The sequence below is a fragment of the Epinephelus fuscoguttatus genome, linkage group LG6 (assembly GCF_011397635.1).
Source record: "Epinephelus fuscoguttatus linkage group LG6, E.fuscoguttatus.final_Chr_v1".
Classification (NCBI taxonomy): Eukaryota; Metazoa; Chordata; class Actinopteri; order Perciformes; family Serranidae; genus Epinephelus; species Epinephelus fuscoguttatus.
In genome coordinates this window covers 16,473,634-16,893,365 of record NC_064757.1, presented here as the reverse complement: position 1 = coordinate 16,893,365, position 419,732 = coordinate 16,473,634, and the positions used below count along the sequence as shown (strand labels likewise).

The following is a 419,732-nucleotide window of genomic DNA, read 5'->3' as shown; positions in this document are numbered from 1 at the left end:
TGGGCAGATAAACGGCTCATTTCAAACAAGTATATTTATTTCACATTACGCAAAGACTTTATAACCCTTACCACACATTATTGTTTAAATTAAAATGACACAATTCATCTCGTTTGGAGCTAAATTTTAATACTAACTAGCTAACTTAGGGTGGCTAACTTACAGGACAATCCACTTCACCTTAATTGGGAGGAAAAAGACGAAGTTTCTTCTAACAGCCACGTCACGGTTTCAGCAATTTTTTCTCTCTCTCTCTCTCTGGTAAAACTGTCAGCTCCACGTAGTTTCAACTCCTGTAAATCTTACAGTAACCTTAGTTAGAAATTTCTTATTTCAGTCCAAATCTAACTGAGCCTCTGATACACACCTGTTCAGCTCGCGTACTCTGCGTGCGCGTGCGCCTATGCTGCATTCAGGCAATATCGGCATAATGGGAAGAACAGCAATAACATACTTTCACACCTTATTCCATGGTGGTTAGCCCCAGTGCTAACCTACCATCACACCAAATCAACAACCTAAATTAGATACTTATGTTGTGTTATTTGAAGCAGTTTATTGAAAGCAGAGGCAGAAATTGTATATTTCCTGTAAAATTAGCTGAATCAATTGCGTTAGTGATAATATTGGATTTTATTTGGATTCTGCCAGCGATGGTAAATTTAAAGCCATTCCGCCAAAATGTTGTCTACATGTCTATAGCATATATGTCTGCAGCTCTTTGCTCCCCATGAGCTACTGACTGCAAAGTGATTTCGGATTAAACGATGTAACTTGAAGGCCTCATTGCCTGCACAACGCAGGAGGCGTTGACCAATGAGTTTGCTAGTGAGGTATTTAGGAAACATCTGTAAATTGAAAATAACCTCGGTAAAAGTAGCATGCTGGTAGCATGTAGATTTTTTGACAGGTGTCAAAAACAGCAAAGTTCGACTTTTTTAGAAATGCATTTGACTTCACTTTATGATATTAGAAGATTGATACTATCTACAGTAAATCTGGAGCTAAACTGAAATAAACATCAATATGCATTTTATGGTATATGACCCTCCATAAAATATTACAAGCCCTAAATTGATTGAAGTTTAATACATTCAATGTTTAATCATTAACAAACAAAAAAAATCACATTCATTTGCAAGTTGTACTGGTGAGTGGAGTTAGTTACAGTTAGTAGAGTCGCTGCTCTGCAAATTTTGATGCCTATGTAAAGAGCCTAGGTAACTGGCTAACTGTCTGCAGGCTGTGGACTAATAACCGATAGAAATAAGGGTGGTATCTTCTTATCCATCATCTTTGCTCTCTTTTCTTGTGATTATTTGGATAATTGTACTTCTTTGGGCCTTTAAAATGTATTTGCATAAAACAGAGGAAAAAGTAACTCTTTGGTTTACCTGGACATTACTTACAGATGTATAGAACCAAGGATGAAGGGTGGCAAGTAGTCATTGCTTTATTTTTGAAGTGGTTGAAGCCAAAAAAGGTCGAGAACCACAGCTTTACAATGTACCATGGCTCTAGTGTATAATATGCCAAGTGAAGGAAATGTAAGCAAGTGACATTATGTACAACAACAACAACAGTTTCAAACAAAGGCAATAAATATCACAAACAATTTCTCTGTGTGCATGAAAATGTCATTTTTCAGCATTATTCATGAGCTAAGAAGATTTGAGGGGACAGACAGAAAGGGGGAGTCATTCAGATTTGGGTGAATTTTAGAGTCATATGAAGAAATTGGGAGGGGGTTAGCACATCAGGGTTTAGCCGTGAACCCAGCAGGAGGCCATGTCCCCCGTGGGAGGGGTGTCCAAGCATGGCACCCCCTAGGGGCAAGACAGACAGACAGAGCCACATACCGTTAACATGATGGTAACAGCAGCGGGCATCAGCCTCGCCTCCTCTCATTGCCACGTCCTTGTAGAAATGCCAGGCCTTTGGGTGTGGTGGGAGTGGTTTTTTGGAAGAAAGTGGGTGGGCAGTGTGGTGCTAACGTGGCCCAGTGGTAATCCCACATGGCACAAGCAAAGCCCCAGGTAGTGTTTTAGGAGAGCAGTGGCAGCTCTGTGTCATGGCTAGCCAGGGCTAATGTGTCAGCTGGGTGTTTCCCCGGATCAGCCTCGTCCTACACCAGGACAGCCCTCAACCACAATGGGCTGCTGAAGATGACATATGCTGAAGGCAGAGACTGACTCTGTGTGAGTGTGTGTGTAATGTGTAATTTGTGTCACTTCACACACACACGCCTGCATGACTTTTTTTTTCATAAACATACGCATGTATTCATGGAGGTGTGTGTCTGTGTGTAAGCATCTGCCTGCCTGTCAGTACATGTTTGAGTGTATACAGTGCATGTGTCTGACTGAGCCTGTGTGTGTGTGTGGACCCAGACCAATGGTGGTGGGGGTCTCATTGATGTTGATGCAGTCCAGACATCTTTATTTAAAGCTGATGTGGTTAAAGTAGCCTCTTAAGCCGCCCTCTCCACGCCTCTGTGGTCTAAGCTAGTGTGAAGAGGTGTGCTAATCGCTCTGCCATGTCTGCGTGCAAGACAAGCGGGAAAGTTCCCTGCAGCCCGGCGATTTGATCACAGCTGATTAGAGACGCACCCATTGCCCACAAGGCGAACAGGTATGAGGGCAGATTAGTGCTGGAAAGTATGTACGAAGAGAGCATTAGTTGTTAGCTCAAAGGCGGCAAAGTATCTTAAAAGATATCACGGTGTGAAGTGGCAATTTGTACGACGCACAGAGCTGCAGTTTGGATTCATGAGTGCAGCGCACAGATATCCAATGGGAAATGTGTGGAAAGTTGACTTTGAATAGCAGCAGCAGCAGCAGCAGCAGATCCTTCCCCTGCTCGCCTGCTCCTCTCCTGACAGAGCTGCTGCTGATCGCACTGCCTCAGGCCTGTTGTGACTGGATGCTGCCGTCCAAGCCTACATGTCAGTGTGAGACAGGCTCTCCCTGACCTCTCTAGCGCTAGGGGCCTCCCAGCCCCAAGGAGGGCCCCCCGCTCCATCACATCCCTTCCAATTACTGACATCCTGCCGCCTTTGAACACACAGGAATCATAGTGAAGAATAGCAGAGGTCAGACTGCAGATGGAGCGGGGTGGAAACGGCAGAGTCTAAGTAAGAGGGAAAGAAAGAGAAAAGGGGGAAGAAGAGTGAAAAGCTATTTGTGTCATTGATGCCTCTGTAGCCCCTCCACCAACCCTTCATCCTTTTCAAGGCTTCTGACTGAACCCTAATCAGGAGCAACTGTTTCAACAACAAAGACCGAGGGGCAGCAAGAGTTAAAAAATGGTCTTCCGATTAGTTTAAAGAGAGAAAACAAAGCACAAACATTCCCATTGCCTCCTGAAAAAGATCAGTTTGGGTCAATTTCAATGTGTAAAGCATCCGCCATGTTGGGGAAAAAGTGGAATATGAGGATCTCCACTTTTTCTTGTCTTGATTACTATTCAAAATAGCATCCACTAATTCAATCATGAGGCCTCACTAAGAGAACATTTCCTGTTACTACTAAGGAGTTAATTAATATGAAATGACATTTCACAGAGTAATAAGGGATCATAGATTTTTTGAGCGGGGGATATGTACAGTAAATAAGCAGTTTGGCTATGGGAATGACATGAGACACACAGGCTGTGACTGGTTTCAACATACAGTGTGTTTCATAGCTGAAGTCAATGATGAATGAATGCCTGTGCTCAGGGAAAGGAATAGGGGGTGGTGGTTGCATGTTTGTGCATGTGTGCATGCAGGCTGTGGCTGTCCTATAACGAATGGCATATGAGATTGGTTGGTGCGCCTGGCAAGGGCCCAGTGCCCTTAAACCCAAATTAGCCTTTCCAAACCCATATCCCCCTGGCACAATGAAAAATCCCACACGTACATACAAGCCCACACATTCGCAAATACAAACACACACACACACACACACACACACACACACAAGAAAAAAAAAAAACACCAATGACCTCACTCTCCCAAACTGTGGTGAACACAGCCAGGCCAGAAATCCCTCTAAGGCCTCCCTTTCAGACTGTAAGCACTGTACTGCTGAGTAGCCATATCAAGGGTCATTATAGGGTCAGAATGGGCTGCTATTAGACTCCAGCAATCCCTGCAATTCAAGCATATAAAATGTGAATCACATTTGTGGTAATAGCATTGCATCAAACTACTTTTGACATGTTTGCTGTAGTGTGGAAAGCACAAAAATAGCTTCCCTTTATGAAATAAACTTTACCATTTATGCTTTTTTGTATTTTTGCCTAAGCAAATGAGTTTTCGTGTGCCTTCCATTTCATCAAATCACACAATGTGTGTGAGTGTGTGAGCGTGTGTGTGCGTGTGTGAAAGTAGAGTTTAAAGGGTGTTGAAAACTATTAGCCTGCTGCGGAGAGGCGCTGTGCAGAGAATGAGTGATGAATTATTGAAGTGGCTCTTTGGTGTGAATGAAGTGTTGAAAATGTCCATTGCCACGGAGCACACTGACGTTCCTGCGCAAGGCTTTCAAAAGCATGTGTTAAAATGCATGTGTTGGTTCTGACAACTAACATTCCACGCCTATTTCTGCAGAACCATTAACAAAATGCAGAAAAGTGGGTGCCTACTGTTCCCCTCTTTTATTAATCTGCACTTCCCTCTCTTCCTGTCAAAACACTTCACTTCCTTCTGTTATGGTTTCTTCTTCTTCTTCTTCTTTTTTCCTTTTCTCGCTGTCTCTTGTCTGTCTTTTTCTCTCTTCCCCCTGTTCTCCTCCAACAGGGGCCTCAGAATTTCCTCTTGTTACAGCACATCCAGTGATCAGTCACTGTGATTCCACTCTTTCAAGTCTTCCCTGTTTCAAAGAGCCATTGCCGTTGGGGGGAGAGTGAACAGGAATCTGAACCAATGCTTTTCGACAGCAGGGCCGCTCCTGCACGTTACACCCCAACAGCACCAGCGGAGAAAGGCAGGAGGGGGGGAGAGAGAGAGAGAGAGAGAGAGAGAGAGGAGGAGGAGGAGGAGGAGGAAGATGGCTCTCAAATACACATCACACATGAAAGTCACCTCACTCCAACCGGGAGAAATCACGGGCCCTGACGGAAAGGTAACAGCCGGCCGCAGGCACTAGGCGAGTTGCTAGGAGACAGGGAAGCACTGTATGGTCGACGGGATGAGCGGATGGCTGGTGTATTCGCTCAAATGGAGCTCACTGACACGTACAGACACACTGACAACATACAGCTAAACGTAAACACACTGAGACATGAAGGGAAGGGGCATATAACAGAAATACAGAATATGACATGACTGCATGGGATAAAAAAAATGGGGGGGAAAGAAGTCTTTTAACTGGATTATATTCCTACATTCACACAACATAAAGACATTTCTGCATGACAACAGATATCACAGTCAATTCACCTCGCTAATAGGAAATAATCCCAGATATATTGAAGGTGAACACAAAGTGTTGATCAGCGCTGTCCCCAGAGCTGCATGATTGCACACATACAGTCCTTCCTTCCCAGTAGTAAGGTGTTTTATGGTTGTGGGTAATAAGATGGCTGCTTGCCTCTCTCCTTGACCCGCTGCTGAACCTGCCATAGTTGACACGACTACACTAGAGGGATGGGAGATGGCAAGAGCCAAGCAAGTATACCTGACTGTGTTCAGTCAACAAGAAAGCTCCTGACTCATCCAACCTCTTAATTTCAATCTCGCCTTCTGACCCAGAATTCCTTCTCCTCAATCCGACACGTTAGTTCCTGCGAGGAGAGCATCCTGGGGATTAGGCATGACGTGATGTGTTTCCAATGATTTAGCTCCCTCACTATGTGGTGAGAGATGCTCTGTGGAATGAGCCAGGCTGCCCGCAGATAGGGGTTTTGGATGAGAGCAGGGGGAGGCTAACTCGCCTTATCTAAAGTATTTGGAGGGGAGGACATGGACGCCTTCTCTTCCATTATATCATTATGTAAACACAGGGCTGTGCCACAGGTTGACGGGCTGTATTTCATAAATCGGCAGAGAACAAGCCTGTCTTGATTAAGGCGTGCTTACATCATTGTGAGAAATCAATCTGTTTAATTGGTCTGCTTTTGTCAAATATATTAGCTTAAGACCTGTATAAGACCATTATATTGAAGAGTGCAAATGAATATGCTTTCAGCAGTTAAGATTCACTGAGCTTGTTGTTGTGATTTATTGTGCTTACTAAACATGTTTTCCCTCACTTGACCAGGCTGAGGCTGACGGAGGGAGAAAATATGAGAAAAAAAAGGTGTAAAGACTGGCGCAACTCATCTTCAAAGTGGTTCATTTCATGATTGCAGTCATAATGATGCAAGATCGACTGAGTGTGGCAACACTGGATGAACCGCATAAGAAAATAATTTAATAAGGCTGTTGTATAATGCTGCAAAAGAGACCGTCACCTGCGTTTGAAGCATATATCTACTTGACCTGTTTTGCATATGATGTTTTCTTTTCAACAAAGCAGCCTGGGTTTATCTCTCCCTACACTGTTTTTAAGTCACGTCAACCATTTTAGCATTCATGGCAAGCCACAGCAAGGCACAATAACAAGTGGTCTATTCAAATTAAATCAGTAATGGCATTGTCCATATTTCAGGCAGGTCATGCGTTTTTATTTATTCAAAGAATGAAGACAGGTCGGTTCCTCTCACAATTATCTCTTTTCATTTAAAGAATGAATGTGCATGTCAGGGCTTCTTTTACTCTCTTTCTTTCTATTCTAAGTCCCCCCCATCCTCGCTGCCCCCGCCATCACTGGGCGACAGTAGAGGTCGTTAGTGGAAGAAGGATGATGCCAAACTTGACTGGAGTCGAGCCTTATCTCTATTCTTTACACTCTCGCTTTTGTTTCAAGGGCTTTGTTTACACACGCCCCATTAATCACCTTCTGCCTTCCCACAATCCCACAGCATTTAAAGTGGGTGCTCGTCCTGGGGACACTGTGCAGCACAGGTGCCAGTGTAAATCTCTCTTTCTTCTCCTCTTAAGGAAGGAAATGAAGATTCCCAGACCTCTGGTCACCTTCTCCTCTCAGGTTCCCCTATTATCTCTTCTTTACTCTGCCCTTGGCCTTGATTGCTATCTTGACATATCACTCCAACTCAGGTCCCAGTGCAGTCTGATTACCAAACATTCACACGCCACCTCACCTGGGCACGAGTCTGTCTGGCCCACCAACGCCACCTTTATGCTGTTTAATCCAGTCCCGACAGCTGACTGACACTGCCCTCATGTCTTGACAGCCAAGTGTGAGGGTATGCAGACAGGATGTTGTTGAGCAAACATTAATCACACCGCAGGAAGCCACAGGCAGAGAGGAAGATGGAGGACAGAGGAGAAACCGCCCGCCAATGGCTCCAAGGACTGCAGGGTCACCTCTAGAAGGACACCTCTCCGTAAAGTGCCGTAAACCCCAAATGGTATGCAGACAGTCCTCCATCTGCCTCACTGTAGGATGGAGGCCGCAGCATTGTCATCCAAAGTTTCTGTTTTTTCTTGTTCTTTCAGATGTGGCAATAAGAGATACTCAGCCCCCTGTATTCTATGACTTTGACACTCAGAATATCAATGAATGTGTGAAAACAGGTGAAAACACGAGGCAATGTTAAGCCATAATGAGGACAGAACATGTGAAACTGTGTGAATTAATTTCTGTGCTTCTCTGCAGTTACATGGCTGCATTCGAAGATTGGTCTAAGAGAGTGTATGTGCAGTCCATGTATGGGAGCCTCACTGGGAACCCTTTAATGCATAGCCCTGTTTAATTGCATAGTCAATGCATTCATCATTCAGAATGCAGAGCCTGGCTAAAATGAATTGAATTATCTGGCAATTAGAGGCAGAGAGGGAAGATAGAGAGACCTGGAGGAGGACAGGAGAGGGGAAAAAAAGAAGGGAATGGGGGGATGAGAGAGGCAGACACAAAAAAAGATGAGGGAGGAGAGGGAAGATAGAGAGGTCTGGGGGAGGAGAGAAGAGAGGCAGGGAATGAGAGAGTGAGAGAAATGAGTAGGAGAGAGGAGATAGGGAGGCCAACAGAAGTGGAGGGGGGGAGGAAGATGGGGAGGATGAGGAAGGAGAGAGATAATAGTGAAGCCTGGAGGAGGAGGAGAGAGATGGAGGGAAAGAGAGGGAGAGGGAGAAGAGGGAAGCTAGTGCGCAGAGCCAGAGATAGACCAGAGACAGACCTGACACCTTCCTCCAGATTCCTGAGGGGATAAAACACAAGCACTGTGTGTGTGTGTGTGTGTGTGTGTGTGTGTGTGTGTGTGTGTGTGTGTGTGTGTGTGTGTCCGTCTCCACATGCCTGCACAAGCATGGAATTTGACAACAGGGGTTTCTGGGAGATTTCTTGTGTTGTTATACATGTAAATGTTGAATGAGCGGTCCACACCTTCCCCAGGATTGAACACCTGGACGTATACACCTACACAACCACCGGCATTAAATCGCCCGTCGTCTACGGTCCCTCTCACTCACAGACATACACACACACACACACACACACACACACACACACACACACATAGACACACATTTACTCTGCCAAGTCTCCATCTCTCTCCGTTGACTGTGAAGTAATTGCAGTGAGTATTGAAGAGAAAGCTTGTGGAGCCCATGGTGGGGGCAGGCTGAGGAAAATCTATTTCCCAATACTATCTAACTGCAGCTTTCCTCCAATGGACTTGCATTCCTGGTACTGGCTGTGTCCCATTGATTCCTTCCCAACATCATCTGAAAATCTATGAGCATAAAGGGCAACTCCGCAAAGTACAAAGCACATAAGTGCACATCATGTTCTATATGGTCACTGTAGGAGGAAACTCTCGATCTCACCTTCTCTCGTTCGCTTGCTCTGTGTTCTCCCTGCTACCTCTTCCCATTATTCTTGCCCCCATCCTCAAACAGCGGGGGGTGCGAAGGATAGATCCAAAGACAGAAGAGGGGAAGAGAGGTGGAGGTGAATACGAGGAGCAGAGGACAGGCACTGGGGAAAGGCCGTATGGATTATTCTGCACAGGTTGTGACATCTCCTGACAGTGCATTATACAGGCAGGAGGGAGCTAAGCAATGCATGTCCACATCCTGTTTCTATGGAATAACTCAAACCTGGAAACCTAACGCAGGCTTTAAATCCAATTTTTGGCTTCAAGACCTTTAGATTATTCTGCATTTTACTTAAACGTTCTCTTGTATTTCATTGTCTTCTTTTCACGTTTCCTGACGAATGACACTAAACACATTGGGTGCCTCTTAAAGCAGATATACTGTATGTGTGCGTCTTTTCTGTTAAGATGCAATGTCTAGACCTAAGCCCTTAGAATATGATCATGGCACCGGTACAACATTCCTTGGACGGATCCATACTGTCCTACACACATTCAAGCAGATGGAGTCTGTGCCAAACAGCTCAGTGCTTAGACTGGGGAGTAGGCTACCCAGTTCCTCCTACTCCAAACACTTGCCAAGGATTTAAAATTAGACTGTGAAAAGATACACATTGTACTGTATGGTTTAGAGCTATGGCTGAGCATAACACCACCTTTCCATAAAACGGTCTTGAGGCAAATATTCAATATGAAGATAGGGAGAGAGGGGGCGAGAGTGTGAGGGGGGAGCATTCGAAATTCCTGGAAAATTGTCAATGCTGAAAAAGTGTTTTAAGGGATTTTAAAAGCATGTGTCAATAAAAGGCACGCCCATTGATTGCTTATACCGTGTGCCACCTAATGATAATTATTTCCTGACTGCAGACTTCCTCTGAGGCATCATAGTAGTGGAATACATCAGCCTTGGTCAGGTGGTCAGCACGCTATGTGCATTGAGCTTTTTGTTCTTAAGGGTCTCCATCTAATCTGCTCAGTGTTTATTAAAAGGTCGTAGCATTCCTGCATCCAGTCCGTTTACGGCTTTAAGTAGCAAAAACATGTTTCTTTGTCATGCTCCATTATCAGAGTTGTGAGTTATGTTTAGGGTTGAGTTTGGGGTATTTTGGGTGAGCTGACCCTTTCAAGGAATGGTTTGATAATTTGGGAAAATGCTTATTTGCTTTTGTTGCCAAGACTCAGATGAGAAGATCAATACAGCTTTCATGTCTATATTGTCAATATGTAGCTTGAGCTAGCAGCTGTTAGCTTAGCTTGGCTTAGCATAAAGACTGGATGGGAAACAGCCAGCATGGCTTTGTTTAATGATAACGAAATCCTCCTACCAGCACCTCTGTGCCCAGCTAATAAATAGTCCTGGACATAACCCCCCATAAAACAGTGAATTTTGTGTGGATTTGGAGTGGATTTTGTATAGATTAAATTAACGAGAAATGATGTGTGAATTGGTGAACTCTTGGGTTTGTTTTGTGATTTGGGTGAAGTGACCCTTTAAATTCCCTTTAAAACTCAGCTGAGTAGTGTCAACTGCAGTGCTAGCTCCGCATTATTTACAGAGGCATGCTGGGACTGAAATTCAGCCCAAAAATTCGATCTCCTACCTTCCTGTACATTAACTACAAAAAAAACACACAGCCAGATAAAAACTTGTCACAGTAAAAAAAAAAAAAGACAGAGCCAATCAGATTGTAACAATAACAAGGATCAGTCAAAACTGGAAGGAGTCCCTCGTATTCCCCTCAATATTAAACATACTAGATTGGCCCACCTGACATGTTCCACTATGTGCTGTCTGCAGCCATGAGGCCCAGGTTGGCCCATTCTTGGCTGGGGACCATACAGTAAAGACTGACATCAGAAACTGAAAAATAAAAGCTCCATGACCACTGGCCAGTTTGACTGGGAATGGACCCCCATTCGTCAGTCTTCCCAAACTTACCGATAGCCAGTCAACCCCTGATTTCCAATGAGGAAAAATACTTTGTTTTTGCATGGTGGTGCAGTGGTTAGCATTGTCACCTCACAGCCTGGTTCGAACCCAGGGTGGGGGAGGTCTTCTGTGGAGTTTGCATGTTCTCCTAATGTCAGCGTGAGTTTTCTCCAGGTACTAAGCAGTCCCACAATCTAAAGACATGCAGGTTAGGTCAATTGGTAACTCTAAATTGCCCATGGGTGTGAATGTGAGCATGAATAGTTGTCTGGTCTATCTGTCAGCCCTGCGTTAGTCTGGTGACCTGCCCAGGCTATACCCTGCCTCTCACCCAATGTCAGCTGGGGTAGGCTCCAGCCCCCCTGCGACCCCTAAGAAGATAAGCAGTTACAGAAATGAATGAATGTACACTTCCGCCTCATCACAGAAGGGCAAGGAATGGTCAGAGGTCATTTGATGTACAAAGTGAGATTAAGATGCATTAGTGGTGAAAGCCACAGCTCAACAGTTGAGAGGTGAGTGTGTCAGCAACACAGGTGTCCATGAGTCAGTGGAGTGATGAGCAGCAGTACAGGTGAGGTCACATTCCCCTCCGACGCAAGAAGTTATCAGCCTGGGTTACAGCTGAACAAAGCTGTACTGTATGTGTGTGTCGACATACCATCTAGTATGTATGTTCTGTGTGTTTAAACATCAGGACATAAAATATTATCACTTCAAAAGTGAAAGTGATCTATTTTTATAATGTGTCATGCAAGAACGTGTGACTTAATAACTTTTGACACACCCAACATGCCTACAAAATAACTATCATGCCCCATAGAATAGTTGCGTTGCTTTGCCTCACACATAGGCACAAATAAACAACGCTCGACATGACCAAAACTGCCCCGTGGTGAACAAGCAGGCACCGAGCCACAGCTGTGTCCCACACAATCATGTTGACTAGAGGCCTCAAAGACAACATGTCCATGTCAAAAAAATGACAAAGCAGTGTCATATATGGCTACAAGCTGGAGCAAGGAGATAGGAGAATCATGGGCGATGTTAAAGTGACTTAAAGCTGGATGGAAGGGAGAAGAAAAGAGAGATAGAGAGCAAAATGGAGAGAAGAGGTCAGTGGGAGACATAACAACCACTGGCCCTGTCGTAAGAGTTTAGTCCGACAGCGGAGATCACACAGTACGCTTAGGTTAGCTGGATTTGGCACACTGCTTGTGCAATTTACAGACACAACTATCCTGCAGTTTTTGCTCAAGGAAAGCCGGTGTTTTCAGAGAGGCTTAGATGAGAAGATGAATGGAGAGAGAAAGGGGGCCAGAGAGGATCTTGGGCCCAGAGGAGGAATGCAGAGAAAGGATGAGTCCTTTCTAAGAAGATGGGGGACGGCCAGAGCCGGGCGCAAAAGAAGATCCTGTTTGCTGTCCCTTGATACAGTATACACACTAAATAGTCTTTGCAGCAGATTTCAGAGACAGACCCTTGTCTTTGTTCAGCTAATAGGCAGACCACTCTAAATGGGCTGTTTTTCAACCCTCTGACACAAAGACACTTTTTCATGACTCCTCAGTGCCATCGTTTTCCTGCTCCTCTTCTTCAGATATCTGGAACAGAGCACTCTCTGTGTCTTGATGTGTCGCTCCCACAGCACCGGAGCTCTGAGCAAACTCTCTCACACTGCTCCCCATTGCCAGGCTCACATACCTAGTAAAACTGCACTGCACATCATACACAAGCCAGGAGTGAGTAACTACAGGGTCCCATAGAGTGAATATGTGAGCCATTAAATGACCAAAATGGTCAGTCATAATACCCAATGGCTGAAATCAACATTTTACTGCAGCCCATTAAGTTTTTCCTCATAAAGACGGAATCAATAGTAGAAAATGATATCCCTATGACAGCCTCATACACAGTTACCGAACAGTTCCTCGACTGAATCATCACTCAGTACAATCAGGATATACATTTTAATGAGGTATGTTGCCCTTTTCTAGGATGGTCTGAACTTGTTGTCAGCTGCACTGTATACCCAGGAGTTGTTGTTACTTGACTGCTCTGAACCCTCAGGCTGTTTGGCACCTACTGGAGGTGAACTGAGTTCATTATCTAATAGCAATTTCCACTGGTGCTTCTCAGCCTGTGTTCCTGCATGCAAACAGTAAACAGACAGGCTCCCAACGAATACAGGCCCAGAAAAAGACAAATTACCTACATCTATATTTTTTTTTATCTCCACTAGTACACCAACTAGTGATAGATCACTGCTGTCAGGTATAAGAATTGCCAATCCATGTGTTTTTTTTTCCTTTTTTCAATTTCAACTTGGGATTTGTGTGGATTTCATGGTCCCCAGAGTCATGCAAACATGCTTCACGTATAATGAACCGTGTAAATATTCAGCATGGGGAAAATCCATAAAACTCAACAAAAGCCAAGTTAGGGATTTCCCTGACAGCAGCTTCCCCCTCAAAACTTTTGCTTAAGTTTACTCAAACATTGTTTGATTAACAAGTCGTTTCATCCTTGATTAAGTCTTAATGGAGCAGTGTGTAACATTAAGGGGGACTAAGTGGCATCTAGCAGTGAGGATTGCAGATTGCAACCAACTGAAACTTCTTCCAGTGAGGATTCCTTCAGTGTTCATTGTTCAGGAGGTTTTTACCAGGAGCCGAATTATCTGCAGAAGTCTTTAACTCTCCAAAACAAACAGACCAGGTGATTAAAACTAGTAAAAATGCTGAATAAAGCATTCAGCATGGGAGAAACACTGCCGCTAGACCAGCACCTGCTCATGTGCGCCCATCTTCTTCTCTGATAGCTTAATGTGTGCTCACCTTATTTCTGATCGAGATGTTCAGAAGGTTTTTACTGGGAACCAAAATATCTGCAGCGGTCTCTTCCTCTCCCCCATAAACACACTGAACAAAGCAGTTTTACATTGCAAGTCAGTGTTTTTTTCTGACACTGTTCAGCATGTCAGAGACGGGCCATGAGCCTCCACCTGTTAATGCGTGCTCACTTTTTTTTCTGATAAGTTGAGATCCAGACATTCAGGAGGTTTTTACTGGGAGCTGAGTTATCAGCAGATGTCTCCTCATCTCCAAAACAAACAGGCCCAGTGATTCCAACCAGTAAAAACATAATAATAAAGCAGTTTCATGTTTAAAAAATCAGCGTTTTCTTGGTGCCGCTCATCACAGAGGGGCTACTAACTATGGTGGCTGACAAGAAAACATGAAATTGTGAATGGCCCTATCTAGAGCCAGTGTTTGGTTTGTTGGTTCTGAGTTACTGTAGAAACATGGCAGTGCAACATGGCACACTCCATGGAAGACCACCCACTCCCTATGTAGATAGAAACAGCTCATTCTAAGGTGATTATACACTAAAGAAAACATACTCATTATATCATATTTAATTTCTGGCAATATATTGCTAGACCTGTGAATCTTTTTGCCTTTTGAAGATTGAGGTATATTTTTTATTTTTGATGTAATCACAATTTATCGTGTTAAGTTAACTTCAAATTGTTTGTAAAGTTTGTGTCACTCATATGGCAAAGAAAACAGGGCAAAAAATATCAAGATTGCTGTCTAGATGACTGCAATGATGTATTTTCAGTGTTGCTTTTAACACTTTGCTTTATAAACTCTTTAACCATCAACATGCTGTTTTCATGAGTGTAGCATCAAATGTCACATAGGCTGTCTGTGGACTTTGATGGATCAATCTCTCTCCCACCAGCCATCCCCAGGGCTTTCATCTGCTTATCTCTGACCACTGTCTGTCTGACTGACCGCCTCACTGCTCATTCACACTCGGAGGCTTCCACACAGCCCTGCAGCTCCACTCACTCACCCAAAAAAAAAAACCTCCACACATACCATACTCAATGACCACAACCATTAGTAGAGGCACGTTTGAGAGTGAAACATCACCCCCACCCCATCTTCACACTCTTTTTTGCGTGCAAACCTATGTGGTATGCAGACATATGCGTATGCCTCTCTACTCACTACTACTCACTCAGGCCTCCCTCAAGCCCATTCATGTCCTGAGCTAGAGTCATACATGTATAAGCAATTTGTCATCCTCTTGCGGAAATTGGGTAGATTCCATGCTCTCAGGGCTGCAGGGCACATGGGCACACATCCATAATTTGTGGCATTTTTATGACTTTAATCTGCACTTATCAAGTTGTAAATTGTTTCATCTCTAATTTGTTTCCCTAAGTTTGTTCGCAACTTCATCTTGTTCCTCCCCCTTCCGTGATCCACTTACTGACAACACACACTCATACTTCCACTCAATCTTCCCCTCTTTCTTTAGGAGTTCTCATATAGGCTTATTTACATATCTTACAGAGGCATATTCTCAATGTGACTGCTGCTGGAGGCTTTCCCGCCCTCTCCAGAGGGTCTTTTCAGCTGCGGGGCTGCTGCAGTGATGGGATTAGGGGAGGCCTGGAGCGTGTCCACGTCTGGAGCCGAGCAGGACCGTGCTCCGACGACCCACCAACCTCAATGCTATTGTCCCGCTTCCCAGCGACCCACTCCAGGTGCCAGGCAATAGAGAAGATGCTCCAAACTTTCCCAGGAATGAGGCAGACTGACTAAAATAGTTCATTTAGCACCACAACCTTCGCTGCTCCCCCCCCCAACTCCTTCGCTTCTACCACCACCAACAACTCACTGAGAATCTGAAAAGGAGACTATCATCAAAATAAAGGCAGAGGGGATGTCTTTCTTGCTCCTTCCCTCTCTTCTCTTGCTCTCTCACACACTCTTTTAAATCTAAATTCCCCTTTTTTTGGGGAGGGTGTGGGGGCCAGTGGGAGGACAGTTGTTTTGTCTCCCTCCATTGGCTGATTTACATCTCCACAGCTTCTCTATCAAAGTGGCCATTGTCAGTTCTGACCTATGAAAATTACAGAGGACACTGGGGGCCTTTCTCCTTTGACAGGCTATAGCTAGCACACAGACAGGCGAGCACACACACACACATGAACACACACAAAAAAAACACAAACAGTATAAACACACACCCACAAGATACACCCTCCGCTTTTTATTTATTCAGATTTTACACAGATGCTCAGCCAATGGCCCTCTTCTCCACCGTGCCCCTCTTTCTAAACATCCAGAGAGGACAGAAAGGAGGGATGGAGGGAGAGGATGGAGGGAGAGGATAGAGGGAGAGGATGGAGGGAGGGGATAGAGGGAGGGAGGGGCGGGTCATCTAGGAATAAGGGAGAGGCGTCCATTTGCACACCAATTGTTTTTCCTTCTCTCTGAGCCAGAGAGAAGAGAAAGACCACCTCTCTCCCTCTGAGACCACCATCCCTCCTCCTCCTCCTCCCCCTTCTCCTCCTCCTTCTCCTCCCCCTCCTCCCTCCTTCCCTCCCTCCTCTGTGAAAACAGCGTGAATGGAGAGCCACATTCAGTGGGGATGAATGGGATGGGGTGGAAATGGGTAGGGGGTCATTCTGACCACTACAGCCCTCCAATGCCCAAGCCACATGTGCAGCATATTAACATATGAAGCCTTGTCACTGCTGTGTCCACCCTCCCAACTGACCTCATTCACATTCACTAGCACACACACACACACACATACACACATGCAAACACACACACACAAACACATGGAGCCTTTGGGTCAGGTGCGATGCCATTTTATCACCAGAAATCTCTGAGCAGCTTAGAGGGATTTTGCACCAACAGCAGGGTGAACCTTTGGGCAACAAGGACACAAGAGTGGCAGAGGGTGAGTGGGGCCAGCGGCAGGCAAGTGGGAGTCGTGCCAAAAATGTAGATTTAAAAAAAGAAAAAAACAGAATGAGTCCCACAATAGCAATAAAAGGCAAAGCTTCCACCACCGGAATTAAAAGAGGAACCGTGCAGCAATCTGCAAATCCGAAAACCATTGAACTGTAGTTAAGCAAATTGGAAAAACAAGTGCAAAAAATGTGAGGAGAGGGCCAAAGAAAACGTACCTTGGGCCCTCGCTGCACAGGGACCTTTTTTAGACTGCCTTTCCTGTTAGACTTTCCCTCATCGAGACAGTGCGTCACACGCAGGGAGTCTGCGAGCCCAACAGATGTTAACCCTTTGCAAGCTAAACAGCAGCCCTTTCCTGAGGAGCTCTCCACAGGGCCTGTTCGCACACTGTCTGCTGGGTCCGGTTTGTTTGGACTGAGCCACTTACTACTCCACCATACTCACTCAGGCTCTAATCTGTTTTACAGCACAGAGGATTTAATGATCATATTACAGCTTCTACCTCTCAGGAGTGCTTGTCTACTATTTAAAAAAAATAAAACAAGTTTGGTTTGCGGCCAACTGGCACATGTTGAGTCGTTGCAGCCTTAAACAGTTGCATGGTAATATCATAATATGAAAAAAGCAGCACCCCTCACCTCTGTGCTCACTGCCTGCATGATGTGTGTGTGTGTGTGTGTGTGTGTGTGTGTGTGTGTGTGTGTGTGTGTGTGTGTGTGTGTGTGTGTGTGTCAGTGTGTACTGGTAGGGGGCTAGTTATTAATCACTGCCTGAGAGCTGACATCAGGCAGCCAGTAAACGTTAATTAGGACCACCCAATGGCCAGGCCAGTGTCATTAGCTAATTGAGTTTGTTTATGTGTTTGTGTTTGCAGGGACTGAATGAAAAAGAAAAAAAAGAGAGAGTGTGTGGAGAGAGGAAGTTTGGAGGCAAAGGGGGGAGGAAGAAGGGAGGGAGGGAGGGAGAGATGTGGGCTTGTCTCATCCAGTGCCCTGTTGTGGTGACATGTCCTTCAGCTCCATCCATAGGGAGAAAGAGAGGAAGAGAAGGATGGAGAGGGAGAGAGAGGATAGAAATACAGCCGCCCCCCCTCACCACTCAGTCTCAGGAACCTGAGGCCTCAGCCACGTCCGGAAACTTTCTCCACAGGCAAGCCATGGAAAGAAAGACATGCTTTTACTCGCTTTTTTTTTTTTTAGATAGATTGTGTTCTACCCCTTCACAACCGCTGATTTCCACAAGCATGCATCTTGTTGGAAATCAAATACATTCAAACATGCACACATGCATACAGTTAATGCACACACACAGACACACACTTTAACACACACATATGTGGGCTCATGCTGCCTCCAGTCTCTCCCTGGTGTGTGTTTCACACGCCACCTCTGCTGCCTCCCTGGGGTGTTTAGAGTGATGCTGTGTGTAGAGAGCAACCATGCCTCAGCGCTGCATGGTCTCAGATGGCCTGGTGTGGCTGGCTGTGGTTACGCCTGTTGAGTCCGCCTGACCACCACATGATGAATCACATCCCCGCTCTGTCCAAAACTACACACACACACACACCCACACACACTCGCAGGCTGACCCACCACCAGTTCTCAGCACAGCTCAGAGCGGTCCAGGCAAGAGAAACAACTGTCCTCTTCCCTCGTCGTGCATGGAGATTAATTTTAACAAGCCAACAGAGCTCTGAACGGCAGCACAGAGAGCAGGAAAAGCAGAAAATCCACCAAGGAGCAAAGGGGAGGAGGGAGAAAGCTGAGCCGCAGCCCTCTGCTGTCAGGGTCTCTCTTCTTCTCTCTCTGTGATTTGTGCCCTTGGCCAGGTCCGATTCATGTCCCACAGATAGCTCAGCTCATGCCCCAGTAGGCTTGTTAGAGCAGTTGAATGAACGCCTACATGTACGGATTTCGCCCAAAAGCTAGGACAAAAACAACAACAAGAAAGCAAATCCAGGCGGACAGACGACAAAGTGAGACATTGCCCAGTTTGTTTTGTAACTTTCTGCCGCTGCTTTTTATAGGCAGCACAGCGGTCATTGAGATCATTGTTGTCTGCTGGTAAAACACTTCCAATTTCAATTACAGTTCGTGATACAAAAGACAAAGAAATTCAATTTCGAGGAAAGCATCAAACATGCTCATCCCATTTTTCCTCCCTGCTTTGAGGGGCATAGCCTTTCTGAGTTAGCTAACATCAAACACAAAACACTGAAAGTAACAAAACTGCAAAATACCTGTATTTACTTTTCATTTTTACTGGAATCTTTTTCTCTATGTCCATGTGTTTTATAACAAATCGTAAAGATATACATGTGGAATTGTCAGTTAATGTCTGTAAACAAGCTCACCAGTGAAATTAAAAGTAAAAGGTATCCCCAGATTCACTCTTATTCAGCGTTTTATCTTGCTTGTGTTTTCTTTGCGCTGTGTCTCTTGGATGCTTACTGCTTATGGTCTGGCACCTGTTCTCTATTTTTTATGAAGCCCCAACCTCACCTGAGAGCTGTGGGGACACAGGCCCATAAACGTCGCTAACACAGAAAATAAGAAAAAACACAAGCAGAGAGCAGAGTCTCTGCAGAAAAAAAGTTGAATGAGTTTATACATTGTATAGATGTTTTTAGGAAAATCCTGCATAGTATACCTTTAAGTAAAAAATCTGGGGCAAATGTTTTTTATCCCAAAATCCTGAAAAGTAAAATCAGGCACCACTGTTGAAACTGATATCCCTTTTAATGTGAACCTTTGGAAACACCAGACATGGACATAAATCATCAGCACAACCTGTTTTTGGAAATCAGTGTCACCCAACGCAGTTATAAAGTGCAGAGACCTTTTGTTCACTCTTGTGTAATCGTGAATTTTATTTTGAAAAATAAATTTCATTCATTGACAACTGACGGTTAAAAATTCCTAAGCTCCCTTTTCCCACATTAATCATTCTCCAGAACTGCACACATACTGGGTAATATTACAATACAGCAACTCACCCAGTAAAACTATCCCAGTTAGGACACATTTAATGCCGACACCCATGCATGTGTGTAAATTGTGTTCCAAATGTGTGCTTGTGCAGCTGCATGCGTCCCGTTTCAGTTTGGCTGACAGAGAGCTGCCTCTAACTGTGTTCACCACACTATTTGGTGCACTCTCTAACTACTAATAGACCACCAGGGACTCTGCTTAGCCAATCACCTGCAAGCATACACTCCTGAGTGGAGAACGGCACTCTTCCAGTGAATAGGGTGAACGGTAGAGAGGTGGGAAAAACAAAAACAATGGGAAAAGAATGCGAAAATCACCCATCAGAGCGGTAGATTCCTGTTACCATGGCACCTTGGTATGGTTAAAGAGCATAGAGCTCTGAGCTAACCTGCCCCCACCCCCACCTTCCCTCCCCTCCAGCACACCTTTTACATGCCCTGGAGGGGTGTTGGAGCGCTCAGTGGAGCACATCCATGAGAGACGCTCCTCAGGTAGGCAGGGGTGGAGAGACACATCCAGCTGGATGCTGGGATCCAGGGAAGAAGCTCTAAAATTAGCCCCAGCATGGGGTGCAGGAACAGGGGAGCGGGGGCAGGGTTGAGGGAGGGAGCGTGGAAGACAAGTTAAGAGAATGAGGGTAGGAGACTTGTGGAGGAGAAGGAATGCTGGGAGGCAGAGGGGGGTGGAGAGGGTGGTGACAGCACACATCTACTGAGACGCCTCTCTGCACATTCACTAGGCTGTGGCAAATTAAATGTCTGAACTAGCACTTCATAAATATACAGGCATACACACACCTCTCCACACACAATTATGCATGTTCATAACACCGGCTCTCACACATCCGCACATTCACTCCCACTCACAAGCGCTAAACACACATACAGTACACACACACACACACACACACACACACACACACACACACACACACACGAGCAAAGCGCACAAATACCACATCATTAAATGATTTGCTCATTGTGAGATCACTGGGTGGCAATGCTAGGGCTTAAGCTCCATGAATGGTGCAGTGTCAATGGGCATCTGTGTCCCCGTGTCCCACTTAGTCCCCTGCCGAGGAGCCCAACCTGCTGCTCAGTGTGGGAGAGCAGAGGGCAGATGGGTAGAGTCCGATTATAGAGTTGTCTGACCTCTCTCACAGGCAGCTCACTGTGCTCTATGCCCAGGGCCAGCACAGAAAGAGTGTTTGTTGTTGGTATTAGGAGCTAAACGGCTTAACGGTTAGCAGACGTGCTTCTAGAGGGTCGAGCACATAGTTTTGACTTGCTGCCAGGGCTCTGAGATCCAAGGCAGTTCGGGGGCGCTTCACCGGGCTAAAAAGGGGAAAGGAAAAGGAGAATGAGAAGGACTTAACCATAATTAAGAGGCACAGGTGTGTTGGATGCAGTGTTTCAGCAGGGGAGGAGATATACTTTTACAATTATAATCATTCAAGTTGATTACCTGCATACTATCTTGCTATGTTCAAGTGTCCTGTAAAATGACCTTTTGTCACCTGTGTGTCACTGCAGCAATGCATACAATGTTCTGTAAACCATAGGTGGAAGTGCTTCACACATCCCAAGTTACAGTGGTGAGAATCAAGCAAGTGCAATCCCTGCTGTCAGCGGACTGTTCTCATGTACGTATGCTTTCCTGAGAAAAGTAATGCACTAAAATTCATACATATCTCACATATGAGCCAGTACCTTGTGTATAATCCAAGTCTTTGGGAAGGCTGCAATGATGTGACTAAATGCACTGATGGGAGTAAAGAACAAAGAACGAAGCAGGCAGTAGATGCAGGTAGGTAAATATGGGACTTTCCCCCAGAACCTTTCCCAGGAGATTAGTGTTCAGAACTGTGTGAATTTGGAGTGAACTCTTACCCATTTTAAGGTATGTCATTACCATGTTTGTTTTCCTAAGCCTAACCACAGCAACTTACTTGCCTAACTTAACCTCTGCAACTTCACGTTGAATACGTAACGTGATTTGTGGGGCTCTAAATCGTGGGATATCATACAAACCCTTGTGTGAGCATTTTCATGGGATAGGATATCATATGAACTGTTTTATGAGGATAGGTTGCAATAAGTCAAGCAAGATGTAAGTCAAGTAGCCTCATTTTACAGGTCAAGCAAGTCACAAGTACAGTCATATGATATGCTGATGATCTGAATGTTAACATTCAAGCCATCTCTCTAACATTTGACCAACCAATTAGCTATTGACAGCTGAAAAGACACATTCACCTACCTAAGTTGGATGCTGTGGTGGTTGTGTCACTGATTTTTGAGCTGCATACCTTGCATAGAACTATTCTCTTTTTACAAGCATCAGCGACAAGATAATCCTTGAATCCAAATTTTATTACTTTTGGACTAGTCCCATGATAGTTGCCTTGTGTGTTGGGTTCTGTTGATCTACCAAGTCCAAGTAGGTTGCCAGGTTTGCATGCATTATACTCGAAATCACCCAATCATGTTTAAAAAGCAAAACTTCTCAATATCAAGAAAATGTAAACATTTAAAAAAGTCAAGTCCTTTCGATTATCTGTTTTCAGTCTAAATCAAGTCTCAAGTCATGAATAATAAATGAAATCTGAGTCCTCAAATTTGTGACTTTAGTCTAACTTGACACAAGTCACGTGACTTGAGGCTCCCACCTCTACACAGCCGTGAAATTAAACACTCAGTGACCACTTTTTTGCCGACTTTAGGCACTTCTCCAGCCCACGTGTCAGTCAATCCCCTGACTTCCTGTTCGGGGCTCTCCACTTCCTGTCTGGGTTTGATGTCTCCACAGAGACAACACACTGCACATCAGAAACAGCCTCTGATGTTGACAGAAAGTAGCAAATACATGTCAACATTTCCTTCTGAGCCACTCAATCACACGTGTGTGCTGCCAGTGGTTGTGCGTGTTTATTAGTGTAAGTGGTGTACATGGATGTTACGTGCCCGAAGCACACAAAACTGACGGCTACTGTTATTCCTGTGGATTCCGCTACAATTATGTCTATGTACAAACCACGGCTAACATAAGTACACAAACTAAAAAGTAAACTGCACTCAGATTAAGTTGAAGTACTGCTAACAGACTGTGTCAACTGTGAGCGCAGGCCGAGATGAAAAGGGCTACAGTAATCCCATCTAGCCTGTCGATTTCCCTAATCTCTTTCTTTTGTTGTTGCTGGAGCCCAGAGGAGGGTGTGACAGGGGTCAGGGGTGAAAGTTAAGAGCCTAGATGGATAGAGGAGGAGGGGACAGATGAGGTTTCATGCCCTGAGAAGACTCTGTGCCTTTGGCTGAAACCACTACTTCCCCTGCAGCCCTCCCTCCCCCCTGAGTAGGCAAGAGATAAGAGCAAAGGAGGAGGGCCCTGTTGGAAACACAAACAGGTTACTGACTCACAAAGGTCGAGGTTCAATGAGAGAACTTCCAGCAGTGAACACCTATCCCTATTGTACATCTCATCACAGTATAGTCTCACAAACATGCACACACATGTCCTCTGACTAAAGTGGTCTTTTGTCATGTTGTGGAAGTCTACAGAGAACAGATTGAGCTCCTTCACAGAGGAATTCCTCTCATTGGATGTCTTCAATTATTTCATCAAACTACTTTTAAACCTGTTTTTACAACTCTAGAGGCAGCACAGCGATGCACAGTCTTGGAATGACTTTGTTAATAGGTGTATTACATGATAGAAATATCTCCTGAATGTAGCCTAACAGGAAAAGTTTACACCAGAGACAACTCAAGGTGAAAGACAGAGAGAATGACATCTTGATTCATGCATCCACAACAATGCCCACAGTCTTCTTGCTGTCCACCATTTTGACAGAGGTGCGAAGGTCCCACCCTCCAGCCAAATACCTTTGGGATTATTATCGCGCAGCCTGAAACACGCCAGGCCAAAAGACCTACCCACAATCTGGGTAAAAACAACATCCGAGCCGTGGTGCTGCAGAAATCCCCGGTCTTTATGTGAGAGGTGACTGGAGGAGATGAGGTTGCACTAGCATGTCTTCTCCTCTGTGACCCCGGGGGTTGATAGGTTGAGAACAGTGGCTCGCATTGTTTGCCTGTACTACACCCCCTCCGCTCCTCCACCCTGCTTTCTCTTCACCCTGTACCCCACCCAGCTGAAGATCGAGTTAACTCTTGCCTGCGGTCACTCAAACCTCGCAGGAACTCAATCCTGCGCCGCTCTGTATTTCTCTCCTGGGTCGGCCGGCGAGAGGTTAAAGCTTTAGCCCCTTTTCTCATATGATTCATTACCACCAGAGTCTGGCAGAGGATGAATAAAGGCCATAAGAGAGAGCTGCAGCACCACTGCAGGCAGATATCAATCAGCCAGTGTGCTGATATTGTGCGCTTTGAGCTTTTGTGCTCCTTTGAGAATTAATGTGCAAATGTATTCCTTGGGCCTTGTGTAATTATCAGTTTGTGTGTCAAATGCTTCGGAGTTTGCGATAATGCGCACGCACTTGCACGTCTGGAATGTATGAGTGTGTGTTACAGTATATGTGTACAGAGGGAAGAGCTTCCTTTGTCTTGTTCCCAATGCTAAGGGGCAGAGCAGGGGAGCAGGGCTGGGCCAGCAACTCATAAATCACAGGAGAGGATAGAGAGTAACAGCTCAAATTAAGATAAAACCCCCTTAATTATCAGCTAAACAGCCTGGTGTCCCCTCTCTCCCTGGGCTATCTGTCACCCAGCAAGCAGGCCCAGTCACCAGGGGACAGGCTTTACTGCTCCTCACACACAGACTGGAGCTGCTCACACACACACACACACACACACACACACACACACACACACAACACACAACACACACTATCTCTCTTCCTCTCTTTCAGTCGCATGAAATCTTTTCTGTTTTTCACACATACATGAAATGAGTATCCGAAACTGGGTTCACACACATCACCATCCGACATGTGGCTGTCAATCAAATTAACTTGTAATGTATCACCTTTTTGCATCTGTTAACTCCCCTCCACACACAACACACACACATACACACACTCTCCTCCCCCTTTTCTCTCTTTGCTTATTCACCGCGCCAATTATCATTACCCTAATGACTTCTCAATGGCCCTCAGTCCTCTCCCTCTTCAAAGGCTATCTCTACCATGTCCTCCTCCTCTCTCTCAATTTGCGGCCCAATGAGATGTCCTGACATTCTTATGTGCTCGCAGGAACACACGCACACACACGAGCAGGTCCTCTCGCCTTCCCTGGAGGTGCATTGTGAAGCAGTAGGTGGGGAAGTTCGGAGGTCTGGGTCTGCTCAAAGCTGGAGAGCGTGGTTGAAGCACACTGAGGCAATGTGTGTATGTATGTGTGTGTATGTGTGTGTCACTGCACATACTTGTGTCAGAGGAAAAGACTGAGCGAGAGAGAAAGAAGAGAGGAGAGAGAGAGAGGGTGGAGAGAAAAGGAGAGACCAAAGAACTCTATTTTGGCATTTGTGGTGTTTGAGTGTTCTTTTTTTCACCAACTCTCCCCCCCCCCCCTTCAGTTCTCTTGGAGGCAGTGTATTGATTTTATATTAGGCCTGAGCTACCATCTGGCTGCTTTTCATTCCTCTGTTTTTATAACGCAAGGGGAACAGAGAGAGAGAGATCGAAAGAGACCAGGCTCAAAATTCATTATGCGTTAAATAAAGACAGTGAGAGGAAGGGGAGCATACAGAACAGAGTGTGTGTGTGTATGTGTGCGCTTCAGTACGTATGTTTATGTTTGTGAACACTATCTGTGTGTTATGCGTTGTATTCATGTATGTGGGTAAAGACGGAATGATGGGCAAACAGGCAGCCGAGCTCACTGACGAACTACAAAGACTTCAATTTGACAGTGGTTCCCTGCATTTTCACAGAGAGATCTCTTCATGCGCACTCACACCCCCCCACCCCACCTCCCCCAAGTCCCCTCATCCCTTCCCTCATGGTTGTCCCCCATCTACAAAAAAAAAAGAGAAAAAAGAAAACAGATAGTCCCCAGGAGAAAAATCTCTCGGCCCCCGAGAGCCACAAATCTCCATCTCCCTCCATCTTTGCTTCCCCTTTCCCTCCCCATCCCTTAGGAGCTAGGTAAGCAAGCACACCACCTTTTCTCATTCCCTCCTATCATCCATTGATTTGTTCCATCAATGTGTGATCGTCTGATGACAAATATTTAACATCCTGCCACAGTATTGATCTGAATACTCAGAGTGAAAAGGGAATTGAGAGTGTGTTTTTCTCTCACGAGGTCAGACTCATATTTGCCCTCTGTCTGGGGTACATTCTGCAAACTGCATGCATGGTTTCAATGTCTTCCCTGTAAAGCAGTGTCTACACAAGCTGCAAAATTTACCTGGAGCTCTGAAGTTGTACACTGATTTAAAATTTAAAAGTCTAAAAGAGTACGAATAGGAAATCTCTGGATAGTTGGACGTAAAGTTAATGATTTGAGTTGGAAGTGCACACAAATTAGAAGACTGAACTGAAATAACAACAAGATGTAAGCATTATTTTTTTTAATTTGTCTAAAATACTTCATAATATGGTGAGTGCCTATGCTGTGACAGAAACTAGTCATTGATGACCAAGACTACATCAGAGACACAAAAACAAAACTTGCTGAATCATATAAATCTGTGTTGAATTTTCCATGACCACCAACATGTGGATGCTGATGCTGAGCAAATTGTCAGTGGGTGCGGCTGCTGTGGGGGTACTCACAGCCCGCGCTGAGATCTAGGACTGTTCTGTGATTAATGGTAGGGGACGCGCCCCACTAATTGTGGTTCCTGACACAGGCACACGTCCCCAGACAAAGCAGGACAGGGCTGGAGCAGGGTGCCATGCTCAATCACCTTCCAGCAGAAAGCCTGAGTGCTGCTTTGGGGGGTTCGGGAGGAAAGAGAGGTCACGGGATATCTGGTGATGACAGTAGAGGAGAGCTCAGAAGAGACTCGAGTGTCTAACCAACTGTGGGAAGTACTAGAGTTGTTGGAGGCTTGGCCATACGGCTGGGACGGGGATTTAGAGACAAACAAGGAGGATGGAGTAACAGAAACTAGAGAGGGAGACTGTCCCGACATGGAAGGGAGAGATTTACTAGGCCTTACTTTATCCTCACTGGATTATCCTCATTGGATTTGAATTTAAGTCTGCTTCTGGTCTGTGTAACTACATGCACCTGTTGCAGCAATATTGAATCATTACAACCGTATTATTTAATTGCATACTGATGTGATTTGGAAGTATTTACAAGTATATAGTCTAGGAAATTTATCACAACCCAAATGAAAAGTATGCTATTCCACTCTGCTGCACCATATAAGGTCCCAGATCTATTAAACTCTTAGGAGCCAGTGTTTTTAATATATTTTAACTCTACAATTTTACAACCTAGGTAAACATGTTACTCGACTGACCCATGATCTCTCTAAAGGCAGAATAAATGGCCCCATAATGCAAATGCTTTGTGCTTCTCTTCCACCTGCCGGCATCTTTTGAGAGGACAGATGGAAGTCATGAATTGGCTGCAGCGAGGGACCCCAGACACTCAGCTCTATCAAGAAATCCCTTTATAGGGGGAGGGAGGCAGACTGTTTTCATATTGTGACTATCAGCAAAGAGGGCACTACAATGGGATAGAGCTCGGGAAGGCAAGTCTACAGGACTGCTAACATTTACTTTGCAAACTTAAGATTGGATGAAAGGAATTAGATCCCAATAATTTTCAACACTTGCAACAAATGGCTTCACTTTAAATTGATATTCATATGTTTGTGTTTATGTGCATTTAAGTGTTTCAAGCATTTGTGTAGATGCATGTTCATGTGTTTGCCTGCATGTATGAACATTTCTTAATTGTACCTTCACAGCCCTATCGTCCTGGGTCCAAGTCATTCAGCCAGAGCCCCCTTTGGTCCCTCTTTGGCCTCCTAGGCCCCCCAGGCCCCCGTGAGCTTCCCACAAAAAGTCCACAATGCTATTCAAACAATAGGCCAAGGGACAAAGAGCACATTTACACAAGTGGAGCCTTCTTTGAAAGCAAAAAGGCACTGTTTGGAAGATTTCCAAACCTCTCTTCCCCCCTCACCAAAAAAAAAACCAGAGCCCCCTTTGCCCCTCCACACCCCACCTCTCAATTCCCTAGCTTAAAAAAAAGTTCACCATTCCAGTGATGGAGACGTGGGAGCCAAATATACTACACCAAGCCCAATCCCACCCGCCAATCCACAAGCACCCCCAATTTAGCCAAACCCCCTCTTTACAGGACAAAAGCCCTTTAGAGGCCGAGTGTATGTGAGGGCTCTGGTGGATACCATAGTGGCTTAAAGACCGTGGAGGCCTCTAAGAGACACTTCTTTTACTCCCAGTCTCCCTTCATTTCTCTTTCCTACTCTCTCCCTCACTCTCTTTCTCTCTCTCAGGCAGTGAAAGGTTCAGCAAGGGGTAGAAAGAGTTTGGAGAGGGGAGGGGGCACTAAAGGAGGAGGTGGAGGGGGGTTGTAGAGGGTGCTCTTATGTCAACATTGTGGTATTTTCCCAAAGATGCATATCGCCTCTATACAAATAGGAGATGTATTTATAGGAGTACATAGAAAGCTGCATGAGAGGAGAGTGTTTGGCCGAGCTTTCTGGCCACGGCCCCCATGGCTCCATGGATGGTCTTCATGGCTAGTGAAATTGTTATTCTTTAGATGCGCGTTGGCTGGGAAACACACAAGTTCTCAGGCGACCACACAGTACTCTCCCTCCCAATATGACTGCCACGCAGAGGAGCCCATTGAAGGAAAAGGTCCAGCACCATACATCTTGGCCGGAGCCAATATCGCAAGGCCTCTTCTGTCACTGTGCCTGGCCACACGGCCATAGCTAGGCAGAAGGCATGTTCGTGAAAACAGGGTAACTTTTCCGTTTCTGGCTCAGTGTGACACACACACATTGTGACACAATTTATTTGCTAGTTTGGACCTAAAATAATTCTTGTATTCGGATCTATTACAGCAACAAATTCTTAATGAGGTAAATAATTACAACATTCTCGCAAGAATAAATGTAGATGTATATTTCTGCAGACTATACCTTTGTAGCATTTGTACAGATATGTAGAAACATTTCTTTATGTGTAAACAACATCGTGGTCAATATTTGGTTTTGTTTAGGAACAAAAACCACTTGGTTCTGGTTAGAAAAAGGTCGTGTTTTGGCTTAAAATACCTGGTTTTGGTGGCATAAATGCCACTGGTAATGCGGCAGTGTCGTGCCAAAAACCAGCCAGTGTTGTTTGGTGGTCTCGAACAGGGGGCTACAGCTTGGCAGACATCCCAATGACAAAGTCAGCTCATATACGCGTAATCAGAACTACGTCACTTTAGAAATGTTGACATGATGAGTATGAAATGTACAAATGTAACATATCTGTGGTTTGCAGAAATGTACATTTTACATCTCAAAGAAGGCAAAACTAGTCAACAGACCTTTGCAGACACACAACAACCCGTTGTTCAACAGCTGTCTGTGCTCATCACAAACCTGTGAGCACAAGCCGTTGTCCTGTCATAAAAAAGGTCAGCCAAACCAGACCGACAGGTAGTGTGTCACCACAAGAGTCTCATGGCAGATACAGACTGTGGTGGTGACTCTTTCAGAAAATGTATAACCCTGGTATGCACAAATACAAAACTCAGCTTCAGGTTGGAAAGCACTTGAACCTTTTCTGATCCATAAGTAGTCAGCTGACCCACCCGTGAAAAAGACACACTGTACGTTTTGATCCATTAAACAAATGCTAGTCAGTTATGCTGGCACTACTGCCAAACACTAGTCAAACCAGTGTCATTGCTGCCTGTGAACTGTGTTGTACCTTTGTACAATGTGTCCTCTGTGAACAATAGAAAGGTGACAGATCTAATTACTGTCAATAAATGGCGCTGAATGCATTTTATTCGTGCTGGGATTAAGTGCTTAAAAATATCTACGAAAAATATTGACATGCGAACAACAGTGTACACAAAAGCACAAAATGCCTTGGGTATTCAGACAATATTTTTGCGGATTCAGTGACTAAACCTAACAGAGAATCTCCGGCTTCAATTTCACAGTGAGCAGTGTAATCAGCATTTATTCCCCAGCCGTTTCCCCACTTTCTCCCCTCATTCTCCTTCCCTAAACAGGCCCTCCCAGGTGACATGACAGTCTCTCACAAAACCAGTCTCTGCTGTTTGCTAACGCTGCAGCTCTCTGAGCATCACATTCACAACAGGCTCTGCAATCCTACACAGCAGGCGGCGGGTACAGCAGCAAGCACAAACACACCTGAATAACACAGACAGGGTCCTGCAGGGAGCTCCAGTTTGAGTGTGTGTGTGTGTGTGTGTGTGTGTGTGTGTGTCTTAGACAGCAGCGTTGCAGGTTGATCACTAGCCCTGTTAGGTAGCATTGACATCTCCACCTCAGAGCTGGCACACAGGGGAGTTATTGATTAGCATTAAGCATCCATGCAGATGGCCAATAAAGAGCAGGTGAGCCAAAGAGGGCCTGGGGAGTGGGTAGAGGGGAGGTGTGTGTGTGTGTGTGTGTGTGTGTGTGTGTGTGTGTGTGTGTGTGCGCGTGTGCGTGTGTTTGTGTGTTTGTGTGTGGTTGCAGGGGGAGGAGCTGATAGTAAGATGGTGTAGGGTTGCCAAAATCAACAGTGATGATGAGGAAAACAGGCAAATCAGAGTCAAAAATAAAATAATGAATAATGTAGAATGTTCGCAAGAAAAAATGAAGATTTATTTTCTTTAAATTTTCTGTTGGTTGCGTGCATTGTATTTCAAGAAACATTCTAATAAGTAATCTGAATTGCTGTTTTATGACGATGTACGACGGATTGGAGCAACGATGTCAGGAGAGATGGGTGGATAAAATGCGACACAGATTGTGAGCAGGTGTACATGGCATTAATCGTCTTGGCTTCCTAATCCACCAGCAAGCCACATTTCTCAGTACTCCTGTTGCTGCTGCTTCTAGCGTTAACATGGCACAGGTTCCTGCATGCTTGTCAGGTATTGTGCATCAGTCCACAACTTCCCTGTCACATCTATCACTTGGGATATACTGCAGGCTCCTCTGTAATTCACTGATGATCTTCAGGGTACACACACACTATCCTACAGTATTGAATTTTCTTTGAATATTTACTGTGCATAGAATACCTAATTATTTCATGTTTGTTGCTGAGACAAATAAGTTTTCAGAGGCTTCAAAAGAACAAAACAAAAAGCCAAAGGAAACACAAATGCCACCTTTAACGTCATATTTATTGTTATTTAGTTACTCAATAAAACATATACAGATATATACAATATGCAGGAAAACAGACGACTGCACTTTACATATTATTAAAAAAAGGAAACAAAAAAAGAAAAAACAGTTCGTAAATTGCCGTCACAGTCCTCCATCTATTGTTTCAGAAATTCAAATTCAACAGAAGCTTTATTTAAAGATTACAAGATTGCCTAACACACAGCAAATTTTCTCTTATTATACATGTGCAATACCAATAGTCTTTTTTTGTTCAATTCCCTTATTAAACAATCCATTGACCTCCATTTTCAGTTCCCATTGGCTGAATTGTACGCAAGCGGTTGAGCTTATGAGGTCGATAGCAGAGGTGAGAAGAGAAGAGGGAAAGTTATTTTTTGCCAAAACAAAGAATAGAGAACTACAACAAATCATAAATGATTAAGAGCAGCAAATGGTAAAGGTTAAAACGTTCTTTATCAGGGAGGGAAAATGTTGTGTTCACATAAAAAGGGAAAAAAGAGTTGTGAGCTGTTTTACATTCATGCAAAATCACCCTTCTTCCCATCTTCCTCTAGCTCTGCCACAGCTGGCATTTGATCTGTAAATTTGGGGGGGATGCAAGCAGTACAATTGCCTTTATTCGAGGGATAATGTACACATTAGAGCCGTCACCAGAACTGAGGTGAGAGCAGGTAGGCTGTAATAAGCAACAGAGTAAAAGTCATGAGATCATGGTCGCGTCACAAAACTCAACACTGGTATACAATCGAAGCCAATGACAACTGAATATCTCTTCTTCTTCTTCTGCTTCTTCTGGTTTTGTATTCTCCTCCTTTGACATTTCTTTATTTTTCTTCAACAAAGAAAGTAAAAGAAAAAAAAATATTGATTTGAGGTTTTCCAGATGTGGGCATTGTTGAGTAGAGCCCGCGCTGTATTGTCCAGCAGTATGTGAGAGAGTGTCCTAAAGTGTGACTGCATGTATCAGAAAAAACATGGTATTTGCATGTGTGTGTGTGCGTGCGTGAGTGCATGTATATGTGTGCGTGAGTGCATGTATGTGTGTGTGTGTGTGTGTGTGTGTGTGTGTGAGAGAGAGAGAGAGAGAGAGAGAGTGAGTGAGCGTCTGTGGTCATGTTTGCATTTACGAGTATAAATGTCTTTCTGTCCCTGAACAGGCAGGAGCTGCTCGCAGTTGCCTCGTCAACACTTTATCATCATCATCATCATCATCCTCCTCATCATCATTATTTGTCTCTGAAGCTTTTCTTAATCTTCTCTCCTACTTCCTGCTGGGCCTGCTTTTTTTTCTCAAGTCAGTGCCGCCACGAATGTCCCAAATCGGTTGGAGATATCAGAGTGGAGAGAGCGCCAGGACGAGACGGGCCCCCCTCGGCCCTTACTGTCCCCCAGCTCGTCTGTGCAGTGGACGGACAGGCACTGCAGGTGGTTCCCTCCATTGCTCCCTCCCCCTCCTCCTCCTCCCCCTCCTCCTCCGACTCCCGGGGCCCCAGCTCCAGCCTTACCCTGGGAGAGCTCTGATTCTGCAGACAAACACAGAGAGGAAAAGGTTAATTAAGACTGTACAAAAATGAGATGAAAACAACTTCAAGCAATTGGCATTCTCTGGTACAGATGAAGCATTTAAAATACACACTTTTAATTAAACCAGTGTCATTTTCACTTCCCACTCTAAATCTGCACTGTGAAATTAATTCAACACTATTCCACCCCCCTCCCCATCAATACCACCCGAAAAGGAGGCTGTAAGCAAAGCTTCCTCTGCTCACACTCCACCTCCTCATGCCTCATATACACGAGTGAAAACACACACACAAACATACATGCATTCATTCGCTCCCAGTCAGGCGTGCAAATCTGGAGAGCTCCTGCATAACCTCCGGTCACAGGGTCAAAGGGCACGGAGAATACTGGCCTTTAACCCTGCTTGACCCAATTTAGTGGTATAATGACCGTGCCACAGTATCGACCCTGTGTCAGCAAGGTGTGGAGCCTCATATTAAATGGTTGCACCGAGCTTCCGGAAAATCCATACACAGGTTGATTATAAGTCACATAAAGAAAAAAAAAAAAAAAAAAATCAGCTGTGCCAGAGAGTTAATGCTGACGTCTGAGATGCATGCTTCACATATGGAGAAAAATCACTTTGTGCCGTGTAACGCAGAAATTAGTCAAGGGGAAGATTGACGAGGACGGGAAGTGCTTGGCTAAACTATACATAAAAGCGCAGCGTCACACTTCATCTGCTGTGAGACAGGCTGCAGCATACTGAGGGAGAGGAGGGCAGAAATGAAGAAAAGTTTTGAAGAAGATACAAAAAATTACAACAGGGGAAAGAGGAACACAGCAACTAGGAAAGAGGTAATGGTGGGGCTGTGTGTTATGACACTAGTGTTGCATCGTGTGCTTTGGGTTTTGCCTCTAAGGAAGCCCAAAGCGCAGAAATAGCGCGTGTGAAGATGTTAGGGATCCTTTGCTAAAATCAGTCCGATTATTCACCCACTGCCTCACCGCACAAAATATATGACTGCCTTGCTCCATGTGGATGGTGAGCGGATCAGTGTTCTGCACAAAGACACAGAGCTTTAAGGTGCAGGGTGTCTGAGTGTAGAGACAGGCAGAAAACAGCTCTGACAAGCTGAGTTACATGTGTCAGAGAAAGGAGAGGCTGTGATAGACGACACAGTCTGGGCACAGAGGCTGCGGATCACAACACTCCAGTCAGTCTGCTGCTCACCTAAGAGACAAGAGGAGCGCAGACCTCCGTATCACCCACAACCCTGTTTCCCCCTTTTTAGCTCATCTTTCTCTGCTGCTTAAACAGTTTTGTTTTGCTTACTGTTTCCATCCCTCTCCCTCTCTGCTTTCACAAACCCAGAGGCAGCAGTGACACAGTGTTAACAAAACACAGCCAGGGAAGAGAAGGCCAACCCAGGCCATGCAGCGAGGACAACCAAGAGAGGCAGGGTGGGCAGACATGCAGGCAGTGAGGCAGGCTTGCCCCCCAGCCTGTCTGGGCTGCGACCACTGGAATGGAAAAGTGGGGGGATTTGGTAAAAGGTCAGGCAGCCAAGCCTCCCGTTGTTCCCTGTTTCGTTTGTCTCTCTGGCTGCCGGTCTCTGTAAATTTCTCTCTCTCTATCTCCATCTCCCTCCCAAGGACTGGAGACACAGTGTAAGTGGGGGCTGGGGGTGCAGGGAGGGGGGGTAAGGGAGAAATGAGGATTTAGAGCAGTGTTGGTGGTGGCGGTGACAAGATCTAACATTCGCCAGAGGGTCCAGTCATACACCTCAGCATGGCGGATCCCCACCCCCTGCCAGTATCAACCCCTCCCCGCCTCACCCCCTCCACCCACTCACACTCTCGTCTTCCCAGCGCTGTGCCCTCCAGCACCCGCCAGCAGCTCATGCTAGCTGGGCACAGCAGGGTCCGCTCCGGCCTGAATAGGCAGCCAAGCGTTCCCCTGGCTCACTGCTGACACACAGCAAACTGACAACACGCACGGCCGAAAACACACAACACGCCAACCACTGCCGCCGCTGCCATACCCACACCAGCCCTCAGCTGCTGCTCCACACGCACACACACACACACACACACACACACACACACACACACACACACACACACACACACACACCCGCATACATATGGACATGCACACAGAGACACACACACAATCCCAGCTAAACACGTCACTCAGCTTTAACGCAAGGACAAGAGGGAGGTAAAAATGCACACAGATCAAATAACAAATGTGATAACTCATTTTTCCTGCACACACTCACAAATGTATCGCTTGTATAATCCCAGGATTCATGTTCAGATATGAGCTCACATAAAAAAAAAAATCTATATACCGTTACACATAATTTCAGGAATGCTGTCAAGGGCAAAAAAATGTTAAGTTTTAACTTTTCTAACATCTTTTTAAGTTAAAAAGCTATTGCTGTTTGTTACAATACATTTTTCAATTAACAGCATGTGCAAAATCCACCACTTCTAAAAAGAGCCACACACTTGACCACCACAGGATTAAAATATCACCCAGCATTACAGGGTAGCCAAAGGGGATTCAAGGGATGTGAATTTTATGGAAAAAAAATCAAGACACTACCCTTAAATTGTAAGCATTATCCATGGCGGCGCATTCCTTCAAAAGTGGAAACGGCAGTGTGAAATTCTACATCACACAAGTCTAAATCCCAAATCACCATGACATTTTGCAAGCAGGGGAATCTTTTTTATATATATAATAAGATCTATCTTGTTATGGCTGTTCATTGACTAACGTAGAATTCATATCCACGGTAATATCTCAATAATAGCCTATTCATCTGAGGGGAACAAGTGCTTAGCATCAACAAGCGAGGGGGAAAATACCTAATAAAAAGAGAACGGTAACAGCGCGAGCAGCTGCGCTGAGCCACAAATACACCTAAATATCCTTAACCACATTACAGCCAGGAAAGATTACCACTGTGATGTGTTAAGTAAATACTGAATTTAATGTGATGCACTTATATCACTATATCTCTCGCCCCAAGTGCGGTACTTTGTTATTTAGTGCCTAGTGATGATGCACACACACACACACACACACACACACACATGCACACACACACACACACACATAGCAGTGGGGTTTTTGGAGCCGTCTCACAGACACAGCCAGAGACGATTTACGGAGATGAGTAGAGCTTCGAATGCCACGAAGGCTGGGAGCGCAGCGCGCAGCTCTGGTTGTCTGGATGACACCAATGTGTCTGGGAGCTGACGGCCTGACACGGGTTTACATGTCATATCACACACACTCAACACACTCAGAGCAACGCAGGGAGGTAAACAATGGCTGCTTAGAGACCATGTTTTCTAGCAATTTATTAATGAGTGTTACAGCGTGCAATTATTTTTTCAATTAATCCCAAAAACAAAACAAAAAAACAGCGCAGTTAAAAACAATGACAGTAACCTTTGAAGCTGACACAGATATTGTGACTATCTGTGAGAAGTATGTAGGGCAGAAAAGCAGCTGAATGAAATGTATTTCTTTAACAGGAGAAGAAAAGCTCCTCTTTGGCGCAAGTTCCTCAGAGCCGTCACATTGATTTCCCAGGCCCCAGAATCCCATGCGGCAGGCCTCTGCCCTTTCCATCCCGAGCTCTATACTTCCATGACGACACTTCACCTTTAACCCCATGCTCCCGAGGGCGTGACCCCATCCTGGCTGAACACAAACCAGCCCAATCAGAATGTTCGGCTCGCTGACAAAAACACCCAAAGGCCTCCGCTCCTATGACAGTGTGTGACATCAGGTCAGATTCCTTTAGCATAACAACTACCACTATGGCCTTGTGAGAGGATTCTGTCTTTGTCAGCACAAAACACCCGTCACAAACCACAGAGAAAAAGTCGGATTTCACAAAAAAAGGGGCAAGAAAGGGTCTTCTTCTGTGGAAATATAGCGACTTAAGGTTCTCCCTATATTGTCTCATCAATGTCTCAAAAGTGACAGGACATGAAGGTCGCTGCCGAATAATTAAGCCACGTAGAAAATCAAATAAGTACAGTCATGCTGAGGGAAGTCTTAAAGATGATATGGGGGGCTAACAGAGGTATTGTCCCAGGTACCCCCTGCCCCAGGGTGGGTAGGGGGCATGAGAGGCACCCTGCAACCCCCACCCAACTAACGCAGTGTGACCTTTCCCTCAGAGCAGGGAGGATAGCTAGAGGGAGTGGGGGGGCACATTTCTCACACAGGGGTTATTTTGGTTCGAATTTCCTCTCTGTTCTCTGGCCTGCAACATAAAGGAAAAAAAACTTGCCCAGGCAGGCATTGCCCCCAGCATTCGTTACCTTCTCTCCAGCAACACACCCATTCCCATCCCCTCAAACTCACACACACACGCACACGCACACATGCACACCTCCCCCTCTGGCCACAAGAAGTGCTTAGGAAACCAGACACAAATCAGAACATGGGAAGTGATTTAGTGCCTCCTTCATAACTCACAACCATGTCCAGGACCTGTCCAGCATGTCGTCCAAGTCGGTGACATATTGATCTACTTCGCAGTCTCTATTTTGTTTCAGCGCAGTGCTGCAACACTTTGTTTTCTGTGTTTTCACCCTTTTTGGAAAAGGTCAACCACACATGAAAACAGTGGCAATTTTGAGGTTAGAAGCACCTGCATGACACAGACATTTGTTTTGGATTAAATAATAGCGGGGGTAATTATGAATGATGCACCAGGAATTGCAAAAAGTGTAAACAGATCATTTTAATCTGTGTAATTAAATAGATAAATCTTAAAATGATACTGTGTATTTTGTAGCTGCATTATTATAGGGGGAAATATTCTAAATAGATATAAGAGAGAATATATTCTTAAAACTACTGCATGCAGACGAGAATTTACAATAGTCATGAAGCATGTAACTGATCAAAAAAAATGTTTTAAATTAAATTATTTTCTCTTCAGTAAATGCAAATGGTAGCTATTACACAGCCACTCGCCTCATGAGCGAAACTACAGATGTTCTCTGAAAAAAAACCCTATCTCTCCTACTTCCTCTTTCACTCCATCAGTCTTTCCTTCCGTCACCCAGGAGAAACAGCTCCAGTGTCATAACCCATTTGTCAATTGCTCAATACAAATTAAAGGCGCCTGACGACTACCTGTACGGTTAATAACATAACCGCTGCTGGCAGCATGACAACATCTGCACCTCTGAAAACCTGAAAACACACACCTTTTAAAAGCTGTGCTCATACCCCGGGCAACATATGAACCCCTTTCAGGAGTTTCTTTTTTTTTGTTCTGGCATACATTCAGCAAGACAGTGGACATTTGGAGGCATGTCACATACATCTACGATTGAAGGTTTGAAACTGCTCGTTCTGTGCATCTCCCAGATAAACTCAGCTTTCCATTCCCTGCTGCATCCGAGGAGAATATTTACCACATGCTGAGACAAGTTTTATTTTATTCTAACACCCTTCCCCAGGGAAAACAAAACACCGGATGAGCTGCTATTTTGAAGAGTTGAAAATCCAGCAAGGCCTGACACCTTTGTTCATCTTTTTCTCTCTTCATCAGTCACCAGCACACTTCTTTAATAGGCTTCCTTTGACTGTCACTAGTGCTCAATGTCTTGCAAAAGCCCGGGAACATAGAGCACACATGCGTGCACGCGCACACACACGTAGCACGTAAACAAACTCGAATGCACACACACACACACACACACACACACACACACACACACACACACACACACATAAACGCTGTCTTAAATTCCAGATGCTTTATATGCATGATAGGCGCTTTTCAGTCCTGCACTATTTACAAGTCGGGTAAATACTCTTAAATATTTTCAACACATTAGAATTAAGTGAGCGTGTTCCACCAAGCGAGACACCTGAGATCGGGGGGCTGGAGCTGTGAGCCTGACACCGAGTCTAAATAAATCAAACTTTATGTCTACACCTGACAAATCCACACTATCAAGTTGCAGTGTCTACAAACCTGCCCTTCGTCACACACTCACGTGCATACCAGCACATGCACACACACACACACACACAGATGCATAGAATCACAAACACAGCAAGAAAAGGAAAACGTGTTTGTTTAGGAGGATGTTAGTGTCTCAGATGTTGCTCCGTCATTATAATCATGTATTTACGTTGCTAAAATCAGCACTTGTGGACATAAACTAGCAGCTCTTTGTAGCCCCCATGAATCTGTCAATAACCAACTTACATGAGTCGCCTGAGGATGAATTATGACTTTTGGAAACAATATTACCAAGGCTAATTGCTATGATTATCATAATGATTATCATTACTGCAGTACAGGAGTGTGCAAGGGGCTTGGTGAAAGTATGTTGTTAAAAAAAAAAAAAGTCAATATGAAACACCTTGTAATGACAGGTAAAGAACATAGACTGCCCCGAGCTGTTTTTTCCACATTCAAGCATGTGCCAATCACTTTCTCCTTTTTTTAGAAAAAGGAAATAGAAATTACTGGTGTGATTTGTGGGGTTGTTGTCGTACTGAAATGTCAAAGGCAGGTAGTCTCACAGGATTGTTCTCCATGGTGGAATATCAATACGGCTCTTTCAGTGGATTTAAGTGCTTTCTAGTAGGTGTGATAAGATGCAAGTTCCCTCTTTTCAAACCTGTCAAAGTCAGAGCCAAAGAGATTTGATCATGATTAGAGCTGTTTATGGGCTGATTATTGAGAGTGAAGAGTGAAACTATTCCACAGGGTCAACTGTGAAGTGTTTTAACTATGCTGATAAAAAAAAAAAAAAGTCACACAAGTGTGTGTGGCAAAAAGTAAAAATAACTGAATCACTTCCTACGCCTGCTGGCTGCCTGTTATCAAGACTGTGCATAAGTTTCCAAATGAACGGTCGGCTTCTGGCTAAGATATACAGAGAAGAAGGGAAGAGGAAGAGCATAAAATATTTTTTTTTTTTACATGAAAGGGGAAATAATATTAACTGGCACCGTATGAGGAAAGTTGCTTGCGTACACCTCTACTCTTTGCCTCCATTGGAGCACAAGATGCTGTGTTGCACACGAGACTCTGCAGGCCGCAAGCTTACAGCGGCAGGTATAGCTGTGTCTTGGTGAAAAACTTCAGCTACATGCTGTCACAGAGAGAGGAGGCCAAAAATATGGGGTCCAAAGGGGGCCATTACTGCAGCACGCATCACTTTAAACAGGCACACAGGGAGCACAGAGAGGGCGAGCTGTGATGCACTGGGTGAACAGACGTCAGCTCCGAGAGCACAGTTGAACTTTTATAGGCTACTTGTCTGCACGCTCAGACATTCAGAGGAAGTTAGCTAAAGAAGTTAGCTAAAGAATGACGCTGAATTTCTTATTTAGATCATAGCGAGATTTGTGGATCCTCAAGTCTCTCTTGGTCAAAGCGCTGAGGCAAACACACCTGGCTACAGAATGATCTGGGGTCCCTCTGAAGTTTCACACAACTTGACACTGAGCGCTTTTAGTGAGGCTGCACTGAGCGATGGAAACATTCACCTCATACGACCAAACTGACCCTTGACCTCCAACTTTTTTCATCTGAAGCAAACTCCTCTGCACCACCAAAAGTACAACACCGTAATTCACCTGTTTAAATTATCAGGTAGTTAAAGGTTATTTTGTATACAACACTGAGCGAAACTAAAAAAATAAAATAAAATAATAACACGCATCATGTGTGATTTCTCGGGAGAAAAACTAAACTCCCACTAGACAGAGATGATCTCATATTTTTGGTCATATTCTGGGTAAAGTTAAACACTTGACAAGTAATTCACAACGTATCTAAAAATTAAGACGTGACAGCACTTAAAGTTCTGCCTATAATTATAATTAATTTAAATGCACTTTCAGCTACATTTTCATTTTAAATTAGGTATTAAAAATATTTTCTGTAAATGTATTAATTACGGTTTATCATTAGTGATCTTAACAACCTGATAAAATGCTAATTGTTTAAGAATTAAAATAATCTATGCATAATTCAAATACACCCCACAAGAGAGCAAAAAATAGACATATATATGTAAATGAAATGCTGATGACAAAAGGAGTTTTGGAAGGGGACAGATAGAAAACTGTTTCACATGTTTTTACCTGTAAGAAAATGAAATTCTACCGCTTCAGAAAACAATTTTTCTTCACCTACATTTCAGACTTATATAACCTTCTACATATTTCCACTGCAAAAAATATCTTAACTGGTGATGTCATCTTGTGCTGGTGATTAAAATGTTATTTTAACTTATTTTAAATGGGGGGAAAATCATTTCCACTGTCACTGGAATTACTTAAATTAAATTTGTCCTAATGAAAATGTTCATCTTTGAAGAATTTTCTTGACCAAGCTACATTTAGTTCATGCTAATGGCCTAATGAAGTGGCCTGATTAATTTCAAATTAGTGTCACTGACATTATCTCCCCAATGGCTGCGTTTTCTTCACAAGAGTGAGGACTAGATTGGTAGAGGTGGATATTTCTTGCAGTGTGAAAAAAAAAAGCCTGTGGGATGCTGGCTCTTATGGAACTACACTGTGGGCTATGACTTATCTTAAATTATTATGTTATTTTGCTCCCTTCTGTGTAGCCTAAGCATCAGATTCAATCTCGAAATCCCCCTCCCCTCCCAAATACACCTCCACCCTTTTTTTCATCTTTGCTGTCTGAAGCACTCAAATGAGAAACTGTCAGGAGCCGTGATTTGTGCTAACTAGCTATCGATCGCTCCAGAGCTGCATGCCTCGTGTCCATGCAGGGAGGGCTGAGAGAGGAGAGAAGAGGAGAGGAGAGGGAGAGAAGGAGAGGAGAGGAGAGAGAAGGAGAGAGGAGGGGGAGATGAAATTGGAGCAAGAATGAGACTATTCTGCTTTTAAATACCTACTGATTTTTATGAATTTATCATGTTAAATGTGCCATCAGCCCCAGAAATTAAAACAAGGAGAGCAACAGGGTGTCACTGTCTATCAGTGCTGGGTTTCCAACTCTAAAGAATACTCATTAATCAATATCAAAAATGATGATGTTACTTATCATCTCCTGGCATCAGTGGGCTTTTTTTCAATTTTTTTTTTTTACATCCTTATGCTCTGTTGTTTTCTGTTGTTGTTGTTTTCTTTTATAATAAATTAGTACTCAGTTAACTCTTTTGTAAATGATCATGGAAAGAAATCATGGGAACAAAAAAGAAAAGCCACAATAAGTTCAATAATTTTGTCATTTGTCCTGTAATTTAGCTGAGAGCACCAGCGGAGACCAATTATAAGGAAAACAAATAGCTGGAAGAAGTGAAATGTTCTAGTTTTGATCGTTGTGGCTCAAATTAAAAAATGTACACTGCTTGTTATTTTGCTGTTGAGTTATAATTGGTGTGACCCGCGATATTAGTCTGCTGCATCAGTGGAAAACAGTCACAGTGCTCCGTGGAAGTAATGGCATTAGTGTTAGTACCCGACACCCTGAGCTCAGTCTCTTATAAACAATGCGCCTGGACTCCAGACTCCGCGCGGCGCGGCGCGCGCCCCCGCCCCTCTCTGCACCCGCACTGATCAGAACAAAGAGGCGCTCGAGACGCGCCAGGCGCTATATCACTATTATATACATGCACATTATTATATATACACACATTCACAGGCCCAACGGTGGCTTTACCCTGACGGTGGGCACTTCTTACAGATTTTATCATGCAGAAATATCAACCATCTCTGTCTCTGCTTTGGTTTGAAATCATGTGGAAATAGCCAACGTAAAAAAGAAAAGACAGACAGAAAAAGACAAGAAGCATAAAAAAGAAATGGATAAATAAAACCAATACATATAACTTGGCTTATTTCGCAATTATAATGCATTTAATTAGTTTTCTGTTATAATTAAGGCACATAAAATACTGATAAAATAACAATTTAATCGTAACAAAGTAGCAGTATTAAAATTATATATATAATAATTATAACAGCGTTAAATATTATTGTTAATATTATTCTTAATATTATTATTGTTATTAGTATAGGAAGACGAATTATAAGGAGAAACTAATCTGCAACAAAGTGCAGGTTAAATTATTTTTCTGTATTTTAATTAAGAGCCACCTTAAAAACATGAAGATAAAACTACTTGTAATTATGAACCTTCATCTGCAGAGTGTAATATCTGCGTGTAGTTGAAAAGCTACCTCTGTGCCTTAAGACCAGGAGATTTAACATTCTCCTTAAGAAACTTTGTATTGTAAAACTCCTAAATTCATTCTACAAATATTTTACAATAATCGAGGTATATAATAATAATAATTCATTTAAAAGTGACAAAGGAGGCAATAATAAATAATAAATTACTTAACAATATTAAAGCTGCAATTTTAACCTACATAGTAAATAGCAAGCGATTAAACAATGAGTAAATTAACTTCCCACGTAAAATAAAATTGAACCTGAATGGCTGTATTGGTTTCACCATGATATCTAATCCTTGAAATCCTGTAATGCCAATCTAAAATCAATCCACTTTCACTAGCTCCGTATTATCCCATGGTAATAACAAAAACAAACACGTAACAAGGCGAGGGAAACCCCGCTGCGCAAACGCATATCCTCAAAAAGCTATTAATCTTCTCAATGTAGTTGTTCACCCTGAAAACCGAGATAAAGACCCACAGGAAATGTTTACTTTACTTGAGCTGTTCTTTTGAAGTGCCTCCACAATGCAGAAACGTATAAAAATACATTGTCGAAAAAGGTGCAAGGTTTACTTTGCTCAGTCAGATGGCATTTAAAAACTGCTCCAGTCTGAGTATCATTTTTTACATTCTTCAAATACTGATTCAATTTAACAAGAAAAATACCTCATAAATCTTCTTTTTCTTTGTAAAGACTTGAATGCTGCTGCCATTAATTTTATTATCTTCCTATAGGTTAAACCTCTAAAATTTAAAAGACCCCAGTTACACAGAGACGGCTGCTTTCTGGCTGCACAGTATGGACAAAAGGTTTTCTTTTAACAGCATATTTTACTTGTTATGTGTGTGTGATGTTACACTGAATTTCAGAAAAAGAAGTAAGTGGCATTTTAAGGAAAAGGATTGACTAATTTCAGAAGCAAAATGGAGCAGTCAGTGTAGTATGTGCTGCATGTGTGAGAGTGAGTGTGAGACACAGAGGGTTGGAGAAAGAGAAAAGTGGGTGAAACATAACCAAAGGAATAAAGTGTTTGATTTACCTTCTTTGCTGTTGTTTTGGCTCTTATTTTTTTCCCATGGTCCCATGGCCTTGTCATCCTCTGACCCGTCCATCATGGCCTTGTCACTGGGCACGTACCAGGTGGCGTGCTGCTCTGCCATGAGGGTGTCAAGGTCAATAGTGCCCATTGAGCCCTTCCCAGCATCCGGGCTGCAGCTTGCCAGCTCATTGTCTCCGTTCTGTGAGGGACAGTCGCCATTCTTTTTGCCATTTTTCATGGCCAGGGGCTGGTCCTCAGAGATACTGAATTGCTGCCGCTGTAGCTGGATCTGGGCCTGAAGGATCTCCAGAGGATGGATTTCTTCCTGGCCAGAGGTGCTGGATGGGGTGCGTACCTGCTCCACCCCAGGAGTGCCCGGGTGGCTCACCCCACTGGCCCCTGTGCCCCCACCAGCATTCAGTCCATAGCTGTCTGGTGTCGAGGTAGTATGATTGTTAATGCCCATGCCTAAGGGCTTCTGTCCATTTATCAACCCATGGTCACTCCGCTGCATTTTGGGTGAGCCGGTGATCATAGGGCTGCGATTCGGCTTGGTGGCCGAGGCCCCTCCTGCATCTGAGCTGGAGGACACCTCATCCTCGTTGCCGTAGTGGGTGCTGACATCGTCAGGAAAGTCCACTCGTGGTGAGCTACTGTCAGACTTGGCGACACTTTGAATGCCACTGTCCAAAGAAGACATCAGGTCGGCCTGGTCCCCCAACATTAGGTCGGCTCCTTTTCCCCAAGAAGGTGATTGGAGGTGTTTCTCATGGGGCGTTCCCCCACCCCTCTCCCCAACGCCAGCAGAGGGGGTCTGCTGGCCTGGACTTACAACAGGGTTACCATTGTCAGGGGAAAAAAAAATTCCAGGGCTCACATGTCCACTGTCTCTTTTTCTCCTCCCTCTCCCTCTCCCACTCCCTGTTGTTGCCTTCCCCTCACTGCACGGGGTAGCGTCCATGTTGTAATTTGGGGAGAGGGCACTGGCTTCCCCCTGCACCGTCTGGCTTTGACTTGCAGGCTTAGAGTTGCTATTCCCAGTGCCAGGCATCTGGCTGTTCTGGGAAGTGCTGCTCTGAAAATATTCAGGTCCAGCACTGCCAGTCCCATTAGATGTGCTGCTATTAATGTCCTGCTCTGTCTGACTCAGTTTTCGCTTGCCCTCATTTTGGTTCTTCTTGTTGAATGTTACGTTAAGATTGGGGGCCCCTAGGCTAGCGATCATGTTCTGGCAGGCCGTGGAAAGGGCCGCCAGGCAGCTCTGGCCGAAAACACTGTCTTTAGTGCTGGTTTTGCTGAAGTTCCCGAGGGACAGAGCTCCAAGCTTACTAACAGACGACCGCTGGCCTGGAGGGAACTCAGACTGAGGAGGGTAGCTCCCTGGTGAGGTGTTCACCCCCTGGGGAGCACTGTGGGCTGGCCCCTGACGGTTAGCCCCCCCATAGGGAAACGTTGGCTGTGCTCCCATTGGAGGTGCAGGGAAGTCAGCCGGCCGCCTCTCTGCTGGTGCATTTGGGTGCCCTGTCCCTGCTCCTGGAGACTGCATTTGTGAGAGGTTGCCCATGTTGTTGCTGAATTGTGAGTGCATGCCGGGGGAATGGAGAGCCTGTACATGCCCATCTCCTGGTATTCTCATGGGCTCCTGCATGCCTATGCCTGGCCTAAACATCATCCCAGCCCCGTTCTGCTGTAGCCCCATGTCATGAGGCCCTGATTCATTACCCGCTCCACCCATACGCCGTGACATCATCTCCCCTGGTGGGTGGGACCCTTGGAACCAGGAGTTCTCCTGAGTTACATGAGGATTTTGTCCATCAATGTTGGGCATCCTGCCACCATTCTCCCTGTCAAAGTTGGGCTGTGGCATGCTCCCGACTGGGCCTCCGTGAGCCATTGGGCCAGGAGGTACATCGCCATGGTGACCCAGCTGCTGCAGACTGGGCTGCCTCATCCTCTGCTGCTGGTTGCGAGAGGCCATTTGTTTAATCATCATGGCTGCGTTCTGCCGCTGCTGCAGAGACTGCTGCTCAGGCCCCGGATGCTGCAGGGGACCTGGAGGGAAACCTTCACTCACAGGTGGGGTGAACTCTCCAGGCAGGCCGGGGTAGGCAGAGGGGGAGAGGTGGTTATCCATACCACCACACCAGCCCTCACCACCATGTGCATTAGGAAAGTCAAATCTAGGCCTTTTCGCCATGTTCATATAAGGAGAGTCAAAGTGTTGCAGCCTCTGATTCGGGGGCTGTTGGGATGGAGGAGGAGCTGGCTGTTGCATATTAAACATGGGGTCCCCATAAGGGTGCAGACCCCTATTTTCCAGTCTGTGAATAGGATATTCAAACTGGTTGTGTTGGCCAGGCATCATGACCCCTCCGTCCAGAATGTTAGGGTTAGTCGAGCCGGGCTCAGCCTGAGGGGGTCGGGGGAGGCCAGGGGGGCATGAATTCTGTCTGGCTATCAAGCCAGCCTGTTGTTGCTGCTGCATGAGAGGATGTCTTGCATTGACCCCCGGCTCCATTCCCACGGGCACCTTCCGGCCATTTCCAAAACGCTCAAAAAACACTCCATGCTGAGGCTGCTGGGGCTGTGGCGGCGGCTGGTGTCCTTTAGAGATGCCCGACATACCTGGTGTCCGTGGCATACCGGGGTTCCCTGCGAAATTACCACTGGGAACTGGCCTTCCGGGCCCAAAATGGGGTAACTGAGATTCTGAATCAGATGGGGAAAATACATGTACATCAAAATGTCCAGACGGAGGCTCACTTGGGAAGTTATACTCTAATCCCTCTACAGCTCCCTGGTTGGGCATCCGCCGAGGCTCCAGGCCATGAGACTCAGAAGAGGATGATGAGGAGGAGGGGAGACCATGAAAGGATGCTGCTCTGTTAGGAGACTGGTCCAGGGGTAGACAGGGAGCGGGGACAGCATGGCTGCCACTGGGAGGCCCGTGATGTTGAAAGTCAGGCATGTTACCAGGCCGCTGTTGCTGCTGCTGCTGGGGAAAGCCATCCCCTGCCTGTCCCTCAGTGAGAGGATCAAATCCTTCTCCAAAGCCCTGCTGTGGTCCCATGCCATTGTTGTTGTAGCCCATTAGCCTGCCACCATGCAGGCATGATGACCCTGGCTCTGGGCCTCCAAAATTCCCACTGAAATGGGGGTGAGGTTGGTGGGGGTGAGGTTGATGGCCGTGAGGATGTCCTTGATGAGGTTGCTGGTTGTTAAAAAATCCATGCATGGGTCCTTGCTGCTGCTGCTGCTGAATTCCGCCGCCTGTATGCATGTCCGAGTGGCCCCGCGGGTGAAAGCCCCCGTACTGCTCTCCGTTCATGTTCATGTTGAGCCCGAGCATTTGCGGCTCGCTCAGAGGGCCCATGCCGGGCTCCACGGCTCCCGGCGGGCCTCCGGCGTGAAAACCTGGGCTTTTATAGTGGGAGCCCATGTTCAGTCTCGGTTGGTTTATGTTTCTCTCTGACTGGCCAGGGTTTCTGCTATTAATCTGAGAACCAAACTGCTCCAGCCCAAACATACTCCCCTGCAATCAATCCCACATGACGGCCAGTTTGCCAGACATCGGCACACTGTCTGTTTTTCCGTCTGTCCCCAAAAGCAAAAAAAAAAAAAAAGAAGAAAAAAAGAGATACACAAGAAACTATTCAAATGTTTGTATCACTCTGATGATCAAACTGCTTTATCCACTTTAAATGTTTAAACTCACCAAATAAGTTCTCATTGTTTTGAAGCAATTGTTTTTGTTTTTCAACTTCTCCAAGGACGCGGTGGAGAGAGGGGACAGACTGTGTCCAAAATACGCACGTAAACCGTGTCCCTGCTCCCCTATTTATGCGTGCACTTGACTGCTCTCTTTTCTGTCTTTGATTAAGCATACAAATACCAAACACTGCAATTTAACTTGCTGCACGGGTGACCTACCATATTCCAAAGTTTCTCTGTGCGCATTTCTTCGGTGCAAACATGACACAAAAACATCTCGCTCACAAACTAAAAGGAGAGCGCACAAGAACTGGAGCGATAGAAGAGGGAATATGACAATTTCTGTCAGCTAATTCATTATTCCAGTCCAATGTCAAATGTCCCGGTGCGACTTTTTGCATAAGGTCCCATACTGGAAACAAGGAAAAAAAGTCCAACTGGAGCCGTGTGGTTAAAACTACCTCTGTGGCTTTGAGGGGGGAAAATCTGTTTTTTAAATAAATAGTGCCCACCGGTGTCCTTCAAAATCTCGACAACAGGCACGCAGCCAAAAGTCCAGTGTGCAGGAAAGTCCACAAACACGGCTCTCCAACCAAGGCACCGGAGAACCGGAGCGTCCGTTTACGCGACCTGAACCCGGAGTAGCGCGGCGTGCACTACCCGCACTCCACAACTACGGAGCGGCTTGACAGCATCCTTCACCCGCTGCCGCCGGTCATGCGCCTTGCAGCGAAGCGCCTCTGCCTTAAGTCCTTTCAATGCGTTTCGCTCCTAATGTGTGCGTCCCTCCGTTTACCGAGTCTTGTCTGGTGTGGTCTGAGTGCACTTGGGATACAGATACACTCACACTCCGCTCTGCCGCTTGGCGCTGTGTGAGATCAACGCGTCCAAAGGAGCCAGCAACAAGTTTTGCATTTCTGCAGCCGCTTCCATCCACGAGGTCTCAGCCAATCAGAGGGGCCAAAGAAAGCTCCGAGGGCGGGACAAAGGCTTTTAAGGTGGTCCGTGAGATTGTGAAAGCCTGTGTGAAAATCAGATCTTGGGTTTAACCTAAAATTTCACCCAAACAGATAGCGCAATATTTCCACAGAAGATAATTATGTAGTTTGCAAAGGGAACTTTTTTTGTTAATTATACAACAGAATCATTGAGGTAAGAAAACACATGTGCAACTTTCATATTCTCCACTGGAATAGCAGTGCTTAAAGTGAAAATGTGCACACTGCTGTTTGGTATGTTGCTCTAACCCACTTTATATATGAACAAACTTTTTAAGCCCTTGCACCCACTCATCCAGGCGCTTCACTGCACATAACTTAATGGAAATCAAATATATGTAGGCAACACAATAACAAGCTGTTGTGGAACGAATACACAAGCAACCAGTTGTAACGTGGAGACATTTCACATGAGTCGGTGCTGAGGTCACAAACTGGGCGCTTAATTTGTTCTCATATGTAAGAAATGCTCCTACAAATCTATTCTTAACAATGAAACAGTCCAACATGATGTGCAGACTGAGAAATCACCACCTATCTGAAATTAAGCCTAAATATCAGAGCTGATATTGATGTTAGAATAAAGTGTGTGACGCTCACACCTCTCTGACCAATCAAACTCGCCGCACTCTGGTGTGTGAATGTGTCCCAACGGGGTGGAAAAAAAATCCTCCTTAAAAGACCATCTGAACTAAATCATGTGGATGATATTGGGCTTCGGTTCCGATAATCAATAGCATTCTCTTAGTATTATACTCACTATAATAGAACATTTTTCCAAGGCCAAATTAGGATCATTTACTTTATAGGTTAATTAGCTGCAGGCCCGAGATGGCCGGGGTTATCTGTGTGAGGCTAAGTGGTGCAATAACCTGATAAGACATTAAATGATTGCAAATAGGCTTTCTGCATGTTCATGTGAGTTTGAGACAAAAGTTCTAATAAAAGAAAGTCAGCCTACATTATGTGTCTGGCCCTAATTGTTTTATAATCAGACCAATAACCTACTTCATGATATATTTTAATTTAATGCCATAGATTTGAGTTTTGCATATGTTTCAGATGTTATTGTTATGTAATTCAGAATGTGTCTTAATGTTGTTTGTAGCTCACACGTGTGTTTCTCTCTTTTCCTTTGTCTTCTGGTGTATTTATCGAGTAATTTGTGAATTCTTGGGATTCTTTGGATTCTGTTCTCAGAAATGTTGGCATGGCATAATTTCCCTTTGTCAAATTTAAACTACTTAAGAAAAAAGAAAGATGTATTACAAATATTTCAGATCCAGGATTCATCTTGTGTGTGTGAGTGAGGGGAGTGTGTGTAATTATATGAAATAAAGAAAACATGCGGAAATACTGAACACAATGTACTTGTGCTCGCCACCACGGATATTTTCTTTAAAGAAATGAGAACACCATATTATCCCTTCCCGACACTGTGGACAGTGGGCATTTAGAGAATTTGGTGTCAGACGGCTTTACCTTTGGGGGGGGAACCAAGAGGACTTTTACCAAACAGACACAGTGCCACCTAGCGGCGGCCCACGTTCATGCTGAAGCACTCAGAGAACAGTTTCAGTCTAAATTGCTATAAACTGGGAATACAATTGTTAAATCTAAATAAAAACCTAGAGCCAAAAAACTACATTTTAGTTTATACATCTTTAGACATCTTAAAATACTTGGGAGCAAGATTGTAATCTCTTATTATCATGTGAAATTTTGAGTTTTGAAGAAAAGCAATATTAGCAGTAGGGAAAATTATTCCCAAGGTAAATATGATTTTATTTTTCTAGAACAACCACAGCTGACATAGGAATGCAATGTATGTGTAGGGTATTTCACAATTAGTGTCTTAGATTTGCTCATGCAATCAGATATTTATTTATAATTTAATGTTTAATTGTATAGGGACACGTATGTAACATAAGTCACACGCCACAGCCTTCATCGCCCAAGCTAATTTGCAATGCACGTCCCTAGATGGGTCTTTAAAATACATAAAACTCAACAACAAATACACAAGAGACAGTGCAAAACACAAACTCAGTCATAAATATGTACATTAAAACCCCAAAGCTGATCTAAACTTCACTGTTTTCTGATTTGCTCTTTAGTGTTATGGATGTTTCAGGTATTTTTATCTATGATGTGTGTAAAGAAATAAGCAGCTCACAGCTGTGTGCTCAGCCCTGCACCCAGAGTTGAAGGCTGTGTGTCAGAGCTGAGGCTGGAGACAGGTCAGGACAAGGCGTCGTAAGGTGCTGGGGAACAGAGTATGTGTGTATATTTGGAATTTTTGGGGGTGTGTGGATGTGCACTCTTTGCAGCAGAGAGGACAGCAGCTCTGAGCGAGGAGGCAGGGTGGATGTGTTGTGGAGGAGACACAGTGTAAAGTACCTGTCTTCTCGAGAAGGAAGGAGAAGCATGTTGAGATGTTCTGATGGCTGCTGTGCTTGTTGCTGGAAAAAAAACAACAACAACAACACTTTTTTCCTCAGTATCACCTTGCTAGAGGACCGCTTTTATATCTGAGCCAGCTGGATGTAGCATCATTAGAGTTTTACCCAGACAAACAAAAAAAAGTGTGTGCATATCAAACTGTTTTAGCCGAGGCGGCCATCACAGCTCTGCAAAGCCCGTTAGGAATACTAGAATTCATGTTCATTTCTCAACTGATAAAGGCCCATTGTAACACAAAGCCCAATAATGACACTATAAACAAGCATGCTGTAGCTTAACAGCAGACAAAATCAAGATATTATTCTGGCTGTAATACTAATACCACTGTGATACAGTTCCCGTTAGCTTTGACTACAGTGTTCTCAGATGGAGACAGACAAGTTAAGTATGACAAACCGATGGCATGGTCTCTTTCCCCCTCAGTCCCCAGTGATGATAAATGCAGCTCAGAGCTGCTGCGGAGGCGACTTCATGACAATGGACAGTCTACAGGCTTTCAAGCACTGTCACAATACCACTCTTCTCCATAGTGATTTAGTACTCAATTTGTCTCAATATTTCACTCAATAGGACAAGATAGCACAAGTGGGTGCCCTCCTCTAGCCTTAATTCATGGTGTTCCACAGACAGACATATATTACCATGGGGGTTGCCCAAAGAGACTGTTCCTTCCCTTTTCGGGGGGTGGCGTTCTGCGCAGTTCGGGCAGTGTAGTGTAGAGCCCAGTGTGTCCTCTATGGGCCTGTCACTCAGCTGAGCCATCACAACTCCCCGGGTCAGAGTGGGTTAAGCAGCATCTGTCATCCAAAGAAGAACCATTGTATTAAGGGAGGGAGGGATGCGACAGTGAGCCCCCCTTTCCAACCCTCCTCTCCTCGCTGGTTGGCTCCACACCTTTTCCACCTCTCCCAGAACAACAGGAAAACTCAGGAGAATCTCTGGAGCTAAACTTGACCCAAGCCCGGAGGATGAGGAAACACTCGTGACATCACTGCCAACCGGCCAGAAATAACTTTCCTCTTCAAGAAACCTGCAGCCTCTGAGCAAATCTGGCCCCAAGGGGAAGGTCACATACACAAACACAGCAGGGGGGTGGACCTAAAGCTAAATCTTCACTGCGTCTTTTCCTCCAAAAACAGACACTCTCACCCCTGTGTCATCTCATAACAGGAGATGCAGCCAACAAACAGTGGTGCAGATTCTTTTCTTGATTTTGGAGGCCTGTACAATTCATTCTGACACAGTTAGGAATATTGTTACTTGTGCTTATGCGCTGAAAGCAATAAGCTGGTCGTTCTGGCGATCACAAAGTGTTTTTAGCACTGAACATCAAGTCTTTCCTCGGCATCGCGCCTGGATGTCCTGCTGTGTCAAGTCTCGAGCCTCCCTTTGAGATCCATTTCTTCTCTTCATCTGTTGCCTCGTCTATTTAAGCGACAGGGGCTCACTCATGACATGTCCCTTCATCTTCTTTGCGAGGGAGACACATGGATGGATGGATACATGCCTACTGTAGACTACTGCGAGCTGCCACTTAACAGGAGGTGTGTGGGCGAGCCTGCCCATCTCCGCTTTTAGAAACAGCATTATTTGCTTGTTCTGGGGGCAGATATGACTGGTTTCCTTGCAGCAGGCACATGTGACCGTTCCTCCACAAACAATAAAAAAGGCGGATATCTCAGGCTGCAGACGGGCGGCCCTTCCTGCTCTTTAGCACGGATTCCGCTGTTATTGTGTGGCTCTTCTGACCTGCGTGTCACTGAAAGTCTAGTCCATGCTAGTGTCACCCATAACTTTTCTGGGGGGGATGTTTATCCTATCTGATGTGCCTTTACGTAGGAGAACTAAGACTTTTAGACAAGCCTCAGCCCTACGCTCCTCAACATTAACACAAGCTACATCTTTAATTAAAATATTATTGTGAATTATTCAAAAATTAGATTTAAACGCTGTGTATGTGATGAAGCAGGGCCATAGCCATGAAGTCAACACTGGGGGGGACCAAATCTGCTGGGGGGCCCCAGAAAAATAGTTAAAAAATTGAAAACCTGTTTCTTATTATTTGTAAGACACATGTACAGCCATACAGAGTACAAATATGCAATACATGAAAGGTATGACTGTCTACGTAAATTACGCATTCAGCGTAACATAAGTGACTCACACTATTACGCATATTACATTGTCTTTCCATTTTTTAAATCAGCTTAAAGTAATAAAAGAGAAAAAGTACAGTGTTTGACATTGACTGTACCTACCCACAGCAGTCAAGCAGCGTCTTCTGCTGGGGTACGGCAACACCACTTGGACAAACCATGCTCAGAACTGCAGTACACTGTAATACTAGTATCGGTAGTGATAATTGCACAATAATTGTTTAGTTTCTTCAAAATCATGATTACTTTTGTTTATGTTCAGTTTGGACTTAAGTGACTGTTCCCGGTCATATTTTTTTTTTTTTTTTTTTAAAGATTATTTTTATTGGCTTTTTGCCTTTGACAGGACAGAGGGTGAGATGGGGAGACAGAGAGAGTGGGGACTGACATGCAGTGGGGGGCTGTGAGCCGGATTTAAACCCGCAGCTGCTGCAGCGAGGCAGTGCCTCTGTACATGGGGTGCCAGCACTATCCACTACGCTACCGACGCCCCCCCAAGTCATATTTTTTTTACTTACATTTTATATCAATATATTTATGGGGGTAATTTGACATTGAGCATATTTGATTAATGATGTGTCCTACCCAATAAATATTAAATCACTGCCTTGTTGTGAAGACTGCATCCTAAGACTGTATGTACATCTACAATCTAAGGTTTCAAACAAGGGTATAAATGGGATAGTCAAAGCTCTCTTCATCCAAACTATTCTCCATTGGTCGCAAGGAAACATGAATGCAAAAGGAAAGTAGTCTCATCACATCACCTTTAGGCCTGGCCTTCAATCTCCAACAACCACCTGTATACAATCAGACAACAGAAGCACAATCTCAAATTATTTTTCAGACGAAATTTATTTGATACTTAGATACAATATGTAGACTTAATGGCACACGACAACATCTCGGAAAGAAAAGGCACAAAATATCATACATTCACTACCATGTCCCCTGAATTTCAAAAGCTGATCAGAAACATTTAAAAAGCGAGCAAGTTCGGAAATTGAACAGTTGCGGATTTCATAAATTAGGTTAAGACTGTACAGTTGCTTTGTGAGTACTTCCTCTCCCCTCCATATCATTGTCTTGACAGATGGTAAACAATTGATTTAGGTTGTTCTTTTTAGTCAATGGCTTCTCTATTCAGCAGACAGAAGGAATCATTAAGATAGACCTGGAAACATTGATTACACTCAAGACCCACTGTTTCAGACTTTTCGCTCTTTGAGACATATGCATACAGTTCCAATACAGTAACAAAGGCTGACTGGTTGTCTTATATACTGTGATAAAAACGAAACAGGCTATATTACAACCACATCTTATCGTGTTGACACTGTTTAACCATATTTCCCACAGATAAGGATATGGTATGGCAAAAGGAAGTCAATTGTTTGGGGTAACTGATGAGCAACAATATCAAAAAAGATCCTCCTGTCGTATTGTTCACCTGAGAAGATTTTGTTGTAAAGTAAGAATGTTGCCTCAGACAATTGCTTCCCAAGTTTCCTATATTACCAGCCTACGATTGCTGAATTCATGTAAACATATCGGAAATCCATTCGCACTCTTTGGACAAGCCAATAACCCATTACTGAGGAAGTGGATCACATTCCCTCATACAATACAGACAATAAAAACATTAGGATCTTTGAACCCACATTATTTCATTACATCGGTCTTGAAAGGAAAATCTGGAAAATAGATCTCTAAAAACAAACCCCACAAGTCCTGTAGCACAATTTAAAGGGACAGTTCACCCCCAAATCAAAAGTACATAGTTTTTCTCTTATCTGTAGTGCTATTAATATGTCTAGATTGTTTTGGTGTGAGTTGCTGAGTGTTAGAGCCATCGGCCATAGAGATGTCTTCCTTCTCTGGAATATAATGGAACTAGATAGCGCTTGGCTAGTGGTGCTTAAAGCCCCAAAAATACATGAAGAAAACTCAACAGCAATGTCTCTTACCAGAAATCATGGGGTACTCAATCCACAGACCTTGTTGTGAGCAGTTTAATGTAGGATCTTTTTTATTTCTACCAAAATACACCTGTCATCCAAATCACAGCACAGGAGGAAGCGTGTATGTACTGCTACCTCACCTGACACCATTGAGCTAGCTAACATTACAGCTCAGCTGAAGAGGACGGCATAAATATTTACATCTCGTGCAGTTACAAGCACAAGCCTCTTGTCCATGAGTAGATACATGCTTCCTTTGGCATGGTGATACAGCTGGCTGGTGTAGTTTGGTAGAGAGAAAATAGTTCCTACATTAGCTTGCACACAACAAAAGTCCATGGTTTATCTTGAGTAAGCGGGTCATGAATTCTGGAACGAGACATTGCTGTTGAGTTTTTTTTAATGTAGTGTTTTGGTGCTTTGAGCACCACAAGCCAAGTGTCCTTTAGTTCCATGATATTAGAAAGAAGGCAGACATCTCTACAGTCGATATCTCCAACACTTGCCAATTCACACCAGAACAATCTAGCTTTATAAACAGCACTAAAGATAAGAGGCAGAACATTCATCTTTCATTTTGAGGTGACCTGTCCCTTTAAGACATTGACACATCACAAAAAAAACACAAAAAAAAAACAAGGATGAAATGAGAACACTTGTTTTATATATGTTTGTAACACTAGTGATAATCAACACTGTTGGCCAGTGCCACATGATTCTGAAGCCTAAGGGGAGAAAGTGCACTGCGGAGTTGAAGAGTTATTAATATGGCGTATCCATCACATAGCTGATCTGAGGCAAAGATGGAAATCTGCAGCCCTTTGCACCAACAGCAGTGTACAGGCTGTTTCGGCTGCAACTTACACATTTTTGCTTGCTGAAGGAATTGCACTTGCTGAGGCGCTGCGACATGTATCAGGAAACATAAAAGGGAGTCACATGCAATTCTACACCTAGAAGAAAATAAAGAGTCATTACAAACACCTTTGCTCATGAAGCTCTGTCCGCCAAGATTTACTCCTAACAAAAAGCAGGCTAATACCTGGTGCTAACCTTTAGGTGTTAGGAAAATTGCCGGTCAGAAACAAGGGAGGTAGCTAGAGCAATAGCTGGCAGCGGAGGTACAATAGGTATAATAGGTCCGATAGGTACAAAGGTCTGGAGATTAAGGCAAGCAGTGTGTGGTGCTGGTGTCAACTGGGCACTGGTTAGGCTGTTGTGGATCTGTAAACACACCTAGAATGAAGCAGGAGGGAAGAGGCCTTTTTGGAAGCCATCTACCTCAGAGAACCAGATGAGTGAGACAGGCCTCTGGGGGTGGGCTGGATGAGGTGGGGCGAGCAGTGCGCTGCAGTTTGTCTTGTGACAGAGGCTGGAGGGGTGTAGCACCATCTGTGGCTGTTTTTCAGTGCAGTTTTTTCTCTGGGGACATCTGTTAGGGAGGTGAATGCCGTGTTGTATGTTATGTGTGAATATCTTCAGAATAGGGAGTTGGGGGGGGATCAGTGGGTGCTGTAAACACTTCCAAAGTAACATCCTTTTAGCTGTTTTAGCTGAACAAGCTTGCATGGATCTGCCCAGCTTGAGCTTTTAAGAGATCAGTCACTGCAAAGGCATCCACACCTGTGAGTGTGTGCGTATGTGTGAGAAACAAACTCACATGTTTATCCTCATGTGCGCCATGTATATGTGTCATATGCATGTGCATGTGGGTTTCTATTAAATCCGTATGAGAGGGAGAGTGAATACCTGTACAGGCATGATTGTCAGTGTTAATAAGATGCAGTGCTTTTGGTAAGGTGGGGTGATGGGGGGAAGGATTACAATGGGCCAAGACGCCAAAGGTGTTAGTAATCTCTTAATGGAGGCTGTGGCAGGAAGGAACATGAGTATGACAAACAGACAGACTCATGCTGGGGAATGCAAACCACTGAGCCACAGTGTGTACAGTTAAGACCGGGGAGGAGACAAAGACGGGTCAGACAGGGCATCATCTTGAGAGGAATGTTTTGGAGGAAAAAGGAAAATCAAAGTAGGACAGAAGGAAATATTTGGTCCAACACCTGCCACTGTGGAATCGAGCCAATGAATTTGCTTTTTTGTAAATGGATCTCTACTGCAAAGTAGCACCTCTCCATATCTCTCCAGAAGACTAGGTTCTTGTCAATAACATGATGCTGATAGCTGGCCTTTCTCTGTCCAGGAGATCAAAATTAACCAGAGTCTTATCAGCTAGGATCGTGTTGGTTTCTAGAAATCAATTCCTCAGTGTATAGAATGTCTATGATTGGGTGCAAGTCAGGGATCTGCTCTATTGATTGCAGGTAGCAGAGCCCCCCCCCCCCCCAACAGCCTGAATCAGTTCTGGTTAAAAAGTGGCACCAAAGGAGCCCTCTTAGCAGTCTCCATCGCTGCTGTCATCGTGGGCGTTTAAAATCCTTTTCATTCGTCTGCAGCACTGGTTCCTCGTACTCCTCCCTTTCTACGAAGCTGTGGGGGAAACAGGAAAACAGTCACCACGTTAGATTTATGTAAACTAAACAGGTGAGAGGCAGGTTTAGTGGATGCTTGAACGTCAGTGGAACCCTTTACAAATGGTTGCTGGTTACTGTGCACAGGTCTGGACTCATTTTTATTCATTATGTATGACTTGAGTTTTACTTCTCGTATCACAAACCATAAAAAATGCAACAAATGTTATTTTGCAAACTGAAATCTTGAGCCTTTCCTTAGAAATCTGCTCCAACAGCCCTTATCAAGCCTCTTGTTTGTCTTCTAGGTAGATAACAGCATCACTTTCAAATTCTCCCACCCTGAGGCTGATGGCTTTGGAAAGTCAATTAGTGGCAGAATCTGATAGCCGAACACCTTAATGGAACGGTTCAAACTAACAGTGCCTCTAAACAGAGGAATAGACAGATCTGATGAAATGGCATGAGGATTCACCCTCCGACTTCTCCATCCTTTTTCCCCATCCTCCCTCCCTTTTTTCTCAATCACAGCACAGACTCCTTCTCAACTGCAGAATTCCATTTGTATGTTAATGAGAAAAAAAGCAGCCATCTTGAAGCCACCCCCCCTCTTCTTGCCCTTTCCTTCCCTCATGCCTCCCCCTTCTACACCAACAGCACCCGACGAGTATACACAAAAAAAGGGAAGACATGACTGTTGGTGCGTCGTCTCCACAATGTGAGTTTCTCATTCACCCAGGGCAGTCTTGAGTGGCAGTCTCTGTATGTAGGCACCGTGTCGTCCCATACAGTCACAACTGTGACCCTGCTAACCCTTCAGCCCAGAGGTTCAGGCCTCGTCTGCCTTCTCGCCACAACCCTCTTTGATGGCATCCGCCTGTTTACTTACTCCAAGGCAAAATGAGAAACACATGCTGAATTGGGCGAGATTTGAGGGGGGGTGCTAAGCACAGAATGCTGCATGTTGGTAGTAAGCCAGGAATGTTTGAGCCTGGCCCACTTTGGCCAGTCCAGCCCGGATTCCTCCCTTTTCTCCTTGTACGGCCAAAAGCTCCCAGACTGATATTTAGAGTACTTCCAAGAGTAAGGTTTACAGAGAATGTGATTCACAGAAATTAAAGCCTGTGATTTAAAAGAGGTCTGTTTTTCTTCTCTGCCTTGTAGTCCTCAAGAAGGAAGCTCTAGTTTGCAGATGCTGGTCTTGCACAGGCCTTCTGTGTATGTTTTTAACTGCTGGCCACCTCTTAAAAGATAGCATGTGTGATTCTGAGAAAAGTTTGCCCAGATGTTATGCCACTTGCATGGTGAGTGGGTACACAAACGCAGCAGGAACTCATACAAACCATGGTAGGAGGTTTTCACTGTGTCAGCAAAACACCTACCGGCCACAAACATACGTCATATTTCTCTGATCTGGTGTTATTGATAACTAATTCACAGTGAGCTACGGAGTTGTTAGTGAAAGCATATACACACACGTGCAGATAAAGCCACAGTGGACTAAAAGCCCCTTCACAACACCGAGGAGTAAAGCGAGAAAGCAGTATAGGCATGCAGCAACACAGAAACCCCACATGGAGCAGAGAAAGCATCCAAGAGACTGGCCTCTACCAGTGGGAACTTACACAGCAACACTCAGACCTACACCTGGCCTGGCTACTCGTCAGCAGCCTTTGTACCTCGCACAGAGCCCTTCTTACGCATCTAGACAAAAATGAAATACAGAAAATCACAGAAACAGGGATTAGGAAGGCTGTGGAGGCAGATTGGACTGGGTAACCATGGAAACATTTTATAAAATGTTAAGTATGTTCTCTCAGTTGTTAATTAAGCATCCTGAGATGTACTCTGAAATGCAATAGGGGTCAAGGAAGTGAAATGTGTACTGCGAGATGACAACAGAAAAAAGCGTGGCAAATTGTTATGTTACTTTTTGGGAAGCCAGACAGTGGTGTTAATGGCAAAATTGGGATGTCATTATCATTCTCTTTCACTGCAATATCTGAGTACTCCACTTCACATCAGTGCAGTAGTTATTATGATCAGGGTATGGAAAAGCACACAAAAGCATAAGTTAAAAATATGATTAAGCTGCAAAACATTTTCCAGCTGCCTTCCTGTTTAATCACGCAAGCACAGTCCTTGTATGTTCAACTTATGTCTACTGTAGGACTGCACGATATGCAAAAAAATCATATTGTGATTATTTTGACGGCTATTGTGATTGCGATATGAGTCGTGATGTTATTGGGAAGGGTAATTTTTGCATTTCATCTTCACTGGAAAAAAAAAAGAAAATAATAATGATGATGTGATTTTTGCTGAGGTCAGGACCAAACAACCATGTTCCCACATCTGGAATGTGATTTGTGGGCAGGAGCATCTTTGTAGCACCACAATGCTTCATTTGTTATGGTATGTCGTGACACATTTTACCTTTTTAAAAAATTGCATCTCCTACGATTTGGATACTGCACTTAGCTACTGTGATTTTGTTTAATTGTACAGCCCTAATCTAATGATTGGAAGACAACAGCTCCACCTGGATAACAACTAGGTGTTGCACAGGTTCATTTCAAGCTTGGGGCAAGTATTAGTCTTGAAAATGTAGCTTTTTCTTTGCGTTTTTGCTTTTCGTCCACACGCAAACTGTGTTTTTACCTCACTGAAAACAATCCTTTTGCAAAACTCGGTCAAGATTCCCAAAAACTCTTGGGCTTTTGATTGACCAACATCATCTTCTTTGCATTGCTTTAGGCTTACAGTTATATCGCTGCCTGTTGTTTAGGCATGCTCTTTACAGCGCTTCAATTGTATTTTTGTGTTTTCATTTTTTTCGTAACAGTGTATGTGTGGATGGGAATTTCTTTGGGGAACAAAGGAGGGAAAAATACCCACGTATGTATGGACTAGGCCTTAGACACAAAGTGCCGGAGGCTGTACGCTCTTCATGTTGGAGACAGTTCTGTGCACGCAACCCATCACTGACCAATAATATGTACATCAGATGCACAATATTCAATTTTTAACTGTGGGCCATTTTTCATGCACTCACCTCTTCCAGCTCCTTCTGCGTCTCTGCCTCCATCCGTCGGATATCATCCATATTCAGCTCCACCCACTTATCAATCCAACAGAAGAGCTGCCGGTGGAAGTTGGTGAAGATCCTCTTCTCTTGCTAAGGGAGACAGTGGTAGTCTTGGTTAGGGCTGGGTGGTATGATTAGAACAAATATTAATATCACATTATTAATAAGAATATATTTAAAATGTGTGTATTCACAATATGTCTGAACAATATGGGAAAATATTTAGTCTTTTTTTTAGAATGATATTGTGATTGCAATTGTTTTGTTTTTTTTAAACGTTCCTTATCTTCTGTATTATTCACTCTACACAAGCTATATTTTATTCTATACTATAACCAACACAACACTGGACACAGTCAGCATATACACTGCTCTTTCATGTGGGCCAGGCCTGTGTGTTATGATGAAATATGATGAACTGATGTAAGTGGCATATCTTTATTTAACTACTGGACTGTAAAAACACCTTCAATCACAGTAGAATATTTAAACTTGTAAATTCAAGCCATGTCAACATGTAATATAACCATCATAACTTAAATGAAATCTGAAAAACAGGCCTGGTGTAAACACACACACAAAAAAATTAACATCTACTGATCTCCAGTCAGTTACAGTAAGAACAAAACAAAACACTCAAGTGTCCACTGACTATGGCTCTACCGCTTGCCTTGTTGCAAAGATTTTGTTAACCGTCCCTGTTTCAGCCTCCAGACAGTGGTCAAGAAGCACACCGACTCTCTGCTCTGATCGCCAACACTTGTCTGCTCTCGGCACATTCACCATCACTCTCTTTCGACCACACACTCACTACAGCAAACAATGTAATACATAGACATGTGCATTGCATTTATACCCAGCCTTTGCCGCTTTTACACATTAGTAATGCGAGCATCAAAGCTTGCGCTTGGCATTTTACAAGTTTTTTTCTTTATCTAATCTCATTCAGATATGTCATGTGGAGCACTGGGCAGCATGTGTGCATGTGAAGGCTATGGGACCAGTTGTTTCAGACTGTTTTTTTAAAATATATAATCGTAGCTTTTGCCATTTGGAAATTGCGCTCTATTACATCACAATGTCAGTTTGAACAATTAATCATTCAGTTGTAATTCGCAATATGAAAATTTATGTAAACTGGCATAAATTACATGTGACAAAACTCTTTGTAAAACAGGAACATAATATGATCATATCATCACGATACATTTGTACTGGAAGTCATAAAACAATAAAACTTAATTATCACCCCATGTCTTGTTAAATCAGACAGTAAAGAAGCAAAGAACTGCTTTTGCAAACTGGAGCTGTCAGAGCTCAAACGCAACTCCAGAGCCAGGAAAACTGACTGTGTGAAGTTCAATTGTGTCAATATGTCATTCTAACCTCATGGATGAAGCCCTCCACTTTGTTCTGCAGGCCCCACCACTTGAACTTGACTGTGACCAGTTTGTAGGCACACATCTTTGGGCAATCAGTCTTAGCAGCCAGCTCTTTCTGTAAGGAGAAGAACAGAAAAAAGAACAAGACTTACAACCCATCACTTTTTAAAGCGCAGCATCAGAATAAATAACACAGTAACAAACTTGACAGAAACTTTCCAATGAGAGAATAATCCTAAAAACAGCAGAAGGCTGAGAGAATATCATTTTAGACTAATCTTGGCTGCATTCAAAGCTGAAAATCATTAATACATAATGCTTTGGGTATGGAGCTTGCTGAAATAATTATCAATATGAAGATGTGCTGTGCAGAGATAAAAGTGCCCTAATCTACAACACACTTTCTAAATCCATCCGCTGCTTGCACTCTGCCTCCCTCTGAAGAAGAGAAGAAAAGAAGGAGGGGGGTTGGGGCAGAGCAAAGTGGATAAACTCCAGATGAAGGGACCATTTCTCTGCCTCCGCCCTGACAGCGACACCGTTCCCGACAGGCATGCCTTTGTGGCCATGGAAGGCAGATAAAACGGTGCTCGCGAAGCGATAAGGGCGTCGCGGTGCAAAGCTGGTTACATTATTAACACCTAGGACCTCCTCGCCCCCAGAACACACATACTCTCCCTCCGAGAACACCTGTTTAATTAATCACTTCATTCTGGCTCGGCATTCCAAGAGAAAATGCCACAGACCCGCCTCAATCACCCTCATCCCACTGCTGTTTGATGCTACGATCATGGAGGGGAGCGGGAGAGGGGAAATGAGAAACATTTCTAAATTTGCAGTGGGTTTAGAAAAGTTGTCATCGCTAAAGGAGAACTTCACATGAAACGGATTCTACATCAAAACACTTACGGTGACATTTCTTCTCTCCCTCTCTGTGCCCCACTCAAAGGAGCAGAAGTTTTCAGAAATACAAAGGGTACCGATATGCAAGCATGTGTGCATGCAGAGATAGACAAGAGTTTTATTGCTCTGAGAAGCTGGCAGAAATTGTGCCTCTGTTGTCACATAACTACTTTTTTTTTCACCTTTTCAAAAACAGTCTTTTTCCATGTCCACAGCGGACGGGAAAGTGATCTAATTAAAAACACAAAATAAAAAGTTGTGCTTCTTTATTCATACTTTTTAAAAGCTGTTTGGCTGCCTTTGTTCTGCAAAAATTCTTGAAGCAGAGGAAAGTTTCCCATGGTGAACTTTGAGGGCTCCGCTGCAGAGTAGAAATTCTCTGTGCTCTAACAGTGAGCAGGACCCGTTTGTGAGGCTGCGGGGGTAAGGCAGGGTTTAGAGGGGAAAGCAACAAAACTCCTGACAAAGTTTCTCATCTTATTGACTTATTACTCTCTATCAAAAGTACATCAGTCTTTATACGGAGCTGCTGCTTGTCAAATTTAGAATCAATGTCCGTACGCAGTTCCTTCCCATTTCTGTCTTCATCTCCCGTCACACACAAAGTCTGGCAGACGGAGCTCAGAGTAGAACCTTTATCTGACCCGGTGACGAGAAATTTCTATTACATCCAATTAGGGCTGAGAAAGAGGTGATTTGTCTTCATCAAACTGAAGCCTTACAGTTCTGCAGACCCCACTCCAGCTCTGTGCTCTCCTGTGCACAGAGCTGTTCTGATTATTACAGACAGTGGTGCTGGTGTGGAAAAGGACTCTTCAATGTGAAAGAAATCTCTACAAAATTAAACAAAAAAATAAAAACACAACGTAACTGTTCAAATATTCGCCCCCTTCATGTTACATTTAGTAGTGATGTTTCTAGCCTACAGCGTTGGGTCTACGTGAATACGCCTGCATCCGTTTTGCACATCTGGACACTGCAATTTCTCTCCATTCTCCTTCTCAGGCTCTGTCAAGTTGCAAAGGGACCATGAGTGAAAAGCATTTTTTGAGTCCAGCCACAAACTCTTGATTGGATTGAGGTCTGGACTCTGACTCTGTAACTCTAGGACATGAACTTTTTTTTTTTTTTTTTTTTTTTTTTTTTTTTTTAGGAATTTCCAGAGTAGCTTTGGCTTTATTTTGGGGGGTTGTTATCTCCTTGGAAAAATAAATCTTCACCCAAGTAGCAGTTCTCTTGTAGACTGCAGCAGGTTTCCCCTCAATGATTTCCATCTTTTGCTGCATTCATTTTGCCATAAGCCTTCCAAGACCTGCTGCAGAGGGGCAACCCCACAGGATAATGCCGCCGCCACCAAACACCAGACAAAAAGCTTTTCAGACCACTGAACTTACTTCCACTATGTTTGAGAGTCTCCTACATACCTTCTGGCATCGCTCGCCAAAATGGGTTTTATTTTTAACAGTGGGTTTTTATTTGTCGTGGGTTTCTCCAACAATTCTTACAAGCGTAATGTCTCCCATCCCAGCCATTGAACCCTGTAGCTTCTTCAGAGTTGGCACAGGCCTCTCTGTGGGGAGGACAGACTGCTCTCGACAGATTTACAGATGTTCCATATTCTTTCCATTTTATCATGACCGACCTTACTTTATTTAGTACTTTGGAAAATTTTTGCACAGAATTATGCAAGGTCTTGTGCAATTACAGTGGCGAAGTATGTGAAAGCACAGCTGCAGGTCTTATGTGAATGACAATGACCAGGTATATGGCCCCTTCTTTTAGCGTGGTATAGAAGGTTAGCTGGGTTGAATCTTTGTTTAGTCTCCAGTGACATTAATTGCCACTTGCGTGTGAATGTGATATATGTAATTTCCTCAGCTAACAAGTACATTACCTTCCAGGTGGGCCCAAGGGGTCCTCTGCCGGTCTTAGCTGACTTGAACTTGGCAGGGTCCTCATCCAGCTTGTAGTCCTACAGAAAGAGCAATTTCTGTAATTAATACAATACATATCACATTATATTTAGCTGTTAACAAGCGGAGGTAATCTGTATGACTGATTTTAATGTTTATACATGAATAGTGCTACACCATGACTTGAGCAATAGATAGGCGCCTTGTTTTATTTGGCAAGGAAGTATGAAGTTTTTTCCAATTTTTGAAAAAAAAAAAAAAAAAGAAAAGAAAAGAAAGTATGTTAAGATATACAGGGTCACATAATTCCAGTTAGCTGCCATAGATGGAGAAATAGATGGAGCGTGGGGGAAAGTAATGAAGAAATGTACCTGATGATAAACAAAACAACACTTATCGACGCATTAGAGCAACTACAAGAAATAAATCTGCAGTTATGTTATATTACGTGGACGTTTATCCATGGAAGATTAAAGTAACGTTACCCCATCATTACACACAACAAAATTCCACAACTTCTCTAAAAATTAAAGAATTTTACTAATTGCATGACTTTCCAAGGCCTGGAAAACACAACTGTGAAATTCCATGATCTTCCAGGTTTTCCATGACCATGGGAAGCCTTAATAAAGACATAATTTTAGTTTTTTAAAATAACCACCAATTTCATATCGGCATTCAGTAGGTTATAGAAATGGCGGCGTGTTTGTCCTATGCTGCTGTTCACTCACTGTGCTTTAAACGAAGCAGCACAGCAGTCACTGCTAGTGAAAGGCCAAAGAGTACCGCACTCATTCTCCAAAACCTGCCACCCCCCTGGAGATAATACCATGCAGCAAGGCCAGAGCACAACTCAGCCTTAAGTGGCAAAGAGATAAAGGAGTGTCTATGGAGCGCTGATGCCACCAGCAACATCTGTTTAATTAGGCCAGCGTTGGTGCCAGTTCATACATGATCGTGCTTGCATCTACCTGAATGTATGCTGACGCAAGTTTCTGTTGCTGCACACCAGTACGTGTGTGTATGCCTCAGTACAGCTGCTCTGCGACAACACTCCCTTCACTATGCATACATTTTTACACAAACAGACACACAGAGTCATGTCATGCTAAAGCTATTTAAGTGAACTAACCACTTATTCCCCATTGCATGGATGGATCTTGGTCCCATGGCAAAAAGATTTTTAAAGCATATAGAAACATACTGGGCGCATATGCCAAGCACATGAACACATGACAAAGCGGACTTTATAAAACAGGCGAGAGAAATAGTAATTCAAATAAATGAAATGGCTTTCAAATTATCAACAGCTCAAGGGCCCAGCAATTTTAAATAAATCATGATGCGCCTGCAGCTAAAAGCTACTTTTCAGGGCTATCGGCCAACAGGAGGGTGCCAAACGTGTGGAAAGAGATAGAAACCCACCCTCACACACACACACACACACACACACACACACAATAATTTGGCTGTTTTAATGCTGAGAGCTCCATCACTATAACAATACACTGTGCTGCACTAATGAGGTCTGTGAATCGATATGCCGTGGTAGACGAAAAGGAGATACTCCACAAGTAAAACAGTGTGTGTTAGAGTGTGAGTGTGTTTGTGTCGTGTGTGTATTTGTCTAGTTCCGGCATACGAAGCACTGTGAGCCTTAATTACACTAACAAACTCATCGGTGCTGGCGGTACGCCCCAGGCCCTGCAGCCATGCCTGAGGCTTAGGGCTGATAGGGTCCTCAGACACAACACACTCCTCCAGCAAGGCAAACACCTCCGCCTCGTTAACTACCCACCACAAACAAACACGTACACACACAGAAACTGATGCTTCTCAGCCAAATAGCCTCACATTCTCAAACACACACACACACACACACACACACACACACAGAAATGAGGCAATGTGATGTCAAATAACAGCAATAATGTGTAACATCTTCAAATAAGATTTCAGAGATTTCATGAGCATCAAAAACTCATATTTATATTTTGAAATATTATTGAGGTAATCTTGAGATTCTCAAATTGGGTATATACTTCTTAAATGCTTTAAAAACCTTTCAAGCATGTGTTGAGATGTTAGATAATTCACGCTCATTCAAAGCATAATTAAATTAATAAATCAATCTTTTCCAACTGTCCAAGGTGATTTGCTGCCAGTCCTTGCCTTCCACTGTCTGCCAGACAGGTGTGTGTTACACGGTATTTCATCTTCTGGTAATACACTTCACTAAAATACTGTATAATTTGCCGCCTTGGATCCACTAGCTCCAATACAGATACGACATGTACATCGAAGTATTCCAGCACTGTTTAGTGAGTGGGTTCAAAGGCTAAAATAAAAATAACTCTGCATTGCTAAGCAAGTTCATTTTAGTAGAGAAGTAGTGAGTAGAACAATTAATCAATTAATCAGATGATCAACAGCATATCAGTCAAATCCGATGTTAATATTTCCAGCTGGTTGAGGTAGTTTGTCAAATTAAAACGTTAAACATTGGCAGCTTCTCTAAAGTGAAGATTTGAAGGTTTTTCTATTTCAAATCATTTTTAAAAAACTAATTTTGAGTTTTTAATTGAATGATGTGGTCCTCGGCTCTGGGAATTTGCAATGAGCTTTTAGTCATTTTTTCCTGATGTATTGATAACAAAAAAAAAAGCATACAAAAACTGTATGCTGATCTGTTGGAAACATACAACTTTACAAGTGACAATACTTATCAGTAGTATTTCTGTTCCTATTTATTGATTCTACAAAATATCTGAAATCAATAAACACTGACACTGTCTCCACAGAAAATTACTTTTTTTTAAATGTTCAAAAGTAAATGAAATGACAAGATCACTGCTCATCAAAAATACTCAATAACCCCATTAGAACATCCCTTATGTAAAGTAGATTGGATTTGCCAGAAAGCTTGGTAATGATCAGATCGTCCACATGAAGGCGCCAAACAGCGTTTTATCTTACACTGGAAGTGTGCCAGAGGAGTTTCTACTTACAGTATTGGACACTTGACTGCTGTCTGCAATGTCAATGGGCACAACAGCTACACTCTGCCATGTGGAATTGTCTAGTTTGTGCACCTGAACAACCAAACAAAAAGCATTAGTAAGACGAGCGTACAAACTTAAATCTGATGTTCATACTTGATGCTTGATAATATGCAGAAGTACTCACATTTTCTTGAGTTCCAAGGTCTGGTTTGTGCCATGTCTCAATCTTAATGCAGAAATCATCTTTCATATACTCATTCTACAGGAAAGAGTCAGGGTATGATAAGATTTTACAGAACCGAGTACACAGAAAAAACGCAGAAACACTATATACTGAAAGAATCTTTTGAAAATTTTAAAGGACGGTTCACCCCAAAATCAAAAATACATCTTTTTCCTCTTACCTGTGGTGCCATTTATCAATCCAGATTGTTTTGGCGTGAGTTGCCGAGCATTATGCTGCATCTCAAATCAGATACTTCTGTACTTGTACTTACCATTTTGAGTGCATAATTGTGTTCACACTGAGAAGCATGGCAAAAAGCAGTGCACCATGAGTACCCAACAGGTACTTTCATAATGGGTAAAACGTCAAGTGTGGAATGTTGGACATTTCTCACTCTCAGTGGTCGCCATGTTGCCTACCGAGCAGACGGGGCAAGACCACATACACATTTCAAAATTGTAACGTGTCAGCTGACTACCACAGTGAACACCAAAGCATTGTACAAATATACATGTGCAGTTTTTTTATTGGTTTTAAGCCATCAGTTTGTTTATTGGGTTAATTCTTGATAAGTTGGAACTGCAAACAATAACACAAATGCTAAATTTAAGAGGGGCACATTTTATCATCTGGCACTGAAGCTATGCGAGTTGTGGCATAAGCTATTCCATCTAAGGACATAGTTACATTTGGCGTTTATGCATGGGGTGAAGTGTCATATGTTGTAATGCCCTCTGAGGCACGTTGCGATTTTTAATATTGGGCTATATAAATAAAATTGAATTTAACGTCTGTGTACTAACAGAAGCATCCAATTTGAAACACAGCATTGGAGATATTGGCTTTGAAGATGTCTCCCTTCTCTCATATGTAATGGAAATAGATGGCACTCGGCTTGCGGTGCTCAAAGCGCCCCCAAAAAAGGTGAGCTAGGTGGTGCTAGGTGAACTAGCAGTAGATGCATGCTTCCGTCTACGCGATGTCGGTTAGCAGGTGTAGTTTGGTAGAAAGAAAATACTTCCTATATGAAACTGCTCACAACATGATCTGTGGATTATCTTGTGTAACTGGATCAGGATTTCAAGAAAGGGACATTGCTTCTGAGTTTTTCAAATGTATTTTATTGGCACTTTGAGCACCACAAACCTGTGGTGTCATCTAGTTCCATTATATTTGAGAGAAGGCAGACATCTCTGAATCTCTCAAACACTCGGCAACTCACACCAAAAGAAACTAGACTGATAAATTGCACTACAGGTAAGAGGAAAATTATGTATTTTTGATTTTGGGGTTCACTGTCCCTTTAAGAATTACAACAAAACAAAAGCCATTTAAGGATACCTACCGTCACAACTGGATCAGGGATAGGCATGAGGAGAAAAGGGAGGGGGAAACCACAGTTAGATATAAAAATAAAACAAATGTTATAAATTCACATCAACAGAAAACACATGGCTATGATGCCAGTGACACAAGTGTATTTAACAATGATCAGGACTAAGGGTTTCAGGGTAAAGCAAAGGTAAACTGATATGGGGAGGGGAACTCACTGGTTCTGCAGTAGGGGTAGGCATTCCAGGCTTTTTCATGGAAAACCAGAGAGCCTTCAGGGGCTATCATCTTGACAAATGCTGGGACTTTACTGTAGGGTGGGTAAAGAGGATGGGAACAGGTTGATGTACGTGGAGAAAGGGAGAGGGCAGACACATTGCCTCAGTTATCAGAGATTCTAGAGGAAATATTGTGGAGGTGGAAACCAGAACAACTTCAAATGCCTCACAACTAAAGATAAGACAACACTGCCACTGCCTGGCAGCACGGAGCTATTACACTGTAGGAAGGAAATGATGGGATCAAATAGTCTGATTGAGAGGGGTTAAAAAAAAAAAAAAAAAAAAAAGACAAAGAAAAGACACATACCTCTTTAGGTGATAGATTTTGTGTGTATATTGTCCTTTCTCGCCTTTATTTTCATAGGGCTCATTCTTGAGTACCTCAATGCCCTCGCCACCACCCGTCTCATTTTTACTTGCTTCGGCCACTGAGAACAGCTGTCCCACTTGATACTGTAACACGAAAAAACAAAACCTTAACACAAACCACATCAGTCACCTACAGTACATCCAGAAATAGACAGTTATAAATAGTATTGCATTTTAGCAAATTTAAGTATTTTTTAATACAAGCTGCATGTGAATCCTGAACCTGAATTACTGGTCATATAGTCTGAGTGGGCGGAAGTTTGCTGCATAGATCAGCCTCTCATTGGGCGGAACGAGTCACCCGCTGAAGTCCTGCCCTACCACCTCTGGTTGTGCAGCAGTTTTCAACCGTTTTCAACACGTCCTTTACTAACTTTTGCAGTGTTTGATCTTGCAGGGATGTAGCCATTTTTCTGCCATGGTTCGCGTCCTGTAGGCGATATTTTTGTGGGCGTGTTACACCAAAACCTGTTTCCCCCGGCAATATTTTTGCAAGCGCACCATTGCTGTGGCACCGCCCAGAACGACTGTGATTGGTTGAAAGAAATACAAGCAGCTGGGGCGTTTTTTTCTCTAATCTCACAGTGAGAGTCAGCCCAGCCAGACCTTTCTTTTCTTGAGAAAGGTCTGGTGAGCGAGACTACTGGTCATATTATGATGTTAGATAGACATGCATTCTCTTTGCATTACATCTATATTTTTCAGTGTTTAAGGCCAGTGGTTCCCAACCTCTCTTTACCTATACACCCCTTAAAAAGAAGCAATGTCTACCTCATCACTGACTATTACTAAGTACATGAAACGAGCAGTTCAGAAAAAAATGATGTTTCCTTTTCAGCCTGTTTCGTTAGGATTTTTAAGCAGCATTGTACGATAAAAAATGCTGAAATGATAGAAAAGAAAGAAATGTAATTTTGTGCTGCAGAAATATTTTTCTTTCTTTTTCTTTTAAATATCTTGTGACCCCTCCCTCCCCAAGATTTATTGTGGCCCCTTATAGGTTCCCAAAGCCCAGGTAAAGAACCACTAGGTTAGGTTACAGCCCTGAGTCATACGTTTATGTTGCGATTGTAGAGGCACAGCACATGCATGACTTAATTTGTGTTTTAAAACCGAACATTTTATCTAATAATAACTTAGCAGGATGTGTCATTGTCATGCTGTCCTGCCAACGGATTGCAGATTTACACAACACGCCAAGAAAAACTGCTGCAGAACTCAATAGTTAAACAAGTTTGTGTCTGACCTGTGGTGTGAGAGCAAGGGTCTTTTCCCCCCAATTATACCAATGTCTTTCCAAATCAAATTCAATGAAGAGCAGCCATAATCTGGACAGTGTATTTGCATTTCATTTCTAACCCCACAATTTGCAGGCCAAGTTAACAAGTGTTGCATGTTGTGATGAACAACGGACGATAACACAGAAGGGTGGATGTTTGCTTGTATTTCAGCTACCAGAGCTCTAAACAGTGCTTCTCCCAATCTCCCCTAAAGAGAGCACTTATTCTTCAATTATTTGGACTTAGCTTTAAAATACAGCACTAATTGCCAAGAGATTCTATCACCATATAAGGCAGCAGGGTGAGAGTCTGTGTGATTCATGACATAAACCTTTATAAACACAGGGAACAAATCCTGCTCTACATAAGAATTACAAATGATCCCTTTTTGGATGAGACTGTGTTGCCTTAACTTGCAACCAGAAGCCAAACAATGGAAATGATAAGACAGTAGTGCATTAATTATTCACAGCCTTTAATCTTTGTGAGGACAACGTAATTATGTGGAAGAAAGGTGCATTACAGAGACCTCTTGTAATTCCTATTAACCACCATTCAGTGACACGTTTTGAGCCAAAATAAAGCATCAGGTTCTACTGCATGTGACAGTGAGACTGACAGCAAACATAAATTGAGGTGCAAGTGTTAATTTATTCACATAGACTTCTTCAATTAAAGCTGTAAATGGTAACTGTCATAAAAAAAACCTTTGTCAAATTTGCTAAAACTGTCACTATATCCACACAGTAATACATGAGACAGATAATCTGTTAGTCCTCATAGCGCTTCTAATAGCATTTGCAGAATCCACAGAGGACTCTCCAACACAGCTGTCAATTATGTCAATCACTGCTCTGGAACTCCAGTCAAACTGTCAAAATAGGTAGCGCTGATCAAATATGAATCAAAATTCCGTCACAGAATTGCCTACTTCTCACCTCAAATGTTTTCAGAAACACTGTTTACTGTACTGTTTAGCTATAAATTGAGAAAGTTTGCAAACCAGCCGTTGGCCACTACATTGAAAGCAGTCAAGCCAAAACAAAGCACCGTCCACAACCTGGAGCAAACTTTTTAATTTCACAGCCAATCAGTACACTAAAATATGTTTCTGGAAACATTTGAGGTGAGAAATAGGCAATGCAGTAACAGAATCTTCTTTCATATTCGATCAGTGCTGTTTAGTTTGGCAGTTTTTTTCTCCTACCCAAAATGCACTGCACTCTACATCACTTTCTCTCTTTAGTTTACTTCCTGGATAGTACGTTTGCATTTCCCACTGTCAGCAAACCGCACCAGGGTTCACTTGCAAGTGAACCGAGACCCCAAGTTTTCAAGCGGACCAGGGTACTCTCATTTGGTCTGCACCAGAGTTCGAATAAGTGTTCACACCACTCCAAACGAACCGAACTATCCGTGGAAGCGGATCAGGGTTTGTTAGACCAAATAGTGCATGTGAATGCGTCCTTTGAGACTCCTTGGCTCTGATTGGTTGTTTTCCTTCAGCTGCGGTGGATTCTAGCAAATGCCATCAGAAGCACTATGAGGAGGAGGAGGAACAAGTTTTTTTGTGTCTTTCTTTAACTGACTATCTGACTCATTCACTACTGTGTGTGGATGTAGTGACAGTTTCAGCAAATTTGACAAAAAGTTGAGTTACTGATTGTAACCTTAAAAGTGAAAGTCGATCAGTTTTGTGGCTTCCAAAATAATGTAGGAGAGCAAAAAGGCTAGTATTTCCAATCCTCTGCATTGACTGGCATTGATTGCTCCAGTTACTTTACTTGAGCTAAATTTGTTGTCATTTATAATGAGGAAAGACATATGTTAAAAGAACAAGACATTAGATGGAACCCAGAAGTTCTAAAATGAAAATAGAAGTTATTTACAACATGACTCATTTTGTCAATGTAATAGTAAGGAAGACTGTTTACTTACCTCCTCAACACTACAGGGTAAAACCACACGGCTGCAAAAGAAAGAGAAGTGTGGTAACATTCACACAACACTTGCTTCTCAAAAACACTGCTCAACAAGCACTTCTGCCAGAAGCACAACAATTTTCCTTTAAAGTGAACTACAAGTGTAATATTACCTCCAAAAATAACATCACACTCAAGGACGGAGCAGAAAAACATGTTTCAGTTCAAACCATGGTGCAAAATGAAGAAAACACTAACACATTATGAAAAAATTAACCATTACAAAGAAAGCTGTAATGCCATGGCATTGGCCAGGAATTAGTAATAACCTCAATAGTACACAGAAACCTTCTCACTGCTTAAGAACAGGAAGCCAGTTGTGGTCACTCTTCCTGAGGTAAAAAGTGAGGTAAAACCCAAGTGTGACACACTGCTGACTTCAGCACTATGAGAGGAACCTATCACTCAAGTAAAATAGTTAGTGCATAGTAAAGCTGAGACTGAATATGCTCAAGAGTGTTAGTCAAAGAGGCACAAAGTAAAATGTAAGCACTGAGCCATTTTGGGCTGAACACATTGCTTAAAAACAACAAATGTGCTACAAAGACCAGTAACAGTAGGTACTGCTGTTTCAAAAAGAAAAGAAAAATGGTATCTGCATGTTTACTTGACAAGATATTCAAACGTTACATACCATATTTACCGTATGCATGGTTAACATACACCGCAACTTTCATCTTCGTGTCTCAACAGATCTCTGCTTCAGGGTGTGGCATGCCCGAACCAATTGCATCAATTACTCTGATGAACATGAAGCTTCAGTCTATGACCACTAACCACACAGTGCAACAGTAAGAGAGAGCAGGCAGAGGAAGTTCTTTTAAAGTATAAATCTGAAGCAATGCTGTATCCCATGCTGACAAATCTCTGGCTGCACTTTTTCTACTCTTCTGCTCTTTTAATGATATTGACGATGAGCTGTGGGAACCCATGACAATGACATTTTACATTTTGTCCAGAATTAACACTACTCTATTAACTTGTGTTCAAGTTAGGTTAATCTTCACAATGACAACCACTGACGCAAGGTTTGGTGATGAGTGACGTTTACTTTCCCCACAATCAAGGGCACAGGGCACATCGTGATGGTTCTCATATTTGTAAAATGAACTTGACAAGAGCATACAGAGTAGTGGTTGTAAAAGGATGAATAGCATTTGCTACAGCACTTTAGAAGAACATAACACGGATGTGGACACATATGGTTGGTGAGTGCTCCCTTGCATTTGCGCAGGTTATGCCAATTTCAGGATGTTATTGCCATTTTCTGTTTCTACATTGGCCCTTTTATGGAATTCAGGTCATGCAGTGCTGAGGTGCAAGTGTATTGCTAATCATGTTAACAGTAATGCTGCTGTGCAATATTTATGGAATTAGACGATTCAGTAACGTGGTTTTACATGATATAATATGCATACTGTATTTCTGTGGCATGCAGAACCCAGAATCCTTGTCTGTCTATCTGTGCATCAAGTCAAAATATCGACATGAATACCAAACAGAATGTTGGCCTTAAACTAGATTTCACAGATCAAACCACTGACCATAAATCATGACACTGATCTTTCTATCATTCAATCAAACTACATGAAATGCATTAACCAGATCAAGGACTTGTTGTAAACTTTGCTGATCTGCTTAATTAAGTTTGCTGGTATTTGTTTATATTACTTTCCAGTGTACAACCTTTTCTCTTGATCTATAAAGCTTCTGTTTTTATCCAACTACCAAACAACCACTAATCCGATTTGTCAGACTTCAGTCACGTTCCTGTGCTACACGACGTCATCTTATATGAACTGGAGGAGGAGAAATTGAAAATAAAAGTAAGCCTCAATAGACACAAGGCATGTTAGTCATAGACACATTATATGAATATGATGGGTCCAGCACCTCGTCTTTAAAAAACGCAAATGTGATGATGATGATGATGATGATGATGATGATGATGATGGTAGATGGCTATGAGGGGGAGCAATAATTTTATACCACACTTCCTGCCTTGATCAAAACGCATTCATTCCTTTACTGCAGGAGCCACGGATAAAAACTAGCACACTTACATGTCCCAATCCAACAGGCACACATTTGGGTTTAAAACTAGACTACTGCCGTGGTTGGACATGTTTTTCTGACTGCTAATGGCTACATGTCAACACCAGCATCTTTTGATCCAACTTTATGACTCACAGCTAACAGCTTGCTAGCGTAACTATACTACCACCGCTAGCAGGCTTGTTGATTGAAGGAGCTTGGTTTTGACACAAAAACCAGCTGATTCGCCTATTAATCAAAGTCTCTTATCTTAGGTAAGATAAGTGGGCGCCACCATGCCTTTGTGACAATGTTGCAAAGATAACAATAGCAGTGCTAAGTGATTTCCATTCACGTTAACGCTATACCGTTAGGTTAGCTAGCATTAGCATATCGTGAGCTACAGTTGGCTTCGTAGCTTAAGTTAGCTTAAGTTTTACAGCTTGAAAGCGCAAACGCCGTCTCACTTTTAAACACATGTGCACAACCCATAAACTGAAGTGCTCAGAAGCTAGCTAGTTACAAGTGAACACACGAGGAACTGTAAGATAACAGCAGCTGTCACACAGTGCCGTGCCGCTGTCAACGCCGGTAGGCCACAGCAGCTCTTAAGCAATCCCACCCTTCCCTCGTGTGTCTGACACACTGAGACAAGATGAAAAGTTTTCATTAGTGTCAAACCACTGTAAAAACCGCCCTGCCTAGCCGAATCCGCCATTTCAAGCCGCATCTATTTCAATATGTTCACAAGAGAACAGTTAAGACACAAACATCGCACTTACTACTCCTTGATGAGGACCATCGTAGCTTGTTTCTCTCGATACTACCGTTACTGCTCAGCGACCGCTGATTGCTGCTGACGTCATGAGCTGCTGAGAGGGGCCCCCGGTCCCTCCCTCCGCGAGCGGTGATTTGCGGGAGGAGGCATGGACGGACACGCTAATTACTATTAACCAATAGAATCCCTTTGTAGTCACTTTTACCCGCCTTTTGCACATCTGGTCTGATCAATGAGCACCAGTTCATCTGTCAGTAAATCACATTAAAACCACATCAGTTACCAAGGTGCTACATCATCTCAGATTTGGCCTACTTATGAAGCAGTCCCTGTCGTGATCAAGAGTTTGAGCATGCGCTTTCAGTATCTGCTGCACAGCCTGAAGCCCACATGCTAGTTTGACGTGTCCTTACACCTGGTATCTGTCACTGGAAATGTAACTGAGTACATTTACTCAAGTAGAAATTAGAGGTACTTGTACTTTACTTTAGAATTTCTCTTTGATGCAACTTCATATTCCACTACATCTCAGAGGTAAGTATTAGGTACTTTTTACTCCACTACATCTGTCTGATGGCTTTAGTTATTTTATAATTACAATTTTTCATACTATTTCTGCCTAGTGAAAACCATCTCCATATGTAAATGTGTATTTTAAACTTAAGGATGAAGTGTACCTTTATGTGGTGAGAAAATTCTTCCTAATTTAAGCAAAATAAGCTATTAAAAAACCCCTTTGGATCAGGAAAATGCATCGTCACAAGGCTGAAAACAGGCCTGTTTTTCTGACATCATGAGAAGTTGACTTTTTAGAGATAGATGGACAGCAACGCTACACACATATGATGACCTTATATAGCATGGCCTTAAACATTTACAGTGGTAAAATGCAACATACACATGAATGTAGCAGTAATATTAATCTAAAGACACCATATATAATCTTAAAACACTGACTGTAATATTTTTACTCTACAATCAGTACTTCTATCTATCTATCTATCTATCTATCTACAACAGAATAATGTACAGTCAGGGATACAAGAAAGCAAACATGATGTTTTTTTTTATTGAAACAGTTTACTGATAAATGACAGATGGTTGTCATGAAACGTTCATGTTTAATCTCAAAAAATCATGGGCTAAAAAGTCATACATGGTACTTAACATTGAATAGCAAGAGAATCCATGCTTCAGAGCAGACACTCAATTCACAAAGAAATCAGGCAAAATGCCCTTTTGATTTCAATAAAAAATATTAAATCTTTTTTTCTCCACTCTATCCATCTTTACATGGTACAGGTTTGTTCACTTTTTAATAATATAAAAACGCTTAATACTGATTGTGAAACACTGGAATTAATTTACAAAACATAATAATAATTATTATAATATTAATAACAATAACAAACAATAATAACAATAACCATTCAATTTAAAAACAAAACAAAAAAAAATAGAATGGAGGAAATCAGTCATAGCTGTTGCATCTTGGCCCACACAAACAGCAAAGAAAAATACCAAATGGTATTTACATCTACCTGACACACAGTTACACACAAACACAGTATCAGGTCGTTGAGTATTTCTCATTGCCATTTACATTGTTATGGGCACAAAGACAAGACACCCTCTAAAGCATTCATGTGCCTCTGCGGGATCACACTCACTGACCAATCGAATCCTTCTCACTGTAAGTCAAGCTTGGTGGACCAATAGTGGTCCTCAAAAAAGTGCCCCACACTTCCAGCACACAGGATAGTAAATGATAGATAAAAGTATAGGACCCTTGTAAATGTCTCAGCATTTAGAGGAAGGGAAAAATCTTCCAGGCGACAGGAACTTGTATCCATTGCCAGCAGGTAGTCGGATAGAACGAGCACCAGGGCTACTGCTTGTGGAAATAGTCGGTGATGGGGCCACTTTTCTGGGATTGGAGCAGTGGTGTCCATTGGAAGAGTTCTTGCTGCCCCTATCTAGTGACTGCAGCCCCAGCTCCCGCAGCTCCAGGCTGTCTTGGGTATCGTTAGGGGAGCAATGGCGTGGCGAGAGGTTCAGAAGGCTCAGTACGTCCCTACTGGCAGAAGCAAGGGCTCCAGGAGCGCCGTGGATGGCTCTGACCGGACCTAGATGTTGTTGTTGTTGGGCAGCGGCATTAGCCCAAAAGGTCTTCAGATTGTGGATAGCTTGGACTTTTTCATCAATCACCCCTCTTCTAAGCCGGTCCAAGTCTGGGACATCAGCCGATGTAGAGCAGGCTGAACCTGTGGAGGAGTACGACAGGGCAGGGGATGGAGCACTACCAGCAGGAGACTGGTGGCCAGAACTGGGAGACACATTACTTGGGGAACGAGAGATGTGGCCGCTGTATGGGGAGCTTGGGTATTTTAATTTGAACTGTGCATGGCTGTCTAGAGTTGGCGAAGGATGGCTGCCCTCCTTTTGGGAAGACTCAGAGATTGCAGGACTATTGTAGCCAGAGCTTATCTTCTGCAGTGAAGAGGAACGGGAGGGAGGTTTGGGTCTTGGGGAGGACTGAGCTCGGCCACTAGCACTGCTGTTAGGACGGCTGAATGCGCTAGTTTCAGAGGAACGGAAGGCGCTGCTCCGGGTTGAGGTTCCTGCAGCTGTTGCACCCTCTGGCCCAGCCCGCTGAAGACTACCCACAGCCCGTAGATGGCTCTGAGTCTCCTCCAGGATTTTCTGGGCCAGCTCCTGAGGATCCAAAGGGACAGTTTTTTCTTCCTGAGACTTGACAGTACTGTCTGTCTCAGTGCTGGACTGGTCAGATTCCCCTGTATCTGAGCTGCTCACCTTACCCACCTTCTGGAATGGTGAATTCGGGCTGGGCACTAGGCATGCTTTGACAGGAGATGTAGGTGTGCTAACACTGCCCCTTGATGATACTGATACAGTGTAGCCTCTCCCTGCCCCTGTGCCGGACCCACCAACCACCCCCCTGCCTCCACGGTGGTGGCGCTGGCTGTGGCCTGGTGGTAGAGGCAGAGAGTCACAGTGGCTTCCCAGAGGCTCGCTGCTGATAATGGAAAAGCCCTCATATTCCTCATCGTCCCCCCGGGCTCCTGCAACTGCAGCAGCAGCAGCTGCCCCATGAGGAGAGGAGCGACTGCGGGGAACATGAGGGTGTTTGTGGATAGAGTAGTGTGCAGTGGCCCCACTGCGTTGCCGATGACTAAGGAAATCACACTCTGACTTGGAAGCAAAGCTCATGGAGGAGGCTACAGAGCTGAGACTATAGACAGAGATGGCATCTGATGCCTGATTGTCCAGGCAAGGAGGAGAGAAAGGAAGGCTTGAGTATCCCATGGGCAGGGGGTTGGACACAGACTGGGCTGAAGCTAGAGACTCAAGGGAAGATGAGCTGTCCAGGCTCAGACGCTTGGGCAGTTCTGTGGAGTCTGAACAAAGAGAGGAAGAGAACAGGAAACAATGTCACACTTAATAAAAACAACAGGATTGCTACAAAGGTGAATGGACATTCTGGAAGATTTCAATGTGCAGTCAAGAACAGAAATGATCCAATGAACATTGAGTATATAAGTTTACGTACCAAACAGCGCCAGCAGAGCCTGGAGAGCAAAGTGCAAGGTGCGGCGGTTGGCTAGCTTACCAGTCTTCAGCACCACCTCCTCTTGGCCTACCTCACACAAGTCAAATCCTGCACAAATAAAAGCAACAGCTGTAACTCAAACATTTGACAATGTGTCTAAGAGTCCACAGGGACACATGGATGCATGGGGGGTGGGATGTTGGAGGGGACAGGAATCAATAGTTTTCTTAGGAAACAGGTGACTCACCAAGAGCAGCCAGAAATTCATGGCATCCTGGCAGCCTCCATAGCTGTACACTGATGGACACTTGAATGGGCAGGAGGGAGAAATCCTGTTCTTTCTCTCCTGTCTGGAGTTGAACTAGCACCTGGTGGAGCTGGAGAAGAACAGGGAGAAGACAAATGGTGCAAGAGGCATGGAGTGGTTAGGAATGAGTGCAAGACTATAATAAACTGGTGAAATCTACTGCAGATTTGATTAATGGGTACAATTAATTTGTGTGATCAAACCATTTCTATTCTATCAAGACTTTAAATCATCCAACGGCAACATTATACAGTTCCTTACTCTCAATTAATATTGCCTTTTCATCTATTAAACCTAATGGCAGCCACATCTTACTGTGCCACTGCTGTGCACATATATTCTGGAGAAGGTATGAATCTGTTTCTCCATGTTTCAATACTATGCTGGAGTACTCAGGGTAAAAGAACCTGATTCAGAGCTTAAAGGGTGTCAGCTTTACAGGGTTTTCATGTGCCCTGAGAGCACACTTGCCTGGTTTGTTAGGCGATTACATGGCTTCTGACAGAGACACCTTTGTCAACATGATGTAACTGTGCAGAAAGTAGAAACATGCCTCATTTGCTCACTTCACTCTTTGTAATTATGAGAGGTTTGTTTTTACATCATAGCTTTATCCCTTCTACCACCCTGAAAGTTTCCTCTGACCTGTAATGAACCAGGGTTGTAAATCTTTTAATACCAAAAATCCCTAAGATCTGACTACAGGAACTAGCAGTGAAGAAAGAAACAGTAAATGTTTGCTTGGCTACACTTTATGCATGCAAATGCTAAACAATATGAAAAACAACAAAACTGATCATTAGATTGTCATGCAGTTTCTTCACAAAAAGGTGTTGGTTTATTAATTAAGAAAGTGTAGCAGGACAGACAGAGAAGAGAGGAGGAGAAGGGTAGAATGGGATGGAGTGCAGGCATGTGAAGGCACACTTACCATTGCCACCATATTTTTAACAGCCTTCAGACCGCACGTTAGGGGCAGGGGAGAGAGAATAGGCTTTTAATTGCATGCACACAGGCCATTCACAAAGGGTACAAGGGTTCAGGTCAACAAGAAGGATAACAGCAACAAGTAACAGAGGTGTTTAATAGTTTGATGCAATCAGCATACACAGATTAGATCCAGCGTGTTTCATGTTCTGTGCATTTGCAGTATGAGGCAACAAAAACAGCTTATCACCAATTAACTGGATGGTCTTTCACTTTAAGTACGTGATAGCCACATGTTACACGTAAAGAGGGATAAAGGCGTAAGATTAATGCTCTGATGTCACGAGCTCGGGTGCAAGAGAACAGGACTCAGATTGTGGTTAAGACTTTGTACTTGAAGGACTGCTAGTCCAGCTGCCATGTTGCATTTCAGTGCAGATTAAGCTGCAGCTTGCCGGTGCATATCCAGTCCTGATGTAACTAAGTTATGCAATGAAATGTCCCTGATATTCTCTTCTAGCAAGAACCTCAGGCACAAAGCTGTGCAAATGTGTCAGAGAAAGTGAGAGGGACTGTCTCAGTACTTCTTAACATTAAATAATAGCAATTGTGTTTGTCGTTTGAGCCAAAGATCAATGTCTATGTGCTGCATTAGATTTAAAAACCCAGTAGCATTGTCTCAGAGCTGCGGGGGCCTACCCGATTGATGAGCTGCTCTCCTGCCTCTGAAGCTGTGATGAGTTTGCACAAAGCCTGGAGAGCTGGTGGCGGCAGACCTGAGGGATGGGATCAAAGAAAGTTCCTCATTATTCATACAGACGACACGTTTTTTATACAGCAAAATAAGTAGCAGTGGGACTAAATAGGTGATTTGTGGAGTGATATGAATGTTACATACACAGAGGACAGAACTAGATGTGTTGGATGTGGAAAACAATGTTTTTAAAATAAGCATATAAAAGCATATAAAATACATAAGCACCAAATTAGTAAAGCATTGGACAATTTCTGAGTCTTAATTAACTGTGACATAGAGTCTCAAGTGCATACCCAGTAGTGATTGTAAAGTGGTGCTGCACTGCTGGAGCCTGTCTCCTGGATCAGCAGTGGGAAAGAAGACTGCAGCGGGCATACCGGTGCCCACAGAGTCGAGACGGAAGCCCACAGCTGTCAACAGGGCCTGCCAGCCGGGGACACCCCCCACTTTGTTCTCCACACTTTGCTGGGATGTGTACATGGAGTTACGCTGGCCATTCTGTATCCTCTGAAGAGACTTCTCCACCTGGAAGTGCAGCATCAGTATTCATGTGAGTCTTGCTCGTGAGATTTTGTATAGTAAGTAAGACCCTGTGTGTGCATGTGTGTCTATATCTCACCAGGTGGAGTAAAACTCTCAGAGCATCACGCGCTCGATCTGGATACTGTAGAATCTCTGCCAAAGCTTGGCCAATGAGGGAAGATGGGCTGTTAAGCTTCACATCATTGCCAATCAACATGTATCCTGGGCAGAAAAAAATGCAATGAAGAGAGCTCCATTACAAGGTCATCTCTTTTTATTACAGAAATGTAGAATTACCACATGAATGATTAACGTCTCTAACCTGCCCAGTTGGACGGGTGCGAGTACTGCTTGCTGCTCTGGACAGTCTTCATGGCATCTGCCAGTGCTGCACTAGCCTTGGTCCCGTTAAGCAGGGCAGTGTAGAAGGCATGGACGAAAACTTTGGAGGCTGCGACAGGGACAGGCCACAAGGACACAAGAGCACACTGAGCTCCAGCAGCCAGGAAGGCCCTAGTCAATCCCACGACACCATCTGCTGTCACTTTGCTGCTGGACTCCTGGTATGACCTGTAGCCAAAGTGACACACAAGCGTATAATTGAATTAGAAAGCTATAAAATATTTAATAGCATAACATTTCAAGCATTATTTGCTTTTATTATCTTCTATGCTATCCTATCCCATTCTCATCAGTTACAGCATGTCTGTAAATCAACTGTTAATTCACACTTACAGTGTGACTAATTTGATTATATTTTTTTTCTTATATAAAGTAACTTAATTACTACCGCAGAACTTGGAAAAATAAAATATCAGGAGCTAAATCAACATAGACACCACTATTTAAATTTGTTCCACTTAACCAGCCAACATACCCCAGCACCACCAGCTTGACAGGCAACCTCAGGTCCAATATATCTGCAGCTGTGAGCAGGAACTCCTGCAGGGGCGGACTGTCACATATGCTCTCCACGTCACTGCTGTCATCCTGCATGTGGAGAGACTCTGGGATGGTGTAACCGCTTCCAATGGAGCCCTTCCTGCCTCGACCACTGCTGCCTCTCCTCCCCCCTGCACCTCTCCCCACTGTTCCCACTCCTACGCTGGCACTTGCCCCACCGGGCACGCCCTCAGGGTTTGGGGTGAGCACCAGAGCTGCTAATTTCCAGGAAATGTGAGTGGCAAAGTGGGCACACTCAGCCTGTGTGAGGGCGCTCATTACCCTTTCCTTGGTGGCAGCCGAGCCGGCCAGGGGTTGGCAGCCCAGCAGCTCAGCTACCATTAGAGCCTCCTCCTCTGCAGAAGGCATGGGTCCCCACAGCCAGCGGTCCATCACAGGGGAGGGCAGTCTCGGGTTCCCTACCACTGCTGCCATTGAGACACCACCACATGGAGCTGGTCCAGGGCGGCGGGAATGAGCCTAGGAACACAAGAACAATGGTTACATTCCACTTGTACAATCTTAGGGCAGAAATTCCAGAATTTGTTAAAGATGACTCCAATATGTGGCTATAAAAGTCCATATCAGTTTTTAGAGTTTAAATTAAAATTAAAGCATAAATTTTCAGTCATCAAATTAAGGTCAACCTTTGCACTGGATCCAAGGCCATGGATGGACGGAACAGCGATGAGGCTGAAGCGCTCGTACAGATATTCATTAGAAGAGCTTCCTTTTAGCAAGGCGAAGGGGATGAGGTACAGTTCTCCTTCAAGCACCATCACTAGTTGTCTGTGTCTGCCAACAGGCCCACTGGAGTGCATCAAGCCCTGTCAGACAAAAGGATTAGTGTAAAAACACTTTTTTTCATAATGGCATTTTCTCTTATGCTGTTTTCTTCCCTACCACACAGCTACATCAACAGGCAGGCAATGACCCATAGAGGTAGAACTCACCCCCTCCATAGGTGCAATGAGCAAATCATAAAGTGCCCGGAGTGGAGGCTTTCCGAGGTTGCTGGAGCGACGAGGCAGGGAAGAGTTACCATCTTTGGCAGGGGACATGGTGTTGCTGAACAGGCTGGTCATACTCTGGCAGCTCCTGCACAAACATAACACAAAATAATGTTTTCATTCGCACAACCTACTTTTATGCTGCTGACCCAAGCTGGTTTAAGCAATTTGCCACAGTGTGCATTCAAAATAAGCTCCCAAAATATATGCAGGGACAATATCTCTTTTTTCTTCAAGTTACAAAATGACCTTCCTTCTTCCAGATGTACAAATATTCAAGATTTGGGGGCGAAGCTTTAGTCCCCACGACTCAAGGGTTGCCGAGTCAAAACCAATTTCAGGTCTAAACTGACATTATTCTACATGACAAAGTGAATAACATAACTATGCAAATTTGGTCCTAAGAACACTATGCTGCCATTGTTACTTTAAGGTCAACAAAAGGTTTGTAATTGAAAACATTCAACACAATTCAAGTCTTTAAAGAAGTATTTTACTGCTGGAAAGATGGTCTTTTTATACAACAAAGCTGTCTATGCGGTAGAAAGACAAATTCTTTTGAAACTGGTGCTACATGACAAGAGAAAACAGAGAAAAGGGGCTTTTGCTTTTGTTCAAGAGGTAGAAAACCTACAACACAGAGAATGCACTGTGCCTCACTGGAGCAGTAAATGCTCCCACTGGTGGGTGACATAATGCAAGCTTGGCTGTTTTTTGCATAGCAAACAACTAGCTGGTAACAAACAATCTTGAATTACAGTTAAACAGTAAGCTAAAATATGTTTCTGAAAACGTTTTAGGTGAGAAATAGGCACCGCAGTAACAGAATCTTGTTTCACATTTTATCAGCACTTCTTAGTTTTAGTGTTATGGTGGCCACTTCCTGTTCTATGAGGTGCAATAATACAATTAATACAAATTCTTGTCTTACAGCCAAACAGTGCACTAAAATATGTTTCTGAAGACATTTTAGGTGAGAAATAGGCAATGCCAGGATTTGCAAATTCGCCTCCAGGAATGAGTCCTAAAACCCCACAATGAGTTAGCATTTCAGCACTCCCAGTTTCCTCATCTCAAAGTCAGTGGGTTTTTTAATGGGTCTTTGGTTAGATGCCTGCAATAAGGTCTGTGGTTAACAAAAGCTTAAGAGACTTTCATGTTTTGTTCTACGACATAAGATCTGTCCCCACTCGTGAATTTTGAAGCTTTTACGTGTCTTAAAGAAGGCGGTTGCTACCAAGTGGCTAAATGAGAGTACAAAATGCCATCATGCCAAAGCCATGCTTACAGCCTCATTGTGGTGAGGATGTAACCATGGTGTAGTTTGTTTATAGCCTGATGCTAGCTTTTTACTTGTGGTAATTGCAGTTAGGTTTCAAAAATGATAAAAGTGGTGTTTATTTGTGAAGATTATCTTGCTGAACAAAATGTGTAATTATCGTAAACATTTTATTTTCCGCAATTATTAAAATCCAACAGAAACTCATAGGCTTTTTGACAAAGGGACTAAGGCAATACTAACTTCTACATCAGCCAACATCTCTGAACTACTGTATAGAAACAGAGTGCAAAACATCATACTCTGAAAACAACACCCACCAGAGGGGAAAACTATCAGCTCCACAATATGCAACAAAGGACTGATATCAGCATGTCAATTGATTATTTTAGCACCTTCTTTCGACCTGTGTGTGTGTCCCTTCTCCTTACCTTGCTTATCTTTGAGAAATGATCCCACTGAATGGCCAGTTGTGACATGCTTTGATATTTACAACTATTTTATTAACTCACCAGGCATGATCATTATTAAACCTAACAAACATCAAAACCAGACATTGCTTAGTTAGCTTCAACCTCTACAGTTTGTCAAGCCAAATTAGCAAAATGCTTGCTGCACAGAGACATACTGAGTGTCAGGAGCTCACAGTTTTCCCATATCTTCCTGCTCATGCTTCATATCTTACTGCTTAAAGGCTCAGTTTTTCGGTTCAGCAGCTTGTAAAATCTTACTTATGGATTCTCTACCATGTTGGTAGCACATCCAACCACAAAGCAGCTTTTAGGTATTTTTGAGTTGTTTTCTGGCAGATGTTTATGACAAAAAAGCACCTACACACAACACAAATTCATTGGATGCCAATGAATTGTTTTCCACCCCGGTGGGGGCAGGACTTTAATGTGCTATACTATGTACTCTCTGTGTTCGTATAATCCGTAGTTTAAGCAACAGCCTTGGAGCCAGTTTGAACTGGAAGATAACTGGGAGCTGGTAAGATGGAGGTTTACCACAGTTCATTTACACACACTACCCGCATTGTTATGATACAAAGCTGATTGAAAACAGGCAAAGTACCCCTTTAAAGTCTTTCATAAGACTATACAATTTAAAATCTGTGTAAAGATTCTGCATGTAAACAGAGGTCTCATGTGTCAAACTGTCTTTTAACATCAAACCTTCCCGCTGCTCTTAATGAGCTTTGCAGATGTGTTGGGAACGTGGCTGACAAGCTCCATGATGTCTGACTCGCTGCATCGTGTTACATCAGATACGGTTCTAGCAAGACGCAAATTCAGCCACTGTAATCTTTTGAGTCTGAGTGTGGTAGCAGTACAAAGCTGTAGCAGAAGAGAGTGATCCAACGCTCAATCATAAAGGCCCATCTTTCTTTTTCTAATATAACCACTGTCAGATCTAAATCACACGGAGTGAAAGGCAGATGAAGGCAGGCCACACTGGATCTCCATCCCTCTGTGAACACATACATATAATTTCACATGACAGGAAGCAATACTACAGAGAATATAATGCCAGTATGGAAAGCTCCACTAGATGGCAGTATTGCACTGTGGACATGTAGCGTTTAAAGACACATGAAGTAGTGATGGCTTGCCAGAATCACCTCCAGAGGGGGCAGAGAGCAGGGCTAATCAAATCTTTACAGGTACCTTCTCTACATTCAGTGAAAACTCAGAGCCTCCAGTTGATGAAAGATAAGTGTCTCCATTGCACTGCCAATGACTATGTTGCAACACAAAGACAAAATAAGGTAACAGCCCTGTGTGTTTGAGGCATGTCTGCTGTGACGAGGGGTGACAGCTCCCTGCTCAGGCAGAGACACACAACATACTGAGAACTGTGCTAATGGTGGCCGTGGGGTTAGAAGCCTTTGGTGCTGTAGGCACACAAGGGGCCGAGCTTTATGGCCGCACTTGTCACAACTCTCCATCTGTTCCACCAGCCAGAGTTTCCTCCAGGCCCGAGCCAACAGACATCTATCCTGCCCTTCTGGTAGCCCCTGGCCACTGGCTTCCCTCCAGCCTCCCAACACTCTGTCTCTCTCCCAGGCCTTGGCATGAGCCTCCATGGGAAAGCAAACAATCGTTTGTTAGCCTGACAGGAAGAATGAGAGAGGAGGCAAGGGATAAGCCGAGAGAAGGTGAGTGTCAAGTGTAGAGGGAAACAGCGAGAAGAAAAGACTAAGAGCGGTGATGCTGAAGGTGAAGATTGCATTCAGCGGCTGCTTATTTTGGGCTGCAGTTGAAAGTCGTGCCTTCAAGTGTGATCTCAGAGGTGACACAAAGGTAGACAAGTCGCCCTTTATTACAACACATAAAGCTCTTTGTACTGACCTAATTTCTAGCTGCGATTTTGAGTATTGCTCAAGCTAGTGTGGCTAGTGGCCATTCAGCTCTTTTGATGTAGGCATCCAGTTCTACCAGTGCTTACTGCCTCTTCACTGACAACTTCATCAAGATCCTCCAACAATCTCATTATGCTATCATTGTGCATAAAAACGTATTCAATTACACACTGAGGGGATTAGATGCGAAGGAGACTTTCATTATCACCTTCCCATAGTAATCCTTCCAAGCTCCCTGGTGTAGATTAGATCTCTGTGTTAAAATAGGCCAATCAATGATAATACCAAACGAAGATATCACACCAAGAAGCACTGATCTTTTAATGTGAGTATACTGTTCTGCTACCAATTTTGATTTAAATGTCATTCAATTAGAGTTTATTCATTTTGCTCCTTTTTCATTATAATAAGTAATTGTGGAAATACTGAGGTATTCACACCGCTAATAGCCGAAATCTTAACATGTTAGGGAAAAATGATAGGGAGAATAGAGGTCAAATAGAGCCCATGAAAAGCACATACACATACATTATCTGACATCAAACCCCAGGATGGACGACTTGAAATCACAATGAGGTTTTTTCTTTTTCTCTTGCTTTAACATTGTGATAGACGATAGGCTCCTAAGCATGAGGAGCTTTATAATTCAGAGTTTTTTGAGGCCCACAAGAATGAGCGGATTATTACCGGCAGCCCATTAAAGGGGCTTAATGAGCACCAAGACTCAATTAAAGCTGGAATTACCCTCTCATCAAAGAGCAGCTCAACTGTGGACGAGGACAGGGAAATATGACCCAGACACACACACATGTATGCACACACATGCACACACTCTATTGGTATACGTTGCCAATCAAGGCAGTGTAAATGAACGCTTTGCACAGTATCGTTAAATAATGCTCCGAACGAGCCACTGGCAGACTCACTGAAGTATCAACAGTCATAAATCTGCACAACAAACAAACACAGAAAGAGCAAACATCTTAAAACCGCACCGATGTCTGTATCGGCACACACACGACACACACATACACACACACACACACACACATGCAAGGCCCCATCAGAGTAGGCAGTTGATAAGGGTTTTAGCAGCTTGGCTCTACTCATTCTATTTAATAAGGAGGATTCACATGCTGCCTCTGTGCTGGCTAAACAAAGGAGAAAAGACTCCTTTCACAGATGAGCCACAATACCCATGAATCTCCTTACCCTAGCAGATATTTCTTATCTTTTCTTTTTTTTTGGTGGAAAAGTAGGTCTTAGTAGCGCTTGTTGATTAGGGCTGTTGCACAGAAACACAGAGTAGGGATGTCCAGGTGATTTGCAAAAATCCCCGACCTGTTGAAGAGGTTGTTTCTGGACACCATACGCAGGAAGCCTGTTGGATCAGTGACGGAGTTAAGCTTGTTGTTGAGCTCCTCAAATTGTTGGTCCAACAAATCTCCCGCCTCGCTCTCTGTCTCACTGCTCGAACACCCTCTGAAAGAAAGGGAGAGAGAGCAAGATGGAGTGAGAGACATGCACAGCCGCTGAAATGTTGGCAAGAAAAAGGCACTTCGGCAAAGTAGACAATACACAGACTTACATTGTTTCTCTGCGGATAAGTCAACTACACACATTCCCAATCTGCCCGAAACACACACTGCTCAACCCACATACACTTGGCCTAATTTCACAGGCTTGGTCCAACACCCTGATGGTAAGCAGAGTTAAATCCTTTCATTATAATGCTGGTGATGCTGATCCAGTCAGTGGGGAGTCAACCACCCCCAACCCACAATCGCTGCCACGCCACCACTCCCCCTATCTCTCCCTTCATGCCTGAACCTCTCCTCTCATGCACCCATATCATGTAACTCTTATGTCAGCTTCTTGCTCTCACGGTAGCTGAGTGTGAACTTGCACACTGGGATCTCTTATCATCTTACCCTCGCACCACCACCACCACTATTTTTCTTGAAATCTGTGTAGTATGTGTCTCATTTGAGATTCATTCTCCCGGTGTGTACATACTAACAGACCTGAGCTGAAGAAATGTTGGATGCAGAATACAATGCAGTTAAAAAAGATGATTTTACCAAGAAATCCATTTGTTAATGTATAGTTTTCTATCACAAAGGCTGCATCCTCCCTTCTCTATATCGCCCTTTCTTTTACACACATATGCTCTCCCCCATTCTTCCCCATTCCATTCATTTTCCCTCTCCACTCATTTCAGACCCTTTCTCTCCACTCTGGAGAATGAATGGGCTGGTAAGTGGTGCCATATTGTGCCCATCCAGGCGCAGTGGCGTGTGTGCAGCTTCCCATTGGAGTAGTAAATGAGCTGGTAATGGGGCAGGAGGGCCAGGCTGCTGGGGTGGCGGAGGCTGGCACTGGGCGGACCAGCTGGGCACTATGGATCAAACACCAACTAGAGAAACGATGCTAACGTCAAACGCGGTGCAGACCCGTGGATGTCGATCGGTGATATTAGCTGTCGATATATCTCGCCACATTTGCCATTTCCTCCTGCAGAGTCCCTCTGGCTACATTCCCTGTTGCCTGTTTGGTCTTTAACCACCAGGCTCTGCTTCTTTGAATTCTACTCCATTGATTTTACCACTGAGTCTTAACCTTCTTCCCATTCTTCCTGATACTTTCAGGAAACCCTGTTCTCTCTTCCTTTACTTGTCAGGTTCGATGTTTGTTTGGTGGGTTCAATAGTCTGGCTATCCAAAGAGCAATTATTCCGTCTCATTTATTCCCACTGGGGAGAGAGAGGAGTACTTTAAGAAGGTGGTGGAGGCCTGTCATCACAGGGTGCACTGGGGTAGAATAACACTCTTTAACGCACACACACACTTTCTGAATGATAAAGTAACCCTTCCTCAGATATTACTACAGATTAAAGTGAAAGTTTTGCTTTAAGTGTTAATCTTTTTGTGGTTTAGGCTACATTCTTGATGATAAGTCATGTTGTTTCTACACTTCCTTCTGGTGAGTGGTGAACAGGCGCTCTCCAAAGAGCCCTTGTTCATCAAACAGTGTGATCTGTACTGCCTTTCCTTCAATTCTTTCGTCAATACAGTTTATGTGGGTGTGTTTTTTTTCTTTGTCTACTCAGCCGTGGTAGCTATCCAGCCTCAGGAGAAAAACAACAAAGAACAGGTTGGGTACAGACTAAATGGCTACTGGGTTTTATAAATCAGTGATAGCAGCAAAATGGAATTTTTCGATTTAGATGAGATACCAGCGACAGGCTTGTGCAAACTAGCAATTACTCCCATGTGAAAATGTTATTATATGGCTAATGAGGTAACAAACACACACAAAAAATCATTTTGAAAGCTGTAAACATCTCACCTGCTGTAATAAGACTCCACTCCCAGAGCCTCACGGGCGCTGGCAATGTGCTGCTCCAATGAAGAGCCACTGACCACCCCACCACCGCCACCCCCTTCCTGGAAGTCTGACCCTCCTTCTGATACACCCTCGCCAAGGTACACCTCATGAAACTTCAGGATGCCTGTGGAGAGAGAAAGGAGGGCAAACATGACTGGTTGTTTTGAGGTGTTTATAAAGTTTAATAAGGTCAAAACAAAAATGGAATGCCTCTTTTTGTAATACGTTTGTATTACTCGCTCATGACATTAGGGAATATTGGATGGTTTCAACTGAAAGCTGCGAGTGACGCCACGTGCAGTAGTGCATCTGTTGAGCAAAATGAATAAAACAAATAATGTTCAATAAAAGATAAGAGTAGGCTGCCTGTGCCATCTGCTGCCCGCCACGAGAGCTCAGCTGAGTTTCGAGCAGGAACATCAGAGGGGGGCGGGGAAAAGCACACTGGGAGATGGAGTACAGGCTGTGTGTGTATGTGTCTGAGTTTGTGGGTGTGTCAGTGCTGTGTAAATGGATGTGCTCATATGTATGCTTTCTATTAAATTTGAATGGAGAGTGTTTGTGATTCAGGTCTATAAAATGTCACATTTACACTTCTAAAGTAATTAGGACCTTAGTAGCCTTTTTATTGAGTGCAGCCTCTTTAGAGCAGGCCATGTTTGTGTGCCAGCTGGATGCCAGGGAATGCCAGAAGTGACAGACAGGCGATTAGTGAGCAAGTGGCTCCCTCTTAGCCTGGGGTAATATTCAGCGCTTTGAAGATCTTCACTGGTCCCTGTAGTGTTCCTCCCCTCCGTATGACTAGTGCTGGGGGTCAAGTTCATCTGGTTGCCTGGGAGCTGGATTTGATCAAATGTTCAGGCTTGGTGGTGGCATGGGACACGGGTCACAGCTCTCATTTCCTCTCTTTACAGCAGAGAGTAGAAGGGAGCCAAAGAACAACTAACAGTATGGCAGCCACGGGAGTCGTCTGACATGCACTGTAGTTCACCCGCAGCTTTGCCTATTCTCTTTGTGAAACTGAAATTTCATGAGTCATACAAACAAGCAGCGTCTTAATCCCTCTGCCTGTGTTGGTGTCACTCAGCGTGTCAACAAAAGAGACAGAAATAGAGAAGTACACAAAGAAGTGCAAAAGTACAGCGGTACAAAAAAAAAAAAAAAAAAATCAAAAGAAAACTGAGGAATGAACAAAAACCCAAAAAACAAAGGAGATGGGATGAAAAGAGACAGAGAAATTATGTTTTGTCTTGGCGCAACAGCTAAGCGTTTTCCTGTTGGCATGTACGGAGATGTTGCCGATGTTGTTTGGCTGTGTCACTTTCAATTAGCATGGTTCATTGGCAGATGCCTTCTGGGGTGAGAAGCAAAGCAGGGGGCAAATCCGAACAGCAGAGTGGCAGGTGGCACTGATGCTCGGTGTTAAAGCTGGCCTTCTTACCCCTGCAGCTGAAAACAAGCTACAGCCTCCAGGCCTTTTATCCGTTTTGATTTAAACAAGCAAGTCATGTTTATTTTTGTGTACGTGCTTTCACCTGTGTAGTTGTTAGAGCGTGAAACTACGTACAAGAAAGCTGCTTCAATACAAACAGTAGAGAGAAGATACTTATTTAAAGTCTGTTGCACATGTTCACTATTATGTATTGTTTATTTTTGTTTTCAATTCAATCTCTACAGTTTTGCAAATATTTTGGCCCATCTTTACAATTACATGGCATTTGAGTGCTTCAGCATTGAGCATTCATCAACAAACTATTGTGTATTACAAGAAAATATGGTGTGTAATATTTCAAATTTAACAACTCTGAAGGAGAACGGTAAATAATAAGTTTTGCATAAAATTGAAATTTGTAGAAAGTTGAATGTGTTGAACAAAGCACTATGAGAAAAATAAGCAGGTTCAGGAGTTATTGGCCAAAGTGTAAAACTGCCACCCATAGTACCACCATATGTTCAGCTGGTATAATTTATTTTACCTCAGTAAAAGGGGACTGTTTGAAACCTATCTGCCAAATTTGATTGTTCAAGCACATATGGTGCCTGACACTGGAAAGAATGTTTTAAGGCAGAAAGCAATAGCAATAAGACAGACAGACAGACCTGATGTGATTTCAGCATCTCAATAAAAACAATTTACAATCTGAGCAGTCAGCCGTGCAGAGAGTCTGCCCTTACCTGCTCCTGGAGCCAGCAGCCAGCTGTACAGGTAGCCGGCAGCCATGGAGAAATAAAGCACCAAGGCCCTCTGGCTGTTGACGGTATCCAAGATGTGCTCCACTGTTACTGGGGTGTAGGGGTCTGAGTCCTGCTGGCCTGTCTGCCTCTCCACCAAGAGGTCAGCGAAGGCTCGTGTACGACCGCGTTCCGCCACTGCCAGAGCCTCATCGTGGTGGCCTGTGTGTAATCAGAGGTCAATTACGCTTAATAGGTAAAAACTTAATCCTTCAATAAACTGGAACCTGACAGCATGAAGTAGTGAGGGTGTGAGAAGTATCCATGGCATACCTAGGCTGACAAGGACCCTTTGGAGCGCCTGGTAGCAGGAGGTTTGCAGGTCAAAGAGGGAGAGTTTATAGTCTGTGCTGTGCTGGGCTTCATGGCGGATGGTCTCAAACAGTGCAGAAGCCCGGTAGAGCTGAGGATAAACAGCAACAATCAGATGTCATCAGATATTCTTGGCTTGTTCGCTTACAAAGTAAAACTATAACACCACACTTTGATTCAGTTCTAATTATTAAGGGAAGCTTTACTGCCTTTTTTATAGGTTTATTTATATTTATTTGAATTTGAGCAGACAGGGTACAGTAAGACACAATGGATAAAAATGTCAACCGATTCACGTACCACTATGGATCTATGATTGGGCTTTTGAGGCGAGAGAATGATTGTGGCCACTAGATGGCACCATCCCACCTCACTGGTCATCACTGATGAGACCTTCCAATTCTGCTTCTCTCAACTGAGGAAAGTACTGTAATGTAGCTTGATGAATCACCATCTAACACAAGTAAACCCCTTTTCGGCTCTTATTTGCTTGGACATGGGAAAGGGCAATGAGAAGCTAAACCATTACCTGGGCATCTTGGACAGACAGCATCCAAGAAAAAAATGCTTTGTAAACTCTGTGGGCCTGTCTGTGTGATTAGACCTTTCTATTCACTGCCAGACATTGAATTGAGAGAGGGAGATAGACAATGGAGAGGTGGGGCAGCAGGCAGTGTTGCACATTGGCCAAGCAGAGCTAGCCAGGAGTGCTGATTCATGGGAGCCTTTATTGATTTCCTATTTATGCGCCTATGGCAGACTGGGACTGCTATAGAGCCACTCTCCAGGAGTCCGGGGGCCAGCGGAGAGGGTAAAGCACTCTGCTCACACTGCTTGACCACAGTTCGTACAAGACAAAGAGCTGCATTGGATTGGGTTGTTGGTGTGGATGAAATGGATTCCATCAGCACTGTGGGTTGTGTAAGAGAAAAGAACGAGGAAAAAAAGAGCGCACGCTACTTGCGCACACACATACATGCATACACAATAGCTCATCTGGCATATCCCAAGGTCATGCAGGAAAAGTGTGTCAGAGGGAGTGAAGGGAGAGAGAGTAGAGATCAGCGTAGAATCTGTGAGCTCTGCTGCATTAGTGCTAGTAGACAGAGCTGCTAGTCTCAGGCTGATTTTGCTGATAGGACTGTGGGCGGATTGCTGCAGTGCTAGTTTAATCTGTTAGGCTTGCAGACATCCCTTTAAGAGTGAAACTAATTTCTCACAGCGCCTTTCCCTCTGCCCTGACCCCTCCTGGCACCGATGAAAGGGAAACAATCCCAAATGTGCTGCGTCCGCAGTGACTTGCCTTGGCTGTGCTACAGGTAAAATGTGCCACATTCTTCAGCTGCTATGCATTCAGATAGCACTCTTATGTTTTACCGTCACTGACACTAACATGGCTTTTATCTGACATGTTAAGTGAATGTCAATGTCACACTGAATGGGTAACACAAGCGGAGCCTGATACACACACACCTCAAATGATTTTTTGTAAAATAATCTCCCTGGTAAACTCTCATTCTGTGTGACAGATGATATCAGAGGTAAAAAAATTCTACAGTAGTCTACAGATACATAAGTAAACATGAATTTATTGATTCATGCTCTCCTTATGAATGTGAGCACTTCTCAGAGGGAGCGTACGTTGGTGAAATAGCTGATTAGAATCAGGGCACGTCAATCTGGGTGTCACGGTGAACAGCGGGATCACAGCTATGGCATTAAACTACAATTGAGTTTAAATATATAGAGAATAAGGAACATGAGGTCAAGTACTGTGATTCCCACATCTATGAGTGCTTTACAAATTCCTATACAAATGAGGTTTGAAGTGGGTCAGGCTATGTACCAAGGTCATGTGTAGCAACAGGCCAGCTCATGAATAACCATTTGATGTACACTCTGAGGACAACGGTGTCCTTTCCCACCACCAATTCACCCTGGGGCTACGAGCTGACATAGGGGGAAAAAATCTTAAGCCCTGCTGTGGTATATGTAGACAAAGCACTGGATCTGTGTATGTTACAACAAAGACAACACAATGCTAATATGCACTATTAAGGTCTTAAGGTCAAGCGTTAAACTGGAAAGCAAACACACAGTGGAAAATATGTTGCATCGGCTTGTTAGAATAATATTTTGCTTTAATTGAACACAAATTCCTCAGTATGACTCATGAGCCTCTGCTCTAGTCACCTCCTTGGTCCAGTCTTTCTTTTCCAACTCTTGTTACAGATAATTGTTAACAGACAAAGTTACTTTTTGACAGAAAAAGAAAGCTATCTGGGTCACATAGATGTACGTAGCGTGCTGGTATCATAACAGAAATGTTTTGGACTAGATTTTGAAAATGAAAGCAGCTGAGTAACATCCCTACAGACACAACTGACAGCCACTGCTGTTGGCTGACTGTTCACAGACTTACATGTGGATACACAAGCTAAGAAAAAAAAAAAATCAAATCTTGAGCTGTGGTGTGTGGACAGACTGTAAAGAGAGATGTTAAGGGGATATTCCATGCTTGCCAGGTGGGCAGTGGGCTGAAGAGGAGCGTGCGTGTGTGTGTGTGTCTGTGTGTGATGCGGAGGCTTGGGACTCCTGAGACCATGCACATAGATACAAAAAATATCTTCAGTCATCTGTCGCCTGTCTGCTGAGATGACAGCATTTACCAGCTCAACAGACTCCCTAGCATATTGCCAGCAGCCGTGTTCAAGCTCTATAGCCACCTCTCCTTTTTTCTTCTCCTGTTGTTTTCTCTCTTCTGGGCTCTTTCTTTCACCGTTAGAGCATTACTGAAAACTTATATTTCACACCCCAGGTCTTTGGACATCTACTTCCCTCTCTCATTTGTAATCTTTGCCGACTAACAGATGTGTGCTTATTAGAGGTCAGTTTTAACTACAAGAGGTGGATTTGCTGGAAGGGGTCCAGATGGAGGAGAGGAGAGGAGACAGGAGTTGAGTCAAGGTGAGTCGGGGCAAGAAGAGGAAGGAGAAGGAGATACCTGATGTTGGGCCTCCTCCAGATTCCCACTGGCCCACAAAGAGAGCCCAAGACGATGGCGGATCTTTGCCTCGTCCTCACGCCGAGCCAGCTGCTCCGCAAGCCGCAGGCCTGTCAGAGAGGGAAATGAGAGCAGATGAGAGAGAGGAGAGTAAAAATTATTCAGAGCAGGCAGACTCTTAGGTATCTTTCAGAGTAACAGATGTAAGCATAGCGTGGTACTGATGTTCTGACAGCGAACAGGTTTGGATATTTGGCCTCAGTTGTAAGATACTGCTCACACTGGGACTAAAACACACACACACACATTTCTGCCATAGAGGGAAGCTGTTAGAGCACTAATCGGACTGCATAGTAATCAATGCTAAGCATCGACTGGCTGAGCAAACACAAACACTCGCTTAATGTTTGCATAAAAGAAGCCACACAATATCATGAAGACATCTACAAATATTTGCAAACACGCTGATGAGCTAATAATAGACCGTGTGCAAACTCACAGTGCAAAGTCGACTTTGTGATATTTTGTTTGAGAGACTCTCTGAGTTGTCTGAGAAGCCAGGGGAGGTTTGGGTATGTGTGTGTATACGTGTGTGTGTGTGTGTGCGTGTACCTAGGTGTGTATATTCAGTGAGTGTGCCTGTGTCAGATCACCTGGCGAGCTCACAGTTTGTTTTTCACTTCCAATCCCTCAAGCAGTGAGGCGTATGTCACATCTTTGCATGTGTCCTCAGTCTGCCTGCAGAGTACTTGGTTCTGCCCAATTACTGAGATGAAAATGCCACTCCACAGAGGACAATGATGAAAAAAAAAAAAAAAAAAAAAAAAACGACAGCTGCTGGGCCACATATCACCCACAAGGTGCTAAATGCACAGCAAGCAGTCTGCTGTGTGCAATGGGCTATTGCTCATGCACAGTCTCACTTAACACGGGGCTCTGTATTTGCAAGTCTATTCTCTCCACTTGCTTGTGTGATGGAGGGGTCTAAACATGCTTTTGGTCAAAGAGAGGAGAAAATGGGCCAAGCCACCCTCATCCGAGCCTGCTTTTCTCGGCATTCCTGGAAAACAGTCTGTGGCTGGACCAGATAAGCCAAGAACAGAGAGCGTGACCCGAAACAGCCAGCCTATTCCGCAAGACCCAGCACACCACGCAACCATAGACTTCATGGCTCCTCCATGGCCACGCTAGCCGGCAGCCTTTGAAGCCTGCAACAGTCTCCCCTCTCGCCTTATCTTTCCACACACCCTCCCTCCGTCTGCCTGCCCTCTCCCCCCATGCATCTGCTGCGCTCCTCTCTCCCTCTACCTCCCGTATTCATTTTCTCATCTCTGTGCCTGTGTCTCTGGCCCCCACCCTCCGCTCTTTCTACCTGTTTCATCTTGACTGTGGTGGCAGTGCTTGCGGGGACTCGGCACTGCTTAGGGCTCATTAGGCGCTGGAGCAAGAGAGAGGAAACAGATCTAAATTATCCTTTTCATTCTCTGACAGCCTCACCCCTCACTCATCTCAACTCCAGCTCTGAGTCTTTTATCTGCACGCACACGCACACATACACAACTACACACACAAAAAACCTTTCTTTGTCTGAGCTGCTCTGTGATAGTTCTTTATGATCAAGCCTGAATGTCAACCAACTCTATGTTTTCTTTATTCTCCAGTTGACAGTGAAATAATACATGTGAATTATGACTCATGCCGATCCTGTCTATCCCCTCCGCCCGCCCGCCTGCCATTCTCTTTCTTTCCCTCCATCCCTCCTTTCCTCCCTAACTCTCTCATTCCCTCTGTTCTCCCGCTCTGTATCATTCAGTGTCTGTCACTGTCACTGTGCGTGCCTTTGGTGCGCCCCGCAGGCACAGTCACGTAGCAGCAACTGACACGAGGATGTGGCCGTGGCTGGCTGCGCCCTGAAGAGCAACTAGAGAACACTTTAAAGGCTGCTTGACAGCTGGGTGAGAGATTCTCTGCAGCCCCTGAGGCCCACGCAACTCTGGCTTCAGACACAGGCTTTACGTGCAGACACCACGTACGTATGGGTTGGAACAAGGGCACGAAATCTCATGCACCGTAGAACCACAAGTGTGTTGCGCCGGAAACAAAGTACCCAGGCACATGCATACTCGTGACACTTGACAACACAGAGCCCTTTGATCATGACCACATGCGAGAAAGACCAGTGTGTCATATACAGTAAAAGTACCATAAACAATTTTTGAAGGAAAAAAGCTCTCACTGCTACGTCTCCCTCTTCTTCACTCCGTAAAAAATCTCCCACAGACCCCTGACACGTCTAAACACTGAGCATGATGGGGACTGTGACAAATCAAACTCATCCTACATAAACAAACTTCACATTGATACCAAGACAGTAGTGACATTTGTATTGAGTTGGGAATTAAATATTGGTATTTGTAAAAGCTTACCTAATAATTTATGAGATAATGGAGAGCTAGGCTAATTCATTTTTGTTTGTTCTTATTTCAGATGTCAAAGGGGGGCTCTATGAGAAATTCAGAGCGTATGAGTTGTCTGGTCACAGTTCTCCACATGGAGGTGGCTGAGACGGCGGCTAGCAGCTAACAGTGCTAACTCCATAAACAACACTAAACCACAGCAACAGAGCAGACGGAGCTAATGCTGTTAATCAGGGGGGAACCTCAGGGTGAGAGCTGTGCTTCCGTGAAGGGGACGCAGGAGACATGTCCCCCTAAATATTAAGAGCATGTGTATTTGTTTTCCCCTGTAAAAACACAAAAGTAAAGGGGGGACTTTAATTTTAACAAAATTAAAGACTTTACACCATAAATTGATGCAGAAAAGGAACAAACTGATGCATAAACATTCACCAGAATGCAGGAAATTAAGCACTCGATGCTAAAATCTGACAGAGGAGCCCCCAAATCCCCCATTTCATATATGTCCCTTCAATGCTGAAGTGAAACCTGCACCCTCGGTTTGCTGCTATATTAAAGCTCTGAATGTCACATCACCAAAATATATTGAAGTGAGGTGAAAGCTTTTGTCTGTTCTGAGCCTGAGAGAAATGAAATATGAGAAAGAAAATAGCCACAAATATCTTCAAAAGTTAAAAGCAAAAAAGTATATCAGCAGCTCCCCATGCCACCAGTCAAACCCCTACTGCCATGTTAAAAGCAACCGACATGAAGATGTACAGTGTAAAAATAGACACACTGAAAACTGTGAGGGGTCCACATATGATGATGAAAGGTGCAGACATTTCACACTGCAATACTTATCATCCAAATGCATGTAGTTTTATATGCCTCCTGACAAGATGTTCAAAGGCCAGCCTACATGAATGTGTTTTAACACAATTCCTGAATCAGTTCTATTATAGTGTTTATAACAAAATCATACAAAAAATCACATGTAACGTCATCTGTAAATAAACCTACAATGTTAGTCTGTTTTGTCCTACGCATGCTTAAGGCCCCTTTCTTACAGATCATACAGATTTCATAGTGTGTACTATATGAGTTCATTATCCCATACATGTTTCGTGTATGTAATCCAAGATACAAAAACACGGTCTGTAAATGTACAAATGATATACATTCTACAATTGATAGGATTCAATAGGATTTTCTCTTTAAGAGTATATACTGTAATTTCATATAACTGTTTTTATTTATAATCTACAATAATCAATATATATATATATATATATATATATATATATAAATATAAACATGAACAACTTTCTCCCAAATCCAGAAAGAGTGTAAAAAGTCAAATTTTGTGATATTGTAGGGTATAAAGTCTGGAGCTGCTCCATAGACAATGAATTGGGAAAGCTTAGAGCATCTAGGGGGAATGTTGTGACTATATGCGTACATTTTCTGTTTCAGAACACTACAATAAAATAAAGTAAAATCAGGCTCCCATTTATTGTCTATGAAGCACTCCAGACTTTATACCTTATGACATCACAAGTTTGAGACCTACTTTTCTGCTTTCTGGCTTGAGAGAGCAGCTCATGATCAAAAATATTGACTGAACTTTCCCTATAGAAATAACATATTGGAACGCTTAATTGAGGTGGTGTTACCCTTTAAACATCAGGTACATTTTGACCACCACCAGCCTTTGCAGGTCAATATTATTATTCCATTAGTTGTGGTTCCATAAATGAAGCGTGGAGAAACTTTAATACCTCCATTAGTCGCTACAATGACAGCATTGATTTAATGACACCATTGTGTTAATCGTTGAAAAGTGCATCTTGGTGTAAGATGCCTCTTTTGTTTAAGATTGAGACAGCGATGTGCAGCGTCCTTTAATGTAACATTACAGGGAAGATAACTTGGGGGTGCAGTGCGAACACTTAAAGTGACAGAAATTATGTCTGCCTATCAGCAATTAATTGGTATCTTCAAGTGTATGTCGCTGTAGCCTTGTCATTCTGTATTAATGTGCAACACAGAGACACACACACAAACATATACACACACGCACTGATTTGGAGGTCACGTGTTGTCGACACTATCTGCACTAGTTCGGAGCTTTCTTGCTATCCCTCCTTCCAATTAATCTTTTTCGATAAACAAAAAACAAGCAGTGCAGCATGAAGAACAAAAAAAAAGAAAAAAGAAAAAACATGACTAGCAGTAGGAGTAGAAAAAATAGAAAAACTGAAGGGGAAAAAACCTCGCCAACTTTTCGGTCTGGGTAGGTTGGCCAGAAATAATTGGCTGTCAAGGATAGTGAAGGCACTGTTCTTTTTCACAGCCAGACTGAGGAACAATACAAGGACAGTGTGGGGGACAACAGGAGGACAGGGTGGAGACAGAATGGCCTGTCGCCTTTGTTTCCATTAAAGCTCAACAAGCAGGCCTGCAGAGGGTGTATGGGTCACTGCAGGCCTGGCTACCTCTAATAGAGCGGACGAAGAGAGATAGAGGAGATATATTCCTGTTCCCTTGCATTCACTCCCTGCAGGGTGAAATATACAAATGTCCTCTTACACAAGCCGCAATTTTCTCGGATTCAAACAGGGTTTGGGTCGTAACGCGGTGGGTGTGCCTGAGAATGAGGTCTGTCGATGGGCACAGGCGAGGCTGGTGGTGTGGACATTCGGCTCACATCCATGGATGCTTCCACTTATCACATCCCCGGTGACAAACCCTTCCTGCACTGTCGCTGACATAATGAATTTTCGAGGGGCCAAGCTGCAGGTTTTTATTTCACTATAATCTGCAGGGGACAATGAAGCATGAGAGGCAGGAGTCTGTCAGCCACCGTGTGAAAAGATCCTTTGGCACCTCACTGCAAAGAACCCTCTGAGAAAAGTAGATATAGAGGTGTGAAGAAGAGCGAAAAGTAAACAGGAAAAAAAATGCCTTGGCGTGCATCCTGATAGTTTTGCACAGACATACACACAAATGCTGGTGTACCTATACAGCACAGAAGACAACAGACGCATAATACGCACACAAAATCCCCCCTGTGCACTTATAACACATAAGCACAAAAGCACAAACACGCACACACACACACGCACACAGCCTAATAAAAAAGTGGCAAAGGCTTAGCAACAAATAGGCTCTGAATTTCATATTCATGAATTCACAAACTCTAAGCCTATCAGCTCAGGCAACAAAGGCAATCCTCTCTCCTGTTCCCCCTGACTCACTCACCTTCCTGCAGGTACATGACAGCCTGTGAGTAGTTTTGCAGTGCGTGGTGTGTTCTCCCCAGGCTGCCGTAGGCCAGTGTCTTTGCAGCCAAGTCATTAGTCTGAGCCGCCACACTTAGATGCTGTTCCTGGAACACCACCGCCCGCTCGTAGTTTCCAAGCGACTCGTAGGTAAGGCCCAAGTTCCCATAGGCGCGGGCCTGGCGCGTGGGGCTGCCCGCTTCCTCTGCAATTTCCAGGTCACTTTGGTGGCATCGCAGGGCTGTCTCATACTCTCCCATAGACTGATAAACAGCACCCAAGCCGCAGCTGGCGTCGCCCTCCAGCAGTCTATCCTGGGTATCACGGGCAATGGCCAGCTGACGCTCCAGACAGGAGATAGCCTGCTCGTAATTTCCCAGCTGGCTGTGCAGTGCGCCCAGTTCACCGTAGGCCTGAGCCTTGCCTCCACACTCCCCCAGCTCGTGTGCCACCACAAGCCGCTTCTCAAAACACACCAGTGACTGCTGTAGGTTTCCCATGGCCCTGAAGGTAAAGACAGAAAACCAATGAGATTAGGATTGAGATATGTGCGATAAGAAACCGACAAGACAACCTCAAAGAAAATCTGTCACTGCTATTTTCTGTCCAAATTGAACAAGTACTGAGATATCTTCAGTGCCCACAACACTCAAAATAAATCTCCCTGCTTATCTTGGAGAAAATATATTCTTGATTCCTAGAGATACATATCTGTTCTCGCTCTATTAGGATGCAACAGGGAGCGCACATTGCAGCAACTCTTTCATTTGCAAGATCAGATGATTTTAGTTTTGGTGTAAATGAAATATAGATTTAGATGTCCAACACACTGCTGATAGCTGCTGATGTAGACAGACTACAGTGTGTGTGGAAGGCCACAAGAAGAAATGTGAGCTCTGATATGAAATTTAAAATTTAGGCTGTGTTCCAAAGGGTAACGCCGTCTACCATCCTTTAAAATGAGATGGGTCATCTGTCAAAGGATCCTCGCTTCCATCCTCTAGTGTATATGTTGACAGAGTGCCATTCATCCCATCTTGACATTTTATTCACCCTCACAGCCTTCAAATAGACTTTATTCACATGCTCAGGCACCACCAACAATTGCCGGATGCCGGTTCAAATGGAGCATTAAAAGAATAAAAGCCTTAAGCTTAATTAATGTTGTGTGATAATATATGTGCTTGACTAAGAGCTGTTAGAAGAGGAGAAGGGTTTGAGTGCGATGTCTATTATTCCCCTCTGAACTCATGCATGGCTAATACTGCCGTGCGTGATTGCCGTGGTGCCATGCTGATGACGCACAATAAGAAGAAAATCATCTGCGAAATGAGGATTTCAGCAAGCCTTTCGTGTTTTATTTTGCAGTGTTAGTCTCCCAGGATGCTATCAGCTCTTTGAAGCATACGGAGAAATAGAAGGGAGAAGAGACACAAGATGTAAGAGGTTGCCTTGAAAATAACTGCGGTTCCCTCAGTTTCAGACGTCTGTGTGCCAAAGCCTCTTTGCATACAGATAAGGGCCAGGGCCACTAGGCTGCTGCTGAGACAGCTAGCACCAGGCTCACATCCAAGCCGTGCTCACCAGCAAGGTGCCTCTAAACTATGGTGGTCCTTTATTTTGAGCGCAAGGAGAAAAATAATATGCAAAGTAGGATTACTGTCATTATTAGCATTACTCAGTCAATACAGTTATCTGCTACTGCGACAGCTAAGGGAAATTGATACCGCTGCATAATACAAAGAATGGAAAGTATTTCCCTAGAAATGTGAAACAGAGCTTTGATCACGCCCAAAAAACTCAGGCCCAACTCTACATGAACCTGTTTAGTTTCTGTCCAAGCCCAGTCCATGTCTGAGCCACAGCAGCGAGGGCTTGAGTTTGATTGGAAACCCAAATTTTAAAGACCTTTTTTTTTAATATTACAACATTTATTAAAAGCTAGGGCCTCCTTCTTCCCTTTCTTGTTTTATTTCTGTCTGTCTTGCACAAGCCAGGTTCAGCAAAGCGAGCTGCACCCCTCGCCCCTTCATTGTGCATGGAGGTCCACAGCAACATGACGCACAGATGATGGTTACCACTCTCTGCTGTATGTTACACACATCTCTGCCACTGTGAGGAAAGCAGAAGCAAACACTGCTGACCAAGTCGTCTTGTTTCCCCTCCCACTTTTGCCATGCAGGCACCAGAATGTAGAATAATGTTTTGTCAGGTTAAATCTAATTCTAAAAATCAACATTTTCATTACTTATAATGGCTTTACAACATGGGCAACGCAGCCCAGACATTATTCATTACATTACACAGACTATAAGGTCTGTATTAAAAAAAAAAGAAGGGAAATTGGCAAGAACCTGACTATTGAGAAATTAAAGCCCAGTCTGGCCTGAACCTGGAGGGTTGGGTTAAGTGCTAATGTGAAACAGTCAGTTAAAACATTACACCTTTCATTTACAGAGGACTAACCTGTGTCCATTGCCTAAGCCCCTGTAAGCCTTCTCCTGGTCTTGCATGCGGTTGAGGCTCTGGGCCACTGACAGATACTGGTCATAGTACTTGATGGCTTCCTCAAAGTCTCCCAGAGCCTCATAACAGTCTCCCAGGTTCCCATAGGCCCTTCCCCTGTCCATTACTGCCTCGTTGCCGCTCAGCTGCTGTAAAGTGGCCAGCTGCTGCTCCAGGTAGCCAATCGCCTCCTCCATCACGCCTACATTCATTTTAGTGATGCCCATATTTCCGTACACCTGAGCCTCCACGACAGGATCCTTCAGCCTCCGTCCTAGCTCCAACTGCTCTTCGTAGCTCTTGAAGGCCATGGCGTACTTCCCCAGGGCCATGTAGACAGCTGCCAGGTGACCGTGGGCTTTGCACTCTCCTGGCACGTCGCCCAGCTCTTGATACACCTCCAGCTCCTGGGTGTGGTAGCCCAGAGCTTTGTCATATTTCTGCACAAGTCTGTAGGTGGCCCCGAGGGCGGCATAGGCACAGGCCTCCATCCTACGCTCCTTAACCTGAAATGAGATAGAATGTCACAATATCAGCAGGTGGGACTTAGGTGAGTGATGTCAAAATTACATTCCACATGACATTTCCTATTTATATGATGAATTGTTCTAGTATATGTTGTACTACATTGTGTGTGGCCATACCTGGTGAGCTAAGGCCAGTTGCTGCTCGTAAAACTGAATGGCTCCAGCCACATCTTTTTTACAGACAAATATGTCCCCGAGGTTCCCCAGAGCTCTGAAGCGAGCTTGTGCATTGTTCAGGGACTGGGCCAGGGACAGCAGGTATTTCTGACACTCCTCCGCCTTAGTGAAGTCTCCCAAGGCCTTGAATGCTAAACCGAGGTTACAGTATGCCTTGGCCTGACTCAGTTTGTCATGAAGGTCCTTCGCCAGAGCTAGGTCCTGCTCATAGTATTTGACGGCATCCTGGTAGTTGCCCAGACAGTAGTGGGCATAACCCAGATTGTGACAAACTTTCCCTTCACTCTCCATGTCTTGGAGGTCAGGGGACAAGCGGAGGTACTGCTCGTAGTAGGGCACGGCCTGAGGGAACTCTCCTCGAGAGCAGTGGAAGTTGCCGAGGTTGCCCAGAGCCCGCGCCTCACTCTGGACGTCTCTGAGCTCACGAGCGATGTTGAGGTGGTTCTGGTAATGTTGTAGAGCGCGGTCATGGGCTCCCAGGGCTTGGTACGCCACAGCCAGGTTTCCATGGGTGGAGGCCTGCGAGGCCCGGTCATTAACCTCCATGGAAATCTGCAGCTCCTGGCGATGGTAGCGAACAGCCTGGTCAAAGGCTCCCAGGGCATTGTAGGCATTACCCATGTTACCATAGGCCCGGCCCTGAGCAGCATAGTCATTCAGCTCCTGAGCAATGGCCAGGTGTGTTTTGTGGAGTTTCAGTGCAGTCTCATAGTCCCCCTTCATCTGGTGGATGATGCCTGTGGAGAGAGAGAAGAGGGAGTGCGAGAGGATGAAGTTAAAGACCCATTCAGAGGAAAATTGTAATTGAGTAAAATTCAAGTGCCTAGTCAGCTCTTCATGTACAAAACAAGTCATTTGGTTGTTAAAATATGCTCTCTGAGCCATCTGTTCTCTGCTTACACAACACACTCTCCAACAGAATTATGGTCATTAAAATGTAGTGCAATCAAACAGAGTTATTATAACACCAAAATAGAATCTTTTGATTGCCTAAGCTGTCTTTGATGATTGTGTCTTAGAGGGATTTTACCAAAACCAACAATTTTTCCACAGAGTTGGAAACGGTTATGGGAGAACAAGAAAGAAAGACAGAGGAAGTAAAAGTGCGGGGAGAGCGTGAAGAGCTGATGGAAAGCTCAGCAAACAACTTTAGAAAAATGAGATAAGTATGGAGAAACAATAAATAATGGAGAACCCAGTGCATTGAGCGTATTATCTCTGATAAAATACCATCCTCAGAAAAATAATAGCTTTACCCCACAGCCAGGCAGCCATCTGGCACACACACATACATACACACAACATCCAAACAAATCTGCACCCAGACCCACATGCTTATACACAATGACTAATACACAGCAGAGAGTAAAGAGACATCACGGCATATCTATTGCATCTCTCCTCCTTCCCTCTGAGACTCACTACTAATCTTTGGGTCTCTCCTTTTGCATTGCCAACCAACTCTCAATGATAATAATTGCACTGATAATATGAAAGCTCACTGAGAGAGAAGACAGGACGGCTGAAGGTTGGCGGATGGACAGCTGCAAGGCAAATAACTTAGTCCTTCATTCACCAGACTGGCCATCATTGCTTTGCTGCATCAGCATGGAGACTAATGGGCTACTGGGATGGGGGTACGGCTGCTGATGGGACAACAGGGATGGAAACAGTCAGAGCGGGTGGGAACCAGGGGTGGAGAGGGGCTCTGTGGCTTGTGGTGAGTGTGTGATGGTGCCGCCGGGATTAGTTACCGCCATGTGTGTTTTCCCATTTATTTCATCCGAAACCTGCCACATTATGGGCCTGAACACAGGCTATATAAACAGTGGGATTGAAACTAAACAGACGGCTCAAACGACGGCAGAAGTTATACGATAGATGTGGCCATGCATTCAGATGTTGGCTCAATTAAAAAGCAGCACATTAGGCCAATGAGAATGGGAGAAAAAAAGCTTTGGCGCCTCCACACTATGAGCCACTGGGCTGCGTATTGGTTTGACACATTACCAGGTATGTAACACATATACTGTATAGTGCACATAAACTGTTGTAGGCTGGTGGACATAACCCACTAGCGTGCAATTTGCATGATCAATATTTCACTCTAAATCAAGTCTAAATGAGGGGATTTGTTTCAGACTAAACCTGCCTAAATTGGATGTCTGAAAAAAAAATCCAACAGCTTTTCTCTGCAGACAGATTGGATTTCGCTGAGAAAACATCATCACAGATCCTCTGCCTGCTTAATTCAGACCATGATTCAGCATGCAGCAGACACCTACTGACAAATCAAACCTGATTTGCTGTTTGTTTGCTTGCTTGTGTCCTCAGGTTAAAGCAAAACAACCTGAACTGACCTTGTAATCATCAGGTCAGTGCCCCGAGGGCTTGGTATGCTAGACGTATCACAGAGTAGAACACAGAGAAGCGGTGCTGCCAAACAATACAGGAGGATTTCAGATTACAAATGACATAACTTCACAATGAGTGAAATTCATTGTGGTTCTTTGGACTATGCACAATACAAATACAGTAAAACTGTCCTTAGCTTGAGCCAAAATAAATAAATGTGGCTCAGAACATTTTGGATTTTAAGGTTTCACTGGCACACACATTTCCTACACCTTGGACAAACCCCTCAGATTTGTCTTTCCCGGGAGTCTTTCCTAAGACTGGAAGCACGTTAAGATTCACAGCAGGCTAGTTGGAAGAGCACTGACAGCTCTCGCCACAAAGTCACTCCCAAGGTTATGCTTTTCCCAATGGAGTCTGATCTTACTGAGGATATAATGCCTACTGATGTATTACCAGCAAACATGTTCCATGCTGCAGGCTAAAAATGGATCTGGGGCTCGGCGATGGACGGAGGGGTAGAAAAGACAGCCGGGGCAGAGGCTGGGGGTGTATGGCGAGGTTTGAGGTTGGGCTCGGAAGCTGCAGCCAAAATTGCCATAAGCCTTAGGCTATGCCTGGAGCCACACTTGAAGCAAGAAAATATTTTCTGCCCTCCCCCCCATATGGTAAGAGGATTAGGGAACCCTCTGGGAATAGTATCCAGCAGGATAGTAAATAAAACCATACCAAACAAGCTGGAAAAACACTGCTGAAACCAAAAAAATTTGGAATCAGTGCGGGGACTTTAGCTCAAGTGGTCACTGTGGTGTGTTGTCCAAATCAAAATGACCCAATCAGATTCAATTTAAGTGAGTCTTAACATCGTAAGTCTGTGGTGCGTCCTAAATGCACTTGACTGTAACATATTGAATAATATGGCTCAATTGTTTCTCCTTTGAGCACAGCTGGAGACGATGACTGTGAAAAACCAGGACAAAGCACACACCACATCATTCAAATACTTTTACACAGGGCCCTATCCATCCAGAGCCCTCGCCATCCCCCCATAACCAAAGACATTAAAAGCATGGCAATGTGTTGTCACTTTTCATTACACAGCTGGGTGTACATAGAGGGATATGCTGCAGTGATGACTTTGAGGGATGGTGTCTTGTTCTGAGTAAATCACTGTGTCATTCTTCCAGGGAGCTATGGAGGTCCAGAGCGCCACTGCCTACAGTCAGCTAAGAGGATTTTTTTTTACCAACAATGGTGCTGCTGCCACTGGGCTGGTGTGATACTAGGAATAGAGTAGAGATGACCAGCCTGAGCCCAAAATAATGACTTGGGTTTGTTTCTCATTTATATTCCAGAATGAGGTCAACATTATAATTTGCATTCATGTTTGAGGAAATAAAACCCGGAACATGACGCTGGAATTGTGGTGTGTGTGGAAATGTTGACTCCTATTCAGGTCTCAGCTGAAGAAGATTGGCATGTGTAAAGTACTAAAATACAGTAATTTACACATTTTTCTAGTTTGGTGTTTTAGTGTGGTGAAAAAGAAGAAAAGAATTGCAATAGTCTGACTCAATTTTAGTCACCACAGAGAAAGGGGAACAGCAGATTGAAAAGGTTCATACCCAGTATGTGTAACCTCCACAGATGATATACGGATGACTGTATCATGATATGGGGGATTACTTTCATAGCGACTTCCACTCTAATCGTGTCTATGAAAATGAAAGAGTGAATGGAAGTTGAAAGACTCCATTATAATATGCAAAGTATCTTATGAGTTGTACTACATACAATAGTGTATGTTATGATCTGTGGGGGGAAGTAGTGAGCTGAGGCAGAGTCTGGATCCTGCCGGGGTCTGCAGGAGTAGGGACAGGGCGGAGTCTGGGCTTAAGGTAGCAAATCCTTACTCGCAGACACAGACATCTCCTACAGTCTGACTGACAGAGAGACAGGAAGGGGGAAGATAAAAAAGGACAGCGTATGGATAGATGGATGCGTGCTGTGTGGGTGGTCTGCCAACAGAAACACGCAGACTGCTGTACGTGTCCTCCAGCAGCACCAGCTGAGCTGCTTCCCTCCCCGCTCCCGCTAACCCTCACCACACCAACTGTGCCTTTACTGTCCACACGCATGACATCTGATCCCTCCTACCCCGTAATCCAACAATGCTCAGTCTCGACGTCTCAACGTCTCAACTTTGTTTTGCACTGCACTATCGCCTCTCAGGTTAGGAACACATCGCAATTCGTGCTGAATTAGCAGATGTGCCGAATGCAGGGATCAGTTGTTTAATGCAAAAGAAAGCTACAGCTCTTTTGTTTCACTTAATGAGTAGACTGCATGCAGTGAGCTAAAGTTTAGTGTAAGCACAAAGCCAAGGAGTGTGTGTTTCACAGGGCCTCTAGTCCAGTTTCTGGCATGGTCCTCTGTGAGGAGATTGAAGGGGGCCATGCAGGGGGAGTCGGGGAGCGTCTGCTGCTTTTCCAACAAACAGAAATTTGGGGCCAGGGTGCACAGATGAGTTAGCAAGCAATGATCTCTTCAGGGGAGCAACATAAGACCAGCATCCTGAAAATCCAACCACCTCATCAACCTCTCTCTTCTTTTGTAGGCCTGCTTGTATTTACTTGAGATATTTACTCAGTCACTAATGAAGAGTTGAAGATGTCACCGATCTCAGATAAATGCACTTTTTTTATGTATTCAATAGGCTCTTTTCCTGTCTTCCCCCCTGTTACAGCGTTCTTTCATTCATCCTGTCTGGGCCATTAGGCTCGCTAAATTCCTCTGTAAATTCAGCCCTCTCCTGCTCGCTTTCCCTCGTCAGACTAATATACTAATAACTAATATATCTCCAATCAGTGCTGTTTCCAAGGGCTTAGGTACAAAACTGAATAATCTCTATGTTTCAGTGCCTCAGGCAAGTCTGGTTGCTGTCTGTAGTTTGTCCCTGCTGTGGGCAGTCGGAAATCACTTTTGAAAAGGTACTGGGTTTATGTTCATGCAGCCATTGTTGTTGTTGTTATAATGATGATAATGATGGTGGTAAAAGCATTAGAAATTATGTTTATCTTATCTACTAATTATTCGACAATTCTGCCTCTTTATATGCCATTTACTGGAAAGGCTGACATAATTCCTTTTATGATTAAATGCTAAAGAGCTCTCAGTCTCAGGGTCAGTGTTTTTTCAACTGCCAAAAAACACAACCTATTAAAAATATGAATACAATCGACTAGTGTGACATTGTTAGTGTCAGACATGTTACAAAACCTGGTTATCAGATGTCTAGACCCAGCACATTTCCACAACTGATTTTCTGGAATGTAGATTCCAGCGTACTCGTTCTCACATGACCCATAAGTGGAAAAAGCTGTAAGTGCAAAAGGGGTTTAGCATAAAAGGTCTGAAACTAATTCAATACAGAAGTTTTTTTTTTTTTTAGATACCGTTGATGAGATTTGAATAAAGAGCATTGCAGTGCACATTGTCTGATTCTGTGCTGTTGTGTGAACTCTTCTTCCTGTTGTTTTCCTCTTTCTGTTGCTTTGTTTTTGTGAGCATCAGCAGAAAGCATTCCCTGGGGATGCCGGATAAAAGGAAGGGAGAAAAAAAAAAGAAGCTTAATTAGGACTGTTACCTCCAGCCCTTCTCGCTGATGGGAGCCGACATTTAAAGTGACTTCTTTGAGACATATGGTCAAACGAGGAGGTGTGAATTGTGGAAAAGAGGCCACGAGAGAGGCCGGCTTTAAACACAAGCGCTATCAAACAAACTTATTCAAAGTCTCTTTGAAGTGAAATGCAAGGGGAAATAATAGAATTTAGATTCTGTTTCATGAATATCAGAAATGTGAGCTACATGGAAACCCACCACTTCAGTCCTCACTCAGATATTAAATATTGCTGACTAGGGGGTAAGTTAGCCAATTAATGAATAATAAATGGGGCTGGAATGCAACATTTTCATATCCTTTATAGGTCAGAGTGTGCTGAGCCAGGGCTGCTGGTACCGCTGGGCATCATGGTTAGATATTAAAGCATGGCGATCTCTATACCACTGTACCTCAGAGCCATGTCAGCTGCTGCTCCACCCACACTACACGCAACATTAACGACAAGCTGAGAGGGCATAATAAAAGTTTGCTCTTTCCTGTTTCTGCAACTTCTCCTTCCCATCTTTCACAGTGTTTTTTGGCTTTTATCGCTGCTGCTCGTTAATCTTCACTCGATCATCCTTCCCCCTGTTTGTGCGTGGCGTAAAGGCAGCATTTTTTGAAGTCTCAAACAACATCCTGTTAGTTTTAGCCCACATCTTATTGTGCTAAGCAGGCTCGCGGGTGTCGATGACGGAGTAACAACGCGCACCCCACTGCCGCAAACAAAAACAACAACAACAACAACAATGGGGCAATTACCGACTGATGCTTCACAACCTCCACTTCATCCTCTGTTATCTTCATTATTCAGCTCCTCTATTCTATCAGCTATTAAAGGTAATTAAGCGATTCATCAAGTCAGTTTCAATTACTGGGAGCTTGACAGCTGCAGATTACAATCGGTAGGGGTGAGGAGAGAGAATGAAAGAGGGACGCGTCAAAAACTGGAAAGAAAAAAAGGAGAGAAAGAAAACAGACGAGAAGTACCAACAGATCAGGTAGCACTGAGATGGGCAGCAAGCTTCTTTGGGTGTCAAGGGGTACTGCATCCACGTGATGGTGCAACAGGCTTCATCGTCGCCACCCACTCATTTAGCCTCTGCTCTGGAGGTCTTTGACACTGCATCAGCTACACTATCATTACTCTGTCATGGACTGGAAGAACTGCAGTGTTGCAACTAATAATGAAACAGGGCGCTCTTGCCATCGTAATGGCAATCACACTACAGATAAGAACACATTTGCTGCATGACATATAGTCACTTCTAATAAAGCTCACGTGTACTGAAAGATCATAAAATGTTCTCACCAGAGCTCCTAATTTATGACATCTAGATCACTTTTAAAATCAGGTGTGTGTTGGTGCTAAGAGCACTCCAGGATATGCGACCATTAGGCTGGTCAAAGGACGACTTCAATTTATGTTTGGCTGATTAACCCCACTCTCTGCTTGCACACTTTTTCACATTAGGTTAAAGAATAATTCATCTGGGAGGAACTATTATGCCTCTTAGTTGTCCATTAGAGTCAGGTTTACTACTGTCTTGATGGCTATCATAAGTCACCCAGCATAGGTTGTAACTGCTGGACTAAATACAGGAGAATTGGCCATACCATTTATCTCCTGGGGTATTGAGTATCCAAAGGGACACCTTTATCCCTAAGGTTCCTTTCATCATTATATTAGCAGAATCCACAAGGTTACCTCACTTTTAATGTCAGTCTAGCAGGATTTGCCTGTAAGACATTGGATTTTTTAAGGGGACAATAATTACATTTTAAGATTCAATCAAAAGATCCTGATCGTATATTTAATTTCCCCCATCTCGTTTTTATTTATTTTCACACTACTTTTCATTTCAAGACGTGATTAAGTCCAACCCAGAGTGAAGGTGAGAGCAGAGCAGATTAATGTGAAAAGATTTCCTGCAAAAACTACACATTTTTTACAGGGGTTATTTATACCCTGACAGTGTACATAACATGTTGGCATTCTATCACCATATAACTTCCTGGGCTCACAAATTACTGTTGGCTTTAACATGCACCATCCTCTTCCCTGGCTCTCATGCAGAAGCCCTGCACTGCACACTACCTTCTGCCTGCATAATCTGCTGGGTACTATTCACTGTAGGACATAATGCAACCCTTAAATAGTATATCTAAAAACAACTTTACATAAAATAGTGATGATATGGTAACATACTGCTGGTTTCTGCCTCAAAACACCCAGGTCTCACTAACCATAAATATCATTGAAAACAACAGTAAGTAAACAGCTCATTTAAATGAAGACAAACAAAGACTGTAGCCAGCAGCACAGTGAGCAGGAAATGGAAGCTCTCATACTGTATCCCCAAAACAATAAAAGGGCAGGCAGGACACCTTACACGCTCTCATCTTATTTTCCTCTCATCCCTCCTTTGAGTAGGTTAGGTCAAATGTAGCTAAAATAACTCTCATAAATTCCCATGGTGAAGCAAACAATCAGTAAACACTTCCAGTTTGCAAGATTTCTTACTATCTAACTACCAGATGCTTCCTTATCTCAGAGGATGTGTTGAGATATGGATTCATCACATGAGGGGCCTGTATTTTGTCCTCCACTGAAAGGGTAAAAGAAGAATCTAAAAGGATGTCATACTTTCACAATATACTGTGGATACTGTGAGTGGATTTCCATTAGAGGGGATGAGATGATACCCAGATCCTTGTAAAAGGGATTTAAGTATTTGGGGGAGATCTCACCAATCAGTTCTAAAGAGAACTCTTATACCGAAGTCAGTCATGTGTCCCTGGGAGATTCACTCTAGTGATCAATACTTGTACATTAGAATGGACAATGTTGACTGATAGTGCTTCACAATGCATCCAGCAAGGTGCTGCGCTGGCCAATCAATGCATGCAAGTATACATTCCTGGTAGATTACTTTGTATCATGGACAGCATCACTATGCAGATTGTGTCTTGATTGTCAAGACAGCAGATAAAATTATTGCTGCTATAAAAACTTTCTGGAGTTGTAAAATCCATCTCATATCTCTCTTTGCATCATAAACCACTGTGTAGTGTCTTAGACTGGACCTCCTTGATTTCATCACTGGCCGCTGAAGCAACACACTCACAGTTCTTAACAGAGTACTACTTTTCATCTCAATTATCAAACTCTCCCAATAATGATGCAACAACATTACTGGTTTTTCCTGCCATAGCATTGGATTACGTTTCATAATGTATCTTTGAATCCACTAGTAATGATAATTCCTCAATTCTGAGATAATGACAGTGATTATGGGTGTCAGTTTTGTTTTATTTTGCTTTCAATAGCCTGACACCCATTAACTGGTAACTAACATGTTCATTTTTAAGAAAAAACACAAAACAATGTGAAATACAAGAGACTTTTCCTTTTAGTTTGATGCTCCATTGAGTCAATGAGCTTTAGCGCTGCGTTTCAAGGTTCGATCCACTTAGAGGTGGTGAATTTTTAATGTTTTGTGTTGTAAATGTATTGCCTTTTACTTTATTTTCTGATGATTTTGTTGACAGATAGGTGGCCACCTGCATTAACATGCTGAAACATAGTGCCCAGTGACACACCCTCTGGTCTCCCCTGGTAAGTTAGCTCTGGCCACTTTGCACTGTGCACCACCTGGGTCCGGTAGGAGCTTACTAGCTGCACCACTCATTCAGCAATTTCTGCTGGTAACGCCAATGGTGGCAGGATGGCAGTGCTAAGGAAACATGATGGCCACCCTTTGGTCTCCCCTCAGGTAGCCCTGTTGCATAAGGGCTTTTATTTTGAGCCGCAAAACTCCCTTAGCATTGTTAACTATGATAGCACCAATAGCTGTGCTAACACTGCTAATGGTGCTAACAGAGTAAACAATAAAAACAGTAGTTAACAATGCTGAAAGAGGTTTAGTCACCAGGGCAAAGCAAAATGTTTCCACAGCAACACCACTGGGTCAGGATGGCGTTACCAATGGTTGAGCTGCACCACTGCCTCCCTGCTGACTCAGGTGGAGAGCAGTGCATTAAACTGAGGAGTAGTAAAATTAACCTATAGACTGACATAAGTGGTCAAAAACATTCTCTGACAACCCAAAGTGATCTATTGTTATTCAGCACACTGTGTGTTAACATCTAACCATAGAAAGCAAATGATCTACCAGGAACATATGGAAGACTTTGGCTTAGCAACTAATTTATCTCAGAAGTCTTTTAGCATTGTGCATACATACCCAGATTGGAGGAGGCCCTTCCTTCTGCGGCCCTGTCCTTCAAACCCTCAGCTATCGACAGCTGCTGTTCATGGTACTGCTTGGCCCTCTCCAAGTCCTGCATGCAGCGAGCAGCATGACCCAGTCCTGCATAGGCTCTCATCTCAATGGACTTTTCCTCCAGCTCTTGGGCAAGCTCCAGAACATGAGTATGGTAGGACATAGCCTTGTCAAAGTTGCGGTGGTAGTGGTAGGCACTGCCCAGGTTACTATAGGCCCGAGCTTCTTCTCGTTTATTTTCCAGGGCCTTGGCAATGCCCAGGTGCTGCTCGTGGCATTGGACAGCATTTTCAAAGTCTCCCATGGCGATGTAGACAGCCCCCATGTTTCCCAGCTCGCGAGCCTCAGACAGCTGATCCTTGGACTGCTTGGCCAGCAGGACACACTGCTTGTGGCTGGCTAGGGCGTTCGGATAGTCCCCTATGGCTGTATATACGTGGCCCAAGCTGCTCAGCGCCATCGAAGCAGCCTATGGATAAAGAGAGAGAGAGAGAAAGATAGACAGCAAGTAAGTAAAACAGAAAGGTAATAAACTGTAGGCAAGTGAAAAAAATCTCAAATAGCCCCATTAATTATACCCACATTCCATCAACAGTGAGTAATTTTGTTGCCTTTGCATTGCAGATTTCCCACCCACACTTAAACGTCCCTTTAGCCAGAAGTGCTGTACATCAAATGGAAAAAAGAAAAAGAAAAAAAAAATCTAAATTCCCAAATCTCTTAGGAGGCTTACTGCTCAGAAACCAAACAACAAGCAAAACCTGATTTGATTTCGTCTTTGCTTAGCAAGGAGGGGGGTAAAGTGTGATGCAGATCAGCGCAGCGGCAGGCTTGTTTTAAAGCCGTCAGTTTGCCCACTGCAATCACGCTTCATGGCGTGCCACCACCAACGGAACAAAGACACTGCTAATCAGGAGGGAGAGGAGAGGGGTTTTAGCTTCACAGCAGAGCCACGGGGGGCCAACTGGCTGACTGACTAACTGCTGGCAAGACCTTTCAAGCTAAAAACAGAGAGAACAATATTCTGTATATTCTCATCTTCCATTTTCTCAAGCAGTGTCCACCTGTGAAAATAAAAAATACACTGGCTGCAACTGCAATGGGAGAGGTTTAGCAGTTAAATTGGAAAAGTTTCTCAAAATGCAGTCTTGACCCCCTGTGTGACACATTCACTGCCGGCTTATTAACTGTTTATACAGAGGGTAAACAGCTGGGAATTGGGGTCAGCTGTCTTTGTGCGAGCAGATGTTCAATTAATCATGCAGGGCCAGCTAATAAAGCATCTCCTTCCTGAGGTCCAACTCTGCATCCTCCAGCCAGGAAGAGGGTTGGATGCAGGCCAGCGGAGAGGACAGACATCCTGACAGTGAAGGCCACAGAGCTGCCCATCTTGCCTAGCTTGGAGCCTCAGCAACAGGGGTGACCTGGGTCATCCTGGGGGCAATTAGAGCCAGATAACTAGAAAGTCAAAAGTCAGCTACGGTAAAGGATGGAGCAGTCAATGTAGTTTCAGCTGTGGGATGTTTATGAAAGCAGCTTTCCTGGCCATATGTTGCTAACCGGCCACTGACACTTGCGTTGGGCTTTAGAGGAGGCAGGAGTGGTGCTATCTTCAATTTGAAATTTACATAGATATTATCTAGCATATACATCAAGATGTAATTTGAAGAAAGAGCAGAAGATATTTTCACTTTGCTCTAGCGCCACATAATGAAACTCTGAATAAATGAAAAGCAAAGCACATAGTTGAGAAAAAAATCAATACCGCAGAACACACTGAAGACGCTTATAAAGGCGCTTTTTCTTTGAATCGTTCATACGTTCTTTTTCTAAACACACACATACACCCCTCCTACCTATCTTTCCTTCATTTCACATAGCTGCTGATGCCTGGAACCAATTACCTGCTGACATAAGGACTTCCAGCAGTTTGCTCAAGTTTAAAGACTCGACAAGGCATTATACAGGCCCAGGGAGGCAATTACCCTCCGTCACAACTGTTGCTGTTTCATGTTCCCAGATAGCCTATCTAGGGCTGCTCAATTACATGTGCCTTTTGAAGCTTCGCTCCATCTCTCCGACTCAAACTTCCACTTTTCTGAGCCGAAAAACAGAGAGGATTCCTCATCTCTGTCTGTGCAGTGGGAGACACGAGAAGAGAAAGCGAGAAGGGGGGAACGCAATCTTTCTCCAGTTGAGATGAGTTGCTCTTGTGATCAGTGTCCCTCTAAAGTGAGACTGCAACGCTGCATTTTCTCCTCAGATGGAAGCCAAGATAATGAGGAGCCAGCCTTGCTAGTCACAGAGGATGCACTGTGTTTGGCGCAGGGACAGACACTGGGACCATATCTCTCTCACTTCTGACTGCAGCCCTCTCCCACCACTGCTCATTTTGACTTCCCACCAGTATCGCAAAAATAGGGATTCTGTCTGGGAGCGAAATAATTGCCCGAAATACATAATTTCTGCCAAATTGACTTCATTCTAATTTGATTCCATTTCTTTTCTGCACTTATCTGTCCTCCCTCCCTGTTCTTACCCTCTCTCCCCCACTTCTCTCAATCCATCTGCAGAGTCAGATCTGATTGTGTTTACAGAGTCCAGCCCTTCTCCGGATGTGTGCTGATTTGATTAATCCTAGCGCCATGCTTTATAAACTGTTGATAAACCGCTGGCTCTTATCAGCAAACACATTTTGCACCAAGGGTCTCCTAATGAAAGGTAAACTAGTTCTGCCTGGGAGAGATGGAAAGGGAGAAGGGAGGCAGCAGGGTAAGGCTGAGATGACATGTTAATCAGAAATGCTTGGCTCCAACAACATTATTCCATTTCTTTCCTCTGACAAGGACAGTGGTTTAGGATGCCTTGCTGATTCTCCTCTGTCAGCCTCCTCTACTAAGTATGTTTATATTCTGCAGCACATTAGAGAAATGGCTGCTTGCATAGCACATGCTAGAGGTAATGTATTGTACTTAGCATAATTAGCCCCTTATGTCATGCAGCAGTGCTGCTCTTGATGGCTGGGCTTGGTGCAAGATCTGTTACTCTGAGCCCCTGGTGTGTTTTATTTCTTACCCTGGAACAGCCGAGTCCTGCCCACCACTTCACTGCTGTGTTGAAATATGTGGTTATGCCTCGCCTTGCAGCTGTGTGAATATGCCTTTGAAAATCCTCCTTATTTCACTTTGGACCTCTGAGCTCTGATATACTCCAAACAACCAAGGCTATCATCACAGACTGGCAGAGCTTATGGGACAGGCGGGGTTGTCATGGAGATGTAAATAGTTGGATTAGGGCCTACCAGACCTCGTAGAAGCTCATAAACACGTGTGTGGACAGAAACAGGCAAACAAAGCAATCGTCCACTGCTCTGACATTAACTACTTTCATAAAAAATACTTGCCCCTGTCTTCTTTTACTACACTTGCTGGCTATACTCCATTAGAGCCACACTTCTCCACTGGCATGGCTTTATATCACCAAGGTACGACTTGAAAACCAGTGTCAGTAAGCTAACAGTTTTACTATGATACACGTAACTACACAAATTACCTGATGGTCACACGGATCATTCCAGAGACCTCAAAATATTTGTGTATCTGATGTAAAAGTTGAGAGTGAGACAGATGGAAGAAAAAGTGAGCATCAGAGAGACAGAGAGTCGGAGGTGTGAGGTGTTAAAGAGCTCACAGTTTGCCCTCTGTCCAAACGCCATGTCCTGCAGGAGGGCAGGGCAGCCACTACTTCAGCAAAGTGCTGTTAATGGGATTATACGGGAGAGGAGAGAAGTCACTCTCTCTTGACATGGGAAGATGGAGAACAGGTTTGATTCCATTACTGCAGAGGTGGGAACAACCCCATCTTTCATTGTACCCATACAGATGTTAGGCTGTTAGCTTGGGAAAAACATTGCTTGCATGGATGCAGACACACGCACTAACTGCATTCACAGGAATAAAAAAATAAAAAAATAAATAAAAATGCGCCATATAATGCCAAATTTAAATTAAATGCATGAATGAATTTGAATTAACCCATTAATCGTTTAGAAAATGTCAGAAAATAGTGGAAAAAATGCCCACTCCAACTTCCCAGAGATGAGAGGATGACATCTTCAAATTGCCTGTTTAGTCTGACAAACTGTCAACAGCCCCAAATAGATTCATTTCTCACGCGTATGACACAAAAATAGCAGCAAACCTTCATTTTAAGAGGCTGGAACAAGTAAATGTTTGTCATTTTTTTTCCATGATAATTGCCTTAAACAATAATTCACATACAACATCAGTTATCCAAATTGTTTTCTGTCAATAGATTAATTAATTCATCAACAGTTTCTGGACCAAAACTGATCAAATATAACCCAGGGAAAATATTTGTTTCCAAAAGCTTTATGTATTGAGTGCAGGCTGATATTTAATGACAGGGTTGAGCATCAGAGAAACAAACAAGCCTCTGTGATACCAATCATTTCAAAAAGATGACTCATGTGACTAAAAAAACACTCCAGCCTTACATTGAAACGGTACACGCGCGCGCGCGCACACACACACACACACACACACACACACACACACAAACAGCTGTCTAATTAAAAGGCAGTGCAGAGGGAAGGTGAGGAGGACCATGCACCAGTGTTTCCCTTAACGAGCTGGGCTCTAGCAGCAACAGGAGCTGGCTGGCAGGGAACAGAACCGCACACACTGGAGGCAGCGGGCTGGGCTGGGGGGGCAGGGTGGGAGAAGAAGGGGGGGCAGATAAAAGGCTATGGGAGAGATTGTGTTTGAAGGATGAGAAGAGAGAATGCTGGAGACATCCCCAGAGCGAGGATGTCTTTAGATCTGAATTCACCTGCAGAGATGCATTTTGACAAAAAAGGAAACATCTCAACTGTAATAAACTCAGAGACGGAACAGACCAGTCAGAGAGGCTCTCAAAGAAGCTTGAAAGATGTTTTCCGAAGGTGCATGTTCCTGTCTGTGTGCATGTGCAAAGAAACATGTATGTTCATGTGTGCATAAATGAGAGAGAAAAGGGGGGTAGAGAGGAGGCATGCTGGTGATGTCGGCGTACAGGCTGGGGGCGGGGGATGGATATGATAAAATATTCAGCTGGTTTTATGGGTGTATGCTCCATTCTCTTCTCTTGCTCGGTGTTTGCACACAGATATTGATCCTATGGGAGGAACCATTAGATCAGCCAAATGACTGCCTCTCTGCCATATCAAAGCCTTCTGCTTTTTTAACCAGGCAAATGTGGTGCTCTGCCAAGTGAGGGCAGGTACAGCTGTGCCTGATTGCTCTCTTTCATACATACACTCACAGGCATGCACGGACACACACACATGCACACAGAGGGATTTGGCGGCCCACTGTGGTTGATAAGCCCGACATGGGCCAAGCTGAATTCAACTTTGCTTCCTGTCGAGCCAAATTACAGAGCTCCAACTTTTTATTTTTCCAAGTTTTAAAATGATATGATAAAAAAAATCATATCTCAGTTGTTTCCAGAATCACAAATCAACACAAAACAGGAAGTGTACCTTATTTTGGAAAGCCTACTTATAAAAAGGCTCTGCTAATTTGCTTCAGAAGAAAACAAGCACAGATATCATACCTTACCTGGCTGTTAACCAATTTCTCTAATCAATCATCAGGGCTAATCAGATCTATTAACAGTGATGAGATACGAGTAGAGCCACTTGTTTCTCCACAACCTGCGTGACCTCCAGCTTGTAGATAAATGACGCCAGAGGGCCTAATTCCTTTAGCCTTCACAGGACATGTTCACAAAGGATTGATTGTCACTAAAGGTCAAGCTACGGGTAAGGGCACTCGTGACAGCTACTACCGTACGCTGTGTGTCAGACTGTCTGCCGCTCAAACAGTCACACACTCACACATCCACACATACTGTACACTCAGGAAGAAGCACATAAACACACTAACACCCATGCAGTATAACATGGCATGAAGAAAAAGACACAGAAAAGCTGTAGTGAAGGCAATGCTTATGCTAGTAAAAATGTGATTTTTTTTTGTTGGTGTCTGAGCTGTGGGTAGCCTGTGCAGTAGTGCCAGGCAAATGGTGGATCATTTGTGGTTACTCTAGAGACCCAGTATACATTCACTCACACATCCACAGAGACACAAAGTAATACACAAATGTATCCCAGAGCTTTGTGGCTTCTGTGCGTGTATGTGTGTGTGTGTGTCTGTGTGTGGACACATTTTTGCATCTGCGTGTATTTGTGCTTCTCTGCTCTAGTATGTGCTCGTGTGTTTGTTTGAGGCTATATTGTGAGAGTTGGTGGCAAACAGGCAGCTGAGAGGAAGAAACACGAGAGGCACCGAATAAAATTGGATCTGACAGTCTCCATTGGTGTTAGTGGAAAATTTGACTGTTCCCTTCAAGTGGTGTGGGGGTTTGATATTTCAGGCTCCCTCTCTCTGACAATACGCTAGACAAAACAAGGTTTACAGAAATGGCCAAATGTTAAGTGAGGAAAAGAGAGGGAGGGAAGGAGGGAGGCACTGTAACTGAGCCGGAGCTTGGCTCCACCTTTCCAGCCCCCACAGCCCCCACAGCCCCTACCTCAGTCCCAGCGCCTGTCCCTTGTGACAGGATGTCAGCATTGTTCATGTGCGCAAACAGCCCTCCTGCCTTCTGATATAAACACATGAATCTTAAGTCTGGTTGAGAAGGAAATTGAAGAGGTGGCACACCGGGAAAGCGGGGCACTGTGAATGAATCTTAATGTACTCTAAATCAGAGCAAAGCCTTGAAGGGCTGCACGGGGCTGCTGTTTATTTCTGTACTAAAGTCAAATCTCCACGGGCGTAGCTGTGTGATGCCTGCTGGTGCAGGGAATCAATTCTTGAGAGACCTTGTGGTGACAGAAGGGGAAATCACAGTGGTGTTTGAAAGTCATTCCAGGAGGGGTTTGAGGTAAACATCAAGGTTTGCCACTTTGCAAGGCCTCAAGCTAGGGACAAAGCAGAGAGACGCATAATGCTGTGAAGTGTGGATAACTCCTTCTTTAAGCACTAATAGAGGTTAGGAGCAGTTAAAGTGACACTGCTGAGGGTGATCGAAATAGATCCAGACCACGCTACCTGTTGGCAGCAGAAACCTTTTGAGCCACAGAAAAAAAATATAGAGATCTCAATGTCTATCCATTATACGCTAATTAGCTGTTGTTATGGTTTCCTGCTGGGTCTGAGGACATGGTGCCAAATATAGCATAGCTTGCAGGCCCCCACTTGCATCTGAGAGCTTTCAGCAGGAAGCCAGGCACTCAATCCAAGGACGCAAGAGTCCAGGGTTATCCAAGGGCATTTTGGAGGCCCAGTGATGGGAGGCGCTGTCCTTGTCAGCCCACACAACTGGACAAATCAGGCCTGACACATAGGACTACACACAGTCCAACCCTTTTCAGTGGTACACGAAAAATTCCATTTCTTAAGTGGCAGAGGAGAGGAGAGGAGAGGAGAGGAGAGGAGAAGAGAGATAAGAGAACACAGGTTAAGGTCTGAGGACCCAGATCAATATGAGCTGGCCAGAACTGTTGCCTGCAGCAGCCTGACACAATGAAAGAAATGAAGAGTGACAACCAAATGTCCAGACTCTCAGCACCTCAGCCTTCTCTTTGAGAAAGGAGACAGAGCTTTTGTGCCGCTCTCTTCTAATCCATCTGCAACAGCAAGTAACTCACACCTAATGGATTTAGACCAAATCAGATTTCTGTGAAATAGAAGGATGCATGGCTGCTTTTAGCTCCTTTGTTTTTAAGTGTGCTTTTTGGTTGTGATATGAAAAGGTGAGCTTCACAAAATGACTGCGAATGTTGAAAAGGGTAAAGAGAAAGAACTGGTATAGGATAAATGGCTGACTCTACTGTACATTTCATATACCCTTGTCACCTTAGTTCTTTACATATCTAAGAAAAGTCTAAAACATCTACAGGCAGTCAGTGTGTGTCTTGATTTGAAGTAGTGTAAGCACTTGCTTTTATTTAGCAGTTTTTTCATGTGTTAGGCATCAACAAGAAGTCCTGCTTCATCTGCACTGATTGAGTTGTGCATCTACAAATTAGATAGTAATTTCAAACAATCCTGTCTTTTTTGTCAGTATTCTATTCATAAAGGCAGCATTATGAAATAATGTTTGAAACCAAACTTATGCCCAGCAAGCTGTCAAGCTAGTGAGTGTCTGATTTAATAATGTCACTGTTTAGTGAGGCTGAGATTTAAATGGCTAATATTTTTATTTACATGCATTTTAGAGTCACTGTGTTTTATTAAATGCCAACTGTTGTGGATCATCTGTGAATTTTCTCAAGATCTGTTGTGGTTGTTGCTAGTGAGCTGATAGCCTTTCACCTGGTTAGCTGCATATGCCATGAAAAACACAAAACAAACATGATAGTTGGAATGGTGATAGGATCATTTCAAGCAGAAAGGTGTTTTATCTTTGAGAGGAGAATGAGCTGATAGTGTTTGCATACAATGAAAACATTGATTTATTTCACTGTTGAGTTCATAGCCAACCAAGGTTAACATTGCAACTTGGGTAAAGATTAAAAATATCTGTGTTAACACTGATACAGGTGACACAGAGAAACAGCCAGTAATTATACTGGGCTTTTTGCTGACATATTTAAACCTAATTAACATAGTGCATAATATGTTTGATTATGCATTTAGTTAGTGTCAGTAATTTCTGAATGTTGAGGAAATGGAATTGACTGTCTGAAGTAAAAGTTGACCAAAGGAGTAAAATTGTGCAGGCCACTTTATTCTTTCCCACATTGGCAGCAAAATTGTTCCCCTGTCAGGTCTGAGGTCATACTAACTGTGCCACTGTATTGACTTATGTAAGGCTGAAAATGTCACCTTTTAAGTGTCACTCTTACAGACATAACGACAAATGTATGGTTAGGTAGGTTGTGGGGTGTAGTTGAACTAACATGTCATGGTGACTCCTACAGTGCAAGGTGTGAAAACTTTAAGGCCCTTTACCCTCATTTGAAAACACACATCAGATATATTTAGTGTAATGCTGGATGTGCAAGTTATTCCAAACTCATCACCACTGTCAGTCTGTGAGTCTCCATCACCATCATCAGACACTCTGCCTCATTGCAACCCATCGCAGCGATCGGCCACCGCATTAATGTTAAGCCAGGCAGAAAACAGTGATCTAAGCAGCAGACCTTCCACCTCTCAAATACTGAAAACATGGACAGAAACATTCCTGTGCAACAAATTCCACAGGAAAAACATTCTGTAACCATAGATGGCAAAAGACCTTGGCCAGTGGAGCGACACCAGATGGTACGAGCACTTGTACATGAAATGAAAAGGTATGAGGCCAACCGAATTCGCTCAGAGTATCTCACTATGATTCGAAATCTCATCTCAAAGATCTTCGCTGATATGACAGCAGATGGGTCACTTTTAGGTGGAGGTTATACACCACCTTTGTATGAAGTGAAAAACCCCATCCAGAATGTGAACCATGACTGAAGCTTTACACACCACCTAGCCACTAGATCCAGTTCTACATACATGAGAGGCCAACCAGCACTTATAGATATACTATATTTTAGCCAGACCTCCCTCCAGAGGAAACTAATGAGAGTGTGGAGCAGAACTGCCAAAGGCTGGCAGAGTTTTACAGACAGGAGGGTGCAGATGGAGCTGAAAGAGAAGAGGTCAAAAATCTAATGGAGATCACGTTCTGTCTACAACACCGTCATATAAATGTACTTCCACCACTCCGACACCGAGGATAGGAGAGGCAAAAAGCCTTTCTTTTCACTCAAAGGGGCATATGCTCATTTTGAGGAGGTTTAAGAGGTAAAACAAGAGCCTCCCTCACAGGACTCTTTTCAAAAGATAAAACACAAAATACCTTACATGACTATTTAAGAGGGAAAATATGAGCTTATCTCAGAGGACTGTTTAACAGTTGTGTTTTTTTTACAGTGGTAGTTTTTATGTTGACACTGCCCTTTTAGATAAGTTGTTTGGTTAAAGCCTTTTCTAGGCTGTTAATTGCTTATTTTGCATGATTTCCATAATAATTTAGCAGATGTAGCCCAGACAGCATAGTTCTAATGTCAATCACACTGATGACTGCCATTTTAGATCATTTAAAATGCTAAATTAAGTTTGCATCATCTCAATTATGCCTATTTACATTATTTAAAGTGCAGATCAACCTATTTCCACCTCTGTTATGGCAATGTCGGGTCAACAGTGGTGAAACAGAGGTGATGCTGTCTTCCTGGATCCTTGTTAACTTATTAACTTAACTTATTAAATTGGTGACTGCCACAGAAGGCTACAGTTTCTCTGTGGCTTTGCTTTAACTTTGTGTTAGAAAAAGTCATGAGTGAACTGGACAAATGAACAGCTTGACTGTTAAGAGACACCCATGGAGAAAGCCTTTGTACTGTACATGAGAGAAAGAAACCAAATCTGGACAACATAAAAGATACTTAAAGCTACCCCAATTGTTGATTTTTAGATTGACAATAGATCAAATGACGTGAAAGATGTCGCTCATGGTGACAGAGAACTATGCAGCTCTACAAACCATTGTAGCCTCTTTTAGCTCACTGTAATTGTTTCTTGGCCCACAGATTCTGATCCCATTAATGCTGTTTACAGCAGCAGGCAGCTGTTGTCAACCAAAAAGCTGTGGAAGCCTACTGTTTGCTGCGAGGACAAATAAAGCTGGCAACTGGAGAAGAAACTGGGAAGCAAAACACCCCTCATCTGCACACACTGCGATGATACACAGCTGGTTAAATATCTGCAAAGTTTCCCTTCTTCCCCTCACTGGTTCCTGTAAAGCAGGATAGGTCTTAATTCAGTGTCAAAATCTTAAAAAAACAGAAGCAGCATGTGTATACATGCAGTGGGCTATACTTTCAGGAGCTAGCAAACCTTGTCAAAGTTTGATTGCGGTTTTGGAACAGGGAAGACACATAAAACTCCTTTCAACCTTTCCAGGTATCGAATATCATTAAAACACCCTGCCCCAGCCTGAAAATGAAGAAAATCAGAAAGGATCGCATGAGAGTTGACAGAGCACAGCCGTGATGTTGTCAGACACTTGTTGTAGCTGGCCAGTTCTATGCTGGTGTAGTGCTGTTAGCATAGAGGGCTACTGACGGTGTCTATTAATAATGTTTAACAGCCATACAATAAAAATCTGTCTATTCTTGAGTGTATGAAAGAAATTGTTTTTAAAAGAAAATTAACCTGCCTTACAATTCAGTCCCATCTCAATTGTAAGGCAGGTTAATTTTTTTTAAAAATCTGTGAAGTGAAAGGGAGCTGAACTCCGCCCCCTCGTGTGCGCTCTGCACCATGCAGTCGCCATTTTGAGGCTTCAGGAGAGCCCTGTTTCTTGTCTGCTTTGATGGCAAGCCACCATACAAGGATCCACCGACAAGACAATTGATGGTCAGGAGACTTTGAAGTCTTTGGTTGCACTGTAAACCTTCCTGATTCTGCTTGAGTGGTAGGATGGACTTGCACCACACCGCTCCTCTGCACGTCCCACTCCACTGTACTCCATTTAAAAAAATGTTCAATACATGTCATCAAACTAAGCCTTCTGTGTTGGTCACATTAATTATCCATTCTGCTCCAGCAGTCGAACCTTGTTGTTGGTCCAGCATTTAACTGAATATTGCAATTTGTATTCGACCTATTGAACAGTGTGTTAAACTATGATTAGCCAGTCTGCGTTTGAGGGGCGGAACTCAACAAAGGGTCAATTGGCAGGTGTTTGCTAACACATTCATCATTAAAAACAATTGATATGTCAGATGTTGTGTTTTCAGCTTCTTCCTCTGCCCTCAGCGTGCCAAAAAATGTTTCACTGTTTCAAGTGAGTGGCTGGACTTCTTCACCTTTTACTTGACTGATGGAAGTTGAAGGTGATCAAATAAGGAAGTCATAGTCTGTGTGAGGGAACAATATACAACTACTGTACAAATATGTTGTAATGTTCTGCATGCTGATTACAGCCCTGATGACAACTTAAGGTATACTTCATGTAATGTAAGACCCACCAGGTGCTGCTCAATGTTTTCATCAATAAAAAAGGAACATTGACATCTACTGAAAAAACAAAACAAAAAACATATCCTAACCCCCATCAACACAACCTCCCATATCTCACCTGTAAGTTAAATAGCCAGCTCGATCATGCTTTATACTGACTCTTGTCATCATGCTCTGAAGTGTTGAGCGAATAAATCTGCAATGACATGCAGCTGAGAAAGCGAAAGGACCTCTACCTCCAGTCTTGCACACAAACCATTTAAATCCCTTCCTCCCTCTGTGCTTTTATTCCCCAAATGTAATTACAAGCCTGGTGAGGGTGGCTACTGTGGCTTGGGAATCCTGCAGAACACAGCATCAACACCAGCACTTGGTGGGATCAAAAGACAGGGCTGTCCCTCCAAAGCACCTCCGCACCTCACTGCTCCATAGACTGTGGCTCCTCCAAGTTACACCAGACTAACCCTGTGCTTTCAGCACCACTGGGTCCTTCGCTCTAACCCCAGGCGGACAGAACTGGTCCCACTGATAAAAGACCAGAAAGAGGATCTCACCACTGGGCTGCTTTATCACATACATAAACACATTATGTACATATGCACACATACACATACACACGTGCACACACTACCTCCCACTGTGACAGAGATTTAAGACCATGAGGATGGTAAGCTCCCTTAGTGCAGCATGATGGAAAGCAAATCCCAGGAACATTCCTTACCATGTCCCATGTAAGACACATCTGGCGTCCCTATATTAGATGTGTGTGTGTCTGTGTGCGTAAAGGCAGACGGATCAAAACTAGAATCGCCTAATTAGTTTCCTTAAGTCCAAAATTTCCCAGGATGGCACAGCAGAGCTCCACTGATGCTATTAATTTGCAGGTAATATGAACTACAGAGAAGCACGCAGATAGAAAGATAAAGTTGACGGCAGATGAGGGATCAAGGGCGTGCCAGGTTGTAGCGTGGGGTGTGGTGCATATAAGACAGGAAGGGACAATCAGGAAATAATCGTTGCTTTTAAGGCATGTTTTCCGGGAGATGCTGGGCCACCTGCCAGTGATGCCTCCAGCTGCGAGCACACGCCACGGGACTCTGATTGACAGGGAGGGTAAATAGTTGCTAGCAGGGGCCCTGATTGTATCTCTCGCCTCTGGCAGAATAGAAGCCAGAGTGGAAGGGTGATTGGCTTTTGTTACAGCCCTTCAGCCACAAATTAAGTTGGCATCTCAGCCAAGCCACCCGAGATGCACATTGCTTAGAGCTGCTTTCTGCTCCTACAAACCACCCTGTGCCCAGAAGAAACTGTCTCTCTGTCTCTGCTACTTTAACAAAAGCCTTCTGAGGAACACGTCGTAATGGATAAAGATACGTGGAGGGAAAAGGGGTGTTCAGACGGCAGAGCTGGAAAGAGAGAGAACAGAGGGGGAATATGTTTACCAAACACTCTGCAGGGACTGTATTGGAATTTGAGGACCTGATTTTTCTGGAATGCATGTTGTGTTCAGGTCACGCAATGTAAGAAGGGGGATCAGCCAGCGTAGGAGGAATACTTGGCTCAGCTAACCTCTCCATCGCTGAGGACAAGCCGAAGCTAAAAGAAGGTGCTCCGGGTGGTGGGGAAACTTTGTATGCTGAGCAAGGTACTGAAGAGGGTCAGCTGACTCAAAGCAGACACATAAGCACCAATCGAACTCTACTTCCACCAGTCAAGTCAAGAATGATAGGAAAAACACCAGTGTGGCTTCAAACAAAGTGGATTTCTGTCTGTGTTAGATTGGCCTCTTCACACTGGAGTGATGGAGCAATCACAGGCCACTTTTGCGCTGCCAATAAGTGAGAGGATGCAGGCTTCATAGCTGTAACATATGCCTAACTGCTGCTCAACAAAGGCGAGCGGCCTAGTTTAGAGGACCTAAGAAAAAGGGAGCAAAGAAAGGGGCGGAAATGAGAAAGGAAGGGTGGGAAGGAGGAGGGGGTTAGAAGTACAGCTGAGCCAACACCAACAACTATTACATGACTCATCCCACATCTGCAGCCGTGAATGGCTCGGGCCTACACTAAGGTGGACTGTAACCAGAGCCTAGCTGAGCAGTAAAGCCAATGGACACACTGCTGAGTACACTGGAGACTAAATGAGACTCTTTACATAACACTTCCTGTATATTGCAATACTCTTATACCTGTCCAATACGGCTCTGACAACGTCCTCTTTTAAATTTGCTTCTCCTCGTAATAAATCATGTAAATCTGGGTGCTACACAAAGCCAACCTGGTTTAATGACATACTGACCTAGACACAGAATCCTATGTGTGCACTCTCCTCTGTTCAGTATCTGCCTGCAAGTACCTGAGTGTGTATATAGTATGCAATAAACAAGCGGAGTACACACTAGAGACAAACCCATACAAAACTCATCATCTCCGAGAACGTGAGATTCCGACACAGCCCGGATAACAACCGTTAAAGCGATTTTTCTCTTGTGCATCTCTTCAGAGCTGCAGGCGTACATGTGCAAACACACAAACTGCACACACATACAAAGACAACACTGAAAAGGTCCCTTTTGTCTGCTCAACACTGATGAAAAGCTACCCACTGCGAACTTCAATCACATTCGAAAATGAGTTGGAGACGTGCTGTAACCCCGACAGTGTCATTAAGCCTGTCAGTCAGTCCCCTGGAGGGCGGGGAGGGGGAAACTGCCATCGGCCTTCTTCAATGTGCCGTGTAGCCCGGAACTAGACCCGGAGGTACCAAGAGCCCCTCCTGAGCTGGATCTATGTCTGACAGTAGCATAATGAAGCTATATGATTATAAATTCTGCTCTGTATGTCCATAAACCCCCAAATGTCAAACATCCAGACAAAGGAATCATGCATATTCTAATGGTGTTCAGGGTAGATGATAACAAACACTATCATGTGAGAAATGATAGCTGAAATCCCATCATATATGTTCCCACGCAATAGAACCCATGTGGTGCACACACAGCCACGCACACACACACACACGGACAGACACAAACAATACATAGAGCAAGATAAGCCTCCGCATGCTGTCAGAGGCTGGTGTGTGATTGGCCTCTGTGGAGCTACTGCTTCTCTCATCATTAACTCTTCAGAGGATCACACTACTCTAATCACGCTAAGCCTCTCTGAATGGCGATGAAGTCAAAAACGTGCCCATGCACATATTCACAGATGCCCAACTCATTACACACACACACACACACACACACACACACACATGCATACACACACAAAACGGCAAACACTTTTTCATAACCACAACCACAATAGATAATACACACAAGCAGCTGTGTGCAGTCAGTAGAGGCACACTGTATGAACCAATTATGGCCATTTTGCAGGAAGATTATAAAACTGAGATTCATTTCTATAGTTAAGGGTGTATTTTCCACTGAGTTTGGTCAACCCAGTTGCCAGTATAAATGTTGGCAATGTACAATTCTGCACACCACAGATATGTAGCATTTGTACAAACAGTATTATATCGTGAATATGTGTTTACATGTCTTTACGTTTCAACAATGCTGCAGTTACCATGTGGTTATATTTAGGCACAAAAACTACATGGTTATGGTTGGGAAAAGATAATTTTTTGGCTTAAAATACCTGATTTTGGTGGCACAATTGCTGCTCGTAAAGCCGCCTATGTCTAGCTAAAAGACACCCAGTTTTGTTGTTTGTTTGTCTCTAACAGTAGTCTGCAGCTTGGCAGCCATCTTGTCTACTGTAGATGGTGCCATCCACCATCTCTTCCACCTCCCAATAACAAAGTCAGCTTATATTCATGTAACCAGAACTACGTCACTTTTGAAACATTGATATGATATGTGAAAAGTGGAAACATAACATATCCATGGCTTGCAGAAATTTACATTGCCAACATTTTCTTCTGCCAACTGGGCTGGTTTGGGAAATACATGTGCACCTCACTTGTCATCTGTGACAGCGAGTTTTATAAGCGGCACTGAGTATCGTCCACACTTTTAAACCTTCTATGGTTTTCACAAAACTGGGCTGTCTATGCCGTAGAAAGACACAAATTCTTTTGAAATTGGTACCTAACCGCCACTACTACCTGACCAGAGAAAACCTATAACTATCATGATGCACTGAGCTACACTGGTCAATAAATGCTTCCACTGGTGGGTGACGTAATGCAAGGTTGGTTTTGGCTGGCTAGTGTGAAAACAATATGGCTGCCAGCTGGTATTAAACAATATAATATTACAGTTTAATGGTAAGCTAAAATACATTTTTGAAAATATCTGAAGTGAGAATTAGGCAGAAGAATCTTAATATTATTAATTTTAACGTTTGATTTCAGTCTCCGTTTTCACAATACAGGAAAAACCTCTTGTCCACAAACTCTCATGTTATAGCCAAACAGTGCACTAATGAAAACATTTCAGGCAAGGAATGGACAATACAGTTATCCTGGTTTACATTTGATCAGCAATGCTTTGTTTTACCATTTGATCTGAGTTTGGTGTTAGTTTAAGAGCGAAAGGGGTGGTGCTCTCTCTCTCTGTCATTCTCATTCTGATTTTATACTCTGTACGTGGTGGCGGCGGGTGTACAAAAATGAGGAAGTAAAAATATGTAGTTACAGCAACAACCCGAGAGCCAGCAAACATCCCAAATGAGCAGGGAGATCTGGGCACTGGTAAGATGGAGAGAGGTTTACCACACTTCTACTACCCACATTTTTATGATACAAATCTGGCTGAAACTTGGCAAAGTATCCCTTTTAGGTCTGCTTTTATTTAGAATTAATATTCTCCTAAAATTATGCAAGAATTGAACTTCAGTATACACAGTGGTCACTGTAGTATAAGATGAAAATACATTATGTGTCACAGTATATGTCAAGCGTCAGGTGTAGTTTAAGGGAAGTAAACTAGATTTTCAGTTGGGTTAGTGCATTCATTATGTGGTAATTTACACAGCATTTCTATTTATTATGAAACCAAAACCTATGCCCTTGCCCATAATCTCTAAACAACAATAATCTCATGAGTTTAAGTCGGCAATTTTGCTTGTGTGTGTGTGTGTGTGTGTGTGTGTGTGTGTGGGTGTGCGCGCGTGCGGTGGGCACCAACATGAGATGGCCACACCTTGCCACAAGCTAAAGCCAATGGCTCCAATTAAATTAGCTGACAGCACCAACAATAGCTACTAACTTTTCAAAATTGAGTCTGGCTACAATAAAATACCAGAGCAGTCTTTACCTCTGGGCCCTCTACTAAATATTTTACAACCCTGATTCCACTCGGTCCCTTTCTCTATTTAAGACAGAACATTCAAGAGCTTTTTCTGAGGTTGATGTGTAGCCAGCTAAGGTCTGTCTCAGCTGTTATTTAGAGACCATACTGTGTACGCTGCAAGGTCAAGTATAAGCAGAACCCGTAGGCCTCCATCCCCTCCTAAGATGGAGTACTTTCATTTCACTCACTTGGGGCCTCGTATTTTCTCTCCATTTTATTGCTTTCTCTGAGCGCTTTCCACAAAGACACATTCCACCTCCTCATACAGACACAGGGCTCCCGTCCAAGAAAGAGTGGGGAAGGTCTGGATACTGTGCCACAGGGACAAGAATGCTGACACTGCTGTAACTCGGGACAAAAGCTAAAGATGAGAGTGGAGAGAGACAGAGTGAGAAAAAGAAAGAGAGCAAGTCTCAGTGTATAGGAGTTGTTAGGAGGCTTGAGCCGAGCCAAACTGAGGAGCTATAATCCCCATCTTTGGCGTGATGTCAGGGAGTCTTGCAGAAGACCATTTCCTCACTCTGCAAAAATGCTGTCTCCTACATCCCAGTGTGTGCCGCAGCTATATATAATGCAAACATCAAACGCCTGTAACTGCACTGACCTCTCTCTCCCTGGGAGACCCCTTGTTCCCTCGTAATACAGAAACCATTCCCCAAACACACACACACTCTGGCTAAATCTCCACTGCACCATCTGAATTTCACCTTATCTCTAAGGACAACCTCATCTCTATTTTACAGATGAGCGAGTAGTGAGGACTTATCTGGTTCCTATCTTTGACTTCACTCTTCAAGGATCTGAGAAGGAAAGAGGTGGGTCAATTCTTCACAATGCATCCTGTTTCAGAAACAGGAGAACGGGGAGGGAGAACAAAATAAACTCACTATGATAATGAACTCACAGTAGCTCCTTTCTGTGTCATTGTGTCGAGTGTTTTGAATGTGAATATCTCATGTATGTGAACAGGACTCAGGATACAAAGCCAACCCACTGCACATAGCCTACATCTCAGGAATGATGCACATATTGCTGATTTGTCCATTCAATCATTTATGCTTATTTTGGGGCAGTCTGGCTCACAGAATGTAGACTATTGGTATAAGCCTGTCATTGGCTGCCTATTTCAGATTGTAACACATTTCCTGCATGTCACTATTTCCAAAATCCCTGTCACTATGTGAAACTAGTCTCACATAGCCAGCCCTGTCCCAACACTCTGTTGTAGTGCTGTGCGTGAAACAACAACCAAACAACCAAGAGCGTTTTTTTTTCCCCTTAGTACAGAATTATGACGGGTTAAGCCAGAGTGCTGGCAATGCAAGACTATCTATATTTGTCTGGACAACGTCAAAAGTAGGGCTGACATCAAGCGGCAACCTCCAGGGCTGGAAAAAAAGGAGACCAAAGCAGAAGTGCCAAAAACTGCAGTTCCTTGAATGGCCACTTGAGGCTGGCTCCAAAACAGAAACATTGTATCTATTTCATACAGTTGGTTTGTTGATATGCTATTGTCCAGCCAAATTCTCATTGGCCAGATAATTGCTGGTGTTACCTTCATAAGAGGTTGTAATTCCGACAAAGCGTTTTTTTCCCCAAGCTGAAAGCAGCAGAAAATGCTCAACTGGGAGTGCTAGAGTGCCTTGGAGGCACAGCATTTATTCAGCTGAGAAACTTTGGCTGCGTCTGGTTACTATGATATGGAATATCTGGGGAAGTAAAAATGTCAGCACAAGGTAGAGTACTTGTTTTGGCCCTTACTCTGGGTGAAGGGAAGGCTGAGGCACACAGGGAGAGAGAACAGACCTGCACCTCTATGTGGTCAGCAGTATTATTGTCTGCTCCATTAATTCTCTCCTCTGTTGCTGTTGTTGTTGTTGTTGTTTAGCACTTGTACATAATGTGATGGTTGGTCTTTGTGGTATTTGTTTCCACCCCTCCTCCACTGCAATAGGACGGCTGAGGTGACAGAAATGAGTGCAGCATTTTACCCAAAGTTAAACATTTTTCAACTTGCGGCTGCCAGAGAATAATGCCAACCATGCAGCACTCTGTGCAGATTAGACGTTCAGCTCCCAATCATGCTGCTGGAAACAAAAATGCTCTGATGGACACACAACACTACCAGGTAGAGTGCACTCAGTGCGCTGTGGCTGATTTAGTTCATCTAGAAATAATGTGCAGACTTCTCTTCCAGGTCAACCATTTGATTGGTTGAGGAGTAGAAGAGTAGTTAGAATCTTTAGTTGACCAGGATTTTCTTTGATTGAGTACAGCCACAGGCACAAGCCAGAGAAAGAAAAATCCATTCATCTCTTTAAGGTATAATTTGTGAAAGTTAACACAACAGTCTCAAGCTCAGGTAACATGGTTCCACCTTTGCTTAATCCTTAAAACAGAAGGACAGAAAGAAGTAAGAAGACAGCCAAGAGGGCATTAAATGTGGCCTCTTCTACAACACTCATCTTTATTCAGTGTTTTGTTTCAGGTCCCTGGACCCGTTTTGTCTTTTATCTGTTTGGAGGTCTGCGGTTCTATTAGGAGACTGAGCACTCCTGATCTGTCGAGCTCTGGCTGACTTGAGTAGGTATTTGGCTATATGCATAAATCGACAATCATTCCCACAGTCGCACTGACTAATCAGGGCCAGTAATTGCTCCAATGAGTGAAAACAGGTTTGGGCAGGGCCATTTGCCCAGAGGAGATTGTTGGTCTACATCACTGGCTGTGCCTAACCTCTGACCTCAACTCCTAATCACCAATTAGCATGCAGCCTTTTCTGCATATTGACATAAGGTAAAGGGTATCAGCTCTGAATGCCTATTAAACAGGCTGAAAACAAACAAAACTACAACATCAACAGAATCCTAAGTTAAATGTCTGCTCCAGAGGACATCTCCTGCTTTCTAAATGCAAATGTACACAAATCTTTTGATGCGAGCCAGCGTGTCGACTGAGGGCAGTAGTGGAGGGAGTTGCCTTGGATTTGTAGCTCTCCCTTGTCACAACAATATCTTTTTACCACAGAGCTGCTGACATGATTCATGAGCCAGAGGACTTGATGTGGTGTTGGTGTGCAGGCCAGATGAAATCCCCTCAGTCCACTAATATAGGTTTCTGTGTTGGGGTGTGCTTTACAAGTTACTGTAGCTAAGGAGCCATTTCACACTGCTGAGCTAGAAATAGGTCTTACTGTAGCTAAATCAACCCAGTCCACCCCTCCCCTACCCTTGTCACTGGAGACAGTACTACAAAGTACACACATAATTCTACACACATGTTCAATAAACACATACACACATTCCCTTTCTGCCTCTCTCCCTTTTCCTTCCTTCCCTTCATAACTACCTTCAGTAGCTCTCCCTCTCTCCTTCCACCCCCCCTCCTCCTTTTTCCAAGTACCTCTCTTTCCCTTGCTCCTTCTCCTTCATTAAAATGGACTTCCTAAAGCCTCCATTCGTCTTGCTGACAGCTCCACTATCGATCGGGCTGGAGAAAGGGATGCAGTTCCAGAGCTTTAAATGGCTCTCTGGCCAGCCTGGACTGAGGCTGGAGGGGAGGAGGAAGAGGGAGTGCCAGGTTTAGCCGGGAGGTCTGCCCCAGAGTCTGGACTCTGATGCCTTTTTGGTCACTGTGTGAATAACACCTAGATTGCCATGATGGAAGGGATCAGAATCAAGAAATGACTCACCAACCCTGCAATAAGGATGATGCTGATGAGATCAGATAATGAATTAATCACGAGGGTTGGAAGCCAGCACATTAGCCAGCCTCTTCAGGCTACTTGCAGGCTCTTCTAAAAGTGAGAACTATTATGGGACTACTCAAAAGCCTGGGAAGAGGTGGAGGTGGGAGTGTTTCACTTGGCTACACTGACACGCAATTCATTTCAATCAAAATCGTGTGAACCAACGTTCCGCTGGCTGACGCCTTTAATCGGGTGCCGTCCCTTATCTTCAGCCATTATCTAGGGAAGATGAGTTGGCATATTCCGTCTTCATTCCCCTCTCCGCCTTACATCAAACCCCTCTGCCAACATTAATGATCGGACTTTTGATTTTCCTAATGATTGAAATCTCTATGGCGTACTCAGTGTCCTGTGGTGCAGAGGAAACCCTAAGGAGCCTGTTGGACTCCCTCCTCCCTCTGATGAGCACTATCTATGTGCCTGTTGGTTGTCATCTATAATCATATAGTGCACCGCAGCAGCGGATCAGAGAGCGAAGGAGTCTCCTGCGACCATGTCACTGTTTATTTGTTATCTAATCTGTCCCTCTGTATTGCCCTTGATTGGAGCAGCCTGGGAGAAAAAGATAGACAAGGTGTAATATTCAAGACAAATTACTCAACTTCCCAACTGTGAGCAGTTCAATCTACACAAGACACTGCAGTGTTTAGATTATTCTTGTTAGAGTAGCATTAGCGCGAGTAGCAGGGCTTGCGATGCTTGTGTATTGATGCTTTGATCAGTAAATGTGGGAGTCCATACAGCATTCGGCTTTGTGGAGCCAATTTAAAAAGCCAAGCCCCTCGATGGCAAAGAACCCTGTAACAGTGGATTGTGTCTGCTCTTTCTGAATGCCACTCTCTCACACAATATGGTGACATGGTCTGAGATTCTGTAAAATGGAGAGGTAATAAAACAAACAAGGACAGAGAGAAGAAAAAATAGATGAAGAGAGGTGGCAAGAGGGGTGTGGGGAAGTGGTGAGATGGAAGAGAAGTAAAGAAAGGAAGCGGAGGTGATGTGGAAGGGCGGAGGGAAGGAGAAATGGAGCATGGGGCACCAAGGAAGGAGAGAGGGAGGAGGTAGCAGAGAGGCAGAGAGCAGTAGTCGATATAACGGCAGTCATTCATCTCTCTGACAGCCTTCCAAATGCTCCACTGGGGGAGACACAAAGCTGCGTCACTTCGAATGCAGCAAATGCACAGTGCGTACACATGCGCTTGCATACATGTGCATACACACACAAAGGAATTAAGTGTTTATGAAGCTTGATTTTACCGTGTATGTGCACACAGCTCCATGTTCTGGGTCGACAGTATGTTGCGGGACATGGCAAGTCAGTATACACACCATTACACTGCAACCCGTACAAGCACAAATCATAGCCACAGGCGTCAGTTACACATTTACACACGTTCATGCTTGCTTTCTCTCACTCACACACAGACATAGAAGCATATCTGCTGATTTGTTTTAAACTGATGCACATGTGCTGCAACAATCAAATCAAGGGCAGTAGATCTCAAGGGCAGCTCTAGCAAATGTTTAAGGTGGAAAACAACCATCTCAAATTTTACACACATTTTACAATCCTGCATTCTTCTAAAAAATGAGCAAACACAGAAATGTTCCAAGACAAACACGAACATGAATGGGACATGACACATTCACGTGTCATTGGAATATGGGAACACAGATGTGTGCTCCCATTAATAGACACACATACACACACATCCTTGCTTCCCACTTCTGGTCATGGCCCATTGGCTGATGCCTGCCGTCCATCTCTCATGATTCATGGCTAAGTGAGCTGCTGTAGAGCAGTTCTAAACCACTGGGCCGAGGAGAGCCTGTGTGTCATTAAGGCACAGCGGGCTGGACATACTGTTAGAGCCGCTGCACCACTGCCAGCACTGTGCCTCAGTCTAGCACACCAGGTGGTGAAGAAGCAGCTACTTCTGTCTCATAGTGGTTTTACTAGAAGAGTAATATCAACAGTTAAGTCATAAACTACCTTGCCCTGTGACGTGTGCACAGCGAGCGAGTGTTGCCTTTTATTTCACCGGACACCATTCCCCCTCCTGCCCCAACCCAGCATTTCTGCCAAATTAGCCCCTCTAATCATCTCTAAATCCTCCGTCTTCATCAGCAAAGCAGTGGAGGTTAAAGAAAGGAGACAGGGGTACCAAGTTCCCCCCTCTGCCATCCTCTATTAGTACGAGCCCAGAGAAAGGCGATGGAGGCACACGTCCATACCCTAATGACTCCTTAATGATCCCCTCCTCTGCGAGAGTGCTGACAAACACTGACAAACCCTGACCCTGACAAGAGGAACACCCACACTTAGCCCTCTTCCTCACCCCTTATTTAGAGGCTCATCTCTCAGCCCTCCGCCTCATTATACCAGCTAGGGTCCAGCAGAATCCATACAGCCCCAAACTCGCAGCAAGATAAACACCCATGATGAAATAGTCCGTGTCACTTTCAGAGTAAGGGGCAAAGTTTGAGTAAATTCCTTTCGGCAGATGGAGCGAGAGGCAGTAAGAGCATAGATAAACAAAGCTGGAGTTGAGAAAGAGAATGGCGGTAGGAGACGGAGCAGAACTGTGGAGCCTATGGAAAAAAAACATTGTTTGTATCCTTTTTACTTTTCCCTGATCGTGATTTCCATTTCAACTTGGGGTTGGGGGAGTCGGCAGCGGAGACTCTTTTTAACATCACACAAGACATAATTACAGAGTACACCACTGCCAGCCCGCCTCAGTTTCTCCTAAATACTCACACCCCAAAATTAGGGGTTACCTCCTTCTAGTTAAACCTACTATTTAAGATGAAAACGTCACAGACAAACAGAGGGGACAGGAAAGGGAGTTTGGAGAGGAAAGACCTAGTTAAACAGCTTTGTTTTACAATGACAGAGAAGGCCTTTGTTGAAGATGGTTACTGGCAGGACTTGGATAAAGCCAGGTGTGGAAACTGGGACAAAAACAAAAGTTGGAAAAGACACACACAGCTAGAAAGACTAGGGAGTGTGTTTATGTTCTATCTGCAGTATATATGACAGCTGAAAATCTGCTAAGGATATTTCCAAAAGGCAGCAGGCTAAAGAAAAACACTAACTTCACGCTAGCCTATGACCTCACAGGTTTGGACCGCAGTTCCCAGTCCCAGTCGCGGATGACAGAGCACTCACTCTTTGAGCTTTTCCCCAGTGCGGCCTTCCTTTCTGTTTTGTTTTCTTTTTTTTCCAGCTCTCTGTCTTTACAGATGATTATCCCGGTCAGATTCAGGGGGATTTATTAGTGTCACAGAGTGTGCTGGTCAGCTACAGGCAAGTGGCCAACACTGGAATTGCCTTTTTTGCTGCGTTGTGCTGTTAAAACCCACGACCAAAATTTTCTTCCCTGGTTATTAGAAGATGAAAAGAGATCCCGTGCATGGCTCCTTTACTGGTATAACAGGACCCAGGTACTGTTCTGCCTCTTGATTTATTGAGAACACTCATCTGGAATCTCTGTGTTCTGTCTCTCTCTGCTCCTTCATCACACACAGGCCACAGTTCATCCCGCAGTAGAGACTACTAGCTGAAGTGTTGTGGTGAACCAGAGCTTTGAGTTTCAATACTACTTAGTATTGGTGGTATCAGTATAAGTATAAGCAGACATTAGGCCCAGACTCAACAAACTGACATCAAGGAAGTAGTGGTGACAAAGGCTGACTGTTGTGTCGCCTCACACTGTCTGTGTCTCGGAACACAGCCTGTAGACTACAGCCAACGATCAACTAGCACGTACGTTCTGCACTTGAGAGGAAATAACTTTCTGTACCAGCAGACGGCAGTGGGCTGTGTATGTCATTGAAAAAGAACGACTGGAATACCGACGGGACAGATTCAAGACACTAATTAGCCAGTTAGCACTTTAACAACTAGCAAACAATAAGACAAACAATTACGGTTCGTTTCATCTAAGGAGCACACCACTTAAACATAATCTCACCTAATACAACATGTTTGTTTCAGCCTCATGCTCTCTTGACTTTAGCCATTTATTTGCTTTCCTCACTTCTGTTTCTCTTTTTGTGCACTGAGTAAACTTCCAGTCAGAGCGATTTCATTCACCGATTGACTCCACTACCTCAAATGTCTATTCAACATGCCAACTCGGACCAAAAAAAAAAAAAAAAAAAAAGCCAACAAGGGTCATTAAGGGCTGACGAGTGCCAACAGCACAGGACACGCCACAAATGCACACCAACAGCTCAACATTGACCAACCCTCAGTTGGTGTGTCAGGGCCCTTATACATAAGGTACTACCTGGAGACAAAAATCCCATCTCACACATGCAGTCTATCCTGCAAATGTTCAGGAGCATTTCGTGCATGGGGTCATGTGTGAATGGGAGCAGGGATCAATATTCAGGAAAATCTGTACCGCCAACTTTCAAACTAAAGACAAACACTCTAACCACCGTTAACACCTTAATTCTACATAACTGTGTACATATGAGAGTCAACTGGAAGTCCATTCATATGGGAGCCTCCCTGATCTCCAATGATTTCCGTCTGGAATTTGCCTCTAGTACGTTGAAAAATCTGAACATTTGTGACACAATTCACACAGTCTATATGCACTTTGTACCATAGGATATAAGCAAAACAACAAACTAGTTAACAGGCTTTTCCATTCAATCCAGCTGTTCGACTATGTTGATAGTGAAACTGTGTAATTGTAAAAGTAAAAAGAAACTGGTTCAGCTAACATTAGTAGCATGCTAGCTGTGTAACATACAGAGTGAACGCATAGGTCTTCTAACAAAATATTTCACGCTACTGGCTACACATCTGGCTGGCAAATCTCTTCACTTATTTGTCGTTATGGAATATTGGTCCTGTTTTTGTCTCGATGATGATAATGATAATGATAATGATATCGTGGTGTGCTGAAATGAGTACTATCTCATTGTAAGTGATAGGAATGATGGGCAAAACAACAAAAAGAAGTGTTTCAATAAACCAGATCTCTTTAAAGGTGACAGTCTATCAGCAGACATATAAAAACCTGAGATGACAGGGACTGGTTTGACACACACATGCGTGCACACACAAACATATTCAAGCACAAACTGTAACAAGATCATAGAGTTCATTTAAATGTGTCTGTTATCATCTTCCAAGATTTTTACCCACACGATCAAAACCTGAAGCGCAACAGAATCAGAAACCCACATCCCACGTCATATCAAAGCCACATGGTCCACCAGGTCCTTTTATCACATCAAACATTTCACTATGTGTATGATTTCATTAAAGTCTCCAGGAAATTCTCAGTAACTGCAATGCACTCTGATTAAACTTGTTTCAATTCACATATGGCACATATTCCTTTATCGTTGAGGATTGAAATCGATGCCACTTCTTCAGTCTAAGCCTCTCTACTCTCCACACTCCTAGACTGAAGACCGCACACTGGAAATCCAGTCAGAATCAACATCCTGTCCCCGGCCTCTAGGAAGTGACCTCAGCTTCAGAAAGGCCAGATAAAACGTCCACATCAGAAACAAAAACATCAGGCCGGCCGTAATGAGCTATCCACCAGGCTCCAGTGTGTTCTGAGGGAGACCAGGTGGTGTGACACACATATGACTCTGATTAGGGGGCCTTCAGAGGAGAGAGGGGGCTGTTAGGGTGGCCCAAGCAGGGCCAGTCAGGACGTTTTCTATATGATGCAACTATTAATGGTGTTCATTGGCCTCCTCTGGGTCCCAGGACACTCTGGCAGTGGTCCATTTGCCATTTGTGTGTAAACCTGGGGGTGCACTTTGGGTATTGTTTTCCTCTAAGAAGCAACATGTGAGCAGCATGGGGCCTCAGTGGCTGAAAGTGTGGTGCACTGTGGATAACAGCGGCTCAACACTGATACACTGATACTGTACTGCTCAGTCTTTAGACATCATTAGGAGCAGACTCATACCACTCTGTACACTGGATACTGTAGTGGGCATATACACACTTGCACGCATACAATAACAAGTTAAAACATTTACTCAAACATTTACATTTGGCCGGCCAAGTACTGCTACAGCTAACCATGTGCAGAGCAGTCAAAACCTCAGAGTAGACACTAAGGACCTTGCATGTGTCCTCTATGCCTCTCACTCATCTCTCTTTCTAACCTCATTACATGACAGAGGTTTTTGGCACTGGTGTCTGTAAACTCATAATCATATGTCTGCTCTGCACATATCCTCAAACTGTGGGAGGGGGAGATGTCAAGGGGACCTCTGGCCTCATTCTTCAACTGTTAGTTTCATCCCAGTGCATTGTGCAGCGTTTGACTGGACTGTTTAAATGTCTCCTGATATCAGGGAACACAAACAAGCAGGCCTGCTGGCCTGGTGGGGAGGATAAGGAATGAAGGGGAAACGGAGGCCATTCTTCTCCTTGTGTGACGGGAATTGTGTTGGAACAAGCACCTGTCTCCCCACCCCTCAACAATGACCACAGAGGTCGGGTAGAGAGAGAGAAGCAGGAGACAGAGTGAGGAGAGAAAGAGGGCACCAAACGGTAAAGGAAAGTGGATCAGTCTGTCTAACTAATTTCCCTCCCTCTCTCTTATTTTCTTCTTTCCCTCCCACTCTTCTTTTCTCTCTCTGCCCCATATTCAAACAACTTAATCTGTATAAATTACATTCCAAAACAGGCGTATGTTACAAAGCCCCAGACTTACTCCTACATGGGCCAGATAAACATCTGCATAATATCTGCATAAATGCTTTGCATTGGTAACAAGGTGAACCAGCTGCTGAGGCTATCCTGTTGGCCTTTGCTTCAACTGCCTCACTCTCTCTCCTCCCCCATCACCTTCATCTGTTCTCCGCACCAACTTGACACCCATGTTTTTAAATAGACAAAGAGCAGCAGCATCTCTGTGTCCTTCAGTCTCCTCCTTGAGATACCCTCTAAACAGCCAGAACAGAGGAATGCTGGGCACAGCACAATCCCACACCTACAACATGATAAGAGACTCAGAGAAAAAATTACTTTTTAACCTCAATTCATTGTCCTCTGCAGTAACAGTTCTCTGCTCTATCCCTTTAAAGACTGCTGTAACTGCTTACAAGCATGTGCTTCTTACCTCTCTGTCCTTTAGCTTCATGGCCAGAACCAGCTGGTTGCGGTGGTTGGTCAGCGCTTCGCGGTAGTTTCCCTTGGAGAAGAATGCCGAACCCAGATTCCCATGAGCGCGGCATTCCCCTGTTTGGTCACCTAAAGAGGAAAAACCCAAAGAAATGAGAAAAGAGCCGACAAAGCATATTTACAGTACAGCCTACGTGATTACAAAGCAACTGGTGTTTATTTCACATCATCCCGCCGCCACTGTTGAACAGCGATGTGATGAACCACATCTATGCCACTGACATGCCACGGCACCCTTAAAAGGGAAAGCGGCCGTTATAAGTTCTCCACAGTAGAGCGGCTTCCCTGACAGCTGGTAGTGTTGATCTCAATGCTCCAGAGGGTGAGAGGGGAAAGCCTTATTATTTCTGCCTGACAGAGAGGCCCCACAGACAGGGCCAAAGTAAAGCACAAGTCTCTGTGCTCCACCTGAGAACCTCAGCTCCTTATCTCCAGCTGCTCTGCCCAGTCATGTGTCAAACTGTGTGGGGGTGAGAAGAGTGGAGCCAGTCTGTGCTACTCTCTGTTTCCATTTTTTTTTCTACTTTACCTTAAGTTTTTTTCTTAACTGTCTTTCTCTCAGACCTTCTCTCCTCCTGCTATATTAACACCCACACAGTGTATCCATACTTAGATTCTGAAGCAGAGAAATGGGTCAATTCCTGCCAATTTCTTGCAAATTTTAATTACGTTAAATTTTGGTGCAAGATGCTCAAATGGGGAAAAATACAGATGCAAACTAAAATGACCTTTTTATAATTGTATGCCTCTGTGAACTAGTCAAGTTGCAGTTGCAGTTCACATCCATGTGTATGAAAATGTGGTTGCTTCACACACATCTTTCCCCCAGCAACACAGTTTCAAGGTAGATATGTGAGAGTGAAGTCGATCTTGAACCTTTTGGATATACAATGTCATTTTGTGTAATTAATAATAATAAATAATTTTAATTAATAATTTTGTTTCTGTAATAATTGGCTTATGAATGAGGGCCAACAGCATGTGTGACATAGTGACCTTGACCTTTGACCTATGACCACCAAATTCTAATCAGTTCAATGTTGAGTCCAAGTGGACATTTGTGCCAAATTTGGGGAAATTCCTTCAAGGCGTTCACAAGAATGGGACGGACGTATGTAGGGACGGACAGACCAAGAACAGCCCAAAAACATAATCCCTCCGGCCACAGTTATCACTGGTGCAGAGGCACCAAAGGTATCTTTTCCTTGCAAGGCAACACTATCATTAAAAAATACTGGTACTCTGCTTTTATCAAGCTACACAAGAACAAGACTGAAGAGTCTGCAGCCATGCCAGCTGCTCTGTAATGCTATACACAGTAGCACTTCGAGCTGATTGCTAATGATACCGTGCTAACATGCCAGTATTTAGCAGGTATGATGCTTATAATGCTCAAAATCTTAGCTTAGAATGTTAACATGCTTACATTTGCTAACTAGCTCTAAACACAGAGTACAGCTGAGGCTGATCAAAAGTTTGTAGGTATTTGGTCATAAACCAAAGTATTTGAAAAATTACAACAGTTTTTAATCTGATAATGCCACTACATAAAAAGTCAGGAATCATCACAGACAGTAGGATTCATCCTCTGGGGGACACCAATGTATGTACAAAATTTCATCACAATCCATCCAATAGTTGTGCAGATAGTTCTAAACCAAAGTGGTGGCAAGACTGACAAACACACCAGAACCCAAAGCTTTTAGCTTTTATGCCGCTGAGATGTGAAACTGCCAGAAGAGCTACAACTTCATACAATGCTGACCACTTTCAGATCCAAGCTTAAAACCCATCTGTTCACCTGCTGTTAATCTATTTTCTTTATAATCGAATGTTTTAATTCATTTGGTTCTTGAGTTTTTACCTGTGTAATCGGGACAGCACTTTGGGTTGCCGTTGGGTATGAAATGCACAATGTAAATGAATTTGCCCTGCCCTGATCACTGGCTAAAATTACAGGCCAACAATTTTCATACTTTATTGGTAATTCCAGTCATTTATAAGCCAAAAATGTTGACTAACATTGTGAGGATTTGGTACTTGCAAATTGAACATCTTTTTGGAAAAACAAACAATTTCAAGATGTGACTTCAGGCTCTGGTACAGCATGTGCACATTCATACATTTCAAAGACGAAGCAATGAAGAGATAAAATCTATTATCTAAAGCCCTGATCTACATTATTATTGTAGGCTTCTTACCTAAGGTCTTGGCCACCTCCAGGTCCTGCTGCATGTAGCCAGTGCTCTTCTCGGTGTTGCCCAGGGACCAGTGGGCGCTGCTGAGGGCCGAGAAGACGGAGCCGCGTAGCTTGAGGCTGCATGTGCCGATCTTCAAAGCGGCTTCCAGCACCACAACAGAGGCTGTGTGGTGGCTTGCTGTCAGCAGCTCCTGGCCAATCACAGACACCACCACAAAGGGACTTTTGTCCAGCTTCATTTTTTGCAGCTGCTGATAGGTGGGCTCGAGAGACTCTGCGCAGGAGGGACATGAGTAAGACAGAGATTAGAAACAGGCTCCAAAATAGGCCAAAACATAACACTGATTGCAGTAACTGTGTTGCGTGTTTACCAACCCTGACAAATGTGTGTACTGTCTGAATTCAGATTCTACTTTTTTTTCCAGCGGTGGTTGTGTTTTGTCTGCCTGGATAAGCGAAGCCTGTAGTTTAGCTGAGTGACGGCTTTCACTGACAATTTGACAATAAATCAACACGCAAGCCATTTTTCTGTTCCCTCCACTCTGACTTTCCAACAGCACTGCATAAAAATCACACAAGTTCAGACCATTGTGGGCAACTGTCTTCACAAACCACAAAGCGAAATTACATTTCTGCCTTCTCTTCATGTCAGTCGATATGGTTGTTTGAGAAGAATACAGCGGGGCTGAGTGGGTTTTGAGATAGAGTTTAAAGAGTGATGGGGAAACTAATGCAGCTAATGCACAACAGTAGCAGCAGCAGCAGAGGAATGCAGAGTAAAGGAGACACACAAGGTGACCTTTGAAGAGGCTGAAAATGCACACAATGACATAAATCAATGGTGGGCCGCACGGGATTCGGGATCCACAGCCCCTCCAGATTACAAAGCCCTCTGGCAGACACCAACATCGAACAACAGCAAAGGGGGGCACGCCCAAGTATGTGTGTGTGTCTACTGATGCATTTGTGTGCATCTGTGTATTTGCATTCATGTATAGAAGTGTATCTGGGGGATGCTTAATTCTCATGGCCCTGTATCTGCAAGTATTTCTAGCTGGATTGCTACTAATTAGGTCAAAGCGCTTTACAGAAGGCTGCATGGTGTTACTGTGCCTGTACAAACTGGCTATGCGTGGCTGCGTGTAGTCGGCACTCCAGCATACGGCACAAGCATTCATAAACTGTATCTTTCATTTGTTTAGACAAACATTTAGGCACAAGAAGTGAATAGTCACAATAGTTCTTGGAAACACACACAAACGCTAATTCACCTAGACACACACGCACACACACAATATGAGATGCTTCCCCACACAAGCACTCAAAAGCATAACTGATGATGCTCTTTCAAGAGCATTGCTTCTGTTCCAGCACTTGGCAGAATGTCGTGCTTACAGAGACAGTGCGTGCATATAATATCCATTCATAGCTTGTAATTGCCTTCAGAGTGACACCGAGAGCTGAGTCATAAATCAAACACGCAGAGAATCCTTTTTTTAAAAAGGTGTCATGGCTGCTGCATTTATAAACAGGTAGTTATGACAACATCAGCATGTGGTGTTTCACACACATACACAGGCGCACACACACACACACACACACACACACACACACACGCAAAGTCAAATTGTAAAGCTAAGTGTTTACTGAGGCTTGTATCAAGATACGAAGCAAGACTTACAACCTCCACCTCATTGATATGCACACAGCCAACGGAAAGTCATAACAGAGAGTGATTTCACCCCCATCTTTCTCCCCTTTTGTCTTGTTAAAGAGGCTTTTTAAGGGTGCTCTTGGAGCTAGGGCCACACCTTACTTTAATGACAGTATACTCATGGACGGAAATACATATTTGTGATTTACCAAAGAGTTACTCTGCCTGACATCTCATTGAATAAACATGTCTTGCACTCTCCCTCCTGTTTTTGAGGATGTATCATCCTAATATTAAATGGAGAAACCTCTGTCCCTCACTCCGTCCGTCCGTCCCTCCCTCTGTCCGTCATCATCCGTTTTCCTCCTCACTGCTTTGACCTACTTCTCTGAACTTGCACATAGGCTTTCATCTTGGTCATGTGCAGACAGCCATGATGCCGTTTTTGCATTTTTCCCACACTTCTACTGTTTATATTCACGTTTTTGTCCACTAACCATTCATACTGTGAGCACCATTAGCAGCGCCTGCACCCGCGCACGGCCTTGCGCACGGCCGCACGCACACGTGTGCCTCCATGCCGTCAGCCAAAACTATGCTCCATGTATTTTGCCATAAAGCATGTTTCTAAATACAATGTGCATTGTTTGTCGTACATTAATATTTGTTACACAGTGCATTTACAGTGCTCTGATTTTGCATCTCCTCTAAGATACTGTTTTTGATTTCTTATTCCTCTATACATAACACATCCCCGGGTATGGACTAGTCATTGGAATGAGCAAAATTAAGAAATACTGTAAAAGCTTAAAACATGGAAGTTATTAATACCAAGCAATACTGTTGGATATTACATTTAGCATAAAATTCTGCACCCAGCCTGGTTTCATGTGTTTTTGTGTAGTCATGACATGATCAGACAAGATAAACATGAGATTAAATTATTCTGTATAAATTTATTTTTTTTTTAAGATAAGGCTTTTGATATCTTTGTAATTATTAACAAATCCCATGAAAAGACCAAAACCAAAAATGCGTTAATCCAAATTTCCAAGATCTCTCACTCAGTACCAAGTCCAATTGTTCCTACTGAAGATGCACAAAATATACTTTCATTATAAAAATAGGGCTTGGTAATCTCCCAAAACAGTTGGGCAACGTCGTTTTTAGCAGATAGTACTCATTCCTTCTTCCCATGGAGCAACCTCCGCAGTGGACGCGTAAGTGCCAAAAACTACAGATCCTCAAATGGGCACTTGAGGCTGGCACAACAAGTTAGTCAATCCCCAAAGACCCCCATGTTAAAGTGTCCAACCTTATAGGAAATATAAACATGTTTACAGCCTGACACAGAAAACCGTTTTGGTCTCTGTAGCTAATTTCACCGTTCATGACAACTGTGCAGGGGGTGGATTTTTGTATAACTCACCCATTTACATTTCATCAAGGCTTAAAGTTACGTGTAATTAAGGGCAGGGCCGCTATGACTTTCAGGTGTCCACAGTCGATGTGTCAGATGCACCCCTCACTCCTCTACAGCTCCACACTCTTGTCCAAATGTGGTCACTTATGGTTCCATAAAACCAAGATGGCAACGGTCAAAATGCCATACCTGAGGCTCTAAAATGGAACTCCATAAGCCAATAGGTGACACCACAGTGGCTACGTCCTCTGTTTTTATACAGTCTATTGTTTAGCCGTGGATTTGGTGGACTAACAGGAGAGTGTGTGGTACCCAATGCAACAGTGTGGCCCATTTATGTGTTTTCAGTTGTGGAGCTTTATGGCACAAGCTACATGAGACTTTACAGGCTTAGGCTTTGTTGTTAGGATGATCAATTCATTGTAGGTTTTGGTCTTTTTATTGGATTTGTTGACACTATGAAGAACATAGGATATGTAATCACCCTTATGCTTTAAGTAATAATGTGACAATTCATTGATTTGTCAAAAAAAACCTCCTCTTTCCTCTCATCCCCTGGGAGGTCAGATGTCAGGGTGAGTTACAAAGCAGCCTCTCTGGTGCTTGTGGTGTTTAAGGATCAAAAGCACTTTGCTCAAAGGCTCCTCAGCAGGACAGATGCTAATGAACACAGGCTCCAAATCCTCCAGTTTAAGGACAATGTTTTTAATGGCAAATGATCCAGCCTGGGTCAATAACTGCCACACTGTGAAACCATCTCCTCTATGGTTTATCCGGAGGAAAGCGAAAAAACCCTTTTAAGTTGGCATATGTGGAAAACAATCCGATAATTAATGGCTAATGGACCCTGTGCACTCTCTCTGGCCCCGAGCAGCTGAGTGAGAGACATAAGTGGAGCAGGATGAATAGTAAAAATATTACCCATGTGATTACATACATAGTGAAACATAGGCTCTAATATATAAAAATGTGAGAGGCTGATTTCCCACAGCTCGTCCAATGATACAGATGGACAACGCTGATTTGGAAGGGAAGGAAAAAATTGCTGCCGGGATGATAAGTAGTGGCAGACGGGGAGAGAGGATACAGTAAGAGGAGGGAGGTGAGATTGCACCAGTTTCCACCTGTGTGAGAGCCCTTTGTTGTTGGGAAATACAGTATGAGTCGCATGAGAGAACAACAGCTGCTTGACTCTGGAATAATGAGAGGAAACCTTGATCTATGCAAGTAGGAGTGGGAGCGTGTGTGTCAGGGAGAGAGGGTTGAATTGTATATGACACACTAAGAATTGGGGCGTTATACATATAATATTAACTTTACCGCGGAAACAAAGCAAGCTTTGATGAATCCACTACACACTGTGTCCTTGAAGACATATGCCTTGATATCGCTCTCTGAGGTTCATTATTTGTCTTCCTCTCTTCCTAATTTATTTATCTGCTCATTTGGTATGGATGTCTTCAGATGGATCTCTCTGCTCTGTGGCAGAAAATAAACATAAAGGTGCTTTTGGGAGGACTGTAAACATCACAGTGTGACGAGATGTCTGTGGTAAGATAAATGACTGAGATAAGTGAACATTGCAATCACAGGCTAGATACAATCAGCTCTTTCTTGGCAACATGGCAGCGACACTGAGTTTATACACAGAAGGGAATAATGTGGTGTTTGCAGAACTGCTATAAGAGATTAAAGCGTAATTACAAATGGATTACAAGTTTTTTCGTGTGTAATTATAACCCAAAACAAGGTGGAAAACCAGCTGAATACAATGACTCTATGTATATGAGCTTATAGCCATATTTGTGGCTCCAGGTGTTTTAAAAGCTCCAGCGTTTCTCAACTGCAATTTAACTGGTGAACAAGGTAATCAACAGGCTGAATCCTGGGATAAGAGCGCTACTGTATGCGGTCAACAAACACGACTGGTGCTCTTCTGCCTCAAAGGACAGAAAGCAATGCTCGCCTACCTTTCACTTATCAGGGGACTTTGGCTGAGTAACACTGATTATCCTTCCTGTTTGCTGGCGTAACATTGATTATCGTCCCCATGTGCCAGGAACCCCTCTGAGAGGATCATTGCTCTTAATCCTTTGACCTAGCTACCTCTCCTCAACACACCTTGGATTACGTCTTCTGCTGGTTGCCTGGCACTGTGGGAAATAGGGTAAACAATTAAGAGATTAAATGGCTTGGGCTAAATGTTGGTCTTCCCCTACAGAGAGGACCCATTCTGGTCCATGATGCTCAGGTCTGGGCTCGCACCCAAACCCTTTTCTTGTTTTGGCCCCAGCGACAGGCTTATACACTCAATGTCGCTGAGATGGGCTCTTCATTCTTTATTCTCTTTGCAGTTTTTTTTTCTCCTCTGGATTTGCACACGAGTATTCAGAGAAGCACTGTATTCAATCACAGAAAAACTGATTCCTGACTGAACAAAGCCCTTCAGAGCTGCTGATCTCATTGTACAGTTCAGTAAATTTTGGATTATAAAACAAGGCTGCATTTATTTGCAGGCACAGTTTTCAACACACTTTGGGGGAAGAAAAAAAAAAAAAGGCGATGACAAAGCAAGACTGCAGGATGACTCAGTCAACTCTGGCAGTCGGTGCCATCCAGATCTGAAGAATATTAAATCCTCCGCAGTGGTCATCTGAAGTCAAATTGCTGCCAGGTTTGTTTTGAGGCTCATTAAGCTGGCCCACACTGGTTACTCATAGACAATCAGGTCACTGCAGTTGGCTGATACAACAGATAATAATGCAGAACAGAAAGAACACATTTTAGTAACAATCTTGGCTTGAATACGCTACTTATGAATCCACTCAGCTTTAGGAAAAAGGCTTACACAGGGGCAGCTGCAGACAATGGCATTAGTGTTGGATGCTCATTAAGATAACGGGCTATCTGTGTGTGTGATCAGCCTGTCTGACAATAAGATATGCTGAAGCTGCAGGCATCAGGCCTCAGAGTCCGGAGGTAAGTACTTGACACCAACAGTCAGTCACAAAGACAGAAAGACAGACAGATAGAGAGATGGCCTGCCTGCCGAACGGGTGGAAAAACTGACAGGTAAAGTCACCCCAACACGCTTATTGACTGACAGAGCGTGAGGATTATTAGACAGAAGTTGTGGGACATGTGGAGATGGTGACAGACAGTGACACGCAGACACATGTCAACACACACATACAAACATATTCAGCCACTTAATTTCTTACCTCGTAGTGGCGACTTCATAGCGGCTTCTACCATGCCCACCAGTAGCTGTAGGCTCTTGGGGTCTTGGGCCAGCCCGGAGGCGAAGGCGGCCAGAGCGTCGGCATGGCGACCAAGGTACTGAAGGGCAACACCCTGTCGGAAGTATGCCTGTTGAGAGAAAGAGAGGTAAGAGTCATGAGGGCTCCAGTCTAGTGCTACAGCATGGGACTTTATACAAACACATTACCAGACACACTCATTTCACGCCATTTGCATTTTTTCCACATGAGCAGTTTTGTGAACATGGCACCTCTCTCCTTTGTATTCCCATAATAGAGTGATCACTGTTTTTTTTTTGTACTTGTTAATTGGATTATAAGTTTTACATAAATGCACATGTTACACTCTGGCTGGCTGCCTTCTCAGGAGCAACTATTGTTTTTCTCTTGAATATTTTTTTTTTCGTCTGTTTGCTGTGGGAGTGAAGTGCACACAAGCAGAGAGCTGGGATTTCTCCTGGGCTGAGTTGGAAAAAAAAGTAAAGAGAAAGAAAAAGCAGAATGAGAGAGAGCTTCTTACTCAAGTCGGTCTGTAGCCCAATAAAAGAACACCCATAAATACTTCAGATTGTGCATTCCCTTTGTCAGGGCGCTGTTGTAAAATAATAACACAACTGGCCGGAGTCTGTTTTTGCCATATTTTCACATCTGATGCGTCATGTTTTGGATACATGAACTGTTCTTCAAGCAGACAAAAATTAACTACATTTGTCACCCAGTCAGTTATTCACAGAGCTGAGAGAGTCGCATTGTTGGGCGGATAATAATTCAGCACCACTGAGATATAAACTACATGCGACTGCTGACATACTGTATCTTTCTGTGAGAGACTAAATTGTGTTGGAACATTCTTCAGATTGAAAACTAAAACAGACGCTGTCTCTGGGATCCAAAGCCCCATCAATAAGTCTGTTTTTTTCCCTTCTCCTTCGTCTTCTTCTTCACAATGTCTGTTTGGACTCGCCAGAGAAAAAGAGATGTTTTATCCAAGCAAGTTTGTGACTCAGTATGTTTGTGTCTGAGGCCTGATCAGAAAATAATCCAAGTGAGTTGTTAAACCTGACTCTGGTCCAGTCTAACAACAGCAGCACAGAGAGACGGAGCTACATCCAGCTCATTATTCACAATTCCAAACCGCTAAATCCCCCCAAGAGAAAGCAAACTGTCTCAGAATAGTCATATCTGGGCTTGTGTGTCAGAAACGCACAATTACAGCAGCAAAGCATTATGGGGGAAAAAGGGATAAGCACTGTGTGAGGCAAAGAAACAACAAAAAAGGCTTGCTACAGCTCAAGGCAATTAAGATTTAAGACCTTTTAAGACTTCTTCAATGCCACTCAGAATAAAATTTAAGACTTATTTTACAATCACCAAAACTGAAGAAAAAACAACAAACATGAACCACCATTAACGACTTAGTGTTAGGGACGATTTTGCCCAAATGGTAATTATAACATAAACATGACTTTTCTGTCTCATAGCAGAGATGAAGGCTGAACAGAAATGAGATATACCTGGCATTTGTTTTCACTGCCCTGATTCCCATCGTGCCGAGTTTGAAAAATTTCTGTTTAAAATACACCAAGCCTCATATGCATCGCCTTGCACTGGTTTCAGCCATGCCACGAAATCTTGATTAAACAGCCAATTTGTTTTGACTTTGCACGCCTCCATGTCGTCCAGGGTCAGAGACAGCTAGCTAGACAGTGAATCCTCTGCTCTGAGCATCCCGGCCTGAAACAAAATATGAGTGTTGTTGGTTTCGCTATCCTCATCTGTGTGTGACATCAATGCAAGAGGCATTTGGTAATTATTTCTGTAAAATCTAGATGTTTCCAATTACTTTAAAATTTTACGATTCAGTGTCAGAAAAAAGGAGTCATAAAGTTCTCTTTCCCATGTCTTAGCATTTTTGACAGTTAAGAAAGATTGATCAAAGACGTTTTAACACAAATTAAAGCCTTATTTTTAGATTAATGAATTCAATGCCTTTATGACTTCATAAGGATCCGCTGGAACTCTGACAGAATATGTCTAAAATTAAAATATCTGTCATTCTCAAGGAGAATGCAACCTAAATTAAGAATTCCAATATATTATTCCCATGGCCGATGACAGTTTGATGAATAATTTGGAACATGAGCTGCTCTCTTTCAAAGCCAGAAACCAGACAAGTAAGTTTCAAAACTTATGATGTCATAGGGTATAAAGTCTGGAGCTGCTACACTGACAATGAATGGAACCCAAATGAGATTTATCTTATTGTAGTGATCTCAGTACCGAAACAAAAATGTACCCATATACTCAGAACATTCCCTCTGAGTGATGTCAGTGTCATCTGGAGCATCTTTCCCAGTTAATTGTCTATGGAGCAGTTCAGAACTTTATAATGAATGACATCACACATTTGAGTTTTAGCACTCATTGGATTTTGGACTTGTTCATGTTTACTGACATTTCTGGACTGTCTTAGACCACATGAATAACATGTACAGTACAGGACAAAAGTTTGGACACACCTTCTCATTCAATGCGTTTTCTTTATTTTCATGACTATTTACATTGTAGATTCTCACTGAAGGCATCAAAACTATGAATGAACACATGTGGAGTTATGTACTTAACAAAAAAAGGTGAAATAACTGAAAACATGTTTTATATTCTAGTTTCTTCAAAATAGCCACCCTTAGCTCTGATTACTGCTTTGCACACTCTTGGCATTCTCTCCATGAGCTTCAAGAGGTAGTCACCTGAAATGGTTTCCACTTCACAGGTGTGCCTTATCAGGGTTAATTAGTGGAATTTCTTGCTTTATCAATGGGGTTGGGACCATCAGTTGTGTTGTGCAGAAGTCAGGTTAATACACAGCCGACAGCCCTGTTGGATAACTGTTAAAATTCATATTATGGCAAGAACCAATCAGCTAACTAAAGAAAAACGAGTGGCCATCATTACTTTAAGAAATGAAGGTCAGTCAGTCCGGAAAATTGCAAAAACTTTAAATGTGTCCCCAAGTGGAGTCGCAAAACCATCAAGCGCTACAACGAAACTGGCACACATGAGGACCGACCCAGGAAAGGAAGACCAAGAGTCACCTCTGCTTCTGAGGATAAGTTCATCCGAGTCACCAGCCTCAGAAATCGCAAGTTAACAGCAGCTCAGATCAGAGACCAGATGAATACCACACAGAGTTCTAGCAGCAGACCCATCTCTAGAACAACTGTTAAGAGGAGACTGCGCGAATCAGGCCTTCATGGTCAAATAGCTGCTAGGAAACCACTGCTAAGGAGAGGCAACAAGCAGAAGAGATTTGTTTGGGCCAAGAAACACAAGGAATGGACATTAGACCAGTGGAAATCTGTGCTTTGGTCTGATGAGTCCAAATTTGAGATCTTTGGTTCCAACCGCCGTGTCTTTGTGAGACGCAGAAAAGGTGAACGGATGGATTCCACATGCCTGGTTCCCACTGTGAAGCATGGAGGAGGAGGTGTGATGGTGTGGGGGTGTTTTGCTGGTGACACTGTTGGGGATTTATTCAAAATTGAAGGCACACTGAACCAGCATGGCTACCACAGCATCCTGCAGCGACATGCCATCCCATCCGGTTTGCGTTTAGTTGGATGATCATTTATTTTTCAACAGGACAATGACCCCAAACACACCTCCAGGCTGTGTAAGGGCTATTTGACCAAGAAGGAGAGTGATGGAGTGCTGCGGCAGATGACCTGGCCTCCACAGTCACCGGACCTGAACCCAATCGAGATGGTTTGGGGTGAGCTGGACCGCAGAATGAAGGCAAAGGGGCCAACAAGTGCTAAACACCTCTGGGAACTCCTTCAAGACTGTTGGAAAACCATTTCAGGTGACTACCTCTTGAAGCTCATGGAGAGAATGCCAAGAGTGTGCAAAGCAGTAATCAGAGCTAAGGGTGGCTATTTTGAAGAAACAGGAATATAAAACATGTTTTCAGTTATTTCACCTTTTTTTGTTAAGTACATAACTCCACATGTGTTCATTCATAGTTTTGATGCCTTCAGTGAGAATCTACAATGTAAATAGTCATGAAAATAAAGAAAACGCATTGAATGAGAAGGTGTGTCCAAACTTTTGGCCTGTACTGTATGAATTTTTAAAATAGGTGTAGTTCCCTCTAAGAGACCTATCTTTTCCTTCTCTTGTGTTTTTGTGTGCTCGTGTGTGTGTGTGTGTGTGTGTGTGTGTGTGTGTGTGTGTGTGTGTGGCAGCAGCAGTCCAGGCTGCCGTCTGGTCACCTCCTCACTGAGCAGGCAGTCACTTCACTCACAGTCTCCAAAAGTGACACCAAGGCTAATTTGCCATTAGCATCTAAGAAGCCTTTTCATTAGTCTTCCCAAGCTTCTCTGTTAGCACCACTAGGAAGCGAAAAAGGCGGGGAGGATTAGAGAAAATGAGACATGACATCGAATTTATAGAGACCAGTAATTAATTTTGCTTCCGTCCAAGCCCCCCACTGACTACCAATCTCTCTTCAGACCTGCTGCCCCCCTCAACATTTCTACCTCCCTTCGCCTGCATCACAACTCCATTGAAAATGACGAGGACAGAGATTAGATTCAAAGCATTAACCTTTGTTCTAACACTGTTATTATATGAGGGGAGTGCAGGCCAGGGTTTCCGCTCAATATTAATTGCATCTAGTGGCGGTGGAGTTTGGGCAGGACGCATTGGCGAGAGTAGGGAGGCCCACAAACGTTTCGCCCGGGGGAACAAAAGACATTTAAAAGCACTTCTCCCTTTGATTAGATTTAGCCTACAATATGACTGCTCACCCGGAGATCTTTCTTTCATTCTCTTAAGCGGCATGCCCTGACTGAGACGACCAGGGAAAGAGGACGGGGAAAAGATGAATAAAATAAGGCTCGCTTCTAACAAAAAAATTGCCATCTTCTTTAATCCTTTCATTTTACCCTACGCTGTCCTACATAAGGCTGAAAGACTAGACTGTGCGGAGAGTGCATTAAAATACTGCAAACACAAGCATGAGAATAAATGCATAAACGAAAGAGCTGCGGCAAAAATGACAGAATCAATGTGCTGTACAGCCTTATAGGATTTTTTTCTTCCATTAATCTCCCACTGCCTTCAAAACACATCATGTAGCTGCACAAAGACATACACACACGATATAACCTCAGCCTTTGCATAATCCAACAAGTCAATTCAGCCAGTGACGCTCATAAAACAGAGGGCTCACTCGAATTTACATTACAGCAGCTGAACACCAGTGTGAGGGAGCACCAAGCAGTGCATAAGAGGACAAAGCTGGAGATAGAACATCAACAGGTTGGCTATGCTATTGGCATAAGGCATTTTAGGAGAGGAGAGAGTAAGATTTTACCCCTACACAACATTTTCTTAATTCACGCTTAACAGGATCTTTTCTAAAAACACAGCAGCATCTGCTTAAAGCTGCTGCTTCACTGATTAGCACAGCCTCTCTTAGCTCTTAGCCAGACAGAGAGCGATAGAGAGAGGTACAGTAGAGAGGGGGAGAGATAGAGAGAGAGTACGAGAGAGCATTACTGGAATAGAGAGGGCTCCACAGATTAACTTTGCCCTGTCAACATACAGCATTACATACACAGCAGAATGGTACAAGTCTTAATCTGTCAGCCAAAAAACATCTCCCTAACAGGATGCATATTAGAGAATGACTCCTCCAAAGGCAAAGTTCTCACAAAACACAAGGCCCCCCCGAAATGTGACGCATCTGTTAGGCATCTTGTATAACATGTCATCCACAAACCAAGACTTCTAATGTGTTTTGCCTGGAATTCAATCCAGGGTAAATTATTGAACCTCTCTGCATCTTTGCCTCCACTATTTAATGCAGCAATGTGCTGATACCACAGAAGAGTGGAGCGAGTGGGAAGGTTTGTCGTTCTTACCCGTGGGTAAATTCAGGGAGTGGTAATGCGCATGTGTGCTAGTAAACGCGTGTTCGTGTGTGTGTGTGTGTGTGTGTGTGTGTGTGTGTGTGTGTGTAAGCAAAAGAGAGAGGGAGAGAAAGAGAGAGGCTAGAAAACACATACGAAAAAGAGAGAGGATAAAAGCTTTTCTTGTTTCTCGAACATTTTAATATTTCATGAATGCTTGTTTGATGTAGTTTTAAATATTCATGTTTTTATGCTTTGGAGGAAGAGGGAAATGATGCAAAAAAAAAAAAGTTATTCACTCTGGTATGGTGTGCTACGCACTGCAGGGATCCAACATTCTCTGCACACATATGCCCAAACGAGCTCACGCACACAAGTGGCATACGCTCCCCTTCCCTCCCTAACAAGACACTTACAATGAAACATTAACAATTTTCCTTTGGTGACAGCTCTGTTGTTCACAATAAGGTCCACAGTCAGAGCAGCTAAACAGAAAGTTGACAAGATTGGGAGTTTAGCACAAGACCAGCTGTTTGAGGCTCTGTTACTATGAGCAGATTAATGCCTTGACATATTTCCTTGGCCCCTTCTTAGGCTCCACTCTAGTACTCTGTAACCCCTGGTGTTGTCATCAGCCCCTGGGAGCACGTCCATGTTTGCGCTTGTCTATCCTTGTTCAAAATCTAGGCCTAACAGGATTTAAGGAAGAATTCACTGACTAGCTGTGCAAAACGGATATGAGTAACAGGAGTATGATTTGGCATATGGCATCTGCACACTCAGCCTGATACAACTAATCGTACAAAGTCCCTTATCTAGCATCTTAAGAGAGGATAAATGCTGACAAAAACAAAATGTTCTCCACAGATGTGGAAAACCTTGTTCAGTCAAAAGGGCATTGCATACCTCAGAGCTAATAGAGTGGTGCAGGAATGAGTCCTAAAACCTGGAAATGAGTTAGCATTTTAGCACGTCCGTTTCCATGTCTGGTAGTCAATAGGTTAGTGAATGAGTTTTTGGTTTGATGCCTAAACAAAAGCTTAAGAAACTATCATGTTTTGATCTGCGACATACAATATGTCAGTAAATGTCTCACTTCTCAAGTTTTAAGCTTTTATGTGTCTTAAAAAGCCGTTACTGCTAACAAGCAGCAAAATGGGACAACAAAGTGTCATCAAATCGAACACGGATTTACATCCTTGTGTTGGTGGTGATGTTAGAGTCAAGCAACCATGGTGTTGTTTGTTTATGGCCAAATTCAATTACATACATGCTAATATAAATTTGTGAAGATTATCTTGTTGAACAAAAAGTATAAGTATCATAAACTTTTGTTTGCCACAGAGCTTATTTTCTGCAATAATCCAAAAGCCAATGGAAAAATTCATTTGGCTTTTTGTCGAGAGAACCAGGCTGATTTTAACTTCTGGGTCTGCTTGCAAAAAAAATCATCCCTGCAGCACTCTATATACTTTAAGTATCCTAAATCTAACTTCCTCAGGTTGCACTATGAGATATATGCAGTGCTTCCCAGACAAAATGTGTACTTAAGACTGCCAAATCTTTTTGTTTACCCTATCCTGAATCTGTCATTTTCAGCAAGAAATCAAATTGCCAAGGTAATTTGTAAATCTTTTGTATCAAGGGCACTGGAGCTGGAAACCCGCCCATGTAGTCAGGTTATTTACAGACACTTGAAGCTGTTTCCTGCCACACATTCAGTTGTAAAATCTGAACCACACTGATGTCTCTCTAAACAAACAGCATAACTCCGCACCCATAATGCAGGCAGCCTGTCATTGAACCAACTGCTCTAGCTGTGCTCCGGTAGCCCAAGGACTTGTGCAGCTTGCTGTGCCCTGATCGGTGATCAGCAATAATAGAGATGCTCTCAAATGTGGAAATCAATAGAAGCCGCGTAAGCTCCGTTTAGACCGTGCCACACCCTTCACTGCTGTGGTGTTTAGGATACGCCTGCTGCAGATGGTTTCTGATCACCCACAGGGCAGCTGGTGCCAGTGCGACGACTCTCAACAGAGCCCCCGCTGCCGACATAATGGAACCCAAATCAGACCATCAAATAGGGACAGCGGGCTGCAAATACACTGCACACACACACAAATACAAACTGAAGAAAAATACATCAATAACTCCTCAAGAAAACCACCCATCTGTCTCAAACAAACATGTATTACTTGATATCAGCTTTCCACTCAGGCAAGGACACTGGGATCAGATTAACACTAATGGTGTGACAGGAACAAAGGGGTTGCTGCCTTTCTTCCCTCTGTTTCCTTGGCTCTTTAGGTATCGTCGGCTGGTTTTCAATGTGACCCAGAAATGTCATGTGTCGACCAGGGTTTTTAGACATGTGCCTCTGCCATCCCCTCGCAAATCTCTGCCACTACACTTTCAAGGTGACACAGTCGATTTGCAGGGTACACAAAATGTCAACTGCTTAATTTAATATCCAGGGATAACTGTCGGCCATGACAAATTAGCTGGGAGAACAGCTAAAAAAAAAAAAAAAAAAAAAAAAGTGAAATGGAATGATTGCTGCTTTGGGCCCTCTGCCCTTCAACTTGACAAGCTGAAAGCCACAGTACAGCACAATGGAGCCTATACTTAATTAAATCTATTTCTGAAGCCAAGTCAGTGAGTTTTACCCATCTTCCTGGGCCCCACTGCAGGTACAGTTCTCTTTCCCCCCAGGACTGAAAAGGTCTGAGGTCGGTCCTCACAGAGGCGGTGGTGGGGGCATTACACCCGTTGCCTCAGGCCAAACATAAACCTCTGGCCTTGGGGTCACTGGGATAGAATCATGACACAGCTGCCTGTCTATTAAGATCTCCCCAATCTAATAAGCCCCAACCCTAAACCAGCAAACACCCCTGACCTACATTGATCATGTGTGTCTATCTGTGTGTATTTGTTGTGTCAGTGTAAAAAAAAAAAAACAGTGACAGACTCATTTTCCCTCACACTGAGTGAAAGATTTCTGCATTAATCCAGCCAATCGATGAAAAATGCTGCATTTTCAGGATTTTGTTTTGCTCTTTATGCTGACCTGGAGGGTTTCCTACAACACCCCCAGTCGAGTCTACAGTGATTTTATGTTAACAACATAAGCCACACCAAAGGTGCACGTGAGGCACTTATGCAAGTCAAATTGAGGCACCTTACAATCTGCATGTAGGTAGACGTAGTAAAATATTTATGATCCATTGATGTATACCTCCCTGAGGGCATTGTAGACTCTGGTGATTGCTATTCCATCCAAAGCCCTTAATTAGCCCATTAGATTAGATGGCTTTAATGAGAGCAAATTAAACTGATCTTTCTTTGTGGAGCTGGCAATTAAAGGGTAAATGTTTCATTATTCAGTGAGTGGTGACAATAAGACCAAGGTAAAAATCCAGAATTCCTGGTAGAGGCTTCAGCGTGAGAGACATTGTAGTACTCTCTCACGGGCTGCGAGGAATCGATTAGCCGGCTCACATCAAACTGGCAGCTAGCGCCGGACTTCAGATTGGAAAAGGTCATAGTCAGGTATGCGGAATCAATGCTCAGCGCTCTGTATTCACTGTGTCTCGTATTATCTGGCTGGGAGGATGGTTTAACGTTTTCTAAAAACAATTACCAAAAGACAAAGAGAAGCTTCAATAAAGAAGGTCAGGGCTTGCAATCGGGGAAGTGTCATGTGGTGCACATCCATTGTGACAGTCAAAGTGAAATGGAAGGGAAAAACTGATATTGCTCATTTATCACAAACAGATGAAACAGCACAATAGTGGCAAGCTGTGGGGTCGTGCAGTGACATGCTGTCACAATACACTGTTTGGCAGAGGGAATTCAATTTTCTTTCCGCTACGTGCATGTCCACCATAACTGGGGGTTTTCACAAAGGAAACAGACCAATGGAAAGTGATAAAGCAGCAGATAAAATGGCAATATGCCTGCAGCTCATTCTGAGCACGTTAATTCCAATGTTAGAAAAACCATGTCACACTCTTCCACTATGATTTATAGCCTGATTTGTCACATGGATGCAGCTAGCATACTTGCATTCTTATTAGCATCTTAAGAGTCTTGAGATGTGAGGCTGAGAGGGTCAGGGTGCTAAACAGATTTCCATGCCCCTCTCCACTAGATCCTTGGCTCTGCTCTGCCTGAGCATTGTGCACGAACCCCACAGCCACAGGGGCTGACTCTCAATTAAAGTAGGCATTAATTACTTAAAGGAGCTTTAATCAATCAAGGCCAGATGGTGAACCTGAAAAAGAGAGCAAACTCTAGGCTGCAGAAGTGCTTTCCGCCCCGACTAGACTAGAGATGCCCATAAAAGGCTTTATTACAAAATACCTGCAAGGCTTACATTTTGTAGAGTTGTTTTTTTTGCAACCAAAAAGGATAAGTGAGCAAAGAGCTGCAATTCCACTGATGATTGTGTCATCACAGCTACACTTTTTACCAGTGCGACAAATAAGCTCACCATAGAACTAAAATTCACTTTCTCTAATACAGATTGTAGGTACTGATTATGCAAAGCCAATGCCAATTCAATAAGCAGCTCTGGCCATATGTGTCCCTGATGCGTTTAGCCCCACAGTGCAGACAGAAGAGGCTACTTGGCCCTGGTGCTGTACTCTCCTGGCCTGAGGCACCACATCCTCCATCTTCATTTGTACTCCCTTAATTGGCTTTGACAGTGAACTCAAGCATGGCTGAAAAATACCCTCCTCTTAGTAAACACTGGCTGAGAGACACATGTTCTCAACATGGGAAACCAGGCATCTCCATTAGCCATTAGGATGGGTAGTCATGTCCAACTGACCCTCTCTCAACGCCTCTTCAAAGCATGACACTCCAAGCCTCACATCTCAAATGTTGCTGCCACCTCAACTGATGTACTGAATGTCTAGTGGGAGACAAAGGCCAATGTACTGTAGTAAGAAATAAAACATCCTATTCACAAACCATTTAGCCTGTGCAAAGTGAAAGCTGTTCAAACTGGCATTTTCTGAGGTGTGAAAAATTGGCTGCCAAGCAAAAGAAGCATCGAGCCTGAGGTGTTTTTTTGGGTCTGGTTATCATTGCTTGCTGAGTTTGAAGATCCCAAAGAGAGAAAAAGTCCACCAAGTCATTACCCCCCTCACTGCCACACAGTAGGCACAGCTCCTTGTCAGTGTCAGCACTTGTGTTGGGTTCATTAGGTTGCTCTGGCCTTGGTGGGAAGTTGCTTCATCAAACAGGAGTCAGCAGTGCAGGCTGCCTGACAGTGTGGCTTCTCCAGAGTTGCCCTGCAATACTTCAAAAGACTCACAGTCAGCCTTTATGGAGAGCTCTAATGAAAAGCATGGCATGAGCCCCACTGCTTTTGATTCTGCTAGTAAGGAGTCATACATGATTGAGTAAAGGCAAGTTGAATCACAGATAAGGCACTGAGAGGGCTGGAGAGAGAAGAGGGCAGGGTGAGGAAAGACAATGGTGATGTAACCCAAAGGGTTTGACTTAAAACTAGGAGGAGGTGGAAAGAAAGAGGAAGAGGGCAACAGATAGAGAGATAAAGGTTAGCACATGAAGGACGCACAGAGATGCCACTTGTTATTCCTTCCTAGTGTACGATACATGTCTGCTGCCATCCAGGCTATCAGGCCTCTTTATTGTGTATGACCTGTTTCTCCTTCCCGTCTCCCAGTGCAACAGCAGCATCAGTATACTGGGCTGTTGTGGCTGCAGCACCACTGCTTTGCCATGCTTGTGCACACGGAGATCTCCCTAGCGATTACCAGATAAATGCACTTTAATTCACAACACATGCGGCAGAGGTTTATATATAGACTCGCTAATTCCCCCTCGGCCACACTGCAATATGAACTCCATGCTGCACCAATTTAAGTGTGTGATGAGTCCCGCGCGGACAGGCTCCTCTGCTTATCATATATATGACATGCTCCGGCACATTGCTGGGAAAGGGAAAATATCAGGAACTGAAAAAAAGTAAGATTATGGGTGGGTATTTCATTATTAATGAGGAGAGCGGTTTTCAGGGCTTCTTTTCTATTGAGAATTATCGGTCAGTCCCACATGTAGTTTAGGCTAACAGAAGTATCATTTTCACGGGAGATGTCACACCCGCAGAGGGGGAAAAAACACGCACATTGCTGCACATTTTAACAAGCACAATGCTGCTAATGCACATATTAGCAACAAGTACTTACTATTTTAGGCTGAACTCCTGACAGTCAACTCCTATAATAGGGCTAATTGGCAGAGTTCTACTGAAAGGAGGTGTCTGCCTCTGATAACACTGAGTGGTCCTGTAACACATCTGCACAGTCTCTGTGTTAGCTCATTAAACAGCAAGTTCCCTCAGCGTTCTCTGGCCATCACCATGCATCATTAATTGTGTCCGCCTGCTAATCACGTTAGCTGTATTTCCCTGGCTTTGATATCTATCTCTATGCACGCTGCGTGACTCGATGGCTTGTCCAGTAATAAGATGAAGTGAACAGGTTTCCATACCACCTGTGGACACTTTATGCACAAAAAAAGTAAATATGTTAATTGAAACTCCTCTGGCAACTGGTATCAACATAAAAGTAATCCACCGCCAGAAAACATACACGCACACACTCGTGCAAACACGCACATACACACACACACACACACACACACACACTGCAAGCCAAATAAAAACACTCGCTCAGAGCTATGAGTCATACTGTGGGTGCCAACAATCAATGGGGCTCACCGCACCCAGCTGGCTGTAGTAGCAGAATGTATTAATTTTCTCATTTAGAAACAAATACATACTACAAATAGATTAATGGTGTTTGATCAGCTTGGCAGAGTGATGCCAATTAGTATGCATGGATGGCAAGAGGCATGATGCTTGATTTTTCGTATGTGCTGCTCTAAAAGCATATGGCAGCTACTGAAAAGGATTGAGTTAAAATGAGATTACATGACTACCCATCTCACAGCTATATTCAAAAGCACTTGAGTTGCCAAGGAAGTGGTTGCATTACAAGGGGAAAAAAAGTGGAGATACAGAAGAAGGGAAAAGAGAGGAGAAGAGGACAGTGGAGCCATGGGAGCCAGGAGAGCAGGAGCACAAGCGTAGAAAATTGAGGCTATGGTTAGCTTAGGACCAGGGAGAGGTGAATGTGGCCCTCATTTCATACTACACAGAGTTTGGCAATTACTGGTGACAGTGCCTCGCACCAAGACGGGGAAAAGATTGATCCGGACAAGCAGGACTCTGTTTGCTTTGTTAAAAGTAATTAATCACAGTGGCCACGGAGGAATGGTGACTTGAGTGCTTCCCAGCTCTGCTGAGTGTGTTTGCATGGTTGTGTGTGCAGCCATATGTGAATATAAGTACATACGCGTGTTGTGGCATACATTTCAGCACACATGTCCGAAACAGCTGAAGTGCGAGAAAAGGATGGAGCGCGGAGGAAGAGGAGAACTTTGGTGAAAAAAAAAAACCAAGCAGATGGAGGAAAGAGGGAGCGAAGAGAGGAACATGCGCACACTGCACCCATTTATTCACATGCATGCACTCGAGAGGACCAGTAGTGCAATCCATCATAAGAGTCCTATCCACACCCACTGAGCAGAGAACTACAGTAAAGGCGAACTGTGGATAAAGAGAGTGGGAATGTGGGGGGGGGATTCTCCTTCCTTCACCTTCAATTTGCTGTGGGTAAAATGAAGGGTTTACATCTTTTGCTGAAGGTAACTTGGTTCTCCTTAATATGAAATAAACAACATTCCCTCTGTTTCATCACAGCCAGTCTCTCCCAATCTCAAAATCACTAATTTCTTCCCTGAAAAGAAAATTAGAGTTTTTCAGCGAAGTCCTTAAAACCAATTTCTCATTCATCACATTTTAATTGTTCACACAAACAGTTTTTAATTGAAAGAAGAATCTAAAAGTGCTTTTGCTTTTATCACATTAGACATCCTACCCCTACTTACACTTGTACTCATTCTACACAGCTTGTGTATACTCACTGTTAATGCCTCCTGTATTCTCTTGTTACCTTTCTCATGCTGGACAGTTATCTGGCTGTCAGGCCAAATAGGCTGTAATTATGCTTAGTTTAATTGTGTAAATTGTTGTGCTTGTTGCGAATATAAAAGCTAAGAGAAAAAGCTCAAACTGAAAACACTCTGTGCATACTGCAAATCCCATTAGATCTCACACACACACACTCACGCACGCATGCACACACACACACACACACGCGCGTGGACACACACACACACACACACATACACACACACACACACACACACACACACACACACACACACACACACACACTGTCCTGAGGCTCTCAGTGCTGTGAACCACACTCCCTCCTCCCCACCCTCCACACTGCAGTGATAACAGCAGCAGGAGCCCTGAGCCACAGAGACACAACCCTGATCAATAAGAGTATACACACACACATACACACACTCTCACAGGGGAGTCCAGTGATCCCGCAGTAGCTGGGGGTCTTAGGGGAATGGGCGTCACCGGGCAATGGGAAAATTGGATGTGAAACCGTGAGTGGAGTGGAGAAGAAAAGACAGAGGGGTAGGGAATGAGAATACTATGGGTGTTCTTCAGTGTCATATTTCTATCCCTAAGCTAGAGAGTTAGAAGGGCAGCAGCTGCAGCAGCAGAGAAACGGCCATGTGTTGAGAAAGCGCTCATTGAAGTGTTGGCTGTGCAGCCGCAGGCCTAGACACTAATAGAAACAGAAGCCAGGGACCCCTCTATGTCAGCGCCTCAGCTGAGTAGAATACTAAATTCTCCTCTCGTGCTAATGATTACCCCGAGCAAGGTGCAGGTCTGCAACACCACTTTGCAAATGAACATCAGCAAACCTGCAAATTCAAATTAGCACATTGTCCGGACCTGCCGGTCTACACTCACAGCTCTGTGGTGCAATACCTAGAGGACACAGTTTGGCTAATAAGAGGAATGATTCTCTGGCTCAAGCTAAATACTGAGGGCTTTGTATCTCCCCACACAGCACTTCTCGTGTCTCTGTGTTAATGCAACAGTTTGCCTGAGCGCCAACCAGTAGGGTTGGGGGTTTTAGGGAAGAGCTGTGGTGTGATAAATGGCGAAAAGGCACTGACCCCCTCTATATAGCAAAGGTGTATGAATTACCTATCAGGCTACCCAGGGAGTGATGACCCCAGTCGATGTAGCCAGCCCCACCGCAATCATTTACTGAGCCACTAGACCCTGTTTGAGACCTGGCTATAACTTACACACACACACTCACACACACACATACCCTCTGGACCATTTAAAGAGGACTCACTCTCATAACTTATCATTAGATGGTACTGTGTATGAGTGATGTTCTATTACTTAACTACAATACAGATATTGAAGCATATTATATCATGCTTACTGAGGTAAATTATAAAACATGAGCAGAGGGTCCCATGCTAACACGTCAGTATCTTTAATACTGTGTTTACCTGCAGTGTGTGAGCCCGTATTAGTCTTTATATGTCAGCACACAACGAGAGCACGCAGTTTTCATTTTTTGCTTATATTCTCTTTTTTTGCAAAATACGTTACTGCTCTCTGTGCTGGAAAATATGTTACAACATATTTCCTAACCACTTCCTAACACTAACCTCCCTGCATCATTTATCATGTTGTGGCATTAAGATAACATCCTGCACTAAGCCATCTTCTAGTGCTACTCTATGAATAAACTTTCTAATATCAGCCAGTGATGGCTCATTATGCTGGCCTATCATGCTGGGCCTCTTTTAAAGTGTTTTTTCTCTTGGGTTTAAAAAAAAAAAAAAGTCCAGGCTCTACTATGCTTTTTCACTGCTGCTGGATTAAGCATCCTGTTTTAAACATTTTTCTGCTGCTTTTTTTCCCCTGAGCCTGTGGAGATGAAGAGAGCTTTGGAGTGTTCAGAGAGAATTTCATTCAACCTGTAGTGCTTCATGTTCACCCCCAAGGGGTTTCCTTTTCCTCTGTCAGGGGTCTGAAAGCTAAACAACCCCGAGGAGAGGGCCAGGGAACCACTCATCTACTGTACAAACATGGTAAGCACAGACATGGTGGAGCGGCAGGCTGTTTACAATTCTAACCAAGCAGATAGATCACTGCTGATGACTCTCAGAGAGGGACCCTGAAGAGGTCATTTGAAGAGATGTTCATACACAATAATAACTCCACTACATACAGACACGTTGAGATGCTCGAACATTAAATTCATACAGATAAAATATAAATGTTAGCTTGGGACCACAGGTTAACTGGAACAAATAGCAGCTTAAATGAACATTACTTTGAGGTTGTATGCTGTCTTTTACTCAGTGAAAATGAAACCAGTTCTTCAAGAACGGGTAATAGAAGAGAAAAATTCATAACTCTGTCCACTGCCTTCAATCAAATAGTTTCAGCTTTAAGGTCCAGTGTTAGGATTCAGGGGGATACAGAGACACAAATGAAATATAATAATTATGTTTTCTTCAGTGTATAATCACCTGAAAATGAGGATCATTGTGTCTTCATTACCTGAGAATGCGCAGTTTATATCTACATAGGGAGCAGGCCCCCATCTACGGAGATCACCATCTTACACCACCATGTTTTTACAGTAGCCTAGAATGAACAAACCTAACGCTGGTTCTAGACAGGGCCATTTGCATTTGTGCGAATTTGCGTTGACCACCGTAGTTAGCAGCCTGTCCACGATGAGCAGCGTCAGAAAAACACTGATTTTTTTTTTTTTCATGAAACTGCTTTATTTAAAGTTTTTACCAGTATAAATCACCAAGTCTGTTTGTTTTGGAGAGAAAGAGACCTCTGTCGATAATTCAGCTCCCGCTAAAACCTCCTGGACAATGAGCACAAAAGGAAATCTAACCGGGAGAAGTTTAAGCTGGTTGCAATCTGCAGTCCTCACTGCTAGATGCCACTAAATCCCCTCTACTCACTGCTCCTTTAATTAGTCTGCTGAAATCCTCTCCATCAAATACAAAAACACAAAAATCACCCAGACATAAACAAACAAAATGTGACACCACAAGGTCTACATAACCTCCTTGAATGTTTGTGTGTGGCGTGTGCATGTGTGTGTGCGTGTGCTCCCCTTCTATCACTGAGTCTTCTTATTAAACGTGTTGCCTGGAGAGACCAGAGTAATTACTCACTCCCTCACAACACCTTTTGGACTTTGGGCCAGATTCGATGTGCTGCTTCAAATGTCACACACCTTAGTTGGCAATTAAACACTACTGTCCCTCAGTGCCGGTTTTAATGGGCTTCCTCTACTCTAAAATAAAAACTGCAAGGTATTCTCATATCACCTTACAAATCAGGGGTACTGTGTTTTTATGGAGCATAATTTATAGAGTATTTGCAAATATTCTGAAGTTATTAAGCTCAATTAGAGCGGCATGATGTCTTTGTATTGTGTCAGTGATTATGAAAACATTCCCCAGGAGATACGGGCAGCCTATTATAGTTTGATTGGCATTCGTAAGCTGCAACACTTCTTGTTGATACAAAAATGGATTGGGTTTTGTGTCCTGCATGTTTAGTCTCGTGTAACTGATGGTGACTAGTAAAGACTATGTTTAATCTTACTATCTTTTCATTTTAGAACATTAGCCAAAGATTTTATGTAGCTTTAGATGAGAATAAACATTTCATAGTGCACACGATTTCAATGGGCTGTTGGATCTGTTAGGACATGGCTGAAAATTTGCATCCCTGCTTTGCATATTTTTGTTGTCATGAGTGCAGAAACATTAGGTGATAATTGGCTACACTGAATCAAAACACAAGGTCAGAGAGCAGCGGCACTTAATGTGTACACCAGCCAGGTCAAAGTTTGACACCACTCCGCTGTCAAGGCTCATTCAGTGAGAGCGTGTCACATCCACTGTTCTCGATCCATTATGTTCACCCCAGTGTCACTCTGCAATGCGTAAAGTCCAATTAATAGACCGGTATCTATGCATGCGTGTCACAATGGCAGCTGCCTTACCCCCTCCCTCTTCCTGGGCACGGCTACAACGGGTGCTCAGTGTTTATGTCACCTCTTAATTGCATTTTTCCCCCATGGTAGAGGTATGGCTTTGTGCAGACGCCCCGAGGAAGAAAAAGAAGGTCAGGCTGCCAATTTGGAGCTGGCAGGTCGAGAGTAGCGGCAGCACTTAGTTTCGCTTGAGAAGAGAATGGAGAGCTGCTGCTCATCTATGGAAACCAGGACAAACAAAAGAGATAAGTGAAGGGGAAAGGAAGACAAATCCCCCTCCTCTCTTCGCTGTCTTCAGGCTCTGGGAGAGTGACACCGGGCTTACAGAGAAGTCCCATGTTCCGCAGCTACCTGTGATTGAACAGGGACAACACGGAACAGGAGGGAAGGATTTTTCAGAAGGACATTTTAATGTCCCGTACCACTGAGAATATGCAAAGCAAACACAAAGAACATCTTTAATATCCATTTGCACAAAGTGTTTGTCATAGAGGACTGCCAGTGTTGCTCAGCACAATTATGTAAATACACTGAATTACTATCAATATAGTGCCTCTCCATTCATTAAAATTAAAACATTTAAAGGCAGCGTTCTTATTATTCCATGACCCTGACATAACTGTGGGTTTATTAAACATGATTGGGAAAGACGTAGGCCTTAAATAGACTTTCAAAGGCACTTAAAGAACAAATAGTGAAGCTGAAGTAAATCATGAAGGCACCGAATGATAAAATGTCATGTAGCCCCGAGGCATTTTGATCTGCCCCTGGTGATTAATGCTTTTTGGTGATCTGGTTCCATTCAATATGATGACGCTCTGTAATCCTTAACAGACTGTTTGCCGGGGAAATAAATTCCCCAAAGATCCCAAAGTCAGACGGAGGTTTTAAATGAACTAAAATAAGGAATGAAGTATATGAACTCAGGACACTGTCCCTTATTGTTACCAGGGAAGAGAGCAGCCGTAGTCATAAAAGACTCAACTGCAAGCAAAAGAAAGGCAGTGCTTACACTGCCTAAATAACAAATGGCCTTTCAGCAAAGTTAAGAAATGTGTGCCCCAGTTGCTACTGTGCCTTCTCTGACTTGAACAGATACGGATTGACAAAGAGCCATTGAACCCTGGACTTTTCCATTTCTGAATAATTTCCATTAAACCATCTCAATGTGGCAGTCGGGGAGGTGAGGGGAGGAAAGAGAGGGAGAGAGAGAGGGTGTGGGAGAATGAAAGGATAAGGGGCAAAGGTAGTTAAGAGGCAGCCGGTTTAGGACTGCATACACACAAAAGAGAGGATAAGATTAGGGCCAACAGTATATCTTTCAGCACTGTACTCTGTTTGAGCCCAGCCGAAAGTAGCGCCTTAAAAAAAAAAAAAAAAAAACTGTGGAAAAAAGAAAGAAAATAATTTGCTTGTGACGACAAATCAGTTCCAGCAAAACTACATTTTGCAACATGAAAAGAAAAAAGGCACCTATCTCTTTGACCAGGCCTCTCCGGCAGGGGTGACTTGCACACTGAAGGACCAAGGCTATTTAAAAAAAGCAGGCAGTATAATCTCTATAGATCCCCCTATTTGCATTCCAGTGTGTCTGGGTCAAACTGTCAGTCTGTCGCTCGCTCTCGCTGTCCGTTGGTCACAATCCAGAGTGACACTGCACCAAGTCAGGGGGACATGGCAGCTCTGGTCAGGAGTTCATCATGGGTCAACAACCAGGTCCCACCCAAGGGGACACCAGCTATTGTTTATGGAAAGCGATCTCTTCTGTAGGCAGTCAGCCATGAAGGTCTGGTCTTATTAATGCAAATATATCTGCATTACACAGGGCGAAGGTGGTGGACTAATTGCCAACTGATACGATTAAACCATCAAATTTCTTCTCTCGGGGTGTACAACGATACATCATGTTCAGCAGAGAACAAGAGTGAAGGATGGGAGACAGAGGATGCAGGTGAAAGGGTGAGGAAGTTAGGTCACACATCAAAAACACACCCATCACTCCAGTGGTGACCCATCTGACCTGGATAAAACACACCCACCACACACACACACACACACACACACACACACACACACACACACAGGCACAGTTACACAACACCAAATGCTGCCACACAGTTTTCTGCAGCTGTGTCTGCCCTTCAGTCATAAACCAACACTCACTGGATCCAGACAAACAAAAGTGAGTGGTTTTTGACACCCTGGTCAATTACAGAGGTATATTTATCACAGCCTCCAGACAAACCTCACATAGAAAGGGCTCAACCCACGTGCTACACCAAGACTACTATCTCCCAGCAGCAGATGTGAATATGGCTATTACAGGCTAGTTATCCTCAAACAGCACCGTCCAAACCCCTCCCGTCCACCCATGACCCAAGCTGCTCTCGTGACCCAGCGCAGCAAAGGACACAGCCATTACTGCGAATCAACCAAAACACTTGGCTTACAACTGGGCTGAAAAACCGGAGGAGCCTTTGAACATCATGCCGCATGCTGAAAGAGAGCCTCAGCGCCGGCCCTGGGGGACCCTGAGCCTTGGCCTCACTCTCTCATGTTTTTCAATACACAGCCATTGACACAAATGAAAAGAAAATAAATTTGAGGGAAGAGAAAAAAAAGGAGATTGCTGAGAGGAAAAAGATGCGGCAGTAAAAGGGGCAAGAGATTTCAATGCCCCAAAGGACCTGAGGAAGACATCTGAGGTAATTTCTACACAGATATAAAAGTTATTAAAACAAAATGAATAAATGTCTTTTCCTGCCCAGCTCTCTTAAGGTCTCCCTCCTCCCATGCAGCATTTCTTTCCTTCTGGGAGTGAATCTCTGTCTGAAGTGCTCGTTTTGATGGTGCTGACTCTTCTCGGTCTCTGAGGAGCAATTACAGCTGCCCTGTCAAATACCACAATGCTCCAAAGGACCAGTTCACAGCCTGAGGGGCCCTCTCATACCCCTTGAAACCCCAATTTCAACCCTTGTGAAAGTTGGTCCATACCAACCCCTCGGACTCTAATGGACACAGCCCAAGACAAGACTGGGACAATAATGAAAATAGCATCCTAGTCAACAGTGGGATCCACCTCTATATCTCAACCTATCAACCCCTAACACAACCTCAAAACCCTGCAGGCACAGCTTTCAAAGACAACCTCCATCCATTTTTTAACTCCCTGGTGAACAAATCCTTATTAGTGGAGGGAATCCAATTCTGTTTTCAAGGCAGACCTTGAGGTCCCCAGTAGCCCACCCACATCTGAGGAAGAGGTTGCCATCAGTGATGACTCTATTCAATCAGCTGCACGGCCAGGAGGTGAGAGAGCGCGGCGGGCTAGACGGGGGGTATCTAAACGCTCCTCATCATCACCTCTGCGTGTGTTTTTTGTAGGTGCGATCATCTGGCTGGTCCTCAGCCTTAATTAATCACCTCCTGAGGTCAGAGTGGCACAACAGCAAAGGGTCCACACTCGGCCCACCTGACACACCAGCTCCCTGATGGAGGTGAGAGGTGACAAATGTAAAGCAGCGCACTGACTCCCCATGCTAATGACAGCCTAAGCAGGTGGCAGCCTCCAAGACCTGAACCCTCGGCCAATTAGATACACCCACAGAAGAGATAGCGATGCCGTTGCGCGAATATCACATCTCCTGTCTGCTGCATGTCGTTAGGTGAGATTGGCATGTGGGCCATCACCTGCCTGGCTCAGGAGCTTGTGTGACAGGCTTGGCTGATAACACGTAGCTGCTATAGCATCCTTCCAGAGGTGATAGCATCATACTTTTTTTATGCAGCACTGCAGTGATGGAGCTAATTATCAGGGCTGAAGAAAGACCAGGCTGGATAATGTAAATGTCAGTAGTATGAGAGAGAGGCTCTGAGCTCTCATCAGAATTGCTTTGAATCTTGCCTCAGTGATCAAAGGCATGCAGAGAGAGCAGCGCAGAGCCAGGCCCAGTTAAATGAAGGTTACATTATTTCATATGTTGAGAGAGCTAAAACATTTATACCACCGTCATCTACAATAATGGCTTTTGTCCAGTTTTGGCAGCTTATAAGACTCCACCCTCAATTTGAGGCCCTTACACCCATGTGTCAAGGCTCATGTGGGAAAGAATAAAGCAAAACAGAGATTTGCAGATAAGATAAATTAGCATGTCATGTACTATGAGCACCGTAGACGAGGAATGTCTGTGTTGTTATTATTCCTTCCATTCTCTTTATAAATTCATAAACAATCCTGATCAATGTTTTATAGCAAGCCAAACCCATTCTTAATGGCGACCTAATGCTTTTTTAATTGCGTGCCTTGCAATTCACTCATCACTGTGCTTTAATGTTTCTGGCCTTGGCAAAGCAGCTCTACACAGCAACATGTAGCTAGTTGACACACACAATGCGGCAGACCCTCCTCCCACCATGATGGAGAAGCCATGTGTCGGTTTTCTGTTTCTGTTTTCGGGGATTATCTAGGAGAATATACAGGCCAAGAGTAGATTTATAAAGTGTGCATGTGGGGGGTGAGTAAATGTAGCCCCTGTGCTGTGCGTTTCAATCAGATTGAGCGGGTGCAAGCGCAGCACATTATTCTCCCCCTGCTCTGCATAGCGCTGTGCTAGGCTATGTCCTCCTGCTGTATTAGTGTGATGTATGACCCAAACGCTGTGCTGCACCACACCACACCGCACACACTCCTACCACACTGCTCCAAACACCCTCTGCGGCTTTTTCATTCCACCTGTCAAACAGTTATTCATCTCTCCCTCTCCTCTCTCAGTCCCTCCCTCCCTCACACTTGCTTTATCTTTTCACCCACCCCTACATCTCTCTGCCTTATTGTATCCATCACTTTACTTTGTCTTCATGAGCATTTCCTACAGCTTTGTTTTCCTCAAAAAAGATCACAATATTGCACATAGCTTTCTGCGAATGCTGTACATGCATCAATATATTCCAGTATCATCAATACCAGCCAAGACTTTGGATGTGCAGTATGAATTACTGTTAGAAGTGAGGTGAATGGCAGAGATGTGCAATTCAAAGAGGATCAAAGCACCAAAAGGTGTTTGTCACATTTGTCCACTGCACCGGGCCGCTCTGACAGCAAGTGACGACTCTTTCCATCAGTGGCACTGGAGTGTATGACAACTAGTCAAAGAAATTGGAGAGAAAGTGCCTCTTAAGTTCCCCAAAGTAACAGTGTATCTGAATAACACAACGTGTCACTTCAATGCTGCTGTGCTTAGGAGAACTGAGGCTTGGTGAGAGGAGGAGGGAAGGAGGTGCAAAGGTTAGAAATGTAATCTGAGAAAGACAATTACCGTCACTTATGGCGTCTTTTGTGAAGCAGGCCTGTTTTTATCAGTGACGCTAATTTATCTCAATGGTATTTACAGAGGACCAAGAGCACGGTGCTGCAGGAGGGAGAAACACAGAGAAAAGGCTGTCAAACCAATTCCCACCAACCCCCGCTTCCTTCATTATCTATGGCTGTTGGCTACAGAAATACTTAATTAGGTGGCTGGTTGTGTGCTATTGCTTTGTCTGCCTCCTTTGTTCTTTATATGTATATATGCTTTATCATTAAAACACAGAGAGATGGGGGGTGATGGCTGCTTTTATGCTAAAGACCTGTGAGAAAAAAACATGGGTACTGAATCTGATTTCTATTCATGTATGTGTATAAACTACATACAGCGCATGTGAAAGATTTATGTTTCATATTAAAAATTCCCTCATAAGACAATATGGGTTTAATTACCACTTTCCTTGAATGGTAGTGTCACTGGTTTGAACACACTCTCCATATTAAAAAATACCAAAAATATTTCCCCGCATGCTCTGCAGTCAGGTCTCCCGCTGAGCAGCTTTGATCAGGTCTGTTTGAGCGGATGCAGGTGCTTCAGGCATCCAGCGAGCACGGGCCAAGACCTCTCCCCTGAACTCTGCTAAACTTGGACAGCTCAGCCAAAGCCAGAGCAGGCCACCAGCTTCTTAATCACACTGTGGAACTGATTCAATTCATTTGGCTTGGGAGCAGATATGGAGCCATTATGTCCTTATTAACAGAGTGCAGAGGTGGAGCCACACCTGAATGCTCTGGAAGTGGGCAGAACGCTCAGCTGATTCCACCGCGGGAGGGGATGCTGTGGATGAAGAGCGGAGTTAGGGCGGGGGGAGGGGGGGCTGCTATTTAAAGATGTGGGGGCTAAATTTGATTAATCCATAAACTGATTTACTACATCTGATAATGTGCTGGTAACACATCCACACAGGGACTGCTATGATTATATCAGTTATGGTTCATGGCCATCTAAGATAAGGTTAAGCTTTGGGCTCAGAAGAGGGAAGAGTGTAATTGAGTTAGAATTAGGGCAATACCATGCTATGATTTCTAGCAAGGTACATAAAGTGTGACATGTAGCCTGAGGACGCTAAGCATTGAGTTGTTAGCCCATGACCTGATTTTTTCTTATCTAAACCAAAGTGCAGTTATCATTTAATTAGCAAAGACCTGAGTGTGCAGTATGTTCCTCTAATTTAACGTTTTAACTTTAAAGATCTATTGTGACGTTTTAAAGAGCTGAAAAATGATACAACTTAGCCATTCTTAATTAAGGAACTTCAGGTTTTTTAGACTTTTGTCTGGTATATTTTTCCAATTTTGTATTAATTGCATCCAAAAGGTAAAAGTCACATGTTAGACAAAACTGACAGAAATTACTCAGACTGCTACCTAAAAGTCAAAGATTTAAATCATTAGTCGGAGACTTTTCAAATCGAGCAGTTTTGTTTTTCTTTTTGGCCAGTGTGTCGTGTGCTTCCAGGGATGTTTCTGTCCCCAGATTTAGCTACAGAGTAAGCGCTCTCCAGTTCAGGCAGCTGTAGACCCAGACCCAGGGCAAGACTGCGTGAGATGGAGGCAGCTGCCCGGAGGATGAGAGGCTTCCCCCAGTCAGGCTCCGAGAAACATTATCTTCAGCCAGCACACAGATGCTTAATATTATACAGTCTCTGGCTTTTGTTTGATACCTCATGTCAGTTTCCAATCCTTCTTTGGCACAGTTAGCACACATTAGCTTGGAGGGCAAACTTGGGTTGTTTACTGTATTACATGAAAGTTGCTGTCAAACCTAAACGTCCTGCTGAACCTCATTCAAACTTTCAAACTCTACATGGAAAAAAAAGAAACAAACAGTTGCATTTTCATATTGAACAGCCAAATCTGATTCGACTGACATAATGCTGAGTCAGGTACAGCCCTGAAAATGACATGCCAAACTCCATAACCCTTATTTTTGTGGTATAAAAATCCTAATCTGTCCATTAACGCAAACTAGTAAGTAAACTGTCCTTATATGGTGCTGGACTAACATACAATGGCACAACTTCTTAGTCTCTGTGTTTGCGTTTTAATGAAATGCTGTGCCCCAAAAAATAACACCTGTAATCACAAAAAATCAAAAGTCAAACTGCCAGTGTCACAATATAGTAAAACAACCCAAACAGATGCTGAACTCCTCCCTCCATAGAAAGGAACACATGAGTTATATACATTGAGTGACAGCTATGAATAAGACAAGAGGAGAAAAAATGTGAGCAGATGGATAGAGCACAAAATGCCAGCTGATCGCTCCATATAGGAACTGTACACACATCACTAAGACCTCAAGAGGAGGAGGAGCAGGAAGCCACTCCTTGGCTTGGTGGCCAAAGACGGATCGCCAGGATGGTATTTCCGGAATGTTTAACCAAAGCCTTGGGAAGCTCGAGGGATGCTGAAATTATACACCCCCGCACGCAGGCTGTGCAAGTCTGCGAGCTGTTACTCACAGCACAGAAGAATGCAATTTATGCGTCTGTTTACTAACACAAGCACTTTGTTCTAAACCCCGGGAGGGTCACGTTCCTGCACCAAGTCAGATTCAATTCCCCATCAAGGTAAATACTGTGTGAAAGTGTTCCCACACACTGGCACGGTGTGATGGGAGCTGGTTTGAGTTTTCCAGACTGATCAAAGTGAGGAGTTTGAGAGCGGAGTTTCTTCTGTTCCTACGTTCACATGATATGTGGGGCTTTACGGTTCACGGCGCGCCACATGCTGACGTCAGAGAAGCCCGACACACGGAGCAGAGGGGACTCATAAAAACAACAGAGGCATTACATCAACGGAGCAGACGCTCACTCTGAGGCACACATGTTTACCTGATTGTAGTTGCTATATCACCGAAGCAGGGGAATTCTGCTGTGTGTGTTAATGCTCCAGTACATCAGGAACATTTTAGAAGTACAGAAGTCCAAAAGTATTACTATTTAAAATCTTTTTAAAGGGGACCTATATGTGGTGTCTTATATATAGTTTTAAAATGAAGGATGTTCATATTAAACATGGCCAAAGTTTAAAATAAGGAGGTAGACATATGTAAAAGTAATCCCCATGAACACAAACCTCAGGCTTCCTACCACTCTGAACTCTGTTTCCAACTGTTTTCTCTTCTCTGGCAACAGTATGATGTCACAGGGTGCCAAATTTCTTTTTATGGTCATGTGGTTCAGGCACACCACTGCAAGTGTTTATATTATGTAGCCAGCACTGCTAAATTAAGCTACTTGCTAAGGTCAGGGAAACATGTAAATTTGGTTGCCATAAGTTTCTCTCTGATTCTGGATTGGATTCCTGCTGGAACATGTCAGCTTGTGTCTAACCTTTTATTGGTAATCTTCACCATAGAAAGTGCCGCTATTTTCTGTTACACTCATTCTCAGCTGCAAGAACACCGCTCTCATACATGTAGCTACATGCTAATGTCAGGGAAAGAGATTTAGTTGCTGATGTTGTTAGTTTCTCCACGATTTCAGATCATATTCCTACTGGAGCATGTTCAGAGTGTTTAGAAGCTTTCATTGGTGATTTTTCACAGTAAAAAAATGCCACTACTCTCTATTACAGTCCTTCCAATGACAACAACTGTGCAGAGACACTGAGTTATGAAAAACCCGCAACTGCCGACCAATCAGAGCCAGTCAGATCAGAGGGGGGGTTAAAGAGACAGGCGCTAAAACGAGCCTCTCAAAGGATGAATACAGGTGTTCCAGCAAAGAGAGTATGAGGAAAATTAAGTGTTTTTTAACCATTAAAGCATGTAAACATGTTCTAGTAGAAACTTTAAATACAAGTATTAACCTAAAAATGAGCACAATAGGTCCCCTTTAAACTCTTTTCATAAGAGGAACCAAGGAGAGTAAACTTTTCAAGCAAGGTCTTTGCGAGCAACTAATAATTACAAGTTGTGAGATAAGAAGAGAGAACAAAGTGAACATAAATACATCTTTGAGAGTGAAAGGCAGCTACCACACCGCCATCGCCACCCACCACCCCCTTGGGCCTTCCCTCTCAGACACATGTGTCATTAGCCATCCTTTCTCTCAGGCTTGATTGATGTTCCCTCTCCTAACACAGCCATGCGTCACTAATCATTTCATATGAGACTACACGCATTCTTGACTAACCATTAAGAAACCATTTATTGCCAAAGGACAGCATTAACCGGCTGACATTGACTGGTGCTTTCATTTAAAGTTCACACTCATCAATGGCCAGGGAGCAGTCAGGGTGTTAACATGTACTCTATTGATTTAGCAGAGCAATACAGAAACAACTTCATCTATTTTCACTTTTGTTTGCTACAGTTGATATACTTTTTCACCGCTGTGGTGGCTTTACAGGTGCTTGACCCATATTAGCAATCTGCTACTGATGAATGCAGTTTTGGCATTGTTTTGTTGTCCACACTGTTCACTGTTTGGTCAACTGGCAGGCACAATGTGCACTCGCGCTAAGACAGTGCCCTCGCTTTCCAGTGGAGTTGCTGAATGTGTGCGAGAATGATAAGCTCAGACTAGGGGAATCCTGGGAAGGCTATGAGGCATTTTGTGAGTAATCTGACCCAGAGGGCAGGCTTAGGCCGAGCCATGTAGTAAAGGACAATGAGCCAGAGCAGTGGAGAAACTCATACACAGCGGCTTCCACCCCAAATGACTTTAGACACGCTTCCATCCGCAGACACAGATTATTGCTGTTTATCCTCTTTTCATTCTAAATTTTTACATGCGTGTGAATTGGAGTCTTTGGCCTGATAATGGCAGTTCTCCGCAACCTCCCCTCTCAGCTATCGGCGGTCCAGGCGCTCCAATGTGTACTTTTAAAAAATCAATTGCTACAGCTGTGAGATGAGAGTGTAATACTGAATACATTTTGTGTTTCCCCCTCTAATCTTCTCCCTCAACATGTCAGACAAATTGTGCTGCCTCTGCCAAATCTAATATAACTGCCCCCCTTCTCCTTGCAATGTGCGCATACACACACACACACACACACACACACACACACACACAAACAAGCTCCATACACATACAAGAGGGACAAACTGGGAGTGGTGAGAAATGGAGATTGACAATGTGGTGAGTGGTAATCACAGCCAGGAGAGGATCAAATATGTATGAAAATACCGTGTTATAAAAAAAACACGTATTCTTCTCACCCTGGAGGATAGACCACGCATGTAATCTGTACGCTGTCTGTCCCAAGGCCCCCTGTGTTCCTGCTCTTCAAACTCATTCACCCAGACCTGAATTATTTGTGTTTTTGTATTGAAAGATAACAACTTCCCACAATCCATTCAGGATTCAACCATTCAAAGCCGTTGCTCCCCCTGTGTCATGGTTAAGTCCCCTCTACTAGTTCCCATCACATTTTCCCATCCAGTTGCTTATCGCCTCGCACCTTGAAATGCCTGCACTTCCCCTTTTCTGCAAAACTGCAATTCCACCACTCTGGGTAATTCATGCAGCGATTTATCACGCCACATCTCGTGACCACCTGTCATGTGGAGATAGCATTCTTGGTACTATTAAGCCAATGCAATTACCAGACGGGAGGTCTCTTGGTTCAGTCAGCATCTTAACATGTAGCAGACTTCTAGCTTATGACTGTGGAAGCTGCTGTTATAAGCAGGTCTGCCGGATCCCGCACCGCTGGTGTAAGAGCTCGGCGTCTGAGATGTACAGACGTAGACGTGGAGCTCAAGTGTCTCAGACAGGATCAGGGAGAAAAGGGAACAACGTTGAGGAAAATGAGCCATCATCAAAGCATGTGTGCAGGCTGCCTGTGCTGCAGACTGCCCTGGAACGGCAGAGTGCCGCCGTCTTTCTAATGACAGCCAATTTAATTGAAAATCCACTTCTTTGTCTGAGAGCAAACAATCCAGTGTAGAGGGGCTGGGGCACTATTCCCTGGCTCCGTAGTTAACAGTGAAATACCAAGAGAGAGGGAAGGATGAGGAAGGAGAGAGGGGGAAAAGAGAAATGGAGCAGGAGGAATAAAAAGTAAGCAAAGAGGAGGAAAGTAATAAAAGAGGGCACAGATATGGGTAGAGGAGGGGGGGATTACAGATTGGCCTGAGATAAGGAGGCAAAATGATGTGAGGGTGGGAGAAAGAAGGGAAGAGAGATAGAGAGAAAGAGTGAAACAAAGGGGGAGGGAAAAGGGAGCAGGGTAAAATCCAAGCTCAGCAGTCTTCCTCAGGCTCAATTTCCAGGACATGATTAGTTTGGAGTGATGACATGTAATGGGTGCAATAAAAAAAGGCTGCTTCTCCTGCTCTCCCTCCTTCTTGTTCTCTAAAAGAATCATTCTTCCCAAAATAGAAGCCTGCACTAAAGCTTTAAAAACTCTGGGGACTAGTAGCCTTCATCTCTCCTTTTGTTCCACAACTGCCATGCTTGTAAACCGCCACTAAAACAACCCACTAAGTATCTGTCAGTATCTCTGTGTCTTTCACTGCAAAGCACCCTTGGGTAGCTCCAGCCAAGTTGCTATCACTTCTTAATTCTTAACTCGAGAGCTGCTCCTTAAAAAAAACTGTCTGCTTTTGGCAGGAAATGTTGGCCACTTATTTTTCACTCTGCACAGTCATGTGGCTGCTGGTGGCACCAGCTCGATGACAACCTCATGCCTTCCATTTGCTCTTTTCTACTGGGAGAGCTACTTCACATCGATTTGTATGGATCCTGATGAGCAATAATCACAGCAGACTGGCTTGCCTGACCTCTCCAAGACTCATTTGTTAGCATTTAGACAACAATAGCAGAATGTTATTGTAAAGGGCAGGTTTTAGAGAAGCATGCATATATTGCCTTTAACAGGGAAAGGGATTTGCAAACAAGACAAACGTTAACAGCAGAGCTTTTAAAGGAAAAAAGAATAAAATGGAATAATTGTGTTGTCACAACTTTTGGCTGAATTGTGCCTCCGTAATGGTTCAAAATGTTGCCTTGAGAGCATGCTGTATATATTTTCAAAGGAAGAATGCAGAGTGGAATAGATATCTAGAAATACAGAGAGAGGAGGGAAGATTTGGCCATTTCTGCAGGGAATGTGATGGTTGGTTGACACAAACACAAGCCTCGCCTAGCAAAGCACTGCAACAGTGTTTGCAGAGAGCTTGGGACTGCGATAACCAAGCAAGAGAGGGGAGAACAAAGGAAAATGAAAAAGCATGAATATATCAGGAAGAAAGCTAATTGACTCCAAAACACTTGCAAGGGGTTTTGGGTTCGTGAGCTTCCCTCACATGCCCTCCCTCCTCTCATTGTGCTTGCCTTCCTTAAGCGCCCTCCTAGTCTTCCTCTCCTTTTATGTTCCTGCCATATTCTCATTCTTTACCTTAGCAGAGTAGCACCACAGTTCAATGTCCAATTTTTGCTCGATCTTTACACAAACACAGCTACTCAAATCAAGGTTTCAACTTAACCCTACTGTGATACTGACCCCCTTTACATTAGCTCACCCATGCAGACAGACTGGACACTGGCCCCACCCAGACCCCCTGCAGCTACCAGTCCCAGACAGGGTGTCCTGGCCTGGCTCTACCCCAGTGAGCAACAACCTGGTCTCAGCCCTGCACACCAGATTGACTCCGTCTGTGTTAGCACCCTGGTGGCTAATGCAAATACAGTCCATCTGCTAATTCTAATCCATGCACGCTCAAATGATGTACAGGCACAGATGCACATGCATTTGCGTATGTGTGGCATAAACACAGTACTGAGGGATGAGATCACATCCTATCTGATGGAGCACAATACCGTAAATGTGATTAATTGATAGCATCACTATTGTTAGAAAGGCTTTGTGCATCCTATCACCTGATGATCAATGATGATAAAATAAATGGCAAGCTGCTGTTGCAGCATCTCTAAACATATTCTTCTTCCTCGGGGGAGACACATATACAGCAACACCCTCTGAGATAACAGCATCCACAGGAATTAAACTGCATCACAGAGCAGACCCGTGCACGCACACATGCACACACACACAGGTAGACAGACTTGTGACAGACATGCATGCACCCAGCCACCACAGTAAATCATATGCGAACGCGCAAAAAACATCCACACATGCACACACACAGAGCCCGAGGAAAAACATGAAAAGAGATAGAGTTTAAGTGTAAACATCGAGAGGGAGGATCACGGGAACTCAACAGTTTGGGGATGCTAAGAGATTAGCTGCGCTTAAACAGAGCAGATACATGTACTAAATATGCTGCAGAGTTGTTAGGCTAATCGCACACATCCTGGGGATTAGCCCATATACTTGTTTTAGGGAAATCCTTGCAAGCCAGCGCAGTAAACACATTAGTGAGGAGAAAACAGAGTCACAGACAGAGGATGCACAGTCACCAAAAAAAAAAAAGGAAGAACAAGAAAATTATCATCTCTGCTTATAAGGATGCAGCTAAACAGAAGGAATGGGCCCCAGTGCATGTGGCCTATGAAAAGAGGTGTGTGCACATGTGCATTTGCATGTGTAAGTGTGCGTTGTATGTTCACATCTTTTTGTGTTGGTGCTTAAGTGTATGCAAAATAGCTTACACTGCACGAGTGCAAGTGTTAGAGTGCGCGTGTGAGAGAGTGTAGCCGGTGTGTGCCGAGCCCCTGACTTTGCACATCTCACGCATGCTGGATGAGTTCTTTCCCCATAATCTCATTTAAACCCCCTTCACACACCATAATTCAATTCTCTCTTCTAGACAATGACCATGTCATCTTAATCTGGCAGGTAGATTATACAGCATCCCACACAAGACTGCTAATGCTGAGGAAACGGCTCGGGCTATTGTAAGCTCCTTCAAGGTTGGATGGGCTGCTATAGATTGCCTTAGAGGATTGCTTCTGCCACTCACGTTTTCCACCACTAGTTTCTTGCTTTTAATCTGAAGAGGTCTTTTCCTTCTTTTCACCATTCGGGAATCCTGCTCATGTTTTCTGTGGGTCTGATTGGTTAAACTTCAACAACCCCAATGACATGCCGCTCTGAATACTTTATACTCTGCTCATCTGTTTCCTTACATGTAGCTTCTGAATATTCATTAGCTCCTTTCCACAAGAGCCACCAATGTGTGGGCCTCTCATCACACATTCGCATCTTGTTCGATCACCACAACATTACACAGTCCCGCTGACCAAAAGGCAGACCTGGTGTAAATGCTTGCAGGTGTTAGGAGCCGTGGTTAGCTGCTGGAGATATCGAGCTGGCAGTGCTCGAGTCTAGCTTATGAGCTACATCTCCCACGAGAGGTAAGTGGGTAATTGAGCCAAAACAAAACCAGCTAATAATCTGTATTTCTACAAATCCTGCTTGATAGTGAATCAGATATAATTAGAATGTTTAATTACTGTCAGTAATCAGCTAGAACATTGAGATGAAATGGAGTGGCAGGTGTGAGCACACTGGTTGTCTGGCTGTGAGGACCTGATGCCGCCCGCATCAAGTCTCCCCAGTGTGCTCAATCGGATTATAGCTAAACCATCCAGCCATAACAGGGCCTATAAGGCCTCCCTCATACCTCAACCACTTATCCTGCCTTGATCCACCTAGCAAGGTTCCCTAAACACTGGGCACAACATCCCTGTTTGCCTTGGTGTGTGTCTGTGTGTTTCTGCGTGTGTAGCAGGAGGGGGGGATGGGACATTTTAAGCGTGACAATAGTAAAATAAAGTCAACTTATACCTTGTTTCAACCCAAATTAGAGCATTTATGCACTTTTTTATGATTTTTATTTTCATTTTTCATGCTTTATTGATAGTGAGTAGACAGATTTGAAAGAAGGAGAGAAAGGGGATGAAATGCAGCAAAGGACTCTGGGCCAGTGCAGTAAGGATTCTGCCTTAATGGTATGCACTCTACACAGTGAGCTAACAGGGAAGCCCTGTATATGCAGGTTTTTTAAACATGTGAAAACCTACTAAAAGTAGACAACAGACCCCTTTTCCTTTGCCAGTAATCGAGTATGACTTTCTGTGTTTTTTTTTTTATTAAACACATTACGGTAGTTACTTTTTTTTTTTTTTTTAATGGTTTTTATATGTTACTTATTTAGTCTTTGTTTCAAATTCAGTGCCACATAATTTGGAATGATGTACAAGTTTTGCTTGGACACATATGGATGCTACTTCTGGCTGAGATAACAAAAGCCCCTTTTATACTGCCTGTTCAAATCCAGAATGTCACGCTGTTAGTTTGCCTCGCCACTTTATAAAAGATACGATTGTGAAATGAGGAGACATAGTTGTCTCACCTTTGAGGAGGCTGTGGAGGTAGTAACAGTATTGAATCGACGTCTGTGTAAAAGGACAACCGGCAGGATGGGACAAGCGTGACGTTCTGATGACGTGTTACGTGTGCAACCATCACCAGGAGATTTAAAAAGCAGCTAGCAAGCTAACAGCAGTTAGCAACTAACACAAAGAAGAAGACAAGCAGCCGAAAACATTGGCAAACTAGGGAGACGATGAGGTCTGGAAGCTCCTTACCCTCCAAGCAGAGGGCAAGTTTATTGTTACTGCAATGTTATGCTATTGTTATTGTTAAGAGAGCGCTGTTGATGTGTATGTTATATGTCACACTACAGGCCACTGCTAATGTGTTACACATCACGGCTATCAGGCCCTACTTAAAATCACACACTGGTAGAGCACAATGCCGCTGTTGTTTGGTTCTGACCTCTGTTTAAAAAGAGCTAAAGAGTTGCAGAAGTTACTAACAGAGGCAACAAGCCATCAAAGCATCCTGTAAGAGGGCGCAAATAAGCGTGTCCATCCAAGTGTCATGTTTCCATCACCGCCAATCAGGGCTGAAGCCAATAAAGACCTGCGACTACTGTAGAGCCATTTGTCCTGCGAATGAATGCTGGTTACAACCTTCCCCACTAAAGACAAAAGCCAGATGTTAGTGAGTGTTAGTGGTTTTTTGTCCAGTGAAAAAGGGACTTTAAAGGCGTTTCAGACATTACATTAGAGAAATTAGATTATCCTTCACGTGTAAACCAATCAGTCATGTGGACACATTAGCATATTAACAAGCAGCACTTGAGTAAATCTGCTGTCCCGCACGCTGCTGACCACAGTCTTAATGCTGGAGCCGGAGCTAACCCTAGCCCTCACAATCATGAAGCACTAATGAACTGTGATGCAGGCCAATGTTACGAGAAAGAGGCACGACAGGATTACAATAGCCTAGATGCTTTAACCCCTCCCATGCCTCCTTAAATCACGGGTCAGATTCTCCTGACGCAGTCCAGCTAATGAAAAGCAGAGACATTCCTAAGAAAAATGGCATAACAAACAAACAGATACCAGCGCAAACAATGAGCCACACAATGAAAATAGCATTACAGTCCAACCACAAACCTCTGGAATATTGTAAAGAATAGACAGTGGGTGCAGACAGTCATGAAATTTGCTTATTTTCTGTGAGACCACAACAAGTCACACTTTAAATCATTAGTTTAGGCCCCGCAGAGTTCTAAAGCTTTTTTCTATCAACACATGAAAGCCACATCTGCTCAATGGTCGTCAGAGACTTTGGCTGGTTTCACTGTTTCACAGTGTTGGGAGCGTCACAATAGCTCCATGAACTGGAGTTATTTGTTGAGCTATCATTGAAGGTGTGGCCAGCAAATACAAGCACCAGCCATGCAGAAGCGGAGGCTGCGATATGCCAAACTGTGATCCAAGCAACTACGTACATCATGTGGCATTACTGGGCTCAGGGGGTGATCACATCAGCAGAGTCTGCTTTCATCCTTTGAGCGTTTGTCTCCTCAGAAGTAGATTTGACTGTGGAGCAGAAGGTTCCTCCTGCCTCCAGGCTGTTCCTGTGAAGGTCTTCTCCTCCTCTGATCAATCCCCCGTGTCCCTTTGTGGGTCGTCCAACAGGCCAGCCAAGCAGACAGGCTAAGTCAGACATGCTTTTCGTCTTCCTCTGTTGACCAGAGGGAATGCTCCCCAGCTGGACTAAGTTTGCCTTCCTTCTCTTTATCTCCGCAGTTGCAGACTGCAGTTGTTTTGGACGACACACTATTGGATTGTCTTCGCCATGTGGATGTGAATATGGATGTGTGCGCTGGGGGAAAGCGCCAGGATGTTCACTACATCGTAACCTCAGAGGAATGCTTCATGTCTCTCTGCAGAATACGTCTCTGTGTGCATGTCTCCATTGTGAGCTTCTCAGAACAATGCGGCTAGTGTGAGCCAGCGCTGTTAAACGGTCTGTGGTGCGACCAGGTGTCTCCTGACTTGATCCCAGGGGTCTCGTGTCAAGATAAACTTCTGACAGTCTAACACCTCTCACTGCTTCTAGGGAAGGAGAATATGGTAAGCAGGGGGCAGATCGGGCTACTTGAGAGGCCCCCGAAGATCACGTCCCACAACAGAAGCATGCAAAATGCACAGAAAATTATCTTTCTAACTTTTCAAGCAATATCTACTGAAGCACACATTATAGGCAGTTATGTGCAAAGTATAGTGTACTGATTACATTGTCATATGTCACACACTTTCTGAACACGTCCTCATTTGTTTGAATTCCCTCCTGGGATCTATTCACTGTATTTTTCATCAGTATCTTTGCAGAGTCAATTCTTTTTATAAGATTACAAGATTGCTCTGCCATTTTATATTAAACCCACGGAACATATCACTGTACATTTTGTGTTCTGTTGCCAATGCTAGAGAGCCAAATAGTGTAACTACATTGCTGTAATCTCCACAGAAGAAATGAAGGCACTTGATGTACCAAGCAGCTAAAGAACTGAAAATGGATCTGAATAAATTCCACATTAATTTATTTATATACCAAACTGTTTCTGTCAGCATCCACTATAAAGAATTACCAGTGACTCAAAAAAAAAAAAAACACTGCTGCTTTGCCCGTCTTTTCCACTTCGAGTGTGGACAAAGATGTCAGGTAAATGGATCATGCCATTTGGTGCGCAAGCAGCTCTTTGATTTTAAGATATTAATCCAAGCCTGTCTTTGTACTTGCGCCTCGCTGGTTTTTCCAGATGGAAACTGAAATAAACTCAATGTCTTTCCTTTGGAGAACTTTTACTGTAGTCGGAAACACTATTTTTCAGTTAATGTATACTCCATTTCACAGTGTTCTGAAATTGGCAGCATTCGTGGTCTCCATCAAGTTAAACTGAGAAATACATGGCTAACAGTCTGCAGACATCTAAATTAGGTCTGTATGCCAACCCAAGTTGCCAAGTTTTATCCCTCTCTAGTGTCCCTTGTATTCAAAAGGACAAAGCAAAGGTTCTCATAGAGAGGCAGGGGTGAGCTGTATAGAGAGGAAACAGCGCTGTCTTTGGAAGGACATGGCTAAATATAACCGCCCATCTCAACTCCCACTCTAGGTCTGCCACCAGTTTCTCTCAACTGGGTCCCAGTTGCACCCTAGTCATACCCAAATAGACAGCTGGCAGTCAGTTATGTTCCCACACTTCACACAGCGAACAGGGTCCCTCAGCACCTAGCAATGTCAAATGCACCATTCAGACACCCCTAAATATTTAATCAGGACAAGTAGAAGGCAATCTTCTACATCCACTAGCATTAAACATTTAATACCCGCCTGACGTGATATCTAGTCAGCCGAGACTTAGTCAAGACACATGTGTGATGGAGAGCTGCAGACACTTGCTCTCTTCCGAGTTAAATCACACAAAGACAAATCCCACAGTAAAAAAATACAGAACACAAGCTAAGGTCAAAGTCAAAGATCTCACACGCCCATGCATAAAGGCACACTCAAAAACACACACACAAACACACACACACACACACACACACACACACACACACACACACACAAACTGGCAAAGGTAAATTTCTACCCAAACATATATCATCTGTGAGAGGTGAGGCAGAGAGGAGGCTGGCGGATCTCATCAGTCATGGCTTTAGACTCAGGTTAAAAGCGGGACAGGGCAGCCACTGTCAGCACGCACAAACCAACCAAGGACAGAGAGGGAGGGCTGAGGACAACAAGCTGTATACCGTACAGATACAACATCACAAATCCACACAAGGGCAGTTTGTTATGACACTGTTACGTTACTGCTGTTGATACAACCGACAACAAGGAATTAGTCTTCCCAAACAAAGGGGAACTCTTCCAATTTAACTCATCAAAGTCTGTTTATCTGGAGTACTCGTAGAGTATTACTACATGTGTAGAAAAAAGTTGTAGAAAGCATTTATCTAAAGAGCTGCTTGAAATGTTATATATTGTCTCAAGTGATGTCACTTGAGTCAGTGACGATTGGGGCTGAAAATCTGGTTATGTGAAGTTAGAAAGAAATGAGCTTACCAGACCTCTGCAGCTCCTCACTTCATCTCGAGGCCACGTTAGCCACTACTAGCATGACAATCTAAAAACTCTGACCCAACAGTCGCCAGTTGAATTGAATTATAGGTAACATATGTGCAACGTAAGGAAGAAGAATGTGTGGAATGCTTTGAAGCTGCAATCATTGCTATAGTAATCCTTATCCAAATCAGTATTTCGAATGCTCCATTTTTCTATACAACTACACTAAAAATCCCAAATGGCCCATTAACTAAGAAATAGTAATCCAACATAATTCATTATGCATCAACATTAAATATTAATTATTCTCACACGAGGACATTTAAACTTAGTGATAGGCCTCGTTTCGTGACTACAACAGTTTGACGACCCAGCTTACAGATACTGTAGCATGATGTCAACTAAGTCAAGCATCTGGAATAGTTTCAGTATTGACAAAGATGGCCCCTAAATGTCAACTGCCAGATAAGCCAAAGAAAACTGGCAAAAAAAAAAAGAAAAAAAAGAAAAAAGAAAACTGGCATATCACAAATCTACAACGAGCTTGACAAATCACCTAAAATCACATCTTAACCATCTTGCAAAGTATTCTTTTTTTTTTCCTAGTTAGTATCTGCATGCTAACAAACTGGCTAACTGTCACATGATTTTAGGTCCATCAGCCCCCCGAAAAAAATGGTATTCGGGACAGCCATAATTGTTTTAAACTCCTCCAAAGTCAGTGGAGTACTGTTTAAATGAATACTAGATGGTTGAGTCTATGTCGATATTTTAAAATTCAGCATTGAATGCATCAGATGAAACATTAGAAACATTCATGAGTAGAGATCAGCACAGAATTTGAGTGTACTTGCTTGCAGTCAGTCTTGGTGTTTAATCGACAGAGAAGGTACATGGGACTAGAAAGGAATCAGAGGGCAGTGGTTGTAAATTTGTTCCGCAATGAATCAACTGTCAGGAACTTGCTGAATATATTCAGTGCATCAAGTCATTGAATCATCACAGGCCTAATTTTACAGAGCAAAGACTTTGGTTGGTCTACAAATATTGTCAGCGTCTGGAGGAAGATTGTGTGTGTGGTCCAAGCCGATAGTATCAAGTGGTGTTGTGCAAACACACGTATACAGTATATACTATACGTGCAGACACACACGCACAGATACAGATGCAGATACTGGAGGTGACCCAGCGCAGTGACAGGGTGGGACGTGACTTGATTAAGAATGGCGAGGTAAGAGTGATAAAGTACCATCTAAATCCACCCACATCCTGTGACCCTGCAATAAGTCAAACACCAACGACAGTCTCACACACCATAAATAACGCTGTCTGATGTCAGGCTGGAGCAGCCCTCCCTCTGCTCAGGTTTAGATTCATTGTTTGACTAAATGTAAGACTAAAAGTGGAAAACTTTGCTTTCGGGAAAACAAACACATAGCAGATGTACCCCACATAACAACTAATAAGACGCTAAAGGCAGCTAAATCTAACTTTCTGTTCTCTATTTTCACGCTCTCCTGGGCCACATGCACAGACACAGAGGCAAACACAAATAGCACTCACTCTGAATCCTATCTTGTACTTGTGATAATTCATGCAATCACACCCAAACACATGAACACATCATGTGGGGTTAATAGAGCAGGTGTCCACTGCGGAGCTCTCTCTGCACCCTTGGCTCCTGTGCCAATATTCTGGGCTAATTTGAATAAAAAAAATCTGCAAACATTTGCTGGACCATTCAGGCTAATGTTCAATCTGCTGCTCTTTGACACAGTGCCACGGTGCATCTCATTTCCATTCCTGAAGCCAGCATTGCAGTGTCATGTGGTGGGACTAGAGAAGCAGGGGACAGGAGTAAAATTGGGTGAAAAGGAAAAAGGAAAGAGGAAGGGGATGATGCGTTTTTATTTGCGTGAGAAGAGGATTCGGGTTGAAAAATAATGTGACTCGCACACACGCAAATGTGTCAGCAAAACACCATCAAGGTCAGGGGAGAAAATAGAATTCTATGCTCTTTTTAAACAAACCAGCGCAGGTGCAAGAAAGTGCAGAAAAAAGCACAGATATCTGACAGAGAAATAATGGTGTGGAAAATATATGAAATTGTAGGGAGAGTCTTGCCATTTGGGTAAACACTCACCACAGGTACAGGCATTCTCCAGATGCTCTGGGTGAAACACATACGTCTATATATACACATATATATATATCCATCTCAGCTGATGTGTAAGCGTCTTACATGCCTCCCAACCTCCCTGCACATAAAAAAGTCAAGCAGAGACCGACAGCAGCAGGATTGTCTCTCTTGGAAAAAATAATAAATGAGGAAAGAGGATGGAGGCAGGAAAACATGCTCCCACGATGATATACCACTGGCTTTTATGCATAGCAAGAGTTTCCACTCAATTTCCTCCTCTTATTTCGGCACCATCCTGAAGATAATATCTCTCTCTGTCTCTTTCTCTGTTCCAAAGGCATGATGAGGGTTGCATAAAATTAGCTGCTTGACAAGGGGAACGTGTCCAGGGGCAACATGGAGGACCTTGTTTCCAAAGAGTCTCGACACACTCTGCTCAACCCCCCATATCCCCGAGTAACAACACAAGATCAGATAGAGAAGGGAGAGGGGCCTGTTTAAAATAGCACCCCACAGACACTCTTCTGAAGATTTGAACTACCAGCAAAAAAATACAGAGCGTAAAATTAGGAACTCAGCAGCACTCATATTTTTTATACTTTGGGCTCCTACCACCCAAAATGAACATGGGATTATAAGATGTATGTATTGTGAATGGGTGTTATTTTGTTGTTTATAGCAGTCAAAGGGAAACAGAAGCTGTTATCAAAAAAAAAAAAAAAAAACAGGGCTGAAACTGTCATCTCATACCCTTCATGCACTGCAAACAGACAGGTTGGAGCCTTAAATGCTTCATCTACTCTCTGGTATCCCAGTCCAATTACATCTCGTCCCACCAAGCCCTTTCTTTCCACACTCTCACGGGCTGTCAGATTCTGATATGGAAGCGCGTTGCAATATTGAAGGTCGGTCAGTCTGCACATTTAACCTCATTTCCCAACACTGTGCTGTGCCTCTCCCAGAAGAGCCTTTTGATTGGTGTCCATTTGAAAAGCGGGCTTTGGGCTTGACGGGAGGGGTACGGAGGGTACGGGGAGATCAGAGCAGCCGCAGCGTACAGCCTAAGAAAGGAGCTTTTTGGAGCAAGACTTCTGACTGCAGTCAGTTATAATGGTTTTCAATTAACCAAGGGAAAAGACTGAGAACTAATCTGGTCTAGCACAGGAGAACCAGTCATGCAATATTCATGTACACAAACTAATGAAAGCCCAGATTAGCCTACATATTTACATGGGGTCGGTGCTGTGTCGTCCACGCTTTGAAGGAATCTGCTACCAAGCAGAGGAGAAAGTAAGAGACGAAAAGGGGACGGAGGTACATTGGGAAATGGAATCAGAAAGAAACGAGATAATGAAGAGTAGAAAGGAGATCAAGAGAGAGCGAAATCAAGGAGAAAAAATGAGAGGTCAACGGGACACTGGGAGGACCTTGAACGAAAAGGAAATGGGATCATGAGATAAAGAGGTGAGGAAAAGCATGAGGAGGTGCTACTCCTCAAAAGAGATTAAGGATCATCTGCATTTTGCCTTTTCATCTGCCTTCACCGTAATCATTCCTCTCTAAAGGCAGACACCAGCCCCCCACTCAAAATGACACCAATCTGAATGAGTGATCTTGACAAATTGGGCTGCTTGAGAAAAGAGGGTGCTCTTTTGACTGAGGAGAGGGGCTGCAGACAGTGGGGAGTCTGTGGCAGGACAAAGATATAACTGTAATTGGCTGCTACACTCCCTTCCTTCCCCTAATCTCCAACCACGGAAAGTGGCGACTGGGGGAAAATGGGACAGCGAGCACGAACAGATTGCCACAGCAGCAAAAAAGCTCTGCAAGCGAGTATTTCAATAATGTTTCAAATGTTATGTACATGCATCAGAACAATATGGGAAATTCATCCCTAATCCTTAGTAGGTCACAAAAGACTTAAAAGACTTCAAAGCTGGATTAATGTGTGACTGGACATACCAATTCCACACTGGGTAACTTCTTACCAAGCATTAACATTGTATGTCAAACAAGAAGCTAATCGTGGGTTTAGTTTGAAAATATCCTTTGACCTTTTGTAGAGGTCTCAGAATTAATTTTATGCTCCACAGATATCTAATTTTATGCTTTTACGGACTTACACATTTGCAGAATAATGGAAATGTCCTGATATTTTTCTTCACTTAGGAAAGCACTGAGCCTGGTGTGTGCTACAAAAATGTTCAGCATTAACTGCCCGCTCCTGTTTCATTTCACGACCGGTAGATGCTTGTGTACACATGCTGATGAGCTCACACAGCAACAGAAAGGACACAATATCTGGCTGGTTTAAGAAAAAAACTCTCTTGTTTCAAGGACCCAGGGAGTCTAATGAATTCAGAGTTCTACCAATGTGCTGGGCTAGCAGGTTCTACCCCCACTCATCTCTACCTGCCTCAACTTTCGGAAATGAAAAGTGAGAAATGGGCCAATTTACAGCTAAAGGCTGTTTCTTCCTAAGAGGCACCGACATAAAGATGGAGTACAGAGGATATGCAGAGGTAGATGGGGAGAGATGAGGGGTTTGAATTTAGACAGAGAGAAAAAAGGGAGAAAAAGATGTGAGACAGGAAAGCAAGACGTTGGCACTAATATGAGTGTCATCTCTGAGGGTAGACAGAAGTGCTTGAATTGCATTTTTGGCCTTTAACGTCTCTTATACAAAGAGACTGGAGCTGAAGAGTGGCTCTTGATCTTTCCAATCAGCTACCATGACAAGAGCTGCTCAGATATTCAACAAGCAGAAACAAAAGAGGATGTCAGCATGAAGAAGTTCCCTACACTCGGAGAAGTTTGAAAGATATGAAGAAGTTGGAAGAAGCAGGCAGAACAAAGGCAGTGGAAGGAAGGACGACAGAAACGAATATGAGAGGTCCTCCGCCATCTGTTCGTAATTACGTCTGGGGTCCACACACTGCAGCTGAAATACTCTATAGCCCACCATTTCCTAGGGTAGTGCCATAGCTCTGTTACAGTATCACAATGCTCTCATCACTCTACTTTATAACAGAAGCATGATGCAATTTATGCTCAACTACTCACGTGTACACAGCAACACATATGGAGGTGTTAGCTGTCTGAAGACGTGTCGAAACCAGGTCATTGTTTTCTGTAACACTGCATTTTTACTCTAAATTAATTAAATGGTGAGACACCTACAGGATCTCTGACAGACATGGTGTCAGTTTCACAGCGCTCAGCGGAATAAACTACGCACTGACAGAGACAAAGCTCTCTGATTGCTCTGACATCACATCTGTTAACTCCTCAGCACAGCTTTGAGAGGATGAGACCAGGAGGTGAAGGAGGAGGTGGGTGGGCAGCTGGGAGGAGTATCACTTCTCGCCTCGACAGCCCCCTCCCTTCCTCATGGGACCAGTTACGTTTTCATTTGATAGGAACTGGAAAACCACCGTCTGTAATTAGATTACAAAAAGATAGATGGAATGAGAAAAAAATTCTGAGGTAATTAACTCAAACCATATTCTAATCAGGTTTCATAACTCCCCCTCCTCTTAACAACCTCCGATCTGAATCCTCTCACAAATCCCCCCGGGACTCACCATCACACAAGCCAAGAAGAGACGGGCACTCAAACAAGATCATTTGACGCTAATTTCCCAAACAGGAAAGCACTTATAGACGCGCTCTGATTGAAACAACTAAGCACGTGCATCAATAGCTGATGGGGGGGAAAAAACGGAAGCAACAGAATGCGCCCTGGTTGAAAGGTAGAAAAACATCTTTCTGTCTCGTGTTGTTTTGTGTACGTTTCCTGAGATGAGCAGTTCCCGTGCCAGGGCGACAGTTTCCGTCATCGTAGGAAACGAGGACAGGGAATTAAATGAGTCTCTCTTTATGGCAATGGGGACAAGTGGCTGTGATAACAGTCAAAGAGGTGTCTCAGAAGGAGTGTCGCCCGCCACATTCGCATCTTCATTATCTGTCAACCTGCCAGTCCATCTGTCTGGTTGCCACACAGCGCTCAGAAGACTGACAAACTCCATTTACAAAGGAAACACGTGTCACATGTGCTATGGAATGAGGGAAAAGCGGCCCCATAATGTGGCACGCTGATCAGCAATTTTGCCATTGTTCAACATTTTTCATCAGTTTCTAATTATTACTCCTGTAGTAGAAATAAAGAATTCCAAAGTATTTTATCAAAGCTGTCTCCCCGACAGTCATCAGACTGACAGCTCAATCACGCACCCATTACATTTGTCTCTCACTTTGATTAGAAATCCATTTCAAATGTCAAGTCAGTTTTTATTTTCCAGAACAAAGCACGGCATGAACAAAAAAAGAGGACAGACACCACTGAAACAAGAAGAGCAAGAGATTACTGTTTCTCCACACTGTTACTCTGACGTGAGGATATCCAAAGTACATTCCTTAGGAAACAACTATTAATACATATGTATAACAGCCTCTTCTGTAGACTTTTAGACAATAAGCTTTCTTTATGATCAAAGTTAGTGCATATCTTCCCGAAAACAATGCATCTAAACCAAGAGATTGCTATTGATTAAGGCCTTGAACCATGCAGTTTCATCAACTGCAGAATCACAGCAACAGGCACAAACCAACTTATTAAATTAGAATTTTAACCCAGTGCCAATAAGACACACTTCAAAACACCAATTGGCAGAGAAACTCCCAGCATTGTCAACAGATTTGCAGCGAACAGGATTTTACCAGATCAAAATTGTTCCTCTGGGACCAAGAGCACGTTGGCACATGGAGCACTGCTTTAATTTCTAAACACCTGCTCACTCTCTACTTAGACCACAACCAGCACAGAGCTTCTCCTCCTCTCCAACAAACAATCCTGGTCTGCCATTTCACTGAGAGTGGTACCACAGCCAACCCAGTCTCCCCTGAGCGTACCCATGCATGTGTGCATGCGTCAGAAGAGCCACCATCACAGCAGCCTGCACCTGCTCTGCCTGAGGCCCTACTCTGTTAGCTGGGAGCAGAAGCACAGTGCGGAGATGGAGGAGTGAGTGGATGGAGTGATAGAAAGCTGGGGGAAATAGATCTGGTGGCGTAAATGTCAACAGCCTAGCTCGAATCAACTGTAGTGCATTTAAGGGCCTAATATGAATTCACGAGTTTCCAGCTGATAGTTGTTGAGCATGTTGTGTGCACTGCAACACTATAAATAATACAGCATCCCGGTCGTCTGGAAGAAAATATAAAACCCAACGCTTCCAGGTAAGAAGTTTGTGTGCGAGTTCAGCTGTGTAGCCACACAGGGACCTGCTGAAGGCAGGCAGCTTAGCCTATTTGAGGGCTTCTGCTGCTGGTCAGAGCCTGATGGACACATGCAGTAGTGTTCACTGACAGACTCAGGCATGGATAATTTCACATGTCCAAATGCCAGCCAGCATGGCTGTGTTACAACAATGTCCCCAGGGCACTGTTGTAAAACTGTGCACTGCCCAGCAGCAACAAACGAGAAGCATTCAGTGTCTGTAAAGTATAATATATCCATTCATTATACCACAAGGCTCAGCAGTTTAAGTCAGCACCTAAGCTGTACCTTCGCTTCACACAGACCTAATGGGGCAGCTCAGCTATTCTGTTCTGTCAAAGATACTATTGCAGCATTATGCCATACTTCGACAGCAGTTGCAGCCTTCTCTGCAACTGAAAAGACAACATTGTTCAAAGGAAGACACAGAGGAGGGGGCTAAGCATACTCCCAAATGTAAATTGGGAGGGTAATTTCACACCTGAAGCGTTACACCAACTGTTGTGTGCCAAGTTACGGTCTTTTGTTCCAATGAGTGATTATGTATCTTTTTTTTTTTTTTTTTTTACAGCCCTCATTGAAGCAGCTGGACCGAGTGCGTATACCAGTTTTTATAGCAGAAGACAGAGTAGCATTCATAGCGCTAAACATGTTCTGTTCAGCATGATTTCATCATGCAGAACACCCAGACAGGTGGCGAAGGCGGCAAACACATTTTACATGGCTATAAAGGCAGGCATTACTTAAAATAATGTAACGTCACACCGTAGACATTGTGTAGTGTCTGGCTGGCCCCTGTAGCAGTGTTCAGCCTTGTAGAGTATATTTAAACAGCTAAGAAGCTGCTGATGCTTGAGATTTCACAGTGGTAACTGAAGCACTCTCCAGACTGCTAAACAATACATGCTCTAATGTGGCCTCTGACCCCAGTCACAGGAATATAGATCAAGAGAGAGGGCTGGAGGAGGGGAGTAACAGGCTGCAAGAGAGAAGGAGAAGGTACAGTATTTTGGTATCTCTGATGAATGATAATATCGCACAGTTTCCATAAATCATGCCCTATCTGACACGAGGATATCACTCACTTGTCATGACAACCATTTTCCAAGAGACTTCAAGACAAACACAAAAAAGGGCATTTTTAAAATGCACAAATACAAACAGTACGTGAGATAAACAAGTTGACACGTATATTCACAGACACACAAACTCTTTCACATCTTTTTTTCTCCACGGCTCATTTAAAAGAAGGTGGCTATGCAATTTGCTGGAGCCAGGGGGGGTGGGGGACACATTGAGGTTCAAGTCACATCCACAAACGTACGCTGCAGAGAGTGGCAGAAACAAACAACCAAAATCACTTTTCAAGACGCAGACAACCACGAGAACATGCACAACAGGAGGTAACATTGTTGGCGTGAACACAGAGGGGGCAGAGAAAAGCTAAAGTGAGGGGGGAGGTGGCAAACACAGCATTATACTGAAAGTAGCTATGGCTCTATTAGCAACAGAACCCCTAGTTAAATATATAAAATCTATGAGGCATGAGATCATTTGAGAAAAGGAAGCATGGGGGGTGGACCACGGAGGTTTGTTCTGTAGTCCTCATTACTGAATCTACCTCAGCATTCCTGTCAGTCACCACCTGTCTGTCTGCCTTGTTAAGGGTGCTGGAATCATGAATCTCCCTTAGGAGACAAGCCCACAGAGTATATGGAAGCGCTCCTGGCCCACATATCTTAGAGACTATAAACATATGCCTGACATAAGTATCCCAGTATAAGCCTCATATAAATAAATCCAAACTCACGAGAGGGAACAGCAGCTAAAGCGAGCCCTGCGAGACGGAGAGGGAAAAGGCTCTGTGGGTCGAGCTCGGCACCATTTCTTCTTCCTTCCTGCAGGAGTTTACAGCCAGCAGTAAAAACCTTTCTTAGCTTCCCTTCATCACATTTCAGCATGGCAGGAAAAGTAGGGAGAGGCAGGGCCAGATAGGCCAGAGAGTGACGGTGAGGGGAACTTAAACAATCTGCTCTGGGCTTGGTTGTTTCTGTGACCCCTGGAGAAACACTCTGCTGAGGCCATTTGTGTGTCTGCTACACTGTTTGACTACAAAAACATTGCACAGCACCTGGTCTTTTTTGAAGAGGAGAGAGAGGCTCAGACTAATCTTATTTGCCTCACTTTTGCACTGTGTGCCATTTATACAAACAGGCAGTGGTCGTGAAGATTCAGGGGTTAATTGACTTTGTTTTTTCACAGTCAATGATCATCAATAATCTGCTCAAGAACTAGATGCTGACCACTCAGGTGCCAGACCAGGCCGTCAATCCAAGGAATGGAATGTCTAGTCCTGGCTGCATGAAGCCTTCAGCTAAGCCATGGACACACTCCTGGAAAATTGAGTCTTCAAAGAAGGGCTTATGAATCCCATCTCTGACAAAAGAAGAGATGGAATTAGTGGGATTTAGGGGCGTCAGCATCAGGCAGGGTGGTATTAGTGGTGCTCTTCACACGTCTCCATCCAGGCTGGATCACAGGCCCTCTTTAGAACACACCAGCAGCAAAATGTCTGTCACAACATACAGCACTGCGTTGGATGGAGACAGCTGCAGGGCCTGAAGACTGAGCTGATACTATGCCCGGCCCACTGGAACTGGTCCAGTGTGGAGTTATAAAGGAATGCAGGGACTGCGGTTTTGGCAGCTGTACTCTGATAAATGTTGTGAAACAGAGAAAAGTATGCATGTTTTTTGGGCCATATGCTGAAGGGATGTGTCTCTAGTGCCACTGACAGCCCTTATTCAAACATGTTTTAGCCAGCTTATGTCTGAAACACTGGCTCTCTTCAGTATATGCAAGACTGAGTACATAATACAGAAGCTTAACCAATGAAAAGAATGAAAAGAATAGAGCTTAAGTCCTGCCGAAGGACTGTTCCACCTCATAGAACAAGGAAATGTGTTCCTATTGATGTGGTCCATCAAGTCAGGTCCGTTTTATTCCCTGTGGAGGCACCCAGAGGCAGGCACCTCCTGAGCCCCGAGAGCAGCTGACCACACCCCTGGAACAATGACCTCAATAAACTCAAACACAGCTCCATTTGCTCGAACAGAAGCACTGGGGGGTAAAGGAAAGCTATAGCAAATCAGAAATGAGTGCTCTGAGGCTTGGAGGAAAACATTACAAATGGACCGTTCTACACATAAATCAATCTTTGCATTTACCACTTGCTATCCAAAAATCCATCTCCACACTCACAGTGGAATGTGCAGGTCCCAGGAATGAGGATTAATGAGGGCAGGATGGCCTAGTCACCATTGTCCCTATTGTTTCTACTGTTGTATTTTGACACTGGACTCCCAAGAGGACTATATGTGCAGCCTGTGAGTACTGCAGACCACTGCGTCACAATAAGACTACGGAAGGCCTTGCATTCCAGGGAGCTCTTCTTTCCATCCTCCATCTCTGTCCAGCTCTCCCAATGGGAGGCAGTGGACTGGGATTAGCAGAGCGAGTACAGCACATAAATTTCAGCCGTATTGCTGAGTCGCTGTTCCCCCCTCCTTACCTGACCCAGCCCCCCGCCCCCCACCCCTATCTTTTCACGCCCCAGGAGGATGGACCAGGGGGCCGGCCATGCAGCCGCATCCCGTTCCACTCGGCATGCTGGGCCGTAAATACTGCGCAGCATCAGGAACAGCAGGTGCTATCACTCCCTATCATTAATTATCCCTGCTGCATCACTCTGGGGCCTCTCACTCCTAAACTCCAAATCTCCTGCACCATCTTATTCTCCAGCCTCCAACCTTTTCCCATTTTCTCTCAGTTTCTCAAATTCCAACCATCTCGGATTCTGTCAGTGTCTACAGTTCCACAGCAATTCTTCTCCTCGGTATCCACCAATTTATCTCCTTATTCCCTATAACCCTACAATCTAGTCCTCATTCATTTGTACCCTGATATATCTCAATCTATGTCCAGCAATCTCAGCGTCTCCCAAGTGATTCCTTCCCCCGCTGACAGCCTCACCCGCTTTCTTCTCTACTCTGATGTGTCTTCTGGCGCTTCTCTCCACATTCTGACGGGTTTCCCCCCACTGTAAATGTATTCCAAAACTGCTGTGCTGCTGCCAGCCAGGAGACGTCACAGGGACTGATGGAGCGCTGGAGGGAGAGATAGCCCTTTCCCTCCACCGGAGAGCTCATAAATAATACCGAATCAAAGAGGAAAAGCAGCATGAGAAATTCCCTGAGGTGAAAAGCCAATGAACATGGTCAGAGATGTAAGAGTGCGCCCGCTGACGGTAAAAGTCCGAGCTCCCTGTGAGTCTGGCCACAGAAACATGAGCAGGGCATCCTGTCCCTCTCAGGTGAGAAGGCCTCGTGTCAACTGTGTGGAACCCACAAAAACATCTGGCACAACCACAAAAACAAACAGCCACTTCCTTCTGACTTGGTCACACTGCCACAGGGCATAATGTGAACTCTAAATGCAGAGCCTGGATTTGTAATATGAGACCACCAGGCATATTAACAGGTTGTGAGCAATCCTGCTGAAAAAAATATGGGATGATGATGACTTAAAAACACATCTGGCAGCAAAAAGACGCATGGAATATTTTTCAGCTGTTGCAAAAGAAATTCATGGGCAAGAAAAAACCCACAGTTGAACAGGTATAAGTCACACAGAAACTTGCCAAGCCACAGGAGTCCATAATTCATGTCCAAGTCACTGTGGGCTTGTGTGCACACCCGTACACAAACATAAGAAAAAACAAAAAACAGCGTGCCTGTTACCTTGTGTCCTAAATATCAAAAGTCCCAAAGGTTCTTCATTCCCTGAATGCAACCTGGTGCCTTTCATTCCTTTCAGTGCACTTTAGGCACACTGCCATTTCTTACCTGACTCAATGAGTTAGCTTTCCCTCAGGACAGGTGCTGTCCACATTTTTTAATGCTTACCTTCCTCTAATACAACCAGACCACAGACGACTGCAGTGGCCACTGCTGTACACCCACCCTGCCCCACTAATGCTATCGGGCACAGCGTGGGTCTTATGTTAGTGTTCCCGAGCCTCACAAACACAAAACATCAGTCTCTCTTTACTTTAAAAGGAAAAAGGCAACCTGTGCATTGTTGCACTTGGCTTTCAAAAAAGCTATCTCTTCAGAAAACATTGATTAGCACCAGCCAGACAGACAGTCTTATCTAACTGCTATCAGAAAGTCATGGCAGCCTTTAGTCATATGTCTCCCCCTCCACATTTGTGTGATAGATACACTGTGAATCGGCTCAGGTGGTCAGAGCAACTCCACCAAAATCAGTATAAAAAAAGTTAATCACACAAATCCCCTTGGAAAACAAGATTTACGCTCTTTCCAGAACAGATAAGCTATCCACCAGCAGCATTAGGGGAATAGCTCTCTCTTCTCTTCAGCATCACAGATTTGGAATTTTGACTCATTAGTGTAATCCATTATGAAGAAGCGGACAGGACACTCAGCCTGAATCAATTTGATTCTCCTACACTTTCTATTGATTCCCATCAAACTACAAGTGGAGTAAAGAGGCAGATTGAAAAGTGGATAAACAAGAAGCCAAAATGGGGAAATTGAAGGATCTTTTGTGACATCATTGTCTGTGCACTTTTAAAGGACGGCACTGAATTCTACAGAAATCGCTTTCTTTACAATGTGGAGCACAGCAGATGTTTTTATTCCCGCGTCCCGCCTGTCCCGCCTGTCCCACCTGCTATGTTCAATATCATACAGTCAGAGGACATCATTGGCAATAAACCAAAGCCCAGGGTGAAGGAACAATGTCATACACATACACACACTATGTGGATGGCAAGTAATTTAAAATATTGTACGCTGCAGCAGGGGACTGTGTTTACTGCTTTAAGTGCTCGTGTTCATGCGCATGCATCTAGCCTCCAACATGACCAACAGGTTAATTAATCAACATCACGCAGAGCAACCATTTCCCTCCTTGATGAGAGTCACCAAAATTAATGTTGAACACCAGTATGCTCACCTTGGCGAAAGAAAAAAATCTGCGATGAAAAGAGAATCTGCATATGAAGGACAGTGTTACTTTTATGGTGTTTTAGGCTTGAGCACATTTGACTGCAGTGTGGCTGGGAATCAATTCCTGCAGTGAGGAAAGGCTTTTAGTCCTCAAAGGGGGGTCTCATGGATGATTCTGGCAGATACACTGCACAGCTGTAGAAATCATTAGGGCAAGCTCACAGCTTTTATTTTCTCTGTTGATAATTTCAACATTAAGAGGCTTGGTTTTGATTATTTGCTTTCATCTCGTCTTTCAGGATGAGATTATCCACATTAATGACACTTGATGTGGAACAAACAAACAGAAATTGATTTGGGCAAAAAGATGACAAGTTAGATCAATCACACTGAAGTCTGGTCTGCTTCTGGTACTGGTTACTAGTGCTCTTTATACAGGGTAGTTATAGACACAACATCATCATCATGTCTCAGCTGAGAAAGCAGAAATATCTGGGCCAGAAGGAAAGGAAAAAATCCTGAAAATGTTTACGCTGTTGAACAAAGTCTTTTGGGAAAAAGAAAGTTGAGAATGCTGCAAAACAGTTTAATAGAGGGAAAAAATAGTTGCTCATCCTTACATTTTTCTTTTACTCCAAACCAGTGTAAAGCCCACTCCTGCAAAGGTAGGCTGCTTCTTGTCAGACAAGTGCCCCCTGCTGGTAACAATCCGAACCACAGGCGTTTCAGTGCTACCAATTCTTTATAGACCCCAGATGATTTTCAGATATTTTCCATGTTGTAATACTCCAAGGCAATGAAAAAATAGGGCAATAAGAGAATGCACTGTAGACTACAAATGTGAAGACGTGTGTCTACTTGCAGAAACAAGAAACCAAGACACATGTTTTAGCCCCCCAACAGAATCCTCTAAAATATATAGGTGTTAAAGGAGGGGTGCCACTTCATTCTTAAACTTTTAGGTGCAAATCTTGCTGAGGTGCAATGTTTCACTTTCTAAATTTAATTGTCAAAAGGATTCAACATTGTTTGTGCCCACAACTCCAGATATTCATTACAGGATGCATTAACTCCTGATGTCTTGATTAGTCCAGATTAAGAATGTAGGCCTGTCTGATGTTGTTAAGAGGTGCAGAACACACAAAACACAAGTCAAAGAGTAACAGATTTACACAGCAACACATCCGTTCCCCTGGATGCGCATATGTTGTATACAGTGCAGTGCACAACAGCTGATTACTATCTGTCTTACAATCATTTAGGCGGAGTGGGGGAGTAAATGTATAAATAGAAAGAAAGATTTAAGTGGAAATGTGATAGAAACTTGTTAATAATTATTAAGTATTCTTTGGTAACAGTCCAGCACAGCACAGTACTGCTCTGGTTAATACCATCTATAGGTCCTATCATTTGTAGTAAACGAATAGAAAGAGCAGCAGTCTGTGACCGAGCCCCCTCTCTCCAACTTGTGATCTAGCAGAGAAACGTTATTTATCGCCATAATTGGAAGAAAAATATCAGCCAGACTCACCTTCTTCCGGGGCTGCCATTTCATCATATTTGTAAACCAAAATTGAACAGCATTAAGATCTTATATGAGAATGGAATGTAGATTCAAAGAAATCCAGAGCGCAAGTCATGCTGCCTCCCGACTTCCCTCAATTTTGCAGCAGATTTTCTCCAAGAAGCGATGCATGATGATGTGCGAGTCTCAGCTTTGCGGCAATTTTTTTTAGGGGGGGAGACAGCACAGTCAACACAAATCATACACCGGTTAAATCCACAGTTGAGCTCGGAGAATAAATCAGAGACACATGGTGTCGACTGACAGTGTTTGGGGGAAAGGTTCCTGTGCGTAAAATCCAAAGTATGAGTCCGTTACGAACCCACTCCCTCCTCACTCGGCACGCAGGATCGGCGCCTCCAGGACCAATCTGGACTGTGTAGCCTATAAGGAAAAAAAATATTCTTAAACTTTTTCGATACGTAGTCGTCCCTGTGAGTAGGCTTCACCGTTAGTCCAGACAGACTGTCCAATCGGCTCTCTTCGATCCACAGGAACCGATAGGAAGACGGAATGTGTGTCGAAATGCAGAAATATTCATCACAGTGGTTTTCCAGCGGTCGAAACACACTTTTGGAAGTATTTGTGGAGAAACAGTCCAACACAGCCAGGCGGAAACAGCGCGACAAGCAGGGAGATTACTTTCAGAGGGGGAGGAGGGGGTACAACCACCAAAAGAAAAAAAAATCCCTGGAATTTCTGCGAGGAGCTGGAAGGATATCCTGATTCCAGCAACAGCAACAAACTGGACTACAGCTCTCAGATGACTTCCTTTCCCTGCGCTCCTTTGCAGTTAGCAGACTTGGAGCGGTGGAGCTGAGCAGGCACAAGGTAGCTGGGTCATAGCGCCGCCGGCTACACGTTTGCCAACGGGTGCGCTTTACATTTACGCACTGAGCTGACGCTGCTGTCCAGACAGGAGGCAGGCTGAGGTTTGGTGTGTTGCTCAAGGACACATTTCCAGGAACTAAACCTCTGAACAGTCTCTCAAGCCACGTGCCAATCAACTCCAACATGCTGTATTTATACAGGATGCGGACGGTTTAGGGATTGGCGATGGGACAAAATTAAATTTGGTTTCAAAGTGAAAGTTGATCTATATACTTCACACATAACTGTATTTTCAGCACAATGAAACATGTTACCCCATAATGTACCTGCTATAGTAACCCTGTAGGCCAGAGGCGTTGGTTTCAACATTGGTGGTGGTGGTTTGGAGGGGGGGGGGTCCTTCACCAGAAAATTTAGAGCATTACACCCTTACTGTCCTGCATTATGGTGATTTTTAAGCACCAAGTATGCCGTCTCTGCATCAGTTTATGGCATAAATGTATTTTTATTTGGTCACACTAAAAGTCCTCTGCTACTCTCAAAGGCGCATGCTTTAAATATTGAGGGGGACGTGTCCTCTGCATCCCCCCAGATATCTGCACCTATGCCTAAGGCTGTTGGAAACATCATGAAACCTTAACTAAATGCGCATATTTCCTTTGTTTAAGTACTTCAGTCACATAATTACATTTTTCCTATGACATCCCTGTAAGGATTAAATGTTTTGCAGAAACTGTAGTTTCCTCAGGATCACTGAAGAGTCTTACTACAGCCCATTACATTACAAACTTGTCTGACACCTGAAGAAAGGTGACAAAGTGCATCAGCTCAGCAGGTCTACATAAACACTGCAATGCTACACAAGCTCATCACAGTTTAAACTGGTGTTAATGAGCTAAGGAGATTCAGCTATCATCACACTCCACTGACTCACTGCCTTGATCTCCACAGTATCAGCTGAGGCCACTGTCCTTGATTATTTTGTGTGAGAAGTAGAGTGAATTTTTACATAAAATACATGATTCACAAAGGACAGAGAGCCTTGGACGTTGGAGACAACTAAAGCCCTGTTTGTGTACACTTTCCCTGTTTCCTCCTTCTGAGAGCAGCTGTCACATATCGTATACTGTGCAATATTTTATTGCATGCGGCCATCAGAGGCACAACACTGCCAAAGATTTGTGTTTGGCATTATTTGTGCTGAGCTTTTCCAAGGCTTAAAAACTGACTTTTTATCATTAAATGTGGAAGTGGGCTGAAAAAAAAATCATAACAGGGGAACATGGTTATTCTGGTAAAAAACCTCACCACAGTCACTGCCGCAGTCAAAGAATGAAAACAGCTATCAACAGTTAACGGATCGACTGGTGCTGAGGCCAGTTGCTGCAGTATAAAACCAGAGTCTCCATATGTGGCAGCATTGGTACAGCATCTACATTATACACATAATTCATTAGGAATTATCTTAAAGTAAAAGAAAGGCAAGTCAAATAAATAGTCGATAGTGAAGCAAGGAGAAATCAGTTTTAACAATAAGCGTGTGATTTAAATTGGTTTAGGTAATGGACTCTATGGAGCTGTGAGTTGGTCAATAAGCTGGTGTCTCTTTGGGGTCAGGGGGTCTGCAGTGCACCTTGGGGTCACTCAGATAACAAAAGACAAGTAGGAGGAGGGGGACAAGCTGGCATATGGCCTTACGGACAAACTCCTGCTGTGCACAGGGAGTCCATGAGACACTCAGTATATCCACATGGATGAACATGAAAACAAATGCTTGACACAGCTGGTGCCCAGGCAGATGACACTCTGTGGTCACAAGCACTGTGATCAAAACACATTTCTAGTGGAAGAGGGAGTTTTTTGTGTGCTTTAGTGTTATAGTATTCTATATTTTTGATAACCGTTTACACTGCATCACTTTTATCCCTATGGCCAGCTGGCGACTGACACCTGTATCCTTAGATACTCTTTACACTGACGTTCTCTTTCAACCACACGCTCACACTCCAACATCTAAAACAGGTTTACACAAGCGATTGTTTCATAAAAGGCATGTTTGATGATCAATCAAAGGCCACTTCAGTGTGCCGTTCAGCAACAGTCTGCTTGTCGTGAAGCCTGTCATCTGGCATCTCCATACAGAAGCAGGCTCCCTGTGCGTGCCTCTGCTTTCCCAATCAGAGCCGCACAGGAAATCAGACTCCAGCCTTCAGAGGGAAACAAAAAAAAACCCTCTTTCATTTTCCACAACTTGGAGCTGTTTAAAAGTTTGCGCTTCCTTTTCTTGTTCTTGCCAATCATGCCCTCAAAAAATGTCTCCACTGTTATTTTGTGATCGGGGTCTGGTTTCATAAAGATGGGTTAGAACAGTCTAAAGAGTTAAGTTTTGCTCTGATTCAGACAGCTGTATAAAAATAAAGACTGACTCATAGTAAATGTAAAAAGCTCATCACCCCACCACAGGCTATCTCAGACCTAAGAGCTGCGTTTCCAACATTACAGTTAACCGTCTTACAAACAACAAAAAAAGAGGAAATCGTGACTTATTTTGCGGTTGTCTAACAATACTGACTGAGCACTGTGAAGGGAAATGGTTTTTAGAGGCACCAGCAGCCCTTTGGGAATGCTACTGCCATCAAAACATAAAATGTTTCTAGTAAAATGTCCTTTGAACTGTTAAATTTTTCCACAAGGCACGTTATTTTCTGCTGGAATGAATACTTACTAGCTTCAAGTTGCAGCTCAGTCTGCCAAATTTTCAGTTTAAAGCGTCTTAATTTGCCTTTACATAACAAATCAGTTCCAGTTATGAATCAAATAAATGTCAAAAATCAAACGTCAAAAATCAGACAGCCCTGTGGGACGGGGCGTAGGTCTGCATATGGATGGTGGGAACATGTCCCTACCAATATCTGCGTGAACTTGTTAATTTTATCCTCATTCTAACAGTTCTGTGCACAAAAATACAGTACATAGGTGGAATACCGCAACTAACCAAAACACTTATGGGATTGCTCTGTATTGAAAAATAAAGTGCATTGTCTTTGACTGAATCAATAGGAGATTCAGTCAAAGACAATGCACTTTATTTTTCAATACAGAGCAATCCCATAAGTGTTTTGGTTAGTTGCAGTATTCCACCTCTGATGAAGAGACGTGCACAGCTGCCTAAACTCTCCAGAGAGAGCCCCAGACAGCATTCTGTGTCTGTCAGACGGTCTGAAGGGTATGCTACTGTATCAGCCGGGCATTAATGTAATGCACAGCAGACTTTGGAGCGGGTTGATTTTTTTTCTTGTAATATTACAACTTTTCAAAATATTCTAACTTTATTTTCAACTTCTTAGAGGACACAGATATGTGGGATATGCTTTGGATGCGCAGCAAGTTTTGAACATGAGCAGAAATCTTGCTGAAACACACATGAGTTACTGAAGTCCAGGGGTTTATAAGTAAATTAAAATCAATTAATGTATCATCGATGTGCAGAGGTGTCACATGCACATTTAACGAAGTTATTCCCCAAACACAAGCAACAAATGAGGATGGAAAAGTAAACTATGCCTACGTGTGTGTGTGTGTGTTGACTCAGCAGTTAACATTAAATGAGAAAAGTTGATCCACAGGAGAATAAATATTTGAAAGCAATTCAGATTCAGAATGTCTGAGAGCTTTACTGCATTTTATTGCATTATATTTTCAATTGACTCCATGGTGCCTGAATTTTACGTTTTACTCTGCATAAATAAAGCTTTTTCCTCCATAAATTGGTGCACAAAACTTCACCAGAATGCAGGAAATTAAGTTTGACACTTAAAATTTCCTGGGGGAGGACTCCCACACTCCCCACTTAATATGTGTCCCCACCAGCGTCAAAATGAACCCCGTGCCATCACTGTGGAACACGTGAAGTTTTATGTCTTATCTGAAATCTATCTTCATGAAACTATCACATCTGATGAGGGTGATACTATTTTGTACACAGCTGAACATTTGCCAGCATCTGTGCTTGTTTATTTATTCATTAGTCCATATGATGTACAAAAAAGTGCATCAACCAGGTCATAAAAGTAACAGAAGCTGTTAGGGAAAAAATAAAAACTGTCAGAAAGGTCCTTAAAAAACCTCACTGAGCAGCAACACTCCTAAAGCTCTCCTCACTGTCTGAGGGTAATTTATTTTCACACAGACGCTCACTCTTAAGTCACAACACTGGAGTGTCGCTGTGCGCTATCTGTCCCCCGTTTGAATAAACAGCGGCTTTTTAATTACAAGGGCTGGAGTATCAAGGCTATAAATTTACACAGTAAGAGCACAGATATGTACCCTAATGTCACATGCACGGGCATATGTACATAGCGATACGCGAGCACATGAGACGATGCGAGGTCTCAGTTCTTCATGCTTATGTGGAAGATAGTGTACATATAAGGAATAAACGAAGAGTTAATTCAATATTACAAAACCATCACCGAAATATACAATTCATAAAGGCAAGGGGCCGTTAAAAACTAATTTGTTATATTTCTAGCATGGAAATTCATAACAGGAAAATATAATTTACAGTGTTTGACAGAGTGCCTCCACTGGAAGACATGGCAGATGGATGAATCTGTTTTGAAATGCCTAACAACATTATAATAATAAAAGTGTTAAACAGCAATGACACCCACCCACTCTGTTGTGCCGTACATCACTGAAAACAAATAACCCTCATCAACATTCATTCATTCACCTCTTTTACAGTGCTCTATTCTTGGATGATGTTGTGTCAGAATTTAGCCTGCTGTGGATCATGCGAGATGGGTGTGCACGAGGGCGCACGCGTGTTAGTGCGAGTATGTGTGTAAGTACATGCATGCGTGTGTCTTAGTTGGAGCTTGGTGTTGATTAAGTGTCTGGAGCCTGAGGGGGGATAATGAGAGCCTCTAATTAATGAGCCTGTGCATATCTCAGAGTCACAGGGTCCTATCTGCAGAGAACAACTCCACACACACACCCATACTCACAGCACATACACACACATACACACCTCAATGCACCGTGGGGATCTTTCTCTGCACTGCACAGCATTTTCTCCAGGGAAGCCCAGCTGGGAGTGTGTCACTCTGGCTGCTGTCCCTGATAAGTGTGCTCTAATAGGGATGGATGGGGGTTAGGGAGCCCCGCTATGAGAAGGTCACATGCACTGACCACCCAACGTGCCCCGAGCAAAGGCTGATGTTACGGGTCCTGAAAACCATTCCAAATCTTATTTGTTTGCTGGGTCCTGTCCACGGGGAGCAGAGTGGTTCATCTCCAGAGTAGACTCACGGCAGAGCAGAGTGAAACACTCACTCACTCACACCAGGATGAATGAGTCAGGTCAGCGTTCAGCTTGAGGCATCACTACTCACTATGAAGTTTAATGAACACTTCACACTGGGATGATTTGGTCTTGAATGACAAAAGCTGTTGACGAAAGCACATATTTTTCAGATTTCAGAGGTTGCACGCTCACTGATGTGCACTGCAAGCGGATCACCTCATTTCGATGTCCTATCACACTCAACATGAAGAAGCACTGATTCACATGAAGTCAGAGGCAAAACATGAGCTCACCCACATAGAGACCTGGGTTCAATTCTGGAAGTGGCTGGCAAACACAGCTGGCATTTCTACTAGCTGGAAAAAGAGATGCCCGTTAAAGTCTCTGACTTGGGGCTGCACAATATATCTTTTTTTTTACCATCACTGCAAAGTAAGCTAACAGAAAATACATCACGAAAGACTACAATATTGCACTCGGGGATTTTTTAGTGAACTGAAAGAGAGTATCAATAAAAACACTTCACTTTTGTCACTTTTTACTCAATAAAAGAATGTTGAAAATATTTTGTAATTCAGCAAGCAATTTGTTGTATTTAAGCAATCTGCTGAAAGCAGCAGAAAGGAGGAGTATACAATATTTGTTTATTCATCACAAGTAATATCACTATTGTGATATTCAATAGCGTTACTGTGTATCATATATTTTCCTCATATCATGTAGCCCCAGTGGCGGTTCTAGCCTAAATGGCGCCTTGGGCAAACGGCCCATTCAGCCCATATCAGGATCAGCCTGTGCAGCCGTCATGTGAATATGTATAGAAGCACGTGGCTGTCTACACCCTCCCCAACACAAAAACGTAGGCAGTGGTGACAATGGACTGCAGTACAGGAGAACTGACCAAATTGGTTGGGAAAATGGGAAGACCATGTTATAAAATGCCACAACATGGAAGTACACAAAAATCACCAGCGTACACCAGCGTAGTTGTATAACTGGAACAATGACAAAGCATAACTTTGCTGTTTTAAAGGGTTAGTTCAGATTCAGCAAAGTCATACAATAACACAAACAAACTACAGATTGAGGCGGCGGTAGACCAGCAGCTGCTGTGTTCAGTGAGGTGTCTGGCTTTGAAGAGAGCACAGATAAGTTTCACTCTCAGTTCAGTTTCCCATCGGAAGGGTTGTCTGTGTGGGACGTACTGAACATATGACTGGATAAATGAGACTGGAATTATACTGCACGAGTTGTGTGAGAGTCTGTAAACAGATGTTTTGATATAATCTAGCTGTTGTTAAACGTGGGTTTCAATTTAGCAAGACATTTTTTCCATTTTGGATTCTTAGCTCACTGGAGGCATGCGAAAACCACGAGGCAACTAATTGTCATTTGGGGGGCAAGGACTCCTTTAACAGATTTTAGTGACAGCTGGTTGAAAGTTAGACCGTGAGCCAAGTTAAATTCTCAAATTTTCATTCAGGTCCTGAACTGTGAAGTGATGCAAAAATATTTCAGATCCAACACACTCATTTACATCAACACACACTTGCTGGCATTTACAATTTCTTGTTAATCAGTTTTTCAACATGTCTACAAATGTAATTTGTTTTTTTCCCTGATTTGCTGTAACATATTTGAATGAGCCTTGCAAAACACGTATTAATGGCACACAATAAAGGGATGGTGTAATTACTGGATGCAAAAATAGACAAAGAAATTTATGGATGTTGACTCCTGCAACCCTGACTGCTGATCACAAGACAAAACTGACAAGTCTCACATTTGTATTGGAGTTAATTTGTGGGTTGAAGGTGTAAAAATTGCTTACATCTGAGTAGCAGAACATCCATGCATACACCCAAACGTTCACTAACATGTTTGCTGAGGCCCCTCGTGTGTAAATGTCTTTCCCGATGCACCCCAAACCCGTGTTTAGTGCCACAGAGAAAACATAAATACTGTTATCTGTATTCTGTAAAGTGTGTGATAATGAAAATGCTATTGAAAGCTTTCTTTTGAGACATTATAGTGTTTAATCAATGATTCTTCACACAGCGTGATAAAGGCGTATGATTATGATCTTTTTATTCTCTTTAAGTCCCGTCCCCTAATTTTCCCTTCTTTCCTTTTCTTCTCCCAATTACACTAATGAAGAAGGGCTTGTTTATCCCCTGGAGTCGCTCAACAGTAGATTTGTGTGGAGACATTATGCAAAAAGAAGGACCTTGGCTTTAGAGATGTGTTTAATAATTCAGCGGTCTTGGACATGGATGAAACAGGCTCCAGCATATTGTTTAAATCAGGCCGGCAGTAAAATAGGCGCTGGGGTTTGACGTCTGCGGCGGGATCAATAATAACAGTGCTGCCACATACTCCAACGCATGACACAGAGATCCTGTGTGGTCCTCCTCAGTCAATATACTAAACATAGAGACAAAACAGGACAATGCATTCAAATGTGTTTGTGTCTATTCGCTTCCACGGATACAAATACACACACGCACACACACACATAAAAAACACACAAAACCAGGCTGTGGTCAGACCCACCCATCTCCAGTCCCTCATTTAGAAAACCCCAAAACCAAACTCATACCTCTCTTTTTCAATTACCTTTCTTCCCACCATCGTCACCACACCAAATCTATCTAAATTCTCCCACACTCTCTTTTTTTCCTTTCTCTCTCATATCAAATGTATCCACGATGTTGCCATCACAAACACACACCCACACACATACACGCACGCACGCTCAGTCACACACCACAATCTGGTAATCATAATAAGCACATTAAAGCGTTAAAGCCACAATTTATGACTGATGATCTCTTGAACAGACTACAATTAATAGCACCAATTTTTTAACTACATTGAGATCCTCTGTCGCTTATCGTTTGGTTACTGTGGTTGTTAAAACGCAGATATATAAAAGCTGAGTAGGGCTGAGCCAACGCCAGACCAGATACTGTGGCTTTCGCTTCAACAAAACATTTTTTTTCTTCAATGATCAGGCTATAATACCTTAATACGCTTGGCTTATTATGCCAATGACAGCTCTTCCTGCCCTTACTAATCTAACCCTGCAAGAGAGCGCATCAAACATGAATTAACCCTTCTCAAGTGGAGAGCGGGAGTGATGCACAAAAGGATTCAGTAATGACTCCATCCCTTGGCAGAGTAAGAAAAGGAAAAGTAAATGAACACAAAGTTGTGGTATTGAGTACAGTAACTACTGTAGCATGAAGCCAGCTGCTCCATCGAGTAGTTTCTGGTCACCGTTGTGAAGGGATTAGGCCAGTCCACTCCTTAAATCACTCTGACTTCAGATCAAAGGGGTTAAAGCAGGATTAGGATTAATCTGCCTTGGTAGAACAGGTGCTAATCCCTTAAATTAGCCATGTAGCACAGGCAGGCCTCTCTTTCATCTCAACACCTGACTTGTGGGTTGGAATACAGAGAGCTCAGTTACAGGGAAGCTGTTGTTACCCCACCAGCATTAGTTGTCCTCTCTCACCCTGACCGCTCTGATAACAGGCGCCCGCTCTAATGTATCAGCAAGATGACTTCATTTGCATGCAGCCAGTGTTTTTGAGAGTGGCTGAGTCAAACAGCTGTGCTCTCTGCCTGCTTTGAAACGAGGGGTTACGTAAAGCATACTTTATGATTTGCGATATTAACGAGCGGCTTACAGGATATCCTCGGGGCAAGGTGCACTGAATACTCCACCAGAAATAAAAGGAGGCCTGCGTTATTGATACACATCATGTAAAGGCTCAGGAGGTGATACAGAGGAAGAAGAAGGAAGTCGTAGGGGGTTTGACTCCACTCCAAGGACGGGAACACTCCAGTCCTTTCCTATCAAACTCCTCAACACATGCTGCCTCTCACCCCCACCAGCTTCCTCCCCTGCTGTCAAACCTCCTTGTCATCGCTTTTCTACTCGAATCATCTTCACCCCACTCCAGCTCAGCCTCCTGTCAGCTGGGAGGCCGCAATGAAACTGTGTTAAGAGCGCAGGGACAAAAACTACACCTGTGACTGCAAATCTATGCTAAAGCTATAGCACAAATCCAGCACTGTCGCTTCACCTGTCTGAGCGCTAAAGACAGCTAGTTAGCATTTTTTGACCGTGGGGGTAGTGACAGTGGCGGTGAGGCTGCTTCCCACAGAGCTCCTGTCTGCTGCCACAGTCACCAGTTTGGCCAGTGGGTTTGCCCCAGTCCGAGTCTCCTGTCCCAGGCTAGACCCTGCCATCTGGCTGGCCTGGTAACAGCCGGCCGTTCACCCCTGCTGGCCGGCTGCAGACAGGAAGACAACCCAAGGAAGGTCAGGCCACACTACGATGGCCAGGAAGAGAGAGTGAGCGCAGTGGATATCTTACTGAGGAGGGAAGAGGAGTGACAGATAAACTAATGGACGAGAGAGAAACTAAGAGAGGAACTGCAAGAGACAGAAAGGACACTGCTTCCTTTAAGCTGCCACCCTCAGCGTGACTCAATGACTGATGAATCCTTCTGTCTTTGCCTCAACAGTGTGTGTGTGTGAGAGAGAGTGTGTCGGTGTGTGTGTGTGCTGTATGTGAGCATGTGTGCACGCATGAATACAATCCCGCTTTTCTCAAACAGATCATGACAGCTCACAGCCGGAACGAAAGCTTCATTTACCCACAATTCAGCAGTAATTCACAGATCCACAGCAGGACTTCCAGTGTAGATGACCATTTGGAAGGTCATTAGAAATGGGGTTGAAAAAGCCCACAGGAGAGGTTTCTTTTTCTGGCTACAATGTGAACAGCGAAGTAATTACACTGACAAGACTATGATACTGTAAAGAATATGAATGTGCTTAATCTTGGATCATCCTCGAAATAAGGTAGGGGGAAAAAAAATGTGAATCTGCACCACCCGCTGAGCTTGTTCCATCCCAGCATGATATCGTTTTCTTCATCTTCCATCCCAGTTCATGTTGGAGAGCATGAAGCACACAGAAATAGATTAATTTGGTGCAAAACTCTGCTTCCTGGCTTTTTAAATTGCAATAACATTCTGTATTTGGTCTGGCATGTCTGTGCTCTACAAATGAAAGGCTTCATGATGATAATGTTAAAAGCGTTGAGTATCTGTAGCCCCATTCATTCATATTAAAGCACAAAATGTTTAATTGTTACATTTTGATCAGGGCTAAAAGGTTTAATACTCACAAGTGCTTAGCCGAGGTCTCTGAGGTGGAAAATCAAATGCAGCCTTGAAACAAGCTTTAAATATTTATACTTTACAAACTCAATGAGACGTTTCGCTCAAGTGAACTTAATCTAAAAATCTGTATCTTAAGACACAAAAAGTCTACATCTCATTTTTCAAATTGCCTCTTAAACATCTACTTAACAGGTACTAATCTTACAATGGAAGTTAAGTTTACACTCCTGTTGGTCAACAAGACACACTGATAAAATTCTGGCGGCAGTCTCAGCCTCTGGGACAAATATGTTTTAAGCCATTAAGCTTAAAGGAAAAGTTCAGATTTTTTTCCAGTGTTGTTGTATTGGGTGCTTATCCATAGACAGTGTATGCCATACAGTCGACTTCAGCTGGCACGCTCCCCTGTTTGGGGACATGGAAGCTAAGCAAAGTACTACTGTGGAGGGGTCAGCCACAAAATGTATTTTAGTCACCTCAAAAAAGTCCCACCTAAAAAAATCAATATCAGTTTAAGTGTATGTGATATTTTGAATGCTTTAGTTTAATGTAAGACAGTGATTTCCAACAGGTGAATGAAGCTGTCTTCAAAGCCAAACTCCATTGAGAAAAACAGTATTTTAACACTGCTGAACACAGGTCTGCCAAAGCTTCCAACAATTATTGTGTCTGTTTGTATTATTGTGTGCTACTTCAGTGTTTACAACAGCTTGTTCAGATCGACCAAAGTCACACAATAACACATACTTACTAAATGACTGAAGCAGCGGTACACCAGAAGCTCAATAATTATTGTTTTTGTCAATGGAGTCTGGTGGCTTTCACAACAGCATTGATTGTGAACTGATGCCGTCCACGCACCCCCGTGCAGTGCAAATATTCTCAATATACTCTTAAACTGATATTGCTTTTTTTAAGGGGGACTTTTTTAGGTGGCTAAAATATGTTTAGTTGCTGCCTCCATCCACAGCAGTACATTACAAAGCTTCTGTGTCAGACTGCAACCTGCTTCTCCAAACTTGGAGCATGCCGACTGACATCTAATGTATGTCCACCATACAATCCAACTAAAAAAAAAAAAAAAAAAACTATCCCTTCTATTTAACTGAGACAAAAATTTGCTTCCAAATCTTTAGAGATGATGTTCAGAGTAAAAAAAAGTTATAAATAGCGTTCGCCAAGGTTTCTGCCCTTCCAGTGTCTTCTTCATTGGCATGTTGACCTTCACAGGTCTGACAGCTGAGAAAGAACACTTCCCTGATACACTTTGCCTGATATTGTCTGAGTAAATGCAAATTTAAGCGTGAAGCCACGGTGCAGCACAGAGGCGCAAACATCAGCAATTTTGAGCGTAGGTTAGTCTCTCTCTGACCCTCATTCTTTCTCCACTCTCAGTCTCTCCATCTCTGTCTCACAGTCTCCTTCCCCCTCCCCATTGCTGGCCAGGACTTCTCTGTCCTTCATCCTCATTCTATTTCATGCCTCGTCCTTCTCTCGCTCGGTCCTCATCCATCACCACCCGCACCCTGCACTGCATACCCTCCTCCCTCCAGTATCCAGCTTGGCCAGATACAGATACAGCCTTCACTGGGGCCTCAGCGCTGACACACTCCTCTGTGACTCATCACTTCATTGGACTCAATTTGGCATTCATCACATCACAACATCTCTATCACCAGCCGACTGAAACACATCAGAAAAACGGCGACTTCAATCAACCATATTTTATTTCATAACTGTGTCGTGCCCTTTTGTCAGAGCACTTAATAAAAATCTGTGGCAACTCGTAACTAAAGGCTATGCAGTATTAAGATGCATGCAGTGCTACTTAATGTGACAGTGGCTTATTTGCTGGATTTATTATTAGCTGAATTGAATTACTTCATAGAAAGTAGAGTTGAGTCAGGTGCTAAACACAAGTGACAGAGTTGAAGTGTGACAATAAAACATCTTAAAGGTCCAGTGTAGGGCTGCGCCTGACTCAGAATTATGTTGAATCAGATTTGACTGTTCAATTTGAATATTCGACTTTTGCGCCTTGTTTCCATATAAAGTTTGAGAGTTTAAAAAAAGGGTAAAAAAAAACACGTTTACGTAATATCGTAAATAAGCTGAGTTATCTCTCCTAGCTAATGCATGCTAGCTATGCTAAAGATGTCTCAGAAATGTGTAACGCCATTTTTTGCTGACACTAAATATTAAACAAAGGCCAGAGACTGTGTCGCATTAAGTTGCTGTGAGCTGTAAATTCAACATTTCTAAGTTATCCAAGAGCCTGACCGCGCAAAGCCTCTCCTTTTCTGAAGAGCTGCCTCACTCAGACTCACTCTGGGTCTGGGTCTGGGTTTGTGGCTGCCTGTATCGGAGAGTAACATGAAGGTAGCACTCACTCTGCGGCTGCTGGGAACCGAAACGTCCCTAGATTTAGTATTTTGAGTTGGTGATGGAGCCTGTCAGTGAAAAAGATTGTCTCTTCATCTTAAATCAAATCAAATCAGTGCACCAGAAGATAAACAAGCAAGCAAACAGTTAAAGTCAAAAGGGCACACACAGAAGGCCCGTCTAATTTTTCACCTTCATTTCATCTGAGCATTTCAATATACAAATATTTTCACAATGGCATGGACATCTGGAATAAAGCCGCTGAGGACTAACACATGGTGAGCAAGAGTGGTGCGAAAATGGTAAGCAAACGCTGCTTTGTTTCATGTATGTATCATAACAACGGTTTGTGTAACCGCAGGTCTAGGTATCCCAGTTTCCCCTTTTGAATGACAAACACAGACTACTGCCACCTGTTGGTATGAAGAGTTATTTCCTCTCACACAAGCACATATCGTACGTGCTAGTTGGCCATTTGCTGTAGACTTTGTGGTGTGTTCAAACGCAACTTTTAGGGCCAGACAAAGGCGACATGAGGCAGCGCAGCATTAGGCCTTCATCTTTGATGTCACTTTGGTGTGTCTGGGCCTTTAGCGGGTGTTCAGGATGAAAACAGCACTCCTTTAAACTTACACAGGAGGCTGCATTAAGGTTTCAGAATGCTTGAAATAAACAGGGTTGTAAGATGTGTTGTCCAGCCACGTTTTAAGATAAAAATGCTTATACCTGTTGGCCACATTTGAAGGGGATGAAAAAGCCTTCTGTTACAGTCTCCTCATTACACTGCCACCCTCATATCTTTTCAAGAATTCTGTGGCTTTTGCATTTCTTCTGCTGTGGTCCTGCTGCATTTAAACACACAAACATGGATTACGGCTCAAAATTTCTGACTCCTCTCAAAGGCACTCATGACATTTCACCTGATAGGAACCCCTTCTATCCCTGAGGTCAGAAGTTAAGTGGGGAGGTGGTTTTAAACCCTGTTAGACCATCCAAATTAGTCCCTTAGTGTGGGCCTGTTGCAACAATACACATCAAACACAAAAATACAGTGGTTTATGATATAGTTAGGAAGGATTATACAACAGCGACAATCATTTTCTGCTCCATCTTCATGATTGCAAAGCAAAATGTGTAATCATGCCATTTATGACATGAAGTAATGTTGGATGTGCATAGCAAAATGTACTTTGCATTTCACTGTAGCAAGAGTTCAGCCAGCTTCAACTGTGGTTTTTTTTTTTGCTAGAGCCCTATGTGTCAGGACTCCCACTCTGCCAACACAGTGGTATCACTGAAATTAATAAAGATGCAACGTTGTTCGACACAGCGGTATTGTCAATCTAAACACGTTCTTACTCAGGCAAACAGGCTGTCGAAGCTGAACATCTTTAAACTTTAATCATCACATTCATTTCAGGTCAGATTTCGAGTTCACAGGTGTCGGAAAACACGGATACTTGAAGTCCCGCTTTGAGAGAACCAAAAGCCCAGTGGAGCCCAATCTACTGCCCTTCCCTGTAAACAAGCCTCGCCTCAGGAACGTTTGATGTGGTTGTAGAAAAAGGCCAAGGGATGATGTAATATTGGTGAAAGCCGAGTTTGAGAGTTGCGGAGTTTCCACGTTGCGTCCCAACTGCAGCTTCCCACACCCCAGCACCTCTCAAAGGGGCTGGGCATCCCTCAAAACACCCCCAGAGGAGCACAACAGATGTGTAGATGCTCTGTGTGCATCAATCATCCATTGTCTTTCATCACACTCACTGCACACAGTGTGTGGTCCGTGTGGAGATAAGCAAAATGACGTAATGCACAAGAGCAAACAACTATAATCTCAGACTTTGTAAACTACATTGTGTACTATATATATATCTAGAGCACAGTCACAAAAACATACAAAATGATCAAGTTCTCAAAGGAAGAGAAAGGAAGTTATCGTGTGTGTGTTTCTCATGGTTTTATACATAAATATATATAAGGAATAAAACAGAAAGAAATTCCTAAGATGAGAAAATCTACCTCCCTGGGTACCAGTCGAGATCTGATCTGTATGGGAAGCCACAGTTTAGCATCAGGATTTGAGCACCTTTGATCAATTTCACTGCCTGGCAAAAACTACTAGCTGTACAACAGTGTGTAAATCACTGTCTGGGCTCCACAACCCACACTGACAAAAAAAAAAAAACCCACACCAACAGACTGCATTAAGAGTGGGTTATGTGCTCATTAACATCGACACAAATTTTATTAACACTTAGGGATGAAACCAAAGGTACGTTAACTGGCGCCATAGCTTCAATTGAGAGGTGCGATGTTCATTTTCACCTTCCACTTAGGGAAGAGTGCTCCACAAAAGGCTGAGCAGAAGTGGTGCTTGAGGTGCGATTACTACAGTAAATGGCATCTCAACAAGAAGTGGATTTAGGGATAAAAACCTGGATTTTCCCATCAACTGTATTCACTATTCAGGCATTTTTGTTCAGCTGGCTTTATCAGAAACCCTCTGAACCGGAGAGAAATGTGAGTTGCATAGAGGCAGAAGGGGGCAGGGAGGGTGTGTGGGTGGTGGAGGGGAGCTGATGCTTTCACACCAGCGCTCAAACTGTCTGCTGCACGGTGATATCTGAGAACGCAAACTTGCGTTACACTTCTCAAATCTGACAAGTGCATCCCGGCTGTGAAAGCTTTCAGTGTTAAGTGTTCAATCTTCATAAGTCTGTACCGATTATTACTGAGGCATAAAGGGCTGCTTCTGAGCATGAAAGTTGTGACTGCTTGGGTGAGTCTTTGGGAACAGGCTGGACATCCTGAGCATGACTGTACGGACATGGAGGGCTGAAGGTGAGGAAGAAATCTCTGAGACTGTTCTTAGCTGTTGAGGGGAGAAAACACTTTCTGGAGCTCAGGGTGAATTGTTAATGTATTCGTGCTTGGAGAATACTCTGCCAGGTTGCATTTTTGTCTGTGTGTTAGTGCACATACAGCTGAATGCCCAGTCACACATATAGTATGTTGGTGTGACAAAAGGTTTTAAGGAGTGAAGTGGCTATGTAACAGGTATGCCGTTATCACCTGAAGTTTTGATGCTCCAGAGGTGAAGATGCATTTGAGGCTTCTTGCTATGCAGATCCACACAGTTCTCCAAAGAGGATAACTGGCTTTGCAGCACTATCAGCCCATCCAGATGGTATACAGGGCAGCTTTGACAGTCCAGAACAAGCTCTCCAGCTGCTCTGCCACCCCCAAATCTCCCTGACCTAAATCTGCTTCTCTCGAGCAGAGAAGAGCTGAAGAGTGGACACCTTCAAATTTCACATTTTACACAGTGTAATTAATTCTCTCTCTGACCGAGCTGAATCCAAACCGCATGAAAAAAACAATCAGACACAATCCTCCTGATGTTGCAATGTTTTGTTATAACATGGCACGTTATGAATTAGTTTACTATAAATATTATTGCTACAACGAGTGAAGCCTCCCCTGCTAGATGCATGCCAGCATGACAGCATGCATCCTACAGAACAATGTATTTGTTGTTCTTCTTTGAAATCAACTCAACATTCACAAGGTTACCTACATCAACACCACGGGCTTTGCAGTGTGAGAACAGTTCTCAATCTTGATCAGTGTACAGCTCTACTGCAGCAGTCTGAGGTTGGGCGCTTTACTAAAGGGCACCTCTGCAGCAGCCGTTAAGTGAGGGGAAAGTATTACTCATTCACCTGAACAAAGTGAAAGGAAATAAAAACAGTCTTGCATTAATATTCTGATATTGATTGAATACATACCGTACCCACTGTGAATCTAGGAAGGAATTAAGCCATGTGTCATGGAGGGGGGAAAGGAATTGGGCACACAATTTAATAATTTGTGCTCTTAAATTAATAATTTCTACATATGATTTCAGAATTTTTGCTCTGTGATTAATAATTCATTCATAAGATTCAGCATATTTTATCACTTTCGATATGTCTTAATCTATAGTTTGACCTTGGACTGGCTTATGTGGATGTACTTCTGGTTTTTGGCTGTTACACACAATGTTGTGCTGTGTTTCGCATTACTTAAATGTATTTTACACAATGACAAACTGTTTTGCCGGAAAAACTTTGATGATACCACTGATATCATCCAGTTCATAAAAACGTTGTGGTTCTGGAGCAGTTCATAAATGTCTTCATCATCATCATCTTCAAACATCTGGCTGACTGAAAGCACTTCGCCAAAGCTGTTTGTTGCCCTCTAAATTAAAAGCCTGAGTTAACAAACTGAGAGCGTGAATTATTAAATTGTTGACATGTGCAATTAGACATCTCTTTGTCCACAGTCAACGTCTAATAATCACAAATAGTTTTCATTTTTCCGAAAGGTAATTAAGTTGTTTGCTTAATTTCAAAAAGAGACAAACAGCACAGAACATCAGGGCAGCACATTTAGCCCAGTTAGCTGTTCAGTTCAGGTCTATTATGGGTAAAATGATAATTAAATTCTTTGAACAGACCTAGCTCTTGGTGTAACACTACTAAATGTGTGCTCAGAGGGCAGCATTTTAATTTAAGTTGTGATGAATGTAGGTACAAAATTATAACGTGCCAAGGTCTCAAAATACTACAAATGACCCAGTCAAGGAGAACGCAGAGCGAACGTGTCAAGATATATTAGAAGCCTCCATCTTACCAGCACTGCCATCTGACAAACACATGCCTGGCATGGAGCCCGGAGGAGAGGGAAAGACAACAGATGCCATCCAAAGCACACCATCCCTCCTATATGAGCCTGGCTAGGATACATTAAAAAAAACAAACACACCCCAGGAGAACAAACGCAAACCATGCTTCACCTAGTTAGCTGTGGTTTAACCAAAGCTCTACATACACAGGCCCAAACGCTTACTGTACACAAGGCATTTTGGTGCTTAAGTCTCATCACAAACACATACAGGAAGATGGTATTTGGTATTTTCTGTCACCTGCTTCCTCACCCACAGAGCCAAAAGAGGTTTCTGAGAGCATTATTAAGAGGGACTACAACAAGGGAACTTCAAAGCTGCATTTCAGCACAGTTTGGTGGGTGGAGATTGTGTAAATTAAACCATATGTTGTTATTAGGTCACTGCACAAAGTCCAAAAGGTAAAAAAATGAATGTGGTTATACTTTTCATAGCATCATTTACAGGTTCAATCTAATATTTAACTCACTGCAGAGACAAGAGGCCAATCAAACAGAGCAGCATGAGATTGTAAAAGATTCCACTGAGGGAGATATGATTCAGCGCCTTGATTGTTATTCTGCACACTTAATTAAATGGTTCTTTATATGTGGTCTAATTTTTTCATTCAAAATTTTTCTGGTCTTGCGACAAAAACAATATAATGGGATGCCAGCTTCAGCAGCACCTCCACCAGAAAATAGGCAGTTTTCAAGTATAAAACACAAACGTCATCTTGGCTGCTGAAAATCATTTTAACACTCACCCCCCACTGAAATGTGGAGTACTTTCCAATTGGAAATAGTGAGAAACAGAACAGCTTCATTCAGCCGCCGCAATCCTGTGCAAATTAAGAGAAGTGGTGATGTGCAATTACCACTCCAATAGCCAGTTCAATAGCCACAATTGCACAGTCCTAGCTGTCACTGCTCAACAGAGGCCGCCTATGGAAGTCCACATCTGCAAAGACAGGACAGATGAAGCAGAGAGGGTAATTTTTAAAAGCCCTGTGGGCTGACATAAGGCATTTAATACGTGCACAGGGGATAAAAACCATCGTTGGAGAAACTCTATTGATGTGTTTGACAGTGGCATCTGGGCTCATATTGATCAGCTATTGACTGCAGCCTCCTTCCCGCTGTTTTTTTCCCCCAGCTGTTCAAAGAACTGGTTATAATTGAACACATACAGAGGAGAACAATACAAGGCATACCGACAACTCAAAAGGACGTCTTCTCAACAAACACACAGGCCTCCATTGCGAGTGAAAACATTGATTATGAAGCTATAGCACAAATACTGTGCATATCTACAAGAGTGTATAAAGAGGAAAATGAAAGAAATGTGTTGAGAGCAGCAGCACCAGCAGCAGCAGTTCTCTTACCACTGGATCGCCATCATCACTGGTCCACATCAACCAACCCATCTACAAAACCCTCTCAAGACAGATGGAGATACAGTAGGCACACAGTATTGCGAATAAAGTGCTTTCTCAGTGGATGGTTGAAAGCGCACACACACAGTGCCTCCTGCTGGGTAGCAGCTGAAACCCCTCCCTGGTGTGCCAGCCTCACAGAACAGAGAGAAAGACAGAGCTACCCAGGGACAAACACGCCTTTCACATTACCATTCATATATCTATTCTTCAAGATAATACTGTGCACCAAGAAGGAAATATAATGTAGCTACAGCAAGCACTGCCCCACATATCTCTCGCTCTGTCTCACTCAATCTTGTCCTCCTCCTCTCCATCAGGACCCTCACGTATACGTACATGCTTTTACACTTCACTGTTGGCGCACTCACTGCTCACCTCTCAGGAGCGAGGTTTTTCAACAGGAGACCGAAGCTCACCAAATGGCGCGTGAAATAAAATAGTGACACACGCCCCAATGAAACCTAATAAGACATCACATTACAGAGATGAGAAACTATATCATTACCATGGCAACTGTGAGGCACACAGCCAGAGGGCTGGCTGGGTGACAAGAAAAGAAAGGGTGGAGGAGAAAAGGATGTAGAAAGGCGAACAGGAAAGAGAAGGTTTGTAAAGAAATATGCCTGAATGAGGAAATGGATAGAATTTGGGGAGAGGATATTGACAGCGTCTGCTCCCCCCCCTGAGTGATAAGTGTGTAAAAGACAGCATTAGTCTCTTCTGTCCATGCTGTCACATGATAACGCTCCAGTTCACTATTTCTCCTTGACACTGTCAATGCTAACTGCTAATTAGTGCAGAGCATAATTCCACTATAAACCACTGCCACTCTAAAGCAAGCTCCTGATGAGTGGCAGGATTAATTGCCGTGCTAAGCTCACATGACCCCCTCAATGGAGCTCTCACTGGACCAAAAGCCAGGACTCTATGTGTGAGCAAATGTCAAAGTAAGAGAGAAAAGTGACGGCTCTTTTACATCTTATCTGTGTTTTAGTAATTGGACCGTGTTCATGAGGCACTGAAACATTAAAAACCCCATCTGTGCTCCAACATTTGCTTCGTTCATTATCTTATTCAAATGTGTCAAGAATAGTCTTTAAAAGAGAGCGCCGAGCAAGATTCGGATGTGCTGAAACTGCAGTAATGTGGTATAATTTTGTGCACGCTGCCCGTGAAGAAACGCCGACTGAGCGTCTATGAAATCCCAGCCTTTCAGTGGCAGCTGCGAGCAGTCTGGGGGAGCGAGGGGGCTGCAGTGTGGACGGCGTGATTTTGAGCATCTGGAGCAGCAGGCAGCGCTACGCCGCCTACAACCCGCCAGATCAGAGTGGCACTGCCAACACAGAAACCACTACCCTGTTTATTTCTACACCAGCTGGTAAAGGAACAGGAGGTTGGATAAGGTAGCCAGGTCATTCATGGACTGAACAATAAGTGGAAAGGGGGAGGAAGGCGAGAATCGGTGTGAAGTGAACAAGTGAAAGAGAGTGAAAAAGTGTGGAGCTGGCAGCAAACATACTGAGATCCTTCCATTCAGTTCCAGGAAGCCAGAAACAATGGGGAAGTTTGTTATAGGCGAGGAAATGAAAGAAAATCTCAAATGAGGTGCTCAGAGTGTATGTGGAGTACAGTATATGGAGACTGCACAGACTAAGAAAGAAATAGAAGTTTGAATAATTTATTATGGTAATACAGTCTAATGTGACTAATGAAAACGTTGTAGCACTGGACAGCCTGTGGGCGAAGAGGCCAATACATTACATCACTGACCAATCACAATCACAAGTTGGATAATAAAAGATCCAAAGCACAGTTACTATTTAATTCATTGATATTTTAAATAATTAAGTAGACTTTCTGGTGCTACATCGCTTCAGGGCTGCAGCACATGACCCTTCAGCCTCCATGAAAGAGATGCAAAGCGGCAGCATTTAAAGCCGTTAACATGACAGACGGCTGGATACGGAGGGGCTGGCAGGCGTGTGAAAGTGTCTGTCTCCATGTGCATTGCATTACCCCACGTCAACAGTCTCTGGGGCTAAAACAAATATGAGGCACATGCAAATGAAGCAAGATGCTGAAAGGACCTGAGGTAGTCAGCATGCTGTTTGGTGCAAAAGAGTTTAATATGTATGCAAAAAAATGTTTACTGTGCAGATAATGAATTTCAGATGGGGTCACAACGCGTTACTGTGAAGTGCATTATTGGCAGAGTAATGAAATTCAATTAAGAATATGAATGGCATAAATGTAGAGAATGAGAAAATGCTGCTCAATCTTTTTTGTAAGAATTGTATGACACCAGGCTGACCTCAGTGTACACAAAGAATGCCATTATGAGTTTAGGCAATCCATGGATAACTCTACGTAAATTCAGATCTAATACCTGGGAAGCATCATTAAAAAGTAAAATATTATTTCATTAAAGGTATACTATGCAAAATAGTCTCTGAGTATTTGTAAACATGCTCGACAGCAGAAATTAGAGTTTAAAAGCCAACCCCAGATTAACTCTCGTTTGGCATTTTGCCTCACTATACTTGCCTTTTTTCCCCATGCTGTCTCTTGGATGCCTGCTGCTTACAGTCTGGCACCTGGTTACTACCTTTTTATAAAGTCCCAACCTTACCTGAGTGTTGTGGAAGTGCACATGTACAGAGTCTCTGCAGAAAAATCAACCACCATACACTTGTAGTGGGTCATAAGTGATAACTGAAAAGAGATTCTATCAGTCTATATATTGTGTTTTTAGGAAAACCCTGCATATATATACCTTCAACTAGAGTTACTGCCTTCTGTTTGTGTGCCTCCACCAACCAGTCAAAGTGCAGTTTAGATCTATGACTGTCCAAACCAAATAATACACTCACTGGCCATTATTAAGTAAACCTGTTCAACTGCTTGTTAGTTAGTTAATAGTTAATCAGTCAAACATATGTCAGCAACTCAATGCATTTAGGCATGTAGACATGGTAAAGACAACCTGCTGAAGTTCAAATCGAGCATCAGAATGGGGAAGAAAGGTGATTTAAGTGACTCTGAACATGGCATGGTTGTTGGTGCCAGACGGGCTGGTCTGAGTATTTCAGAAACTGCGGATCTACTGGGATTTTCATAACCAACCATTACCACCAGGGTTTACAGACGATGGTCCGAAAAAGAGAAAACATCCAGTGAGCAGCAGTTCTCTGGGTGAAAATGCCTTGTTGTTGCCAAAGGTCAGAGGAGAATGGCCAGACTGGTTAAAGATCACAGAAAGGCAACAGTAACTCAAATAACCACTCGTTACAACCAAGGTATGCAGAAGATCATCTCAGAATGAACAACACATTGAACCTTAAAGCAGATGGGCTACAGCAGCAGAAGACCACACCAAGTGCCACTCCTGTCAGCTATGAACAGGAAACTTTTCTTGGCACACTTTGGGCCCCTTAGTACCAACTGAGCATGGTTTAAACACCACAGTCTATGATATTTGACCACCAATATCATATCAGTATCATCGATGACTCTATGTAGATTTGTGGGCCAAATTTGAAGAAATATCCTCAAGGCGTTCTTAAGATATCCCATTCATGTGTATATGATGCACATACACAGTGCAGGATTCTACAGTAGTGTACAGCAGTAGAGTGTTCTGTTTTTTCCAGAATGTACAATGACCTTATTTTTAAACAAGAAAACTGATCAAACAAGTCACAAAAACAGATTAAACCAAATTACTCCAACGTTTTCATCTCAACACTGAGACACAAGATCTTCTCTCCATATGCTGAAGACTGTAAACTTATTGCTGAAACAATTCTTATGTTGCATCATCCAGTGAGCAAAATTGTCCGTGGTGATATCAGCCGCAGAGAATTACTCTTACTGTACAGTTCTTTGTGGCTCCAAATTACACTCCCTGTTTGCATCAGCTTTTTGATCATCCTTCACAGCATGTTGCATAAATCTGCTTCTAGCATAAGAGGGCAGAGGCTAAGGACACATAACAAGATCCTATTGTCAAAAAAAATCAGAGAACATCCTGTCAAAAATACTTGTTATTGTTAAGCATCTTCAAAGTGATTGTGACTGGCATTTTTGGGTTTCTTTAGTGGGAGTATTTAACCTCAGCTCTTACAAAAAGCAGTCTTCTGCAATCATTTTTTTATACACGTTAAAGACAAGGAGGTTTGTTCACCAGATTTAAACCTGCAATTTTGCATGTTGTTTGTGTGATGTTCGTCTAACAGTTGGGTATGTACAGTCCTCTTTAAAACTAGATGCAGACTGATCTTCAATTAAATGCAAGGCGTCGGTGGCTACAGAGCTTCAACATGGGGACTGAAAGTTCATTAGCTGCTTGTGTGCTTGTGCTGCTTTGTGTGCTTCTGCTCACTGCCACCTCCGCTTTATGACTACATGAACATAAACATGCCAAGTCAAATCTTCAGGATTTCAATGCTGAAGTCAGTTTCATGTTGTTGCAAAGGTGCCCAGTAAAGTTTCCTTGTATATAAACAAAGTTTCTGTTTACAATCAGTGTTATTCACCAAATTGTGTTGTGTGTATCCCTGAGGTCTTACAGCCATGTTAAACGCATTCCTTCCGCCTACTGTAAAACATTTGCAAAGCCAATATTTAAGTTTGAAGGCTCCATGTTTACTTGCGAACAGTCTTCTTCTCCTCTGCCGTTGCTGTCACACTGCTGCATTTCTTGGTGCATTACCACCACCTGTAGACCACTGGAATTAGGCCTGGGTATCAGTATTCAATACCTTTAAGGTATCAACCAAAATAACCCAGTACCAAGTAGTAATTTTCATTAATTGATACGTTCAATATCTGCCTGGTGAATTAATACAAGTTAACACAGCAGCAGCAGCAGCTAACATCCAACACCAAGCCCTTAAAGGTCCAGTGTGTACAATATCTGGTAAAATTCATAACTATATTTTTAGTAGTTTATAATCACCTGAAAATAAGAACCATTGTGTTTTCATTACCTTAGAATAAGCCGTTTTTATCTTCATATGTAGCAGGGCCTCTCCCATGGAGTCCACCATGTTGCTTTATAGTAGCCCAGAATGGACAAAGCAAACACTGGTTCTAGGGCCATATTGGCCACTGTAGCTCACCTACAAGCTTGGCACAAAGGAGAAGTTTCAGTTATGTAACCTCACTACTAGACACAACTATGCCCTACATACTGCAGCATTAAACAGTTCCAACTAACTCACACTGACACCAAAATGGCTGTTGATGCAAACAGTAAGTCTAGTGACTCTGTGTGTATGTGTGTGTGTGTGTGTGTGTGTGTGTGTGGGCAGGCTCTTGTCAACTGTCCCCTGTGCAAAGCTCACACTACAACCTATACAGTCTGTTATGTTGTGAAGTCAACAATGGTGTATTTGATGGAGATGGGAGTTCAGCGTGCCAAGATGCCACCAAGACGTTCAAAAGTATGGCTACACTACACACTGCTTCATTCACATTATGGTGTAATCAATATATCAATTTAATGAAATGACAGACAATGAGGATAACGTTATTTACTCAGCAGCATGGAGGTATTTTGGATTTCGGAGAAATACAGATCAATAGACAGAGCACATGTATGTAAACAATGCCGATACAAGATAAAACACAACACACCTCACTCCGCTGGCAGCACTGGTAGCATCTTTTATAATAAACTGTGTTAAATGGGCAATAATACATCTCATATTGATCGCAGGCCCCTGAATAACATCGAATCGAAATCGTATCATGGCAGATTTTGTAATATCGGCGAATACCGTATCATTGTCCACAGAATCAATATAACATTGTGATGAAACTGGTGATTTACACCCTACTGGTATTGGTACTGTCATAAGCAATACCCAGCCGTAAGTGGAACAAAGTAAAACCATTGACAGGCATGTGTATGCCGTCACCTATGCACTGCAGGCACATGTGAGAGCAACGAAAACGTGGACCAACATATAAAACATTGCTCCATATTGCTTCGGGTGGTCAAAAACTCCACAGGGTACCCTTAAGTTGAAGTCTGGTGTTGGCAAACTGTGTGTATGTCTGTGTGTGTAGTACCTAACAGGCCTGGGTGCACTAGACTCTAGAGTAGTTTGAAATGAGATGCAATCCACTACAGGGACTCTCCATATGCATCGTTCAGAAAAGCAAGGACCGAGTACACATACTGCAGATGAGCACTCTGAGTTCATACACATGCACAAACACACACAGATAAGGAAGCAGCACTGCAACTGAGAGCTTTAAGTAAGGGAATCAAGATGGGTCTCTTGAAAAAAAGGTCTTGCACTCCATCAATAATTCATAGGCTTGGTTATTTACTTTTGCTGGGGTGCTAACACCAGTTCATCATTCCTACAGAAATGGCTAAGGCTGTATTTAAAAGAAAGAGAGAGGTGGAGGAAAAAGTGTAGGCGCAGCACAAGATGAATAAGAATAAGACGGTGACCATTTCTAAGACAAAATATGGTATTTAATCACTCTACAGGATCACTGAAGCACTGATTCTTTTAAACAGACTCAAGCTGCTTGCCTGCTTCCACCCTGAGGCCAAGCCATGCTTTGTAATGGCATGCTATTTTCTGATATATGTGCTATGAAATTATGAGGTCCATAAGCCGTAATATGATGCATGATGCTGCTGCTCAGAAGACATATTATGAGTCTTGCTCCACAGCGAAGTGTGGTGGCAGAAGAGAGATGTGACATGGACGGAAGCCATGACAGCATATTGAAGAGGCAGGTAAGAGAGCAAGCAGTGCGGGGGCGAGTCATTCCCTGCCAGGCTGAGATGGAGTAGAAAGAGCGTTTTTTAAACACTTGACTGGAGCCGAGTGCGGTTTGCCATGTTTAAGGGTCATCTCAACCAGACCCCTTCTTTGTACTGGTGTCATCACTCTCCATTTCACACTGCCTGTCACTGTGGCGTGCTGTGACTCAGTGTTTGGACAACATGGAGGCTCGTGATCTGACTGGATGAACATGATGTTCTCGTGCATGACCGAATATACAGAGAGTCATAGAGCTTAATGTATGAGTAATGTGCACATGCATCTGCACTGATTCGTGCTTTATATGCAGGCAAGAAAAGAAATGAAAGACAAAAAACAGATTTTAAAGACAGGATTTTATGTCATGGAGTCGGCAGGCTTTATTTCCATGCTGGCATGAGGCAGGTTGATTCCCGCCAGTTGTGTTGGGAACAAGGCATGTTTTTAATGGCCTGCACCTCTGGGTAAAATGGCATAGCTAGGGACATATTTATGCAGTGCGTTTGGCAAAATGCAATTTTGGCTTATGATTTGGCATAAATTTTTACCCACACTTCCACTCACAAAGACCATCCCATCAAATTCTAGGGCACACACAGGAACGTCTACTCAAACGGATTTTTACTGTTGAAGGACAGTTCACGTGATATTATTCCTGATAGGATGCCACAATCTAAACAGCTGACTTCATTTGAAAAAAAGCATTACTTTGGTATATGGTTGTATGAACTTATTATTTATTAAAGGCAAAGTCTGCAGCCAGGATTACTGTGTTCAAAGTTGATGGCATGTGGACAACCTACAGTATGACAACATTATGTCATGAAATGTCACTGCAGTGCCCCAAGTGCAACATGCATTTTCACTTCAGTGTTTATTTGACCCTATTCTCACGTTTTATATATCTACATATTTTTATTTTTTTTGCGGCAGCCTACTCAAGTACTCAATAATCATTTAATGCCAGTACTCTACGGACATTACTTAGAATGCCCATCACTTCTCAATAAAACTATTGTTGAGCTCAGCATCAATTCATACATGTTTAATGAGGGCATTGATCTTCAACAAAGGGTGTACCTTCTATTCTCTCCTGGTTGAGGTATTTCTAAAGACAGGCAGTGGTGGTGCAGCTCTAAACTTTACCAGTCAGTTTTTGTTCCAATCATACAGAAACAGAACCAGCTTTCTTTCGAATAGTAGGATGGGGATCATCAAAGCCGTTTTCTTATCAGCTCTGGATTGTGGTGATTTAATTTATAGACATAGTGCTGCTTACGTTCTTTAACCCCTAGATGCAGTCTGTCACTCTGCCCGCAGATTCATCACATGGTTATGTTATCCACCATTGTTTTCTGTATAGTAACGTTGGTTGGCCTTCTCTCGCACTGGTATTTTGTAGCTACAAAGTTCTAATTGGTAAGCTACCACTTTACAGCATAATGATGATGGTTTGGCACGTTGGACCCAATCAGACTCGCTCAAATGACTGACTTGTGCTTCGGGTTCCCTGAACATGTTCTCATCTTGGAGAGTCTGCCTTTTCCTTTAGTGCTCCTAATTGATGCAGTAACCATCAACACACTTTAAAGATCGATACTCTTCCAACCAATGCTCAATTCAAAACCACGATCACAAACCACTGTATGTTATCAATGTGTTACTGTTTTAGCTATTCTTTTGTGTGATTTCCCCAGTTATTATCTTTGTATTTTATCTTGTTGTGTTACTGTTTTTAACTTGTCTGTTGCTCAATGTCTCTGTAAAAGGAGGGCAAACTTAGCAGACGTTTTGAGTGTCAGTAAAGGTATGATTGATTGATTTAAACCAAGTGATGCCTCTTGCAATTAATAGACAAGATTAGCAAAGCTCCAGGAACACCACAGTTACCTCCATAACACAGCTGGTGAGCTGTAGTCGGCTCCAGTTGGCTGGTGGATTTACGGATCGGAGGATGAAGTTTATGGAGAGTAAAACTACAATTGACTGACTTTTTGGTTTGTTGCTTGGGGTTGGCAGGCTAACGACTATCAGGATTGTGCCATTCCAAATGTGCACCGGTGAGCTGTGCTGTGTTGTCTTTGAAGTATTTCATTTTTCTTTCAGACTCGTGCAAGTAGGCAGGGGTTAGGAGACAAAAATCAAATCAAGTTCATTTATACAGCACATTTACAAATTAAAAGAATGACACACAAATATATAGCAATATAACATGTATACAAATATAAAACAGAATAACACTGTTAGAAAAATTACATATGGAAAAAAAAGATTATAAACACTAAAATATTAAAACCACTACAAACAACCAAAGGCCGTTGAAGATTTGTCTTAAAAGTGTCAATGGAGGGGGAGCATTTGATTGAGAGCAGATGGCTATTCCAGAGCTTTGGAGCAGCTACTGCAGAGGCATGATAAGGGAAAATCTTTAAAGTCTTATAATGGTTGGGAAAACCCTGTTGTTTATTCTGGCATCATGTTAGCTAAATTGTTGGCGACATTCTCTGATAAACAAACACGCATGTAACCACAATGAGCAAAATCAAGCAAAATCAGCAAAATGATCAACGTTATGTCGATATATTGTCGTTAAGTCAAAACTATCGTGACAGGCATAACTGAAAAAAAATGAGATCATAGAGATAAGCGAGATTTCTACATGGCGACTCGACACTGCCCCTTCTCATTGAGTGCAGTCAGTTGAGTCGATGTGGGCACCAGGCAAGACAACCTTTTGACTGCCTCCCTTTGGAGGTGTTCCCGGCACAACTGACTAGGAGGAGACCCCATTGTAGATCCAGGACACACTGAATTTTGGGTGTTCCCCAAGAGGAACTGGAGGAAGTTGCTGGCAGAAAAGAGCGTCTGGGCCACTCTGCTGCTCCTTCGCCACGTCGACCATATCCAGGAAAAGTGATTTGAAAATGACTGGATGGATTGTACGGCCATTAGTGAGATATATAGTGTTTTGCAAGTGGGTCGAAGAGGAGCCATCCAGAGCAAGAAACAGCCAGGATTGACTGGCAATACTTTAACACCTTTTAATAGAATGGGCAGTGAATAGGAGCTCTGTCAAAAAGCACAACTCTAATCCAATCCTCCACTCCCATCAACCTGCACAGATACTACATACCTCACTGTGGGCTGCAAACATACTTCTGTCTGTCCTCCGTATAGATACATAAGAAAAGGGAAAACTAATCAGATCTGACTTCGCTAAGAGGAGGTATGCTAAATGATTACGCCCATTAATGGCTACCAAAATCACTTAACAACACTGAATTAATACACAATCATGAAGTGAATGACTGTGAAAAAACAGCAGACAGGTTGTATTCACAGTAATGCATTGTACGTGCCTATGACCTAATGTGCCTTAACTACCATTCCTCCACTGTGAGGAACTTCATTATGACTGGAAACAATTAGTGGGAGCAACGTATGTAATGGGCTCTCAGCTTCCAACAGCACAGTCAATAGCCTGGAAATGGAAACTCTGCTCTAATCACTAATGAGAAAATTGTGGAGGGGCAAGAGGGAGGGAGAGAGTCACTGGGGAGTGGGGATAAGACGAAACAGCAGCTAAACACCAGTACGGTGAGCTGTATGATAAAGGTAGTGTAATGTTAGACTATGAAATAAGAAGTAAATCTGGCTTTCATCATCATGGCATAGATCCAAATCATAATCTGATTCCCTGCTTATCAAAAAGGTAATCATCTGACTTATTACTCTTCATCTGATCATGATCTCCCCATGAATAACTGATGCATTTACTGCCTGCTTTGTAATTGACCCAAGCCTGGGGAAGGGTGTGACAGAAATCACACTGGCAATCAGCGCGATAATGGATTAAGCCTATATCCATAACAGGGACTAGCTCTGAGCAGCGAAAATGAGCAGCCAAAAACACAAGAGGGAGTGCTTCATAAAGCCCACTCAGCACCTGTGGTAGAGGCTACAAAAGCTGCAGCTAATGTGTGCAGTTCTTAGGAATTCCTCTGTGTTTCAGTTTTAATGATAGCCTAAACTCTACTTCCCTCCCTCCCATCTCGACAGAAATCAATGCTAAGGAAACACTCAAGTCTCCACCAAGCAATAGCAATTTCTGCCTAGATGGCTACATAGCAAAGAGGTGTTTTATGGTGGTAATGCCACTGCACCATAGGCTATGATTGGACATTTAATAAGCAGGCCTGGAGAATAGCCCCATGCTCTTTTGGGCTCCCTATACCTTTCTCTTCCTCCCTCAACTACAGGGTTTATAAAACCAGAAGCCTCAGTAAATTAAACTCTCGGCTTGTGGGAAAAAACAGCTTCTTTGAAATCAATGCAATCATTAAGGATTTTTATGGGCTCAATACATTTATATCGCTGTGAAATGCTATGAAAATAAATGGCGGAGCTCGGGTCTGGTTCATTTGCACGGTGCTTGGAGAGATGTGTTATTCGTATTGGTCTGACTCCCCTATACCTTCACATCCTGTTTCCCTAGCAATACCGTTGTGAATTATTGATGTTACCACCATGTCTGCCTCCCTCCCTCCCTCCCTCCCCCAGTCCCTTACACACCAGCCCCTCTGCAAGGATCTCCAAGCTTCACTGAGTCTCCTAAGAACAGACTGCACACAATCCCAGTGACAATATCCAATAAAGCAGAGCAGGGGGAGGGGCGAGATGCTCCCTGACATTTAAATCAATTGCTTTCTAACAACAACTCTATGATTTTTAATCCATCTTTATTATCATCTTCACTGCAATGCTTAGAGCATCACGGCTGTTTCTATCACAGCAGAGAGAAACAGCAAAATGAATCTCTCCATATCTGTTCTGGTATTTCAGTCCAGATTGCAAAAATGGAGTCTTAATGTTAATATAGCTTAATGCGGTAATGCTCCTTGTGTTGAAATTCAAACGCGGAGATCTAGCTCTGGGTGTCAGTTGTTTGTTAATGTTTCATCCCGAGATCTCTATCTGCAAACAGTGTGTTTAACAGTGTGTGCAATAGAAAAGGCACAGATGTGTGTGAATTCCCAAGGTCTCTGAATGCATGTTTTATCACTCTGCCTCAGAGAGGTTGTGGAGGGGGGTCCTGCCACCCTGAGTAGAAAACGACAGTAGCTGCTGCTGCTTCTCCGTGTAGTGCAGACAATATCTACAACAGAATCACAACAACTGCATGATTTATGCCACATATTCAACTGTAATTAATATGTGTTGCAGCAACAAGTATTCATACTGTAGAAATACATATTTTGCTTCTCGTTAATTAAGAGACATGAAACGGTCACCATTTTACTTGAAATCTATCCAAATAGAATTTAATGTCTGTGTTTGACTTCAGTAGTTTTACTATGGATTACTGACACGTCCACTAATCCCACCAGATCAGAAGATATAATACAAGTCTGATCTTTCACGTTTAGAGAGATTTACAGAGAGCAGTGAGACATGACAGACTGACTATGTCTACGTGCAAAAAGAATTACGTTTATAACCCAGTCAGGTAACATAGTTTTGGATTAATGGCTGTATTGTAAATGTCAGTACAGTCACTGATAGGTTTAGTAGGCTTACCATCTAGTTTTTAGAGCTGGGACAAAGATGTTACTGTAGTCTTACTTCCCTACAGCAATAAACTGCTCGAATTGCAGCACAGACTACATTTAAAATCCTGAATTCTAAGTATGGCTGGGTATCATTTGTTCAGTACTAGTGTAAATACAATACAGTGTTGGCCATATTATTATACAAAAAAAATCTTTTTGGAGACCTTACTTTAAGGAAGATAAACATTATTTTCAGCAGGGGCGGAGCAAGACGTAAACATTCAGGGCCCAGCCATAACCAAGGGGGTTCTGGGGGCATGTTCATGCTTTACAACAGCTATAAGCACTGTATTTCAAGCTATTCGAGATATCACAATGCCTAAAAATCTGTTTATCATTTGCTTATAACATAGTTGCCAAATAAATAAAAAATCATCCTGTACAGCCTACATCCTTTTTTTGTTCATTATTGTTCCCCATCTGTCTTCATCAAGCTGAAACCATAATACAACAAATGTTGAAGATGACTGAGGATGATGATTTTCACCTGAAAGAGGCAAAGATTGTCTGTTTTTAAGCTTCATAAATCAGGTAGGTGTAGTAATTTGGCAAACTGTGTATTACGCAAGGTTCATTAAAAAGATAGTTTACACACATACCAGCAACATTTTAATACTCCACATGGTTTTTAGGCCTTTTCTTCAGCCATTGAACATTGTTGTACTTCTAAGTACTACAGCTTTTGCTCTATTGATTTGCCGGTCAAGTCAGTTCATTTAAAAAAAAAAAACCCCTCAAAGATTTAGGGCTTTTCAGAAAACATTCAGGGCTGGAGCCCCAAGAGCCCCCCAGACTCCTTCCCCCACCGTGTATAAGTAAAGAAGACTACAAATCTGAGCGACTTGAATACCCACTCCTAATTACAAGTTGGACAGGATGTGTTTAAGAAAGCGTAATATCAAAAGCCTGCGCAAACAGTTTAGCCAGATTACCACTTTAATTGAAATACGGCTAATAGTAACATTACACCATGCATGTAAATGTAACCAGTGAGAGATGAAGAGTCCAAAACAAAACCATTGTCTATTTCTGTTATCATTTATTATTCATACTTCTCTTTTTATGATGCTGTTAGCCGCGGCAGTGAACAAAACATGGCCGGCATGTATACTGAAATAACTCATGTCTGCGCTTTAATATTTGAAGAAGCTGAGACAAATAACTCCCCGGTGTGAAAACCAATAGACAACATTAAGTAGTCTGCTTAAACAGAAAAATTGAAATGTTCTAATGGATGTGTTTTGTTAATGGTAAGTGGCAGCTGATTTATGCTGACAACTTGTGTCCGGGGTATATTGGCATCTATTCCCAGGTGGGCCTCATTCTCTATAACCTCGCAGGCAGCTAGGCACTTAAACCAAATTGCTTAGGTAAATATCCAACTATATATATCGATCACACATAAAAAACGTGGACCAATTAAGTAACACAAGATTCCTCTGAAAAAAGGACTAAAACGATGTTCACTGGCAGAAGAAAAGGCCTAAAAACAATGTGGAGTATCAAAGTGTGGCTGATATGTGTGGTGTAAACTATCTTCATATTGAACCTTGCTCAGCAGATTGCAGACTTTAAACCTGTGCTTGAATTTTACCAGTGTAACACACAGTTTGCTGTGTTGTCTGAGGTATCAGAAAATGCCTGGAGCACATCACTGGCAAGACGCAGAAGCAAGTTAACATTAAAACAGGTAAGGCTGAAAGGGAAAATCAAAAGGCTTTTTGTGTTGAACCTCCTTGGCTGTCAAGGAAAACACAAAACCAGCCTAAGCCTGGAGAGGCAAAATTAATAAATGAACTTAAAGTTACAATCAGCGGTCAGGGTTAGTGCTGCAGTGACAGTCACCGAAAGTGAGACAAAGGGAGGGAAGGTAAGATAAAGGCAGAAAAGAAAGGCACTAAAATGTCTGCAGCACATTAATTGTTCATGAGAAGGTGCATACAGGCAAACAAAGCTGTGATGAATGGTCTCATTTGTGCAATGAGAAAGGCCCCGCCCAGCTTGTCTGCTATCCAGTTCCAGTCCCCTCTTTACTCAGGCTTATGCAAATATGGACCTCCATTAGCTGTGTTAACAGGTAACTGCTCAGAAGTGACCCCCATTGACCAGACCGCCACAGCCAGGTGATGGATAGTCCTCCGATACTGACTCAGTGTCACTCAGGGCAGAAGGAGGTGACTTCATTCCTCGATAAAATATGATATAAAAAATTACCATCTTAAAATGCACAAATACTTCAGTTTATCTTCCGGTTTCACTGTCTCATATTCTCTCGTAGAACTACACACATGTAAACAAGAACACACACATATCCCCTTATAGGCAAACTAGAGCAGCTAGCATGATTAAATCATGAAACATTAATGATGACGCCCTTGTCTCTTCCCTTATCCTCATACAGCAATGTCTCTGCAGGGCAAATTAGGGCCTCCTAATACTCCAGAGCGGTTCCGTGCCAGACGCACCCACATTAATAAGGAGAAATTAGACAAACACAGAGAGCTGTTTATTAGGGAAAAACATGCCCTGTGAGACCTCACTAGTGGAATAATGGGACCAGGACAGTCCGCATAATAAGATGGAGAGACAGGCTCACTGACAGACAGAAAGGTGCAGAAGACATGTCATGATGTGAAAATGCATAAAGAAACACACACACACACACACACACACACACACACACACACACACACACACACACACACACACAAAAACGCCTCTTTTACGTTTATTCTCTGCTATTCATTCCATTACAAAAAAAGAAAAAGCAATTATAGAGAAAATGAAAGGTAACTGGACGGCCAGCTGTAGCAGTGATGACCACAGCTCTCAGTGGGATTTCTCTAAAAAGGAAACTTCAGCAGTGAAATACGGCCAGGTCCCTGTCCTACTTCTACCTCTAGATCTACTGATTAAAGTGCCTTCACACATAAATATGGTTAATGATGTACCAGAATGTACGCTCATTTGAGTAAACAGAAAAGAATTGAACACAGATAGGAAAGAAATGAGGGCCAAACAACAGCGAAAATATGAGAAAGCTCATAATCCCCAAGCATCTGTTTGCACAGCTCCCTTCATGTATACTACATGCCTTTGCACTGCCATGAGTGGGCGCTAGTTTTGTGGTGGGGTCTGACGTCTTGTGAGCTGATGTCGCCAAGGGTCAGACTGACACCTGTGTTGTGAATAATGCATGACCATGTAAAGGTTTTTTTTTTTTAATAAAAAAGGCCACCAAGGGAACTGCCAGAATGAAAATGCCACAAAGGCGGCAGAGAGGTCCTAATTAGTGCATCCCCCTATATGCCTGTAGCCCCCACCATAACAGCAGCATTCACACCACAGGGAACAGATATGGAGCATGTATCACCGCCTCCGCCAAGGACTGAGGTTTACAATCTATGGCATTAAAAATGTGTGTCACACAACCATGACGCTAATAAGCTCCAGCTCCACCACATATTGAAACATGTACAGTATATATGTGCACACAGGCACACAAGGTCCATAAAAACAAAGAAAATGAGGCTTACTGCACATTACTGCTACACCAAGATTCATTTACCTTTTTATTACAAGGAAAATTACCCCAGTGGTCAAGTGAGCCTCCAGTTGTTTACCCAGAATAATATTTCCACTAGACCAAATGGATTTACTGAGAGCAATATGACAACTTGAAATCTTATCATAAATAAATCTGATGTGTTGATCACAGCATGAGCACACTGTAAACATAACACAAAAGTCATGCAGCAGATGGCTCTGACGCAAGTACTACACCTGAATATCATGTCAGCCTGCAAGCTGTGTGGTAAACATGGTCTCTCTTGAAGAAAAAATGACCGGGGCGTTGGTGGCTTAGTGGATAGAGCAGGCGCCCCATGTACAAGGCTGTTGCAGCAGCAGCCCGGGTTTGACTCCAGTCTGTGGCCCTTTGCTGCATGTCCTTCCCTCTCTCTCCCCTCTTCACGCTTAAGCTGTCCTATCAATTAAAGGCTAAAACGCCCAAAAAATATCTTTAAAGAAAAAATGACCATTTGTATATCAATTACTCACCCTGTTACCCTGAATTTGTGAAGAGTGCCTCAACTGTGACAATATTGTTGATGAGCTGAAGTAAAGGAGGGGTTGCATTAACAGCACTTAAACTACATTAAAACTGCTGCTGACAAACTCACACAACTCGTGCAGTATAATCTAAGTCTCATTTATCCAGTCGTACGCTCAGTACTTCCCAAACACATGTATTTTCACTTATAGCTACCTATTTAAAACCCTTCCGCATAAACAAAAACTTCCGCCTGGCAGTGTCGTACTTAAGACCACATAAAATGAGACCAAGTCATGACCAAGACCAGCGTGTATCGAGACCAAAACCAAGACTCTGAGGGATTGAGACTGAGTCAAGACCAAAACCAGATGACACACTTACAGTAAAATGTGAAACATGGAAACCAAAAACACTCCTCAAATTGATCAGAAAGATCCACATTCCCATGAAAACATCACAGAAAATGAATAAGGAATTCCTCTTCATTCACCTCTTTTATAGGTGAAAATAGGTAAATACAAACACACACTAAGAGGCTGAAATCAATTTAACCGTCTTTATTCAGTACTTCTCTTTCGAATAGGCAACTTATTGATATGCCTGCAGTCATGATCTTGCCAGTTTTAAATAAAATCCTGAGTCCTCTTTGTCTGAGGCCGAGACAAGATCAAGTAAAAATGCAAATGTAAAAGTCGGAGACAATTCTGAGACCTTGAAAAAGTGGTCCTGAGACCAGTCTTGAGACCAAGACCAATTTCAAGCACTGCAACACTACTCTGGGCATGTGTGCGTTTGAACTCTGCTCAGTGAAATGAGCAAAGTATACAACTGAATAAATGAGACTTGGATTATACTGCATGAGTTGTGTGAGAGTTTGTAATTAGATGTTTTGATGTAGTTGTTGTAAAGTTGGTACCTTTTGACTTCAATTCATCAAGAATCTCCTCCATTTTTGGATTCTTCCTTCACCGTTGAGGCGCAACACAGGCGAGGCGATCATTTCATAGACAAATGGTCATTTGGGGGGGTGATAGGTGCAACAGTTCACATTATCTGAATAAAACAACAAGAAAAGTCTGACTTTTCTCAATTTCATGGTGTCAAGTTAGAATGATGTCTCGCTATAAAATATGATGGTTAGTTCCATGTTTCTAATGGTGTGTCATGTGAAAAAAAATTGATATTTTCCAGTGATAAACAGTGCGGTATCTCTTTCATCATCACCCCTGGCCCTCCTGTATGTCTCACATCCCTCTCAGACTCTTTCAGCACAGGAAGTGTTTTTCTGTGAGTGACAGGTACACGGCGTTGAGACGCTGTAATCCTGGTCCAGTTCTCCCCTTTGTCCCCTGAGGATTTGTGGAATATGAGCCAGGGCCCAAAAGACGCACATCCGCACTCATACACACACACAGACACACGAAACATCCTATCCCTCCTCATCTATACCCTTATCACCAGCTTTGACCCCTCACCTCAACTCCAAAGTGAGACTCTTTATTAGTCTGCCACATCCAATAAAACCTTTCTTATATAAGAGAATGAAACTCAGCCTCCCTTCCTGCTGCTGAAGGATCAGAGCAGAGGTTGAGACAGCTGTATCAGGCTTTCTTCAGCCGTATCATAGCCCATCACAACGTACTGATTGGGCAGGGTAACCAGCCAATCACCCGGCCAGTAACCGCAGATGCTCTAACTACCCTGGGTATAATAAATTCTAAACTCGGGCATTATTCCCACACAGCGATAGTCTTTTTCTGCCCATGTACAGACAAAGCAATATAAATGCTGGTGTTGGTAACTATTGGAAAAACTGTGCTTAAAGATGTATTTCACTGCTGGAAAGATGGTCTTTATATAAAAGCAGGCTGTCTATGCAGTCAAAAATACTTTTGAAACTGGTTCTACATGACAAGAGAAAACAGAGGACAAGGGCTGTGGCATTTCCTTGTGCTTAGGGAGTACAAAAACTTAAAACTACCAGAATGCACTGCACTGGACCAATAAATGCTCCCGCTGGTGGGTGACGTAATTCAAGTTGCCTGTTTTAAAACAATACGGCAGCTGGCTGAAAACAAATGATCTTGTTTTACAGTTTAACAGTAAGCTAAAATATGTTTCCAAAAATATTTAAGGCAAGAAATAGGCAATGCATTTACAGAATCTTGGTTCATATTTTCATTCAACACTGCTTAGTTTCAACATTAATCTCAGTATTTTCAGCCTCTGTTTTTACACGACACAGTATGGCCTCCATTTCCTGTTCCCAGATTCTCATATTACAGCTAAACAGTGCACTAAAATATGTTTCTGAAAACATTTTATGCCAGAAATAAGCAATACAGTAACAGAATTGATCTGAGTTTGAGAGACAGAGAGAGAGGCAGCTCTGTCTTTCGATCTACTTCTATACTCTCTCTGTCCTAATGTGGAGGTACAATCTGAGTTTAAGCAAGAGCCCTAGATGAGATGAGCAGAGAGATCTGGGCACTGGCAAGATGGTGGGAAGTTTACCATAGTTCATTTACATGTGCTACCCCCACTGTTATGATACAAAGCAGGCTGAAAATGATGGTATCCCTTTAAGTGTCACATTAATAATTTTACTCCCAAATTAAACATATTAGATAAAATGCTCTAAAAGATATGAGAGCCTATAACCATTCAAACAGCTCTGTGTGGCGATTTGCGCTAAATGCTAATGTTATCACAGAAACATGTTCAAATTGACAATGCAAAAAAATGTTGATGTTGATGCATGTTCACCATCTTAGTTTATTGGGTTGGCATGCTAACATTTGTAAGTACACTCTTTATACACTCCAGTGAAGCTCAGTCTGTTGCTTCCATGTTTGCATGGGTTTTGTTCAGCATTCCTACAAACACATACTCACACACACACACAGATGGATTACATTTCACTCGTAATAATGGAACCATCTCTGTGAAATGGCACCAAATGGTCCGCGGTATTGACCATAACAGAGCAGCAGAGATAAAGATGAGACACGGGCCGAGCAATCAAACAATGCGTTACAATTCATCAAGGGAGTAGATCAACAATGATCAGAATGAGAGCAATGCGACCAGAGCCTTTATCCCTGTTATTGTCAATATTGGCAGAAAACTAGCCATCTCTAGCTACAGCAAAGCCCTTCAGATTCAATTACATATTTGTTCTCTATCAGAATATCAAAATCAATGCTTTAGCCTGACATACAGGCCTGAAAAAGCTATTTAATTAGATGTGCCAAGAAGAATGTGAATCCCATGACACTGAAACTTCTAAACAAAATAAAAAATAAATCCAGAACACTCTTCAACCTGTGATTACGTGTCAGGTAATGTAGGGTCTCTGCAACAAGTGAAGGAGACAGTTTCATTACCGCGTGGAACAGAGAAGAGTTGAGGCAATTCTTTCCCAGTATATTAACACATTTTTTCAGCTTCAGAGTGAATGACTTGAAAGGAAAGACTCTCTGAACATAACCTCCAGTGGCTTATCAGTCAGGCTTTGCTCTGCACCAAAGCTGTCTGCAGGATTTTACTAAGAATGCTCATATATTACATATTAATATATCTAACATTATTGTGAGACATATATCAGAGCTTCTTTACAAATACCAGATGATCTTAGTCATGGAAGTAACATTTAAAAGAGTTAAAGCAGGGAGAAAAAATACTGAAATATTGGAAACAACAAAGCAATGTGTGAAAGCAATATTCAGATGTATATTTTATCTCTTTATTGCCTATACTGTACAGCAGCAGTGAGGATGTGTTGACCTCTGCAGACCTATAGGACTGTCCTCCCTCCCTTCCTCTCGCCCCATTGGCCAGACATGCCTATTTATAAATCAAACGTGTCAGACAAAAGAGATTTTAATCCCCCCGAGGGCTCAGCACGTCCACATAAGCATCTTGTTTAATTATGCTTTGGTATAATAACAACTGTGCCAAGGACTTACAGCCAGACGGCTGACAGCCAGGTGTGCACAAACACACACAAGGAAATGTGGAAAATTAAAATCACATAAAAACCACATTAGCAAATATAGACATTAGCTTTTTTTGTATAATTTAAACCATGGCGCTAAAATAGCAGCAAAATATATCAAATTATGGAGCATGATATTGTACAAATCACATACATTTGTTGCCATATTTTTCCTGAAATGAAAACTGAATATTTCCACAAACAAACCCCATGTAATAGTGTTTAACCACGGACTTTGTAATGGTAAGATCCCATGTGGCATGAATGAATGTGTTGTGCCATAAGTGTTGCTCGGGGAAATGAGAGCTGCGGTGGTACTGCGGATGCAAATATGCAATTACATGAAGTACATAGATGAAATCGAAAGGAGACTGCATCATAAATAAACATGCAAATGCTTAGGGTAAATGCGTAATTTATTCTATTTATGAGTCAATGAAAACTGTGGAAGTAATTAGAAACATTCTGATCCTCGATACATCTATATTTTATTATTACACTCTGCGCCTGTGTATCTGTAAACAAACTTTAGAAAGGCTGGGACATAAACTATGATAATGTCAGATAAATAGTTTTACATTCCAATCTGCTCACTGAATATCAACAAGAAGCAATTAGTGAATATCAGCCTTTAAAAATAATCAGTGTACAATGCTTTACAGCAAGTTGAGTCTTCCTAATATCTGCTATACCAAAGTTCTACTGTATGTCTTGATAGTAAAGCAAAAATAAACATGTGTTCTAAGTTTTCCCAAACACAGTAAAAAGTGTTATTTCCACCAGCCAAATCTGAATAATGAATGTATATAAATAAAAGATGGAAAACACATCTCCACTTCCTCCTTCTGGACAAAAATGAAGCCAAGAAAAAAAAAAAAAAAATCCCAGATACGGCCACGGCCATCTTTAACTATGGACATATTTTGGAGCCAGAATCTGGGCAGTACCAATCTCCACAGTAACGAGTTCCTGTGCATTCATCCTTCCAACCAATCATCAGCAGTGCTATTGATCGGGAGCACACCAGTCGACATACACAGCTGTCAATCTCGATGCCAAACCCCCATTTTCATAGCATCAAATAACTAATTAAAACCAAACTAATCAGAAAAATAACCACACTTGAACATACAGCAGCGTGATAAGAACTACCTAAAATGACAGAAATCATCCTACAGAAAAATGTATTTGCTGTGTATTTATCTTTTAGTTTGACACATGTCCTGTCCCCTAACTACCCTGGAAGTCCAGAGTTCTCACGAGAGCACAATTTGAATTTGCTCAGCGAGTCACTCTGGCAATCAGTAATGATGCTCATTACCCATGCCCTTGGAGCCGAGCTGCACCAACCACATCGGTGTATCTGATATAGGCGGGCCAGAGGCGAGCTAAACAGATGACGACAGCGCTCGGACGACGAAATCCGGAATCAGTCAGTAAACATTGCAAGATGGCTATGGATGAACACCAGTTGTTTGAAACGGCTTTGGCCGCTACAATGAACGAGTTAGACTTGGCTTTTCTCTAAAAGAGGAACAAAAGACGGCGCTCAAATCTTTCCTTTGCAGGAAGGACGTTTTTGCTGTTTTGCCGATCGGATACGGAAAGAGTCTAATCTACCAGTTAGCTCCGCTGGTAGCTAAGCTCTGGATACATCACCCCGTGTATTGTTCTGATTGGTCGTAGTGTTATCCAATTGCGTGCAATGATATTTTCAAATATATGCTTGGTGCCGCCCCTCGAGTTGGGCCATTTGCATTACTCGTAGCCAGACCCTAAATCTTTCTAGATTTGGGTCTGGATTTCCAGGCTATCCCCTAACATGGAGGGGGTAGGATTTATAACCTATATTGCAGCCAAACACCAGGGGATGATGGAAATGTTTTGGCTTCACTTTTGGGAAGTGGACATGTCATCAATCTTTTTATGAAGTATATGATTTGAATTATTACAAAAGATCAGCAAGTATATAAAATAAGGTTTAAAAATAATTATGAAAAAATGGGGGCTGTTTCCGGGGGTTCACTGAACACCTGTCTTGCCGGCTGATACAAATATAGCGGTAATGTTGACCTATCGCAGCAACGAGCAAAAGCAGTCAATGCAGCATCTATGTGTGACAAAGTGAAAAGCAGCTCTCTGATTAAGGTATTAATAACTTTCAGAAACACTGCATGCAATAGTCCACCTTCCACTTTCTCTGGCCCTCTTTCTCTCTCCCTCACTCTCCGTCAGACACTGCAGCACTCAGTTCTTCTCTCTGTCCATCTCAGTTCTCAGTTCTGACAATTGTGCTACTATAATAAATTAATTAACTATAATAAATATCTAGCTGGCAAGCTGTAGGCTGTGGTAAGTGTTGTAACTCATGACAGGGCAGGGAGTACTACTGATGGTCTAGTGTTTATATAGTAAAGGTGAGGAGTTACAATAAAGATCACACCAGTGCATCATCTAGCTATGATTTCAGGTTCAGAATCCTGAACACAAAAATAGAGAAGAACAGTTTAACGTAAGATTCAGCACGATATAGTTCACAATCTTTTCTCACATTCTCAGCAGTTATTTTCTAACCTGTATAATGTGTTTAAAAACAAATCTCTGATTTGCCTTGACCCTTACTTTAAACAGTCTGACAGAAATTATTAACAACTGTGAGTCTTGAAATGTACAGTCATTTATTTTCCTATGTGGTGTTAGACACTGATACTTGAACCATTATAGTCTATGTTTACGTTAGTCGGGACTAAACAAGTGAAAAGTAAAAATTTCCTCAAAATGTTTTGATTTTTGCAGCTACAACTGTGACCCTGACGAATAAAAGAGGTCATTTCCGAGCTTTGTTGACAAACTTCCCAAACGATTTCCTGTTTTCAGCTCATTGTTAGATATGAATTTCCCAAGGACTGTGTGCACTACGACGGCTCTGACCTCATTTTCATATGGGTCATTTCACATGTGTTCTTTGGGGTAGCAGAGGAGAGAATTTCATTTGGCTGATTTGACGTCAAACATTCTGCTGTATTCTATGAAACCACAAGTAAAAACAGAGTGAGGTTCAATGCAAAAAGACTGCTTCTGTTGTCACACGCATGGCAGCAAATACAAAAACAAACCAAAACATCCCAGGTGTAAAATTCTTCCTTGTTTCCACATCACTTGAAGTATCTGTGTCAAATGACAGATGGAGAAAAGTGTTGCAGAACAATGTTTTGTGGAAACATTTGATGGGAAGGGCAGTGGGTAAACTCCACACTGCTGCACAGTCACAATTAAAGTGATTGATTAGACTGCCTCACCTCGGCTCTCACAGAGTAAAAATAACTGCATTGCACAGGTTTCCTCCCAGTAACCTGATAGGTGGGTTGTTTTGCTGGACTAAGATTTCAGTGCTATTCTCTGAGAGCAGTACTTGTTAAAGCACAACCTAAATTACAATTGGTCAAAGCACCTGATTGATCCCACTGTTTATACAACTACAAGCACACACTGGCAACTGAGCACTACTCCAATTACATCTGTGCGGAGGTCTTGAACAGCTACAAAGTCTTGAACAAGCAAATCATGTTTCTTTAATAACATTCTACAGCTTTCAGATTGTCTTTCACAATCTTACATCATTTAACCAACATAGTTATGTGCCAAGTGCTAATTAGGTAGCATTAATCAATAATAAACAGACCCTAGTTATGAGTGCAACACTTCTCCTAGTTTAATCTGACACATTTATTCCTGCACTCTTTCAAATGAAGTTGAAACTGTACAAAATACAAAACAGTGTAATTGACAAAAGATTCTTTGGTAGTAATGAAATAATAATTTGATCGGCTGGGCAGTCTTGATGTGCAAAAACCAGCAAATGAATCTGCTGTCAAGTGTGTGACTGAGGATTAAAACTGTGTTAGTACTCATTTATTTGGAACAGGCCGAGCATACAGATGGACACTGTATTAGTTTCTATGGACAATTTGAGTGTTTGATACTCAAAAGGCAGATTTTGCCAGATTTGACGGTCTGCTGCGCCTGCAGGATGCCACCTGTCTAGATGTGGGTGGACATAATTGATGTTCACATCAGCATCATTATCCTCCTCTTCTGGATAATTGTTTCAATTTTTGTAGTAAACACATAACGTGGCTCTAAGTATAATAGCATCAGTGTGACACGACATTTACTGATTGTCAATGCACTGTGGACTGTTGACTCACCACCTGCTCCTATGGTCCCATGGGAAAACAATGTAACAATTAGATATGTGAAGACAAATTGGTGTTGATTCCCTTGGTAGTGATACTTAACCTTTCATTTCTTTCAGCGATGACTTACGTACGTATCTGTGTATGTAGTAAAGGGCTGTCCACACCGAGAGCATTAACTATAACGATAACTGTAACGATTAAGTGAGCATCCGCACTGATGAACAATAATGTTCTGTTAACAGTAGCGCCAAGCACGTGCTGCTCACTCCAGCTGTGTTAGCGGTTTAGGAAAATAAATGTTGATGACCTGTTAATGCTGTACATTGTGCAGAGATAAAAAAGAAAACCAAAAGGACATTGATTCACAAAATCTTTCAAAGACAAGAGGAGTTAGGAGAATTCTGAGTGAGCCTGAGTGCATCACAGATGTCCTTTTTCGTGATAGCATCTTCATGTTGATTCTTTGTTTAATCAAATAAAGGTGCGTTTGTCTATTTCTTATTTTTTTAACCTCACTGATGAGTCTCTCCGCAATGTCATCTGCCATGTCAAATGTGATGCACTGTAAATTTTGAGTGCTTTTCCTTGGCTTTCAGTATTTCTGGTGTTTACCAAATTGCTATGAAAGTGATCCCAACAATATCACTCACCAGGTTGTCATTATATTTGTGGAATAATTTTTAAAACAATATATTTATACATATTGTTATCATTATCATTCTTGGAGTGGATGGCACTTCGGACAGGAGAAACATCAACAGTATCAACAATAACTACTTCATTAAGTCGAAGGTTCTCTGATCTAGTTTGGTTCTCTCTCTCAAAGGTGCAAAAAATGTATTTCCCTGAAAATAACAAACTCAGCCTGTCTAATTAAGCAAAGTAACATAATGTGAAAGACACATTTCTACACACTAATTCAAGATAAGTCATTTGCAAGGTACTTATTATTTGAGTTAATAATAATTACCTCCTGTAGAGCATTTTTTTAATCTGGATTTGCAGTAAAAGAGGAGGATAGCATTTTTTGTGTTTAAGAATGTAGCAAAGCCTCATTTTCTGATTTATCTATTCTGAAAGATGGTGCACATGTGCCTGCTAAAGCAGTGTCTACCTCATAGTTTTTAGCTGCCATATCCTTTTCAACAGGGATATCATTTTGGGTTTTTTTGTCGTCATTATTGTTTTACCTTTTTTTTGTCTTCCTCTATGATTCAACCCTTTTACTCTCTTTTGCCAAAGTGGAAGATTACTCACAAACAACAAGGACAAAGGATTTTTTTAACACAAAAAGTGGTTGCCAATAGGAGCAACCAGACTAAATGAAGTGGCAGGCTGCAGTTCAAACGTGGTTGTCCAGGGCGACTGGACAGTCATTAGTGATAAGGCTTAGAAGTAGTCATTATAGTTAAGGAACTGTTGAGACTCAAATGTTAGTCTAACAATCAATTGAATAATGGTCAGTAAAGAGAAGGCTTATTTCTGTTGTCTGTGCCGCCTTCTTGGTTCCATGTTCATATGATATGAACACCCTGCAAACCTGGCATCTGGATTTGCTTCATTAGATACCAAGACTGAGAAAATATGTTTTGTTGTAGTTTGAGTGACCTGAACCTTTAAGGCATAGTATACATTAAATTAACTAATCAACTCTACATGACATGTGCTGGATATTCCAATCCACTCTTTTTTGTCATTCCCTTCTCAGACAGACTTGGTCATGTACAAGTGCAAAGATCTAAAATCAAGCGATGAGAAAAAAATAAAAACCTTGCCCCTTAGTTGAAGTGCCACTACCCATTTGCATATGCATCGCTACATAAACAGGTGCATACAAGAGCAACTCCAATGCCACACTTGTTTTGCATGTGAATGGGTTAACAAAAGTGGGCTTCAATCATGATCATGAACAGGCTTTGAAAAAGGCATGATTGTGGGTTTCAAGGGGGCGGGTTTGAGCACTGCCAAGATCGTAGAGTTGCTACGCTCCTCAAAGGCAGCAATCTTAAAGACGTACTTTGAAAGGAGCAGAACACAAGGCACTTCAAAACATTTGCTATGTGGGAGGAGGCTCCTGGCAGGTGAATGTGGGGGACGTCAGTTGGTTTGGGCTGCAAGTAACAGAGAGTCAACATCAAAGCATAAGGGTGGAGTAGAACAACCAATTCCCAACACACAATGCATTGCACTCTAGTATTTGGTATTCAAGCAGATGACCAGACAGAGTATTCTCTTATTCGTCGTAAGTCAGAGAAGACATTTTCTGTGGGCTAAGAAACATCGGTAAATTTGCCTCGTAGACTCATGGTGTTACTAATATCTATAAACAGATATGTGCATATTTATGCAGAATCTGTGGGCACAAAAGTTTGCTATCGAAAGTGGTTTCTGTTTGTAGTCCGAGTAGTACTGACCAATCAAATTTGAGCAGCAGATAACCAATAATCAGTTGCCTGTTGAGAATATTTTTGATCAGTTACACATGTCCGTCTATAGGTCATTTTTATTACTCTTAAGTTTACTGCATTGTGCACCAACCTTGTTGGTGCCTTGTTGTTCCAACCGTCTGGAAGCTAGCAGGGCCCTGCTTGCATGACGAATACCACTTATAACGCTGTACTGACCAAATATGTTCATTTCTGACTCCGAAAAAAACAATGCATATGGCATAATGCCGAACTTCAAAATGGGAGTCCACAAACCAATGTAGTAGCTAATTCCATTATTTTACAGCTTTACAGATGTCTCTTTTACAGTGGTGGCCTATGGGTAAAATGCTTTTTGGGCCGCAGGGGATATTGCAATATCGCAAGTGGCCACTGGAAAAAATTAGCTGCAAGGGTGTTGAGGGGCCTGCTTCCACCCTACCTAGGTGGTGTGCAGCGCAGAGCGGCCAAGGCTAACATAAGTTAACTAGTGGAGACTGGAGGATGGGCAGTGAAAATAGAAGGAAAGACATTTATATAACAAAACATTAAAACTTCACCACCTCAAAATGAAAATGCTCACTGAATCAATGGAGTGATGGAGTAAGAGGAAAAGTCTCATATAGTCATGTATTTTTTTTCTTAAATGTTAACTGATTAGTTACCAGGTAATAGGTGTCAGGTTACAGAAAGCAACATTAACCAAAACTGACATCTCTAACATAGTCTGTAAGTAGGTGTGTAGTTTTGTGGGCATTAAAACTGGCTCATACACTGGCATAATCATTTTATGTGCCAACGCTCCATGTCAGAGAATCTTGTATCATTGTACTGGATCAAATTTGTCTATTCATGGTAGGGGTGGGGGAAAAAATCGATACAGCATAGTATCACGATATTTTTGTGTGGCAATATCATATCGTCACACAGTGCCAAGTATCGATTTTTTTAATTATACAAATCCAACTTTAAATAGCCTACTAGAATAAAATAATCAATTACTTTTCAGTCCACTAGACACTTTTTGCTGCAATCTGTAATAAATCACAAAATATTGCAATATATATATTTTATCGCAATACCCAGCGTATCACAACATATTTAAAAGCGCAATAATATTGTATCTTGACTTAAGTATCGTGGTAATATCGTATCGTGGGTTCTCTGGAGATTCGCACACCTAATTCGTGGCGAGTGTGTTTCCAAAATGGCAATACTTCTAGCATGTTTGTGTCCTTCACAAAGTGCAAGAATCACCCAGGAATGATTTGGGGAACATTCAGGTGAAATGATGATAATGATCCAACCTCTATAATCTCCCTGATTGCAAGCCCACTGAAGATAGAAGAGTGAACTGAAAGGAAAACAAAGCACTTCAGATTCAACACTGACTGCCGCAACCAGGGAAGCTACAGGTCTCTGTCCCATAATGCCTGCCAGCAAATATCGAGGCCAAAGATGCTTCATTGTGCCTCTGAGCAGAGATTTATGTTTTTCTGGTCACTGAGTTTATATTTGATTGTCCATCTCATTAAAACAGCAATACACTCAAGTTCTGTTTGAGAACATGTGCGTGATTTTTAACGCCCGACTGGACCGGCTCAGCCTCTGGTCAAATACCAAGATTGTATCCATAACCACGGAAGTCATTTGTCAGCTTCGCACACATAAATACACCACCTGCATTCCACAGTTTTTTAGCTAATACATCTCCCCAGGCATTTCCATTTTGCTGCTGCTGCTGCTGTTGCAGTTGGTGCATTTCCCTGTAAAACTCATTATAGGGAGAAAGAATTAGAGGCAAGTATCTAGGTAAGACACAACAGTGCAGGCACTCAAACAGCTAATTGTAATAACCTGACACAAGTGAGTAATTTAGCTGCCTAAAAACGAGCCCTGAGATCTAGAAGGAGCACTATAGAAGAATGAATTAGGCTGGAGGCCATTACACACCAAGACATTTAGACAGAAAAGAAGATCCATCTTTAACTGGGCTGGATTTGAATATTAAACGGTCCTGCTTACCGTTTTAGGAAGAAAAAAATCTGAGATTATTACAGAAGCAAGTTAACATAATATTGTGCATATTGCATTCTTTGTTCCAGACTGCTTTCCACACATCCATTATTTATTAGAAAACATCTATCATTAATCATTTACGACATGCCAGTTAAATCAGTAATTACAGAAAAATTGTGACCATGCAGCACTCACTTAACGGACAAAATTAGGTCATACTTAAACTAAGCCCTGATTACATTTCATGTTCTTGTTCCACATGAGCGGCAGTGACAAATAGGACTTTGTTCTTTTTTTGCTGATGCATCAATTGATTGCTTCCGAATTAAACAGTGACAGATTTTAAGTGACATATTATCGAGCAAATGTGTTCTGTTAATGCGCACTGACATTTTACACTGGTGTATACTGAGATTTGCAAAGTAGCTTGGCCTGTTTCTATTTGCAATGATGAGGAAAGATGTCCTTATCACTGTTATTTTACTTAACATGTGGAGTTTTGACCATTAATGGCACTGAAGAGCAATGTGGCTCTTCATTTTGTTTATTATAATTCATACGCATGTATACAAGACATAAATATGCTATTTCTGGCAGAGCTTCAAGTCTTTTTTACTTCAAAAGAGTGTATAAATCTGTTCAGAACATACTGAGAATACAGCTGGTCAGCAGATTATACTGCAGAAGTCAATCCGAAAAGTTTGTGTAGACATTTTAATAAATTCTTCTCTTAAAAACATCACTCGGATTCCACTGTAACTACAGCTGCTATGCTCCAACAGTGAGAAAAATCCAAACTTTTTACGGCCATGTTTCAAGCCTACCGTGGTGAGTGATACTAACAACATATTTTGGGTGAAACATCCCAGCATACAAACAACATTTTTATTGCCTGATTTCAGCCAACTCATTGAAACTATCTAGGAGAATTTCAGGAGCTGGACCACCCCTCAACTGTGTCACATCCTGCTTACATATCCACCTAACCCATTCCTCCTGCTCCACTCTCATATTCTTTGCTCCTCTCTCCCACCCTGTTCTCCTCTTCCTCTGTTTTCCTCTACTCTATGTAGTGGGTTTGTCGTAGCGAGGTGCTATGGCTAATTCCCCGCTGAAGCTTCCCCTCAACATATTCAGCAAAGCCATACTCGAATAAGATACACAAAACTGACTGGATGCCAGTAAAAACAATTAAATACTGAGACAAGCAGAGAAGTAACCGAGAAGAGGGCTCACCTCACATTTAAACTCAGGTCTAGACCAACTTTTTTCAAGCAAGAACTGATCTGATGCCGATTTTCTCAAAATACCACTTCTATTTCTATCCAAAAATGCTATTCAGCCACCTGGAAACAAAATTAGTGGCACCTTTATCCCTACCAATTTATTTCTCTGGGAGGAACCAGGGCATATGACTCATTCTGGGAAGGAGGTTACATCATGAATAGGTGCCGAATGAAACAGACCACAAGCTAAGAGAGGAACACTTTCCACTAAGGCGTAAGCACAGACCAAATCTTGCACCTCCTTAAAGAGGTGAAAGATATAACAATACATCTGTGATATTATGCATCAGCAGAATGATCTGCTTTGTAACAGTGGTATGTCTCTGACACAGCTGCTGGCACTGACACAAGAGAAAAAAATGTGTACTAGTCACCTAAAGTTCAGAGGTGAAAACAACGGGATCAGGATGTAGATCAGAGCGGGGAAAAAAACTCTCAGCTCTGCTATTCATCTTTCCATGCTTATGCAGTGTATACTAATGGGCTCCTCGCAGGTTGCTCTCTGCTCTACCCTATTTCCCCAATGGGAGTGCTTCCTCCCTGCAGCAGAGCCAGGCTGTGCTAATTCTGGAGACATCCAGGTCTTGGGACCCAAGCCTCACCAAGCTCCCATGTGGGAGGGGTCTGTACGATATGAGGCTGAGAGCGAAATGAACCCCTGGAAGAAAAAAAAAAGAGCATCTGTATAACCTAAGAGGTTATATGCTAGGAGCAGGGTGCAATTGTTTTCCTCATTTCCTCAGGCTTGTAAAGCTGATCCACTATCAGCAGCAGGCTGTTATGCCATGAGCATGGCAATGAGCTTGCTTTCTCTGGGCCTTTTGACATTTCTTGCCATGTAATAGCAAGCAAAAAGCTATTAAGCTGGTAATCAATTGATGCATCCGGAGGGAAAAAGCATTCTGAGTGTGCAGACGTTCTCTAACATGATTGAAAGTTTCTTGTTTGAGGTGCTTACCTAGGCTTGGACACATTTTATTTCTTTTGGGACAAAGAGGCCGCTGCATTTAATTTTCTGAATATCTTATCTGCAAAATGGCATAACTAAACAAAAAAAAAAGGAAAATGATTTATGCAAAACTAACACACACTAAAAGTTGAACACTGACCAAAGTAGCCAGAAGAAAATAACCCACATATATATGTTATTTCTGGGAGGAGAAAATGGTTTAAAATCATGAATCTGTGTGGGCTCATCAGTAGGTGTTTGATGGGGTGTTGATAGGCCTGACAGATTATACTCGGGGTGACATCAGCTCCCAGCTCTGACTCATCCGTGCCCCCAGGACAGTCTAGGAACAGACAGCTGTGGGGTGAGAGGGAGGTCATCACACACACATCAAACCACATTACCTCATCAGACACTGAAAGCCTGTTTTTTGTGGGATCCAGCGAAGCACCGAAGATATATACTGTACAGAGCTTATGGTTAGTGTAAAAAAGAAGACAGAGGCCAATTTTCATTTTTTACTGTATGTGTGTGTGCCTGGTGTTTCTTGACAGCAGATTAAATTTTACTAAACACTACAATTTGGTGGGGCGCCTGGGTGGCAGAGAGGAAAACCACTTGGCCACCATCACAGCAATCCGGGTAAGCAGGATTTGGAATCAGCCGCTTAAAATTGCAAGAAAAAAAGGGAAAAAATACCAAACACATCAACAGTATACTGACTTAGTTAGACTGAAAATAGCGGCGCAATTCTGGATATAAATTCTATCAGTCATATTACGGGCATAATTTACGAGTTGTGCCTGAGCTGTATAACTCACTGGCAGTTCAACAGACACAGAAGCAACACATTGTAAAAAATGCTAATGTGAGCTGATTCTAACAGTATGTGTTGGATGTTGATGCGTTCAATTTTGAGTGAGATATTAGACTCAGAGAGGGAGATGTGATTTTGGGTGCAAATTGCATCTATCAGGCTCACAACAATGCAGTAGCTCAGATATTTTTTCTTGCATATTACTGAATACTATCACATGGGATACAAAGCACGACAGCAGTGCTGCTCACCAGACAGACAACTGCAGCACACCATTAGTTTTATCTCATCCTCGTAAAGAACAACATAGCTGCCAAGGAAGTGCTGTTGAAATCAAAACAGCAGACTTGTGTGTGTGTGTGTGTGGTCACTTTCCCTCCATCATGGCCCGTGCATATGTGCATTGCCGCTTAGCCACAATGGCCTTCTAAAGGAAAAAGACAGAACTGAACTGCTCCCGCTCATTTCACAGATTTTCCAGACAAATAATTTCGGGTTTGTGCCCGCTAGCGCCAACCCTCTGTCCGTCCCGCTCTCTCTGGCCTATAATTACATGCCATTCATTTGATTTGTTCATTAGTTCAAGCCTCGGCTGGGTAGAAGCAAAACGGAACCCTCTTATTAGTGGTTCATGACTCTACTCTCTCCATGGTGAGCTCTGGAGCTATACGGTGGAAAACAGCAGCGGAGCAGCGGGAGAGGGGAAACTGGCGGGAAGACCTTATTTTAACCCAAAGCACACATCTTCATAAAGAGAGACAGCGGGGAATGCACACTGTCATAATAAGCGTATAGCCGTAAAACCTCTTACATAGAAACACGGCTGTGGTGCTCACAAGGTCAACAAACCCATGATCAAGAAACACTGATATTACAGATAACAAAAACTGAAGGCATGAACCAAATCTTTGCCAAAGAGGCACTTTACTGCGTAGATCATTTTCTTCCATCTTATGCACTGAGGTGACAAAAATAATCAATGTCCTCAACAGTGATGTGATGCATCTCTACATACAGTAGTATCAGCTCAGTGCCTCCCTTGATCACCTTTAAACTCGCAATCTGAGAGACAGACTGGTTCATTCTGACACTAGAAAACCACCTCACACTGTGTTTTGGCTGCCTAATCAACTTACCGCTTCTTCCGCTGTGGCTACTATGCACAATGTTCTAACTCATCAGACACCAAGTGCTTTACACATCAACGTACTGGTAGACAATCCACCATAAAATCCTTCATAAACTTCAGCAGCACACATGGTTTCTACATGCGGAAATGTCCCTGTGGTCTGGTTTATGTTTGACAAACTAAAAAAGCATTAAAGACTCGCATATCTGAGCACAAGCCTGCAATACACACACAAAACATGGACTTTGCTATTCCGCAGCACTATGCCAGCTAACCATTGCTCTGCAGCATCATTTAACTGCTGTGGGATAGAAAAAAATGTCATTCTCTCCTAGAGGTGGTGACATTGTCGGCTCAGTGCTCCACTGAGAGGCACACTGGATTCCTTCTGTACTCTTTACATAGTTGAGCCCTTTGGCTTTAAAAGTATTTCACTGCTGAAAAGATCTTTTCATAAAACTTGACTGTCTATGGAGCAGAAAGACACAAATACTTTTGAAACGGGTGCTACATGACCAGAGAACTCAGAGGAAAAGGGCTGTGGTATTTGCTTTTGCTCAAGAAGTTGAAAACCTAAAACAACCAGAATGCACTGCGCCGCACCCGACCAATAAATGATCGTGCTGGTGGGTGACGTAATGTGGGCTTGGATGTTTTTCCACTAGAAACCATCTAGTAACAAACAATCTCATGTTACAGCTAATCAATAAGTTAAAACATGATTTTGAAAACATTTTAGCCGAGAATAGGCTACCAAGTGGCAACCTGATGAAGCCAACACAGAAATGCCAAAAAGTGCAGTTCTTTGGATGGCCACTTGAGACTGGCTCAAGAAGTGACTCAATCCCCGTAGACCCCCATGTTAAAATGCCCAACTTTACAGCAGAAATAAACATGTTTACAGCCTGGTACAAAAAATGCTTTTTGTCTCTAAATTTGATCCCTCCTTTTTGTAACTCACCAGTTTACAATTAATCAAGACTTAAAGTTAGACATAATCAATGGCAGCTTTTTGTGGCAGGCTGTCTGCTGATAGTGTCCTGGGCTTCTTAGTGAGGTCCACCCCTCACATCTTAACAGCTTCAACCTCTCAAATATGGTCCCTTCTGGCTCTGAAAAATCAAGATGGCAACAGCCAAAATGCCAAACTCAAGGCTTCAAAACAGTAGTACACACACCACTGGGCGGCATTAAGGTAGCTTATTTTTAAGTCTATGTAGGCTATGCAGTAACAGAATCTTTGTTCATATTTGATCAGCACTGCCAAGTTTTACTATTTGATGAGAGTTGGGTCTGCACCTGAGAGAGAAAGAGAAAGAGAAAGAGGGGCGGGTCTCTCTCTCGATCCGCCTCTATACTCTTTGTGTCCATGGTAGCGGGCATACCAAAATGCAGAAGTGCTCTCTGTAGCCAAGTGCCAGCCAAAATGAGCTGAGAGATGAGCAGGGAGATCTGGGCAGTGGTAAGATGGAATTTACCACAGTTCATTAACTCATACTACACACGTTGCACAGCTCGTTAAAAGTCTGCAAAGTAACCCTTTAAAAATAAAGAACTGAATTTGTCATGCTTACTTTATTTTGTTATGATTGTGATGTGATGGATGCAGTACTTGTAATTTTCTATTTTGTATTTTTAATATTCTATGTTGTTTTGCCCCTGATGTGATTGTGAGGCACGGGTAGCGGCATCCACATTAGTAGCTCTCACATGTGGCTCCTCAATCCAAAAGATTTGAAATCCTGGTCCACCAATTAACCAATGAGAACTGCTCACCTGTTGTACATTGAATATATATGTTTGCCTTTTTGTCTTTGTTCTCTTTGAATCTGATGAAAACACAGTGGTGCTAAATCATTCGTCTGTTTGCATTATTAAAAGCTGTTAATTGATCGGTCTGCTTTCTTTCTTCTCCCTTACAATTTAATCAAAGTTGGTTTAATCCACTGAACACACGGTTGTATTATTTGCACAACAGCTACATTAATGCTTGAATGGGAGGGGATCCAGAAGCAGGTCTGCATACTAGATCATCTAGGATCTAGTGCTATCTACTCCCTCGGCTCATTTTTTACATTTGCGAAATTTTAGGCATGTATTTTGTGTTTCGAAATTCATACATTTTTCTGTTTTTTAAAATGTTGAGAACCTCTCCCACAGCGGCCTCACCACTCAACTTTAAATAGTTTGAGCTCCTCTGAACACTCCAGAAAGACATCAGTAATTACTTCTGACAATTAAAATCCCGAAATATGCCTCGTCTGTGTCGCAGGATCTTGTGAAGGGTGTGCAGTTGTAGCTGAGCTCCTGTGCCCCATTTTTCACTATAACCCAAAAGGCAAGAAGCGATATATCTGATCTGTGAATGCTACATGCTGAGCAACTTTCTCTGCACAAACATTATAAGTCTCTGCTGTTGGTAGTCTCATGACTAACTAAAAGCATTCATATTTTACAGCTGTTTATTTCTAACTATGGGCAGGTATGCGGGTTGTTGTCAGCTGCATTTAGTTCGTTCAGATCAAACCGGATTGTGTTAATCATAAATATGCATCAAAGGATATTATAAATATTCATCTACACAGTGTGTGGCGCCTATATACATGAAGAGTTAAAAATTCAGCATTCATTTTATATTTTGTCTAATTTATATTTTAGTTTTTATTAAATTTTTAACAGTAGTTGGTGAGGAAATATATGGGCTCTAAACAGTCCGCAGTTTTAATTTCTAGACTGAATTAAATTTAAAACTGCACAGGACAGAGCAGGAAAATATGAAAATGAAAGATATTTTTGTAGTTGGAATGTTTCGCTCTACAGCTATGCCAAGGTACAGTTGGGCTGTACTTACAATTTCAGAGAAAACAATGTGAAAGAATACAAACACGACTACACACAAATGATTGTATAACTCAATGTTATCATGAAACAAACACCTAATATATGTTCCTTGCTCGACAAATACAATAACACACATATTTTAGACCACTTATTGTCACTTCACTGAGGCTTTCAGTTCATTATTCAACACGCATCAAATAATAGCGCAGGTCACGGAGATGTTATGAAATAAATATGTCAGATGGAGAGAATAAAAGCAAGAAGAAAGGCACAAGAGCTATAACCACTCTCCACATGAGATCAAAAGCCAGGTTCTTTATTCTTGACACACAGCGAGATCAGATGAGAGCTGGTTTAACGGACTGTCATACCAACAGGGGAGCATTACACCCCAGTGGTTTTCATCCACATGAAAAGCAGAGCACTGCTGAGAGTGGCAACGGATGAGGTCTTCAAATCGCACAATTCTTTTTCTTCCCTTTCCGCGTACAGTAACAGCAAAAGCCAGTGTCATCACCCAGCACTCCAGGAAAAAAGAAGCTTTATGCCTCATCAGGGTGTCAGCATCCACTCCACACACACACAATTACTGAATATGCTGCCGCTGTAATTAAAGTCCCCTTTCAGCACTCCACACACCATGACCTTTTCCAATGCAAACACTCATTGTCTCAGTTAAACCCAAGGCCCCTCCACTGGGATGTAAATGGACATTTTTATGTTGGTGAAAAGAAAAAATATATGCAAGCAGGCATGCACTGAAAAAAGATGTGTCGTAGCCTCATCTGGGAAACAAGGCTTGATGGGCTTTAACCATCATTATGAGAGAATGTCGCAGCAACTTTGGCAATAAACACTTGAGGAGACAGAATACCCTTGATAGGCACCATCATAACCTATAATCAGAGGATATGCAAAAGATAGAGATGTTTCCCCCGACACTGCAGTGCCAGTCGTCTTTTGGCTCCCTGGGAACTCTCCTGTCAGTGCTCACGCAGGAGAATAGGAGTGATAGCAGAAAGGGCTGTTTGTTTAACATGTCATTGGAACAGCCGTGTTGAGAGGGTGGGACCAGATGGAGGAGCAGAACAGACAGGGAATCCATCTAGAGAGGGTATTGTCCTCACAGTCACTGGTATATTACCAAGCAGCAACCTCTGGGATTGAAAAATGAAGCCACGGCAGAAGAGCCAGAAACTGCAGCTCCTTGAATAGCCACTTGAGGCTGGGTCGAGAAGCGAGTCAGTCCCCACAGACCCCAGTACCTTTACTTTACAGCAGAAATAAACATGTTTACAGCCATGGTGAATATTTATATAACTCCCCTGTTTATATTTTATTAAGGCTTAAAGTTACACAACTTTAAGGCCGGCGCCACTTGAGTGACAAGCTGTCTGCAAAGCGTCACTACGGTCTATAGCCCTTTTTTAAGTCCCTTTTGTAACAGGTTCACACTGGATCCGGATTTTCCACTAAGTACTGCCCTCTTGCTTCTGGTGCTCATGTTAATAGAATGGGCTGTTCACACTGGAAACAGCGCATCAGCGAGCACCCAGGCCAGCGATCTGCAGCGATAGTTTCGGAGTCTGCTCTATTTTTTCTGTGAGCAAATCTGGCAAGAAAACACACTGAAATATATTGAAAACAATATGAAGTGTATATCAAATATGATTTGGATGATCTGACCATGATAAATGCTAGAACTTGCATCCCATGCTTCCACATATTTGTCAGTTGTGTCTGAACAAAAAGCCCAAGAGACGAGCTGAGCCTCTGAGCCACACACACACCCACACACGCACATAATCAGACAGACACAGAACTCTACATGTGATTCAAACAAAGCAGAGAGCGGAATCACTTGCTGATCAGCAGCTGCATGACAATTAATAGATTGGGGCGCTTCCGCGTACAGTGTGAACCTGGTGTAAGTTTCTTCTTATGCCACCTTCGCCAACCAAACAATGGCAGCATCATGCTGCTGTTTAGATAGCATGCCAGCATCATTTGCTGTCCTTGTTATATGGCAGCTGAATTCGTCCTCTGGTCAGAGGGTAAGGAGCTCCTGGAACCCATTGTTTTGCTAATTTAAGGACATTTTTGGCAATCGATATATTGATATATTCTTTGAGTTAGCTGCTAACTGCTAGCAGCTACTTTTTAAATCTCCCAGCAGTAGGTCGCATGCATAACACATCATGACAATGTCACACCTGTATCGCCCATGATCCTGTCCTGCTGGCCATCCTGTTTATACAGACATCACTTCGGCGCTGTTACTACCTCTGATGCCGGTTTAGAGCCAAGACAACTCTGTCCTCCCATTCCACAATTATGCCTTTTATACAGAATGGTAAGGCGGCATAATGGCGTGAAATGCCCAGCTTGAAGAGGCAGTATAAAAAGAGCTTATGAGTCAGATTCACCCCTCCCTCCTTCACAGCTCCTCCCCCTCGTCCAAACACGGTCACATCTGACTCCAAAAAAAAAAAACAAGATGGGGATGGCCAAAATAAGGAGGCTTCAAAACGGGAGTCCACAAACTAATGGGTGACATCATGATAGCCAAACGTCACAATATAGCCATTATTTCATACAGTCTATGGTATATACGCCTAAAAAGCACTTGCGGCGCGACACAGAATCCCAAAATACTCACTGGAGATAGAAGCTAAAATGTTTTTCATCTCACACAAAGGGTACACACACCCATGACTACCAAAAAATGTTGGCTAAACTTTAAGAGTTTGCTGCAGTGTCATTCCTTTTGTACTTAAAAATTAATCATGCACAGGAAATGAAGCTTGATTACACACCACACATATTCTCCCAGTTCCCCTCCCAGACTGGCTCATAGAGACAAAATGCGAACAGACACACACAAGTGTGCGCCCCTTGTCTATGAAATGACACCCTATTTTGTTCTCATTTAAGCTTTTTATATTCAATAAGAGGGTGAGGTACAAAGGGCCTAAAGCTGTCTTGGGTCATTAAACCACACTTTTTCTTTCTTCTTGCAGAATGTGTTCTCTGGCACTAACAGCAGGCAAAGCTGACAGATTAGACAGGGGGTTCCTTCACAGGCTGGCTGTGGGCTTCAGGAGGGTGGGTGCTCACTGGTGCTTGGGGCGGCAAAAACCACGCCTGTCACTGTTTGACGGGCCAATCCAGAAGTGCGGTCATAGGGAGCTATGATTGATGATATTATGTACTCACATAGGATCTGAATGCCAGCACACTCCTGTGATTTAATCCCTGTTCCTTCATCAAACATCCAGGCGTAGCAGATGGACTGCACAATACCAGACCTCTCTTTCCCTGAGGCCAACGTCATAAGTGTCAAGACCACCATTACTAATCAATTCTTTGAGGCAGCAATACCTAAATACAGCAGTTGTAATATTGTTCATTCCACTGTAGCACATTGATACAAAATAATCAAACTCATATTAGAAGATTTGAGTACGGTTTGAGCTGAATGTGATTTCTTTTTCCTGACATGTCAGATAACTGAAGATGGATTTGTGACCTTGGGCTCCACCTGCACATTTGTCAAGTAGAAAAATGGTCTCCATGGTGGCTGTGTTGATACATGCTTAAGCACATTTCTATATTTATATGAAAGTTAGTCATGATGAACATTTCCTTGAAACCAATAAATGTTAAAAAATAAATAAAAATATATATATAATATAAAATGCCCTTTTCTCCTGCACAGACAAAACGCTTTTAACAGCCGTCCTGTTTGACAAGACTGACCCCTAGTGGTGATTCAAGAAACTTAATCTAAAACATGAACATCACCCTCTGTTTAACTGTCAATACCACAGACATATTAATCCTTTTGTCTCATGTTGCAGAGTAAAACACAAGGGTCAGGCTATACATTGACACCAAGTCTGCTGCTAATGCAAACTTCAGCATGAGAGTCAAAGCTGTCAGGCAGTAAATCCAAGAATAAACAGAGCTACACTGCCTAGATTAAGCCAACCATCCCCCAGTCAGACCACAAAGAGGTTCATTGTACTTGGGAAGCATATAAAGAGGAAAAAGGAGAATGATTTTGGCAGTGATTTTCAATTATAGTTTGGCCTCACTGGCCTCAAAGGGTTATGAAATTTCTCCCGAATGAACAAGATGTAGTGTATGTTAAAGCTCAGATGCTACAGAGGAAGAAGTGACAACATGGAGGGGAGATTATTGTTGTAGAATTGCTAATATCAAATGAAACACACTTGTACTGAAAAGCATCTAAAAGCTATACAGCAACTGTATAATCAATGAAACAAAAACAAAAATATAAAACAAAAATCTACAGTTAACAGTAGGTGCTAGGATGACTACATTTGTGACAGTCCGCATTCTGTGAGACAATGCAGCAAGCACAAAACATGTGTAATTGAAAGTGACAGTCTCAGTTCTCACTGCAGCGGTACATTTTTACAAAAGCGGAAACCTACCTGAGCATCCGAAGATACACGACCTCAGATCAAAGAAGAGGTGGCCACTGATGCATCATTGGTAGCGACAAATTATCATCAATAGCACTCTACCACATTATCATCAATCTCTCTCTCGAAAGACAAAAGTATCCCTCCATGCTAAATCATGAAATCAATGCATTTCTATCACTGAGAGGAATTGGTCTCCGAGTGATCTCGGCGGCTGAGTAATGTGAAATCTATCGCAGGTTAGTCCACATGGCCTGGACAAGATCAAAGACAAGACCCCAGAAAACTTTGTATTGATCAAGAGCCACAAAAACACAACTGAGGAGTGAAAATGTGAGCGGACTGTAAAACACTTTAAATTGAAGATAAATCTTATAATAATTGTGAGAAAAACAATGCTAATATAGCTACTGTAGTACTATTACCTACTATGCTGACAAGATGTCACGCTTGTCAGCAATGCTTTACAAAAAACATCCTTTTGATCAAACATACTTGAAATATCACACATTTTAAAAACAGCATGCCCCCATTTTAATGTCCTTTATGTCCTGTTAATTAAAGCTCAAATTGGTATTGATATGGACATCAGAGCCCCAAAATTAGATTTGATGTTTGGTATTTAATTCCTGGCAGTGGCGCTCTATTGGTACACTCAAGAAAAGTCAATAATTTCTTTTTAACAAGATAAAATGTTATTATCTTGGGACATCTTCCTCATGTTGCTCCACTGTTGTACAATTTTAGTGTATCATTCGTTTGAACTGTTGAGGCACACTTACCTTGGGCCACTTGGGATTGAGCTCACAAGCTTTTTCAGCATCATCCAGCGCCGCCTGGTGCTGTCCAAGTTTGAGGAGTGCTGCTGAACGGTTACTATACAGGATGCAGTTCTGTGGGTCAGCTTGCAAGGCATTAGTGTACAAATGAACGGCCACCTGAAAGTCACCACGCTGACATGCCTCGTTGCTCTGCTGCACTTTCTCCATGAACTCTGCTTTGCTGAGACCATACCTGGCACCTTCGTCTCCAGCAATGCAACGGCTAGGTCTGCCCGTTGTCCGAGAACTGAAGATGGAAAACTGGAGAAATGGATGAAGAGAAGTGAGAGTGAGAGCTGTAATTGTTCTAACTGAGAGATCTCATAACACTTATAGGCCGTGTAACATTGGCTTCAAGTGGTCTGACAGAACACTCGACTTTCCACCTCCTCTTGGCTCTGTTTTCAGGCTTTAGAGAATCAAGCCAGTCAGGTCATTTCAGGGAGAGGGCATTCCTACTGGCTATTCTACAAATGCAGATGCGCATGCATGTCGCTTCCAACAATGAAAGCTTGATTCTATGATGGAGAGTCCTGCAGAGACAGTTTCTATTCCAGCATTGGAAACAGCTGCCTACACTGCACAGAAACCCCCAAAAGGAAGTTGGACTAATGAAAAAGAGAGTCTAAAAGAAAGTCTGACAATAAATTAAATAAAATATGTCAATATCAGCAAAGCGTTTCCGAAACAGAGACAAAATCTTGCTAATAATTTTGCCTTCTGCTAACCAGAGCCAAATGCCCACAGCTGTGTCTTCAAGTTCATGTTTATGTAGCTAATGTTAGCTAGAGCCTTGAAACACTGTGTCCCCTCCACCTCACTCCCCACTGCTACAAACCACCTCAGTGGGAGATGAGTGGACAGCAGCTCCAACGCTGGACACCCGGTCAACTGTCACACCAACCCAAATCCAGCCAGCACGAACTCCAGCTCCAGGGAACCAGAAAGCACAGACTCTTTTACGGATCAGCAAACTTTCTGTTTCTACCAACACAGGTTAGACCGGGCGCTGGTGCTGAAGGGGTTACTTTGCCCGAATTCAAGCCGCTACAGCCACCACCCAAAGGCCTGTCCCTCTAGCTGTGGCTCACTCTCCTCCCGAGGAAACAGTCCACAGCGGCAAGGAGCAAGGACAGACAGTGGGGTGGCTACCTAGCTTATTCATGTCCCATCTGTGGTCTGATAAACAGAAAGAGAGTGTGGGGCAAGGAAGGACTTAGCGAATGCTCAGCATGCACGAATTAAGATTTAAAAAGTCAGTGTATGGGAAACACTGGGTTACTGTATGAAGCGCATGCACATGCTCATATTACTCTGGTGGGAGGGGCTTAGGACAAAGAGGGGAAAGCTGCACGAGGAGAGTGTATTTTCAAATTTTGCTATTTTTTTCCCTTTTCCAGTTTTCTGCCTACCCCAGCTTTAACTTGTAGGAACACACTTTAGCAAGACATTAATAATAGGCTGAATGAACTGTAGTTACAACATGCAGCTAAAATGTGAAGGAACGTTACTGTGTGAACGTAAAGCAGGGTGTTAGTGCAACAGTGTATGACAAAGCATGTTTGCCAAATTGACTCATCCTCTCCCACAGGAACAAAGAAAAAAATACTGTGGTCCTGTGTGATAACTGAGCTGAACAGACTTTTTTCACTCACATTTTCATAATAAGAAAAACTTTTAGGAACATTAATAATAACTTGAATTCGATTCAGTTTGACTAACTTCAGGACCCTGGTATTGTGCAGGGTGGTGCAGTGTTATGGCTGTACTGTACTCTGAACTAACTGAACTGAGCCATCGTCAGTATTTTTTGTTCCACCTGTGTTTTTCCTGTTATGAAAAGTCTGTGTCAATGTCTGCTGTAAAAAAAGATAACAGCAAGGGAGGATATGATACATTTTAGCCTCATATAACTGAGTGTATCTTTACTTGAATTTAGCTCAAGTTCTAGCTCACAGATAAGCACGCTGAGAGCACACATTCCTAAATATCAAACTAAACTATAAGACTAAATGAACGATCAGTGTATCTATGGCTTTATATTGTCACATGGACTAAAATTAAAAGCAAGGTTTCCAAAATAATCCAAGGTATGTTGAATTGTTCTGGAAACAAAGACTTTGTCCAAATAAGTTTTTTCAAAGAGGACTTTGGTGAGATTGCTGAATTTGACATCTCTACAGAACATGTGATACTGTATAACTTTACGTTATTGTTAAAATCCAAGCAAGGTTGATTTAAAAATCTCATTTTCTTCTATGAAGGACAGCGGCATCAAGGTTAAAAACATATCTCATTAGTTCAATATAAAGCCTGTCTAATTAATGTTCACAACATACTACACGTTATTCTCCTATACTGCTGTTTAGACACACAATAATAGTGTTCATTTCTACTGCATAAAGGAATCTTTATTGCAGTGACACGTTTCCTACCACAACCAGATAATACTTGCCTTAGAGAAAGGCCATTGGCATTAATGTGGGATTGAATCTTTTATTGTTCCCATTCATATTCAACTTGTTACACTCCTGAACCAGAGCTGGCAGGCAAACCATCTGAATGCAAGACCAATTATTATCCTGACTCAAGTCTTACTGTAGCTGCATCCAACCAATACAGTCTGAATGATTAAGATGAGTGTCGTATCCATTTAACAGGGATCGTTTGCTGAGTATTACTGAATCATGAAATTCATCTTGGGTTGCATGTTTTTAGGGCTAGCTTCCATTATACCTCTTTCTCACCACACCTCCTCAGACTGAATTCTGGGATAGGGCAGGCTTGGTAATTACTTCCAGAGGCCCGGGGAGTAGACGCAGCAAACATGAGGGCTTTGGGTATCAAGTAGATTCAACATCAAGTTACAGTGCAGTACCAATCAGTTGCTTTATTACACCCTTTGACCTTCACTCTTCCACTGTTTCTTGTTCTTCTATGTATGGTAACCCTTAAATAATCTTTTGTACCACTTCCTGCTTTATTTGGCTTGGCTTTAGAGAGACAGTTCACCCTCAAATCAAAAGTAGGGCCTGCATAGTTTTCCTCTTACCTGTAGTGCTATCTATCAGTCTAGACTGTTTTGGTGTGCATTGCTGAGTGTTGGAGACATCGATCATAGAGTTGTCTGCTTTCTCTCAAATATGATGAAACTACATGGTACTTAGCTTGTGGTACTCAAAGTGCCAAAAAAAAATACATTTGGCTCCACTCAACAGCAATGTGTCTTTCCAGAAATCATGACCTGGTTAGTTAAGATAACCAACAGACCTGATTATGAGCAGTTTCATGTAGGAGCCAGAGATGGAGAGAAGTACTCGAAGACTCAAGTACTTGATTTGGGTGTGGATGTTCATCAACGTATAGAGTAATTGCAGCCCAACCTCCCATGTATAAACTTTATTTTTATATATATTTTTACTATTTAAAATAGGTACTTTCTAATTTTATGGTAGAGCTGTGCGCAGCTTATTGCTTCACTCAGAATATCCATGATCTGCTGATGATCTCTCTCTGTTTATCACGAAACTACTACTGTAAGAGTGTGAGCTCTGTGCCGGGACAGTTGGTAAGAGTCCACCCGCACGTACACACACAATGACAGAGCTAAATGTTAGCATCACATAGCTATTGTTACCTAACAGGTTTAACAACAGTCGAGCCATTTTGGTGACTTTGCTGGGACCGTAAAGCAGCTTGGTGTCTGATGTTAGCCTCTGCTGTTCTGTTAGCTCGTGCTGACTGGGCAGACATGGAACTAAGCGGGAGGAGAGCAGCTCCAGACTCCAGAGGCAGTTCTTTAGCACTGGATGTAACCTATGTAACAGCAGCGACAGAAAGTTTGCATAGTTTTATGTTAACATTGAATTTATGACTTAATCAAGCTGCAGCCTCTGGGGCAGAAAAATGAAGTGCAAAAAAACTGCAGTTACAGCCTGGTACAATAATGGTTTTGGTCTCTATAGCTAATTTCTCCTGTTATGACAACTGGGGTGATTTTTTTGTGACTCACCTGTTATTAATGCCTACAGCTACACATAATAAAGTGTGGGCTGCTTTGAGTGACAAGCTGTCTGCCAATTGTGCCCTCAGCTTCTCAGTCAGATCCACCCCTCGCTCCTCCAAACTACCAGCCAAACACAGCCACTTCTTGTTTCAAAAAATCAAGATGCCGAACAAGGCTTTAAAACAGGAGTCCACCAACTAATGGTTGACATTACAGTAGCTATGTCCATTATCTTTATAGTCTATGGCTTTAATAGGCTAACTGATCCCTGGTTGTTCAATCAATGAATATTTCAGAATGTACTTGTTTTCTGTTGCAGGCTAATTTACAGTCCTATTCTCATGTTGGATTTTTTATTTTTTTAATTTATTTTACAAGTGCTTGAAAATTACTTAAAATGCCCATCACTAGGAGGAACTATTTTCTTTCTCCTGAACTACACTCGTCAATCATATCACAGTGCAGAAGGAAGCCTGCATCTACTGCTAACTCACCTAGCACCACTGAGCAGGTGCTCAGCTGAGGAGGAAACCATTAATGTTTACATCTCAAGCTGTCTTGACCACAAGCCTCTCGTCCATGGGTAGATGTATGTTTCCTTCTGCACGGTGATGCACTTGGCAGGTGTACTTCAGTAGACAGAAAATAGTTCCTACATGAAACTGTGCACCAAAAGGTCTGTGAAGTACTTGGAATAACCAGGTCATGATTTCTGGAAAGAGACATTGCTGTTGAGTTTTTCAGAGGTATTATTTGGTGCTTTGAGCACCACAAGTTAAGTGCCATCTAGTTCCTTTATATTCAAGAAAAGGCAGACTCTCTACAGCCAATATCTGCAACACTCAGTGACTCACACTAAAACAATCTAGACTGATATACAGCACTACAGGTAAGAAGGAAAATATGTTGGATTTTTTTTTTATTTTGGGGTGAACTGTCCCTTTAAAGTGTCCTGTGTTTTACACTGTTCTGCTAATAGCCAATTTAACACCTGTGGATTTGTAATAGGTCAATTATTTTTAAAAGATAAGGTAAACCAGTGGGATACGTGCACAGAGGTTTTAAAGCAAGTGTTTACTGCTGGGTGTGTTGCTGTAAATCCCATGGAGAGGCAGCCCACGTCCCAGACATACACAAACAGACTGAGGGACAACTGACAGCACTGTCAGGCTTGCTGACATTCAAAGACTTGCTCCTAAAGAAATGCCAAAAGAAGCATCTATTATAGATGCGTGCTTCCAGGGCCCCAGAGCATGCAGGTTTCCCCTTCAAACAAACACTCCAGCAGCTGATTTCAGCCCAGAGAGAGGGGATGTAATCAGTGATTGTGCAGGAGGGTCCACTGTGAGCTCTGTCCCATCTGCTCCAACATACTGGGGGCTGCTGCTATATGTGGGCAGCACTGGCAGGAAGGGTGGAGAGTGAGCGATAGTAAGAGACTACACCAATACACAGGACATCATACCAAGTTAATCACAAGGAGACAGAGATTAACTCAACTCCTCAAAGGCAAATATAGTCTGGAGAGCACATATTTACACTTCTGTTGAGGAGTTGTTGTTTTTTTTGGATACACTCATGGCAATACACACAAGCGTACCGCCACTGTAGGATCTTGGCAGTGCAAGCTTTTCTCTTCATGCAGTAACAAAATAAGTGTGGTTTGAGTTTAAAGCCTATTTTGCAATCTGTGTAATCTTCTATTGACATTTAAATGACATTAATGTTAGCTATTGTCTGGGCCAGGAGAGCCCACACATCCATTGTGCAGCTCAGTACAGTATGCATGACTGGAAAATCGATAGAGGTCTTTTACGAGGTTTTCTCAGCAATGGTCATTTGGTATTTCCTGTCCAGGACGCGAGGTAAAAAAGTATTATTCAGAGGGGCAATAAATGCCAGCAAGTACAAAAATGGCAGCTCGCATGACAGTGTCGAAAGTGGTTGTTTTTAATGTATTTACCTTTTCTTTCAGAGTCGCTTGCTTCTCCATCCTGTCTGACTGCTTTGGTTTGTGAGACGGGTTATCGCTCTCATCCCATCACACGCCTTCTGGACTTTTTACCGACTGTTTATGCGCCAAGAGGTGTCCAAAAGTTAGCCCAAAAGTCCACGTTGAAGCGCGAGTGTCGACAAACTGCGAGGAAAAACCACAAAGAGTGAGCTGTGTGGCGTTCAGGAGAAACTTTTCTCAAGGAAAGTGCGCCATGTTGTCAAATCTTTTCCTTTTTTTCGTGTCTTTTTTTCCCCTGTTGCCATAGCGGATTTCTGAGCGCTGTGCAGAGGGAGGCATGAAGGTCTGAGGCAGCCTGAGTCAGGAAGAGACAAGAGCAGTTAATAAATGTATCACTCGGTCGTACTTGTTTGTGTTTTTATATACATACCATTTATGAAGTGGAAGTGAACTCTAATATTAGCAAACTTTAGGTCGTAGGCGTTCAAAGACTTTGCAGGGGCAGGGGTGAAGTAGAAAAAGGGGGCACCTCGCCCGCGCGCCCTAACCTATTGGTCCCCCACCTGGGCTGAGTGATGCTGTTTTCATGACATACTGTAATTATGAGCATCCAAGTGTTCAAAGCCATTCATTACAGTCTGTGCACACCACACACTTTAACATTAACTTACACACGGTAATGTTAACTTCAGCTAATGCTACAATAACGTTACAAGGTTAACGTTACTCCTCTTATGTGTAATATTTGCCAAATGTAGACAGATATGCAATAAGCTGACGTTACTAAGATTATTTAAACACTTACCTCAAAAGTTTACCTTGAATTATGGATGCTAACTTCGCTAGCGGCGATTTAGATTTAGCATGGCATGGCAGTCAGGTTGCCGAGTAGGTGGGGGTGCGTAGTGTCCTCCTCACAGCTCCACCATCTCGTCCAAAAATGTGTACACATTTGCATGCCTGGCTCCAGAAATCCAAGATGGCGACGACCAAAATGCCAAACTCCACAAACCAATGGGTGACGTCACGTTGGCTACGTCCATTATTTTAACAGTCTATGATTTCACCATGCTGAGTTATAGTTACAGTCTGAGATATCAGGAATTTCCTACACTGATACCAATAGGTGAAATACACTAGTGAAATATCAACACTTGGCAAAACAGCTGCAAACACATGACTGACAGTAACATAATCCAATATTTACACTTGCTAATACAATAGATTCAGCTAAGTTAAAGGTCCAATGTGTAGGACTTGGGGGGATATGTTGGCAGAAATTAAATATAATATTCATAACTATGTTTTCTTAAGTGTATTATCACTTGAAATTAACAATTGTGTTTTTGTTACCTAGGAGTGAGCCGTTAATGTCTACATACAGAGCAGGTACTCTTCCACGAATTGTGAATTGTTCCGCCATGTTGTTCTACAGTAGCCCAGAACAGACAAACTAAACACTGGCTCTAGATAGGGCCATTCACATTTTTGCATCAGCCACTGTAGTTTTCCTACATCAGGCCTATTCAGTCGCAGGCCTGCGGGCCACATCTGGGCCAGATGCAAACTCAGAGTGGCCCGGTATATAAATATGATATACTGGTATGACAAACTATATAAACTACATACAGTGTTTGGAAGTAGCTAAAAAGTGACCCGACTTGCTTCCTTCTCATCTCTGTTGAGTTAAACATGTGTTCCAATTCAATCAGGCAGGATGTATGAATAGATATAGCAACACCCCCAATCATATCTTTCACAAATAAGCGTTTTCTTGTGTGACACAGTTCCAACTGTGCTTTCTGTAGTAGCTTTTGGGCTACAGTACATCTGCCGCGCTTGAATTCTTGTACCCAGGCTTTGACTGTGGCATATGAAGGACCATTGCCATGTTAAGTAACTGTATTAGGTATATCTTGGTGAATTTCAGATGGTGACATTACTTTGAGATGAAGATATTTGATCACAGCATGATACTCCAATTTCTCCATTTTCAGCAAATCACTGACCACTGTTCACTTCAAGAATCTGCAAAAATAAAACAAAAGGAGACTGAAACATGAACATGGTTAATGATAACAAGGAAAGGTGGCAGATTATAAAAATGTCATTTGGCTTGCCTAGCTACCCATTTTCTGGGTTAAGCTCAAAACCTTTCAGTCACCCCTCTTATAGTCATAAAAACATCCTATGTCTGTTCCTAAAAACTTTTTCCTGACGTCATTGGAAAACTGTCTGTCTGTCTGTCTGTTTGTCTGTCTGTCTGTCAATTTTTTATTTCAAATGAGAAATGATAAACATTGTTATTTTTACTGCACTCATTTGCATTTGTTTAACATTGTTTATTACCAAAATCTAAAAATAAAATGTTTTAAACAGGCTGCTGAAAATGTCTAGCCCATTTACATTTCCTGGTTTTGAAATACCCCCCAATTGCATTTGTAATTGAATACCTCTGCTCTACACACTTGGCACAAGGGAGTTTTTGTTGGTTGCTCTCTGCACCCTCATCACTAGATGTCACTAAATCTTGCAGATGAGACCTTTAAGGAGGAGGAGCTTCACACTTTACTTTGTCTGATGCAACTGTTTCAGGGTAAAAGCTCTGAAGGCTCTAAAGTTTAAACCCACTGTACACCATCTGCCCAGCAACAAAAGAAACCTGGTATTTTCAGTGCCAGCTGATTAGCGTGGCTCACTAGTGCACTTGAATGGAACAGAGCCATCAGTTATTATATTAATCACACCTGTGCTTCAAAATATACTCCCTATGACAACAAAAAAACAAGTTCCTCAGGGCAACTTTGATGTATGGGCTCTCCTGTTAAAGGTCCAGGGTGTAGGATTTAGTGGTATCCAGCAAGGAGGATGCATCAAGAGCCAGTGTTTGATTTGTCCATTATGGGCTACTGTAGATCAACATGGCAGACTCCATGGAAAAGGACCCCCTCCATATGTAGATACAAACAGCTAATTCTAAGGTAACGAAAACACAAAAATTCTTATTTTCATGTGATTATAAACTAATGAAAGCATAATTATGAATGTTAGGTGTCATTTCTGCCAATAGATGCTCCTAAATCCTGAACCTTTTAAGCACAGACAGACATAGTTAGATATAGGCAATAAAGGGTATCTCTTTGCTCCGAGCCAAAAGAAAAACACTAGTCCACGGTCCAACCTACAGCAGTTTGTAAAAATGAAAAGCTACGTGTGTGCAATGCTGTCTGCCATGGTGACCTTTTGGATGATTCCACTAGAGGGCACCAAAGTCAGAAAATTTTAAATCCTACACTAAGAGGCCTAAAGTCACAGTTAAGGTGTACAATTCTGTGGCCACCACATACAGTAATGTGTGTTGATTAATGATATAGTGTCGGTATATTCTCCAAGAGGAGCATCACTATCAGCCAGTCTAGAAATATGGTTGGTGTGCAAGATGGTTATTTGTGCACTCTTCAAGTGAGCAAATGAAACCCCAACATTGTCAAATAAACTTTGCAACTGTATCATGAAGGCTACATTTTAAATCATTTTTGTCAATAATAAGGTCTGGTATGGACCCTTAAGTCTCCCCCCAAAAAAACTTCATCTTGTAAATATTTGTGTTTATTTTTCGTCACTATGATTTCCACTAGATATTGCTGAGGAGCCTCACCTTATGGATGGCACCTTCAACACTGGGATTTCTTGATCTTCCTCTTCATCATTATCTTGCAGAACCTTGGACAGAGTCCCAGCCACAAGAATCTGGTTTATTTTCTATTTATTTTTGCTCTCTTTGGATTTCACTGCAACACACAAAGATGTCACAGCTGACCTATCAGAGCACAGGTGAGACAGAAGAAGACAGGAAGAACCAAAAAACAATTTTAAATGAAAAATTATTTCTACAAATGCAAAATCGCATGAGGTGATCACTGTATATATGTTTTTAAGTGTTTCACTCACTGTGTAATTTGCACTCACTGTGTAATTTGCAAGACATGCTGTGATGTTATATTTCGCTGTATATATTTTGTTAGCGAACATTTTGTAAATTTAAATAGATCCTACTGTCACTGACTTTTTGGCAATGTTTATAAGTTACAGTATCTCATCTCTAATCTTTTTCAGTTAAGCTTTGATTCAATGTCAGGGTGTGACGTAGATTCAGTACCTCTGCCTGACAATATTTCACTGTTAATTCAGTCATATTATGCTGTCCGTTGAGGCTACGGGTGAGTATGAGATTGTTCTAAGATTTGTATGGTGCACTTTTGGGCCTGAGGGTGGTGCTAGAGGAATGGCTGGCATAATAAGATACTCATGACATTTTGGGATATTTTGCCTAGTCATGGGAATGCTTGATATCATTATATATTAAAAGTAAAGGCATCAATAGAGAGATGATAATGCAAATACTGTAAAACAATTAGATACCTCATTAAATGTGAGTAACTGAAGAGAGCTGATGTCTGAAATGGTAAAACTATTTCTAGAAAGTAGAAATTCATACACACTGTATTTATTCAGTGTGATGCAAAGTCCTTCTCACAGAACTGAACCAAACCAGTTTGTGGGAGATCTCTAATGTGTTCTTGTTTGAAATTACAAATGCAATGCTTGTAAATTAACGGTGTATTTCCATGCTGTTTTTTCTCTTAAATCAATAAAGTTTTGTTCTCTTTGTGGCTTCTGAAATGATGAGGAATTGATCTGCTCTACTATGTCACATTCAAAAGAAATAGCTGTGTCTACTAACAGAATACATTCATTAAGATGCAGCCTCTGCACTCCCCAAACCTGCAGATATTTCTAGTCTTTTGTGCTCAGTGTTTCTGTAGCATTTACCAAAATCAGTTGCAGCCTCAATGGTATCTTCAGATATGTATCAATAAATAATTATCTCGAGCCCTTAAGAGTAAAACTGCAGAATGATCCTGCAGAAATAAGCAAGAAGGCTGTCTGATAAAACCAGGAAATGAGGCAGTCTGATGCAACAACAGCATGCTCTCAGATGAAAGAATAGTTTTTGTACATGCAGCTCTTCACCAGCAGATGGTGCAACAATCATTTACAGGGTAGCCTTTGGGCTTCACACCAACAGTAATGTAAGTCTCTGCAAACTGAGAGAAAAATACTCAGGTCTCACAGGAGGCCTTTTTCACAGCAGACATTTTTGGCATGCAGGTAAAGCACCAATATGATTAACAGCATCAGTGATGGCTGCATTGCGTTCAGTCGTGACAGTTTGGGAGCTCTGATATTGTGGATGTTGGCTTTGTTGTGGGGCCATATTAACGTAATTCATACTTGTCTAAAACAGTATGTCATTTTGTTGGGATATAATTTGTTCCATTTCTCAGATTGGTCTCTAACCTTGAAAGTTAATTTCTCTATTCAAGAGTATGTTGTTTTGTTGTTACCTGTGATTTTAGTTTGGGTGTGATTGGATTCTCCATGTACTTGACACCTGCTTCATGGTTGCCACACATTTATGTTAAAATGCTACACTTCATTCTGCTGTATCTGTCCACATGATTTCATTACAAGTATGTTTTCTATCTGTAAAGGTCCTTTAAAATCAATTATTAATTTGAATGTTTTCTTAACCTTGTCTCAAAAGGGTGTTAACACTGGGCAGAGAAAAATGAGTATAGTTTGCTGTTGGCTCTCCACCAGTTAGTCCTTGCTGAGGGGTAACATTTCCCATACTTATTCAGGGATACAAAATATTTCATATTCACTTTCCAAGCAAATTCTCTCCAGCATTTGGATTGTGTGATCGTAAATTTTTCTCTTAATAAACCTTTGCAATCTTCAGCTGTAATATTAATTTGCAGTTCATTTTCCCTTTTCTCTTTTACTCTGTCACCTAAAATTGAAAAATTTTAGAGTATTTTATAAATATTTCATAGATTTCAGTCAGCTTCCAGCTTAAAGCATTGAAAGTAAAATGCAGCAGAAAGGCAACTTTATATTACTGGATTATTATTACTGATGCATTTCGTGTATGGATTTTCATGTTGAAACTAGTGAGGCTAATTCTAATTATTTTATACACCATCAGGTAATTTAATCTGTTTAATTTTATGAGATAATACGATTTTAATGTAAAATCTAAATCTGTAAAATAACCTTTTATACCTGTACAAGTATAGTGAAGTCCACTTCACCTACATTTTCTCTGAGCCCATTTTAAAGATATTTCTGGTGGCAACCAGATTTTAAAGCACTGTATCCAGCCATCCTGAGACAGCAGCCTACGGCGAGGGGAACACTGGATCAGTCAGGTTTGAGCCGTCCACACGGAGCCCGCTTTTGGTAGTCGGGCATCTGGGCTAAAATAGTAGCGACTCTTTTGGTAATGCCCGCGGTGTGTGCAATTCCTTTAGAGGGGAGAGGACCAGGCAAAGGACAGCGTGTAAAAATGTCCCGGGGAGGCGAGAACAGGGTGAAATTATGTAATGACCGACTGGTGTGAAAACATGTTTTTACACGCTTTGTATCATGTAGAGCTATTAAAATATTCATTTTTAATTATGACAACACAAGATGAAAAAACATTTGTTGTTCCATGACGTCCTTCCAGTCACACCAGTGCAGACTTTTTTTTTTTTTTTTTTTTACATCAGACCGTGACACAGCCTAGAAAAATGTTTATTGTCTATGAAAATGGGACAAAATTCAATGAGGAGGAATTCCCTTCATGCTCAGTCTGCACTTCCTCGTGGTCACTGGGAGGGTCTGGAGGAAGATGATTGGTCTGCAAGTGGGCCCCTTTTGCCAAGCCCACAGCATGAGCATGTATATATGCACTTACAGATGCCACAGTCAGGGGAATAAGGAAGACTGAGATCAGTGATATCCAGCACAGCTTGTTATCCTGCCATCTACCTGAGACTGGTAAGCTGAGACAAAAAAAATATGTTTAGTTTTTGATGAATGATCTTAGAGAAATTAGAGATGGATTTTGTGAATGACTTGGCACAAACACTTCTCTGCTTGTCTGTTCCACAGTGAGATGAAGACCCAGCAGCATCTTCATGTGGCCACTCCAGTAAGGCAGAGCCTCGCCCTGACTAAAGTAGCAGGGACCTCCGTTTACCTCAAGCTGGATTCATCTCAGCCCACAGGATCCTTCAAGATCAGAGGCATTGGACACCTCTGCAAAACAGTGAGTAGGCCTAACTCTCTGCTGATCTGAGGTGATGCATTTGACCTGTGTTGTGGCTGAGACCCCCAAATATTGCTAAAAAATATAATGCAAACAAAATTGCTGTGCCACGACAGGCAACCAAATACCACTGTGAGAAATAATCATAAGCAAATATAATCATAATTATAAATCAATGTGTCAAAGGGCCATTAATATTCAGTTCCTCCAGGATTTCACAGGCTGTTTTTGGGATTGTTGTGCACTGAAATGCCTTACCACTGGTGAACAACTGGGAGCAACTGGGAGTAGTTTTCCTTGAGGGCTTTCTACCAGAAAAGGATTTCTTATTTAAAATTATGGGGAGAAAAGTTGTGATTTGAGTTAAAATGAATAGATCTCTGGGGAAAGCTTCCAAAGAAAACTCCCCATGTTACTTGACTGAGACCCCAGTGGTGACTCAGTGGCTACAGTCATGGGCTGAGATACTTAGCATAGATCCAAATGAACCAGTACAGACCAGTTTTGGTGTGTCACTTCCAGTCTGAACAATGAGATGATCTGCTGACCTACATTTATACTCTGAGACTACAAGATGTTTGCTATAATGTTGTTTTTTCTTGCAGTGGGCAGAGCGAGGATGTGAGCGGTTTGTCTGCTGTTCAGGTGAGCACTGAGGATAAACAAAACAAGTTGTCTTTGCCGCTGTGGGTGTGTTTCAGTGTGTAATCTCTGACACCTTTGGTCCCAACAGGTGGAAATGCCGGTATGGCAGCAGCTTATTCTGCCCGTCAGCTCGGGGTACCTGCAACCATAGTAGTTCCAAGTGTTACACCGAACCCAACAGTGGAGAGGCTGAAGGACGAGGGCGCCACTGTGGTTATCCACGGCAAGGTTAGCTAACCTCATGTGCTGTTTGCTATATTCTTTACATCAGTTATATTGAATACACTGGAATACATGTAGGTAATAGTTCAATTTTGTGCTCACATGTTATTTTTATTTTTCTTCTCCAAATCATTGCACATAGAAGAGTCTGAGAATGTAAAATGATTCATGAGATTAAATGTGTGTCTTTCAGGCTCTGAATGAAAGCTGCCAGCTTGGCGAGCAGCAAGGCGGCGATACGAGAGGCAGGGTCCCCAACTGGATATTCATCTCTCCCTTTGATGATCCCCTCATCTGGTGAGACAATCTCAGTCTGTCTGTCCATCAGGGATTATGACAGCACGTACATTACTATGTGCTGTGCAGAAATTCTGGCATAGTAATCTATCTGTCATGTGAGAAGATAAGAGAGGGAGACATGATAAGACAGATTCTTCTCTACTCTAAAGGAAATTAAATTGTTTTCAGATGTGCCAATGGCTGATACTAACACCTGTCTTATCATGCCGTGTCATTCATGCTTGTGCACAGAGCAGCTGCAGGAGCTGCATGAGGTGTTATGTTAGATACAGTACATGTTGTCTTATCAAAGTGCTATCTTTGATGGGGTTATCAGATAATTCACTCACACACGTCACAGTCAAAGCGTTGCACACAGCTATAAATTACTGACATGACAGGCCACTTGTGTTATGACCAGCATTTTATAAGCATTCAAGATAGAGTTATGAAGGGAAAAGAAAAAAATCAGGTTGTTTCCTTCTTCACGTTACACTAAAATTTAAATCAAATTTCTAGGAGACTGACAGGTTGTGTGTGTATGTGTGTGTGTGCAGGGAAGGCCACACATCTCTGGTGAAGGAGCTGGAGCAAGACTTGAAGGAGAAGCCGGGAGCAATCGTGTTGTCAGTGGGAGGCGGAGGCCTGCTGAATGGAGTGGTGGAGGGACTGCGTCGTGCCGACTGGGCTGACGTGCCCATTGTAGCCATGGAAACCATGGGAGCACATAGCCTCAATGCAGCAGTGAAAGCTGGGGAGTTGGTCACTCTACCTGAAATTACCAGGTATAAAAACATAATCATATATATTATACTCAAATAATAACACAATCCCACATTTTTTCACATGGTTTCACTTTGTGTGTCAAAGACTCACCTTTCCTTTTGCCCTCTAGTGTTGCAACCACACTGGGCCTGACAAGAGTGTCTGCACAGACTTTTAAACTGTTAGGCAAGCACACAGTTTTCTCAGAAGTAGTCACAGACCAGCAGGCTGTAAAAGCTGTGGAGCGCTTTGTAGGTAAGTACTACCTGCACCTGAGCCCCTGAGCAGATACACACCAGATCTAAAATCAGCTGTGACACTGATCTCTCCTGGTGTCTTCCTCCAGATGACGAGAAGGTCCTGGTGGAGCCTGCCTGTGGTGCTGCCCTGGCAGCCGTGTACAGCGGCATTATCAAAAGGCTGCAGGAAGAGGGCAAGCTGGTGCAGCGCCTGGGCCCGGTGGTCATCGTGGTGTGCGGCGGCAACAACATCAGCATGGAGCAGCTATGGAGGCTGAAAAAGCAGCTTGGTGTTATCTAAGGGGGGCGACTACCTCAGGTCTTCCTGGCCTTTCCCTTATTCCTCCATCAGCTGGTCTCAATCCATAAACCCTCTCGTTCATGTGCTCCATAGACCGAATCATTCCAGACTGTCAGACTCTCCTGAGCACTGACACTGACACGTGAGATTGAGCTACTGGACAGATTTTTTTAAAAATCCTGTATTGTGATGCTGCTCTGGTAGAGATAGTTTTTGACTGGAGAGACCTCCGTGAAAAATAATAATAATACACTGACACATTGTATTAAGTTTGCTTGATTGTATTAGGTTTGCTTGTATGTTGTTCTTTTATTTTGTACATTGAACTGTATTCTTAAATTAATAAATTATATTTCGTAATAATAATTTCTTTGCCTTGTCAATTTCATATTCATGACTGCAGATAGGATGTTAAATATAAATGAAACCACGTCCATACAACATAAGCCTTAATCAACACTCATACAATATGTGAATAAACTTCTGAGAGATTTCTATAAGCACAGTTTTTGTGCTAAAACTAGGGACAAATAAACCAGGCTGATATTAGCATGTTGCAGATATATACTGTGCCTGCTTCCGCGTGCCACGTCTCCAACGCGTCTGCGCAGCAGACAGGAAACTGCTGCTTGACACCTCAAAAAGTGTAGCATAGAAAGAAAAACCAGGTGTGAGGCCATTAAAACTCTGTCACAACTGAACAGTCACGCTAAGCAGGTATCTTGGTCACAACTTAAACTAAGGAAACTAATTCAAGATTGTTTGCTTATGTGATGTATTTATGTCCGTGACGGATGATATATCATTATGAGATTATTACCAGATGCGACACTGTTGGGATGGCTGGTGTTGTTTTCACCTCGTGAGTCCGCTTGTATCATCGTGGCGAAATGTGGTCCTTGTGACACCAGCCATAGCAGGAACTACCACAGCAGCTCTTTTTGCCAGGTGTTAATGTCTGTCTGTCTGTAGACACATTTTGTCAACATGATAGCATTGCAATCATGCAAGATGCAGTCACAAAGCTTTACAGACCTCTGTAGTGGAGGTCAAAATGAAGGTCAAGTTAAAAGATGATGTGATCCGAGTAAGAAGACAGGAAATAGGAGGGTAGGAAGTAGGGAAGGGGCCATTACCCCTCCTCTTTACGCCACTGGCCAACATTCATTTGAAGTTATGGATAGCTGTATCGTGGCTGGAATGATCTCATTGCATGATGATGATCTCTGAGCTGAGCTGTAGTTTCGACTGTAAATTTCAAAGGCTAGACATATCAAGTGTTTAAAGAGTGCATCATTCACCAGTTACATTTTTAAAACTCTTCACAAACTGGACTCTTTAAAAGACACATCCAAAAGAAAATTAAACTACTTCATTCTATAAGATATGTGTGTCTACACAGTGTACAGTATTAAGTACTGGATTTGCTGTGTAAACCACTGGAAGGGATGTTTACACAGTACATATTTAAAGTTATTATTTTGGCTACAGCTTAATTACAATCTCCCCCATACCTAAACTATTCATTGTGCAACAATTAATTAATACCTCTGGTGTCAGCAGCTTACTTTCTAATTAAGTTCCCTTCTCCTCAGTGAGTGCTTTGGCACGCAGGGTGCATACAGAATTATATTCTTGAGCAGCTGTGATCCCTTATGAATGAATGGGTAAAATATTACAGGTTTAAATTAGACCAAAGCAGAGAATTAATTTAGTCAATACAGACATCTTAATATGATTTTTGTTTAGAGGAGTGTTTTCCAGCCAGGTCAAGTGGCCTCACGGGCTCAGAGGCAGAAGCTGTGAATGGGTCAGTTGCTTATCTCATGGCGTTTCCACACCTTTTGAATTCCATTCATTCAATTGGCTGGATTGTTAGGGATGTGGCACTTTTCCCAGTTGCTCATTGGTCTGAGTGTCATTGAAACAGGGGTGGTGTCACAAAGAGGGGAGACAGCTGAAAACGACCAGTCAACGTACTGAAGACATTCCTCGAATTCCTCCTGAGTAACCTTGTAGATCTGGTATTAAAAATAGTATATATGAAGATAACTCCACCAATAGAGACTGATGTTTCTCGTTGTTAAATCATTTTCTTGGAGGACACCCTGTTTTACGTGACACACCATTGGTACTCCACAGTGTAGCTGAGCTGTGGGAGCTATGGTATACACATAATATATATCTCCTATCAACTGAGTTTGCAGTGTAACATGAAAATATCTGAATTGGTTTAATTGTTGCTGATGAAACATTCCTTCTTTTGTTGTGGATGTTTCCCTTAGAATATAGCATATAATGGAGGTGCTGAGTGGACAGCGTGACAGTGTGAGATCCAGCTCGAACTGGCCTGGCCCGGCATTTACTGCTTTGAAAAGGTGTCTGGTTTACTGCAGTGGTGACATAACCAGAGTCGGTTGCAGGGTCCTTGCGTAAAGGCATGTCCTAAAGGAGGCAAAACATGCTTCAGAGGCACCATTCATCATGATCAACACTCATTGTCTGTGTACACAAGTATGCAAATGAGCAATTTGGGGAGAGGGGGGGTTTGCAGTAAAAAACATCCACTTATGAAACATGCTTTTCTCCAACTTATCTGAGCAATATCTGAAAGAAACTAAACAGAAATGGTGGGTCCATTTGTAAAATACATAAAACAGGACAATGGAATTTGTACATGAAGACATTTCTTTATTGTGACACAGAAATCTCAAATGCCATCTGATTCTTTACATCTGTATAATCCATTTTTAGATATGTTAAGTTTCTGATGTGCAGAGGTAAGACAGTAAAAGTTAAGTTAATGCAACCATAAATAATTGTAATAAATATCAAGTAAATGTACAGCACACATTTTTATCGCAACACCTCTTTGTATGGATATGTCCTTTTTATAACCTTATCTACACCCCCTCAGGAGGAGGAGGAAGTAGAGGAGAGAGCGTCCCTGTTAGCAGCGGTATATCACCCTTCAAAAGAACTGAACCAAAAACCAAAACTCGCAAGCAATTCAACAATCCAATATGCGTCAAACGTCAATCCTGTCGGGTGTGTTTCAGTTCTATCCAAGTAAAATGGCGATTTTACTCACACAAGAAAACATGTTTCACCATGAGTAGAAGAGATTGAATCCATCTGAGTACAAGACAAAGGTGATAAGATTACTGGTATTTCCAAAATTCATAAAAAATAACAACACAACAAACCGGATATCCAACAGACATCGCCTAGTTTGCTCATTTTTAGAATCTTTTCTTGGAAGAGTAGTGCAAACCAAAAACAAAAATTATAAAGTGAAGTGAATTAGCAATTCATAAAAACTGCCATCAAACATAACTTCAGTCTATTTACATTTTTTTTTTTTTTTCGATTTAATTTTTACACAACTAAACATTTGGTTATGGGTAAAATAAAAGGAAACCGGGCTCCTCACGTTCGTCAAGAATTCTTAAAGAAAACTATGAAAAGGCAGAACTCAACTGGTGGGTTGCTCTCTCATTGACAGACACACCACATGCACAGAGGTAGGGGTATTTAAAGGGATGTTTACCTGTACCTTCATTGTTGTGTAGATTGTGTATATTTGGGGAGTGAGGGGGGATTGTTGCACATTCAGTAGCAGTAGCACACAAACAATGTAGGAGAGCAGCTCACGAGAACATCTTCAGAGAGGCAAAACCATCTCAAGTTTAGACGAGTGCAATCTCCTGAAATGCAAGCACATCCGAACCAGCAGGCCTCTCCTATCGTCCAAACTACCTGACCTAACATGCCGCCAAAGCTACTCGGCTATCGAGAAATCAAAGAGCAGTTTCATAAACTAATAGATTAATATGACTTTTTACATGATTTAAATACCCTCTCTTCGGAGACTTGGATAAAATGTATTCAGTTTATATAGGCATAAGTTAGTTTGTCCATTAGCAGTTCGTATTTTTAAAACAGGCAGTAAACTACATATTATCCTGTACAGCACTTGTTCACATCTTCTGCCTGCTCGTAGCTGACGTGGTCAAAAATAGACAGCGTCACACATTTCCTTTTTTTCTGGTAGTAGTCGTACCTCCGTCTCAGATAGTTCTATGGAAATCATGGGGTTTCCTTTCACATAGCATCACCCTCTGGAGAGAGGCTCCTACAGCAAAGGCATGTTTCAGAATATCACCCCAACAGAGGGGAGACAGAGGGAGGCAGCGAGGTTAAGCATTAGGAGAGGGAAAATCGGTTTGTTGCTTTCACAGCAATGCAAAGTTCTGCAACTCATAGTTTTAGTGAGACCTTTCAACTAAAATGTTACCACAGACAGAGGGTTCAGCAATCAGGAATAGGCTCGCAACTGTAAAGTGCTGATCTGACGTCATCCTATTGGGTTGTTAAATTCACAGAACTTGACTGAAGCTTGTTGAACCCTCTATTAAAGGTACGGGAGGGGAAAAGGCAAACGAAAAACTGCGTCACAGTCGTTTAACTTCAATGCCATCCTCAAACTCAGTGCAACCAGAACGGACACTCATTAACAGTGTCAAATTATCTTCCCTGAATTCCTCACAAAAACAAATATCCAACACAATCATGAAACGTAGTATCAGTGTAAACTGCGATAAAAATAAAAAAGCAGGGATAAACATGCAAAGCTTATTAGCCACCAAAAACAAAATGAAATTGAATTTGTGGTTTTGTTGGAGCAGCTGAGCAAAAAAGGACTATGGTCTGTTTCAGAGGGAGGTCCAGAAGTGTGTGTGTGTGGGGGTGGGCGAAGGTGTATATGCTGGGGAGCGTGGGGTTGTCAAGTCTTCTTAGCCGCTGAGAGGGTCCTCGCGGTAGTGGATGGCATATCGCAGTTTGTCCAGCATCACATCCAGAGAGGTGTACTGGGGCAGTTTCACCATGAACATACAGGTCTCCACGCGAATGTAGCGTGAGTCTGGCTGACCTGGAGGACGAAAAACAGGAAGGTGCATTACAACAAAATCACCTAGTACTTCTCCTTGCGTAACGAGTCCTGTTGTCTATGTTTGTTTACTACTGGAGTTTTAACATGAATCTGCAGCAACCAGTGAGTTGAAGTGTAGCAGCTGTTAGCAATAATAAACTTGTCTAAGTAAAGTAAAGCTAAAGTTCCACTGATTGTCACACACCTGAATGTGTGAAATTCAATGAGGTCTCGCGGCTGCTGAAGTGGTGATCTAACCCCCCAATTCCAACCCCTGATCTAGGTGATAAAAGTGTTTGTTAACAAATTTTATCTGCAGTTAACCCTTGTAGACAGATCCCACTTCTGTAATAATGTTAAGTTCACACAACAGAAACAGTTTGTTTCCTACACAGAACAGCTTCATATGTCCACATGTGTTTATGCAGACAAATCTGTTTACAAACCAGACAAGCTGTGGTAAACAACATGTTCAAAGTCTGTCATCAAGACTTCAAGGCAAGACAAGTTGCTTTGATAATAACAGTAGTTTCTTCACTTAGAGGAACAATATGAAATGAGTTAGCAGCGCTTCGATTCCAAACACAGCCCTGTTGAAACCTAGTTAGCCATTACCTGCAGCTCCATCAGGAGGGGCGATCTTCATGGGGTACGGGGGAACGTGAGCGGTGTCGGGCCCCCCGTCCTTGCAGGGGCAGGTGAATGGTATTCGCTCCTGGTTGCAGGCAAACTTAATGAATTTGCAGAGCTCCTCTTGTGTGAACATCTCCAAAGCGGTCCAGAAGAACTCGATGTGCTGGTCGGTCTCCATCAGACCCACCTGATACATTGTGTGAGCCTACAGAGAGAGAGTAGGGCGTACTTTGATTAGATTTGATTAATGTCAGACTGCACAACTTTTCAATCGATTTCACTGTTGCAGACAAATCTTCAATATCAGAATAAAATCATAAAAGCTTTGCTAGAGTGGTGGCACACTCTTGTGATCTCAATCGTTTGGTGTAAGGTCATCACAAAACTCATCTTGATGTACTGACAAAAAGAAACATATTCAACATTATTTATAGTTTTTAGTCTTAGCTCATGCGGATACTAAAGTTCAATGATGTCAACATTATCAACAACCAGTAGGTGTGCTCTTTCCAGCACCAAACAGGAAGCTACAAACCAGCAGGACAGTAAACACGGAGGGGACTCAGGGGAGGCAAGAGTCTGTGTTTAATTCTGCATGTATCTGCTCCACTAACCTGCAACTACATTAGTGAGAAATTTTTTACATTTGAAATGGTTCGCCTCTTATTCCCATGGTTTCCTCCTACTAGAATAGTGCAGCTAGACAACAGAGACTGGGAATAAGTTAAAGCGACAAAATCCAAAATGTTAAGCTTGTACACACATACAGTTTATCTTAATGGATTACATTGATGTTGAATGGACACGAATACTGTCGACATATGACACCTTTTATTTTGTATCTCTAAAATGATTTGTTTTTACAGACATAAAGGGCATAGTAAATATGTCATACTTATCAAAGGGAGTTTGACAGAATATTTTCCACCAAGAGCAGGATGGGAAATAATCTCAAAAGAAACAGACTTTAGCCTTTTAAGTCTTTTCCAAGTCTTTTAATGTACAGTAGGCACTATACTAGCCTGTAAGAGAATAAGGTGTTTGTCATGTAAACCAATGACATATATATTTGTGATTGGCCGAGAACAGGTTTGGATAATATGTGGGGGTGGGTAACCTTTACACTTGCTTTGTAATGTAGTACAAACAGTTTTCAACAGGGACACAAATATATGTATTACCTTAAGGAACTCCAGGTTGATGTAAGGCAGGCCGCAGGTGCGTAGCTCCATCTCTAGAGGGCTGAGCATGGTGAGCAGCTGCAGAGGAACACGTCTGCCGTTAGTCTTGTGTGTCATTGCACTCCACGTTCTGCAGCTGGAGGCCTCAGCATGACGCACAAGTGAAAGCTTGTTTCATTTATTGCTTCGCCACATCCAATGAGCACACCATAAATAAAAGATGAAGACATTAGACTATAGTGAGCTGGGTCTTGTAGATAAATGCAGTTTAAAAAGACAATGACAAGAAAACCCACACTGCATGAAGATAATCATGTGAGTAAGTTTCCTGTACCTGACAGTGAGGCTGCGACCTCCCTGACAAAGCTCTACCTCCTCGCCCGTCATAGTGACATAGGTGAAAGTGCAGCAGGGCCGGCTGGGGGAGTCGGGGCTTTCTCCTGAATGGTGCTGGGAGGAGAGCTCAGCACACAGGGCCTCCAGCTCCGTCTCATCACTCGCCTGAGGAGTCGAGAACGTCACGTTAAAGTCTCTAGAACCCTGATATTATCAGAAAAGACATGAAGTATAGACCACTGGTCCCTTACATTTTCAAACTTCTTGACATAGTTGTAGGTGAGCACATCAGCTTCCTGCAGGTCCTGCTCTGTGTCGAGGGACTCACCCACCAGACCCTTCCAAAAAGAGCCCAGTAGGTCCAAAGGAAGTGGCACATCTGCGCGGATGGCTATACCAAGAAGCTGACCAAAGAAGTGCAACAACTGTTCCTCTGCATAGCTGATGGGGCAGGGCGTCAGGATGTACTTCCCCTGGGAAAAACAAAACACAACTATGAATCATATTACATCATCTGTGATTAACTTTGTTGTGCCACATATAATTCTGAGAAAAGCTGTATTCTTGTTACTGACATAACACTGTAGTTTTGTTATAGCACCCCAAAATTTCCTCACAGCTTACTGTGAACGTTTTCAAAGCCAAAGCATTAGAACTGTAAGGAAACATTGTGATTTCAAGCAGTGATGGGCCAATCCTGACTAGGACATAATGCCTTGTCGGAAGGAACAAGAGTGTCAAATACAGGACATACTGAAAAGATGTCAGATCCTGAAAAAGCGTACCTTGTTACGGTTGGCTGCAGCACTGGGGCAGGGGAGCAGCAGGGAAAGAGCAGAACTCTGTAACTCCTTACACACCTGCCATAGGAAATGTCTGAAGGAGCCACCTGGAGAGACAGATTCATCAAAGCTACAGTTAAGTCGGAAAAAAAAAATCTTGACAAGTAAAAGACTGCAGAGCTATACAGAAAAAAAGATGTCAAGGGGAAATTCTAACTTGTGCCATGAACTTCCTCTCCAGTGAAGCGGATGTTAAAGGCATAGGTCGGGTCTCCTCCACTGGCCAGTTTCACACAAAGCTGGGACGACGGCATGCAGGACAGCTGGCGTGCTGCCTGGCAGAAATACGTGTTCTCTGATGATCTGATCTCACCTAAAGGACAAATAAGAAAAAGAATGTTTGCAAAGATCCACTGCGAGCTATATGACATGGGAAACAATGAACATGTGGTCAAGTGTAAGGAATCCATACCTCCTACAATCTCTAGTGGATCCAGCGTAATCTCTGGGGCAGCGTGGTCAGCTGTCCGCTGTACTGTTGCATTCAATACTCTGTTCATTACTGTGACCTTAGTGTCGTAGAAGATCAGACCTGTAATCGGTGATGAGTATATAAGTGAAAAGATCTGATCTCATTTATGTTTCAACAAATCAGGTTTTCTGTGTAATAATCTGGCATATATTGGCATGGCATATATTCTATATATATTCTGTACATATACATATATATATACAGTACAGGCCAAAAGTTTGGACACACCTTCTCATTCAATGCGTTTTCTTTATTTTCATGACTATTTACATTGTAGATTCTCACTGAAGGCATCAAAACTATGAATGAACACATGTGGAGTTATGTACTTAACAAAAAAAGGTGAAATAACTGAAAACATGTTTTATATTCTACTTTCTTCAAAATAGCCACCCTTTGCTCTGATTACTGCTTTGCACACTCTTGGCATTCTCTCCATGAGCTTCAAGAGGTAGTCACCTGAAATGGTTTTCCAACAGTCTTGAAGGAGTTCCCAGAGGTGTTTAGCACTTGTTGGCCCCTTTGCCTTCACTCTGCGGTCCAGCTCACCCCAAACCATCTCGATTTGGTTCAGGTCCGGTGACTGTGGAGGCCAGGTCATCTGCCGCAGCACTCCATCACTCTCCTTCTTGGTCAAATAGCCCTTACACAGCCTGGAGGTGTGTTTGGGGTCACTGTCCTGTTGAAAAATAATATTGCTTGTCACGACTGGAAATTACAATTTTAACTCAGATCGCGCTCTGTGCATGTCGCTGCAGGATGCTGTGGTAGCCATGCTGGTTCAGTGTGCCTTCAATTTTGAATAAATCCCCAACAGTGTCACCAACAAAACACCCCCACATCATCACACCTCCTCCTCCATGCTTCACAGTGGGAACCAGGCATGTGGAATCCATCCGTTCACCTTTTCTGCGTCTCACAAAGACACGGCGGTTGGAACCAAAGATCTCAAATTTGGACTCATCAGACCAAAGCACAGATTTCCACTGGTCTAATGTCCATTCCTTGTGTTTCTTGGCCCAAACAAATCTCTTCTGCTTGTTGCCTCTCCTTAGCAGTGGTTTCCTAGCAGCTATTTGACCATGAAGGCCTGATCCGCGCAGTCTCCTCTTAACAGTTGTTCTAGAGATGGGTCTGCTGCTAGAACTCTGTGTGGCATTCATCTGGTCTCTGATCTGAGCTGCTGTTAACTTGCGATTTCTGAGGCTGGTGACTCGGATGAACTTATCCTCAGAAGCAGAGGTGATTCTTGGTCTTCCTTTCCTGGGTCGGTCCTCATGTGTGCCAGTTTCGTTGTAGCGCTTGATGGTTTTTGCGACTCCACTTGGGGACACATTTAAAGTTTTTGCAATTTTCCGGACTGACTGACCTTCATTTCTTAAAGTAATGATGGCCACTTGTTTTTCTTTAGTTAGCTGATTGGTTCTTGCCATAATATGAATTTTAACAGTTGTCCAATAGGGCTGTCGGCTGTGTATTAACCTGACTTCTGCACAACACAACTGATGGTCCCAACCCCATTGATAAAGCAAGAAATTCCACTAATTAACCCTGATAAGGCACACCTGTGAAGTGGAAACCATTTCAGGTGACTACCTCTTGAAGCTCATGGAGAGAATGCCAAGAGTGTGCAAAGCAGTAATCAGAGCAAAGGGTGGCTATTTTGAAGAAAGTAGAATATAAAACATGTTTTCAGTTATCACAACACCTTCGGAAACAGCATTAAATAGTTTTGATGCCTTCAGTGAGAATCTACAATGTAAATAGTCATGAAAATAAAGAAAACGCATTGAATGAGAAGGTGTGTCCAAACTTTCGGCCTGTACTGTATATACACACACACGACATGTCCCCTTGACCTGCTAGATCCTGCTCACCTTTGGCCTCACATAACAGTGATGCAATGCTGTTCTGATAGGTATGTGTCTGTCTCAGCTCCACTAGCGGTAAGAAGAAACTTTCCAGGGTGTTGTTGAGGGACTGTAGCAACGCAAAGCGCAGGCGCAGGCTCTCCACGGGCACATCTGAAAACACACAGAAAGTCAGATATACTAAATTATAAAACAATCAAGCAAGCGTGACTTACAGTATGTATCAAGCATGTATCTAACACTGTAAATGGCACTGTGTGCATTGGATTCAACAGAGAACAACAGTAACATAAAGGCAAAAAGAGAGGTAGGTATCGCTTACACCACAAACAAACAAGTGGTTTACTTACTGAGCAGGCAGGCCACACGAGGATCAGCAGTATCGCCAGGGTCCAGGTAGGCTTCATGGGGGTGTAGTCTGGCTGGTGTGATGGCCAGGTGACGGCAGAGTCTGTTGATGTACTGGACCAATGCTACATCCATTTCCAAGGTCCACTTCCTGCAGGCCTTCTGGGCATGACGAGTGTCTATACAGGTACACCTGGTACAGAGGACAGCTGCTGTTAAGTAGAGAACTCCCATAATGTTTAGTTCCTTATGTTAATACAATAACAGTCACTAATTTATCAAAGACTTACAGGTGTTTGAACATGAGATACACTGAAATATCTGGACCATCTGGATGGCTTGAATGTTTTTAAATTGGACTGACTTTACAAATTTTAACACTGGACAAAGTGAAGATTGTGCAACTGCATTTTGTAAAAGTACACACAGTCAACAGATACTCATCATAAAAGGAGTTAGACTGGGAAAATGTGGTCATAACATATTGGAATACTATAGGAGTTTAAATAACACCATTAGCATACTTTGTTATTTCGTATCAAAAATCTGAGAAATTGTCCTGAAATGACTGTTAAATTGGTGGGTCGCTTTCTTTCTGTTTCGAGTACAGAAAATGGACCAATGTCATACACTTAGATGACTAGTATGAAAATGAAGAAGGACATCAATTTAAAATCGTATTCTATGCTTGGAAATTTTGAGCAGTAATATATATATCAGTTATCAGTATTTTAGTATTGGTATATTTACCAACTCAAGATACGAGAAAAATTAATCTGTAATTGTATTTGTGCATCTTAAATGTGTGCATCCTTGCATCTTTTAGCAAGCGTTCGTCAGTGGTGACAAGCATAATATATGTATGAGTGCATGAATGTATATGACTGTTCAACTGTATGTATATATTAGTATATGGTTACACAAATAATATGTACATATACTATTATGTTTTGTTTGTCACTGTGTATTATGTTGTTGGTTGTTTAAAAATATCAACAAATAAAAAAAACACTAAACAACATTTTTCTGTTTTTGAGAAGAGAGACATTTTGTCAGAACACAACATGTCTGGTTCCCGGGCAGCTCGTGCATGTGATGATATTTGAGTAATAGCAGTCTGAGTGCTGGTTATTGGGGTCTTGACTTTCCCCAGGCTCACCTTTCAAAGTGTAGGTCATAACCACAAGCCAAAATCGCCCTCCAGACACTGCGGATGTCCTGCTTGGCCCGGTCAACAGCAAATTTATGGAAGCCTTCAAGTGTCAGGTATTTCTCCTCTGGGACTAGAGAAGACAAAATGGTATGTGAGGGCAGCTTGGTTTCAAAACAGGAATCAGATTTACTCTTGTAGGCTAGTAAAGTGTCATACTGTAGTAGGGCCCATCAGATGTTACCAGAATGCAAAATAAGCAGTCTGAAGATATTGCACCTTCAGACTGCTTATTTTGTCTGACCAGAAACACATTTAATTTTCAGTTATATAAAACAAAGACAAAAGCATAAAATCACTCCTGTCATTGGACTGATCAGTTTATACTTATTGTTTCATTATGAAACCCAAGTTTATGTGAAGAAAAGGAAGCAGAGCAAAGTCACTTTAATACTGCACCATGTAGCTACATGCTAATGTCAGGGACACATGCAATCTTGGTCACAGATTTTGTTTATTTCTCACAGATTTCTGACTATATTTTTGCTTGAACATGTCTGGTTATTAAGATTTTGGTTTTAAAGCTTTTACTGGTGATTTTTCATGGTAGAAAATGCCACCATACACGGTCACAGTCATCCTCCCTGGCTGCAATGACAGTGCAGAAACACCAAAAGCACAGAAACAGAGAGAGTACAGACACAGAAGACACAGGAACGCTGACCAATCAGAGCAGACCAGGCTTTTCCCAGGAGGAGGCTTACAGAGACAGGTGCTAAAAATTAGCATTTCAGACAGAGGGTGAATACAGGTATTCCAACACAGGCAGTATGAGGAAAATGGCATTTTTTTGTTGTAGAAACCAAAAATGCAAATATGAACCTGAAATAGGTCCTTACTGAGGTGTAACCGATTTAACACTACATTAACCTGACTGAAGTGTGTGTAATTACTGCCAACCTTCAGCTTTCTTGGCAGGAGATTTTTCCACATCCTTCTCATCAGGTCTAGATTTCTCAGGAGATTTTGGCTTCAGGACTGTCTTCTTCTCACTCAGTGCAGTCCTGGCAGAGGCAACAGACCAGGAAATTTAATTAATTACTGTGTCAAAGTTTAAATGAACCTAAACCTGTGCTTAAAAACAAAATACTCACCTGACACTGTTGAGCACAGACTTTTCCTTGGTAGGGGGTTTGGTGATGGGCCTCTTGGTGCTCACGACCTTGCCCTGGTGCTGCTCTTTTCCTGCTTTGCTGTATTTGTTTTTATTGGGCTTGGGAGTGCCATACTTTCTTAGAATCTGATACAAACAAATCATTTTAACACACGTGAATGTACACACAGTGTTAAGTGTTAAAAATGTACTTGTGGTGGTTGAGGGAAGCAGGGGGGAGCTGCAAAATGTTACACTTGAAAATTGACTGCAAAACAGGATCACTGGATAATACAGCAAAACTGTGAATGACATTAACTCAGAGCATTTTTGAATGTTTGCTGCCAGTGTGTTACATACCTGAGTAAGCTGGTCTTCAAGTACTTTCTTTGGAGGCCTAACATTGGTGAAGAAAGTATGCAGTAGGTTGCCAGGTGTCTGAGCATTGATCTGCTCCTTGCTGAGGTAAATGTCAGACACTTTAACTGGCTTGGCCTGCGTGAGGCTGAGCATCTGCTCTGAGTGCACGCAGCTCTTGAAAATATCTGTGAGCACATCTCGTGCTCCAGAAACAAGCTTGTCACCTTAAAACATGGAGATAGATTATTTAAGATTTGGCAGATGCTGGCAGAACTAATGTCAGTGTGTAAAAGCAGAATATATGTAATCTAACACCAACCTCTGACTGACTTGTCCAGGAAGTAGTCTTCAAGTGCGGAACTTCCCTGTGTGTCAAACAGGCTTTGGTTAACACTGGAGGCTGTGAGGATCTCCTCATTGGTCAATTCCATAAGTTCCTCTTCTCCTTCCAGACTGGACAAGCCAATCAGATCACTGCTGTTGAAAAGACTGGCACGGATCTTTTCCACTTTGGCTCGAGAACGAACCTGTGATTAACAAAAGAAAGACAAGCGTATTTCCTCAAAACAACACAAAATCAAACACCTTAGATCTATTATGGTGCTCTTATCAACTCACCTCAATGACAGCATAACCCTTGATGGGCCTGGCCATGACTGCATTGCTCTCCAGTGAAGTGACTGTGTGCATAGAGCCCCCATCTGACACTGACGGTGTTTCTGCACTGTCGAGAGGCTCCCCCAAGCTCCCAAGACTCCCCAGGCTTCCTGTACTGCACAGGGAGGTATCTTGACTCTCCTGACTAGAAACGGTCTGGGGGTCTTGGGGGCCCTGCTGAGGGTACGTGACAGCCGAAGCTGCAGCAGCAGGGGTGAGGGGCGGAACAGCTTCCTGATCGACAGAAAGTTCACTGGCAGTGCGGGACACTCCCTGAGAGGAGCTGCAGATTGACGTCTGGCTGGTAGAAGCTGAAGCGCTCACGCTCATGGCTGGAGTTACGCTGCTGGAGCTGTCAGGACTCTCAGGACCTCCGTTGTTGGAGAAGGGGCGCTCAGGTTCAGGTCCCGCTTTACCATCCTGAGGGCTAGAAACCCCAGCTCCAGTTTTGGGCTTCTTTGGGTCCTCTTCCTGCAGAGGGATGAAGACTTCATCTTTGAAGAGCCCTCCATGTGCGTTGCAAGCCCTGCGGATAGCATTACGAACCACGGCCTCCTCCAGGTGCGTGGGGATACCTGAGAGCACCAGCAGGCGGCTGTGGGCAGTGGGACCCACCAGGGCGTGGCAGGCATCTGTCACTGCATCACTGGTCACACTTAAGCCCTGCGGATCCTTATTGGCGAGATGTCGTAGTATCATGAGGAGTGTGAGGCAGCGGTGGAACCACAGCATATCCTCAGGTTTACTACCCGCCATGTTCAGCAGGGCACTGTCACTCTCTGACAACCGCGCACCTCCACTCCCCCGTTTCCCAGAGACTGCTGCTGCCACTGCAGCCGCTGCTCTCTCGCGCTTCATCTTCACCTTCTTACGTTTAGATAGCAGACTGGGGCTCTGTGGCGTCTGGCCCGGGGATGATGACGAAGATGATGAAGAGTCACTAAGGTTAGGGGCACTGGTGGAGGACAGGGCTCCCACTGAAGAGCCGCCAACATTGAGGGGAAGCGTCACCTCTGCCACAGCCAGACACACCTCCATCAGAGCGTGGAAGTAGGTGGAGAACCGACTCTGCTCCGCTCCCAGAGCCAACGCTACACCGCCAGATGATGACCCCCCTGCTCCAGCGCCTCCAGCAGTCCATCCCTGAGTCTCCCGGTCGTAGAGCTTTCGGAGCTCTGTTTGCAGGGCCATGAGCACTGCAAGGCAGGGGTTAAGCAGCAGAGCAATGGAGCTGGAGAGACCAGCAGGGCTCTTGCGCTGCTCCAGGTGGTGGATCTTCCGCAAAAGCTCAGCCAGTAAATGAAAGATGAGCTCTTTTATGGAGGGAGCCAGATCAGTGGTCCAAAGCAAACCACCTAAAACAATACGAACAATGACACAGAAAACATTTCAAGTTGTTAAAATCCATATTTATGTTTGGTATGATTTATCTTGCAAGTTCTTTTATGATTTATTGAGCTAGTAGTGAAGAACAATGAATATGCAGGTTTAACTAGATCACAAACACTACACACTTATAAGATTGACATTTTATTTAAGTACAAGAGTTTATTGCAGTTTTGAAAAACCAAGCAAAGACTTAAAAACCCACATCAAAAGAGGTATTATATTTTATTTTTTTGACTTCTTAATTTTGCTTTTTTACTGAGAATATACACCAAAAAGCATTAAATAATATCCAAAGGTCATAACACAAAATCCGTGTGTGTCTGCTGGATAATTGTGAAGAAGGATGGGTTGCATTAAATAATGTATACAGCAACAACAAACAGGTTAATACATTAGGCTCATTAAAGTGCTGTTGTCACCGGTGGTCAACCTACCTAGTAGTTCGACCACCTGCAGCAGCACAGACGAGGGCACTGTCTCCAGCTCATCCTCTGATCGCTCACTGTCCTCCCCCAGTTTCCATGTCAACAGCTGTTCAGCAAATGCCATGGCCAGAGGAAACTCCAATGGCAAGGAATGCAGCACCAGTACAGCACCAGGAGGGGGCGACACCCCTACAAACAAAACAATAGGATATTTAATGCCATTTCATCTTGTCTCTTTTTCTTTTTTTTTTAAACAAAACCTTGAAGCAGCCTGTGTGAATCTTTCTCTGGGAGGTGGATTACTCACCCAGTTTGATGTGCACCTTGTCAGTGGGTATGATAACAGAGGGGTATTGGTTGGTGGTGGGAGGGGGAGTAAGGCCTGTGTTGGTAGGTGAGGCATCCAGAGGATAGCACACTGCCTCCATCAGATTTAGCTGGCCATTTCTGCGTACTTTGTGACCCAGGCCATACACCATGACTCGAGCCCAGGGGGCCTTATAAAGGCTGGAGCTAATGGAGTGGAAAAGACAGCAGGTTATTTTAAACATTTTACAGGAAGTAGATGATAGGAAATCTGAGTTCATCACAAATTGCTGAAGTTGAACACTTCTGAGAAACTCACTCTTTGCGACATCCTAACTGGCTCTCCTTGCAGGATACGATCACAAACGCAGCACCTGGAAAGCTGACATCCATGCTAACCTTTGACTCTGTCACAGGGAACTCCTCAGATGTAAACTGCTCTGGTGCATTCTGTAAATTAAACAAAATTATGAGAAGATTCGTGACATTACAAACTGGGGAGGTATCCAGGGGCATATTTATTAAATCAAGCACTGACCTGTAGAAAGCAGCAGATCTGCTTTGTGAGCTCCAGCAGGCTTTCCTCTCCTTGATGCAAGGCACGGGTAATGGCCACTGTCAGCCACTCCCGGATGGGCTGAGCATTGCCCTGGTAGAATAGTTCGGAGGGAGAGCAGCTTTGGCCCTGGAGGTTGTGGAGCACCGACTGAGCCAGTAGGATAGAACTAGAACTAATAGTGCCATCTGTAGGAAGAACATCAGCACAATCACCACAGAAACACAAATGATCATTAACACCATATTCAGAGATCCAGCAATTTAAAAGAAAGATTAACACTCACCAGGGAGGGGAGGAGCCAGCAGCTGATTGGACAGCAGCTGCAGGTGCTCTAACGTGATGTCACGGATAGCAGGTATGTGGAATAGACGAGTGAAGGTGTGGGGATTCTTGGGGGCAAAGATGTTGAGCAAGGCCATACGACAGTATAACTGAGCCAGCGCACTCTCACAACGAAGCAGTTCCCTGCAGCAAAACAGTAAAACAGACATTATACTGAGCACTGGTGCAGGAAGCATTTATATTTTGCTAATCATCTGTGGGTTCATACGTTACCTATGAATCTGAATGTTGCTACTGTCTAGTGAGACTAAGCCATTAGCTGCAGTCCGTCGTGATCCTGCAGGTGGGCGCTCCAACATCTCAATAGGGTACCAGTACCTCACCAGAACCCCCTCACTGCGCAGGTAGGTCTCCACCTGTACCAGCTCATTCACCTGAGGAAGTGTAAGTAAAAAAAAAAGTTATGGCTTTGGAACAGGTTAAGTGATACTGGTGATACCAGGACAGCCAAAAAATATTTAAATGGGCCTAGGATAACATATGTGTAATATGTGTTGTCAATATAGGCTTGAAGAAGAGTTAAGTTGAAAAAAAACTGGTATTGTATCTCTAAAGGAGGTGCTTAATATGTGTTTATATACGGTCAAACAAGTTTTGCAGTAGGTCTAAGTTAGGCATTTATTTGTGAAATTAAATAGGATTATTTTACTGATTACTTTAATTTTAGTGTTGTCATTAAATTTGAGTTTATTGACACATTCCCAATAATGACTCAAAACACTGAAGCATCAACTACTATACTTACAGAGTCCACATCCAGCACCACGCCATGCAAACCAAAGGTCTTTAACATGCCCCGGATAGCAAACTTGGGCAGGGCTGTCCCTCCTGTGGTGGTGTTGGTATTGTTGCTGTCCGGAGAGCGGATGACCACAGTCAAGCCTGTGTTTGGTAAGCAAAATATCATGAAGATTAAGTAAATTGTACACTGTGTCAAATCAAGTTTTACTATAGCGCTCTCTCACAATGCAAACTGAAATCATATTATTTAAAGTGATGAAGGTGAATAGTACCTTTGCGAACTTTGTCAATAGTGAACTTGTTGGCCTCATCCTTGATATCCTCGATGGTAGGGAGGTAAAGGTCACGTGGGATGCCACCATTCTCCTCATACAGGAACTCCACTGTCTGTCTTGCAATGTCAACCATGCCTGTTGTGAACAAAATACACCACAGAGACAAATATTGACAAAGTTGTTTATGTTTCAGCTACACTGACCAAATGTGCAAAAAAAGTCAAAGCCTACCTCATCATTAACACAAATATGCCTAAACTCAGAATAGGTATGGTTGAGCCAATCTTCCATTCAAATAAACTTTGACATCAGCTTAACTAATTAAATAGGCTATTAACTTTGTCATTTAATTCCATGTCAAATTTAGCTGTGGTACTATAATTACTCCACCTTGTTCGGAGATGTTGAAGGATGATTAATTTTACATTTACAACAGTGCCCCCCTTGTATGCTGCATCAGTGCACTGAAGTATTAGCCATAAAGTTAAAAGCACTTTAACAGTACTTCCTACAATATGTGTTACACTGGACATTAAGGTTATGTTTTCATGATATTCTTTCCTTCTTTACCTAGCTGCAGAGCTCCTTTAATTTGGTCCAGGCCAGATTTTCTCTCCGCCTCATTACGGAACCGCCTTCGAATGGTGGGGAACACTTTGGTCTCCCAGGCCTTTACCAGCAAGGCATAGTGGTCCTCCTAGATTCAAACACAAGTCAAAATAAACAATGAAGAGTGCATAAAAGTAATTCCAAAGTCATTATTAGAAGATGAGAAATATTGAGGAGTGGAGAGCCCACTCACTCTTGGGACATCATCATCATCCTCATCATCACTCTCATCATCTGCAATAGGAGGAGGATGAGGGTCAGGTCCAGAGGTGACCAGGTTCTCATAGCTCAGTTCAACTTTGTAGTGGCACGACAGGTCGCTGTTGTACTCTGTACCAACAAGAAAAAACAAACAGAAAATGTGAGTTTAACAAATGATACACAAACATTGTATCAGTGTGGTGCACTCCCGACCTGTCTTTGTGGGATATTTATGCAAATTCAAAGATGTAAAGGAAAAACATACTCTTTAATGAGGATAAGGCTGACGTAAAAGTGATAAAACATACGTTGCTGGGCAACTGCCACGGCTGCAATCCGACAAGGCGGTCCATGGGAGCCAGAGTCAGAGGTAACACTTGCACCTGCATCATTATCGCTGTCTGAGGCCATAGCAAAGGGCAGTGCTTCAAAATTTGCACTTATTTCCTCTGCGAGGTCTACACATAAGTCGGCCGCATTTCTGTGTGCTTGGCCTTCTGCGTATGCAAATGGCCGGCTTCCAAAGTTGGCACGGATCTTTGAGTTCTACAGAACAAAGAAAAGCAAAATAGACAATTGACCACATTATTCTTTAGGGAAAATTGTGTAATTGAAGCAGCAAAGAAAATGATGCAGTGTAATACATATTAAATATAAGTGGTGAACCAAAATTTGACAGAAGTTCAACTATAAAGCTGCAAATGTCATTTTGGTCAACAGCAACCCACCTTTTTTTGAATGTGAACCAGGGGCCACATTCCACCAGCTACATCCTCAAGGATGGGGCCGAGCCGCTGGCCACAGTAGGTGAAGTAGACCCTGCCTTTAGGGGCCTGACCAGGGGGCGGAGGAGTGCCCTCGGAACGTTCCCAGCCTATTCCAGCCACGTCGCCTGTGTTTATACAAATGTAAGGTAAACATTTTCTATAATGACTCAGGTAATGACATATTTTAAAACATGCCAACACTACAAACAGCTTGACTTAAGGAAGCAAAATAGTTTTTTTAAAGAGCAGCTGGATATGATGAAATGCTTTTTAGGAGTTTAGTTCAAATCCATTACATACATTCCTGTATGGATTTCTACGTTGACAAACTGAGACAAAAAAGACGATAGATTGTATGTGAAGATAAAGATATTGTGTCTCCTGTCTCACCAGGAAGTAGAGCCACATCCAGCCTGACACTCTTCCACTGCAGCAGACTGGAGCCATTATAATGCACTGCCCTACCATTACTGACACACACAGACACACACAGACAGGAGACAGACACACAGAGACGGAACAACATAAAAGAGAAAAATAGCAGTCAGCACTCAAGTCAGAGACAGAGCAGTGGGAAAAAGATCTTGCAGTTCATTTGCAGGGAAACATACTTGTGGAAAAGACATGTGCCGACAGGATTGGTCCACGCTCCATCTCTCTTCTCTGCCTCGGTGGCAAAACCAAAGGACACAATTGGGCCACTGTCCTCCTCAGAGTCTCCATAGGAGACAATTTCAATCTCCCAGTAAAAGGACGGGGCCTGTAGGGGCAAAAAGAAGTAAACAGACTTTGGAAGGGTGCGGCACCAGTGCATGATTTTATCTCAGTAGTACATGTTCAAATAAACTGAGAGGGCAAATATTAATGCATGTGCCCACCTGAATTGGTACAGGACAGGTAGCGTAGATAAAGGTGCCTCTGGGCAGCCCTCCTCCAGCACTTGGATCAGCCAGGAAGGTGACAGAGGTCAGACGGGATGAGAACATGCAGGCACGGACTGGAGGGAACACTCTGGATGGACACCAAGTGATCTCCTTGGGCTGATGAGAGAAGCACATCAAAGGAATAGGAGATGAGTCGGGCCCACAAATCTGACTATTTAATTTATCAAAATGTCTTTGAAGATTGAGTTGAGGCTTGCAGCAGTATATGAATTTCATACTATAATTATCTTGCCTTCAGCTGTCAGTCAATTCCAACATGTACTCAACAGATTTGAGTGGTTTTCCACCAACACTTTTTTAAGACTGAAGTAAGACTGTCTTTGATGAGGGAAAAGTTTGATTATCACCTTTTCTGTCTCTCGTTCTCTGTCTTCTCCCAAGATAAATGTATATTTTCAGCTGCATCGAGTCCACATGTTTGTTACACATGAAGGGATCTATCTTGCATTTCTGGTTGGTTACTGCAACAATTAAAGTAATATGAACAAAACCTAGTGTGTGCTATAAATTTGATAACTCCCACCTGGCGTCTGTCTGTCTGCAGTGGAGGAGGAGGAGGCCGAGCGCAGTCCCGGTACAGCATTCTTACTCTTTCACACTGAGCCTCGACCATGCCGAGACGCTCCCCTGCACAAGATGACAAAACTCAGTGAAAGATGTATTATAGACCAAATGCATTACTCTGTAATGTGAAAGGTTTTGGGTGCTCAAATTATTTCTCATGCCAGTATGTATGGTATGCTCACCAGGGCTGCATTCCTGGGCGACCAGGTTAAGAACCTCAACAGCAGCAGGACACTGCTGGATGAACTCCTCACAGAAGGAGCTATCCTCCAGGAGCTGCGCCATCACCAGGCATGCCCTAAAAGCCATTAAAAACTTGATGATTGTTGTCCAGTCTATGGTTCTGCTGTAAATCTGTCATTACAATTTTTTTTTAAATTACATCATGAAACCAGAGTTTCAAGGGTTTCAGGTGTTCACAGTACACCAGATTAAAAACAACCCTAAAGACAGGCTGCAGCTGAAGGGGAATTTATATGAATGTTTACTAACCTGGTCCTGATTTCAGCCAGCAAGCGGACTGCAGCCATTACTGGGCTAGAGCCATCTCCTGTAGCTGGTAGAGAAGTGTGAATGGAGAGACTGCCCTCCTGTGGAAGAAGCATGGACTGCACTGCTTGTACCACCTTTTCTGTGATTGAGAGCTTATAAAGGGGAAGAGCCTGTTGGGGAAGAGTAGAGAGTGAGATTTGAGTTGGTATTTTCCATATAAATAAGGACTGCTGTATGTGATGCTGAAACTTGTACCTCAGATCTGGGTGTGCAGAGGCGTGATATTGGTACTGTCAGGATGTCTGAGGCTTGGCAAGCTCTCCTGTACTCGCAAGAAGGAAACTTGACTGTGGCAATTCCCTCCTGCTCATTGATGGACATAACTATGCCCACACTGCCCAGCACTCCCTTACCTACCACCTGCAGAGCAGATGAATCACAGAAAATATGTCAACATTTAACATTTAAAGTACAAAATGTGATTGCACCTAAGATGCAAAGTACAGCACAATTTGGTGTGAAAGTACAGCATGATGACTAAATCTTCTCCCTCAACTAACCTGGACTTCAGAGCCGATCTTAATAGTTTCTTTAAAGCCCCCAAGGGCACAAAGAGCAGCAACAGCTTGTCTGCCAATGGCCTGCAGCTTAGCCAGTTTCCTGCCACTGCTGCTCCCATTCTCCAGAATACTCTCAGCATACTTCCCCAATTGGGGGATAAACATCAGGGCACGGGACAGAACCTACAACAAACCAAGACAGAGAAATCATTAGGTCTAATAGAAGACAGCATTATATAGAATACTTATCATTTAAAATTAATGAGCATACACATTGTGATAAAGTCATACACATAATAGTCCTTTACTTTTTCAGCAGTGCTAGTCCAGATCTGAGCAGTGTTGGACTCTGGGGCAGTGAGCAGACTATGCAGCAGAGCAATGACCTCAGCAGCCATACTGTTGGCAACATGGCCACTGATAAATGGCCTAACAGGGTCCGACCTGTGCAAGGCAAATTTAGAAGTCAGAACAAGTCTGTCACGTGTACGGTCTGACCAGACAACCAGACACAAATTTACATGCAGTATGACCACTACTCTCTTATTGATACCTATAACTGAATGATGAAGACAGCTGGAGTGGACAAATATAGTTATTACAGCTGTGGTTATTCTTGTTTACTTACCTGGCCAGATCAGCATTCCTGTCTCGACACACAGCAGTCTGAGCAGTTTTCTTCTTGTCACCAGTGGTAATGCCTCCAGCGGTCTCCTGGGCTAGAGTCTCCACAGGTGGACCAACACTCACTATCAGACCAGACTGGGCCCATTTGTTCGCTTTCCTCAGGGCAGCAGAGGCCTCTTCTGTTATCACTTCACAACTGCCACTCTACAGAGGGGTTAAAATACAACAGCAGAGGTAAGAATGGCACTGGTATAAAGCTACAGAAACACAAGCTCTCATATTGTGAGTATATTTTGAATTCTGGATACATGTTTTTTTTTCCCAGTAAAAATCCTACCTTTGTCATATCTCTGTCCATCTTTACAACCTTTTCCATGTTCGCTCCAGTGCCAAGCCGAAAGGGACGTCCCTCTGAGCTACTGCATTTTGGAGTTCATGAAAGAATGCCCATGTCACAGTCAGAAACCGAGACTAAGCTTGCTAATGTGAAATTTAAAAAAGATATCAGGGTCAACCTTACCTTAGAAGCGGTTGTAGAACCTCATGAGATGACTGGTCCTCTCTTTTGTGGATGAAGATTGACAGCTTGCCATCAACCGCCTCTCCCTCCTCCCCAACATCCTCAGACTTCAGAGCTCCTTTTGAACTGGCACGGGAAAGACTAGTGTCTGGCTCAGAGGAGCTAGGGGAGAGCAGGGTCTGACAGCCTGGCAAAGAGGGAACATTGTAAATACTAAATATTAGCAGGAGAAAGTATCTTCATACTTTCACCCCCTTCCACACACATTAATTTAGCACTCCTAGGTAAGAGAGACCAACCTGGCACAACATAGTCTGCCAGCTTGGCGAGCAGCAAGGCGGCGATACGAGAGGCAGGGTCACTAGCATCTTGTTGCTCAGCATCTAGTGTGTTAATAGAGTAGCTCCACGAGGGCAGGGCCACGTTACCACAGTCCTCCACACTCATGAGAGGCAGGGCAGCTCGGCATAGCTGCAGGATGATAAGTACCAGCTTTGGAGAAGGTCTCTGGTCAAGTAGCAGAGACAAGAGCTTAGAAACACAGGCTGGCTGGCTCAGAATAGCTTTCCCTATGTGGCTCCTGCAATACAAAACACAGAAACATTTTACAAACACTGTATAAATACGCACAAAAGACATAACAATATACATAAATGATTCAAACAAATATATTATTTGCATACATGACATAAAATTTTACCTGGACAGGTCATTGAGCAGACTGAGCACATCCTGTAAGGCATCATTGCCAGCTGCCTGATTCCCACAGCACTCTGTGGCTCGGGCCAGGTGATTGGTCAGCAGGCTGGACACCTGCCGTGCCAGACCTGAGTGTACTGCATCGGTAGACCCACCTTCAAAGAGAGAATACAAATGATTACTTACCTATCATTACAACATACTACTAAATGTGTAGTGTACAACCATTTCCTCTGAGCATGTAAAAACACATGGACATTGTTAATGTATACTTAAAGGCACGTTCATGTAGTATATCCATGCATTTTCAGGATGAGCACAAATATAAATAACTTGATGGCTCTTCACACGTGATCAGAGTAAGTAAGGACCTACAGGCATAACTTACCTTCCACCTTCTCCCACTCAATGCAGCGGTTGGCCAGTACCTGGAAAGCAGCCCATGCCATGGTGGCCACCTTTTGCTTTTTGGTCTGCTTCTCATTTGAGCTGCATTCCCTCTGACCACTTAAACTACACAGGCTGTCCATGAGCTGGACCAGACCGCTCCGCACCAGGCACTGCTCTTCACTCCTATATCAACACAGATGATGAATGTGGGTAAGGACTCTGAGGGTTTAGTAATACAGAGACAAATCAAAAGAGAGATGCAAGATTAAGTATCTTGCCTGGTGTAGGGGATTGTGCAAAGCAAGCCAATACTGTTGGCACAAGCAATAGGGTAACGAGCACATAGTGACACTACAGATGTCATGGTCTCCCCAAAGGCCTCCTGCACCTGCTCTACCATTCCACCACAGGTCAGCTCTTCAATCCTGCACAGATGGCACATAAACACAAATGTATTGAAGAATCAGGCAAATTCAAACATTGTTTAACTGTGGCATTAAAATGTTTAAATATTGTAATATCATGATTACATTTTATAATCGTATTGAGTCAGTGTTTACCTATGTTATGTATGTACAGTAGGGAGAGATTGTTACTACTGTTAATAGCACTGCTTTCTTACCTTGGGCCACCTTGCAGTACCATTGTGACAGGCCCCACCAGGTGAGTGACGCCACCCACTCTGACAGCAGCAGTGAGCAGCTCTCTCATATGAACAAGTGCCTGCTTCCGCGTGCTGCCACGTCTCCAACGCGTCTGCGCAGCAGACAGGAAACTGCTGCTTGACACCTACAGAAATCACCGATATAAAAGATCTCACTGTCAGACCAGAATTTACCAACTGATTCTCATACAGCTATGGCAACGAAAAAAGAAGTGAGTAATGAGTAAGTTATTTACAGCCTGATCAGGTGTTGTTCCAATAAAGGCAAAGAGCTGTCCCAGCAGCACACTGTATGTTGGTTTGTCACGGCTGTCTTCTATGGCCAGAGACTGCAGCAGGGTAAAGGAGCTGCTGCGATGACTCGTAGGGTGGTGTCGCCTCCTAAAGATAACAAGTAAAGGAATAAATTAATTGCCAGTTCCCTTGCATGATTCTCAAACATTAATTCTATCAAACAAAAATAGAAAAATACCTTTGGGGTGCATGTGTAAACTCTAAGTCCTGGTTAGCAATCATCTCCAAGTCAGAGGGTGCTGACATGCTGCGTAGAAAGACTGGCTGCTTCACCATGGGGATCACTGTCTTGGCGTCTGACACAGACTTCGAGGCTGGCACAACAAAATCAGAAATATTAAATGAGAAACAAACTCACTGTCATTTTGTCTCCCATGACTGATGCCTTGAGCTAACTAAAGACACTTCTAATTATGCAGGATTTATGAACTGACAAACACTGACAGATGAAAATATTGATTTACAGAAATAAGGCTGTGATACATTGTATTTCCAAAAAGTAATTAGAGTCAGACTCCTGTGTAAGTTATGTAACTGTACCCATTGACGCACTGGCTGATGGACCTTGTGTTTGACAGCATTTGGCTTCAAAATCTGAAGGAAAATATCTCTATTCCCAACCCTGCTGCCAAACAGGGTTTCATTACCATCACCGTAACAGGACCCATAAAAAGATCTTAAGTACCTGGACCTGGTGTGCCTGCGGGTGTGCTGGTTAGACTTCTGCAATGTGGAGCGATGGTAACATGGAGCAGAAGCTCAGTGCGATTCATCAGACTCTTCACCAAGGCCTTAGTTTTGGCCAGTGAGGTGGTACTCCTGAGGTGCATGGTGTTTACTTCTTGAAAGAACTTCTCCCTGTAGGTGCAGATACATAATGTTACTGCACGAACTGATCCGTGACACCTGTAGTGCTAGAATAATTTTTAATTACTTGCCTCAATGCAAGGACAACATTCTCCAAATCACTAAAATCGAGTGGGACCTCCTTAAGCGAGCAAAGTAGTTCCAGCTCCTTAATTTTGTTCTGGGAAAATAAAACAAAACAAAACAATAGATTATGAATATCAAAGCGAATGGTAGTTTCAATCTCTAGAGGAAAATTGTAAATTGTGTGTGTGGAGCAGTGTACCTCAAAGAAGTGGTAGTCGTGAAAGAAAGGAGTGTTGTTCTCCAGCTTTCCCTGCTGGGCCTCTTCTACCTCATTCTGCCATTTCTGTTCCAATTCTGCAACACTCTGAAAACAACACAGGAGATAATTAGAAACAGAGTGAGACTTTGTTTCTGTTCAGGTTGCTAGCCTAATTTCTTTTTTAGCTAAACTCAGGTCTTCTGTTCAGCCGTGTCCTTATTTCAACTGAAAACTAATAATACTCTCATATTTCCAAGCTGTAGTTTAATATGCTGCCCATTATGCAAATATCTCTCCAATCTGGTGATTAGAGGTATCATAAGGTGGTTTAAATATGCCCAGTATACAAGCGTCCTGGCTGCAAATAAACATAACTTTGCAAAAAACGCCATGCAATAGCAACTCTCCATTAATCTCATTCCCTGCAGCCAACAGGAAATACTTCATTTAACTATCTAACCTAGAACTCTTGAATACCCAAAATAAAAACAAGTTTTCAAACATGCACAGTGAACAGTGTGTCTTCCACTGATAGCAAGCAAACATAATTCAAAGCATCCTAGTTTTTAAAAACCTTGCTATGTAAGAGGAGCTCACCTGCAGCTGGCGTTCCATAGCATTGATCTTCTTGAAGGTCTCAGCCATGATCTTACAGACCAGGTCATACTCCTCTGCATGATCCTCACGGTACTGGTAGTTAACAAGTGACTGAAGGGCATCCACCAGGCTTAGGTGTTTTATGACACAGGATACTATAACCTCCTCCATGACATCTGGCCTGATCACCTCCCTTGCAGAAAAAATTGGTTGTGTCAAAAAAGTTATCAATAAATGCTGTCATATAACAGCAATATCACATTGCTCATCTAATAAACACACAAAAACTAACCAACTATGGCTGCTACGAATGGGGAGAGCTGCAATACTGAGAAGAAAACAAATGATGATGATTCAAAACTAAATCAAAATTCACCGTATCAACAAAGCCTGAAGACATACAAAAGCCTAGACATTCTATTTTAAAGAACGATATGTGATCAAAACCACAAGTACTTTAAAGGACATCCTGATCACCCGTGAACCAGTTTGAAAACATGTTTATAATTTATTACATAATTCATTTAACAAACAGTCTTTTGCCTGATTTATGGCAGAGCACTCAACACTTTTGATAAGTGTTGCTCAACAGAAATTTAATTTGTTCAACAGGAATAAAAAAATGACACTTTCCTTTCATGTTGCGCACCTGCAGAATTTTTTTATGTTGCGGACAACATCAGAATTTGTCTTGCAATGTAACTGGTACTGTCGCCACGGAGATAGTTGTTTTCAATCCCCACCAACTCTGACCTGCATTCAGCATCTCAGTCCACAGAGGCAGCTGTCTGTCAGCAGCAGCTCCTGGGGAGCTGAGAGGACAGCGGCCAGCAAAATTGCCTTCACCAGGCTGAACAACAGCAGACATATACTGACCAAAATTTAGCATGCCCTTAGTTCAGGCAGGACACATCCCAGCTACATCAACTGATCTCAAGCAGCCCAATCAATTGATGGAAGGGAGTCAGCTGACAGCTCATGATTCTTTTCTATGCAACCCATTGGCAAATCTCATTCAGGGCGCCCTATTTAAACTGCTCTGGCCTGCCTACTGTTGCTGCTTCCTCTGCAAGCTGCTTTGCAACCCGCCTCCACCCCAGCTCCTCCTTTTCAAGCTGTGTCTGACTAATCAGTGTTATTTCTGTTTGTCATTGATGCTTGCTCTGTCCTGTTTCTGGGGGGTCTTTGCTGCTGGTCTCCCTGCCTTAGGTTTTCCATGTAGGTGCATGGAAGGGCAGGGAGGTTTGCTCTCTCTGCCTCAGGCTTTTCTCGTATGCGTGTGGAGGGGCAGAGAGGTGTGCTCTCTCCACCTTAGGCTTTCTACGTAGGACAAAGCCATACTACCAAATATAACACTGCAATGAAAAAAGTTTTCTTTCAGTGGTCCTGACTGAAATATTTTTTTGTCAGCTCCACACAAAGAAATCATCAATGATTCATGTATTGATTCATTGATTCATCATAAAAAAATGCAGAGGGTCTCTGCTTACCATGGTAACAACTTAAAACCTTTTGCTGAAACATAAATTGAAAACAATGTGTGACTGTTTAATTCCTGTCGAACAATACTTATCAAAAATGTCAAGCAACGTGCCATAAATCAGGCTTTAGAAAGAATTGCTTTGTGTTGCTTCGCCTCTCTCGCACTTTCTATTTCAGCAATGTTTTCACTTTTTTGTGTACAATGATGTCACATGAATATCCTCTGTACTGTTACAGTATGACCTTCTTACTTGATACTAGGACGGAATTGTGGTCGAGCCCTTCCAGACACCTCTCGTAGCCTTCCCATGATGCCTGGAGGGAGGCGGATACGAGGCAAATCAAAGTAGGTCCCTGGCATGAGGCCTGGGGGTGGGATGAGCACATCAGAGGGGTAGGTGAACTCCCGATCCTCCTCAATAGTGAGTGGCAGCGGTGAAGGGCTGGGCGTGAGGGCAGGAGAGATCGCACCGTTTGCTTCCACCTGCCACTGACACCTATTAGAAAAACGAGCGTGTCATCTGTCTGTCATCTATGCTGCCAGATGTTTTGCTGCACTCAACTACATACCACTGAGGAATGTGTGCCACTTCTTAAATTGTACTATATTTATCACATGGGTAATCAATATCACTGGCAGACATTTTGTGGTATTTTCATTCAGCTGTGTCACCTTTGCAGCAGCTTTGAGCAGAGCAAATCATGGCAGGCTTCCTCCTCTCTTGTCACCTCTGGCCCATTATAGAGAATGCGGAGCATAGAGCAAGCCAGCACTGACAGACCGAGGGCAAGGTCTGCCAGGAAGGGGAGGCCTCCAGAGACATCCTCAGATGACTCCTGAAAGCAAAAACAAATAGCATCTACAGAATTAGCTGTTGTTCTTCATGTTACATGATGCCAGTGTGATTAATCAACAGTAAATACAAATGTCTGGGACATGCCAGTGCTCCCAGATTTTACCTGAGCTCTGACAGTGCAGGAGAACCCCCACATGGCTTTATCAGGGGTGTTGTGCTCACGTCCACTCCTCATCTCAAAAGAAAACGTCACAGTGTCTCCTTCAACCTAAAACATGACATAGAAAAAATGTAGCTCTTCAAGACTGTTTGTGCACAATGTGTTTACTGTGTATGTTTGTGAAAAACAGCTTCTTTTACCTTGACAAGGTCTTTGGGCCATCCTGTCCCCAAGACACTACGACTGCCATATCCCAGAGTGTTCCCTCCATATTCTGTTACTTTACGACTGTTGGTATTGGGACCAGCATAGATGACCAACTAAAATGTCAAAGAATACACTTAATTAAAAATGTCCCCAACCAGAGCCACAAAGGATGAAGGCCACTGGACCTACAGTTAGTGTAGTTGCATGAGTCAGTACCTTGTCATAATCATACTGTGAGGAGCAGCGAGAATCAAAGCGAAGGTACAGGCAGCGCGCTCCTGGGATGTGTACCGTCTCCTTGAACTTGTAATTGTCCCTCACAGGATGCACTGTCTCTACTGTCTTCCCAGCAGCCCATGGGGCAGGGATCTTCAGTCCAGTCAGGAAACCGGGCTCCTCACGTTCGTCAAGAATTCTAATGCAATACAAACAAATGACTGGTTTTACAAAGCTGAGTTTATGACTAACAAAACAAGTGATCCAAAATATAATCAGATGGATTCACTGCGAATTGATTGTTAGCATGCTTCTGGTGGACGTTCAGCAAACATACTTGTCATCAGCAGCACATGCTTTTGCCCCCGGCCCTACAGAGCCCCCCACAGGTGGAGGCTCGTCAGTGAAAAGTGGAGACTGAGTCTTCAGTAGCAGGGCAGTCTGGAAAACAGAGAGTAGAAACAACTACTTTAATACTTCTTTGTTACTCAAGGCAAAACAATTTATTCAATGCAAGAACTGTCTTTTGGACCGGCAAGACTCTAACCTGGCTAGTATAGAGGACCAGCTGCACCAACTGAGGCATGAGGGCGTCAGCAAGAGTGAGGGTCTGCAGGTTGGGGTGCATCAGAGAGGTGAGCAACACTGGTAGCAGGTGCCCAAGCATGGTGGCCTTGGTTACCTGTTCCAGGCCTTTCAACCTGAACAACAAGCAGAGAAAAGGCAGCTTTTCAATGTGAAGGTGATCGATACTAAGCGGAAAAACAACACAAGAAATAGGGAAAATTAAAGAGGTAAAACAAAGCCACAGTGATTGCAAAAGCCTGCGTACATAAATGATTTCTCACACACCCTTCTATTCTTTGTAAGGAGGCAACAGCATTACTCAGGTTTAGCTAAATCTTGTTTCACGGAGAAATAGAGCATTAAAGCCAACTAAGAGAGCATCATGTCTCATTTTATTTTTGTCAGTTACATTATAGTTTTATGGTAATACAGCTGACACCAAAGATTAAGTTCAAAAGTCTCATGCATGATTTTAAAGGTACCCAGCAGCCACTGTGGCTGGCTGACTAAAGGGTTATTTTCCCACCCTAAAGAGGCAGTTTTTAAAAACAGATGAAGTCAAAAGCTCACCTTGTTTCTCTGTCAGCAATGTCACTGTTAATGAGAGCTGTGGTCACCTGCTGCAGGGTCTCCAGCACTTCATCACATCCCACCAGGATCTTTGTTGCTAGGGATAAGATGCTGCTTTGCAGCTCCTGGGGACCACACACACACACACACAATATGCCCACACTTACGTAACTCTGTTTTCAAGATTTTCCATGGTCATCTCTGTCATGCAATATGGAAATTATACAAACATGATTTTGTTAATTTTATGTCTGCAGAAAAAAACTCCACATATTAACACAATCTGAGCTGTTGGCTTATTTGAGACTGTTCCGCTTTCATCCTTTTAACCAATATTAGTAATATTTAGAAACAACACATTCTTACTTAATATAGCCCCGTTAACTGACATCATTAAAACTGCAATAAGCACAAATTACTAAGCAGTGCTGTAAAAGAACAATTATCTCCCATTGCTCCGTCTGGTGGGTTGCTCTCTCATTGACAGACACACCACATGCACAGAGGTAGGGGTATTTAAAGGGGATGTTTACCTGTACCTTCATTGTTTCCCCTTGTAGGGAGCTGTCACTGTCGTCATTATCATCCGGACGGATAAGAATGGTATTACTGAGGAGGTGGTTCTGAACAGCCATGAGGTAGCGCAGACTAGGTGAGACCACCTACAGAGAGGCAAAAAACCATCTCAAGTTTAGACGAGTGCAATCTCACAAAACATGTGATCTCAATCAACACAGATGGCATGTAGTTCTGCTGAAATGCTAGTCATACTGGCACAGTGGAGAGCAGCTTCTGGAAGTCGTCTCGTGCGACAGTCTGACATTTGGTAATGACGAGGCAGGATTCCCGGACAACAGTCTTGAGAATACAGTGCAGCAGTTCATCACTCAATCTGTAAAAGACAGAGATTTCTACCACTTTGAACAAGTACATACCTACAGGGAGCTAACTTGTATTTTTAAAGTAACACCTGACATTGTCATCTTTGCCAGGTGTAAGCCTGGAGGGGATAATGTGTTAGGATGTGTGTGTGTGTGTGTGTGTGTGTGTGTGTGTGTGTGTGTGTGTGTGTGTGTCTGTCTTTTCTCTGTCTTTTCTCGTTGCAAACTACCGCACCAATCAGCATCATATTTTGTGTTGTTGAAAAACCTGTTTTATTGAGTATTTCATACCGTCATTAACTCCTGACTCCTCTCTCCTCCTAATGGGCCCATAGAGGCCACAAGTTTTTCAGAAATCAGCTCAGCTAAAACCAACAAGCCCTAAGTAGTCCGCTGGAGGCCACATTTTGGCCTTCAGTGTAGCTAAAAAACTGACATCCATAAAAAGGTTTGATCTTAATTTCAACCGAACCAGCTGCAGTTTAATTACGTAACTGAGATGTTATGATGCACTAAAGTTAGGCACAATACGACATTTATTAGTCCCCGTTTTCATTACTGCCAATGCCATCTTGATTATAAGGAATCAAGGAGGGACAATTCATGGGGTGCAGCTGCAACAAGGTTTTGTTTCATCCTATGACTGGCGCAATACCACACCGGGAGCAATTCAGAAGCGAAGGGTTTTACATGCCAAATTTTTTAGACTTGCCTGATTTTTTTCTTGACATTTTGCCTCTACAACAGTAAGTAAACAGGCTATATAGTATGATTTTTTCTTTTTCTGTCTATTTTAATTTTGTTTATTGCTCTTTGTGTGATGTAGCCTATAGAAAAGGTTATTACTGTTGAAGCCCAGCTATGAATGACATGGATCAAAGATTTGCAGTTGAAGTTATTAAAAATACATTCAATCATCATAATTATTTTCTATCTATTTTTTCACATACAGTGCCTGTTAGCAGGAGAACTCAATCAGCTCTGTGAAACGCATCATTGCTTTGTCAAAAATACACAAAGTGTGTTTTTATTAGCTTCCAAACAAATGCTGCGGCACATCTGCTGAAACTGCAAGAATCTTAAAGAGTGGCTACGCTCAGCTTGGGCAGCTGCCTGGCAGAGATCTGCATTCTACTAAGTACACTTTGCTGGTTTTGTGTTAACATCAGAGCCTATGTAAAATGATATTGTACCCTATAGTTTCAGGATAGCCACTTACCTGTAGTGGTCATCTTCTTCACTCCCAAATCTATTCTTCTGCAGCTGGTCTGCCAAGTTGGTAAGAATGACATCACGAAGTTGAGACAGGCCACTGTTCCTTTCACCTGAATGTCACAAACAAATACACAGAATGTCAAATATATTTACCACAAAACAACTAGTTATATTAAATGTGTGTTTAGTATCATAGTCACCTTCAGTTAAAACCAGTTTCAGCAGTTTGTTGAGTTCAGTCTCCCCCTGATACAAAGTATTCAGGCCTGAGCTACAGAGACAGAGAGGAGGTAAAAAGAAAAGATCCATTCGAATATCATTATGATCGCTGATTTTACAAAACACCCTTTTAACTATTAGTTTTCTTTTATATACATATATATAGTATACTGGACTTACCTGATGGCCAGGCACACCTCTCTCTGGATCTCTGCTCCAATCTGATCCACTGGAGCCATGAGTAGCTGCCACAGGAGTAGGCCTGAACGACGCACACTTTCCCTATTCTGCTCAGACTGAGGATTGAAAAACCTAAACACCACCTGGACAGGACCGACAAAAAAGAGAAGAAACTCAAAACACAGAAAAAAGCTGAGTCATTGTCTGCAATACTGTCCCCAGCTGCAACTCTGACTGACCTGGAACACCACCAAGATGCAGCGAATGATGCATGTGTCTCCATTGACCATGGCCTTCTCCATAATGTCACAGATGCTGCTGAAGTGACGGGCCTCGATGGGATGCTGTTTACCAAGCAAGGCCCCCAGGGGCAAGCTGTTGCTGCTGGCTGCCAGCAGGTTGAGCTGATGGATACACATAGCACCTACATGATGAAGTAGCTGGTTGATAACCTCGCCAGTGGCCACAGTTTCCTCTGTGAAAAGAAAAGTTTGACAGATATTCAAATGTCTGACTCTGATATGAAGAGCGTCTGGTGGTTTCAGTGCAATTTTTTTAATCTACCTTTGGGTTCTTTGATGACATGGCTGACACCAAGCCTATGGCACACATGATGAAAGGCTTGGTTCCCAGGATTGCACCATTGATCTATGTAATCACTGGAGCAGGTCCAGATCAAGTTGTTCAGTGCATCATAACATGCTCCTGTGAAGCCAGTGATTATAGAAATACATGTCACTTAAACTGGCAAAGCATTGTGTGACTATCATCTGTGAGTTCAACACATAAGAGGAGAATGTGACAAAGCTGAGCTTACCTAGTCCCGCCACCTGGGCTCCCCTGCCTAATGAACTGCCAGGAGCATCAATGAGGTCTGCGCGGCTGCTGAACTGACCATCAGCCAGGTTAAAAACTAGGCTGGAGGCTAATACTGAACAAATAAAAATGTAAGTTGAGTAAACAAATGCATTCCTTACATTTTTTTTCATCATTAAATCACAAATAATGCAAATTGTTTTTCTTGAGCTTGTAATGTTAATTAAAACATTGTGTGTGTTCAAATGTAATGTTCCTTACTATTATCAATCCTAACTTATGACTTCAAGCTGTAATCAGACTATTATCAGAACACTTGCTGTCCACTAGAAGCTTGAAAAGAAACTTTGTCTCTTTTCAACCAGCTCTGTGTTACTGCAGTGTGGGCAGTGTGTGCAGATGAATGATGTTTGTCGTTTTCCCGTTGGTGTTTCCCTTTAACATGATGTAGAATGCTTTTACTTTTTTCTCAAAGTCTTTGCAGTGTACTATATCTTCACATTAAGTAAATCAATTTACATTATCTCTAACTTTTTGAGAAAAACTAAATGGCAGCATAACTGTCAGAAGTTATGGCAAACACATAACAGTGCGGATTTACAAGTGACAGTGTGTGCTCTTACTTTTAAGAGAGGACAGGCTGCTGGTGCCTCCAAACAGGGAGCGTGTGGCAGAGCTCCCAGACACACCAGGAGGTGAGACCAGCATCACTAGATAGGTTCCACATACATACATAGGGGTCTTTCTTAGGGTCTTTAAAGGGAGTCCACAGCTAGTGTTGACAGCTGTAAGAGTTAAGAAGATGAGTGTCACCAGAAATGATTTTAATAACCCTAAGATTCACCATGAGTTGCACACTGAATCATATGTCATTTCTGGATGACTTTAAGTTGTGCTGATGAATTACCAGACTGTTCCTCTTTGACAGTGTTGGTGATTGCAGAGCCTGTGAGAGCAGCCAGTGTGGCAGAATGGGAGGCCCGGAAGCGTGACATTCGACTCAAGAGAAGCTCATTCAAGCACTTTGAAGACTCGCCTTCCTTGCGAGTTAGAATAACCCTCTCCTGCAAGATGTCTGCAACACACAACCCTGTCTGTGTCTGTACCATGGAGGGGTGGGGTGGGGGGGTGGGGGGGAGGTAGAGAAAACATTAAAGATGGAACACAGACATTAACAAATTGAAACTACTGTATATAGCAGGGCATATTGTACTCACAGACAGGTGAAAGACATCCATGAAGACAGAGTGGCCTTTCTGTGTCTTCTCATTGAGACTGGCTGGGGACCAGACCCAGTACAGGTAGGTTCCATCTGAGCAGAGGTGCAGCGTGGTCATGCTGCTGCCCACAGGGAAGTGGTGGGCTGGCATGGGCACAATCTGGCACACCTGAAAATGGCACAGCAAACATTAGCCATATTAACTCAGAGCTGGTTTGATTTAATGACTACGGTTAGACTGAATGTAGCTTTCATATATCCCGTCTTTGTACAAATTCATACATACTTTCATTCATACATCTTCATCACCTGCATTTAGACTGTGGTTTTATTGCATCCTGAATAGAAAGAAATGCTGCCCAATTTTAAGCCTTCATGCCTTGTTGGTACTATCAAATCATTTTTATGTTGCATGATGGGATAATAAAACCACATTAAAATGACAAGTAAGAATTAATGCGAGACTCGTGATGAAAATGAAATGCATCAAGACACAGCATCAAGTTCAAAATAGTGGAATACCTGGAGGGTGAAGGGGTCAATGACCTGGCACAGCTGATGAGGCTTGGCATCAAAGGAGGAGGGACGATGGAGGAGGCGACCACTGCTGAACACCACCCAGCCAGGCTCCAACTCTTCATTTCGACAGTACACAAAACCCCTGCACAGACACAAAGTGCATCTATTTACGTGTTCTGTATTGTGTATTATTGAATATTTGAAAGGAGACCTTTTTGTTGAGAAACTAGCTGGGACACTAGTTGATGCAGAATGAGAAAACGAGTTAAGTAAAACAGCATAACATCACGTGTGTACATGCTTTGCCTTCAAATTAATTGTGTTAATTATCTGCCGACATTAAAATTCTCCCAGCAGAATTAAGCATCTTGTTTACTATATTCAGTGCTGATTATGACAATTAAGAGCATGTTCTTTAAGAAAAGGGTTGGCATGCTCATTCAAAGCTGTTGTGGTTCCACAGTTCTAGTTGTCTGCATGCCATTGCTAAGAATTGTACTTACTGCTGTGGGTTATTGCTGTAGTATGGGTCCCAACGAGTCTCATTTCCTTACAAAAATGTTTATTTTCCAAGTTGTTGTTTCTCGTTTAATCAAGTGATTAATACTTCCAGCATAAAATTAACTAACTCACAAGCCTAAACCTGGCACATGTATCTTTTCTGAAAGTGAAACAAAAGGTCTCTGGGCCCTTTGAACTCTAAAAACACACTGTGGCAGAAAGCTGCCCTCTGCTTACAAATTGGGTTATTTGGAGCTACAGCATGGAATTGAGAGGCAGAGCACACAACGCCCTTTTGTCCCTTATAAAAATCAACCGTATCAATCAAACACAGTTAGGCAGGATGTGACTGCATACTGCAGATATTGGTTTAAAAAGGGAAAAAGAAAATAACACAATGCCATGGGATGGATGAGCGATATTTTTAGTGTTTTGCCCTCTCCGTCTGTCTTTCTCTCTTGCTATTCTCTGAATGCTGCAGATAAAAAAAAAGGCAGGCGAGGAGAGTCACATTACCTCAGTGTCCCATGTAAACCAGAGCCCAGCTTGCTGAGTCCTCTCCCGGAGGAGTTAGTGGTATACAGATAGAGCCCGTCTGTGGCTAGACAGCGCCCCAGGTCAGTGTCTGCAACACACAGGGACAAAAAGACTTCGATATAAGGGCAATGACAATCAGATGACAGATAATCGTAAAGAAAAGAAAGGGGAAGTATCAGCAGGGAAGTGGATGAAGTGGAGAGAAGAGAGCAGAGAATGAGGATGCTAAACAAAGACATCTGTCTGCTTTGCTAAATTTTTCATTTTGAGGATTGTGACGCCTTCAGAGATCCAAGACTACAGATCTAGTGTCAGATTACCTTAAAATATAAATATGCAAACCTGCTCAATGGATATATGCCCTGATCAGCTTCTATCACAAGGTCAGATGATGGATTGCTGGAGAGTGAATGTCACTTTCTCCCGGCTTTGCTTTACCTTCTCATAGTCACAGCTCTTAAGTTTCAACATGGGCTCTAATGCCCTCCCTGTACATACATCAACCTGGTCTCAATCGCAGGGCGTCAAACAATGCACTTGGGCAGCGTGCGTCAGCATCAGATACGGACACACAATGCCCCCTTAAGTGTCTGTGTGAGACACACCATACTTTCAACCAACTCCATTGTAAACCCATCCACCTCATTCTTACGACATTCAGAGCAATGGCTGTGTATAAAGACAGAGAAAATCTGCTTATGGTGGGTGGGAGAGAATTTGGGTCCAGCAAGACCAGGACTTTGACCCAGGAAACAGTGTTGGTGTTTTGTGTGAAACTTTGTTTGTTTGTTTTTTGCACGTCTGCCGTTAGTCTTGTGTGTCATTGGTCATGTGAGTCAACTCACATGACTAACGTCAACCACAATCTTTTCCTGAGCCTAACCACGTAGTTTCGTTGCCTAAAACTAACCACCAACCCCCTGTGTTAAGATACAATGCAAAAGGCTTCTGCCCAAGTGTAAAATATGATGAGTAGGGATAAGACATTGTAGCATACATATACAGTAAAATGAGGCAAAATGAGCGTTGTACCAGGCTATGCACTCTCCTCCCTTTATTTTTGTTGGGATTTTACACATTTTATGCACTTCAGGCAAAGGGGATTATAAATAATCTAAAGGTGAGTAAATAAAACAGAAAGCAGGGCAGTATTATGATGGGGAATATGACAAGCTCAGTCCTCTCTATTACGTGCAAGCCTGAAAACTAGAAATATGTACAGGACATAATTTATCACACTCACATGAGAGCAGTGTCTACTTAGGCCTGTTATTCCTATCTTTTAGTTTTACAAATGTAGAGGCTGATCACACAGACATTTTGAGAATGTTTTTTTTACCTTTACTCTCTGCTCCTCCAGCAGAATTATCAGGTGTTGGCAGCATGTCCTCAAAACCCCAGGACACACTGTGTTTGCCCCCCAGGAGGCAGGATGGAGAGCCTGGGCCTCCTTCCAGGAGCAAAAGTCTGACGTAGGAGCGACACAGGGTGGTTACACATCAGGAGAGATACTAATATTTATCTTTCAGATGAACCAAAATACCACCCTCACCTGTACAGGACATCTGACACAGGGAGCTGGCCCAGATCGGTTTGTTTCTGCAGCAGGTGAACTGTGTGGATGAAGGTCTTCAGAGATCCCCTGGAGAATAGTTTGGCAGATTAGTCTGGAGGCCTCAGCATGACGCACAAGTGAAAGCTCATTGTTAAGCATTTTTGGAACTGTAAGTGGAATAATACTCAGCTTGAATTATGGAGGGGATCCGATGTAATGTGCTGGGAATTAAAATGCTAAGTTTTTTGAATCTGAATTAAAAAATGTTTTCCATTAGAATGCAGCACAGAGATTATTTTACACAGCGACTCTTAGCAGGGTGTAATGAGCAACCTACTTAACTTTGTGCAGTGTTCATTTATTGCTTCGCCACATCCAAGGCTATAAACTGAAGACATCTAAGTAAAATGGAGAAAGTCTCTGTCTCTAACTATGTATGTATGCATATACGTCTTTTGATTTCCTCCACAACCACTCATCTGATCCACTTCACCCTTGGAGGCTGTATTGATGAGGACCCAAGAAAGTGCAGTGTTGAGAGCAAACTCTTGAGATCTACAGAATATTTTTACTTGTATTTCTTTAATGTACACACTGTGTAGTGTATTGTGAGGGGAGCCCTATTAAGTGTTACACAACCAAATGGTATGCTGGGTACAGCTCTCAAACAATTCAAGCATCAGGGATTTTATTTTCGGAATGAACGCTTTTGTTCCCAGAAATAGCCAGGCTTTGACTTCATTGAGGCCATAAAACAGTTGTTCAAGTATTTGCATCCAAATGACATGTATACATGCATGCATGGCGTGCTTTTTGCTCAGGACCCTAGGAATCGCAGTGTCCAATGTGAAGTTTTTTCCGATGAGCAGTTCTCTAGAAAGCTGCATGCAGCAAATTCCTGAGGCCAAGCAATCGACCCATTTTGAACAGGCACTGCACTAGTTCAAGTAATTCTATAATCAGGGAGAAGATCTGTGCAAGAGAGGAGGTCTACTGAAGTGATACTCTGGCATTCTCTCATGCAAAAGACAAGGTTTTCAACTACAGATTTGAAAAATGTCTTCAACTAGGCATAAAAAGAAAATGGAGGGATAGATAACAATATGATGATAGTCATTATAATGTCTATAGTGATGGCATAATTTTACTGACAACCACCCAACATGCCACCAAATGTGTGTGGCAGAAAGGGAGCTAGAAAAATAAGAATTCTGACTTGTGTATCACCAACATGTTGCATTGTTACTGGATGCTGGATATAATCCAGGAAAATCCTGCCATGTGTTATAGTACAGAACGTACACGTGTGAATCAGTGTTTACATGTTCCACAGGCGACAGACAATTCAGATGAGTCATGTGTCAGAGTCCCCTTCTGCACCTCACTATATAAACATCTTATCAACAACTGATGTCAAAGCACATGGCTACACAGTCTTTCTGCTTACTTATCCTCTGACATTGTGAATTTACTAACCAGCCCCATCAGAGGTGAGGGGGAGTAAAGCAGATAGCTCTTTAATTAGCTCCCACTGTTGGTGAAAAGGCACCAGGGCTGGATGCTTCCCCACAACAAAGAGCTCTCAGCCTCAACAGAGGCTGAACAAAGAGTGGAGAGTTCTGGTTTTGACAAGTCAAGATCTGTTGTCACCAGCAGAAGCCAGAGTTCAGGCACAAATGCAAAAAACAAGCACATTCTGCAGGCTAGGTATCAAACAAAAACACCAGAGCACTTATATATGATTCATAAGTTTAACTTCTCTTCTTATTGTTGTTTTTTTTTTTTCATGTGAGCAAAGCACAAGGTGAATATTGCTTATAAAAACAATCTGCGACACCCCTTCCTATAAGCATACAACACACTGTGTGTATAGCCCTGTCTCTCCCAGGGGCCCTGTGCTGCTGCCCCATAAAGTTCACAAACTGTAGAATAATGGCTAAAGCTGCAGCAGGAGACAAAACTTATCACTTTCTTCTGTACTAACATCACTTTCAAACAGCGTCAGTACCTCGTGCTGAAAGAGCACAGATCAGACTACAGCAAGAGCTTAGTTTGACGTCAGAACATTGGAACACTGCCCTGCCACTTAGCTGACAGAGAGCAGGGATGTCTGTTTATGCCCACCAATTTAATGATATATAAAATATCAATCACTAAGTGTTCAGCTATGCCTTTATCTGACCGTGCTACAGTGTGTGTTGGATGGTTTTGAGCACTGAATCAAGCATGATCATTCATGTAACATGTACACTGAAGAGAGGGGAAGGGAAACTGATCAGTAGGTCAATGATGAGCTTATTTTAGCTTTGGCTGCCAGGAAAAACTGACTAACTGATTGCTTCTGAGTAGAGTGACTAATGTTTTCGATAAGACACTTTCTTGATCACGTTATTTTGACTTGAAGTGTTTGTATACATTAATATCCCTTTACTGATTATTGTTAGTTAAATACATTGGGTCTCATTCATGAAACATGAGCAGAAGGAATTTGTGTGTAAAGTGTTCGCAGACGGAAATTTACGTTCATGTCCGCATTCATCAATATTTTAGTAGCTCCGATCTTTTCGTAGCTACTAACAAAATCTACTCCTGCTCCTGACCACTTGTAGTGCTTGTGTAAATTTAGTAAAGCACATAAATATTGCTTGTCACGACTGGAAATTACAATTTTAACTCGTATCGCGCTCTGTTATGTACACAATACACAGATGCCTTTGAAACACGTAATCTAAACATGACAAAATATTAAAAATATAACACATTTAGTTAAATTAGTTGGCAATTAGCAGGTTTAAGATCCAGATTAGGTTCATGATTGTGAATTATCTATGTAAATCGACTCAATAGATTACACGTTCTCTCTACATGTTGAATGATGATAATAAAAATATCCGTAAGGACAGCCGGATCACAGTCTCTTCGGCCTCGGTGCCTGGGTTCAGCAGGAGCAGCAGGTGGTGGAGCCACGAAGGAGCATGTGCCAGCTGAAAGAATTATTTGAGACAACACGTTTTTTTTTTGTTGTTGTTGTTTGTTGTTGTTTTTTTTGTGGCTTTTTGATCATATGAATGAATAAATCTGATTTGAAAAACGTTTAATTTACGTTGTATAAAACAGAGCTTTAGGCTATTAAGGTTCAAATAATTTGAAGACGATGTATACAAAACTGCTGTAGGCTATATGTTATCCGTATCATTTGTTAAAATAACCATTTACGCTTCACCTCTGACACGGTTCTTTGTACTACGGAGACAACATTAACAGCATCTGTTACCTCCCTCCAGGCCTTCGCTTTGCCTGTCCCTGTCACACCACTACTAACTGAAGAAACTAAAATGTTTTTTCTTAAGTCCACATCACCCAAAATTATTTCGATCTCTGCTTCGGAAAAATTCTTTTTTCTTTCACTCTCTTTCTTTGTTTGCGCCATGACTGACAGGTCGATTGGATGCACCTACACCTCCTTATATGGTGGTCATTGGCTATTCATGGGCGGGGATTTATGCTAATTGCTGATTACCAGGAGCGCGCTGTCACTTTACGATGGATTGGCATTCATGATCATACACATGTGTTTACGATCAAATCTGAGTTTCTCGCGGCGTTCCTGAATCCGGAGTAGGTTTTTAGTAGAGTAGGCTTTTATGTGCAAATCTACACACAGATTTACTCACTTTTCATGAATGAAACCCATTGTCTATAAGAGCCAACAGAGGGATCCTAACAATTGTGAAGGTGGGACAGCGAGTATGTATGGCCTTACCTGGCACAGGCAAGGGCCACAAGTGCAGCAGCAGCGTTTTCCCTCTGTCTGTGTGTGTGGAGGATCTGCGTCTGAGCCTGCCCCTGTGGTTGGCCTGACTCCTGGGCACCATCTTCCAGCCAGGAGCAGAGCAACCCCTCCAGGCCATTGAGGCAGTCAGCGGGCTCTTTGCTGAGGCTGAGCGGCTGGCAGTCCCGGAGGCAGGCTAGCAGTACCTCTGCTGTGACACCGCAGAGCGCTGGGTCACTGCGAGTCTGGGACTGCAAAAGGGGAAAGACCAGCAGCAGACCGACACGGGAGGTGAAGGGCGCCTGCTCGGGTTGCTGGAGCAGACCTTGTCTTTTGAGCAAGGCCAAGGTCTCCTCATCAGCCCCTCCAGTTCCCTCTCGCTCCTGCTGCTCCTCCAGGGCCAGCTGCCGTTGCGCCCCCCACAGGCCGCGCAAAGCATTGAGACGGTACTCCAGCAGGCGTGCATATGCATTGCTCTGATTCCCACAGACGGCACGCAGACGCTCAGCGAGCTCTATCGGGTTCTTCGTCTCAAATGTTAGAATCTGGAGGACAGGGGAAGATAGTGAAGAGAAAAGAAGGAAAATGTTTACATTGACAGCAGTCAAAATTGAGACAATTTGTCTGCACTAGTATCTTACCCAAATTAAATTTTCCACATCAGAGGGAATATTGACTCAGAGATGTGTATTCAAATACAGAAGAAGAGCACAGCCGTGGAGAATTTAAATTTAACTGACATGGATTTGAATTTGGGGTTGTGAACGTTCTACTTTTTCTGATTTACCTGATTTCACAGAGCATTTGGTTTTATCCACAGTCTACTCCTTACACAGCTAGGAGATGGAAATCTTTTCTAAACTGACATCTTTAAACAAAACAGCAGGTAAAGCTGGTCTACTGTCAGCAGAGCCAAAAACAACCAGTTTGTCCTCAAGGTGTATAGGCCAATGTGCAGCTAACATTTAGTTAAAATTAATCTTATTATTTCTCACATTGCTATAATCTATCAGTACAACACTATTTCCACAGTACAACTACGAATCACTTCCACAGAATAAACCCTTGTGTCTACAGTTCCTTGGTCTATGAAATAATGGTCAGAGATAGCAAGGTACATTTGGGATAGCCTATCACAAGTGAAACAATGTGCCTCGTGCACTTAGGCAGCATTTCAGATATTGATTACACTCTGTGGCCCATGAATCATGGACTAGAAAAAAAATCCATTACACCATTTAGCAGGCACAATTTATATTGATTCAATTTCAGAAATGCTACTAATGTTACAGTAACACTCCTTAACTGGATGCTGGGCCTTCTCCACCTTGCTCTGCAAAACACTGCTGCATGTGGATAAAAATAGTCAGCATCACAACACCTTCGGAAACAGCATTAAATGACCCAGTCAGTCTGAAAGCTGGACACGAAGGCCAGAAATGTAGAGAATCTGAATATAACTATTTTGGTGTGAGCTACTACCACCCATACATAGGAGGCTGACAACAACTAAGATGGCTACTCTATTTCTGTGACAGATTTGCTTTATAAATGTAAAAATAAAATCCAATTTTTCCAACATATCATTAAACATCATTTTAACTTTCTATATTTGTACATGCACCATCCCATTCACAGAACGCTTTAATTAGCATGCCAACCTAATGAGTCTCACCCACATACATGTTACCATTTTTGCTCGGATTAAATTATCCGAGGGATCCTGGGGACTTTATACTGGGGATAATGTGGCCTAACCATACTTTGTATTAAATATTGTAGGCCCAAAATTCATGGTAGACAGGTGATGAAAAAACTGATTACACAAAATGCCCATATGTTCAGTGTCATAACTATTTTGAGTACCTTGTTGCAGGTTACGATGATTGACACTATTTCAGTGTTTACAAGGGAATATTGCACGCAAAGAGTAGACCAATGTAAAAGTGCAAAAAAGCCTTAAATTCATGCTGCATGCTGCAAAACCAAACAGTGGTACTTTCAGCAGCATCTTGTGCATAATCCAAAGTGTAAAGTCCAGCTGCCAGTTGTCGTGCCTTTGACAACACATTCACATTGATTCCTCTTTTTCTAGAGCAGCTTTAACAAAAAGCAAAAGTTCAGAAGCTGTGTCACTGCATGTCTATTGTTGAGTTTAACAAAATGAAAAAAATGGTGAGGGGTTCAAGCCTGCCCATTCACATTCATTAATTAAACAGTGGTTTGTCATCTGTCAGAGCTGCTGATTGAACATATGTACGTATAACAGAACAGCATGTGGCTGATGGCGGAACAGTAGTCATCTGCAGCTGTTATGTTTCCAACCCCAGTATTATTAGTGCTAATAATGTAATAGTGCTGTGTATGGTACTGATAATGAAATGAGTAGTACGATGTGATTTTGAATTGGACAAAGGCAAAAAACAAACTAGCCATTATAATACCAGCTCATAATCTGGTCAACAGGTCAGAACAAAAGATGTTATGCAGTAGTAATACAACCGGCTGAATTTGTACAGTTGAATTCACCACACTGTACATTGTAGAAATCAAATCAAGCAGGCAATGTCTGTTGATGAGCACAAAAAACCTTATACCCATCTCAGCATACTCCCTGTGTGAGCCTGACTACTGTTATAACATACTCTAAAACAAAGCCATGAGCTGGAATATTAGCACATTCAAATAAATTTCTTCGGGATTTTAAAATTGACTTAAATTCCTAACATTTAAAAAGTTTTAAAACCTATATATGTTGTCCACACGGTTTCAAAATAATTATTTTAAAAAGACATTTGTGCATTTAAGCCAGGGATTTGCAAGCATGCCTTTTTGTTAAACGTTAGTAGATGCAAAACATTGGAAATGTACCAATGTATTTATGTTTTTCCTCTAAATGCTATGAGTTGGGGAGCCTAAATTGGGAATGCTTGATTGCAGGTGTGAACTCTTGTAAAGGTAAATATACATGAGAGTCTGAGACTGAACTATATGCGTTATTTCATTAAAAATGATTAAAATTTAAAAGCTAATATTAATGACACATGCAGCAATGGCAACAGACAGATAACAGTATTACAGCTAACACTGTGTATCATTGATTTAAGTGGTAAACCATCACCCTCAGTCACTGTCCAGTATTCATCATTATCTACCACCGACCAGGCATTGTGCGTATGCTTGTGAGTATATGACATGAGTACTGCGGCAACTGTACTTTATAGACTGGTGGATATTACCAGCTCTAGCTCTATTACATGACAGAGAAACGAAATATCGAGGATGAAGCATTTGATAGCTCGAAGTTTCCATAGGCATCACTGTCGAGTATGCGTAATCTAACAACAGAGACACGTCCGGTTTCGAGACTTCGCCTTCAAAATAAAAGCCTACATTCCAGATAAACAACTACTGCACTCTACGTAAGAGCACACTTCACCTTATCACTGCATTTAAAGTACTGTCTGCCTTGCAAAAGGCACAAAACAAATGTTAAGTTAGGTGCTACTTGATGACTGTAACAGAAGAATAAATGTCGAAAAAAAAAGGTCATTATTTTAAGGTATTAAAAAGAAAGGCCACACACAGCATACACTGTTTAACATCTAGTATCTGACATAACATTATTTTTTATGTTCAGAGAATAAGAACAGATGACATGAGTCATAATAGCATTTATTGTTTTATGATCACTGTTGAGTATGCTACATTAGCAAACATCATACAACAATTGTGAGTAAGCAGTGTAGCTGCAGTTTCACTATTCACTGGTATTAAATACCAGGAGAGCCATGTCATCCTGAATTATGGGTTAGCAGCTAACATGTTGTGACAGAGAACACTGGACCTTAAACTGCCATCTGTGGATCCATAGTGATATTCACTGTGTGGTGCAATCTGAGAAGTTACTGCACTGGCACAACTGATAAAGTTATAGCTGTGCAACTTAACACCTGAGGTAGAGGGATTCCGTGCAGTGTGTGCACCTCTTCATATGCAGTTATTACAATATACAATGTTAGATAGCAAGTAATACCTAACTTACATAACACTATGTGGGCATATTAACTTAGTTACTGACCATTACACGTGGGTTTAATTGAAATCATATTGCAGCCTTTCGTTTACAGAACTTATATTTTGAAAGAGGTGGTAGGAAGTGATTTGACAATGGCCGTTATCTTGACAGTCTGTCAATAACATAACATGCAAGGCAGGAAACTTGCTAACGTTAGCGTTACCGTTGTCACTGAGGGTGTGTTGCAGCCAACAGTGAAAACACATATATACATTAAAAGAAACTAAACGATACCCTTATCACAGCAGTGAGCGTGTGTTTCTATATATAAACCTTTGTGTGAGTGGGAGATGGCTTTCACCCACCTCTTGCTCGGTGTCCCCCTGTTCCGACACTCCAATTTCACTGGGCAGTTCGGCCAGATCTGTGACCCGAATGAGTCCGTCGTGGAGGAAAATGGTCTCCTCCTTTACCGAAAGCCACTGGGACGAATCCACAGCCCCGGAGCCCATCGCTCTCTCCTCCGACAGTGATGCCAAAGGGGTCGAACATTAAAAATTCAGTGACAGAATGACAGAAACGCCCTAGCTAGCCTGCTAGCGAGCTACAATAACATAACTGCCGTTGCTGTCGCCGTCTTATCTGACGGTAATGTTTGACTGGCAGACTGTAGTGCTAGGGGTGCAAGCAGATGGAGGGCAGCCAAGCAGTGAACAGGCAGTAGTGGCAGGTCCTCTTCGTATATCATGGGTGGTCGTGTCGTGCTAACGGTCGCTGCTGCTAGCTGTCTGGCTTGGTTAGCTGAAAGCGATGCTAACTTACCGTACGGGATCGTTATAACGTTACCGAGTAGAGTGGGCGTGACACCCGTGCTAAACCCGTTATTGCGCCGTTAAAACGACAGCCTTCTCAGGACGAAGACTGCATCTGTAGTGAGCTCTCTTCACAGTTGAAATGTGAGCGCGGACAGCTTCGCTAACGGCCCGGGCGCTGTGTCAGTTGCTGGAGAAGATAAGAGTCTCCCAGCTGTCAGTGCGACGCCATGTTTCCAAGGCCAACTAGCTGCTCCCAGCATGCACCGCGGGCCAGAATAAAAGCTGTCAAAAATACATTAGTTCATTTTGGTTTCTAACAACACAGCTTAAAACAACACAAGGGACAATTGTCACGTCCCCCAGGGATTATGTTGTTCAATTTTATGCCAAAATTTCATGTTGATAATAGGAGTCACAGTGACCTTTATCTTGACTATCTGTACTGTGCATCAGATCACAATGGAGATAGGGTGAAGTGAGGTAATGTGGGACATCAGGTAAAATGGGACAAATAAGGTCTTACATTTTGGGCTCTTTAAATATTGCCAGCCAGTCACCAAACATTACTGTATTGTTTCTACAAATGTCCTTTACATGAAATACTCATTTTTATTGGTCTGAGACAAATAGTATGCACAGAGCAGAGTCAAAAAAAAATCACTGGTCACAGAAGTAGAGTTCTCAACAGGTCGAAAAAAATTGCAACCCAAACTGTGGGTAACCAAACCCATGTGAGCTGAAGCCCAAACCCAGCTTTTTAAAGATCATCACATAAAATACTGAGCCTAAGCCCAGCCAAGCCCGACCCTGCAAAAAGCACTACTTGGATTCTAATGCTCTAAAATATGGACCTGCTCAATGGATCACTGACTCTCTACCCTGTATTTCCCTGCCAGAGAAGCTCCATGCTCTGGCCGGGAGGAAGGACAGAGAGCCCAACATAGAGCCTGGTTGCTCCCCTTCCTTGTTTCAATGCTTGCAGGGTGTAAAGGAGAGGGAGCTGCTTGCAGAGTTCTCACTTTTCGATATTCGCAAATTATTTATTTTAAAAAGTAAAAAGGTTTTTTTTCCACAGCCCAATCTCGACTCAGCCAATCAGCGCAGCACACGGTCCAATATGTCAGGCTTTTTGGGACCCATCAGACTCGGGTTGAGACTGAGAACTCCAGAACATGCCAGGAAAGCCATGTGGCATGTTGGTTTTCTCATTTTGGTAATAAGTATACTGCAGCTAAAACAATAATAATAGAAATGTTGCATTATATTAAATGTTTGACTTACAATCATAATATTTTCACAATGCACTTTAGGGTTTTGAGTGAGTAGCCTACATGATGCATTCAGGTAACATGGGACAAAAATTGAGCTAAAATGGGACATTTTTCTAAAGTACCAGGTACCATAAAAGTATGAGTTATGCTGTTGTGTGCTGCCCTGTACCACTGCAGAAATTGTTTGTATTTTTGTCACTTTAAAAATAAAAAAGAGAATGCAGTGAGTCCATGTCAGCCACAATAGTCCAGAATTACCCATTAATGTTACATGCCAGTGTCTCTATTCTAGACAAAGATGGCAACAAGGAAACAGGCAGCAAAAGAATAGGGAAAACAGGCAGAAAAGTTGGACAGTCTTTTTAAAGAATAGCCACAGATTACATTAAAGATTTTATAAATTAATGACTGCACTGCTAAATGGATTTAACCATTAAAAAACAAACAAACATGACTGTCCCATTTTAATTTACCAGCTGTCCTATTTTACCTAAACATGTCATTGGAGTGAGGTAGGAGTTCTTCTATGTTTGAACATCCAAAGTTTCTAAATGATTTTACTTGGCAACATATGACAGCTGTGTTCTATATCTAATCTACTTGGCTGTTATCATCCTTTTAAGTCCTGCAATGAGGTAAGAACAAAACAAGAGACGAAGAACATTTTTAACATCAGATTATAAAACTTTTAAAGAGAACATGACAAATATAAATAACATACAAGTGAGACCCCAAAATCTGGAAACCTGTGACGATTCTCCAGTTGAACAAGAATGGATCTTTGAATTTATTTCAAACAACTGACATGGCCATTTTCCATGTCTCATACCTTGTAAATAAAAATACATGTCTAAAAGAATCCTGATGCAACACATTGTAAGAGCTGGAGTCTATGAAATGAATTTGGATTTGGTGTGTTTTATAAATGAAGTAAAACATATACCTCTGTATATTAAAAATGAGGTATAGGGAGGTGCCCAGTAGCTCAGTAGATATGACAGTTGCCCCATGCATAAAGGCAGTGTCCTTGCTGCAGCAGCTGTGGGTTTGATTCCAGCCTGTGGCCTTTTGCTGCATGTTGACTTCCATCTCTTTTAATTTCATGCTCAAAAACTGTCTTGTCAATAAAGGCAAAAAAGAGAGGTAGGTATCGCTTACACCACACTAAATTGCAGCCTTTTCCATTGATGAATAATATCCCCTCTGGTTTTAAAGTTAAACAAGAATTTGTTACTGGACTTAGGTCATTTAGGATTATGATTACGGGCAGGCTGTGGGTTGTTTTGGAAAGCAGTGTGGAGTAGATGTAGTCATTTAATGCAGGTGATAAGATGCCATCCTATGATCATTTGTGAAACTGATGTTGACATATGACTTCAAATAATTAAACTGAAACAAAAGATAAATAATTGTATTTCCATTTTCAATAGGCCTATACAGTTGAATGGCTTTCAGTTTGACATGCCAGTTTGTTTTATAAATATATTTATAATATATTTGAGGATTTGAGTCATTGCATGTTTTCAAACACACTGCCATTTTACAACATCAGAGAGAAATAGGAAACGCGGCATGAGATGTGAAGCTTATAAAATTCATTGTTGCTGCACATACAGGCTTAGTCTAAAATCGTGTGAGCTGTGCTATAATCGCAGCTTCTTTTTCCAGCCGTAGGCATCGCTTATAAAGACGAACAGGAATCCCTCTTCTTCTGAAATTGCCTGAATTTCGCACCCCAGCAGTGTCTTTTTCCTCTATCATCTTAAGTGCTTGAAGTAGGTCAGAGGCTTTAGTGAAGCCTCCAGAACAGCTAGAAAAGAGACATAAAAAAAAGTGTCAGAAACAGAACCCAACCTGATAATCTATTAAATAAGCAAAGTGAGTTAACATATTAGACAAGAGACTATCCCTGCTGTAACCAAAAGTTGCTGAAGATTAACATGAATTAGATTATCAGAGCTTAAAACCTTTTTCTGCGGTGGCATTTTTTTCCCTCTGGCAGTCTGAAGCAGTATTGGGAGACAAAATCCATCAGTAGCATGGGGAGAATACTGGCTTTCTTGATGCTTTCAATCTGAACAGCCAAGCTGTAAAATTGACAAAAGACAAGTTACCTCACATACAGAAATAAAATAAGCAACAAAGCAGGAATAAAACAATGGAGTGTGATGTATATACAGTATGCGATAGGCATTTATGAGTGACTCAGAGAGACAGACAAAGAAAGAGAAAGCTGCCTGTGGGGGCAGGCCTTCCTCTGTCTTTCTACCATGCTGTAGATAGGAGTGAGCAATAATAGTCTAGCTATACATATACTGCTGTAGCAGCATACCATAGTAAGAATTACAACACATACTAATATATAAACATTACTAAGACATAAGACTATAGCCTGTTATCCAAAGAAATATATATTTCCGTGCTGCTCTTGTTCCAAAAACAAAACACCTTTTCACAGCAGACATATTGACTAACTATAAAAGGTGTAATTCATAATATTAATGGTGGATAATTAATTCCTTTTTGCTGCTTCAGCTTGAGGGTCACTGTGTTGATCTTTTTCACAGCGGACATTTTGATTTGTCATACTACAGGAGCAGACACACAGGTATCACTGATTACAACAAAGATGGCTTTATTCATTTAAAGGTTCCACTTTGCCATTGAACTTAAATGCACAATGCAAGAGCTCTCGAACTGGCAAAAAACAAGGTTATTCTATGAAGGCTGGGATATGCTCATTGACTCGATGAGAGCTATGGGGTATTTCATATGCATACTGTAACTGGAGCTGTGATGTTGAAGGATTACAGCAGACGGCGCTAGAAATAAAGGGATGGTGTCCATTCAGGTGCTCTTTGGATGCATTATTTTTAGCTTCTTTAAGTGTCCTCAGCCTGACAGAACTTTTGGGTACACTGGAATGGATGGCAGCTGATATACAATAGAACAATCTTATATAGAAAGCATTTGTTTATGGTCTCTTGTGAAGGGTCTTTTGATAATTGCAGAATTGTAATTTTCATCCATGTCTTTATATACAATATGTTGTGACCCAAGGCCGACTGTGGAGTGGATGCCTCAGTGAAACAAATCAAAATGCCCCCATGTTCTATGACAGTGCACCTACTATTGAGCCTTTTGGCAAGTGCAAACCAGATTCTAATGCGTATGTTTTGTACTTCAATGGTATGTTGCAATATGATGCCATGACTTCTTCTCATTTTAATCTCCTTGGCCATAACGAAATGGCATGTGATCTTTTCCAGGTGTGATGATTCAAGATATCCACTGTGGAAAAGGTTTATTGAGCATGCTGGCTCACCGTCACACTGTCATGGCAAACTGGGGCAATTAATGGAACAAAGCCATTGTTAATGTTAGTGGTAATACAGCAATGTCTGCTGTGAAAACGGCATGTTGCTGGGTATTTTCTTAAGTACAACTAGACAACAATGAAAAAAGTTTTTAAAGAAAATTCAGTGATTTTACAACCTTAGTCCTTTTGTGTGTGTGTGTGTTTTTAATAATATACCTATCATTTAATATTATACTGTACTCCCCCTATGACTGTGGAGACAATGCTGGTAACAATTTTATAACTACTTTCAATGGCGCCACTACAATAAGAGCCTTAACAATGTTCTCTCAAAAAAAACAAACAAACAAAAAAAAGAGAAAAATCCTCCTGTGATTCATTTTAATGAAGTTGCACTGGTTACGTCATCTCACTGTAATCCACAAGTCGAATCATGAAGTAGCTCAGGTATGCAAAACAGAGTCGTAATGGATTACAGGGATAAAAGCTTGTATTTTGGAATGTCCAAAGGTTGTGTAAGGTTTGTATTTCTTTGACCTCAGGGGAGTATGTTATAAAGCTGTTATGCCAAAACACGTTAAAAAAAAACAAGGAAGGCCTAAGTTGTGAAGTTGGATTTAACCTGTCAAAATGGTTTAATACTCAGTTTACCCACAGAATTACTCAGCAGTAAACACAACAATAATGAGGTAGGATTGCTTAATTATATGTAAAACTCAGGGCCAATTTAGATTAAAAAAAAAACATGGACTGAAGAAAAAAAAAGAGGATCAGCTGTCCTTTTTAATGAGACAGACCCCTGACATGTATTTTTGAATGAATGTAAATTCAGAAAAATATAAAGCCTATATATTTCATCTGTGAGACTTGCATATGTGAATATACAAATATGGGGAAAGAAGAGCAAAAATGCTGTTATGTTACCGGCTGGTGCAGTTACAGTGGTAGGCTGTCTTTGACTCCGTGTTCTTCAGACGATACTTCCTCTCCGAGGGACGGATTTTGTATCTACATTCATCCAGATGTTTGAGACTTACACACAGGAGGTGACTGTCTGCAGGAGTCAAAAATAAACACTGGTTATCTCACAAATAATTGAAGCATGCCCACATCTCTTTAGATAACTAAGCAACTTAGTTTCCTGTTGATTGTTATGTTGTACATCTTTTAGCAAGCGTTCGTCAGTGGTGAAAATAAGTATTCTTTCCCACCTATAGGGGGCACAGCTAGTTTGAGCCCCTTAAGAAAAATGCCCTGGGCCACCTTTTTAAAACAGAATAACCCCAGTGAAATTTTTGTGTGCTCTTTGAAGATGAGAGCCCTCTTCATCACCTTTTTCCAAAATGCAGCATTGCTCACCTGGAGATACTAACAATAACAATGAATACATGGTTTTAATAGTGTAATTGTTACACTGAAGAGAGGCCTCTTACTGTATGTGTCAGAGGCCCCAGCAGATGTAATGGGTTCAGCAGCTGCTCGAACTCACCTGTAATATTATGTAATGTAGTGTTTTCCTTCAGGCTTCTCCCTGCATGCGTGCTTTGAGCTATGGTACTACGCAGGGGCTCCTGGCTTGTATTATTCTGTAGTGGAAGGGACTTGCCATCCTTATGAGTGGAGGCTGTTGTCTTCAGTTTTGTTGTGACTGGCGTTGCAGAAGTAGTTGTACTCCAGAGTCTTGTCAAAGTGTCTTGTTTGGTAGTTTCTGTTGTCTTCTTGAGCCTGTTAGCTGTTGCCACTTTGACTGGTAATCTATATGTAGTTGTTGAGGGTGTAGAAGTTGTCATGTTAGATGTTGTGTTTCGTCCTAGACAGTTTTTACAATGAGGCTGAAAAGAGTCACCTCTCACAGGCATCTTGGGTCCACAACAGTGACTCAGTTTGGAAACGTTTTTGTGACTTCTGGTGGTTTTGGTGATTGTTGCTGTGGTTGTTGTTGTTGTAGAGGTTGTTGTCGAGTGTAGCTGAAGCTTTGGCTTCTCTGTTGAAGATGGGGTGCTTTGTGTTGTAGATGTTGTCTGTGAATATGAGTATGTGGTCACCTGTGGTGAGACTTGGCTTCTCTGTGTGGAGTAAGCGGACAGGCCTTTTCTGGTGCTTCCACCTCGTTTTTTATTTGGCATCAATGTGCTACTTTTTGTAACATTAAAAAGACCTGTTTTCATTGAAGGAGTGGTAGTGTGTGCCCTTGACGTTGGGGGGATTTCGGAGGGCGCAGCTGAATACAGTTTCCTTTTGCATCCTTTCCCCTTTCTCCTTCTGAGGGGGAAAGTGTCTCCTTTGGGTGGGTCTCTGGAGCGGCATCTACGTTCACTCTTGGGTGACTTTCTGTGAGGGTTAAACACAGAGCTTTTGTTTCCATGCTGTCCCTCACTACTTGTTAGCACACTGTTGTCAGTGTTGTCCCTATATTTGCTTGAGCTATTGTATGGATGGGGATTTCTGAGGACAGCATAGAGATCCTTTTTGACTACTTTGCACCTATAAAGAGAAAACATCCATGTTAAAACCAAGTCACAGGAAAACATTTGATGCTTTACTATAGGCCACATTTCTCACATGCCTATTGAATTAGGGAAGGGTACACTTTATATCGCTATTTGGGATAATGATGTGTAATTTCAAGGAAGATAATTACAGTAACACAGTGGAAATTCAAGGATCACTCACTCACAAACAAATCTTGAATTATAGTTTGTGAATGCAATGCCATTAGTGCTAGAATGCTAGGTTAACTGTTTATCATTTTTAGTTGGTAAGATGATCTGTTAGTAACCTGATAGATAAAGTTGTGGAAACAGAGCTGAAGTTGGGCATGGTGCCCTTCATGATATTGTGAGGTTTGGCAGGGTGTCAGGCATGTTATTACAAGTACACCACTGCTGCTCTAGCTTTCCATACAACCATACCTGCACTTTCCACTGCTTCATTTTATGGTGTGCACTCGTTGTGTGTCTCACAGTTAAAGCTTTGAGCACCATTGTCAGTGTTTCACTTACCCTCCCCACCAGTGCATCTCAGCGCATCGCTTCTCTTGCTTGAGATCAAAGCAGGGAACCTGCAGGATGTTGAAGAAGCTGTAACCCACTATGCTGGCAGCAGTGTCATTCGCATTGAGCAGGCACTCTCGAAACCTGGTTAGAGGGGCGGGAGAACAAGCCGAGGTCAAGTAACACTCCAGTCAAAACAAGTGGGTAGGGGCGTCAGTGCCTTAGTGGTAGAGCAGGCACCCCATGTACAAGGCTGTTGCCGCAGGCCCGGGTTCGACTCCAGCCTGTGGCCCTTTGCTGCATGTCACTCCCTCTCTCTCTCCCCCTTTCACACTTGTCTGTCCTGTCAAATAAAGTTAAAAATGCCCCCAAAAATATCTTTAAAAAAAATGAGTGGGTAAATATTCTTGACTGCTGCCTCATTTTGTCTATACCTTTAGTCCAAACAGTTCCTAACAACCTATCTTTTTAGCTGGGAGGTGAATCTTACAATGATTGTATCAGTTACTACACATGCACCTGTCAGGAGCACTAGTTATGAAGTGAGAATTAAAATGATATCGCTGCAGGTTTAAATAATAGGAGGAACGGTATGCATCCAACACAAAAGTAGCAAGCAACATGTTCACTCTTGATATCAAAGTTTACCCAGAGGGCTGGTTGCCATTATATATTTATTTCTCCTGGATGAATAGTAATATAACCTGGCCCCAGGTTTTCCTATTTCTCTTCATGGGTTTACATTTTTTGGCATGGTGACAAAATTATAATGCTGGCATTTCAGAGAGGAGCACTTTCATCGGTGAGAAGTGTAAGGTATAAAATGCACACAACTACCACAACACTTAGAAATTCAGCTTTCAAGCAGGTCTATTACATGACTACCCTTGTCAGAGCTTTATGAGGACAGGTGAGGGGCAGATGGGAATTCTCGATCGCAGGCGTTTCTCTGGAGACAGTGAACACCTAGCCTCCCTCCTCAGTATTAGATGCTGGGAGCATTCTGAGGCTTACCTTTGGTCACAGTCACAGTGGGAGACGGTGTAGAAGTTGTTGTTTAAGAGTCCATATTTCGTCGTACGACCCAGGATAATATGCAGGCAGTGGTCATGCTCACGGCAGCATCTATCTGTAGTCTTAAACATCCCTGTACAGAAGAACAAGATTTAAATTCAGTCACATATCAAAGGAACACTTTGCACTGAAGCAAGTCCTTGCCTCATTTAAAATCAAAATGCCTCACAGTCATTCATTCATTCAGTCATTCATCTTCTAACCGCTTCATTCTTTTGAGTGTCGCGGGGGGGCTGGAGCCTATCCCAGCTACATCGGGCGAGAGGCAGGGTACACCCTGGACAGGTCACCAGACTATCGCAGGGCTGACACATAGAGACATTCACACCTATGGACAATTTAGAGTCACTAATTAACCTAGTCCCCAATCTGCATGTCTTTGGACTGTGGGAGGAAGCCGGAGTGCCCGGAGAGAACCCACGCTGACACGGGGAGAACATGCAAACTCCACACAGAAGGGCTCCCACGCCCGGGATCGAACCGGCAACCCTCTTGCTGTGAGGCGAGAGTGCTAACCACCACACCACCGTGCCGCCCCCCCCCCTTATTTGAAAATTAAAAAACCAAGATCTTAAATTTAAAAAACTACCGAGGCACATCTTTGTGATGTGGTTTCTGTATGAATCAGTAATGTTTGCATTGTGTGCGATAACTGTACCCATCGGGTCCACTGACGTGGAATAATGCCACAAACATATCAGTAAAAATTACTGTTATATAGTGTATCTAAATTATGATATCCCTCTAAAATATCTATGCAATTGGATTACTGTTTATGATGTTTTTTAGTGTCAAATACCAGTGACATTTGACTGGGGATATGTTGAAGTTCATAGTTATTGTCAATAGACAATAATCATAGCTCCTAATCTGCAGTAGGCACTGATGAAGTGAGAGGCGGGGACAATTTTAGGGTCTAACAGCTGTTGAGGGCCCCTGAAGACCACCTTTGGTCTGTATTTTACATTCTTTCAGGGGGCCCATGCTTACTCTGGCTGCTTGCACACTGTAAAATCTCACAGGTTGATTTTAGTTTAAAGAAATCTAGGAAAGGGATTACTTTGAAAAGGGTAAGTAAATATAACTACTAGCCCTAAACTATATTTACATTATATCTAATTATTAAGTTTATTTGAATTTTAGTTTTATTTACTTAATTTTGTGAAATTGTTGCAACTTAAAAATGACAACTGTGGGGCACCCAGTAAGCTCACCTGGTAAAGCAGGGTGCCCCATGCGCAAAGGCTGTGTCAATTCTCACTTTGTTACATGTCATACGCCCTCTCTCTCACTCCCCCCTTTCACTTTAAAGCTGTCATATCTAATAGAGGCAAAAGCCAAAAAAAATCTTTGAGAGATTACAAGTGCAATTAACTTTTTTTAGTGTAACAAATATACAAATAATGCAGACATGTGCTCAAACCAATACCATTTAAATAAACACAGCCAAGAGCTCATATGTATCAACAATGACAATAGTATGAAAATTAAAAATGAGATAAATAAAAGTCAATAATATAACATTATAATAACAATTTATAACTGAATAAATTGGGTAAAAGACTGAACTTTGTATAAAAAAAATAGCAGAAACTCTCTGAGGCTTCTTTCACCCCTTGAAGACACACCATACTTTAGTCTGCCCATGCACAAGGATTTGTCTCTAAATGCAGCTAGAACTGAGTGACTGCTTGAGACAAAGCTGCTGGAGCACTAGTGTACACTGTCATGTCTTTACCCGAGAGAGGGAAATCAAGTTTCCAAAAAAGAAAGACAAAAAGAAAGAAAAAGCAAGAGAGAAACTGACTTTTTAAAAATGACAAATTGAAAGGTGCCTCAGGGAGACACGGATCAAGAGAGGAAGGGTGGGGGCCCCACAGGGGCGGCTCATGCATAGGACCCAGAATTTGGTGCTACACCTCTGTGTACATATACCACATGGAAGTGACACTGTAATGCTTATACCCATCAACCATTTCCCCTGTGTCTCCTCTGACCACTAATGCCCTCTTTTACCAGCAATAGGCCCACACATAAGGGATAAAAATACATAAAATAATAAAATCAGAGTTCACCAAACTCACCTAACTGTTCGTAACTGCGCGCTCTGCTTCCATGGCCACACCACAGCGTCCCTGGGAAAAGCCAGGAGCGTTTCATCCGAGTTTTCCCCTCTGTCCCGTCACTTCTCCTGCGCCTGGTAAACTCTTGCGCACTGGAGGAGCGCGCGCAGGGAGACTCCGGAGCAAACAGCATGCTGATATTTAACCTCTGGGTGATTTCTTGACCCTGGGTGCCGCTACTTTCGCAGTGAGTGCGGTATCTCTCCGTGACACGTGGATTGGTTTCTACCTTGCATCCTACCGGTCGCGTATCCTCGGACCACAGTGTGAGGTACAGGGTGCGCACACCGGCTGCGTCTTGCCGCAGGAAGGTGACGCGTGTCTGTCCGTCATCTGCAGGACTGGAACTGAGACAGGAGGGACCTGATCCGATCACATCTCGTCCTTTGGATAAAATAGGCGACGATAAGGCGAAAATAACTTGAAGTAGGCTACTGATTTGCATCTCAGTGCAGGATGGCTGTATCCAGTTTAAAACGAGTTAAAGGGTTAAATGAATGTCTGAATGAACGAGTTATTACATTTGAAATGCAGCCTCGGTATTTCTGCGCCAACCGGCTTACAGACGTCTGTCTTTATATGAGGAGGGCATGTGGGCCTCCGGCGTAAACCGTTTGTGGTGAGAGGTCCTCTTATTGGTGTGTCTGTATGGGGGCTCGTCAGAAATATGACACACCTCATTTTTTCCCAGGAATGCGCGTGCGTGTGGTCTGAGTCAGAACACATGCACTGTAACCTTAATCGCTTTCATCTTAAATTCTATATGCAAAAAAGGTATTTTGGAGGATTTTGAAAGTTATAAATTTCAAGTCTGAACAAACTAATCAGTGCACACACTTGTCTGAGTGACGTATATCTGGTTTTGTGCACTTTATAAAACCCTGAGAACGTCACTGTCCTGATTGTGACTTAATCTAGGTGGAGACTTTGCATGGGGCCATGTCTACACCTGGATAAGACAAAACACTACGGAGCTGTCATAACCTGTTCAAACTGTTGGTCACACACACCTGTTAAGGTGTGGCAAAGTTGAGATATGGTTTGGTGGCATACCCACACAATAGTTTCATGAACACCATGCCACCCAAGCCTTCACCAGGATACACCCCTCTTTATACCCTATAGACTGTGCTCTTCAGCTGCTGTCTTCATTCAGTCACAGTTGTCTAACTTGTCAGATTCATAATGTAGCTCCCTTTTCCATTGACTTTATCTTCTGTGATGGTCTGCAGGTTATCACGGTCACACCTTGACTCTAATCACGAGCCCTCACACACAGGATGCTTGTCAGTTTTCATTAGATTTTATTGATCTGTGTAAACTCTCTGCAAAATCTTTACATGCAAAGTTATTTGCAAACATACATATTTTTCCAGTGCATGCACTATCTATGTACAAATACAGATAAACCGAGAAACATTCCACTGAACCGGCAGAATCAAGTAGCCTAGAGACAACCATGGGTGTAGCTCAGAGAGAAGCCTGTTAAACAGAAAAATAATAATATTTTTTTGTGTTGATCATCATCTGATGATCACTGTAGCTGAAGTAGCACAACATATGACAGTGTGTGATGCTACCGGTGGGTGTTTGAATCACTGCCACAGGGGGTTAGAGAGGGCTGTGCAGAGAGAACAAGACACTGGAGAGATCTGGATGTGTATGTACAAAAATGTGTCATTCAAAGAGCGAGATTCATCTCAATATCTGCTACTGATAGTGTCGGACAAAGTCTTTTGATGATGTGCTCAGTTGATTATCAGCCTATCCTGTGGATGCTATCGGACCACGTTAATCAGATTACACCATAGTCACCATAGTCATGCAGAATATGGCCTCTTTTATATAAAGTATTAACAGGAATGTTTATGGGGAAGAAGTGTAAACATTAATGGAATTACAATAGCATTAGTTTCTTACAAAGTATATATATCTTGAACCACAAGACATTTCATGCATAGGATTTTTTGTTTTCCTGTTTATTTTGACATTGGAATAACTTGCAAACAGCTGTATAAATTTGAGGTCATTCCCCTTTGTAAGGTGTGCTTTCCTTGGTTTGCTGTGATTAGTGTACAAAGCATCGAATGATTTAAGGGCGGGGCTTAGGGGTAAGAGGGCCCTGCTTTGTGCAAAGGGTGCAGTGGGGTAAAAAGCGGGCTGCCCCAGGCACGCCAGTCACAAGCACAGTCAGTGCATGCAGGTAAAGCTGACATAACCTGTTCCAACATTTCTCTTTACATAAGCGGAGCAGCCAATATTTGCAAGGGGGAACTTGTAAGAGACCTGACCATGTGCATTCAGTGTAAACACTACAGTAGAAAACCTCTGAGGTGTCAGAGCGAACCACGAGCTTCAGAAGAGTGGAGGTAGCAGGAGGCAAATCCTGCCAATCCTCACCAAGAAACTAAGATAAAAACAGAGAAATTATAAATTCTGTTCACGTTTCAGTTTCTCTAACCACACAGTTAATACTTCCCACAAATCATAATTCACAGCTTGAATAACTATACATAAAACTCCTAACGTTTAACTAGGTGTGCTATAATTTTAAATCACAAATTAACAGCAACTGATGAGAGATTCATCTAGCTCATGGTCCACTGACTTATGAATCATCTGTCTATCAGATGTCTATCCTAACCTGAGCAATGTATCAGTATGTAAACATTTCTTCATGGAAATATACAATATGTTCAGGACAGGTGGGCACAGTTGAAGTATCTGAAGGCGAAGCTGTGTGTTTTCTTATGTCTGTGGCTTGGCATGCTTATACAGTTCCAAGTGTTACACTACAGCATGACGTGATTGCACGAGAAAAAAAACAAAACCCTGACAGCCTAATAAATTTCAGGCACAAGCTCGATCGAGGATTTTATGACTTTAAACGATGGTTTTTGACCTCGGATGCCATAACATATTGCTTTTCTAGTTCTGTGCCAGTGCAGTTCATTTTCTTTAGCACGTCAAGTTCAGCACACTACAGTATATAACATCACTGACAGGCATGATGGTCCTTGTGCAGCTGTTAGTTCACAGATATCTTGGTTATAGTAGTGAAATCTCTAATTCATTTATGCCATGATTTGTCCCAGAGGCAGATAAAGTATCAGCACAGGCAGAGGAATTGTTAATAATAAGGGGACAGAGTATAGTACATCAGGGGAAAGGAAGTGAGTTAGCCTGTGTGATGGTCAGGTAGTGAACGAATAGATAACACAAAAAAATAGAAAACAAAGTGCATTAGGAGATGAATGCAAACCAAGTAGGGAGGTGTCAGCTCATGCTGTGAGGAGGCAAGTGGTTAATCACTAGCAACGTGATTATCGTTATACAAGGTGTGCCAGCGCTCAATCTTCTTGTCCTTGTTCTTCAGACACTCGTACCAGTGCTTCAGCCTCTCGCCTTTGGCAGTTATACCCAGCTGACACCCACCTGTCAGGAAGGAAATGACGTGTGAGAGGCAGGCATTGGTGAGCAGGTGACTTTTATTTCATCAGGGTAATGATACGTGTCAGATATTTACCGATGTAGTCGTTGGACTTCCCGATATCATAATCCCACACAGAGATATCTAAAGTCTTCTTGGCCAGCTCACTGTGTTTGATTTCATAGCCAAATTCCTGAAATTTGATCCAGACATTAATTCATCACTTTCAAAGCCACTTCCATTTTACTTTAATACTCAAGTTTCAAAGAATGTTAAGACAATGGCAGAATTTTTAATGATTGCAGCCCTTCACCTTGAACTCTCTTACAAACCTCATTAAACTCTGGGTTTAAAGTTCTCTTTTTGATTTGTGTTTTGCACTTGGCCTTCTTCCCCATGTCAGGTTTCAGACATCTGTAAAAATTTTATAGAGTTGAGAGTTAGTTATTGCCAGACTTAGGAGCTTGGCCCCACAGGTTAAATCAGAGGTCACGAGCCTGGGCTTTATCCTTGACCCAGACTTAAATTTAAAATCCCACATAAAGAAAGTGACTGAAACAGCTTTCATTCATTTAAGAAGTACTGCAAAGGTATGGCCGTTCCTATCCCAACAAGATGCCAAAAAAACTGTTCAGGCATTTATTTTCAAGTTAGGCAACTGTAACGTTCTCTTCACTGGTCTTCCAAAACAATCCATTGATAAACTACAATTTATTCAGAACCCTAAAATTCCTACCTGAGGCCATAAGGGATGCAAGCTCTGTGAACATTATCCAGCATTGCCTTTAACTACCTGTCACTTTCCTTTGTTTTATTTTTACCTTTTGCACACTTTCTCCATAGCACTGCTTGTTTTTATCTCACACATATTTTTAGCGCACCAGTTGTTGCTATGTGCTGCCTCTTTTGTTTGTTATTCATGTGATTGCTTGGTTTTATCGAGCAGTATTTGCCCCTCTTGTAATTTGCCTGTTTTTCTTCTCTTGTTCCTTCTGCATATTGTAAAGCACTTTGAGCCCCTGTATATAGGACTCTATAGAATATAAATTTGTACCATTTCTAGGGGCACACATTTACAGTCTAAACATATGCATCATCCTGCTCTACCTACATTTTGACATATGGGTCGGAGTAGCCATTAGCATCCATTGCAGCCAAGTGAACGCAGCGCACGACACCCACAAGGAGACGGCTCTGCTGGGAGCTGTACATGAGTGAGATCAGAATCCGGCCACGCTCCTCTACCTCTCCACCATCTTTCCCTGGCTGAGACAGAGCAGAGAGAGGGGGAAATAGTTCAGTAGTTCTCATGATAAGATTTGGATGAAACTCTTGAGGAATCTGTCACGTTCAGACATGCTTGGAAATTAAAGCATTGCCTCATCTTCGTAGAGAGAGATGCCTCTGGCTCCCCCCGCTGCTGCAGTTCTCTTTGTCTGTTGGGTGGGGTGAGATTACAGCTGGTCAATAAGAGATCTACATGAGGAGAAGAAAGCATTGTTTGAATGCAATTGACTTGCACTCACAGGGATGACTCTCTCGAGACACACGTTGAAGTTTTTCTTCGTGTTCATCTTCAGTTTCTTCAGTGCCACTCGAGTTTCCCCAATAAACTCATTATGCCCGAATTTGTCCTCATCACAAACAGACAGCCTGAGGAAATCAAAGAGGGTATGAATCATATTAATCTGTTCCACTTTTAAAAGAGTCAACCAAGGGCACTTGAAGTTTGACACATGAACAGAGGGATTTAAAGTTTGACTCTGATGTGAAGTATCCACCTGAGGGTCTTGCGCTGCATGTCCTCATCTGTCAGGCCATGGTAGGTGAGCGTCTCATTCCACGTGGGGTTGCGGGTGTTCCTCAAAGTCTTTGTGCGCAGCTTGTTAGACTGATAGATGCACGTTAGATCAAAAAACGGAAATTGAAATATCTCAAGGCATGTTATTGCAACTCAAGATCTCACACATCTGACAGTTTCATCACAGGGAGAATCTACATAGCGCTGCTTCCCACCAAAAGATGTTTATGCAGCTCAAACATGTTCATTCACCACTACAGCACAGTATAATTACAATATCCTAACAATTTACCTTCACAGCAACTTTTACTTAATTTAAAAATGTGTCAATATCTATTTGTTGACATCACCCCCATGCCGATTCATGATTTTGTCAATTCAGACCACAAGGTGTCAGACTTGAGCTAGCAGAAATGCCTGTCATCAAACCACGGGGGTCTAAAATCACCACCCTTTTTTGTGCTTAGCAGGATGTCAAGGTAATACATCTTTTAAAGGAAGTAAAAGCTTAATGTGGGAGAGGTGCGTATTTTACCTTACTAGCCCCTGGCAGCAGATGTAGTTTGATATAAGGATCTGCCAGTCCATTTGAGTCCATGGGCTTCAGTCCCTGAGGAGAAATGGAGCACCACATCCATCATATCGTCATGAACAGCGCAGAGCAATTAAGCTTAAGTGCCATTCAGGAGCTTTTTAACATAAACCACTTCATTGTCATTGTCCCTTTGTGTGTGAGAATGGGGAGAATAGTGGTACCTTTGCTCTGATGATGCAGCAGTGGAGGCTGTTGCTTTCCTGTTCATAGAGCAGACTGAACTCTAGAGAGCCCAGAGTGGCTGAAAGAGACCCAGACCAGTCATTAGATTAGACTACAGAGAGACAGCAAGTCTGTTTTTGAATAATTGAGAGTATAAATACGGGGAAAATTTCTCTTGTAATTAAACAACATTCAACTTGTGAATTGAAGTGAGAATAAGTACCAGCCCAGAACAGACAGACACAGACACAAAAATACATAATTTTCCTCTTACCTGTAGTGCTATTTATAAATTTAGATTGTTTTTGGGGTGAGTTGCCAAGTGTTGGAGAAATCAATCAAAATATAATGGAACTAGATAGCACTTACGTCCACTTACTCAAGATAATCCACAGAGCTTGTTGTGACCTATTTTATATAGGAACTATTTTCTTTCTACCAAACCACACCTGCCGACTGTATCACTGTGCAAAAGGAAACGTGCATCTACTGCTAGCTCACCTGGCACCACTGAGCTAGCTAACGTTACAGCTCAGCCAAGGAAGCCATTAATGTTTACAGCTGGTGCTGTCCAAGTTTGTCCAGCAAACACTGACACATTGAATGGCTGTTGTTTGAACAACCAATCAAGACATCCTGTTATGGTTAAAAAAAAGTTCCAAAATGAACATTGTGGCGACGTCTGCAATTTAAGCTGACCAACAGTTGGACATACCTCCTGGGCGTACTAGCAACATTAAAAAATACGTTAACATGAACAAATAATGAACGGTGACTCACACAGGACTCTCCTGAGGGAAAGTCCTGTGCTTGATCCCTTCATTCACTACAACCTCCTCTCTCTACATGGACTTTGTGGCTCTTTATCTTATGTCACCTGACTTTCTGGCATATAGACCTGAAGGCTACATCTCCCATGTGCGATCAAAGACAGTTTGAATATAGACTTGCAGCTCTCACAACTACCACAGGCCAAAAAACGATGTCACAGGAATATAATTCACATTTAGATATCCATTTATGGCATAAACCTGTTTTTTGTATTTAAAAAAATGGACGTTGAATGACACTAGTCTTTAGCCATCTATGGACACCACAGTGTGGCTGTCTGATCACAACCACACAATTGAGTTTATAATAACATGTTGTATTAAAAAACAAAGATACATGAATTTGCTTTTTTCATAGCAATATATGATCGATATTTCCTGGTTCGTAAAACTGGACCATTATCAGACTTGCAATCAACTTTCCCATCTGATTGTTCATCTCATGACCATGTTGCACTTTTTGATGTCCGAGTGCGACCATTTTTGGCCAGGGACATGACATCACTGTCTGGCTAATGTTTTCTGGGTACAAGCATGAGCCTCTTGTCCATAAGTAGATGCACCCTTCTTTCTGCACGGTGATATGCATTATATACAAGAGAAAGCAGACATCTCTATGGCCGATATCCCAATACTTGGCAGCTCACACCAAAATCAATCTAGACTGATAAATAGCAATACAGGTAAGAGGAAAAATGTGTATTTTTGATTTTGGGATGAACCGTCATGAACCTTAAAGTAAACAGCAGAAAAATCTCATTACAAAGCAGGGGCATATAATATGAAAGGAATCAAATAAACACTCAAGTCTCAAAGGAAGAAAATCAGAAAATAAGGTTCTGGACTGAAATGCTGCCCACACACATTTTCTTTGGAGGAGTTTCATTGCCTAGCATTGCTGTTGGGGGACAAAATGATCAAATGTCATTTGTTAATTTTTCTCATTTAACTGTGTAACTTTTCTGGGCAGAGATTCACCACCAACTTGCTGCTCCAAAGGCACAAAGATCTCCCCACAGAACTTGGAGTTTAAAGCCATAAAAATAAGCAACACTAGCTCATCCATCTGTATCTAATGATCAGATGTTGTTTTGGATTTAAATGGTTTTACATCAAGGCGCACTCTTGTGGAGACCAGACCTCAAATTATTATTCCACTGAACATACAATATGTATCTTTTATTAAGCTGAAACAACCAGGAAATTTAAATCAACAGTACTGAGGAAGTTATAACTAGCCGAGCGAGTGAAACCAGTTAGCGCCACAGGACCGAACTGTTAATACCCCCACATCTCTGTGGACAACGGGCACATGAAACCACTGCTATTTCTGCCATTTCCCATCCCAACACAGGGGATTGGATCAAACACAAGGGGAATCTTTATCCTGTTAGCCCTGTTGTATCTCAAATTATTTGCACAGCTCCATATTCCCGGACCTCAATAAAATAAATTAACACCCAATCCCCCAGAGAGAGAATAAAGGCCGCTTGACGCTGCAGGCGCAGAACATGAATGGCATGGCACCATTCTCATCATTAAAACAGGATGTGGGATATATGGAAAAAAAAGTACGACCACATAGCTTATGTATCACTATTGACTTAGTGATTCACATCTTCCTCTGCTTCGGTTCCTCGGATATTGATTATCATGCTTCTACAACATATGGCGCTTATCATTTGTCATTTTCTACCCAGTTCAATAGAAGCTGCCAGAATGATGCTTCCTGTTTGCTGGGACTACTGGGCAATTTATAGATATGAATTATTACCAGCAGACTAAAAGGCAGAAATCAAGCATCAGCACGGTATGACTAAGAATCCCTCAGGGGAGCAGAGATGGTGCCAAATTGTCATCAACACCCAATACTGTATGATGAATATGTTTGCTTTATTATAAGAAACAACACCCATCTGATGTTATTTACCTTAAATGAATGACAAGAAATCACTCGTGTCAAACTGTACACGAGGTGAGATTAAACTGGATGCATCAGCTACCTCACTCTACAAGAAGAGTGAGCAGATGGTGTACTCACTGGCTTCATCAGAGTCATAGTCATTTGCCTCCTCCTCCTCCTCGGCTCTGGGAGGTTGCTGCCGAGCGGGAGGAGCGCTGTAGGCAGCGGGCTGCCTCCTGTCCTCTCTTGCTGCAGGAGGCGCTCTCTGCTCTGGAGGAGCCACACCGGAGGAGTAAGCCCCTCCATCTCCTGCCGCTGAACCTGGAACCACATTCAGACATCTGAGACTACACAAAATAACACAGCTAGGGATGGAATATTTGGTTAATGCTTGGGACTCTTCAGACAGGACAATAAGAAAACAGTGGCAGATCTTGCACATTCGGGCAAGCTTCCCCTACACCCCACCCCACCCCAATTTTATCATTATCTCCGCCTCTGGTGGCGTCCTAGGTGGCTATTTATATCCCCTATAGAAAGATCTAGTACTGTCTCTCACCCTGCTGGGCCATGGTGGCTGATGCAGCAGGCTGTGGTCTGGAGCTCTGGACTGGCACCATCTTTTTCATCACCACTGGGCTGTCCTGCCCCGCCTCTTCAGGGCCAACCCCGCCTGTGGCCATGCGCGCAACGGATGGTTTAGGGGCCACAGGTGGGTAACCAGCACGGCCCTGTGGCTCTGGTCCTAAAAATAAGCATGAATAGCATAATACAGTAAACACACAGTCACACACACTATACATTGGGGAGACGTGCATAATCACAGCACTTCAGGCTCCTACTGCAGTGGAATCTGTAATACTCCGTAGTCTCTCTGGATACTTTTGATGTTGCAGCTTTTTCGTTGCAAAGGCATTGACCTACATACAGTACAACAAGCTGTGGCAGCCAACTACTGTACATGCAGCAGCTATATGGTTTGACTGCCTGCTCGAACCTCTGTTTAATGGGAGAATCATATTGCTCAGGTAATCACGCTGAAGGTGTGAAATGATACAATGTGACCCATCATGCCAGCACCACCTGGAGGCTCACCCCATGTCACAGCATGCACCTTCCGACAGCTTAATTGAGCTCTCATCCCCCTCCTCAGCAACAGTGGGCGGCACTGCCAAATTTGGGAAGCAGATAAAAGGTTTGAAAAGAGCAATGAGCGGCAGGGTTGCAAGAAGATTCGTGTACAGATGCTGATCTAGTGAGACTGAAGAGGTGGCACTTTGAAAAATAGTTTTAAAAAAAAGTTTTTTAACTGAAATTAAAATTTATATGTAGCCTATGTATGTATGTAAATGTGTATGCATATGTTTGTTTTGACTTGCCTAATTATCTGGTCAAAATTGTAATTACCAACAAGACCATATTTGAATTGATTTATGTTCCTGTAGAGACAGCAGACAGCTGATGTGTAGGAGCTACCAATGACTCAGCATGTATTAAATACATGTTAAATAACAAGCTAGGCTATATTGCTAATAGCCAATGCATGGTAGACTTGTTGAGAAAAAAAAGCAGTGGGACTCCTTGTACTTATCTTTGTAGTCTACACAGTATGGCGTCCTACTGTCAGTAGCACACCATGGACATTGACAGCACGTCTCTGAGCAACAGGCCACGAGACATCAGTCTGCCATGGGAAACGCCCACCCAGAGGCTTAGCCCCCAGGAACAGTGCCGGGCTTCGAAGCCAATTTTACACAGTGGCCAAACCATGGAATTACAACTTCTGGGTCCATCATTTGATGCCATTTGGCCCCAAAACACTTTCCCATGGACTTACATTGTGAAATAGATGTCTTGAAATCAGTGGCTACATTGTTTTGAATGTCACAACCCCTGCGAGGATCCATTCAGGCCGCTAACATTTCTAAAGACTAGAAGAGCCGTACGAGTAAATCATTTTATCCCATTCAAGTTAGTGGAGCGCTAAACTGGAAGTGAGTAGCTTGGCTGGCGAAAGTCTGTACTGCACTTGATCTATGAGCCCCACGATGCAGAAGACCTGGGTAATTTCATGCCATTGAAATCAAGCTCTTTTGGCTTTCTGCGCCACTGAGCAACTTTCATGGGAATATACAGGGCCCCGCATTCAACGATGCAGAATGCAGTATGCAAAAATGGTTTCAACCCATTTTGAAAATATCCTGTTTTGAAAAATGGAAAATTATCCATGATAGCTGTAGAATTTTGTTTATTTACTTCAATTCAAATTTCTGTTCAACTTTTAAAAACAGCAGGCAGCACTGTTGAGAAATGGAAACCCCAAAAGCAGCTCGGACAGTTTGGCAGATCGTTTTTTAAAGATTTCTAGATACTGAAAAATTGAATACCTGAAACTTGCTGCTCAGAAGCAGGAGCCTGGCTCTGACCTGAGAGAGACACAATCATTAGACTCACAAGTCAGTCTTTAGACGCTTTGCTTAACTAAAGGTGGAGATCTCTGATTGTCTGGTGGCGAGACTACACAATGATAAACACAATCAATTGTTTGAAGCAACAAACTTTCAGGTCAATCAAAACTTATGATAAGGACCACCATGTTGTCTAATGTAAAAATTCTGAATGACTGAAAAAGACTGCAGACTGAGGCTGAAGGTGCAAATCTACCTGGTGGTTGTGGCTGAGTTACTTCCTGCCTGGGCTTAGAGGCTGGTGGCACCTTGGGCTCTGCTGGCTCCTGGGCACTTGTTGCCGCACTTGGTTTAGATAATGGCATCGGTGATGGCAGGAAATGCTTAGGAAATCCTTTAAAGAACCAGGCACCAGACCTCTTCCACACCTAAAAAAACAGACATAAATGTGTTACAGGCTTTTCTAACAGACAATTTAATTATTTTATCTGTGTTCTGGTGTACAGCACTCACCTCTCGCTGTTCTCTGCAGATCTTGCATAGCCACACAGCACGTGGCCGACTGCTACACTGTGTGCCACACTTGGTACACATGTTCTACACGACAGGAGAAAATAAAGATTTTCAGCTGTTCGCCATTTACAATGTAATTACAAATACATAGCTCATAGACCATGACCTATTGTGTTCTCTCAACTTCTGTGTGAACTGCAGCAGGGGAGCAGGTTTGTGTGCCTTTTAATAATTGGCTGACTCATTACCTACCTTTTTGCAGTCCTCACACACCACTGAGTTGACCCCAGGTGAACCCAGCTGCTCCCCGCACAGCAAACAGCGGGACTGTCCATCCCCACACACAGTCTTTTTCATGTCGTCCAGGCGGTTTATCAAGCGCCTGCAGCAGCACAGGGTGAAATCTTATTTAAAATACCGTCGTTAATCATCCCAGTTCCAAATGTATGCATGTCATCAATCTAAACAGGTGATTTTGTTTTTATATATGTAGATATTAGGGAAACTGCTGCATGTTTTATGATCTCTCACCCAATTCTCTCCTGCTCCATGGCCTCCATTTTCTCAGCACGGGCAATCACACTGTTTATTATCTCTTTCTCTTCATCTGTCAGGTCTGGACCAGGACCAGGGCCTGGCTGCATGGTCCAGTTGCCCCTGTAAAGCCAAACATATTCCCCAGCTGAGATTATGCTGCTAAATCATATCCTATTACACATCTGCATACACATTATGCAGATAAGTGAGGTGGAGTAGGGGTTTGTCTACTTACTGCTCTTTATCACTGTGTCACAGATCACACATCAGAGGGATGCAGGTGAAACAAAGGAGACAGTATAGGGTTGGTAGACTCATAGAGAAGCTTGACAATACGAATGTGTTCTGACATTCACGCTTACCTTGCGTGCATGGTCCTCTGCCTGTCGTTGGACCCCCAGCGATCCGAGCCGCTGCTCATCACAGTGTCCGTCATGCTGCACTGTCACAGTCTGCAGGTGCACAGACAGAAAGACAGAGATGGATTCAGCATGAAACAGTCCAACAAACTTAAACTAGTGTCATGAAAAGGTGCCAGCTCTTTAATAAGGGCTCTTTATTTGGGTGGGAATTAATTTATTTCTTAAAAGTTTGACTTGTGTCCAACTTATGTGTGTTGAGTCCACACTTTTAGCTCCCCTCTATCCTTATCTCATGCTTATGCAGCACTGACTATACCGCTGCCATGGGCTGCTCTCATCAAAAGGGATACTGCGCACAAATTTGTGAGTCACAACAGTGCTGACCTTAAATTGGCAAGTCACCAGATACACTTCCTTTAATTGCTACACAGTGATGCAGGGCTAAATAAAAGGTAGATAATGATCACCTCACAGTGGTGACAACCAGAAGCCAAACAAATAGCAAATCAATCAATCATAGTTTTCAGAGAGGTAATGATCTCTTATTCCTCTCATCTACTTGTTTCCTATGAGTTTATATATTAAAGACACAGTTCGGATTTTTTGAAGTCGGGTTGCATGAGGCACTAATTCATATTCAGTGTATTATCTACAGCAGATTGCGTTCGGCACGCCCACAGACAGGAGTACCGTGGAGGAAGTTAAGCCACATGATGCTGTGGATGGAGGCAGCAGCAAAATGCATTTTAGACACCTAAAAAAATATCAATATAAGTTTAAGTGTAGCTATATTTGGAATATTTTCACCACTTTGCCTTGCCATCAAACAGTCATTTCCTTTTTTTTTTTTTTTTTTTCTTTTTTTTTTACCAAAGTGTGTCAGGGGGAAAGTAAGGAAACAAGCAAGGGGGAGGGGGTAGGTGCTTAAGTCCTGAGTTATATAGTGACAGTGCATGCGGAGAAGAAGGAGGAAAAACAAACAAATGAACAAACAAACGAAAGAAAGAAAAAAAACAGGGGAGAAACAGGCAGTGTAGCTGATGTATTGTAGCCTTGAGGTGGTTGTGCTTCATGCAGATTATCAAAAATAAACATATACATGTCTACTATACTGTACTGAAAAACAAAAACAAAAGAGAAGTCTATACTGAACACCAAAAATGTGAGAGTCTTGGTGGAGGGGGAAAGCCCGATTGCAGAGAAGAGTTGCCAGCGCGGTGTGGTAGGTCTGAGACGCAAGTGGGCCCCTTTGGAGTGATCCCATCGGTTCTTTGCGATGCGTCACGGAGCTGAAGTATTGAACATGCATGCGTGTATTTGAACCCTCCCAATGTGTTTATGAAAACCATCACCAGGGTCCAGGGCCAGCCCTGCGGGGGAAGGGGGGCGGTATGGCATCCCAAGAACGCAGGAGCTCCCAGACCCCAAGACCAGGGAGCCGCAGAGGCAGCAGGACACCACGCAGGCCCAAGGACCCAGGGCGGCGAAGGCCGGCACCCCCAGAGAGCTAGAGACACACCCCAGACAGGCGGGGCAGGAGAGCCCGCCCACCCACCGCCCGACGCGGACCGCCCCCACCACCCCCAACCACCACCCGCAGCAGAGGGCCCATAAACCACAGCCGGTCAGGAGGCAGAACCCCGGCAGGAACCCACAGAGCCCCCAGGGCGCCACCCGGCCCACCCGCCACGGGGCCGCGGGACCCCCCGGACACCGGGAATCCAGCCAAACCACCATGATGTAAATGGGCTCCCTGGCTTCAACCCTCAGCCCAGGAGGGCCGGGCCCCACTAGCCATGCCATGCGTATCTACAGTGTGTGTAGACCCACCACCCCCCCTCTTACTATGATTCTCCGATCCCTGACGGAGAAACATTAACCCTACACCGTGAATGTGAATGTGAGTGCCCATAAGTGTGATGTGGTGCATTAAAATTGAGGGACATAGGAGACAGGTGGGGGCAAGGCTGATGGCTACAGCCCACTGCTGTCCTGCAGCCCGTGCAGCCATAAGGCACCTGGAACCTGTTCCCATCTGTCCCCCAAAATGTAGGTGTATGTGGTGCTTTAAAATTGGAGAACAGATAAGGATGGGCCGGGGGGCAGCATGGAGGGCTACCGGACACCACTGTCCCATAGCCTGCCCCATCATGTAGCCCCCCAATCCATCCGTGGTCCGCACCTCGAAGAGTGAGTGTATGTGGTGCATTAAAACTGTGCAATGTGTGGTGAGTGAACTAAATGTGGTTTAGGAGGCCAGGCCAGTGTAGGCCCGCCCGAGGGCCGGAGGAATGGATGGGAGGGGCTGCAGGTGGCACCAACCAGACCCGGCGCCGCGAGGCCCCAGCACCCATGGACAGCGGGCCAGGCGGGCCCCAGGGAAACCCAACGGGCCCCCTCCTAACCCCGCCCCACTGGCAACTGCAGTGGCAGGCCCCCGCAGTGGTCCCGACCTGGGCCACACCGCCCGTAGCAAATCGGCCCCCAGCAGAAGGGCAAGGCGCACCACCAGGGTGCACGGACGACGGGCACCCCCCAGCCCCCCCGAACCCCGACGCGCAGGAGCACAGACCAACCCGCAACCCCGCCAGTACCCCCCCAGACCGCCACAGACCCAAGGCCGGACCCCCAGCCCATCCGACCCGCCCCCCACCGGCGGCCGCACACCAACGGGCAGGCCCACACTGCGCAGCACCAGAACACCCCCCGCGGCAGCACCCACCCCCCACGCCAGGCCCCCCAACCCAGGGGAGGACCCCGGGCCCACCCGAGGCCGGGAGGGAGGAGCAGGGAGGGACGGGGAGAGGGGGGAGGGAGGAGGGAGGGGGAAGGGCAGGAGCGGAGCGAAGGGGGGGGGGAGGAGGAGCCCACCCACCCCGCACCACCAGGGGCGGAAACAGCCCCCCAGGGGGGACCGGCCACGCCGCCCCAGGCCCAGGGAGCACGAGGAGACCCCGCCCCCCCCAGGCACACAGGGCGAGCAGTCCAGACGCATCCGCTCCCAGGGGAAACCGCCCGGCCCCGCAATCCCCCACAGAGCTAGGGAGCAGGCCCGGATTCAAAGGGAAGAAGGTGCACCTAACACATGCTTAAGACCTTGAGTTCTGATGAACCGCTGTGGTATATTGTGGTGAGAGAGATAGAGGGATTAGGGGTTACATCATTAACAAAAACACGTTACATATTACACAACAGTCTTTCTTGAATTGTAATATTTATATGTACAGGTGGCATATGCTCACAGGCTGAGTAGCACTATACAGACATGTTTAGTGAGTGAATAAATGGTGACCATTTTTCTGTAAAGTATGTTAATTGGTTTCTAGCAGATATTTTCTCCAGCGAAATATGTTCTACAAGGAGATTCAGCCAATGTTTGATGTTGAGGGTCTGTTTATCTTTCCAGTTGACTAGGATTGTTTTCTTGGCGATGGCGAGAGCTACAAGAAGAGAGTTGCAGTGGCTGTTTGGGAGGTCAATTGTCATCAGGTCACCAATTAAGCACAGGTTGGGAGATAATGGGATCCTGCAGTCCAAAATGGAGGAGAGTTTTTGAGTGACTGTAGACCAGAAGTGCTGGACGGGTGAACATAACCAGAGTGCATGAAAGTAGGTGTCTGCAGTGTTCTGAGTACACTGAGTGCATGTGTCAGATTGACTAAAGCCCATTCTATTCATCTTTTGTTGGGTGATGTGTGTTCTGTGGAGTACTTTAAATTGGATAAGTTGTATATTAGTGTGTCTTGTCATCTTAAATGTATTTTTGCATATCTGAGTCCAGAAGTCAGGGTCCGGTGATACACCCAGGTCTTTTTCCCATTTTAAAGTTGGTAAATGTATAGAACTGGTCTTTGACAGTAATTTATAAATCTTAGAAAGGTTCTTCTTATTGCTCGGAGAAAGCTTTGTAATATGTTTGGCAAATTCTGGTGTCTGCAAAGTGTCCTGAGGCGCTGGAATTCTCCTCTTGATTGTTTTTATCAATTGTAAATATTGTAGAAAATTGCCATTTCTTATTTCAAAAGTTTGAAATAAGTTTGTGTATGTCATAAGTATATTGTCTTGGAAAAGGTGATGGAGATGAGTTACTCCTTCATCTCCCATGTGCTAAAATGGAGAGGTCTTTTGTCAATTTCAAAATCCGGGTTGTGCCAAATTGGAGAGAGCAAGCAAGGTTCTATCGGAGAGTTTGTGATTTCTAGTGTTTTCCACCAGGCTGATAGGGTGGAAGCAATCATTGGGTTCTTAAAACAGTTATGATGTCTGAGTGTAGTGGTGATAAACGGGAGGTCAGAGAGTCTTATATTGTTGCAGTCCGCCTGTTCTAATTCGAGCCAGGAGTTGTAGTCTTCGTTAGGATATAACCATTTCAATAGATATTGTAGCTGGTTAGCTAAATAGTAATGTTTAAAGTTAGGAGCGTCTAATCCCCTTCCAATTTGTTTTTCTGAAGGGTGCTTAGGCTAATTTTTGCTGTCTTGTTCTTTGAGTAGAATTTTGTAATTGCAGAATCTAATGACAGGAACCATTTTGATGTGGGTGTGAATGGAATCATGGAAAAAAGATAGTTAATTTGGGGTAGAATTTTCATTTTAACTGTGGCTATTCGTCCCAGGAGGGAGATGGGAAGATTATTCCAGCGCTTCAGGTCACCACAGATCTTATCTAGCAGCGGGCTGAAGTTCAGGTGGACCAGGTCTGATAGTTTGGGTGAAATATTTATGCCTAGATATCTTATGTTGCCCACAGGGAGAGAAAATTTTTGGTCTGCAGGATTCCAAGAGTTCTCCGTTATTGGCATTATTGTCGATTTGGACCAGTTGATGGAGTAGTCCGAAAGTTTCGAGAAATGTGTTATGAGATTAAATACTTTATGTAAAGACGATTTCGGTTCTTGTAGATAAAGTAAAATGTCGTCGGCATATAGATTAATTTTATGTTCTGAATTGGTGGAATGGATACCTATGATCTTGCTGTTCTGACGGACTGCTATAGCCAATGGTTCGATGAATATTGCAAACAGTAGAGGCGAGAGTGGGCACCCTTGTCTGGTTCCTCTCTGCAAAATGAAGCTTTTAGATGTGATCCCGTTGGTGGTGACTGTGGCCTTAGGGGAATTGTATAAGGCTGAAACCCACTGGATAAATGACTCTCCAAAGCCAAATCCACTCAGGGTGGCGAATAGGTGGCGAATAGGCGAATCAAACAGTCATTTCCAATTGGGAACTGAACCCGTTATCTATGCTCTCTTCAAAGCCACCAGACTCCTTTGACAAAAATGACAACTTTACCTTTCAGAACACTGAAGCTGCTGGTCTACCACTGCCTCAACCAGCTAGTCTGTTTGTGTAATTGTGTGACTTTGGTGTCTAAAATGGTTAGTTCGGATTCACTAACTCACACAATAACACTAACTAACCTATCGAGGCAGTGGTAGACCAGCAGCTCCAGTGTTCTGCAAGGTAAAATTACTGTTTCTGTCAAAGGGGTCTGGTGGCTTTGAAGAGAGATTATAATGGCTTCAGTTCCCTGTCAGAAAGGGCTGCCTGAAGGGAAGGTAAAGCGGTAAAGATAATCTAAATATAGCGTATACTTAAACGGGTATTAATTTTTAATGGTGGCTAAAATACATTTTGCTGCTGCCCCAGTCTACAGCCGTATATCGTTTGCTTCTGTGGCGTTACTCCTGCCTGCTTCTCCAAACTGGGGTTGTGCTGACCGCCATCTACTGTTGGTAATACACTGACTATGGACAACCTACTTAAATAAAAAAAAAATCCAAACTATCCTTTCAAGCCTGAAATAGCAACAAAATATAAGCTACCAGTGGTAATGTAAGCACATTTCCTGGTGCCAAATGTACAGCCTAATCAGTATGATCTCCTCCTGCCAAGCATGCTTTATCAAATTCTTTCCACAGACATATTTAAGCAAATAAATGGACACAGGAAAACATTCCAACACTGCATAACACAAACACATAGAATCTGTTAAATACAAGCTTAAACTATGCTTGGTTTTCACAGGAGGTGGAGTTGCTTAGTGTGAGTATTGCAAAGACAACAAAGCAAGTCCTCCTGTATATGATGCCAAAGTGGATGGTGAAGTGTCTTCCAGTCTGCGACTCCACACATATCAAAGAAACAGATGGTTCCATATAGCAGGAGTGGCTCGATTATGCTACGATACAGGAGGAGGAGGAGGTGAGTGTATACTGACAAGGATGACTAAGAGTCTTTGTCTCCAGCATTTGGATTGTTCACGGCGTGTTGGTTGAAGCTGAGGTTTTCATCCAAAGTGATGTACGTGTATTTACAGTGCTCAACCGCTTTTAGTGTTTTTCAGGGGATGCTGGTGGGATGGGTGTGTGGTCAGGTGTTTGTAAGATCTGACGGGAAGTGACTGTCACTCCGTGCGGTGAAATGGGGACTGGATTGTTTGCAGGACGGCTGTGTCATCGAAGTATTTGAAGCACACGATGACAGGAGAAAAGCCTTTGCAGTGGTTTGTGTGCATGATGCAGGCTGAGAACACAGCCCAGTGCTAATGATGACGGGGGAAACAGTGAGTTGTCAGCTGTTTCTTTTTTTCTTTTTGTTTTGCCTACAATGGCCTCATCCATATGACACGCTGGCAGTGTAATTGTAATTGAATCTCAGAGTGACATGGTAAAGACGATACAAAGATGTCAACAGAAATCAGAGGCAAGTGCCTGTGGGCAAAGTCTACTCAGTGTGTGTATGTGCGTGTGTGTGTTTGTGTGTGTGTGTGGGGGCCCCGTGCAATTGACTTGGGGCTACTTCAAGCCTCTGCCAGACAATACATAGAGTGATGCTGCAGCAGCCACAGGCCGGAGCAAACAGCAGTGTATGTCCTGAGGGGAAGTACCAGCAGTCAGAGAAGACCAGCAGGCTCCGACAAAAAAAGGAGCAACAAGAGGATCTGAAAGCCTCTCTGAAGCCTCAAATGTCAAGAGTTATGATGGTGCAGGATGGGGAGAGTGCAGGTACTGTATTGAAGCAATATAGTAAGGAATGCATAATGATAAGGCTAAAAGGAAAATCAATCAATTTCACTTGTCTTTAGCTTTTCACAGCAGTTAAACTCCAGCACTATAGAAGCTTGGATAAGTGAAAGGGAGTGAAAGGGAGGGGTGCGCCTCTGTCTCCCTCATTCAGCTGCTCATATTATGCTGCGTAACGTCAGGCTACATACCTTTTGAGCTCTAATCTGTTGCTGCACTGCCTGCGGGATTCACAGAATAACAACAAATTCGCTGTGCTATCAATAGACACTCTGGGTGTGGGCTTTTCCCTCTGATGCTGCTGCATCCAGCCAACAGTGGCAACAAGGTCTTCAGGGAGCATTTGTCGTTTTCCACGTCTCAGCAGCAGTCTGACGGCTCAGACATCTCTCTGTACTGTACAGCATATATCATATACAGCGAGTCTCTCAAGCGTGGCCCTCCTTCACTTGCCAAAATGAATTATCCCACTTTTGTCTAACATGATTGTCCTGGAGAGGTGGATGGAGAGAGACAGATGGGAGGATGGGCAGTCAGGCTTGGGCTGGGTAATCACTGACTCAGACAAGTCAGCTCTGTGGCGCTGGGGAGAGATGTTACTGCATCACAGAAGTGGACTCTTTGCCGAGGTGACAGTCCAATTAGCATGCAGGAGATGGTCTGAAGGATCATGTACACACTTTTCTCATAAAGACCTGTCACTACAGGCTTTGATGCTTCAAACATAGAAAAGTGCAGCTTGGTTTCACCTACCGTGCAGTATTCAGAAATGCATCTGAGGCCAATTATAATGGACTGTCGCGACCAAAATGTCATACTGAGCCTTGTTACTCTGCAGTTATGACATCACTGTGGCCCTCAGAGTGTCATTCTCTATGCTCTAGAGGTTATAAATGCAACTAATCTGCGTCATCTGTGACTTGGTGCCACAGTCATCTTGTACGTGTTTTCCTCCCATATCAGATGACTCAGTCAGGTGGTGAATCTTCTCTGGGGAGCAGCAGATATTTTCCTGTTTTTCTCTCCTAAAATGTCACCAAGCCTCCACGATGTGACGATGCTTTCAGACGTGGCGGTGGTGGAAAGTGATGCCAGGAACTGTGCAGGCGACCGCACAACAGTGTCTACAAATACAACAATATACCAATAGTATCAGATCATGTGTGAGATGACAACAGGAAAAGACCGGAGGGAGAGCATCGACTCAAGCTAGTCATCTGCCCGATCATCATAAGTCATCCACTCAGCAGGATCTCTCCTGAGTAGAGTTTCATATGGGGGTGGAGAGGACCAATATAGAAACCCGTGTCTCCTCCTCAGGGCCTGAGAGGATAGTCAATACAAATCTGCATCTGTACATCTTCAGGGGATATATGCATACGTAACTCCTGCAGCACACCCTACACATTTAACATCCATTTTTAGAAACACAGCCATGCATTCTTCTTGGATACTTAAATGCACAGCATGAGTAACTAGTTTTAAGTGTTGTGCACAGATTAATGTTATGTGACTTTCAATAGCAGGTGTATGACTCATTACTGCAGAACATATGGCTAGAAAAAGGAGTAGACTGGAATAATAGTGCCTTGTTATGGTCAACAGCCCGTCCTTTTTTTTCAATATTTTGGTACTTGCCTGTGGAAAGAAGAGCTGAGGAAAGCAGGGAGAGTGACAACGAGGCAGCAGGACATTGATGGATTGATCCAACATGGATCATAATGGATACAGCACTGAGAGCTTCAGGGCAGGGGAGGTAGAGGGAAGAGAGTCATCTCCTTTGTACTGAGATCAGCAAAAACAATGCATAAAAGCAATGTTTTAATAGTTGAATGCAGTCTTAAAAGCAATTATTACTGCATTCAGCGCTTGAAGGGCAGTCCCTTGGCTTGGAGTGTGGCTTTGTTGACTTCACCTTTTTTAATAACATATTTAACTATTGTTTTACACCCTGCTTGGTGTCCTATTTGTAAATGTATTGATTGTACTGACACTGAAACAAGACTTGGTACTGCACTTGAATTCCAGGTCAACAATTCCCTTGCTATCCTCCAAGAAGGACATTTCTTAAATGGGTTAATGAGAATCAGAGATCAATGCAAAGCCCCACAATTGGTTTCACTTTAATTTATCTTTCATCAGGCCTCCAATTCGTATTTCCATGCCTTGGGCTTAAACTTACTTAGGTATAATGAATGTCGCCCTAAAGCCTCACTGTAGTAACTGCAACCAAATCATTCACCAACAACCCTCACCATCAAACCAATGCAGAGTCCCTGTGGGCCTAGATCAGCACTTTTCTCCAAAACCTTTTCCGAGGAGTTGGTGCTAAATAGAGGTCAGAGTTGATATTCATGTCAGCATAGCATATCCACCCTACCAACGATTTAATGATCCTGGTGATACCATACACATTTTTTTAGTTTGCTGTGACCATTAATGTTTTATCAGCTTTAACACACTGCTTTTTTTCTATTTAAGACCCGACTGCAACCTAGAAACATTTTTTTTTTGCTGCAAGAAACTCGCTCAGCTCTACCATTTTTTAAGCTTGGCCATTACTTGGCTTCTACCTCCTTGTGTGACTTTATATGCAGAATTTATCACGTGAAATCAATGCAATGCTAAAAGAATTCATCTTTCCAAAAAATAATTATTGTTGAATGTTTGGTATAAAATGAATGTGATACTGTGTCTTGCTGCCAATGATTTAAAAATACAGTACATATATTTCCATCTTAAATGGTAAAAGCTGCATAAAATAGATGGGTTAAAGAAGAGAAGGAAAATAACATATTTCATTGCATCCTAATTTTTCTTCCTCTACCATCTGGCTTGGCGGTAACTCAGATAGTTTTATGTATTATGAAACACAACACAGCCTGAGATCCTCAGACAGGAGAATCTTGGCTGGTCTACAGTTTCGACACAAGTCCTGTGGTGATCTGGGACTGACTTAGGAAGGAAGGACTACAAAAAGAAAAATTTTTTCTCTTTTAAATCTTTTATTCACTCACATCTATAAATACAGATTTAATTGAGAGAGAATCTGAAGTCAAATTTACCAATATAAAATTCTTTGGGATAGACGGAAGGCAATATTAAATCAAGATAAACATCATTCCCAACCACACTGCTATCTCAACTTAGAAAGCAACATCTTATTCATAATTCTAAGCACAAGACTTGTATGATTGAGAACTGAATACTAAAAGAGATGTAAAACAAATTTACATCTACTCATGGAAAACGACTGTGAAGCCCACTAATGAGTACTGCTATATTATTGTTGAGTTATGAGTCATCTTCAGACCTTCACTGAAGTGTTAAAAAAAAAAAAAAACATGAACGAGTTGACAATACCTTGACTCACACGTAGGCTACATGTCATCAAAAAGTACAACCAGCTGCTCCTTCACACTTTGTGGTGACACATGTGGGCTGGTGGTAGGTGGCTCTAATGTCAAGAAGAAATTCAAGGTCTGTGCAGACAGTTTTTCTACACAATAAAATGTGCAATCTTATAACTGGCACCACCACACAGCTGACCAGGCCATAAATACAAGTAGTATACTCGATGATTGGAGTACATCAAATCTAAAGGGTTTTGCAGCCCAGATGCCTGAAAAAAACTGTTCATTGTACGTCTGCAAACCATGGATTTGTTATACCGTGCGTTACATATGTATGAGACGGCTGCCAAGGAGCAGACAGCAGCAGACTACTGTTTGAGACCAACTAAAGCTGGTGATTTTTACCAGTTAGGGACATGTCCAACCGTATGTGTAGTGATATAAGCAGGTATTTTGTAATAAGAGTTTGGGACATGTCCATCTGTGCTTGTAGTGACAAAAATGGGTGATTTTAATAACCGTTTGAGACGTGTCCATCCTGTGTAGCGACAAAAGTGGTTGATTTTTAACAACAGTTTGGGACATCTTCAGCAGTATGTGTAGTGAGGAGAGCTGGTATTTTGTAATGAGAGTTCGGGACGTGTCCTGCGATGTTTGTAGCAACAAAAGTGAGTGATTTTTGACAACAATTTGGGACATGTCCAGCTGTGTTTGTAGCGACAAAAGCAGCTTATTTTTTATTTTATTTTTGCCTTTAATTGATAGAAAAGCCAAGCGTGAAGTGGAGAGAGAGAGAGAGAGGGAATGACATGCAGCAAAGGGCCACAGGCTGGAATCGAACCCAGGCCACTGCGGCAACAGCCTTGTACATGGGGCGCCTGCTCTATCCACTAAGCTGCCGACGCCCCAAAAGCAAGTGATTTTTAATGACAGTTCAGCACACGTCCAGCTGTGTTTGTTGTGACAAAAGCAGGTGATTTTTAACGACAGCTCAGGACATGTCCAGCTGTGTTTGTAGCAATAAAAGCAGATCATTTTAATGACAGTTTAGCACATGTCCAGCTGTGTTTGTAGCGACAAAAGCAAGTGATTTATAACGACAGTTCAGAACATGTTCAGCCATGTGTAGTGACGAAAGCAGTTGTTTCTTGCAGCAGTTCAAGACATGTCCAATCATATGTGTAGCGATTAAAGGTGGTATATTGTAATGAACGTTTGGGACATGACCGGCCGTGTTTGTAGCGACAAATGAGGGTATTTTAAGCCAAAACATGATGTTTTCCTAAACCTAACCAAGTGGTTATTGCGCCCAAACCTAACCACACATTAACCACAGCATTCTCACAACATAAAATTGAAAACTGAAGGGCAAAGTTTCAACGTATCTTCTACATATGAAACATATCCATGGTTTGCCAAAACGGACAATGCCAACATTTATTCTGACGATTGGGTTGGGTTATGAGCAATAATTGACTTTCTGGTAAATGGATTGTTTTTTTTTTAATATTTGGTCTTATAAAGTAACTCTTTTCAGTATTCAGCTGCTGATGTCTAATGCTCACACACCAGGCATGCAGGGCGAGTGGGGAGACAGGGTAGAAAGGACCAAATAAACACGAGGTAGCCACCCACTCCCAGTTGCATGGCACAACTCCATCCATCCCCCATAAAGGGACTGTGAGCTGCCAGCATAGCAACACACTGAGGCCTGGACCTGGGCAGGATTGTAAAGCACTGCACCAAGAAACTCTCCGCTGCAGGAGGAAAACATCACTCAGCATTTCTTAATTATTTACAACTCCCACCCACCATTGCTTTTCACTCTATGTAAAAGTCCCCTCTTTAAGGCATTAGTGCACACTTTATGTACTTGGACAGTATCTCAGACATCATGTACTTAACAGTGGATTCAAGGAGAAAGAGATCACAGAGCTTCAGACAGATTGAGAACATAATTCAGCTCTATTTTGGGAAACAAGGATGTTTGTTGGTCTTTTAGGTCTGAGGTGTCGACAAATTAGCCATGTTTTCAGACAGACAGTGGCGCTGACAGGGACCATCTGTGGAACCACCTGTGAGGGCTCTTCACCCCTCAAATGTGAGAGCTAGCAATGTTTCAAATACGCACTCTAGGCAGGCATGGCTCCAGGTCCCGCATCGCTGGAGAACAAACAGGAAAGACCATCCAGTGACCAACAAGCTACCGTGCTGTCATCCTGCTATCACTGTTGGCCCTGTCCAACACCTCGACGGGGTGGGCGCTGTGTTTTTCATTCTTAAATCAACATACCGAAATAGCATCCATATCCTATATGTCTCATTTTCCAGTAATCATCCTCAAATGAAGCAGAAAAAGAGTCTGCTGACCCACATTTTCTCAGACATTTTGATGTAATTCAGAGACTTCTTTTGTCCAGGCCTTATTTTAGAACTACGGAAGTAAACGGTTATCGGACATGGAGCACTCAATTAACTGCAAGAGCCTGCAGTTAAGTCTCAAATTTGCTTGGCTGATGGTGATTCATCCCAGTATGCCCCAGAGGTAAGAGGTGGGACTTTGAGAACTGTCTGCTGATGCATTGGCCAGTCATGCTCCTTCAATTTCCTCCCATCTTATCTCGGGGAAACAAGTACCACCAGACAGGGGCATTAAATCAGCGCGGTAAAGGTCTGTTGTAATGACACTATGTGTCTTACTTGCTACTAACCAGAACTGACCTGCAGCTGGTGGTCTGCTGAGATATGGTTCTTTACATATAAAGAAACAAGTCAGATCTCCTATTAATCCATGAATCTGTGTCTTTGTTGCTCTGCTTTGAAAGGTCTGGCACGGTTCAGCTTCTGGATATCTGACCCTCCCTCTTGTCCTACCAGCAAACTAGCAGGTACAATGCCCCCGGGTGCTTTTAGCAGATCTCTGTTGGCAAATAAGAGCATGTTCTAGTCTGGAAAGGATGTAACAATAAGAATAAGCTTTGGCCCAACTTCTGAGACAAAAAACTGTGTTGAGAAGCTTGGCTATGTGACTTTAAATGCATTTATTTAGACATCACTCTGAGTCTCTGGGGCAAGAGAGCATCACTGCAGCTATACACAGAGGCGATTCTAATCAGCTAAATGTGTCGGAGATTATAAATGGTAGTGGACAGAAGCATTGCATATAGAGAGGCTGGTGATTCGACTACAGCCCGATTCTGTTTTGGATTTCTAACTCCTTGCCCTCTTGGGGGAACTTTGCTTAAAGGCCACATTAATTACAACTGTCTTTTCCAATATGCCACAGTGTTTAGGCAGATCTAATCACCAGTTTCAGAGAGGATAGTGAATCGATTCTTATCCACCGCTCTGATGAGAATTTGAAGATGAAGCCACTCCCTTCTGAAGCTCGGCCACAAACGGCAGAATAATCTCTCTCACAAACATATTTTAATAATTTGCTCGAAGGCAAAGCACGGAAACAAATATTTAGAGTATAACGTGTGATTTGGGTTCCAAGCTGCGTGTATGGATTGTGAAGAGCACAGAGGAACATAGAGTCATGCACCTTTACCAACTGTGGCCATGGTAACGGCAAGATCAGAAGACGAGAATCAGAATGATTAAAAGCTGTGCGTGTGTGTCCACCAGTCTATGTGTTTGTAGTACCTGTGCCAAATTTAAAATCCCATGCAGAATGCGGTCACAGTTGTAATAGTGTCGGTGGATCATCTCTTGTATCATTAGATGTAGTTGCAATTTGTCAGAAATGATGCATCTTGCAAGGGTGGTTCTTAACAGTCATGGTTGAAAAGACAGCAGAGCAAGACAAGCTGAAGACATGGGATTATGGGTACAGTCGCCCTTGTATCCTTCAGCTTTAAATTATGCAGTTAGCGTGCAGAGCACTTACTTCATTCCTCCATCTATTTTCACCTTTTCCCCTAACACCCATGTTTCCTCGTGCTCTCCATCTCTCGTTTTCCTTTGTTTCACGTGCTATGAAACAATTTTCCCCCTTTCTCTCCTTGTCTAATTTCTCTGGACAGAAAACAGTGGGCTGGCAGAGAGACAGATAAAATACAGAGAGAGAGGTACCAGCAGAAGGGTGTCGTCCAATCACTACTGTGGCTGCTCATGTGAGAGGAGGCAGCTGCAGATATCTCTCAGACCCGTTCATTCAGTCTTTTCTCCCCTCCCCCATTTAATCCCCATGCTTCAGGTCTGTAGGAGGAGTTGGAGATGGTGGAACTGAGAGGCGGATGCCCAGCTTCTCTTTTCTGTCCACCTTCCATATTAACACCAGAAGCAACGGTCCAATAAGTCTGTTTACAACATGCTCTGCTCTGACCCACTAACTGTAATAACCCATGGGTGCAGGATGAGATAACATCACAACAAGTAGGCGACTGATTCACTTGTCCTGTGGCACAGCTGGAGTTGAGAGCTGCCCTGCCCACATCAGCATTTGAAGGCATCTCTGATGTTTTCCTCCTAGTCTGCAGGCACATCTAGACCCAGTGTGCGCTCCTAAAAATCCTGCAGCAACGCCCAGGGACCGCAACCACACAATCTCCCACATGACTTACCAGGTCTGTTTGCTTATGTCAGATCTAGAACAAGAAAACGATGTTGCAGGAGTACAGCCAGCCAGCAGCCTTGTTTTAATACACCTTAAAGGGGGTTCAGCAAAGCCTACCAAGCCACACCAAGAGTTATATTCATCGGCCATTCATGAATAAACTGAGTAAATAATCACAACACCAATGCATGCTGTAGTAAATCAATGTAACAAATAAGTAGGTAATCAGCTCTACCACCACCTCTGCATGTATCATACAATCTGCTGCAGAGCAATGTTTTCAGTAAGACATGTTTTCCCTAAAACAAAGGAATCAGTCAAATGTTCATTTACATAATTTACCTCACATAGGTTAATTAGCAGCAGCTCCATGAATACTGAGTTGCACTGCACACAAATGTTTCTTTTTCATTCAGATGACTCAGTAAGTAACAGGCTCATGAAGACAAAACGTGTTCCATCAAATTAATAAATACAAGCAATAAAATCTGTTCCCTCATAAGACATCATTTGCAGCCCCCCTCTCTCTCTCTCTCTCTCTGTTGTGAATGAAATGCTGCATTCATTCAACTTGTTAATGAGAAATTCTAACGCACTGAGTCACTGGCCAAACGCAATAACCTCACAGTGATGTGAGGTCGAGGGAGCAATGTTTAAAAAATCCTTCGAAGGAGATCATACAGCCTACCTGTGAATGCAGCCCTGCTCTCCTCTCCTCTCCTCTCTCGCAGGGAGCTGTCAGGGAATGATGCGGACTAAATTTCTGTGCAGCGCCTGGATACGACCACAGAGTCAGTCATTGCGCATGGTGCCTGTCACCGAAACCCGTGCTTTTATTTTTTTATTTCTGCCTGGAGGAGTAGCCTAGTCTGTTGCTGGAGGCAGAGCGGATCTCCACAATGCGTGGGAACTCGTATTCCACCCTGCGTGGAAGATGGAAAGCCCTTGGTACCCTGGGAAGGAAACCCCTGGATCTGAAGTGATAACACTGATGCTTAAGTGGACAGTCATCACCTGATTCGATTGTCTCTTTAACAGTGTCTAAATTTGTCTCATCCTCCACGCAGCCCCATTGAGTCATATTTTATAAGGTTATGCATTGGTTATGGTGATTTGTTAATGCGCCTGATGTTATTTTAACATTACAACACGGTATCAAAGTGTTCAAAGTTTCATCACCATTTGAATGCAAGGGCTTTCAATAGAATTAAGGCTATCTTTAATTTTTCTATTTTATTTTTATAGGCTATCCTAAAATATATCCTACTATTTGGCAGCAAACACACTTATATTGAATTAATGTTATATTTCCTACACATGATAAAATTGCTGGCACTTCCCCTCTAGTGACATTAGTTGGGTAAATATATTGTTTAGCAGCAACTATTTAATTCCTCCAAAATAGGCTATAAACCACTGAAAATCTAACATCAGTGTCTCAATTATAAGAGCATTGCCCCGCTCTGATTCTTACTGTGGAGACATCGCGCCATCTAGAGGATGGAGTTCCCATTGCACCAAAGAAGGCATGAAAAGCGCTCATTTTGCTTTATTATAAAATATATATCTATGTAACATGAGGGGAATCGGTGCTAAAAATACAGAAACACACTTACTTTTACAATAATTTGGATTAAGATCATTATAGGCATAGTTTTTAGCGGCTACGGGGTATGTTTGCCACACCCACACGCAGGAAAAGACTGCAGGCGAAACAAGAGAATACGCTCCTCGTACTTCCGTGTTCCCGTCTCACATGAATACTCAAATTGGGAAAGTACTCTGATACATGTAGATAACGCAGAAAGATATTTTCAAACTACCGATAGCAGTATTATCTACCGACAGACGTATTATTTACAGATATTATAGATAATAACTAATACAACTGTCTTTATTTTAGTTGTTTAACGAGCACACAAATACGCACGCGTGAGACGAATTCGCCCCTGCAAGCTAATGAAAGATAGCTAACCCATTAGCTATACCGTTATTCATTACAATTTAACAGACTAGAAGTTCAACTAGGGTGAAAGGAATTAGCTTTTGGAGTTTTATTCGTTTTACTTGACATGAACTATCTTGGTATTGTAGCTTCTTTGGTCACGTGACTGAGTCTCGCCGCTGTTGTCACCTGATCTGTTGTGTTGCTGATAAAGAGTCATGGCTGCCCACCTCTCGTACGGTAGAGTCAATTTAAACATATTAAGAGAAGCAGCACGAAAAGAGCTTCGAGAGTTTTTGGACAAATGTGCGGGAAGCAAGGTAATGAACACACAAACATGTAAACATGGCCGAAACAGGGACAGTTATAACGTTATGCTCCTGACAGTTAAGCTAGTCTGTTGGAGCTGTCAGTGGTCGACACATCTTTTAAAATACATGCAGGGTATGTTCAGGTGCAGTTATGTTGTGATTATGAATATAATTTAAATACTACATCTGATAATGTAGCTACAGGTCTGTGCATTTGAGCTGTATATCTCCTTTAGGGTGGCTGCTTATCAATCTATAATTTGAACCATTAGCTAATAGCTAAATCATCTGTAACACTGACAGCAGACAGTTCCGCATACAGATGATCCTTCAGGCTTTGTCACTGATATGATACATAATTTTATATGCTTTTGCTCTTTAGGCCATAGTTTGGGATGAATATTTGACCGGACCTTTTGGATTGATAGCTCAGTACTCCCTACTGAAGGTAAGTCCTTTCCTTCTTTGCACAGTTTCTGTATAGTAAAACAAACCAATAGACCAAGATAATGTCCCAGGAATGTACCACATATGTAATATAGCTGAGGGTTTTTTGATCATTCAGATTAAACACATTCATGTTTATACTGTGTTTTTCAGGAACATGAAGTGGAAAAGATGTTCACCCTCAAGAGTGGCAGGCTCCCCCCTGCTGACGTCAAAAATATCATCTTCTTTGTTCGTCCCAGACTGGAGCTCATGGACATCATTGCTGAGAATGTATTCAGGTCTGTGTCTCATGTAAAGCCCCACAATTTAAAGGCTGATAAAGGCATTTTCATATCAGACAGGTATTTTCAATTCTTTGCAAAGCTGTCCACACAGAATTTAACACTTTGGTCCTGGACTGTGTGCCTGCAGTGAGGACAAGCTACATTCGTCCAGAGACTTCCACATTTTGTTTGTGCCTCGGCGGAGCCTGCTGTGTGAACAGCGGCTGAAGGAGCAGGGCGTGTTGGCCTCTTTCATCAACATTGATGAGTACATCCTGGACCTGATCCCCTATGATGGCGACCTGCTCTCCATGGAGTATGAAAGTGCTTTCAGGGTGTGTTCAAATTGTACATCCCAGATATATATCATGCACTGTGCTGGATCTATGTGTTGTTATGAGGGGAAAATTAGATTACAAATCAATCATCCCAGCATCAGTTGAAATGTATGAGCTCTCTTGAACTAATTATTAAGAATTTCACACCTCATCCAGATTTATAGCTGCGGTGTATTTCTAACTGTCGTGATGTGTTTTTCCTTCCTCTTGTCTCTTCCAGGAGTGCTACTTAGAAAATGACCAAACAAGCCTTTACCACACAGCCAAAGGCCTCATGACCTTACAGGCACTGTATGGCACCATTCCACAGATATATGGGAAAGGAGAATGTGCACGGGTAAGAAAACTGATGATCTATTATAGTATTATATTGAAACTGCCAACTGCTAATGGACAGGCTCAGCAGCAGCTGTGTGAGTGAGTTTGTTTGAGAAGGAAATTCTCTGCTTGTTCTCAGCATGTTGCCAACATGATGCTGAGGATGAAGAGGGAGTTTGCTGGCAGTCAGAATCAGATCCTGCCTGTGTTCGATACGCTGCTCCTCCTGGACCGTAATGTCGACCTGCTCACCCCCCTGGCCACACAGCTCACATACGAGGGCCTCATTGACGAGATCTATGGAATCACTAACGGTCAGAATAAACCATTTTTGACTTCTTCTCATTATGTTTGAATGAAGCCTGATGTGAATGCACTGTTGCAATCATCTTCAGTCTGCATATATTTAGGGCTGTACCAAATAGTTTGAAGCTTTCTTCATAACATTGACATCTGAAATCTAAATCATGCTGTTTAAACCTGGCATTTCTGCACAACTGCAGGCAAAGATTAGGTTAAAAATAATATTGTTAGTACTATAATAATTGTAGAATTGGACTTCAGTGGTGGCTGCATATAGTTGTTTCAGACTTGTGTGATCCAAACATTCCCAATAATTCCCAGAGCATTGTGAAGTCCAAAAGTCAATTTAAAAAAAAATATGGATGTAATCATTTCCAAGATTCACAACATGCTTTTATCTAACTAGATATTTTGCTTCAATCTATATTTGTTATCTTACAAAACAACAGTTTCACAGCAGTCAGAAAATTGTTCTTCCACTTGCTGAACTCAAAGTGAGGTATGCACCTGTTTTAGTGGCATGGTCTAGCAGCAATCACTATTAGATTGCATTGTATAAATTACATGTATTCATTACAAAATGTTGATTTAATTTAAAAAAGACCCACTCAATTAATTTGATGTATCACTTAATTGAAATTAAGGATTTTTTTTCAAGGGTTTTTATTTCATTTTTTAGGGTGATGACTTCATAAAATATGATAAACATTTGGAGCTTCAGATTTTAAAAAAATGACATTAGGTACAGCCCTTCATATATTTGTGTTTTTGAATGTCCGCTCCTCTTTTTTAAAATTGCCGGTCCCTGTCCTTACTCTCTCTGACTCGCAGGTTATGTCAAGTTACCTCCTGAGAAGTTTGCGCAGAAGAAGCAGGGTGAGGCGAGTAAAGATTTACCCACAGAGCCCAAGAAGTTACAGCTCAACTCGGCAGAGGAGCTGTACGCAGAAATACGGGACAAAAATTTCAACGCTGTCGGAGCAGCGCTCAGCAAGAAGGCCAAAATAATTTCAGCAGCCTTTGAGGTTGGTCTTGCATCATCTTTGTTGCTCTAGCATATTTACCTGCCCTGAAATATTTATAGTGTAATGTTTGTTACAACAATGTAGTTTCAGTGCTTAATGCTTCCAGAAAGCTATGTTGGATCATCTCTAGACATATCCGCTGATCTAATGTGATTACAGTCTCTGGCATTTTACCACAAAGGTCATAACAGAAATCCATGAGGTGAGGGAAGTGATGACAATCACCCAGAGATAAGATAAAGTACTAATTGTACGAGGAGACTGCTTAACAAGGCCAAACGTATTATCAGCACAGGTATATTGATTGTAATACAAACTGCATTAGTAGAGACTGTTTATACCTTTGATGCACCATCAGATAGCAGCAAGCATGAGCAGGCTCTTTACTCATTTAGGGAAAGGCGCTTTCTATTAGAAAGGTTTCTGCGAATACAGTTATTGTGTATTTTGTCATTGTCTGAAGTGAATTTGTGCAGATAGACACAGAACTAAAATAGATCATTGTGTGTTTGTGGGAATTGTATTTTATAGAAAAAAACTGAAGAAGGGTTAAACTGTTTTGACTACAAACATAATTAGATAAAGATCAACAGCTTCCTAATCTTGTTTTTGGTCCATTTTGATGCCACGTCCAAACCTGTTTTACATCCTATTTCATCTGCTGACGTGCTGTGTGATTGACCTTTTGTGGTAAATGAATTGGATTCTGTTACTTAAATGCTGTTTTTCTGAGCTGCACCATCAGACAGATTAACAGCGTAGCAAATAAAGTGATATATGAATATATGTTGTTTGTCTTTCAGGAGCGCCATAATGCTAAAACAGTGGGAGAGATAAAGCAATTTGTGTCTCAGTTGCCTCACATGCAGGCAGCTCGGAGCTCACTGGCCAACCACACTTCTATAGCAGAGCTGATCAAGGACATTACAAGTAAATAAGCCCTTTCTTTCCCCCTTAAACTGCTTTATATTAAAAAATGTTTTGGTTGTTTTGGAATATCATTATGAAAATTTCTCCTTGTTTTGAGGACTGTAGAATTCTGTATTTCCCTGTTTATACTTCACTGTACATTCAGTGTGTCATATAGGCTTTTTATAATGTGATTAAATCTAACTCATGTCTCTTGTTTCAGCATCTGAGGCCTTCTTTGATAATCTAACAGTGGAACAGGAGTTTATGACCGGAGTTGACACAGACAAGGTATATTTTGCCTATCTACGCACTGTTTTTCCAAAGCTAATCTGTCATAAAACAGTCTTTCAGTATGTACAGAGATACACTGTGGTTTCATATCATTTTACCGCAGTTAACTGAAATCCTCAAAATAATAGGAAATGACTTACTCTTCATGTTTTGTATCTGGCACTGATTTTAAATGAGAATTTATACAATGAGAAGTTTTGCTAACGTGATTTATAAACCGCATTTATTGGTGCACTTTAGTTCTGATGAATGTTATTTTGCTATCCAGGTGAATACATATATAGAGGACTGCATTGCCCAAAAGGATCCACTGATCAAGATTCTGCGCCTGGTGTGTATGCAGTCAGTCTGCAACAATGGCCTCAAGCAGAAGGTGTTCGACTACTACAAGCGGGAGATTCTCCAGGTAAAGTCAAGTGGTGGTATCTCAACTGCGCCTCGGTGCACACACATTCCTGCAGCATCAACAAAAAATAGTGGTGAATTACACTGTAGCGTGTAGGCTTTTTTCCAGTTGTGTTACAAACCCTAGGAGAACTGTGTGACCTCTGGCAATCTCAGCCAACATAATCATCTTTAAAGAGGCTATGGCACATTTTTAAGCTCAGGTAGTGGTGTCATGGTAAACTAGACAACCAAAGGCATCAGTTGCTACTAACTAACCATGACATGCTAGCTGGTTGTGAAAAGGTTAGGCTAAAGGCCAAATGTTAGGCTAAATTTTGGTGTTGGGGAAATGTGGCATTTTCAAAGGGGTCCCTTGACCTCTCACCCCAGGTTAACTGAATGAAAAAAGATTCTATAGATACCAAAAGGTCTCCCCTTTACAGACATGTCCACTTTATGCTAATCACATGCAGATTTTTGGACACACACTATAAATGTGTTATTTTCACCTATATTATATTAAAAATTGTGTATTTGAGTGTTTTTGCATACAGGGGTTGATAAACAGCCTTGGAATTGCATAAATCACACATGACTGGAAAGTTGAGATTCGTGAACTGCCGCATGAAACTTTACAATCACAAAACTAGAGACCTCTGGCCTTCAGAGGATGTATGGCTTTCATAGGTATATTGACAGTAAGGAGGATTTCTGAGCAATTTCCAGAACAGAAACACTCACCACCCAATGGCAGAAAAGTGCAGTTCTTACAGAAATCTCCAAATGTCAAAAGTTTCTGATACAAAATCACAGCATGAATTTTTCTAAGGTGTTCCTCAAGTTCTTGGGGTATATATATCTTATGTGGTATTTTGGAGGGATCTCTGACCCATTTTTTTCCATTCCCAAGTGGTCAAAAATTTTGCACCAAATCTGAAGAAGTGTGGTATTAAATGGTATCAACCCAAACATTGAGACATAATGGGAAACATGGGAATGGCCATTATATACGTCCATCATAATGCTCTAAGCCCTTAGACACTCCTGACGAACCTAACCAAAACACAATGTTGACCACAGTTTTGTGACCAGAAAAACTTTACACAGCTTTCAGATGATGTGTACCACTTCTATGTGGCATATACTGTTGACCTGCTATCTCCCCCTAAAGATCCCCTGCCCCCCCTAAAAAAACAAAAATGGGTCTATGGTGGGTCTCTAAGGTTTAAATGAATATTTAAAATTGTTGGTGCCTGACTTTTTTAATAATGCCTTCTTTTTTTGTCTTTTGTGAAGACCTATGGTTATGAACACATTCTAACACTGAACAACCTGGAGAAGGGGGGTCTTTTGAAGCTACAGACAAGCTCAAGGAACAACTACCCCACCATCAGAAAAACCCTCAAGCTGTGGATGGAGGATGCCAATGAACAGGTACGAGACTCATTAAATAAAGGACTTTGAGGATTAAACCCATGCACCTTGAGGATGACTTTGACCTTTCTTACTATGTGTCTTTTGGTTCCCTCAGAACCCAAACGACATCTCCTATGTGTACAGTGGCTACGCGCCACTAAGCATCCGCCTGACCCAGGTCTTGGCCAGGCCCGGGTGGCGTAGCATCGAAGAGGTGCTGAAGATGCTTCCAGGCCCACACTTTGAGGAGAGACAGCAGCTGCCTGCCGGGCTTCACAAGAAACGTAAGGACCACTGTAAACCAGGTCAACTGTTTACCCTGCTGCTCACTAAACAGAATAAAAGTAAACGACCTCCTGCCTGCTGCATGTAGATAAGACACGGGCTTTGTTTCTGTTGAGTCAAATACTGAACAGCAGCAGATTGATGGCACAAAGCTGACAATACCCAAGAGCTGCTGTCAGTGTGTGTGTGTGCGTGTTTTCTGTGTGTTTGTGTTGAAGAGAAGGCTAGACAAAAACATGCTGTGCTTCATTTGTCAGTGACCAACCAGTCAGTTTTCCTCGCTCTTTTCATATTGGCAGAAGGAGGTGTTACACTGATGTGAATAATAAATTTAATTATACACTCAATTTGAAATGTGCTAATTAGAAGAATGAGTTTGGGCATTAGATAGTTGACTTGTTTCTACACGCCTGCCTTACACTGGATTTTAAAAGGTGATAATAGAAGACTCTAATCTAGGGGGAGGGTGATGGCTAAATTAGTGTTTTCACATTTCAAAATATGGTGCTTTAGTAGAGGGAACTTGGTACTCGTTTACATTCAGTTGTATTTTATTAAAGGGAGACATGGCAAAAATTTGATTGACAGGAAACCTTCCCCTCCGAAATGATCATTTGTATATCAGTTGCTCACCCCGTGTTACGTGGAATTCATGAAGTAAGTTGTTTTTCTTGAGGAATCCAAAAAGGCGAACATTCTTGATGAATTGGAATCATAGGGGATTGTGTTAACAACAGCAAAACAAGATCAAATATATCCATTTACAGACTCTCACACAACTCGTGCAGTATAAACCAAGTCTCATTTATCCAGTGATATGCTCAGTACTTCCCAAACACGTGCGTTTTTGCCAAAACCTTACTGTTTAAAAGACTCCCATCGTGTTTTCCTCACAAATTCAAAGTAACACAGGGTGAGTAATTGATATACAGATAATCATGTTGGAGGTGAAGTATTCCTTTCATGGTTAATTTAGTTTTTCCATTTTTGTTTGACTTAAATGCGTCTCCTTTTCTGTCACACAGGTCAGCAGGGGGAGAATCGGACAACGTTGGTGTTCTTCCTCGGCGGGGTGTCGTACGCCGAAATAGCCGCTCTTCGTTTCCTCTCTCAAATGGAAGACAGCGGGATGGAGTATATCATAGCAACCACAAAACTCATAAACGGTACAACTTGGATCAAATCCCTCATGGACCGGCCTGAATCCCAGACCCCCTGAGTCACCTGCACGTACACCTGGCCACATCAAACACCCCATCCATCCATTAGAAAACCTCAGCTGCTGTTTTTTTATGTTCATGTCAGTGTACTGCAGGTGTTTCATTGATGTCTGGGCAGCAACAGGCTCTTTAAAGGTGCCCTGTGGAGTTTTCTTTTCTTCGTTCAGTGTTGCAGACCAAAATGCTTTGTGTGTGTCCTTGAGTCCTTAAAAACATGTTTAATGTATTTTGTTCTTTACAACATTTGCAAAGCTGATTTACTGAATATTTTAAATCATGCATTGTTATAGCCATGTTTACTTGCTTGTTCTTTACTACAGTTTTTCGTCCACTGCCACCACCAATGTGAAGATCCGTGTAAGAGTGTGAAGCCGGCAGTAGGAATGTGCATGATACAAACAAAATGGTGACACACTTGTTAAAACATTGCTTCATAGTGCCTCTAGTGGTCATAAACTCCACAGGGCACCTTTAATTTCTCCTAGTCCGTAGTTTGCACCCAGACAATATAATATACATCTGGTTTAATGCTAACTGTACACCCATTTGTCCTCTGGCTGCATGTCAATCATGACGTCATTGCTTTACTATGAAGCAACTGTAAATATGTATGTATGATTAAAATCTTTGGGATGTTTGAGATGATGTCATGTATAAGATGATTAATTTTTGAAGGCTTTTGCTGGCATAAAAATACATAAATAAAGTCTTAACTGAGATTAGTATTTAATTTCTTGATCACGTGAGAAGCCATTTTGCTTATTGTTCATGAGATCATTTTTGGAAAAGTCAAGCTGATTGTGATCAGGGACAGCAGATGAAAGGCAGGGATGGGAGTGTATCCGTCAGCAGTGGTCCAGCTCTCTGAAGGAGCAATTAGCGCAGTAACAGGCCTCCCGATCAGCCGATAATGGCCCTCTGCTGTCTGGAGAGCTCAGCCCACGGCAGCCCGTGATTTGACAGCGCAGGACACTGATTGAATTAGGAGGCCATTTGCTCCGTGTTCCGGTAGAGGGTTACTGTGCTACAGGAGGGTGTTTGATCTCTGTTTCAGTCAATACCCTCTCCGTGCCTTACACTGTGAACATAGCGAGACCTGCTGACAGCACTCAGATATTTTTGGTGAACTGCTCTTGGGCAAATCTTTGTTAATTTCCTCTGTGTTGATTGGCCAGAAGACTTGGAAACTGCTTTGATTTGATGAACTGGAAATTATTTGACTCTACATTTGCTCAATGGCCAAAATCTTACCCAGCAGTTCCTTTTGTTTGAGGAGCAGGTGCACTGAAGACTTCAACTCCCATTAGATCAATCCCAGGGGATTCAGATCCGTGATCAGTTATTGCTTTTGGCTCCTCCTCTGACATGAGGGCTTGAAACGCTCAAGGCAGAACACACTAACTTGGACTTCAGGGCTGGAAGCAGAGGAGCCCACTTTATGATCAGCTCCTGCCCTGCTCCAACACCAAGGTATGATTGGTTTAAGTTTTTCTCTTGTTTATTCATCCATTTTAGCTTATTTGTGATTCATGTGATGTTTCAGCTTAGTTTAAGGCTGATAAACCTCTATGAGAACAAGATATTAACACAGTTTTGCATAAAACTGACATTCTATTAACATACCTTGTTCTATGAGACATAGCAAAACTGTTCATATCAGCATGATTATATTTATTCTGACTTCAACATGGTTCACATGAGCTTGACTGTAACTTCTGGAACCCGAGGAATAACAATGCAGAGTTCTTAGCTGTTTTTCAGCCAAGGATCCCTTACAAAACAGAGAAAAGACAAATCAATCAAAGGCAAATCAAGAGAAAACGATCATTTGAGGTGCTTTTCAGAAAACACACACACAGACCCAAAGAAATCGAGGTGAAGTGTTTCACTCTTAGTGCATACTCAGGTTTTTTTTTAGATTAGAACATAATCTATTAGCAATTTTAGATTTAAAAATTAAAGTATTTGTTGACCTATGAAGCCTTTTTAAAAAATTTCAAGATTTCATATCATGATCATATAAGTTACTGAAAGACTTGAATGTTACTGCATTAATGTAATTATTATTACTCAGCAAACTGCATATCCTACAGCTTCAGCATGTCTCCCTGAAAATATCTGCAGACAGTTAAAGACATCATGAAAAATGAATGCTGAAGATGTTCATCAGTCTGTATTGTTTGTGACTACAGTATACACAAACAAAGCAGATCAATGCTGAACCCACTTAGTGCAATTTACAGATAAATTATTAATGGTGGTCTTGTGACAATGCAGCCTCTTCAGCTTCTGCAAGGCGAGGGACAAATCAGTTTCCACCTTGAGCACATTTCATAATACATAAAGCACCAACGGTAAAGTATTTGCTTTTTATATGTATGAAATATATGTCATTCATTTCTATGTTATGATTTTTGTGTTTATTTGATTTAATTAATTAGAGTATTTGTGTCGTTGTGTGCAGTGTATGTTTTAATGAACATTTAGATAGGCCACCTTGGTGGACGTTGCAGTTTTCTGTTCGCTTGTATTCTGTTTTGTAATTTCAGAAATGTGTGTTTGCAGAATGGGTCGAGGTGAGAACATGGGACACCTGACTGAACCTGGCCGCAGGCAGAAGACACAGCAGGAGCCTCTGGATGTGGACCCATTGTTTATCCGCTTCCTCCGGACGTTCAGGGAAATCCTCAAATTTGTTCTCTTCAGCTACACAGTGCTGTTTGGTGCTCTGCTTCTTGCCAGATGGACCACTTATTTTATGGTGGGGAAGTGAAAAGAAAGTGAGTGTTGGAGAATGAACCCGTCCACGGACTTAGAGCTTATTAATGAAGTTGTTCAGGCAGACCTTCGTGGGATTTGTGGTCTATGCAGTTGCTATAAATTATTCATGTCTCCACACACAACAGTAACAACTGGAATGATGATGCTTCCTTATTTGACTCACGCTCTGCAGTATCACTCACAGCTTTTGTGCTTTTTTTGGTTTGTCTTTAAATAATCCAAACAGGGTTTTGCAGGCCTATAGAACAATTTAAACAAGACAGTTTGCATCAAATGTGTTTGTTTACAGTGCTTAAATGTGCAGTATAGAAACTGTGGTATCTGCTGAGTCACAAAATGACTCCAGTGAAGCTATATAAAACATGTCTGTATGGTTGTGTAGCAAACAAAAAACAGTTCTGTGTAATCATGACCGACAAAAGCTTGAAAGATGTTTTTCCCTGAGAAGCACATATAAAGTTTGACAAAAATGTTAATGTAAATACGGCATAACAACGTCTCCAGAATGAATTGGCAAAACAAAGATGTCCCTTCTGACAAGATCATGTGTGTCTGGGAAAGCTGAATTATTAAACGGACATGGCAGACAGCTGCCCTGGGGGAGTCTAGGCTCCCAGAGGGCCCGAGAGTTTACTGTATGGGAATTAATTTATGATAATTTAATAAAGTGCAAATAGTTTTGGCGATACTGTATGCACCACCAAAGCACTGTATAAATAGAAATCATTTGGGCCTTAAGGACACACCTGCATTATTACCTCATCTTGATGCCCTTTCCTGTCAAGTTAAAATATGTGTTTGAGGCCTTTATTATTTCAATTTATATTGTGCTTAGATGGAGCATATTCCTAAATACATGTGTGATTAGTCACATTGCCAAAAACGGGTTTGCCTCTGTGGTTTAGGGGATAAGATGCCGGGCCATGCTGATGCTGTAATGTCCTCAGTTTGTTGCATCTAATTCCTTCACTTGTTTCCTTTTATCTCTCTGCTGGTACTATCTTTACAAGCATAAAATGCCTTAAATAATTATTGCAAAATCTTAACCAGAAACTTAATAATACTCACATGATGGGAAAAGAGTAGGATTGGGAGAGGAATGTGTCAGTATGAACTCAGAAGACATTTTGACTTGTCAAAATGAGGAAAGCACAGATGTAAATAATAAAATGAATTATAGCTGAATTCCATTTAGCTGCTTATGTTTCAGGGTCCTGCATTGTGTGTTCTGCCTCACTGTCACATTGTCATGGTTTACTGGGACATTTGAGAATAACAAAGCCAGTGGTAATATTATTAGTAACACCTCTGCTTTTCCAACCAATGACAGCTCATCTCTGTTGTCACCAAGGCCTATGGGGTCCACTGCAAATGTTTTGCCCTGGGGGCCCAGTGCAGGTATATGGTATGTACCTGAACTTCACTTCGCATAGGAGCAGTTAGTTTGTCGTTCACTTTGCATTCATACACAAAAGTGGCCCTTTCAGTGTGGCATCCTCCAAAGCTGATGTCCAGCAGGTGCACAGAAACTGCAGCACATCCTGTGGAAGCTCAGTGGCACGTACAGGTGGCATTTCCTCGGTTTTTGGGTGATTTATGGGTGCAGACACTAATTTGCTGTTTTAATGTGTCAGGATTAACATCTTAAAAATGTATTCAATAAATACAATAAATCTTACTGACATTGCTGATTTACATATTATGAATATTAGAATTATCTTTAGTTGCCATTTGAATTAAATATTTAAAAGTTAAAATCAAGTATTATTCTCTTAATTTAATGTGTGTTGTCATAGGGGAATAAATTAAACTTTATATTAAATTTAGTTCAGTTTTATGGCTTCACTTTTGCTGTGAATCTAAAAACTATCGCTGCGGGCGCGGGTTTGTTCGATTTAATTCACTGAAACAATCCACGCGGGCGGGGTTTAGGAATTACATGTTTTATTAAAGAACTCCAAAGAACTTTTAATTAAAAACTAAACGCCCTATGAGTTAATTAATCATGTAGTGTCCGAGGACAGGAAAAAGACCCATGTCGCTGACGGCACAGGAGCCAGCCAGATGAAAATGTGATGGTTCACCCTCACCGCTCTCCGTTTGATGCCTGCTGGATAAACGCCACCCGCGTTGCGCCATTTTGAAATGCTGGGAGAGGCAGAGGCGAGGGAAATCTCAAAGTAGAGTGCAAAGTCTGAAATTCAGTCCTGAGGATTGTAGTTGACTTTCTTTGGTTGAAAAACTGCTTCGTTCTGTCTGTATCAACTGGGCCGACGACTTGTACGGTGTGCGGAGTTAGGAGCAGCACTCCCCGGTTAATTCCTCCACTGCTCCTCGGTCAGAACCACCCAGCCGACCCGGGTCAGCACTGCTCCAGTCCAGGGCCCGAGCCCGCTACAGAGATAGCCTCTGTCTGAGCCGCTCACCATGGCAGGTAAGAGTAAAGAGCAAATACTGTCAAAGTGTTTGGCGATTAATTATTATTATTGATTGGTTAATGTCCTGTTTAGCACAGATGATGGGTTTGTCTCTGTTGTGGTTAACCAAGGCAGGCTAGCTAGCATGCTAGGATACTTCCGAGATGCTAGTGTGTGTCATTGACAGTGTGAAAGTGAGAGTTTCCCACAGCTAACATGCTTAAACTATTTCCCGTGCTTGGGAATGTGCTACGCTAGTTAAAATATGTAATATGTATCACATAGCTGGCGGTCTTGTTCTTATATGACTGATTTTAGCTAAGTTAGCACTGGGCTAAAGCGTGTGAAGTTGCCTTTGATGGTGGTTAAAACTTGGGTCTGTGTTTCGTTCAGGGGCCGGTGGTGGGAACAGTGAGGTGCAGTGGTGCTTTTCCCAAGTCAAAGGAGCGATAGACGATGATGTCGCTGAAGGTAAGTCCATGTGGTGGTCACTGGACAGTTGCTAACCTGCTCTGTCTGAATGGCATCCTGTGCATGCTTGTTTTGAAGTTAGCTTCAATGCTACTGCTAATGTTACACTCTCTGCTTGAGTTTCATGCAAAGTTCTGTGACTGATTGATATTTTTGAAAATTAACTGTTTGCATTGAAGTAAAGGGGTTATTTGTGAGGCACATAACTTGGTGATAGTTCAGTAGGCTTTTTAAAAACGAATAAAACTGGCAGACAGCTTAAAACATTTATCTGTTACGCATAATTGCTGCAAAATGTCAGCAGTCACTACTTATACAATTCAACACAAAGAACTTGTATGATGTGTTTAATATAATGTTTGAATGCTTGGGAGTGAAATGCATACCTTAATTGAACAGTCAGGAAGTTTTTGAAGCAGTTCGATTATGTGTGGTTGAGCTATCAGTTTCACAGAGTGCATTTAAGTCCAACTTTCAAAGGGACTGATTGGCCAGATCAAATTTAAACATTCCCCCTTAGCTCTATCTGTATCCAGTCATGCAGATGCTCTTTAATCTTGAGACTTCTATTGCAAAACAAAAACAATGGTGGAAAAGAGAATTTCATTTGTGGTCTCTTGACAGCAAAGTGTCCTCAGAAACACTGTCTCGGTTACTTAGATTAATCCACACTCAGGACAGATTTCATTGAACTATTTCCTACCAGATAGTAGTTCCCAATAGAAACCACGGATGACAATGGTGTCTGTCATTATCTTGACTAACCGGAACATTGTTTCTGGAACGACACTTTGTTGTTGCATTTCTCCGCTGCCTGCACGGGTAGATACCAGTAGACAGTATGACAGAATTGTTTTTTTGAGATATGGCTGAACTAACCCTTCCAGTGCTAGAGGTAATATTAGATGTAGATGTGGATATTTCATGCAAATAAAGTACAAAACATTGGAGCCAATGGAGGAGGAGATCTTATGTAAATATAAACTATACTCTTTAATTTCTATATGAACAGAGAAAACCAGTCGTGTATTATAACAGCCCCTTTTCCTATCGTCCAACACGTTAACTCACAAGTGCCCTAAACACCAATGTTTACAGTACATGATGGGCTTATTTGTGTGTAAAGGACTACACAGTTGTTTACAGTAAGCTTTGCTTGAGAACAACTATAAATATGAGCCTCTCCCTGTGTCAATACATAGCAGTACATGGGCTGAAAACTTACTACTACAACAGTGTTTCAGAAATACTCTCCTTTACTCAGCCCTCCTCTACTTTATATGAGAGTTTGTATGGAGTCAGATCGTATCAGGCACTTTGTATGCTGTGTCAAGGGAGAAACAACACCATAGTCTATATTAAGGATTGCACCCGCTCAGAATAGTGCCAGCCTGTAAACAGGGATTGATTGTTGTGCTGTAGGATTTAATGAGAATGCTCGTCTTTGAAAAGTGCTGAATAGCTGTAAATGGCAAGCCCCCACACCCAAGAGTGTTCAGGAGACTTTAAGTTTCATTACACACTGTAGTGTGTACATACATATACATTTACGTCACTGCTCTGTTGTGTTTTCAACATGGTTGACATGGTATTCACCTCTAACAGGTGGAGAGAGGTGGAGCAAACACACCATATCTTTAATAGTGCTGAAAGATTTTTGTTGATGATTGGAAGGAAATGAATCATTGATGCATTACCAGTTCAAAATATTTCACATTGAACACGCTTCAAATTTACACAACAGTTACTGTTACATTGTTACATTAGCAAATAAGACTCTGAAACATTGATGATGTTCTAATTATAATACTTTATTGACAGCTGACATCATATCTACTGTTGAATTCAACCACTCTGGGGAGCTACTAGCCACTGGAGACAAGGGGGGTCGTGTTGTCATCTTTCAGCAGGAGCCAGAGGTGAGTTTTAGTGGCTTATCAGACTAACTTAAATGTGTAGAAACAGTGCAGTCTTTGATTTTCACATTTGATAAATTCATAATTTTGTCAAGCTGCTGGTACATTTTTTTTTAGTTCAGGATTTAAGCTGAAAATAACCATTTGAAATGGGGAAAAAAATACTGTGGCTTCATCATGCATTAGCTGATCGCTGAAGCTTGCTGTCAGCATAGGTCTATTTCTAGCATAATGATACTTGAACTGAATTCTGATCTGCGGTCTGTCATTGTTTAGAGTAAGAATCAGCCACAGTGCAGAGGAGAGTACAATGTTTACAGCACCTTCCAGAGCCATGAGCCTGAGTTTGACTACCTGAAAAGCCTTGAGATCGAGGAGAAGATCAATAAGATTCGATGGTTGCCTCAGAAGAACGCAGCGCAGTTCCTTTTGTCTACAAATGGTTAGTATAGCAGCTTATTCTAATTAAATTGATTCACTGTAGTAAGTATGAAATGGTGAAATGTAGTTGACTTAAACCTTTCCATCAGGCCTCTGGAGACAGCAAGTAATCCAAAGTTACACAGTTTCTTTAGTTACTGAAGATGTGTTTTTATGATCTCTGCTCTTCCTCTTTTGCAGACAAAACCATAAAGCTGTGGAAAATTAGTGAGCGTGACAAGAGACCAGAGGGCTACAATTTGAAGGAAGAAGATGGGCGCTACAGGGATCTTAATACTGTCACAACACTACGGGTGCGTACAGATTTCATAATCACTGTCCCCAGTAATTTTGAACACGTATGTATTATTAACTGTCTTATTACCCATGTGTTAAAATGCTGTACTTGACACTACTGTTTGCATCATATTATGAGCCTTTAGTGAAGTGTATGTAAAATTCCTACCAATTGTGTTACATTATTAAAAGCTTATTATATTAATTTTAGTGGGTTGAAACAAAGGTAAAGTATTGTATTATTTTTTCTAACCATTGTCCTCCAGTCATTAAAACACTGTGAGTTTTAAGTTATTTGATTTAAGGAGACATTTGGCAGACATGTTGACATGTCTTAAAAGCAAAAGCACAAGTGGAACTCCTAACATTTACGATCCAGTCCTGCAGTTTAATGTTATTAATTACACCTGTGTTTGACAAGCCAAAATTACTGCTCTGAAAAAGGTCATTTCAGCTGCACTTTTCTCCCTGGCCATGTGCATCCTCCAGTTTGGGACACACTGATCTATATTTATTGAATTGTTTCCATATATAGCTCAGTGTAACAGATGAGCCTGTTAACTCTGAGGCTAGACATTTTCTCCTTTGTTTAAAAGACGATTAACTCTTGCTGTTTTGTGTCAGTATTAGTGAAACTGTTTTTACTCCCCAGACTAACAGCAGAATCTCAAAAATGGACAAATGTATAATATTGTTAGACTAATCTGACAAACAGTGAGGGACATTTTTTGTGCCTGTTGGGGAAAAATTCTCTAAAAAATCACAAAAATTGGATTTCTAAAATAGAGAACCATTACCACACAGTTCCTCTGAAGTTTAAGTGATACTAACCCTTCTCCTCTCTTCAGGTACCAGTATTCAGGCCCATGGACTTGATGGTGGAAGCCAGCCCTAGACGAGTGTTTGCAAATGCTCACACCTACCATATCAACTCCATCTCAGTCAACAGTGATTGTGAGACGTACCTGTCTGCAGATGACCTGCGCATTAACCTATGGAATCTGGAGATCACTGATCGCAGCTTTAGTATCCTTTGTTTTTTAATTTCATTCAGTCATCATCCTCTGTAGGTCTTGATATAATTCTTCATAGTTATTCCTATAGAGTTTAATTTTGGCATTGTAAAGCTATTAATTTTAATGAGAAATACAACATTTCAAGCCTTTCCAAATATTTCCCCTTGTGTTTGAGAAAAAAGTGTTAAACATATGGTCCATTTTATGCGACCATAAGTTTGCAGGAGTTTACTTTTTACTGTAAATGCACTGTGTTAAATAATGAATGTTATGTCCTAGTTAGTTTATCTCTTTCCTGCGAGGTAGCTGTGACTCACTGTCAGAGTAGAATCCCCCGCATGCATCCTGATCACCTGCCCACCACACATCAGTCAACTTGGACACAATCAGACTGTGCATCACTCGGCCCCTGCAACACTGAAACCCACTGCATATTTTTCTGTTCCATATTAAGTTAGTGATTTAATCAATATTCATTATGTAGGCCTTACAGGCATTTTTTTGCTCTGTGAAGGTGTATTAAAGAAGTAGACACTGTTTCAATGCAAATCAGACATTTAAAAAAATAATAATTTAATTGCTGTGCAGTGGTGTCCTCCACGGTGTCTTCTTTGATTCTACCACCAGATGTCCCCAAAGTAAGGCGTTTTTCAACATCTGCTCAGAGTCGCTCCAACATTGTCTATATTTTAAAAAGTTAAAAAGTTTTGGTGTAAAGAAGTGTTTTAGTCCTGAATTGAGCCGACCACATGACTTTCTGTTGAGAAAGTTCAACTCAACTCTATTTATAAAGCACCGTTCATACAACTAGGCTTCCCATGGTCATTGAAGACCTGGATCAGTAATGAAACTTTACAGACACATTTTCCAGGCCTGGAAAAGTTAGAAAAATCATTGAAAGTTTTGGAAAAGTCATGGAATTCTGTTGTGTGTTGAATAATAATGACAGTAATCTGTCATTTTTTTTCTTAGTAGGGGTTCTTGTTATGGAAAAGCATGGAAATATTATCCATGAAAATGTGTGGGAAACCTGTACAAAATGCAGTCTGGGGTGCTTTGCAGAGCACAATTAAAACAGCACAGACAAAAAATAAAAAAAGACAACAATAGTAGTGGCTAAGCACTGACTCCCCCTTTGTTGAAAGTCTTTAGATAACAGGAGGCCAGTTGCAGAGGATCTGAGGGACCTGCTAGGTACATATCTAATAGGCATGTTTGAGCAATAGGCTGGTGCCAGACCTTTCAGTGATTTAAAAACTAGTAAGAGAATCTTAAAATCGGTGTTCAGAGTGATAGGCAACCAATGCAGTGACTTTAAAAAAGGAGCCATAGGCTGTTGGGCTATAGGCTGAGTGTCCTCCCTCTCTTTGGGAGAAGTTACAGCCAAATGCTACTTATTATTGTATATGCATTCACAAAATAAAGCAGTGTTGACGGTGACACCTAACCAGATCATAGTTCTGTAGTACTAGATAGTGTTCTCAATGCTCGATCACAGAGAGGGGAGCATTTTCCAATAGTTAGTTACTCATTTGTACCATTTGGTAACCATATCTATCTCTAAAACCTATATTTTTGGACTCAAAGCCATGCAGAACCTTTTGGACCACTGGAAAAAGGCATTGGCAGGCTATGTTTGTACTACTTAAATGATACAAAACTGTCTTTCATTTTATTTCTGAAGGATTTCCTTTTAAACTGTGGAAATGTCTGTCTCGCTATTTCGACCTTAACCACCTTCTTCAGATATTGTTGACATTAAGCCAGCCAATATGGAGGAGTTGACGGAGGTGATCACAGCAGCTGAGTTCCACCCCAACCAATGCAACACCTTTGTCTACAGCAGCAGCAAGGGCACCATCCGCTTGTGTGACATGAGGGCATCAGCACTGTGTGACAAGCACGCCAAGCGTAAGCCAGCTTCATTTATGTTGTGTGCCTGCAGGGGAGCTGTTCATCTCTGAGGTGTGCCTCTGGTATGCCTAAAGGAAACTGAGTGATAGACAGTGGAACTAGAATAGGTTACATTCTAGTGTGTGTATTTGCTTCAGCAAGAAGACAGTGCTTTAAAACATATCAAGAGTCTGACAATCCCTAATCGACTAGTTTCAAGTATGAGTTTAGTCTTTCTGTTAAGGGCAGTGCCAACAGAATATTAAGCAACCAACACATATGTTGCCTAGAATGGAGTTCAAGTCCCAAACATTTTGGATGGGAGGTACCTTTTCTAAAAGCTGAGCTACATCATCTGCTTTAACCAGGCTTACAGTTTCCTGAGGTGAAGTCTTAATTAGCGAAGCGCCATGCATGTGTGTGAGCTGGCAAGTTCTGGGAAAGGTAAAATGTTGTGTCAAATACTGACATCAGTTACCTTCCCCGTGCTTTAGTAAGGGCACAGGAACATCTTTGAAGCAACGGGAAAGTTAGATGTAATGAGGCTCGAATCTGAGACCTTTCCTGAGAAGTTTAATGAGCTAAATGCCATATACCTGTGTGAGCTTAATAGTCTTGTGACAGCAGAAAACTGGAGGGAGACATTACAGTAGGAGTAGTTTAATGTGTTGATATTTAATGCGTGCACAGAATTTAAATGAAGGGAGAAAACTTGAGTTTAAAAAAGTAATATAAGATAAGATACACCTTTATTGATCCCACAATTGAGAAATTCCAGTGTTACAGCAGTGTTACAAAAGGTTCAGCCCTTAGCTCATGTATCACCAAATGGCATACCATACTCCGGATTCGGACTAAGTGATGGTTCTATCCTGAGCCATGACCAATTTCTAATAAATTAATGTGAATAAATAATAATCTTAACAGAGCATTATTTTTTTTCCCGACAATTGCGGCTATAGATTGAGGCGCAGCTAATCCAATTTGTACAACAGTAGCTTCACTCAATTTAGCCAATCAAATCAATTGTTTACCGTGCGTAGTTTACTAGAGAGAACAATGGCATGACTTTGATGACAGCAGGAGAGCAATTGACCTTCCTGTCTACAGACTTTGTCTGAGACTGTTTTCCCTGGAGCACCACACACCTTGACCATGTTTGGATCGACTTACAGCCGTAAATCAGCTTCCTCCGCTATGAGGAAAAAAAGACAGTTCATATTTATTTTTTCAAAAGATTCTTTTTTTCTTATACTGGAAATGTAGGTGTTAGGACTAATTTTATTTATTGTAAAGACAGTTATTTGTTTTCCATACAAATGCCATACTAGTGCAATGTGTCTGAATGTTAAAAGTGTCCTACTTTGACAATAAATGTTGTTGACATGATGTGGAAATGTACAATGCTGATTGTATTTGATAGAAGTAGGGGTAGATTATAGGACACAATTTAGACAGTATCAAGTTTGGACCTTTGCTGGGAGGAAATTTAAGTATATGGACCTCTTTGAACTTAAATTGAAAACCCCTGCCTTGGTTTCTGTGTATGGGAGTTTGCCAGTGCTCTCCCATTATTCAAGAGTCAGAGCCCCAAATGTGCTAATTCTCTGTTTTAGATGTTTTATTTTTGAGGAAGCAGGCATGTAGAAACATGATGTCTAAGGTAATGAAAATTATGGAACTGAGCGCAGACATAGCATAGGAATGATTCCCTGCAGGGGCCACACTATTAAAACTGAGCTGTATTTGTTGCTGCATTAAATTGGGCGCAGCAATATAAAAATTGTAGCCTGGCATGTAATTACTGGCAGTCAGGTTGTACTAATGACGTGTATCTTTTTTCTTGTTTAAGAGTTTGAAGAGCCAGAGGATCCAAACAATCGTTCATTCTTTTCTGAAATCATCTCATCCATCTCTGATGTAAAGTTCAGCCACAGTGGTCGCTACATGATGACCCGCGACTACCTGTCTGTCAAAATCTGGGATCTCAACATGGAGACCCGGCCAGTAGAGACTTATCAGGTCTGTGACTGATGTCATGTTATAACAAACATAATGTTGCTACATCAGTTTCTTTTCTGCTATTTGTAAGCCTTACATTTATGCAGAAGTCATTTTGCAATGTTATTTTCACCTATTCATCACTTTCTCTTAACAGGTGCATGAATATCTCAGGAGTAAATTGTGTTCACTCTACGAGAATGATTGTATCTTCGACAAGTTTGAGTGCTGTTGGAATGGGAACGACAGGTGAGTAACTAGTCTTTTATGCATGTATTATATCAGGGTAAAAAGATGCATTTTGGACAACTGTTGTCATTCTGGTAGGTGTCACAGTTGTGAAAGCAAATTTTGCATTTGAGAAATTCATCTTTGAAGTTCCCCCACACTTTATGTGTACGCAAATGTTTTGGTGGAGCCCTTGTTTGACGCAACTAAACTGGCAAAACAACATAGGCCTTATCATTGACTGTGGTTATCTGTTCAGTGCAGAGCATGAGGCTGCTCATGATTTGGTTTGGGGGGCAGAGGGATGTTCCGCACACACTCCTGGTTGTGGTTCATGACCGAGAACAACACACTTTCGCTTTTTGATTCATTATTTTCCGCTACGCGTCAGACGGTTCAGGCCACCACATTGGCCATTAAAAATCTGTTACTTGTTATAATGCGATGTACCATCACTCACTCATACCTTGACTCCCGGCAGCGTTGTGATGACCGGTTCCTACAACAACTTCTTCAGGATGTTTGACAGAGGCTACCGGCAAGACGTAACCCTGGAGGCGTCGCGGGAGAACAGCAAGCCACGATCGATCCTGAAACCTCGCAAAGTCAGCACGGGTGGGAAGCGCAAAAAGGACGAGATCAGTGTAGACAGTCTGGACTTTAACAAGAAGATCCTCCACACTGCGTGGCATCCTCTAGACAACATCATTGCTGTGGCCACCACCAACAATCTGTACATATTCCAGGATAAAATGAACTAGCATTTGTTTGAACCGCTCAGATCCCAGTTTCTGCTTGTACCCCCACTGCTCTGATACACTCATACAAACAATATGTGTCCGTCTTTGGCTAAATCCCCAAGTCTTGATATGATCTGCCCTCTGTGACCTTTGTGTTTAACGTGACAAGACGTAATCTGTCAACAACAAACAGTGGCATTACCACAGCACATCTAAGCAGGCCATCACAAACACATTTCCTGTGTGTATGACAAATGTAAACATGCAGGGTTTGTAGATCTGAGTCCAGAATTTGGGATTTAGTGTCTAATGGTTTTCTCCATTAGGAGCACTCCGTTCACCAAGCTACTGTTTGCAACTTCACTACATCCCAAACCAAAGGGAAAATGTGTTAAATACACACATTCGGCTAGTTTGTTCCATTATTCTTTTGTGCCATCCTGACATGATTAGTTGTATGTCATAGCTACCAGTCATTCAGTTTTTGTAGCCACCATGTTTTATTAGTTTGAATAGGAAATTCTTTCTACCGTTTATACGTTGTTCTGTCACCAAGTTCCTTTTCGTGCCGGCCTGAAACATTGCAGATACAAGCTGTCAACACTCCATATTTGCCCCAAGTATTTGTCAAGTTGCCAAGTTCACTCACTACTTCTTTCTTAATGTATAGTATGGTTATGCTGTTAAAGGACTATTCAGGTGTCATGTTTTAGCTCATTCTCTACAAATATGCTCTACTGCTAACCTTTGTCCACAGTGTATCAGTATTCATTAGTTTACAGTCATTTCTCGACAGTTAGTCAGTTTACTTGAAACTGACTTGGCATGTATTCAGTCACAGTGAACTTTTGGTCGTCTTTGATTAAGTCAGAGCAAAGCCGTGTTTCCACCAAACACTTTCAGTATACTACCCTTAGAATCTGTACGTAACCCGCATGGACATATACCTAAACTGTTGATCTGTTTACCGTTTCCTCTGCAGACAGTACTCTTAAATGTAGGCTGAACTGTTACCAGATAGCGATAGCTGCATCTCTGCTCCGTCCAGCTCTCGCTGTATTCCCTCTTTACGGACGATACAGAGGAACGTCTGCACCTTGGTAATTGTCAATGCAATGGGGTTGAGGCTGAAAGTTGATTGTAATTGTGTATTGAAATGGCTACATATAGGAGAAAGGTCAGCAGTAATGTACATATAGTTTCTAGTTAATGGCCAAAAACATTTTTAAAAGATAAGCCAGTATAGTCCTTTAACATGGTCACAAGAACCGCGTGTGCGCACATTTGTCAGGTGTTGTGGTTTTGGGAGTTGAATGAGGGCTAATCATGCCAAAGTAACCAGTCCCATACTTTATACATTTAAAGCTGTCTTGCAGACGAGGTACCCCTAGTCATGTGTGGACCCCCATATAAAGCTCAGGACAAAAGCTTATACAGGTGGAAGGGCATAATGGCGTGATGTAGCCTAATTCTCTCGTGATCGGTGGCTCCAAAAATATGAGTACTGCTGCCAGCTTCCCCACAATGCCTGCTGTGTTGTCGCAGATTGACCGATCGCTTTAATCTCTGGATCTAGTTTCTGTTTGTAGAGGGTTTTTTTAATGATGTTTTGTACTGTACCTGATGATAAAAGAAGAATAATCACTATAGCTGATTTATTTTTGTATAAATTAAGGCAATAGGATTACAGTCTGATCACTGTAGTTTCTTTAGCTGTTTATCTCGGACTGATTGTAGATGGAAGGTCGCCGGATCCGGTAACCTTTTTGTCATGACTTTGGGACATTTTGTACATTCTGGCGGGTATTTCTTTAAAAGCTAGAGACTTTTCGTGACATCAAGGAAGTGTGATATTTCTCACGTGGGATGTCCAAAGAAAAGTATTTTCAGGTATCAGTACCTTTGTAGTCGTGAGCACTATAACAGTTTATTTTTTTAATTTGGCTGACTGTAACTGATGTTTATGTAGAACTTATTTGGATACGTCACAGTTAGGTTCAGAGTTAATTTGGATCTCAAAGTTCTGTTTTTGTGCCATGGTTTTTGTTTTCGAATGATTTTGCTCGCTGTGAAAGAATAGACCCCTGTGGGTCTAAATGGGAAAGACATATTTAATCAACCTTTAATGTTTAAACCATTAAATCAAGTCTCTAAAGCTAGTCAAGTCAGTTGACTAGACAGAGTTACTGGTTTTGGATTATTGTATGAAATGTCTTCTCTCTCTTGCGACGCAGGAGAAAACAGAGTTTATTTAAAAAGGGGAATTCATGAAGCACTTGGTTTGCAGATGATTGTGTATGGAAGTGGTCTTTAATAACTGTTTTGAACACGGAAAAACACTTTGAAAATTAGCTCTTCTGTTTCTCTGCTACACTATGCTTCAGTCACATGCTGCCAACTCTCCTTTGGAACAGATTGATTATAGCACAGTTTACCATGTCTTTAAAATTACGTTTTGATGACAGATTAAGCCATTGAATCAGGGCATGAAGCTTATCGGTCCATTGGATCATATTTATGTAAGTTAATGTGTCACTGCTACCTTCAGAGAACTGATTTCCAATAACTAGGATGCCACCAAAATAACCACCCATCTTCATACGGTGGTGTGAAGCTACTGTTGAGTGTTGCTCTCTCAGGGCTCTGTCCTCAAGTAATGAGACACTTTGCTAATCTCTATTTTTGTTATTTTGCAGCTATTTTAAAAACGGCTTTCCTTTAGTGTCTGATGCAAGGTTGTGTGAGGGTCATACGTGTATAAACCTGTATAATGTGGCACCTTTGTCCCATTCCACGGTCGAGGATGGTCCCTATCAATCAGCCTTGTTCTTTCTTTCATCCAAAGGAAGCATGTACTCACTTATTTTTAAATAACTATTGCTCTAACAACCGGTTGGAAGATGTGAGAGGTGACTTAAGTGCAAAAATCTTTGTAAAATGATATTGGAGCAGAATTGGCAAGTCTCAAGGTAACATTGGCTTTTAAAACATTCCCGTCTGCAGATGCAGCAGAGGTGGTCACAGACTGAATGAGTGTTGAGGCATATTCATAAAAGATAAACAGTTAACTAATAATCTTCACGTTCCCCTCATATTGTCTTCATAATTATCGTTCCAGGCTACGGTGTAAACCACAAAGATGCTCAGCAGAACCCTAATGCCTTTGCTTATAGCATTAAGAAGAAATAAGATAATCAAGTATGTTTCTTGAACTCTCTGGCGAGCCAGACAGGAGACTGCTCAGGGGAATTTACCGCTGCTCTGTGATCAAAACCTTTTACCTTCCAAAAAAATAAATAAATAAAAAAAAAAAGCAGCAGCTTTTCAGGACTTTATTAAAACCTGCCTTATCTACAGGTAGATCATACACTTTTGGAAATTCAAGTTGCTATAATGTTTTTTGAACACGAACCTTGGGTCTTGAAATCTCAAGGAAACTGTTGAAATTGGAGTTTTATGTTTTTTTCCACTTGAAGCAGCATTATATACATGTCTAATGTATCACAAGTGTTAAAACAAGATGCACTTTTTATTTTTGTGAATTTCTTTAATTTGTATGTTTTTGTTAATTTCTCTCAAGGGGCTCTGGAATAAAGATTGTAGGAGAGTTTTGGTGATCTGTTAGGGGGGAAAACTACAAATGGTTCATTGTACAGCTATGTTTGTCTTTGTCAAATGGAATAAAGTACAATTTAGATGAAAAGTAATAAAGAATTTCAAACCTGAATTCTGAATAAAACCAAACTGCTTGATGGTTTCTGTATGGAAGATAATGTGCTTTGAATAAGCAGTGTGCCAGCTTTAGTGGCATCTGGCTGTGAGGATTGTAGATTGATACCAGCTGAAACTTAGTTACACTTAGTTAGAATTCCTTCAGTGTTTATTGTTCAGGAGGTTTTTATCGGGAGTCATATTATCCTCAGAGAGCTCTTCTCCAAAACAAATTGAGCAGATGATTAAAACCTGTGAAAACACTGAAGAAAGCAGTTTCACGTTACAAATCTGTGTTGCACCAATGCTGTTCGGCTTGTTATGGAGGGGCTGTTAACAATGGTGGCCAACATGAAAATACAAATGACCATATCTAGAGTAAGTGTTAGGTTTGTCTACTGTAGAAACATGGCGGACTCTGTGGACAAGAACCAGATCCCTATGTAGATATGAAAGGCTCATTCTAAGGTACTAAAAACATGACAATTCTTATTTTCAGGTGGTTATAAAGTAAAGAAAACGTGTATTATAATATATTCAATGCCTGCTGAGATATCCCCCTAAAACTACATACTAGTCCTTTAAATGTGAATATTTTGTGTACTAAATAGAGCCTTTATCAAGATATAATTTGTATTTGTAGAGCAATTAGTCATAAATCAAAGTCTAACATAGTGTTTTTAAATCAAAAGAAGCATTTCAAAACGTGGCTATGCTTATTTCATCACCAAAGCTGAATTCCTGTAGTGTTTGCAAAAGAACACTATTTTCAAATCCCTGCAGTGGTCCCAGACAGTGCTGCTCTTACTAAAATGTTTGTCTAAAAATCTATTCACCACTCTGGCTATGACGATGTCCATCCTATTCATAATACACTGTCAAGATCCTTGTATGAAACTGGAAGAGGAGTGATGTACACTTCAGACCCATCCTCTCCAAATCTACAGGAAATACGACTAATGGAAATGCCTCCCCACATTAATAGTTTAGTCCAGCCAATGCAGCACTTATGTGAAGAGCCATACGATTATCATCAGTCCTCAAACCCTGTACAGACTCGGTAGAAAGAGAAAGCCTACAGCTAGTGATAGCATGTACTTTGTTTCATTCTGTGGGAAATACATAATTTTCTACTCACCTGAATGTATCAATAATATTGCCCAACATAATTACTAAACAAATAATAATTGTAAATCCATTTTTTGTTACCCTATATGTGAGCTAAAAAATAAAGGAGTATGAGAATGAGTTAAAGAAACAATGGTGTCAGGAATAGGTTGGAACATGGACTGTGTTTTGAGTTCAGAAAGAATGGTGGACAGAGAACGGGGGTAGGAGTCAGAGGGCGTAACAAAAGGAAGGCATTTTCAACTAGGCCCACAGCAGGAGGGGAATGTAAACTGAATTAAAGGTGAATGCAACATCGATATAAGTTAGCTCCCAGGACCACATGTTACATGTTACATTTGATAATCTACAGTAAACATATTTCATATTGAATTCTGAAGACTACTGTCATTAATTGGGAATTAGGCCTACATACAGTGTGAGAGTCTAATAACAACCGGCCTAAGTGAAGATTTTTATCCCCCGGTTTCTAAATTCAGTCAAACTTTGAGGCTTTCTTTATTGCAGTTTCATTACAGGCATGATCTATCTATGATAGTAAAGATTGTTGTAAGGGACTGTTCATTATTTATGGGGGGAGGAGATGGTGCAAGAAGGGGAAGGAATGTTAAATCTGTTTTTAAGCACTTGGAAGGGACTTATGTTGTTGTTTTTTTTCATTTTGGCTTAGGGGAGAGGCATACAAATGTAAGGAGTTGTATTTTGTATTTATTTTTACAACTGATTTTTAAAGAAAATGTGCCATAAATTACAGATTTATTAAACTAAAAAAACTGAAATTATCCTTGGATTTCAAATTTCGAATAGTCCTTGGACACATCATGTGCATTGAATGCTTCTGTCAGAAAAAAACATAACCAAATCTGAACTTAAAATAGTGATATTTCATCAAAATCACTTTAATCTATGTCTCGTTTAAAATTTGGTCAAAAATAAACCGTTACAAGAAATAACAAGAGTGAAGGACCAAGGCATCTTCAACTTTTAACTCTACATCAAGGGGTAACTTTTAAAAATCTAATTGCTAATCTATGGTGGAGGGAAGGTCATGCATTTTCCCTATCACTACAGGAGGCTAAAGGAAAAAATGTGTAGCTTCAGGGAGGGTAAATAAAAAAAAAAGTCACACCCAAGCCACCACCCTCATCTCCTCTGACAGCTGAGAACCAGTCCCTAACCCTACACCACAGGCATGTCCTTAACTGACATGTAGGATGAAAATAACAAAAATTGCCCATCATAGATCTGGGGCTTGCTCCTGGTCCCTTATCGGTGAGTGTCTGTTGGACTCTGGACAGATTTAGCGCATGCGCATTTCGTAGTTGGTCTGCGTGTCATGTTGATGAATGCTAAAACTGGGTAGTCAACATGTCCACCGCTGCTGCTCAACAAAACAATAACGAAGAGCCCGGGCTTCACGGTACGTACCGCCGCCTCTCGCTCCGTGCTCCATGCTTTAAATCCTGCTTTAAGTATCTTTAACGAGTGTGTGTGGTTTTATGGATCTCCGTGTAATTAAGATTTTATTGTAAAAGTTACATCGGCTACGGTATTTCCTCTTCTTCTGGGAGGGGTGGAGGGTGATGCTGTTGACGTCACCGCAAGCTAGCCAATGGCCTTGTGATAAATGGTTGATTGATGGGAGCGCAGCCAATCACGTACTGACATCGGTGCTGGGCGGGCTCTAGCCAAAATGAAAACAAGTTTGGGACAAAAGACGAAATAAATGTTGATTTAATTTGATGCTATTTTTAAATTCAATATAAATAAGCCATATTACTCCCATTCCTCATGTAGACGAGTCGCGTTTTTATTCAACAGGCCACGGTCTTTCTAACTAAATATAATTAGTAAAGGAAGACAATGGTGGGATGTTAGCTCAAGTGCCTGCAGACTACCAGCCCTGAAAACACATTTAAAACACTTAACGTGCTAATGGTATATTCCGGCTTTACTCTATAAACAATTTATAGACGAGATAAAATGTTTGCTCAGATAGAAAAGCGGGACTTGTGGTTTATATAAGTGACAGCATCACAGCTGGAACAGCGACATGCCTGGGCAATTTGTCTCACCCTGCACACCACAGTTATGCAAGACCTCACATGAGAGAAACATAAATGACATACTCTACTTTACTGTGCAGTCGGTCATGCATACATGCGTCGTCGAATTACATAATATATATATTATTTTCAGGGAACACAAGATGGGTGCAAAGGCGTGCTATCATATGATATACATTGTGTGCTAACCCGAGCCCGCCGGCCATAAAGGATTACATAACCCCCTCCTGTCTGGAAAAAAAAATGTGCAAGCTGTTTGTGGGGCAGTGGCACAAAGAAATGCATGCTATCACGGATGCAGTGCCCAGCCAGTTCATTTGAATGCACAGTGTCAGTGGTGCAGGAAATGTAGGTCAGCTGTTTCAGTTTTAAAGGAGGCAGGGGTGTGTCTCTGTGTGGTATACAATCTGCTGTGAGGTTTTAACACAACATGCTTAATTTCCCTTCCTTCCCTCCTCTTGACCTTTGCGTTGCCAAGGCTCCTGGGTAGAGCTGGAGCTGAATGGGAACACAGGGGCTCAGGGTGTGCAGACCAACCAGCCAATGACACCCGCTGCAGACCAAATAAACGCAAATGCTGGCATGAGTCAAACTCTGCAGACCTTGGAAGTGGTCCCTGAGAGTGATGAAACCCTTATCGGAGGACTAGAGCATGTGCCGTCCTCCTCCTCTATTCACAATGGAGACATGGAAAAGATCCTCTTGGATGCACAGCATGAATCCAGCCAGAGTAGCTCCTCTTGTGATAGGTAGTAATAAAGGCCATTATAATCCCTTCTTTAAACTATTTAAAGAAGTGTTTGTTGTTACATTTTTTTGTTCATCCCAATATGTTGCCTCAGTCCTCACAGGCCACCAAGTCCAGATCAGGATGAGGGTCAGATAACTTTTGATGTGGAGATGTCCAGCCCAAGAGATAGTCAGGTAAAACATGTTTAACTGTAAGTTCAGACCCCCTGAGTCTTTCATTTGACTCTAAAACCTGATTATGTTACCTCCACATTTGCAGTCAGAGGAAGATGGTCCAGAGAAGGACAGAGAGGAGGACATCCTGATGAACAAAGAAGTAGACTGGGTCGCTGATTGGTCCAGCAGACCGGAAAACGTTCCACCAAAGTAAGCAGACGCTCACTTTCAGAATCACACACTCAAAGTGGTTCAGGAAATTGTCTGTGATTGTCTTCTGAAGTTATTCTGAATTGATTGGTTGATTGTTCCTCACAGGGAGTTCCACTTCAGGCACCCCCGACGTTCAGTATCTCTCAGTATGAGAAAGAGTGGAGTCATGAAGAAAGGCGGCATCTTCTCTGCTGAATTCCTCAAAGTGTTCATCCCTTCCTTACTCATCTCACACATCCTCGCTCTTGGCCTCGGGTAAGTCAGAAATCACGCAGGGATGCAATGCAAAGCTTGGCATTGAAGAAGTTACATGTTCTCAGTCTGCACTGATGTTTTTACTTTTCTGTACCAGATTGTTATTTTAGTGACTCAGCATGTGCTGTAGGAAAGGACCAGTAAGGGCTGTCATTGTCAATTTTTCAGTGCACTGCTGTTTTAGGATTGAAGATGACTGCAATTTATGTATCTGATGCCCATCTGCTCACATCTGCACCTGATCTATAAAACAGTGAAAGTGATGAAAACAGTTCACTTCAGCAGCTCTATGGCACCTTTTACAATGAGCTGCACTTAAGTAGTTAACCTTTTCCTCTGCGCTAAAGGTTTAGGAATAGAGCAGGAACAAATGACTGTCAAATAAGCGATTTCAAAGTACTACTGTTGCTTTATAAAGCGCTGAATGGTTTAGGGCCAAAATACATTTCTGATTTTCTGCTACATTAAAAACCATTCAGACCTCCCAAGTCGTCTGGTACAGGTCTGCTTTGTGTCCTCAGAGTCAGTTCAGTCAGTTTTAATGCACCATAAATCTGGAACAAACTCCCAGAAAACTGCAGGCCTGCTGCAACTCACAGTTCTTTTAAATCACTGGTTTTAGGCTTGGGTGGTATCTACTTTTTCATATATTTATAGACTCCTGAATTCCACTGGGGCATGCGGTATATGTCGGTATTGGTGTGTGGCGAATTGTAGGCCTGTATCTCAGCATTTCATTCATTTCTGTGAAGAAAACTACATGAAATTCTCATTTTTAAAGTTTAGATTATTATTCAAGGTATTAATTAAAAGAACTCTCACAGGATAAGGGCACGATGAGGACAGCCTCACCCTGCATTAGTATGCAGATAAAACAACCAACAAGCTAATAAAACAACAGCAAATCATCAGGGAGAAGAAAACTTTGAATGTATCAAAAAGAAGTCTATTAAGTATTTATGATTGTTAAAGATAATAATAAAAAAACATAGAAAACCATACAAAAGTTGCTAAAATATCAGGAAAACTTATCTCTGATCTAATATTCACAGGATTTAATCTGCTCAAAATTGTTCCAAACTTCATTCAGTTATTGCATTCACTATTTGGGTTAATCGAATGGTTTATCAGTTGTTTTTTACTGTTATTATTCATTTAATATTATATGAAATATCCATACAGCATGTCACTTAGTCAGGGGTTGTCAGTTTAGTCAATGTTAGAAAAGTGGCCCTTTGAGGAAAAAGGTTAGGAACCAGTGTTCATCAAGGCTGAAGACTTTTCTGTGTTTTATTTATCTGTTACTCTGCAGTGTAACTTTTATTCTTCTTTTTATACCTGTCTTATTCTGTGTTAGCTTGTTTAAAATTTTCTATTCTCCTTCTGTTTAATTACTGCTTTTAGTTGTATTTAAATGTCCTTTTATACTGTGTTTCTTCTGCACTTTTGTTGCAATGTTTTTGGTGTTTTATGTAGAGCATTTAAAATTGCCATATTGCTGAAATGTAGTAAAATTAAACCTGCCTTACAGGAGAAGCTACTGTCACCTGCAGTTGTTACTGTTCATTGAGATTGCCTTTTGCATTCAAAGTAGAGAGCTGGCTCAGATGTTAATAAAATGTAGACCTTCATTATCTTAAAATTGGCTTATTTTCAGGGTGTACATTGGGAAGAGAATTGCCACAGCCTCCACCAGCTCTTACTGAATAGAAGACGAAGCAGTGCCTGGATGTTCTCCTGTCTCCACGTCTCTCAACCATCCTCCTGTAGTCAAGCTGTCTCTCTGCATCTATCGTACGCCCACATTTCCCTTCCAATCAGCATTAAATTCTGTCACATTGTAGATGTAGTTATAGAGTTATACACATGATGTAATGTGGTTGCACTCCATCACATTTTGACACAGGGGCAACGTTGTACCCAGCAGCTGCCACCAACTTGAATCCAGTATATGACTGACCCTATTAGAGCTGCAAAATATTAGTCATCCTGTTCAACTCAAAAAAATATGCGGCGAGGATTTGACGTCAGGTGGCTTCAAGGTTGAAGTTTTCTCTATGTGTTTTGATGTTATGTCATGAGAAATCTGGCCTTCTCCCAAGCTGCATCTCTGCACTGGTGTTCCAGCTGGCAGAGTGTATGAACCAAAAATATGCGCCATATCTGCAATACAAACAAACCGAATTGGCTCCGGGAACAGAGGGGACTCTTATCGCCTTAACTTTTTGAGCTTAACATTCAAGTTGCAGTTATTGGGGGGGGGGGGGATGCTGCACAGTGGGATATGTTTTTAAATGCCACACTTTTTTGAGAATAGAAATTGTATCATGTTGACTCCTGAAGCTTTCTTTTAAAAGCTTTGTTTTTTGAAGGTTGGAAAGCTTAAACATTGATATGTAGCTCCAAAATTTTACAGTGGGGTTGTTTGAGTTTATGATAGTGAAACTTAGGGCGGATGGCAATTTACCAGGCCATATGCTATTTTTATTTTCCTTTTGCCTACATATCTTCTTCTTTAACATAATATAGCAGCAATGGCAAAGTGCCAAATTTGTATCTTTCACCACTGCACATCGGTGATTTATCTTAGACTGTTTTTTTTTCTGACATGTTTAGGTATTTAAAAATGTAGATGTGAAAAAATAATTTAAGCTGTGATCTGCCCTATGTAATAGACACCTTTTGACATTGTATACTTTGTTTATACATTGATATTAATGCATATTATATCATTGTTGTTACATAGCGTCGTGGCAGTGTGCGTAATGTGTTTTTGCTGTCGTTTAATTGCTGATGCGTCGGTGGCAGAAGCCACCACAGAGGAAGGTATCTCCAGGGGCCTCATTTAAGAGTGTTATCTGACTTCAATGTAGATTACACTGTGCAATCATTTCACATTATAAGATACAATAAACAGTGTACAGCGTGCGTAGAACCTCCAGAAAAAACTAGAGGAGCATTTCCTGAAGAAAAGCATGTGACTTCTGTATATTGATGCTGACTGGATGACTGGATGATTCTTCTGTCAGTTGTTTGTAAATGGATGACATTATAGAATCGTGAAAAAATCATTCACCATAATGTACAGTGTTGGCAGTATTGGTTTAAAAGCACTCAACATGCATTTAGGCTTTAATGCAGTAAATGACTCATACTAACTCATAAACTGTACATGTTGTCATAAAAGGCTTGTGTACAGTTAATCAGTGTGCAATACAGAACATTTTGGAATTTGAATAAAGTTTGTACTGTATACAGTGACTGAGATATGAATACCAAGAGAGTGGATAGAGCTCTGTAGACCTTAATGCATTATTAAAGTCATAATAACTAATAAAATGGCATATCATCACTCTGGGCTCCTGCAGCTGATGAGCATTATAACATGTGAATGGACCTGTGTACAGAGGACGAAACAACTGTTTAATTAATGTGCATTTTGTAAGCTTGATTCACAAAGAAATAGCACAGAATAAAATGTGTGTGATTGCTGCATGTTTAGTTAAGTTTCAAAATAGGATAAATCACACAGAGCCTCGGCCCTCACTTTCTCCTGCCTGGCTAATTCAGGTGTTACCACTCCTATATCTTTCTCACAATCAATCCAAAATATTTCTACATTATTTATTTGTGTTAGTAGCTAAATCTTAAAAATATCTGCATCCATATGTAACCTGTTTTAAATTCAGGAAAGGTTGGTTGAGCCAGTGCTCTTATTTCATGTTCACATTCGTCAGTTACACACATGTGGAAGCTGCCCAGTAGGGCTACATCCACAGTGGGCCTCTGACTGTTTGGGGTTAAAGGGATAGTTCACCCTAAAATCAAAAATACACAGTTTTCCTCTTACCTGTAGTGCTATTTATCAATCTACATTGTTATGATGTGAGTTGCAGAGTGTTGGAGATATCAAACGTAAACATGTCTTCCCTTCTCTTAAATATAATGGAACTAAATAGCTTGTGTTGCTCAAAGCACCAAAAATACATAAACTCAACAGCAATGCTCTTTCCAGAAATCATGACCCGGTCCCTCAAAATAATCTACAGACTTTGTCATGAGCAGTTTTATACTATTTTATTTCTACTGAACTACACCCACTAATTTTATCACTGGGCAGAGGGAAGCGAGCATCTACCCATGGGTAAAAGGTCTGTGCTCGTAAAGGTGAGACATGTAAACCTTAATGCTGTTCTCCTTGCTAGATGACCTCGCAGCAGATGCAGTGGTACCTCTACAAAGCATCTTTTCCCTATGATATTTGGTCATGGTACGTTCTTCATAATTAATAGAAATTAAGAAGAGATGAGGGGGCAACATGAAATTGATGTGATGCAGTTTTTAGTTGCTTATAATCCTATTATTTGCATACTTGGCTGGCACATTTTAGTCTAGTCCATTGTGTTTTATCAGAGACATCAGATTTGACCTTTTGATTGCACGTACAGTATTGCTGCCACTGTTTTTTCAACCTGACAGACTAAATGCTGCTTGTTTATGGGCACAGCAGGTCCCTGGTTAATGTCAAGTAATATTCATCTTCTAACCGCTTCATCCTCTTGAGGGTCGCGGGGGGGCCTATCCCAGCTACATCGGGCGAGAGGCAGGGTACACCCTGGACAGGTCGCCAGACTATCGCAGGGCTGACACATAGAGACAAACAACCATTCACGCTCACATTCACACCTATGGACAATTTAGAGTCACCAATTAACCTAGTCCCCAATCTGCATGTCTTTGGACTGTGGGAAGAAGCCGGAGTGCCCGGAGAGAACCCACGCTGACACGGGGAGAACATGCAAACTCCGCACAGAAGGGCTCCCACACCCGGGATCGAACCGGCAACCCTCTTGCTGTGAGGCGAGAGTGCTAACCACCACACCACCGTGCCGCCCCGTCAAGTAATACGTCAAATTATATTCCATCAGTGTAAGTAGCAAGGACCCAGGAGTCTGATTGTTGTCATACTTGAAACATAATATTAAAGTGTATCACTGGTAGGCTATATACTGTTTTAACTCTTCCCAGCTATACACAGAGTAATTAAAAGTATATATGTTATAAGAAGTTATATAGCACCTTTTAAAACACTTTCACAAAGTGTCTCACAAATTATACAAAATGGTACATCTCCATCCCCACCAAAAGAAGACAGAACAACAACAATAAACCATATCACACAAAGTTACAGACAAGTGAGTTTATAAAAATGAGATTTTAATAGTAATTTTAAAGAGGTCAGTGAGGTTGCATGATGAATTTCACCAGAGATACTAGTCCAGCGTGTTGGGGCCCTGACAGCAAAAGCAGTCTCTTTTGGTTGCAAGTCTAGATAGAGGGACTGCATATAGATTTCTGTTGTGTGATCTGAGATTGCATGCAGGTATATAGGGGCATAACTGCACAGATGTATGCTGGTGTTGGGCCATGTAATGCTTTTAAAGTAATGAGTGAAGTTGAGAGGAAGCCAATGCAGAGTCACTAAAATGGGGGATATGTGATCTCTTGTATGAACCAGTTCACCTCCTCACTGCTGCATTTTGTACAATCTGAAGGTGTTAGTGTGTTTATTGTGAAGACAGGTAAAAAGAGTGATTTACAGTTGTCAGTTCTAGAAAAAATAAAGCCTTGAATTGATTCTGCATGTCAGAAACAACTACTAATGTAAGGTATTGTGTAAATTGTGTGCCCAGGGCAAAAAAAAAAAACATGTTATGTGACTACTTCCTGTAAAAATGTCCCCTAATATGACACAAATTATCCAGTTTATTAATTGCAAAGTTATTTAACCACTGATAAAATTGAGAAATAATGTTTTTTAAGGCTTAGACATTTAAATTATTATCTATTGTAATTATTCTATCACTATTTGGGTCCCAGCTCCGTGCACGCTGGACAGACACAGTCAATTACATAAGTGATGCTTAACCTGTTTCCCCCAAACTGCTGATAACTCATCAAAGAAACATGGAGCTACAGCGGAGCAGGGCGGGGCAGTGCGCATGCGCGGTACCTCTTTGTGGCCCTTCTTAGTGCTTGCCTGGTCTTCAGGGACCTATTCTAGCAGTAAATCCAAGGATAGGACTGTTAGGCAAAGATACAACCACTCATTTACCATCCTTTGTTAGGCTGCACTGAGCAAACCTCTCTTACTATCTACAGATATTGTCAGATAGGCGCAGATCGCCCAGGGCGTCGACTGGCCAACAAGCAGAGCATCCATTCATCCTTTCATTGGCAGCTGAGGTGTTCAGACTAGCTAGCTAGCGTTAGCCAAGAGGCAGGGGACAGAGGGATCTTTAAAATGTCGGGTTACCAAGGAAAGAAGAACATTCCACGAATTACAGTAAGTATTGGCTCGTTACTTTAAAAATATGACAATTATGCATCGACTGTAGTGTCTCTCTCTTTTTTTATAGCATGCGGTGAGCCTCAGGATTAGACCAAATGCTAGCCAACGCTTAGCTGTCGTGTCCATTCATTTGCACTGACGCTGTCACCAGCAGCAGCCCTGCTTCAGCTGCACACACATACAGCCTGGGATGAACAATGATAACCAGCCAGTGGGTTTGCAGCAAGCTTTTTTGCAGGTCCTCATGTTTCTGTGCTCCTTTAACTGCCATTAAGTAGCTAGCTCCCCACCTCAGCCTCCCTGTCAGCATCCCCAGCATGCAGGGTGTAGTTAACAGGTTTAGGCGCAGGTTCCTTCCCTGTCACCACCTCATCTTTCATCCTCCATCCTGCATCCTCTTTTGTAGAGAACTAGATTTTTGCAAAACAATCCAATGCTGCTGCAGCTGGGACACCTATCCTTGACTTTGTGATACACTGTTTAAATTGGGATTTAACAGTATATATGTACACCTGCTTTGTGCTGCAGCCTTTCAGTCAGAAAGCACAGTATTAAGGGCCTACAGTAAGGATGCCGTGACAGTTAAAAGAAGCAAAACCTCTTTTGTAAAGTAGGTCATTGGACAGCACCCATCAAACCCTTTTCCCTAAGCTTTCATCATGCAGCTGTTGGAGCCAGAGTGCTGAAGCATATAGACAGCAACTGCTCCAAGTTTGATCATTTAATAGCGTCACACTGTCTTGTGAAATGTGCTGGCTCAGGGTCAGGCTCTGATTAATGGTGTTGTGTTAACCTTTGTTGTCCTTTTCTGTCTGTCTGTTTCTGTGTATGTACACTGAGAGCAACACAAACCGGAGTCATTCAGCGGTGACATCCCAGACACAACACACAGCAGTAACTCTACAGCAGCCCCCCAGGCCCACCGACACACACAGAGTCTGACACCACTTATTGCTTTGGAGTGAAGCACATAGTTTAAATCTGCAGAGCTTTAAAAGAAAACACCAAAATTAGGCTTTGTCCCTGAACAACAGTGACTGAATTCATTCAGACATACAGTGGGATCTAATGCCACCATAGTACCACTGCACAGTCAAATTGTTGGTTTGCAGAATGACAGAAACATAGTGACAGTTTTGACCACTGATTAACTTTTTATTCAGATAAAACAACTGCCATAATGAGCACACTTCTCAGGTTGTCACTTATCCTTTTTCAGTTTATTTGGTAAAAAAGACATTCATTCACTGACATTTGATGTTTTATCGAACATTTAAACAAAATGTTTAACATTGATGCAATAGTTATATATATTATATATTGTATTATATATATGCATTATAATATTATATATTATATTCATTGTGACTTTAAGCATGGTCTTTTGTTTATTTGCTGCTTGCTTGTTAAGCTTTTGTTGTATCATGTGAAATAACCAAGGAGATGCTGATTCATGCCTCTTGACTTGGCTCACTTCAGCTGTAACATTCACTCAGTTACCAGTTTATTAGATACACCTAACCAATTCAGTCTGATAATAATAGTCCTTCAATAAATCACAATGTTTGTAATGTTCAGTTTTTGGTGTAACGGTTTTAAAGAAATGTTATTACATTTGTATCTTCATTTTGGAGGATGTAATTTGTGGTGCCACTGAATTGAATTACATCATACTGACGTGTTTAGGGATGGGACAGGATATGATTTTATTGCGGATCACAATAAAAAAACAAAATTTGATTGCAGTGAATTTCCCTTATCAAGATAATCATGAATATTGTGTCCAGCAGACTGTTGGGCAACCAACAATAAAATAAAGAGATATTCAAATTGACAGATATGATGCCATTTCAAATATTTGAAAAGCCTGTTTTTTTTTAAAAAAATGGATTGATTGTTTCCACGAAAAAGGGATGTTCACTAAAAAGCGTGTCCTATCTCTGATTGTTTTGTAACAAAATGTCAGCTGAACTGATTCCAGTATATTTCAGTGCCATTTTAAGCATATTTTGATGATTTTCGGTATAATATGGTTATTCGCAGTTATTTTTGGGGGTTTGTATTATTTTGTCCACCCTGCTTATATCAATGACGTGAGGCTAAATACAGAAACATCTTTCTATGTGAGAAACAGTTCCTACTTCCATTTATAGTATAGCCTACGCTGCTTGACACAAAGTACATTCAGTTCTCAGTAATCAATTCAGTTTTATAACTGTACGTCACAGGATAAATCATGAAGGTCCGTTTCACAGCAGAGAAGTACATATATGATTAATTATATATTTGCATAATGATGCATTCATATAGGGAGTTGAGGACTACAGCAATGTACAGTGAAAGCCATTTTCAGACATATGGCAGTCTCAGTGCACAGAGAGGACATAGGTTATATGACCAACTTAAACTAGAGTAATGGCCTCATGTCAGTACAGCCATGACTTGTACCTAATGCATCCCCGCTGTCAGCGTACACCCACTGTGGACATTGGAAACTGAATGCTCCTGATGTGAGGGCTGCAGTAAACCACTTTTGTCTTCATTAGCTCTCTCGGCTGTCCTCAGAGACCCCGGGCAGCCCGTAGGAAGTAGGCCAGCCTACTGCGCTCTTCTTTCATCTCATACAGGTTGAGTTAATTGTGTCAATCAAGGGTTTGCGCTCTTACTCAAGGGGTTTGATCAACACTTGCTCCCTCCCTTCACATGATGTGTCAATTATTATGTGTGAATAAATGTTGGATTACATTTGCCATGGGCTTCACAGGAGATCTCTCAACAAACCAGGAAGTACATTGACCTAAATAAATCACTAAAATCAGCCCAAGGTTCTTTGCTGTTCTAAGGAAAATGTAAGCTTCTTTGAAATTAGCCAAATTTACTGTTGGATTATGGGATAGATGATTAGCAACAAGGGATTAACAGAGATGGTTTTTCGCACTCTGCTCAGCAGGCAGCTGGATCAATGTGTAGTTTATTGGTAATGTAACATTCTGTCTCCTCTTTTCAGAGTGACCGTCTCCTCATCAAAGGAGCAAAGATAGTGAATGATGATCAGTCATTCTTGGCTGATATCTACATGGAGGATGGCGTCATCAAGTAAGTTCGATTTGAAGAATAACTAATTTATATTTAATTTATAAAAAAAAAGTGGGCCACACCTACATTATATGGCCAGAACACCTCCTTATTATGGAGTTCAGGTGTTTTAGCCACGCCCATTGCTAACACATGCATAAACTTGATGTGAAATCTCCACAGAGGAACATTAAGAATTTAGAATTGGTAATAAAGACCTTGATGACTTTAAATGTGGCACTGTCCAAGGATGCCATCTTTGTCACAACTCGAGTCTGTTGGTCAAGTCTGGGTTTGGCGGATGCCAGGAGAACACTACCTACCTGGATACATAGTGCTCACTGTGAAGAAATGGTCTGGGGCTGTTTTTAGAGTTTTGGCTTGGCCCTTTAGTTCTAGAGAAGATTCTTCTTAAGCTACAGGATACTGAGGTTGCTTTACAAACTCAAATTTGTTTGCACCTGTAAGTGCCGTCTTTTTGGGCAGATGTGGATACAGCAATCGCACTTGGGTGCGCATCAAAACAACCGGGCAGAGACCTTCTTGAAGAGGTGGTCCTGGCCCGGTTACTAATGAACTCTGGTGTGATTCGTTTGTGGTTCCGACCTCGATCTGAACCAATTGCAGTCGTATTACCCATTGTTGGGTTAAACAAGCATGAGCATGTTACAGTTCTGGAGGATTATTAATGTGCGCCTCCTCCTGTACTGCCTTAATATGCACATACGGCGCATCCAAATGCATCAAAACATTGTTTTCTAGTTGGAGCCGCGAACTCATTTTCAAAATGTATGGTTTGCCTAAAATGAACAATGCAAGCAATATCGTACACGATGACCAGTGCTAAAATCAACCTGCATAGTTGTCCCTCCATTGTGACATTAGAAAGTGTTGCAGTTATCTTGCAAGTGTACTCTTCTTCAACGTTCTCACACAAGGCATTTTATCTGGTCTGCTTGTTAATGCTGCCGTGGGAACACGAACCAACTCTAGGTAATTATGCAACTTTGTGACAGAATTAGTCCCTGGTTCACACCAAAGCAAGACAATTCTAGGTCCGAAAGCACCCTGAGACATTTTAGCCAGTTCAGTGCTTCTAACTTTGTGGCAACAGCTTGGGGAAGTTCCTTTGCTGTTCTGGTCACTGTACCCTCCTGCGCAAGGCGAAGTGTGAAAGACATGGTTATATGAGTTTGGTGTGGAGGAACTGCTTGCACAGCCCTTACCTCTGCCCCAATGAACGCCTTTGGGAGAAATAAGAACGCCTATTGCAAACCAGGCTTTCTTGTCCAACATCAGTCTTAGAACTCACAAATGCACTTTTGGTTAATGCCCCTGATTTTAGAATGGGATGTCCAACAAACTTAGGCGTGACGGTCAGGTGTCCTCTGTCTTTAGGCCATATACAGTGGTGGAAAAAAGTTTTCGGACACCCCATGCATTTGTGAAATATTGCATTAAGAATCACTCTTAGGTCTTCAAGTGCAATTTCTTTTAGTACAGTCACAGCCAAAATACTAAATAAATCCTAAAAAAAGCCATTAAAAACTTAAAATTGATTGGTTCCATAAAAATACATAAGAAATTTTGAGTATTGGGTCATTTTGGTACCAGTGATGAAGGTCGTTCTTTTTATTAAAAGACACAATTTTTGTTGCCAAGCTTCGTGTCTACATAAAGCCAGCACATTTGAAAGTTCTTCAGACACAAAAATGGCTAAAACAAGGAACCTAACGCAGGACACACACCTGAAGATAAAGATTCTCAGCCAGGAAGGGTACAACTGCCGCCAGATAGCCAGGAAGTGCAGATGCAGTCCTTCAGCAGTTGGATACACTCTGCAGAAATACAGACAAACCAACAGCTTGGAAGACAAACCAAGATCTGGGCGTCCAAGGGTTTCTTCAGCAAGAAATGACTGCATCCTGATCCGCATGTGCAGGCAAAACCGCCGAATAACATCACGGGAGCTTCAGCAGCAGAGGTCAAACCAAACTGGTGTCCAGTGTTCCACCCGCACTGTACGTGGCCGACTTTTAGATCATGGCTTAAGGTCCTACAAGGCTATCAAGAAGCCCCTGATCAATGAGAGACAGAGGTTACCCCGACGTCGTTGGGCCCAGGCACACAAGGACTGGACAGCCAGGAATTGGAAGAAGATTTTGTGGTCAGATGAGTCCAGTTTCCAGCTTTATCTTCCTCCTACTAATGTGAGGGTACGCAGAAGGCCAGGCGAAGCATTATCTCCAGCATGTACAGTACCTACTGTCAAGCATGGTGGGGGCAGTATCATGGTTTGGGGATGCATGAGTGCTGCTGGTGTTGGTCATCTCACTGTCTGTGATGGCACATTGAACTCTACCAAGTATTGTACCATTCTCGAAACCCACATGCTCCCTTCTGTTCCGTCGAGGTAAAAACTGGATGTTTCAACAAGATAATGCCCCTTGCCACACATCCAAGGCCAGTAGAACTTGGCTGCAGGAGCACAGTATCCAGGTCTTAAAGTGGCCAGCTCAATCCCGGACATGAGCCCCATTGAAAATCTGTGGTGGATTATCAAAAGGTCTGTTTCAAAGCATAAACCAAAGAATTTAGAAGAATTAAAAGCAGTAATTCAAGAAGAATGGGACAAGATTACCCCTCAACAGTGTGAAAGGCTCATGGGGAACATGCCAGCCAGGATTAGAGCTCTACTACGTGCCAATGGCAGGACTACTAAATATTAATTTGATGATGTGATGGTTTATTTATTTTTTGTTCAGTTTTGAACACATTCTCTGTTATTTGTTGACTTTGATACCGACAATGTTGAGAACTGACATACTGAAACTGTCAAGAATTTAGTTTTGTTGGTTTTTCTTGTAAACAATAAACAAAACAATATAATTTGTATTTGTTTGTATCTGTCTAATGCAACCACACCTTTTGAAACACAAAAAAGATTTTTCCACAAATATTTCATGATAATATTTGAGATTGTGTAAAATTTTAAGGGTGTCCGAAAACTTTTTTCCACCACTGTAGTGTAACTCATATTGGCAGAATGACAGAAACATATGTCAGTATATCTACCAGATGGCCACCTATTACCTTGATTTTTAGAGTCTACATTTCTCAGTTTGATCACGTCTTCCTCATTAATTTCTGTATTTTGCCTGTCTTTGTCACCTCAGGCAAATAGGCGACAACCTTATTGTTCCCGGGGGAGTTAAGATCATAGAGGCTCATGGGAGAATGGTGATGCCTGGCGGTATTGACGTGCACACCCGATTCCAGATGCCTGACCGAGGCATGGTGGCAGCAGATGACTTCTACCAGGGCACAAAGGCGGCTCTGGCTGGGGGGACGACTATGATCAGTGTGTATTATACCAGACATGTTTTAACAACCAGTTTTAAAGCACAGTCATACTGTTGCATGGACTGTAACATTGCAGATGCGCATGCCGTCAAGCGTATGATTTAATCATGCAGTTTGCTTGTGCGCATTAAATCCAACCTGTTTGTTTGTGTTTTACAGTCGATCACGTGGTGCCGGAGCCCGGCGCCAGCCTGACTGCAGCTTTCAAACAGTGGAGGGAGTGGGCTGATAGCAAGTCCTGCTGCGACTACTCTCTGCACGTGGACATCACCGAGTGGAACAAAAGCACTCAAGAAGAAATGGAGACCCTGGTGAAGGATCATGGTACGCAATCAACGTGTTTTGATTTCTGTCTCCACGCACACTAAATCTAATAATCGCTGACTTGCTCGCTGCTTTTACTGATACAGAAGTGTTTCTCAGACATTGCATGAGGGCAAAAAAGCCAACCACTTTTCACAGACGAAAAACAGTAACTAAATTTTCCTGCTTTGTAATATTTATCCTTTTGATTTTACTTTTCTCCTTCGCTCTGGGTTTTCCCTCTTTTGCTCTCTTTATTCCACCTTTGGCTGTTTTCTCTCATAAGTTTTCTATCTTCAGGTGTCAACTCTTTCCTGGTCTATCTGGCTTATAAGGATGTTTTCCAACTTTCTGACTCTGAGGTACGCTTGGCTTCTTGTTGATATCAATGGGCTCTGCAGCTGTCTGTCATACCGTATGTTTTTAAAGGCTGTTAGATGTCCTCAGGGTAGACGACTGCCCTACAAGCTGACCTGTTTGTTTCATTTTCTTTTAGATCTATGAGGTGTTCAGTGTCATCAGAGACCTCGGAGCAATTGCACAGGTGCATGCTGAGAATGGAGACATCATTGCAGAGGTAACAGAATAACGAAATAAGTCACTGACATCTGAGCTGCAAGCAGTTATTGCCATCTTGGATTATAATATATTTTTGCACGTATTTTTTAGGAGCAGAAACGTATTCTAGAGCTGGGGATCTCTGGACCTGAAGGCCATGTGCTGAGCCGCCCAGAGGAGGTAAAATGGAGGAGTGGTTTCTTAACTGTTGACAAAAGAAAAAGGTTTTGTAAATCTAGTTTTAAGGTTTAAAGACCTAGAAAGTATTATAGGAGAGAAAGTTGGTAAAGAAACTTGATTTTGTGTCTGTAGGTGGAGGCCGAGGCAGTCAACCGCTCTGTCACCATAGCCAATCAGACCAACTGTCCCCTCTACATCACCAAGGTGATGAGCAAGAGTGCTGCTGATGTCATCGCCCTCGCTAGGAAAAAGGGTAAAAAGAGAATTTTGAATTTTTTCCTTGCAAGTTTACTGTTCACCCTTCCCTGTGTCTGTCTGGCTTTAACTTTTTTTGTGCTGACATCATCCTGTCTACTCCTGTAGGGGCTGTGGTTTACGGAGAGCCCATATCTGCCAGTTTGGGCACTGATGGTACCCATTACTGGAGCAAGAACTGGGCCAAGGCAGCAGCCTATGTCACTTCTCCACCGCTCAGTCCTGATCCCACCACCCCCGACTACCTCAACTCTCTGTTGTCATGGTAGGGGCTCTGCTCCAGGACCTAAAGATAGCTGCAGCAAAACTTGACACGTGTTACTGCTGTGTGCTGTATTTTATTTTACCCAGCTATGCCCTTTTCATTCATGCACTTAATACAAAGATAGAATATTAAATGTAGAAGATAAATGTCACAGTTTGTCATGAGTGATTGGCGACATATCCTTAGTTTTTCTTGCTTGCTTTCTTTTCCAGTGGGGACTTGCAGGTGACTGGTAGTGCTCACTGCACTTTCCAGACTTCTCAGCGTGCGATAGGCAAAGATAATTTCACCCTAATCCCAGAGGGCACCAATGGCACTGAGGAGAGGATGTCCTTAATCTGGGACAAATGTGTGGTGAGCTCGATGCGACCTACTTCTCACACATTCCAAAAAATCAATATTTTAGAAGTAGTGAATGACCTTTGCATAGGTTTCGATTTAAGTATGTGATTTGCTGTCCTAAAAGGTGACTGGCAAGATGGATGAGAACCAGTTTGTGGCGGTGACCAGCACAAATGCAGCCAAGATCTTCAACCTGTTCCCCCGCAAGGGCCGTATCGCTGTGGGATCTGATGCTGACCTCGTGTTGTGGGACCCGGACGTTACTAAGATCATCTCAGCTAAGAACCACAACCTGGTCAGATGGTTACTTTATTTGATCTTATCTACAGTGTCTTTAGTCGGTGATGTGTCCTAGACATGTTGAGACCTCCTCCTTAAGATTGTATGTGGTGGGCTACAGTGCACATTGTATGCTATAATAGCTAAAGCAGCTCTGTTCCACTTTCAGATGTACTGCTACATGATATCCAAGGGAAAATCAGTTCAAACCAGTCTACTCCTTTATTTATCATAGTTATTTACAAAAAATGTGTCATACAAAACTGCTTGGGGATAAAACCACATGATTTATGCTAATCATGTGCCCACATATACACCCCATCAACTCAGAGCAGTGTTTAAGTTGTCTCCTGATGATGCTTCTTCTTTCCCCAGGCTGTAGAGTATAACATCTTTGAGGGCACAGAAGTGCGTGGAGGCCCTGTGGTGGTGATCAGCCAGGGCAAGATTGTGTTGGAGGAGGGCAGCCTTCACCCCACGGAGGGCTGTGGGCGCTACATCAGCCGTAAACCCTTCTCTGACCACGTTTACAAGAGGATAAAGGCCCGCAGCAGGGTGAGCTGTAATTGCACTTATCCAGCCACAGAGAAGCCAAATTCTTACAATGTAGGTCAGCAGGTGAACCACACAGCTTGTGGTCTGATGAATTGGCCTGTGTGTTTAGCTCACAGAGTTGCGAGGAGTCCCCAGGGGCCAGTACGACGGGCCAGTGTGTGAGGTGACTGTGACTCCCAAGGTGATCTCCACCGTCTCCTCAATGAAGACTTCTCCTGCCAAGCAGCAGCAGCAGCAGCAGCAGATTACCCACCAGCCAGTGCGCAACCTTCACCAGTCTGGCTTCAGTCTGTCTGGTAAGTGAAATTGTTAAAAAATAGGACAAAAATCTGGCCATGCGTGTCACGTTACAGGGGTTATGATTCAATATATTGAGATAGCGAGAACAAGATCATCCTGTTGACAGAGCAAGTGCACAGCAGAACTAAATTATATTGCATTCAGGTCATGAGTGTAATAAAAAAAGCTGACAAAGAGTAAAAATAATAAATTAATTGAGTAAACATACTGTACAGAAACATTTAGTGTAATTGCACACATGATATATGGTTAAAAAGAGTGGAAATAGAATTGAATTGCACATTCAGGATAAAAAATGTCATGTTTAGGATAAAAATGCACACAAAGGATGACATATTGCAATTCTGTAAGTATAGCAATATATTGCCATTTTTAAAATCTAATTTAAGGAAGACTGTCATAGTATAAAGAACACACCACAGAATGCATAAACAGTGGGATCTGCATTTGTGTTTATCGCTGTCCCTGTGACATCCAACATTATAGCACTGCTTTTTGTGCAAACTGGGCAAAGGAATTAACATTTGCCTATAACAGTGGGAAAAAAAAACAAGTAAAGAGAAGAAAGAATTGAAAACAATTAGAAATTGATAGTGTGTTTTTGAGAATTGATACATCATTACAAAACATAATATGATGATACCGATGTGTATTGATATTTTCTTACACTCCTAATATGAAATATAAAATAATTTCATTCCTGGCAGTTGGCCTTTTAGACAACAAGGCCCTGATCACACAGAAAGCGTTTTAGCAGCTGGAGGGGCCTTTTCGTAATTGTTTTTAATAAGAATGAAGCTTTTTGCTCGCGTTTTTTGGTGTTGCCAGGCATCTTGCGTTTCTTCGCGTTTCTTTGCTGGAGCACTCTGAACTACTGGAGTTGAAAAAATTTGAACTCAAAGCGGATAAACGCCCCACGTCATCTATTTTCCCATTGTCCAATCGGATGATTTGAGAGGCGGCGGGCCTTCTGTGGTGGTCACGACAATAAGTTTACAGTTTGTAAACAATGAAGGCAAAACTGGTGGTAGCAGTTGCTGGGTACACAGAGCTATTCAGCCTGACGATAGACAGCAGGTTGTCAGACTGCCCCAAGTCATCCTAATATATGCCTGGAAACAGCCAGCATGGAGCCAAAGCTCCTGGACCAACTGCTAGTACTCCCCATGATCCACCCTCAATTTTAGGTTCTCATGTACCCACACAGATTGCTGTTTTTTTTTTTTTGTGCCAAGCAAACTATTTGCTGACAGCCTCTCATCCTCAACCAGAGCTACAGCAAGTACCCTCTGCCTGAACATTTTAGAAACTAGCTACTAATAACTAAAATAAATAAATAAATGGTAGATTGATGACACGGGAAGATTAGAATAAGGAGGTGAGTCTGTGGTTGCCTGGCAACAGTAAAAAGGCGTGGCAAGTGTAATTTATATTATTTATTTATTTTAGTGGCATTCAATTTTTAAAAAGCGGCACGCCTCGTGCTTTGCAACCTGCAAAACTCTTTCTGTGTGATTGGGCCTAAGGCATTTAACTTACATTGTAGTATGTCTTCATGTCTTTTTTTTTTTTTTCCTAGGTGCCCAAATTGATGACAACGTTCCTCGTCGGAACACTCAACGCATTGTGGCTCCCCCTGGTGGAAAAGCCAACATCACCAGCCTCGGCTAAGCCCTTTCTTTACCTGAGCCGGGGGATGCAGGGCGACACGGGACCAGAGGCCACTCTTACCGTTGTCACATCACATCTGGTCACCTCTGACTCCCCCCTGCACCCACAAGCACTCCATCCATTCTTATTCACACACCACCACTTGTTCACTTCATGCAAAAAAAAAAAAGAGAAAGCACTGTTTCATTTTGTTTCATCTTTCCTGCCATTTACCATCGTCAAGGAAGGATCAAGTGAATTGAAGTCCAGATAAACCAAGTTTGATTATTGATTAATTTAATTTGTTTACATTTTTGTATCATTTTTGCTGTACATGTTTGAGCCGTTTTGTTGCCCTCTTGAAAATGAGTCCCTAGAAGTGATCAGTTTCATGAGCGGGCATTTTAGAAACTGCAGCTGTTCACAGTTTTTCTTAAAGCGCTCTTCATTTCTCAGATAGAGGTCAGAATTTGCTGTTAGTCGTGCTACTTCACTACCTTCAGGTGAAAGTAGAGCGTCCACTGTTCATGTTGTAACACTGTTAGACTGTAAGAGTGACGTTTTAGTACAGAAAGGTTGCATTGATGCCACAAACACTTAGAAAGATTAGGCTGTAGAATTCTTTCTGCATCTCATAACACCTAATTTTCTCTTATAAAAAAAAACGATACTTGATAGCTTTTTTGATACCACGACAAAAAGAAAAAAAAGTCCTGGGCAATAAGTACAGACTGAATTGCAGTGTTTTATTTGCAGTCACTTCCAGGTAGAAAACCCCTGCGTCACGTGTATAAAATGAAACGTCTCCAGGCAAATTCTGCCTCAAATGGTCAGTTTTTAGACACCTAAAAAAATCAGTATCAGTTGAAGTGATTGCTATATTAAAAATATTTTCACCATTTCACCTTGTCGTCAGAAATGACAACACAAACAAGTCTGTGGATTTCACATACCTCAGCAATTGACTATGCTATACTAGCAATTGGCAATTAAATTGACTATTTAATTGCCAGTGTTCTACCTGGAAGTGATCGTTGTTGTTCGCTCTATAGGATCATTATTTATTATGTTTTTTTAATTACCCTGGACACAGTGCTGGTACAGAAAAAGCCACTGAAAAATACCAACACATTTATAATAATGTTAATAGTAATTACAGCTTGGGTTGAAAATCTGATTGTAGATGTGATGTTTTTTACTTACGATACAATCGAATGTCTAATTAACTGAGATCGTGTCATTTTAAACACGTGGTGTCTAAAAAGTATCTAAGTATCAATACTTTTGACAACCTTACTGTGTTCAGCAGAGCAATTCACCTTGGTCTTCCTTTTGTGTTGTAGTTGCACTTCATTTTTTTAAAACTGAATGTTTTTTTTATCACGTTAAAGTCATTTTTGGGAAGCGCTGTCTGCACTGAAAGGAAAAGAAAGGGTATTTTAGCGTTAAACCACTCATTCAACTCCGTCCTGAATATTGTGGTTGGAGAAATGGCTGGCACATCACATTTTGTCTGAGAAACATGAACTTTTCCCCTCATTTCATCATTTTGTTTTTTCCTCATGTTTGTTTAAAGGTTGTCAGGGCAACAAGCTTCCAATAATCAGACCGATGTATATTGTAAAAGCTACAGGCAGACACTACAAAGAAGCTAAAAGGGAGGTTTGCTGACAACCTCTCTGCACCTGGTGCTATACAACCATTGCTGTATATGTGCAGATGATGTCCACGCCCACACAGCTGTCATCATTATCCCAGTTTCGACAGAATTTGTTTTGCACCTCTAACAATCCAAATGGTAAAAAAAACAATGTATGTGAGCTTGCAACTTTTTATTTGTATTGGATATGTCTGTATGTTTTAGGATATTTGTTGAATCCAACTACTTGCCTGCCTGTTCTGTAAGATATTGATAGCACACTGTATCTATGAAGGCTCTTGAAAGAAGTGGAACCGTAATCTTTGAGACCTGATGAAAAGCGCTTCAGTATGTATATGAAATCCCTCACAGTGTGCTGATGATGTGCCCGCTGTTCTCGGTGTTAGTGTTGTGAATGAATTATCAGATATCCAGTTTTTCCTCTCTTACTCCCCTCTACCTGCCCAACACTGTCGACACCAGATCCACTCAAGGCAGTAACTGTATTCACCGAACCACGATGGGTTGTCAGTCTCACGGCACTGTGCGGCCATACTGTAAAACACTGGATTATTTCTTCCTCATTGCCTTGTCAAGTGTAGGTTTTGTATGCCAAGCTATAATGTGAAGTGATTTACATTTGGGGAAGTGTCTTGGTTATTGATAAATGGTTATTGAGTTGTGATGTTGAGCACTGTTGTTGCCCCTCTCCCAGCAAGTGTGATACTCTCTCGGTCATGTATGTTTTGTAGGATACCAGGGTTTTTGGGGGGAAATCATTGGTCTTGTCAGCATTTGACCCTATCTGTGTTGACTTCAGTGGATTAAAATAATAAAAATGAAAGTCATGGTATTGACTCTTTTTTTAATTATACTGAATTTGAATGAAACTCTTTATCCTACAATTTCCAAATAATTTTATAAAAAGTGTTGCTGTAAAGAACTACAGGTGTAATTTGATAATTATCATGGGGAAC

The 419,732-nt window shown here is 42.6% G+C and overlaps 11 protein-coding genes across 14 annotated transcripts; 5 read left to right on the top strand and 6 right to left on the bottom strand.

The window, feature by feature from the left end:
* Positions 1–31,989: 31,989 nt before the first annotated feature.
* mn1b (meningioma 1b) lies at positions 31,990–48,337 on the bottom strand. Its single transcript, XM_049577759.1, has 2 exons — positions 43,712–48,337; positions 31,990–32,464 (listed from the first exon to the last, which is right to left on the bottom strand). The coding sequence occupies exons 1-2, from the start codon at positions 47,235–47,237 to the stop codon at positions 32,232–32,234; spliced, it is 3,759 nt and encodes a 1,252-aa protein (XP_049433716.1). The 5' UTR covers positions 47,238–48,337; the 3' UTR covers positions 31,990–32,231.
* Positions 48,338–53,875: 5,538 nt separating this feature from the next.
* LOC125889709 (phosphatidylinositol transfer protein beta isoform-like) lies at positions 53,876–76,130 on the bottom strand. 2 transcript variants are annotated; one of them, XM_049577761.1, is made up of 12 exons: positions 76,046–76,130; positions 73,186–73,216; positions 69,906–70,051; positions 69,536–69,627; positions 69,331–69,338; positions 67,944–68,018; positions 67,766–67,849; positions 64,739–64,816; positions 61,946–62,056; positions 60,527–60,649; positions 59,097–59,175; positions 53,876–57,490 (listed from the first exon to the last, which is right to left on the bottom strand). In XM_049577761.1, the coding sequence occupies exons 1-11, from the start codon at positions 76,063–76,065 to the stop codon at positions 59,128–59,130; spliced, it is 816 nt and encodes a 271-aa protein (XP_049433718.1). In that variant the 5' UTR covers positions 76,066–76,130; the 3' UTR covers positions 53,876–57,490; positions 59,097–59,127. The 2 variants fall into 2 exon arrangements, with proteins under 2 accessions (XP_049433718.1, XP_049433717.1); XM_049577760.1 differs by lacking the exon at positions 59,097–59,175.
* Positions 76,131–77,123: 993 nt separating this feature from the next.
* On the bottom strand, positions 77,124–273,130 carry LOC125890053 (tetratricopeptide repeat protein 28-like). 3 transcript variants are annotated; one of them, XM_049578447.1, is made up of 26 exons: positions 272,999–273,130; positions 272,578–272,923; positions 266,570–266,869; positions 152,650–152,797; positions 146,353–146,625; positions 144,090–144,220; positions 115,806–116,313; positions 105,483–106,279; positions 104,800–105,344; positions 102,314–102,837; positions 96,654–96,763; positions 93,611–93,740; positions 93,281–93,499; positions 91,067–91,229; positions 89,060–89,200; positions 84,021–84,165; positions 83,715–83,894; positions 83,003–83,547; positions 82,448–82,695; positions 82,223–82,347; positions 81,897–82,128; positions 81,546–81,622; positions 80,851–80,874; positions 79,860–79,989; positions 79,613–79,720; positions 77,124–79,460 (listed from the first exon to the last, which is right to left on the bottom strand). In XM_049578447.1, exons 2-26 carry the CDS (start codon positions 272,605–272,607, stop codon positions 77,842–77,844), a joined length of 7,452 nt encoding a protein of 2,483 aa, XP_049434404.1. In that variant the 5' UTR covers positions 272,608–272,923; positions 272,999–273,130; the 3' UTR covers positions 77,124–77,841. The 3 variants fall into 3 exon arrangements, with proteins under 3 accessions (XP_049434404.1, XP_049434405.1, XP_049434406.1); XM_049578448.1 differs by lacking the exon at positions 80,851–80,874; XM_049578449.1 differs by lacking the exons at positions 266,570–266,869; positions 272,578–272,923; positions 272,999–273,130 and adding an exon at positions 205,325–206,299.
* A 4,524-nt stretch (positions 273,131–277,654) lies between these two features.
* Positions 277,655–282,331, top strand: LOC125890361 (L-serine dehydratase/L-threonine deaminase-like). The gene is made up of 9 exons (XM_049578959.1): positions 277,655–277,740; positions 279,186–279,456; positions 279,571–279,727; positions 280,333–280,372; positions 280,461–280,600; positions 280,788–280,891; positions 281,431–281,658; positions 281,769–281,893; positions 281,985–282,331. The coding sequence occupies exons 3-9, from the start codon at positions 279,575–279,577 to the stop codon at positions 282,176–282,178; spliced, it is 984 nt and encodes a 327-aa protein (XP_049434916.1). The 5' UTR covers positions 277,655–277,740; positions 279,186–279,456; positions 279,571–279,574; the 3' UTR covers positions 282,179–282,331.
* A 3,559-nt stretch (positions 282,332–285,890) lies between these two features.
* Positions 285,891–329,702, bottom strand: LOC125889858 (probable E3 ubiquitin-protein ligase HECTD4). The gene is given in 77 exon segments (XM_049578079.1): positions 285,891–287,111; positions 287,727–287,949; positions 288,926–289,043; positions 289,045–289,069; positions 289,204–289,426; positions 289,513–289,734; positions 290,047–290,150; positions 290,261–290,416; positions 290,516–290,635; positions 292,453–292,599; positions 292,797–292,987; positions 293,954–294,077; positions 294,905–295,008; positions 295,099–295,244; positions 295,458–295,681; positions 295,777–295,984; positions 296,076–297,469; positions 297,938–298,117; positions 298,236–298,441; positions 298,554–298,684; positions 298,773–298,978; positions 299,077–299,258; positions 299,349–299,509; positions 299,881–300,017; positions 300,149–300,286; positions 300,722–300,848; positions 300,954–301,090; positions 301,270–301,507; positions 301,690–301,853; positions 302,119–302,198; positions 302,340–302,488; positions 302,607–302,768; positions 303,196–303,299; positions 303,419–303,534; positions 303,729–303,898; positions 303,984–304,148; positions 304,289–304,471; positions 304,597–304,732; positions 304,917–305,119; positions 305,253–305,334; positions 305,436–305,622; positions 305,735–306,015; positions 306,136–306,289; positions 306,523–306,707; positions 306,803–306,949; positions 307,147–307,313; positions 307,425–307,569; positions 307,661–307,796; positions 308,168–308,336; positions 308,417–308,509; positions 308,615–308,719; positions 309,212–309,404; positions 310,945–311,190; positions 311,367–311,530; positions 311,654–311,758; positions 311,851–311,970; positions 312,074–312,272; positions 312,411–312,514; positions 312,621–312,774; positions 313,211–313,335; positions 313,744–313,872; positions 313,982–314,102; positions 315,311–315,416; positions 315,507–315,577; positions 315,706–315,848; positions 315,945–316,180; positions 316,270–316,410; positions 316,523–316,636; positions 317,145–317,306; positions 317,429–317,621; positions 317,739–317,909; positions 318,263–318,401; positions 319,277–319,385; positions 320,637–320,764; positions 320,850–320,939; positions 324,616–325,169; positions 329,008–329,702. Coding segments are annotated over 77 exon segments (13,356 nt in total). The 5' UTR covers positions 329,155–329,702; the 3' UTR covers positions 285,891–286,974.
* A 1,371-nt stretch (positions 329,703–331,073) lies between these two features.
* LOC125890982 (group 3 secretory phospholipase A2-like) lies at positions 331,074–340,815 on the bottom strand. The gene is made up of 7 exons (XM_049579933.1): positions 340,199–340,815; positions 338,055–338,187; positions 337,050–337,184; positions 335,537–336,531; positions 334,972–335,101; positions 332,696–332,815; positions 331,074–332,538 (listed from the first exon to the last, which is right to left on the bottom strand). Exons 1-7 carry the CDS (start codon positions 340,680–340,682, stop codon positions 332,352–332,354), a joined length of 2,184 nt encoding a protein of 727 aa, XP_049435890.1. The 5' UTR covers positions 340,683–340,815; the 3' UTR covers positions 331,074–332,351.
* Positions 340,816–341,525: 710 nt separating this feature from the next.
* On the bottom strand, positions 341,526–368,673 carry rph3ab (rabphilin 3A homolog (mouse), b). The gene is made up of 19 exons (XM_049579934.1): positions 368,405–368,673; positions 352,779–352,868; positions 352,652–352,663; positions 352,411–352,536; positions 352,132–352,261; positions 351,880–351,963; positions 351,623–351,794; positions 351,346–351,384; positions 349,518–349,703; positions 349,097–349,279; positions 346,225–346,304; positions 346,004–346,078; positions 345,449–345,558; positions 345,194–345,320; positions 345,047–345,103; positions 344,779–344,933; positions 344,000–344,081; positions 343,764–343,860; positions 341,526–343,672 (listed from the first exon to the last, which is right to left on the bottom strand). The coding sequence occupies exons 2-19, from the start codon at positions 352,850–352,852 to the stop codon at positions 343,542–343,544; spliced, it is 1,920 nt and encodes a 639-aa protein (XP_049435891.1). The 5' UTR covers positions 352,853–352,868; positions 368,405–368,673; the 3' UTR covers positions 341,526–343,541.
* Positions 368,674–369,825: 1,152 nt separating this feature from the next.
* On the top strand, positions 369,826–377,899 carry vps33a (VPS33A core subunit of CORVET and HOPS complexes). Its single transcript, XM_049579936.1, has 13 exons — positions 369,826–369,981; positions 370,355–370,420; positions 370,573–370,700; positions 370,834–371,020; positions 371,244–371,360; positions 371,481–371,655; positions 372,476–372,669; positions 373,473–373,599; positions 373,802–373,869; positions 374,141–374,278; positions 375,556–375,693; positions 375,791–375,959; positions 376,986–377,899. Exons 1-13 carry the CDS (start codon positions 369,880–369,882, stop codon positions 377,177–377,179), a joined length of 1,803 nt encoding a protein of 600 aa, XP_049435893.1. The 5' UTR covers positions 369,826–369,879; the 3' UTR covers positions 377,180–377,899.
* Positions 377,900–381,921: 4,022 nt separating this feature from the next.
* Positions 381,922–395,104, top strand: ppp2r2aa (protein phosphatase 2, regulatory subunit B, alpha a). The gene is made up of 10 exons (XM_049579937.1): positions 381,922–382,395; positions 382,772–382,849; positions 384,671–384,768; positions 385,042–385,207; positions 385,387–385,499; positions 386,331–386,508; positions 388,245–388,409; positions 390,244–390,413; positions 390,550–390,641; positions 391,102–395,104. The coding sequence occupies exons 1-10, from the start codon at positions 382,389–382,391 to the stop codon at positions 391,379–391,381; spliced, it is 1,347 nt and encodes a 448-aa protein (XP_049435894.1). The 5' UTR covers positions 381,922–382,388; the 3' UTR covers positions 391,382–395,104.
* A 2,361-nt stretch (positions 395,105–397,465) lies between these two features.
* bnip3la (BCL2 interacting protein 3 like a) lies at positions 397,466–402,992 on the top strand. The gene is made up of 6 exons (XM_049579938.1): positions 397,466–397,619; positions 398,744–399,014; positions 399,108–399,189; positions 399,275–399,381; positions 399,490–399,639; positions 401,297–402,992. The coding sequence occupies exons 1-6, from the start codon at positions 397,568–397,570 to the stop codon at positions 401,343–401,345; spliced, it is 711 nt and encodes a 236-aa protein (XP_049435895.1). The 5' UTR covers positions 397,466–397,567; the 3' UTR covers positions 401,346–402,992.
* Positions 402,993–405,670: 2,678 nt separating this feature from the next.
* Positions 405,671–418,740, top strand: dpysl2a (dihydropyrimidinase like 2a). Its single transcript, XM_049579360.1, has 14 exons — positions 405,671–405,985; positions 408,999–409,087; positions 412,243–412,427; positions 412,589–412,753; positions 413,033–413,094; positions 413,229–413,309; positions 413,402–413,470; positions 413,603–413,723; positions 413,834–413,990; positions 414,203–414,344; positions 414,457–414,627; positions 414,987–415,166; positions 415,276–415,462; positions 417,046–418,740. Exons 1-14 carry the CDS (start codon positions 405,944–405,946, stop codon positions 417,135–417,137), a joined length of 1,743 nt encoding a protein of 580 aa, XP_049435317.1. The 5' UTR covers positions 405,671–405,943; the 3' UTR covers positions 417,138–418,740.
* The last annotated feature ends 992 nt before the right edge of the window (positions 418,741–419,732 follow it).

Coding starts and splice junctions, on each gene's coding strand:
- mn1b (XM_049577759.1), bottom strand. CDS start 47,237: ATGTTTGGGCTGGAGCAGTTTGGTTCTCAGATTAATAGCAGAAACCCT. Junction 32,465..43,711: donor CCAAAACAACAGCAAAGAAG/GTAAATCAAACA, acceptor GTTTGTCTGCAG/AATCAGAGCTCTCCCAGGGT.
- LOC125889709 (XM_049577761.1), bottom strand. CDS start 76,065: ATGGTCCTCATCAAGGAGTA. Junction 70,052..73,185: donor TACCCTGTAGTGTTGAGGAG/GTAAGTAAACAG, acceptor TTCGTGTTACAG/TATCAAGTGGGACAGCTGTT. Junction 59,176..60,526: donor CGCAGAAGGAGCTGGAAGAG/GTGAGTGCATGA, acceptor ATTTTTGTCTAG/ATGCGTAAGAAGGGCTCTGT.
- LOC125890053 (XM_049578447.1), bottom strand. CDS start 272,607: ATGGAGAAGCAAGCGACTCTGAAAGAAAAG. Junction 81,623..81,896: donor CACTTTACAATCACTACTGG/GTATGCACTTGA, acceptor CCCATCCCTCAG/GTCTGCCGCCACCAGCTCTC. Junction 79,721..79,859: donor TGAATTTCTGGCTGCTCTTG/GTGAGTCACCTG, acceptor TTATTTGTGCAG/GATTTGACTTGTGTGAGGTA.
- LOC125890361 (XM_049578959.1), top strand. CDS start 279,575: ATGAAGACCCAGCAGCATCTTCATGTGGCCACTCCAGTAAGGCAGAGC. Junction 279,728..280,332: donor TTGGACACCTCTGCAAAACA/GTGAGTAGGCCT, acceptor TTTTTCTTGCAG/TGGGCAGAGCGAGGATGTGA. Junction 281,659..281,768: donor ACTCTACCTGAAATTACCAG/GTATAAAAACAT, acceptor TTTGCCCTCTAG/TGTTGCAACCACACTGGGCC.
- LOC125890982 (XM_049579933.1), bottom strand. CDS start 340,682: ATGCAAATCAGTAGCCTACTTCAAGTTATTTTCGCCTTATCGTCGCCT. Junction 337,185..338,054: donor CACTGTGACTGTGACCAAAG/GTAAGCCTCAGA, acceptor CCCTCTAACCAG/GTTTCGAGAGTGCCTGCTCA. Junction 332,816..334,971: donor CACTGTAACTGCACCAGCCG/GTAACATAACAG, acceptor TCAATTTTACAG/CTTGGCTGTTCAGATTGAAA.
- rph3ab (XM_049579934.1), bottom strand. CDS start 352,852: ATGACGGACACTGTGATGAGCAGCGGCTCGGATCGCTGGGGGTCCAAC. Junction 352,262..352,410: donor ATGGAGCAGGAGAGAATTGG/GTGAGAGATCAT, acceptor GTGCTGCTGCAG/GCGCTTGATAAACCGCCTGG. Junction 346,305..349,096: donor CTATGACTCTGATGAAGCCA/GTGAGTACACCA, acceptor GGTCTCTTTCAG/CCACTCTGGGCTCTCTAGAG.
- vps33a (XM_049579936.1), top strand. CDS start 369,880: ATGGCTGCCCACCTCTCGTACGGTAGAGTCAATTTAAACATATTAAGA. Junction 373,600..373,801: donor GCTGATCAAGGACATTACAA/GTAAATAAGCCC, acceptor CTCTTGTTTCAG/CATCTGAGGCCTTCTTTGAT. Junction 373,870..374,140: donor CCGGAGTTGACACAGACAAG/GTATATTTTGCC, acceptor TTTGCTATCCAG/GTGAATACATATATAGAGGA.
- ppp2r2aa (XM_049579937.1), top strand. Junction 382,850..384,670: donor AGACGATGATGTCGCTGAAG/GTAAGTCCATGT, acceptor CTTTATTGACAG/CTGACATCATATCTACTGTT. Junction 390,414..390,549: donor GGCCAGTAGAGACTTATCAG/GTCTGTGACTGA, acceptor TTCTCTTAACAG/GTGCATGAATATCTCAGGAG.
- bnip3la (XM_049579938.1), top strand. CDS start 397,568: ATGTCCACCGCTGCTGCTCAACAAAACAATAACGAAGAGCCCGGGCTT. Junction 397,620..398,743: donor CGAAGAGCCCGGGCTTCACG/GTACGTACCGCC, acceptor TGCGTTGCCAAG/GCTCCTGGGTAGAGCTGGAG. Junction 399,190..399,274: donor CCAGCCCAAGAGATAGTCAG/GTAAAACATGTT, acceptor CCACATTTGCAG/TCAGAGGAAGATGGTCCAGA.
- dpysl2a (XM_049579360.1), top strand. CDS start 405,944: ATGTCGGGTTACCAAGGAAAGAAGAACATTCCACGAATTACA. Junction 413,991..414,202: donor CTCAACTCTCTGTTGTCATG/GTAGGGGCTCTG, acceptor TTTCTTTTCCAG/TGGGGACTTGCAGGTGACTG. Junction 415,463..417,045: donor GTCTGGCTTCAGTCTGTCTG/GTAAGTGAAATT, acceptor TTTTTTTCCTAG/GTGCCCAAATTGATGACAAC.